We start from the raw sequence: 576,716 nt of genomic DNA, 5'->3' as shown, positions 1-576,716 counted from the left end.
GTTTGTGCATAAATTAAAACTGTCACCATACAACTGTGGGCACGTAGATAACGTATTTAATGGACACGTAGATGAATTAAGGGGAAGCTTTTCATGTTATCCTCCAAACTAAAGGGAGGATCCTTAAGCAGTCTAATAGGAGGAGGCAATAACTTATATAACGCGTTTTAGGGTACGAGGTCTTCGCAGTAAGCGCAGGTAAATGTCACTAGGTATCAAATGGATACATTTGAAAACACGAATTTAGAGATATAATCTCGCTGTTGGCCTTAAAGACCTAGACAGCTCCACTCGGCCGGTCTTTCCCGCGACTAGCGACAGAGCGTCTCCTGCGAGTCTCGGACCTCGGCTTGGGTTGCTGCGGGGACTTCTTTAGCGTCAAATGACCGTTATATAATAGACAACAGTTGTATTCGTCTTAATGATTTTTTGTTCTCATGATCTTTGAAAAACATCTGGATTTTATGAAGAAAATTAGCTGAATTTTGATAGGATTATAAATTCGAATCAGCCCAATTTAGAAATTGCATAACATTAGTGTAATTAAATAATATTTTTGCTAGATAGTACTAGTGACCCCAGAGCTGGTGCTTTCCTCGCTCAACGAATAAGTATCGCAATACAGCGAGGTAATGCTGCCTGCAAGATACACTGCCACAGGGACAAAACTATTTACTAAAAAACTATTTTTAATTATTATTATTACTATGTAGGTTAAGAATATTGTAAATAGTGTGTTGGAAATAAATATTTCTTAGAGTTTTATATTTTCGCAGCTTCCCCTTAAGTGCATATTGTAATTCGGCTCGTGCGCATCGGAGGGCGCCACAGATAATATCGCGCATCTGTCACCCCCATTGCTTCAGATAACGAAATTACAACTAATTGCTTGCGGTGTGTTTGATACAATAGTTCATAGATAGAGCACATTTCAACAATATAAATGTAAACGGTTTTTTATGAAAGAAAGATTTTTATACTTTGTTCTTTACGCGGAAAGTCGAGTACGCTATATATTACTATAACGCCTTTTCCTGAAGGGGAAGCAGAGCTCATGGGTATCTTGCTTCGGTCCAGACCTCTCTCGCTTCATCCACTTTCAAGACATTCATGCTCGTCGGCCATGGATACGTTTAACTTGTCAGGGATACCCAACCCCACTTCACCATCGCTTGTATATCCTACTTGTAAACCATTTCTCTTTCATCCATCTAAGCATGGCCATCGTATCTTTGTCATATATAAATAATTTAAGCCTGATATCTGCTTCTTGTTTGACCAATCATTGGTACTTATTTCAAATCCTTGGTAAGAGACTTTGGAGTAGCAGATATAGCATCTGGCTTTGGCTAGGTTCGCCCTATATGTTGTATAACTTGTGGGATGGCTATACGAGTAGATTTATGTAGATTTTTTGTGTATTATAATGGAAGTAATCTAACTTGTATACAAGGTTGACCTTTTCAGTCATACAAAGCAGATAGCGCTCGCGTTATTAAAATATGATTTAATAATATCTAACGCAAAATTAAATAAACGACCGAGACAACGTTTTAGTTATGAGTATATTTTTATTTAAATAATAAAATTCAAATTTGATGGCTTTTTGAGAATGTATAAAAATCAATAACATTTATTTATTTGCAATCATATTAAAAAATACAACATATATTTATTTGTTTTTGGAACATAAATTGGTTACAATTTTTGCATAGCGTTCACTTTTATACGATAATTCTAGAGAAAAAAAATACATTTTTGTAGCAATACGCAATATGTTGGTTTACCAACGGCAATTCTTGGACTCGCATTTGCGAGCCTTCTGGCAATGTGAGTGTCCATGGGCGGCATCACTTAACATCAGATGAGCCTCCTGCCCGTGTTCCTCCTGAAACATAAAAAAAACCTAAATTTTAGCACTCAACAGTTATCAGAATCTTGAAAATTATACATTTTGTATTGGTGTTTCTGACGTTCAACATTTTTGAATAACTTGAACATTAGAAATCTTCTAATCTTATTTCTAATGCCGCGAAAACAAAGAGACACTTACCCCTATACTTCATAGACAAGTGTTGCATATAATACGCCCGTATGTTCTGAAGATGGCACGTTTTGTTGCGGTCTACTGGCAACACTGATTTTTATTGATCTGATTTCTACATGTGGGTACTCAAAAAACGTGTGTTATTTTTACGGTTATCTAAGTCTTTTATTAATGGGCATGCGACACAATATCCAATGATTCCAATTATCCAATGATGATTGATGTCTTTATTGGCGTATGTGATCGTATGTCTATGATAATAACGCTGCAATTTTTAAGTGTTGTTCAGATAGTAATTCTTGTAATGGCAACATAATAACTGGCAAATTATTTTAAAATATTGCCATAACTTGGGCGCGGATATTGTGAACAATACCAGTGTCTTGTCACGGTGTCTTACACCATTTAGCTATTTTATTTCCACGTCTGTTTTACTGGTTATTTAAGCGACTCAACATAATTAATCTTAAAATATTGATAGGGACAATTACGGGCCACTATCTCCTTATTACACATATAATAAAGCGACAGACAGTCCCTTGTGCGGAGGCTGTTTTAGCCCGGAGGAATCACCCGAGTATTTTGGAAAGTCAACAACAAGGTTTGTATACATTTGACTTAGTAATTGGTTAATTAATGACCCAGAAAGATAGACTAACTTCATTTTTAAACACTACTAGATTAAAAATACGTAAATAAAATGAGCAAAATGCTTTTCCATACCTTAAGAAACATATGCAGTAGCGCAAGACAAAGATAAAAATTATTTTATAACACAAGTTAGTAATATTTTTCTTAATATACAATTTGGACCTTTAATTTTTAATTGACTTTTTTTCTTTAGTTTTTCAGCTATCCGACACTAGATGTCGCTAGTACCGTTTTCGAAGTAAGTGCTCTTTGTATAATGTTTTGTAAAAAGCATTTTTTTAAAACTAATACCAAGTCCAATAGAATATTTAAAAAAATACAAGAAAAAAGTTTCACATAAGTAATTAAAAACTCTTTATCAACAAACGCTAATCGTAATGGCGTTACGATTAGCGTTAGACCACTCTATAAAAAAATGGTGCCAGGAATGACATAAAACAAAAAAAAAATATTTTACATAAATATATTAAAATTAGGAGTATTATTTATTTATTTTTTATTATCTTTTACAGAATAAATATGTATAGAAATTGTCAACATTACTAATTTAAATTTTAACATGCCTGAAACCTTTTCATATCTTTTGTAAGTGTGTTTGTAATTGAATTCCTAATTCGACCGAATTTGATGAATTTTTATTGTGTTTCGAGACTGGTATAATTATTATTATTTATTATATATATTTATCATTTTAAGACGTGTGTACAGGACAAAGTCTGTCGGGTCCGCTAGTATTATAAAAAATCAAACGAAGCAAAACCAGAGAAAACACTATTACATAATATTTATTTTTCATTTGCGGTATTCCCATCTCAATCCGCGACTCCATAAATCATAGGAAACCAAACGGTCTTTCCGTTTCGACAAAAACCTGCACAAAAACTGCGCATGCGCATGCCACAAGTGTTAAGTTTCGTCCCACCATCTGGTCTGTGTCTTGTGCAATTTGCACAAAAAACTTAATAAATTAACAAAACTAGACGCCCAAAACCGCAAGTGTTTACTTCAGTGGCTGTGCCATAACATTGTCTTATAATGATTAACAATACATTATATTTTTATAATTAACTGAAACTAATTTAAGTTTTGTACCTGGAGTTGAATTTAGTCAGACCAGTTAAATTTATATGCTATTTATATTATTTTCCTATTATAACAAGTATTTTCATATTTAGAAATGTTGCCCTAGTGGCTTCAGCATGCGACTCTCATCCCTGAGTTCGTAGGTTCGATCCCCGGCTGTGAAAATAAAAAAATTGTGACGCTTCAACCTTTTTAGGTCTTGGCCTCAGTATGTTTCATGATCACGGTTTTCCTTCACCGTTCGAGCGAATGTTGCGCGCATAGACAAAGTATATCGGTGCTTAGCCGAGGATCGAATCTATGACTTCAGGGATGAGAGTCGCACGCTAGGTCAACACTGCTCTAAACTACAACACTCACACTATACGATAACACAAAGAATAGATTAGAGCGACACTAGGTACCTCTAAATATATATTACTTCTATACTCCTACATCCAATATAAGAAATGTTTCTTCCTTTTAAATTTAATTCCCAAAATCCTGTGTGGCTTCAAGCGTATCTTTTCTAGAAAAATGACTGAATAATTTAACACTTTATCATAAAAACATATTCGTCTTAATCAAGTCCTAGCATAACGCACGCCATTAGCTGATGTGAAAGGGTGTTGCGAGGATGAAAAAATCAATTCGAAACGCGTTTAATGGAATGCTATGTTAGGGACTGTTAAAATATTTAAATGTAGAACATTGATTTTTGTTTTTATTTAAAACATTGTTGGGAGATGTTTTGATTGGTTCATATCAACAGATTTGTAAACACCGTAGCGGAGCTTTCGAACAGACAGATGGTACAAACGTTTATTGAAAATATATTCTTCATAACGACTCATTGGTCTAGTGGTTAGTACCCCTCACTGCGAATCCATGGGTCCTGGGTGCGATCTCCGGATGAGACGAACATCGATGTGATGAGCATTTGGTGTTGTGTTTAGATCTTGGGTGTTTAAATATGTATTTATCTATCTATAATATGTATGTATATCCGTTGCCTAGTACCCATAACACAAGCTTCAGCAGTGGTTGCTAATAAATTATTATTTTCGCTATGTAAATTAGATTTATCATACTACTGTTAAATAAAAGTAGTATGTCAATTTAAAGGTCAGTGAATTTTTTATTATTTTTATAAAGCACTTCCTTTTGTGAACTTTATTGTAGAATAAAAAAGGTAATAAATTAAATAAACCTAACCAAAAGTTCAATCAATATCTGACAATCAGTCATCAAGTAATCTTCGTAAATCTATCGCTCATCCGGCTGTTTAACTAGCAGAGTGTCTGGAGAGTGGAGTGAGCCAAGTTCCACATAACACAGCCACAGGAAATGCGTACATATGTTAACTATGAATATTTTTCCCTGTCGATACGAAGATTCCTAGGATGCGTTCAGGTATGAACTTACGTTATCAACCTTGTAGCGACCTACGTAACTACAATCACTGCGATATCGTGCGACCCGAAACACGCGAAATATCATTTCACGAAAGCTACAACAGGTCGCTAAGGATACAGTTGGATGTTTCCAATTGTTTATGGGACTGAGCTCTTGACGCGAGGGGCTATTTTAAAAACACTTTCTTCATGGATAATATATGTAATGGCGGTGGTATCAGCTGCCATTTTCATTATTTAATAACTTCAAAGTTACATTCATAAGATTTAGGCATATAAATATCTTTTTTTAATGTTTTTATGTAGATTAATCGGCGTGGGTATAAATAATATATTCTATCGAATTAGTAATAACTGTAAAGATAGAATAATGATGTGGAATAAATAAGAAAAAGGGTGCGTGTACTTATGTACGCGCGTAAGAAGTTATACTTCTTTGGCATTATTAAAAATAGTTTTTGATTGCATGCAAATAATTAATTACAATTAAATAATCAACGACTGGAAAAGGGGTCATTATAGTCAATAAAGTTCAGTTTACATTTGAAAAATTAAATAAATAAATATTTATTATTACTCTCTTACATTAAGTGTAACATTATATTATTATTCGAATGTTGTTTTTAAATTATGTCCAATGCCGTAGCATCTTCCGTGTGCAACTTCATTCTGTTAATTTTGTGTCACGGTGCGCGCGCATCGTAAAATTTCACTCTCATCAATTTTTAATAACGCGCCTAAAGAAGTATAACTTCAAAAATAAATACATACTAAAAAATTAGTTCAATTCGTTCCTCACCACCAGTCTCTCCATCATATATATATTAGAAACATTACACACTTATTTACATATTAATATCACTAGGATGATTCACTGTCCGCGTCATGAAGAGAAGTACATACAAATAACAGAAAACAATCATTTTATATAATAGTTTCAAATATTGGAATGCCTGTTTTAACAGACAAAATTTTTCTTCACATGTGACAAGGGTTTTCTGCCATTATTTACATATTCAAACTTCAACAGATACAACTTGCCGACCATAGCCAATGAGGACTTCGGGCCGGCCAGTGGTTAGGCTGATAGAGGATTCTGCTTTTAAGGAAAAGCAGCTTTCTTCCTCCACAACCAAAATAAATCAGTCAAATTGCATTTACTAAAGTTTTTGTTTTATATATTCTAAACAAAATGTCGTAATGTCTGATAAGGTTAACACACCCTTGGCACACATTATGTAGATAACATTTGTTATTAATATTTTAATACTAAACGTTTAATTAGCAATTATATCTAATACTATTATGTTTCTCAAAATGTTTATATTTTTTTGTTTAACATGTTATTAGTTTACACACAATACAATTGATAATAAAGTTTAATTGAACAATCGCTAGAAAGCGCTCTGGCATCCTGAAGGTTTCTTAATAATCTCCGGTAGGTATAGGCCTTTTCTATAAATGTAAGTTAGGTAAGTAAAGTTCAAATCACATATTCATCATCGGACGTCGGGGCAGATTACGAAATTCCACCCGTATCACCTCGACGTCTGTTGTTCCACAACTGAGCGTTATTTAAAACAGTTTTTGCCGCGCACCACCACTATGTGGAACTAGCTGCCCACTGATGTACTTCCGAACTAATTCGACTTAGATCAAAGAGCGTACCAATTTTTAAAAGACCGGCAGCGCACTCGCGATCCCTCTGGCATTAAAAGGGTCCATGAGCAGCGTTATTATTTAACATCAGATGAGCCTCCATGCCTCCTTGTTCTATAAAAAAAAGTACTCTCCGTTCGATGCAGTGCCTGACCTGAGTTTCCCTATTAAAACTTATTATTTTCCCGGAAATTATTATTATACCAGTGCATATAAGAACTAATTTGCTAATAGTGTAAACCCTAAAAAGTGTGGGCCCTTATACAATATAAAACAAATAAAATAAATTTTATTACGATCGGTGCGTGCAGTTTCGACAATGCTGGTATTCAATTAATTTTATTGTAGATAAATCTTTATCTAAGTAGTTGACCTGTTTTAGAACGATTGTGATAAAATTCAACGGTTTTTGACGAGTTAAGTGGAAAGTGTAAAATTGAAATTATAATGAATTAAACTAAGTAGGTATGTTAGCATCAAGCAGTCTCACCTTAATACTGTATGTGAAAATCCGTTACGTTTATATTTCTAGTCATAAACGGTCGAAATCAAAATTGGGAAGTTTTATTGGAAATCTGCAATTTTTTTGGAAATTGGAAATGTAATTAACTAAATAATAATGATGGAATGTTTAACACATTACACAAATGAAATTTTAAAATACTGTTGAAGAGTTCTAGATTCACGTTTGATTAATACGTTAAAATATTTTTTTGCATTCTTATGCTTCACAGATTACCAATCTCTGTAATCACAACAGAATCTAGACTTCGCGAAATTTGACAAGAAGAAAGCCTATCCCTCTCTCGTCCCTTAATAACTCCAAATCTTGAGGTTTGCTCAAATCTGTCTGTATTATTGAGATTTGCAAAGGAAGTCATTATCTATGAATTATGAATAAATCACGAAAACAAATTAAATTTCATACTACAAAGTTATTAATTTTGCGAAGAAAATTTGGTATGATTACTATATTTACATATACTATATTCTAGACAATTTTATATGGAACTGTATCTAATTAATAAAGTTGCTATACCACCTATTACATGAAATCAATATTAAAACCTTACCATAGTATATTTATATTTCAAACATCGCAATATATTTGTTTAGTCATATAATAAATACAGACATGCACATGGTTGAAAGGAAGTTGATAGACACCTTTACGAAAGGAAGTCTATCGGTATAGGGTTTCAGGGCTTACATCCGACAAGAAGCCGCATTAACGAAACATATGGTTTAACGGAAATAGGTTGAGTAATCATTTGAAAAAAGAATGTCACTGTATCCCATGTGAAGTAAAAAAAGAAAACGATTGTAAGTAAGTTTTTCTTTTGTTTTAAAAATCATTCTCTCTTACTTGAAACTGGCATAAAGTTAAAACTATTGCCATAATATAAAAACATATAAAAAATCTGTAATCTTGAGATTATAATTTCATCCGAAATCGAACCTGGAACACAAGAGAAACATAATAAGCTTATGTAGATATAATACACAGCCATGTAATATTGAAATTGAAAAAACTACGATGATACAATTACAGTAATTAACTACACAACAAGAGATTATAACATCATTCGAAATCAAACATAAAAATCTTACTATCTGTAGATATAATACACAGCCATATATGTAACATTGCAAAAACTTTAATAATATAATTACAAGTATATTTTACAAAGTAAAATACTGGTATGAAAAAATAAAATCATTACGAGTCGTTTATAGAAATCGCAGCGGTTCTCATATAAAACTACGTCTTAGTGATGATATTGAAACCCGGCTTAGTATGTGCACGATCGGCGAAAAAACGGTGAGTGCCATCCCCCAACGATTGTTGGAGCGCATCCAGGATTTCCTCTTTATTACTATGCATGAGATTCCAGTTTTAGGGTATTGTGTACCCGAGGAAGTGGTAATTGTTCGAAGTGTTACGTCTACACGAGATTAATTGTTTAGAATAACCGTTTTCTGTGGAGTGTTACCTTTGACACGACAAATTGAATGAAGTATCGAAAGTAGGTATGTTTCTCACAAATCAGTAGCGCTACAGCCTCTTTTAGGTCTGGGCCTCAGATTTTTGAATCTGTTTCATGATCATTTTTCAATCTAAAACATGCCTTGTCAAGACATGTCGGTTTCCTCACGACGTTTTCCTTCACCGTTCGAGCGAATGTTAGATGCGCACATAGAAAGAAATTCTATTGGTGCACAGCCGGGGATCGAACCTACGACCTCAGGGATGAGAATCGCACGCTGAATGCACTAGGCCAACATATACACTTTTCTCACAAATACTATCTTAAAATTATAATTTTTATTAATTCTTGTTTGTGGTAAACGGACCAAAAAGTGTCTATGAAGAAACATTTTATCAAACACACATCGAAATTTGACCGCCGCGCACTGCATAATCTGTGATATTTTGATAATTTACATCCTTGCGGGACATTATGCTCCTACGCATTGGCCGTGACAACCAGATTCAATCAGTTCGATTCCCACGGGACAAGGATTATATGAATATGTGTCGCAACATTACCTGTCCACATCGTAACCCTAACTTTCGTAATAACTACTAACTGATCTTAATTTAAATTATTATGATTCATGACACTTTTTACTTTTTATTATTATTATTTTTTCATGTATCCTTTATTTGTTTAGTTTGTTTTTTGTTCCTGTTTAGTTCCTTTTTTTAATAACTATATGTAATATATGTATTTTTGCGCTTCTTGCCTACCTTATCTAATTTAATACATTTTTTTTCTTTTCTCACAGTGGTTGCCTGGAAGAGATCTCCCGAAAGGCCGCCAGTTGCCTTTCCTTTATATATAATTATGTTAAATTTTTAAATTAAAATGCTACAAAGTATAAATAAATAAAATAAAAAATATCATTTGCGTATAAAAAGTAGAATTGTTTTTGGTCTACACGCGTAGACGTTAGAATTGCATTACAGCAATGTAATGAGACTTCATCTGATGTACGTTTATATTAAAGAAATGTTATAAATATTTTTTTATATTTTCTAATGAAAATTAATGAAAATTTCTAATAAGTAATTTTCTAAGGAATGAGTAACTTTGTATATTTTCTAATTATCTTTTTACGATCCATCTTGTCCGAATTGTAGTCTCAATAGAACTGAATGATTTCAAAATGTGTGTGAACAGCTACTCGCTTACTACACTGTCTCGGCCGAGAAACATTTTACCTTCTCGCCGGTTTGCTCGGTACGTGTGATCAAGGCATCATTTTTCTTGTTACAAAAAAAGAATTTGAATGTTTTCATTGAATTTAACGCTCTCAGCATCGCGGAAATGCGAATATGAAATCTTTTTTGACAATTTGTAGCAAACACAATATGGCATTTTCGATTCATATTTTTTTCGAATGATATGCTTGGACTAAGTGTGGCAGTGTTGGCCAAGTGGCTTCAGCGTGCGACTCTCATCCCTGAGGTAGAAGGTTCGATCTCCGGCTGTGCAACAATGGACTTTCATTATATGTGCGCATTTAACATTTGGCATTTTAACTAAGGCCTGCCTGCATTATGCAGCAAAATGAATAGCGCGTATATATCATGATATGGCTGATGAAATCGATTTTTTAAAATAATTAATGTAATGTTGATTTGTGGAATCTTTCGCGTCTAACCTGTAATTGCAATTGATAAAACTCATGGATTGAAATCAGTCCCGGAACCCCGCTGTATGTATTCACACCATTTCCTCGTGTCATCACATATCCGCTATATTATGCACCCCATCCTTCCTACTCCAATTGGTACCAATAAACTGATTATAAATTGAGGAACATCACAGGTTGGGGAATGCGTTGTGAACTGGTTTAACCTTTATGTTGAGGAGTATTGCAATATCTCTGACGCTGATGTTAGCTTACCATATAATGTCAAAGGAGTTTTGATTATGATAACAAAATTGGCAACAACGCCGTCTAAAAATATGATATATTTTCATATAGGTAACCAAATACACTTTACAGGAAAGATGTTAAATTGATTCAAATTCGAAATCAAAAAGAAAAATAACATAATACTGCTAACATAAATAAATATAACAAAAAACCTTAAAATATGATAACTAAAATATATTATTAAAAGGAGTCCTTTTAGACAAAGTTCCGAAGATACTGGCAGCGTTCACCCTTTAAATAGCTAGACTAATTCTTTGTCCGAGGTAGCTGTGATGTCGACTACCCTTTTAGCTATTACCTTAAAAAGCCTTATAGCGCTAGGATCCCACGGACGAAGGGTCTCGACACCGAATGATACAAAATCATATTCGGAGCCTATACCTCTATATTAGCATGCTTTTTAACTCAGATTGGTGTGTAGTGCCATCTACAAATCACTGCCCTGACGTCATATCGTGAAACGTTATCAAAGTTATCCAGTACGTTAAGGATTATTACAAATTCTCGACTTTAGTCACTGGGACTTTGGGGCCAGTCAGAGGTTAGACTGGTAAATCCTTTCTTCAGTTGATGTTATTATTATGTTTACTAGCAATTACGATTAGAATAAGAAACTGTTGACATAATTTCGTATGCCTTTCGCTTTGTGCGTTTGTACTGCGTGCAATTAGTACTTATTTTATATAGACCAGGGTTCCAACGGGCAGGAGGCTCATCTGATATTAAGTGATACCACCCATGGATAATCAAGCTACCTTAAACCTCACAATGCTTATATACAATCATCTCGATATGACCTAATTTCTGAGAAATTTGTGAATCAACATACATTTTAGAAATAACACATGCTTGGAAGCCTAAATATTAATCTTACAAATGTTATGCAATAATACATACACACAGGACACAAACTGATAACTTTTATGTTGTGTATGTTCATTATTAGGTTTAGTAGTTTCGAGAGTAAATAAAGTATTAAACTGTACTACTATGTATATGCATTTTCGATATAGTTCCCCCATCCGTAGCGCTGATATCCCAACGAATTCAATCGCTGTGGAATTACCAATGCGGGCACCAAATAAGCCTCTAAGTTTTAATAAAACACAGGAGGGTTTTATATATATTTAATATAAAAATTACAATAAATATGCCGAAATCTACATCTATATAAAATAAATAATTCTAAATTACATTGTGACTAATTTGTATTTTAAAGCATTTTATTCCTCACGGAATTTCTAAGTACATATTTATATAAGGGATTACTTCAACCTCTCTTTAAAGAAATTAAATATCATAATGGTATTTAATGAGCTGATTCTATAAATAATTATCTCTAATGAGACTTTGGGTAATAGCTGTTCGACAAAACTAATCATCACTTTATATACAAATTTTAATTTATGAAATTATTTATATTTCCTAAAAATTTTAAATTACTTAATTTAAAATACGGTAAAATTTTCGAACCATAAACAACTCCAATTTTTTTTCTATCGAACTTTACGACTTATCTGTAGTACCCCGAATAATATTAAGGAGGCGCATCTCTCATACCATAAAATAATTTAAAAAACTGATAATATTACATGCATGTTACACATTAGGTTAGGTTTTTCTTTATTTGATACTAAGATAAAGCCTTAAAAAATTTACCCTCTTTTATTTTTTTATAGGGTTAAAGAGCATGCACCACCACATTATTGCATGGTATTCCATTGCCGAGTGATGAAAATATGTAGAAATAAATTTGGAGCTGTTTTAAAGTAGAGCCGTGATTCGACAAATTTACCTAAATTACAATCCAAAACTAAAATTTACACAAATCGGTGATCATTATCGTCCTTTTAATCTAATTAAAGATCACAGTTACATAGTTAATATCTATACATTAATAAGTATTTACTTATGGACCAGTCGTTCTGTGAGATTTGTGAGCCCTTTAAATACGACTTAAGTTTGAACATTTTAATTTTATTATATAAATTATTTTTTGTCACAATATGTTTTTTATCTTTTATTTCTGCCACATGATCTCTATTACTCTATCGTACGATTAGCCTAAGCAATAGCCAGCCAGTTTATGAAACATGTTGTTACAAACGCTACGGCTGCAGATCTTTCAGGCCGCTAGTTTATCGGAGCTATTTAGTTAAGAGGCTAGGCTGTTGATTGAACGGCTAATTAAGCTAGTTGGCTGCGACATATATATTAAGTTTGGTATAGCTGCGTCTTATATATATCGCAGATGAAGTAATTTTACTTCACCTTGACATATATATATTTTTATACATTTTCAACCTCTTCCATAAGTAATAAAAGATAATAATATATTAGTAAAACGCTAGTGATGTTAGGTAGTGGAATATATCTTTTGATAAACTATATATACACTTAAATAAATATTGCGACTAAAATATACAGTCTTTATGTTAATAATAAATAAGAGAAACTAGTATTTAGTAGTTTTGAAATAGTTATGAAAATAGAATTTTAATAATCCAATGAGACGATCTCACGACACAGGGAATCCTAATTGGGGGGGGGGGGGGGGTAGTCCATTTTCCCATTTTACTGTAAAGCTTTTTTATTACGTCTAATAAAGTGTTTTATTTCTTTCTTTCTAGATTACTACGTCCTTACTATGGCCATTAAGATAAAAATTTTGAGTGTTAATTTCACAACTATTTCAAAGATACATTTCTGGCACATAAGAATTTTGCATCTACTCGAAACAAATTTTCCTCCTGATCCCTTTTTCTGGCACAATGCTCAGCCTTCGTTTCAAAGACTGCCTCATTTGTGACACCTTCGCCTCTTTCACTCTTGGTGTTATTTCATTCTCTACTTTCATTGGAAGGAAAGAGTCCTGCTCATTTGCATCTCCTACTTTCGTTACTCCAATCCACTTGTATGTTTCATTGCATGGGTACCATTCATAATCCCCATCTAGGGGTACTTCGTTTTCAAAATCAAAGTTCCACTTTTTGCTTTTTTCTGTACGATCTGTGATGATAGACTCTTGGAGGAGGTTCGCGAAGTTGTCGATCTTAGCTTCCTCTGTTGGGTTGTCTGGTGCGAAGAGACGCCGTCGGACCGGGTTATCTGCTGATAATCTAGGCATCTTCGGAAGGCTGAGTTAGTCTGTGAACAACGAAAAGTTTCTATTTAGAATTGGCAAAAGGTATTTTCCCAATGTAGTTTTAATAATAGATTCTATCGTCGCCACCACAATCGAATGTTTGGCAAACAATTTGTCGTGTTTGTAAAACAATCTCTCATCGATGAATACGAGGTATGGCCGTTCGCTTATCAACACTACAATACAAGCGTCAAGTATTGCCTGCGTATTCACATAATATATTTATAACTAAAAATATATTATTGGATTGTATCAATAAAATATTTACTGAAACGTTTGTACTAAAAACATATATTATGTACTATAATCATTTCAGATAGAGGAACTGTGCACAGATGGATTTAAATTTCAATGCGTACAAGGCACTTGAACATACAGTAAAAAAACAATCGTAATATACAGAAAATCGACGACGTAAAAACCTAGATAGCACCTCGACTAAAAATAAAGAAAATCAATGAAACAAACGCAGAAATCTAAAGTAGGATTTAGGGCAGATACTGAGCGCTTTGTATATCTGAAGATATCTTGAGGCTTAATGCGTCACTACATTGTTATTCAATACACACAAAACAGTGGTTGCCTGGAAGATATCGCTCGAAAGAGATAAGGCCGCCAGTTGCTCTCATTTTTATTTAATTATGTCAATTGTACTATATTTATGTATATGCAACGAAGTGTTAATAAATAAATAAACATTCATATAGATTTAATCTGTCAATAAGTCTATTACAACTCAGTAAAAATCTTTCGTCTCTATCTGTCAAATTGTGTTCAAGCTGTAATAAAGAGAAAGATGAATAATATAGTTAAAACGGTGAAATTTGATTCATTTTGTTAATAGGGTAAAGTTACTACTTTTGTAAAATTTTAAACCAACTAAAAATTTCCTAACCGGATGTTATTAACGTATCTGCACCTCATTACTGGTTCATATATTGTGTTAAAACATCTTACTATGATAGGAACCAACCATTTAAAATTAAACCAGAGCTATGACCTGCGGCCCAAACTCATAAAAACTAGTGGTGTTATACTTATAAATTATTAAACTCAGATATATTATATTACCAAAGGCAGGTAACTACATATATATTTCAAAGGAACTTTAATTTTTTTATACGCTCATCATTAGATTTAGACTAAAATAAACAATCCAAATCCAAAATCTACAACACAGCATACATAAAATTAGCGGTAATCGACTATTTCATTTCTTATAAGTTAAAAAAAGTTTCTTCTAAATCAATTTACTTTCAGTAACATGTTTGACAGAATAACTTAACTCTAAAAACCTCAAAGCCAATACAAGTACCTAGAAACTTAGTAAACAGAAGATGGTATCCGTTAGGCGTTAACTACCAGATTAGCAACACTTAAACCGTTTAACCGAAACAAAAGTACAGTTAACTGACCGATTTAGATAAGACAATAGACAAAACTATAGAAGCAAAGCAAATATAAACAGTGAATAAAAAAAACAATTGAACTTTGCGATAATTTAAAAAAATAAAAATAAATCAGTGGCACTACAACCTCTTTAGGTCTTAGCCTCAGATTTCTGAATCTGTTTCATGATCATTTTTTTAAATCTAATAGGCAAGTAGGTGATCAGCCTCCAGTGCCTGACACATGCCGTGTTTGGGTCTAAGACATGTCGGTTTCCTCGCGATGTTTTCCTTCACCGTTCGAGCAAATGTTAAATGCGCACATAATTTATATAATTTTAAAAACTAAATTTTAATTTTTGATCCGCTTAGCAAGAACTGAAATTTTTTATAACTTAATTATAGATTTTAAAACAATTAAATCAATAAGTAGACGCATGCATAAGTAACAGTAGATACTTCATATATTAAAAAGAGAAAATTAATTCTAATTGTAAATATATGTCATAGATCAATCAAAAACAACTTTTCTTTTCGACAACTTCCATTCATACAAACTTGATTTAATAAAGGAATTATTCATAAAACAATTTGTGTAGCCATCAACTGTGAAACAATGTTATCATCATTCTATATTCTGTTACAACTTGTAATTATTAAGTGTTAACATTCTACGTGTCTATGATACCGATCTAAAGATATAGAAACTGTTACGTGGAGTTGGTTGAAAAATTTACTTTTCAGGTCTTTTATATGACAAGGAAGCTGGGAAGCAAACCATCCTATGGAATATCCATAAATAAAAAGAACTTACTACTATAATGATATAATTCATATGTAACTTCTATGTAAAATTCTTCATTTTATGACAAATTTGCACGGCGTTATATGTGGCAGAATATATGTACAAAAATATGGTGGTGTATAAACCACCATCATATTTTTGTACCATATTCTTGATATGTATGTATAAATTAATTATTATTATTAAAAGCGAGCTATCGCAGCCCATGTAAGTGGTTGCGTTGTCGACTTTGTCAGCATGATATAGGCATTAGGCAAGCACCTTTCATTTAGGAGGTTTTATAAAAAGACAAATTGTTTTTTTTTCATAATTTGGGAAATTAATAGTACTATTAGAAGAGGTATGTAACCTCATACGTCCTGGGTTTGTGGTTACAGTGAAAGGTATATAAAGACAATAAAACGCAGTAACAAAAAAAACTATTGAATTAAAAAAAACTTCTGGAAGTATAGTTTTAGTTCCATCCTAAGTACAATAGATATTGCGATAGTTGTTAAACGGAAAGCGATATTAAAATAATACTTATACAAATTTAACATACATTAAAAATATTGTTATATCATTATTATATATTTAAATAGAAACCTAGTTACCTTTCCCTAAACAAAATCAAAAATTATTTACGGTAACATAGACTAATCACTATGCACATAAACTGAGCTATCATGTACGATAACAATTTAAGATTTATCGAGCGTAAAGATTATCAGTGTCGAATCTGAATTTGTAGTCTATAAATATTCTTTTGTTTACAAAAAACTGTGAAACACCAATTTCCTTTAAGCTAAGTATATATTTATAAAAATAATCATAATCCAATGGCGCCACAACCTGCATGTTCACGTTATTTTTATGGACAAGTAGCTGGTCAGCCTGACGCAGGGTCTAAGTTCGGTTTCCTGGAGACGCTTGCCTTCATGACAGTGGCGTAATAATAGGGTGGCAGGGCTGGCAAAATGCCACGGGCCCCCTACCCAAGAGGGCCCCTGCCCAGGAGATATTATGTTCTATGGATGAATGTTACGTCTCCATACGCATACGCATTGGGCTAGCGTGGGGACTACAGACCATTCCCTCTCGTCTAAGAGGAGGCCTATTAGTGGGACATATACAACTTGTAAATGAGTTCGCTGAAAATCTCGAAGTTTATGACAACGTGACAATTTTTCTGAGCCCCATCAAAAGAATTTGCAACGGGCCCCAGATGGTATAGTTACGCCACTGCTTCATGAGCAAAAAAATGTTAAATGCGCACGTAAAAAGGAACTTGGTGCACGACCTCAAAATAGATTGAACGTTTAATTCACTAGTCGCTTACAATCCAATTATTTTTTTTAGACAATTCACACCAATTGACCGAGTCCCATGCTAAGCCGGTGAAGCTTGTGTTATGGGTACTAGGCAACGGATATACATACATATTATAGATAGATAGACATATAAATACATATTTAAACACCCAAGACCTAAGCACAACACCAAATGCTCATCACATCGATGTTCGTCTCAGCCGGGGATCGAACCCGGGACCCATGGATTCGCAGTCAGGGGTACTTACCACTAGACCAATGAGTCGTCCAGTAAAGAAGAGGGATAGAATAAAAGGAACGGAGGTCGAACAAATTCTGATATTTCAATTCAACATGTCAAATGTTAGACATTACTAACGAAGATACAGACAAAACATCGTCACAGTCTGAAGATTTTGGAGGGACCTTTGTTTCTGATAACATATCAGATGAATCTGCCCTCTTTTTTAAAGGTTTACATTACCATTTTTAAGTTGCGTAAAGGGTTTTTAACGAACAAAGTATTTTTACACGCTTTATATTAGCTTCACCTGTATATGTATGTATGTAACCGACTCCTTCGGACTCGATTTTGACCCACTTTAAACGGACAGATTTTATTCAAACTTTGTACACTTCAGTGACAGAATCAGTGACAATATAATATTTTCATAGGTGTATCTCGAAAAACAATGAAATTTTTTTAAGTCCACAAAGCAAAAAATTTAAAGTTAAATTGAGACAACACGTATTGCTGCTAGGACTAAAAAGTGGAAAATAAATATAGTTTAAAAAAACTATAAAACACGCTTTTAAAGCACATCAAACTAAAAAGTGAAAAATAATTCCTAATTTAGGCTGAAAATGGTAATGAACACAAAATACTGGTATTATTGTGAAAAAGCGTGGGGCGCTATATTTATTAACTATTTATTTTCGTTTGTAAGTGTTAATTTACAAATATATACAACACTTAGTCCATTCGAACCAAACACCTTTGACTGATTAATTCCAACGGCTACTGACCCTCCTCAAGTTTTTCATACAAATTTATTTCTACTATTCATAAAAATCTATAGTTTAAGGTCATTATTACTCTTATTAATTGACTATTTATTTCTCGACTCGAATATTGAAGTTAAGAAAATTAAATTTAACGGCTAAACTGTTTCTTAAGGCCGATTTACATTATCTTAGTGTTTAGGAGAGTGCTTTAGTACAACTTGAAAGGCAAGTTCTTTAGCGTAGCGTTTACTAAAGCAAGTAGCGTTTACATGTTTCAACTAAAGTACTATCCTAAAGCACTCTCCTAAACACTAAGATAATGTAAATCGGCCTTTATAAAGACGCTAACTAAAAATCAGTCTGCAAGCTACATTGGAAGTTACAATACATATTCCATACTCCAAACTTAACTCAAAGTTACCCACGCAACATTTACGGAACTTAATAACGAACTTCTAACTATAAAAGCTGCGGGAAATGCGCGTGCGCAGGTCCCTTGCGTGGAACCCTGACAAGTGCACGACATCGATACGGCGACAGATCGGTTGCAAGCGTCTCAAGTTTCTGGCCGTGTTGTTTGCATTAGAGTGTGCAAAACTAGTATATTATTTCACTGTATTACGATAGAAATAATATACAGAGATTTAGAAATTATATATATATATACTTTTAAAATATTTATAAAGGTTATATAAGATGTAGTACTTAATACGTGTGAACTATTGTAGTTTAATTACATGCCGAATAAAAAATAAGATAATCAGAACACAATATCAACGTTAAACTTATTGCCTAAATCGATAAATTTAAAATAACTTTATTCATATAGGTAACCAAGTACACTTATCGAAAGAAAATATGTTAAATTTATTCTAAATTTACATTCACTACCAGTTCGCAACTCAAGGGCGTAGAGCGGGCAAGAAGAACTGGCAAGAAACTCTCCGCCACTCTTTTTAATCGCTAAGTTTTGAGTCATACAAATTGTTTGAACTGGAACAAATCAATTCCAAGGATTGGGATCATTTAAATAATTGTAAAATTTATAAAAAGCTTTATTTATTAATTTACTTTTATCGAGAGTTTTGAATTTATTCAGTGATAATCCTCTAATACACAATACATAAAGTTTGTGAAATTATAGATATTTCTTGATAAGGCAGGACAAAATTGACCTGATGAAATCCAAACCTACCAATACTTATGACAGTCATTTTAATTCTATATATCTATATGTAGATAATATTTTTCTTTTTAATTAAATTTTCGTGTAACTTGACCAAGTTTGAGAGATTCTTTTGTATCTCTATTCATTGTCAACAAAACATCCGGCCTTTAAACACAACCTTTACCGTAATTAACATAGAATACTTAAAGAAACATAAACAAACGAACATCAAACGCATCGCTCCGCGGGAGTATTGAGAGACGAGAGAGTCTAAGTCGTAAAATGTCCAAATTTAGCGATCGCCTGCAAAGAATTGGATGAGTTATTTATTATTGTACGTAGTTGGACAGCCAATTTGTAGAAACTAACGCCACATGGACAGAGTAGTCTTATTTATTGACATATTAGATAATACAGGACAATTGAATTGAAACATAAGTTCTAGAGAACTGTGTTACTTCCAGGTTGCATGCATACATGCTTTTAAATTCTAACGACACCACAAAAATATAAAACTAAGATGATTAATTATTGTCTTTATAATGTAGTCGAGGAAGAACATTCGAAATTTCAGTAAAGTAATTCAGAAATTAGACGTTTTGTTATGTGATAACACAAAATAAATAATAGAAAAATAATAAATCAGTGGTGCTACAACATTTTTAGGTTTAGGCCTAAGATTTCTGTATCTGTTTCATGATATGTCAATCTAATTGGCAAGTGATCAGCGTCTTCTGTCTGACAAACGCCGCCGACTGGATCTAAGGCAAGCTGGTTTCCTCACGTAGTTTTCCTTCACCGAGCGAATGTAAAATGCGCACATAGAAAGTTCATTGGTACACACAATAAATAAAGGCGGCAAGGAAATCTTGGAATTGGAACGGAAGCACTCAAATTAAAAAAAAAAATCTAAAAAGAAATCATAAATTATTTAATTCTCGTGTTAAGAATACAATCGCTATATAAGTTCTAACTATCGTAAAGTTCATGCGTTTGCAAGTATATTTTAAGGGTCTGTTTCACAATGTACAGATAAGTTCCGAATTAATTAGACGACTCATTGGTCTAGTGGTTAGTACCCCTGACTGCGAATCCATGGGTCCCGGGTTCGATCCCCGGCTGAGACGAACATCGATGTGATGAGCATTTGGTGTTGTAGTTAGGTCTTGGGTGTTTATATATGTATTTATATGTATATCTATAATATGTATGTATATCCGTTGCCTACTACCCATAACACAAGCTTCACCAGCTTAGCATGGGACTAGGTCAATTGGTGTGAATTGTCTTAAAAAAAAAAAAAGAATTTGCTATTTATTACTTATTGGTAGGATAAACACAATTGTTGCGTTTCACGACTGTCAGATAGCGCTAATCGTCACATAAAGTCCATCATAAGCTATGAGTCGGATGAATGTCAAATAACACAATTTATCTTCCAAATAATTTATGTGTTGCATAGCTATTTGGTACTTTATCCATACATTGTGAAGTCCTTAAAGTCCTTATTGACACATCCGTAACTAATACAGACAGATTTGTCAAAATGTCACTCGTTCCGGACAAATAAGTTTAAACAAATAAATTGGTGTCCAATTTGAGACCATTACTCGTTCGCATACCTATATTAGAACCCGCATGTCTGTCTGTGCATCCCTCTCGAAATGTTAAAACAATTTACTTGACAGCCGATATAAATCAAATTATATTAATCCGGGCGAAATCACGACGTCAAGTGCTAAATACAAGCTACTATAATATCATAATAGGTTATAATAGTAGATAGGTAGCATTTTAATTTGTAATACTTTGAATATATTTGTTCATAATTGAATAAAAAACTGAAATATTCTTTAAAGTTTTAAGTTATAACCAACATTACAAATATCTAAATGCTTTTGCAAACTTCATATGAATATCAAATTTTTGAGAGAGACAATCCCAGCTCCGTAAACTACCTGTCCATATATTAATGTATATAGGCTTTTAGTACACATATACATCCCGTATATGTAAAAGTATAAAAATCTCACTAACAAGACGTTATATTTCCCTTTACGGTCGCTTATCAATGCTACTAATTTATTATCATATAAATAAAATAAAAATAATCGGATAATCTTGGTAAGCATGTTTTTTTATTTATTTATTGAACTCGGATGAAAGTTTTATGACGAGAAAATTTCTAAAATTTAGTACTTTCTCCTTACTTTTTATTTTAGTACCGGAATAGCGAACAGACTATGGGGAAGCATAGCAAAATGTTCCATATGATATGTAGCTACTATGGTAGGCTGAGTAAAAAAATCATATTAAGGCGAAACGAAATTCGGACCTGATTAGAAAAATAACAATTAAAAAAAATAAGAAAGCCGGTACATAGAAGGATTATATTTTCTTGTTTAAAAACTAATCTTGTTAGTGATATTAGGTGTCAGGATGCGGTTAATCCTGTCCCCAGGATACGTCAAGGATTAGATCGGGTGTCGAGCGTGGGATGTGCTTAGGAAAATGTTTTCCCATGTAGAAACTATTATAATGTCTGTACAGTTCCTGGGCCATCGGGGTGCTTCAAATAATAGAGAATTTTATTGAAGTAAAACTTCTTTAGGCGCATGAGGGTAAAATTTTTAAGGGATGAAACGCAATAATAATTTTACCGTTACGAAGATGTGCAGCGTTTTTGTCGAAGAAAAGAGAGAGAGCAGTTGAGAGAGTGTGAAGGGCGAATTACCTTACAGAAATTCCATTTTTAAAATTAAAATTTTGTAAAGAGAATTTATGAAATATTAGTATTTTGTTTTATGCAAAATAATTTATTGAAATCTCAAGTGACGAATTGTAAATTAAAATACCACATATTATTTCATTTAATCGATAATTTAAAAAAATATATAATTTGTATTAATTTGCGACACTTTTAATATTTTAATGACAATTAAATTCATTAAATTCCTAACAGATCTACCTTTTCCCTCCCTCTAACTCTCGGAATTCTAAAGTTTAAGATTAGTATAAATATGAACAAGACTTAAAAAATTCGTTTGCCAGTGAAGTTTCACTTCTGACATGTGTACTTATTTAGTTTAATATTAATGTTGGTTTCTGTTCTCATAGTTCTTCTAGTTATCCTTCTATTTGGGAGTATGATTTAATAAATAAATATTTCTTTTTTACTTAATAATTCTAGTAAATCATACCATTAATACCAACATCATGTGTTTATAATTTGTACTATAAAAAGATCAGTAGGAAAAGTGACGAATCCAATTAAAATTATAATTCAAACAAAACAATTTAAACAACTACTTCGATTTAAGTGTTGAATGTGAGGTCCTGATTGATCTCAATTTGTTTGAGTTGTACGCGACCTCATCGCTTCTTCCGGGTTAGTTTAGAACGTATTCCAGTTAAAGCCGGCAGGACTTACAAATTATCTACATATATAAAAATGAATCCCTATTTCCCTTAGTCACGGCATCACGCGTGAACGGCTGGACCGATTTCGCTAATTCCTTTTTTGTTTGAAAGAAAAAATTAAGAAAACTGCTCGGAAAATTAGAAAAATTAAGAACACAACCACCATATTAAGTAATCTTTTTGTTACATTGATAAAATACATATAAAATAATCTATCACATGGTCAGTTATATGTCGCCTGTTCCTGTGTCGGAATACCAACAAAACTACTTATATACGGATATACCTACGCGCCAGAAAAACAAACAAAGAATGTTGTATATCATAAAGCATTAGAATAAAAAACACTTTGTTTCTGAAATATTTTTTTAGTTAATTATACCAATTCGAAATCAATATTCATAGTTAAGACAGGATAACGTCTGTCCCCCCCAAGGTCCAAGCCTTGACGTGGCGGGGGGGCTCTAGTACTTGGAGTGCAAGCCAGCACTTTAGGGAAGCCGATTGGACCGATGGGAAGGTTCTCAGTAGGCTTCTTTAAATAGAAGAAACTTGATGAACAACAGGCGCGTGAAGCACGTAGAAGTAGTGTTCTTTGAGGGAAGGTGTGCGTCATCTATTTTCGCACGTGGGATGGCCGGCTTGCAAAGCCAGCGTTTTTGGTGTATCATGTTATCTGGGGTGTAAGCCAGCACCTTGGGGAAATGTATCGACCGAACTTTTGTAGTAGCCTTTAAAGGCAAGAGGTGCGTTTTATTGCGTACGTGGGATGGCCAGCTCGTATAACTGGCGTTTGTGAATATCAAGAGCATTGCTCTTGGCACACTGTATTTGAAACTTGTGGAGTTGCCAGACTTCCATAGATCACGACCCCAGGTGGCGAATAGGGGTCCTCGCACTCGCCCGCGGGGGTACCGGTTGGACTTCCGACATCCAACTGGCGTGGACCAAAACTGGTGGGCTCAGGGCGTGCCCCCGGTTCAATTTTTGAATCGGTAACGACCGGTGTTGAGCGCATATTTTTGCGTTGAGTTGGTGAAGAGCTTGCGTGTCTTTTTACATTTGTAATGCTCAGTAGCTTCTGCATATTGTAGATGACCTTCTAGGTCAATGGCGCGACGGATCTGGTGACTGCGATAAGCAGTTTCTGGGTGGGTTTCGACTCTCCGTCGGGCAACCTGTTACCTCCGGCGTGTGTCGTTGTCATGTCTAGCGGCATGCTTGTGGCCAGGGGGGCTTGCCTTTATTGGCCGGCCCTGAGAGAAAGGAAAATCTCAATAAAAAACCCTTAAATTCCCGACATTGGGGCGCCTTGTAGGTTTTGCGCGGTGTCGGTTACCTGTATTTACAGGTGGCTGGTGAGTAAAGTCAGTCGCTATCGGCCAGCCCTCGGATACCACCCGTCCTCCGAGTGGTATAAGGGTTACCTAGGTGCAGGGGGCACCACCTGGGTGGACTGTGTATTTCCCCCATGGAAAATAATTTATGAAATGACAACAATAAATAATCTAATAAACAAAAAACCAAATCAAAAGAAGATGTTAGTGTGGAGATGCCGTGTGATGCGGCTGAGCAGGAGGCTGGAGTGGCAACGGCGGGCGATCAGTTTGTTTTGCCAGCGCCCCCCAGTGATATTATGTTGGAGTGCCCTGAGATGTCGGATTCTTCCACATACTCAGGTGTTGAAGCAAGGGAGTCTTTGACAGTTTCATCGCGGTTTTGGAGCTCCCGGAAGCGTTTCAGAGAAGTCGCTGACACTGATTCAGATATCGCTAGAGAGGCGACTTCAAAGATAACGCGGCGTAAAGGCAGAGGTCGGCCATCCACTAAGGGCGAGAATGTGGATCCGGTTCCTGCTAATAAATCTGCCAAGTTGAAAGAAACTAGAGCTGAGAAAAAGGCTCGCGAGGAAGAAGAGCTTTTGGCCTTGGAAATTAAAGCTCGAGAAACACAATGTACTCTATCTTCTGTCTTGGTGTCGGAACAGGGCGAGGATATGTCATTGGATTTAGTAAAGAGGATTGAGGCTAGCCTGGGAGTTGTTGAAAAGGTCGCCACAAAATCGTCCAATATCAAAGGACAATGGGTCCATATGGCTAAAAATGCCATTGCGGACATGCGGATATTGGGGTGCTTGCTACACGTTCAGTTTCTGAGGAAACTCGATCTCTGCGTGAAGACAACGAGCGCCTCAAAAAGCAAATTGAGATACTCCAGCAGGATATGACGGATCTTCGGAAACATGTTGGAGTTAATTCAAAGGAGCCACCGCTCACTCCTTCTCTCCTCGAGGAGTTTGAGGCAAATCTGATGCGCCGTATCGGGGATAGATTAAATGCACGGTTTGAGAGTCTAGAGCCTAGGCTTAATCCTGCACCTGTATTAAGACCTTCTCTAGCCGCGGACCGACGCAAGGTCGTTGGGCCCCCTAGATTTGAGTCAGGTCAATCCCAGGATAATAGACAGGTGAATAGTAGAAGCTTGGTGCAAGCAGCATCTACTGCTTTGCCCCAAGGACCATCCTCTATATCAAAAAAGAAGAAAAATAAAAGAATTGCAGGAGAGGAAATATTGGCCATTGAAAAGGTATCTGCTATTACTCAGCCCTCGCCTCTGCAATCGGCTTCCAACCTTTCTAAGGAACATTGGTTGACTGTTGGGAAAAGAAAGAAAAGGAAAAGGAAGAAAAGGGAAAGGTCAGGTGCTGTGTTAGCTCAACCAACTGTAACAGGTTTTCAGGCACCAGTTAAAAAGCCAAGACTGCGTACTCCCCGAACAGCTGCTGTTGTTGTAACTGTCCCGGCGGAAATTCAGAAAAAAGGCGTAACATATGCGGAGGCTATTAAAGAAGCGAAAGGCCAGATTAGGCTAGAAGAGTTGGGAATTGAAGCAGTTAGGTTTAGACGTGCCGCAACTGGTGCTGCCATTATACAAGTCACTGGTGAAGGTGGAGGAGATAAAGCAGATGTTTTGGCTAAAAAATTAAGGGAGTTGTATGGTACGAAGGGCATCCTTGTATCGAGGCCTGTTAAATCTGTTGAGGTAAGAGTATCAGGCTTAGACGATTCTGTTACTGCTGACGAAGTAAAATTCGCTGTGTGTAAAAAAGGGGAGTGCTCATCCGATCATGTTAGAGTTGGCGAAGTTCGTCAGGATAAGTCAGGTCTCTTTGCGGTGTGGGTGAAATGCCCGGTGGAAGCTGCAAAGAAATTGTCTGAAGGTCGTCTGCTTGTAGGCTGGACTTCAGCTAGGGTGACGGTGCTGCAACAACGAGAACTTAGGTGCTTCCGCTGTTTGCAAGCTGGTCATGTTGCAGCTCGTTGTACGGCGGAAATAGACCGTAGTAAGTCTTGTTACCGGTGTGGCCAGCCAGGCCATCGTGCTTCTGTTTGTTCATCCAAACCACAATGTCCTCTGTGTATTGCGGCAGGTAAAACAGCTGATCATCGACTGGGGGGGAAAGCTTGTACGGCTCCCAGTCAAAAGATGCCGAGAAGATTCAACACGAAGGTTTCAGTAGAACCAACCTTAAGCGGTGACATAATGGAGACCCAAGAAATTGTAATAAGTTAGTATGGATCTACGCTTTATTCAATCTAACCTGAACCACTGTGCAAGTGCTCAAGACCTTTTAATTCAGAGTTTGACACAGTGGATCGTTAATATAGGGATTGTTTCAGAACCATACATGGTTCCAGATAAAAACAACTGGGTCGGTGACCGTGATGGTCTTGTTGCGGTTTTTATAAATGATGTCAACTTGCTGTCAGTTGCTTCTACAATGCAGGGTAGAGGTTGCGTTGCTTTAAAAATTGGCAGAATTGCAGTTATTGGTGTTTATTTTTCCCCAAATAAAACGCTTGCTGAATTTGAAACGTTTTTGTCCGAACTGGGCTGTCTGGTTTCATGGTGTCGACCCCTCGATCTTATAGTCGCTGGAGATTTCAATGCTAAATCTACAGTGTGGGGGTCTCCAGTATCTGACGAACGTGGTGACGCTTTGTTGGATTGGCTAGCAACTCAAAATTTAGTGTCACTGAATCGGGGTAATGTTCAGACTTGTGTACGTATGAATGGTGGCTCTATTGTGGACGTTACTTTTTCAAGTCCTGCTCTTGCAAGTCGTGTTTATGGATGGAGGGTGTTGTCAGAAGTTGAAACTTTATCGGACCACAAGTACATTCGTTTTGATATCCTCGATTCCACTGTAAGCTTACCGGGTCCTGCTCCATCTGAGATAGGTCCTAGATGGTAAAATAATAGACAAAGATGCGCTTACCGAGGTATCCTTAGTAGAAGCTTGGAATCCCAAACCTTCAAATTTTACAATTGATTCTGAGGTAGAATGGTTTAGGGACTCACTGACTCGTATCAGTAACGTTGCTATGCCCCGGATCGGTCCCATCTCACCCAAGCAAAGCGTCTATTGGTGGTCATCTGAACTAGCCCGACTACGAATGGAGTGTGTTAAGGCGCGTCGCCGTTACACGCGTTTTAGAAGAAGGCATCTCAGTTATCGTGATCCGGACGAAGAGGCAAGTTTATATACTTCTTATCAAGAAGCAAAAAGGGCTCTTCGGTTGGAAATAGCTGAAGCAAAGGATAGGGCATGGAAGGAGCTCCTGAACTCTTTGGATCGTGATCCTTGGGGGCGACCGTACAATATTGTCATGAGTAAACTCCGTCCCTGGAGGCCGCCGCTGACATCCACAATGGAGCCGACGTTTCTGGGGATGGTTGTTACATCGTTGTTTCCTTGTGATTCTACTCCTTTTATTAATGTTGACTTCGATCATTCAGAAGATATTCCTGAGGTGTCAGAGGGTGAGTTAGGGGCTGGTGTTTTTAAAATTCAAAACAAAAAAACCGCTCCTGGTCCAGATGGATTGCATGGAACGGTTTGGGCGCAATCTCTTAATAATGGCTTATTTAACAGATTTCGAGATCTCCTTTCTGATCTTTTGAGGAAAGGCATATTCCCTAATAGCTGGAAAGTTGGACAATTGCTTCTTCTTAGGAAGTTCGGGAAACCGGTAGATTCACCTTCGGCCTATCGACCTATTGTTTTACTTCCTGAGGTGGGCAAACTGTTTGAGCGAATAATTGTCTCGCGCCTCGAGAAGCATCTTCAGACTATTGGTCCAAATCTGTCTGATACTCAATTCGGTTTTCGGCGTGCTCGCTCTACAATTGACGCTTTAGCTAAGTTAAGGGACTTGTGCGAAGAAACTGTCTCTGGGGGTGGGGTTGTGTTGGCGGTTTCGCTAGATATTGCGAATGCGTTCAATACTATTCCCTGGAGAGCGATTATGGATGGTCTCCTTTATCATGGTGTGCCTGTGTACTTACGTCATGTAGTAGGAACTTATCTCTCTGATCGATCGATCATTTATCCAAGTCGGGAAGGTTGGAGATGCTATCAGGTTCGATGTGGAGTTCCACAGGGGTCTGTTCTTGGGCCTCTTTTGTGGAACATTGGATTTGATGCAGTCCTTCGAGGTAGACTGATGCCAGGAGTAGGTTTAATATGTTATGCGGATGATACACTTGTGACGGCCAAGGGATGTAATTATCAGGAGGCGAGTTTGTTAGTTACTGCTGGAGTGGAAGAAGTAGTGACTCGTATAAGACAACTTGGTCTTCGAGTCGCTCTACAAAAATCAGATGTCATATGTTTCGCTAGGAGGTCACCACCTAGAGGCGCTGAGATAATAGTGGATGGTGTTCATATGGCATTAAAGTCGACGTTGAAATACCTCGGGTTGGTTCTTGACGCCCGATGGACTTTCAAGGCTCATTTTGCTGCCCTGGAACCCAAGCTTGATTCAACTGCAATGGGATTGGGTCGTATAATTCCAAATATCGGTGGGCCAGGCGGGGGCTGTAGGCTCCTTTATGCTGGAGTGGTGCGTGCAAAGGCGCTTTATGGGTGTCCGATATGGGCAGATAAGTTGTCTTTTTACAACAAGGCTTTACTGAGACGGTCACAGCGTAAAGTTGCCATAAGAATTGCTAGGGCATACCGTACCGTATCCTGTGACGCGGCATGTGTCATAGCCGCCACTCCGCCTTGGCATTTGGAAGCTTTGGCTTTGGGTGAAATTTTTTGGAGACGAGCTGAAGCCAGGAGTGGTGGTTTTGACCCACCTCTGGAGGTAGTTAAGGTCTGGAAGGAGGAGTATCGCCGCCTAATTTTGCTAGAATGGAGGGATGAGTTAAGTGAATGTCGGTTTGGTTTACAAACCGTTGATCTTATTCGTCCCTTCTTGAAACACTGGGTGGACCGACGGTGGGGATCGCTTTCCTATCGGCTCGTTCAGGTTCTCTCTGGGCATGGATGCTTTGGGAGTTACCTGCATCGAATCGTTGGGAGAGAGGCGACACCTGCTTGTCATCATTGTGACTGTAGAGAGGATACGGTGAGGCACACTGTTGAGGAGTGTCCGGCTTGGGACGGCTTTCGCTCGGTCCTTGCTGATAGCATTGTTGGCAATCTGTCGCTTCCACTAATTATCCAAAGAATGGTGGAAGCTGACAATGACGGCCCATGGAATGCCTTCAAGGCTTTTTGTGAGGCCGTCATGACTGAGAAAGAGAATGCGGAGCGTCAGCGCGAAAACAATTCTGATGCTCCGCCGGTAAGAAAACGACGACTGGGGCAGCGACGCCGTGCTTTCGCACGTCTGCCCTAAGTTAAGATGCTGATGATTTGTTCGTGGGAGGAGTCACGTTGATATTGTGGCATTCGCGTTTGGCGGGGGTAAGGATAGGGCACAGCTGTTACCTGCCTCCGCCCTTTGGCGAGCCGAAGGCTTCCGTCAGGTTTTAGTGGGTAGGTGTGTAAATATTATGTCTGAGTCCCACATAATCCCTGCTGGAGTAAAATTCAGCAGGGATATGCGTAAAAGCATTTCCTGACGTTAAAAAAAAAAAAAAAAGGATAACGTCTGTCGGGTCCGCTAGCTGAATTCATAAGTATTCATAAGCATATTACCTCTTTCTACGTACGCTTGTCATACATCTGTAACTGTTTGGAGCGTTTTGTGTTTGGTTTAGTTACGCGGCTTAAATCAGAAGTTAGCATATACTATGTGGTGAGGTAATTGTAATGTAACAACATATACATGTATTGATTGCATGAGCCTATGATCCTTTAGGCTTTTGTAGATTATTGTATCTGAAACGGTTGCGTTCTTGATAATAAAAATAAATATAGTGGCGCAACCTTTTTAGGTCTCGGCCTCAGATATCTGTATCTGTTTCATGATCATTTGTCAATCTAATAGGCAAATTGGTGACCAGCCTCCTGTGCCTGACACACGCTGTCGACTGGCTCTAATGCAAGCCGAATTCCTCTCGATGTGATCCTTCATCTTTCGAGCGAATGTTTGAGCGAATGTGTGAAATGCGCACATAGAAAAAATGACCATTGGTGCACAGCCAGGAATCGAACCTACGACCTCAGGGATGAGAGTCGGATGCTGAATGTAATTTACATTTTTAATAGGGTACTTAACAAACTGATTTACTAACCTATTTCTTCGATTTTTTTTCTATCTACACTTACGGTGCAAAATCAATGTTTAAGAACATTAACCCGTGGAAAGATTGAAGCGCATCACTCGAGTCCAGCCCTTAAGTGAAAACATTCTCAAATCGATAAAAAACTCACAACACTGTACCTACCTAGTTCTAGCACCACAACCGGTAGTAACTTAACCCTTAGGGTAACACAAACCAACCCGGTCACCCATCCTGTTTGTAACAGTATCCTGTGACACTTGACATCACACACCACAGATGTTCAGCATCCTTCAACCACGCTTTAAGTTCTTTGCCCTTGCCCCTTGTCTATGTTTAACGTAATAAAACATATCGGACAAGTTCGTAATAGTGATTATCTGTTGTCCATTTTGGATCTTAAAGTTACTGCATTAAATTGTGGTGTTATTTTAATTTTATTTTATTTACTAAACACCTTCACACAAGACTTCATTACTTGCACTGCTAACTTTTACTAATATTATTATTATTTTCTACCTTTGTCTCCTTATATTTTTTCTTTGATTATTTTGTGTGTTTATGTGTGTAGGTATGTGTTTTTGTTAGTAATAAATGTTATGTCTATATTATTAATGTTGACCGAATTAATCACATTTAAGGTTCATTTTAAATATTAACGATGTCAAACCGTTTATATAAAACCGATATAATTGTGGTCCAATGTGGATTCGAACCGCTACAGAACGCCACGATTAAAAACAAATTAGAAGAGGCCGTAAATAAATAACCGTAAAAAGTTAATATGTATAGTAAATATTTTATTAATTTAGGCACATTTATCTTATTTAGCATGAAAGCTAAACAGTATTAAAAGATTTTTTATTTATATTTATGTCAACCGATTTGATTGATTTGCTCCAGTTCAAACAATATATATGGCTTAAAACTTGGCGATTAAAAAGGGTGGCGGAGAGTTTTTTGCCAGTTCTTTTTGTTCTACGCCTCTGAACTTGCGAACTTGTAGTAATTGTAAATTTAGAATCAATTTAATATCTTTTCTGTTGACGTTCATAAGTGTACTTGGTTACCTATATGAATAAAGTTATTTTGAGTTTGAGTTTGTACAACCACTTTCTTTACCAATTTTCACAGACAAGTTATTGATTATATGCTGATACATAAGACAAAATATAGTCATCACGTACGTGTTATATACATCAAATAGATATTTGATCATTATATTGTTTTGTTCTTATTGTAATTTTCAAATAAATAAACGTGACAATACATATTTGAACGTTTATTATTCATAACTAAAGATAATAATTGTGTTCAAACTTATTCTTCGTTTGGAAGCCTCGTTTCTGGCTGACGCACGATAAACACCTATTATTATTATTGTTATTCATTAAAGTTCATCACATCATACATAATGCTATATCTACAGTATATGTTACAAGCTATATTTTCTAAAATATATGAATGCTTTTTTTAAATTCATCCAACCACTACCGAATATGACAGCTATGCTATAAGTAGTGTTTTCCGTAATATTCGAGAATAATTCGAATGGAAGATGTACCCCTAGGTTGAGTTTTTGCGACGGAATTTGGAAAATTCTGCTGATTTTAAACCTTGGGAATGAATCAGGGCACTCCAAATGTAAAGAGATAATGTAATAAATTCGCCCTTACAAAAGCTTATTTAAATTTTTTGAGTAAGTTCAGGTTACGCTACTAAAAAAAACGTTAAAGTCACCCAAGAACAACGAACGAAACTCAATACGTAATCAGTGAACCTAAAGGACAATATTGCACGCTCGCTTTGTTTATATCAAGCCACCCGTGAATGCCTAGCCTGCGCATACGCATCAAGACCCTATTGTTCTATAGACAGGCAATTTCACAATTACCGTGTCTATTATGAATATAGAATTTTCACAGTCTGATGCATAACGTATGTAATAACATTTTATTTATCAAAACAGATTTACACCTTTGACAGAGGAAATTGTATATAAATAAATAGAATTCCAAGCTTCAAGCAAGCTTGAGTGGCTTCGTCGTGCGACCTATCCCATCATCCCTGAGGTCGTAGGTTCGATCCCCGGCTTGTGCCAATGGACTTTCTATGTGCGGATTTAACAATCGGTCGAACGGAAATGCTTGATACGAAGGCTTACTTTACTAGAACATAACACATCTCCGCATCCATCCAGGTATTCTCCAGCGACGTTTTCCTGTTTTTAAACCTCAAGAGATTTCTCGCTGGACAGGGACAGGTAATTGCTGAAATTGAAGCCTATTTTGAGGCTAAAGACAAATCGTACCATAAAAATGGTATCGAAAAACTGTATGACCGCTATAATCATTGTATCACTCTCTATATATGAATAATCAAACAAAAACCATATAAAAAAAATTTCTATGATAGCCTACGAAGTTTTCAGCCCACCTATGTTATATTAACATAGTATTTATGCAACAGGATTGATAATCAACAATGATATTTTTTTATATATGGAAGCCCTCCGTGGTAGTTTACGCTCCAGAAGCTACCGGGTGACTCTCCTCTTCTACATAAGTCTTTACATGGGTGTTCCGCTAGCATTATCTTATAAACATCAAATACAAACGAATCAAAATCTTTAAAACATCAGTTGAATATTTTTTACGGTCAACTCTCTTTCGGGAAATGTATGCAAAGTACATTAGCACCAAAACAGCTGAACCGTAAAATTAACAATCGGCGTGGCATCACTGTCCCGAATCTCCCAATTGTTCAAGTCTAGTCGGCCGTGCGACGAGATTGAACCCGGTGACCGGATGCTTTCATCAATCAGGGTGTTAGGGTGATTTTTAAATCATTGATTTAAAAAAAGCCAAGTTAAAAATCTATGATCCTTTTTATAACAAACGGGAGGCCTATCTGATGTTTATTGACCACCATCCAGAATAGATACTGCCAGAAGGCTTTTTTTGGAATGGAATCTCGCTGTTGCCCTTAAGGGCCTTTACAGCTCAGCTCGGGCTGTTTTGGCGAGCATAGCTTTAAGTATTGGTACGTTCTTTTCTCGACGGACGCTAAGTCGAATTGGTTCGGAAATACTTCAGTGGGCTGATACCCTATAGTGATGGTGCGCGGAAAGTCTTTAAAAACTCTCAGTTGTGGATGGAAAAATATGGTAGGATCTATAATGTTAAGACCGCCGAAAGTCAGCTGAAGCTAAAGGAAATTAAGAACGTGAATTCAAAGACAATTATGTACTCGTATGTACGAATGTCCAACAACATTAAAGTTTGCTTAAATAAACTCTATTTGTGGATATTTACTACTAATCATTATTGAGGAGTTTGTTACCGATTTGTGTCCACGTTTAAAGGAAATAGTATGAACAATATGGGCGTGGAATTAAATATAGAAACAGAACTAACGAATATAAATTACGTCAAATTGTATTCTCCTTCGGGTGTTTAAAAAGCTTCTTGAAAACGACATCAAAAAAGTAGTACGATTTTATTCCTTCTAAAATAAATAAAGTAACAAATTATAATTGTCTTATATAAGAATTCCGAGAACGAGCTATATTTAATTTTAAAAAATTAAGCTTAATGGCAACATTTTTTGGAAACAAACACCGACCACACCACATTATACACGACGCAAACTTACATATAAGCTACACAAAACGCACTTTTTTTCACCATCCCCTTTTTACCACCACCTTGAAACACTTTCTTAAAAACAAGTTTGTTCAGTAATTATTAAAACCTTTCATCTTGAGCAACATCTTCTCAATCTGTCCTACGCTGAAACGAAAGGTATTCTTCTTCTGCAATATTAGTTTAATTATAAATTTGTATTACGTAGCATTTAGTAGGTGAAGTAACTAAAATCATTAATATGTCGAATGGAAGAGACTAGATGCCCACGACACAGGGAATCCTGTGGGAGCTAATGCAGCATATTTTTCTAAAGAATTTTGAATTCCTTTTTATTAAAAAATTTCTCGACACTGTTTTTTTTATATTATTAATAATAATTTAACGTGCGTTTCGTAAATTTCTTTTATTTAGTTTGACAGATACTAAATAAATATTATAAATAGAAGCAACCCCTACGTACTTTGAAAATAAATCCACAAAATGTGGGGTGCAACAGATGTGCTGGGGTGAAGACAATATCGATCTGCGCGTGCGCTGATTCAAACATTCTATCTAGGGTTACGTGGGGCTGAAGAATAATAATTATTTTTAGGTGCTCCCTACAAAGCTGCATATGTTTCATTTCTACTTTACTTATCTGTTTGCATGTTTCGATTGCATGGAATTAAACACAAGAGGTTTTAGGAAGATGCAGAATAGGCTAACTGCTGAATCATTTGTGATGGAAACCGATACAGTCTAATAATAGCTACAATACTTTTTCTTATAATTTGCTTTAAGTGATACCGCCGCCCATGGACACTCAATGCCAGTGGGCTTGCGGGTGCGTTGCCAGCCTCTTAAAACCTTTAGCGGATTGGAAGTGAAAATGTATGAAAAGATTTTTGGTATTGTTGTAGTAACATTTCAAAACTATCGAACAAACAATATAATTTTTTTATTTACGTTAACTCAAATAAATCCTTAATCTCATTGCTATTTCAGTACTAGACATTAAAATAGCAATCTAATGCGCTTTCAAATAACACTGACCTATGTCAATAAGATTTTTACGGTAACCGTATATATAAAACCGGTTTTATTACCGATTTGTAAAACATCACAATCAATAATTTTTACTACGTTTTAAGCTTACAAAAAGTACATACTTCAAATATCTATTAAGTATTACCACACTTTAAAAAGAAAATCGAGCTCAAAAAATGCTTGTATGAGGTGCTTAGAAAATTCTATTTTCAAATATGATTGATTGAATCGATATTCACAATTTTAAATCCGGTTTTTCAAAAATCGAACGGAAATGTAAGTGCACCTTGAACTTGAGAAAATAAACACTCGTTGTGTCCCCCCGTTACTTTAAATAGAAACGATTTTTTGTTGTAAAACTACAAAACACATTGCCGAGTGCATTTCCTCTCAACTTTACGAGGGGATGAGCTCATGTTTTTCTATTTAATGCTGTTTTAACGTCTTCAGTATCTTTGTACAATTGACATTTAATTTGAAACTAAATGATGTCGCTCAGTAACGAAACGGTTGATCATCGCAGCTATTAACAAAGGTCATAGAAATTTTGACAGCTACTGTCAACTTTTTGACATATTAATTAATTCTTTATTTGTATATAAAACCTCATTAACATGATCTATCCTATCAATGCAATATCATATTCTTCTGTGATTGTTATCTTGAGTTTTTATGTTAACAGTACGTCGTTTTATTTTAAAAAAAACTCAAGAAATTTGCAACTCAAATGATTACAAGGCCTAGGCCAAGAAATGGTCATAAAAATGTAATATTGAGGAATATCTGAAAGATCGGAAGGCTCTTTTCTTAAAGGACCCTAAGTCGAATTGGTTCGGAAATACTTCAGTGGGAATTTGCACAATCTTTACAACAACTTGTGAAGAGGCAAACTTTTTAAAAATGTTCGCGTTCGGTAGTCCGGTTGACGCAAAAATCTTTACCAAATCTTATCTTAAATCTTACTCATGGTTGTTAAACCTGAGGTCATGCACTTGTCACAACATCCGCTGTGCCAACTACAATCATTTTCATGTTACTTCCACGTGGTGTAATTGGAAACTCTCGCAAAAACGGGATAATTTTGGGGTAGAGACAAAAATTTGCGCTATCTCAAAAATATGTATTGGATCAAAAATGTGTTGGATCTTGATACCGTTCGAACGAAAAATCAATTTATTTATTTATACTAAAATAAAAAAAGCAGGTTACAAAAGTTATAAGGCAAGGGGCGGCCTTATCGCTAACAAGCGATTTCTTCTAGGCAACCCTAATGTGGAACAATAAAAAAGAAACACCTACAGAGGTTAGAGTACTAACTTAAATAAAATAAGGACAACTTGTTAATGTAACAGAAAATCAATAAAATATATGCCTCAGAGGGCCATACAGAACTCTAGCGCCTAGTGTATTGTCTAACTGGTTTAGGGGTATCTCTAAAAAATATTATTAAACAAAAGCTTTAATACCAAGGCTTATCAAATTTGGGCGCATGGCCCGGATGTTTGCCAACACCTTGGAAATCTTTTTATCGGGTGATAACCCTTAGGTCATGAACCATGAAAATATTTGTTCTTGAACGTACTACGAAGTAGATGTTTGGTTAAGACGAGATGGGAACATCGTATGGGTTATTTAATGAGGGAATTAGGGCTGTTCCTTTATAGTATTTATTCAAACAGTACGATTACCTATTGTACAGAAGATTTTGCTCAATTAAAATAGTCTCCAGCAAGATAATGACTTTTTAGGTTTTACAAGAATACAATTATTTTACCCCACTAGGCAGTATACGTGCCGAGTCTTGTAAATTAGAAATCATATATCCTGTATATAAAATTCTCGTGTCACAATGTTCGGTCCCATACTCCTCCGAAACGGCTCCACCGATTCTAATGAATTTTTTAATGCATATTCAGTATGTCTGAGAATCAGCTACTACTATCTTTCAAACCCCTAAGTGATAAGGGGTGTCTACCGAAAAATTTTTTTTTTAATTTTTTTAATTTTTTTTTGTTTCTACAAAAGTATAAAAATACATACAACCCCTAATTTTCACCCCTCTACGATCAACCCCTATTTTTTATTATAGTAGACAGTTATTTTTATTGAACTAAAAAAAATGTTTCCTAGAAATAATTTACATGGCAAAACAACGTTTGCCGGGTCAGCTAGTACATATATAAATACATAATACCTATATATATACATATATATTGAGTAGAAAAATATCGTTTTTCTTAACGCTATTCAAATAGTTATATTAAAATGCCAATAAAATGTTCTCTATACAGTAAAGGATTTAGAAAGTTAACTATTCAAACTGGTTTGAATCAGTTTGGCTCTTATAATTGGACACATAGGCCTACGCAACTCTAATGATTAATTACTGATGCACCTGCCTTTTATTATAGTTGTCGATCAGCTCATATATTTAAATATTTTATTTACTTGACATACTTCAAAGCCTTCAAGCGCCTTTTCAAATCTTTATAATTGGTTTGTCTTTTGTGTGTGTATTAATTGCTGTATTTTCACCATTATTATTATTTTTTATTATTTATTATTTTAAAAAATCCTTATCTGTGAAAAAATTTACTGACTATTTTCTATATATTTTCTTTACATATATTGTATTTGTGAATATCTGTCATGTTTCCTTATTGATAAATAAGTAAAATACCTTTTGTTTTCCTTCAAATTAATGTGCCGTAACAAGCGTGAACATGCACGACCTCGTGGGGTTTAGGAACTACCACGGCATTCCAAAATTGTATTACACTAATACATCATGTATTATATTCTTTATTGTCGGATGCAAAGCAAAACAGGTTGTCGTAATATCTAGTTCATGGTAAACTCCACGGAAGAAGCATAGACAATTATTCAATAGGAGTGAAATTATTACGTCAAATTGCCGCGTGTAGCAATTTGTAGTCGTGTTGTATATCTGTAAGGCTTACTATGTGTTGATGTAAATCTGTAAGATAATATTAATTACACTTTAGCCTTTTTGGCCTTTGGTAATATCGAAGCTGGATTTGTTTGTGTTAAAAATGTTTTATATATCTAAAATTATACGACTTTTACTAGGGCGGTGACTTAATATAATTAATTGTTTTTGTTTATGTCATATAATACAGAATTAATATTTCGATATTAAATGTTAAATGTTAATATATATAAGATACCAGAACTACGCGTTTTTATTATATTTTTTTTCATTGAAAGTCCGTCCCTGTGTTGTCAATTTCACATTGCAGAATAGAATGAATAGATAATTTCAAAGTAATTAAGGGCTATTGTGTAAATTGTGATAATATGTTACTTTCACGTAATGCGTATTTGTGACAAATTATAGGGTAAATGTATAACAGGCCTATAATTTATATGATGCTAATGTTACGTGAAAAAAGAGAATACGAAAAAACGTTCTTTACGCAACAGAAGCCTAGGGGGGCGAGGGGGGTGAGAATATAAAACAAAAGACGCAAGATAAATATTGCGTTCAATTGTGATTAGTCAAACGGCTGTAGACATGACGTATCATGGATCCGTGTCAACGCGTATTGGACTGGAGATGCTGTGGACCAATCACAATCGAGCGTACAATTATCCTTCGTTTTCGTCCAAATTTATATTCTGATTACACCTGTATTTTCATAGGTGAATAGCGATTTGTACTAAACCGAAACGTTGTCACTGGGAACTATAAAATTTAATCACGACATTGGTTAAGAAATGGCCTCGGACCACTGGTATCTAAACTTGAAAATTCTATTTTAATTTCACAGTAAACAACTCACCTAAGTCGTGCTAAAAATCCAATATAAACACTAACACAAAATCTTGTAAAGCAATATACAAATTAGTGTAAATTAATGAAATATTTCTGACGTCTCTCACCGAGACAGGCAAACGACTGACGACGTGTGACAAAGATAGATAATAGAAAATCAATAGCCACCCTTAGTGTAAGGGAGAGGGGAATAATCAATAAGCTGTTGCCATGACGACGCGCCGTGCCTTGCCGCCATTTTTCCCGCTGTTTTAGTCCCTTGACTACATTCTGTGGCTGAGGTATAGATTATGGATAAATATACACAGACGATAGTATTTTTTCAAACGAAAAATACGTAATAGGTTATGAGGTAATTAATATAATTTTTATAAACATTTATTAGGACACCGTTAAATTTAGCGCAAAAGCAATGAAATTGTTAGTATTATGTGTACAAATATTACTATTACACAGTAGTTTAATATATTTTGTAAATAAATTTAAAACCAATAAGAAATTAGAAACGCTCACGATTTCATGGCTATAAAATTTCTTTTGTTCGTGGGTCGTGACTAACATTTTAACCGAAAATGAAAGTAATTTTTTATAGCTGATTAAATACAATACAAGATTGTGCATGTTTTGAATAAATTGGGACACTTAATATCGTACAAATCGGCGGCACAATTATCACTTTTATTCGTTTAAATCTGAGAGGTGATGTATAAAGAACGTATCTTCCGAACAATGTCACGTTTTTATGATTGGTCAATTATCTCTAATCCAATTACTATCAAATTAAACTTAATACTATTGTTATTAAAATATTTTCGAGATTAAAGAGTGGCGATTGAAAGAGTCCTTCAACGAATCGGGACGACACGAAAGATTGAACAGCCTGTTAAAATTTGGAGTCACATATCTCGGACTAGTTATGCGTCATCATCGATACGTCTTGTTGCAGGTTATAATGATGGGCAAAATTCAAGGCAAGAGACGGGCTGGTAGAAGGAAGATGTCGTGGTTGCGTAACGGGAGTGGACCGGCATCACATCCGCAAGACTAGCGCATAGCCGGCAATTCAAGTTGTTAACAGCCAACCTTTATCAATAAAGTGGCACCAGAAGAAGAAGAATATATCAGGAACGATCCAATTTTGATGATGAACTTTTAATTACTACTACGATTTTTTTATTCAATGCTAATTAATGAGGAGATTTTTTTTTTTTTTATAAAGACAATTCACACCAATTGACCTAGTCCCATGCTAAGCTGGTGAAGCTTGTGTTATGGGTACTAGGCAACGGATATACATAAATATTATAGATAGATAGACATATAAATACATATTTAAACACCCAAGACCTAAGCACAACACCAAATGCCATGGATTCGCAGTCAGGGGTACTAACCACTAGACCAATGAGTCGTCAAATGGTGTGATGGTACGAATCACCACGACGTTCGTCGTTCCACAACTGAGCGTTTAAGGCAGTTTTGCCACGCACCACCACTATGTGGAACCAGCTGCCCGTTGGAGTATTTCCAAAGGAATTCGACTTAGGGTCCTTCAAGAAAAGAGCGTACCAATTCTTAAAAGGCCGGCAACGCATTCGCAATCCCTCTGACATTGAGGGTGTCCATGGGCGGCAGTATCACTTAACATCAGATGAGCCTCCAGCCCGTTTGCCCCCTGTTCTATAAATAAAACCTAGGTCCCAACTATTTTTAAGCTTTTAGTGCATTGTGTACATCATTTAAATCTTTTATTTCAAAATTGTTTTGTAGTCTTTTATTTGTAGCAAATTAAATAGACTAATTATATAGGAAACGGCCATAAATGTATGTTAAAAAGTAAAGAAATCTTGTATTAAAAATAGAACTAAACCCGTTTGATAAAAACAAAGGAATGTGGAGAACACTTAAAAACAAATTAGTGGACGATTATCAAAATGCTACATCCATTTATGATAAAACACTGGTGCAACTCCTTTGGGTGGTAAGGATTACGTGGGCACAACAGGATTAACATTTCATATTACATTTGGGCTTAAAAATGTATTACATTATTAACTAACAACGTGAGGTTGCTCGCTTGTTTCCCCGTAACACTACGTACTGACTGCACGAATGCTCGCTGTGTAACATTACTATATATTAGTAGTATTAGTTCGTCAGTACCTAGCTTTCATAAATAATTTAACAATAATAAATGTATATAACTAAATGTAAGATATAATAAATAATAGTTTAAAAAAACTATTGATGTTGCTCGAATGTCACAGAGCGCCCCACGCTTTTTCACAATAATACCAGTATTTTTTGTTCATTACCATTTTCAGCCTAAATTGGGAATTATTTTTCACTTTTTAGTTTGATGTGCTTTAAAAGCGTGTTTTTTTTTTAAACTATTATTTATTTCTTAGTTAATTTTTTTAATTTTTTTTTCGGATTATTGCATTGTTATCGATCTTTGACAGGTGCGCAAAGTTTGAATTAAATCTGTCCGTTAAAAGTGGGTCAAAATCGAGTCCGAAGGAGTCGGTTACATACATACATACAGGTGAAGCTAATATAAAGCGTGTTAAAAGGGCTGTATATTTTTGATTATAAATAAATTATAACGGTCCTTACAATCTCTACTCGTTAATGTTATAATCCAGTAATGTATCCAACTTTGTTTGTCTTGGGTATTGTAGGATACAACAAGAGGTAAGGAGAGACCGTACTATCATATTATATTTTTTTAAGGTCCTTAGAGGTTAAAAAGACGAAGAAAGCTATTGCATATTTTTTTCTTCAACTTATGCATTATTATTTATTTATGCAGTATTGTTTTTTCTTTGATAAATTAATTCAATCTACCACTCTACCAGACTCAGACTAACTCGCCTTTATAGTCTGTCTCACTCTAACGCGCACCGGCTGCACCTATGTTACGGTATTTCTTGATTTGGTCGCCGCGCTCAAAGCCCGCGATAAAATCTATGCAATAGCTTAATATAATGCGGAAATGTTGGAGAGACTGCGTGGTACCAAATAACCACACTCGGCGTGGTAAGTGGTCGCAATTGCTGGCAGTGCCTCGGGCGCGTACGAATTTACTCAGAGAAGCACCATTTACGCCCTAAACACTATTGCTTGTGACACGGATATGTTTCGTTTCTCACTGGCTGAATCGCATTATTTATAATTATGTAGTTATAAAAAGGTGTAGGTTTTAAGTTTTTACTTGTTACGGTCATATTATGTTTTAGTATAGTTTTCGATTGTATTAGTATTAAGTTACTGTAAAAATAGGAAATAAACAAAATAAATATACAAAAAAAATAAATGTTCTTAAACCTTTGACGTCGGCTGTTTCATATTAATCATATCTTATTATCGCAAGTAATTGTTTATTGCAATTCCTACATTATCTAACTGCAGCTGACAATGGATAGCAAGGAAACAATTAAGTGCGTTATCTATATTCAACAGTTAGTTACTGATAACAGTGCATTGACCTTTAAATGACCCCTATTCATAATTCCTAAGACTAAAAGACGTCAAGCTAAATTGGCTCGTAAAGGAAGACCGTAGTGTGTCAGGTACAGAAGGCTGTTTTGCTCTCAAATATCACACAAGGAGGACAATCAGATATTTATGAAAATTTGTTATATAAAAGTATACACCTGTGAAAATGACATGAGGACTTAACGAGCTTCGAGTAGCCCGCAATATCACACAACTCACGAGTCACGAAGGAACTCGAAGCAAAGCATCCGCGAATATACACTGTAAATATGTAATTATTTAGGAATAAAGAAAAAAACAAAATTGTTTAAAACATTTTTAAAAACTTGGTGTATATAACGAGGGATCCAATACTGCTGTGGGTGCCTGCATGTTGTACCACGATGTATTTAAAAATTGTTACGTGGTTATCAAACTATTTAATCACCTTCCTAGGAGTTCTAGATCACTGCCGTGTAATGATTTCAAGGGGACGGTTTATAGCGTAGGCGAGTATTTAGACCATAAGTTTGATAACAATTATAAATAACTCAACTTATTATTATGACATGTTATGTTCTTATTATGTGACATAAAAAAATAATATAACATTTGCATGCTTATTTTTATTTGTATAATGAATTGATCTAAATGTACCGCTTTCTTCGCAAATAAATGTTTTATTATTATTAAAAGAAAAATCAATGAAAATGGTGTATAACTATTATATTCGTTACAGAGGCTGACTAGTAAAAATGTTAAATTCAATGGCGTAACTTGTATTTTCTCCACACAAATGTAATCGATTTCCTCGCATTATCTAGTCTAGTCGATAAGTTGAAAATGGAACAAAATAGAGATACTACTCCTAAAATTATGTGCGATAGCTCATTGGATCCGGAATGACGTCTAGAAAAATGTGCTAAAAGCGTGTATTAGCACATAAAAAATTGCAAAAGTTATAGACCATTAAAGATGAAAAAATAATGGCATTTAGTTTTTTGCCAATATTTAATAAACTATTAATATTTAAGAAATTTCAAATAAAGCTTCTGAAAGAAGAGGAAATTTCCAACAAAAAACTCCTGACTCCCGGAACTCTATCTCCATTATTTATAATGTTAATTTAACGCTAAAAATAGGTCTGCGGGTGACATTTTTAGGATTCGCGCGTGGCGTCAAAAGCGACTACGGCACATTAATTAATTTATTTAAGGTATTGAATTTTTTTTTTTAAATTTGAAAAAATTATGGTGTGTTCTGAACACTATAATTAATTTATTCCCGTTGAAAATTTTACTTAAAGTTAATTTTTCAACAAGTTAAATAATTGTTAACTAACGAAATTTTTTCGAACGACCGCCTTAATTGTAAGTGAAAAAAAATGTTTAAATAATGGTCGTAAAAATATTTCGCTTCGTAGAGCCTTTCTTACATACATACTTAACAAGATCGTGCCATAAAAGTTAAAAAAATATTTATACTTTGTTTATAACAATTTTTTTACTTAAACAAAAACTTAAAAATCCATGTAATGATGTTAAAAAAAAATTTTTTTTTCTCAATCATCATATAATAGTTTTTTTATTAATACAAAATATTTATTGATTTGCAAAAAAAAAATTCCCGCGATTTGTTGATAATTTTTTTTTAAACAAATTGATTAAATCAATATTTTTTTTTTAAATTTTAACACAACTTTATTACATTAAAATTTTTATGATTTTTAAAAAAAAAATTTTCCTTAATAACAATTTTTAATTGTTTATAATCGTTTTTTTTAATTTTCTATTGTTTAAATAATTAGTTAAGAAATTTTTTTTTCCTAAAAATCATAATTGACAGTCTTCTATAAAGTAACAGAAAAAAAATTTTTTTTTATCAATAATTCTATTGTTTATTAACTTACCAATTTGTTATAAACAAATATTCAACTTTTGTTTATTTTTTTTCTAAAACTTCTAAAATTAACAAAAATAACCATATATAACAAAGTATAGAAAAAATTTTTTTGTAAATTTTTTGATTATCATGAATATTACTTTTATTTAAAATTAAAAATTTTTTTTTCTATACTTTGTTATATATGGTTGTTTTTGTTAATTTTAGAAGTTTTAGAAAAAAAATAAACAAAAGTTGAATGTTTGTTTATAACAAATTGGTAAGTTAATAAACAATAGAATTGTTGATTAAAAAAAAAATTTTTTCTGTTACTTTATAGAAGACTATCAAGTATGATTTTTAGGAAAAAAAAAATTCTTAACTAATTACTTAAACAATAGAAAATAAAAAAAAACGATTATAAACAATTAAAAATTGTTATTAAGGAAAAAATTTTTTTTTAAAAATCATAAAATTTTTAATGTAATAAAGTTGTGTTAAATTTAAAAAAAAAATATTGTTTTAATCAATTTGTTTAAAAAAAATTTATCAACAAATGGCGGGAATTTTTTTTTTTGCAAATTAATAAATATCTTGTATTAATAAAAAAACGATTATATGATGATTGAGAAAAAAAAATTTTTTTTAACATCATTACATGGATTTTTAAGTTTTTGTTTAAGTAAAAAAATTGTTATAAACAAAGTATAAATATTTTTTTAACTTTTATGGCACGATCTTGTTAAGTATGTATGTAAGAAAGGCTCTACGAAGCGAAATATTTTTACGACCATTATTTAAACATTTTTTCACTTACAATTAAGACGGTCGTTCGAGAAAATTTCGTTAGTTAACAATTATTTAACTTGTTGAAAAATTAACTTTAAGTAAAATTTTCAACGGGAATAAATTAATTATTGTGTTCAGAACACACCATAATTTTTTCAAATTTAAAAAAAAATATTCAATACCTTAAATAAATTAATAAATGTGCCGTAGTCGCTTTTGACGCCACGCGCGAATCCTAAAAATGTCACCCGCAGACCTATTTTCAGCGTTAAATTAACATTATAAATAATGGAGATAGAGTTCTGGGAGTCAGAAGTTTTTTATTAGAAATTTCCTCTTCTTTCAGAATCTTTATTTGAAATTTCTTAAATATTAATAGTTTATTAAATATTGGCAAAAAACTAAATGCCATTATTTTTTCATCTTTAATGGTCTATAACTTTTGCAATTTTTTATGTGCTAATACACGCTTTTAGCACATTTTTCTAGACGTCATTCCGGATCCAATGAGCTATCGCACATAATTTTAGGAGTAGTATCTCTATTTTGTTCCATTTTCAACTTGTCGACTAGACTAATCGGTGCAAGGTTGAAATTGCATTGGCCTTGGATAAATATAGCGCTCCGTTTTATGCATGTTCACAGTAAGATCGTGTGATATAGTTATTTCCGAACTTTAAAGAGCGTACCAATTCTTAAAAGGCCGGCAACGCACTCGCGAGCCCTCTGGCATTGAGAGTGTCCTGCCCGTTTGCCCCCCGTTCTATAAATAAAAACAACTAAATTCAAGAGCTCATCACCAAAGCTTATCGTCGAAGACTTACAATTTGTCGAATTTTATACATTGGCAATTGAAAATAATCTCAGTCGCAAATGGCGGATTTTTTTGAAACAAATGCAGAATTTATACTTATAAGTGTGACAAGAATACACATTGCAATTAAACTTCGTATCACCTATATATATGTTTGAAAAATGTGGTCAAATCTTAGTACAAAATTTGTATTTAAATTCAATGTAATACAGTTATACACTCAATCAATTAAGGAAATATCATGTATCATGTAACGGGCCACTTCCTCCTAAATCAACTTTTTGTCCTTGCCTTGACAAACATTCCCTTGGGCTGCTTCAGCGCAGAGAAAACAGTCACCCACGTAGGCCTGAAAAGCGTGGATATGGCTTCCCAACGACCTGAAATTCTCGGAACAGTGACGTGGCAAAGAGCTCAGGTAACTTTTGAGCTTCTGGAAGGAGCTAGGCTGGTTTAATTAGCCAGGACTTAAGGCACAAATGTGCATCTAAGTGCGCAAACTAAGTCCTCACTACACAATCAATTGAAAGCTTTCTGATATATTATATTTTTGTCTTTTTTGCGAAGTAAATATGTAAAGTTAAAAACAAAAGACATCAAATACTTTGAAGCTAGAAACGAATTGTATTGGAAAATGAAATTGCTTATGCTTTTTTTTTATATTATACACTAGTGGACCCGACAGACGTTGTCCTGCATGATATTTCAAGCAAAGTAAGAAAGTACCGACTGCAGCGCCATCTGGCGGGCTGATTTGTGAATCTAAACCATTCCCAGATCCCCTTGAACACACACAAAAAATTTCATCAAAATCGGTCCAGTCGTTTGAGAGAAGTTCAGTGACATACACACTCACAGAAGAATTATATATATAAAGATAATGATATTACACTTTCAAACCTTCCTTGAACTCCCACAAGTATTTCATGACCAAAATTAGCCAAATCGGTCCAGCCATACGAGACAAACGAACATAATTTTTATATGTATAAAGATGCGTTAATAAGCGGCGTAGTGTGGTTTAAGTGAGGCATTACCTTGAGGTCGTGTGGTCTCGTTTCGGTAGTGCACCTATAAACTTTTCTATTTATATAGGTAATATTTAGAAGCGTCAACAAAATGTAAACAATAATCGTACACTTGAAGCCAATATTGAGCCTTTTAGTTTTTACCTCATATAAGTGTATTTTAAAATTCTCGTTTCCGATAATGTCCAATAACATAAGTGTCATTTAGATTTATTAACCCTTAGATAAGCCAACTTTGTTTTTGTTAGCGTCGCAACCCCATTACCCGTAATTTTATGTTAGTTATAACTTATAAGCTCATATTTAAACTATTAAAGTCAGTTGTTAGTTGTTACCCAGCTTCAAACAAAGAGTTTTATTTAAACATCTTCATAGTAAAACCGCCACCATACTTAATTCACGTTAATTTTATATTAGACATTATATTGTTTTTGTGAAATTGTGGTAGTTTTTGGCGCCATGGATATGATGAATAAAAATATGATGAATTCGAACAATTGTAATAATTCGTTATAATTGCCGCCGATTTTAGATGCCTTAAATATATGGGTCGTCGCACCATATATGTAAATGTTTATGTTATAATTAATATGCGATACACGGACTTCGATCCGTCATTGTTATCAGTTCCATTAATTCATTCGCCTAAGCTCTCTCGGCGATTTCGATTAATAATATACATATGTTTAATTTTAAATCATATTACTACAGCCGTTTCATCGGTGTTACATTTGAAAATCGCATTAAAAATTGATAGAAAATCTACTATAGATTTATATTAATTAATAGTCTTGTATTCAAGTATTACGTAACGAATTTGGGGGGGGGTCCTTTTGTAAAACGTTATGATGCGGGGCGGGGATGGAATTACGCGTTATTGTTAATATTATTTTCGACTTTCCAGTACCTTACACCACATAATGGTAACTTTTAGGCATAAAGAGTCACTAGGTGGTCACGAAACGTTTTACTATACTTGGGTACAGAAGAACGTTACGGCGCGTTACATGAGGGGGGGGTCAATAATCTCCAAAAATTGCGTGACGTAATACTTGAACGCTCCCTTAGCCATCTTGAACTTCGTCGTGCTAACATCTCCAGGTTCTCATCTTAAGGTCCTGATCATGAGACTATCAGGGAGTTACAACTTATTTCCGAATACCGAAAGGTTCCTGAACCTTTTTATCCTAAACGTTTTGCCTGGTACAATAAAAGCATATTATATCCCGCATAAAAATCAAAAAGTGGGTCACTACGTGTCACTGCTTACTAAATACTAACCGCACCCAACCACAGCGTGAACATTCAAGATTCAAGATTCAAAGCCTTTATTTTTAACTAATACAAGAGAACAAAATATAAATGTATATAAAAAAAGAAAAAAAGTTTAACAAGCACAGCTGTCCTCTTGTATAGCTTGCCTTTGTGGCACAAAGGCCTCCTCCAACTGTTTCCATTCCTTCCTATCCCTGGCAAGTCTTTGCCACAGAGGACCAGTGGCTTTTTTAAAGTCGTCAGCCCACCGGGCACATGGTCTTCCTCTCTTTCGCTTGGTGTTGTAGCGAGGTGTCCATTGGGTGACTTTTTTCGACCATTTTGCTCTCTGGCCTCTGAGCAGGTGTCCTGTCCATCTCAATTTAAGCCTTTTGGCTCTGGTCATTGCATCTTCCCAGTTGGTGATCCTTCGGAGATCTACAGCTCTTTTCCTATCATTCCGTGTGTACCCTAGTATGCTCCTTTCCATACTTCTCTGGCAAGTCACAAGCTTTTGACTTGTGACTTGCTTAGTGGTCCAAGTTTCGCAGCCGTACGTTAGGATAGGTAAGATACAGGTGTTGAAGATGCTCCTTTTGATCCTAAGTGGGTAATCTTTATTCTTTAGGATGTGTTTTAATGACCAGAATCTTTTCCAGGCATTTGAGGTTCTTCTCTCTATTTCCTGATGGGCTTGTTCTGTCATGGAGATGAGTTGTCCCAAGTATATGTAGGTTCTCACATATTCTAGGTTTTCGTTCTCTAGGATAATAGTATCTGGTGTTCTGTTTGGCATGGCTTTTGTTTTTGATTTGTTCATTGTTAAACCCACTTCTTTGCTTTTGGTTGCCAGTTCTTCGATCATAGTTTGTAGTGTTCCCGGGTTGTCAGTTATGAGCACAATGTCATCTGCAAATCTCAAATGGTTGATCCTTTCTCCATCTATGTTTATACCGCAATCTTCCCAGTGTAGGTTTCTGAAGACTTCTTCCAACACACTAGTAAAGAGCTTAGGCGAAAGAGGGTCTCCCTGTCTGACTCCTTTTTTGAGTGGGAATGATTCTCCCAGCATCTCCAGCTTCACCCTGGCCGAGCACTGGCTGTAGACATTTCCGATGAGTCTAATGTATTTCCCTTCAATGCCTTGGTTTTTTAGCGCTCTCCAAATGCATGGGTGCTCCAAAGAGTCGAAAGCTTTGCTGTAGTCGACAAAAGCCAGATACAGGGGATATCCATATTCCTGGCACTTTTCGACAATTTGCTTCAAGGTGTGCATGTGGTCTATTGTGGAGAATCCAGACCGAAATCCGGCTTGCTCGATAGGTTGTTGTTCGTCAAGTTGTTTGGTGATGCGGTTGAGAATGATTTTTGCAAAGACTTTATACACGTTGGACATAAGACTGATAGGACGATAGTTGCTAAGGTCTTCTTTGTCTCCTTTCTTGTGGATTAGGATTATTGTGCTTTGTGTCCATTGTGTAGGTATGTATTCAGTATCTAATATTTCATTGAATAGGTTTGTTAATGTTGTTAGTGTGTCCGGAAGTGCAATTTTGATTGTCTCATTTGTTATGTTGTCGGGGCCAGGGGATTTTTCATTTTTCTGTGTCAGGATTGCATATTCGACTTCCCTTTCTAAGACAGGTGGGATAGGTTCTTCGTGTTCTGGGTCAGGGTTGGCATATGTTTCGGAATTGTTGTTACATGAGTACAGTTCTTTAAAGAAGGATGTTGCAGTATCTAGTATTGTTTTTCTATTTGTAACTAAGTTTTTGTCCTGTTTTTTGAGTCTTGGTATCCATTGTTTAGGTGGTTGTAGTTCTTTTAGGGCTTTCCTTATTCCTCCTGTTTTAGTAATATGATTTATTATGCAGTCCATTGTTTTTTTTGCTTTATCCTTTTTTATACTCTTGTTAATTTCTTTGCTGATCCTTGTTATTTCTTTTAATATGTCTTTATCCTTTTTGTTCTTGAATAATTCTTTTCTTTCCGAAATTAGTTGTTTGGTCTGTGTGCTTAATATTTCCTTCGTCTGTTGTTTTGGTTTTTTAGCTTGATACATTCTGTTTATTTCTTTATTGTATCTTTCCTGCATTGCGTTCGGCGATTCTAGCAGATGGTTTGCGTCTAATTTGGTAGTAAGGGTGTATTCCTCAGAAGGTAGCACTTGTTTGTAGCGTTGCCTAGATTTAACCTGGTTTTTGGAGTGTAAGGTTGCTCTGACCATTCGGTGGTTGGTGTAGAAGTTGAACTGGTTGATTACCTTTACGTCTTTGAAAGCTTTGGGTTGATTGCTTGTTATGAAATCGATTTCGTTATGGTAGCTACCGTCTGGTGACTTCCAGGTCCATTTTTTGCTAGGTTTTTTCTTAAAGAATGTGTTGAGGATAGCCAGGTTGTTTTCGTGACTCAGATTTACTAGTCGTTCTCCGTTATTATTTCTCTTTCCTATGGTGTATTCGCCGATGATATTTTCTTCTCCTGATCTTTGCTTGCCAATTTTCCCATTGAAGTCTCCCATAATTATTAAGTTTTTTTCTGTTACATCTATTGTTTTGGATAGTTGATGATAGAATGAGTCTTTTGTGGCTTCTTCTGCTTGTTCTGTTGGTGCATACACTTGTATCAAGGTCCAGTGTTCTCTGTAGCCTGTTATCTTTATTTTTAGGATTGCTATTCTTTCTGAGATACCTGTGAATTCTAGTATGCTGTTCTTGAGTTCCTTTCTGACCATGAAGCCTACTCCGTAGTGTCCTTTTGTCTCTCCAATAGAATATAGAATGTAGTCGTCATGTTCAGTGATTTCTGTTCCTAGTCTTCTGACTTCGCTAAGGCCTAGAATGTTCCATTTAATGTTCTTGAGCGCCTCTTCCAGTTCCATAAGTCGATCGCATGTTCTTAGTGTTAGTACGTTGAGCGTGCCGATATAAATATTGGTGTTTATTTGACTTCGTTGCTTAGACTTTGGTAGGTTGGGCTTTGGTGGGTTTGGATTTGGTAGGTTGTGTTTTGGCCGGTTCGTTTGCTCCAATGTGATTTTCAGAGATCTCTCTCGAGGGTCAGCTGGAGGGCTGCGGTCGCGCTTCCCCACGGAGACCGCTGTCCGGCTTGGGGAAAGGTATATTTTGTTGCTTGTTTGTATTTGTTCTTTGGTTTTATTTTTGTTTTGATTCCGGGGACCGCTGTGTACTAATTGTTATTGGTTAGATGTTTCTGAAATAGAATTTGTTCTGTGGCGTATCATTTTTTCAAATGCATTGGTTACAATCATTTTCTTTGGCTCCGTCTGCCTTGTACCTTCATAGCAGTCAGATTGCGTTGGTGTTTTAGATGGTGAGCGCTTCCTTTTCTCAGTTGCCTTGGTTGAGTTTGTTTCCTTTATTATGAGCCGATCATATCGGATGAGAGCCAGATTTCCTTTCTTTCTTTCTTCTTGTTGTAGGGACTTTAATTATTTTCTCTTCTGCAGTACTTCTTTGGGGTAGTCTTCAGACACGTATATGTTTGCAGGGAATCTTTTGTTGTTTTTTAAGATTTCTATTTTTCTCCATGCTAGAGTAAACTTTATGAGAATAGGCCTGCGTTTCTGGTCGACTTTCGAGCCAAGTCTACGAGCTTCACTTATTTCCCATTTATCAAAGTTGTCCAACTCGCAATCTTTACCCACCTCGTTAAGGACCTTCAGGACCAGTTGTAGGAGTTCTGCATTATTGCTTTCGTTTTCCTCCTTCCTCCGTGGAGTATTAAATTATTTTTTCTGACTTCTCTCTCCAGATTTTGCACCTTATTCTTCATAATTGCCACGTCGTTTTTAAGTATTTTATTCTCTTCTACCAACGGTTTCAGTTTTTCTTCTATTGTCGACGCCATACTTTGGGTAAGGCTTTTGGTAAGGGCAGTTGTTTGCTCACGAAATTCGTCCCTAGTATCCTTTTTGTTTTTATTCAGCTTCTCGTCAATTTCCATTATTTTTTCTAGTAGACGTGCCAGCTGTTTCTCCATGGCTGTGAGTTAGCGTTAGTACGTGTGTGTAAAATCGATTTTTAGTTGGCAACACTAAGTTAGCAGCACTGGTTGGTAGTTGGTATCACCGGTTGAATTTTTTTTTTTTCTATGTAATATTTATTACATTAATCTTGCGGACACTGCCCTCTATTGACAATTAGTTAGATTAGTTACTTTATATTATTATTAAATGCTCTCTTTAAAAGTGTCTCAGTAAAAATTGCACTGCAATAAATGCTCTTCACAGTAATGTACGTTTCAGTACTTATACTTTATATTTAAGCAACTCACAATAACGGTCGTTGATCCAAAATAAACACGTATTAGACAGAAAAAACTGTCAATCTGGGATCTCAGTTCACTTACACAAAGTTTTTTTTTTTAGTTCACAATTTATAGTCACCAACACAAAATCAGTTTTGAAAAGTCGAACTATTGGTATATATTCCGTACTCCACAAAGCACCTATCACTTCCAGAGATGGACAATTCACTAATATTGCCTTATTATTGCTATTTATGATATATTTCTACTTTTAACTATATTTAATTAATTATGTTATGAGGACACGATGTGTCTGTTATGACTACCCGCCCCGGAATCGGCGTGAACATAGTTAAATATAAATAATAAAAGATATCTGGGTCACGTAAACAATGCACCTCTCAGAAAAATATAGTTCTATATAGCTGTTTGGGTCAAATCGTTTTTATTATGGTAATAGAAATTTGACCTTTCAGTCGAATTGATCTGAAATTTGGTACACAGCTTAAGATTTAGTAAATGAATTCGGTAATTGTAAATCCAAGATGGCCGCCTCAACAAAATGGCAGGTAAATACTTATAGTCCAGTCAGTCAAGACAATTAATTCATTATAATTCCAAAAGTTTTCAAATTTTGATGTAAGGTCGGGAGTGGTATTAAAACAAACTATAAAATTTTGCAACCTGCTCTGCGGTCCGGAACATTGTTAAAAATGCAATAAATGATAATTTGCTCAGTTCTTGAGACCAAAATTCCAAAAGTTCTGCAAAGTTGGAGTGGTGTTAAATATATTATTTTACATCACGTGTCAAATTTGCAACCAATTTAAGTGTACGGAACATTTTTTGTTATTAAAAATTAATGTTTTTCTTTATTAAACTGAAGGAAAACGTTCCAAAAGTTCTGCAAATTTGACAGATATATCGAAAATAAAATAAATAACAAAAAATGTTTCGTACACTTAGGTTGGTTGCAAATTTTATACGTGATATGAAATATTATATCGAAAACTTCCCCAAGTTTGCAGAACTTTTGGAATTTTTTTCACGACCATACAGCAAAAATTAATTTATTAATGCAATTTTAACAATGTTCCGGACTGCGGACAAGGTTGCAAAATGAGATTTATTGTCGTCCCAATGTACCATTCACTTGACCGAAGTTTGAAAACTTTTGGAATTATTATCAAATTTTCGATTTCGAATGTCTATAATGACTGGTGTATTAGTAGAAATACGTAGGATAGTTGTGTCTGACCCATAAGGCATAAAGGTTTTGAGACTTAGTTCTGGTATACCTCTTTACCGCTATTTGTAGGATAAAACGTTATGCTTCTGATTCTGATCTCATTTGTCGAAGTACTAGCGGGAAAACTTTCAAATGTCTCCGATGTCACGGCAAATATTGTCAATGATTCTTACACTTCTTTTTGTAATTATTGTAACAATCTACGAAAATTACTTGACATTGCAATGAAATTACATTAAAATGAATCCAATTTAAAATTACTTTTTATATTCCTTAGGGTCTGTTTCACTATGTACGGATAAGTTCTACATACGTTCCAAATTAGCTATTTATTACTTATTGGTAGGATAAACACTATTGTTGCGTTTCACGACTGTCAGATAGCGCTATTCGTCACATAAAGTCCATCATAAGTTATGAGTCCGATGAATGTCAAATAGCACAATTTATCTTCCAAATAATTTATGTGTTGCATAGCTATTTGGTACTTTATCCATACATTGTGAAACAGACCCTTAGAGTCATAGAAGACTTTAAAACAAAAGACGAGAGTATGACCAATTTGATTTTCGAATGCCCTTAAGGGAGGCTTCGCACGGCTGAACATTTGGAAATATGTATGTTATATAGAAGTGGAAAATTTAATGGCTATTAAAATATAACATGTGTACAACACACGCACACATAGTCTTCAATTCACCTAATATATGTATTTATTACCACATAAGTTACGAAAGAGCTGGGTACAAGTACATAATTACTTAAAAGCCCACACATTGTTTATAATTTTAGTTATTAAATCAGTGGCGCTACAACCTTTTTAGGTCTGGGCCCTAGATTTATTTATGTGTTTCATGATCATTTGTCAATCTAATAGGCAAGTAGGTGATCACCCTTCTGTGCCTGAAACACGCCGTCGACTTTTTGGGTCTAACTCAAGCCGGTTTACTTCAACGTTCGAGCAAATGGTAAATGCGCACACAGACAGAAAGTCGATTGGTGCACAGCCGGGGATCGAACCTACGACCTCAGGAATGAGAGTCGCACGCTGAAGCTTAGGCCAACACTGCTGCAATTTGATTTAATATATCAGTGCAGTAGTTTTTAAGTTTATTTGTTTCAAATATACAAAAATACAAATATATCTTCATACTTTAATATCTTGATATCTATGACTAAAATCATAAATTGTTTAGTATTAAAAGTCACTCAAATCTCGATACAATAAAACTTTCGTGCTTGCAATTCTGCCATAACGATCGTAATTTTCTACGCAAATACATTTACGTCATTTAGATGGAGTAGATCTATTCGTTATACTTTATGCACACGAGTTAATCAAAATTGATGCACTTTGAAATTATTTCAACCGCTTTTTAGTGTACTTATTTAAATATATATTGTAGTAATGATAGTGACTCACAAGACTGTCGACTATCATTTACAAACGGGTGATTGGCTACTTTGGCCATATTGTCAGAGAACCATATAGTCTCGACAAGCTGGTAGGGAGAGGTGATGGTAGGAGAAGTCGGGATCGCCTACCCGTTGGTCTGACCAGGTAAAGACAATTATGGGTGTCAATATTCCTAATGCACTGAGACAAGCTAAGGATAGAGTGCAGTGAAGGTAGCAAGTTTCTGCTTTTCAAGACCAGTACGACCGTCAGTAATGAAGTTTGCGATAAAAAGTGATGATAGCCAAGTATTTCCCCCATGTTGCACGAAGACTGTGTTGACATACACAAAATGTCTCAGTAAAAAAATAATAGGAATTAAACCTATTTAAGTTTTCACTACACTGTCACAGGGACCAAACTTTTTCAATTTGTTTTATTTATTTATTTTCAATTATGTTAGTTATTTCGACTATGTATTTGCGTGTTATTACTATTTCACCATGCCTCCTGCTGATGTCATGTGGAATATGGTGTAATGGTTGCAGCTCCTTACAAACGTTGTGTAAATCAAATAATTTGGCGATTAAAAAGAGTGGCGGAGAGTTTATTGCCAGTTCTTCTCTTCCGTTCTACGCTCTTCATTTGAGAACTGGCATTAAGGTAAAATTAGAAGCACTCAATTTTGACGTTCATACTCGTAAGTGTACATTGTGTTACCTATATGAATAAATGAGTTTGAATTTTATTTGTGCATTATAATAAATATAAATTTCAGTTTTAGAAGCCTAATAAGCGATATCTTCCCGAGTATACCGGAAAGTTATTAAGCCATATAAACGATTAAACGTACTAGAGTACTAATAAAACACTCAAAACACTCCTCACAACACACACATATCTGTATAGCATTGGCTGGCTGATCACTTAACGACGCGGATAATTTTACTGTCTTGATTGCTTTTATATTTATTAGGGTGGAAATTCCTTTGTTTTATATTTTTATTAGTGTTAATTTTAGCGCCACAATTATTTAAGTGTGTGATTGTGCTGATAGACGCGCGTTACTCAACTCTTAAGTGTTCCAGCTCTAAACAAAGGAAAAGGTAATATTGAGAAGTAGTATTTTTTAATAGCGATTACGGCAAAAGGGCAGTCGTCGCAGCCCATGGATATCCATTTCAGTGGGTGCGTTGCCGGCCTTTGATGCCAAGTAGTAGACATTGACGTGTGTCAAGCGTCAGAAATTGGAACTTGAAATATATATATATATATATATATATATATATATATATATATATATAGTAAGACTACTGGAGTAACGCTGCCAATAATAATAATAATGATTAATAGTGGTTTATATTAATTACATGTATTACTGTATGTTTCATAGGGTATAAAGCAATAGGTAACAGTTACCTCGCATAAGAAAGGCGAGTAACACATTCTTCTAATTAAAACTTTTGTAGTTATTCAACATAATATCACATATGTGTTTAGAAAATTAATTATTTTGTTCCCTTTGGAGTAGACTCTTGGGCCGTGGGGTTCAAGTGCACAGGCGCTAATTAAAGATTTAAGTTGACGCCTAGTATAGTACCGGTGACTCCAGAGCTGGTGCTTTCCTCGCTCAACAAATAGGTATCGCAACACAGCGAGGAAATGCTGCCAGCGTTAAAGGTACACTGCCACAGGGACCAAACTTTTTAAAATTGTTTTAATTTTCTTTTTATTATTACTAAGTAGGTTAAGAAAATTGTAAATACTGTATTTGATTGTTATAATTACTAATAAACATCTACAAACAATATTATCAGTAATTACTTGAGTTAACGGAACTGACGACGAATGTTTATAAATGATATTCTATTGAAAGCTATTCGATGAGCCATGGTAATCAAATTCAATGGCTCATTCTTTGAATACCATGCATCATTATGGGTGTGTATTTCAATTGTTTACGTTATAGTTGAGCAGTTGAGATCGATTTCGGTGACACTCTTATAGTGAAGATAGATTACTCAAGTGTGAGTTTTAATTTTATTTAATTTACTATACACCTTTGCACAAGACTTCATTACTTACACTGCAAACTTTAGTAATATAATTTTATTTTCTACTAAGTATTACATTCCTTTTTTTTTGGCACAAATTTTCTTAGATTATTGTTATTATGTGTACGTGTTTTTGTTAGTAATAAATGTCATGTCTATGTCTAAGTGTTTAAAAAAGACAGTGAGTGTGAGTGACTAGTTGATGTCCTTTGGAATAGATGTGCGTTGCCGGCCTTTGCTGCCATGACGTAGACCAAATCATTAACGTGTGTTCAGCGCAGAAAGTGGGACTTGAAATACTGTGGTAAACTCAAAAAGTTGTAGTTAAATAGGAAGAAGAGAAATCTGTATTAGAAAAAGAATAGTTTATTACAGACTAGTGTTAGTAATTACATAAAATCAATTCTTATTTGATCGCTATTGCGTAGTCTGTTATTTTCGCCTGACGTCTTTTGCTGCACCAGTAATTACATATGTTGTATTTTTATACTTATTTTATTCATATCTTGCGATATTGAGGCATTCGTGATAAAGCACGTGCAAGCAATCCCAGTTTATAAACAAAAGAACGGATTTCTTAAAAAGTTCGGGACGTATAATGCCGACAGTCGAGTTTATTACGGGCTAGGACAATAAAGCGACAAAAGGATAGACACAGCCTCGCAGTTTTAACTAATTTCGGCAACTTAAAAATGACTTTTTATTATTTATTTGTCGTTATTGAGGGTGTAATGCTATATAGAGTGTATGGAAGATAATCTAAACCAACCAAAGCCGAGTGATTTCGGCCCTTTAGGGGGTTTTTCGTTAAATCGAGGGACGTTACATGGAGTTTACACTGTATTTATAGATAATATACAGTAAGACTACTGGAGTAACTGTCAAATAGTGACCGATTGAACTAACTACGAATTGAAAGGGTCTAATTGATGTGCAGGAATTGTTCTAAGAGCAGCGTGGCAATTGTTTAGGAACACCTCTGTGATATAACTGATTACTGTTTACCTGAACTGACGTAAGTTCAGCTTGAAGAAGAGTTTCTTGTCAGCTCTTCGCGTTAAGGTTGTTCAGAAGGTTCGTAGAACCGCTGATGCGCTTGGCGAAGAATAAGAAGAAGTATGACAAGCTGACCGCCAACCTCCAGTACTGGAGAGGCACTACAAGAAAAATAAGAAGAGGTATGACGATCTGACAGACAACCTCCTGTACTGGTAAGGCACTACAAGAAGAATAAGAAGAGGTATGACAAGCTGACCGCCAACCTCCAGTACTGGAGAGGCACTACAAGAAGAATAAGAAGAGGTATGACGATCTGGCATCCAACCTTCAGTACTGGTAAGGCACTACAAGAAGAATAAGAAGAGGTATGACAAGCTGACCGCCAACCTCCAGTACTGGAGAGGCACTACAAGAAGAATAAGAAGAGGTATGACGATCTGACAGCCAACCTCCTGTACTGGTAAGGCACTACAAGAAAAATAAGAAGACGCATGAAGAGCTGACCGCCAACCTCCAGTACTGGAGAGGCACTACAAGAAGATTAAGAAGAGGTATGACGATCTGACAGCCAACCTCCAGTACTGGTAAGGCACTACAAGAAGAATAAGAAGAGGTATGACGAGCTGACCGCCAACCTTGGCATTGACTTTGAAACTTATATGGCTATCAAAGCCGATATACTATCTGCATCTAGAAACATTAATCAGCACTTATGAGTAACACAATGATGTGCAATATAGATAATACTCGTATATAGTCCACATACTTTTGTTTTGTATAATCACTGTTCCTACAGGAACACTGATCTATTAAATCAAATATATAAACCGGCATTAATTCTACACATTCAAGACGATTTATAATTTCTAGATTTTAAGGCCGGAAACGCACTTGCGAGCCCTCTGGCAATGTAAGTCTATGGGCGGCGATATCACTAATCAGATGAGCCTCCTGCCCATTTCTTATATAGAAAATTAAGTATCATTTTCCAATTTTTAAGCTTGTGACACACAATCGTAACGTTTTTTTTTGTTTCTTAAGTAGAACTAAAATATAAAAATATTGATATAACATCGTTTTTCATTTCGCATGTTTTATTTTGGATCGACAATTGTTGTTTTAACATTGATAAATAACCAGTGTTAAACCGTTGTTATAAAAAAAAGAAAAAGTGAGATTTATCAATTTAAAATGAATGTTGCTCTTTTAACTTATTTTGAAAAAATAAAAAACGTGAAAGCTCAAAAATGGTCCACTTTTGCAAAATGTGACTTAGAAATATCAGTCACCCCTATCACCTAACGGTAAAATGAATTACCAAAATAAAACATTTATTTGATTACGCATATACACAATAACTTTAATCAAAAATGGACCCAACTGGTAACATTCAAGATAAAATATTTAACGCGAAAAATTCCATGTTTTTCCAAGAAACATTATATATTTACGACTTCATCGCTTATATGTTAGAAAAAGTTCTGGTTCATTACAGTCTACATAATTTAATATAAACCAGTTAAAGCTTCGAAGAAAGCTTTCGTTGCGTAAGCTCTCGTAAAGATTTGATCTTGGGTCGTTCACCTGTCAGATTGTCATAGATACCATGGTAACGTTTGGAATGTATGTGGGAGGACAAACAGATGCAACTGAAGAGGAGAAATTTTAGTCCAGTCATTTTAGGCCAAAATAGGTGCATATTTCGGAAAATCGACATACCCTGTATATTAATTACCACATCAAAACTTGTATTTTGGCATCCTAAAACAGTTCTCTATATTCACATATAATTGGATGGTCGCAAGTTTTAAAGTCAGGGGTTTTTTATCAAGACTACCAGTTGACCTCAGATAATTCTCTGATCGCACGCTCTACGCCCTATATCTCGAAAGCAATTCAAGGTATAAAAAAATATTAAATAAAAAGTTGTAGAGAATTTAATTCTCTAAAATATTGTTTGTAAATACAAAAAATGTAAAAAAAAAACGATTTTTGTGACCTCTGTCCCCTGACTTTAAAACTTGCGACCATCCAATTATATGTGAATTTTGAGAACTGTTTTAGGATACCAAAATACAAGTTTTTATGTGGTAATTAATATACTGGGTATGTCGATTTTCCGAGGTCAACCCCATAAAATGACTGGACTATTTAAGCTTCGGCTTTTAGTATATATGAACTGCTTTCTTATAAAGAATATTAATTATTTTCTGTCTTGTCATCTGGATACTACGTGTTTGCTATTTGTTCCTACAGTAATTCCTCTGATAGAGGGGAAACCTGTTGTGACTAGAAGTTGACAGATAGTTTATTGCTATTTCTTCTCGTCTCTTCTACGTCGTTGAGAACTGTGTATATTTAGAAGCATTTTTTTTTAAAGAAAGATAAATCATATTTTAATTATGAAAAAAACACAAATAAAAGGAACTATTCTCCATTCGTACATCTGTTTTCGTGTCATGCGATTTAATAAAAATACATTATTGAGACAAGTGTGAAATGAAATTGATTACAACGATTTTATTTGCAGAATCTATAAAATATGAAATCATAAACATCTCTGATTTATGAAAAGCCTTTTCTCTGGAGGCTTCTCCAAAGCAAGCAAATTAAAAAAAACCCCTACACGTTCTTTATTACTCAAGATTGTTATGTATTAATTTCAACAATCTATTTCAATATGAATAATTTATACGTTATGGGAAGTTATTTATTTACACTTCGCTACCATAATATATAATATTATTATTAGGGCGGCCTTATTGCTAACAAGCAATTTCTTCCAGACAACCCTTATGTGGAACAATGAAAAAAGAAACACCTTGCGGGTAAAGTAGCGGGTAAAGTAAAATAAGTGCATAATTAATTAACAAAAAAAACTCAAAAAACATGTAACTATAACTAAAATGAAATGAAGCAAAATCTAAAGAAAAAACCTTAATAATAATATGTATAAACAAAAATGTAAAAGAAGTTACTATGTTACGATGAAAAATATATGTGACTGTTAAAAAATGTTGTTTAATTATTTATTTGTACAGATTAAATCCAGTATTTTATAGAACAGGGAGGGGCAGGAATCTCACGTGATGTTTAGTGATGAAGTGCGTTGCCGGTCTTTTAATAATTGGTACGCTCTTTTCTTGAAAGACCCTAAATTGAATTGGATTCAGGAAGTAGCTGGTTCCACATGTGTGTGCGCACCAAAATTTGCCTTTAATAACGCTTAGTTTAGTAACGATAGACGTTGAGGTGATACGGGTGGTATTTCGTATTCGTCCGATAAGGAAACTCAGCTGTAGGTATTAATCCGAACACTTTTTATGATACTCTTCTAATTCTGTTTGGTTTCATCTTAATTTAAACATTTAATTAAGGAAGCTGTGTTTTGTGTGTTTATTGCGCAATAATAATAATACATCTACACGATATCTGTAATGCATTAATGATAATGCAATAAAGATATTGTGTAGCAAATGATATAATGCACAAACAGTCGTCCTTGGGCATTTTGCATTGCTGCATTATCAATATACAAAAGATTAGAATAATGTTGATTTCAAAACGCATTATCTGATTAAAAGGTCATTGAAGGTTACGATAACTGTTCTCAGGCAAGTAAAAACTTATGGACGCTAGATACCTATACTCGAAACAAACGCTGGGTGCAATTAACCCGTACTAGACTATCTAAAGTTAGTAATTCTTTTTTGGGAAAAGACATACTTCTATTTAATAAAATCCCAGAGGCCTATATCACTGCCTTTTAATAAATTTAAGAAATGTATTAAAGAAAAGCGGTCTAAAACTATAAAGTTAACGATTATCTAGTTGATAAAAGGGACTGGGACTAGTGCTAGACAGGCTACTTCTAATTAATTTGCGATATTTCTTTTTATTAGACATAATCATTTTGTATGATGATTTGATATTTTAAAATAGTACCGAGAGTTTTTTACACCGGCTTTTTCTCTCGGCCTACATCCTCTGTCTTCTTTGCCGATGAGTAGGGATGCAAATTTAATGACGTGGAATAAGTGATACATGTATCTTATATTCCATAACAAACATATTTTATTTTTATAATGACCTCTGCATTTTATTTTTTATTATTAATTTAACTTTAGAGCAGTGTTGGCCTAGTGGCTTCAGCGTGCGACTCTCATCCCTGAGGTTCAATCCTCGGCTATGCACCAATGTAATTTCTTTTCATATACGCATTTAACAATCAACAGCTTATAATGGTGGGCAAAATTCAAGGCAAGTCGGGCTGGTAGAATGAAGAAGTCGGGAAGAATGTACGGGAGTGGACCGGCATCACATTCGCCGAGGAGCTTTTTAGACTAGCGCAAGATACCCGGCTATTCAAGTTGTTAACAGCAACCTTTAGCAATAAAGTGGCACCGAAAGAAGAAGAATTTAACATTCGCTCGAATGTAGAAAGAACCCCCTATACATATATTTAATATGTATTTATCGTAGATAAGTTAGGTGTTAATCACACATTAAAAAAAATCCATCTGGAACTGTTTAGGAAAAACACCTTTTGTATGGCAATTAAGGTTTACAAAAATTTACCAAAAGAATTAAAAGAACTTCCGACTAGAGTCTTTAAAATCGACTTGGTGTATTGCTTTTAGAAAAAATGTATTATTCAATAAATGATTATTTTCGTGAGACACTGTAGTTGTATGTGGCAGAATATGCGAACTTACGATTGTACCACCTTACACATTTTTGTACCATATTCTTGCTATAAATTATTATTATAAACCAAATTATTAGTATAAAACCATTATACAACCAACCAACCATACTAACCACTCAATGTTACAGCTGATTTGATGCTTCAAATCTAAAATTACTAGATGTATATCATGCTTAATTTGGTTAAGTGGAGTTTTTACTTACTGTCTTCGTTATTTAAACTTGCTAAATACAGTTCATAAAACAACCAGTTAAATTATTAATTTATTTACACTTTGTTGCAGAAATATAATACAATTGAAATTATTCTCTATAATAGAGCGATCTCTTTCGGCCAATCAATAAACAATAGTTTACCGTTGACTCCCGATAGGTGTTTGACATACGGAAACTAAGTCTAGACTCTGAGTCGGGGTGAACATCGTTGAGTTCCCGATTCGTGGGGAAACTCTTGTCAAGATTTTATACTACTACACAGTACACACACGCTTGCCTGGCCACATTTGTATCAATTTTCATTAAAGTTCAATATTATTTTACCTCAGAAGTACCTCGAAATTCGTTACGTAAGATTAAGTGCGGGGACCAGCTGTGTAACGTGCAACAATGTAATTTATATATTAAATTGGAGCGCATACAGAATAAATTTACACGATGCCTTTATTACAGACTGTATGGCGTCAATGCTTTAATGTACCCAACATTATTTGTCTTAGGGGTACAATAAATTGGAAACCAGACCCAAGTGTACTCCAAGAACTCGATCACTTAGAGGATATGTGCGTCGGCGAAGGCCAAGTTTGTTATTACCAAGGGCCAAAACCAGTCTGTTGAACAGATCCCCGTTATCAAAGACGTTGCGCCTACTAAATGCTGTCTCCGACACTATCGACATACTTATATGTTCGCAGAGAGAATTGTGTATATTATGTTTTTTTTTTTTTTTTTTTTTTATGTAATAGGAGGCAAACGGGCAGGAGGCTCACCTGATGTTAAGTGATACCTCCGCCCATGGACACTCACAATGCCAGAAGGCTCGCAAGTGCGTTGCCGGCCTTTCAAGAATTGGTACGCTCTTTTCTTGAAGGACCCTAAGTCGAATTGGTTCGGAAATACTTCTGTGGGCAGCTGGTTCCACATAGTGGTGGTGCGCGGCAAAAACTGCCTTAGAAAACGCTCTGTTGTGGAACGACGGACGTCGAGGTGATACGGATGGTATTTTGTATTTTGCCTTGACGTCCGATGATGGAACTCAGCTGCAGGTATTAGACCGAACAATTCCTCTGAACACTCTCCATGGTAAATGCGGTAGAAGATGCAGAGAGATCCCACATCTCTACGCAGCGCCAAGGGATCAAGCCGCACGGAAAGTGACTGGTCGTCGACGATTCGAACCGCTCTTCGTTGAATACAGTCAAGTGGAAGGAGCTGGTACTGGGGAGCTCCCGCCCAGAGGTGAGAGCAGTACTCCATATGGGGCCGAATTTGCGCTTTATATAGTTGCAAGCGGTGGCCCGGAGTGAAGTACCGTCTCGCCTTGCTGAGCACACCAAGCTTTTTGGAGGCTAATTTAGCCTTTCCTTCCAGATGACCGCGAAACTGAACGTTATTCGATATGTCAACGCCCAGTATCCCGATGCTAGCTGAGGCTTTAAGGAGAGTGTCTTCAAAGAGGGGAGTAGCGACAAAGGGAGTTTTTTTAGCGGAAAACGCGCATACTTGTGTCTTCTTGGGGTTAAATTGGACTAGATTTAGTCTACCCCAGTCCGAGACTCCACGTAGAAGAGTTTCGACTTCAGACACAAGTTTGTTCCGGTACTCATCGACAACAGCCTGAGAAATACCTGCCCGGCCAGTGTAAAAAGTATCCCCAGTGCTGTCGTCCGCATAGCAATGAATGTTGCTAAGCTGCAACATATCATTGATATGCAGAATAAACAGGGTCGGGGATAGGACACAGCCTTGTGGGACACCAGCATTCACAGGTTTCAGGTCGGAGCATGCTCCGTCGATGACGACTTTGATGCTCCGATCAGCGAGAAAGCTGGAAATCCAGTTGCATAATTTCTCAGGGAGCCCATAGGCTGGAAGCTTCGAGAGCAGTGCTCTGTGCCACACCCGATCGAAGGCTTTCGCTATGTCCAAACTTACCGCCAGCGCCTCCCCCTTGGACTCAATTGCCTCCGCCCACCTATGTGTAAGGTATACAAGGAGGTCACCAGCTGAGCGACCACGACGAAAGCCGTACTGAGAATCGCTAATCAGCTGGTGGCCCTCTAGATACCTCAGGAGCTGGCTGTTAATAATGGTTTCTATTATTTTGGAGAACAAGGAGGTTATAGCTATTGGGCGATAGTTGGACGGATCAGAGCGATCGCCTTTTTTAGGGATCGGATGTATCGAAGCGATCTTCCAGCACTTCGGAACAGTGCCGAGCGTGTAAAGGTACCGGAAAAGGCGCGTTAGGACCGGAGCCAACTCAGGAGCACAAGTACGCAGCACAATTGGAGGGATGCCATCGGGCCCGCTCGACTTATGGATGTCCAAGGAAGACAAAGCTTTACGGATAGCACGTTGCCGGAATATAACTTCGGGCATCGTAGTATCACACCGCAATAATGTCGGTGGTTCCTTCCCTTGATCATCCAAAGTGGAGTTCGACGCAAAGAGACAGCCTAGAAGATCGGCCTTCTCTTTCGCGGTATGGGCCAGTGAGTCATCCTCCCTATGCAGTGGTGGAATTGAGGGCTGACAGAAATTCCCTTGGACAGCTTTGGCAAGAGACCAGAAGGCTCGGGTTCCCGAAGGGAGGTGGGCCAATTTCTCACCAAATCTGGCAATGTGCTCTGACTTTGCTTTAGCAATTTCTCGCTTGAAGGACCTGGAGGCTGAATTGTATGCTTTTTTACGTTCGCCGATAGTCACATCACAGGATGTCACCGCTTCTGCCCAGGCTTTAAAGCATTCACGCTTACGGCGCAAAGCCGCTTTGCAAGAACGCCTAAACCAAGGCTGGGACTTGCCACCGACCGGCACCGCAGAGAATGGAATAAAGAGTTCCATACCCTGCAGGACCACCTCGGCGACAGAGTCAGCGACGGCATCTGGAGTACTCGACGAAAAGCAAATGGGCCCCCAAGGGTAGGACGCAAAAAAAGACCGCATCCCATCCCAATCTGCTGACTTATAGTGCCACACGCGGCGACAGCCCGTGAAGCTAGGCCGAAGAGGGCGCGTGAACGGCACAATGCTCCGGACCACACAATGATCTGATGAACCCAATGGCGATTCAACAGAGACTTGGTAGTTCTCCGGATGTGAAGTCAGCAGAAGGTCCAACAAAGAGGGTTTATGACCATCCACATCTGGTATTCGCGTAATCGCAGGGACCACTTGTGTCAGGTCGTAGGCTAAAGCAAAGTCGTGAAAGGATCTTCCCGCGTGATCGGTAGTTTCAGAGCCGAGCCAATCGGCATGGTGGGCGTTAAAATCGCCAAGTATCACGATTTCAGCGGTAGGAACCCTTTCGAGCAGGGAATCTGTAGCCATTTGGATGTGCTCAATGAGTCGGTCAGTTTCGGTATTTCCGCTATGGGACCTATACAGGCATGCGTAGAATCGCGGATGGTCATCGCAGTCTACGCGCAGCCAGAGGTTAGATAGGTCCCTTCCTTCAAGCGTCCCGAGGCGACGAGAACAGATATCCTCTCTGACGTACACGCAAACTCCCGCCCGCGGCACAAATGAATGTTCCAATTTGTACCCCGGGTAGGAGAGGTAGGAAGTATCAGCCGGGGGGGATATCTGAGTCTCGGTAAGAAAGAGCAAGGCCGGCTTCGCAGTCTCTAAGTGGTAGTGGACAGCGTTGATGTTGGAATTGAGCCCCCTAACATTTGTGAAGTCCACGGCGAGTGTGGACGGGGGTGCCTTTGTTAAATTGCTCCGTTTGCCCCGAGAACGATTAATGTTTTTACCGAGCGCAGAATTGCCCCCCCCAGAATACGAAGGGCAGCCTGTGCGTCCACCACCGGGCGCAGAGTGTCCCGGTGTTGGACGCCCAGAGGGGGATTCTCCACCGCGAGCGCGTGTGGTACCCCCCTGGGGTAGATTCTCTTTTTTCTGCACCTTCATATTTTATATGGGGGGGGGGGGGATGGGCTCCGGGAGTCTCTCTCACCGCACGAAACGCGAGTACAATAAGGCGAACCTATTGCATCACTTCACGCCGGTTTTCTAAGAGACAGTGGTGTGTTTAATGTGTTTAATGTGTTTAATGTGTTTAATATTATATACTTTAATATATTTTTTCTCGACATTTTCGTATTGGGATAGTGTGTAAGCATAATGTATGTATTTCCGTTAATAAAAACATACAAATATTATGACACATCTAAGTATGCTCGTAATCTCTAGCACTAGGTCAAGGCGGGGAAATTTAACGGAACCCATCTTTGTAACGTGGGAAGTAGATTGATGCACTTCGCGTGGCCTGGAAGAAGTAAGTACCAGACGAAACTCTCCAAAGGTAAAATTGTAATGATCCAGGCACTAGAAGTTTAGCCTCAAATTGGACCTTTCTTTGGTAATTTTAGACTTCAGACTGGCGAGTTTTAAGGTAAGAAGAAGAAGTTTCTTCCTTAACAATTAAATGATATTTGCGTAAAAAGAAAAATCAGAAGGGCACTCCAAGAGTTTAAACGCGTCGAGCGTTTAAGAGTTATTTAGCAACTAGATAGGTCATATCTCTCTGTTTCTCAGTTAACTTTCCAATATAGACCTAAAACTATGATATTAACCTCTCCGAAGTAATAATGTACTATAATGTGTTTTCTCCTATCAGCACGTACTCAGCTTATTACACTAAGGGTTTGTTTCACAATGTATGGATAAAGTACCAAATAGCTATGCAACACATAAATTATTTGGAAGATAAATTGTTCTATTTGACACTTCATTGGACTCATAGCTTATGATGGACTTTATATGACGAATACCGCTATCTGACAGTCGTGAAACGCAACAATAGTGTTTATCCTACCAATAAGTAATAAATAGCTAATTTGGAACTTAAGTGGAACTTATCCGTACATTGTGAAACAGACCCTTAACGGAATTGTTTGTTCGAACGGAATTCGTTTCGTATACAAATTGTAATTGAGCTGTCAAAAACTAATATTATCGTATTGACATATACACGAACAAGTTCATGCTAAGGGAACATAGTCTCATATCCGCCAACCACTAGTAAGAACAATGATGAAACGAGGTGGTATTTTAACGATGTAAAATAATAATTTAGTTCGAGGGAATCCCCAGGGAATCTATATTACACTACATTGAAGCAATCTTGCTAGAAACAAGCTTATAGAGACATTTAATTTACAATATAAATAGATAGTACCAGTGACCCCAGAACTGGTGCTTTCCTCGCTCAACGAATAATTATCACGAGGAAATGCTGCCAGCGTTAAAGGTACACTACCACAGATTTTTATTATTACTATGTAGGTTAAGAAAATTGTATATATAATAATAATAATATGATTGGACAATTCTCACCAATTGACCTAGTCCCATGCTAAGCTGGTGAAGCTTGTGTTATGGGTACTAGCCAACGGATATACATACATATTATAGATAGACATATAAATACATAATTAAACACCCAAGACCTAAGCACAATACCAAATGCTCATCACATCGATGTTTGTCACAGCCGGGGATCGAACCCGGGACCCATGGATTCGAAGTCAGGGGTACTAACCACTAGACCAATGAGCCGTCGAAAAAATAAATTCTTGAGAAAAAAAAAGAAAAAAAAATTAAAGTAAAAAGTAAATTCTTGGGAATTTGTAAATTCGCTATATTTGATTGTTATGTTTAGGTTTTAATGAACTTTAATTGCTTATTTACAAGAAATTGAATGTTGACTAACCTAATTAAATAAAATAATATATATAGAGTATATATTTTAGTGTATTGTCATTGTTAATTATAGCGAGAGTGTTTGTTTAGATTAGCCAAGTAAATACTGCATTTGTTCAGCGCATTATGCACTAATTATTCTGTTATAACAGTCTTATGCAATTGATTGCAAACGTAGTTATGTATTGGAATGCAAAACAAAGACAATACTCTCTATTTTTACAATACAATACTCTATCTTTGTCTATAAAAAACTTACCGTAAATTATGTTGTTATTTTAACACTGGCACTTATGTTACGATCGAAATTTCAATGGAACAAAACAGAACCATAGACAAACAAGGAGCACGGCCCAGCTTCGCACCACAACTGACAGAAATGCGCGCAAGACAGCAGCTGATTTTATTGTTGAGATTTGTATTACAAGCCAATTTCAACTTAAACAGCTTGAGTTATAGTTGAAATTATCTTTGGCCATTCCAGTCTTTTAAAACGATTGATTTTAAGTTCTATTCCAATGAGATAAAATGCAAAATTGATTAAATTAACAATGTTGCAGGATACTCAAGGTCTAGGTGTGTTTAAGGTGCAGTGTTAGCCATTGTATAAGAGTTGAGAAATATGAAAAAAAAAACATAAGAAAAGAAATAATATTTCATTTAGTTTTTTCATTCACATTTTGCCCCGTACATACTATTAATCATGAGTTCCTTATCAATAGACAATGATGTGAAGTGATTCCTTCATTATTTACGGGATAGCGGTAATACGCAAACTGTTACATACACATTTTTGTGTCTTATATATTGATATTAATACGTACAATTGAATGAAGTTATCCCATGGCTCAATGAGTTCACGCACTTTTCTCCTTTATCACCAATTTAAACATCAGCGCATGTTCGCGCATGAATTCAAATTGGCGATAAACCTTATTTTGATAATACAGTGGAATCTCGATAACTCGAATCTCGTTAACTCCAAATCCTCAGTAAGTCGAAAAAAATTGCCATTCCCTACCACTGAACCCCTAGATACTATATCTCGAAATATTTAGACCTTGTAACTCGAACAAAATGTTATTTCCTTAAGTATTGATAATACATATTTATACTCTATAACTCGAATTTCAAAAAGAAGACTCCGTAGTAAGTAAAGTATAATGACGTCTTACTTAGAATTCCCCGAAATAATAGCAATAAAATCCAAAACGAATGTTCGGTTTCGGGGCTTCTCATATATTGTTTTTGTTTTGTACACGTGCAATGAATGAATACATTCATATAAAAATATATACAACAAAACTCAAGTTGAATTGTTATTCAAATTCGACTCTACAAATCGAAAACAACACTTATAAATCGCGCCGCTGTAAGTCGAAATTTCAGCTGTTAAATTATATGTATCTCGAAGTTCTTGTTAAGTCGAAAACTCGTTAACTCTAAATTTTTGCCGTTCCCCTGACATTCGAGTTATCGAGATTACACTGTATGATAATAATATCTGTTTAATTTCTAGTTTAATAATGTCAAAGGTGAACACGTTTTATTGATGTTTAAAGGTACGTCGGAGAACAACATCCGGTGCCTTTAGGTTTTTAGGACCTTCAAGAAAAGAACGTACCAATTCTTAAAAGGTCGAAAAAGTACTTGCGTAACTTTCTGGCAATGTGAGTGTATATGTCGTTACCAGCGTTCCCTTGTATACTATAAAAACTAAAATAATTAAAAAAACTTGATATTGATATTTGAGTATTGTTTCGACTCTGAATTTTCCTTCATTCACCTACTAATATAGTATTCAGGACAATACAAACTACACGCTAAACCAACTGCTTAGATAATTAAATTGTCATTATTATCCTCAGGGCCGGATTTAGAGGTCTGGGTCAAGGAGGCGAAAGGAGGGAGGAAAGAGGGCCAAATTATTTTCCAAATAAAATGAACAATTTTTGTTCAGTAGAGGTTTTCAGTCAATAATTTATTGTGAAAGCAAGTAGATTCTTTTAGTATTTAACAAACATATAAAAATATCTCAAAAGAAAAGTTGTTTACTAGTCGGAATTTAAAACATTTTTGTTTTCCGAAGTCTCTATTGTGGGAACCCCTCTGTTGTGGAGGCCCTGTGAATGTAGCCCCGGCTGCACTCCCCTAACGCCCGAACCCAATAACCTATCACAATCCATAATCCACCATCTGAGATAGTAATCTTAATCCAAATGTTGAAACAAGTGAACCAATAACCAATCGACGGATTATAGCAAACTGTCGATACAATCTGTCCATGGGAGGTCGGATCGGTGTCTGTGGATAGACCTTTGTATGAAAATGACAGTTGACGTAAGCTCGATTTCAACATTTAATTATTTTAACAGATTTCAACTTACACCAGTTTTTTAAATAATTAAAAAAGTACGGTTTTATTTACTTTATTTAATTTACATTGATTATCAAATATGATTGAAAACTCGGTAAAACGGAACGAGCATTTTATCCGTCACCAAAATTGGATTGTCTTCGTAGGGTTTGGTTATTGGGATGCAGATAGGAGATCGATCGACTGTCACGGTCTGATCTCAGATTAATTTCAAACTGAGATTGTGGATTTATTATTGGGTTCGGGCATAAATCTACTTATTACCATACCCCAAAAGACAAGACTGTCTGTTTCATTGCTATTTATACACAAGAAAATGTTTATTAAAAAAACACAAAAATCAAATATGCAATACTTAAACAGAAGCTTACACCCGCCCTAGAACTCTCAACTTCAATCTTGTATATGATAGTGAATGCCCTCATTAATAGTGATAAAAGCTCATTGATCCGGTCATTCTCCTTTTATCACATTGGACATTGATTATTAAATAGAACTTTTATTGTGGTCCGATAACTTTTGTTACCATGGATTCGAGGTCGCAGGTAAACTCCACTTTAAATTGTGTTAACTAATATCGTAACTATCGTAGTCAGCAAGAGACGCATCAGATAACTATTTTTGAAATTCAGTATCTATTGAAATGTTTTTAGCGCCATCTCTTGGTTAGAAGTTTTTATTTGCAACATTCCGTGGTAATTGTATAAAGCTAACAAATTGTGTCCCCATTATCAGTAGACCGTATACCGATATAAATTTAGGTTCAGCCTTGTGATTCTGTAACTCACTTTTCGAACTCGCGCAGCGGCGCGGCGGTCGCGCTCAAATAAGTCGTGAGGGAGTCATTTTACGATTTGGAATTCTGATAAGGAGGGAGCTTGCAGTTTATTATTGAGTTCGAAAAGTAAGTTACAGAATCGCAAGGCTGATTCTCCATTTAGATCCCATAAAAGGTACTAGGTTTCGAACACGCCTGAGTGCATGAGTGTGTGTAGGTGCAAGCGAATGAGTGAGTGAGTGAGTAGGGGATTGAAATGTGTAACTACATATTAGGTCTCAGGAGCATCTCCAACACTGCATAAGGTTTTCAATAGGCATATAAGATAAAACCAGCGGTTATATCTCATCGAGTATTAGTCTCACCCGGTTGTCTTCTAACGTTTTAATAACCGATAGTTAATGACGCACATAGAAAACCGGGGGGAATAAGATGTATGGATTGAAGAAGCCTGTGTGATGAAGTGATTAGTTTGGATGCAAGTACATTGACAAGAGAAGTTATTTGAGCAACACAAGATGCACAAGCGTTGTTACGTAACGCCCAGAAACTTTTCCACTAAAACTGGACTTTCTCAAAATCTGCCTTAATCTGCTGGATAATCTGGGGTTTCTCGGCAGCAGATCAAGCGACGCAAATGGAAATGGATAGGTCAAACACTCCGAAAGGATTTCAATTATATGCCCAAGCAGGCGCTAGATTGGAACCCGCAAGGAGAGTGGAAGCGTGGCTGTCCCAGTCACACCTGGCGTCGTACAGTTGCAGATGAGGAAAAGAGAGCTGGAAGGCTTGGAGCGAGGGGAAATACTAAACTCTAGACCGAACGCGACGCCCCATCTAGTGATATTAACCCAAAATCTGCCTTTACGAACTCTACTCAAATTCAATTACAATTCCAAACAATTGTCTATATTTCAACCAAGATAAAATTAAAAAAATCAATTAGTAAAGGATTCAAGCGTAACATTATCGCAGGGATTGAATAATGTTGATAACGCATTCCTACGCCCTTACAATCACCCATTCGCTACGATAGTTCTAAACAACTTAGTTCAAACATCAGCCTAATGACTAGGTTAAGCTGGAAATGATTTTCGCCACAACCTTAGCACTTAAATGATGTATGCCGTACCAATTACGTAAACGACTAATCGACAATTTGCAGGTTTCACCCATCAACTTAGGTTTGTTGTTATTAAGATGACAAACTAAATGTGAAGAAAGTATTGTGTTCAATTTGAAGTAATGTTTTTGTAATTTGTAACATGGGAAACCAAAATGCAGAAGTTTTACTGACAAAAGCGAACGCGCAAATTACATTTGCGCGTAAGTAATATTTTTGGTTAGGAAATTTTCTGCTTCATAATCTATAGTTATTGAGTAAAACCAAACATATTATTTTACAACAACAAATTATATAGGATTTGAATAATAAGGTAAGATTTCTGTATTTATTTTTTCATAACAGTGGCGCTACAACCTTTTTAGGTCTGATTTTCAGACCTCTGCATCTGCTTCATGATCATGTTAAATGCGCACATAGAAAGCACATTGGTGTAAAGCAGGGGATCAAATCTACGACCTCAGAGAAGGGAGTCGCACGCTGAAGCCACTAGGCCAACACTGCCCTATCTTATTTATTGTTTTATTTTGTACATACATAAAAAATTTATATTTCCCTTCATTAATTAAGATATCATCACAGACGATGAACGAATCAATGGACAAAGACTTCTTAATTTTAAGGTTGTCTTTATAGAATTAATTAATAGAAGATGATAATCAGAAAGGCACGTGTATCGTAGAGGCTTCTACGCGTAGTCTACGTGATTTCTCATTTACCAAATTCACCTGCTGGAGTTCAATGACACGAACCACCTGTTCTAGTAATTACTAGCGATTTCTACCGACACCGTTCCATATATTTCGAGATTATATTTCGAGATGTATTAAGAACTTATTACCACGAGGCTTCTTTGAACTCGACACCACGGGCCTAGTCAGATGATTGAAATGGACAAATCCATTTATTTATTTAGTAAAGTTTCCCACTTCATACATAATAATAAATCTGAGGTGTATGTTACAAACTCATTTATCTAAAATGTATGGCAATTTAGACAACCTTAAATGTTACAAAAAAAAATCAAAATACAAGTTAAAATAAAAATATCAGAATTTTTTGTTACAAAAAAAAAACCAGCAAAACAGGGAATTAGGTTCGAGATAGGCACTTAACAATGCTTTCTTTAAAACCGATCTGCCCACTACCGAATATATCCAGCTCCGGATACATACTGTTTAATCCGTAAAAATCGAAAAACTGATTAACTGAACAATGGTAAATGAAAAAAAAATAGGACAAAGTGTCTATCACTTAATGGAGACTGTAAGTAGTGTTATTGGACACTTTCTTATGTTAAATTTCCTTTTTACTAAATTAGGTTATTTATTACATTATACGTATAATTTGTATTAATTATCTTACAAATTAATAATAAAAGTTATTAAAAAAAAAAGTTTGGTCCCTTTGGCAGTGTACCTTTAACGCTGGCAGCATTTCTTTGCTGTATTGCAATACTTATTCGTAGGTAGTAACCTAGATCGTTATGTAAAATGATGTCTGAGTTAATCGTATTCACTTGTCACACTTTGTAATGAGCGTAACAATTAATTATCATTTTCATTTTACGTATAAAAACAATTTGTACTTATAAATATACATTTTTATACGTGTCAATGACCTCTTAATTATAATTACGATAATTAGTGCTTAGTGTTTTTAAATTTGCGTGTAATTATGAACCTAGAATAATTCCAACGGTCTTTTGTCATCGTTTCATCAATTAAACAATGCAGATAATTTTATTATTTAAATAAAATTTTAATAGCGTATTATTCTAATAAAAGATGTATTAACCTAGGATTGTGTTCTTGCCCATTACTCGTTACAGAAAATACTTTAGTAATATTCCCATAATCTTCTCACACATACAAGGTCTTTTTTTTCTGTGCTTGTGTGTCTCTTTAAATATTATAGTGCTAACGTTTATTAAAACCAAAACATAACAATCAAATTACAGTATTTACAATTTTCTTAAACTACATAGTAATAGTATTGTCTTTTATTGACATAACCTTTACACATTTAAAGAAAAAACTTTTTCTGTGAAAATCAAAATCAAAAAACAATCCGCGAAAATAGAGCCAAAAAAAAGAAAATAGAGCTTAAAAAGTTTTTTCTTTAAATACATAGTAATAATGAAAATTATTAAAAGAATTTGGTTCCTGTGGCGGTGTACCAGCTGCAACGCTGGCAGCATTTCTTCGCTGTATTGCGATACTTATTCGTTGAACGAAGAAAGCACCAGCTCTGGGGTCAGCGGTACTATCTACCAGGCGCCAACATAAATCTTTCATTAGTGCGTGTGCACTGCCATTTTAACCCCTCTAAGTCTCTTTTCCAAATGGGAACAAAATCGAAGTTTGAGGAAAGACCCTTATATTTGAGCCGTTCATTGTTTCTTTATATATGAATAATTTGGTAGGTTATATACTATCTAGTTTTTTAGTATGATTAGGTACGACAATGTAATGCTGGTTTTTATCCTTATACATCATAAAATGAAGTCCCGCACTCATGTACACAATAAACTCAAAGTCTACGTATTTGTGTTCGATTTTCACTTATCGATAGTACCACTGTACTAGTTTTGAGTGTAATTATCGTGGTTTTACAATAATTGTTTAATTATATATTAAAAGGTTGCAAAAACTTGCCTGATTGCGTAGCTGCGGGTGAAAGCTATTATTTTATTTAATTTAGATTTTTACTTTAATTTCTACTAAAATACTATCGTATTATAAATTTTATATTTCTTTGTAACGCAAGCTTAAAAGCCAGCAACGCACCCGTAGCGTTGGGAGCTGATTCATGTGTAAAAAAAACTCGATCCCTCGTCCATTCACGCGTCAATCTCAGTCATCAATCAGACCACCGTAGTAGCTTTGCTAGCATAAACAATAAAACAAATAGGCCAACTATATCAATTTCCTTCGATCCCTATCACTGCTTCCGTCACAAAAGAGAGAATACTTAAAGCCTAATATTAAAAATAGTATGAATAAAATAAATGTGTAAATAAAAAAAATGCGATATTAATTATTAAAATGTCCCTTGATCTAACGAAATAAATAAAATACTCGTAAGTTCAATACAGCATAAACACAATTTGACAAAAACTAAAGATTTTGTTAAAAGCAAATAAGATTTAGTGTCTATGTTTAAGGGGCTAAAGAAACTTGAATGATAGGTTTTAGGAGGGAATTCCGAATTACAAGTAATTTTAATAAGCATTTTTCTATATTAATTTATTATTTTAGTTTCAAGTCACTTTATATCCGGCCGATTTCGATTGCCTACCTGTGGGGCATGGGGGGCCCACGTTTAGTAATACTGGGCTAGTGGCTTTATAGTGGAGACCCAAAAAGTCAATGGCGTGTGTCAGACACAGATCACCTACTTGCCTATTAGATTTAAAAATGATCATGAAACAGATTCAGAAATCTGAGGCCAAGACCTAAAGAGGTGTAGCGCCACTGATTTATTTTTTATTTATTTATGTTACTAAAGCTCGCCGGTTTCGTCACGATGTTCTCCTTCACCGTATTAGCAAGTGTTAATTGCGCGCAGCCCAAAGTCCGTTGGTGCACATCCGAGGTTCGAACCCACGGCCACGGAGAAACGCACGATTTAACCACAAAGCCAACACTGCTCGTTTCAACAAAAACGCTATTTAAATCAACTTTATTCTTTGCAGAATGTCATCTATCAAAAACATCTCAACTCAAATGCGATCGTGTCTAAAATATTAATCATAAGTAAATAGTATAAGGTCTAAAACTAAAACAATTTTAGAAAAAAATATAGACAAGGGTCAATGCCCTATCGTGAGAGCGTTCCGGGTATGTTACTCATTATCCAGTTTTTATCCTGACACATTCAATCTCAGTTCTATAACCGGTACTGAGGTAATTTTTATAAGTGACTAGGGGTAATTGTTATTGCGGCAGATTTCCTATAAATTAAACCTTTGGTATTAAAGGCTTTTGAACTTTAACACAGACTATGATAACAATATAATTTGACAATTTACATGTTGAACATAACTCAAACTCAAACTCAAAATATCTTTATTCATATCGGTAAACAAGTACACTTATGAATCGTCAGAAAGAAGTTAAACTCATTGTAAATTTACATTTACTACCAGTTCGCAAGTCAAGGGCGTAGAGCGGGTAAGAAGAACTGTCAAGAAACTTTCCGCCACTCTTTTTAATCGCCAAGCATAGACATGCAGAAAAAGACATTAGTGGCAGGATTCGATAAACTGGAATCTGCAAGGAGTTTCTATTTGTACACTACTTAATAAATCAGTGTAAAAGAATCGTTATAGTACTAATGTCTAATTTCATTACAGTGTAAGGACGATTTGATAAGAGACGAAAGAATGTTATAGGGATGCAACGGGCCGCCTTATCGCTAACAAACTATCTCTTCCAGGCCCTAGCAAGTATAAAGACTAATAAAGAAATATGATGGGTAAATTGCAAGAAGTGCATAAGCAAATCTTTAAAAAAAATATGCAATCACCAACCTTAATCTAGAATAATACTAAAAAAAAATAAAAAATAAACTAAAAAGCTAATCTCACGGATTCATGAATGGCGATACACACAAAAGAATAACAAATACAAGAATAACAAAACAACCGCTGTTAGAATGTACGTGGTAGCTATTATCTTTAACTTCCTTAAAAACAAAATTATCACTAACATTTCAAAAATCACTTTACATACATTTACTTAAAATCTCAAACAATATCTTGTCAACCTTCTCTATGCTGGTATAGAAAATATTCTTATTGTGCAAATATAGTTTAAATAGAAATTTGTGTTATGTAGAAATCATAAAGTAAAATACAGTTGAAATGTGAAAAGGAAGAGACTGGCTGCCCACAACACAGGGAATCCTAGTGTAGAGGCTAGTGCACTTTATTTTACCTAGATTTTATGATTTGGCATTCTGATAAGGAATGCCAAATCGTAAAATGACTGCTTAACGACTGATTTGAGCGCGATCGCTGTTAAAGTTCGAAAAGTGAGTTACAGAATAGCAAGGCTGTTATTTTGTATAATATAGTTTTTCTTTCTTTCTTTCTTCGATCGGGAAAAATAAGGGTCAAGGTTTTGATATCGCTTTAAAAATTTAATTTATAATCGTACAAAGCAATTTATTTTAATCAATTGATGTTTTATCGCCGAAAATCAGTACATCTGTAGCCTTGATTTTCACCTGTCATAAGGTGGCAATGACCTCTAAAATTAAAACATATTTTTATAATAACAATGAGAAACACTTATATGACAATCGGAAATATACTATATATAAATACAAATTAATCGCAATATATATATACTCAAAACTAAATGACGGATGGACCAATTTGAGTATTTTTTATATATTCCTCGAACTCTGAGGAAGGTTTTTATGGAGAGAAAATTGGAAGGGAATAGGAATGAATTTATTTAGTACTTATGTATTCTGGAAAAGCAAACAGTCTCTATGCTACCCGCATAGGAAAATGTTCCATATGGGTAGCTTTGTACTAAAAAAAATCAATATTATTTTTTATATATTGAAAAAAAAATGTAGCCTTCTGGATAATGTAAAAATGTAGAATTCTTATAGTCGAATATTTTTGAAATCGGCGATCGGAGTAGTTTCTGAGTAACAAATATATAAAGCATAAATATTTTTGTAATTGATATAGATATGTATCAGGCAGTTGCGCAAGAGTAGTGTTGGCCTAGTGGCTTCACCGTGCCACTCTCAGTCCTCAGGTCGTAGGTTCGATCCCCTGCTGTGCACTAATGGATTCTTTCTATGTGCGCGTTTAATACTCGCTTGAACGGTGAAGGAAAACATCGTAAGGAAACCGACTTGCCTTAGCCGATCACCTACATGACTTAAAGATAGACATGAAACAAATACAGAAATCTGAGGTCCAGACCAAAAAAAGATTGGGGCCCCACTGATTTATTTTAAACATACTTTAGTATTGGATTAAATTAGTTTTCTTTAACAAATTAGTTTGCTCAAGGCCACGATCACCAATCTCAGCCCATATAAAAAAGGCAGATGTTTTGATGGTCCTTGAACCTTCATACACACCTTTCAAATAAGTGAATATAATTAGTTACTACTATATATTTGATTTTTTGAAAGTGGTCGGGAATTTGTAGCAACCATATATGAAACTGGCCATATATTTATATTTGATACGATTTATTTGATAATCGTAATTTTCAGAACCAATTCGACTTAGGGCCCTTCAAGAACGAACCAATTCATAAAAGGCCGGCAACGCATTTGCGAGCCCTCTAACAGTGTCAATGGGCACCGGTATTGTATTACTTAACATCAGGTGAGCCTCCTACCCGTTTGCGCCCTGTTTTATTATATTGTTGTCCGTTAATTTTTTTGCGTTATAAAAATATTTATAATATAAAATGTTTACAACGCAACACAATAAAATATATGTATACCATTAAATCCAGGCATACAATATTTCCAATGTTCTTAGTTACAAAGTAATAATAGAAATTTGGTCCCTGTGGCAGTACCTTTAACGCTGGCAGCATTTTCTATTTATAATATTATAATTTCGCAATTGTTTCTACATACTCCGTGGATTCCATTAACGTATTCATCCGTTCATCATCACTTGAAGATATCAAATTCTTTCAATGGTCTTAAACCCCTTTGCCCCTATGTTTCTGACCATTTCCGTTACAACAGCTGCATACAGACAATAACTAAATTGCATCCCAATAGTTCATTTAATCTCAAAAGGGTTGTGGACAATCGATACTTCGATTACTATAAAAATATAAATGTTACGGGCCGTTATATATAGGGCCACGGTCTACTTAATAAACATCACTTTGTCTTTGACAGACAGTTGTACACAGACTGGTAGAATCTGTCACCCACGTAGTCCTGGAATGCGTGGCTGTGGCTTTCAACGAGCAGAAATCCTCGGAGGAGTGCGGTCATTCGAAGCCTGCGAAGTGGAGGAAACTTCTGGGCTTCTGGAAGGAGCTAGGCTAACTTAATTAGAGCGTCTAAGCGCGGAAACTAAGTCCACACTGCTATACTATATAGCCGTTGTTTAAAGCGTCTGATAATAATAATGAGCAGTGTTGGCCTAGTGGCTTCAGCGTACGACTCTCATCCCTGAGGTCGTAGGTTCGAACCCCGGCTGTGCATCAATGGACTTTCTATGTGCGCATTTAACATTCGCTCGAACGGTGAAGGAAAACATCGTGGGGAAACCGACATGTCTTAGACCCAAAAAGGCACAGAAGGCTGATCACCTACTTGCCTATTAGATTTAAAAAATGATAAACAGATTCAGAAATCTGAGGCTCAGACCTAAAGAGGTTGTAGCGCCACTGATTAATTAATAAAGCGTCTTGGATTCATTTTACATTAAAGTCCTGTTGCCCTAAAGGATCCAGTCTTGATAGGTGGATCCGTCTTTTTCGAAACAAATTCGTAGCATTCACGGCTTGTATTTTCTCGATACAAACTGGCGGTTTGTCTCTGTAAATATGAATAAGCGACGTTCTTTTGGGTCATTAAATGTTTTGAAGTGAAATTTGAAAATGAAAAAAAAATCCGAATCTTTTCTATCACATGGCATGTAAACCACTTGTATGTCAAATTTTAAAAAGGCCGCCGATCTTTGCCCAAATCAGATGTATTGTGTGTCATTTTTTATTTAAAAATATTTTCATACTAGCTAACGGACAATAATTGTTATATGATCAGATCATGTGCAAGGGATCTAAGCGAGTGCTAATGATGCTTCCTGAAGTCAATCGTTAACTAATCGGGCACTTAATTTCATAGTAGATAATTGTTTTCGATATATCTAAACTATAACAAAAATTTACTGCTATAAGTTTAGATTACATAACATCCCAGTGTAAAGTAAACAACTTTAATTAAAATAATTAACTATTAAGTTTAAAGTGGAAGAGCTGGGAATGCAGCAGATAATTTTACTTATAAGCGTTTCCAAATCTTACACATTGTAATGCATTGTGAATAAACACATTTTTTTATTGTTTTAATGAGATTTTAAAAACTAAACTTTTTTATCGATTTTTTAAAATACATATGCATATGCTATATAGTTCGAAATTTGAAAATTCAACCGTGCTAAGCCGGGACAGTAATACATAAATAATAAATATACATGTTAATCTATGATTAAAGACTCTGAGGGCTCTTAGAAACGAGAAACTCACGTAAATAAAACAATTTCTTTCCATTCAAATAATTTTATTCTTGTGCTGAGGTTTTTGGTCTCAAGCCGTAGTAGAGTAATACTATAGACAATGTCCCCTACTCTAATTTGTGCATTCATTCACAAAGACAAATTATAACCCGGATTCAATCAATCTCTATAGATTAATGAGAACATATTGTTTTTGGCAGTTCGTTGACCCCACCACGTGAGTCCACACGTGTGGAGATTCTTTTGTCCACATCTTTCTTTTTATCCTTCCTAAATTTAAGGAGGGCTTAGAAGACGATTGAACAGAGAAATATATGGAGTTCCGATCCTTGAATTATACATTAAAAATATATGTTTTCACATTCAGTGTATCATATAGGTAACATAATGTACACTTATAATCATCAAAATATAAATATATATGAAATGATTCTAATTTTACATTTACTGCCAGTTCTCAAATCAAGGGAAGGAAGAGAAGAACTGGCAATAAACTCTCCGCCACTCTTTTTAATCACCAAGTTTCGCCTTCATCGCCAGTCTTCTAGTGTATGTTCTTATAAACTCCTAAGTAACCTTTTTAATATCCGACCATTTTAATCCTGGATTTTAATTGATGCCAGGAACTAGTACACAGACATATCAATACTTTAATTAATATAATTATTTGTTGCCGCCTGATAGATAGTACCAGTGACCCCAGAGCTGGTGCTTTCCTCGCTCAACGAATAAGTATCGCAATACAGCGAGGAAATGCTGCCTGCAGACAGTCACAGCGACCAAACTTTTTAAATTTGTTTTAATTTTCTTTTTATTAATTTTTCTTTTTATTATTATTGTATAGGTTAAGAAAATTGTAAATACTTTATATATGTATATGTGAAATAAATATTATATAATAACTAGCTGTTTAACTTTGTTTTGCCATGTAGATATATTATTTCTAAGAAACATTGTTTTAGTTCAATAAAAATAACTATCTGCTAAAATAAAAAAACACGGGTTGTATTTTTGTACGCTGTATCATAAAAAAATAAAAATAAATTTTTTGGGGTGGACATCCCTTATAACTTAATGGTTTGAAAGATAGATAGTAGCCGATTCTCAGACTTACTGAATATGCATAAAAAATTTCATAAGACTCGGTCGAGCCGTTTCGGAGGAGTATGAGAACGAACATTGTGACACGAGAATTTTATATATAGAGATAATAGCAGAGCTATTTTTAAGGCTATGTAGTGTAGTTAACTGAATAATAAATTAAACTTCATTATTTATATTTATCAATATTTTGAAATAATAAACATTCCCCGTCTCCATAGATGTGTTAGTGAGGTTACCCGTGAGACCCTAAGGTTACACTTGTCCTTACAATAACCAACCCTCTTTGTCGTCATTATAACGCTTTCTGCTCCATTCAAATTCGGCCTAATGTGTTATTTTTTCCGGTCAGAGCAAATATTTCTATGCTGACGTCATTTTACATAGTAAATCACAATGTGTACGGTTTGAAAAAAAAAATGTAAGTCAAATACGATATCATTTAAATTTATTAAGACCATTTCTTCTATACATATTAATTGGGAAACGATACAGAGGAAGACCGTTCAAGAGATGGGCGGGTGACATTATCAAAATGGCTGGCTCGAGCTGGATGCAAACTAATTAAAAAATATATAACTTTTATTTATTTCGTTTTATGTTTATTTTAAGTGGCGTTTGTGTTTTGGATGAGCTTATAAGCTTAACAATTATGTTGAAGAAGTGGCTATTTGATACCTACTTCGTTCCATGCATCTTTGCATCGTTACATGGACGAAAGTTCTTAATTTAAAATTGTTACAATACAAGTTTTTTAATTGTTATAACAATTAAAAAACTGTCTGATGAGACGACCTGGAGTCTTTAATTCTCTAATTTTTACTGTTTTGTTTCATATCTAGCTATATTTTTAGTGTATTTTTTTGTTAAAATAATTTGTTAGGGATAGGAAGTTCCCTGTAGGAAATAATCCTACAGGGATTACGAAATAAATAAATTCTTTAAAAAAATTATACAATACAAGTCTAAATGTTTCTATTACTTCTATTACATAGGGTTAACATTTTTAATTTGTTTTCATTAAAACACAATTATGACTACATACAGAGTTAATGAAGGTTCCTGGAAGGTTCAACTATATTCAATTCATTATTCATAATCTTAAAAAGGTCGCAAAAAAACTTGGCAAAGTCCAAACGGGCGAAGCTTAAAAAGCTATTAAACGAAAACTTACGATTACGCGTTTACAGCTTTTCATAGACTTAATAAAAACTGATGTAAAAACTCGTATTGAAAGTGAGACTGAATAAGGATGGTCATTTGCTTTTTGTGAGTGGTTTTTTACATAGGTAAATGTTCTACTCAGAAGGTTTTAAATGTCAGAAATCATTCCTAATAACTAATTCAACATACAGTTAACATATTATGTTACAACCTTTTAGGTCTGGGCCTCGATTTGTAGCCTTTTCGTGATCATTTGTTTTTTGAAGTTATAAATATACTACATGCAAATTATAAAAAAAAAATTTTTTTAAAATATTAATTAAACATACTCTGGACTGAAATTTGCTAGGCAACCCATATGGATTATATTTATTGACATATTAAATTAAATATAAAATAAGTTTCATTAAATAAGCATCTCGGTGAAGGTCGTTGTATAGCGGGATCTTAGACCACTATATTATGTAAAAATAACTTAGCGCTAAAGCGTATCTGAAAGCGACTACAAAATAAATTCATCTTCTTAACTTTTATCTATAACTATCCTTGACATAGGCGACGCCGGTAGTAGATAAAAAAGCATTTTTCCAATTTACAATGTCCTTGAACAAACTGCTGAAGCATCTTCAATTACGATTTTGGTTTTTTAGCTTCAAAGCACTTTCGTTTTCGAGCACGTTTCACTTTTGTCGGTGGTCGGTGCTTTTGTAACATTATCAGACTGCTTTTTGTGGTTTGAGGCTTATTGGGGCATGGGGCAGATGCACTCAATTTTCTGTTGTTTTTTATATTTGATTCGTGAGGTTGGAGTTACTATGTTCTATTAAAATTTTTTCTATACTGACATTACTTTTATCGTGAAATTATTAATGATTATAATTAATTTTATTGAAGATTCAGTGATTGAATTAAACCCAAGATTAATTTTGACTGAATAAGAAAGAAACTGTTAACAATAAATTACTTAACAAAAAATAATAAAAATAATAGTGTAATTAGTTAATTTTTATTTATTATTAGTTTTATTACTATGTAGGTTAAGAATATTGTAAAAACTGTATGTTTGTGTGTTGGAAATAAATAATATTGTTTAATAAAGAGACTTAAAAAATTATTCTTAATATTTTCAAGGCTAACGCCACATTGTCAACAGTAGTTAAATCTAGTAGTCTGTGCAGCTTTTTTTTTTTTGAAAAATTCAACTGACAATAATTTTTGGCAACTGTCAACGTCAACAGCCGTTAGCGGAACTCCTATCTTAGTAGTGGTTCCGAAACTGCCGAATTAAAGTAGATACTGTTAATATGTTTAAAAAATTTTACCTTATTCACTCAAACTACATTTTTGGGGTAAAAATTTTTGGATCTCGTCAGAATGTATAAATGTTTTATAAGGAGTTTATATAGTAAATATGATAAAAGTATTGTTTTAACACTAATACAAACTAATTTATCTAGCTGTATTTGCGTTAAGGCTGGTACAACTCTTTGCGCACCATTTTCATTATTATATTAATAAAATACACTAAGGGTCTGTTTCACAGTGTATGGATAAAGTACCAAATAGTTATGCAACACATAAATTATTTGGAAGATAAATTGTGCTATTTGACATTCATCGGACTCAAAACTTATGATAGACTTTATGTGACGAATAGCGCTATTTGACAGTTGTGAAACGCAACAATAGTGTTTATCCTACCAATAAGTAATAAATAGCTAATTTGAAACTTATGTAGAACTTATCCGTACAGTGTGAGACAGACCCTAAGACTCGAATGGAATCAATCTAATATTGTCGTCCTAAATTGGTTAAATTACGAAGCACAAATATTGTAATATGTATGTACTTTGTGATATTGACAGCTCAAATCACACGGAAATCGCCCCGTAGGTACTTCCGAAATTAAATGCAAGAAACTTAAACTCCAACTCAACATAACTTTACTCATATAGGTAAACAAGTACACTTATGAACGTCAACAGAACAGATTTTAAATTGATTCAAAATTTACATTTACTACCAGTTCGCAAGTAGAGCGTAGAGCGGGTAAAAAGAACTGGCAAGAAACTCTCCACACTCTCTCACTGGAGCAAATCAATCCAATAGGATCATTGAAATTCATCTTATTTATAAAAAGCTTTAATGATTAATTTAAGTTTAACGACAGCTTTGAATTACTATTAAAATAAAAATATCACTTAGCCCATCAGAGTATGTAATAAAGCATTTTAATAGTTAAGAAATTAACCCATAACGAACTTCCTTTTCACTTATAGTAATTACAAAACCAAATTTTATAACTCATTAAACTTCAATGCATTATTTGGTAAACAAAATAATTTGGTCATTCGCGTTTATCCCGAACAAGCTACGGCAAACTCACTCTTAAGTGTATAAACATACGGTTTAAAGTATATTTAATTCGTCCGTTACGGTAATTTGATTGCTATAACCATAACCACAATGCAATTCAACGATAAATGGCTTATCATTTTTTTTGCTATAACCCCATATATTTGTACAACCCCATATTCTTCAAATTTTTCTCAGCGATCGTTCTCTTTCCAGGGCTACTTGTATAACAAACTTAACAAAACTCTGAATATATATAGTTTATAAATGTTTACTTACTTTGAAGTATGACAAAACGGAAAATCTGCTAGATGTATTAAAATAATTTTCACATATCATGTTCTCAGGCATGTGCCTGATACACACCCACATACACCCCAAACACTCACTCCCACTTACATAGACACCCTCACACTCATTCACACTCTCACACACACCCTCACATAAAACTTTTTTATACTAACTTCAAACTAAGTAATCTAGTTTACTGTTTTGTTTTTCTTTTTTAAAACTTTAAATTTGTTTGCCTACCCATATATGTATGTACTTTTGGAAGCCTGGTTATCCATAACAAAGGTTCTTACCTAGTTCGGAAACCAGTCTCCCAATAACTTGCAAATGTTACATGGGAGAAATAAAGAATTATTACTTATACATTTTACTATTAAAGGTTTAATTATTTTTAAGCACGAATGATTTCAATGGTTATTAAATAACATTGCACCACACACACACAAACGCAACATACGTTTTAATAAATCGAACAAATGAATTTTAATGATTATTTGCGTGAACCATAATAATTAGTATTAATTTGATAACGTAATATACATATTTTAATCATGTAATATTTTAACACTACAAATAATATAAGAACTGACTATAATGATATGACTCATAATATATGTAACTTCTATGTAAAATTCCTTTTAAGACAATTTTGCACGCAATTATATGTGAACTTTAGATTGTACCACCATAACATTTTTGTACCATATTCTTGCAAATACATCTTATTTAACCTAAACATAGCAATCAACAGTATTTACAATTTTCTCAATCTACGTAGTAATAAAAAAAAACAAATTTAAAAAGTTTGGTCCCTTTGGCAGTGTACCTTTAACACTGGCAGCATTTCCTCGCTGTATTGCGATACTTATTGGAGCGAGAAAAGCACCAGCTCTGTGGTCAACTAAAATCTTTAATTAGCCGTGCATTTGGTAATAAAATGTATAATTGTTTTAAAGACATTGTATATCATTTTAGTTTAGTATACAATTTTGAATTAGAATTTTAATAAATTGTAAACAGTTCTATTGAAAGAGGAGAATGAGTTGTTTAGTTAAAAGTTGAATGCGGCAGATTTAGTTATTAGTTTAGATATGTTTAACCATACATACTATCACAGTAGCTGACTCATACTAGAATTGTTAAGGAACAAAATGACGCTAAGTAAATTATGACCTTACGTTTATTTCGAAGTAATTTAACTTTAATTACAAATGTATAATTTGCCTGCCTAGCCTGTGTAATTTTTTATTGAATGACAATAATTAACTGCCTTAACATATGATGAGGACTACAATGGTTGCTTACAAATATTTTGTAAAAAAAACTTGGTGATTAAAGAGAGACGCAGTTTTGCCAGTTCTACGCCCTAGATTTGAGAACTGATTGTAAATTTAGAAGCATTGTTTACTGACGTTTATAAGTGTACAGAGTTACCTACATGAATAACTGTAATTTGATTTTGATATATCGGTTGTCGACTTACTGGACCTACTGGTATAAGTTACCTACTTGACTTTTTCTATCTTCTTTTTCTGTGAAACATGCCATATTATCATACCTTTTCCCCGAAGGGGTAGGCAGAAACTAGTTGGAACGGTCCTGACATGCATGCTCGTCGGTTATGGGTCCTTGTCCCTTCTCGAGGACCTCCTGGATTTGATCCAGGAACGATAGGCCGACTCCACCCTCCACGTTTGACTTGAATATCCTCCTTGATCACCACTTCTCATTCATCAGTTCTACATGGCCAAACCACCTAAGCATTCCCTTTCGTATCCTCATCATGATGTCCTCTTTCAACGTACACTGCTCACGTATCACCCAATGTTCCACCACACATACTTCTTAATGCATTAATCCTACTCTTATTAAAGTGAAACTTCTTTATCGACGTATGGGAGAAATTTTGTAGCAGGTTACGCGCCATGTTGCTTTTTGAAGTCAAACTTCTTTATCGGCGTTGGAAAATAATTTACACACATTTGTCACATTTTTCGGTTACGCGCCATCTTTTTCTTGTCCCTACCACGGTTGATCCGAAGAGATTCGAAGCCATTAGTAACAAAAATATATAATAACGATAACAATGATAGTAATACTAATAATTATATTACAATTAATGAAATTCTGTAATAATCTTAGTACTACATAGTAGTACAGTAATAAGTTAAAATGAAATAATTGTATTTGTATTCATGTCTATGATAATAAAAGCCTTTTGTTAAACTTTATTTAACCAATTTCTGTAAAGTTGCATATAGTAGATCATTTTTCGAAAAATAAGGTCATAAAGAAGTTTCACTTCTTACGTGTGTACACCTAGTACACGCACACATTTTTATTATTTATCTGCCACACCCAACACCCAACGTCGGAATAAGCTATACGGCCAATCGAGCCTCATTAAAGATTTCTTGGCTACACATCGTCATGACGTCATGGCACTTTCTGCCATGCCCCACCATAGTGCTGCTTTTGGTATGTCTTGCCCTCCTTGCCACCAAAAAAACATCTGCAAATCAACCCAAGTTATATTTTAAAAACCTGAGTTCTGCCGGTCACGCTCTACTAACTTCATTAAACGAAAAGAGCAACGTATAGTTAAATCACTGCACGACATTTAAGGCAAAGGGGATCGAGGGTCCTAATCGTCTCCATCCTCCCGCAATCACTGCCCGCTGCCCAGGAATCTGTGACGCGTTAATATATCGGTTAAACATCGCACACGGGGGAAGTTTCAAAGGGCATATTCCAAGTTGTAACAAAAATGCCATATTTTTTTTTGTCATTAAATTTAATATATGTACATATTATATACTGTATGTAACTGTTAATAGTAAACTAGCACTGAAGATTCCACTAAAATGCTGTGTACAGATATAATTGGACTTCGGGTTTACAAATGTTGTTTAGTGTGTACCTACTGTATGTATTCAACCAATCTGTTTTCTGTTTCTGTACCTTAAATAAAAAATAAAAAAAAATTCTCCCTTGAACTCTGAGGAAGGATTTTATGGGAAGAAAAATTGGAAAAATATAAAGAAGTATATTTACTAAGTACCTACTTAGGTTTTTAATCCGGAAAAGCAATATCTTTTTTTAGTCTCAAATTATCTTCATATTCGTTCTCGAGTTTTCCAATGAAAATGAAATAAATGAATTGGAATACATATTTCAATCTTATCAGTAATATTTTTAATTTAAAACGATCCAGTGTGTCATTCAGCGCTGCGCTTGCGCACGTCCAAGATTGGCACCTGTCACACGCGACACGCTGCAATTCACATTACCTCGTTAAACTTCGCCCTTGAAAACCATTTGATTCCCTTTTCAGTGTATTCCTAGCGTATTTCTAATCAGGTCACTAAAGTATTAAATTCCTTAGATTGTGATGAGTCAAATAGTACGAGCGACGAGCGTGTCTATTTGGACTAGAAATCTCTTTGATCAAACCCAATCGCCTTTCCATTGAATTAAATATTAACAATTATTATCTTACTTGGTCTCTTACTTCAAGCCTGGTACACAAGCTACGCGTGGCTCAGCGAGCTATGCTTGGTGCTTCTCTACGCGATCGAATTAGAAATAAGATTCGTAGAAGAACTAAAGTAACATAGCAAAACGCGCATATAACTTTAAATGGCAATGGGTGGGGCACATTTCCCGATTAACGGATGGCAACGGAGGAACTGGCAACTTCGACCCAAAGACCGACTTTGTGTGTCTGAAGAAGGCTGGTGCACTTGAAACATCTCTGAAATATGAAGGTCACTGCATGAGACTAGAGACACGCTATTAATAAACATACCAAGCTCTTAGTGACTTTCTGTCGAATAGTGTGTATGTTATGAGGGTAAGTACTGTTAACACATCTCAATGTGGCTGCTTTAAAGCGCTAATAACCTGCATCATGAGCACACACACACCGTACCACGGTCACGTACCTACCCTCACTTTCACACTATCACACAGCACAACCGAATTATTAGTTTGTAATTTTTATTGATCGTTTCCTTTCGTAAATATTTGAACCTTTTTGTATGTTTTCCATCTTTGGGTATATGTTCAGTATATTTTTTAAGCTATTGCATAGATTTTATCGCGGGCTTTGAGCGCGGCGGCCGAATCAAGAAATTCCGTAACGAAATAAACCTAACACATGATGCCGTAATAAAGGTTAGAGCGGGAATACGCGTTAGAGCGGGACAGAACGCATACTGCGTCTCACATCCGTTAGTCTGAGTCTGGTAGAGTGGTAGATTGAATCAATATTAAAGAAAAAACTTGAATTAATATAAAAGAAAAAAAATATTGCAAAAAATAAATAAATCATTATATTGCATAAGTTTATCAAAAATACTATGCAATAGCTTGACCGCGGCAGTCCCCGAGTGCCACACGTATTTTTTTTTTATATAATTTATGTTAGCTGTAATAATAATAATAAAAGACCGTTTAATTTCCAATTATTGCACAAGTAGAATACAGCTTAGATTTGTTATATACATTTTTTTTCTTATTATCCTAGCTTCCTTCAGTAGCGTTGATCGGAACCCCTTCACGGGTAAAGGCCTCCTCTAGCTTTTTCCAACTGACTCTATCTATGGCTTTCTTTCTCCATTCGCTTCTTGCTACCGCTTCTATTTCTTCTATTCGCCCCCTCCCTATGTTAGCTGAAGGAATACGAAATAAACAAACCTATAAAGACGAATATCCTGACTCAAATTATCCTTGATTTGTTATGCATTTGAGTGCACTTCAAGGTATGCGGGTCAAATCGATTCCTGAGGGCACCTTTATAGGCCACTTATTTTTTACTTTGTAACGACCCTACTAATTAGTACTTGGTACTTATATACTAACAAATATTGACGTAATTTAAGAAACAAAGCGTTATATGGCACTTATAATAAGAAATAAGTGACGTTTCTGAATGCGCTCCCGTACAACCAATACCTTTTATTATTGTTCCCGTTAAGTCTTTCGGAATATTACCATACCACTCCAGTCAAAATTAACACAATGTATTAAATGCGTTCTTGGTATACGGAAGTCATCGTAAGGATAAGGCTAAGCTCTTTTTTATTGAAGTGAAACTTTTTTAGGCGCATGAAGGCTATTTTTTACGAAAACGTCACGAAGATGTGCAGCGTTTTTGTCGAAGAAAAGGGAGAGAGCGATTGAGACCGATTCAGAGAACGAGAAGGGCGAATTACCTTATAGAAATATTAGTATTTTATAATTTATGTAAAATAATTTATTTCAATCTCAAATGACAGATTGTAAATTAAAATGCCACGTGTTTTTATCATCAAAGAAATATCAGTTTCAGTTCACTTTTAATACTTTAATGACAATTAAATTAATAAAATTCTTAACATTTCCTTTTTCCCTCCCTCTAAGTCTCGGAAATCCAAAGTTTCAGATTTCCATAAATATAAACAAGACTTAAAAATTTGTTTTCCACAGAAGTTTCACTTCTGACATGTGTACTTTGTACGCACGCACTTATTTACCTAATAGAACGCAAACGTGATGTTATGTGATGCCACCGCTAATACTCACATATCCAGAATTGGTACGCTCTTCTCTTGAAGGACTCTAAGTCGAATGGGTGCGGAAATACTTCAGTGGGCAGCTGGTTCCACATGGTACCTTTGACGAAGTCTAGTAAAGCGTACAGAAGTCAGCGTTATTCTGGGCGATGTCTCTGGAGAGTCTGACCCAAGTTTTTTAACTTCGCCTATGAATGTTAGAAATGTTATTGGTGGCTACACCAGTACTTTTATGAGTTTCCGTAAGAAAAATCTAGATAAGTAGCCAAATCATAATATGAACATTGAACAACATGGATTAGGATCTAAAATGAACTAAAGCATCAATCTATCTCTTTTCGTTAAATCGTAAAAACTATTTGACATAATGAGACAAAAATAAGACTAAGTAGTTTGTGATTTAACTCCTGCTTTTTTATTTTATTTTATATAATAAACGGACAGGCTGCTGCTATAAACATCAACTTAAGCGATATATGTACTCACATTGGCCGCAAGTGCGTTTCAGGCCATTATTCCTACCGGATAGACCGATTTTTTATTTTTACAATAAGATGTGTTTTTTTTAAGTAAAAATCTCATATGAGAAACCAAAAACTCCGCTGATAATATTTTAACCCGACAATATGAATTATTCGATTCAATGACATTCAACATTCGACCGAAATTTCGATTAGCCATAAGCGTACTCGATTTCACGGTCGTTAGCCTCGGTCGATCTAAGGATGTGAATCGATTAGAACAAGGATAGCCCCGATTATACATCGAATGCGTGACCTGATTGATTCCCGAACGTTTTGTATGAACCCTGAGATGTTTATGAAGGCGGGTTTGAAGTTCTTTTGGCGCGTTAGGGGAAAATGATGAGAGTAAATTGTTACGATGCGCGCGCACACCATCACAAAAAACCGACACCCTGAAGTTAGTTATGCCTCCTGCTGATAGAGGACAAGTCTTTGTTTGTTTTTTTTTAATTTATGTATTATTATTAATTACTTGATATGTCATGTTGAACATGGTGTAATGGCTGCAGCTCCTTACAAACGTTGTGTAAAAAAAACTGCGATTAAAAAGAGTGGCGGAGGGTTTATTGCCAGTTCTTCTCTCCCGTTCTACGCTCTTGATTTGAGAACTGGCAGTAAATGTAAAATTAGAAGCATTAATATGTATTTCTTTACTGACTAGTCATAAGTGTAAATTATGTTACCTATATAATTAAATGATTTTTCTATTGTTAGTGTCGTTTTTTTTTCTAAAATTATTTTAAATTAATTAATTTCTGTACATACGTTTTTTTTAAAGAATAGATAGCTTGTAACATATACTGTAGAAAAGGCATTATGTACGAGGTGTACTTCAATAAACTCCGAAGAGATTCCAATCATATCCCCAAGAAGGCGCTTGGACCCGCAAGGAAAGCAAAAGCGTGGGCAAGCAAACCTGACGTCGTACGGTTGCAGATGAGGCGAAGAGAGCCAGAAAGACTTGGAGCGAGGTGAAATACGAGGCTACAATAATACAATAATTAACTTAGGAAAGTGTACAAGAACACAACTTACAGTCTCTATTAAGGGGAAGACACTTTTTTCTTGTGTTCTATTACTTGCCACTGTTTAGCACTTATGACAAAATTGTTTTGGTATTATTCCGGTGGTGGACAAAATACCCTATCATCGCTATTAATACTTTATTTAGAATTAAGTACTTTTAAATTGCACTTTATGATCCTTATACATCATATATCACATATGTGTACCATATATGTAAAAAAAACATTATGTAAATGGTCAATAAGTCCTGACCGAACCGAAAGTTATATATTTGGGCACTTATTTACTGGCAATGGATTTTATAGATATATAAATATATTATGTTCAGATAGTTTAAATTAAATAAAACCTTATTTACCATTTTCCTAACCAACATAGTAATAATTTAAAAAATTAAAACAAATTTAAAAAGTTTGGTCCCTGTAACAATAAACTACAAGCTCCTACCTTTTCAGAATGCCAAATCATAAAATGACTGCTTCACGACTGATTTGAGTGCGACCGCCGATGCGGAAACCGCTGTGTGAGTTCGAAAAGTGAGTTACAGAATCGCAGGGCTGTTTACTATTTTCCGCATGCTCTGCGGCCGCCCCAGCTTTTTTGCATGTCCTAGGCAGGTGAGACGGGGCAAACATATAGATATACATATTATGTACATATATTTTATTTGTTCAGTCTTGGATTTCAGGCCGTATCAAAAACACCACTTAAAAAATCATCTAGTTAACAGAAACCACATTATTAGAATTCATCAAAATACATTAATTAATTAGCATTATATCAAGTGCAGTCGTTGAACTGCGAATTGGCCTAATTTTTGCGCATGCGCCGTTTGTATTTCCGTTAATACATTGATAACTGTATTGTTCAAGGATTTTAATTTAATTATAAATATTACCTGATAAATGATCGCGGAGGTTTTCGTAATTTATTGTTTATTACATTAAAAAAAAAATTCTAGCTAATTCCCCGACTATGTTGTCGTTGAAGGTATTAAATTACCCACGTATATATGTACAACTTAAGTAAACGTGGTAACATTAGGTTAAACCAAAAACCACTAAAGGATATCTTGATAACCGAAGAACCACTCCACATAACACATTCAATTACTCACAAATAAAAAAAACAAATGGATCGAACAAAAAAATTGGTTACCTTACGTAAAACATTTAAATATCGTAATATTTTAATTACATTCGTTGTTCCTAAGAGAAAAAAGAATGTCAATTGTCAAGGGAAACAGACCACCTTATCAATTCCAGGCAACTACTAAAATATGAAACTTGGTAACATAGAACATGTCAAATATAATAGATTTAGTCTATGTATCATCGACAAATTCCATTTGAAATTCATATTTCGAATTTAACGGTATTTGTATTTAGCAGTGTTGGCCTAGTGACTTCAGCGTGCGACTGTCATACTTGAAGTCGTAGGTTCGATCCCCGGCTGTGCACCATTGGACTTTCATTGTATGTACGCATTTAACATTTGCTCGAATGGAGAAGGAAAACATCGTGAGGGAACCGACATGCCTTGGACGCAAAAAGTCGACGGCGTGTATCAGGCACTGGAGGCTGATCACCTACTTGCCTATTACATTTGAAAAAAATGATCATGAAACAAATTCAGAAATCTGAGGCCAAGACCTAAAGAGTTGTAGCGCAACTGATTTTTTATTTTATTTTTTTTATGAATTTAGAATTAGTTGTTTAAGAAATTCCATCCAAAACAATACATTGATAGTTAAAAAATATAAAAAAGAACACTTATCAACGACCAGGGAGCATTTCAAATTAAAAAAAAAAGGTTAAAGGTAAGGCTCTATTACTTTTGTTTTTAATATATTCTTTTTTTCTTTATTGGCTAGGCGAGACCCTTTAGCCAAAAAAGAACCAGACCATAAAATTAAAAAAATATTCCTTTTTTTTGACATTAGCTTACTGTAAAGATAGTGAATGAATTTTTCTGAATAAATAAATATATTTCGTAGTTACGTTGTGCCAGGTGTTACTTTTTGTAAGAGGATGGAAATGTGTTTCAGATCAATCATTCAGGGTAGGAAGTATAAAAACTGTAATATGTTCAGATTTTAATTACCTTTTCCGATTTAAAATTCGAATGTTACGCTAAAAACATGTAGCTAGACTAATATATTGTAGTATATTAAGTAGCAATAATAATAGGTTTTATTCAGATACATTAACATTTAAACAAATCTTTTTTGGCAAAGGCCTCTTCCAAATCCTGCCATTCTTCTGTGCTCTGTGCCACTCTCTACCACCTGCTATTTATTTAATGTGGTCTATTCCACCTTCTACGTTGTCTTCCTCTTTCGTTTGCTGTACCTTGGGCACCAGTTTAGTAGTTCTTTGCTCCACTTTTCTGTTCCTCTTACCATGTGCCCCATTTCCACTTTATTTTATTTATTGTTATTGTAACCTTATTTATTTTTCTTAACGCTGTATTCTTTATTTTGTCTATTCTTTTCTTCCCTATCATCGTTCCATCGCTCTTTGTCACACCTGTAGCTTTATACAACGCTTTAGTAGGTGCCCAAGTTTGTGATCCATATCATGTTAGTACAGTCCGTATCACCTCGACGTCCGTCGTTCCACAACTGAACGTTTCTTCACACTCTCACTCTTCACAATCTCGTTCACTATGTGGGAACAGCTGCCCACTGAAGTATTTGCGAGCCAATTTGACTTTAGGTCCTTAAGAAAGGAGCGTACCAATTCTTAAAAGGCCGGCAGCGCGCTTGCAAGCCTTCTGGCAGTGCGAGTGTCCATGGGCGGCGGTATCACTTAAATACAGATGAGCCTCCTGCCCGTTTGCATACTGTAACAAAAAAAAATCGACTTATTCCTTCTTTTCTTGAAGGATTAAGTCGAATTGGTTCGGAATACTTCAGTGGGCAGCTGGTTCCACGTGGTGCTGGGAACTTCCTTAATAATATTCTGCCTCGACGTCTGATGATGATAATTAGAAGACAGATATTCACATTTATATACTACAGCGCATTTCAGAACGAAAACAACAAAGTTCTTTCGTTGCTAGTCTGTGACTTATTGACCTATTTCTAACGGAAATCTGTGGTTGAAATGCGGTCGGTACAAAATCTGTTTCCGTAGCACACAGATGGTTTTGTTTAATACTTTCTCTGCAGGTGCAAAAAAATTGTTTATAGTACGTTGATATGCAGTTTTAGTTCTTATAAACAGTTAAAAAAACAGCGTAATAACCTTTTTGGTCTGAATTGTGTATGTTTCGTGATAATTTTTTCCTACAGCATTTTGTGCCAGGCTGTCGGCCTTTTGAGTCTAAACATGTCATTAATGTGCACATACAGAATGTCCATTGGTGCACAGCCTGGGTTCGAACCTACGATCACAGACAGAGATGAGGCTCGCACATGAAGCCTAGGCCAACACTGCACCAAAAGATATTAAAGATTATTAAAAGTTAATAAAAAAAATATGTTTATCATGGAATATAAGATATAGGTATCACTTATTCCACGTCATTAAATTATTAATCCCTACTCATCGGCAAAGAAGACGGATGGTATAGGCCGAGAGAAAAAGCCGGCGTAAAAGCTCTCGGTACTCTTTTAAAATAGCAAATCATCAAACAACACTTATTTTAAAACAAATATCGTAAACTAATTAAAACTGTTCACGTAAATCATAAACAAGCTACTCTATGTATATACTTCATATTTTACCTTTTGTTTTTTTAAACATAAATATGGAGGCTCACCAGAGTTATACCGTGGCCGGGGACATGGCGGAAAAGTTTATAGGGTTTTGGCAGAAATGGCAGAGGACACCGTGACCACGCACGCTGTAAAGCACGCGAAACGTCGGATAAATTTGAAATTATGAAAAATAATTGTAAATACATAATTTCAATCCGGTACAAAATTGTTTTATTAAGAAATTAACCGACTTGCCGATTAATAATTAGTGTTTATAGTACTTCATCTTTTTACCTAAGTACCTACATATATATATGTACCTACCCAATATAACCGTGTACTAACCACGTGGTATATTTGAGATGACTGGACTGTTCCAAGTTGGAATATACGTACTAAAATTGCAACTATTAAAAAAAAGTGCGTGCGTACAAAGTACACTTGTCAGAAGTGAACTTCTTTGGCAAACTAATTTTTAAGTCTTGTTTATATTTATACAAATCTAAAACTTTTGATTTCCGAGACTTAGGGGGAGGGAAAAGGAAGATATGTTAGGAATTTATTGAATTAAATTGAAAATTTATACAAATTATATGTTTTTTTTTTTCATTTATTTCTTCGATAATAAAAATACGTGGTATTTTAATTTATAATGCTTTGTAAATGAAAATACCACATTTTTTGCTACAAATGCTGCAATTTTGCGATTTCAATAAATTATTTTGCATAAAATACTAATAATTCATAAATTCTCGTTACGAAATTTTAATTTTAATAATAGAATTTCTATAAGTTAATTCACCCTTCTCACTCTCTCCATCGGTCTCAATCGCTCTTTCCCTTTTCTTTGACAAAAACGTGACATTTTCGTAAAAATTTACCCTCATAAAGAAGTTATAGTTCAAAAAAAAACTATTATATCTTAATTTTATTCATCCAATTATCTCTCTAATTAGATTTATTTAAGATTTGAATAAGTATAGAATATAAGATTTTTCAACTTAAAAGTAAAATATAAAATTTTATTACAGACTTTATCGAAATCAAATTGATTCGCTCTGCCCGATTTAGGTGTAACAAATCACTTAAACTTACAAATAATACACAGTTTTATTGCTTGATTTAGTTTCCAACCATTTTATCATAATGAGTACTGTATACAATTTCTATATATTTACTAACTACCATAAAGAAATGAATATTCTTATAACAAAAGACTATTAATTCAATATAAAAGAAAACAACGGTATATTTTTAGTAAATTTCATTTATTTCTTACACTGAAAAGCGCCGTTTCCATCCCTTTAAATGTCGTACGGGTTGCCATTACGGCTTTTCAGTTCGCAAATTTCTCGAGTAAGATTCTTATACGAATGAAAACACGGAAGCGATACCCGCGAAACATAATTTTCCTCAACAAAACTCATAAGCCTGCCGGAAAGTCGCGATTATTTCCCGCCATCCGGCGCCTCGACCAACCGAAATTTCGCGCCCAAAATCCGCCAGCCAATCACGCGAATGACCGCCATTTTGAACCAATGGTCGCCGATCCCGCGCTCGCGCCATCGCGTCACTCTCACATCTTGAAAATTAGTACGACAGTGCAGTGAACCCCGACGGTAAATTCGTGATTTTCAGTAAAATTTCAAATTAAAAGTATTAGGTAAGTCATTTATGTGTCTATACCAAGAAAATTTGCGCGCGTTTATGACGTTTTTTGACAAAATTCCTGATCACGCATTCTAGTACAAAATTTTTATCAAAGTTTTATGTAGATGGTACGAGGGCAAGTTATAGAAGATTCTAATTTGAAATAAAACTCAAGTGCATAATTAAACAACATTTAAAAGATTACACATGCTAATAATTCAGTAGTAAAGAGAAAACCTCTAAAATGTATTATCTAATTCAATAAAATACTTCGACTCGGGTCTCGGCTTGGCAAAATGGCGGCTGTTCTGTGCTGCGTGCACGAGCATCTATCTCTTTCTGCTTAGCCCAATTTTGTAGGTGTGCGATAAAGAGAGCTATATTCTATTAGATAAGAAGTTTTAAAGTAGGAATCACGCGTATAACTCGTAACTAGACACGTCTTCGCTTTTCGTAAACAAGAGAGCTGTGGTGTTGCCATTTTTGAATCTCCCAGATAAAGGGAAATCTATTTAGCTTATTTCTCTATATTATAATTTAAAGTATAGTATTGCTGGCTAGAAATAGTGATTCATTGCAGTTTATTAGTGGCAATGTTAGTGTTATTAGAAATCAGGAGATGGCGCTTATCTAAGTTATATAGATATTGAAATTATTTTATAGTTTGTAATAATAAGTTTAAAAACAACATTAAATACAATCAGTGATTGGAAAGTAATCTATATGTAGCTCTAGAAGAGATATTGAGTTATTACTTTTAAATTAAAACATATCAAAATCTTTTTTGTCACATGTACGCATTTATCCATGTAGGTATAAATTTATATTTTAGTATTAGGATTAAGTACAGTAATATCATTAAACGAAGTGATCAAGGGCAGATCTTCTGTCTTATCTGCTTTTAATGGAGTAGATAATAAAAAGATGTACTTTTTATTTCCTATTCCTGGTTAACATTACGGTTAAGTTTTTCTGCTGAATTTAAAACACAGGCAGCGCCACACTGCGCCGAGCGGGGAAACTAAAAGCGACGCGTTAACCGAGCACGCGATCACTTAGCCCGACGCACACAGACACATTCCACTGCGCTACGCATTCAATGCTGAACGCGGTACGCAGGCGCAAACGCACACACGGCACAGTCTGAATTTGAGATTCCGTGCGTGTGGTTGTGTTATCGCAGCGCGTCGTCGCGTCGTACGATTTGTTTACAAACTATAACTAAATTAGTATTCTAATCGGTGCGTGATGAAACTTTAAGTGATAAAAACTAAACAGTTATTGTTTGTTAGGTCACTGCGTCGATGCGATCCTGTATTAGAGTGTTTGACAAGAAGATGTCTGCGTTGAGTGTAAGGGCTCCCGGCCTACAAGCCACTATGTTGAACACTAGGTCACTGCGAGTGCAAGGAGAAACTACGATAGATACGGTGCGAAGAAATCTATTCGGATGCACAGATAAAGAGGAAAACAGACGTTTCGTTGAGAGGGAGCTGGCTCGGCAATTGGATTTGGATAGTCAGCGTTGGGGCTTCGATTTCGCGAATGAGAAACCTCTAGCGGGTGACCAGAGATTCGCCTGGCAGCTTGTGCCGGCCGCTACGATACCTGCTGCTCTACGCCGGTCACCTATCACCATAACGCAACAGGCGACGAAACCAGTGAAAGAAGCGAAAGTCTCCAGTCCAAACAACAATAAAACGCAAAAACCACAAAGGAGAATGACAGGTTAGTTGTATTATGTTAATAACATTGTAAACAATATTACCGATACGTCTGTGGTGCATTTGTATTGGCGATACGAATGTTATCATTACTGTATTGTTTACATTCAGTGATGATAAGGCGACGACTTATGCTATGTGCTAGCTATTATTCTTATTTCATTAAAATAGAGAAAAATTTTTTTACCTTTTTAAAAAAAGCAAATATTTTTACTTGAATGTAAGGTATACAAAAGATATAAATTTTTCTAAATTGTTTTTCGAACCTACGTTGATTGCACATAGCAACACAATATTTACAAAGGTGACCGTGTGATTGACACATACAATGCACTCAGCGCGCGTCTCTTTGTTAATAAATCATTTTTTTATGCTGGTAACACGTCAATCTTTTAAAAATCTTTCAACTTTATTTCAAAGCATACAGCTTTAAAACTCTTAAAATTTAAATGTTTTTAAACATAAAATTTGATACTGAAACAATTCAAGTGATTCGTGATATATGAATTAAAATTTTAGCTAGACTGAATGTCGTCGTAAGAATAGTATCTATGTATGTAGCTATTGTTTGTATGAACCTAATACTTTAGTTGGGTAATATAACGAACATTGTAACTAAACAATAGAGCATCGAAAATGAAAATATGTTTAGTGTTTCGTTAGTCGCGCCTCGTAAAATTATTTAAATACATAAATATACAGTACTGTGTTACTAGGACAAGGTTTTACTTGACAATATCTCATTTTTTTGTATATTATTTTATAACAGATACTGGTTCCAATATTGACTATAGAACATAAACAAAAAATAACATGAGCCATTTGGCGCCGAATTTTAAAAATCGAACTAATAAGCTTGTTTTTTTTTATATCCAGCCATTTAAAAAAACCTTAGCATTTAGACGTTAAATGTCTATACTTTCATAAGTGTTTATTTAATCTGTGCTACAAACGTGTGCCAAACGATCCAAGCCCATAGGTGTCAGAATGACCTAACATTTGACACTCATATCCATCGGAATACATAAAACCCGAGACGCTAACACAATAATAACCCTCGCCAACTTTTTGCCTATCAATTTTCACCTCCGTAATTAAAAATTAAGATTCAAAGGTTCTTAATACGGAAGTAAGGGATGTGTTTAACTGCTTATTAGATTGTTTTTATGGTGTCAACCCTTAATGGCGAAACAAATGAAGGCAAATTTTTTCCTGACTGCTCTTAATAATATAGCGTTTTGTGGTTTTTTATTTAGCAGACCTATTGTGAATGCCCGGTTCAAAATACCACTTAATAAGTAGTACTAAACTCATTACTCAGAGTCGGTAATTACAAGTTATTTAATGTCATATGTGTTCAAAGATCACATCGGAAGCTAAAAAAAATTAAGTTTATCGGGCCGTACTTTAGATATATATATTAGTAGCATATGTCTTCAGATATGTTAATCTACTATTATAAGTAACCGTCCGTTAAATTATGAATTGACCCAGTTCATTTGTTTTGATATACGCACACACTTGGTGCCTCCCACACTTGTCCTATTTTAGAGTACACATGTTGAAAGGCGATAATAAATACTATGTAAACATTTGCGTAAATTTTGATTCTTTACGAACAAATGACGTTATCTGTCACACTTAGGTAAAGCTTACGTCAAATCAAAATGGCGGCCTCATTGATCACTTTCATTGATTGAACAATACATGCAAGTATTATATAAACTTTTAGCATGTTTAATATTTTCTTACGTAATTTGGTATGTATTTTTCATTTGAATTAATTAAATAAAAGTATTTCAAAGCAAAAAAATAAAATCTTCGAACTGCGTTATACAATGTAATAATCTATGGCTTTTAATCCACTCAACGAAATAGACTACTAAAAATTGCCTGTGCTCGTTTTCGGATTTTTAAATTTGGAATCTAACCTGCATAAATTTCAAATTGAGAATCACTTTGAAACTGACCGTGCTTAGCAGGGGGCAGTAAAGAAACATGTCACCCAGTTTCTTACAAACCCCTAATATTCCGTAATTACACCTTTCCGATGTCATTGAACTCTCATAAGTGGACGAAACTGCGGGGTTTCTAAGTTTCTATGAAATTGTAACAAACGGTCAAGTTTCTATAATTGTAACGTAGCGTGGGTAAATGCGACGGCAATTTTGATATTTTTAACCGTTCATTAGCTACCGTTAGACAAGAGTAGAAGAACAAATTTCAGTGAAAGGGATTCGGTAATCTGTCTTACGTAAACAACTTCGCGATATTCTACTATATTCGTAATTTCAAACTGGTTTCTCGCTACATAAAATTAAGCTTCCCCATATAAAAGAGAAAATAATATCGCACTGCTATTGGTAATTCGCGCACAATGCGACGCGTGCGCATTGTAAGTCACCCTCGCGGATTTATCAACGGTTTTATTGATTTCTATATCTATCGCTTTCACTGGTATTATTACGTATGTACGCGCCTGCAAATTTCAAATATCGAACGTTTTTCTAATAGTCTGTGCCACCACTGGTCTTCTATTGATTCGAAATTCAAATAATTCGAACATTGTCAAAGCTTAAAATAATAATAAGAAACTCTATAAATCAACAGCGGATAGTAATGTGCAAGACACGTTCCATTTATGAATTAAAAGAATCGTTTTGTCGTAATTGTATTTAAGAAAATCATACAATTTTAAATATCGAACGATTTTCATAACTATTTTATAGTCTGTGCCATCAGTCTTCTATTGATTCGAAATTAAAATTATTCTAATATATTTAACAGTATAAAATGTATTCCTTAACATTGTTTTAAATAATAACAAAAAGTCTATAAATTAACCGCATTAAAAGCGGATAGTAATTTGCAAAGACACGTGCCATTTATAAATTTAAAGAATCGTATTGTCGTAATTGTATTTAAGAAAATCATACAATTTTAAATATCGAACGATTTTCATAACTATTTTATAGTCTGTGCCATCAGTCTTCTATTGATTCGAAATTAAAATTATTCTAATATATTTAACAGTATAAAATGTATTCCTTAACATTGTTTTAAATAATAACAAAAAGTCTATAAATTAACCGCATTAAAAGCGGATAGTAATTTGCAAAGACACGTGCCATTTATAAATTTAAAGAATCGTATTGTCGTAATTGTATTTAAGAAATGCGGTGATTTCGACGCGTGCGTCCCTGTCATTTCACCCTCTGTCAACGGCTATATTGATTTTTTAACTGTCACTTTCCCCAACTTATAGCTTCCTGTTACATTTTACCCTTCGTTTGTAATATATTAGACATTTCAGCTGCACTTTTTACGACCCATTAATAATATTTATTTTTTTAAAATTGTAATAAGATATTGAGTACGTTACGATTACAACTTAAATTTACAAAGATCTTGTTATTTGTATAATGTAAAAATTCCTGCCAGATTTGTGTTTTAAAATATTTATTTGTGTCTGAGATAATATACAGTTAACCCTATATCGCGTTCGAACCGGACCGCGTTGTAGGAGTATTCTCGTAAAACCGTTTTTTAGAACAATCCAAAATATGGTAACACGAATTTAATAAAATTATTTAGTTTTAATTTCATTACAATTGAAATGGGTGCAACGGTACGGTAACTAATTATGGACTTAATAAATAAATATAAATTTCACACTACAGAAATATAACTTGAGAAAGCTCCGCGTTGTATGAGGGAACTACCGCGTTATACGAGGGATTACTGACCCTAATTCCTTTTCCAAACATACTTTCGGATAGCAAAAAGTCTAGACACTCGACAAACAAGATCGCGAAAAATCGATGTGGGTGATTAGAAAAAATGTCAACACACGTGTTCGATATTTGAAAATTGTATCAGATAGGGGAATAACGGTCGCGGCGGCATCTGCTACCCCCGCGTGCTTTTAGCATAATATTTATAGCACCCTACATTCCGCATCGAGTGACCGTGGGGATGCCATCATCTGTCCAAAGATCGATTTCAACACGCAACACTCATGGCGTTCCATTTTTGAATTAGCCAACGTTCTATTTTCGAATTGTGCAAGAGTAATGACTAGTCGACAGTTCACGTATATGAATCATAACGTACCTACTGTCTACAAAATGTTCTTTAATAGAACATTTTATTATTATTACATAGAATTAAAACTATTATTTTAATAGCCAAGCGTTTTGTATGCGTCTCATATCACCTCATTCCATACAATCGTTCCTAAGGGGATTTATCATGTCTGCATATCGATTTCATTCACGCAACAAATGAATTACGATAACTTTTGCTAACGTTCTAAATTTAAAATTGTGCAATTGCGTTCTATTTTTGAATACAGTTACTTGACACTTTGCAACGCGATGTTATCGAAATATTTAGTTAAAAGGAAATGGATGTTTTAGGTGTTATTAAGTATATTTTTTTATATTAGGTAGAAAAAGTAGCTGCAGTGTTTTTACCCCGATATTGCATTTGGCAGTTAATAAGCACTGAACCATATTACACTGCTTCCTTAGGGTTCCGCAGGTGAGCACTTTGTCGTGAGAATTGTGTTGCCAGTTACCGATTAGCAAGTGTCATTAAAATTACATTAAAAATTAAATGTTGAAAGGATCTAACAGGCTTTTAAGAGAACAAAATTAAAAATGCGCCAACTTTTTGTGAACTAGTATTTGGTATCCATTTGCGTAATGGTATCTTACCTTTTATATAGCAATACTTTCTAAATAAGTATGTTAGAAAGTCTTGCGCACGCGCAGTTATTTGAATGATAAAACATCTTACTCAACTGTCTTATATTTTACTAGTCGTTTTTGAGTATTATAAATCTTCGTTAGTGAATTATAGGTGACTGACGGAAACTCAAGGGACCAGAGATAAATTACCAAGTACTTTGAACTTTTGAAAGCGTTTAAATAACCACGAGGGGAAGGGGGACTCAAAGAAAGACAGTCAAATATTATTATTCTCTAATTGTTTCGAAAAGAAGTCTTATTTAGGTTGGTCGATAGTCCAAGAATTAAAAAAAAATTGATAGGTGCATGATAACCACTTTAATTTATAGAGAGTAGGGAAGCCCGGACATATCGCATGTTGACGAGCTAACTATCCATTCCTTAAACTTCAAATCATCGAGGGAACTAATTAACATTGATTTAATTCAAATTATCGAGAGTCGACTATTGGAAATCCAGCCGTGTTTTTTCTAAAGAAAAAAAAACAAAAATGACAAGTAATTTGTACTCAATTAACCCTCTTAGGGAGCGTTCAAGTATTACGTCACGCATTTTTTGGAGATTATTGACACCCCCCCAATGTAACGCGCCGTAACGTTTTTCCGTACCCAAGTATAGTAAAACGTTTCGTGACCACTTAATGACTCTTTATACTTAAAAGTTACCAATATGTGGTGTAAAGTACTGGAAAGTCGGAAATAATATGAACAATAACGCGCAATTCAATCCCCCCCCCCGGCTCGTAACGTTTTACAAGACGGAACACCCCACCCCCCCCCCCCCCCCCAAATTAGTTACGTAATACTTGAACTCTCCCGTACTCGAGGCAGACATTTTGTTTCATTCAGTCATTCATAATTACAATATCGTTTTGGCAAGATCCCTTTAAGTATAATTACACAAAAACATCTGATCTGGTTCCGGACTGTGATTCCGTCTGGGAACCCGCTACCCTTGGAGCGTAAAGTCCCCGAAAGTGAAAGTTAACTTTCGTTTAATGAAGGTCTATTTGGTTAACTGAAAAAGGAAAACAATACGATATGTACCCAGTCTCTTGCTAATAATCTCTGTCTTCAGTGGGTAGCTTATGTCTGAGTGTCGTGGTCAGCAAGGAAACATCTGGAGTGGTCAATCTGTTTCACCGGTTTCTGTCCAGCGCCTCTCTTATAACAGTGTACAGTTTTGAGGACGATGAGTCTTTCACTTGATCGGTCCATCTGGTTGGTGAAGGGTGATCTTTTTAATAACATAACAATCATGAAGAAATTTTTTTTTTTAAGAAAAATTGATTTCAAAGTATGACGCTATGGATATCCAAACCAGATATAAAAGAGCATCTGTATGTGAACAGCACAGGTACTCTGCTAGCGATACGATCTTTATTACGTACGCAATCCCGTACAAAAAAGTGTGTGCCTACAAAGTACACATGTCAGAAGTGAAACTTCTTTGACAAACTAATTTATAAGGCTTGTTCATATTTATATGAAATCTAAAACTTTAGATTTCCGAGACTTAGAGGGTATGAAAAAGGAAGATATGTTAGGACTTAGGAATTTAATTAATTTATTGTCATTAAAATATTAAGTGTCGAAAATCCGTCATTTGAGATTTCAATCAAATATTTTGCACGATACGTACTATATGTACGAAATTTGAATTTTAAAAATAGAAGTCTTCGACAAAAACGCTGCATATCCTCGTGACGCTAATATTATTGCGTTTCATCCGTAAAAAAATACCCTCATGCGCCTAAAGAAACTCACTTCAAAAAAACAATCGTTTTTATAGAGTAGACAACAAACTTTCGATTGAGGTCGTCACACCTTTCTAAAAAATACAATTGCCAAAATAATTACGCGTAACTGTTTTTAACCGTTACCTCTGAAATTAATTTTCTCATAGTGATATCGATAACCCTCCAAATACCAATCGGTAATCAGGAAGATAATTGGTATCACCCTTGTTAAACTGTATTCCCATGCACGTGTGGGAAGCATGGCCCATCAGCCCTCATACTTCCTTGTTTAATAACGCTTAGTTTTCCATCAAACAATATGGACATAGTTTCTTGGCTAAAGTTGTTTTTTATAAAAAACACAATCATAATTTAACCCTAAATCACATCACAACAAATGAAACAAAAATTACACACGAAACAAAAGAATTTGAAGAAATTATTTAGATTTTTTTTTTGTTAACAATCCCCAAACCCCAAATTGACTGTACAAATGAACAAAATTACAGATGAACAAAAATAAGAATTAAATTAGGAAAAACAAAATTACTGTATAATAAAAAAATACAAAATATATCTAATATATCTATTTATCGTTTTCTGTTAAGTTTTCTAAAATAAAATTAAAAAAATAAAATAAAATATGTTTATTATGGAACATAAGATACATGTATCACTTATTCCACGTCATTTAATTTGAATTTGTAGGCATCCCTACTCATCGGCAAAGAAGACAGAGGGTGTAGGCCGAGAGAAAAAGCCGGCGTAAAAAACTCTCGGTACTCTTTTAAAATAGCAAATCATCAAACAACACTTATTTTAAAAGAAATATCGCAAATTAATTAGAAGTAGCCTGTCTAGACCCAGGCCCTTTTATCAACTAGATAATCGTTAACTTTACTACTAAGATATAGTTTCTATAAATATCTTCCTGTTATAAAGTAGGTAACTTATGAGCCGATAAATAATTGTACCCTTACACAGGATATCCCTCCCTCAACTCTCTTAAAATAAAAGGGAATAATCGGATCAATAAATAATACTCTAACGTGCGAACGTGACCTAACCTTTTGTCAAAAAAAAACTTCACACTCAAACAATCCGCGTTTTAACAAAACCCATCAATCAGATTGCATTATTTTCAATTGAATCTTTATTGTTTTAAATGGAACGTCAGTTTCAATATTGGGACGCTAGTTTTAACTGCCAAATAAATTGCCAGTACCAAAATTAAAAAATAAAGATATATTACATTTAAATTTAAAATTAGAATAAAAACGGTATTGTTCCGCTTAGTGCGTTCGATGCACAGCTGTGCGGGTTAAAGTTAAAATAACGGTCATATCCATAGACTATTGGTTTTTCTTACCCGTTTATAATCTATATTTGCTGACCATAGTTGACAGTTGACACCCTGATGTTTGCGGGTGTATCGGAAGTCACACCGACGACGTGGGAACCATAATTACCCCCAAGAATCCTAAGTGGCCCAGAATGTGTGATAATGTTTTGTAAACTTCCCTCGTCCTGACTCAACACTTTCCCATGGTTTCACTTTTCGACTGAACGACATTCGCGCAAAAATTTGTTATAAAAACTCATAATGTATACAAAGATTACAATTAAGTCTGAATTGTAATTAATACATGTAATTAGAATCACGATCTTATTTCCGTTAAGTAACCGCGATTCGTTCGTATTGCTGTACGTTTGCGGTTGTAGTATTGCAATCTAGACATATGAAATTACATCTGCCCCGTGGTCAGTGGTATCCTGCTTTATTACCTTGCGTTGAACGCAAATACACTGATACAACTTTTTTAAGAACATAAAAAGTACATGTTCTGAATTTAAAATTGAGTTCTAAATTTGAGTTTACGTAACAAGTGACTACAGTTTTTGTTTACTTTAAAAAAAACATTTCATGTCATTTAATACCACATTTATTTGGAATGTAGCTTCTTCATCAAACGAATATGTTCTAAATTCAAAATTAATTTCTAAATTTGAATTTACTTAACAACTGACTACAGTTTACGTTTACTTTTTAAAAACATTTTCATGTCATTTAATATCACACTTATTTGGAATGTAGCTTCTTCATCAAACGAATATGTTCTAAATTCAAAATTAATTTCTAAATTTGAATTTACGTAACATGGGAGTGGCTACAGTACATCTACTAGATTTATTGTTTGCTTTCGTATATTACATGCTTATTGAAGAAACATTTTCTACCTTTCCTACCTTTCTCTTAGGTTGTCCAATAACACTACTAACAGTCTCTATTAAAGGGAATACACTGTTCTTGTATTCAATTTTTTCACTTACCACTGTTTAGCACTTAAGACTAACGTCTAATACTCCAAGAATTCAATACATTCATCATTCAAATACTATCATTATGCAAATAAATCGACGTTGTCACTTGAAGGGCGTGAAAGATGTATCACTTGATTTCAATACAAAAAATATAAATCACCGTACAGAAACACATTATTTATTCTGATATCTCCACTTGAGTAATCTTCAACGCGGTTGGATTAGTCCTCTATATGTATATTCGATTCTTTTATTCCATTGTAGCCTTTGAATCAATTTTTACGTGAAATGACCCTTTGGGAACTGATTTATTTACATATAAACGTTTCTTATTTTTCTACAGAAGTTTTTAAATATTATATTTTACTTCAGATTTAAAAAAAGAACAGGCATTTAAGATATTTTCTTATACTTTTCTTCGTCCTACGAACAAGTATTAATGGGACATAGGAGAAATATTTAAGCATAACTGGGATCGACCTATTTTATTTATAGTTCGTTGCATTAAAAAGGATGCAACGGGCGGCCTTACCGCTAACAAGCGATTTTCCAGGCAACCCTAGTAAGGAAAAAACTAAAAAAGAAATAGTTTTTTTTTTTAAATATGATTGGACAGTTCACACCAATTGACCTAGTCCTATGCTAAGCTGGTGAAGCTTGTGTTATGGGTACTAGACAACGGATATACATACATTTTATAGATAGATAGACATATAAATACATATTTAAACACCCAAGACCTAAGCACAACACCAAATGCTCATCACAGCGATGTTTGTCTCAGCCGGGGATCGAAGTCATTAACAGTCAGGGGTACTAACCACTAGACCAATGAAGTGCAAAAACAAAATTACATGTAATGAAAAATATAATTACCTAACTTAATGTAAAATAATAATAATATAGCGTAAGAAAAATCTGGGTAAGATATATATATATATATATATATATATATATATATATACGTATAGCGGTTGATATCGCCTAAAACTTGAGAGACAAAAAAATGTCAACGCTCTACAGTATCTTTACGCTCAACGATTTACTGTTATGCGTAACGTAACTGAATGTAATGCGAAATAGTTATACACTGTGTTCGTCACAGCAATGTAATCTGTAACATTAGGCACTCCAAACTTAACCCTTCCCAATCTTCGGGTCACTTCAGCCCCTATTGTTGACACCAACTGGATAGAACACGTGTGAACTTTGATTCTATCCATCCATTCTTCGCGACAATTCAACTGTCACTAAATGTCCCATCTTGATGTGTTCCAAATGAATTAAAATTTATGTTAATATTGAATAGAAATGTTAATATCGTAATTATCGGAATGGTCATTCCAAGTTTCACACGTATCTTTTTTTTTATTGGGGTAATGAAAATAAAACAGTACATACCTTCTCCATAATAAAACCGGGGGTACAATTAACTAAAAACACATCCCTCCTGTTAATGAACTGGTCAAACACAGGTCATAATTTATATAGAAGTGCGAAGAGTAAACGCAAAGGGTTTGATTGATAACGAATCCTTTAAATATTCACCGAAGACCCTTCAGTCCAGCCACGACAATAAAAATATTGTATTAATATTTCGAGGAATTAAAGATATAGTATTACAATCTGAATTTCAAATGCAATTGTGTAAAACTAATTGTGTGTGAACTTGTATGAATATTGATTATGGGTACATTTGACCCTTTGTGAACGGGTCACAGATTAGACGTCTCACGCCATTGTTACAGATTATTACACAGTTCTATTATTTGTGGCATCTTTAGGATTTGACGTTTAACCTTGGCGAACATTTTGTCTTGAACAATAAATAGGTAATGTACAGACGAAATTGAAATGATAGCTGGAATAAAATTGTGACGGCAAAACATCAAATAGAGTGGAAAAGTTTAGCTTAATGAAGTACATATCTATGCGTGCTCCTATTTCACCATGCCCCCTGCTGATAGAGGACAATTTGTTTTTAATTTATTTTACTATTATTTATTACTTAAGATGACATGTGGAACATGGTGTAATGGTTTCAGCTCCTTACAAACGTTGTGTAAAACAAAAAAGAGTGGCGGAGAGTTCATTGCCAGTTCTTCTCTTCCGTTCTACACCCTGGATTTGAGAACTGGCAGTAAATGTAAATGTAGGAGCAATTAATGTATATTTCTTTTTTGACGTTCTTAAATGTACATTGTGTTACCTATATGAATAAATGTTTTTTGACTTCTATATACTTCTCTTTGTATATTATATTAAATAAGTTATGGACTAATAAAGTCTTACTATTATAACGGTATGCAAGGTACCTTTTCGCGGGTTCAATAATGATCGTTAACCTGGTGTCTACTCCAAACTAACCGTTACTGAGGCACTCGTGGGTTACGACGGCCCGAAACATAAACATCCCGTCCCTTGATTGATTCATCTTGCGTAATTGCGCGTACGTATAGGTCACGTATACGTGCGAAAAGAAACGTATAGACTAGTACTTGACCCTGATATAAATTATTGATACAGATAATTTATCTTAGCTACGAGAGAGTGCAATTTCTGCAAAGGCGTCCAAGGGTGATTATTACCTCGGTACAGTTACGTGGAAAAGCCTGCAACCTTGGTTACGGTATAAAAGGCTCACTTGAGGTCAACCACAACGAGATACGAGCTTAATGTCAAAAGTGATTTAAATTGCGACGGATTTTAGTGGCTAGTATTTGTCTAGCCCAGTGTTTCCGTGCAGCCACGCCCTACAGGGGGGCAATTTGATTAAGGGGGCTATTCGAAAATTTATTAAAATTATTTGGAATTTAAATATGCTGTGTTTTTTCGTTAGTGTTCTTAATAAAACCGATTCAAGTTTCTTAGGTGAACAATTCTATTTTTAATATTAAAAATTATTAATGTTACATATTGGTGACAAGAATTTTAGAAAAGCTTAAAGGGCATGGCACAAAAAAGGTTGGAAAACACTGGTCTAGCCTGTACGTTTATTTTCTATTGTTAATTCAGTTGCCTTAAGACATTGCTTTTAGCGATAAGGCTGCCTGTCTCTTCTTTATTTGTTAGTTTAATTTATCAACGAACATTTAACAATTTCGGAAATCTTCTGCTTTTTTTTTAATAGAATAGGGACAAACGGGCAGGAGGCTCATCTGAGGTTAAGTGATAGCATCGTCCATGGACACTCAATGCCAGAGGGCTCGCGAGTGAGACAAAATTGTTTTACAAATTTCACCGGTGATCGAACCGAAAACGCCCCGAACAATGAAAACATTGTTAGGTTAACACAATGTCCTGTGCCTTTCTTGGTGTCGACGACCTTGCGTCATGTTGTTGAACGCAGTTCAACCCTCGAAATAATATGGGAACCGAAATCTAGACTTAAAAAATGTTTTTTCGCGACATTGAGGTTCTGTACCGCGACCCCGGCTGTGTACCGATGTATGTCACCAATTGCTCTTGGAAAACTTCGAAAAAAACAAGCCTTAGAATCATTGATTACGTTAGTAAGGCACAGGAGTGTAGCCTATTTTTTCAGTAAAACTAAATCTTAGTTCCATAGTGTTTTATATCACCGTGTTGTCAAAGTGACTGTGGCGTATTAAAATGCGCCGGAGCACCGGAAACTGAATAGCAATTTAGTTTAATCCGCGAAACGCGAGGTTTTTGAACCTAACAATTATCAAAACAAAGCACTAATTTGTTTTGAAAATATAATTAAAGACCGTGCAATGCGCTTTAAATAATTCTAGTGAGATTAAAAATTACAATAATAACTGCGTTGATTAACTGTTCTTCATGCGCAGCTCCTAAGATCAACTGGACAAACGATACTCTAGGATTACATATACGATACATTTTGTTCATACTACAACTGTAAATGTTGTCTTACAAAAGTTCAACTCGGCCAAAATCGCGACTTAGTTTACAAACAATGCGTCGTCCCTTTCAACTTTCTTACGCGCGAATGAGATAAAACATCATCATAAGCCCAAGAAAAGCGTACAGCAAAGTTCATTGATCTACGAATTTCGCACAATGAGCAATTTCCATTGAGCAATTTGAATTTCTGAAATTCTTATTTCGAACGTTGCCAAGAGAGAAAATGCTAATGTTGACAGATGTGCAGAATTCGATATTCAAATATACATAGAGCGAAAAAATTTAACAGATGATGTTCTATATTCAAATATAGTCTATGCTAATGCGTGTCAATAAATCGCGGTACATTTAAATTCCGGAATTGTTAACTGGTTTTGCAATTAATGGATTAATTTAGTGTTGCAATTTATCTAATGGACGCCTACATTAACGATATTGTGTAAGCTATTTATTTCTTGTCAAATGTACCTGGAATAGGGTTTACTTGAGAAATATTTTACTGTAATTTACGTAGCTGGCAATGATTTACGACCATTTATATAATTTATCTTATAAATTGCGGTAAATTATAATATCGCCTAGAATTTATTATACAAAAATCTTTGATAATCAACGTAATAGATTTGTTTCGATGTATTCGTACCAATAACAATTGTTTAGATATATAGACCTCCGAACACCTGTATATATCTAGTCTTATAATGTTCAGTAAAAACAATAACAAAAAACATGTCACTAGGAATGATAGATTATAGAAGATTAATTCTATCTTGTCTACGAATAACTAGTTTTTATAGAATCTATTCAAGTTCTGATGATGTAGATATTACGTAAAATCTTTGAAGTAATAACCCTCACGATTTTCAAATTTCGAATGAACTTTTGTTTAAAAATTATTTAATAAGGACGTAAACATTCCATTTATAAAATGTCGAATTGCGTTAGTTTAAACATTTAAATTTCGAATAAACTTTTATATACTTAACAATATTTAAAAAAATATTTATGTGGAGACGTAAACATTCCATTTATAAACTGTCGAATCGCGTCAGTAAAAATTTAAATTTCGAATAGACAAAGACCAAAATTAGTGTTAAGTCTGTATTAGAAGCGCCAAGAAAAATGCCCGAACCGGTTGTTAGAAATCTTTCTTCAACATGAGCTACCAATTATTATAATAACCGGTCATTTTGTCCCAAGCATAACTGCAAAGAACTATAATTCAATTGAATCTGGATCTATGTAATTCTTTTTTAGACACTACTAACGACGAAGCCTGTTCCGCTTAACGGAATGGATTTTTGTCTTGGGACTCGAGCCCTCAGGTTTACAGGCAATGTGTTGCCATCGCGAAGTACTTTTCTAGTATTATTAAATTACTGTTTCAAGGTGACTCATTAATAAGTTACGCTTATCTTTAGAAGGCATTTTAAACAGTTACTTAAAATAACGTTTTAGTATGTATTATTCAATTATAACACAATGGTACAAAGTTTAATTTTCAATATTTTTGGTAGGTTGCGCATGCGCATCAGTCCTAAAAAGTCCACTCCTGCGTCTAAACGTGTGGAGTGGGTACTATCCTTATTATTTGCTCCATATTGAACTAGAAAAAAGTTTTTATGACCGCTGAATCTGAAGCTATTATCACTTGATAACACATCGAGAGAACAACGATAAGAATTACCTACGTCATTTCACATAGTAGTCTCTTTTTAACACAGCGTTAACACAATTCGACAGAAAGTGACGACAGATTACTGAAGAAATGAAATTAAGGATCTAATTCAATCTGTCAAAACGTTACCGTTAGGTCAAGTGTCATGGTTTTCGATAAAATATTGCCATTAGTAAAAAATTAGGAAACCCAAGGGTCGTAGGCTATCGTTTTTACACTACGTCCTTCGTTTTTGCCCCACTAACCGATATTTCAAGGGACTGATAACGCGACTTTTTTCGAAATCTATCCATAAAGAGCGTAACATTATCTATGAGTTTGTAGGCTCGAATTCCGGCTGTGCACTATGGAATTATGGATTCTGTCTATGTGCGTGTACATTACCTTGAACGGTGAAGGAAAACAACATCTACGGCGTGTGTAGGCACAGGAGGCTGATCATTTACTTGTCTATTAGATATCTGAGGCCCAGACCTAAAAAGGTTGTGATTTTTTTTAAACCCATTGAATTCCCTCATGATTGGCTCCATACATTTAATATATATATATGAGTACATAATGTTATGTAAAAGCTATAAAAACGTATTTTTTTTAACTCTAAGCTTATATGGAATTTAATGTGTTCAATAAATTCACCAAGAATCAAACCCTAAACAGCTTTTGATCATATGCATTAGTTAATATTTTATTTATTTGATAAATTTGACGTATATAAATACTGTCCACAAAATACAAAAAGATTGTATAACTCCAAGAGAAATGGCCTTTAATATTAAATTATAAATATCAAAGTAAAATATTGTGCCTTACAACGGGGGTCAAATGACATGTCTTAATAACGTAATTTATTTTTCTATAACATTCCAAAATTGAAAATAGTTGTCATTTAATTAATTCATAAGCTATTCTGTGTATCAATCATACGTTTCATTTAAATCTTGTTCCTGGAAGCCGTACATGAGAAAGGATTTGAATTTCGAACATTATCCTTAAGTAAGAAAGAGAGGTCATCTATCCTTGTCGTTTACTATTGGTGTGCTCGTAAAGATTTTGGAGCACAAAAAATTGTTTTGCTTTTTTTCACCGCGGCCATGTTGTACTCGTTTTATTGGTGCACCGTTTTAAATAAACTACGAGTCACGTCTTAAGTGGAAGTGGTTTTAAAATCGATCAAATTGGACTAGTATGACACAGAATGCAATTGATTTATTAAATAGACAACAACAAAATTCCATAGTCTTTGTCTTATCTGTGAAAATTGGGTCATAACCAATTTCAAACTCTGTGCCTATTAAAATCAAATCTTTAATTTAAATTTGGAACGCCAGATTTTCGTCGACATTATCTTTTAATTGGTCAGAAAGTGTTTAGAGGAAGCTGCTTGGCCACTAGATGCAATCTTGTTGAAGATGTACGGTCAATGACCGTGCGAGAGGGATAGCGCTATACGAGTGAACGCGACAGATAGGATGCGTACGCATCAAAAAGGATTGAAAATTGTTGTTATTGTTTGTTGTGTGCGTGTAGGTAGGTGTATTATTAAAAATATTCACGTTTACGCTAATGCCACAGAATATAAAATACAGCCTCGGTTATATTTTCTAAAATTTAACGCTTAATGTATTCTTTTCCATACAATGTAACAAAAGTCTTATTTTGTTCTATTGGAAGGATTAGGCGTGAATCGGAATTTATTTTGTTCTAAATACACGTTCACAGCCTATAGGCACGTTCTAATTCACGAATCAATAAAAATAGGCCGCGAATCAAATTCGTTGACTAGCCTTACAAATCGTTTCATCAAATAGCTATCAATAAAAGAATAATTTATGTGGCAGCAACGGAAAAGTTTCATCCTTGCTTCATTTGATAGTGAAGTACCTGGACCAAATCCAGGAGGTACTAGAGTAGAGAAGGGACAATTTAAGAAAATGGATGAAGCGAGAGAGGTATATCAGGGCCATAGCAAGAGATCCTTGGTCTCTTCCTACCCCCTCGGGAAAAAGGTGTGATGGTATTAATAAAAAAAAAATTATTGCTTAGAGTTTCGGTTTAGGTGTCATAAGGAAACAAACATTCTAATTAACACAAATGTTATTTATATTGTATTTACAATTTTGTTACCTTACATAGTAATTATAAAAATAATTAAAAATTAATCAAAATAAAATTAAAACAAATTTAAAAAGTTTGGTCCCTGTGGCAGAATATCGTACAGGCAGCATTTCCTCGCAGTATTGCGATACTTATTCGTTGAGCGAGAAAAGCACCAGCTCTGGGGTCACCGGTTCTATCTACTAGGCACTAACTTAAATCTTTAATAAGCGTCTGTGCACTTGAACCCCACGGCCCAAGAGTCTAATTAATTCATTAAATTGCTCCTACGACCTTATAATTTGGCGCCAATCACACTATTTGTCTATCTAAAGACAATCGAGACCATAGAGTTTTTATATAACTGGCTGGAAAGATTTCTTTCATAACATCTGTCAAACGTCACTCTTCCCGCGCCAAACGGATTTCCATAGACGCGTCTAATGCACAGACCTGCACGCTGCAATGCACGAGCTCGCAACGGACAATTCTTTATTCAAATGCAAAATCTGACAATGCAATAAAAAGCGCTGTTTATTGCTTAAAATACACAAATACCGGTCGAGGGTCATCTCAATGGCTATTGTTACCCTAAGTTGCCCTTTCTCAAGGCACAAAAGTGGTGACAAGTTTTAGAATAGTGAAAAGAATCTAGGATTATGTTAATGGGATTTAATTGAGTTTGTAATGGTTTAGGGCGCGGTGGCTTCGCTGGTTATAATTTATTTGTGTCAATTATTTAATTGAAAAACCCAATTATCTCTGTACGATTATGGCTCGTTCAATTCAATAAAAAGGCAATTACGATAGCGCCCCTACTGTTTGATAAAACAATCGGTTAATTTTATAGTAGCTGTCAATAATTATACCTTAATTTCTATCTATCTATCCCTTGTCTGGGATTATTCCCCAATTTTATGAACGTAATGTTATTTGTCAACTTTGATCCTTGACATAATATATGCAATAGAGGTGTCAGGAGTTACAAACAATGGTTTTTCAAAATAATACAATTTCTTTGATCCCCCGCTTCGCACGTGCTTACCGACCTACCGCACGGGTCATAAACAATGATCATTTACTTTATGATAGTCAAACATGAGTTTCCTGTTTCGAAATTTTTTCGAATTTTGAATTTCGAATTCTTTGCCGAATGTGTTACCAGAATTATAATGAAATTTCACTGTTTCATTGTTTCTATATTCAAAATAATGAAATGATTTTTTTTCTGTATTTTGGTTATAGACTCCGGACGTGTGTGCTTAATTGCTATGTAGGTAAAGAGGGCATGGCGCTCAACAGTATTAAATCGCCCAATTGCCTCATTTTTAACCGAAAAGTCGTTGGCCTAAGAGGCTTTTATAGTCTCAGTATGGTTTAAGGTAGTTTGAACCCTTTATTAAAAGTGATTCCATATTGACGTTTGCTTCCCTAGTAACTTTATTTTATAATTTTTCAGTGTTCATTTTATTTATTATTATTATTTCTACCCTCAATATTTATTTATGTTATATTTTCCATAAGAGATCGCGGTATTCTTATAATTAAATTATTTATCGTTCGTGAGATATATAATCTACAATTAGACATCATTTAAATTAATGTTAACATAAACAACAATTACATAAATGCGATAAGAATTATTGATAAAGTACTTTACCTAAATATCAAAACCATTGAAAATTTAAAATCTCGAAACATCTTATCTTATCGTGTAACACAAAGTATACACTATCAGGACTGTATGTGTTAGACTTACTAAAAACATGAAGAAAAACGTTAGAAGTCTATTTAAGCGTTGGCATAGTTGCGCGTGCGACTCTCATCCCCGAGGTCATAGGTTCGTAAAACGGCGTGTGTTAGGCTTACTTGCCTATTAGAAAATATCGCAAACAGATTTCTATCTGAGGCCTAGACCTAGGTTGAAGGGTTTTTTTAAACGAGGTACATACTTCGCTTCGTTAAAAACGTCTTCAAATGGACGATAAAGTTAGTAATAGAATATAATCTAACTAATAAAATTACAGCGAAAGAGAATATTTATTAGATATTAAAATCCCCCGTGCGTCTCTATCTATGTACGCGATTAATAGAGAGTAAGAAAAAACTGAATCTAATTCAATAAAATTTGGTTAAACTAATCAATATTGTTATCTTAGTGTGAATATCATGTAAAGGTCAAAGGTTACTAAACGTGTTTCCAAGAACTAATATTTCTCGCTTCGTTTATGTTATCTGTCAACGAATTGGCGGGAATGAGCGCCATTGTATTAAATTTGCAGACATGAAAAAGCATTCCATTTTTAAATTCAAACATTTTTCTTTTTTAAGGAATGAGTTATGGATCAAAGATTTCCATATTCTAAATTTAAATTAGTTTTTTTATATATAATTCACACTAATAATCTTTTTTGATATGAAAAATAAATTATTATTCGTAGATCGCTCTCTCTACTATACGTAAACGTTTTATTAAATTTTTCAAGTACTACCCTTTCTATACCACTTCCCATGCTAATTCGTGTCCATTATTTTGCCTATTCTAATTAAATGGTCACCCCAATTTTCTGTTTTGTGGGAACCTGCGCTGCACCACGCTCCGTGATTTCGTTTATTTGTGTTACATTACTGCAATCCATTGTTTATTTTGTGGCAGACGCAGAATAATAAACGTTCCATATTGTCTGAAATTGAAAGTGTTCTGTTTTCAAAACTCAAAACTTATTCGAATTTTAAAATTATATCGGATATAACACTTGCTTCTCGAGCATAGACAATGAATTAGAATACATTTAAATTAAGAACGCAGACGCGTCGCTTAGTTTAAAGAAGATTCCTAACATTTTATTGCGATCTTTTCGAACCAAATCGTGCACTGCCGAACCTGTCGAAATAATGTAATATACAAATAATTGAGGAATCAAAGAGAATAAGACAGTGAAATGTGCATTTAATTGTTGCATAGCACGTGGAAATCTTTATCAGCAACCTTGGAAATCACGGGCCGTAACCATTATAGTTACTGATTTGCATATAAACCTTTTGGGCCTCATTCAGTACATGTATCATTACATAATATATTTCATCATCGAGAAACGTAAAATTGAATATAGTGATTACTGCTTAAACGACGGAACGTATTTCAACGTAATTTACCATAAACAATTTAGACTCTGGCAAATCATATCTTTCTCGTAATACGTTTCCGCCTTTCCCCGTGTATGGAGACTAGAATGTCTATCGAACTTCTATTACTTAACTTCTATACTTGAAAAAAAAAACAAAAAAAAAAGTATTTTAAAAAATTTAATGTAGATTTATCGATTAAAAACGTTTTTTAATAATTATAAATTGCAACGGTTTTTTAATTATACAATAAGTAGAGCGTGAACTCAAAATTCGTTGCTTCAAATGCAAATCTTAATAATTACAGCAGTAATCCTGTCGTTCGTAACACTGAGGAATCAGAGCGTAAATATCCTTTTCTTCCCATTATAATTATGCACATAATTGTAACTTTTTGTAATCTTTGTATTAAGATTGTCGCGTATTTTGATTGTTACAAGTTAATAAAACAATTGCACTGTGGGAAATGTCACCCTTTGTTTTTATTGCATTACTACAAACCCATAATTGAAGGACATTTGAATAACAATTTGGAAATCGCTATTACACCGTTCGTTTTGATTGTATGCTGCCAGAAAAAGTTTCCATGGTTAATTTTATTTATCAGCTGCCAGTAACAAAATTCACAGGTATTTTTTTTTCGACTGCCATTAACAAAATTCATAGGTTAATTTTTTTTTCGACTGCCAGTAACAAAATTCATAGGTTAATTTTTTTTCGACTGCCAGTAAGAAAATTCATAGGTTAATTTTTTGGCTGCCAGTAACAAAATTCATAAGTTAATTTTATTTTTCAGCTGCCAGTATTTAAGTTGTAAAAAGTCTGTATTAGAATTCGATAGATCCAGTTTGATAAGGGGAGGTCTGGGATAAATTGGTACATTTGCATTTTCGCTTGCGAAACAGGTCAGTTCGGTGCGCCCTCCCATTTCTTCCCACGGATCACGCAGAATTTCATTAAATACGATAACATCTAAAAACGATTAGTTCACCCTATTCTATAAGGGGTAGAATTATTTAAAAAATTGGTGATTATTATTCGAAAAATCTTTGTAAATATTCCTATACCTAACGTAGACAATAACTAAAGTTTTACCAAAATTAATGTGACCTTACCTATTACCTTCCCTAGTTCCAGTAGAACATAGAGCGGCGACCCAAATTATCAACCACAAATCTCACACTCAAATACAACTTAACCAAGCATAAAAATGCGTTACTTCAAATCATAAGTGCTTCGAAAATATTCAAATTAAAAGTCCTCGACTACATTAACTCGGTTCAGTGGATGATTGACAACCACTCAACACAAACTTATCAATGCGTTTTGAAATCGATTTCTCAAGACGATATTTTCGTTATCCTTATAATAATTGCATCGCACTCTTCAAACCATTAATACTTTTTTCTTATGGCAGTCGAAGCCAATTTCTAAATTATTCTAAATTTAAATCGTACGTTTAACTCGCAAAACCCACAGATAATATTTTAATGTAGTTTGAATATAGAACAATTAAAAAGGAATCTTTTTAAATTTCTATTCATATATAATACTTATCTATTCTAAATTTGAATCTGTTCGCTTATAAGTGTTTAACTGGCGTAAACCATAGACGATATTGAAATATAATTTGAATATGGAACAATAAAAAATGAATCTTTTTGATCGTGAAGTGTCAAATTTCTGTTCATGTTTACTTTACTATCTATGGTTACCATCGAAGCCCTCGGGCCGACCCGTTATTTGATTACTCTTCGACACACGTGCACGCTACGTGACCAGTACATACATAGTAAATAGTTAAAGGTCGATGCCTACTCGACTGCAGTTATACGGACATCTTATCGTATAGGATACAAAAATAGGCGTCTCCGCATCTTTCGAATGAGGAATCAATTCAATTATTCATTAGTTCATTAAGATTATATTGTTTATATAGACTGGAACTAACACTTAAATAGTAATGATCTAAACAACGACCGCTATTTAAGCCTCGACTTGTTTAAGCTATCGCGGAATAGGATGCATCATGAGCGCCACCAAACCTTACATACCTACACACCATACAAGTCGAAACGTCAAGATAGAATACAAAATACCAGCCGTATCACCTCGACGAGCGTTTCCACAACTGAGCGTTTTTGGAATTTTTTTCTGCGCACCACCACTATGTGGAATCAGCTGCCCACTGAAATATTTCCGAACCAATTCCACTTCTTCATGAAAAGAGCCAACCTGTTTTTGAAAGGCCGGCATCACACTTGCGAGCCTTCTGGCAACGTGAGTGTCCATGGGCGACGATATAATGAGCCTACAGCCCGTTTGCATTAAAAGAAATACATCACAGCCGAATTAATTATTACGTACCTATTTAATATTTTTATTGATCTTTTCCGTAAATGTTTCAAACGTTTTTGTATATCTTTGGCTATATATTTGTTTTATATATTATATGTTAGCTGTAGGCTTACGAAATAAATAAACGATCAAGTTTTATTACGTTGCAGTATTGCATTCAAATGGCATTTCCTTTCCCAAGACCGAAGGTGACCCATATTCATAAATTCTTTTCTCCAGTCCATCAATGCTTGACCAATCATTTTTACGAACCGACCCCGCCGGTCACCATTATTGCGAGACAACGCGACCCCTTTATACGACTTTCACACGTTTTAAAAAGTGGAATTTGTCGAAACCGAACGATTTGACCGCCCATAAAGGCTCGTTAGTGAAGTATAAGTGTCCAGCCCTGCATAATAATGTCGTAAAAATTATATTTATTGTTCAGAACGATTGTGCCTCCTTTGACGCGTTTTATTGGCGGCTTAAATATATGATTTATGAGATGAATTTACGATCACAGCAACAGCTAGACTAGGTAATTGAACGAAAGTTCGGTGGCGGTTGGTGTACAAATAAAATAAAACTGTTTAAAGCTAACAACTGGCTTTGTTTAAGCTTTATATGTAACTATGTACTAGCTGACCGGGCAAACGTCGTTTTGCCATGTATATCATGTATAATAAAAAAATAGGGGTTGATCGTAGAGGGATGAAAGTTAGGGGTTGTATGTATTTTTGTATGTTGTATCATAAAAAAATAGAAATTAAAAATTTTGTCAAAAAAAAAAAAAATTGTGGTGGACTACCCCTAACATTTAGGGGGATGAAAAATAGATGTTGGCCGATTGTCATAGATACCGGATAAGCACAAAAAATTTCATCAAAATCGGTCAAGCCGTTTCGGAGGAGTATGGCAATGAAAACTGTGACCCGATTTTATATATTAGAAGATAACATTAGGGGTAGTAGGGATTAACAAAAAACTGACTTATTGAAGAGTTCGTTAATCTGACACTAACGAATTAGTATCGCAATACAGCGAGGAAATGCTGCCAGCGTTAAAGGTACACTGCCACAGGGACCAATCTTTTAAATTTGTTTGATTATCTTTTTAATTATTTTTATTATTACTTTGTAGGTTAAGAAAATTATAAATACTGTACTTGATTGTAATTAATAAAATTGTGTTATGTTATTGTGACACTTATGTTAATATTATCGGAACTGCGAATGTTAAATTACAATTTATGAGTGGTAAAAACTAATGGGCTCATTTTGGCTTCAAGTGTGCGATATTGATTACATTTTGTTTACGCTTCTACTTCTATCTTAGATTACATAAATGACACCTGGATTAATTTTTAGTTTTCGTGGGTGGTCTGCTACCTATCCTTATTGTATCTCGAAGGTCGAAGGCACTCCTTGAAATTTTAATTAAGCAATACACTCGCAGTTTTTGAAGCGTCACGCTAACATTTTAATCAGGACTTGTATAACCTTGGGAGCTTTTGGGGCACAAAAAGTATCCCATTGAGAGCTTTCGGCACATAAAAACACTTATCGGTATATTGCCGTGAGCTTTCGCTTTGCTCACTTAAGATAAGCGTTATCGCACTTTCAAAAGCAATGTCAAGTGTCGTTAGACCTTGTAAGCCGAGATGCAATTTAATACGCGATAATAAACACCAGATGTGGGGCACATGTCGCCCCGGACTTCTAAACCACTACACCGATTATAATTGGCGTAGCGCTAGCCAAATGCCGCTCAAAACACTTCGCAAGACCTCAAAAAATATTTCTTAAATATTATTTTTCTTAAAATCAATGTCGCTGCAACCTTTTTTGGTCTGGGCCTCAGATTTCTGAATCTGTTCCACGATCATTTGTCAATCTAACAGGCGAGTAGGTGATCAGCCAGTAACTGACACGCCGTCGATGTTTTGTGTCTAAGTCCTTACGATGTTACGCGAATGTTAAAAGTGTACATAGAAAAAAGTCCATTAGTGCACAGCATCGAACCAACGCCCTCAGGGATGAGAGTCGCCACTGGACCAACACAGCAACATAAGTACAAGAAAAATAACGAAAGCAAGCATAGAAACTTATGAAATCTTTTCTATTGTGCATTGTCTGCAATCTCAAATGACAATTTACAATTCAATTCAACAAAGAAATTTCATTAATTTACTTAACAATGCCATGTAATAGTTAGCAAACGTCCAAATAGACTATTTAAAAACGGGATTACACTACCTTAACCCGAATGCACGATTAAACATGAAACGCGAATTCGTTATACAAGTAGACTTATCTTGGGAAAGGCCGCGTGAACCTGTTATGCGGTATTAGCATAGCACCGGCCATTGTCTATTATTCTACATTCATGAGTAAACATACACCAGTCTTTGTGCCTATTGTCCGTGTAATACTTAGCAGCATCGCCCCTCTGATCCCATCTTTTCTATGCATTGTCCGTCCACAATGAGTCTCATCTCAAATATGGTCCATAGGTCGCGTTTAGTAACCTCAGGTCACATCTCACAATGGTCTACTTCTGTTTTCTGTTTAAAAACCCATGTTTATTGCTTAGCGGTTCGGATGGACTCGTTCTCAATTGTTAGACATTTCTGAACAATGCTTCAACAATAGAGATTATTGCTGTTCAACGTTCTTAGCTACCGTTTATGACCTGTCTTTCCCAGTATCGATCCTATTGTTCCAAATTTATGGAGTTGTTTCGGCTCCCGTTTCATATAACAACCATGGGAATGTAGGTTGCGTGTCTTATCCCAATCACTACATAGAAATTGGGCCTTTTAACTAAACGGCGCCGTTTAACTAACGGCCTGAAAGTTATTCATTCGTAGCGATTGTTACAACGTAATAAACTGGCTGGCTAATGCTTAGGCCATTCGTACGATTGAGTATTTGGCAGAAATAAAAAGATGAACATCTGACATAAAAAATATTTCTTTTAAAATTAAATTGCTTAAGTCAAATTCACATTATTAGTCACTTCACATTGTACTTGTTATTTTTCATGAAATTTCGGAAAACACCATCAAAGTTGTGGTTTACCGACGCCATATTGATAATTTGAAGAGTTTCGTTTCTAGTTTGAGAGTGGCAGAAAGTGGAATTAAATGTACATTAACAGTCAACAGGCTAGGCAAGCAATGAAACGTCAACGATCCAAGTCATTTGCCTAGCTGTTTACTAAACTGGCTGAACATCTTTCAGGCCGCTCGTTAAACGGCTAGGCTGTTAATTGAACGGCTAATTAAGCTAGTTGGCTGCGACTTGCACACATGTCTTGGTTTAGCTAATGATAGTACAATTCTTGGTATATTAACGCTACTAAAATGATAGAGACACGAAGAGGGCTTGATAAGTTTTGATAAATCTTTTTGACGCCGGTTGAGACAGTCCGCAATTTTACGCGTACAGTAGCGAAGTGTGCAGACGGGAATGGGAATGCGATTTTTATTTACGGTTGGTTGGCTGCGGTCTGCCTGTCCGAATGAATTACCTGTCAGGAGCTTTTTGTTTCTCATTTCTTTGTTTTAAAAATACCATTTAAATGCTATAAATCTCAAGTTATCGGGAACTGTGATCATTAATCCAGTTTGGTGAAACTATATAACTATAATAAATAATAGTTAAAAAAAACTAAAAAACATTTTTTTAAACTTTAAACCACATCAAACTAACTCTGTGCCATATTTTTCGTCTATCGAGCAACCCACGCTTTTTCACAATAATACCAGTATTTTTTGTTCATTACAATTTTCAGCCTAAATTAGGAATTATTTTTCACTTTTTAGTTTGATGTGCTTTAAAAGCGTGTTTTTTAGTTTTTTTAAACTATTATTTATTTTTTAGTTAATTTTTTTCGGATTATTGCATTGTCATCGATCTTTGACAGGTGGGCAAAGTTTGAATTAAATCTGTCCGTTAAAATTGGGTCAAAATCGATTCCGAAGGAGTCGGTTACATACATACATACAGGTGAAGCTAATATAAAGCGTGTAGAAACAAATATGTATAGATGAAAGATACGTCGAATTCCGGTAGCGCGGTAGCACTGTCATCAATGATACTTCAAGTGGTCGATAATGGCGGCGCTTTGATCGTCATTGGGTGCGGCACCTTTGATCCCACCGCAGGGTTATCCTTCTTAGAATATAGATTACACTCGTACAGTAAATACCTGGTAATGTATAAATAAAAATGTGTTTATTCATTATAAGTACATGCATTACAATGTGTCAGGGTTCCGAGCTCTTCCATAACAACTTAATCATAAATTCCTGAAATTATATTTATATATAATTTAATTACATCTTTATTAATTTTTGTTTTTTAAACCGTTTTCAAAACGCCATAGTGCATGAGTGAGTGTTGGGTGTTTTTTAGTGAATGAGTGTGTGAGTGAGTGAGTGAGTCAGTGTGTGAATGAATAGTGTGCTTAATATATAAATAATAGACCTTGGTTGTTACTGATGTAGGATTATATTGCAGCAATAGTTCTCGCCTGTATTTCTAGCATTTACCACAATTTAATATTTGTATTTCGTAAGTTTATTGTATTATTGATTTTCGTTTTTATAATTGAAATGTGTCCCAATGAATGGTGTGCACACATTCACACACATATTTTTTGTATCTGTATGTTTCGTTAGTGTGCCTTTTTAAATTAAATAATTATACATCAAGATAAATGTAAACTATTCCAGCGATAGTAATGTCGGAATCAATTTAGAAATTAAAGTAACTCAATTAATGGTAATAACGTTAGCCATTAGTTACCCGATCGAAAGCATAAAATCTTTATATATATAAAATTCTCGTGTCACAATGTTCGTTCCCATACTCCTGCGAAACGGCTCGACCGATTCTTATGAAATTTTTTATGCGGATTCAGTAAGTCTGAGAATCGGCTACTATCTATTTCAAACCTCTAAGTGATAAGGGGTGCCTACCTCAAATTTTTATTTTTTTGATATATTTTTATTTTTTTATTATGTGGCATTAAAAATACATACAACCCTTCATTTTGACCGCTCTACGATCAACCCCTATTTTTTATTATAGTAGATAGATAGTTGTTTTTATTGAACTAAAAAATGTTTCTTAGAACATGGCAAAACGTCGTTTGCCGGGTCTATAAAATTGTATTAACCTCGCTACTAGCAAAGTTTTTTAATTAGAAAAACTTGGTCGTCACATGGCGGAGATAAATGACACCTGCGTCTAGTCCTAGCTTGTAGTTCGTTGAACTTAGAAACACTAGATGTGGTCTAGAAAAAGAAGTGTAGATTGAAAGCTGAAAGCAAAAAATAAGAAACTTCCTTATCGAACGATTAAAATTTTAAAGCGAGCATTTTATTTTCTAGTATTGAAAAGTTTTATTTCACACGCTCTTACTCTAACTATAGATGTTATTGCAATAAAAGGTATTTTTTTCATCGTGACGCTTGGTAGCCCGTTCACGCACATGCGTTTACTAAGCCGTAAATAAAGTATAAAAACAGTTTAGTTATGCACTACAAGATCACTTCCTTGGTACATGACAAAATATTCAATGTTTTAATTAAGATTTGTGTAACAGTTAATGTTTACTCTACAAACTTTTACCTTGGACTTTTACTTGCGCAAACGTGACAAAGAATCCGTTTCGCTACAATGCATCTGTTACTTTCACACGGCAACCACGCAACCAAGCTATTTCTTCTAGTATTTTCTATGTAAATTGCAAAAAAAGCTACAACCTTTTTAGGTCTGTGCCTCGGATTTCTTATTCATGATCATTTGTCAATCTAATAGGCAAGTAGGTGAGCCTCCTAACACACGCGGTCGACTTTTTGGGTCTAAGGCAAGCCGGTTTCCTCCCGATGTTTTCCTTCAACGTTCAAGCGAATATTAAATGTGCACAAAGTCCATTACACATCCGGAGATCGAACCTACGACCTCAGGGATGAGTCGAGAGAACCCACTAGGCCAACACTGCACATATGTATATTATGGTATTACACTATCTATAAAGTAATCAATCGCATCCTATTAATCTGAATATAAACAATTATTAGTTATTACGATTAGGATGCAATTATTTATTATTAATTAATTACTAACCTTTAAATATATTATTCAAAGAAGTCCCTTTAGGCAAGGTTCCGAAGATACTGGCCGCGTCAAATCAAATCTTTGTCCGAGGCAGCTGCTCTTCGGTCTCCTATGATGTTGACTAACCTTCTTGCCATTTCCTTAAAAAATGGTATTTATTTATAGCTAATTAGCATTAAAATGTAATATTATCCATGAAGTACTTCATTACTCATACTCTTGACATTACTTCACAATATGACGTTGTTAGCAATCATATATCGGTCAGCTAGAGAATGCAATAGCCGATTGCAGTAGCAGGGTTACAGTTGTTTGATCTACTTACAATACTACCCGTGAGAATCAGAAATAGATACTAACGAAACAGCAAACATAGTAACTTCACACCTATCTTCAATCAATAAGTGCATTTATTAGATGTTCATAAACGAAACATCCTGTTTTTTTAATCTATCTATCTATATATATATAAATGAATTGCTGTTCGTAGACCGATTTGGCTAATTTGGTCTTGAATTATTTGTAGAAGTCCAGAGATGGTTTAACAGTGGGAAACATAAATGATAAGTAGTGAAAATACTAAAAACGACAATTCAATTTTTCCAATGAAATATGCTCCTATTGTGTGTTCCTATCTTTAGAAATAAAGAAGTGTCACTTGGTTATCATATATTTATAGGTAATCTCAGAAATGTGTTTCATTCTGTAGTTTGAGGTTGTCTTTGGTCTGTATTAAAAATGTTGTATTACGTTTTGACACAAATATATCACTGTAGAATTATAACCTCGTATGTCAAAAAAGCATTTATTTTTTTATTAGACTCTTATGTCATTTAATTGGTAAAATCTAATGAAGTAAGGACTTATTTATGTTATTAATAAATAAGTCCTTTTTACCAATCAAAACTGTGGACAGAAGCTTATAATAATATTTTAACGAACATTGACGAAATGAAACATTTTTTTTTGTTTCCTGTGATGTTTGGTTCTCTGGACAGACGAGTTTATATATATGTATGTGATTCGAATTTCACGACTTCATCTTGTCTCAATAGAACCAAATAAGAAATCACAACCTAAATCCGGAAAGCCATTCACGTCCGTTATGGTACATTACCATTTTACAGAGAAAGTAACAAGTGGAAAATGAGAGTACAAAGATGTTTATACAACAATGTCATGGGTAAATGGGATCATAAATCAAATGACCGTCTCTTAACTGAATATGTAATGTTTTAAACGTTTCTGACGCTGTAAAGATTCAATACAAAGAGTCAGTGCAGTGTTGGCCTAGTGGCTGCAGCGACTCTTATCACTGAGGTCGTAGATTCGATCCCCGGTTGTGCACCAATGGACATTTAACATTCGCTCTAACCGTGAAGGAAACCATCGTGAGGAAAGCGGCTTTAGACCCAAAAAGTCGACTACGTGCGTTAGACACAGGAGGCTGCTCACCTACTTGCCTATTAGATTAACAAATGATTATGAAACAGATACAGAAATCTGAGGCCCAGACCTAAAAAGGCAGTGGTGTAATAGATTTAACGAACAAGCATATATTCATGTCCATTAAAAGCCAAGAAACTGATTAAAAACTCAAAGAACGATATAATATTCAGAGAAGTTGCTCCTTTCCACAGTATACGACAAAATCCACGTCAATCAAATCATAAACCATGAACTAAGGTTAACCGCATTTTAAATAACATATCAGATAATATGAACAAACGTTAAAATCGGAATACAATGCACTCTACCTGCCTGTCACTTATTTGTTTAGGCTTGTCTTAAAACCAGTAGCTCGATACCCAAACAGCTATAATATACAAGCAAGATTGGTTTTTGTTACACTTTTTATCGTGTATCGATAGAACGATGTGCTTCAGGGTTGAGTAACTAATCCTTTACTAAACTTGCTTTTGGAATTTGCAATTGCTGATTTTTATTTATATACGAATATTTAATAGATATAAACAAAAGTTCTGTTAGGTAAGGTGACCAACTATACTCATTTACTGAGTTTTGTACTCGTTTTTGGCAAACCGTACTCTTTTCAAAGCCTGTACTCTGAAAGTACTCATTTGTCTTTCTAAAACATTTTTTAGATTTTTAGTTGTCCAGGCACTAATGCTGCTGTTGAAAGGGTATTTTCACTAGGGAATGATTATTGGAGCAGTGAGTCGCAAATTTCTGTAAATACCTACCTGCCGTATTAACAGTCAAATTTAATATGCAAAATGAAAGTTGTTCAGATGTGGCTACATTATTAGACGAACATCCTCATGTAGAAAAAAAATGCACTCCCAAGAAAAATATGTTTTTATAGTTTTTTCTTCAATTTTTTTTCACCTATGAAATACTGTATAATAATGGTGTACTCTTTTTGAACAAAAAATAGTTTGTAACCTTATGTTAGGTATCTATTGCATCTTGCCCTTGCCCATAGTCATATTGCGGACGCTGCATATCCGTAACTGTGATGTCGACACGCCTTTCACTTGACCTAGATATTTGGGAACTGGTTCGTAATCTCAATACTTGCATACCCTATCTAGTAAACGCAATTCCGTTTCCTGTCAAGGTGATTAAACGAGATACAAAATGGTCTGGCAAATGCAGTAGCCCTATAATCAGGATAAACACAGCTAGGGCATGAGGCAACCTGTTTGATTGCAGTCACCGCCTACGCCTGACAAATCCGCGCTCGTTTCTTTTCAATCCCCCTTACCCCCCACACGTGTGCTTCCAAGAACATTACGTGTAGCGGGTGTGCACGGGACGCGGGCAAGTTTAGACTTGTTTCTTTACGTCATCGAACCAGTTTTCCGCCGTGTTAGATATATTTGTAAAATTGTCCGCGTTTATAAAGCTATAATATAAACACGGCAGCGCGTGGGCAATGTTTGTCGTTAAATTACTGTGGTCTTTAGAATCCGCAAGCACTCACGCGTTTTCATACTTTTGGGAATTCGCCGCAATTTCCTGCTTTTGTATACGCGATTCAGAGAACGGCATTTGTTGAGCGGTCATCTTTCTGCACCTTTTGTTCGCAACAAAGCTTCAGATAATTGAAGTGCAAAGAAATGAATTTTTCGAAGGCATTAACGTTCCTGAGACATGTACGCATATTACCTATTCATGTTACGCTGTATCCTGCGGCAATTACAAAGGACAAAACAAAACGACAAACAAAACACTTCGACATCATCGACTCTCGAAGGAAGCGTGACGTTAGAAAAAGTTAATTTGACGCTCATCAGGATGAATCCTTCACGTTCCTAGACGATTTATCCTATCCTTTCATATTTTTTATCCCATCAGTGATTCCACTCGGGTCGACGGATGCGTGTTCATCAGACGCGGTCATTTATGCGCGTGCGCTGCATTCGGTTCATTTCTCAATCTCGCTTGCCAACTTGTTACGAACAATGGCAGTCGTGACAAAGCAATTATGGCTCATTTATAGGTATCATAATGTCAAAAGTTACCCTTTATAATGACAGTTGTAAAGCCTCTTGGACGAGTCACAAACGCGATGCGTCCGCGCAGATATTTAGGTCGACGAAAATAACCACGTCGGCAATCGGATAAATTCGGGCAGCCGGTCGTTTAATGAACTCTGGGGCTAATAAATCAAATATCAAGTTATAATAAAAATTACCTTTCACTGCACTCATAAGAAAACTTTTACTCAACCTAATTACCATCCCAATTCGTAAGTAATGAGCGAAGACCCAGTTGTGGCGTTCAATGTTATTCAGACGAGTTGAAAATACGCTTAGTTTTGAATATTATTAGATATCGTCATATTTGTGTGAATTGATAGTGGCTTGTGTGCGCACTCAAGGCCATTACAGTTTACGCGAGCCAAATATAAGCTATAACCCGGCCAACTACGAAAGATTTCCGCAATACGTATACTGTACAATTCTTGGGCACTTCTTAAATATACGGTATAATAGGTACAGCGAAAATGCCGCGAAACGCTCCATTGAATGTTTGGCGGGAAATAGTTATGTAACGTTGTGAAAATGTTTTCTTCTCGTTTGTTTAAGTTTTATGAGTTTCCTATATTGTTGTTTTAGTGAATAACTCTAGCGCTATGTCATTTTCAGGTTAGGTCACGTGCTATTGTAATATTCCACACACGTGGTAAATTTGGCGGGAATCATCCGCGTGGTCAACTTGTCGGCCTTGGATTGCGTCACTGACATAGTTTCTGACGAATCTCTTTGAATTTTATACGATAATAGTTAACCGTCAATACTTCTAACTCCTTATCTTACAAGGTCACAATCGTGAAATTGACGAAAATATTTTATTAAAACGTGTAAGTATTATACTTGCGGCTAAGCTGTTATTGTTATAACTTGTAAATTTTGACAAAATTAATGATCAAATTCGCTAAATCAATATTCAATTAATAACAAAAATTACAAAATTTTTTCGTAAATAATTTTGATTTAAGACACTCATATTATTTAACTTGGAAAGTTTCTTTAAAAACTCTTGTCAGATGTGAGAACTCAACAAAATATTCTAGAGCTAGAAGACAGGCAGTTACTCTAGGCAGGAGACAGCACCACAGAACAGATTCGCTCATAGCCTTAGAGTTGATTGCAAATATCCTCAGAAAAAAAATCTTGTCAGAGGGAGTTAATTCTCTTCAAAAAGCGTGTAAAATAATTACCAATAGTTCTATAGACAGGCGACTCGAGATTATGTGATATTGTTTTTGTATTAACACAAGAATTAAATAATATCAATAAAAGTTACTAAGCGTTCGTATTACTTTAGAGGGCCTATATTCCTTATTATATTGGTCATATGACTTCTATCAAATCAAGTCGTGGCCTTGTACGAGGTGGGTGCCTGCTCTCTTGCGCATCGCATGTTGCTAAGCACTTTTTATGAGCTGTGATTATTACAAGATCCGATTTTGAAACCGGCTCCTTCATTTGTTTTTATAACATATTAAACATAGCATTTTATTGCATCAGTAGTATGATTTTGGTCCCAAATTTGTGCATCTGAATTAGATTAATATTAATTTCTATAGTATGACAATAGCTAATTTATTAAACGTAAAACGGCAGTAAAACTTTAATAGCCTCAAAGGCTTTCTTTAAATTAGGAACGACTTGAAGGGCGTGGCCGGGATTTTAAAATTCCAGTATTACTTTTTATAGTTCTATACGAGTAGTCGTAAATGTCAACTGCAGGGTCCCAATGCTCAAAGAAACAAAAGTCGTAAAACTTTACTCCAAAAAATGGGTACTGCTCTACCTTCTGATTTTACGACCTTTCGTTACATAATTTCGTTTGTGTGGAATTAGAATAATTTTAAATATTTTTTATAAATGTACCACTCAGTTAAATGTGCTTAAAATATTAGTTATTATGGAAGCTCAGTGTATGGGAATCTGGCAAAATGCCAAACACATATTACAGAGAAACCAAGCATTGTTTATAAACTAAATTATTTCGAAAATTCTGTGGTAGGTATTTTATTCTCTCATTTTAGAGTCGGCTATTAAATTGTCTATATAGTCGTCTACGATTCTAGAGTCCACTAGCTAGAGTCATTATTAAATCTCCATTTTTTCATAGTTTAATATTGTCTTTCCCTCTTTTCAGATTTCTTGAGAGTGCACAAGCGGCCATCCAGCAACGGTGCGAAATCACCGGCGCACAAACACAAGCAAGAGTTGCGCGGCGTTCACATCCGCCCGCCCAAAGTCGCAAGGCTGGTGCAGACGCACCTCAAACGCAGTTAGGGCATCCCCCTCCCCGCTAATTGAACAAGGTGTCATTTCACTTGTAATGCCTAGGTCCAAATAGAATTTAATAGTGCAGTGCCGGAAGGAGCTTCTGCCGCGTATCACGGCGGCTGACACTTCGATCGTGAGTAGTATGGATTCCCGGGCACTGCCTCACCCACTGCTTCGGTAAAAAAAGCTGTTTCGGAGGCAGCGCCCGCCTAAAAAAAAAAAAAAAAAAAAAAAAAAGTTTGTGCTCTAACCCCACTAAACAGGACGTGCGGAGTCGAATGCACTCACTCCTGAACTGATAGCTCTAACCGTTCCAGAGATAGCTTTCCCAAAACCTTGCTAATTACTTACTAATCACCACCTTATCAGTTACTATTTCCTGCACGAAATCCCCACTCATTATCTAATTACTTAATGACTCAGTACGAATGCATCGTTATCTACTTTCCTACATTCACTAACCCGATCTATGGCTCTAAAAGAAAAATAGAATAATATAATATAATAAACTATATCTAACCTAACCTAACCTACGGGTCTAAGCAAACAACAATAAATATACCTACATTAACACCATTATCTATAATAAAATTAGATGTAAGGGTTACATATTTAAATAAAACATTTTTATTCCAGGTATTATTCTTTTATTTATATGTCCATTATATTTCTATACAAATTTACTAGCACCGTATCATTGTTCTCTGAGTCACACGTAAAATTTCTAAGGAAGTCTTCTAATCTCATCCCCCTGAACTTGTAATATATGTATACCAAACAGTACTCTCCGCACACCGCCGATAGGTAATCCTGAACCGTAAGGTTATTGTATCTCCACATGCAACAATTCCTCCTTAAAAATCCTTCTATTGCTTCAATAGGTTTACGTCCAAACGAATCAAAGTATTCCCCAACTCTTTCGACGTTTATATGAATAGCCACCCAATGAGACCCCGGCTGTGAATCAGGGTCAAGATTGCATATGATAAGTGCTGGCACCTGAGCATACATCGGCAATCGATTTGAAGGATATACGTTGCTCTGGAGGCTGGGATGTATTCTACGAAGACTCATTTGCACTTCTAGTGTGTTCATACTTTAATACGCGTTTACTCCCCTACTCTTTCACTCTTTTACTGACTACATTTATTACTATCAATTCATATTTATACCAATGTATTTAAACACACATAATATGATCTCAACGTAAGTAATGAGTCTCTTTGTAAAAAAAGTAATGAAGGTAAATAAAAACCATGTCATATTCGATTACATTATATTTTATTATTCTTAATATCATAATAATTACATAAGTGATTGCTTAACTACTATAATCCACACATACATTTCTGTTCTTATCTATTTCTATAATATTTGAAAACTCTGCGTAAACTACACAGTTAATTGTTTCAGTCAATGCGCTCTCGAATCTTACTTCCATTCTTACACTACCATGGCGTACAAGATTCCAATGCACATTAGAGTTAGCCGACAAGTCAGGTGTTAAATCAAAAGCTAGTAAACAGTATCCATTTGAATATTGTTCCCTCGATATTCCATTACCTTCGTTAAGAAAATGTATACCGGTGCCTGAGTACAGGGTGTGGTATGCGCTAGTAAATACATCGTTTGGAAATGATGGTTGTAACGATTTTGAAGGTATCTGTTGACCATCTATATATAGGCTAAATGAGCAAATACCAAAATTTTCAAAGTTGAAAGGATTTTTAACATAACTACCGTTGAATGCTGTATTATTCACAAAACCTATAATACATCTCTTAGGAACCTGTCCTAAAATATACTTCAAAAGTAATGAAGGTTAATAAAAACCTGATAAGGTTATTCGTTTATATTTTCATATTCGTAAATATATTTTATTGTTCTTAATATTATAATAATTATACGTATATGTGGTTGATAAACTACTAGATACACACATTTCTGTTATTATCTATTTCAAAAATATTTTAAAAATGCAATGACTATTAAGATTGCAAAGGGTATTTAGAGTGCCCTTTGTATTTCTTATCCACATTTTACTGATAGGTATGGATACTTGTTCAAACATGCAGTCGAGTTGAATATCGTAACTAGATAATGATATCCATTACCAGTCTATATAACCCGATACTTGTAGAAAGATTTAGTATTGTGCTCTAAGTTCGACAAAAGTGAAGTGGTTGAAAGTTTGAAATAATAAACAACAATGGAGGTAAGTTATTTAAATTTTATAAATTTGGTTTCAGTAAATTCTTTAATAATTCCTATTTATTTTTTGAAACGCATTTTGATTTGTTTATGTTATATTTCAGTCTTCATACAACCTGAAAGATGTGGATAAATGTTTCAGACCATATAATTATTATAATTTATCTGATGATGAAGAAGAGGTTTTAAACATAACAGAAAATAAAAATAAGAAGACCAATCGTTTAGATGACTTTTTTCTTCAAGAACCTGACCGGAAGAAGAAAAAAACTAAACTTTCTTCAAGTGTTGGCCGTGCAGGGAAGGAGGGAAGCATTTCATATATATCGACTGATAAAGATGATGGAATGGACGCTGACATACTTGTGAAAATGGAATTATATAGTTTAAAAAAGTTGAAAGAAATCCCAGTGGCACAACATTGGAAAAATGCAGATATTCGTGTTAAATATTATATGAAAAACGATTCCAACATTGATGTTCAGATAAAGGATATTGTATACAACATAACAAAGGGGATATCCGAGGAAGATAGTGTAAAACGTTACAGTTTTAAAAATTAGTTTCATTTAGTTTCTTCATGCTTCAGATTTTAATACCATATGTTTATATAATTAAGTAATGTTTCAGTTTTCCACTAGTATAAATACTATGTTGCATTGTACAAAGTCAATCATTGTGCTTTTTGTTGAAGACCTTTGCGCATTAAGGTTAAAAGTGTGAGACAAGAAACAGTTGTGAAACGAATACATATATACAATGTCTCAAGAATGTGTTAGTGTTTTTTTTGATGAAATGGATCATGAATTTGAAAGCTTATCCATTGATACAATTGAACTTTTCAACGTTTGTGATGAAATAGAAAGAAATGATTTAAATCACCCATTTTATGATCAAAGAATGATGGTGCTATGTGATGAATTCGATGGGAAACTGTGAGTATATTTAATAATCATATTTTCTATATATATTTAATTTATTTTTTTATTTCTCTATTCGCATTTCTAACAGTTAAATATAATAAAATTTTATTCGACAGGGTTGATCAAATGGGTCGTGGAACTAAAAGGAAAGCAGCTGTTGATATTAACTCTGCTGACATCAAAAGAATAAAATCTGGATCGAACATGGATGTTTCACGGTCTTCACAAGAGCAATCAACATCGAATGAAGGTATTAATTTTAACATGAAATTTTGCTGTATTTGTAATAGAAATGTTTCCAAAAAATATTTCGCTAATCATCTAAGGAGCAATGCACATAAAAATAATGTAAATAAAAAACAACATTCAATAAAACCCAATGTTAAGATAATTGAGACTGCGTTCGGTAATAGAATAATAACCTATAGAGTAACTTCAGAAAATCAAAATGATTTACAGTTTGAGACACCAGAGTTATTTCTTGCATCTGTCAAAGATACAATATTTACAATAATAAATAAATCTATAGAAGATCATACAATTTTAAAAATAAATTTCATTTTATATGGTGACTTTGTTCAGGAGACAAAAAACATTAACAACACTTTTGATTTCCAATCAATGAATTTTATTGTTTGTATTGGTGATGATTTAAATATATTTTATACAACTCTCACGAAATCTCTAATAAACTATATAAATTCATTCGAGAGAAAGGATAGTGGGTGGAGTCTGAAAAAAATATTACATTTGGATATGAATTTAAATCAATTTAACCCTTTAAGAGGAAAATCCTTTATTGAGTTACCACATGATATAAAAATAAAAAAAGCTGTGATAAATGTTAAAAACACTGATGACGCCTGTTTTAAGTGGGCACTGTTATCTGCTTTATTTCCAATTCATAAAAATTCGGATAGAGTATCATCATACACCAAATACAGTCATAAATTAAAGTTCGGTAATATTAAATTTCCAGTCAAATTAAAGGATATACACAAAATTGAAAGTCTTAATAATATAAGCATTAATGTTTTTGGGTTAGAATATAATGAACAAAGAAAAAAGCATTGTATTGTTGGGCCATTGTATTTTACAAAGAATAAAATGCAGACTCATATAAATTTACTATATTTGACACAGGGTAAAATCGGTCATTATTGTTATATAAAAAATATGTCACGATTAATAAGTAGTCAAGTTTCGAAATCCAAGGAAGCTATATATCTATGTGACTTTTGTTTACAATATTTTTCAACATCTGAACGTTTAAATAACCATCAAAAAAATGATTGCAGACATATTTGTACACAAATACCAAGCGTAGATAAAAATAAAAAAAATTGGTGGGGCGATATTGTATCTGAAAATAAATTAAGTTTTGATAAATTTCAACGTAAATTGATGTTACCTTTTGTTATATATGCGGATTTTGAGGCTTTTTTAAGTCCCTTAGCATCATGTTCAAACGATCCTTTAAAATCACATACAATAAATGTACAAAAACATAATGTGTATAGTTTTGGATACTACATTAAATGCTCATACGATGATAAATTGTCTAAATATGTAACATATACTGGTGAAAACTGTGCTTTAAAATTGATGGAAACCCTGAAAGATAATTTGACAACAATTGTTAAAAAAATTGGTTTCCAAAAAGTTGCTAATAAAATATCACCAATTCAGCAAGATATAGTTAGCAAATCTATTCATTGTTATATTTGTAATAAAATTTTGTGTGGGAATTCAATGATTTACCACGATTGGTTTACTGGGGAATTTGTTGGGGTCATACATAAAGTTTGTTCAGAAAAATTTAGAGTACCTTACACTATACCAGTCTTCTTGCACAATTTAAGCCATTATGATGCACATTTTATCGTACATGCCTTAAACTTTGATGAAGGTCAGGTAGAAGTTCTCCCACAAAACAAAGAAAAATACATATCATTTTCAAAGGTTCTTAAAATCAATAACAGTAATGTAACTTTACGTTTTGTGGATTCCCTAAAATTTTTACCCAGTAGCTTAGATACTTTAGCAAAAAATTTAACAAAAAATAATTTTAATGAATTATCAAAATGCTTTCCCAATTCAGAAGACTTTAAACGGCTGACTAAAAAAGGTGTATTTCCATATGAATTTATTAAAGATTTTGATACATTAAACTACAATCAACTTCCAGATCTTCCACACTTTTACAGTAGTCTCACAGATTCCATTATTTCTAATGAAGATTACAACCATGCCAAAGATGTTTGGAATCATTTCAATTGTAAAAATATGTTGGATTATTCAAATCTTTATTTAAAAACTGATGTTTTATTGTTAGCAGATATTTTTGAAAATTTTAGGCGTGTTTGCATTAAAACGTACGATTTAGACCCGGCTCATTACTACACAGCACCTGGATTAAGTTGGGATGCTATGTTAAAACATACTAAAACAGAGATTGAATTACTTTCTGATATAGATATGATTGCTTTTATTAAATCAGGAATTCGTGGTGGTGTTTCGCAATGTAGCACTCGCTATGCAAAAGCAAATAATGTTTACATGTCTGACTATAATGCGAAAGATAAAGAGTCATTCTTAATGTATTTCGATGCCAATAATCTATATGGTTGGGCAATGTCACAATATCTACCTACAGGTGGTTTTGAGTGGGTTAGTGCTGATACAGATTTTAATGTTAGTTGTTCATCAGATATAGGTTTTATCTTAGAAGTAGATCTGGAGTATCCGGTGGATTTACATGATAAACATTCAGATTTACCTCTTTGTCCAGAAAATATACCAGTTGGGGACGCTAAGGAAATTAGATTGATTCCAAACTTAAATAATAAATCCAAATATATTATTCATTATCGAAATTTAATTCAATGTTTGAAAATGGGTTTAAAATTATTAAAAGTTTATAGAATATTAAAATTTAAGCAGAGTCCATGGTTAAAGAACTATATAGACCTTAATACACAATTAAGAACTCGAGCTAATTCTGATTTTGAGAAAGATTTCTATAAACTCATGAACAACGCAGTTTTTGGTAAGACTATGGAAAATATTGAGAAACGAGTTAACGTTAAACTGTTAACCCACTGGGAAAATAGGGGCAAAGTATTGGGGGCTGGGGATCTAATTGCTCAACCACATTTTCACAGTGTTTCAATATTTTCTGATAGTCTTGTTGCAATTCAATTAAACAAAATGAAATTAATTTATAATAAACCTATTTATCTCGGATTTTGTATATTAGATATATCTAAAACGCTGATGTATGATTTCCACTATAATTACATGAAAGAGAAATTTACTTCAAATCTGAAACTACTGTATACAGATACTGACAGTCTCATTTATCAAATATTTACTAGTAACTTTTATAATGATATAAAGCCAGACATTTGTACACATTTCGATACATCAGATTATAATCCAAACAATGTTTTTAATTTTCCTCAAGTAAATAAGAAAAAATTAGGTTATTTCAAAGATGAAAATTGTGGTAAAATCTTTACAGAATTTGTGGGTTTGCGATCAAAAATGTATGCATTACAGGTAGATGATAAAATTATTACTAAGGCGAAGGGTGTTAACAAATGTGTCACTCAAAAATTAACGTTGGATAATTATAAGTCATGTTTGTTTAATAAAAACGTACAGCATTGTAAAATGTATCGGTTTAGATCATTAAAACATACAATTTTTACACAGGAAATAAATAAGGTGTGTTTATCTTTTAATGACACAAAGCGGTACATTTTACCAAACAAAATCGATACGTTACCTATAGGTCATTACCAAATCAATAGTATGTAATTAAGTATTGTAAATATAACAAATTGTAAATTTTTATGTAAAATAAATTTGTTTTGTACATGTATAATGTATAAACGTGTACTGTACATTAATATTGTGATATAACACTTACATTTTTTGTATATTTCATATAAATAAATTGTTTTTAAAATATCAACTTAGTTTTATTCCTTTCCCTGAAGAAGACAGAAGTCAAAAAATAATGATTCATTTTATTCATCCCTTTGCTGCCATCGTAGCAGGACCTAGTGGGTGTGGAAAATCTAACTTTGTTGCAAATTTCATTAAGCATAAAAGAAGTATATGTAATGAGATTTTTTTAGAAATAACATGGTGTTATGATGAAATGCAGCCGCTATATAATATACCTGGAGTAAATTACCACCAAGGACTACCGGAATTGCATATGTTTGATGGTAAAAATCCACATTTGATTATAATAGATGACTTAATGAGGGAATCTGATGGTCGAGTTGTTGATATATTTACAAAAGGTAGTCACCATAGAAATTTGAGTGTTTTTTACATAACCCAAAACTTATTTCATCAAGGAAGAGGACAGCGCGACATTTCACTTAATTCAAGTTATATTATTTATTTTAAAAATCCCCGTGACAAAACTCAAATACGATTTCTAGCTAGACAAGTTTCACCGGAAGACACGAAGTTTATTGAAGATTCATATACCGATGCTACTAAAGAAGCTCATGGTTATTTAATGATTGATTTGAAACAAAACACTGATGATGCTCGCCGCATAAAATCTAAAATATTTGAATCTAGTAATTTTTGTACAATATATGTTCCTATGAAAAGGTATAAGTATCTTTGTAATCAGCCACTCTAAGTCAGTAATGAACCATGTATCAACGAATAACAACGCATAAGGAATTGTTATCAGCTTTACATAAATTAAAACCCAAACATCGTAGGATATTACTGAAGTCTTGTAATAATCAAGAAATTAACTGTATATGTGAATGTATTCACAATGTTTTACAAGGAAAAGTACCTTTAAAAGAGAATACAAAAACAAAATTAAAAAAAATTAAAAATCTCTTACGTAATCTGATCAGTAAAGGAAAAAGTTTTGAATACAGGAAAAATATATTAATACAAAAAGGAGGGTCCTTTCTTCCCATAATTTTGGGTACAATTCTAAGTACCCTTGTAAGTTGTTTTAATAAATCACAATGAACACAAAAAAAATGCTTCTTGTTGAGCAAGACTTTATTGATAAACTTAAACATCAGAATGAAAATAAAGCAACACCGCAAAGTAGATTGGATTTAGAAATGGAAAAAATTATATCAAGTAAATTGGATGATCGCGAAAAATGGGCGCTTTATCTACAAATTTTACAAAGATACTTACATTACTCCATGGAAGAACGTCAACCTCAAGAAATAACAATAACTGAAAAGGTAATAAATGATAATACTAATGAAAACCGGAACATCAATAATATAACTACTAGTGAAAATGAAAAAATGCTAAATGTTAAACAACTCCCAACGGGTGAAGACATCGCATATGGGTTACAACCAAAAGAAATATTAAAATTAATTCCTAAAACTTATATGAGGAGGGGTGAATTATTGATGGATACAATAGTAAATAAAACAGATCAATTGCAATGGAATAAAAATGGAACAGTTTTCATTAGTGGACAAGAAATACCAGGGAGTAATATTATAGATTTAGTGAATGACATCTTACGACCCTCGAAGAGATCTGATCCAATCGGTTGGGAAATATTCGCCAAGTTTTTAAATGATATAAATACACCGCTAACATACATTGGTAATCTGAAAAGAATCAAATATATATCTGACCTTAATAGTAAAGATAAAACATTGATTCAAGAATCACAAACTGAGGTTTCCCCAACTCCAACACAATCTAAACACATCAATAAATTGAGAAACAAAAGTGATTGGGAGAAATGGACCCCGTATTAGAGTTACATCGCATCTATTATGATATTTCACATCCAGCTGGTTACAGCAGTGTCAATAAGTTAACAAAGGCAATGAATGGAAAAATCTCAAAAAGTGACGTTTCAAAATGGTTGCAGTCTCAAGAAACATATACATTACATAAACCGGTTATAAAAAAATTCCCACGTAATAAATATATTTTATCAAATATTAATGAATTGTGGCAAGCTGATTTAAGTGATTTAAGAACTTACATAGAATATAATGATGGATATAAATATATTTTGTGTGTTATTGACGCCTTTAGTAAGTATGCTTATGTTAGAGCAATGAAAAAGAAGGATTCATGCACAATAAAAACGTGTTTTACTAGCATCTTTGCTGAAGCTAAAACTGTTCCTAGACATATTCAATCAGATAAGGGTACGGAATTTGTATCTAAGGATGTCCAAACTTATTTAAAACGTAAAAATATAAATTATTACACTACAAATAATCCAGATATAAAGGCAAGTATAGTAGAACGATTTCAGAGAACATTGAAAATGAAAATGTGGCGTTATTTTACACATAAGAATACTTATCGCTATATAGATATTTTACAAGATTTGGTTAGTTCTTATAATCACAGTGTGCACTCTAGTATCAAGATGAGACCATGTGATGTTAAAATGGAAAACATTATGGAAGTTTGGCGGAATTTATATTATGATGAAAAGACTTATATTTCAAGTTTAAACAAAGTACCTAAGTTTAACGTTGGTGACTATGTAAGAATTACAAAATACAAACATGTTTTTCAAAAAGGTTATGAAAGTAATTGGAGTAATGAAATTTTTATCATTACTTCGATTATAGATCGTTCCCCGTGGGTTGTATACACTTTAAACGACTTAGAAAATGAATCAATAACAGGAACTTTTTATGAAAAAGAATTACAAAAAATAACTTTTTCCCCCACTTCCGAATATAAAATTGATAAAATCATCAGATCACGTAAAAGCGGTATTAGAAAGGAAGTATTAGTTAAATGGAAAGGATATCCTAACAAATTTAATTCTTGGGTCTTACTGTCGAATATTAAAAATCTACAATGAAGGAAAGTTTCTATTTAACTTTACTCAGCAATAGTTCCACACAATATTTCCCGGGAAATATGACATCAAATTTTTCTACAAAACTACCTAAAGCCATTACATTAGAAGGAGAATGGATGGTAGGTATAGTTGAGTTTCAATATCCCTCTACTATGTTCTCCGTGCAAGAACATGAAAATATCATATACATAAGTAAAAAAACTACCATCAATAATGAAGAGACCACACTAATGTATAAGAACCATATACCAGCCACCAACTATGATAATATACAAAATATTCTTATTGCTTTAAATTCGAAAGAGAAAGTTAGTTTTCGTCAGGACACCGTGTCAAAGTTTGTCTCTGTTGCAGTAAAGGATCCATCAATAATTTCACTATCTCTATCACCTAATTTGAGCTTTCAACTTGGATTTGAGCCAGATACCAATTTAGTAAATCATAATATCGGTAAACGCCCTGCTAATCTACATTTGGGGTTACCATCACAATTATTTGTGTATTGCGATATTATAGAACCACAAATTGTTGGTGATGTCATGACACCCCTATTGAGAATTATACCCTTAGATCCTGCTAAATACATATATGGTTCAAATAAAATGCATATATTTTCACCACCACATTATTTACCGGTAATGAGAAGAGAATTTGATGTTATTGAGATAGATATAAGAACAACCACGGGAAATGCGGTACCATTTCAATACGGTACATCGTGTGTGAAACTTCATTTTAAAAAAATATAATCTATATTTCCTTTTTAAAATGTATACACCTCAAGAAACTTTTATATGTCCTTATGAACATTATTATTCGCAACAAGCTGGGTCTGGTATAAATGTAATCTACAAAGGAGCCTTACATCAACGTGGTCATGGTATCGGAAGTTTTCTTGGGGGGTTATTTCGAAGTGTGCTACCTTTACTCACTAGTGGTGCTAAGGTGATTGGAAAAGAAGCACTTAACAGCGGTATTGGGCTTTTGTCAGATGTTGTAGCTAGTCGTCCTATTAAAGAATCCATTAAAAATCGATTGAAAGAGGCTAGTTCTAACCTTAAACGCAAAGTTGATACCAAAATTGATAAACTTATGACTGGATCGGGTGTTAATAAGAGACGAAAATATTGTAATGAGCTCATTCGAGTTTCACCCCTCAAAGTGAAAGGCGCTTCAAAGAAAACAAGGAACAAAAATATTAATATTTCCAAGGATATATTTTCAAACTAATCATAATGTCATTTATTCATAATCATTCATGTGAGTGCGTTAAATCTGAATTGGATCTGTTTGCTCTTCCTTCCACACAAACAAGTATCGAATATGGACACTGGATACATTACAAACCAATTTCTTCATTAAGTGATGATGGACCTATCGAATTCCAAGTACCTGGTACAGGAGATGACTACATAGACCTTTCGCATACACTACTCCATCTCAAGGCTCAAATTAAAAATCAAGACGGTTCTGCAGTTAATGCAGCTAATGTAGTGGCACCAGTCAATAATTGGTTACATTCTTTATTTAACCAATTGGATGTTTACCTAAACCAAAAACTTGTGTCACCCCCAAATAATACTTATGCATATCGCGCTTTCATAGAAACTCTATTAAATTATTCATCATCCGCCAAACAATCACATTTGACATGTGGTTTGTGGTACGAGGATACAGCTGGTAAAATGAATGAAACTAATGAGGCAAACAAGGGCTTTTACAAAAGACAACAACTTTCAAAGGATGGAAAGGATGTTGAAATGATTGGGCATTTACATGGGGATATATTCAATCAAGATAAATTCCTCATGAACGGGGTCGAATTATCTATAAAATTAGTTAGATCGAGAGAAACATTTAACCTCATGTCACAGAATGCAGATAATAAGTACAAAGTCTGTATAACAGATGCAACTTTAATAATACGCAGAGCAAAAATTAATCCATCAATACTAATAGCTCATCAAAAGGTTCTTGCCACTACTACGGCTAAATATCCTATTACAAGAGGTGAAGTGAAAGTCCTGACCATACCAGCTGGTGTGCAGGGTAAAACACTGGACAATATATTTTTAGGACAGGTTCCTAAGAGATGTATTATAGGTTTTGTGAATAATACAGCATTCAACGGTAGTTATGTTAAAAATCCTTTCAACTTTGAAAATTTTGGTATTTGCTCATTTAGCCTATATATAGATGGTCAACAGATACCTTCAAAATCGTTACAACCATCATTTCCAAACGATGTATTTACTAGCGCATACCACACCCTGTACTCAGGCACCGGTATACATTTTCTTAACGAAGGTAATGGAATATCGAGGGAACAATATTCAAATGGATACTGTTTACTAGCTTTTGATTTAACACCTGACTTGTCGGCTAACTCTAATGTGCATTGGAATCTTGTACGCCATGGTAGTGTAAGAATGGAAGTAAGATTCGAGAGCGCATTGACTGAAACAATTAACTGTGTAGTTTACGCAGAGTTTTCAAATATTATAGAAATAGATAAGAACAGAAATGTATGTGTGGATTATAGTAGTTAAGCAATCACTTATGTAATTATTATGATATTAAGAATAATAAAATATAATGTAATCGAATATGACATGGTTTTTATTTACCTTCATTACTTTTTTTACAAAGAGACTCATTACTTACGTTGAGATCATATTATGTGTGTTTAAATACATTGGTATAAATATGAATTGATAGTAATAAATGTAGTCAGTAAAAGAGTGAAAGAGTAGGGGAGTAAACGCGTATTAAAGTATGAACACACTAGAAGTGCAAATGAGTCTTCGTAGAATACATCCCAGCCTCCAGAGCAACGTATATCCTTCAAATCGATTGCCGATGTATGCTCAGGTGCCAGCACTTATCATATGCAATCTTGACCCTGATTCACAGCCGGGGTCTCATTGGGTGGCTATTCATATAAACGTCGAAAGAGTTGGGGAATACTTTGATTCGTTTGGACGTAAACCTATTGAAGCAATAGAAGGATTTTTAAGGAGGAATTGTTGCATGTGGAGATACAATAACCTTACGGTTCAGGATTACCTATCGGCGGTGTGCGGAGAGTACTGTTTGGTATACATATATTACAAGTTCAGGGGGATGAGATTAGAAGACTTCCTTAGAAATTTTACGTGTGACTCAGAGAACAATGATACGGTGCTAGTAAATTTGTATAGAAATATAATGGACATATAAATAAAAGAATAATACCTGGAATAAAAATGTTTTATTTAAATATGTAACCCTTACATCTAATTTTATTATAGATAATGGTGTTAATGTAGGTATATTTATTGTTGTTTGCTTAGACCCGTAGGTTAGGTTAGGTTAGATATAGTTTATTATATTATATTATTCTATTTTTCTTTTAGAGCCATAGATCGGGTTAGTGAATGTAGGAAAGTAGATAACGATGCATTCGTACTGAGTCATTAAGTAATTAGATAATGAGTGGGGATTTCGTGCAGGAAATAGTAACTGATAAGGTGGTGATTAGTAAGTAATTAGCAAGGTTTTGGGAAAGCTATCTCTGGAACGGTTAGAGCTATCAGTTCAGGAGTGAGTGCATTCGACTCCGCACGTCCTGTTTAGTGGGGTTAGAGCACAAACTTTTTTTTTTTTTTTTTTTTTTTTTTTGGCGGGCGCTGCCTCCGAAACAGCTTTTTTTACCGAAGCAGTGGGTGAGGCAGTGCCCGGGAATCCATACTACTATCGTGTACCGTTGGTTCAATTGGAACGCAAGCGTTTAATTGTGCAAATTATATTTCTTAATTTATTTTCGATTTAGACGTGTTAAACAATTATTAATGTTAAGTAATTGTAAGATTTCAGACTAATATATACATCACAGTCGGAAGGCTCTATTGGTAAACGTGGACCACTGAGCGATATTTATAATTTGACAATTAATTTTAAGTTTGATATGATCTCTTGACGTAGGTTTAGTTAAATAAGGAATATCATGTTAAGCTAATCCGCCTTGGTGTTATTGCCGCGTTCGAGTGGAAATTAAATTTTAACTCTCGCGCGGCAGTTTCACTAATGTTTTATTTTTTTAATTTCTTCGACGACACGAGGAAATTAAGAAAATATCGATTGTAAGCAATAGAACGTTTAGTGTAAGAGAAATACAAATACTCAATAGACTTTGTTATTCTTTATAACAAATGTTGCCAATTTAATTTTTAATTTAGTTTGTAATAGATTGAGTATTTGTGTTTAATTGTTTTGTTGTTATATTAATAATGGTTTATATTTTTTAATATTGTCTAAATATGTGAGCAAAATTTAAAATTGTTTCGGTAGACGCCCCGCTCTGGGTAAAGTACAAATTTCTTCATTGTTTAGGTAAAGGGCGGGGCGCGGAATGCTTTAAAAGACATTTGCTTTTATTCATGTATTTGTGGCATCGTGGTTTATTTACTGGTGGAGAGGCATGTCAGTAAATACAAGAACTGAATTTTACGGTTTTTATTAATATTTTATTAATGTTGCCATTTTCATCAGTAACAATGTTGCTAATTCTGATGTACACAAGAGGAATTATACAAAAATTAAGAATTAATATAAATTATACAATAAATTATGTGTATACAGCGTATTATTTTTAAAATTTCTGATTTTTACAATAAAATCTTGTTCAATTTGGTTTTACATGTCAAAGTCAGTTTCCAACGTACACTTGGCCATAGACAACTGACAGACGTAACCCGGTAACGCCAGTTTCAATTGTATGAAATTGGTCACGTGACAAAGCGTGACAAATACCATACAATTGTCTACTGATTTATCAGGTTACGCCTGTAGCAACATAGGTTTTATGAGAATCTATGAATAAAAAGTGTAGTTGCAATTAAACGATTTATATTGTCTAGATTTGACCAATCAAGTGGACACTTCATTTATAAAAGTGCATTTTATTAAATTATGAATTGATTATTATATGAAATTGGGGCGCTTATGATTGCTTAATCTCTCAAATATCTGGCCCAGATCGCTAAAAACAAGGTGTACATCAGAACTAGCACGAATATCAGCCAAAGTGTGGAATGCAGTTGACAAATGCGATGTAAATGAATTTGTTTGACTATTCACAATATAAAATTGTTAAGACCTTATAATTTTATGGTGTTTAATTTGACGTAATTGAAATTTATGAATTATGTTACAGTCTGAACTTGTCGCCTACAATTTGAGACTTCAGACTAAATTTTTTTGTTTAGCCATAACACGGTATGGCTTGTGTACTGCTAAATTTAATACATTATATTAAATATGATCTCACAATTTGTACTCCGTGCAAATTTCATATGTTAAGTAATTTGCCTTGTGAAACATTTAATACATATTAATGTTAGCTGAACATCGCCGTACTGGTACAATTGTAAATAGTTTTGATTAACATGAGTGCTGGACTCAAATTAGTGTATGTAAAGTATACACTTATTTAATTTCACTCATGGTATGTCGCGCATAGGCTTTAGTTCACACTTTAACACATCAGGGCCCCTAGACAAAGATACATTGCGACATGCGTGACCCGCTTTCGCCGCTGTATGGGAGTGATCACGTGACCAAGATTAATGTGAATCCCATACAGTTTTATTTGTCTAGGGCCCCTGTGTTTACCTGCAAAATTTTACATGAAAACTTATTATCCTATAGATAAGAAATAATATATTTTTGATATATCAATTGGAATCATAGTTCTAACTTCTAAGTCTTGCGCGTATCAACTATTTACGTTTCGTAAGAAGTTGTACAAATTTTTGATATATATGTAATATCTATATATCTCTATACTATACAGTAGCTGTCCTAATTACAAAAGCTGTAAAGTGTGAACTCTAAAGCCCATGCGCAATTCACTAAATTCACTGTAAATTTTTGCACATTGTGTATTTATTATCCAGACGGCGACTACATAATAGCCCCAGAGGCATTGCCGAATAGTTAATAGTAATTGCAATACATGTATTCGGCAAATATACGAGATGTTTATTTATCTTAAGTGTAATGTATAAAACCTAAAATTAGTTTTAAAAAAAGCTTACTTCGTACGGTATTTGTTGTTTTCTTTATAACCTTTTACCTCCAGTATTCTTTGTGTGATCCTAAGCAGAAAAAGAAATTTTAACCCTATGTAAAATAACTCAGTTGGAAAAAATCTAGTACCTCGATCTGCCGCTACATTAAAAGAAAAGTCTTAATTGATTAGGATGAAGTGTACACTCAACTATATTATCATACTTAGCAGTGAGAACTCCCTTCTACCGTTTGTCGACCAACACTAACGCGAGCATACAGTCCACTCTCTCGCTTCAGTAATACCGTGCTAGACAAAAAATCACACGTATCAGCTGCTCACTGAAGTAATTCCGACCCAATTCGACTTGAGGTCCTTCAAGAAAAGAGCGTACCAATTGAAAGACCGGCAACGCACTTGCGTCCTGGCAATGTGAGTGTCCATGGGCGGCGCTATCACTTAACATCAGATGAACCTCCTGCCCGTTTGCATATTACATATATTGGGTTCTGTCGCTAAACTTTTCTAATAGTCTTAAAAGAGATATGTATGCATGCAGTTACATAACTACGAATAGATAATGTTTACATCTGTGTATAGTATGTGAAGGGTAAAAATAAAACAAATAATTGGATGCTCGTATGAAAATGTTTATTGATATCACAATCAAGTCTACACAACTACCCGATTACCCGCCATTCAACGCGATATAGATGATGATACATTTACGATTCAGTACATTCAGGCGTCTACCGTACAATATACAAATTCTAAGATATACACTTTAGAAATTAAAGTTCCTGTAGTTGCAAAAATAGCGTGCTGTAAAGTAGAACTTTTAATCTATGTAGGTACTCAGTATAAAATGGATTCTACGTGTTAAAATCGTGTACGAACTAAATATTCTAAATCATTAACTATTTTGGTGAAATATTATAACATCACTAAGTTTATCATTTCGGCAAGTAGCGTAAAGGAACCGGAAGTAAAAGCAAACGAATGAAATGCAAATAATAAGTTATTGTCTCGAAATACCTTTCAGAACCTGCAGGCATTATACGCCGTACGCAATAAATACAACAACATTAATTAGATTACCCCTATTTACAATACAGTAGAACATTACACTTAGGCACATCGATTGTTATAAAATTATGATTTAATTCGAAAAAGTGTACCGACATCGTCTGGTTTCTAAACTACACACATACAAACCATGTGATTTCAAGTGTGGGGTTAGTAAAAACTTTAAGAAATCTAAACATCGAAGATACTTAAAATGATCGAATGAATTCTCTAATGCAACATTAAACTTTAAAAATGTTAATAAACATTGCGAATATAACTTCATTTTCTTATATGACGCTAAGTATATAAGAAAAGAGCAAAGCATCGAAGACTTCGCGGGGCAATTTTGATAAATTTGTACTTTGAGCCCCTTGTCTCGAGCAGTATGTTAGCGGTTATAGTTAGTCGAATTTGTGTTTAAATATATTTATATTCTATGTATGTTGGTCGTAATCCTACGTTTACAGAATCTAATCTAGTACAAGACGTAGTTAGTACAGGTATTCATCGATAGTATGAACCTAATAATTAGACATCGAAATACAAAATCTCACTGGACGCTAATCGGATACACTTACTTACGGATACACGTAGAAAACAGCAAATACGAATTATTTTGGACATTAAAATCACTAGAAAGAAACAGTCATATATCTAAAACGGCGATCTAAGACCAAATTGGTGCAAGACGACAACGAGAAATACTAAGTGGTCAATTATTTTACGATTATCAAAGTAATGAAAGATAATTTTATAAGAAGTACAAAGATTAAAAAAATGACAAATATCTAACGTTAAAATGCTTAAAAATATTGGTATAATAAATTTCTCGATGTCGCTGTATCTATAGAATATAAACGTCTATCACATTTAAAACTATGCTGTCTCTACTAACATGGCTTATATATAATTGTTGATCTAAATCAAAAAGCCGTCTCTAGTGCTCTAAGTCCCTGATATAATTTTCAACTGCGATTTGAATCTGCGCAAACAACATTCAGATCGCAGTCTTCCGAAAACCTATAGCTCTAGTCCACCTATAAGCTCTATATAAATATAAAATATCTTAAAACGACATAGTTAAGATTTCAAAATCAGTTTGCTGTCGAGACTTGTTAAAAAGATATCTAGACGTAGTAAATAGAAGCAGTCCGCTGATCATCGCACGCGCAGTAAGGTACGAAAATTGGACGGCAAAATATTTTGGTGAGAGAAGTCTGTAGACAATTTGCTAGAGTTCTAAATACATATAAAAAGATGTAACTGAGAGGAAACTTTCAGGTTTTATTAATATTTGAATGTAATTTAAATAGTATTGTTAAAGCATTATAATTAACAGCTAACAGCGTTGACCGTGGACCGCCGAGTAATCTACACATACAACTAACGACAGATCACATTTTATTTAAAAGACAGTGTAAAAATAATGCTCATAAATATTGACCTATAAGAATTAGAATTAATTGTACTTTAACTAGTAGAAAGCCTATATTATTATCACACATACCTATTAGGTACATCAAACATTGAATATTATAAAATGTTAACATTTTTAACGGAAAACTAAGCATGAGCCACATTGAGACACTAAAATTACTCTCTAGTTACGCTACCCAACATCTATCAATTCATTTTACTTGAAAACCACAAAATAGCCCTCCAATCAGCCAATACATAAAACCTCTAGCGGTCTTTAATTACAATTAGATCAAGTGAAATCAGACTTGTGTTAATGTTAAGAATAGTAAAACTGCCGCATGAATCCCGCAGGCGTCAAGATTTATTTAAAATAAAGTGTCATTACACAACTTTCTATAACCTACAAGCTTTAGCACATGTAAACATTCAGTCAAAGTTACTAAATAGTGACGAATCGTATTTTATACCTTTAGTGCTTTATACAAATTTAAGTCTTAAAATGTAATATTCTTTATATTACGATCGTGCGATTACTGTAAAGTTTTTGTAATTTTTAACTTACTTAAAACAATTCAAAATACGGTGCGCGTCACGACATTCATAAATTGTTGACACAATGTGTTTGCCTAGATAAAAGTGGCATTATCCTAATTATCTATAGTTTTATAAGGGGCGAACTGATCACTACGAAACTTTGCAAATAAATAATAATGATTATTGTCTGACACTGGGTTATTGTCGAGACAGCAGCTCTGGCGATATCGCCTTACTATTGACTATAGATGCCACGCGGCGGGACTCGTTCGGTCACAAACCAAGCATATCTTCTATTTATCGAAATAATAGGTGTTCTGTGGCCCGATCTACTTCGCGAACCACAGCTCAGTACGTCGTAGGTCGACGGGCCCAAAAAAGGAAAGGGTAAAAATAAAAGTAAAATAAAAAGGGATATTTGGATGTTTATTTACAATTCTCATAATAACTATGCGATTATTAAAGAAGAAAAAAAATCTTAAGCCACATCAGTGCTATCCCCTGATCACCCACAAATTAATGTTAATGGTTCATAAATCGTGCTACAAGCACTTAAAAACTAACATTAGAAACAAAATACCCAATATGTTTAGCTTTTAGTACCATCGGTACGTAATGTTAACTTAAAACTAATAGTTTCACCGACAGTTAACCTTGGAGCGACAGCGGACATGTTCACTCATTCTCCGGTCACTCGTTCAACTAAATCAGTCTTATTAACTATTGCACTCTGTCATAGACTATAATTTGTCATAGACTAAGTACAAGTAATAAGACGGACATACAGATCGACCGGAGTTCTTCGAAATTGCATTTGTACATTTAATTAACGGTGAAACCGGGGGCCGGTCCTGAACAAATTTTATACGAAAATGAATTTTATTGCAACAACCCAAACAAAATGTACATTTTCATTCACTAAATCACAGAAATCGGTCATTTACATAATCGCGTGCCCCATATACAAACTTAGCTCACTAAAAATAACATTCCTTTTGCTTATCGTGTAAACCAAACGCTAAATTATACGGATTCTATAAATACCAATCAAAATACGAGTCGTAATTTTTATTTAGATAAATAAGATTGGAAGGCCCTTCAAAAATCGTTCTAGATGTTTTTCAATTCATATATATTACGAAAGCTATGACGTAATCACGCATGCTTTAAACGTGCGGCACGAATGCGGTGCCTACCGTTCCAACCTTATTCGATTAAAACAGCTGTCAAATGATAAAACTATCAATTTGTGACATATCAAAAACCAAATTCGAATGAGGTCATCAATATACCATTGAGACGGACAGACAAAACAAATTGGCCTTTGTACATCATATATAAAGAACGACCATCAACGTATAACGGTGTCACTCATAAACGGTGTTTAGTTAACCGTTTAAGACCGTAAGGATAATGGGAGATCAATGACTAAAATATATTGCTAACCAATACCGTATAATAATTCGTGCAAAACTAAGTTTAGGAAAAATAATAGATTATTATGATAAATGGATAACATTGTAGGGTTGAATTAAATCTAAAGCCATTACACTCGCTGGTGTATGAAAATAGGGATTTTTAGAATAAGAGTCAGCCCTACAATGCTTCATATAAAATTATTGTCAGACAGCAAAATAAATCCATAATGGAATATACATTAAAAAAATTTGACAAACGTAGGATAAAATGGCGGTCGCCAGGCTGAATACTTAAACTAAAATGGTCGCCACACGTGACGTCACGTGACAGCTGTCAAGCATTCACGGTGCTAATTGTCAAATGAAAAATGTTACGTCATGAATTAAATAGTTGAACATTTTTACGAATTATCAAATGGTAACAAATTTTTAATTTTAACAAATAACTTTCTAAGTTAAAAGAAGATGAAATCGCTAACATCTTTCTTCGTTAGCGCGTCATTTTAAATCAAATTTGTGTATTGTAAAATAAATATTTAAAAATATATATTTTAATCAAATACCAAAAACACCCCATTCGCAAACTAGTATCGTTTTTGTTAGATGCTTAAAAAGTTACTAATAATATTATATTAGACAACTACATTATGTCTTTGAAAACCGGAAATTAAAATAATCTTCATTAATTAGCATCCTCTGAAAATGTCACTTTGACAGCTGACACATAAGGGTCACGTGATGAAGCGAGTTAAAGACACATAAAATAAAACGGGCCCGTCTTAAACAAATCATCACCCAGTCGCTTGACGCGTTAGAAATTAGCAAATTATTAAAAGCGCCATATTGGTGATATCGGTGCACATTGATTTTAAGAGAGAAATTATAAAATAATTTTATTTTATTAATAATTTTAAAATATAATAAACATGATCTCAAATGTTGCCAGATAGACGTAAAGTTGATTTCAACATTGTTGCCTGATCGACATAGAATCCAGTGTTGCAAGATAAAGTATTAAATTCAGTGTTACCTGATAAACATAATATTGATTTCAACAGTGTTGCAAGATAGAAAATAAAATTCAGTGTTGCCATATTGATAAAAGAATCCACACCGACACCACCGTACAAACAAAAAAATCAAATTCACTACCTAAATATACATATCTATGTCTAATTGATAAAATTCTTAGAAACCTATACATATGCCATCACCGCGTCCTACATATATCTACAGAATTAAACACAGCATTATGAAACTACCCTAATTGATATGAAAATCAAAAATCTCAAACAAAAAAATCGTAAATAGATCATGTTAATAACACCTCGGTACTAACACCTAGATAAAACATTAGTAAATGCAACCTACTCTTAAATAAAAGGAAACTCTCGACGCTGACCGAATCAGCGGTCGCAAAAAAGCGATTGCGATCGAATCGCAAAATCGGAAAAAAATCGCGCCTCAGCCGTCAATAGAAAACGCGTACACACTAGTCATAAGATTTTGGATTTAAAATATTACAGTGTGATAGATATTTTTTCCCTTTGAACCGCTCGTGGGCGCTTACCGAAGACCTATCCAACCATAGCCACGGTAAAGGCCACGAATGTGCGCAACTATGTCTACTCGTAAAAACCTAATCCATCAAACATAGTAAAACATATTCACTAAAATCGTCTACGTACAATCGTACTTCGTATTGCATTGATCATTCTCACCATTACATCAAATAAATCACCACAAACAAAATAATCGTGATCGCGGCAGACGAACAATTGATTAATTAACGATCACATTCACTAAAACCTATACAAAACACTTATATTCACGTTTATATAACATAATAGGACGCGTAATACACTCGCGTCCTAACCACCATCGATCATCTTCAGTCACGGTCATTCCCGTTCGCGGTCATTCCCGATCACGGTCAATCCCGATCGCGGTCATTCCCGATCGCGGTCATTCCCGATCATGGTAATTCCCGTTCGCGGTCATATCCGATCGTGATCATTCCCGATCGTGGGCAACTCAATCTGTATACCAGAGGTGCTGGTGCGGATGTTGATGGACGAGATATGTGGGCGAATAGGGCTGCAGGTATCCCGGAATTCGAGCCCCACTTGCGTGGTGAGCCGGAGGTGGCCCTGGTACGCCGCTAACTCCACTCACACCACCACTGAAATTATATATTTTTTTCTATTTATATTATACAACTTTTGTTTTCTTGCGCTAGTTCTACATATAAACCAATAAACCATATTGTCTGACGAATTAAGTTATTATTATTGGTAGCCATAAGTACCTGACACATGTTGATATTTGTGTTAAAAAGCAATAATCTAATCCAATTCTAGTTTATTTTAAGTCTAAACTATTCTGGCTAAAGCACTTGTATGCTAATGTAATAATTTAAAAAAAAAGTTTCCAGAGTTGTCAATCTTTTGTTTATGTAACGTTTGACATATGACACTCAAAATATACGGTAAAATAAAAATCCTCCACTAACCCAATTTCATATTGAAGAAAAACAACTTACGTGTGGTAGTGATAGGTGGGCACATAGAGGGGCGGGGCCAAATACCCGGGAGACACGACCCCTGGTGGAGACAATACTCCTCCACTGCCGCTCCTGGAAACAATAAAATATATTTATGTTTCTTAGCTCATTGAGATGACGGTATCTATAAGAGTTACAATCAAAATTCATTTAACTTCTCGATTTTCAATGAGCTGGTCATATTTATCTATAACGGTCACCAAGGTAACATATCTTTAATCCACGTTTTATAATGCCATAAAGATACTCATTATCAAATTTAAACATTTTGTCTCGTATATAGGACGGGAAACGTCACAATAAAATTTCAAAAAACTAAATAAAATTGTTATACTCAGAATTTCTATTAAATAGTCATGAATTTTTTTATGTTTAATAATAAAAGGAAACTGTACGCACGCAGTACAAAGTACACATGTTGGCAAACAAATTTTTAAGTCTCGTTCATATTTATACAAATCTAAAACTAGATTTTCAAGACTTAGAGGAAGGGAAAATGTAAGATATTTTAGGAATTTACTGAATTTAATTGTCATTACAATGTCACACAAAAGTGTCGAAAATTAAGACAAATTATAAATTTATTTTTTTAATTTATTTCTTTGATAATAAAAACAAGTAGCATTTTAATTTTCATTTGAAATTTGAATAACTTATTTTGCATAAAATATTAATATTTCTTTAAAAAAAAATTTCTTTACGAAATTTTCATTCTTCCTTTAAAAACGCTGCACATCTTCGTGATGTTCCGTAAAAATTTTACCCTCATGCGCCTAAAGAAGTTTCACTTCAAAAATTACTTTAACAAAAGCTTTAATGCATATTTCCACAACTATACATTATCTTCATCAATGTTTTATTTCACAGCTACTTACTTATAATGCGTGTGCGGATGGTGGTGCCAGGCATGTTTGTGCGCATTGACGTTCATATTCCCGGCCATGCTGTTAACGCCGCTGACAGCGTTAACCGCGTTGACGGCATTAACCGCGCTAACCGCGTTAACCGCACTCACTGCGTTAACAGCGTTCACAGCGTTGACAGGAACCACTCCACTAGCGGGGATGTAATCGCGACAACCACCGTTCTGTAATATACAATATTTAAAATTGTATGGTCCTATACCAATAAAGATACCATTTATTATAACATATATATTTAAACAATTCATAATAATTCAAAGCTGTGGCTCAGTATGCATATTTTAACAGAGGACATCGTGAGCCATTTCTGTCAAAACCCTCCATCTTTTTAGTCGATACCAACTCCGGGGAAATAAATACAGATAATACAACTTTTTCTACAGCTGTGATACTTTTTGACATTTAACAACTGACAGACCACGCACGCTGTAAAGCACGCGAAACGTCGGTTAAATTTAAAATTATGAAAAATAATTGTAAAAACATAACTTCAACCCGGTAAAAAATTGTTTTATTTTCAAATGTATTTCATGCAATAAAAGATAACAGATGATAAAAATAAACAATATATAGTTCTAAGTAAAAAACTATTATGAAAAATTGAATGCAAGTTTGAAATTGCGCCATCTATGTTTAGCAATGCCCATCATATTTTCAACTATTTAAAAAACCCAATTATAAAGTAATTATTGAGAATTATACAGTATCGGCAATGTTGGAAGTCGGCAATCAAATCATCAACATACACACTAAAAGGCGCCGGCGGTCTACCTTGGAGAACACCAAACTTCAATATATTATATCCCCGGTATATAGGTGTCCCATGTAATAAAGCAGGGCTTCCGTATCAATAGACCCAAGATAAGAAACCCAATACTCCAGTCGGTGTTCCTACTAATTAATCCCAAGTGTATTATACAAAGTCAAAGGCTTTACTTAAATCTAAAAAGCATTTGAATAAAAGATAAATAAAACTTACACTATCTCTCTTATTGTGCTGATTGGGCACGTACTGGTTGCATTGGTATTCGTTCGCTTGACGCACGTTGCCACCCGTCTATAAATTATTTAGACATTAAATTTACGATATAAACTCTCTTGTGAAATAGACACAAATCATTGCATAGCATCGAAATCATCAGAGGACTAGGAAAGTAATAATAGTTTTCGTATTGTAAACCTAAGAAGTCCGTGGGCGTATTTGGAACAAAGAGGAAACATACATGGTGCTAAAATAAAAATTGTATATCGTTGACTACAACGCTGAAAATAATACTATAAATGTTGAAACGCTGAAAAGAATGCTAATTTGTATGTTTTATTTTATTCTCACGGTACAAGGCTAAACGAATTAAGGTGAAATTTTACAAAAGTTCTGATACATCAAGAAATTTTATTTTAATTAAAAATTACTTACATTATAATGTTGTTCGTGATGCGGCTCATGCTTGGCCTGCGCTTCTTGCTGCGCAAGCGCAAGTAATCTCTTTTTCTGACTTTGTGGCGTCGCTTGCGCTGCTGTTGCCTGTCGCTGTTGTTGTTGTTGCTGCTGTTGTTGCTGTGGTTGATGCTGCTGCTGCTGTTGTTGTTGTTGCTGCTGCTGTTGCTGGAAAGAAAGTAAAGATATCAAATATTACTTCCAAGTCTACATCAAAATAAAATATAGCAGAAAAGATTTAAGTTATTATATTTTAAATATTGCATACATCAATTTGAATTGACGCTTAGATGATAATATATAGGATTTTTTTTACAAATTACCTGTATAGGCTGCTGTTGATGATGGTGGTGGTGGTGGCACGGCTGGTGATGGTGCTGTGGCTCGTGCTTGACATGGCGCTCGTCCCTTGCGCTGCAGATGACGCCCCCCGTGGGGACGGCCCCGTTGGGGACGGACGTCCCACTCGTGGGCACGTTCACCCCACTCGATGCTTGTACCACGGCAGCGCACTCGCCGCTACCTGTTACGGATAAAATTTCGTTATATTGCAGTGGCGCTTTATTATTTGCATCATATGTGTTTTTCGAAATTTCCTATTCCTAACAAGTGTTAGGAATCCTAAAAAGAAAAGTTTTGACCTCAGACTTGAGAATCATGCTCTAATTATAATTGCTCGATTTAATTAAAACACCATTTATATTATACACACTGAAAAATGATGACGTACACATTATAATAAAACCACTGGCGCTACAACCTTTTTAGGTTTGGGCCTCAGATTTATCTGTTGCATGATCATTTGTCAATCTAATAGGCAAGTAGGTGTTCAGCCTCCTGTGCCTGACACAAGACGTCGCCTTTTTGAGTCTAAGGCAAACCGGTTGTTCACGATGTTCTCCTTCGCCGTTCGAGCGAATGTTAAATGCGTTACGTTAAATGTGAAGAAACTACATTGGCATCAAGCCGGGCATCGAACCTACGATCTCAGAGATGAGTCGTACGCTGAAGCCACTAGGCCAACACTTATACTAATATATATATATAATACACTATACATAGAAAAAAATATAATCTATTGTATTTTATCTATAGTTTTATGTTTTGTCTATGGCAACACTAGTCTATTGTAACAAGTTATTAAAACACGATTATTTGGCCATTGCTGAAAGATAGATAGAAATGAATTGCACCTCTGTTATCGTGCGGTCGCTGTGCGTCGTGCCTTGGCTCGTCGTCATCGGAGTCCGAGATGGTGATAACGGAAACGGCTGGTGACGGCGTGTCTCGAATGGTGATGGTGTGCGCACCACCACCAGTTGCCACGCTAGTGTTCGGCTCCCACGCCCCAGGGCGGATACTGTAAGTTCAGATTATTAAAGTATTCGAAGCAATACAGCCGAAGGTTTACTATTTAACACGTATTTTTGTAGACAGCTAAACTTCATCAGAATTATAATTCGGAAATCTTTATCAGTGAGAAACCAAACTATTAAATATATTTATTTATTATAATCGTAAAATCAATGTTAATGCACGGTTCCTTGGTGATCGGGGTGCTTTAAATAATAGAGGATGTCATTCAATATCAACCACCCGCGTTCAACAATAGAATGTATGCGAGATAATTAAATGATATTTGCTATGAAACGAAGGCCTTTTTTTTAAAGACAATTCACACCAATTGACCTAGTCCCATGCTAAGCTGGTGAAGCTTGTGTTATGGGTACTAGGCAACGGATATACATACATATTATAGAGAGATAGACATATAAATACATATTTAAACACCCAACACCAAATGCTCATCACATCGATGTTCGTCTCAGCCGGGGATCGAACCCGGGACCCATGGATTCGCAGTCAGGGGTACTGACCACTAGACCAATGAGTCGTTTCGAAATATTAATGTAATGTAAATCTTGAAGAGAGTGCCTTCGTCTGGCTTTACTCTGGCTAACTCTGACGATTTAGGAAATCGCCACGTTTATAAAACTAAGAAAGCCTGAGTGAGTAAAATGTATAGGTATGTTATCTAAAGCTGGCGGCTTCAACACATTTACACTTTGTGCTTGTGTAGTGTCTGTGAATAAGCGCGAGACGTGATGTCAAACTGAAATACAATCACAAATACATCACGAAAAGACTGTCCGTCTCTCTCGCGCTCGGTCAAGCTTATGAGTATAAAAGAGACAGTTATTGTTTTTCTTTTGCTACTGTTTATGTTGATCTTTACTGTTTTATATTATTATTATTTTATACATGTTGATCTTTTTTCAAACATTACCAGGGCAATCTCGTGAAATGATGCACAATGTTTTTAATTATTTTAAGCATCTTAATAAAAACAGTTTAATGAAAAAATGTTATATTTAATTTGACATCAGATGCGACTGGGGTTTCTAAGAGGAGTATTGAAAGAATAGTTAGGGAAGTAAAAGTGAAGTGTGTTGAGCTAGATGGAGCTTATATCGAAAAATGAATAATTATTTACACGTACTACTCTTTCACGTTCTTGGTCTGGCTTAGAACTTTTGGATCCACCCTCGTATGCACCTAATATTTATATGTATTAGACACATTTTTATTTATTTACAACCTACCCAACCTTACTAAAACCAGAGTGGACATTGAAATTGCATTAGTGTGAGTACTGTGAACCCGCCAGCTTTCGATAACCGACCTATACAGCCTTGGCTCCTACACTTAATTTCACTAGAAGCTGAATTAATCATATGAAAATTCCGGCATCCAATAATTAAACATATCCAGTGTTTGTCATCTATAGTAAGGTTTAGGAAACCTATATTCTATCTGTTATCTTTTAAATTGTTTTCTCTTTCTTTACATTAACTGTGTGTTTAAATTTGTTGTATTGTATTAAGGTTATATTAAATCAATACAATTTTCATTTAAAATTAATACTAAAAATAGGACTAGGCACTTACGTGTTATCGTGTTGTTGCCTCCGTGATGGCGGCGTGCCTTCCTTAACCCGTTTCTTCACCGGCGACAGTTGAGTCGGCTCTTTCTTACCACCACTGCTGGCCATGCTGCAATTTATTTACCATATTAATTCTCTTACTTACTTTTTCAATAACTTATTAAAATTACTTGGGATTTGAATTTCCGTTCTTCATATGTTTTTAAACTTTATTTACTGTTTCGATAACAATTTCCTAGTAATTCCTTAAGCGTATCATTTAGGTTTCTTAAGTGAACAATTATTTTTTTAATATTAAAAATAATGTATGAGGGTTTAAGAATTGTATTAATTAGCAATATTTATTAAGTATAAAGCACGTTTGCCTGTTAATATTGGTGAACATTCAGTTTTTATCTATGTGCGTTTACTACCATTAGCAACCTTTTTAAAATTAATAAATTCCTATTATTCCAATAATATCAATAAGTATCATGAGATTATCGTCATTAATTACAATTTTGTTTTTTTATTCCCAAGTTTTATCTTTTTCCAGTAAACCATTTCAGTTATTGGTTTGGTTTCGTAACCATCATTTTTCGATCTTAATTTTGTCTAATGTTAAATCTAAATGATATAGGTAGCTATGTTAGCACATGTCATGTGTATCAACTTATGTTTATAGATATTAACTACCACATTAGAAATTAACAAAAAAACATAGAAAATGCTATTAAAATAAATAAAAATGATGCAAAGGAATTTTCAAAAATAATAAGCTTTTTAGAAATTGATAAATGCAAAAAGAATCACAAAGATGGAATTGGCTTTTAATGAGAAGATTTTTAGTAGTATATTCCCGAAGAAAGCCAGTAAGTAGTCAAGAGATACTCAATACTTGTAAAGTAGAAAACCAACACCAATGGTAAAGCTCAAATAACATAAATCAGTGGCGTTACAACCTTTTTAGGTCTGGCCCTCAGATTTCTGTATCTGTTGCATGATCATTTGTAATTTAAAAGGCAAGGTAAACATCCTATGCATGGTCTAAGGCAAGCCGGTTTCTTCACGATGTTTTCCTTAACCCTTCGAGCGACTTAAAAATGCTCACATAGAAAGAAAGTTCACTGGTGCACAGCCAGAGATTGAACCTACGACCTCAGGTATGAGAGTCGCACGCTTCAGCCACTAGGCCAACATTATAATTTGGATTTAATATCCTATTATGGATACTAATCTATAATATAAAAAATGAATCGCAAAATGTGTTAGTAAGCGCATAACTCAACAACGCCTGGACTAATTTGGCCAATTCTTTTTTTATAATATTCCTTGAAGTACGAGGATGGTTCTTACGGAGAGGAAAATTAAAAAAATGAGTGAAAAAGTCTAAAAACAACACTTTTCTATATTCCCATGCAAAATATTCGTAATAATATTTAAAAGTCAATTTGAACTTTAATACCATATCATAAAGTTCAAGTGTTAGTGGAGGGGTTCCGGGAAGGTAAATTTTTATTTTTTGACATAATGTATTTGTTGTCTTATCAACTTTCTTTTTTTTATCTTAGCTAGACCAGTGTCCCGAATAGCAGAATAAGTATTTAAAAAAAATAAAGAATCGACTGTTAGGCGGTACGATGTTCGCCAGGTCAGCTAGTTTATTATAAAAATGGGAAAGAAGAATTTAAATACGACATTTTAATAAATTAAAGAATATATACTGATGAAAGGTGTGCTAGAGAGATAAAGGCAGTAATGGCAACAAAAATAAAAGCGTGGTTAATATCAGGTGCCACACCTGTAGTGATGCGGCTGATGGTGGGGCTGGTAATGCGCCACGCTCGACTGCTGCTTTGTTGATCTGGAGACAACCACTCTCATTACCATTTACACGGAGCATCTTCTACTTCTTTGGAGTCATTATGAGACATCATTTTTTGAGTTTTAATGTGACAAAATCTATAGCCCAGCTTATTTCCGATTTTGACACTTTTTAAAATATATAGACCGCTTCATCGAAATTTTGAAACTTTCTTCTCTCACTAGATTTTTACGGAGATATTTAAATTATAAAATATTTAGATTAACATCAAAAGGGCCCGACAGTTTAAATAAACTTCAAATTGACTAAATGTTATCCGTAGACAATATATTTTTAAATTAAAGTCTCAAGACAAATGTTTAGTATGTCTAAGTACCTCTTGTGCGGGTGATGATGATGGTGATGAAGGTCCCAGACATCCGGCTCGGGCAAAGGCGCGGGCTCGACTATGAGCGGCGCACGCCACTCGACGTCGCCCACGCCGCCCACACCGCCCACACCAGCCACGCCGTGTTGGTGATGGGCGGCAGCCGCCGCAGCAGCCGCTGCAGCCAGCTGCTGTACCTGAAAACAAGACGACAATTTAAAAAATGTTAACCAAATAAATGTTTACAAAGCACTAAACTCCAACTAACTTTATTCAAAAAGGTAAACAAGTACACTTATGAACCTCAACAGAAAAGATGTTGAATGGATTCTAAATTTACATTTACTACCAAGCAAATTGTTATTATTATTAAACAATTTTTATTTGTTCGCAAGTCAAGAGCGTAAAGCGGGCAAGAAGAACTGGCAAGAAACTCTTCGCCACTCTTTTTAATCACCAAATTTTGAGTCATACCAATTTTTTGAACTGAAGCAAATCAATCCCAAGGATTACGATCATTTAAATAATCTTCAAATTTGTAAAAAGCTTTATTTATTCAATTACGTTTAACGAGAGTTTTGAATTTATTCAGTGATAATTCTTTAATTTCGTTTGGGAGTTTGTTGTAAAAACGAATACAATTTCTGTATACGTATAAGTAATGGTTTATCTTCTGGAACCCGGTTGGTCGTACGCTAAAATTAGTTCTATTTCGAGTATTATACTGGTAAAAGTCACCGTTTCTCTTGAAAAATCTTTATAATCACCACCAGTAATTGACTTCAATGGTGAAGACCAGACTAAATTTAGTACGAGAATCTCCAGAAACATCAAATTTCCAAAGCAAGTTTACTTTAAACAGTAATTATAAGAGACATTTTATAAGATTTAAAGTGTAAAGTGTACGTTACCTGATAGGCGGGCTGGCAGAGTATAGAGGAGACGAACTGATGCGGGAAAGGCTCAGCTCTGGTGTACTGCCTTCCGCCCACGGCCACGCGTCCTGCTCCATAGAGCTGGTACTGCAAAAGTTATAACAAATTGATTTATTTCGACAATAGCAATAACTTATTCAAAATATGAACATTTCTCCTAAAAATTACCTAAATTACAAAAAATCTTCCCCTTTTTAATTGACATCATTTTTTTGATCGTGTATTGTGAACACAAAAATTTATCTTAAATTAAGTTCTTTAATTGATAATGAAATGTCATAGAAATTATTCTACCTAGTTAATGAATAATATGTATATTTATTTTGATAAGGGGGATGTACTGTTCTTATATTATTAATATAAATATATCGATGTTTGAATATAAATCAGTATTGTACCAACACTCATATTAAATAGACTTGTTTCATTACAATACTCTGTTCCTTATAAGGACATACCAATACCAAATTAGGTACACCCTTCATTCATTGATTGATACTCAAAAGTCAAGTATAAAAATCTTCAGGTTTATTAATAAATTAATTTACATACATAAATATCTTTATAAAAAATGCTTTAATACTGTTTGTAACCATTTCTTTTTCCGAACAGTTTTTTTTATGACTCTGGCACGGTTTTGTGCATTAGCCAGCGTCAAGTATAAGATTTTTATAATTCGTTCTTTTTTTGCCTTAGAAATTCGACCCTGTCCTCCATGTACGGTTTAGGCACTCGCCCTGTACCGCACAACCCTCCCAAAGGCCGAGAACAAATTTAAATTAAATTAAAACTTGCCCTCGAACCGGGAATCGAACCCGGTACCCCTCACCTAGCTGCCACTTAATAAGACCGCTAGGCTATGAGGCTCCCTTCCTAACAGTTATTCTTAGTTCATTTTTTTAACTTACAAGGTTGTCATAAGGCGCAGCCCGCAGCCGCTGCTGGTTGATGGTGAGCGCGAGATGGTGGGCCGTGGATGGTGCTGGGGCCACAACGCCGCCCACATACTCGCCGCCCACGCCCACGCCGCCCACACCGCCCACGCCACCCACGCCGCTCCCCGAACGACGGCAAACCTGAAATATTATTATTGATTATCAGCCATTTCTTGTATGTAGACGGAAAGTTATATAAAGGGTGCGTCTAAACCGATATGTTTAATTTTTTTTTATTTATATAGTATATACGCACTTTTAAGCTTAAGACACTAAATAAAATGTTTATGTACATACATCTACAGACTTGTCAATTACTTTTTTTAATTCTTTGGACAATGATACACTAAAATCGCTTGCTTAAAGAGATAACGAAAATTTATCGAAATAAACATTTGTGAAGATTTAATAATAAAGACATAATATATATCACGAATTTTGACCAAACTCTTATTTATTTGAATCCCCCCTCCCACTAATCGTTATTTAAACGATTATTATTTTGAGCTCTTTGTAATTTGAAATTTACCTCTAGTCCCTTGAGTTTCAAATTATCTAGAGTCGACTGTACTTCGTAGTAATCTTAATAATAACAATTTATTTAATTAATTAATAAATATGTTTTTTAATGCCGTAAGTACATTTGAAACATACCTCCATCATTTGAACGGAGGCCTTGACGTTGTTGCAGTGAGCGTAGTCGACGAGATGAGCGAGAGTCACGAACGCGTGATTTAACGCTTCTCCTGGTGTTATTCGTCGCTCCTAAGGAAATACTAAATTATTAGTCTTGGTACGACACACTTTTCTTCTTGGCCGGTATCGCTGTCATTGATATTAGTATTGCCAGTAAATAAAAATTAACCATTACAAAAGGAATAATTAGCAGGCTAACTTAATAATTGATTAATATAATAATTGATTATGACATTTTCCTTTGAATAATTGTAATGTAGAGGGAGGGTAAATCTTGCTGAGTTTCTTGCCCGTTCTTCTCAGAACAAGGCCTCCTGGTAGTTTTGCGAACGGATGGCGTAGTCTTGCTCTTGCGTGAATTTTGTAAACGTTGTTGACATTCATAAGCATGCTCTAAGAAGCATCTAAATTGAATAAACGAATTTTGATTTTTTGATTTTGATTGAAATTTCCTAATAAACAGTGGCGTAACAGTAGAGTGGCAGTGCTTGTAAAATGCCACCGGGCCCCTGACCCAAGAGGGCCCCTGCCCATTAGGAATTATGTTCTATGAATGAATGTGAAGTCTCCAATACGCATTGGGCTAACGTGGGGACTACAGACCATTCCCTCTCGCCTAAGAGAGGAGGCCTATGGCCATTAGTGGGACATATACAACGTGTAATTTAGTACGCTGAAAATCTCGAAGTTTAATAAAATTAAACTAAGTACAACGTGACGATTTTGACTGATAGGGCCCCATCATAGAATTTGCCACGGGCCCCAGATGGTATAGTTACGCCACTGCTAATAAAGCAATTTATTAGTATCTAGAAAATACAGTTCTAGGCTTAAATAAATGTGACACAAACATAGGAACAACTGATATGATAGGGTTTGTTACCTGTACTAATAATATAATATCTTTTAAGATACCTATCAAACAGAACCGTTCGATAATTAAAACTTTGCCATTTTAATTAATATTGAAAGGAATACAAATAAATACATTTAAGTTGAAATTTTATCAGATGTTGGTGATAGTTAAATTATTTTTCGTATGCACCAAGAAATTACAGCTAGCTGATAATGTCAATCTGACATTTCAAAATAGCGACGATAATACCAATTTCAGCCACCGCCAAGAAAAGTATGTGGCACTGTAGCTTTTAATGAATTATATAAATCCTTTTCAATTTTAGTTAAAGAAATATAATCAAGTTCTTATAGGTAAGCACGCATGTACCACAGTTGTTCAATTAGATTATTCTGTTCTTTTACGGAACTGACTTCAAATTTCAGACCGGTATTAGGGCAAAAGTAACTAGTTCAAATAAATCTTGACTTTAAATTTTTAAAGAGTGTCTTTATAGCGTGTGAGAGTACTTAGAACAGTTTTGAAAACAATTATAAATAACCTAACTGTTCTCACTATTATGACATTATGATAATGAACATGACATTTGCTTGTCTATTTTTAAATGGCAGATTATACTGTTCTTTTATGTAATCAATCTAAATGTACCACTTTCTTTGCACATAATCGATTTATTATTATTAATATTAATTCGTTTACTATAAAAAATGTTATAACTTGCTCATTATATACAAATTTAAAGGAACTATTAATAAAAAAATAATAATAATGTTAAAAATACGAGTCATTTTTCTCAATAGAATGCGAATTTAACTATAATTTTGTATAGAAATCTAATCGAATCGAATGAAGTTGGATATTTGGTAAACCTCACCTGATCCATCGTAAGCATTCTCTTAAGTAAATCAATGAATTCCCTTCTGTCAGCCTTTTCCGCTAACAATTGGCCACCTTCAAGATCCGTTGGAACATTGACCTGAAGAAATAAAGTTATAATTATAAAACTTTATTCATGATAGGTTGTATCGCCAGTATCCTTAGATTACAATTATTAGACCAGTCATTATAGACATTCGAAATCGAAAATTTGATAATAATTCCAAAAGTTTTCAAACTTCGGTCAAGTGAATGGTACATTGGGACGACAATAAATCTCATTTTGCAACCTTGTCCGCAGTCCGGAACATTGTTAAAATTGCAATTAAATTAATTTTTGCTGTATGGTCGTGAAAAAAATTCCAAAAGTTCTGCAAACTTGGGGAAGTTTTCGATATAATATTTCATATCACGTATAAAATTTGCAACCAACCTAAGTGTACGGAACATTTTTTGTTATTTATTTTATTTTCGATTTATCTGTCAAATTTGCAGAACTTTTGGAACGTTTTCCTTCAGTTTAATAAAGAAAAACATTAATTTTTAATAACAAAAAATGTTCCGTACACTTAGGTTGGTTGCAAATTTTATACGTGATATGAAATATTATATCGAAAACTTCCCCAAGTTTGCAGAACTTTTGGATTTTTTTCACGACCAAAACTTATTTTTAACAATGTTCCGGACCGCAGAGCAGGTTGCAAAATTTTATAGTTTGTTTTAATACCACTCCCGACCTTACATCAAAATTTGAAAACTTTTGGAATTATAATGAATTAATTGTCTTGACTGACTGGACTATATTCCATGTTACACAAGTGCATTTAAACCATTTTTATAAGTAAAATAAGTATTAATTTCTTAGTCTTAATGTTACATTTAATCAAATATAGTTCGTATAAGACCTTAAGTATTTGGTCTTATACCTTATTTCTCTGTATTTGACAGTGTGGCTGAGAGTAGTTATAAGCTGCGCTGTTAGTTTTTGGAACCTCACGAGTCATACCAAAATATGTAGCAAGGCCCCTGTAGAATCGAAATCCAATTCCGCTAGCTATTTATTAAGTTTGCCTATCTCAGAATCCATAGATTTTGAAAAATTAAAATTTAATTTATCTAATAATATATAAATCATAAAGTTTAATCTTAATAAAAAGAAAGTTAATTTGAAAATCATTCTATAGAAAACCCAGAAAACCCGCTTATGCGGAATTTAAAAAACAAATTAGCTTATACATAAAAGTCTTATATGAGAAAAGCTAATTCTTACCTGTCCAATATCATCCAGACAGTTGAAGATGTACTTCCGGGCCTCCTTGCTCTTGATACCAGTCTCAAGCTCATGCTCTTCGGGCGTCTTGAGCCGCCAGAACGGGTATGTGCTGTCCACGTCGCGGTAGAAGAACTTTGCCGTTTTTGATGCACTGAAAAATTAATTATTTTGTATTTGTTGTTTGAGTTTAGGGTTAAGTCACGTTTATATTTTTTTTATTTTTAGTGTTATTTTAAGATTTCATATTGCTCCGGCAGCTTATGTTTTTATTTTGTTTTAAGATGGCTTAGTTATTTACCTTCTATACAATTTTAATTTTGTTATGTTCCATAAACATATGTTCTTATACAAATTTTTGTAACATTATGTTTACCAAAATTGTCATATATTTTAGAAAAGATAGCTCGTAACTATACTGTAAATATGTATATGTATGATGTGGTAAACTTCAATACATTATTATTGTTTAAGCAATTACATGAATAAAAAAGTGTGCTAATTTTAAAATTATTTACTTTGAGATTAAATTTCTCCGATGTTTAATTTGATTCACTTATTTTGATCAGAATTAAAATTTCAATCCAGTATATCAAGATAAACATCTGGATTTCATCACTCACCTATTGAGCATATGCTCAGTGGGCAGGCCCTGCGTCTGTGAGATGTACCGTATTTGGTCGTACTCCGAAGAGCCAGGGTATAGTGGCCAGCCGAGGAACAGTTCAGCGACCACACAACCCAGGGACCACATGTCGATGGCCTCACAAAATGCTAGACCGAGAATTATTTCTGGTGCCCTGAAATATTACATAATACATATACCTATAAGAATATATCATTCACAAAGAAAATTCTTTTCTTTTTTTGTCTTACTGATATTTTTTGTTATCAAGCTACAAATCTTCTTTTCATAAATAAAACATTTAAACAAGGAAAGAACTAGACTAATATAAATTATGGATGTAAAAACGAATACAAAAATTTAAAAAAAATATTAATGCCGCTTGAACACATTTTTGAAGTTATACTTCTTTAGGCGCGTTATGAAAAATTGATGAGAGTGAAATTTTACGATGCGCGCGCACCGTGACACAAAATTAACAGAATGAAGTTGCCCACGGATGATGCTACGGCATTGGACATAATTTAAAAACAACATTCGAATAATAATAGAATTTATGTTACACTTAATGTAAGAGAATAATAATAAATATTTATTTATTTAATTTTTCAATTGTAAACTGAACTTTATTGACTATAATGACTCCTTTTCCAGTCTTTGATTATTTAATTGTAATTAATTAATTGCATGCAATCAAAAACTATTTTTAATGATTCCAAAGAAGTAAAACTTCTTACGCGCGTACATATGTACCTACCTACACGCACCCTTTTCTTGTTTTCAGACAGTTCCTTCAGAATAATTAGCCAATTAATTGCAATAAAAAACAGGTCTTAATAGGTTTTCTTTACACAATAAGAATTTAACCATACCTATAGTATCGACTCTGCAAGTACGTGTTGCAGACGGCTTTGCTGACGTGTGACGCGCTGCCAAAGTCAATCACTTTAACGCGATACGGCTGACGAGCCGGTTCCACCAGCATTATGTTCTCTGGCTTAAGATCCGCGTGGATTAGACCCAGTTGCTGTAAAAATATGAAAATTAACGTCATTCTTTACGGCCGTGATATTAAATGTACAACTGTATCTTACAAAATTTTCAGTATCGTCCTGCCAATATTTATTTATTAACACTTCGTTGCGTTACAATATAAAAATTGAACATAATTACATGAAAAGGAGGGCAACTAGCGGCCTTATCGCTTTCGAGCGATCTCTTTCAGACAACCACTGTGATAAACGGAAAAAAATTATTAAACTGTAGGCAAGAAGTAAATATTACATATAGTTATTAAGAAAAAAAACTAAACAGGAACAAAAAACAAACTAGACTAATAACAATATTTAAAGTACTATCAAAATATGATGGTTAAAATTGCTATTTGAAACTAATACACACAAAAGTACATCCAAAAATTAATCTAATTTGATACTGTATAGGATTTTAGACCTATAAACATAAACAATTTATAAGCATGTGAGACTCGATTCACTCCAGGTTTTTTTAATAGAATAGGGGCAAACCGGCAGGAGGCTCTTATGATGTTAAGTGGTACAACCCATGGACACGCGCAATGCCAGAGGGCTCGCGAGTGTATTGTCGGTCTTTTAAAAACGGGTATGTTCTTTTTTTGAACGACCCTAAGTCGAATTGGTTCGGAAATACTTCAGTGGGCAACTGGTTCCACATAGCAGTGGTGCGCGGCCAAAACTGCCTTAAAAAACGCTCAGTTGGGGAACGACGGACGTCGAGTACTCTGCTACTCAGGGAACCGTGCTACACCCACTAAAACCACCTTGGGTAGTGCCAACACATACATTCAACCGAGACTAAATAATTCAACATAATATTTCATAACAATATTTATATTATATGTCAGGGAATGCTATGATTATCAGAAAATGTTCTGTTCGAGTTAATTAGTTATTAATTGAGATACCTTCTATTTCTTTTAATAATAATACATAATTTAATTTGATTCGATTCGTTTTGTTAATTATTGGCGCCTTTAATCGCTCATTGTTATAATTTAAGCTATGTTATTTGTAATGTTAAAAGGAATCAATCTAAATTAAATATTGTACGATAATTATTCGTGTCATTTGTGCTCGCACTTTATGATGCCCACTAAACCCGCTATTGACGATGTCCAAATCGATGGAGTTACGGATATATGTACCTTGAGCTTGAGCAGGGCAGTGAGCACCTGCTGCAATATCGGTCTAATGTACTTCAAGGGTAGAGGCGAGAACTTGTTCTGTTTGAGGAAGTCGTAAAGGTTCTGCTCCAGCATCTCGAACACCAGGCAGGTGTGAGATCGGTGCTGGAAGCACTCGTAGGCGCGGACGAAGTTGAACTCGTCCGCCGATTCTTGGGACAGCCGGGAGAGGATTGAAACCTGGAATTTTGAAAAAAAAAAACATGAATATTTTATATGTTTGTTTGCGCTTACATTACCACGGTAATGTAAGAGCGTGCTTGTCATCATACGTAGCAGTTGAGTCGATAGATTTTTATTAATTTATTTTATTACAGTTATTTGTTTTAATATGTCATATGTTTCAACATCTTAAACGAAATAACCAACATTGGGTTCCGCGAGTCTCTTCACAGTATGTGTTCTGCTTTAGATTGTGCCAATAACATCGACCCTTGTTCACACTCCTCTACAGCCTCATTTAAAAATAACTTAAAACAACTATTATTGTCCTAATCCTTGTATCTTTCTTCTTTATTATAGCCACTAGTATGTTTGTCGATCGCCGGATTTATAAATTTTGTGCTGTCATGTTTTGTTTTGCTTTGCTTTGTATCATATTTATTATTAGTGAAACTTTTTGTGGGTACATCCAATGTGTTTATTTTATTTTATAACTTTTTTTTTGTTGTATAGAGATGTATCTGTTTTGTTTCCCAAATAAATAAATAAGAAACTCGTTGACTAAAATGATTGGCGGAGAGTAGCAATAAATAATCGTCATTCGGCTTTCTTGATTTGTGAACTGACAGTAAATTAAACCATTTAAAATTAGAATTAAAAATTTCAATAAACATTTGAAACTATCAAATTCTGTTTCCGTAAATCAAAAGTATTCGAGGATCATAACCACCATAACCTACGATTTTCTTTCAAATTAATTCAGTTATACACATATAAGTTATCAATTTTCCATTTCCCGAGCGCAACAAAGAAAGGAGTCCAGAAAGTTTTTGTTTTTTGAAATTCGCTCGAACTTCAAACTTCAACGTGAAAACAAGAATATTATGATTCAAAGTCCAAACTTCTGAAATAGTTTCATACTTTAATAAAGAATTATGCCAAGAAAAATTGGAGCAGGGATTGTGCTTGTTTATTCGTAACATGATTTGCATAAAACATTGCTCTTGATTAACGAGGTTTGTCAAGTAATGTCTATAGATTTATCTCAATCAGCACACAATACATTTAAGATACCAGGGTGATATAGACGATGTACAAGCCTGCTGCATAGTTATCATACAGTCAATCATACGTATGATTCAAAAAATCTACAACTTTATTCATTGAACACAAATTAGTATAGGCCTTAGATTTCTGTATTTATTTCGTGATAGTAAAAGGCCGGTAGGTGAGAGCCTTCTATGCCTGATATAGTTTAAGCCTTAGATTATATCAGGCATAGAGGGCATAGAAACATCTTGAGGAAACCGGCATGCCTTAGAGTTTTCCTTCACCGTGCGAGCGAGCGTGAAATGCGCACTTAGGAGGAAAAATCTATTGGTGCATAGTGATTCTAATGTAAAGTAATATTTAAAATATGCATTTTTTTGATGTGAGCAGTGGCTTCAGCGTGCGACTTTCATCCCTGAGGTCGTAGGGTCATTCCCCGGCTGTGCACCAATGGACTTTCTTTCTGTGTGCGCATTTAACATTCGCTCGCACGGTGAAGGAAAACATCGTGAGGAAACCGGCTTGCCTTAGACCCAAAAAGTCGAAGGCGTGCGTCAGGCATAGACGGCTGATCACCTAATAGATTAACAAATGCTCATGAAACAGATACAGAAATCTGAGGCCCAGACCTAAAAATTTTAATCAATTTTTCAATACTCAACCTAAGTTTTCCTTAGACGATATATACTTTCAAATACTTCCTACTCAGCAGAGAGCAGTCAATAATATTCTAGTTCTCCTATAGAATCGATCGAAAACAAACTTAACTTCAATACCTTCGAACCCACTTTCGAACTGCGCATATAATTTTTACGCAACTTTCGCCCGTAAATACCCTCTTTATCTCTTTATTCTGCCAATTATCGTTCGCGTTGTAGCACTCTAGTCGGTAAACACAAACATTTTGATAGCTGGATCGTTGCCAGAACCGCTAGATATAGTACGCACACTAGCCTGTCCCAAATTTTAGAGATATTTACGTTGTTAGTAATTTATAAATTGGAGCGACATATTTCAACTGGAATTAAAAATATTTTTTTAAGTTTGAGATGTCAAAATATACGAAAAGGGCTCTTTTGTTTTTAATGGCGAGTGGGATTCGAACAAACATGAGGCAATGTATTTTTCTGTCTATGAAGTTAAGACTAATTCGTATAGTTAAAGAAAACATTAAGAGGAAATCGACATGTATGGCTGTCATAAAATGCAGATCACTTAAGCTAAAAAATAAAAATGTGCTATGAAATGAAACAAAGTAATATAGGGGCCGTTCATGTATTACGTTAGCACTATAGGGGGAGGGAGGGTCTTTGATTTTCTTATTTGGTGATTACGTCAACAGTAATTATTTACTTTTCACACATATTACCCACACATTATCTATGCTTTAAAACGAAGTGCATTTTCCAGGATTCCTACAAAAAATTAATACGTTTATGAACTATTATTTTTGACAGCTTTGCTTACTTTTGTTGTAAAGGTTTTTTTTACAAGAGAGGGGGTGGGGTGTAAAATAATTAGTAAGATGCAACATTTTACGTCATATCTAGGCATTGGACCTTGGGACACTTATAATACCTGACCTGCCTTAAATCTATTGATACATTATTGCGATACGAACTTTGCCAAGAATGAAACATCAATTCAATAATAAGCGACATCATCTATATTTACAAAGCAATATTGCTTTTATTTAAACTTTCTGGACCTATTTCTCAAACTAACTGTAATTGTTTTTATTTAACAAATAGGCGTAGTAATAGCGAAACGCCGTAGCGGCTATATTATTAAAAAAAAATCATAACAAATACGCGCCATTACTTAGATTAAAACATACTAATTAGCCAGTCATTAAATTGTATAAAGTCAGTGTTAAGTTTTCTCAAAGAGTATATAGCTTAGTTCAATTTTGGTTGGTAGGTAATTCTTTCCTATGTTCTGTCTAAAAAAAAATGTTTGATGGTTGAGAACATCTACAGATCGTCATAGTTGTAGTAATAATAGTAGTACATTTATTACTTACATACTAATTTTATTGTACTAGTCAAAAATCGGCATCTGTGTCTAATCTATGGTGGCATGGCAATTATTAAAAAAAACAGCCAAAACGATAGCCTTTCACTAGATAAATGCGCAAAAGAAATACTGCTATTGAATAAAGAAACAGACGTTGAGAGATCGCCTTTCTAAACTATTTTATATTCTTTGCGACATCTTGGATTTGTCTTGGCCAGCGCCCAGTGCGATAAATGGAAAATCTTGGAAACACTACATTAACTTTTAGCTTTTAATCTTGTGTTATTTATCACGTGCTTTCTATGTACCTACCTACCTATACGAACCTATCACATCCAGGCAGACTTTTCTACTTGTTTTGATTATTTTGTTAGACAAGTAGGTAATCAGAGATCTCTAGAGATTCGTCAAACACATTCCTATTATAAAGTACAATTTCTTTACTCAATCAATCGATTGTTCTATTTCAAGAGTTCCCAAGGTTAGTTAATTGAAATAATAGCTTTACCCCATAAATAGAAGTCCTAAATTATAAATACAGTTGTTTTGAAATGAACTACAATTTAAACTATGTATTTTTATTATATTTAGATAACACTGTATTATTTCGCGACAGAACATTTTTAAATGTTTCAACATGACCTCCCCAAAGGTTCTCAACAAATATCTGTCTTTCTTTCTATTGTATACGTTTAATAAATAATTAAACTTCTCATGTGACAGCTACAACTTAATACAAAAATCTTACTGTATTTAAAAAAAAATACCTAAAATCTACGTGTCAACGATGTATGGACTCACCTCAATCTGTCCCTGTCTGGCATAGCTGGGATGGTTCTTCAGGATCTTGATGGCGACTATCTCGTTAGTGCCCTTCTTCCAGCACTTCACTACTTGCCCAAATGTACCGCGGCCGAGGAACTCCAGCACCTCGTACCTAGAAGACAAACAAGTATGTATATGTTAAATAGGCTATATTCAAGTCAAGTGATTTTATCTTAGAACAAGAATCGATCTTGATATTTAAAAGGTGTTTGCTATATTAACTTGCAGCAAGACTCATTCGCTTCGGCTCATTGGTCTAGTGGTCAGTACCCCTGACTGCGAATCTATGGGTCCCGGTTTCGATCCCCGGCTGAGACAAACATCGATGTGATGAGCATTTGGTGTTGTGCTGAGGTCTTGGGTGTTTAAATATGTATTTATGTGTCTATCTATCTATAATATGTATGTACATATATCCGTTGCCTAGTACCCATAACACAAGCTTCACCAGCTTAGCATGGGACTAGGTCAATTGGTGTGAATTGTCCAATCATAAAAAAAGAGATTGTAACGCACTAATATATGTAATATGTATACGTATTATAAAGTATATTTTATAAATATATGAAGTCCCCAGTAGTGAATGGAGCAGACACATTTCTGCGTGTGTTTGATTAAGACAAGTATATCGGACTTCTGGGACCTAATCTAAAACTAATTCTATCGCTAATAGCACCCGAAGTTTAAAAATGCAGAATTTTGCACAAATATACTCGGATATTACTCAATATTCGTTTATTTAAATTAAACCGCGCAATCGTTGAATTAAAATAAACCACTCAAACACGGTACTAAATAACATTTAACGAGCCAATAAATTGTATAAATAAATGCCCATTTAAAGACTTAATGCCAATTAGTAAGACTTTTCTATAAAAGTTGCCTTTGGCTTGAATCTCTTTTAAAAGGACCTAAATTAAACACAATCTTCTATGGAATTCATACCTATTGGACGAGGAGTAGAGCACCTCATGCTGCACCAGCTGGTAGTCGCCATCGCCACCGCAGCCGGATCCTGCAAAGGTACATTTAAAACACTCAAACGCCAAACAATTACATTCTTTGTATTTTACAAATGTATGTAACACCTTTTGTATATGTACCAATTAAAGTTTACGACGATTTAAAAGCGACTTAGTGTACCTATTACTTTTAGAAAAATGTACCCATCAATTAATGGTTTGCGTGAGACACTGTAATTGATATAAATTTATTCAAATATGATATTTACTATACAGATGATATAAGAATTGTCTTTGACTAATAATGTAAAATTCCTTAAGACAAATTTGCGCGCCATTGTGTGTGGCAGAATATGCGAACGATTTACGATTGTACCACCTTAACATTTTTGTACCATATTCTCGCAATAAATAATAAATTATTTTTACTAACTTTTTATTAACAGTGTAATAAGAAAAACCATTCATAGTTTAGACTTTGACTTTTAAATCCTAACCGGACATGTTTACCTACTAACATTTTTCAATTAGGTGACGCTTAACGTACTCACTAGCAATGTTTTCATACTAAAATAGAATAATGTGTGTTTTCCCTTGATATAAAGTTAAGTCTTAACATCGCTTTGTAACTCTAATAACGTCTCAAACAAAATGCCAATTAGACGATGATTAAACAGTAATTAGTTAATCACTCCTTGGAATTATTCTTGGAATTAATTATATTGTATCCGGTAAACTATTAAGGAAACTCAAACGTGCGTAGATAATAAAATTAAGTACATATTTATTTTTTTAACTGTAGTTTTATTTAGGGTAAGTTTAATATGTTTTTGACAAACGGTCTGATCGCAAAGCTTCGACTGTGTAAAACTTTTTAGTAAAATTGTTTTAAAGGTTTATTGAAGTCATCCATGACCTACCTGATTTCTAGTATCACAAACGCTTACCAACTTTTCGATTTTCTTTTAACAACACAATTAAAATGGATACTATGTAATTTATCGGATATAAACGCATTATTTGCCTACAGTGCAGTGTAGGCCTAGTGGCTTCAGCGTGCGACTCTCATCCTTAAGGTCGTAGGTTCGGCTGAGCACCAATGGTACTTTTTCTATGTGCTCATTTAACATTCCTATAAACGGTGAAGCTAAACATCATGAGGTAACCGGCTTGCCTTAGATACAAATAGTCGACGGCGTGTTAGACACAGGAGGTTGATCACCTACTTGCCTATTAGATTGACAAATGATCATGAAACAGATACAGAAATTTGAGGCCCAGAACTGAAAAAGGTTGCGCCACTGATTAGTTTAAACGCATTTTTTACCTAACATTTACCTACCACTTTCGAACGCTTTTCAAAATTAGATAGGCTAGATTTATTTGAATTTCCACATCGTACACCAAAGATAATATTACTTCCTATTTCCCTAACGTGATGCTAGCTACGTGGCCAGATTATATAATCTGTGTTATAATACATTTACTATAATCTAAAAAAAATAAGAGCAAAGCCATGAAAGTATAAACATTTCAAACAGATTACACATTGGATTTACGTCAACCGTTGAGGACAGTTGTTACCTTCTTGTAGCATGGTTGAAGTTTTATAAAACACTAGTCATGCGTAGGCGCAGCATTGCGTCATACCTTACTGCGTATAAAGTACACAGGGTGTCCCAAATCAGTCAATCAAAGACAAACTTAAAGGTTGATAATTTTCAAACAGAAAAGTGAAAATAAACATACCAATTAGCTAACAGTATATCGATACATATATTATATCTACACAGGCGTTTAAATTTTGATGATAATAATGGGTTGATTCAATTAAATACATATAAAAATAAATTAAAAGCTTCGGAAGGCGAAATAAAAAATAAATCAGTGGCGACAGACAACCTCTTCAGGTCTGGGCATCAGATTTCTGAATCTGTTTCATGATCATTTTTAAATCTAATAGGGAAGTAGGTGATCAGCCTCCTCTGCCTGACACACACCGTCGACTTTTTTGGTCTAAGACATGTCGGTTTCCTCACGATGTTTTCCTTCACCGTTCGAGCGAATGTTAAATGCGCACATAGAAAGAAAGTCAATTGGTGCACAGCCGGGGATCGAACCTACGACCTCAGGGATGAGAGTCGCACGCTGAAGCCGCTAGGCCAACACTGAATCTCTAGAAGGCGGAATAATTAAGTAAAAAAGCTAGAGGATAAATTATTAAAGATATACATATTTATACAAATCCATTATTTTTGGGACACACTGTAAACATTCAAAAACAAAAATAGTTGTTTTGGCGACTGAAATAAAATCTGGAAATTTATCGAACGTCATGCAACGCAGAAATTGTGTCGTGATGATGGAAAAAAAACCGCTGACAATAAACAAAATCGTTTGCATAAGCGTTCTACTTACATTTAAATTTATGTAGAAATATTTATAGATAATCAGATATTAAGTACCTAGCAAAATAGTTTTCCTTATCAATTCCATCATCACGCAACAGTTAATTAAGCTAAATTTATTACTTAAAATGTAGATATACAACCAGTTAAAGTACAGTTAAATTTAATAAAATGTAAACATTTTGTTTAACTCAAATCTCTTAATTTATCTTAATATATATATAAATTACGTGTCACGTTGTTTGTCCGCTATGGACTCCTAAACTACCGAACCGATATCAATCAAATTTGCACACCGTGTGCAGTTTGATCTAACTTAAAATATAGGATAGCTTACATCTCAATTTATACCCGCAATATTATTTTATTGCAAAATATTTGTTTATTATTTGATAGTCACAATTCTAACAGATGGCGCTGTGTTGAAAGTACCAACGTTTCACATAAGCTACAATTTAATGGCATAACCACCAAAAAAGCATGGTCGTCCCCATGACTGGTGTTCTCCTACCGTTTCCCTTGAATAGTTTGCTACTATGTAATATAACAAAAACCTAAGCCACAGCAACGCTTGGCCGGTCTGCTAGTTATATATAAAAAAATCTGTGGCCCACAATCTTTTTAGGTTTGGGCCTCAGATATCTGTTTCATAATAATTTGTCAATCTACTGGATACAATAGGATCAGTCTCCTGTGCCAGACGCACGCCGTCGACTTTTTGGGTCTAGGTTAGGTTAGGTTCCTCTGCCCTTTTTTCTCTATATTAATATTAAGATTCCCAAACATTTCAATGGTTATTTTCAAAACTGTCAAACTAAAATGAATCGATAAATATACAGTTTATAAATTATTTCCATCCATAATATACGACACTAAAATTAACAAATGACTTTTTACTTTAGTATGTAATGTATATCCCTATATATCTGTGGTGTGATAACGCCTTTAACAGGTTGTATAATTAAGTTTATAAGAAATAACAACAATTGGTAGACCGTACGTTTGTTACCTTGCGGCTGGGCCGGGTGGTTGGCCCCGCCCGCCGCGAGCTGCTTGCTGTGCGCCGTCGTCGTGCCGCTTTTGTGGCGCGTTGTCGCCGCCACAGCCTCGCCCGCCCTCCGGCTTCTGCTATCTCCCACACTGGAAACAATGCAAATTATTACTTTAAGACCATATATACACAAGTAACAGAATTGAGTTAGCAGAGCTGATTATTACACGCTTTATATTAGCTTCACCTGTATGTATGAACGTAACCGACTCCTTCGGACTCGATTTTGACCCACTTTTAACGGACAGATTTAATTCAAACTTTGCGCACCTGTCAAAGATCGATGACAATGCAATAATCCGAAAAAAAAATGAAAAAAAAAATTAACTAAAAAATAAATAATAGTTTAAAAAGAAAACTAAAAAACACGCTTTTAAAGCACATCAAACTAAAAAGTGAAAAATGATTCCTAATTTAGGCTGAAAATGGTAATGAACAAAAAATACTGGTTTTTTAGTTTTTTTAAACTATTATTTAGAAGTTATACTTCTTTTGGCGTGTTAGGGAAAAATGATGACAGTAAATTTTTACGATGCGCGCGCACACCGTCACAAAAATCGGTACCCTGAAGTTAGCATATTAAATATTTTAAAATAAAAAATGTCCACTTCTTTAATTATGTAGAAATATTTTTTTTGTAATATTTAAATAAACTTTATTTAACTAGATAATGCGTTATAATAAAACATTCAATGTATTAAATATCTTTTTTCTATTACTAGTTAGTTGTCGTATAAAGATAAAAAAATTTTAAAGATTTTTATCTAGTTACGCCAAAGAATTATAACCTCTAACACGTGTACACATGTTTTATTATCTCAACATTCTATTGTAGTGATTTCAAGAAGGTGTATCGACAGTAATTCAGAATATAGTTGTTTTAATTTCTTAACTATTGTATATATGTATATGTAACCTTAACATATTGCCTATCACTGATAACTAACCTATTTATATACATTTATTTACTACATTTTGACGTTCCGTTCTTCCTACTTAAGTCATGTATATGACCATACATAAACAAATTACATCTCAGGCTGTCAAGCTCTTTCCCTCATAGTTTCCTATAAAATGACCTCAATACAAATATTCGCTATGAACATCTAAACTACCTCAAAAAACTTGCAATTGCGTAGTTAATGTTTTAATTATTACCATTGAAACATTAACTTGTTTCGTTGCGCTTTTTGAAGCATGACTGTATCAAGGAGATTTCAGTTTCACCTTCTCGTATTACTGCAACATTCGCTTGGCATTGTATGACATTCGGAAATACAACGACCAATATTTATGCCTTGATTTGTTTAAGCAATCGCGGTATATGCTTAAAAAGTGTATTAAGAATATCCACAGCGCTAAATCTTTAGCATCATAAGCAAACCCCACATACCCTCACTTTCATACCATCACCCAACACAGTCGAACTAGGTATTAAGCGGGCCAAAGACGGACCGCATGTTGCAGTCAAGACCGACTGCAATATGCGGTTTGCTCAGGAACTGCTCGAGCGGTCCGTGTATTGCGAATATTAATTTAGTATGGAAACTGCAGATCGCCGCGCCGTGCGGCGACCGCTTAGAGGCGTCGGTATCGGCTGCAACATGTGGTCCGTCTATAGCCCGCTTAACTCTAACAATAATTTCCCGAAGTCATTAAGAATGTATAGAGTAAATTATCATCCTTTCCATTAGTTTATTACTGAAGCTATAAAGCTATCAATTACTTAATTACTTAAAGTGAATTTTAAATCCTTAGTCAGGTAGTCTTTATGATATTAATAACAATTCCACTTAAATTCAGAAAATGGTTTAAGCTTTGGAAATAATAGCTAATAAGCTGATTACTCAATGATACCTAGGTTTAGAATTAATAGAATTCCTTTTGAAACGTTAAACTTTTTCTAATCTATTTGATACTTTATACGGATTGGCCAGAGCTAATCTTACTTCAAGCGTTTCTTCGTGAATCCAAACTCAAAAAATATAGGACGTAAATAAAAAAGTGAAAAGATATAATTTTATATAAAAATCAGTGGCGCTATAACCACTTTAGGTCTGGGCCTCAGATTTCTTAATCTGTTTCATGATCATTTTTAAATCTAATAGGCAGGTAGGTAGATCAGCCTCCAGTGCCTGACACACGCCGTCGACTTTTTGGGTCTAAGGCAAGCCGGTTTCCTCACGATGTTTCCCTTTATCGAGCGAATGTTAAATGCGCACATAGAATGATCGTCCATTGGTGCACAGCAGGGGATCGAACCTACGACCTCAGGGATGAGAGTCGCACGCTGAAGCCACCAGGCCACACTCTATTTCTTATACTAATATCATCTCAATGTAAATATACGTAGACTACCAATTACCAGGCGAATTGCGCAACTAATACGCTGAATTTAGTACAAAATAATTAGACGAAATACGATTCCTATTACGGCCTCTACGCAAACAAAACGGGAGCTCATCAAAGTTTTTCAACTCATCAGATGTAGGCGAGATCACTTGATCCCAATTCCCTATCCAATCTCAGTGTTGTGAACTTTCACGTTTTAGCTTTTCACTAACGAATTACGAGTAGCTCGGAGCTAATTTCGTCTAGATATTTCATGTGTAAGACGTTATTTATTTATGCAATTTTGGTCTGCGCTAGGGATTCTACATTATGAAATCTCTCTCATCTACCACTTTCACATGCTAGTATTTAGCATATAGTTTAGGCTATTTTAGGGAAAATAATTAGAAATACAACAAGGAAATGCTGCCAGCGTTAAAGATACATTGTCACAGGGACCAAACTTTTTAAATTTGTTTTATTTTTTTATTTATAATGTAGGTTAGAATATTGTAAATACTATATATTTATGTGTTGGAAATAAATAATAATAATCATTGTTAGGAAGATATTCGCAACTGATATATCGTAGTAATTATAGAAATAATTTTGGATGGAAGTCGAGCGTAAAAAAACTTGTAACAAACAATTCTACTTTTAGTAGCGAACTATGATTTTTGGTAGCATAATTAGCAATACTTTAAAATTACTATTAGTATTCTGTGTGTAATTTAGAGTCACCCACAGTATTAACAATTATTCTTTATATATATACAAAATATCATATATAATTAGACTAACAAAATCTTTAATATGTTCAAATGCCAATACCTTTTATATGAAATTGTCATTATTCTTAAATTATCATTTACAAACGATACTACTATGCCTGTACTAAACATAGTACTTTTGATTATCTTAATTGAATTAGGCACAAAATACTTTTAACATAAACAAACTAATACTATTATAAATCTAAATCTATCTATCTTATATTTAGACAATTTTAATGCTAGCCCCGTTGGAATGATTGAATCATATATCAGACTGTTTCAAAAGCTTCGCAAAAAACAAACATTCCGAACTATAGAAATCTCTTCCCTTGTGGTATACCAAGTGAAACTAGTAAAAACTTACATCGCATCAAAATCAAAGACTTCGTCATAATCGTCGTGTGCTTCAAATTTAATCCTCGGCACCGATAGATCCATTTCACTATACATTAATTAATATACACTATACACTACACTAAAATTAAAATTCGCACGTTACCGGCGCAAGCGCATCGTAGCGTTTAAGGGTTGGAGTGACGCTCCTCGAGCCGGGGTTGCAATAGTGGGGGACTCAGGTAGTCGTGGGGACCCGCACCCCGAATTCCGTAAAATAATAATAAGAAAGCATCAAGTAACGGTGAGAACGCTTTAAATGGTCACTAATTATATTCCCAAGTAATTTGCTAAGTTTCATACAGCAGGTATAAAATTTAACTTACCAAATCAAATTTGTTTAAAATAATTAACAAATGCGCCTATGAAATTAGGTTTACATACAAAGTTTAAATTAGAATTTTTAATATTCCTAATAAATATATTTTTTTACATATATAATAACTCCTACAAAATGTTATTTAATTAGACACAATTATTTTATATTGCCCAATAACAAACAACTTTCTAAACAAGGTTATTGAGCGAACATTAAGGTTTATATATTTCTCTAGCGGATTTGTGCTAACTAAATCGATTACAATACAAATATATAAAGACTTTTAAAATATATTATATCTAAGATTTTATATTCAAAAAATATTTGGTTATTGGTATATATATTCATGTCTTATAACCTTATTGTAAACGGGACTTTATCATAAAGGATACCAATTGACCGCTATCGAGCACTTGCGATAACGCGTATGTTATCTACCCTCGTCCTTTATATTATTTATTTCATTAAATTCTAGTCGAGATATATAACTATACAAGCACACGAAGCCGGGCATGGCTACATAACATAGCGCTGTTTTTTTTATGTGTGAAACACTTAAAATTAGTTTAAATTTGTGCAACAAGGTTAAATGAGTCCCTATTCTTGCATGCATATAAATATTATAATTCAATTGCTACACAATATATTAATGGAGTCACAGGTATGGTTGCCACCAGTTTTTTGCAATTAAAGTACGTTACGTTACACAAGAAGCAAAAAGTACATCATATCAAAGTAACGTAAAATTTATTTTCTTTATTATTACATTTAAATATATAACTTTTAATTCTTTTTACAGTTTGTATTAAATAGTATCTGGATTAAACAAATGCACAGCATATTTACAATTCATATTTAAACATCGATTCAGCGCAAATCCAAAAATTCCGTTTAACGAAAAAATATTTTCGGCTAAAGAAATTACATCATGCGAAATAAAGTATTTTCCTGTACTTAATTGTTCTCATACTATAGAGTACAATAACCTGAAATAACGTACAATACTTTATTATAAAGAACGAGTGGCAACCCAAGTCACAGACTCCTGAGACATTTACACTATATCAGGAGCCTGGTAATAATAAATCATTAATATAATGAAGGTTAAAGAAATAAGTAAAATGATCGTGTTATAAGATTAAATATAAGGTATGGTACACATTATGATAATTTGAAGCAGTAAGACAATGATCTCAAGTCAACACAAGCCGGTGGTTAGCAACAAGCCGTGACTACCAACAGACAGATTCTTGCCTAGTACAGAGAACCTAGCTGATGAAGAGGAAACAACGAATCATTCTGGGCCATCTGCAATATCTATATTGGACTATATCCACAGCAAACGTTTAAATATGTGCCTAAATTCTGACAAAGGTCCCTAACTCTAGTCAAAATCGAGCGTACTCGCTAAGAGGACCTATTACGTTAGTAGGAATCAAGTTATTCATATCTTTTAGCATAATGCTCTGGTGTTTTCTATTTCTGGTTTCTACGAACTCTCTCCATGCAGCGTGAGAAGTAACATGCCAAGACTGAATACGGTACGTTACTAGAAAGAGTGGCAGAAAGTTTCTTGCCAGTTCTTGCGAGCTCTACGCCCTTGATTTTGGTAGTAAATGTAATTTTAGACCTTCCATTATTTTAAATATTGATCTTAAATAAATTATGAATTTATTTCTATATAAAATCTAACATATAGTAGCACTCTTTTAAATGGTGCTCTTTCGTCTCTTTCAATCAAATTGTGTTTACGCTGTGATGAAAAGAGTCAGAAAACTTTAATTAAAACAGAGCAATCAAACTGATTCTAAAAGTCTAGCTAGTGATAGACAGTAGGGCCCTTATTTTGTTTCCATTGATGAGCTAGGTTCTAGGTACTAAGCAAGGCTGTATTTAGTGACAGTACGATAGACCAGAGAGCACGATCGAACGAACCTCGGGTGTATACTGACGTGTTATCGCCGCAACAGGGCCTGAGGCAAGGCGCGGGCGGTGCAGGCACGCGCGCAGACCGCTCACCATCGCAGGCGCGGCTCGGTTCGCCCCCGGGCGCCCAAACGCCTGTTTCACTCCACCACTGCTCCTGTCAATTATTCAATCACAGATAAGATAAGATAAGGAACGTTGATGAACACTATCGAAGGGCTACTTGATACAAAAATTATTAAAAACATTCTATATTTCTATACTAGGTCCAGATTGTTCGGTAACTTATTAACTCAAATTACACTCATACATAAAAAAACAAATTCAAGAAAATTATAATAACTCAAGGAACGTGATTTCAATGTGTGATATGCAGTCAGAATTTAGGATAGCTTTGGCCATGACACTTCTGAAAGTAGGGACAAATGAGATGACGAGATCTGGTATCTAGAAGGTACACGAAATTAAAATTTAGTATAAAGGCTAGAGTTTCATTTAATACTCAATAAAATAATATGTGTTAACGACCAGAGATATATGTCTAGACTCTAGAGTGTTCGATGAAAGAGAAGTGAAACGCTCGGAAGTGAGATGAAGATGAGATTTTATTTAACAAAATTGTTTCCTTAAAATACTAGTAAATCTAAAGTCGCGAAGGCAATAGATTTATCGAAGCCGGTGGCGGTTACTTATGTGATTGCATACGAAGCTGATTAGGCAACTCGAGTTTTATTGGTGGCTGTTCTGTTTCTTGGAACGCGGTGCCAGCAGCTATAAACCTGACATACCCAAAAGCCCTCCATCATTTTAAAATCAAGAGAACGCAACAAAATATAATATCCAAAAGATTTTGTATAAAAAACGTGCCAGCGTTAAAATTCATTAGCGCGTACGAACGCAAACAATTTTCATCGCATTCGCTGCACGCATTGTGACCTGCTGCGTCATTATCAACGGGAAAATGCATATTCATTTTTCGTTCACTCATATAAACAACCGATTTTCAACGCACCAACTATATTATTCCGGCGGAAATATTTTATACTGCAGCGGCTGCGTGAAAATTATTTATGGATTTTTGTATGCTGACTTTCCACAGCAGAGCTCTTTATAAGAAACTTGCCGCGTTTGCAGTGTTGGCCTTGTGGCTTCAGCGTGCATCTTTCATCCCTGAGGTCGTAGGTTCGATGCTCGTCTGTGCACTTGTGCACTGTGCACGACTTTCTGCCTATGTGCGCTTAACATTCGCTCGAACGGTGAAGGAAAATATCGTCAGGCTTGCTTTAGACCTAAAAAGTCGGCGTGTGACAAGCATAGGAGGATTGACAAATGATCATGTAACAGATACTGTATTCTGAGGCCCAGACATAAAAATGTTGTTGGACCACTAGTTTTTTCTTGCCGCGTATAAAATGGGGGTGTATTATGAAACTAGTTGCTTTTCTAGGTATTTCCAAACCGTTATGACTTTGGGACCTTCAAGGGAAGAGGAGAGAAGAGAGATCATGTTATTGCGAACGAACTAAAGAATTGTCTTGGTTTACGCGTTTATTCCATACAAATACCAAGTTTGCGAAAATCGAAACGTTAATATCACATTCTACATAAATACTAAATCAGTCTAAAGCAATTTTTAACTAACTTTAAAACAAAACTCTAATATTTATAAGACAAGAAGATATTGCCATACTCACAATAGACGCAGGCAATGGTAAATGCATAAAAATAATTCTTACACAAGACATTCGAAAATGAACTCTGTTCTCATGGTTTAACGACAAAAATAGCATACGATTAGATGCCCCAATAAATTCCCATGACATAGACTAGTATAGGCATAGTCCGGTTCCAAACAAGTCCAACCACCATACATCTAACGAGGTATATTTGAAACTGGCCACTTTTTACTACGTCTGATCTCGTATATTTACTTTTTAGAGTTGTCTTTCAAACTTGTATTATGAAACTTATTCTCTCACATTCAAATTCTTTGCGAATATTATGGAATAAACACTACAATACAATACTACAAATTGTTTGAAATGGAGCAAATCAATCCCAAGGATTAGGATCATTTAAATATTCGTCATTCGTTATAAATTATAAAAGCTTTCTTGATTATTTACGTAGTGATAATTCTCTAATTTCGCTTGGGACTGTGTTGTAAAAACGAATACAATTTAAAATTATTCAGAAATAACGATCTGTGTTGTACATCTTCTGAAAAAAGGGTGCGTGTACTTATGTACGTGCGTAAGTTATACTTCTTTGGCATTATTAAAAATAGTTTTTGATTGCATGCATATAATTAATTACAATTAAATAATCAATAACTGGAAAAGGAGTCATTATACTCAATAAAGTTCAGTTTACATTTGTAAAATTAAATAAATAAATATGTATTATTATTCTCTTACATTAAGTGTCACATAAATTATATTATTATTCGAATGTTGTCTTTAAATTATGTCCAATGCCGTAGCATCTTCCATGGACAACTTCATTCTGTTAATTTTGTGTCACGGTGCGCGCGCATCGTAGAATTTCACTCTCATCAATTTTTCATAACGCGCCTAAAGAAGTATAACTTCAAAAATTCGTCATCTTACAGATTATTATTTCTATTAGAGAATACAGTAAGTATATTTCGCATTTTATTCGATAATTTTTACTCATATATGAGACATGACAATTATTAACAGTTTCCGTGCAATATAGAATAATTAATGATTCAGTAAATAGATGTTCGTAGACCACATAAATAGGCAATTATGTAGGATGTGATTAATGAACCAGTATTGCCAACTGGAGAACACCGTTAAACGTAATAGCTAATAACTGGGCCGAGCGAAAATTTTGAACTAACGGCACAAAACTTAATTTGAATATTTATTAAATAAATACTTGTTTTGTTTATAAAAGAAGTTCCGCTGATTGAATTTATTCAGACGAAATCTTATCTCTTATCTTTGGATATTCCCTTCGCAGAACCCAGGACAGGACGGTTCTGCAATTCCTAGGATGTGTAAGTTAATAAATTTTCTCTTGAAATTTGTCCAAGTCTCGCAGTTTCGCAGAGCTATCTTATCCAAAATTTCGCAATAACTTATCATTTATATCTCTCGATCCAAATCACATATTTATATGGGTATGTTATATATTTGAAGGGTGTACACTGTACAATTATTTTTTACTTGTGTGTGTGTTTTTTTATGTTACAAGGCCTTTTAAGAATTGGTACGCTCTTTTCTTGAAGGACCCACGTCGAATTATTTCCGAAATACTTCAGTGGGCAGCTGGTTCCACATATTGATGGCGCGCGGCAAAAACTGCCTTAAAAACGCTCAGTTGTGGAACGACGGACGTCAAGGTGATATTTTGTATTCTGCCTTGACGTCTGATGATGAAACTCAGCTGCAGGTATTAGTCCGAACAACTCCTCTGAACACTCTCCATGGTAAATGCGATAGAAGATGCAGAGAAATCCCACATGTTTACGGCCAAGGGATATTCCTAGATGTAAGCTTTTATTGTAATGTCCGTTGCCCCACCCTTTTAAATAATATCTCTCATCAAATATAAAGATACTTTTAACTCTGAATTTTATCAAATAATTTATTTCCAAAAGTTTATACTTGAATTTGTTTTTCAGACACAATGTTTATTAAGGTTTTAATAGAAAAAATATTATCCTATTCAGTACCAAACTCCAAACACAAACAATGTATGCACCACTAACTCTAATTGCATAAAACTTGACAAAGTTTGAAACACTAAAAATAAATTTGTATTACATTAGAGGCAATTCTTTCCTATCAATAGATTTTGAGCGTTTAATTTGGTAGAGCTGATATCTTAACGACGCAGTTAACACTGCCTTGTTAAACCCTGCTATGTTACATTGTTATCGTATCAAGCAAACAGCTCGTTTGATATTTGTACGACCGCACTGCGTCACGACGAAATTAACCTTTGATCTTGATAGATACAAAGAAAACATAATAAAAATAGATTGCGTTTATTTTTTTAATCACATAACTTTCAATTACATCATCAGGACGTATCAATGACCTTTGTTACAATAACTAAGAATTAACTCTAGTGACGCACACTTTTGTTTGTTCTTAAAACGCGGATATAATCGTTAGTGGGCTGATTAATGTAAAAAAAAAGCGTTTTAAGCGCCTATTTAGTAGGGTAGAGCGGGGCTAGTTGAGCATAGGGGCAAGTTGGGCAATCGAAATATCTCGGAAACTATTCACCTTACGCGGGAGTATCAAAAAGCAAAAAGAAGGAGTCGTAGGAGGGGTAATCATCGCACGATAGCTAGTGGCAGCTCGACGAGTGAGTGAAGTGTCACGGCGTATTGTTTATTTTGTGACCAAAAAGTAAAAACATTGTTTATCGCAAGTTTTCGTCTGTCTTTGTCTAATGTTCTCTGTTTTCAATCAGGACAGTGTTAATCTTCCAGAAGATTATTGTATTTTTGATTTGTAAATAGGATTTGGGTCTAATTCTAGGCATTTTTTTACAATCCCACTTTTCTTTTAAAATTCCGGATTGGGGTAAGTTGAGCAACTATAGCTCAACTAACTCCACGACTTAAACAACTGATGAGAATGAATTTATTTTTGTTTGGATGCTTACAAGAGGAGGAGATGTTCTTACACTACTGAATACTTAAATAATGCTGCAAAGGCTGTCCACGATGAAGGAAAAAGTGTGAATACCGCCGCTAAAGAATTCGGTATGGGTTGACATTTTTAAATAAATTAAATGAAGGTGATGGTTCATTTATGGGCTATACAACACCGAGGGAAGTATATCCTCCCTCACAGGAGAACTGTTTGAAAAAATACTTGCTACAAATGGAATTTTTCTCCAAAAGACGACCATCGCCTTGCCTAAGAGTGTGCTGCTAAATTTGGCATTGGAATTCCACCCAGCTGAATCGCAAATAAGATGGTCGGAAAATAATGGTTGATGATGTTTTTAAAACAAAAAAATCGTATCTATCAATTCAAAAACCCGAACCCACCAGCCTTGGTAATCTTTTTTAGAAATTATCGGAAGTAATCGATAGATATGGATGCTCATGTTTTGTTGATTCTAGTTTCGGGTATATACAAAGAAAATTTCTTTAAGTTTTGTTGTTCTGTCAATAAAAGACTATAAATAAAAAGCTGACTGTCTAACACATATTTTACTTCATCTCAAGTTAACATAGAACCCATGGTTTGGCCTAGACATTCTTAGTGCTCAACTTGCCCCATACCCTTGCTCAACTTACCCCACCTATGGGGTACATTGAGCATACTTGACTTTCTGCATTTAAACATCTGTAGCTATTATATTGGACTTGTTACAAAAAAATACTATGGACACTTTTACTAAGGGATAAATTACTAATCCATCAGGACACATAACAACTCATTGAGACTTATCATTGAGGAGCTATATCCAAGCAAGTGAAAAATTGCTCAACTAGCCCCGCCCAACCCTACCTAATCCGAATAAGTTTTAGAAGTGAAACTTCTTTAGGCGCATGAGGGTAAATTTTTTACGTATGAAACGCAATAATAAATATTATTAATATTAGCGTCACGAAGATGTGCAGCGTTTTTCTCGAAGAAAAGGGTCTTGTGCAGTAAACTCAGATTTTTTAATTATTTATATTATCATTAGCCCGTATACAGCGTGAATATAGATATACAAATACATGGAGTGATCATATACTGGTACATGATCATCTATTGGGGCTTTTACCTTAGTAATAATTAATTTACAAAGAAGTTTCACTTCTGACATGTGAACTTTGTACGCACGCACTTTTTTAAAATAGGAAATGACTTCTAAAAACTATAATTTGTAGTTGGAAATATTTTTTTTATTATTAAATTTTTTGAAACAATTATGTTCACCGTAATTGTCATGTATTTTAAAATAGATAGATGTAACGTATACCGTAGAAAATGCATTATATATATGACGTGGTCAAATATATCTGATTAAAGTATGGCGATCAGATTTTCAAACCTAGAACCTCAAACAATTTTAGTTACGTCGTGAATCAAACTTATTTTTAATGTAATCTAGCTGCTGGCCTTAAGGGCCTTTACAGCTCAGCTCAGGCTGTGCTGGAGAGAGTAGCTCGTCCGGAATGGGCAGGGAATAAAACCCTGCAATACCTACGCCATATATGTTAACAACTTAGTCGCCAGACGATCATTTCATAGGTTCTTTATCTCTATATAACGAAATATTGGTAAAACAAATGAACAATTAAATCATCACAACACTTTTAATCTACTTATATAATATAGTATTCAGGGTAGGTGTTATCATTGTATGAACAATAAAATTGTTATATTACAAATTGCAATTAACATATTATTATTTATTATCATAAATTATACAGATACCTTTAATATTAATTGAAAACGTGTATTAATGTCAAAATATTTAAAAATAAAAAAATAAATCAGTGGCGCTACAACCTCAGATTTCTGAAAATGTTTCATGATCATTTTTAAATCTAATAGGCAAGTAGGTAATCAGCCTCCAGTGCCTGACACACGCCGTCGATTTTTTGGGTCTAAGACATGTCGGTTTCCTCACGATGTTTTCCTTCACCGTTCGCGAAAATGTTAAATGCGCACATAGAAATAATTAATAAAGTCCATTGGTGCACAGCCGGGGATCGAACCTACGACCTCAGGTATGAGAGTCGCACGCAAAAAACCACTAGGCCAACACTGTTCTTTAGAAATACCATACTTTTACGCTGGGTTTTTCGAAATTAATATTAAATAAGCCATTGTTTTATAAAAGTAATTTTAAAAAATTATTTCGAAAATCTTTGAAATTTCACCGCATTAACTAACAGGAATTTTTAACATTAAAATAAAGTAGAAGTTAAAATATTCAAACGAAGTTGCTATCTTTAAAAACTAGAGAAATATCCTCAAAGAGAACTATGATCCTCATAATAATTCATGTCTATTGTTCGTTCATAATAAAAGCAGTTAGTTTGCGCAGTATTTAATAATGTAAACAGAGGCCATCGCCTTGAATTCGTATAACAGTTTTATAACGCTTGTACGAGACCGTAAAGGCTCGTTCCTTTATTCAACAAAACATAAAACATCTATGGAACCGACTCGTTTATAATAAAAAATACAGTTTACTGGTTAAAAGTGCTATTTGATTTGCTTCACAGAGTTGTAATTGTAGTCGTAACAGTTTTAAAACTACAGTCAAAACCGTTTATAACGACATCGTTTACAACGACCTATCGGTTATTACAACCGGATTGTATGGTCCCGTCCGAATCCCAAGTAAACTATTCAGTAAAGAAACCGCTTATAACAACATCGGATACAGCGACATATCGCTTACAACGACGAAAGTTTATCGATATTCATCGGCTATAACGACCAACCGCTTCTTGTCTCAGCAAAACAAAACAATACAAACGATTTTAAATCTTATTTATAAGCATTGAATGAATATTCAGGCATATTATTACCTACGCACTTTCTCCCAACGAACAGTTTCAACCAACAACGATTTCCGAGGCTCTTAACGCTGTAACGATTTTGCAAAAATTTGTTACTTTTAACGAACAATTTGATACTGGTGATACTCATACCTTGAGGAGTATGAAACGTAAAATGCAAAAAATATTTGAGACTGGGCTAAAAAAACAGACCAAAATGACTAATTACTTTTGTACCTAATTATTTCGTAATAAATATTTTTGTTTCTTTTTTGACTCGTTTACATATTATAATATTAACATACCATATTATAACCCATACCTACCTATTCTAGATCGATAACTATGTACATACATATGACATTGCTTATAACGACTATCGGATATAACGTCGGCAACTATACGGTCCCTTCAATGTCGTTATAACCGGTTTTGACTGTATTTCTGATAAAGTTGCTTGAAGCCACAATACACTAAAGTGTTAAATAACTATAATTCTTATTTGTATCGATTGGCCTTGGATAACGTAGGATGACATTCAAAAACGAGACAGCGCGAACTCCCGTATGTCAACATATAATATATTTTTGACATATATATAATATATATGTCACCGGAATATATAACAAAATCCGCAAGTTTATAAATTTTGTAAGAAATTTATATACTTTCGTAGGATTTTAAACGAGAGATAATTTGTATTCTTTTAAGCCCCCATTTTCGCAAATTGATAAATATAATATATCGCGTAAATTATAAATTTCCTAAGAAATTTACTTACTTTTACTTTTTACTTGTGGATTTTTGATTTGTTATCTTCCGGTGACATATACATAGCGTAAGTCTCATCTTTGAATATCACCTCTAAGAGAATTTCATGTATATAACCGTAATTAGTTTATGTATATATACATTACACAAGTTATGATGATCCAAATAGGCATATTAAAAAAAAAAGATTTTATGAAAACGAAAATTGATGTTTTATTATACAAAACGTTCCGTTACTTTATATATTGAAACTGGTCGTAATCAGTATCATGTTTTATTTTCACGATCATGTGACATTACGCACGCGACGAAACACGCCATTGTTCAGTGGATGCCAGTTCGAATCCTACGACCAATTTGTTTTTTTATTTTTAAAAAATATTTATCTATTTAATTTTGAATTTTTTACAATTATTTAGATTTTATAAATAAAAAAATTGTCTTGGAAATTAAGACAACACTGGCATGGGCCGGTGTCGTATATTTCGTCCCTGATCATTTCCAAATTTATATAGCGTCTTGGAATCTGCACGCAACGATAAACATTGCGCACAGCTAGTAATAGACGCGTAACCTCTATACGACTTTTCACATACTTACATTAGTGAAATGTACAACTACGAACATCGTATATAAGCTTATCAAACCAAATAACTTTGTTAGCGCGTTTCAGAATTTATTTAGCCATTGAAAATAGCGCCATCTTTTGTCGATAGTGGTAAACTTGGGCTCAATGTCTCTAAGCGATGTCGTAACACTTTTTTTCTTTATATTTATTACCAACAATAAATTTAATAGTTAAATCAGGACTGCAACACTGTTGGCCTTCACAGCAACTCTCGTCCATGTATGTTTGATTGCCGGCTATGCACCAATGGACTTTCTTTCTATGTGCGCATTTAACATTCGCTCGAACGGTGAAGGAAACATCGTGAGGAAACCGGCTTGCCTTAGACCCAAAAAAGTCGACGGCGTGTGTCAGGCACAGGAGGTTAATTGATGCACTCTACGGTACTTTTCATTTGTAGCATTTGTATTGGTTCGATATAGATTTTAATATTAAGTTATTACTTGGTTCAAAATGCGACTATGCGAAAGTCAGCGCTCCCAGCTCACGCTAGGATATTGAAGATTAAACTATGCTAGACGAAATCTGACTTCAGTAGAAATGTATCTATTGGTTTTCAACTTATGTCATAGTTGACTGTTGTTTTTGAAGCTTAAATATAACCACAAAACACCAAATACCAGCTAATTATTAAAACAAAACAATTGAAATTATTATTACGCTTTTACTCCAAAGGGTCAATATTCTTTGATTTAACCTTAATTTTTATGTGGTTTAGTGTGTTTTTAAAGACATACAAATATAGCTTATCAGTTTAGCTATCGTTATCTAATCGTTTGGAGACAGTATAAATTTCTTATCCAACATTATCAGTTGGGAGGTTTTTAAGGTTTTTTTAAGACTCAAAAGTAGTAGTCTCCTATATATTATGTGTATTAATATATTAAATTTGAATTACACTGTACTATGTTACAAGTAAATATCGGTGAAATGTTACTAAAAATATTCTATAGTCTATTTCATGTAAAAGAAATATAGTATTATATGTAAACTGATTATTATTACCAACTTCATATCTCAAGCTCGGCATGTCAAGTGTCCTAGAGCCTTCTAGAGAGTTCAAAGATCCAGGGCGACCTGACCCGGAAAAAGACTAAAACATTAATGGGAAAACTGCTGCATGTAACACGAACATTCTCTTTATACAACATCTTTTGTATTTCCATATATGTAAATTTTGTTGATATTGATTTTCCGGTTTTCAAGTACTTTACAATAAAATGTGTTTTATTATTATTTACCAAAGTAATAAATAAAAAAATAACATTGTTTTTACGCTACCACAAAATTCCGAAAGAGAATTAAAAATTCCGTGTACAGACCAAACCAAATCAAAATTTATTAAATATTGGAAACTAAGTATACTTACGAACGTACGTGAAATGTCTAAATATACTACTATTACGATCATAACATATATAAATCAAATTCAACACTATATTATCAAGAGAGATATGATTTGATTTTGTACGTTTTGAATTTTTATTAAATAATAATAATAATTTGTTTGCAAGAATATGGCACAAAAATCTTATGGTGGTACAATTTAAAGTTCACATATTCTGCCACACATAATGCTTGCAAAATTTTCCTAAACGGTAGAATTTTAAATAGAAGTTATAATAGGTAATTACATTTTGAGACATATCATTATATTATTGTATTACTACATTATCACATTATTAAAATATTTTATTACGTTAAAAACTAATATTAATTGTAATGTTTCACACAATTAATCCTCTATGATTAATGTTCAAAAATGTCTAATCTATTATTGAAATGGATAGGCTGTTTTTTGTACGTCTGAATTTTTTAATATATTTAACTATTGTACTATTTAAACAAAGGTAAACAATAGCGATTTACACGCGAGATCTGGTGTTTTCGACATCACCATTGTTCACGATATGTGATCTCTGGAAGCATTAACAATACACAAATTGTCCAGCACGCCATCTGTGTTTTGGCAACAATTGTCTATAGTTATCACTGTACTTTCTTTTATATTCAATTTCTGCTTATATAAACAATACACCATAAATACAGTTTCCTCTTGATGTATCAGTTATTACCAAGGCTCATCTCTACTCATCACAACGAGAATACAATTTCACAAAATCGATAGCAGAGCATTGTGTTATTGTGGGTTTGTTAATAGGTATATAATAATTTTATAAAAACCATTGTGCATACGAAAGCAAATACGATTATATGTATCATAAAAGGTGAAATTTAGAAACTAATAGGATACTAGGCCTTAATGCTTTAGCTTTTACGATACTTATCACGTCAATATAATTTTGACCTAACACAAAATGTTTATATTAAGTGTCCCCCATTGTTCAAATACGAGTTTACGAGAAACCTCCTACAACGCGATTTCCTATATGGCATTGCTGGTTATATATCTATTCGAATGATGTATATTCATGATTTGGTTTAGTTGCATATATATATATAGCCTTCAGTTTTCCATTCAAAAACCTATGCTTACTATTAAGATACCTTTACGATTTTACATATTATTCGTTCCCTGGGCTTTTAATTTCATAGTAAACAATTAGAAAGTACAAACGTCAAAATAGAGACATTAATTGTTTAAGACAGTAGTATACAACATTTCCGCAGTAACAATAACATGACTAAACAAGGAAATAATAAACCCAAGTCGAAATGAAAACCAGTTACGTCAAGTAGCCTTTTATTGTGAATATGAGTTGATTTTTATGATTTTTAAATGTTATAGATCGAAATGAATTTAATATTGAAAAATAATTTAAATATTAACGGTATAAAGGTTATTTCATAAACATTGACACTTTATTATACAATTTGCGACACTCATTTCCATGCCTTTCTTTTTGTAAAACGTTACGATGCGGGGCGGGGATTGAATTACGCGTTATTGTTAATATTATTTTCGACTTACACCACATAATAGTAACTAAAGAGACACAAGGTGGTCACGAAACGTTTTACTATACTTGAGTACAGTACTGGGGTACTGAAAAACGTTACGGCGAGATACATGGGGGGGGGGGTGTGTCAATAATCTCCAAAATTGCGTTACGTAATACTTGGACGCTCCCTTACCTATATGAATAAATTACTTTGACTTTTAAGCTATAATAAAAAAAAACTCAAATTGATAAATATACTCACGACTTTTAAAGTTAAAACATCTAACGCTAATCAGCATAACTATTAATTGGTTAAATTTAAAAAAAGAACAATAAACATTTTCAACACCACCCACTCACCACCTTGAAACACGCTCAAATATTTTCAGAACACAATATATCGAGGCCTTGTCTTGACATTGTCTGAACGTTACGGAATGCTCTATCAATACAGGCTATAACCTGGCCAAGACAGATAGAAAGGCTGTGTCACTCGCCACTCGACAACCTCCCGGAGTGCGTGGATTGGAAACGCGAGTTACGGACTGTAGCGTTCGTTATATCCGCTTCCGCTTTTACATTTGAAATGACAAGTTTAAATCTATGTAAGTTAATTGGCGATAGCACTATACAGTCGGGAGTCGAATCTCTAATAATAGTTCTTTAAAGCTATTTTAATCAAAATACATTGACGTTTACGTTACTCGTAAGAAGCTACAAATTACGTCAAAATATGATTTGCAAGTAATAAAAAAAAAAATCTGTGGTAATCTGTCTTTAGTAGGTGATCACTGATGATCCTCCTGGTGCCTGACACACGCCATCGACTTTTTGTGTCTAAGGTAATCCTCACGATGTTCTCCTTCAATGTTAAATGCGAAAGAGTCCATTGGTGCACAACCGGGGATCGAACCTACGACCTCAGAGATGAGAGTCGCACGCTGAAACCGCTAGGCCAACACTGCTCTTTGTGAGCAGATTTGCAAGTAATAGCACGAATAAACAAAAAATTACCTTAATAAAAAGTAAAAAAAAAAAACTTTTAACCGCTTCCGCCTCAGCTGACAACTTAAGCCGTCCACAGTGACACGACCCACTTGTCAGAGGCTAGGTGTCTCCAACAACTGGCTCTCGCCTTTTATATAAACTATTAAAATGCATCGTGTTTATCTCGTTCGTTTCAAATTATCCTGTACAACTCTCGGCCGTCGACAATCAGAATATTATACACGTAAGCCAGAAAGCAAAGCAACTTTCTTTTGGATGGCGTAGTTTTTTATAATTTAATGGGAAATAACACAATGGCGTTACAATCACACACGATGACTTCAGATTCCATGTCTTTTATACACAAGTGTTCATCTTTGATTTTTGAGTCTACGAAATGTTTGAGTACCTCATTTTTCAATCAAGATAAATCTGTACACAACTGGAATATGAACCCACGACTTCGCTTTGGAGTCGACGGCTTAAACTACTAAGCCAACTCTCAAAATAGTAGCAGCAGATATCCTTGGTCGGAATCGGAGGTAGATATGATGAGATATGGAAAATCTATCATCTATTAAATTAATTAATTAAAACTAGTGAATTTTCTCAAATATTTTTCTAGCAAAAGCAGTGTAGACTTCACGCACCAATGGATTACCAAGCATGCGTCATGCGTCAGTCACAGCTATCGCCTAATTGTCAAGAAAATTATAATCAAAGCAACGGCTGCAATCTGAGGTCATAAAGGGTTGGACCCCCCCACTGGACCATTAATATTGTGTTCTACCTCATTGTTTATGAACAAAATAAAGGTAGTTACAGAATAGTGGTTTTCTTACTTGATATATATATAGTTTACTGCCTTTTAATTCCTTATTTACCTGCAACAACAAAAAATAATAATTAAAAACTGAAAAATATAAAGGAACATTGTACACGTATATTAATAAATTATATTACTTTGATAATGTTATAATATATGTATTTTAAAAATGTGATGATGTAGTGATAAAATAATTTAAGAATTGACTATAATATGATTCATAATGTAATGTAATATGTAACTGAATATGCGAAGTTTAGACCATTACTATTTTTGTACCATATTCTTGCAAATAAATTACTATTATTATTAACTAAAATATGTTTAGGTTAATCGATTGTTTAAAAGACAAAGTTGCTTAATGCGTCATTAAAATTTCTCAAGCAATTACCATTAAACAAATGTTACTATAATCTTTGGTATTAGCGGTATCTTATCAACTTGAATATATTTTCAATTACACACATTTGTATTTACATTGAAGCCGGGGCCAATCGTTCCAATGAAAAAGTAAGTCCTTAAGTACTTTAAATACACTAGACCAATATATTAACCCAATACTGATGTCAAAGATCGATCAATAATTATAATTATCAGCTTTAACATAAACAACACACAATCTCAATATAATTATTTCCAAACCAGTAGTGCTGTTGTCGCAAACATGGAATTGTGTAATACGAAAACTCCATATTGACAGCGCTATTGAAAGATGCATGCCACCACGAATACATTATTTGCAAGCTAAGCATTTTGTTATCTATATGAATAAAGTAAAGTAAAAAAACATTTAATCATATAGGTAACATAATGTACAATTATGACTCGCCAGTAAAGAAATATATATTAATGCTTCTAATTTTACATTTACTGCCAGTTCTCAAATCAAGGGCGCAGAACGGAAGAGAAGAACTGGCAATAAACACTCCGCCACTATTTTTAATCGCCATTTTTTACACAACGTTTGTAAGGAGCTGCAACCATTACATCATGTTCCACATGACTTATTGCAAGTAATTAATAATAATAACAAAAATATTAAAAAAAAAACAAAGACTTGTCCTCTATCAGCAGGAGGCATGGTGTAATAGGAGCACGCACTTACATTCTCGTTGAAACAACACGCAAACACATAGTCGAAATAAGCAACATCACCGCATACACGAATTCAAGTACGCCCAGTCACCACAAGCAGCACCCGTTCACGAGCATGATGCATGGACAGCCCCTTTGCCATATTTTGGAGAGAGAGACAACCCAACGCATGGACGCCGCCACAAGCAATGATAGTTAAGCGAGCATGACGATCCTTGAAATGTGAACTTGGCTACATAAATAATTTTGAATACAAGAGGGCTTATAACTTGAACTCCTATATAGCATCTAATGGCAACATAAATCGTTTTACACTAAGGGCAGACTTCCAAAAACGGAAACGGTCAAAATAAAGCAACCATACGTGGACAGACTGACTCACATGCCATTTGAAGCCGTCCTACATTGGTGGTTACGTCATACCTCATTAAGCCATATTTAATTACAATTAATAACTCAACCTGCCAAAACATTGTACTCTCGAATACTGTGGTTAAATGTGTCAGAAGTAGACACTCGCAAGTGTCCATGGGCGGCGGTATCACTTAACACCATGTGATTTTTTTGTGTTAGGGCTATAATTAATGAGGCTCCTGCCTGTTTGCATCGTATTACATAAAAAAAAGTCCAATGACGTCTTAGTGAAGTGCATTATAAAAATGTTATTTTGAATAGAAACATTTACACGACCATGACTCTAACAAACTCATTGTAGGTACTCAAAGATATACAGGTGTTCAAAGACAATAAAGATGCAGGTATAATGATGGCCGGAATGCGTGATGATAAGACCTGTAAGGGCCTTTACTTGATCGGTATATAAGCTTGAAGAATAGTATTGTCTTATTGACATAACTTTTAGACATTTCTGTCAAAACACTACCTACATCTTTCAGTCGATACCAACTCCGGGGAAATAAATACAGATAACACAACTTTTTCTACAGCTACACTTTTTGACATTCAACACCTTTTGTCTTCAGTCACCGTGACCACGCACGCTGTAAAGTACGCGAAACGTCGGTTAAATTTAAAATTATGTAAACTAATTGTAAATTTATAATAAAACATAACTTCAAATCCGTTAAAAAAGTGTTTTTCTAAGCTTAAAGAAATTTAAATTTGTTTCGAACAGCCTATTTTAAGTTTCAGCCGCGATAGCACTCGTGCTCTTTAACGGTCAAAACGCTGCCAAGAATAGAATTGAGTCACGTAAGCGTAATTGTACTACTTTTACGATAAGGGACTTTTAGGTTTTATAACACAATTATTTATAAGAAATTATTATAATTGTTTTTGGGGGAAAACGGGCAAAAGGTTCATGTTGTAAGTGATACGGTACTCTCAATGCCAACTCGCGAGTGCGTTGCAGACTTTTTAAGAATTGGTACGCTCTTTTCTTGAAGGACCATACGTCGAATTGGTTGGGAAATACTTTAGTGGGCAAGTGGTTCCACATGGCGGTGGTGCGCTTATATAAAGCTACACTAATAATAAAGAGTTTTTTTAAATATTCTATCGTTTTTTTTTCACGTTAAGTTCCATAAAATAGGCCATATTTTATATCCAATTAAAATTTAGATAAAAAGGTGTCGTAAATACAGTATATTTGTGTTACTAAAAAAATATTGTCATGTTGAAAAAATATCGTACAAAACGAAAAAGTAATTCTAAAGGAAAACTGGAGACTCAAGTATAAAGTTACGCCAGTCGCGATTTCCCCTTCTACAGAAATGCTTGCCAACAGCATTAAGTAGACGAAATGACGTCACACGCAGACAGAAAGCGAGTTGAAATAAGAAAACCTATTCACGAACATAAATGAGTCACGGGAAAGCCCGCGTGACGTCACCCTTCCTGAAACCCTTTTCATTTCAGCCGTTTTACTTAAAACTAATAATAATACTGCCGGCTAGGATGATAGGAAAACGTGGCAAATTCAACTGATGTTAAGTGATTACTAAGGGGTGTCTCAGTAAGAGTGCACTTTTTCATTTTGAAATTAAAACAAGTATTTTATGACAGAATTCTGATATTTTTATTGTATTGTAAAGAAGACATGTTCCGATTAAGTATGGAATAAAATATCCGGCAAATGACCTCCACGGCTCCAATGGCAGGCTATACACTTTTCATGAAATTTTCCATGACCTTTTCACAGAGATGTGGCTGTATCTTACCGATGACGCGTTGGATTTTCGATTTGAGCTCAGGAATGGTTTCGGGTTTATTCGCATAAACTCGAGATTTCACAAAACCCCAAAGAAAAAATCGCTGGGCGTTAAATCGAACGATCTTGGTGGCCAGTTGACATCAGAATTTCGTGAGCTAATGTGTTCTGTTCATCGGAGAAAATGTCTTTTTTCAAAAAATTGGCATCGACTTCCCTGTGCTCCATTACTCAATGAGCAAATTGCCGGTGCTTTCCTTGGTCTGCTGGTTTGAGCTACTGAGTTAACTGAATCTTGTACGCATGAAGGTCTTTAGTCAAAATTTGCTAAGTCGAATTGATGTTTTCGGGTATTCGATGGCGACACTCTCGTTTACAGCAGCAATGTTTTCAAGGGACCGACCGGTACGTTGACGCAAAGGATTCTTATTATCCATACCTAATTGACCCAGTTTCTTCAAATTTTTTGAACACTCTTCGAATGGTTGACACATTAGGTGCACTTTCTCGGCTAAAATTTGGTGAAGTTTGCGAGCGTTTTCAGCGTTACTTTTGTAATAAGTTTTCACAATTATAACGAGTTGTTCTTTCGAAAAGCGCTCCATTTTTAATAATCGGAATAAACAGAGGTGACACCTGTCAAATTTCAGAGTTGCCACTTGCAGGAAAACCAAAAATATTACAATTTTAAAAAGTGCACTCTTACTGAGACACCCTATATATCTTTATTTATTCTGGTGTGGGCCGAGTCCCACACATCCCTGCAGTGTGCCAGTTCTTCTCTTCCGTTCTACGTCCTTGATTTGAGAACTGGCAGTAAATGTAAAATTAGAAGCATTTCATTTTTTTTGACGTTCATAAGTGTAACTATAAGAATAAATGATTTGGAATTTGGAATTTTTGAATTTCCAATTCGGGTATAAAAAAGGGCCAGTTTAATGATATGGTACTTATTGGGTTCGATTATAATCGACCTAGGTATAATAATACTAATAATGAAAGCCAGTTAAATTTCATATGAACGTCAAATTCAAAACATTGTACTGCCTGGGACTTAAGCCTTTCAGACAATACCCATTACTCAATACACCACACACAAAAAATACTAATGCAATTACCGTTTAAATAATTAATTTCCGCAAAAGCGTTCACAAATAAATGTCGTTCCCATATCCCTTTCAAATTGCGGATTTACGCTTAAGCCGTTTTAAATTGAGCGATAAAGCTGTTTTTATTTTTTCTTCATTTTTGTGTAGAATTAAATCCAGTTTCATTATTTCATATAGCCTGGATTTTTAAGCTGAAGCAACCTATTGTTATTAGACTCCAGTCTTTAGTGAGTAAAGTCAAAATCAAAATATATTCATATAGGTAAACAAGTACACTTATGAACGTCAGAAAAGAGATTAAATTAATTCTAAATTTACATTTACTACCACTAGTCATGGGCGTAGAGCGGGCAAGAAGAACTGGCAAGAAACTTTCCGCTACTCTTATTAATCGCTAAGTTTTGAGTCACACAAATTGTTTGAACTGGAGCAAATCAATCCCAAGGATTAGGATCATTTAAATATTCGTCAAATTCATAAAAAGCTTTATTGGTTAATTTGTAAATCCCGTAGAGATATGTTATATATACGGACCCTGAGTGCGTCATTTCATGGTCCATTTATCTTAATGGATAGTAAATAGTTATTGTAAAATCGTAAACAAACAAGTAATGTTTACTTCGATAGATGCGCAATCAAAACGGGGGTTAGGGTCGGAGTTTTAAAACCGTTTTTATTTTAATTTTTGCACTCAAATATATTGTAGTGTTAGCGGACTAACGCCATCTTGTAGCAGAAACCTATATAAAGCGTGGCAACACCGGCGTTGACTCACTTTTATTTCGAGACTTCGTGCGGAACGGACTTGTTACTAACCTAACCTCAGTAGATTTTAAAAGTCTAAAGTACCTACACGTTCTAATCTTTTGTGTTTTCTAATAGTAGTATATAATTTATGTTAGCTCAAAAGACAAGGACGGCGTTATAATATTAAAAAAATACGTCAATAACGCTCTATAGTCAAAAGTAAAAAAAGGCTCCAAACCTTTATAATCTGAACTAATATTATAAATAAGGAAGATTTGTATGTAAGTATGTTTCTAACGAATTGGCTCAAAAAGTACTGGACCGATTTTAAAAATTCTTTCACCATTTGAATGCTACATTATCACTGATATATATAGGCTATTTTAATTGCAAGAAAAAATAAGGACCCCTACAATAACTACTTTACCCAAGGTGTAAAAAAATGCCTATCTTTATATATATAATTCTTCTGTGAGTGTGTATGTCACTGAACTTCTCTCAAACGACTGGACCAATTATTAGATATGAAATTTTTTGTGTGTGTTCAAGGGGATCTGGGAATGGTTTAGATTCACAAATCAGCCCGGCGGGTGGCGCTGCAGTCGGTACTTTCATACTTTAATATCCTAATAGCTTGAAATATCATGCAGGACAACGTCTGTGGGGTCCACTAGTAAAATATATTTCATCGCATGCATCCCGTGCGAAGACACGAACAGGCCGCTAGTCCAGAAATAAATTCACAAACTAAGTTCGACTACTGTGCAGTCCATATTCTATAAAACAATATTGATTGTTTACATTATAAATGTAAATAATCTGATACGAGTTGCGATAATAATAATCTGTAATTAAAATACTTCACCAGATAATACAGCTAGACCAGTGCCGATAATTTTTGAAACCAAAAAAAATTACAGTAGGATGAAACCCATTAGAAAAGGAGGGGAATATGATCAAAATGAAAGGAAAAATAAATTACGGTCGATCTGAGGTCGGGAAGGGGCAGGGGGGGGAGGTTTAAGGGTAAAAAACGGTTTATCTCGATTTCCGGCAAAACTAAAAGTCCTATTGAAGAAAGTTAAATGGCAAAGTTATAGGTAATAAAAAGATCTACAACTTTTGTATTCACACATTTTTCACATAACCTCAAAACTTATGTGAAAAATTCAAAAAACCAAGTTTTTGGTTTTTAATTTTTATCTTTTACAAAAATATTTTTTTTTTAACGAAATTTGGTGAAAACTTACCTTTCTATGTCCCAAATACGCTGTAATTTATTTGATTAAAAATATTTATTTGTTCACCTTATTTTGAATTAATATCGAAAAAACACCCTAATTTTCAATCGAAAATTCTGACGTCAAAATTTCAGCTTTTTTCAAAAAGTTGGTGTGCTTTCAGTTCGTTGAAATCTCTACTTTCCTATGGTAAAAAAATATATATATATTACCATAGTAAATCTTCTCAGAAAACGCAAAAAATCGTATGCAGTAACGCCCAGACCTGTCATCCCCTTCCTTACTTCTCTATGAAATACGAAAATTTTAGCCCATCTAAAGGCTAATTTTTTTTTTTAGGTCACTCAGGTATATATAAGTTATCTTAAAATAGTAATAAATAGGCATCTGATTATAATTTAAAGAAGATTCATAGAGAAGTAGGGAAGGGGATGACCGGTCTGGGCGTTACTGCATACGATTTTTTGCATATTCTGAGAAGATTTACTATGGTAATATATATATATTTTTTTACCATAGAAAAGAAGAGATTTCAACGCACAGAAAGCACACCAACTTTTTGAAAAAAGCTGAAATTTTGACGTCAGAATTTTCGATTGAAAATTAGGGTGTTTTTTCGATATTAATTCAAAATAAGGTGAACAAATAAATATTTTTAATCAAATAAATTACAGCGTATTTGGGACATAGAAAGGTAAGTTTTCACCAAATTTCGTTAAAAAAAAAATATTTTTGTAAAAGATAAAAATTAAAAACCAAAAACTTGGTTTTTTGTATTTGTCACATAAATTCTGAGGTTATGTGAAAAAGGTGTGAATACAAAAGTTGTAGATCTTTTTATTACCTACAACTTTGCCATTTAACTTTCTTCGATAGGACTTTTAGTTTTGCCGGAAATCGTGATAAACCGTTTTTTACCCTTAAACCTCCCCCCCCTGCCCCTTCCCGACCTCAGATCGACCGTAATTTATTTTTCCTTTCATTTTGATCATATTCCCCTCCTTTTCTAATGGGTTTCATCCTACTGTAATTTTTTTCACTTTTTATTTATTTTAAAGGCTATCTGCACTGGTCTAAGCGTTCAATAACAACGTTATAGAATCTGTTTACGTTGGGCGTAAATTGTAGAACAGGGCGTTGGCAAAATTAAAAACGCTATTAAAAATTATTACGATGGTTCTGTAACAAATGGTAATTCCTCAAATCATATTAAACCGTTTGTGGAATTGTTTAGATAATCCAAAACCTTTTACATTTAGGAAAATATGTTTCTAAGAAAGCTATTAAGGGCTATCTAGACCTGTTTTTCTCAAAGAAGATATAAATGCGAAATAGTGGCACGTTCTGTTTGTTTGAGATTGGTTAAACGGATCGGGTCGCTTTTTTAAATATATTTCAAATAAAATGTTTATTATGGAATATAAGATACAGATATCACTTATTCCACGTCATTAAATTTGAATCGGTGAACATCCCTACTCATCGGCAAAGAAGATAGAAGGTGTAGGCCGAGAGAAAAAGCCGGCGTAAAAAACTCTCGGTACTCTTTTAAAATTGCAAATCAACAAACAACACTTATTTTAAAACAAATATCGCAAATTAATTAGAAGTAGCCTGTCTTTATAATAATTGCACACCTTCATACATTAATAGATTTCTTCAAATAATTTGTACGCGGCTTCGGCAAGATATGCAAACTTTTTTTAAATTAGGATACAGGTGCTATAAGCATATAGTAGTTTAATCGTCATAATTATGGTTTCTTCGTAGATTTTATAAGTCTGTGTTAATTTTTTTTATCTTAATAGAGGTTTTATTAATTTATTTTGTAGTGTTTGTATGTTAGAAAGATTTTTCTTTTGCATCCTATACCCCATATTTCAATTAGATATATGAAATGTGGCTTGACTAAACAATTATAAATTAAATTATGTACAGATTTTGGAATGCATTTGCATCTGAGGTGTCATACGTCTACCCATTTCTTAACAGTTTTCTTAGAAACACGTACTTCCTACTATAGGTAAAATAATGGTTTTGATTTGATTTAGATTGTGGATTAATTGAAAAATGACTTTTTATTATTTACCTGCGAGACGGTAGCTAATAATCCAAGTGGTGGCATAGTCAGGTTCTTAATATGTAAATGAAGATGCAAGCAAACAAAATGGGATTATATATTTCCCGTTTCAGAGCGTCAGGGTGCGGCTGCACTTAATCGAATTAAACTACAGTACGACTACATTATAATAAGGAATCTAACTTGAACATTGAATCTACTTAAATTAATGGAATATGACATAAATGATAGGTTTATCGAAATATATCAAAGCAGGAAACCACCAATTATAGTTCCATGGCAAGAAACCACATATTAGATAAGTCGCTATTATTTTTAATGAGTTCAATAGAAGTTTGATGTTTTAAGGGTGTAGTGTATGAGTGAAGCGCGTGTGTGCGTGCGCACACATTGAGATACCTAAATGTACCATTGTAGTGTGCTGTGCGTCAGTCACCAATAAACCTTGATTCGTATTAAGGTGGGAACTGACCAAAGTTACGATGTGTAATGTAGCATTCGCATCGAGCGTGTAACGCATCGAGCATGTTACGCTGTGTATTAAAATCGGCGTAACATGCTCGTCAAACGTCTGTGCTCCGCTTTCGCCGCCAGTATTCACGAGATGGCTGACAGCGAGGACGCGTTGGTATCTTTGATTTTACTTAATTATTGTTTCATCCAAATTAAGAAGAAGAAAATACGTTACTGGAGATCAAACTTATTTAAAAATATAGGCGTATGTGGTGGTTTGTCATTGATAGCAACTTTGAAAAACCAAATGATTACTGGACAGTATAAAAACTTTGTACGCATGTCTCCGATCGATTTTGAAGAACTGTTGAATTTATTTGCTCTGGATGAGCTGGGTTCCACAACACTTCCTCTTTTCTTCCATTTTATAGAAAAATACAGAGATTTTTCTTTGTTCCACTCCATGTTTGATTGATTGATTGATTGACGTGTGATTACTCGCGACGCGCGTGCGCTCGGGACGACTTTTGACAAAGAGCGTACTGACCGAACCGCGTAACACTCAAAGGATTCGCCAAAAAACCGACAGCCAGATGGAGCACTCAAAGCGAGCAACGACGGGCTCGTTGCTCGCTGGTTTCCCCGTAACACGACGTACTGACTGCACGAATGCTCGCTGTGTAACATTACATTACATGTTACATTACACCTCGTAACGTTGGTCAGTTCCCACCTTTACACGTTGTTTCTTATTTATCTCAAAGGGGATGGCGGAAGACTTGGTTTACGTTAAATTTAGGACGATTATTATAAATAGATCTACTTTATTAACAGTTAATTAATATATCTATGAATGGGTATCAATGTTCTATAGTATTTTTCCCAACGTGAGGGCCCACGCCCCACAGGGGGGCAATTTGATTTTTAAGGAGGGGCAATCGAAAACGCCTATCAAATTGGAACCTAATATAAAATGGCTGTGGAGCAAGCATCAAACGCAAATATCTTACTAAATTAAAATAGAAAAATCTTTATTAAAATTATTGAGAATTTCAATTTCATTTACATTATGTTTTGAAAATTTACTTACAATTCCCTATTGATTTCTTCGTAAAACCTATTATTTAAGTTTCTTGAATGAAGAATTCAATTTTTTAATATGAAAAATTATGTATGTTATATTTCATAACAACTTCAGAAAGACCGTCATGGCACAAAAAGCTTGGAAAACACTGGTCTTTATCTGTGGATGAGGAGTAATAGATTTTTTAATTCTTATTAAAAATACGCGAGCTACTTTTATTAGTGTTCTTAACTATACAACACATACATACAGTCCTTATCGCCTATAACACGAACAAAATGGTTGCTGCATTACTTTGAAATTCTAATGAATTGTGATGGCGTCTAACAGCTTTGTTTGTATCGCTAACGTCGCTTGCTTACCAAATTGTATAAAATCTATATTTAGTCCAAACCAATTTTCTCCAACGCCACGTAACCCTTACAAAACCCGTATAATATCTTATACCGATCGTAAAATGTGTAGTATATTTTACTGCATTGGAGAGTGCAACATTTACGACTTTATTCGCTTTTTGGATAGGTACAGCACAGCTATCATGAGCTTATACCAGGAGTACTATTAGGGAGATTATTTGTTTTTAAGCTATCATAAATTGCAATTGCCTCTTTATATTAAGGACTATATAAATATCTTCTTACTATCCGGTACACTCTTGACAGAGCGGTCGTGATCGCTATGAAGTAGTGGTAATAGAAGGAGCATATATATGTAGGTATACTATGCACTGTCGGACATGACATTCTTTGTTTATAAAAATAGGTTACATACACAAGCGATTTATTCCAGACAACATCCATAAAAAGAAAAATTTAACTACTTATGGTATTTATTTTATTTATGCACTTGTACAATTAACAAAAATACATAAAATTAAATGTAACACTAAACATATAATAACCACTAAAAAAAAAGTAACAGCTAATCTTAGGGTTAATGAGTAACAAAACATATATATAGTAGAATATATGCTTAAAAAGAAGATTCTTAAATAAATTTAAACGCTAAGCTCGTTTGATATCGGAATTCCTTACGGAGTAGCGGGCTTTATGAAGCACAAATATTTGTAATATACCAATTCTTACCTTAATATCATCTAGGTAATAAAACCATTAGAAGCTATATAGACAGGTACCTACGCCAGAAGTCATATCTGGATATAAATTTCAATTTCTCAAGATTAATGAGAACGCCCGTCGGCAACTGAATTTTAATCTCCAAGTTGATGTTACCTTATTTCCTAAATAAAATACCGTAACCCATTTGTTTAGTGCAAAAATAGGAGACAGTTTTGGCTTTATAATATTGTTAATACTAAATAACCTTTTTTAAATGCAATTTGAACATTACATCCGAAACATTATTACTATGTCAAATTGAGAAGGGGGATGGAGTTGTTCGGACTAATACCTGCAGCTGAGTTTCATCATCGGACGTCAAGGCAGAATACCATCCGTATCACCTTGACGTCCATCGTTCCACAACTGAGCGTTTCATAAGGCAGTTTTTGCCGCGCACCACTACTATGTGGAACCAGGTGCCCACTGAAGTATTTCCGAACCAATTCAACATAGGGCCCTTCAAGAAAAGAGCGTAGCAATTCTTAAAAGGCCGACAACGCACTTGCGAGCCTTCTGGCAATGTGTGTCCATGGGAGGCGGTATCACTTATTAACAGGTGAACCTCATGTTATATTTAAAAAAACATTAAGAATTCAAAATTCTCTCTATTATATATTTATAAGATTTAAAACAATACACATGCTAATAATAAATCTTGAAGAATATTAGTTTAAAACATAAACCTTATTCCTTAAGGCATAAAAGCTCTTTTGACAGCAGCATACTGATGCTTAATAAAATGAAACAGGTGTAGAATGTCACATGTCTTAAAAAACCTGTGTTGCCACCGATTATACATCAATTTTAATAATATGACGAGTTGGTAATATTTAGAATAATTAATCTTTATAGTCACTATATGTTAATATTGCGTGCTAAATAGTTGATTATCTCTCTCTTTAGTCGGCAGATCACGTCTGAGCGTCGTGGTCAGCAAGGAAACATCTGGAGCGGACAATCTGTTTCCACCGGTTTCTGTCCAGTGCCTCTCTTATGACAGTACATAGTTTTGAGGACGATGAGTCTTTCACTTGATCGGTCCAACTGGTTGGTGAACGGCCACGTGATCTTTAGCCTTCTGTTTTGCCAACCACCTCTGCGTATTGTATGACTGATATGATATAATTCGTTGTCAGCATATGGTAGACATGCGAGTCCGTATGCGGAGTTGTGTCAGGATCGATATAAATTAAGTTTAGGGACCGATCTGGTCGCCAAACTCCAAAAAAGTACATTGTTTCTTTCCATTTTTCGTCATCGTTTCTTGAAGTAGGGCGAATGGAGAAAATTTATGGTGGAGTTGGGTAGTTTATGTATCCATTTTGAAAGATCGATACACGACTTAAATAACTTCGCTTGATAGAAAATAAATCCAAGCATAGCCAATTTTTGACACTTTGAATTCATTTTATGGCGAAAACGTACATGGAACATGATTTTAAAAGTTACACGATATAATTTATCGCGAGCCAAGTAATCCATTTCAGAAAAAAAAATTGATAAAATTACATTAATTTAATGTTTTACACAACTAATTGTTATTACGGGCCTCAGTGCTCCAGCTCTCCACTGCGCCCCGCAGTCCACCCCGAGACACTGACACAGCAATTCGTGCTGGGATAAGGCCTTAAGTCTCACATAATCCCTGCTTGAGGAAAATGCCGCAGTATATATGTATCATCAATTGCTAATGTTAAAAAAAAGGATCAATGTATTTGTTTGTAGTTACTACCTAATGTTCAACAAGGTTAAATACGTCCTAGATATATCGAAATTGGGAATAAATAACGAATAACCCTCAATACAATTTGAAGACCTCGGTTCGGTAACGAATATTGAGTTAAACTGGGCCAAGGTAGGCATATATGGGGCTAAATTATGTATTGCGGGAATATAATAACACAAATTTTATTTAGTACTCAAATATATATAATATTCTGTAATAACTATACTATGGATTTCGGTGTAATGAGATTTTTATTTACTTTTTTTAATAGAACAGTGGCAAAACCGGCAGGAGACTCATAAACCCACACTCAAAACCAGAGTTCTCGCGAGTGCAATGCTGGTCTTTGAAGATTAAGAATTTGTACACTGTTTTATTGAAGGACTCTTAAGTCGAATTGGTTCGGAAATACTTCAGTGGGCAGCTGGTGACACATAGTGCACGGCAAACACTGCCTTAAGAAATGCTCAGTTGTATAACGACGGACGTCGAGGTGATACAATGGTGGTATACTTTTCAAATTATTTAGTGGCCACTAAGAATTGCTATGGATTGCAGTGTAGAAAACTTTCACACAAACAAATACAATACAGCAGAATGAAGTAATAATTAAACAGTCTTGCTAATGATTTTCTGTATGAGATTCACCTGGAGGCTCACCAGGAGGCGCACCTGATGTTTGTTGCTATCGCCGCCCATTGACACTCTCAATGCCAAAGGGCTCACGAGTGGCCGGCCTTTGAATTATATTTTTTTTGTAATCAAATTTCTATAATACTGACTGAAATTACCCGTTGTGTAAAATTCCTTATACCTTCAAATACTTTATATATTATTTATTTTTCCTCTTGTACGCGTTACTTTATGTAATAGACGACAACGTATCCAACGTGACTTGATTAGGTTTGATATCAATACCGCTCATTAATTACGTAACAGAGATGTGGGATGGCATCTCCCGTTAGGACAACGTGTTCCGATCACGTTTATTTTCACGCATACGCGAGCAAATGTGACGTGCATACACTGCTGTAACCAAGCTCAGATGTACAGAACTTTCTTAATAGTATAAGATCCCGCTATACAACGACCTTCACCGAGATGCTTATTTAATGAAACTTATTTTATATTTAATTTAATATGTCAATAAATATAATCCATATGGGTTGCCTAGCAAATTTCAGTCCAGAGTATGTTTAATTAATATTAAAAAAAATTTTTTTTTTATAATTTGCATGTAGTAAATTTTTCGAACTTTTTTCAATCAATATTTTTAATCAGGGTAGTATTATATATGTATCACTAAAACCTTCTTTTATACTAAAGATGTATATATACTTTAGTGTCACATAAAAAATAAACACATAAATAATTAATTGATTAAAAACAACCTAACTTTTGCATATTCTATGGGCTTCATACTTTCGATTGGTATAGAATTTATCTAATAATCATACCGGTGAAATGTTTAAAAAAATATTTTTTTTTTAAATTAATTAAAAATACTCTGGACTGAAATTTGCTAGGCAACCCATATGGATTATATTTATTGACATATTAAATTATATATAAAATAAGTTTCATTAAATAAGCATCTCGGTGAAGGTCGTTGTATAGCGGGATCTTAGACCATAAGAGATTCTCTAATCACTTAAGAGTTTTAATTAGCCTTAGATACAATGTCAAAAAAATATTACTTTGCTAATTAACTAGCTAGTTACACTGTCATTAAAGTATAGTTAATTTTTATAATTAAAGAATTAACTATAGGTTAAAAATTAAGGTAAAATAAAGATAATCTTGCCGTTCATAATAAAAATCAATATAACAAATGAATTCAGTCAACGTATCTTTTTGTTTTTGTGTAAAATATTACGGACACAAAACAAACGAGTGATAATATTTTATTGTTCAAAGACTACATATGTACACTTAATAACTTTGCCCTTCGCTTCCAGAGAACCGTCCTATGTTCTATCGCTGCTAATGATGTGTATGTTAGCTAATAAGTTTCCCCCGGAAATTGAGTTTTCCTAGTAACTGTGAGTAAGAGAGGTGGAAGGGATTTTTCCATATTTTGCAATATCTTATCATTTATATATCTCGCTCTACAAATTTATAGTTAGAAAGAATTTTTAGTAGCAATAATGATTACTTAATCATCGTTTACTTATGCGTGTTTGTTTATTAAAGACATAGACATAACATTTATTTCGAATAAAACACACACACAGAAACACACAAAATAACAATAATAATAAAAAATAAGCTAGTTTAATGCTAAAGCAGCAACTAAAGGATGCACAATCTTTTATGTATGTGTTTCATTAGATGTAGATGTTCGCAAACCTTTAAAAAATATTTACAACGCAAATGTTAAGTGTAAAGGTATCTTCGATGTAAGTTGGTATAAAGAATAATTTCTTCAATTGACACGCGTCTAAATGTTATTTTTAGATGAACAAAGTATTGCTACGATCACGTGTCACGCACTATCGCGGCGTAGATCGATGTACTGTCACGTTTCATGACAACAGGCAATTATTGTTAATTAAAATATTCATTATACGCTCATTTCCAGTTGTTGAAAGGAATAGGGTGTTGTAAATATTACATTTGAAAACAACTAAAGTAGTTTGTTAAACAACTTAAATCAAGTTAAACAATTTAAATTGAAAATGTAATTACTGCGCTAGTTATACTTTTGCATATTTTTGCGAATTATTAAACGAATAGTTGTTTTATTTTTCTATAAAAAAAGGCCGAGGTATAGAAAACCTATCGTAATTGTATGAGCAGTATTGACCTATTGGTATCAGCGTGCTACTTTGGACCAAGGTAATTTCTGTCTATGTGCACATTTAACACTCGCTTGTAGGGTGAACGAAAACACCGTGAACAAACCGGCATGCCTTGGCACAAAAGGCTGATCACCTACTTGCCTATTAGCGGAGTGTTACACAAATTTAAGGCACCCACCTAAAAGGAATTAGTATCGCTGCCTCATATTTTTTCTTCTACTTAACTAGCCTTCTAATACAAGTTGGTTTCTGAAAGTTAAGAATCGAAGTCAGGACTCAGCGCTTCAAATGACGCAAGAAACAAAACCATACAAAAAGATCTTACCGTAAAATATGCCCGTTCATTATTTTCAAATTGATTATATAATCTCGCTAAACTACAGGTAAAGAAAAATTCCTGCTTCTTTTTTACACTAAACATATTACGTAGTGTTGACAAGAAATAGACTAAAGTATTCGTAAAACGCAATTCGGCTGTGATGGCGGTCATCAATCATTGGTAATGGTTTTTGTGTACAGTAATAATGCGTTACGAAGTGCGGTAGGCGTTGTTGTCTGATGATCAATTTTCTATGGGAGGTGTTGTGAAATGTTTTGCGATTTGGTATTTTTTAGATGCTATGTTACTATAATCCTCATTCAAGAACTGATTTTTATGGAGCAAGTAGCTAATTTAACTGGGATCGGATCCTAAAGAAATTCACATCAGGTGCTACAGAGTCTAACAATATTTCCAAAAAATGTAATACAGTGTAAACTCTTTATCACGAATTTCAAGGGACCGAGCATTTTTCATCGTCATGGAGGTTTCGTTATAGGGATGGAAGAATTAATGTATGGGTATTGGGGTTAAACCAAATAAATTTAACTCATTTTTACGATATAGACAGTTTGTCGTTATTGCGAGTGGTGTTATAAAGAGATTACACTGTAATTGATTTGAATTAAACACAAAAAATATGTTTTAATATAGACAGAAAGAAAAGAGCTGTACACTGTATAGCTAAGAGAAGTTTTTTCCAAAAGGAGATTCGATAAAAGATCAAAAACCAATATAAATAAGACCAGAGATTGTCTAGTGGCTTGATCGTATGCCTCTCAGCCCTGAGGTCGTGTTCACTCACGGCTGCGGACCAATAGACTACTATTTGCGCATTTTACACTCGTACGGCGAAGGAAAACATCGTAAGTTTTGCATATCAACCGACGGCGTATGTCAGGCACATAATCATCTACTAGATTAGTAAGTAGTAGGTAGTAGTAATATAGAACAGAAACAGACAAATCGCAGTTGTGTCTTGCTGTTCACCTGTATTAAAGTCGAAACTTAAATACAACATTTCCGCTCAAACCTTTTACCGTAATTTGGTTGGTTATTTTATCCAGAACAAGGTTTTTGCAGTCACGTGTCGATGGGTCTGAAACACGTGATCGTAACAATCAAATCGGTCATAGTACGAAATAGAAGGACAGTTTAATTTAGGTTTTTAGTGACCGCATCTACGACGGTAAGATTTAAAGGAATTCCTCAATATTATGATCATATAAGAGTGATAAGCTACTTCATACCCATTTTATAGTAGGGTCAAATATCTTTTGAACTCCGATAACACTTTCATAGGAGGTATTCACTAATAAACCGTTTTAAACAAAACCCAGAAATCTAAAGTTGATTAGTAGTTGGGTGCTTATTACTTGTACATAAATATTACTCCACAAAACCACAATATCGTCATTTTGAGCATTTATCTTCTGCCTCATAATTAGCTACTTATATATATTAATTATGATTCAGTAACCTAAGATATACCTTTCACATTTTTATTAATATTATTATTATATATTTTTTAGCTTCGTTTTAGTTTTAGTTAGTATATTTCTAGTATAAGATGTAGTTTATTTTTTATTTTTATTAATTATTTATGCACTTCTTGTACTTTACCCTTAGTCGATCTTTTTTCCATACTAGGGTTGCCTGGAATAAAACGCTGATGTTAAGTGATACCGCTCGCAAGCTCGCGAGCGCGCTGCCGGCCTTTTAAGAATTGCTACGCTCTTTTCTTCAAGGACCCTAAGTCTAATACCACATAGCAGTAGTGCGCGGCAAAATTGTGTTACGGTCAGTTGTATTAGTCCGAACAACTCTTCTGAACAATCTATAAATACCTTTCATAATAACTGAATTCGAATCACATGTTCAATATTTAATACTCACCTTAATATATGTTTTAAACAGGTGAAGCTAAATGATAAATGTCAAATTTGATTAAATTGGCCCATTATAGTATAATTACCATAACTTGATATTTAAACTGTTACTAAGTTTAATTTTTGTCGTGATTTATATTTTTTTTAAAGACCGCGAGTGTGTATTTATAAAAACGTGTCAAATATTTTTCGTTGACAATGTTATTTTATTTTTTAAGAAAATAGATATGTCATTGTCATGGTGCATGTAAACAGTCTTGATAAATTGCTACTTTAGAAATGTGTGATAAATTAGTTTTCATGATTGCGTCATAATATGTGCAAATTGCGTCTAGACGAGGTCTTACATTTAGAATACTAATTGTTATTGTAACGACTCGTAGATTTTTATAAATAAATCAGTGGCTTACAACCTCTATAGGTCTTGGCCCCAGATTTCTGAATATGTTTTATGATCATTTTTAAATCTAATAGGCAAGTAGGTGATCAGCATCCAGTGCCTGATACACGCCGTCGAATTTTTGTGTCTAAAAGATGTCGGTTTCCTCACGATGTTTTCCTTCACCGTTAGGTTAGTTGCGTTAAATGCGCACATAGAAATAAAGTCCATTGGTGCACAGCCGGAGATCGAACATACGACCTCAGGTATGAGAGTCGAACGCTAAAGCCACTAGGCGAACACTGCTCAAGTAGCTTTTTATTTAAAAGAATAATAACATCACAACCGTTCTTTTCCAGAAATACCTGCAATCTTACGACTTCTTACTTATCTTATCAGTTTTACAGAGAAGTGATTTTTGTTTTTATATTACAAGGCAAACCGGCAGGAGGCTCATCTGATGTTAAGTGATAACGTCACCCAGACACTCACAATGCCGGAGGGAATTGGTACTCTCTTCTTGACGGACCCTAAGTCGAATTGGTTCGGAAATACTTCGAGTATGTTAGTGAAATTAATTGAAGGTCGTTTTCACAGAATTAGACGTTTTGTGACTGAAATACTACGAAGGAATTCTTTACGACGCGGTATGATGTTATTTTACTTCGTTTTGACAAACATTCAAAAAATAATTTTATTATATAAAGGGTTTTTCAACAAGAACTTTGTTTTCTAAAACAAAATAAAACAAAGAATTTAGAGGAAAATGAATAAAATTTTTATTGTATTACAAAGAGAAAAGTTTGGCAATTATGAATGAAAAATGATATCTGGCAAATGTCCACCACGACCACGCTGACAGATGTTGATTCTTTCATCAAAATTTTTAATCACTTTTTGGCAAAATGGAGGGTCTATTTCGTTAATGACATCACGGATTTTGAGTTTTAAGGCTGCAATCGATTCGATTGGCTCCGTATAGACTCTGTCTTTAACATAGCCCCACAAAAAATAATCCAGTGGTGTTAAATCACACGATCTGGCTGGCCACTTAACAGCTGAATTTCGCGAAATTATGCGCTCGGGAAATTTGGTTTGCAATAAATTGATCGTTTCATTGGCTGTGTGACATGTGGCACCGTCCTGTTGAAACCACATTTCAGTGATATCCATGTCATCAATAATAGGCCAAAATTTAGTGGTTAACATCTCGCGATACCGTGATCCATTGACTGTTACCGCATTTCCAGCCTCATCTTCGAAAAAAAACGGCCCAATCACGCCTCCAGACCACATAGTGCACCACACAGTAACACGTTGAGTATGCAAAGCCTTCTCAATAATTGCTTTAGGATTTTCAGAAGCCCAAATGCGACAATTTTGCTTGTTGACGTACCCTGACAAATGAAAATGGGCTTCGTCTGAAAAAATGATTTTTTTTCAGAAAAACCAGCAGGTTGTTCCTGAATGAACTGAGCGAATCTGCGGCGATTTGAATGGTCGATCAGCTTTAATTCCTGCACCAGTTGAATCTTGTAAGGCTTCAAAGCCAAATCCTCGCAAAATTCGCCATGTTGTGCTTTTGGATAACCCCAATTGTTGAGAACGTCGTGAAATTGACAAATTTTGATCTTCTTCAACACTGTGGCTCACGGCGGCGATGTTTTCTGTTGAACGACCCGGTCGAACACGTGTTGGTGTTGGCACATTTTGTACCGAGCCTGTCGACTCAAATTTCGCGACCAAATTCTTAACAGCGGTCTCAGAAGGACCATTATGCTGGCCGAAAATATCACGAATTTTACGAAATGTAACTTTAACAGAACCGCCATTTTATAGTGGATTTGAATTATTTTAATGCGATTTTCGAGCGAAATTGAATTCATTGTAATAATTGCCAAAGCACCTGCTACGAATACCGCCAAAAACTAAATGTCAAAACTATCACGTTCTCGGTGTTGCCACAATTGAAAAACAAACTTCTTGTTGAAATACCCTTTATTAAGTATATAGTATATATATACTTTTATTATATATGCATTAGCATTTTTTAACGACGTTATATTCAATAGTTGGACTTTTTAAAACCTTTGTATTGTTCTCTATGTTTTGAGATAGAGGGTACCTACATCTGTCTACGTACCCACCTATGCACTCTAGTTAATCTAATTAACATACAATCATTAACCAATTCCAGAATTCTAATTTATTGAAGCGTACCGCGTAAATCCAAAAGATTCCGAAATCCATACCGAGTTTTCGTACCAGCAGTACTATTGTATAGAGAGAGAATTGTTTATGTAGTGTAATGTCAAATATAAACTAAAGATATATGTATGTATGTAATATAAGCTATAAAACGCAGTTCAGCCCACGTATAGGCATGTCGATGCGTTGCCGGTCTTTGACATCTTTTAAATACTTAAAGGTCCTCGAATTTTCTACTGAATAATTTATCATTTTTAATAAATATGTTTAATAATTTATTAAAAATGGATCTGAAACTAATAGCGTTGATAACTAAAATTTCGCATGCACGAATATAGCAGTGTTGGCGTAGTAGCTTCTGCGAGCTACTCTAAATTCTAATCCCTGGTTAGAACCACGGCTGTGCATAGAACATGTCTAACAGCCGTCTGCGTGTGTCTAGCTTAGAACACTGATCCTATTAGAAAAAACAAATGCTCAGGAAACATATACAGAAATCTGATACGCAGACCTAAAAACAATGTAGCACTGGTTATACGAAAAGAAAAAACACAAATGTAAAAACCATACATAAAAATCAATATAAAACATTATAAAAATCATAACACAGGTGCAAATCTACGCACAAGGTAAAACGCAATATTACGAAAAAAACTAAACAGCTGTTGTATGTTGTAATTACTTTAATTAACCTTCATTTAATAAATAGATATTGTAGTTATTAAAACGTCTGGGCTTTTTTATATTAATAATAATATGCTCTGTACCTGCATATCATATCATAACCAAGTTAAGATTTAGCTTGATTACAGCTCCGTCTGTCATTAAAATTGATAGTTATAGCATCTGACGTCCTGATACAATTTTTAAATATAAATGAAAATTTTATTCCCCGCCCTTTAGCAAGATGACAGTTCCATTTACTGGCATAAACAGATAACAAGCCCCTATTGCGTCGATCACTTCCCCAAAGCGAATTTATTATTACTTTAATATATAACGAATAGTATTCGTTTGGAAGCATACATTTATAACACCATATAACAATTACGAATGACAACATAGTCGGTCTAATAAAAACTATTTACATAACTCAGTCATGTATCGTAATACGTACGGATTATAATACAAATTACCAGCAAATAGATAATATGTTTAATGTTACTAACAATTGCTTAACATATAATATTTAAAATTATTTCTCTTTTATATTGAATATATTATAATGATCAATACATCTTACAATAATTTATTACAAATATTTTTTTTTGTATAAGTACGTAACAATAATTGTTAACTGTGTCTTGAATGTGAATTCCGTTCTTGGGTTTTGTATTATTAAGATACTGTATAATAAGTAGCTGTAGGAATACTTATAAGCAAATAAATAAATAAATGGTCAATTTTTCTAAAATTTCAAACTTTTTAAATAAGCTGTAACAGTCTGGACCGCAAAAAAGCATCTACTTGTAAATCTAAACTATTCTCGAATTCACTTAACCGCACACAGAAAAATTCATAAAAATCTTAAGATACCTATTACAATTACTGGTCAGCTTACAGCAATTACTTATAATATAGAAATACTGAAACACCTCAACAGCTAACACATACATTACAGCAATAAAGTAGATTAAACTATGATTTATTCCTTACATTATGAAGTCCTTCGGTGGCGATTGTATGAACGCGATAAACTTTAAAAAAATATTTACTTCCCACCAAACGTTAGTGTGACTCTAGGAAGTAAAGTATAGTAAGTTAATGTTATGTAAATAACTGAAATTTAACTATTACTGTTAAAGTCGCAAAAACCTTGTCAAAATACACGAAACACGCTTCAGCCATGTTGTAAAAAAATTCCTCTCGTATTAATAAACATGCTATAATCAAAAGATTAAACGCCTTCTTTTATTACAATGAAAGTAAAGAATCGTTTATTATTGCTTTTCAAAAACATCTGTCAACAAACCAGGCCGATTATATTGAATAAATTACGAAAGTCATACCTATGAAGCACACCTGCAAGTCATACGGTATTTGCGGATGTTCATTTGTAGTCGTGAAACGCATTCGTTTACCTATAAGTTAGTATGTACGTTTTTATTTTGTACCTGAGCCCTTACTGTGTAACTTCCAACAGCGAGTCGGTCTAAAAATCTGTTCCACACGAATCCAATATGACATCAGCGCTACGGGTACTGAGAACTACAAAGAGTTTGGATACAAAAACGAACTTTCAATAATATTGGATGCATTTTAGACAATTTACGTAAAACCATAATGTACAATGTACATAGTAAGAAGCCACAACAAAAATCTATTAGTGCAAAGCTATAAAAATCCCTTCGGAAGTTGACTTTATCGCGTTCATACACCGGTCCAATTCATTTAAATATCGACTTTAATATTATATACTGTATGTACTAAGAGAATGTGTGATCACGATTTATGGGGTATCCATTGAACGCAATGGAATAATCCCCTCGGCTGGAAACGATATTGTGATTGACACCGAAATTGACGTTCATTTGAGCGTCGCCGACTTTGATCGAAAATCTATAACGATATAACCACGCAATGTATTGGATAAGGTACTTTTAGCTCCTTAGGATTTTACTGTAAGATTGAAATACATCGCCGATTTTTTTATAAATCCAGTCATTTTAGATTGCAGTCTCTGTTATATAATTAATGTGAAATTGATTTTTAATTAAATGTTTTTTATGTCTGAGGTGGAAATGCATTTGCGCTAATCAAAAATCGCATAAGAATTTTTATGTACATAATGATTATTTAACATAATATGATTATTTACACGACGCGGTTGCAGAACTCCGTGGCATCCCTATATAATAAATCTAATCTTACCTACATGTGAGTTATATTTAATTAATAATAAAGATAAACTTTTATAAAGTTCTAAGATTTATATACTCTGTATTAAAAGACTCATATACTACAAATTCAAATCATTAACGAATAAACATAGGTAGGTACTTACTATGTTTATTCGTTAATGATTTAACGTTGAGCAATCGTCAAGAAGTGTCTTAAGGATGATTCACGGTACACCGTGTCGCGACCGGGCCGGGCCTCGGCCGGGACACGTCCACCGTGCGCCGGCCGGGACAGTGGTTCATGTTACACCGGGCTGTTTGGGTGTACGCACGTACGTGTTTGGACGACTATATCTGTTTTTGTCAAAAAAAAAAACAAAAAAAATTTAACCTCACTAAGATTTGACGTTGACTGCTCTGCGGGTGCCCGGGCGCCTACGTTCATGTTACGACGTGCCGGGGCAGGACCGTGCCGGAGCCGGGAAACAATACCCACCGACATTACAACGCCGTGCCCCGGCCGTGCCCCGGCCGAGCCACGGTCAGGCATGAATTACTTCATACAAAAGTATATCATAAAGGATGATTCACGGTACACCGTGTCGCGACCGGGCCGGGCCTCGGCCGGGACACGGCCACCGTGCGCCGGCCTGGACAGTGATTCATGTTACACCGGGCTGTTTGGATGTACGCACGTACGTGCTTGCACCACTATATCTGTTTTTGTCAGCTAGTGATTTCATCTGTCGATAGACTTGACGCTGAAGTAATTATGCAATTTTCACAATTTGAATTGGCAGCTATTGCAATTGCCATCGATGATGAAGTATTAGAAAAACGAAGCGAGAGTACTAAAAGAAGATGGGGTGTACATCCAACCTGGAGAAAGCGAGAAGCAGAAGGGGAATTTTCTTTACTTTACAAAAAATTAATAGACGACGAGAGCAAGTTTTATGGTTATTTTAGAATATCTAAAGAATGCTTTACTTATTTACTTGAAAAATTAAAACCAGATCTAACCAAAAAAATTACAAAAGCCATATTTATCGTACATAGAAAAAATTCAACCTCACTAAGATTTGACGTTGACTGCTCTGCGGGTGCCCGGGCGCCTACGTTCATGTTACGACGTGCCGGGGCCGGACCGTGCCGGAGCCGGGAAACAATACCCACCGACATTACAACGCCGTGCCCCGGCCGAGTCCCGGCGGCGCACGGTAAGGGCACGGCCGAGCCACGGTCAAGCATGAATTACTTCATACAAAAGTATATCATTAATGTTAGACCGTGCCCCGGCCGGGGCACGGCCCGGTCGAGACACGGTGTAGCGTGAATCAGCCTTTATTCGAGTGAATACACCTTAAAATTTATGAAGTGCAAAATTTTTGAAGTGAAACTTCTTTAGGCGCATGAGAGTAATTTGTTAACGGATGAAACGCAATAATAATAATATTAGCGTCACGAAGATGTGCAGCGATTTTGTCGAAGAAAAGGATCAGGAGGATCAGGAAGAGGAGCGATTGAGACCGGTTGAGAGAGAGTGAGAAAGGGCGAACGTAGCATGAAGCAAATAGCCATGGAGCGAAAGTAGGGAGCAAGCAAGAGCACAAAAGAGTGATATAGAGCGAACGTCGCATCACGCATGCCATGGAGCGAGAGGTGGGTGAGAGCTATAATGAGAAAGATTGAGAGAGAGAAAAAATACATGCTATTGGTTGATGTATTCGTTTAGTAGTTACATATTAGAACTTTAGATGGCAATTCTGTCGCATAACGTCTTGTGCAGTAAACGCAGATTTTATATTTATGTATATTATCATTAGCACGTATACAGTGTGTAATCTATTGGGGCTTTTACCTTGGTAATAATTAATTTACAAAAAAGTTTTCCTTCCGACTTGTGTATTTTGTACGCACGCACTTTTTTTATCTACTTCGTTGCTCACTTAATAGTAATAAATTCGTTGAAAGCTCAACAGAGCGCAATATGAGAAACATTTAAAATCATTTAAAGGGCCCGGATGACTCGGAGATTGTGTGGGACAGCGGGGATAGGGGGGGTTAAAGGGGGTTGATAATTGCGCGGCGCCGGCGCGAGATTGCCTGCCAATCGAGTTACCGACGGGAAACGAACCCGCATCGAGTCATGGCATTCGGTGCACATGTGTGCGTGCCCGCGGAAATAGCTGCCATTACGCTTTCAATATGCCTTTTTTGTTTTATCGTATTGTTGTTATACATTAACGTGAGAGTGTATGAAGAACACGGCTATAGCTCGGCGAAATCCGAATAAATTGACTGACAATATAACTTTGTATACGCAGAAATACTGAAACTGTATAATATGATACAATATTGCATTAGTGTGCAAAAGTGCAAGAATTGGACATATAATTTAAGGCATTACTTATGTGAATATAAAATGAATTCAAATTACATCATTTTACCTTTAAGTTGCTCGTGATATTTTTAAATCAATCCATGGACAGTTACTAAACCTGCCACGACTGACCGTGGGACATATTGTACCACGGACTTGTTTGATGATTGTTGACTTTTATAAAACTGTAGTACAACACTGTGAATAGTTTCTGCAGCGTACGCGATATAGGTATCTTCATTTGTATCAGTTCACACTAGTTCAAAAAGTTTTCATATCCTCTTTGGAGTCTATTCAAAACAAACAAATATTAGTGTAACACTTGCCTACATATGATGTTACTAATAATAAAAATACTTTGCTAGCACGTCAGCTTGCCGCTTGGCAGCGTTCACCATTCCTCGTGATATTTCATATAAGATGAGTTTACAAATTTCTCCAGAGACATCTAGCCTTTCGTGTATTCATCATTCTGTCCAAATAAAGCTTGGATATGCGAAATAGAATTTTAAAAATCAAATAGGAACGAATTGTTTCATTATATGTAAACCGTTTCGCTATCAAACAATATACTTTTGTGTTTGTACGAGCCAAGGCTGTACATTTTCCTCACTCAATCTTTCTTAGTTTTATAAGCGTGGCCCCGAGAGTATAGCCAGACGTAGGCACTCTCTTCAACTGCATTGCATTAATTCGTTACATAGCAATTAGCAATCATTGTACGCGAGTGGTTAATATAGAGTAAAGCTAAAATCCTCTATAATTTAAAGCGGCCCAGGAACCATACAGTATTATTATTACACATAAAACTTTTTTTAATAGAATAGCTATCTGTGGTAGTCCGTGCACTAGGAGTAGTCTGTGGCGCAGCATTATTGTTGAACAATATTCAATTTGCGCAAGGTTTTATATAGATACAAAAGTAAACTTCGATTAGCGTATATATTCCATGATGAAACGTTCAGGTCATAATAAAAGTGATCAGTGTCAATATTTTGGAAAGTTACGGGTCTTTAGTGTATGAAAATGGGAAATAGTCGAACAATTTTTTAAATTAGCATATATAATCAAACAAAGACAAAGTCGCGTATAAATACTAGTATAAACATGGGTATGATCAGCGTTTCGCATCTATAAATAGTGCGTTTTGATTGCAATTGGCAGCCAGTGACGCACAGTAGTGAATTTATCCCGCCCGGCGTGTAATGATTCGTTGATGCTCAATTGTTTTCATTTAATAGGTTGCCATTTCATTGAATCGTTTAACACTGATATTTCCGAACCAATTCGACTTAGGGTCGTGATCTTAAGAGCGTATCAATTCTGAAAAGGTCGCCAACGCACTCGCGAGCCCACTGGCATTGAGTGTTCATGGGCATTTATCATTTCAGGTGAGCATAATATAAATCTATTAGAAGCCACAGCGATATATTTTAGCTGAAAATAAGTTTTCTTTGTGTCTGAACCTTTTGTTAATCTAATAGGCAAGTACTTCGCCGTTCTGGCGAATGTTAAATGCGCACAAAGTAAGCACATCCGAGGCTCGAAACTACCACCTCAGGGATAAAAGTCACATGCTGAAGCCACTAGGCCAACAGTGCATTTATCTATATTTAGTTAATTTAAATCCATTACTAATACCGGCAGCTGAGTTTCATCATCGGACGTCAAGGCAGAATACAAAATACCATCCGAATCACCTCAACGTCCGTCGTTCCACAACTGAGCGTTTCTTAAGACAGTTTTTGCCGTGCACCGCCACTATGTGTAACCAGCTACCCACTGAAGTATTTTCGAACCAATTCGACTTAGGGTCCTTCAAGAAAACCAATTCTTAAACCATGCGAGCCTTCAGGCAATGTGAGCCTCAACATCAGGTGAGCCTCCTGCCCGTTTGCCTCCTCAAAAGAAATATTTTACTACTTTTTAGTGAATTTTTAATTCGTTCGAACAAACCGCCTTATAGCAACAATTACTTTGACATTGCACCCGCATTTTGAATGAAATTTACGTGAAACTCAATAACTATAAAAAGTAACTAGTGTAAGGTGGCCATAACTGTCTCATCTTGGAAGAAATACCGTGCAATAAAGATGTTTTCGAATCGTTTCTTATGGGGCATCCACACGCTGGCTGTTTGTCACAAACACCGCAAACAGCAAACGAAGTCCCAAACACCAACCACAATCACCCAACACAAACAGCCATCCACATGCTTGGCGAACGTTCATAACATTCCGAATCGGCAATCATGTCGGACGACGAGCTTGTGGCAGCTATTACCTTCGGGTTGACATATTTTTATTATAAATTAAAGCAAGAGAAAGAAAAAAGAAAAAAAAGAAGAAAGCAAAGACGATGGTGGATGATTAAAATACATAGAAATCGTACAAGGCTCTGCTTTAGACCTATTATTTGGGCTTTAATTGAAAAAGTGTAGCAAGTAAATACGTCCGCCTCCCGCAAGCTCGCGCGCATACTGATCGCTGCCAAACGTGTGGATACGTAGCAAACTGTTTGCCAAACATCCTTTGATCTGGCAAGATAAACCGACACCGTTGCCGAACACTGCCCAACACAAACACAAACAGGCAAACAACGACAAACACCCATCCACACGTCCGTGTTTGCTGTTTGCTGTTGGCTGTTTGCCATTGTTTGTCAAGCGTGTGGATGGGGCTTTAGACAAATACGCAATTTACTGGTATCCCCTGTGTATACGATTATTATCTTGATAACGATTGTATGAACTCAGATAAATGTTACAGATATAGGCGTTTACCAAATATTATTTATCCAATGGTACTTTTTTGATAACTTTTTACATATATTTTTGAAGTTATACTTCTATAGGCGCGTTATGAAAAATTTATGAAAGTGAAATTTTAAGATGCGCGCGCACCGTGACACAAAATTAACAGAATGAAGTTGCCCACGGAAGATGCTACGGCATTGGACATAATTTAAAAACAACATTCGAATAATAATAGTATTTATGTTAGACTTAATGTAAGAGAATACTAATAAATATTTATTTATTTAATTTGACTATAATGACTGCTTTTCCAGTCTTTGATTATTTAATTGTAATTAATTATTTGCATGCAATCAAAAAATATTTTTAATAATGCCAAAGAAGTATAACTTCTTACGCGTGTACATAAGTACACGCACCCTTTTTTTTAAACTTTTTTATTTATAACTATTATATATAATTTTTATTATTGCGCATTTTTTATATAACAGGTAACAGGCTCATCGGATGTTTAGTGATTCTCTCAATGCCAGAGGGCTCGCGAGTGCGTTGCCGGCTTTTAAGAATTGGTACGCTCTCCTCTTGGAGGACCTAAAGTCAAATTGGTTCTGATATACTTGAGTAGGCAGCTTCCACATAGTGGTGGTGCGCGGCAAAAACTGTCTTAAAACGCTCAGTTGTGGAACGTCGGACGTCGACACATGTCTTCTACTTGTGTGTGATCAGAATCGATTGAAGTTTTTGGAGTAATACTTCAGTCCCGACACAATCAAGCAAGCTACGACACCAGTTACTCAAAATCCACTCAATTTTTACATACCGAACTTATACTTAGCCCTTAACGTGCTCATTTCCCGAAAATGTATTCTCGCAATCGAGCCTGTAAAAATGTTCAGTCTAATACAAAATTTCGCCACAGTTGCAAACTGAAACCGTAAAAATTCTTTTGCGTACAAAATTAATTAAACAATTAACGTTTATAAAGCCATCAAAGTAATGACCAAAAGTATTGTTAAAAGTTCTATTGTGTTGCGAAAGCGAAAACAGCTAAAAGGGTACTCAACACGAAAATATTTAAACAAGGTATATTCACAAGCCTTACAAAAAGTTTGAAAACACCCGCAAATACGCCAAAACTGGGAAATTCTTGTGATATTTTATATAGAGTCGTTAAAATTATTTTTTGCCATTATAGCCTCAAAAGACTGTTGTAAGTACAAAGGTGCGTTTAAGCAATAATATGTACCTAACGCCCGAACCCAATTACCTATCTCAATCCATTATCCACCATGTGAGATAGTAATCTTACTCCAAATGTTGTAACAAGTGTGCCAATAACCAATCGACGGATTGTAATAGCCATCTGTCGATACAAGCTATCCATGGGAGTTCGTATCGGTGACTGTGGATAGACCTTTGTATGAAAATGACAGTTACGAAAGCTCGATTTTGACAGTTAATTATTTTAACAGATTTTAACTAACACCAGTTTTTTAAATAATGAAAAAAAACTGTTTTTTATGTTTTAAACATACTCATGTATATTTTAATGTTATTTGTACGGTTTTATTTACTTTATTTGGTTTACATTGATTATCAAATATGAGTGAAAACTCGGTAAAATGGAACGACAAAGAGCATTTTATCCGTCGCCAAAAATGGATTGTCGTCGTAGGGTTTGGTTATTGGGATGCAGATAGGAGATCGACTGTCACGATTTGATCTCTGATTGTGGATTAATTATTGGGTTCGGGCGTAAATGTTTAAGGCTACGTGATATACGTTAAAATATTCCGATGGAAATATTTTTAGTGATTCTCGTTCTGTATTAGAATTAATAACAATGTCGTATACTAAGGTATACGACATTGTACACGCATTTTAAATAGCAGAACCTGAAGTGAAACGTGTTCCACGATGATGGGGTTGGTATCAAAGCTTTATAAAAAGACAAGAACCATCTATATCAACAAGGTTCAAACTCAGTACCTCCATCCCATGACACAGATTAAGCCACCTAAAGCTATAGATAGACCAGGGTAGAAGACCTTAAAAAGAATAAAAAATAATAGTAGGATTAAACCTATTGGAAAGGAGAAGAATATTATAAAAATGAAAGGATCTCTAGGGCGATCTGAGGTCGAGAAGGGGAAGGGCATGAGTTTTTAAGGGTAAAAAACGGTTTATCTCGATTTCCGGCAAAACAAAAAATCCTATGGAAAAAAGTCAAATGGCAAAGTTGTATATAATAAATAACCATAAATTGGTTAATTAAAAAAACAACTTCAACTGGCGTCAAAGTGAATGTTTGGTTTAATTAAAAACAGCAACCAGTTTTGTTTTAAGTGGTACATTGAAACCAGGTTTGTGTCAAACGACAAAACCAGTCTTGGAAGTTTTTCGTTACCGACGAAAATTCAGCCTCAATGCAGCCTAGGACGGCCTTTTTTATAACTTTGCACAGATTAAATTATGTTACTTCTCATTTTCCTACGATTTATTGTATTCAAAATTATGTTATCTTTTTATTTATTAACACTTTGCCATTACATATTTGATACGTATATACATTCAAATAAGCAGGGCGGCCCCATCGCTAACAAGCGATCTCTTCCAGGCAGCCCTAGTAAAGAAAAAGTAAACAAATAATACTAAAGGAAAAGTGCAAAAATAGAAGATGTAGACTTAACTAACCTTAAAACGTAGGTTTAGAACCTTATATATACAGAAAAATAATATATTTACAATTACAAAAAAAATTATAACACCGAGTTACAAATGTATATTGTAGAACGTCAATAATTTCTTCTTTATAATTCTCTACGAAGTTTGTTCGTTATAACCTCTGGACTCGATTAAAACATCTTGGAATTGAATTATTTATTTCTGAACATTCTCGGCATTGGTTCGAAAATCCATAGCCAATTATGGTCGCCAAATAATCGAAGTTTCAAATGTATGCAAAGCCTCCTTAACGTGGCTCTATTACACCAACATTGTAGCGGTATTATAGTATTAAACCGTACAGCTCTTTAATTATTCCGGGCATTCCGAATGTGAATTTAATGGACCCATTTATGTGCAGCGGACGTCCATGCTGAAGCGTTTATCTTTTGAAGAAATCTTGTCTTTACTTTGGCAGGCACACCTGATGCCATTGTTTATTTTTGACAGAAGTTAAATCAACGGATAAAGAACCCATGCCCATGTATATAAAAAGATTTTTAAACTTATACTACTTTTGGCGCGTTAGGGGAAAATGATGAGAGCAGATTTTTACGATGCGACCATACCGTCACAAAAAACCGACACCCTGAATATCTGTTCAAACGTCGGTAAAACAGTCTGGGCCGCTAGTTTGCCCTTGCTCTGTTTTATCAACAAGTTGCATTATCTGTCATGGCGTAGTGTTTTTCAGAGTCGTGTTTATTTAAACCAAAATAATGATTTCTATGCAAGAAAACCCGTTCCAATGTGATAAAAACATAGTGTTTATTGTAAAAAAAAAATGATTAGTACAGATTATGTCGTTTCGATTGTAAGTGACCATTAAAATGTACAAAAAAATGCAATTCAAAGAGAGAAACATCTCCCTAAAGTGCTCGAAGAGAATTATAACGCCAAAGAAGTATAACTTCTAACGCGTGTACATAAGTACACACACGTTTTTTATAAAACAATTTTGCGTCGATTTTTAATAATTGAAAATCTTGAGAAGTACGTGAACGAGGGAGACAAAATGTTATTCTGTTGTTATAGCTTGTCCGTTCGATGTTAAAACAAAAGCTACCAATACCTAAAAGAAAGCAGTCAATATTTCCGGACAGCTACAATTAATCCATTAAATACAGTATCCCCGGGTGACACGCGAGCCAATCGACCCGCTACGCAACTGTTTCGAAACACGTGAAAACTTCACGTGCAGGTGAATGCGTAATATTTATGTTATATATGAACTAGCTGTGGCTTGCGCGACTTTGTGCGGAAATGGGACCTAAACACAACCAAACTTTTGTTTTGGGCCTAAGGAACGTAGCTCTCTACTGATAAATGTAACAGTTACTACGCAAACTAAAAACCACTTTAAAACGTATGTAAAGATTATTAACTGTACAAGCCCCGTTCAATATGAGAATATTATTTATTGATTACCTTATAATGATGTACTTTTTTTTCCTCACAGTGGTTGCCTAGAAGCGAAAAAAGGTTCACTTGAAAGCGACATGGTCGGCCACCTTTTTATTTAACTACATATTTTAATTTTAATGTACTTCTTGCGACAAGTGTAAAAAAAAATACAAGCAAGCACACATACTGTTCGATAAAAACAACCATCAGATTTATTGATATAAGCGCTGACGGTATTTTTTATATGTAAAATATGAAAGACTAGCTTCACTTGCTCAGATTTTAAAGCATTAAAAAGTCTATATACATAATTGTTATATATACCAGAACCTGGTACACACAATTTTATATTTTTAGGAGGCTTTTTACTTCAGAGGTTGAAGACATTTTAGCTCCTTTTAAAAACACCAACTGCTAATTATTTTGGCTTCAGTGACGCTTTATATGCGATCATGCATTCATTTTGACTTTGTTTTAAGTCCAAGAATTATATACGTGTTAGTGTTAAACTGTCATCCTTCCAGAAGCTAAAGAATTAGCCAGGAGTTAACGCTCAAAAGACCAAAGGTAGTCCAGACTTCACTGCGAGTTGGTGTGTTTGTCATATAAATATATAGATAAAATATATATCTAGATATTCAAAATGACTAAACGTTATACAAATCTGCCCGCACAAATGTTACCTTAATTTCATAAAAACCTATTACCCACATAGCCTTGTGTAACAAAAACAAATAAGTTGAAATGTCGTCCATTCAAGTGACCTCTAAAGAATTAAAAAACGATGTTTTAATGTTATATTCGCTGAACACGTTTTTCGTGAAAATAATATTCAACACGTAAGGTAACACGTAATATTTGGGTACTTTTAAGTATTAAGAATATTAATTAATTTTCTGTAATTACTTGACATACTTCAATTGAGACATAGATTCTTCTACTATAACTTGTATTAAAAATATAATTATGTATTCATCCAACGAACGGTGAATACTTTGCTGGAAAAATAAACAAAACAGTTTTAATTTAAAAAAAAACAAAAATGTCTCTAGTCTAGTGGAGCCCCTGGACAAAGTCTAGGGAGACCTGTACATCGGGGTACTCCACCCATCCTACATTTAATGTAACTTAACAAACGTTACTAAAATATTATATAAAGAAAAATAGGAAATAGAGACATATTACTAAAATAAAGATCTTTAGGCTTACAGGGGTCAATGGTTGCATACACCAGAAGTGAATGTGTGTTTGAGAAGGGATGGATGGAATAGGTGGTGGAGAGTGATTTAATATATTTTCTACTAGATCTAAAGTGCGTGATATAATTTAAATCCTGAATCTAAAATCATTAAATAATGAATCAATAGTAATACAAGGTGTTTAACGGATGATTTAATTGTCATGTTAACGATCAAAGCATTGAAAAAAATCTTTTTTACATATAATTTCGTCCTATCGTCCACGTAAGAATGAGACCTAATGAGTGCATATGAGGAAAACGCACCATTGTTATCGCTGATACGGTGGTAATAAAAATCACAATACTCAGAGTTTTCAAACACGGATCTGAATAGGAAACCTGTTTGGATTTTATATTACGTAGTTCTCAGAGAACAAAGGCAAAGATTTTTTAATTACCTTTAAGTAAGAAGTTCAATACCTGAAACAAAATAAAAAAATCATTAATATATATACACACTTATTTAGTGAGTTCGATTGAAAATTTTCAGTAATTCACAGAACATGATTTTTTTATATAATAAATTTGCCCCCCAAACGATACTACCAGAAGCCCAAAAATGGCCAGACACCCATTTTAAGTGGGAGCGTTGCCGGCCTTTGAAGGTGTCCACTCAAATTTAGAATAATTGGAATTCGCATCTCTCAAGGAAGACCCCCACCCGGAGTCGATTCCACAGTTCGCTAATTCGCAAAATGCCTTGTGAAACGGACTTTGGAAGACTTCCAGCCATCAAGGTGATGTTGATGAAATTTTGAATTGATACAGCTCGTACGGTGTGATTAGTACGTCCTTCAAATTATTATAAAGTGTAAAATTCAGAGTAAACGATGTGTTGGTGGAAACTATCATGACTTTGTAACGTTGGGGAATGGAAAAGAAAAGTTGATGCATCAGAACAATAGACGATTGTCAAGACTCGACGACGAAAAGAAGATTTTTTTTTTATAGAACAGGGGGCAAACGGGCAGGAGGCTCACCTGATGTTAAATGATACCGCCGCCCATGGACACACTCAACGCCAGAAGGCTCGCGAGTGCGTTGCCGGCCTTTCAAGATGATACGCGAACTATGACTGACATATGTCAAATTCCAATATATTTTTGAATCTCACTCTAAGAAAATCGAACAAACTTCTTATTCATACTAATAACGTGTTACATAACAAGCTAATCAATAAACATGATTCAACTATTAATTATTACTATTAATAATAATACCGCTAATATTAGTACATATGCCATCTATGCCTGAGTCATTGCCAGCTCGATGTTTCTATTTTCAGCCTATCTAGATTAGGAAGCTTACTAATTTGGCAAACGCTAAGAATTATTTTCATATATTCTAAAAATCGGCGAGTTTTTATATCGATAAAGACCAGCAGCCTACTGTGTATAATGCAAAGAAAGAAAATCTAGATTCGTTTTGGTTTCCGATTAAATAAACTAAGACTAATGATATTGATATTTTTTTTATAGAAAGAATATGTCACACCCATGCCACATTTTGTACGGGCCTTTAAAGACGCTCTTTTCCTAAAGGATTCTAAATCAAATTGGTTCGGAAATACATCAGTGGGTTGGTTCTACATAGTGGTCTTACGTTGTACATCACTTCGTCTATATCAGAATTCTAACAATTGTAAGTAAAATATTGTAATAGCGTACGAGTCATATGGCATCAGATACTTTCTCTTGGCAAAGAACCTTAATTTGGGAATAAATAAGGGGACGTTTGTTTATGTGAAAGTGTTTGCCAAAACTCAGATTTATGGTCATATTATGCTAAGTAGCAGTACATACTTTAGCAAATCATATTCTTTATCGCTCTGAGTACGAACCACATTTTTCATTGAAGTGAAATTTCTTTAAGCGCATGAGGGTAAATTTTTTACGGAACGTCACGAAGATGTGCAGCGTTTTTGTTGAAGAAAAGGCTGAAAGCGATTGAGAGAGAGAGTGAGAAGGGTGAATTACCTTATAGAAATTCTATTTTTAAAATTAAAATCTTGTAAAGAGAATTTATGAAATATTAGTATTTTATGCAAAAGAATTTACTGAAATCTCAAATGACGAATTATATGTTTAAATGCCACGTGTTTTATTTATCGAAGAAATAAATTGAAAAAATAAATTTATTTTCGACACTAAAATTTTTAATGAGTTAAATTATTAAATTCCTAACATATCTTCCTTTTTCCCTCCCTCTAAGTCTCGGAAATCTAAAGTTTTCGATTTGTATAAATATGAACAAGAGTTAAAAATTAGTTTGCCAAAGAAGTTTCACTTCTGACATGTGTACTTTGTACGCACGCACTCATGTTTTTTTTATAGAATAGGGGGACAAACGGAGACGAGGCTCATCTGATGTTAAATGATACCCATGAACACTCTCCATGTCAGAGTGCTTTACATAGTGGTGGTGCGCAAAAAACTGCCTTAAAAACGCTCAGTTGTGGAACTGATGAAATTTAGCTGCAGGTATTAATCCAAACAATTCCTCTGAACGCTCTATGATAAATGACGTAGAAGATGCAGACTGACCTGACCACTGACTTTAGTACCAATTATATCCTTGATTAAATAAATAACATAGCACACAGTACAGGTGTTGAAAAGAAAGTACCGTGAGTAACGATTCAATTAGATCGTTTCGTTTTCAATTAAAATTTTCTTTCATTTCATTCAATATAGAAATCCTATCAAAGCGATTCTAACTTCTAAGGATATTCAATCAATTGCACCGTGTTCAAACCGTTAGTGTTCAAATTAATAATAATTATTAAACTTTCTAATTGCTGTTAATTACATATCTTAGTATACAACTTTTCCTGTTATTCTGGTACATTAGTATTTCTAATGTAGTATATATTATTACATAACGCTTCCTCGAAAGAAACGTTTTACCCAACATAATAAGAAATATCTTCTAAACTGTCATATTTTACATATATTAACCCATATAAGTCAGAACAATCAGATTTCCCCAAATACTTTAAGGATATATAAATGTGAATTTTAAGTCCGTCTATGTACGTTTGTTTATTATATACCTAAATCATTTAGCAAGCCGACAGGATATTATCTCTAATAGAAAATAAATCTTGCGACACTTGTAATAAGACTATTTTCAGCATAAATTTGTCATAAAGTAATCATCTCATTATTCAATTACGATTTTAAGTATTCATTTGACGGCAAAAAATTGTGTACGATAATTATTAATATATGCGTGAACGCAAAAAAAACAAGAGGTAATGACCGCAGCTACGTATTTATTAGATCACAACTTTTTTCTTAGAATTCTTGCTCTAATATGAAACGCATTTCTCTGGAATATAAGGCTGTTACGAGATGTAAGTACCGCACTTAGATCGGTACATACATCTAGATCATCTCATTTGGTCAGTTAACTAAAAAAAAGGCGCCAGGCTTTGATTTAATTACTGGTGAGGTACTACAGCATCTCCCCCGTAAAGCTGTAGTTAAAATGACAACCTTAATTAATGCTTCATTTCGACTTCAATATGTTCCCAATATGTGGAAAGTTGCGGAAGTGATAATGATTCCTAAGCCAGGAAAACCACCACACGAAGTAACGTCCTACAGGCCAATCTCATTGTTACCTGTTATATCAAAACTATTTGAGAAACTCTTTCTCAAACGTCTTAACCCTATTATTGCCAAAAAGCAGCTCATACCGGATTACCAATTTGGTTTCAGAAAAAAACATTCTACCATTGAGCAGGTTCATAGAATTACAAATAATATAGAAAAAGCACTAGAAGAACAAAAAGACTGCTCCACGGTCTTTCTGGATGTAGCTCAAGCATTTGACAAAGTGTGGCACCGAGGACTTGTTTATAAATTAAAGAAACTACTGCCTCGTCAATTTTCAAATATACTAGAGTCATACTTAACACAAAGAATGTTTAGAGTACGACAAGAAGATGATTATTCAGAACTGAAAGAAATAAAAGCTGGGGTGCCGCAAGGGAGTGTATTAGGTCCGGTCCTGTACCTCTTATACACATGCGATATTCCTGAACTAGAAGATAACGTAATCGCTACCTTTGCCGATGATACTGCTATCATGTCTACGGCAGATACTGAAAAGGAAGCGGTAGTAAAACTACAAAAAGCCATAAATACTGTTGGCTTGTGGACCAAAAAATGGCGGATACGATTAAATCAGTCTAAATCAGTTCACATAAACTTTACCAACAAAACATCAAATTACCAGCCAGTATATATTGATAACGTCAAAGTGCCGTTCCAAAATTCAGCTAAGTACCTAGGTATGACGCTGGATACCAAACTCCGATGGAAGGTCCATGTTAAAAAGAAGCGTGAAGAGCTGGATCTCCGTTACACTAAATTGTACTGGTTGCTCGGAAGGCATTCCGCGTTATCAGTTCAAAATAAATTATTGATTTACAAACAAGTCCTGACACCTGTATGGACTTATGGTTGCCAGCTGTGGGGCTGCACCAGTAATAGTAACATCCAAGTAATCCAAAGATTCCAAAACAAAGTGCTCAGGGGAATAGTCAATGCTCCCTGGTATATTCGCAATAACGACCTCCATCGGAACCTTAATATAGAGGACGTCGCCATAATAATAAAAAAGACTGCTGGAGCCCACGAACATAGGCTCCACCATCACGTGAATGTCGAGGCTATTCAACTCCTTGACACCACTGGCCTAGTGAGAAGACTTAAAAGGACAAAACCATTTGAACTAGTGAATTAGTGTTAGTGCACGTCAGTACTAAATACACAGTGAGTGAAAGAAAAAAAAATAGAACACAAGAACAGAGTGTCTTCCCTTTAATAGAGACTGTAAGTAGTGTTATTGGACACTTTCTTATGAAAAAATCCTTATTAGTAAATTAGGTTAGACTTAAATTACTTATTAGTCTTAAGTTAGGCTAGATTGTAATGTGCCATGATGTCTTAGTAAAGACACATGTATATAAAAAAAAAAAAAAAAAATTTGGTCAGTTGTTCAAAAATTCCTGGCTAATTAAGCCAGCCTTTAGCTCCTTCCAGAAGCCCAGAACTTTTTCGCAACTGCCCCTGGGCACTTCGCAGGCTTCATAGAGCGACATTGCTGCTCCGAGAATTTATGTTGATTGGGAAGCCAAAGCCACGAATTAAAGGACTATGTGGGTGGCTGATTCTACTGCTTTGAAATATCCTCTGTATAAGGGACTGTTCGCGCGCCTAGGACAAAGAGATGTTTATTTAGGAGACGGTGGCCCGTAATTGTTCCTAGAACGAGTCCTTTCAAAGCGAATAGACGAACGGACAAAGTCGTGTCGCGTGTATAGGGGCTAAAGAATACCACTTAAGCGAAACGCCTCGTCGGTTCTTGTCTCGTCTTACATTCTCACACTCTACTCTCTATTTGCCGAAAAGCAGCCAATTTCCTAAGAAGACTTAACGGGAACTATGACTCCTCTATCTGAAGTTCAGACTTAGTCCTCAGACTCGGTTCTGAATCTTATCCTTATATCCCTTAGATAATGAATAAAAGTTCACTGTTAAGTCACTTTCTCTTTTTCCTATTCATAAGAGAAGTTTAGTTAGAAATAAAGTAATAACAATAAAACTTTATTCATTAAATATGGTAGTGGCAAAATTGATCTAACGCTATTCCCCACACTAGGAAACCTTTTTAAAATATTTAAATATTTTATAGCTATACATTCATATTTATCAAAAGAATTATCGTACAAGCTCAAAACTCTTATCTTTATTTCTAGAATTAATCCATCTTTTTTCATCACAATTAGAGAGAAACGGCGAAAACCTACTGTTCATTTTGTGAATTCATTTTGCTTTCAATGAGTTCAAAATTTGCTTTATAATTTATAACCTTACTATCAAGGAAAACCTTTGTTCGAATATATACAATAAAGAATCGATTTGTACTAGTGCTTATATGTAACGAACCTTGAACTCATCACATCATCCAAGGACTTCATACCATCAATCATACGTCATTTATGAGAAAAAATATACATACTGGGTAGGTTTATTACGCACAAAAGGTCCGGTTATAGAACATTTCGCCATTGTATAATCCATGGAGTCAAGAATGAAAATATGTAGGTTTTTCACGCTGTACTGTAGTTTGAAGACCCATAGTTATTAACATATTATTTAGTAAAAATGAGTTTGTATGTAAAGTAATTGGTTTCTGTTTTAAAAATTGCACAAATTTTTCCTTTACTCAAGAATACCACAGACAGTTAATTTGTAGTTTTTTTTACAGATGTAGGTTGTATTTCCGGTGAAATAATTTGGAAGAGGAAAATTTATAGTATGTCAATCAACAAACTCGGAATTACTATATTTTCATTCGCTGATATTTAAAAATCCTAATAAAATATTTGGATAGATTTTAAACGCCCTCATATTTCTGAGATCTTAAAATAAATCACAATCAATGCTTTGATGATTCATAGAGTAAATTTCAGCTTTGTCATTAATGACAATGAATAACCTCTTCTGTCATTAGACACGCGAATAAGACATACACGTGTTATTTTTTGACACATCAACGACCTTAACTCAACAACTTTTTTATTTTATTTTTTTAATTTTGAAGGCATTACATCACACATCTTAAGATTGACAGCCATACTCTGAATATTTTATGAAAGAAAAAAAACGGTAATTTACGCAATTTATTATTAATAATAAAGATTTATGGATTAAGAATAGCTTCAATAGTCTACATATTATTAGTCGTTAAGAAATCTTTTTATATATAATAATTACTAACCTATCATTAGGTATTACTGAAGGACTCTAAGTTAAAACCAGATTAACTAAGAACGATATGATATGAAAGGTATTTTTAAGTATCAAAAATTCTACACAAATACAAGTGTAGCATTGTACGTTCCGCTATTTCCCATGTATGTTCATGAAACAAAGTTTCAAGTTTGCATTACAAAAGTACACAGAACACGTGGAAAAGTAAACACTGCCACTAGACAAACATTATCAAAGATAAATAGAAGCCTTACCTAAGGTTATTATAACTTTATCTCGAGAACATCTCTCTAAACCAGTAGCACAACTGTGATACCAAGGTCTTTACTCTGAACTTCCAATATTACAACGATTCCGACAATTTCGATATAGTTCTTCCAATATCCGTGGCTGATGTTGCAACTCATTATTGAGATTAGAATTGCTATTGGAAGACAGAGTAAGGGTCCTGATAACAGGTGTTTTGTGGTTTTTAACCTCAGTCCATAAGTTGGTTTTGGTTGCCGCGAGTACTACACATTAAAAAAGTACGTGCGTACAAAGTACACATGTAAGAAGTGAAGTGAAACTTCTTTGGCAAACTAATTTTTAACTCTTGTTCATATGTATTTATACAAATCTACAACTTTAGATTTTCGAGACTAAAAGGGAGGGAAAACGAAATTATTAATCTGAGTAATATATCATACATATATTACTCAGATTACTAATAAGCGTCACAGACTTATTAAATAAATATTAATTTACCATTAATTATTAATTAGGTACACAGAACATAATGGTATTCTCGAATTTACCATAATTACGGTTTATTAATAAGCCTATCGTGTTGAATGTTTAAGAATTAATGTTTCATGAAAAATAATTTACTTCAGTTTAGTTTAGTTTTTTTTTAATATAGAACATGGGGCAAACGGTTAGGAGGCTAATTGTAAGCTTGCTGATATTATGGCATTAAATCACTTTATTAGACTCATCAAGACATTATTTTAAAGGTCAATCGAACAAGGTTAATTTTTTACCGAACGTCAAGACCGATGACGCTTTACTATAATCGCCATAGTATTATTCGATAACGTTAACTGCAACCCATACTATGTATTATAGATTATATAATACATAGTATGATATGTTTAATTCATCCATCTCAGAACACATATAACGATCATTATCCCATTGGCATCATTAGATCAAAGAGTTGCAGATATTCAATTTAGTGAAGAGCCCACAAGTAGGTTGAAGATCTTGTTAGGATAAGAACTGCGTGGATATCAAGATGAGGGGAGCACTAGGTAATTGGTACATGTGTAAAACAGAGTATATGGAATAGAATAGATTCTATATGGATAGTAAAATATATTAATATCCGTTACTAATTTGGGCCTGGTTGACCCGGGAATAGCTCCGAGTAAACATGTGAGAGGAAGTTTGGTTTTGTCCCTTAGCTCACAGTCACCAGGCGGAGAGCAAGTTACTAATTTAATTATAATTTCCGCTCTGATCGTGAATCAAACCAGAAACCTTACGTCTGTTACTTTACGAGACCGTTTTGGACGTGGCCTCCGCGATTAAGAGACCAGAATATGAATTTAGTATGACTCTGAGATTTATATATTGATGTATTATATAAAAAAAAACCATTTCATCAAAATCTTTATAAACTCCACCTGACAATACAATCACTGTTTTTTAAATACCACCTCCGGATAAGTCGAATAAAAATATAAACAGTTCTCTTTCCTCACTACTGCCACGTCATAGATTTGATGTTAATCATTTTAGAAACACGGCAATTCAATAAAATTGCACGTTAATCACGCATAAATGCCAATCATTATTTTGTAGGCACGTTTTCGTTAGTCATTAGCTAGTAAGGTCACAAACAGTTTTGACACCCGACAAGTACCTACAGTAGAATCCGTTTATTATGACTCCGCCTATAGTGACCAACCGGTTATTATGACGTAATTACACTACGAAGTTTGGTTTTCATATAAAATTCTTAATAAAAAAGTCGGATATAATGACTTCCCTTACAGTGACATGTCGCTTATTATGACCCATTTTTAATAGATTATGTCCGGTTATAATGACCGACATCATTCTTTACACCTCCGGTAATGTTCGTTGATTCCCGACGACGTTCGGCACGTGCTAAAGAACAACTCGAAAGTGATAGGAAAGAGGAAGTCGAGGAAGCACCATTACCTACCGCAGAAGAGGCATTAAAAGCTGCAGAATTATTATCACGATTTGTTCACAGCAATATTGAAAATGATAATTTGACCATAGCCTATGTCTTCGATACACAATAGTATTAGATACTGTTTTTACAATAAAATGATAAAACAAAAGCAGACAAAAATTACAGATTATTTACAGTAAAAATACACTTGTATGTGTTATAAGTTGCTGACGTGCAATTTTGATTTTGATTTAATATGTATGTATACATATGTACATAATTACTATGTTTCTGTATTAAAATACTTAAGTACATAAGTACATACGTACATTTTTACATAAAAAAGGTTTTTCATTTCACAAAACGCTTTGTATGACGTCCGCTTATTATGACGTGTTTGTCAATTCCCTTCGATGTCATTATAAACGGACTCTACTGTACTTGAAATTATTTTAAATCCATCCAAGCCTAGGTTAATTATTTCTTTAAAAACCTCTTTACTTCCAGTTGATATACTGTTCGTGTCCGTGACTTGTATATACTGTTATAGTATATATGTTAACGTAAAATTGTAAACACCGTTAGATTGTAATCTATCTCGCGAGATTATAAACTGTCGAAAGATTGTGAACCTCAGCGTACTGCTTACAATTTAACGTATTATTATTCTTAAAGATTAATTTTACTTCCCAACAATTTCATATAACTACCGAATAATAATACGTTAATTTGTAAGCAGTTCGTTGAGGTTCACAATCTTTCGACAGTTTACAATCTCGCGAGATAGATTACAATCTAACGGTTTTTACAATTTTACGGTGACATTATATACAAGTCACGGAAATTTGTGTGGCTACGAATGTCATCATACAATTTGAATAACAAAGGTCGCTACAGATTACAATATTGTAACCGTAGGTAAAAATATATGTCTAGACTGATATAAAATTATTCGTTTTTTTCTATTTACTGAAGCTCGTCATTATAGACTCATAATGTTATTTGGTTAAATCGATTTCTACTTGTTTACTCTACCAATTCTCCAATACTCTACAAACGGTCTTCTACATTTTTAAAAGCTGAGCTGATCTTTTAACAGCCCAAATAGATTTCTATTACTGCTTAAGCTTCGAAATATTTCAAGTAATAACCAAGAGAACGTCTCAATTGTAGTTACAATGACCTCAACAAAATTCCCCAAAACCTGTCGAAATTAAAAAAGGAACCAAGTACCACGCAAGTGCGTGATCATACATTGACGAACGCATGAAGCGTGGCCAAAATATCGTGATCCCCATTCGTCTTTAACAATATGGTGAGAGTGGAAACAAGAGAGGTCGACTTGTATTGGTGCTGCAACCTTGCTGCAACCGGTTACAAGTCCGGCCCAAGCAAGGCTGGGCCCGCGATAAAGGCGTCCGGTGAAAAACAGTGTTATTCGAAAATATCTTGTTACATATCATTTTGTATATGTGAAACTTAACCTACTATATATTGTTCAGTAATATACTTTTAAATTTAAATAATTTTCAGTCTTCTAAACAATATTTACATAACCGTCAGAATACAGTAACGGGACACTTTTCGTTTGACCATGCAAACCCAAATCTAAATTAAAGTTCCAAAGGTTAAGGTTTATAGTTTATTAGTATCGCAATACAGCTAGGAAATGCTGCCAGCGTTAAAGGTACACTGCCACAGGAACCAAACTTTTTACTTCACTTTTAATTTTTTAATACTTAAGAAAATTGTAAAAACTGTATATATATTTGAATGTTATAATTACGTATAAGCATTATTTACATATTATTAAACAATTAAAGTTCCTCGCTTTCAAAACACCTTTCCTTTCAACTGTATATAATCAATAAGATATCATATAATAATTTTCTTAATTAAATACAAAATGAAACCATACTTTCTACAATTATATAAACAGTAACAAAAACTTCTTGCTCGCATTGCCAAGAATTTGGGTCATCGATATTCCAAGAAGCTAAATGGCATATATCACTATTACAACAACATTGCATATCAGATTTAATTGTCTTTTTGGACAAACATATTGCTTTATAAACATACCTTGGCTTGAATATGTAATTTAAATGAGATATCATGAACAACAGATACGATATATCTATAAGCGTATATACAGAAATAGACGGCCTTATTTAGCGTTTGAGCAGGCTTCAGCGTGCGACTCTCATTCCCGAGGTCGTAGGTTCGAACAGCGGCTGTGCACCAACGGACTTTCTTTATATATATGCGCATTTAACATTCGTTCGAACGGTAAAGGAAAACATCGTGAGGAAACAAAAAAGTCGACGGCGTGTGTCAGTGCACAGAAGGCTGATCACCTACTTACAGACACCTACATACAGAAATTTGAGGCCCAGAACTAAAAACGTTGATTACTGATTTATTATAATTTGTAGCATTTACAGTACTAATCACAGATTTTAATTATTTACATACGTACCAAAAATTCGAATAGTGAGTTTATAAAATTATTATTTCACATGATTATTTTTCATTTCACAAATTCAATATAACATATTATAATGACTGAAACTCTGTTAGACGCTCAAAACAAGGTGTGCACTATTATTAGTTTCAAACTATTCACGTTGGCCTCCAGCATAGATGTTATTCTATTTCAATACTTACATGTTTTTTTTTCTATGGAAAGAGTTCTGAGAATCAAATCGTGTTATTTTTGTGTTATGAACATTCATCTATTTTAAAATTTTAGGTCGTGTTTGCTGTTTTCAAATTGCTCTCAAACGTGGACGTTAGTACTATATTGGTAGCCATGGTTACCATTAACAGATCCTAACATATAATAATGATTATTTCGGTGCGCAAATTTTTGTTTTTATCCTTTACATTCGCTCATAATATGACTAAATTAGGTTCTAACAGTGATAGTCTTTTTTATGTAATAGGAGACAAACCTGATGATAAGTGATTAGTGCCCATGGACACTCAAATTGCTAAAGGCTCACAAGTGCGTTGCCGGCCTTTTAAGTATTGATACGCTCTTTTCTTTTTCCGAACCAATTCGACTTAGAGACCCTCCCTAAGTCGATTTTTTTTTATTTAATTTATAACAATTATATCTTTCAATTATAAAAACCGTTCCGAGTTGTCGCGTGTTCAATCCATTGCCGAAGCACGAAATAAACTAAAATAATATTACAAATTTTAAGATAAATCTTAAGGAAAACTAGCAAAAACATTTTTCACAAGGTAATTAAACAGTTTTTATTGAAATCACGTCTCAAGAAACCGTTATTTCAACGACGACCTCAACCTTAATAAATGGCGAAGCGTTAATAATAATTTGTTTTAATTAAAATACTAGGTCAGTATATATAAGGATTAACATATAATTTTGCACAACATACTAAATTCAAACAAAGAACTCTTAACAAACAAGAACATAATTGGAGTAATTCAAATGGGTTTAATATTAATTTTTTTTAAAATATGTGGGATTTTTTAGCTTAAAACGCGAGATAAGCTAGATACTAGGCGCGAGATAGGCACTCTGTGACAATAATGCATTTTTATAGTAATTTCAAATTTTAAGGATAGTCTGAATGAATCTTTGTGGAACAAGCCAGTAGTATTAGCAAGTATTACCGACACTTTATAAGTGTCTCATATGTTCATAATAAAAATATCAAACCATAGGTTAACCATAGTTACGTAGTATGTTAGTACTAAGTTATTTTTCTCCACTATAATATACAGCCCACAATTCCCTCAAAGGTCCGCAACACACTCGCAATCCCCCAGGCGGTGCGGTTAAGACTTTATTCAAATTGACCAAAACGATACAACTTAACTTTATAAACGTGTCTCTGGTGTTTAAAATAAAAAGCCATACCCAAACTTATATCTCCACACTCATATACCAATACACCGTTACCTCATAGGTCGGCAACACACTTGCATTCCCCTAGTCGTTACAGGTATCCATGGATGGCGGTTAGCAATTTTTTCAAAGTGACCAGCACTTCATTCAAAGTGACCAGCATTTCATTCAAAGTGACCAGCACTTCATTCAAAGTGACCAGCATTTCATTAAAAGTGACCAGCACTTCATTCAAAGTGACTAGTATGCTCGTTTACCTAAAAGAAATCAGCGAGAGGTACGATCAGATTTGATATCAGTCACATGATTATATTTCAACTAAAATCTATAGTCTAAAAGATTGCACTTATCACTATAAACAGACAAGCGTAGTAGCTGTTACATGATACGTCACCATTAATTATTCAATACGTGTATATATTATAAGCTATCTATTCTAAAATACATGACAATTATGGTAAAAATAAATGTTACAAAAAATTATATGTACTTCCAATTTGAGATATTACTAGTATTTTTTCCTTAAGACTGCGGATAAGGTATCAGATAGGCAAATAACAATACCTTTTAAAATTGATCAGCCCACTACCGAAAATATATCAAACTCTGGATAATCATATTTTATGTTCAATGTCTAAGCTGTCACAGCGGCAGTCATTTAAAAAAAAATAGAGAAATAGATCTATTACGATTTGAATAAACATTAAAATATACCTAATTCTAAACCTCTACCCCATCCAAGACCCCTACCACCTTCATACATATGCCACAAAGAAAACGCGCATTATAAACCCAAGGAGGTATTCGGGAGGAGGTTGGGGCTAAAATCAATTTAGTCCCGATGCGTAGCCGGGGAGTCACGGCCAAGGTCGGTCGTGTTACCCCGCCGTCCCCGCGACCTCACCCCGCCGGCTGCGTCGATAACACGCCCATTAGGGTCCCCATTCGCCAAGGGTTCCAAAAACTCAGCCCCGACAGTCGTTATCTTGTTTCTCGGAATATATTACGTAATTTAGACAGTAGACTGTTTCAAAGGTATAATGAAGGATCGAAATTTAACACAGCCTAAAAGGAATATGAATATTGAATTAGGTATTCCCTGCTTTAAAAATAGGTACAACAACAACACAATATTATTACTGTTAAGTTGCCTATAGAACAAATATGTTCTATCAAAAATCTTTAGAAATAAATTATGTTATAACAAAAATTCTCTAAAATCATTTAAATAATTTAATATTTTGTTGCTTATTTCAATAATAATAACTTCAATTACTTTATCAGAATAACTACATAAGTTTACCGGTTATAATATAAAGCACTTGACGTAATGAATAGACGTAAGAAAATATTTAATTTTAATAAAATCTCCAAAGTAGATGACGTGTCGACACCCTCGTCTCGACTCAATGAATGCGCATTCATTGCCGTCTTATTACGACTGAACCTTATACACAGGCACACAGGGTCCATAGCGTCGTAATACTATTCACCCTTCAACTGCGTAATGGAAATAGTAGAATATCAATGGCCGGCGGACTTTATACGCAGCTATGTTCCTTATACTATCAAACAAAAATTACACACCAAAAGTATAGAAAGATTTGTGACAAACTACTGTACCGAAATTTAAAATTCTTTCACAATTATGTAACATTTATTACTATACAATTAGCAGCCACTAATGTGTTTTTTGCGTCGCTAAAAATGGTATGTGTTCAATTGCGAAGTATTTAAACTTAAAGTTATTAATATATGTACCCCTGTTATTCAACATTACGACAGAATCATTCACACTCCACGCTCTTTATCGGTCATTTAATCAACACGTCGTATCGTAAAACGGATAAAGTTTATATATCCTTAAAATTTTTCAACCAGAGATATAACAATATTCAGTTATATCACTTGATATATAGATAAACATATCACTTAATACGATTACATTGACAGAGGAATATATATATGCACACATATATAAGATTTAAGAATATATTCTTTACCGTCTCATTTTTTGAATAAAACTAATTACACTATTTTGATTCTACAGTCGTAATTTCTGTCTAATAATGTTTATTACATATAGCTGCAATAAATTTCAAATTATCAAGAGTTCAAAATTACAAGTGTTTGAATAACCACGAGGGGGAGGGGCAACTGAAGGAAATAAGAATTTGATCAAAATTTGTTACTTATTATTTCTATATTCTTATTATGTATTAACAATAATTCACAAACTTTTATTTCGAAAAGAAGTCTGTAATCTTTTTTGAGTGATTGACTTCAGTTTATCATTGTACAAAGAATTTTCGATAGTGGTGAGAGCTGCAATTAATCGTCACTTGTCACCCATTTATGTAAACAATTGACAAGTCTGTGCATGTATGTAAACGAACGACAGGTATGTGCATGATAAACGCTTCAAATTATAGAGAGAAGGGAAGACCGGATTTCAAATTATCGCATGTTGGCGATCAAGATAATACTTTTTCAACTTCAAATTACCGAAAGGACCAATTATCATTGATTTATCATTTAAAATAATCACTAAACATATGACAACATATAATTTAAACAGCCTACACTATATAATATACTGTTGTAATCATATTGTTGGTATTTTAAACACGGAGACACTGTTTGTTGGATGGATATTTATTTATAAACTTCCTACGCATTACACTGCAAGTTCTATACACTGCAGTGGCAAAAACATTGAGAACGGAAACACGAAACATTGCCCAAGACATCTCGATTCGAGGTTAGCCTCTGGTTTCACCTTTGCCTCATTACGAGCTACTAAATAGCCACTAACAAGACAGATAATTTAAGATTAAGCTTTTTAACTAAGATACCTACGGGCCCATACGTTGCCGGCCTTTAAGGGAGTTCGGTCTTACAACACATTTTAATAACTTATTTCACTATAAATTTTAAGATAGCATAATAATACTTTTTTGTAATGTGTAGCAAATAATGAATACAATCTGCTTTGTTCATAACACTCATTGTATTTGGTGGACCTGGGAGCAATCCCTGGAGAAACAATAACAAGTGGATTTTTGGAGGATTAGATTTATCGACTTCAAAGACATATCATTTATCTTTCGAAACTATGTACAAAGGATGAATTAGGCCCTTTCAAACAAACTGTGGGCGTATTACGCGGTTTTCATAAAAGCCCTCATTACACTCTATTGAAAATTCATAAGCTGGTCGATATTGACGTCATATTTTAAAATTGCAAAATCGATAACAGTCCGGCGCCAGATAAAACATGCATGGGCAGGAGAGCGTACCGATGCAGAGTAAGTAAAACTTTTTTCATAAAAAAACTACAATTTAAATGAATACGTTTTGATCAAATATTTTATAGTGACATTACTATAAAATATTTATTATATATTTTAATGCTTATACAGCTTTTTCTTATTAACACATAAGCTAGACATTTTGATATTTTTTATCTAGAGTGGGTACAAAAGTAATAACAAATATTATAAAAGGTACACTGCCATAGGGACCAAACATTTAAAACTTGTTTTACTTCTCTATTTATCAATTTTTAATTATTATGATTACTATATAGATTAAGAATATTGTAAATACTATATATTTGTGTGTTACGAAATAAAATGTGTTATAATATAATATCTTATATACATACAATATTGGTATTATGTACCTACATCTTTATTTTAGTAATAAATCTCAGTTTTTAAATTTTTATTTTTAAGTTACAATTTCATTAGCCTTACCTAGGGACCTTTACATGATGTAACACTGTACACGTCCCTAGACTTAGTTCAGGGTCTCCAATAAAACAATGTAACTTTTTATTGAATAAAGAAATTTTGAATTCTATGTAAAAGCAATAAAGTCCCGAAGGTACTCACATTATGTTATAAGGACAAATGTCAAGGGTCGATATGACAGCGCTAAATGGTTCAATTTACAAAAAGGTTCAAACATTTAAAATGGAAAAAGCAATATTTAAATTATTGAATGTAGTTAACTAAGTAATACTTAATTTGGTTGTGTTGTGTGATGTTGTAAAAGTGAGGGTATGTACATGAAGGTGTGTATGGAGTGTGCTCATGATGCAGATAATTTTGCGTTACGGATATTATAATGGATGTATTAATACTCCTTATAACCATATTCCAACTGTACACAACTTGTGCGAAGAGAGAAAGCCAACAATACTCTAATATTACATGAATTTGAATGTGTAATAGAATCCGATAATGCATGTAAAAATACAACGGTAAAATGTATAAGTAGAAAGTGTTTTACGAGCAATGGAAAGTTTTTAACTATATTACCTATTGGGTCAGGAAATTCTCAGGACTTTCTCTAACACTTACTATCCTACCTACACTCATTTGGATACAAAATTGTCACTTACTGCATTATTATACATAAAATTAAAAAATCATTTACGTATTAATTTACGAAAGGAAGGCAACATTTGAAAATCGCCCACTATTTTTGTTATTAAAAATACTTAAACCCATAGCGTATTTTGAAAATCATATGACTAGATAGACTACTGTGGGCAATAAAAGATATCTGAATGCAGGAGATGGGACTATTTAAAAAGCTTTCCCGAAACCAACCCTTGGTCCGTGAAAGGAGACCCTAAGTCCTGGCTAAAACTTTCAGAGAAGTCACTGCAACATGAAGCCCAAAACTGGTGGAGGACTGGAGGATTCTCGACAAATCAAGGTTTAATACTAGGCGAAGGAAAATTGCATTTATGCATTACGAGTTATTAATTATGAACATTAAAGTAACAAAAGCTTCATCTCTTCGCGGGCTACGAAAACCGATCATTATTCATCGAAAAATAATCATTTAAAACGGAACAAAAACAATCTTTCCATCATTCGCATCTACAGAATTATGAAAAAAAGTGAAAAGCGACTCATTATTTCAAGGATCATTTATTTAAATGGTTTTTGGAACGCCGAGACGCGTTAATGAAGCTCAGAATTGAAAACGGATTTTCTCTGTAATGCGAGTTTGTTGCGCGCTTTTAATTAGTGCTCTTGTGTTTTTTAAATGACTGTAGTAGCAGTCTCAGAGTTGGCTTAGTGCAGCATGCGAAACAAAATTCGTTTTTTCAGTCAATCCATATTTGTGCTGCGGAAGGCTGTTCGGGGTATTTGTTGTGTTTTCCATAGGGAGTCGGTACGGAATAAGTTTAAGGAATTAAATATTATGCCAATATCTGGTCAATATATTCTTGTACAAAAAATATAAACGATTTTAAAACAAATGGTGACTTTCACCTGTATAATACTCGAAACAGAACTAATTTAAGCGTACTACCATCCGGGCTTCAGAAGATAAACCACTCCTTATATGGAAATTGTATTCGTTTTTACAACCAATTCCCAAGCGAAATTAGAGAATTATCACTGAATAAATTCAAAACTCTCAAACGTAAATTCATCAATAAAGCTTTTTATAAATTCAACGAATATTTAAATGATCCCTAACCCTTGGGATTGATTTGCACCTTGTATGACTCAAAACTTAGCGATTAAAAAGAGTGGCGGATAGTTTATTGTCAGTTCTTCTTGCCCGCTCTAGGCCTTTGCTTGCAAACTGTTAGTAAATGTAAATTGACAATTTAATTTATTTTCTGTCGTTCATAAGTGTACTTGTTTACCTATATGAATTAAGTTATTTTTAGTTTGAATCGCAGCAGTGCATTATCTTTGTATGTGCGTATTTAACACTCGCTGGTACTTTTAAAACATTGTGAGGAAACCGGCTTCTTGGCTGAGACCCAAAAATTAAAGGCATATCTAAGGCACAGAAGTCTGATCACCTATTGCTTATAAGAAAAAATACATATCTGAGGCCAAGAACAGCCACTGGTGTTTTTTGTGGGTAGTCTGGCATTCTTATACGTCTTGATTTTTTTTTTTGTATTGAGTTTCATATTATTATAAGCAACTAGCGGACCCGACAGACGTTTTCATTTATCATATTTCAAGCAGTATATATAAATAACCTACATAGCGACTGCAGTGCCGGTCTGATTTGAGAATCCAACTATCCAGGGCGCCATCCAAACGCATACAAAAAAAAAGATTCAAATCGGTCCAGCCGTTTAAGAGGAGTTCAGTGACATAATAGTGCCTAATTTACCTAACTTACATGACTTATAAGACTCAAGAATAAACGACGTGATCAGGCACAGAAGGCTGATCACCAACTTTCTATAGAATCGATAGAACCTTTTAGTTAATTAATGAAAACTTACTTCTATGATCTACGACAAATGACAATTAATTAAAATCAAGATCCAATTTTCTTTATGGTACGCCTACATTTAAATCGATTGAGCCCGCTACAAAAACGACAATACAATAAAGACAACAGCTTTCACAGCCTTCAAAATTTTTCCACTTTTAGTCAGACATTATTCGTGCTCAATATCAAGAAACATTCACTCCTTATTTTAGTTACTTTTTATTATAATTTACACCTTTATTAAATTGACATTTAAATATTTTTATTCTCTTAACTTGACTGACGGCCGTGAAGATAAGGTAATAATAACACATGTTATGTTGTTTTTATAGAATGTCATTATATAAACAAGTAATATCACTTATAAGCGCGACTTACACATCCTTTTTAAATAAATATTTAAAAAAAAATATGTTACACATTCGCCTGCTGTAATTTAACATTACTATCAACTATTTAATATATATAATACTAGCCGTTTCGCGCCCGCTTTGCTGGACGAATTAAAATAAATTTTATGTTTCATTATTTTATTTTTTTTTTTCATAATTTATTATTCTTCTTTTTAACTTCCCGCTAAGAAAATTGAAATATTTCGAAAATCGAGTTTTTAACAGATGTTGACGTTTAGAGGTTCTAGGAAGCCTCCCCGAATGTTTCCGCGGTGAAGTCCGTATGGATAAATTTTCATAAAAGTAAAACAGCAATAAAATAATAAACCATCTAGGAAAAAATTCGCATCGAATGGTGGTAGTTTCATGTCGATACGATCAGTGGTTTAGGCGTGATTGAGCCTCAAACGAAGACCATTTTCATTATATATATGTATATAGATAATATAAATTTATTTCTATGAGCGCATTTAACTCTCGCTCGTACGGTGAAGGAAACAATCGTGAGGAAACCGGCATGCCTTAGACCCAAAAAAGTCGATGGCGTGTGTCGGGTTAAAAAATATGTATGTTACATATGAATTTTAGAAAGACTAAGGTGAACAAAAAAAAGCTTGGGAAATACTTATCTAAACCATTAGAAGTAGAACTGGTACTTACAGGACATCTAAACAAATCGCATGAAAGCGAAATCAAATAATTTATTATTATTTAATTTCACATCTGAACTAAAACAATTGTTATTTTATTCATTAAACATTGAGACGTTTAATCTAATAATTTAGAATCAAAATGCCATTAAAATAATTACAATTCGTTTTCAAAGCGAGTCCCAAGCGAGTCGAAAGTCCCAGTCAATAATCAAAGCGTCTTGGAAACCGGCGTCACCCCCCATCGAGCGAGACCCGGGCATCTATTTTCGGCCGGGGTGGCCCCGGGTGTGACGTCACCAACCCCCCCACTTTCATTGAACCAGCGAAACACGTGCGCGGCTATTTTCTTGTCAGCCATTCGTTGGAGTGGAAAAATTTGTTTCTATTTTGCGCAAGATTATTGCGTTTTAAATAATTTAATTTCAAATATTGATGAAATATACTATAGTATATTTCATCATTCATAGATTTCGTTTTTTATTACTGGAAGGTAATTTTTCTCTTCGCTTCGCTCAAGGGATAGAGAGAGATGGATCCAGTTGGAGGAGGCCTATACTCTAATAGACTGGCTTTTTGGAAAAAATAAAACAATTTTTGTATACGTATTGTATTTTAAGTGTGAGTAGCTTTTGTAAAGATGGATGAATATGATGAAATGAAGGCTTAATTATTATTAAAATAACGTAAGAATTAAATCTGTTACTTTTTGATGTAACCCTTTTTTTTTATTATACATAAATAGGAATAGGTTTATACTTAATTTGGACATACTTATTAACGAATTCTAAGCCCTAAATAGGTATTAAATGCAAATCGCCCATATTATCACTTTTCAAATTGAGCCGAAACTCTTATAAAATTGTTTAGTAAGTCAGATAAAGCAATAATGTACTATCGACCTGTCCCGACTTTGCATGTCTACATTTTTCTTAAATAGTGGCATAGGCTTTGTCCTATTCCATATTCCTATGTAATGTTTTATGAAATAAATTTTTAAATCGGTCCAGAAGTTGGAGTCATTATTTACAAACATAAATCCCCTTATATTAGTAAAGATATTCCCTAAGGTCATTTACCTAAACAAAGGAATTGACAAGAAAAATCTAGCAACAGCGTCTAATCTCCAATTTACCAAGACATCTAAGCGTGGGTGATGTTTAAACTGTAATAGTCGTCAGAGGTCAATAACTGCTTCGTTGCTATGGCCGTATCGAATAAAAAAATATTCACTGCGCTGCGGGAAGATAACTTACACGGTCAAGAATCAAAATATACCGGGTGTAATTTTAAATAATACCACTAAATAGCACCCTAAACATTTAAAGTGAATAAAATTATGTTGGTGATAGAAAACTTTTCAAATTCGAAATATAATATTTTTAGATTTGTTTTTTTTTTAATGAAATACTTATTATATCGATATCGAATTCGTTATTGTATATATTTATTAGTAACAACTGTGTAGGTGTAACTGTGTTTTGTGTATGTTTAAATGTGTATTCCATTTTTGGCTCTTGTGTATAGTGTAATTTTTTAAATATTGTATAGTACTTGTAAGTAGCTGTAGGAATACCATTAAGCAAATAAATAAATAAATAAAATAAAACATTTTGTTAAAGTATAAACCATATAAGTGTTTCTTCACTACCGATCTTAGTTGAGTCAAACTTAATAAAAACAGAATTGAAAACGTTTCAAACAGATCACGTGACTAGACTAGAGATGCTGTTTACCAATCACAAACAAACGAAAAGCGGCATAGCCCGTGAGATGCACGAGGAGGCATAATTTAATTATTGTTTTATTTATATCATCACGCCCTTTTCCCGAACAGGCTATGAGTACATCCTTCCATGGGGTTATGCCTCTCTCGCTTCATCCACTTTTATGACATTCACCATGCATGCTCGTCGGTTTTGGGTACTTATTGAAGTTATACTTCTTTTGGCGCGTTAGGGAAAAATTATGAGAGTAAACTTTTATGATGCGCGCGCACACCGTCACTAAAAACCGACACCCTGAAGTTAGCTATAGTCAACATTTTATTTATTTTTCTTTTGTTAGTGTCGTTTTTTCTACAAACGTAATAAGGCGAACGATAAAATTTCTTTCTTGTTACGCCAAAGAAGTATAACTTCTAACGCGTGTACAAAGTACACACACGTTTTTTTAATTTATGACCAACAAAAATGCATATAGGCTATATAGTATGACCAAGTCTTAGATCTAGGTAAGTGTCTTTGTCTAGAATCTTTTTGTTCTTAAAAATGAGTGGTATTTGCCAATTCCCACACGTACAAAGAGCATTGTGAAACAAATACCATTATACACCTATTCACAGACGCTAATGAGCTATTCATACCTAGATTTAGTGCTAAAACCTACTTTATTAAACTAGCACTGAATAAAACCAAGTACTATTTAACATTTTTTTAATATAGAACAAACGAGCAGGAGGCTCGTCTGATATAGTGATACAGAAGACACTATGGACACTTTCAATTCCAGAAGACTCGCGAGTGCGTTGCCGGCCTTTTAAGTATTGGTACGCTCTTTTCTTGAGGGACCCTAAGTCGAATTGGTTCGGAAATACTTCAGTGGACAGCTGGTTCTACATAGTGGTGGTGCGCGGCAAAAACTGCCTTGAAAAACGCTCAGTTCAAACAACTCCTCTGAACACTCTCTATGGTAAATTCGATAGAAGTTGTAGAGTGACCCCACATCTCTACGCAAAGAACTAACAACTTTGGTCAATATCCAAAATATTATATGAATCTTCTTTTTCGTAGTCTTCATTACTGAAGGTCGTACCTGTCTTGCCCTAACTGATACTGCCTCCACACCACTCTATCCTCTGCTTGTATCAGGGCATTAGGGATGTTAATTGCCCATACGTGTCTGTATTTGGTCAGACCGACGGGATCAACCGCGATCTCCTTCCGTCACTCCGCCCTAACCAGCCCGCATAACCAGCTTGTTGAGACTATTCGGTTCTCTCCTGGCAATATGGCTAATGTAGGTAAGCACCCGTTTGTAAATTGTAGTTGATAAGCTATTCCATAGATTTTATCGCGGCGACCGAATCAATAAATTCCGTAACGAAAATAAACCTGATAACACATGATAAATGATAATGTAATATAGGTGCGGCAATACGCGTTAGAGCGGGACAGAACGCATACTGCGTCTCACATCGGTCTGGCGTGATCGGTCATCGTGACATAGCGCAGGTGCGTTAGAATGGGACAGAAAGCATACTTCGTATTCACATCTCTCTGACAAGATCGTTGACGTAGCGTAAGCGCGGCCGGTACAGCCGGTACGCGTTAGAGTGAGACAGACTATGTTTAGTCTGAGTCTGGAAGTGTGGTAGATTGAATTAATATCAAAGAATAACGAGACTATTTTTATTTATTTTTTATTTTAAGACAAAAAACGATAATTGTTTTCATTATTATAGAATTTTTAATCAGACCATTACAAGTCCACTGTCCACAACAACAACCTTAAAAAATATATTTATAGATAAATTAAAAAGGCAAACAAGTGGTTAACATTTCAACATGACCGACACAAGTCACAAACAAGGCAAACTTTATAACTCCTTTTAAAAAAATTTCAATATATTTTATTAAATGCGTATTAACACAATCTTTTAATTAAGATTAATTTGAATTATCCCTAAAGTTGTATGCGCAATTAACACTGCTCGTTCTATGATAGGAAAACATTGCAAGATCCTACTTACAAAAAAAAATATTTATGTTACCGCCGCCCATGGGCAGTCACACTGCCTGAAGGCTCACATGTGCGATGCCGTCCTTTTAAGGAATTGCTACGCTCTTATCTTGAACGATTCTAAGTCGAATTGATTCGGAAATACTACAGTTGCAGACTGACAAAAAGTGCCCTCAAAAGCGCTCAGTTGTGAAACAACAAACGTAATGAATGAAAAATAATTAATGAGACATACAGATATTTGAGGTCACCTACTGGTTTGTAGCAATGGTTATACTTGTATAAAAAATAAATAAGTCAGTGGCGCTACAACCTCTTTAGGTCTTGGCCTCACATTTCTAAATCTGTTTCATGATCATTTTTAGATCTAATAGGCAAGTAGGTGATCAACATCCTGTGACCCACGCCGTCGGCATTTTTGGGTCTAAGACACGTCGCTTTCCTCGCTCCTTTCCGGAGAACGCGTTTTGGCCGAAATTCACCGATGTCCAGATTGAGCATTCTGTTAAACGAGCTGGATCTGGACATCCATAGTTGCTCACCTCAGACTTTGAGAGCGATTTTCGTTTAATGTTTGTTTAAATTATATTATTGTTTTGATTAATTAATTTTATTACTTCTTGTATGCTATGTTTGCCTGTAAGTGCTTTACACATTGAAAACTGTATTTTATTTTTCTTCTGTCAATGTATTAGTGTGCCAAGCGTTGGCAAGCTTTTATAAATAAATAAATAAATGTTTTCCTTCACCGTTCGAGCGAATGTTAAATGCGCACATAGAAAGTCCATTGGTGCACAGCCGGGGATCGAACCTACGACCTCAGGTATGAGAGTCGCACGCTGAAGCCACTAGGCCAACACTGCTCATACTTGTATAAAGACTACAATAAATTGCCAACAAATGACCTATATAAATTATTTACTAAGCAGGATATTATGAGGTTGAGCGAACACGTTTTCAATTAATAAATTTCCTGATTGCTACTTACCTTCCGCGAATTCATTTTCACGGCTGACGAATTCTTTTGGCCGTTGCAAAACAATTCTTTATTTCACTCTGTTATTTTTCAAGTAGAATTTCGAAGTAATTTGTTCTAGAGGCAAAAGACTACTATATCATGTAAGAATTTTTTTCCCAAAAATTACAATTACACGATACAAACAAAGTTTGTGCTAGAGATGGTATTTGAATACTGTCACAACCCCCTAATGAAGCAATAGGTGGTCATATTTCTAGGATTATGTTGATGGTTTATCTTGAAAGTGTTTTTATATATAACTAGCTGCCCCCGCGAACTTCGTTTCTCCTTAATGCCTAGCCTACCTTTTTAGTACATACCTATCAACATGGAACATTCTGCTACGCTACCCCAGAGACTGTTCGGTTTTCCGGAATGAAAACTTTTTAGGTTGAAGGTATAAGTTCTTAACTAACAAATAAAAAATACGGGTTGATCGAAGAGGGTAGATGAAAATTGAGGGTTGTATGTATTTTTGTATGCAATATCATACAAAAATAAAAACAAAAAATGTTGTCTAAAAAATACAAAAATATTATCACTTATGGGCTTGAAAGATAGATAGTCGATTCTCAGACTTACCGACAATGCATAAAAAATTTCATAACAATCGGTCGAGCCGTTTCGGAGGAGTATGGGAACGAACATTGTGACACGAGAATTTTATATATTAGATTTATTCTATTTCTACGTTATCCTGGAATGCGTGGCTGTGGCTTCCCAATTAAGAGAAATCCTCAGAGTAGTGAGGTCGCTCCATAAAGCTTGCGAAGTGCCTAGAAATTTTCCGAGCTCCTAGAAGGAGCTAGGCTATCTTAATTAACCAGGACTATACGCACAACGGACCAAATGACCGTCTATGTCCGGAAAATGAGTCCACATATACTACCTCCTACCTCCTCCTAACATGTTAATTGTTTGGATCTTAAATAGTCGGGCTTCTTCACTATGTATTCCCTCAACTTACGAGCGAAGAAGGAACATCTTTCGTATTAGGAATCATACGCGTATTATGATTATTCTATTTAGCACATAGAAAAATCCGTTATTACACCGAAGAACGCAGTACCTCGCGGGTACCTCCCTTCGAGCCTTATATAAAATCTACTCAATATAACAATTACTTACTCTTGAATACTATAGAAATCTCTTGAACACTTAGCAATTCGTTCATAAAAAAAAACAAATATTTTTATAGGTTTGAGTCTTGTTTACTGACCTCGTTGTTTCAAGCCGCTGTTTACACAAATTGTTTACCTGAAACATGAGAAAAATCGATATTATTGTACTGGCTACTCAGACGGACGTAAACATATTATGTACCATCAGCATATATATAGTTTACAAAGAGATTAATTTTAGGATAATTCTGGACAGAATTTAACTGTTGTTATTGACCTGATCGCCTCAAGTGTGGGTGGTGTCGGCAAGAAGAGTTATGACATCTGAGTTCCTTAGTCGAATAAATAGTTAACTTATTTCTTTGATAGATTTAGATAGATGTATTTTATTTTTACCAATCGATTCAATTATTAACTATGTACGTAATTATATGTAAAGAATTTCTTAATGGCGTAAAAAGAACATTATATCTAGTAAGTAAGTTAGTTATAAGCTTTAAATCTTACACAATAAATAAAATAAAATAAAAAAAACTGGACATAAGTTTGACTCCAATCCCACCTGAAGTTAGGTGATTTGTGGCCTATTGGAGGGTACAACCTGCCCAGGTGATGCCTATTTCCCTGCCGCTTAAATGAACTCATATTACACTGTCTAGGGAAGATGGAAGGGGAAAGGAGTTCCATTCCTTTGCGACTACAGAAACAAGAACCAGCGTGCAAAAATTGCTCTTAACATTTAGTAGTACATAGTAAATTTACACATTACAATTTAAAATTAGTATAAGAATATTGTCATTGTCTAATTAGTAATATTATGTGATGAATTATCAATTGACTCTAGTCGAGTTACATCAATTTTAATTGGAGTAATCTTGCAAAAACTACTCGTAGTATAATTATTCTGTCGCATGACTATTTTGCTGACAGTACGTGCGTCATACTTGTTTTCTAGTGTCTTGTTATACTTATATTTACCTTATAACGAGCCCAGTGCAAACGGGTGTATATTTTACCAAAACACAAACAAGTGTCAATCAAATTTAAGAGGTTCTTGCAATTGTTGCCATTTAATAAATTTATTAACACTACGTTGCATGTACAGAAATATAATACTATTGACATAGTTTCAAGATGGGAAATATTTGATATCTTTTGTATGTTAAGAACGAAAAAATTGTCACTGTTTTGTTGTCATAGATGCCTTCAGAAATTTGTGTTTCATATGTATGAGGTCTGAAATCTTGTCTGTTTTAAATTTTTTTTTTAATTTTTGACACAAATACATATATGAATGTGATACGAAGTTCACCGGGTCATCTAACAACTGTTTATAATAATAGAAATGAAAAGTTTTCGTTGTATTGTAGAGATTGTGAGATACATTTAAAAATAATTTTTATGATTGTTAAAATCTAGAACGATTTTGTGTATGTATGTTCATAGCAAGTTATTAAACTGGACATCCGAGGTCTCGTTAATTTACTAACCACAATAAATTTAACCTTTTTCTGTGTCACGTAAATGGAACGCGCCTAAGGACGCAGATAGGCCATTAAAGGAAAACGTAATCATGCGCGCGCGCAATGCGGTCGGATGTCCTATCAATGTAAGACGCAGTAAGATCAATTTTCCTTTGGTAAATATAGTGCTACATTATTTATGAACTACTTTATACATAGTGTGACGGAGGCCACGGAATAGACAAATAAGTTTTTTTAAATAGCAAACCGTCCGGAGGCTCATCTGAGGTTAAGTGATACCGTCCATGGACACTCAACGCCAGAGGGCTCGCAAGTGCGTTGTCGGTATTTTAAGAATTGGTACGCTCTTTTCTTGAAGGACACAGAGTCGATTTGGCAAAATCATCGATCACCATAATACAAAATTGATAACATTTTAGCGCCAAGGGCGGCGGCAATTATAACATAAGGTAACCTTACACCTCCAGACAACGTAATCCAAAATCTGTTCGTGTAAGGATAATCTATGAAGATATCACCTACCGTATATGAACCACTCAATATGTACCTAAAGTAAAGTAATCAATGCCTACGATGCTCTGATAGCAAACTATCCATCATCAAACCACATTCGACCATAACCTGTGTATATAGAGATCAAAATCGCTTGTTATATGTTAATTAATTCAGTCACCTCACGTTGTCGCACATGACTGTAATGGAATCGTTTTGAAACCACAGAACGTAACAAACAGTAGTTGTGAAAACAAGACTGCTATGTTGTATGAATATTTCGCATTATCGGAGAGGTACTGTTCATATAATACATATAATCAGGTACAATGACTATTTTATTGACTGCGCTTGCGCTCGGCACACTGATAACATAAGAAAAATAAAATACAAGATTTAATGTGACAAGCACTTATAAAATAAATAAAATATAAAAACCAAAGGAATATTGATTTCTAAGTGTGAAAAATACTCAAATACTCAATCAAAACGCGTTTTATATGAATTTCAAATTTAGTTAAATAAACACTACATACATTTCGTTTTCAAGCATAGATAATGTGAGTAATATGTGTAAAAAAAGTAAATAATTACTGTTGACGTAATGACCAAAAAATAAAATCAAAGACCCCTCTCACGCTTATGGTGCGTACGTAATACTTGAACGACCCCTATACATGAATAGCGTCCTATCCAAACTAATACTAAATATTGCCTTATAGTAATGATATAATACTTACAAAACCGTACGTTACCGACACGTATCAATTAAAATGCATATTTTTCGTCTACCCTCGCCAAAAGAAAATTCCAAAATTTTGTAAAACCATTTAACTGCAATGCACAATGCAATATCCCGGAGGGTTTTGTAAATACGAAGACATTTTAAAGGGGATTCGCTAAGGGTAACATTGTTCACTTGGCAGGAAGTTCCTCTGCCATTACTTCACCCCTGCGAGGGCGATGAAAAGAAATTTCGAGAGGAAATAGCAAGCGGTAGTAAGTTACGCTTTGGATATTCTGAAAAACTTACGTTTTAATACCGCTGACAATACATAGACAAATTTCTCTATAGAAGACAGTAAATGTTATTAGTATTTACATTACCTTTACTTATTTAAATAAAGTTTCTAGATTCAACTCTAGTTTCGACAGCTGTCAAAACATTGTTTGAAGTTTGACATATTTGAAAGCGCTCGAGACGTCATTGTGATTAAGATACGAATCAGAATGTGGAATAGAATGTGATTTAAACTGAAATAAGTAACATTTCAAACTGAACACTTCTAAGCTTACTCTAAAAATTTCTACTGTTAGGAAGAAAGTTTCCTTTTCCAACACTTTCTTCTTTTAACTGACGACAAAGCGTTTAGAAACATTAAAAAAAAACAAATATTAAATATCTAATATCGTTATCTATGGACTCAACTAGGCAAACATTTAAACTCTAGGGTGCAATGCACTCTTCAATGCAGCCGCGTCGACCTCGTGCGTCATCAGCCACTTTGTAAACTGAATAGAAATTAACTTAGCAACAATAACACTAAACATACGGGTGTCATTGTTCTATAATCCAATTAATTACACCTTACTTCACTTTATAATTTTGGGTAGGTACCTTTAATCGTGATGTCACTATCTGAACACATCTAAAAAATTAGATTCAGATTTCCGTATATTTCGTGATCTACTGTTTTTTAATAGGCAAGTAGGTGATGCCTCATGTGCCTAACACACAGACTTTAGTGTCACCGTACGAGCGAGTGTTAAATGCGGGATCGAACTGAGAATTTGTTGTTATTGTCTCAAGGATGAAAATTTGTTGTTGTTGTCTCAGGGATGAGAATTTGTTGTTGTTGTCTCAGAGATGAGAATCGCACGCTAAAGCCACTAAGCCAACACTGCTCAAATTCCAATTGCTTAAAACCAATTCATTCACTTGATTAACGAACAAGGACAAATGTGCTTTTTACAATTAAATAACGAGTACAATTTACGTAACACAACTCGTTTCTATTTCTATTCATTTTAATAACTATCTAATGACCATTGGACATATTATTTTACACTCCTCAATACTGTATACATGAACTAAATTTAAAACGTAGAATTTCGTCGATTTACCCACGCATTTGTTGCTTTCACCTGAAGACAAACAACACAATGGAGTGTCAATAGTGAATACAAATGATTGCTATGTAAATGATTTGTATGTTTTTTGACAGCGGAATCCGATAACGAATAACAAGAAAATCCTTCTAAGATTATATATTTATATATGATAAGACCAATGATGCATTATTTTTAACAGCATATATATATATACTTTTGTTTGTTACACTCAAGTAGGTTTGATCATTTGTTTTTATGGCCAACTTGCACATGTGTTTCATATTCTAATATTATATTTATTATATAAAACATTATTGAATATGTACACACATGTAATAATAATAATAATTAAGCCTCATTCATTCCATGAAACTTTTAAAAATATACACACTCTTAAAATAGTTTGTTTTTCAAGAACCTCTTATTGAGTATAGGCCTCCACTAATTGGCTCCATCTCTCTCTGTTTTGAGCATTTTTCTCCCAATCCTCTGCACCAACCTGCCTTGGCTCGTCAGCCGACCGTGCAAGAGAGCGACCTCGCTTTCTTTTTCCTGGTGGCCCTTGTCATGTTTGTCCATTGTTCATGCGAGCGGTATGGCCGACACACATGTACACATCAATAACATTAGAACAAACATTACAAAATGCAAAACAGCACAATAGTCAATATGATTACTGTAAATAGGAATACTATAAAAATCTAATAAAAATATATATTTCTGACGAGATTTAAACAAACCCTAGTACTGAATTATTTAATCCCAGAGGAAACTTAATTTATTAATCTGCCTGGAAAATCACCCATGACTTGTAAACATGTGACTTATAACGGGAAAACTGGTAAACACCAGCGCCAGTTGGTCCACCAAAGTCACATGACAAATCGCAAATATGTATTACATAAACATTCAAGTAATTCACACTGTGTACTATATGGCCAGATAAGAATAATAAATATTGAATTTTTAATATCAATAAGTTACTCTGTTAATCACATATTTTTGGGTCACATATACATATGTTACCTAACTATGTAATTATATTTTGATAGGTCTGGGCCTCAGATTTCTACATCTGTTTCGTGATCATGTGTCAATCTAATAGGCAAGTGGGTGATCAGCCTCCTGTGTCTGAGACACGCCGATTTCTTTCAGAAAGTACATTAGTGAACAGCCGGGGACCTTCGACCTCATGGAGACGCACGCTGAAGCCACTAGGCCAACATTGCTTATTATATACTTATGTTGTATAATATTATTGTGCTGAAGCTTTATCATGACATATCTATTTAATAACACTTCCACAATAGTGAGATATCAATACTCCAATCCGTACTCTTAGTACCTACTATACTTATTATATAACGTATTTCCAGGGACCGAGAATTTTATTCGTTATAGGGAGGGAAGAATTAATGTATGGGTATTGGGTTAAACCAAATAAATTTAACTCAGTTTTACGTTATAGAGAGATCTTCGTTGTAACGAAAGACGTTATAAAGAATTAGCACTGTATATCCAAATTCAACATTGTTTATTTTATATCATATAAAAACTAAAATTATATAGTAATAAATACAACTTGTATTACTATATATACTTGTGTATGGTATGAATTATAGACAACGTGTGCGTTCGTGTGTGTGAAATGAATAAATTAACCGAGTATTTACCAATTCTATTAAATGTCTTTAAACAAGGTGAATTCAAATTAAAATAATTCCACAAACACTTGCGATTGTTTCATTAATTATCATTCATTACTATACTTTACAATTGTGCTATTTCTTATCAAAAATTTGGAAATGTTGTAGCTGTTGCAATTAATGATTTTATTAAATGCGTATATATAATGTCTTAAATGCGTAAGTAGGATTACTAGTAATTGTATTAACCTTTGTTTTGTGTAGCGATAATTATCCAGTATAGAACCTCCAACTTGGACGTCTGCCGCCCACATAGTCCTATAGTCTACATCCGGTTCAATTATTGTACTATTTTATTGTTCCAAGTTCTATTATAACGATTCAAAGAAACTCCAGTAAATTGAACGAATATTTAATCTTTTTTTTTAAATGTTACAGGATGCAAACGTGCAGGAGGCTCACCTGATGTTAAGTGATACTCCCATGGACACTCACACTGCCACCAGAAGGCTTGCAAAAGCGCTGCCGGCCTCTTAAGAATTGATATAAACAGGTATAAAGTAGAGGTTTCTAGGTTTGTAGGTTACAAAGAAAATATTCTTTAATCGGCGAAAATTCTTAAGCCATAGATTAGGGATGCATCGATACGCCTTTTGGTCGATATTATACCGATGCCTATACTCTTATAGAACGCTTCGTGAATTAAAATTAAATTAAGGTAAAATATATCGAGTTTGGTTAAAGTTTTTAATTTTTATTAAAAAATATTAACAGTCACTAACTTTGAACAGAGAAATAATTAAATTAAAATAAATAACTGTTAATAATTAAAATTAACATTATCCAATATAAAAAGATTGGTGTTCCAAAAACAAAGCATTTGTTTTGGGGAGAAAGTCGATTACGCAAGTATGTCTTCGTATCGGCAATTCAAATATCGCCGATGCCGATATATCGGCAAACCCAAAGTATCGCCGATATATCGGTATCGGTATCGGATGCATCCCTACCATAAGTTTTCAAAGAACTCAATGTTTACAACATTATTTTCCAAAAACTCGCGTTCAATTTATATTTTTTAATTCAGACAACGCAAATACATTTATCAGACACTATATGTAAACAATTCAGGTTAATGTATCAGCACATCGAGTATCTATCCGAATACATGTTTATAGTTCGATCTCGTTAATATAGTAAGTACGATTAACCTACATACAGCGAACGGAATTTCAATTCCAGTATATTATATACTACGGGCCTTTTACGAAGCGTTAAATATACAACAATAGCTTAGAATATATATTTTTATATGCAACAATGTATACCTGTCCTGTACCTTTCCCTTAATGTCCCAGTGTTGGGACGACCTGTATAATTAAACATTTATGTTTCTAATAAATAAGTTAGAAATTTGAAAACATATCACTCGCCTCACATAGATAGTCAGTTTTATTATATATTTGTGAGAATATAGAGATTGATATATACTGCCTGTGGTTCATTTTATGTTATATTTTACATAAATTCTTCACGGACGACCGCAAAGTTCAATCACTTTCAGTCCAATACATTTTTTTTATATAGAACAGAGAGCAAACTGGCAGGAGGCTCATCTGAAGGTAAGTGATACCGCCGCCTATGGACACCCTCCAGTGCGTTGCCGGCCTTTTAAGATTTGGTACGCTCTTTTCTTGAAGGACCCTAAGTCGAATTGGTTCGGAAATACTTCAATGCATATTAATTCAAATAAATAAAGTCTCTCAATTATGACAGTGTCTACAGTAAGAATAGCCTCATTTAAATCCAAATAAAATTGGTTATTCAGCACTTATTTTCAGTTTAAACATATGCTTATAGTTCAGTTATACAACGTGTTTTAACATGTTAGCGGCGAGACATCCCGACATCCTACACCCTTGCTTAAAAGGGTTCATTCAAGCACTAGTTAACAATGCCCGTCTCACGTACAACTACTATTAGCTTCATTTAGATGACTCCTAAACTCTTGTTAACTGTCAAGTGGAAAGAACTAACATAACTGGCAATGTGTTATCCTTTGATGAGAGTAGATTTTACGATGCGCGCGCACACCGTCACAAAAAACCGACACCCTAAATATCTGTTCAAACGTCTGTTAAACAGTCTGGGCCGCTAGTTGGCGCTTGCTTTGTTTTATCGACAAGTTGCATTGTCTGTCATGGGGTAGTGTTTTTGAGAGTCGTGTTTATTTAAACCAAAATAATGATGTCAATACGAGAAAACCCGTTCCAATGTGATAAAAAACATAGTGTATAATAATATCATGATTAGTTTCGATTGGAAGTGACCATTAAAATGAACAAGAAAAATGCATTTCGAAGAGGGAAACGTCCCTCTAAAGTGCTCGAAGAAAATTATTACGCCAAAGTTTAACAAGTTTTAGTTTGTTTAAGTTTATCAATTACTTACCTATAAATGACTTAAAAAAAGAAGTATAACTTCTAACGCGTGTACATAAGTACAAACACGTTTTTTATAATAAAACACTGAATGTTAGTGATATAGATAGCACATCGGGTCGGGTACACAAAAGTTCTTTTTCCACAGATTTATTTTTAAATCTACGAAAGTCACTGTATTACCTATAGTACTCATGCATCTCTGTCTATCAAATCGTTTTCACTCTGTAATGGAAAGAGACAGATCAGTGAACCGGTCACATCATACTAGAACTACGGAGACAACAATTTACTTTATAAATGTTAGAGTTTGCGATAATGAATTCATAACTTCTACCCCGTAATATGCAAAACAAAATCTTTTAATCAAAAGCTTTTACGAAATTTCCTTTTAAGCATAACAGTGAAAGTTTACAGCGATTAATCACAGTGACAAATGTACGAGACTCAGCGGGCTTCGGTCCGGTTGGAAAGTTTTTACAAATACCTTGCCAAAACGTTCATCTTTATGATTAAGGGATGACAAATTTATATTTATTTAGGAATAATTTGCACTTTTACACAACATAAATTACAGGTTAGGGAGCGTTCAAGTATTACGTCACCCAATTTTTGGAGATTCTTGATCCCCCCTATCCCATGTAACCGTAACGTTTTTCTGTACCCAATAGTAAAACAGTGACATATTCGAAGAGGCGGAAAGACTTTGATTTTGTTAAAGCAGTAACCCTCTAGATTTTTCAAATCGTTTATCGTTTGTTTAATGTAAAATTTCAGATTTCTTTAATTTTTTTAAGTTAAACTTATTTAGGCGCATGAGGGTAAAATTTTTACGGAACGTCACGAAGATGTGCAGCGTTCTGTCGATTTTTTTTCTTTAATATAGATGTGCTTGTATAATATTGTGGTGCAATTATTAATACTTGAACACCGATTGTGCTTTTAATATATATATCAACATCTTTATTATTTTATTAAGTGAATAAATTACGATTTTTTGTGTTGGTTTTGTATTTTTATAGGGGCACAGAACCAAGACCTTTTTTCCTAAGACCCTAAGTTTGCTGTTTTAGACAATGTGGACATAAGTTAGCAATTATGATAATAATTAATTTGTTACCATATTTATGGTAGTATTTCTATATACATAACAACAACTTATTTTAGTTCTGGTTTTTAATTAGCCTTAGTATCATTCATTAATATAGAAAGACTGACAAAATTAAATTATGGAATTTAGGCAGCTTAGTTACTCAATAATTAATTTACAAATAAGTTTCACTTTTGACATGTGTACTTTGTACGCAATCACTTTTTTTTTTAAATATATTTGTCCATTAATGTACTTACTTATGTTATCTGTTTCATATATATTATTGTTTATCCATATTTTGGCTTTCTATATCGTCTAAGTGTTTTGTTTTATAATATGTATGTTAGCTGTAAGATTACTAATAAATAATCACTATGTTACTGTGTATAAAAGTAGAACGCGTTCCAGTTATTTCTAAAATCACAATTGACTGGTAAACGAATATTCTAAAAGCCTTTTGACAGCATTTACGTAACCGGAAACCAATCTACAACAAGTAGGTACTTGTAGTCACCAAACATTTTTGTTTACTTAATAAATTGTCAATCACTTATTTTACGCAAATTTAGAATTTATAATGTAGCTATAACTTGTGTCCCACACTAACACAGAGATTAAAACTATTGAGTATCTTCGAAATCACATCATCTGCAATGTAAGTTTAAATCAGCAAAATATAGCTGTTGGTAACTTCTGTAGAATTTTAACCTCGTATGTCCAAAGAACCAAACATTACAGGGAACGAAAAAAGGCTTTTGTCCATAGTTTTGGATGGTAAAAAGGACTTATTAATAACATAAATATGTCCTTCATTAGATTATACCAGTTAAATGTCATAAGAGTCTAAGAATAAAAAATAAATGCTTTTTTGACATACGAGGTTATCAGTCTACAGTGACGTTATGCTCTTATATCGGACAGTAATAAGGCTCAAGATGGCCCATAGGTACCAGGAGAAAATAACAAGTGAGGAGTTTGGCATTGTCGGTGTGGCAACAGTTACGTAACGTGCGCGGGCGGCAGGGGACAGGGGTGAGTGACCTGCATGGCCGACGTTGCCAATTTGCGCATCACGAAATCTTCACTGCATATACGAAATTATGGCACAAGATAATGTACTCTATATTATGAGGGCCTGGTTTATGATTTCGATTAGCCTTAGCCGACGTGGACAAAATATAACGTGTTTGTTGGTATGGTTACTAATACAAAACTAAATATAATTAGAAAACTTTGTATAGCAGAAGGTTCATCTGATGTTAAGTCATATGGACAATGCGAGGGGCCCGCGAATGCGATGCCGGCCTTATTATATATCGATACCTCCTAAGTATACTGAGTCAACTGACATTTTAGTAATTTTACAGGAGAGCCATTTTAAGGCAAATTGTTTATATTTTAATGAAATCAAACTAATTCGGAATAAATTAAATGTTTTTTTAATAAAGATTGAAAGCTCTTCCTTTGGTATAACATGATTTTGCTGAATTTTGTTTTTAAATGATATTTTATGTACATGACTCATTATACACGGGCGGGACTCAATAGTAAAATGGTTTAACTACCAGTTATATTCATGTACGTTGTACATGAAAATCCATGGCTTACTCGAGAATATTACGAAATATGATAATCATTTTATTAATATCATACTACTTTTGGTTATTTTCGATTTTTTTTGTCCCACTTTATAATAAAATGTTTAAATTACATCACTTGACTCATTATACTAGGAAAGTAATTACCTATGTTAGTAGTTAAAACCTCAACGTATACTGGACTAATATAATTAATCGAGGCTTTTTAATTACTCATTTTAGGTATTTCGAATACCTCACGAAATTAATAAAGGTCAGGAAGAAGTAGTCTCATTAACAAAACAACACATTTAAAGAATCACGATGTATTTTTCGTTTATACTAAGTAGGACCCTTTTTTGTAGCATGTAGTATCATTAAAGTTTCTTGAAAAGTAACAAACATCAATAAAAATAATAGAAACTAAAAATGGTAACTTACTTTAAACAATATTACTAAAAATAATAGATATGAATAATATAAATATCTAAAAATCTAGGAAATTCTAACTTAAATATTAATAAAAATAAATAATTAAATAAATAAAAATATTAAAGGTTGAACGAATCAAAAATCAGTCTGAATCACTATCTTCTGCTCCATTAGAGTTATTTAGATAGATAGATCCATCATTAGTAGTTGTCCAGTTGTTTATAAGTTTTGAGTTTGATTTGAAGTCCTTTATTAAATCCTGAGACACTTCAATAACTGTGTATGTATCTAAAAGCTGTATATCATTGATCAGGCATATAAAGCTTTTTATCTTTGTCTGTCTTTCAATTAAAGCGTGCATACTGTCGCCTTCACTTTGTGAATGACCCACTATTAGAAAGCGATGGCTAATAGCTATACTACACTTTAAACTACCTAACATATACATTAAGAAATAAATCCTATTTCTATTTTGGCCTCCACAGTTGTCTGACTAAAACAGGTAATCATTGACACCTTCACCACCCGTATCTTCTATAAACTTAAAATGATAGCTGGAAATTTCAATTGCACCTCTCTTTGCTGTCTGTTGATACCATCAAAAGCAATCACCTTGGCGAGATCCCAGAATTAATATCGTGAAATTATACAAATAATGTTTCCGTTTATAATAAAAAGTACTCACGCTTCCGTGAGGTACATACATTAAGACACTTTTGAAGATCAGATGCTGATGTAAGGATTTCATTATTTTGTAACGCTGATTTTTTATCTTTTGTTTTCATCTTTCTAGCTTTCTCTTTTTTTTTAAATGCTCATCATGCTTTTCTTTATCTGCCTGCAGAACTTGCTTGTTATTTTCATAAATGTGACATTGTTCACAAATATCTTTTTTGGGTTTATAAAACCTATATATAGATATTGTCTCACGGTAGTCCATAAACCATTCGATTCATGAACAGTTTTGGGAAGGATAAAAAGCCTTCCAGATAATTTTTACTTTATTTTTGGCGAGTGTAATGTGACTCTACAGGAGAAAATGCTTCAACGTGATCTATAACACTGTGAACGTTATCGGATGGATTATATGTTCATCCAAAGACCACGCTGATCTGATTTAATAAATCCATTACCTTTATCGGACTTTTCTAAATCTGTATAAGCAAAATCAAAACTAATAGAAAGGGTTCTCAAGAACATAGTTTTGCAAACCAATATTTTTGTGGTCTTAATAATATTATCTCCTTCACTGCTTTTTTTTTATCGACAATATTTTTTCTCTTTTTTCCAGCTTTTACAACATATCTTGCCAAAAAACCCATTGTCTTCGGTGGTCCAATAATCCAAAACATTCTGTTAATTTCTCACTGCATTTTTTCCGACAAGTTGAGGGGCAAGAAGTTTTCATAATTCTCGTAGCATGTACTCTTCCGTTTCTACTGACATATTCCAATCCTCTATTAAGCTTATATTTCCTCTCCTTATCCTTACATTTTTTATCCTTTAGCCTTTCTTTATCTTTTTTCGCAATGGAAATGCGCTTTTGGCGTTATTGGACGATGAGTATGTGATGTCATTAATGTCAGAAATTAACAGGAGATGAGTCAAAAGAATTATACGGCGATGGTACTGGAGTAATATCACAATAATTTTCTATAATGCTATTCTGGATGGGCGAATTACCTGGAGTGTTCTCTATGACTGATGGCGATCGATCTCCTTTTTGAGTTCAGTTATCAACATTCGATACCCAAGGCGAAGAGCAAAGAATATAATCTACGAATAATATGTAAGCATTAGAAGGGATATTCTGCGATACTTCCTTGCTATCATTCTAATCAATATCATCAAGTATTGATAGCTCCTCTTCCATAAAATTTGCATCTGGTGGCAATGGAGACTCTAAAACAAACAACAATTAAAAACACAAGAATTCATATTTTTATATTTAACGTGCCATTATCAAGTTATAAAATTTATAACACATAAAAAAATATATTATACCACAATTAAAACAAATATATCAAAAATTGAATTAGTACATTATTATAGCCAGATAAATCAAGTGTCTTCTTTATAAAGTTTGTTCGTTGTAAACAGGTGTAAATATAGTTGTATCAGTATACGGCGTACTAAGCAACGTGTAACAATTATCAAACAAAAATGGCAAAATCACACTATAATATGTAACATAAATAAAGTATATCAATGTAACTTACCATATTCATCCCTGTTTTGCATTATATCACCGATTCCTGAGATATTGCTAATTGTATCATTAGTATTATTCACCTTATTATTGAGAAAATTAAAATAAATTCGCGCCCTCGCCGTCATTTATCGTATACTGAGCCATAATATACTTGTATCAATGCGTCCCTCCTCACGCCCCGCGAATACTGATACAATGTTATTTGGATCAGTATACAATGTACGATTTTAACTGATGTTGAAATTGATTTAGTATACGTGAAATTATCTCGGTAATTATAGGTCCTTTTAAAAAAAAAATAACACTAACATTTAGATCATGGTTTATTATGTACTTTTGTATAAAAAAAACAAAATACCTAAATTTGTTAGATGACTCAGTATACTTAGGAGGTATCGATATAATTAATGTATTTAGTCGAAAAGGACTAAGGATTCAGAACCACGAAATATAATTCTCAAGTCACTGACAGTAAAATAATAATGCACTAATAATAATTAAGAACTTTTTGACAATCGTATATCATTAGTCATTTACGAGATAAATTGACTGCACTTAAAGCAATTAAGATAATGCACTTGATCTTGAGGATTGCCTTGGTATTCTTAATATTTTCAAGCACGTAGAGGCAAGATAAGTATTAAAAAATCCCATTGTCAGAGCAAGTCACGACTCACGACTATTGAATTGAGACCTTCGTTCCACTGAACGATTGACTGAGAAAGAGCAATTTCAACATTCCTCGTTCACAAAGATCTCTCAAACTTCGGAATACGGTATTAGGGACGCGTTGTAAGTGATAAGGATTAAAGCTGCTATTCAGTTCAACAATGCATCATATAACATTATCTACATAACGAACCTACTACGTTTTAAAAATGTAACACACTTCAAAGTATATCCGAATTTGTTTATCTGTTATATTCACAGATAATAAGTGAGACACTAATGACATTCCTTAAAAAAAAAAACTTATAATCACTGATATTTATAATCACAACAAAAACATCGTTGCGCAATTTATCACGACGTTACATTGTAGCCATGAGACGAAGCCAAACTAAATAAAACAGCGAGAATTGCACAACCGTTCCATTTATTTCTCTACTCAACGTCTCAATTTCTGAAGCAATGCTTTGAAAAGACCAGAACATCCTGCTAGTCATCTAAGTGGACACAAATTATGAGCCGGTCACATTATCACTGGCTGGTGTTTGGGTGTAAATATTGCGTCACACAACTCATCAACCTAAATTACACCTAAAAATGATTGCAGTAGAGTAAAAATCGCAATAAACAATACATTTAAAACTTCCGCGATACAATTTAAAAATATATAGAATGACGCGAGTATTCAAATATCTTTTCCTGGTCCGGGATTTATATTGGTATAGAAATATATTCATGTCGGCGCGAACACGTGATTATGCGGCCTTGGTTCCGTGGTAAACAACTGGGTGTGGACTTCAAGTTTGTCACGGGCACTCGCACGAGGCCCAAACTCTTACACCACGTGACATTAAGACCACTGATTATTCCGTATAAACCAATGTTTTATTTATTCAGTTGCAAATAAGAAATATATGATACACGTGTAACCTTCAAAACTTATGTTTAAAAATGCCGTTTCGGTCGACTGTATTTTAATAGTACGGACTCGCCTGTCTACTATATATACCAACAACGAATCATATTTCGTACATACAATGCGCAGAGGCGATGAGAACTTGAAGGAACCTGATCATGGTAGGTAACACAAAAGGCAAAAGATTGCGTGGCCGTTCACCAGAGGACTGATCAAGTGAAAGACTCTACTCTGTACTCTACTCAAAACTATACACTGTTATAAAAGAGGCGCTGAACAGAAACCGGCTGAAACAGATTGTCCACTCCAGATGTTTCCTTGCTGACCACGACGCTCAGACGTGAGCTACCGACTGAAGAGAGAGTGTCTATCGTATTCTGAAGTTCCGACCAACTTGGGCGTTAAGTATCAACCCATCCATGGATTCGAAGGTTTTATACGATTTAAGATTTCAATATATCAAAACGTTTGGACTGCACGATTAACTGACGGACTGCCAATACGATTATTGGCAGTCGGGTCAGTTTCTCAGACGTCGAGGCTTTTCGCAAGCATTTTGCAATAGACCTGTTTTATAGTTGTTGCGTGTATAAAATATAAAAGTAGCGATATTGATCAACACAATGCATTATATATGAGTTAAGAACCTTCTTGTAGTGAACGTTAGTCATTCCACAACTTAAAAGTTAGTTTTTGCCCCGCATCACCACTATGTAGAACCAGCTGCCCACTGAAGTATTTCCGAACCAATTCAACTTAGGGTCCTTCAAGAAAAGAGCGTACCAATTCTTAAATGGCGGCAATTGATTCCAGATGAGCTTCCTGCTCGATCTGGAAACTGAAAGTCAGAGGGTTCGCGAGTGCGTTGCCGGGCTTTTAAGAAGTGCTACGCTTCGCCGCCTGTTTAATAAAACTAGTATATAATCTAAAAAATGTATGTCCTTTGAGCTGTTCGAACAACTAGACTTATAAATGGCATATTTATTATTTCCTTTAGCGATTAGTAAGAACAAGAAAAACATAAAAGTTGTCATCAGTCTTACATATTGTGTAATTAATATTGCGCCTTTGATAAATTAGGAGGGCTCCATCTATCATCATTATCGCTTACATCGATTTTAACGTTGTTATAATGACACTGAGCGATCTATCAAATCGCTTCATCGTTAAGCCGTAGCGATTATATTTCTCTTTTAGAAATTAGCCATATCTACTTACTTATAAAAGACTAGTAGACTCGGCCAAGCGTTGCTGTGGCTAAGATTTTTGTTATATTACGTAGTAGTAAACTATTCAAGAGAAACGGCAGGAGAACACCTATCCACCATGCTTTTTTGGTGGTTATGCCATTAAATTGTAGCTTATGTGAAACGTTGGTATTTTAATAAAAAAAATTAATAAAAGGACGCTTATTGTGACGTAACTATAAAAGATAGAGCCATGCTGTCGTGACATTTTTTATAGATAGTGATGTGTCCTGAAAAATTGTTATACATTATTTTGTTCTATCGTTAATAGTTTTCGCAGCGCACGCGATTGAAGGAAGTTTTTTGTTTATTATTTTACACCTTGAGTTAGATTATTCAAGTAAGTATTAGTTTTTTTAAATTAAACATAGCCTATGTCATTCGGGAATAGTGTAGATTGCCAACGGTGAAAGAATTTTTGAAATCGGTCCAGTAGTTTCGGAGCCTATTCATTTCAAACAAACAAAAAATCAAATCTTTCCTCTTTATAATATTAGTAAAGATATGTTTTGTGCCTACATGAAGGATTATGGGTAATCTAATAAGACAAGAAACTGTTAAATAATCTATTGTTTCTAGAACACTTTTCATATGTTAATAGTTAAGACAGAATAAACAAAAGAACACGGTAGTGAAAAAAGGATTGTTGGCCATTTCGTTTTGCTTGTAACAAAACACGGTGTACTTTCAAAACTGGCCCAGATGCCGTTAACGGTACTATGACTTAATTTAATTGCTGAAAATTGCTCTTCAGTTGAATTAAGTAACGACAATATTTAAATAAACGGGAGCACAAACAAAATTATGAAATAGTTTGTAATATAACTAAAACTAGTTCGTTTTCAAATATCACATGAATATTTTTTTTACAGAACGGGACGCCTAAAAAGGGCAGTCATCACAGCCCATGGATGTGTTGCTGGCCTTTGAGGGAGGAGTATATTCTTAATTTGAACAAATGGCGGTCGTATCTCTCAGAAGAGAGAAGACCCCCACCGGGAGTTAATTTCACAGTTCGGTAGCAAAAGAAAGTGTATTGTAAACGTGATCTGTCTCAGTAAATTTTTTTACATCAAATACTTAACACTGAAAATAACTATTCGGTTAGAGTGTACTCCTCCCTCAAAGACCAGCAACGCACCCACTAAAACCCATTTTTATTATTATATTGTCGTCCATGGGCTGCTATGACTGCCCTTAATGGGCGTCCTGTAAGTTGCCCCCCCAAAATACATAACAATAATATCTGCAAGTCTTTTGCAGTCTCCTTAGTAGGGGAGGGCGGGGCTGGTACTAACAAATTCTGTATTATGATTTATATTTTCGTTGATAATAGACTTTTTCGTTTTATTTTTTATTGAAAACATGCTTTGGTTATTCAGCTATGATATTAATAACAAAAATCATCAGGTATGTAAGTGCTTCCAGGAAGAGAGCCATGAAAACCAAAAAAGTCATTTGTTAATATATACCCCGCATGTGGGGCGAATATTAACGGAGCTGGGGTAAGTATTAACGTAAGGGGCAATTAATAACAGATACTTGAATTATCTCAAATACTCAAATAAAATGTCACTGAAATTAATGAAAATGTTTTATTGCCTTCAATGTTAAACAAATTAGTAGTTTATGATAGGAACTGACAGAATATAACAAATTCTTTTAAATCTACACTTAATAATAATCATTGCTACAGTTTGAATAATTTTAAGCCTAAAAAAAATTAAACACATAGTTTAAACTTAAACCTTTTGGTTCAACAGTCTTTAAGTTTCTTAATGGAGTAGAAAACATAGTATTATCTTATAAATCTGTTACGAACATTTTTTTAAATAGTTTAAACATAATAATTAGATAAAAGTCACATAAACTTTTTAGTATCAGTCTTAAAAAACCTCTATGAGTTACCTTAAGCAATACAGTATTTTAAATCTACTTGATATTCATCAACAAATGTCACAGTGTTAATACTTTTTAGTACGTGACAGTCTTTAGGTATATTAATAAGGTAACTAGTTAATCAGTCTTAATCTAATTTGTACTTAAACTTGCCAGCCTTTCCGTCTCTTTTCCAAGATTCTGGAATATTATCTATCTTGTATCGAATGACAAGCTCGTAAGCTAATTTTTGGACGTCTGGTAGCAATCCAAAATAGATATTAGAACATTTGACTAAATAATTAGCTATCATTGTTTCTTGCTCAGAATTGAAAACTAGACGGTTTTTTTATAACCCACAGCAACAGAAGTTCCCTCCTTTTTTTCTTTACGTATTTAAATAGTGTTACGTGACAAATATCGTATTCGATAGCAATATCTCTATATTTCCTGTTTTTTACCAGAACTTCTTCAGCTGCCAGCACAAATACTTCTTGAGATGTAGACCCCCTTGTACTCTTCCTTTTGTAATTTCTCATTCTATAATAAAACGTACTTTTTGTAAAGAACAGTCGTTTAATATCACATGTTAATACTGACCCCACCCAATTTGTTAATTTTAGCCCCAAGGTCACTTTTTATATTTTATCAATTATAGAAAATAAACTAATCAAAATATTTAGAAACAAGTATAATAGTTTTAAAATCAATAAAATACAATTCCATTTAGGATTAACTTTGATTAAATTTAGTGTAAAAATAAATCTTAAATCAATTTATTAGGAAGTACAAAAAGTTTGTTTACCTGTCAATTCGAAGGTAGTACGCACAAGTATAACTAGCGTCGGCCGATCGATGACTGACAAGTTAGGACTTGTTCGGCTGTGTATTCTAGTTATTCTAAACCAAGCCTCATTTTTTTATCACTTCACGTTTGGCGGGTATAAGCTTGTTAATTCTTACCTCCGTTGAAACCAGCCCCGCCCTCCCCTACTGAACAATCGATGAATCATTTATAATAATTTTATTACATAAAAACAAAATATAAGAAAATGTTGATTGAGTTAACTTTTAATTTACTTATAAACAAACTACTATTTAAGGTACCAACAAGAAAATCCTTATAACCTGGATCACGTTAAAAATACTACACTCATTATATTTTCTTACTAGCTGGTGCACGCTATATTTGTCCAAATGTAGCGTGAAAGATATATTTTATCTACTTTAAATACCAGAAGCGATAATAGCTTTTCTACTTACTTGATATTTCGGACAATTTATACAATATCTTTAATCTTTATACATACACTGTAGCTTATGTGTTATTCTGATGTATAGGCTATATTGTAAGGTTTCATTAAAATCCATTCAGTAGTTTTTAAGTGAAAGAATAACAAATACTTACAAACTTTCGCGCTTATAATAGGATAAACGAGACAAAACACTTTTAAAATATAATAAATAAGATCGAGAGTATTGTTATCATGTAAAATTTCGACTTTCCATATATTTTTCTTTATTTAATTACAGATAACCACTAGGAACTACCAAACTATCAAGAAATAACTGTTTCTTTAGGACGGACATCGATTATGTCCAATTAGATGAGGCTGAGGTCGACTGGAATCCCATTTAGCGTGGACGTCAATTGAGTTGAGCTGAACGGCACCGATTATCCAAACGAACCGAGAGGTCACGCGGGCTTGTGACCGTTATCACCCGTTCGCAATGCTCCACAGTATTGCAGATTTGATAATGTTGTTTAAGAGCGCGTGTGAGATTACGTGTGGAACAATTTAAATGTAATAATAATTTTTGAAGTGACTTCTTTAGGCGCATGAGGGAAAATTTTTACGGGTGTAACGCAATGCCTCTTAATAATATTAGCATCACGAAGATGTGCATCGTTTTTGTCGAAGGGAGAGAGCGATTGAGAGAGAGTGAGAAGGGCGAATTACCTTATAGAAATTCTATTTTTAAAAATCAAAATTTCGTAAAGAGAATTTATATAAATGTTAGTATTTTATATTCTATGCAAAATAATCTATAGAAACCTTTATTTTTTATTAGAATAGATAGTTATTTTTTATTAGAGTAGATAGTTATTTTTATTGAAATAAAAAAAAATCTTAGAAATAATATAAATACATGGCAAAACAACGTTTGCCGGGCCATCTAGTTTTTCTATGAAATTGTATTAATTGAATATTTTTCTAATTATAGTCGGGTATCTCATGCACTTAAAAATACGTTTAAAATAAACACTTATTTGTCACGCTATTTACAAGACTGATATAGATAAAACAATAATTAATTGTAGTTAAATATAACTAAACAATAAGATAATTCGATAGAGATTATATCTGTGTCGTAATTCTACTTTCGTGTCACACACATAAACATCGACAGCACCCTACCTTAAAAAGCGAGTCGTCTGGTCTCTGCTGATGGGTGGCGTGGAGCGTTGCCGGGCTTAGCACACGGCGTTTCTTTGCTGGCTGCTGGGCCGGCGATCCAGCCGGCTTAATGTCTGGCTGGGTGCTTGTTCGTTGACTGTTGCAATACTGAGACTGCTCTGGGTACATGACATGCATTCCCTGTTGAACAAAAATAACTATAAACAGACAGTCGACTTATTTTTGAAGTTATACTTCTTTTGGCGCGTTAGAGACGTTACGATGCGCGCGCACACCGTCACAAAAAACCGACACCCTGAAGTTAGCTAGAGACAAATTAGGTTTTTCAATTGTTTGTGTCGTGTTTTCTACAAACGTAGAATAACATTTTTGAAAAGATTTTTATCTCGTTACGCCAAAGAAGTATAACTTCGAACGCGTGTACATAAGTACACACACGTATTTTTTTACACCTATTACCATTGTCAATGTTAATGAAATGGTGATATTTTTGTATTGTGCCGCTCAATCTCCCTGTCACATATAGATATTTTTATCATACTTGACCAAATTCAAGTCATCAGAATTGTTCCTATATATCAAGAATAGGAATCCAAGTTGGCTATATCTACTAATAACGATTGTCAAAAAAACTATATAATTTCCTATTTTATCTAAAAACGTATCACTTTGTTCCAGATCACTTTATAATTCCAACGTAATCACCTTGGAGCTATTTAGAACAGAGATACATAAAAACATCACACCGTTATATGAAAAACCTTCTTTAATATTAAAGTAATCTTTATGAACTCATTGCTCTGCACGTTAATAAAAACTTTGATAAATTAGCGTTCTGTAGATTTAGATGCTAACGACGTTGTGGAAAAACAGGTAAGGGGTGCCAAACGCGAATTAGTAATTATTAAAAATTTCTATCATTAGCTATTTCTTCACACATTTTTACATGGTTTATATTAGCTTCACCTGTATGTATGTATGTATGTATGTAACCGACTCCTTCGGACTCGATTTTGACCCACTTTAAACGGACAGATTTAATTCAAACTTTGTACACTTATAAAGAATCAGCGACAATATAATAATTTCATAGGTTTATCTCGAAAAAACAATGAAATTTTTTTTAAGTCCACAAAGCAATACGATTAAATTGAGACAACACGTATTGCTGTGGAAAATAAATATAGTTTAAAAGAACTATAAAACACGCTTTTAAAGCACATCAAACAAAAAAGTGAAAAATAATTCCTAATTTTGTTCATTACCATTTTCAGCCTAAATTAGGAATTATTTTTCACTTTTTAGTTTGATGTGCTTTAAAAGCGTGTTTTATAGTTTTTTAAACTATATTTATATTATTGAATTTTTACGACGTTTACAGAATTAACTAGATAGTATCAGATATTCCAGGTAGAGCCAGTAAATTATGGTAAAGTTAGTAGTTTTATTTTAGTTTAACCTTGATAGTATAGGTTCCAACTATCATCAGCCGCTAAGAACCTCGCCCTGAATTAACAACACGCAATAAGTCGTTGCCGTCGGCCAATTTGAATATTTCAGAGGCTTCTCCACGTGATTTCGTAGAAAGCATCATAAAATCAAGCTTTAATTGCCTACAGAAGCCATTTCGAAGCATGTCTCCATTTAACGAAAGTTTTGAAAGAATAATTAAAGACCAATACCAATTCCAGTTTCCAACTATGCCCGTGAGATATTGTAACATTTGAGATAAAGCTATCGTTTATTTATAAATTTGCAGTAAAATGCTGGACGATTTTGTTTACCTATACAATAACCTACAACCATACATACTTTATATAAACAGTTTGTATGTATATAAATGTAAGACTAAAGGGCCTTCAATGTACAAAGCATGATTAAAATTAATACCTTTCATACTTGGTAGTAACCGTATTTTGAAAACTCTATACAAATTCACAAGAGCGCAATATAGATATCAAAGTGAGGCCGTAAAAAGTGAATTCTTGGAACGTTATGTTTCCACAAACGCCCTCACTGACGCACGCAAATAAACGAGATTGTTACGTGGCTTGCAAACCATATGTTTGTAGACGTACTATACTTGTCTGCCAACGGAGTGAATCATTACTTCAGACCTTCATTAACATTAAGTAATAGCTGTATGTTCTTGCTTTGGTTTTTATGGAACAGTTAAAAAAAGAATTTGATTTTTTAGAAAATTATTTAGAATTTAATGTTTTAACGTTTGTTATTAGTGAGCAATGTTGGCTTAGTAGCTTCAATGTGCGAATCTAATCCCTGAGGTCGTAGGTTCGATCCCCAGCTGTGCACCAAAGGACTTTCTTAGTATGTGCACAACATTCGCTCGAACGGTGAAGGAAAACATCGTGAGGAAACCGGCTAGCCCATAAAGTCGACGTCCTGTGTCGGGCATAGGAAACTGATCACCTACTAGCCTAAAAGATTGACAAATGATCATGAAACAGATACATAAATCTGAGGCCAAGACCTAAAAAGGTTGTAGCGCCACTGATTTATCTACTTTTAGTGGACACACTTTTAGTGGACATATGGACAACTAAACATTATTAGATTGACAATTAAATGTTTTAACTACACTATACACGTACTTAGGCGTAATTAGAAATCATAAAAAAAGAATACTTTCAACATCACATTCAATAATAATAATTTTTACTTTTTGACATAGCAAAACTTCTATTGTTGCGTTCTTTGAATCTAGAGAAAGTCTGTAAAGCAATAAAACTGAAATTGCTTAGCACGATTCAAAACGAGTTCAGTACATGGTGAGTTCAGGGACGGAAGCCTAGCATTATCAGGGCGGCTATCGACTTTCTAAACGAAACTGCGTGGGTGACACGACCGGGTAAATGCGCAGGTTAGATCGAGATACCTTATCTACGCTACATTGGTCAATTACCATCACGACGACGAGAAAGTTAGCAGTCTAATGGTTCAACTACCACTTTACAAAAATAGATCTAGTACATAAGGAGTTCTATATCCTTTAATGGATGATTAGAATATGAAATAGAATATAACAACTACGGGAGAAAACAGTTATATTACATATTGGTAATATCTATATTAGCAGTTTCATGTAGTATAAAGTGTTATTGGAAAAACAAAATAGCAACTAAAATAATGGCTACATGTATATAATTCAATTGGTACTAACATTAAACAGAGAAATGTATCTTTCTTTGTAGTTTGTAACTAAAGTTATTGCAATGTAACTGAAAACAAGCCAAAAGTCTAGAATCAGAGTTGACAGTTGAGGTCACGCAACACTGGTGAAATGTCGCGAACACCGTTACTCGAAACGCATAACGGGCTAGCATTGTATATGCGCGCACGCACAATGTTGCAAGCTGAAGCCATTGTATTGAAACTATGAGTGGTGATGAAATGAGATCTTACTTTCAAGTAATGAAGCAATACTTGAAAAAATACTTAATGGGTATAAACACAAATGCAATCATTAGCAGTATGTTCACTCGCTGATCATAAATACTAAATGAGCTTTGTTTGACACTGTTAAGGCAGATAGGTAACTAAATAATACAAGAAACATATGATATTACTACTTTCACAGTCGCTGAACCTTTAAATTACATGTAATTAATAAATGTATGCAGTAAAAAAAGATTGGTTCATCGTTTTCTTCTTTTTTGTATATCCACTATATTATAATCACTATTTAATTAATTTAATAAAAATTTGTAATGGTTTCTGTCAATTATAGACTAATTCATTTATAACTTTTAAAATTGTATGACTATTCTGTCATATTCATATAACAAAAGCAATAAAACCAGAAAAACCACAGACAATTCATGAATAAACAGTAAACAAATAATTGTGTGGGACATCAGGCACTATGATCAACATATTCATAGCAATGCAAGCACTGATGTTCATACTGTGATTCTTTTTTAAAGAAATTAACTTTTTATTAATTAGGCATTAAAAAATTTAAAGCAGCTGTTTTTTTCTAAAATTATTAGATAGTATCATAATTATGTTTGTACTTTGAAATACTTTTAATTTCCTATAAATTACAATAATTAATCCTTAAATATTTTTTTATTATTTTGGCTATTATTGCAGAGGTATCTAGCATATTTATACCTTAGTTATAAAAACCATTTTAAATTCAAGCTTTAACATTTCAACATTTATTTTATCTTGTTCTTATGTCTCAATAAAAAACAGCTGTTTGGTCTGTAACATCAAGTTGCCTTCGAAATATTCACGTAAGGTCTTATACATAAAAATGGTAATAATTCTAACCATTAAACATATTTTTATCCTAATAGAAACAAGTTTTTAATTCTAATAAGAGTGAAGTTGGTTTCCTGGTTTTATTTACATAAATCATGGATTACAAGCCAAACTCGATTAAATCAAGTGTGGTGAAAACATTATAAAGATATACTTTAAAGTTATATAAAATAATAATGAATAGTACATTACAATAACAGAAAGTATATAAAATGCTTTTAGAAACTCACACGTAGCCAGTGAGCGGTTGATATCGCTCAGTAGAAAGCAATAAGCGACGCCGAGATTCCGTGAGAACCAGTAATTTTCCACACAATTTTCTCAGTCTAAATTGCAGTCAAATAGTTTCCTCACCTTGCAAAGTTAAAATTCTGTCTGTATGATTCCAATATCATGCTGGAGAAGCAAACGAAAGCAAACAAAGGGTCCTTCAAAACACAGCCATTTTGAAACAGTTCATACCAAATGTTACGTGTACTGCGATTGTACAAAGTATTTTGGGTCAAACAATGGAAAAAAAGATTATCCGTTCGCACTCATTTTGAATTCAATGCACAGTAAAAACTAACACTAAACATTTCACACACTTTTGGTACGATTTCACTTCATACTTTCGCACACACCCGTACACGTCGCACAAAGTCCGTCGAACAGAAACGACGAACTCTCCCGAATGGCGCTGAATTGAAAGATTGACAGAAATTCAAATGGCCGCCAGTCAGTGTTGCAAGTCACAATTTTAAAAAGTGAAGCGTGTTTCGCATCTTATCTCATACAATGTTTCTCATAAATTTTATTGTCTTTAAATAATTTTCTACATATAAAGAATACACTTTTTACTCAATATTTGAACTTTGTCAAAAAATATGAATTTTTTGTGAAAGGTGAGTGATATTCGCTTTATAATATTTAAAATTGATTAGTGTGCGGTAATGGTTATCGTGAATTCTTGATTTTATACTAAAATACGGAATTAAACACAAGAAAGAGGAAAAATCCTTAATGTGGCAATATAGAAATAAACAGGAAAGTGACATTACACATTAGTGTTGCCACTTTGTCTTGACAGATTACTATAACAAAAAATAAGTTTGTGCTCACCCAGTCGCAGTCAATAATTTAAACAAGTTTTAAGCAAATTTCGTTCCACCTAATATTCTTCGATTAATGTATTTTAATACCATAAAATGGAACGAACATCTTTTATCAATGCCATTTATATTTCGGCACTCTGTGTGATATTTCTGTTTATTACTTTTTATGATCTGTGCTCAAGGTAACGTCATTGATTTAAATTCTCGCGCGTTATACAAAGCTGTTGCTTAGCAACCAAAAACAATTCTCACTCCACAGGACCGAAGAACGTAGTCGCAGTGCGTTGAGGTGTTTTATTGTTAACTTTATATCGTTGGTATTCATTTTGTTTATCCAATAAATAGTATAAGTTTTATAATTAATTTAAGTTTTTCTTTACGTGCGACTGATAAAAAAATATGTTTATATTAATATACTCGTGAAGAAGCTTCCAGTGGCGATATGTTTAAATGGAATTATTTATTTTTTATTATATTGAGTATATTAGTGACACTTTTTTTTACTGAAGGTTATGAAGATCACAGTAAGTACATTTTAACTTAATAGAAATAAAATTTTATTGCCAGCGCTATATTGGTAGATGCACTTTTTTTGTTATTTCATCCCGTAACCTTTTACGTGCCGGGGCAGAGATAATTCATAGATTTTTTTTGTTTAGAGCAATCCCTTCTTCTGCTACATGGAACAATAATTATTGTTTCGCTACAATATTTTGACCAAGGAGGTTAAAATTTTATATAAAAAAAAATCATTTTCCACTAAACAAATGACTAAAATCGCTACTCCATTAGGTCACGGTTGGGTGCGCAGCCGCCGGTGTATATTTGTCCTTCCGCTAATAACAAAAGGGCTGCTGGTCAAATTGTACCATTTATATGGATATTTTCCATCATTATGTAAAACCCAGTTACACCGGATGTACCGATACACCTAGTAATCATTTCAATGGGTCGCTGATCAGGTCAATAAATTAGGTTATACTTTTTAATAACACTGACATCTTATTTAAGTATTTTAAAAATTATTTATGTCGCTTTTACCAATTGCCTTACGCTTGGTTTTTTTTCGAACTGTGTACGGGGCATTGATAAACCTATGTATGTAGTAAGTAATTTTGATGGAAGAGCTTCATACAGTTTGTAGCTTGGGAGAATATGTTGTATTATTTAACAGCTTATATTATTCAGGTAAGGGATATGGAGAATTTTGTTTTGGCGAATAATTTGGCAGGCTTGGGATGGGACGTATTAACACTTACCTACCTATTCTACGCGACTACTTATCTAGAACTAAACTAAAGTTGACACGTTAAGGCCGATTTACATTATCTTAGTGTTTAGGAGAGTGCTTTAGTACAACTTGAAAGGCAAGTTCTTTAGCGTAGCGTTAACTAAAGCAAGTAGTGTTTACATGTTTCAACTAAAGTACTATCCTAAAGCACTCTCCTAAACACTAATGATAATGTAAATCGGCCATTATACTTATAAGAACATGTATTGCTGTAAAATTTATTTTATTACGTGTTCATCAATTACTTACTTCTCTCATTTCATAAATTGAATACGAGATAAGTTTTGATAAGTTTGATTCATCATCATGAGCCTCTTCTCCCAAAAATAATTTTAAAAAAAACAAGAGCCTTTATTCGAGTACTACATAATCAGGAATTACATTTAGATGCCATTATGTTTAACATTAGTATTCGACCTCTTAAGAAGTGAAGACCTCCTAATTCTTCCACTTGTCTCTCATCCTCGCCACCATTTTCCAATCCCTCCCTGATCCCTTTTATTCCAAATTCCCAGCCCCCAGGTTTCTGGCGGGCGTCCTCTTTTTTTTTCGCAACGTACCATTCCAAGAAAGGGTATTTTGACCCATCTGTCATTACAAACGCGGCCATTATTCCACTGTTTCGTATTACGCCGTTTTTAACTTTGGTATATAATAATGTTAATATAGACTATTGTTAGCGGACTAACGCCATTTTGTAGCAGAAACCTATATAAAGCGTGGCAACACCGGCGTTGACTCACTTTTATTTCGAGACTTCGTGCGGAACGGACTTGTTACTAACCTAACCTCAGTAGATTTTAAAAGTCTAAAGTACCTACACGTTCTAATCTTTTGTGTTTCCTAATACTATAATAAAATATCCTAGTTTTGACTGATGTAATTTTCACACAGGTGGTATATAAAAATTTACTAAAACCTCATAATGACAGTTTTTTCTCGGTTATACGTATTTTAAATGAACGGCAATATATTTAAGGAAATGCGTTTACTTCCAAACAAAGCCTCTAGGATGGTACCGCCTGGCTCCGTCGTTCCTTCAATTTAATAGCAAGAGCGGTTACAACTTACATCACGTCATGAAAAGCTTATTCATAACTTTTATAAGCAGCTTTTTTTGTTTGATGACCGATTTTAAGCAAGTTTGGAATTCGTTAAAACTAAACTAGTTTTAAATTTATATCATATAAAAATCTGCGTTCATTTTTCACATGGTATGGAGACTGACTGACTTTTGATACAATTTCTTGCCAGGCCGCATCTATTTTTATTTTTTCTTTTTAAATCCATAATATGCTTATATAAAAACAACTCTGATATAACTTATCCTATCGCTAGTCTGTTGTAGGCTTTTAGATTATTGTTTTGATTAGTGTAATGAAAGATTTTGTTTGAATACGTAGGTATATATTTCGTGCATGTTTGTATGTGTGTCGATTCTATGGAATTACGTGGTTTTGCTTTGAAACACGGTTTCATTGCAGTGATTTGCAAGCGGTCGCTACACATAGTAATTTATTATCCCTGATATAGTAAACAGTAAGATTAACATTATAAAAATATCGCAACAAAAATTGTTCAACTTTTTAATTCACTTATTAATTATTTCCTTAAAAAAACAAAAGAAAATATCACACAAATCCAGATATGATTCAGAATTAAGGAGTTTATAGTGAAGCTAATAAATTGTATGGGGTATGGGGAAGCTCACGCGATGCACCCAAAATGTTGATTCAACTGTCATTAAAACATGGCAAATGCTTAGAACACAAAATCAATGACTAAAACTTTTCAGTTCTTTATTGCTTTTAAACTAGACTTGAACAACTCGAATAGGCATTAATATGTATAGATTACAAAATTACTTGCTGAATTAAATGTAGTCCATTAAATGATAGTTAGTATAACCGTTTGCGCTACGCTTTTTAGGTCTGGGCCTCAGATTTCTGTATCTGTTTCATGTTCATTTGTCAATCTAATAGGCAAGTAGGTTATTAGTCTCCTGTGAACACAACCCTTTGCAAGCCGGTTTCCTCACGATGTTTTTCTTTACCGTTGGTGCACAGCCGGATAGAACCTACGACCTCAAGGAAGTCACACGCTGAAGCCACTAGGCCATCACTGCTCCTTAATCCTTCTTTACTCCTCCTCCGCCAAATAATAGTTAATTATTATATAATCATAGAATGTTGCTATTTATCTGCGAAATAGTATAGATCTAGACCAGGGTCGATAATTTTTGAAACCAAAAAAAATTACAGTAGGATGAAACCCATTAGAAATGCAGGGGAATATGATCAAAATGAAAGGAAAAATAAATTACGGTAAGTTGGTGTGCTTTCAGTTCGTTGAAATCTCTACTTTCCTATGGTAAAAAGATATATATATATATATTACCATAGTAAATCTTCTCAGAAAATGCAAAAAATCGTATGCAGTAACGCCCAGACCCGTCATCCCCTTCCCTACTTTCTTTCTACAACTTTGCCATTTAACTTTCTTCGATAGGACTTTTAGTTTTGCCGGAAATCGAGATAAACCGTTTTTTACCCTTAAAACTCCCCCCCCCTGCCCCTTCCCGACCTCAGTCGCCCGTAAATTATTTTTCCTTTAATTTTTATAATATTATCCACCCTTTCCAATAGGTTTCATCCTACTATTATTTTTTTCACTTTTTATTTTTTTTAAAGGCTATCTGCACTGGCCACTGATCTAAACAGCCCTGCGATTCTGAAAAGGTGGGAGCTTGTAGTTTATTGTTTATCAGAATGCCAAATCATAAAATGACTGCTTCACGACTAATTTCAGAGCGACCGCCGATGCAAAACCGCTGTGTGAGTTCGAAAAGTGAGTTACAGAATCGCAGGGCAGCTATGGACCTAACTATTTAAGTCCAAGCAGCAAAATAATTTAAGGGTACATACCTACAGTGGCTTAGCTACCTAGGGGCTAGGCGGGGCAGTGCCCCGGGGCCCTCAAGCTCAGGGGGCCCCTCGAATCCTTACCAGAAATCTCGATCGTTTTGAACTTTTGTAAATTTCTCCCATTTTCAAAATAAATATGACAGGTTGCAACCCCACTTAAATCAAGACATTAATTTGAGAGAAATCCAAAAGTTATGCCTAGGGAATTCCCAAAATTTCGGCTACAGTTCATTGTATAACGCGAATTAGATAGCAAATAAAACAAAACCGCATCAAGCCTGGATTTAAACGAAGTCATTGATACTTTTGCGAAAACTAAAGCTAGGATTTTTTAAAAATATAATTGTTATTTAGTCAGTTGGTAGGTAGGCCCGACCTTTATATAATAAACCCTTGAATCTTCTCTATGTTGTTACTGTTTAATTTTTTTTTTACCTGCCCTGCACAAAAAAGCTTAATTAGCTTAGCATTTTTAAAGTATTTGTATATTTCATATTTATCACCTAGCTACGCCACTGCATACCTAGTATGTATTAAAAGAATATAAAAAATAGAAATAGAAAAGAATGCTAAATAATTTTTCAGTGTACATGCTACTATCATCAGACCAGCACGCCGAAACACCCCGGTTGGAGGATTTCTTCTGGACAGGATCGGGTGATGGACCTCCTCCACCAGATTTGTCTGCACCCGCGCCTGTACCAAGTTCACCAATTGTTCGGACTACTACTGTCCTCGCTACGGTGTACTTGGATTCATATCCGCCACAGGTAATAATAGCCGACCCGACACGTTGTGTCAGTCTTAAATTAATAAAAATCATTTTGGAAATCTTAATCTCATCTTGAATACACAAAAAATCATGAAAATCGGTCCAGCCGTGTAGGACAAGTTTAATTCACGCGCACAAAATATTTAAGTTAACAAATTATTTAGTTAGGTTCAAACTAGTATTTCTGGTAGTTTGGGACCTTAATTTTTAAATGTAGAAATAACAGTAAAAATCAATTGAACAAAACTCTCCTCTAACGCCCTTTCGGAACCATTCTACACTTATGAACGTCAAAAAATAAATAAAATAATATGAAATGCTTCTAATTTTAATGCCAGTTCTCAAATCAAGGGCGTAGAACGGAAGAGAAGAACTGGCAATAAACTGTCCGCCACTCTTTAGATTGAACATAGATTGTTCTTTATGTAACTTTAGTCAGAGGGTAAGTCAATTTCGTTAACGGCAGAGTGTCGCTTCAGGCGGTGACAGACAAGACGGGTGAATGCGTGGTCAATTGTGAGTCACCAGAAGGGCTAGAGCCTGAGATCCCAGAAGACAGGCGGTACTGGCTTCTCACAGTTATACAAGGGTCAACGCCAGATAGTCTGCAGCTACGGCTTGCAAGACTGTATCAAAAAGCTTTCTTGAGGTAAGAGATGTGCCTTTTAGTAGTGGTATCTGATATATCTGAGTATTACTATCATTTATCAACCAAACATTTTAGTTAATAGTTTAGCTTAGATTATGTTAGAAGTATATATATATATATATATATATATATATATATTATTTATTTATGAATTAAAAGGTTTGGGTAAAGGCCTCCTCCAAAGATATTCATTCGCCTTTTGCCTGGTGGTCCATTCGATTGGGTAACTCGTTTGGTCCACCTTCTGCTAGACATTCTCACTACATGGCCAGCCCAATGTCATTTCAGTTTTGAGCAAAAATAAAAGAAAACATATTTTCTTAATTCTAGGCGTGTCTAAGTTTGTCTTGAGTACAGTAAACCATTGCTGTACGGATTTAATAAGATTGTTTATTTAATTTAAAAAAATATACGTTTCAGTTGCATAGAACAGTTATATTGTAAACTGTACTTATGACTGTGAAAACTTAATTGTTTTACTCAAGAAATGTGGGATAATTTTAAATTTTCAGGCAACAGGAAAAACACCTTGGAATAATTAAATCACTAGATGCCACAACAGCAAGAAAGAAGCATGATGTACACTCGTTTATAGTTAATAAGAATAATGAAATAAGCCCGATCAACGATATACATAGTTCTATGACAAACATCGATACCATACAAAGTGTTTCAACTATAGATAAGGAAATGTTTTTAGCGAATAGTATGGAGTCATTAATATCAGAGATAGAACCAACTAGAGTAGAGGATATAGCTTGGGTGCTAGTAACTCCAACTAAGGTGATTCGTAAAAGAGATACAAGAGAAGCTGAAGAGATAGATATGAATAGAGAAGACATTGAACCTCTAGAAGAGAGTAATAATGAGACAATATTGTTCAAGCGCGAAATTATTAAGCCGGAACAGCAACCGCCAGTTCAGGTTCATATTCAGAATATAACCGAGGTAAGTGTTAGCTTGACTTATTTCTTTATGTGAGACAAAGCACCTCTAGCCCAATAAAGACGTGTATCAAATGCAAACAGTTGAGCTTCAGAGAGCAGTTTTTTTTTTTGGGAAAACGTACAGATGAGTCAATCAAAAATAAGCCCATGGATCTGCAACACCAAGACTACAGATGTGTCGCCAGCCTTTAAAAGATATCGAGGTGATAAGGATGAAATTTAAAAAGAGTAGTGTAGAAGTTATGCCTCACGATCATCTGTACTGGCAAGTCTTTCTAGACTAATGATATTCATGATAAGCTACAAAAATAGTAATTTTTTTTCTGATAAATTGTCGAACCCCAATTGTACACTTAATTATCTACTGTTTTTTTTTATAGAGAAAAAGCTTGCCAACGCTCGGCACACTGACACATTGGTAAAAACAAACACAAAATACAATTTTGAATGTGACAAGCACTTATAGGCAAACATGACATACATATATAGAGAGAGAGATCATAACCTATTATTAAACAAAACAAACATTACAATAAAACAAATAAAATCAAAGAAAAAATTCTAATTACAAAAAACTAAACAAAAATCCATTTTATAGTGTGACGGGAGCAACCATGTATATCCAGACATAGTTGCTAGCTCGCCTAACCTACTGTGTTAGTTTTTATACTTCCTTCTCATTTTTTTTACCATTTTAGCTTGAATATCTTCTTGTCTTAAAGCAGACTAAGAGAACTAGTATGCTGCGTTTTTCATACGCATTTTTTGACTTACAGTCAGCTGAAACTGGTAGTGTTCAAATAGTGTATGTAGTACTTGTGGGTGGTAGAGCTGTACCGGCAGCTGTAGCGGCCAGAGATATGAGATTAGTAAGAGATGCTGAGGTGGCGAAGGAACTTGGAGCTGTGGTCACGACTAAGGCTGAACGTGAGTATATGACCCTTGAAAGAATTATCAAGGGCCTATAGCACGAAGTATTCTAGTCAGGGAAAATCATTTCCCATTACATCATTTTTGACATAGCAAATAGAACAACTGTGAACAATACACTTTATTTATCAGACAACAGTTTTTTTATGAATTTTTACCATTGATATTACTTAAGTAATCAGACTTTGAAACTCTGAGTGAATAAAACATTATAATTATTATTTCACCAAGTTTTAATGATTAAGAGAAGATCACCTTTTGCTATATGGGAGCGTTCAAGTGTTACGTCACGCAATTTTTAGAGATTCCCCCCCCCCCCCCCATGTAACGCACCGTAACGTTTTTCTGTACCCAAGTATAGTAAAACGTTTCGTGACTACCTAGTGACTCTTTATACCTAACAGTCACCATTATGTGGTGTAAAGTACTGGAAAGTCGAAAATAGTATTAACAATAACGGGTAATTCAATCCCCGCCCCGCATCGTAACGTCGACTTAACTTTTTGTGAGAGTCTGAAATATGTGAATCCAGTTGATACTGTTAATCAGCAGCGTATCTTCGAGCAGCAGAGGGACTGGAGGGCGAAGCACCCACCACCATCCATGGAACTGAACTGTGGGCCCTCGCTGTGGGCTCCACAATTGCCGTTCTCTTATTGATCATTATTTTTGTCTTACTGTGTTTTGCACATCGGTGAGTCTCATTTCTACTGTTAGTTTAAAATTAGTATTAATACATAGTCGTAACAGAGCAGTGATGGATTAGTTGCTTTAGCGTCTAACTCTCATCCCTGAGGTCGAAGGTTTGATCCCCGGCGTGCACCAATGGACTTTCTTTCTATGTGCGCATTTAACAATCCCGAAACCCAAACAGGAGGAAACACAGGAGGCCGATAACCTACTTCTTATTCTTAAATGTTCTAAACAAGAGCTACATAACAATTATGTATCTACGGAGTAACTAGAAACTATCTCGATTTTAAAATATAAATTAAGAAGTTCTTGACTTGGCTTTTCGCGATCTATCTAGGTTGCTATTGGGAGTTATTTCTCCCAATATAGTACATAATAGCGGATTATCAAAATTTATATTCAATATTGAACTCTTCTTCTTCCTTCAGTATTAAATATAATTAAAAAAAGACAGAAATCTGTAAATTTTCAAGCTCTCACCACAATCGATTCAATTTATTTACACAATTCACAATTTGTTTGTAACTTATGAATTATAAGTGGTAAACATAATTATAATTCAACAATTTCAGCAAAAAGTCAATTAAATCAGCGGCATCCCTCCGTGCGTACAGAAACGAACTGATGCAGGAAATAGAGAGAAACCGAGCTTATGTTCGCGAAGAGAATAACGGAAAGGTATTCTAATATCCAATCCCAATGCATTATATGTTCTTTTATATATATGCTTTTTATTATTTCAGCTCGTTAGCGTGGTGTCTCCAAGTCGTACGAGACCAAGCAGTGCTCTGCTTCCCATTTACAGAAAAGGCAGTGCTTCCAGGTATACAATATGTTGTTTTCTTGTATAATTTTTGTGTTTTGTATTAAATCATGACAATTGTATGGCATTCGAGGACGGTAACTATGAATTTTTTTAATAGAACAGGGCCAAACGGGCAGGAGGCTCATCTGAAGTTAAGTGATACCGCCGCCCATGGATACTCTCAATGCCAGAAGGCTCGCGAGTGCGTTACCGACCTTTTAAGAATTGGTACGTCTTTTCTTTTTTAGAGCAGTTTTGCCCCCCCCCCCCCCGAATACGAAGGGCAGCCTGTGCATCCACCATCGAATACCAATTGTTCCGATGATGGACGCCCAGAGGGGGATTCTCCACAGCGAAAACGTGTGGTACCCCCCTGGGGTAAACTCTATTTAAACTGCACCTTCATACTTTTGGGGGGGAGAGTGTCCATGGGCGGCAGTATCACTTAACATCAGATGAGCCTCTTGCCCGTTTGCCCCCCCCCCCTGTCCTATAAAAAAATCTTGTCTTGTTTTCTCTTATTTGTCTTATTCTTCGTTCTTCTTTTTAATGACGTTTATTCATACGGTACCATCGGAGACTATGTATTTGTCTAGTTGGAAGTTGTAGCTTCTTTATTATTTATTTTAGCTCATCAACATCGTCTAGTGTATCCGATATAGTGGCACTTCGACGTAGACAGAAGAAACCGCACGCTCTCAGGATGCCGCAGAAGAAGCGAGGTTAGTTCAATATGTTCTAGTATTTTTTATATATTTCTGTACCCAAAAAAACAACATTTAGGTCTCAGACTTTGTTTCGTGATCATCTAAGGTATAAAATTCTCGTGCCACAATTGTCGTTCCCACACTCCTCCGAAACGGCTCGACCGATTCTTATGAAATTTAATATTTAGTAAGTCTGAGAATCGGCTACTATCCATCTTTCAAACCCCTAAGTGATAAGGGGTGTATTTTTTTTGTTTTGTTTTTTATGATACAGCATACAAAAATACATACAACCCCTAATTTTCACACCTCTACGATCAACCCCTACATTTTATTATAGTAGATAGTTCTTTTTATTGAACTAAAAAAATGTTTCCTAGAAACACATGTATGGCAAAACCAACGTTTGCCGGGTCAGCTAGTTGGTTTTATATAAGTTATGAACCTCCTATGCCTGACACACGCCGTCGACTTTTTGGGCTGTCGGTTACCTCACGATGTTTCCCTTCACTGTATAGTTTATGTACCGCGCGATCCCAAGGATCACATCGAAATTGCTGCATACAAAAACATTGGAATCGGTATCGCTAAGGGAACTTAATGGGTACGGCTTTTGTTCTACGTCTTTATATTAAAGAAAATATAAAATTGTAGACAGAAGAACCGAAAATAAAAGAAAATACTTTAACTTTTGTCAGTGGGAACAACGGACAGTCTACTCGAAGCAGCAGGAGTTGAGAGTTCTGACAGCGGACAACCTTCCGGGCCCCAAACACCCACCTCATACCTTTCTATGCCTTCTGTCACAACTTTTCCCAGGTAATAAATACGATTATTAGAAGGACTTAATCTTATGACCTCGCATTAGAATGTAGGTTAATACATTTAACGGTTTTAATTAAAATTTAACTGTGATCAGTTATTCCCATGATTTCAAAATGTCAATTGTAATTACTGCGAGTGTAGATTTTTGTAAACGTAATTTAAGATAAAAAAAGGAACTATTAATAGTTTAATAATTGTAAATAATTAGTAAACTACTGTGCTTACAAAGAAACTTAGATTAATTACCTTGAAAATACATATTTTTAATATATTGATGACTTATTGATTTGATTCAAACTTTTGAGTGAGACTTAAATTACATTAAAATAATTTTGATCATAAGCATGATAATTTGACTATAAGTTATTCCCAAAGGGGCAACATCGTAGAACCCCTGTCCCGTATTCTGGAACCAATATCAGTTCGACACCTGGACATAGATTCCCCTATACCCAGCCCTAAGGGTCTCAAAGACACAGTACCTCGACGCCAGATGCCCTCACAGCTGGTCCGTTTGGGGAGCATTGATAAGGATCCAGGGGTCATTGGACCTCTAGTATGGGACCTGCATTGCCAGAGGATTAAAGATGGTAGGTTTAGATTTAAAAATAAAATATATATTCATTTAAAGTGTTTATTCACATTTTTGTTCCTGTATTTTGATTATAAATTTATACGCGAATCTTCAACGTAATTTTTAAGCCTCAAAGACATCCAGCCCAATGAAGTCTCTGACCCGCAAAGAGCCGTCATCGTCACGCATGAGGCAAAGATTCAATGAACTAATGGATGATGCCTTCACTCTATTCGGGAGTTCGACTCCCGACACTTATACTATTGAAAGAGAAAGCAGTAAGGATAAACCTGGTAAGGAGTAATTTTATTTGTGAAAAAAAACACTTAACGTGTACAAAACAGCTCTCTTGTTTTCTTTTTTAATCGACTTTAGTACATTTCCAAAAATCAATAACTAAAAATCTTATATATAAAATTCTCGTCACAATGTTAGTTACCATATTCCTACGAAACGGCTTGACCGATTTTTATCAAATTTTATATGCATATTCAGTAGGTTTGAGAATCGGCTAGGTGCTATCTATCTTGCAACCCCCTAAGTGATAAGGTGACCCCAAAAAAAATTTTTTCATTCTTTAGAATTTTTGTTTTTTATGATACAGCATACAAAAATACATATAACCCCTAATTTTCATCCCTCTACGATCAACTCCTATTTTTTATTATTGTAAATAGCTATTTTTATTGAACTAAAAAAAATTGTCCTAGAAATAATATACATGGTGAAACAACGTTTGCCGGGTCAGCTAGTTATTATTTAAATGTTTGCGAAATGGAATTGTAATTAAATGAGTTTAAATTCAGTATTTTCCATTGAAAACATATTGCAGATACAGTCAGCGAGGCTCGTAACGATAATGTACGTGTTCCATGTATGGTAGATACTGTACGCGGACGTTCGGCGGGACCTGGGTAATTATTAAGAATTTATAAGTATAATGTAACCTAGTTATTTGCTTATTTCAATCTTTCTTTTATATTTCAGACATTTCTATTAAATTATTTATGATATCAGATGTGTAACAACACAAAGGCATAACATGCGTACTTTCCATTGAAAATCTTTATAGGCAATGTTCTGAAAATGTTTTTGATATTTGGTCTAAGACATGTCGTAATATTTTTCTTTACTGTCATAGAAATAATCTATAGCAACACAGTTGGGTTCGAGAATTGCACTTCTAGATTTAATCTTCTCTATTCACTGTATCTTGTTTTCATGCAAACAACAAAAAAAGTCGCAGTGGTACACCAATAGATTCCTCACGTCCGCGTACGTCATTCGTACGCACAGCGAACGAACGTCGCGTGCCCACTCGCGCTTGGGGACCCACACCGCCTCAGGTGATTATTCAAGTTATTGTGTTTACGATTTATATATAGCATTGTTATTTTAATACTAAAAGTCTAAGATAAAAATTAATAATACAAATTTTGAAAAGCAGACAACGCAGTCGCGGTCTCCTTGAATTACAAAAGTTAAATTTTTTTAAAAATATATTAGTCAAAGTATACGTACAAAAGATTTATTTTTTATACAAATTTTCTGTTTTTATAATTTATAAACACTTCCAGTCTGTGACTCGTGTACCAGCAACACCTATAGTAAACACAGCGCTCATGAGCACCCAAGGAAAATTATCGCCGGACGACCCCGCCTTACCTCTCATATCCGCTATTAAATCAGAAATACAACGGGTGCGAGAAAATGCCTCCAAACAAAACTAAAAACCGTATTTTCATTAGAAAAAATTTGCGACATTTTATATGTTTTTATTTGATATTTTTTATATCTATTGTTAATTTACAGATATTTCAGAGTTTAGTACTTGCATCAAAATTAGTTCAATCGTTTTTACATAATAATAATGCAATTTTACATGTTTTATACTTGGATAGTTTAAGAAATCAGTGCAATATTATAAGTATAGAAAGTAATCATGTATCATTAATTAAGAATAGTTTTAAGGATAGGAATAAAATGTTGATGCCAATTTGTATGTACCTATCTGATATTATTTGTTCACTTTTTGTAGGATTTTTAATAAATATTTCTCACATCAAGCTGTGTTTAAATAAAACAAATATATGCAAATGTGTATATTTTGTACTTCCCTGATATTCAATGAATATATTAATTACATTTATAAAAATATTTACACCTATATTGTGATAGCCCAGATCTTAACCTACTTAAAACTAAATAATATAGATGATTTTAACAATGTATGATATAACACTCAATTGATTTTGCAATAAAACTTAAGTTATGGGGTAAATAATCTTTTCATCATACCTGAATCAACATTAACAATAACACAATCGGAATATAAAAAAAATCCTTAGGCATAATCTAAAATCTACGTCAAATCTATTTATAACTGACCAACAATTTTCTTTTAATTTAAGATAAATTGTGATGTATAAAAAAGGGCCATAATAGAATTCTTTAAACTACTACATTGATAACTGTGAATCTGGAAATGACCATAACATTCAATATTTTGTCATTTTGTTTTTGTAATCGTGAAAATTGTCCTTAATTTTTACCAATTTTATATTTTTATACTAAATAAACATTAGGCACTGAATGTTTCTGTTATATAGCTTTATATATTATATGGATTGACACAATTTTTCGAGTTTTCAATTAATTATACTGTCCAGTTTACACTTGTGATGATTTGTAGAACAATATGAAAGCATATCACAAGGTTAGTCAATTTACTGAATATTTCTAATACACTTTCCATTATGGTACAAATATAAATAACTATTCCTCTTATCAACACGATAGCGTACCACAATCCTGCATTTGACACTTCACTTTATCACAATCACTTTATTCATTTCACTAAGTGTCCTGTCATCGCTTTTTGATTCGTCGCTATGCCGACTGCATAGGGTGTGGGGCGAGCCTCCTCCATTGGTTGCCATGTTCTTCAATTTCATCGTTCTGAAAATAGCAATTGAGCATTAGTATGTTTGCTAGAATTATATTTATTATATTATTATAAAATATTAATTTTAATTTTTAACGTTCAACCAAAATATAATAATACAGTGGCGCTTGAACCCTAAATAGGACCTGGTCTTAGCTTCAGATTCTTTGATTATCTTTATTTTTATAGACAAGTAGGTGATCAGCCTTCTATCTAACATTTTATAGATTTTTGGGTATAAAAGCAAGAGACCGTAGAAGCTACATGTGTGCTCATTGAAATAAAATTGGTGCACAGCCGTGATTCAAACACACGATCTCCAGAATGAGGGTCGCACGCCTAAAGTAGTCCTGCACTGCTCTCATTTAAGATTTTTCTAAATTTGAGACATTTAAAAAAAAAATCTATATCATTTAGAAGACTATAAATTTAGTGGTGTGCAACTTTTATGGGTTTATTTTCATCATATTTCGATAAAATTAAGCCACGGAAGTTTATTAGTTAAAATGCTTAGTATTTAAAAAAAAAAATACGCATTGCATTTTTTTCATTACTTCAATATTATCTTATTACAAGCCCTTACTGTTGAAATTTTAAATGGACTTGTATAAAATAATTAATGACACACCTGTATGATAGTGATGGAGACATCTGGTTTGACATCATCTATGCCATGCCTCGCTGGGTCATCTGATTGAGTCTCCATGTTCCTGAAATATTATAAAAAATATTTATTATATTTTTATTACAGATATCGCCATTTATAATCTAATCTGCCACAAGAATAAATACGATGACTTTTTTCTCGTTTGTTTCATCCAAAAACACGTCTAATGTGAATTATAAGCATGAGTGATTTTTTCGTAAAACTTTGTTGAACATAGTCATACAAACTCGCAAATAAAATATTTCTTTGCAACAAACCTTCTACTGCCAGCATTGAACCTTCCACCTTCCCCTCGTATCCTGTTCATTGCATGTCTGTGTCGAGACTCATGAAGGTATTTCTGGAAATAGGTAATTTTATTAGCAATGAAATATCGATTTGCAGAAAAAAATTATATGTTAAATGTCTACTGATGTTCTGTTCCGCCTACATGGTAAAGTAATTAAAGCGATTGTCACACAACCCGGTGTTGGATTCGATTCCCTGCCATACAGTTCTCTAGACACAAGAGAGAGATCACCAACTATAATTTTTTGATATTAACTGTTGAAGACTAAAAAAAATGTTTATTCAAACTCATAGTTTCTGAAATTGATATCAAGATATCACAATGAAATAGAGGAAGAGCCTCAAAGGTAAATTTTAATATGCGTAATTTGACCATAACCTCGCTGATAATGTAGCTTTGTATTGGTGACAGATTTTGGTTTTAGTTATTTATTTATTAACAGTCGGTTCAGTAGGTCTAGAGTTTACTTAGTTATATAAACCCACTAACTAAATACACAATTACTAATAGCAACATAAAGGTAACTACCGAGTAAAAAAACATATGAAACTGGTATAGACAAATTATTTTTTCTCTCACCGGTCGTTCCTTAGGTATACGCCCTTGTTCATGCAGTTTGGCTCTCGCAGCCCTGCGTTTGAGTATCCGCTTATATTGCCTCGCGTTGACATAGAGAAGCGGTTCCTCATCAGAGCCTGCGCTGGCGCTGGTGGCCGTCGCACCTTCGCTAGATGTCGCCCCGCTACTGTTGCCGTTTACCATCTGTAAATATTTTACAAATATACAGGTAGGTAGTTTTAAATGAAGAAAAAAAATCCACATGTAATTTAAAAAATAATGTATTTAGTTATTTAATTTTTTTAAATATAAAGAATTATTTATAAACTAACATGAATAAATCAACAATAGGCAAACAACACATAATTAAAGGAGTGCTGTTTAAAATATACTTTTATTAATTTATATATATATATTCAACTTACCATAACAATATTGGGTTGGTTGACTATCTGCTGTGGTTGAACTGCGTTCGCTACTTGCACTATATTACCGAAATTTAATACTGAAATCGTTGACAAAATAATTAGTTAAAACACAGCAATCGCCATATAACCGTAAGATTTGGCTAGGAATCGAACCCATGACTTTAAGTAATATATTGTCACTTATGAATGTCAAAAAAGAAATACATATTTAATGCTTCTTATTTTACATTTACTGCCAGTTCTCAAATGAAGGGAGTAGAATGGAAAAGAAGAACTGGCAATTAAATCTCCCCCACTCTTTTTAATTGCCAAGTTTTTTGTTTTACAAAATGTTTATAAGGAGCTGCAACCATTACACCATGTTCCACATGACATCTTAAGAAATTAATTTATTAATAATATTTGTGCCCTATTAGGTCACATCTAGATTTTTTTTAGTTATATGGTGCAATTGTTTATGTATTTTTGAGATATTTTAGAGCAAAATCCATGTTCAGAGATGTTCAGCTTAAGTAACAAGTCTAAGTGTTGCTGTGCATACATTAAAAGTTAAATAGTTTTCAGTAAGGATATAAATAAACTTTTTCAAAGTCATACAAATTACATAGTTAAACTTAATCAGTATCTACTATGAGAGCAAAAACTGACAACAATTATTTTCAGTTTTTTATAACTGGAAGTTTGCAAAAATTATTTAACCATTAAGTTTCACTGATCTTCAAGTTAGTTCAATCTCTTACCAGGTTGGTGTATGACTTGGTGCTGGTCAATCTGTTGGGATGAAGGTTGATAAAGAAACGTCTGACCATCTGGAGTCTGCACTAGCTGCATTGTCTGTATGTTGTTATTTGCACCTGTAAATATTAAACTATAATATAAGGAATTTTGATTATCATAAAGTATTTGTGTATATGGAGGACCAAAGTATAGTTGTTGAATAATGCGTTTTGTGATTCAAGCCATGGCTCATTGGTTAGTACCCCTGACTGCGAATCCATGGGTTCCGGGTTCGGGTTCGGGTTCTTTAACACCCGAATGAGCTTAACAATTCAATGTGTAGTTTTATATTATTAGCAGTAGTTCTAGTATTAACTATTTCATAATATAGATAAATCACCTTGAATACTGGACAGTGGAAGAACTTGAAGGCCTTGTATTTGCTGACTGTTGGGTGCAGTCACCTGAAAATAAGTGGCGATATTAAGCAATAGTTAATTGGTTTATTAATATGAGCCAATTTTATAGTGAACTAGCAGACCGGCCAAGCGTTGCTGTGGCTAAGGTTTTTGTTATACTACATAGTAGTAAACTATTCAACTATAGGAGAACTTATGTGAAAAGTAGATAGCTTATGTGAAACGTTGGTTCTTTTAACACAGCGCCATCTGTTAGAATTGTATCAAATAATAAACAAATATTTGCAATAAAATAATATTGCGAGTATAAATTGAGATGTAAGCTACCCTATCTTTTAAGTTAGATCAAACTGCACATGGTGTGCAAATTTGATTGATATCGGTTCGGTAGTTTAGGAGTCCATGGCGGACAACTTATGAGTCTTAAAACAGATTTTTTCAGATTAAAAAATTTGGTTCTAATAAAATTCATTAGTTTCCTACCATGCATACTATTTTATAATGCAATTATTATTTCTATTACTAAACAACAACAAAACATTAGTTCGTCTATTATAGTAATAAAGAGCAAATTTATCATAAGATTGATATCAAACACAATCAAATTGTTAAATATCACATCGTCTCCAACATATGCCAGAAAACTAGATTTTATTGTCATTTAATCCATTTGTTTTTCTTTTGCCTTAGCCTTTGTCACAATGTATAAATGTTGTGGTGAACAACATGATAGTTTACTTACACTGTTTCCCATCAATGTATTAGCAAGTATTCATTAAAATTAAAATTTATTTGTGGACAATAAAGAACCTACAACCTCTACAGCACAGCTTTAAAGAATTTTGCTATAATAACCAGACTTCCAAAAAGTCTTTAGATATCCACAGAAAAGAAAATTAAGCATTATCTATCTATTATAACAGAATAATGATACCACCACCTGGATTTGAGGACCTCCAATCTGAATGCGTGCACAAAAATAATCCCATTTTATGATAGTGAAATTGAAATAAACAAAATTAAATTAAATAAATAACAAAATGGTGTTAGAGTATTGTAAAAAAAAACAATCCACATCGCCCATAATTAATATACAATGATATAATTGTCAGTTCTTTATAGTATTGAATGTTTACACAACTTGTAATTGTAAGTATCATATACAACCTCAAAATAATAAAATTACTTACCTGTATAGGCCCACTTGGTGGTACAGAGTGAACCATTATCTGTTGTCCATTAGGTCCTTGAACTACATGTGGGCTGTTGCTCATCTGTAAAACTTGTAATTGCTGCCCATTTATTGTCACCACTTGGGTTCCATCTGATGTCTGGATTTGAGCATGCTCCATTTTGATTTCTGAAATATAGCGACAGGATCAAGAGGTCTATTACATTCTTTTAAAAATACAAAACAAATATTGTTACTAGAAACTTCATTCATTAATATATAACCAAATTTATGAATATTTGTTTAACAATCATTAAATTTTATCAGTTTTTTTTAGGAAATAATACAAGACAAGTACTCTAACATGTGTATATTAGTTAGATCATGTTGACAGTGAGACTTTTATGAGAATATCACCTGTAAGTTATTAATCCTAATGCCTTAGACTTAAGTCAACAAACACAGTCAAAAATCTTAGCATTTTACAAAATCTTGAAAACCCGCCTTGAAGTTTAAATATATTATTATTGACTTTTTATAATTAAATAGCAGTAATCGAGAGTGCTTGGAAAATTTGGCGCAATACTGACAATTTTTTTACGTAAGAAAGTATTTACGGCACTGAGTTATGGGTATTTTTTAAAACTCTCCCATAATAGTATCAATAAAGATCATCAGATTCTTGAAGTTTATATCAAGAAATACGTATCGCTCGTTTTTTATCTAAAATATTCCATGTCATCGTGTAGCAGGAAACAAATAATTGTATTTGCTGCAACGTAATCAAAATGGCTGCTTTATAAATAAGTTTCTCCGACATTCTTCAACTAGTTCAATAAAATCAAACTACACAATGTTAAATCCTCATTTCACCCAACATCACTTAAAAATTCGACAAATAATTTGTAAACTTACATTGGGTATTCCTCACTGGTTTTTCAATGATTGGTTGGCAAAGATAGACCAATGGTCGATGTCAGTGATCACAAGCACGCAGTAGATTGGTTCGGCACATTACCACTCCCAGAGAAGCGCGGCTATTCTGTTGATTCGGCTATCCAATGCTGATTCCTACAATTAAAGATTTGTCTATGGGTACTTAAAGGGTTGGGGAAAAAACTATCTGTATAAAATAATATAGTAAATAAATAACTTTAAAATATATTTGTTATGTATGACGTCCTTTTAAGATCATGTTGATTATATATATATCGTTATTAGTATTCTGCATTGGTATTAATTAATAACATAAACAATTTATGCTTGACCAATTTTTTTCCTTTAAAAAACATGAAAGTTATTTTTTTTAGTTATATGGCAGCTCTGAAATATTTATTAAATAGATTATCTATAAATTTACACAGTTCAAAACAAAAAAAATATTATCAGTAATTATTATAAAAAATCTCGGTTTACTTTTAGAATGCCTGGGTCAAGAACTTATAAATTTATTTTTTTAGTTTTATGATTTTATAATTATGTACTATTTATATATATATATCTCTATAATCTGTGGTTAGTCTGGTCGTATAGTCTGTCATCTGTGGTATAAACTCGTTAAATTCAATTTTTCAAAGTAGAGAAATGGAAATATGGAATTTTTGAAAATTGTTATTGCTGCATTTACGATTTAGAGGTATTATTTTATACATATAAACTTCGAATTTAGGTTGTTTATATAGAATATATACAGACTTGTTGTAAAATGAATTCGATGCTATATGATGGATTAAGTAGGGATAACTTAGCTTTAGAAGCTGCTCGACAACTTGGTAAGTAAACCAGTTTGAAATTGGAAGTCACTTGGCAATTAGATAAAATCTTTTGTTTCAAACTATGAATATGTCAAAATTTTCAGATCACATAAATGCTACTTATAAAAATATATCTCAACAACAAAAAGAATTATTAGAAATTAATACTTCAATAGTAGCCTACATTGAAGAAAGTAAGTTACGAATTTCCACTCTGCGTTTAAAGTTAGCAGATGAAGCGCAATGCTCTTATAAAGTTGCCGATATATTGTCTAAAAAATAAGGGGTAAGTAGTACCAGAGTAAGTAGTAGTTTTTTACTCCAAATAAAATCATAAGTAACTAATAATTTTTCAGGTGAAAATGTCGAAATCTCCAAAAACCCCAGAAAAAAGAACAAGTAAATTTAGTTGTAGATTGTTATCTGTATCCAGTAGCAAAACAAATGTATTTCACAAACACCAGAGTGCCAAAAACTTTATCATTTGGTATAAACAAATCATTGATAATGAAAGACAAAAGCTTGGTTTGTATTTATCAGAAGATGTTACTTTGAAATGGTTTGGCCGTACAATACGGTCCAGAAAGAAAGTAAATAGTTTCTTTACTAATCATGTAGAACACTCAAAACATTATTTAACATCAGTGGAAAGTATATCAAAGCTCCAAATAAAGCAGAATAGATCTCCAAGGTTTGTATCTGTAGAGTTAGTCTTAAATATTTCCCTGGGTTCTCATGGTGAAAGAATGCCACAGTAGTATGCTTAAATTACAATTTAACTTTGTCTTTCAGAAAAAGTGACTCATTCATAAGTCCGTCATGTTCTCCTGAGTTAAAAGAATTACTACCAAGGAATGGTAAACGTAGATTATTTCAATCACCTAGTAATAGCCCTGAGTGGGCTCCAGGTTGTAGACCAGATGATGAATTTGATGGCACAGACAAAAAACGGCAAAAACCTGATCAGATGCAATATAAAAATTTTGAGCATTATGTACTACATGAGAATAATGATTATAAGCATAGTTCCTTTGAATTGAATAACAAGGGTGATGGTGTGAACCAATCTGTACATGAACAGATTACACCATCTAACCTTGAATGTGGCCAAGGTGACTGTTTGCCATCAACAAGTAGTGATTCCAATAGGTCACATGAGAATTTAAATGCTCAGCTGCCAAAATTGGCTGTGGAGTGCAATGGTTATGTAGAGTTTATCCGCACAAGAAATAATAGAGCAGACAGTGCAAAATGGGAACGTAAATGCAAATTACAGATATGCTATTCTGAGGATCCTCTAAATGTGGGTGACTTTATAGTTTGGATGATTTATTATAGTGATGAGAGTAAGTGCAGACGTAACCTTTTAGCTGAGTTTAATAAGATAGGAAAGGAACAACTCGATTAAAATTTGTTGAACATCTGGTTGATACTACTCAACCTGTTTTATGATTAATAATGTTGATTTTGATGTTCATATAAACATTGTTATGCATGTTAGTTTTGCATATCGGGGACCAAAAGAATCCTTAATTTCTTTTTGCAATTCTCTTTGACTTGGTTTAAAAACTAGTATAAGTTTAGATTTAAACTAGTCAGAAAATCTTGGAAGTGATATTCACTAGATAAGTTGAACTAAAAAGAAGAAAATGCCTGAAATTCTTTCAGGATAAAATTTTAGCTTATACCATTGAAATACTTTTTAAATGTTAGAATTACTTTTCAGTATATAATTTTTTAGGGTTTAGTTTTCTAAAATTATGTCTACAATAGATGACCTATGTCATTTTAATTATTACGTAGGTGTACAACTTGGAGTTGCGTAGCAATTTTTAATAAAAAATACTTTGATGAAATAGGGTTGAACAGTATAAAATATTAAACCACCATATTATGCTGCATGCACGATTTTTACATACCTATATAAAAACCAACCTTTATCTTAACTGAAGATATTTTGTTTAAAAGTAAAGTTATGACTCCAACATATGAATAAGGGCCTTGCATTTTACAATGCTCCTTGTTTAATTTTAACATAGCTTTATTGTACTTTATAATATGTAAGTTTATTTAACTTTAAAAGTAAAGAGAACCACTAGTTATTTTGTTTGTGTTTTAAGATTGTGCTCATGTTTTAAGAAATAAAATACATCCAGCTAAAAAATTTCTTTCATTAAACTGATTACGGGTTAATGATTTTATTCCTCGTATAAATACTTAGTTTCACTTACATCAGAAAACTTATACAAACAATTCAAGAACATGGATACTAGCAGGAAATAGCAAGATTTAGTATCAGTCTGATAATCAAAATGTTCCACATAGATGTTAAAACTAATTAAAGTTGTAATTTCTTTAGTTTGAAGTAATTTTTGTACTTGTACCCTAAATTACTGTTACAATCCATGGGTTGTTTGACTAAAAAAATATTGTATATTAATTGTAAGTTAAACATATTACAATGGCCTTGTTATTAATTCAACCTAAGTATTTTTCATTATTAGATCTGCCTCTCTTTTTGTTGCTTATTGTTAAGTGTGAAATTTGTAATTTATTTGTTTTATGCTGCATAAATAACAAAGTATGTCATATTTATGTGCACTGTTACGAACCAAACATTAGCTTATTTTTAAGGATTGAATTTAAAAAAAATACAGTTTTTTTTTCAGATCTATATTTCTGGCACCAAAATGGCAATATTTTTACGATATAAAAATAATACTTATACTTTTGAGAACAAATTACCTATTACTATTGTATACTTTTAATAATTATATTAGATTTGAACTTCTAAAAAATTTATTTTAAATATACATTTTGATCTATTTTAAATCAGGGCTTAACTTATAGACCACAAGCCCATGAACAAAAAATACCTGTGAAATGACCCAACCTGAATTACGCTTAGAAGGCTGTTACTATATCTGAAAATAGCTCTGAGCACTATGCCGTCATTTCTGAGCGGTACATGTGAGTACGTGAGTGAATGGACTTTCTCAGGTACAATGGGGGAATTTCGACTAATTATTAATGTACGGCTTTGTTATAAGTGTATAGATGATTAAAAATAAATGTCGAAAAACCTAGTGCCGTACAAAAGTGATGGTGCCGGAAGTCGGTGCAAATTTTTAATTCGACGACAGTTGCAGAAGCAATATAGGTCATTTATTACTGTACGGCATTTGTGTGATTCCTTTTGGACACATATACAGATACTTTACCCGTAAACGCCGTACATATTCCCAGCGGAGCGGTCGAAAGCCAAGGGTCGGAACCCTACCCCTACACCCATATACCCTAAGGTCATTGTAAAATGTACGGCAACATATTCAAAATATTATTTAACACGGACAATAATGTTTTATAATTATGCCGTCCAAATATTATAGTTAATATTTGTGTAATTAAATATTTATCGAAATTTCAGGATTTACCAAGTTCTTACTGCTGTAAGATCAGAGAATAATGTACGGCAACTTGTTTTTTTACATAATGTTACTAAATATTACCGTTGTACATTATAGCCGTTCATTATAAATGGTAACAAATAAAAATATTATGATAAAAAATATATGAAATTTCCGAAATTTAGATGACTTTTCAAATGCTCCTAGAGTAATATAGGGAGTAATATTTTCAAAGATTATTGTTATTTTATATGAAACAAATATAAATAAACAAAAAAAACCAGATGCCGTACATTTTACTCCAGATTATTCTTTACAGCTGATAAAAACTTCGACGACGTTTGAGGTGTCCCTTAAGGTCATTAATAACTGTACATATCTGAGTAGTGAGTATACTACCATAAGGCTGTAAAGTATATTTACAGCCTTATCGTACCAGCAGAGAGAGGTAAAGGAAAAATATTTTTAACAAAAATAAAAATATAATACAGGGCGTCTCAAAGTTATGAGACATGAAGGGAAAGTACCTTAAATATCGCAGATAGGGTATTTTACTAAAAGAAGACTTTATGTTATTTTTAAAAGTTAGTAATTCTGCATTCAAAGATTTTTTAAAAACTACTTGCCTCGTCTGGAAATCGAACCGGCTTAAATTAAAAAAAAAACACCCCTTCTTTTATGATGCCAATCGAAAGAATGGCCAAAACCTAATAACTTTTCTAAAGTAACAGACTCGAAGGGGATTTTTTTAGGCCGAATACGATAGATAATGTTTTTAATTTGATTAAAAAGATATATTCACGCTGTTCCTTTCTTTTAAAATACTATGTTACTTAAGAAGAGTTATTAGTTTTTGGCCATTCTTTCGATTGGAATCATAAAAGTAGGGGTGTTTTTTTTTACATTTAAGTCGGTTCGATTCCCAGACGAGGCAAGTAATTTTAAAAAATCTTTGAATGCAGAATTAATAACTTTTAAAAATAACATAAAGTCTTCTTTTAGTAAAATACCCTATCTACGATATTTAAGGTACTTTCCCTTCATTTCCCATAACTTTGGGACGCCCTGTATTGGTAGGCGGTGGTAGCGGACTATCGAAAGTGTACGGCATTTATCTTTTATTGAAGATTGTCTAAAGTATTAATAACCTGTATTATTGCCGTACACATAAAAGTCACTGGAAAATGACTCTTTTCTGAGGAAAGTAATTTACCCCATACACCTATGTGTTCCACAAAAAATGTACGGCATGCTGGAAAATGTTATCTATTTGTGAAGTACTCTCAAGATCATTTAATTTTATGTTGTTTCATATCATCATCACCTATATGCTAATCAGACATATGTTGCGACCCTTGGCTTTCGACCGCTCCGCTGGGAATATGTACGGCGTTTACGGGTAAAGTATCTGTATATGTGTCCAAAAGGAATCACACAAATGCCGTACAGTAATAAATGACCTATATTGCTTCTGCAACTGTCGTCGAATTAAAAATTTGCACCGACTTCCGGCACCATCACTTTTGTACGGCACTAGGTTTTTCGACATTTATTTTTAATCATCTATACACTTATAACAAAGCCGTACATTAATAATTAGTCGAAATTCCCCCATTGTACCTGAGAAAGTCCATTCACTCACGTACTCACATGTACCGCTCAGAAATGACGGCATTGTGCTCAGAGCTATTTTCAGATATAGTAATAGCCTTCTAAGCGTAATTCAGGTTGGGTCATTTCACAGGTATTTTTTGTTCATGGGCTTGTGGTCTATTATGCTTGAACAACAGTAGAATTATTAAAAAACTTGTCTTTACAAGATACAAAGAATATTGTTGATATTAATTAAATAGATAAGTCGATGCCTCTATTACCTTAATTAAATATGTTAATAACCCAGTCTGTAAATTGATTAGCTTTATTGATGCTCAGGAAGCCGTAATATATAGATTTAAATTGTGATGTTAAAAAAAAAATATATATATAATAACACTAAATTTACCATAGCCCTTAAAAATACCTACATTTCTAAATATTTTACTATGGTAGTACAGATAACTATATATACTACATATACATTGCTTACCAGTTGCAATACTTTGTTGACCACATATTTTGTTAATAGAAGTAAAAAAAAATATATTTGTCAATAATAGAAGTTGAGCAACATATACAACTTTACATGGTAGTAAAAAGGAAAATAAAAGAGGGTCTCCTCTTAATCCTGCCTCCTTGTTGCCATCCTAATCTCCTTGTTTCACAAATCTTGTGTTTTGGCAAAACTAATTATAATCTATCCCCAAGACTAGTCTTTGCAAGGGTCTTTCATTTAACAGAGTATGAAAAATGAAGTAGCTGAGTATTTATTTTAAAGATAAACCTTTTTTAAATGATTAAAGTGGTATTTTATCATGCCTTTAAATGTACCTTAGTATTAAAATCTTATGTTAAAAAGTCATATTCTATTTATATACCACTGATTACTTTATCAAGCACCATATTTTTATCTTGATGGTTGATAAAATCGTTACTGAATAAAATTTAATTTTTTGTTTTAGTCTACTCCCTCTTCAACAGAACTTGATGAACAATTTAATAAAAAATAATAATAGGCCACAATCCTGACAATATATGTAACAAACTGTAAACCTTTAAATACCTACCTAGTGAAATTTTAAACAACATTTTATTGAAATTGTTGATCGAAATCTACATTTGCATCTTCAATTTCTTCTTTAGCATTATCTTCAAGAACAGGTTCATTCACTGGATTGAGGGCATTAAGAGAAGAGCTTAATTTTGGAGGCTGAGCTGCTGGTGTTACCTTAGATGGTGCAGGAGGGTTTGGTGCACTTTTAGTTGTCATTGATGATTTTAACCTTAAAATTTCTTTCTCCAATTCCTCTACCTTCTGTTTACGTTCTTCTAATTGGCTAGTTAAAGTTTCTTTTTCTAACCGGAGAGTCTCAAGTGTAGCAGATTTGCTTAGTTGTAAGTTTTGCAAAGATTGTAGTTCTGTTTTACAAAGCTCCACATCAACTAATGTGCGGTTTATTTTAGTTTCAGATTTCGACATTTTATCTTTATAATCTAACAAATCATTACTTAACTGAATTTTCTGATTTTCTAAGTCATTAATTTTGGAATTAAAACTATCTTTTTGCTGAATGTGCCGCAACGAATCTTCCATGCACGTTGTTTGATGTTTTGAACATTCTTGCAGTTGAGTGCTAAGCTCAGTCAATTTGTTTTGTAATTCTGTCTCCATACTCCAGCTATTGAAGAGTGAAAGGGTAAGTAAGAAACAAACAGCAAATACAATATACATTGGCCAACGTCGCATGTTTTCTAAGCCCATATTTTGGTGACCCTTAACGAAATACAAACGCAATGTTTAGCGCTTAAGTTTATAATAACTTATAGTATTATTTACTAATATAAAATCTTATAAGTCGCGATTTTAAACTAATAACAATTTCCACAATGCACTAAATCAAAAATAAAATCAAATGCACAGATTACAATAGATGTTGAAAACTATTTTAAATACATTATCTATGATAGATTCTTTATGAGGAAAAAAGTAGCCAAGAAAGTTTTCGATTTAGTTTAAAGTTCAATCGTGTCAGTTTTAATTATAATTATTTACCTACAGTTTTTTACTTTAAACCATTGATATAATAACCTACAATCTAGCCTTTACAATATTTATTATGGTTAGTAAATAATATTATGCTGAATTAGTTTCAGTATATATTATTTCTCTACGATTAGTTTTCTACAATAAAAGTCGAAACTTAGTGTTCTGTAAAGCTTTGGAAATGCATAATATGTATAATCGCATTCGCATACCGAATGTCGTTTTTAAATGTGGCAAAAAGCAATTTAAAATTCATGCATTACATTTTGTCTTAGAATAAAATATATTAGATTAGCTCTATTTTTAATCTTTTCTTTAATTATAGCCTGTGGTTCTATTATATTGATGTATAATATATACATATGTCTAAAGCCATAGACAACAATCAGAATTTTACCCAAAGGCCCAAAATCCAAATCCATCATCGACTTCTTTGGTTTATAGCCACGAGGTTTTTACTAATATTTCAATTTTTTGTGAATTATTAAGAAACATTTTCACATATTTATAACAAAATGCCGCCCAGTAATCCTTTGCCGCCTAAAGAAAACGCTCTGTTTAAAAGAATTTTGGTAAGTTTCATTATAAACATAGGTCTATATTCGGATTATTAAAGGTTTGACATTTTTGTTTTAGATTCTAAATAAAAGTTAATAAGGCCTGCTTGCAAAATTTTTCATCTTGACTTAAAGATATAAATCATGATGCGTTATTTTTTTCTACGCTATTATAATTTTACGTAACTATTTTCACTTAATCATAACACTCAATATTTTAGTGTGCAGTATTAAAAAATGATATAGGTTAACCATAAAATGTTATCATTTATACTATTATTTACAGCGTTGCTACGAGCATAAACAATACAAAAATGGGTTGAAATTTGCAAAACAAATATTGTCCAGCCCCAAATTTGCTGAACATGGAGGTATTTAAAACCGAGAGTATTTATATTCATTTGGTTTAAATGTAAACAAAGCAAAATTTATAAAAAGTGACATCTATTACCTTTCAGAGACATTGGCTATGAAGGGGTTGACTTTAAATTGCCTTGGGAGAAAGGAAGAAGCATATGAATATGTCCGTAGGGGTCTTAGAAATGACTTGAAGTCTCCAGTCTGTTGGCATGTATATGGGTTGCTTCAACGTTCTGACAAAAAGTATGATGAGGCAATTAAATGCTACCGTAATGCTCTCAAATGGGAAAAGGAGAACATTCAGATTCTTCGGGATCTATCCTTATTACAAATTCAAATGAGAGATCTGGAGGGATATAAAGTAAGTAATTAGTATTTATGAAAATTTTTACCTATAACTCTGAAAGTTGTAAAAATAATTGAAAAAATTCAAATATGTCATATACACTGTTGTAATGTTAATTGATATTCAATAATTTAATTACAATACTTATTATTTTTTGAAAGGTATAATACCTTCACATGTCTCCTTAAACATTGCTACTGAATACATACAAATACATTATAACTGTTATGTATGTATTTTATTTCTTATTATAATATGGATTACATAATTGTATTATGCTTATTTTAAGATATAATTTAAAAAATATTTTTATATAAGGATGCATGTAATCTGTCTTCCAGTTTATTCAATATATTCTGGAGTATTAAATACATTTAAGGATCAGGTTCTGGGTTTGATTTTTAGTATAAATCAATTTTGATAGGATAAAAAATACATACACTTATGCCTAAAATGTTTAATCAATGTTTTAATCTTGTTTTCAGGATACTCGCTACCAATTATTTATATTAAGACCAACACAAAGAGCGTCATGGATTGGGTTTGCCATGAGCTACCATCTGTTGGGTGAATATGAAATGGCTAACAGTATTCTAGATGCATTCAGAACTAATCAGATGAAGGGTCCTTATGATTATGAACACTCAGAATTACTTCTCTATCAGAATATGGTCCTGGCAGAGTCGGGACAATATGACAGGGCTCTATCCCATTTATTAAAGTTCCAAACACAAATACTTGATAAGTTGGCGATAAAAGAAACATGTGGAGAGTATTATTTGAAATTGGAAAGGTAGGTTAAGGAAATTCTTAAAGTAATGGGATGGATATTTATCCCATATTAATTGTTCAAAACTTCACCATTTTGTTCGAAAAAGAAACATTTTTATGATTAATATCTATATATTTTTATGATTGTATTAATAATCACTTGTTGCATCCAATAGTTTATGCAGTAGTAAATGGTCCTATATTATAAAAATTACCACTGAAACTATAGATGCAAGTTAAATTAAAAATGAACCGAGTCTGTTCTTCTTTGCTTAGGTTCTATCCTGTTACTTATACAAATGCCTAATATTTTACAGGTTTAAGGAAGCAGAATCTTTGTATGAAGGTCTGTTAAAGAGAAATCCAGAGAATGTGATGTATTACCAGAAGCTTATAGAAGCCAAACAGCTTACTACCCCTTACCAAAAAGTGGCCTTCTTTCATCTTTATAAGTAAGTAATGAAATATTGTATTGCAGCTATAGTAAACTTTTAGTTTTTTGGTTTTAGAAAATAAATCCCGCTTTTATATAAGATCATATCAAATATTTCCAATTAATAATTGAAAAAAAAAAATTTTTAACCACACCGGACCTAATAAATTGGCTTAAGAGGTGACAAATCCTAAGTCTTGATAGACACGGTTGACAGAGTGGAGCAGTCTCGATGGAGATTTTGCTCTGAACGTCTAACAGCTCTCAACACATCTGCTCATTGTCTAGCTGACTGATTGCAAGATAAAGTTTTATAAAATAAAAGGAATTCTAGTAGCACAAAAACTTTACTTTGAGATCCAAGAATTAGTTGATTTTTATGTGTTGCACAAGTTTGACATTAATTTACAATTATCAATCATCAGAACCAGAAACTGAAAAGGCTGTCCTGAAATGAAATTTGTTCCTTTAATTCTTTGAGTTTTGCATTTTTCCCTCTCAATCTAAATTGATTATCCTTATAACTTACATTTGTAGCCAATAAGACCTAAGTAATTCTTTGTGCATATTTATTGTTCCTTATATTCTGTACAATATTTCTTGTGTATATTATTTTCTATACTAAACGAAAACACGGCGATTAAAAAGAGTGGCGGAGAGTTTATTGCCAGTTCTTCTCTTCCGTTCTACGCCCTTGATTTGAGAACTGGCAGTAAATGTAAAATTAGAAGCATTAATATGTATTTCTTTAATGACAAATCACAAGTGTACATTGTGTTACCTACGTGAATAAATGATTTTTGAATTTTTGAATATAGCATATGTAATTTATACATTTTTCTAAATATTTACATACAAACTTGTATTATGTAGGACGGACTTCCCGAAAGCAATAGCACCCCGACGCTTGCAATTGACTGAGGCTGAGTGTCCGGGTGATTTCACTCAACTCGTGGATGAGTACTTAAGGCATGGCCTGCATAAGGGAATCCCTCCGCTACATGTTGACCTTAGGTAAATGATTTTTTCTATGGACTTTTGATGATATAAATGGTTATTAGAGTGTGAGGAAACCGGCATGTCTCAAATTGACGTCTTATAGATATTAAGTGTTACTACTTTTTAAGCTATGTTGGTTTGAAAATGGGCTAATTGACAGTATTAAAAATAAAGTGTTATTGAGGTTTTAGAGTAAAATCAATTGTAAATAATTATATTAAAATAATTATAATCGTATTCAACGATATTAATTTTGATATGTTAGTCAAATCGTAAACAGTATTATATAAATTATATTTATGATTTCTACACGTTTATATTTACACTATTTTTGCACAATAAGAATATTTTCAGTATCAGCATATGACAGGTTAACAAGATATTGTTTGAGTTGTTTAGTAAATGTATGTAAAGTGATTTTTGAAATGTTAGTGATAATTTTATCAAAATCCCTCGCCTCGGAAAGAGAAAAAGCGTTGCTTATATTATATAGGTTTACGTTTTGTGCGTGCGGCGGGTGTTTGTTTCCATAAAATTATTAACATATATGTATTTATATATTCCATACAAATTTTCAGATCATTATATGAGGACCAAAGCAAGGCTGACGCAATAGAACAATTAATACTACAATACATAGAGAATTTGTCTAAGTTAGGCACATTTAGTAATGTAGCTGATGAAGTGAAACAACCAGCGAGTGCATTGTTATGGTCTTATTACTTCGCAGCCCAACATTTTGACTTTAAAAAGGATACCGATAAGGCGTTGTATTATATCGATGCAGCTATTGAACATACTCCTACATTAATAGAACTGTTTATAGTTAAAGGAAGGATATTCAAGGTATGTATAGTAGTATAGTATGAAATTTTGAAGTGAAAACTTCTTTAGCATTTAGTATTGTCTTTTATTGACATAACTTTTAGACATAGAAAACCACTTTTTTACACCAGAATTAAGTAAATATCAGAGAAGATTTTGCAGATTAGAGTGTAGTAGGGATGTGACATTGTGCATAAAAAAATCGATAATTTTTTTTCATGAAAAATCGATTAATAAATAATAGATTTTTTTATTAATCGATTTTTTCCTAATTTTTGAATTAATTTCACAACATAAACACACAATTTTTTTTATTTTTCATGGTTTTTTTTAATTAAAAGGAAACAATAAAAATTATAAATACAAATAAACGTTTAAGAATAATCAAAATCGAAATTAACTAAACCTCGTTTTGATAGATTTTAGGTGAAATTTGATAAATGCTGAGTGTATGACTTTTCAGTAGCACATGCAGTATTTTTGTTGTATTTTTAATTGTATGTAGTCTTGTGCTGCTGAATAAATTTATTTCACTTTTAGGTTATAGTTTTATCATCCTTTCGATGTTTTACAAAAAAACAATACATCTTCAAAGAATCGGATTCAATGTATCGCATTGTAAACATCGTTGTATATCGAATATCCCTAATAGTTCGAGGTCCGGGTTATTAAATACCAGACATAATGTCGGGAGGTGGCAGATAAAAAATCGACTATGATTGATTTTCAATTATAAATATAATCGATTAATAATCGATTATTATATAAAAATCGCGTAAAAAAATCGATTTTTACTTTAACTACGATTATTTTTTCACATCCCTAGAATGTAGTACAGGGTACTTTTGATGTTATAATAGGACTGCTATTAAATTACTATTTCTACTAATACCAGGCTTACAAATCTATACTAACATTGTTATATAATATTTCACCTAAAATGTGAAACGCAGGCTATTTTTTGGAAACAAAACTTCCCAAACAATTTTCATAGCTGAAATAAAATACACACTTAGAGGCAAACATTTATTGCAAAATACATATATATTTTGATTACATACACAGTTCATAAAAAACAAAAGAGGATTTAAAAGTATCATACATATATTATTTTAATTCCAGCATGCTGGTGACCCAGTATCAGCATACCAATGCCTGGAGGAAGCTCAAGCGATGGACACAGCAGATCGTTATGTGAACAGCAAGTGTGCGCGGTATATGCTGAGAGCGGGACATGTGAAGCAAGCTGAAGATATGTGCGCCAAATTTACAAGAGAGGGTAGGTTAAAAACTATTTATCACAATATTAGAGTCTGGCTAATGAAATAAGATGCGCGGCAAATTCAATTTTTTTTACACGCTTTATATTAGCTTCACCTGTATGTATGTATGTATGTAACCGACTCCTTCGGACTCGATTTTGACCCACTTTAAACGGACAGATTTAATTCAAACTTATATACACTTATAAATAATCAGCGGCAATATAATAATTGTATAGGTTTATCTCGAAAAAACAATGAAATTTTTTTTAAGTCCACAAAGCAATACGATTAAATTCAGACAACACGTATTGCTGCTAGGACTAAAAAGTGGAAAGTTAAATATAGTTTAAAAAAACTATAAAACACGCTTTTAAAGCACATCAAACTAAAAAGTGAAAAATAATTCCTAATTTAGGCTGAAAATGGTAATGAACAAAAAATACTGGTTTTATTGTGGTATAAAAGCGTGGATATGGCACTTTTTAGTTTGATGTGCTTTAAAAGCGTGTTTTATAGTTTTTTAAACTATATTTATTAGTATGGTATCCCTAAAAGTTTGATATATTTTGTGGATTAAACTTACTTAATACTTGATTTTATTTTATTATTTTTTACATTGATAGTAACTGTATTTCTATAAAATTAAATATTATACGTATTTAGTATTTTACTATTGATACTTAAAATGACTAGCATTGGATGGAAAACTAAAACTATATATAATCAAAATCAGAATCCAAAAAATCAATAAAACTAAGTTTAGGCTATTATACCTGTTTACTGTTCGGAAAAAATATATAATAGAAATAAAAATGAGTAATTGCATGAAGTATCAAGACAATAAATCATACTAACCTAAGAAATTCAATGACATTCTGTGTTGCCATCCAAAAGTTTTCAAATAATTCAATTATTTTCTTTCATTAGCCAGACTAGTTATTTTTAATTAAATTTTAATATTAAAATTTGTGTCTCATAGGGGTGACCAGTTCTAAAAACTTTTTAGCTGGTTTGGGTATTCTATATAGTAGTCAAGCATATATGTTAGTAGGCTTTCCCTGTAAATGGAATGAAATTGTTTTAGAAATGTATTTTAAGCTATTGCATAGATTTTATCGCGGGCTTTGAGTGCGGCGACCGAATCCAGAAATTCCGTAACGAAAAAACCTTACACACGATGACGTAATATAGCTGCGGTAAATACGCGTTAGAGTGGGACAGAACGCATACTGCGCATTCCCGTCTCTCTGACGAGATCGGTGACGTAGCGTGACCGCGGCCGGTGCAGCCGGTACGCGTTAGAGTGAGACAGACTATATAAGCGTTTTAGTCTGAGTCTGGTAGAGTGGTAGATTGAAATAATATCAAAGAAAAACAAATTCTGCATAAATAAAACATAAATAATTATAACTGCATAAGTTGATAAAAAATGCTATGCAATAGCTTTATCGCAACAGTCCCCGAGTGCCACACGTTTTTTTTTTTTAAATTGGGGACATTGAAAGCCGGACATTAACTATTTGTTTATATTAATTCCAGGTGTGCCAGCGACAGAGAATCTAAATGAAATGCAGTGTATGTGGTTCCAAACGGAGGCTGCGGCGGCATACCAAAGGCTTCACCAGTGGGGCGATGCCCTAAAAAAAGCACATGAAGTCGATAGAGTAAGTATTTCAACTTTATCCAGAGTTCACTCGCAGACCATAGTGGAAGAATGGCTTATTACTGCTTCGATGTCCGAACATATTATTTTTCCTTAATTAAATTAATATAATTACTTTATAGAGTAATTTATTTAATACTATACATTTTTAATTGAATATTTGACAAATGAAGTTTGTTTTGATTTTAAATATATATAGTATATAGTACCCTTTATAACACGTTACTCTTATAACGCATTTTCGTATTACGTGATTTCAGTCCTTCGTATAACACGGATATTCCCCCATATAACGCGGTGATTGCACACGTTATATTTATGTACACTGACATTTATAATGATTTGTACGCACATATTTCGTTCATAACATGTTTTTTTTCTTAATATTCGATTTAAATCCCTTTTTACGAGAAAAGTTAAAGGTAAATCATTCGTACATATCGCCTTACATGGGCTTATACAAGCGCGTCATGTGAGAATACTCCTACAACGCGTTTCCTATAACGCGGAAACAAACTACCGTATCGTAGAAGGGATAAAAAAATAAATAAATCAGTGGCGGTACAACCTCTTCAGGTCTTGGCCTCAGATTTCTGAATCTGTTTCATGATCATTTTTAAATCTAATAGGCAAGTAGGTGATCAGCCTCCAGTGCCTGACACACGCCGTCGACATTTTGGGTCTAAGACATGTCGGTTTCCTCACGATGTTTTCCTTCACCGTTCGAGCAAATGTCAAATGCGCGCATAGAAAGAAAGTCCATTGGTGCACAGCCGGGGATCGAACCTACGACCTCAGGTATGAGAGTCGCACGCTGAAGCTACTAGGCCAACACTGCTCCTGGATGGATTGGAAGGGATAACTGTATATATTTATTGTGGATCTCTAAAATGTACTTTATATATTTTAAATGAGATAGTTACGAAACTGCACTGCACTACGATTCCACCCGCGTAATATTATGTCCTTAGTCCTTACATATGAAATTGGCGTTTTGTCGTACTGGCCACTTTTGACCAGAGATATCTCCTCTTTGGTTTGGTATTATGTATTTGGCATTTATAAAATAGAAAACATGAAAGATCGCGTTATTTACGAGTACGAGTTCCACCGTGGCACCAGTGCTGAAGTAACGGCTCGAAGACAAACGCGCTACTGCTTTACATTATTAGGTATATTATCTTAACGTGATGACAACAAATAAATAATAGTTTAAAAAACACGCTTTTAAAGCACATCAAACTAAAAAGTAAAAAATAATTCCTAATTTAGGCTGAACATGGTAATGAACAAAAAATACTGGTTTTATTGTGAAAAAGCGTGGGGCGCTCTGTGCCATATTTTTCGTCTATCGAGCAACCATTTTTTTTCGTTTTGTTCATTACCATTTTCAGCCTAAATTAGGAATTATTTTTTACTTTTTAGTTTGATGTGCTTTAAAAGCGTGTTTTTTAGTTTTTTTAAACTATTTTTTATTTTATAGTTAAATTTTTTAAATTTTTTTTCGGATTATTGCATTGTCATCGATCTTTGACAGGTGCGCAAAGTTTGAATTAAATCTGTTAAAAGTGGGTCAAAATCGAGTCCGAAGGAGTCGGTTACATACATACATACAGGTGAAGCTAATATAAAGCGTGTAAAAATGTTTTTTTCCATACAAAGTCCTAACTAATATTATGGCCACTTTAAGATCACTTTAGTGAAGAAGTGATCTTAAAGTGACATCCTATATCTAAAAGTGATAAAATTTCCAGCACTTCTCCGAGATAATGGAAGACCAATTCGACTTCCACTCCTACTGTATGCGGAAGATGACGTTACGTTCGTATGTCGGTCTGCTCCGCCTCGAAGACGTGTTACGAGCGCATCCGTTCTACTTCAGATGCGCACGCGTCGCCATACAAGTGTATTTGAGACTACACAGCCACCCCCTGGAGGACGCGCCGCAGACTTCAGAGCCAGATACAGGTATGTCATATTAACTAACACTAAAATAAAAAAAAGGGTGCGTGTACTTATGTACGCGCGTAAGAAGTTATACTTCTTTGGCATTATTAAAAATAGTTTTTGATTGCATGCAAATAATTAATTACAATTAAATAATGAAAGACTGGAAAAGGAGTCTTTATAGTCAATAAAGTTCAGTTTACATATTATTCTCTTACGTTAAGTGTAACATAAATTCTATTATTATTCGAATGTTGTTTTTAAATTATGTCCAATGCCGTAGCATCTTCCGCGGGCAACTTCATTCTGTTAATTTTGTGTCACGGTGCGCGCGCATCGTAAAATTTCACTCTCATAAATTTTTCATAACGCGCCTAAAGAAGTATAACCTCAAAAAAATAATTAAGGAAAATTAATTAGACTATTTAAGGCGGAAAACTTATTAAATAAAAAAATATAATTTATTAATTTAGATAACACAGTGCTTAGGGCTAACTCTGACTCCAACGTGTTCTTTTGAACGTCAAAATTGTTTTACAAGATGTGTGTAAGGAGCTTCAACTAACTTGCTTCACACAACATCTATAGTCCTTTATCACGGATTTTACAATAGTTTCGTGGTCGTATATGTCAATCCGATATGTTATACGATAATGTCAGTTTAAACGTTATGACTTCTGATCTTTGTTTTGACCTATGCGTTTGCGACCTTGATTTATTGATAGAGAAGTGATTTCTAATTATATTTCTCATTAAAATAGCACCATTGTACGTTCACACTCCGATGGGTGCTTTAAATGATAGAGGATTTTATTTTTACTCTAAATTAACCACTCGCGTATAATAATAGAATATAAGCGAAATACTAAACTGTTAATTGCTATGTAACGAATGAATAATTTAGGAAATCGCCACGCTTGTAAACCATACATACCTTTCTACCTAGATTCAATAGATTCTAGAATATCAATTTCAAAAATTCTTTATTTTGTTTCGCAAAAATTGCTACATATCCAGTGTACATTATTACCTGGAATGTAACAAACTTACAACTAGACACGTTTTTACAGGTATTTTGCTTTTTTAAAAACTTATAAAATTGATAAAACTAAAGTTATAATGTTTCGAAAGGTTTTAACAATAACAAACTATTTTTAACAATGAGGTAAACTACCTGGTAATTATGCAATCTTTAGATGAGATTTGCATTTTGACATGCCTAGCATTTTGACATGCCTGCATTTTGACATGCCTAATAGTAGATTCTAGAAGTAAATTTGAAAAATTAACCTCCTAGAATGTCCTGAGCCGTTTATATTACAACAAATAATTATCATACTTCAATCGCGTCGCTTCGCCCGGCTTGTGGTGTAACAAAATTGATATTAGATCAAGATCATAATTCAACTCGTAATAAAGTCAAATTTTTATTAAGTAAATTGCTGCTTTATTTTTTTTATCATATTAAATGCCCCTATTTAACATAATCGGTTACTTAATTTTTTTAATGAGTTGTGTTACATTTTGGTAAGTGTTTTTTAAGAATGACCGTCAGTAATCTTGCGACATAATCAGCTCACGGTCATATTTCAATTTGTAAGGTTAATTTAAGTAATTATTCATTGCGTTTGTGCTTCTATTTACTGGATAATTTTATTTAAGTATTAAAGTGACTATCGTTGTCGACTTGACAATTGTAATAGATTATTCTAGTGTTCAGTCTGGTAATTTTTAATTACCAAATTTGATAATATGTAGATAGTTTTAAATGAAACAAATTTTAAATTATTACAAATTTTAATAAATTTATTTCGTAGTCTTTAGAGTTATTACAAATCACAAATATTTGTTTTATACAATTTACAATAACAGTCATTATGCTCGCATTATGTTTATAACAATACTCACACATCACAATTCACAACATACTCGTGAGCGTATCGAAAATACTGACAAACAAATAAATTAACTATTTCTACTCTTGCACCAGTCACTTAACAATAATTTAATAAATAGCTATTAATAATAACGTTCAGTCCGCTAACGTCCGCGAAACACATCGTTTAACACATTAATAATATGGCATTGCGGATGACCGCTAGTCTTTTCGTTCTTACACTACTTAGGACACTTATAAATCACATTTGCGCTTTGTATATACACTACACGTTGAGTTCAGACTAGAGCTTTGGTTTCACCGTCCGTAGCCGGGAGCTCTGTACCTCTCCCTGGCGGCTTGTGCCGCTTGTGGGGTGAGGAAATACACGTGCGCTCCTTCCCCAGGTAGCCTATACCTAATGAGAGATCCCGGTCGACCTTCACCTGCGGCGTTAACAGCCCCAATCCATTCTGCATCAGGATTGATTGACGGTAAAGGCCTTCTGTAGTTGACGTCTGTGTCTCCAACCAACGATGGCCTATTCAGGTCGTACTGTTCACCAGTATACTGAGGCTCTTGTGGTTGTTCTCTATATTGCTGTCCTCTTCGATAATTAGGGTTTGCTATGGGTATAAACTCACTGTCCGGGTGTATAGGCGGTCTTGGGTATCTGTCGTTAACAATTGTGTCTCCTGCAAGAGATGGTGGACTGTGAGGCTCCACAAGTTGTGCGCTTGCTTGTGACGGATGGACTGGTTCACTGTCTGGGTTTACAGGTGGGCGTGGATGTCTATGGTTGACATCAGTGTCTCCATGCAGTGACGGCGGGTTAGGACTTTGAGATTCAACGATTTCATAGGCATATTGAAGGTTTATGTTGTTGTCGATAGGCGTTTTAACTGTTTCAAGGGGTGGAGTAACAGCCAAGCCGTGATCATCCCGATTTCCGTCGTCAAGTTTTTGACCAAATATGTCAAACGTACTTTTTGTGAAGTCATCGATATATCGCTCGTCGTGTTTCGTGTAGTATCCGTTGCTAATTGGATTAGGGGTAGTACTAGGATGTCTATTTACGTGATGAATTGGTTTACCAGTTTGTACCGGAATTTGATTTCTGTTATTGACGGGCAAATTCTCCTTGATTGGCACGTCTTCATAGTCCTCATCTCTTAATTTTGTCTGTGGATAATATCTGGATGATGTTGGGGCTTCTGTGCTTACTTGAATGTTTTCGACTAGGTATTGCTGATAATTCGGAGACGCAGAGGACGGTGTTACTGCATTGAATTCATTATCGCCATTGAATGGTTTGCTGTAGCTGACCATCGGACGGAAAGGTTCAGGATCAAGCTTTGGTGCCCGGAATGTTAATTTTTCGGGTCTTGGCTTGCTTTCATAACTGTATTGATAAACCGGCCGTGATGTGATTGGCTTTTGTTTAGTAGAATGTGGTCGATGTGCTTTTGGTCTTTTTGTTGTGAAGTAGTCAATTGTTTGCTGAATATCGGATATTTGTTGATAAAATGAGTCGGGTCTTGCTTTAGGCTGTGGCACATAAGTAGGTTGTGGACGCGGTTTCTGAATACTGAAGTATTCTTGTGTGAAGGTACGAGTTCCTTCTTTTTGTGGAAATAAAAAGAAAGCATCTCCTTGATCAAAAGTACCGTAAGCAACGCCAACTCCAGACTGGTATTGAGACTCTTGATTAGCGTTTGGTCTAGGTGCATATGAAGCTTGACTGGGTACAGTTTGGTAATAGTATCGGCCATCAAAATTACTTTCTGGAGGTCTCGTCTTAGGTTGCTCGTCAAAGAAGTAAAATGAAGCTACAGCGTTCTCATTTGGCTTTCTGTTATACACGGGTTGTAATTTGGTTGTTGGTATTTCATCGTTTTGAACGTTTGAATAATATGTTCGTAAAGGTACTGCTGGAGTCGAAGAAATGTCATTGATGTGTTCTTCTTCTGGTACTCTGTAGGGTACGTAAGGCTTTTGTGTCGTAGTCGTTTGCTTATTCTCGTATACTTCTGGGTAATCATACACTGAAACTGAAAGTGGTTTCGAAGTAAGTTTTGTCCGTGTTTTGTAGATAGGTTTCTCAGTTTTCGGTCTCGTAATAATTTCTGCTTCATTGTTATAATGTTTAATCGGGTGTCGATTGGGTATAACACGTTGCGTTTTTCTGTATTTAGTTGTAGTTGGAATTTCATTAGCCAACGGTGTTGTTAAAGTTATAGGAGTTTCTGTTGTATTCGGTAACTCTGTGGTCGTAAGTCTGGCTTTGTAATTTCCTCTGAATGTTACAGGTGTTGGTGAAGGGCGTTTTGATGTACTCTTAGTACGTGTATTAGTCGGTGGTGGGCTTTGTGTAGTCCTTATTTCTTTTGTGGCCTTGTCTTCGTCTGGCGCAAAAAAGTCCGGTGGTGGTGGAAGAATTATTCCAGGTACTAAAGGTCCAGCCGGAACGTTACCCTTGTAATCATTGCGATAAGAAAAATTGTAAGGCGGCGGATAGTATATCGAAGGGTCGTCTTCGTCGTACAGGTCTGACTGGTTGCTCGGTGGTGGTAGAAAGGCGGCGCCCGGAGGAAAACCTTCTGGAAAAGAGCCGTTCATGGATGCAGGGAAAGGGAATGCCCCTTCGCTCGCATTCCCGGGAAGGAATGGGAACGGAGGACCTGGCAACGACGCTCCCCCGGAAGTAGTGTTTCCTTGATTATAACTCGGGGAGTCGAACGTTCCTGGTGGATAAAGGAATGACGGTGGCGGTAGAGAGCCTTCGCTTTCTCCCGTAGGGAAGGGAGGGAAAATGGGCGCAGGGACACTGCCGTTAGGCGTAAGGAAGACGAGCGGACCGTTGTCGGAGAGACGTACGGGAAAGGGCGGTGGAACTTTTGGTTTGTTTGGTAGTTTTACTTGCCTTCTAGGCGCCTCGTAGTTGTCTATGGGTGGCCATACTTTTTGTTCTGGTTCATTTGTACGCTCAGGGAATGATCCCCCTTTTATCACTAATAGATGATCTTCTGCGAGCCAAATTTCATCTTTCTTAAGACCTCCTAAGCTTTGTAAATTGTCTTTCGATCTAGTCTCAGTGTTTGGCTCGTAACTTAATATTCCTGGTCGTTTCGGCGTCTTTGAAAATAATTCATTCTGAATTAATCCATATTTTCCTTCAGCCACCTGATCAGACAATGTTTTCTTATCTTCGTCAACTTCCTTTATCTTTTTAGTTTCTTTGCCCTCACCGGCGCTAGACATTAGCATGCCATCGTCCCAAATACCTTGGTTCCAGCCGACATTGCCGCCCGGCTGGTCCGGCGCGATTACGCTTGCGAACTTCCCACTTTCACTCTTTTCATTGAAAATAATGGAATTTTTCGGGCTTCCATGATCCTTTTCAGGTTTAATCTTTATATGTCCACCGATAAGACGTTTGATCGTCCTTTGTGATTCTGCAGTCTGTGAATCTGATGCGGACGCCAGCGAACGCTGATCGCGCACGAACGAGTCAGGCGGCAATACATATGTCGGCACAAGGACGCTGCAACACACTGTGCAGCACGTCAGCGCTAACGTCAGCACTAACGCCGCCCCTCTCACCATCTGAAAACAAGTACATAACACGTTAATAACCCACACTTGAAGCACACAAAACAATATCGCCTTAAATATAAACTTATCTAAGTTAATTTGTTAATTGAACGCGCGGTTCTCGGTCATGAACGCGCTAAGTGAAAGGATTAGTGGAGACAAAAACCTCAGCTAGTAGTTGGAGCACTGAAGTGCGGCGCGCGACCACTCGCCTTTTTATAAATTCGTGAAGTGCCCACCTCCGACCCTGCTGGCATTGAGAATCAAGCGTTTAATTTGGAAATTAACAAGTAACAAGCCAGACAGGAAGGCCGTTGGCGACACAATTGTTTTAATTTCAGCCGCGAATCGCATTCACATTAATTCATCGATTGCATTCTTGCGTCGTAAACTTTACAATTGTATTTTACTTGGCAATGCAGATACTTACGATTATGAAACATCGATTAAAAAGGAGTAACTCTGTACACACATTAGATTGAATATGAAAGTCTTTCAAAACTAATCTCGGCTTGATTAATCTTTAATGGGTTTATTGACAATAGTAAAAAGTGTAATAAGTAAAGTTGTTAGGCGCGCCTTATTCAGCGATTTTGCATGGATAAGGCGAACTAAATTTGTGTTTTGGTATGCACTAATGTAATAATAACGTAGCAGGGCGTATACCGACTCTATTAACATTTTAATGTTCCTTTGAAACTGTTATCGAATCGCAGTAGGTTGCCGTGGCCTTTAGTTTTTATTATTACACGAAGCAAGCTTGGATATTTTAATGTGAATGGGTCGTTCACGTAAATTTACGGATACAAGACTCATGGTGTCCTTGTTATAGTTTTTGTTCCAATTTCATTTGCCCGGCAATAGTGAGGTTCATATGGAATGTTTAGCAATATCCACGGCAAAGTTCACAGCAGAAGTTTGACATTTTGTAGGACTCATCTTGTAAATCCTTTCAACACCAGTTAACCTTGTATAACGCGATTGTTTTGTGACTATTCGTTGAAAATGTAATGGAGTATTGAAAGTTTTTGACATTTTTCTGACAAGTCGAAAAGCCTTGAACACAACCTTTGTATTTTTTTATTATTTGATATACTCTTTATATTTTTTTTATTGTTAATTAATTACTTAAGATGTCATGTGGAACATGGTGTAATGGTTGCAGCTCCTTACAAACATTTTGTAAAACAAAAAACTTGGCGATTAAAAAGTGGCGGAGAGTTTCTTCTTGTCCGTTCTACGCCCTTGAATTGAGAACTGGCGGTAAATGTAAAAGTAGAAGCATTTAATGTCTATTTCTTTATTGACGTACATAAGTGTACATTGTGTTACCTAAATGATTATGAATTTGAGGTTGTGAAAGGGTGATGATGCTACGTTTTCATATATAATCAATAGAAATCAATTAATAAAAGACCCTTATATAATTTGATGGTTATGCAACCACTTAACAAATTTGAATGCACGTCGCTTGGTTGACAAGATTTAACAGATACAGATCTGTATCGTGGCCTTGTCATGCGAGGTGCCTGATTTTTTGCGGTCACCGCAAAATGTGAATTTAAATTCTGGTCGTTAGGGACAGACGCTTTCTGTTTCGCCCTCGATATTCAACTTTAATAGGTTTTTATATAACTTTGATATAAGAGAACCTTTTGAGTTAATAAACTTGTGATAGTGAATATAAGTGCAAGTGCGGTATCTCGGGCCCACGAACATTATTCTATAGGCTAGATTGTAATTCATGTAAAGTCGCACTCTTTTTTGTGAACTATATTGTAGGAAAAAATATATAACCTTGATATGGAAATACGTTAATACCAAAACATCAAATTGCATATGAAGTCTTTCTACTTTCCTATTAACAACAAAAGATTTCTTACAAACGGAATTTGAGATTTATATATAGCTATTGTGAAACAGTAACGTGATAATTTGTATTCAGTACTTGTCGATTACAACTTTCCAATGGCCTTTTGTTAGCCAAATTTGGCTGTCAGGATATTTTAAAACGCTTTGGAAATCCCGGTTTATTCTACCTTATTATTCTCTAGTCTTGCCAACGACCTCGTCTATAGGGCAACGATAAATAGATTATGTTTTGTAAGGTCTATATATATTTTATACACAGAATTTAGTCAGTTCAATATACAAAAAATCACTAATATCGGAATATAATTTATCAACAGGTTGACGTTCGTAAGCACGCATTGAAGGTTCTTAGTGGCAATTTACGTAATTAAAGGCAGGGTCTCAACAAATCGTTACCTACGCATAATTACATACATCGATCTCCTTGAAGTTGCGGAAAGAGCGCGTGTTTTTAATGTCTTAGGTATAAGTTAATCAGGTATGTTACCGCCAGCGGCGATGCACGTGGACAAGTTGTGGCAACCGTAAGTCGTGTAAGTGATTTCGTAACAAAATAAATCGAGGTTCAATGAATTGGACTTGATATGATACGCCATTGTCGCAGCTTTCGAAATTGTAGCAAATATTACTTGAATTTATTAGAAACGACTGTAACTATCGGTGTCTATAAAGAAATCAATCATTATTGACGGGATATATATTGGTAATTACCTCCGTTGGTAATTATTTTCCGTAGAAATAAATTTAATTCGCAATACAGTGAACACGAATTGATTTAATGTTGATTGCCGCGATAACGCAGTACTGGGAAGTTTTCTCTCTTGTTCTAGAACTTATTAGTATTGTATATACAATAAAAACAATGTGTTTTAACATTCAGAATTAATCGTATTACGATTTGTTTTTGTTATTGTATAATGCTAATAGTGTCACGGTTTTCATTGCGATTGTCGCCTTCGGTCAAGGCGAAATACCATCCTATAACTTGTTTACTATTGCACCTTCAAGCCGGCCTAGGTCTTATGTCATGTAGTTGTTTCCCATTATGTTCCCTTAGATGTGGAGATAATAGAAACTGTTGTTTATCGCACAGCCTTGTGTTTAATGTGAGAATTCTCGTAGTTATCAACTCCAGACTTGAATTATGTGTGCTATTTTGTGAATACATTTCGAAATTGTGGCTTATTTGAATTGATTGCCTATTTGTTTATGCTATTACATTATTTGTATATAAATAGGAAGTACCGGTTAAAGGTCATTTAAAATATCGACATTAATTTTTACGGTTAAATCTCGAGCACGCGCCTCTCACCGGCCGTGTAGCAAAGTGGTTTGAAGTATTTGTCGTATACTCTATTGTTAATGATTAACTTAAACTTTCAGGGTTACATAGTTTCGTAAGCTTTCCGCACTGTGTTGTTTAACCTTCGTCCATTTTATTTGAGGAAATTTTGTAACGCCGAAAATATGCAAAACGTGCTTAAATGTTTTTTTTATAATGGGGAAGTGGAGCGGTCGTTGACGCAAACTTTACCATTTTTGGATGGATTTCATTTATCGTGAGTAACTTGGGTCGCAATATTAATGGGTTATACGTTCGATGCACCGCCGCACGATGGCTTCTATAGTACGTGCTATGGTTTTGTAATAAATGCACGCTTTCTTTTCTTTGTTTGTTTGCGACTTTCATGATTCTTTGTTTCGTAATTTCGCAGAGTGGCCACGGTTAAGTTATTGTATGTAATCTTCCGTGTAATGGTTTGTTGTTCTCCTTTATGTCGTACGCCCGTAATTGCTGTTACGGCATCTAGAGATTTTCGTGCTTTTCACATAGGTGTATTGTTGCATAACGTTATTCGGTCTCATTTACGTGACCAATTATGTGACTTTAATTGCAAAAAATAATTCAATTTTGTTCTGTTACAGGTAAGGATTTTTGTTCCAAATCGGTAAGTGCTAATTACTATACAATATTGCAATGTCTGATCGCGAAGATTCAATGTGGAAAACGGCAATTAGTTGATTTTAGATAATAGTGTTAGATACAACGTTGTTAAATACAAGCACTTTTGCAATGAGTTTCAAAATTTTTTCAACGCTTTGGGCGTTACCATTCATGTTTTTCGGAGCGTGGCGCATAGGCAACCTTAAATTGCACCCAAGTCCTTCGTTATACGAAAGCTAAAGTAAACATTTTGTAATTGCGACCACCAGGTCCGAATGGCCATTATTTTTGATTGTATCTCTAGTTAATTACGTTCAAGGAGACATAAACTAGACCTGTTAGTTTGACGAACGTAAATGATGAGAAATTAGTCTATTGTCTGTAGGAGAACCGGTGACAATTGCGTTGCTACACACGTATCTTATTCTTTGGATTTTCACAGACCTTGCGTTTGTAGCGTTGTAGTCTGTTGGGTTTCGATAACGCGTCCATCACGACGCGAGCCGGATTCACTTTTTATGCTGATTTATGTATGACGTGATTTTGGATTATCAGCCGTAAAAGGACTTACAAATCGTTTGCATTGTTTTGCATAGTACAGTAAAATTATCTGAAACTCGTTAAATTGGTCACGCGGTAGGAAAGACGGTAACTCGAACATTTTATAATTGTTATCTCGAACAATTGTTTTAGCGTTAGCACGTTCTTTATCTGCTTTATTTAATTGTGTTAATAGAAATTAATCTCGTAATGGTAAGAGAAACTAATACAGAAATGTACGGGTCGTTTTCAATCTTCTTAAACCAGTTAACCTTCTATTAATATCTATAAATTCCTTTTAAAGTTCTGAATCATAGTTGTCTACAGTTTATGACGAAGAAGGTTGTGATGACAATTAAGGCTGGCGCAGGTGACTGTTGTGTCATCAAGTGCATTACCATAATTGGGAAGGCGACATTCTATGATCTTTGCACTACCCTTTATATTTTGCAAGACCTTATTAAGTTAATTTGTTAACATTAATAATTGTTCTTACACATTTTAACCTTCAAACGAATTTTATTAGCGATTTTGTTCACTGGTTTTAATGACCCAGTTACTTTTATGAATAATTGTAATTTGTAAACTAGCTTATATTGTGGAAACACTAAATGTCTCACGTTTTATAACGACATCCGCGTTTGAAATTTATTTTTATTTGTGAATATTTAAATTTCAACACTTCCTAATGCGAAATAATAATTGTACGAATATTTGATATCTATACGGTTTGTGATGCAATATTTTTGTACTACTTTCGTTGATCTGTCGTTTCATCTTGTCGATAGCGAATGCATACCTTAAAGTTTTGTACGTGTTGTGATTCGTAGTTTTGTCTATAATACATAACTGACAGTTGATTGATTGATACTGTTGATACTATAGTACTATAGCCTCTGACAAAGATGGTCAATAGCTGCAGCAGGTAAACCCGTAAAATGTAATATTGTGAAAAGGCAAATAAATTTTATTATTATTATTACTTTAGCTTAGGATTGCATGAATCGATCTTGGTTCACTGTTCTTACCGTATTTAATGTTGCTTTTTGACGAATTATTTAAATGGATTTCGGGAGGTTTAACAATTTGATAGATACGTATAACTGTTTACGGATTATTCCGGTGGTGGACAAAATGATAGGAACTATGTACGCGTTTAATATTTTAAAACAATTCTTATTGTTGACAGAACAAAATATTTCAAGTCGCTCACGATCGTATGTAACTTAAAACGGATACAAATTTGATAAAAACTTCTTATTGTAGCCGAAGATGATGCGGGCGTTTAGTTTTTATAAGTACCGCTACGCGGATGTTATTATAGCATTGTGTCGTCGCTTGTTTTTTGTATATAATAAATTCCATTCGATCAGGATTTGTTATCGGAATTACCTGAATTTTATTAGTGTTACGTATTACGTGTTTTTCTCGACAGTTAAAGCCGCGACCTTGTTCGCACATACGCTGTGATGAAAAACCAATGCATGTCAATATTTAACGTGACATGTTCTCGTGTATTAAATCTATAGTATATTTCTTGTTTATTACAAAAACGTACGTAACTTATATTTGATTTATTTGGTAGATTTTACAGTCTGCAATTTAACATATTCCAAGAATTCTTGTTCAAATGATAACTATCCTTGCGCAATGAGTCAAAAACACTTTGTTTGCATTTTCTCACAGGTGTTTCTTTTATACGTTCGTCATTGAGTCGCCTATGCCTAAGAGGTCTGTGAAACTTCATAATATTAAAGTCGCTATATTGTTTGTAATTTACATTGTTAACACTTAATTCCGTGTGATCTGGGTCGGGGGGGTTGCAACTCTTATCATAATAAAAAACACAGGCTTACTTTAACTGATAACGGTTGAGGCTGCGACGATTATACACTTTGATGCCTTAGCACATAACAGTCACTTCACAAATTGTTTTCACTTGCGTTTGGACACTGGCACATGCTGGGAGCAACTGGGATGCTTGTGGTGTCCGAGGGTCACAGGTTGTGGGGGGGTGAACGTGTGTTCGTCGTGTCGCGCGGCTCATGAGTGGCCGCGGTGGTAGGGGCGCGAGAGTAAATACGGCGCGGTAGACGCGTGCGCACAATACGCACACAAATAAACATCTACGGCCGCGCGACGCACACAGGATCATAAGATCCTGGTGCTACAGATAAGGATTTTGTTTGATTAACGGTTGCATTTGCGGAGCTGATTCGATATTTATAATGATTCTATATTTAGTTATTGATATTATATTATTGTTTCCCGTAATCGAAAATAATATTTTTTAAATATTTTTATTTGAATATTAGCGTCCGATCGCCCTGATTCATTTGTTCCGTGTCAACGACTTGTGTCCTTGGAAGGCATTCGTAGCAGAGTTATTTTTAAACATTCTTCAAAAATGCAATTTTTTTTTAAACTTATGGAAGTTGAGTTTTTAGAATATTTGAGACATTCTTCAAATAGTCGTGATTCCTCTGCGTCCTTGTGTTGACTAATTTTAGTTTTCAGTAAGTAGAACAAATTATTTTTGATTTTATTAGTCATTTAGTTTACTCACTGTGAATGAGCTATTTATACCTACTTCCTCTGACTAAGGTCAATTGTAAGAAATAGTACGGATGGATTAATTTTTATATTTCGTGAATATATATGTAGTCTATTTTTAACTTCAAAAAACCATAGGTTTTTAGGATTACACGTCATATAGATAATTTGACGTGTAATCCTTTATATATTATTTAAAGAAGTATATTCTCAAATTAATAACCTTATTTTTTCTTTGTATATACACGGTTCTTTGAATTCATTACCGCGCCATAGAATTGTAGTCGAATTTTTATTTTAATGTTCGATTAAAGTAGGTTTATGGTGTTGTAAAAAAATCTTCAATCGTATATTAACTGTAATGGTAGATATTAGGTATATTCAACTCTGCTATGGAATTATACGATGCTAAACGACTTGTTTAAATGGCACTTTATAAGTTAACTAATAAAAGTTCTGCTTCATGTCCGTTCCTATACTTTAAAACCGACCGACCGATACGCGACCCACGAAAAAGCCAGAAAGTTAGGTAAAAAAGTCTAGCGTCACTGTAAGATTATAAATATGTTCATAGCGTGCTATTTTTATTCCTATATGTATTATTTTTCAACTGCGACCCCCCCACTTGAGGAACGATGTAAGAAATAGTTAGTCTTTTTGTAAATATTTTGATCTATTACTGTTGATGTTGTGTTGTTTTTTTCTACGTGTATGTATTGTTTTGTGTATGATATAAATGTAAGTAACCGCATTGGAGTAATATGTAATGGTAATTTAGTTTGTTAAGTAAATATTACACGGAATTCCATATTGAAAATACAGATGTTTTCCAATTAAAAAATTCTTTGATCTCTCAGGACTGGATTATTTTGAATGTCATCGACACCAGTCGTCCTCCAAAGGTCGCGGAGTCGATTTGCATAACTCTATACGAAATTCAACAGGCACTCGCTTATGTCTTTGCTTGTGTTTGTGTGTTTACCTCGCAATCCATGGTGCGTTTAATACCGATATTAATAATTGTTTCATGATTACTTAATTGAGAGATACGTTGTCATTCATTGTACTAAATTAAATTTGTAGCTGGCTTTGAAAGCGAACTTATTACTAAAACAGCGGCTCATTTGATAGATAAATATTAATTTATACCTATTTATTTATCGAAGATACCAACCTCCAACTATTCAAAGTTAGTAGAGTGTACTCCTCCCTCAAAAGCCAACAACGCACCCGCAAAAAATGGGTGTCATGGGTAACGATGACTGCACTTTATAAACGTCCCGTAGGCTCGTTTGCCCCCCTATTATATATATTTTAAAGAAAAAAAATCTTCTCACCCCATAACTTAATGCAACCTTTGGAGTGATGTTATGTAATAAATAACATATAATTTAATATATATTTTGTTACCGTAGTGTTTAACGGTTATATATTTAAATCTAGAATTATAAAGTTCACTGTATATAATAGATCATGTTTGTCTTGTAACTTTAATTTATTTAGAAGCAATTTATATGTGTATAATACAATAATGTGTTAAGCTATACATAATTGTAGTATATTACTTATCGTATGCTGAACAAAGCCTTAGAATAATCCCGGATCTGATGTACCAATTTGAGCGGAATGCGGTTGGGATTGCCCCACAATGTGGTGATGAGGTTATCGCACCGATGCGTTTTTTTGTTTACAACGGAACTGGTTATATATGTTACGCAATGAAATTTTAATTTAGTGAGAAATAATAATTGACAATCGTAATATGTTCCCATATGTTATTACTACATCTTGTATATGTTTATGAAACGTTTATTGTTTTGTTAGATTTTTGCTAAAATAATAATTGATATACTATTCCTTCTCTTAAGAGACATAGGTATAAAATTACCATAATATACCTTAACATAAGATACATTTCTCCGTTTTATCTTATGAAACTATACGTTAATTTGTGTACATGAATATATAATTTACGATTAGTAAATTAGGTATAGAAACCGCGTTTTCAATAGCTTGTTCGTGTATATCTATGAATTTTGGTGAGAATAGAAAATCATACTGTTTTATGAAGATAATGCCAAAATAGAAAGCATTAGGTTTGAAGTTATTTGCCGCGGTTTTTGCTGTGTTTTCACAGCAATAATATACAATAACTTTGCACGTGAAAGTGTTACCGACAGATGTTGTTAAATGTTAATGCTCAAATCTAAGAAAAGTGTTTTTTGGTGTAAAGTTGGAAGATGACTCAATTATTTGTCTCGATGGTGACGCGATATTTACATCTAATTTGTATTGAACACGTAATTGTCTAAGCAAATATTAAGTACTTTTTCGTCGTTATAGCTGTATTTTATGATTTGACTAGCTGACCCGGAGACTTCGTACCGCCTAACATGACAGTTAAGAAATCCATTTTGTTTTGGAAATAGATTTTTTTAAATATTATTTTGTTTTCGTCAATTTTTTGAACAAACTCCACAACTGAGCGTTTTTTGAGGCAGTTTTTGCACAGCCAGGGATCGAACTTACGATCTCAGGGATGAGAGTAGCACGCTGATGACACTAGGATAAGAGTGCTCTTGTTTATATATTTATATAGTGTTGCATATGTAGGCCTAATTCTTTGCATAGTCATTCAGTCACCGTTCGTCCAGACGGTGGAGTTTCACACCCTCGTTGTTGACATCCCTAAGTGCACTACATGATATTTCGTCGTTTCTTCAGAAATGGAGGAGTGGACCTCCTTAAAAAATAAAAAATGTTTATTATGGAATATAGGATCGTTTGACATCCATACTCATCGGCAAAGACAGAGGGTCGAGAGAAAAACTCTCGGTAATCTTTTAAAATAGCAAATCATCATACTAAGTGACTATGTCAAACAACACTCATTTTCAAACAAATATCGCAAATTAATCAGATCTAGCACTAGTCCCAGGCCCTTTTATCAACTAGATAATCGATTTCTCCCTTCAATCTTTCCTAAACAGTAAAACATGGGTTCATTCAAGCGGCTAAGTAGGCATCTCCTGGCGTCGAATCCGCTAGGCCGCATCTCATTTAACATCAGAATATTATGCCAGCGCTGTATAAAATGTGCTGTTTTTGCTAATCATAACTTAACTTTATTGAAATATAGCTAAGTGTGGATTTCAACATGAGGAATTAGGGTGAGATTCACATCAAAGTATGTCAAATCTAATACGTTTTTGACATACGAGTGTCATAACTAGTCTGGACTTTGAATCTGTGGGTTACTTTCGTCCTTATAAGCACAGATACAGATATTTGACTTTAATCCTGTATTATTTTATTGGTGCCGTGTTTTTGGTGTCGCGTCATACCGCATTCCACGACACGATGGCGCTACAACGTGGCGAACTCGCAACACGCGTGATTTCCCGCTTTTTGTTATAATCCGACTGATTAATTGAAATATTTGTTAATACGTATAAAAAATTGATATGAAAATTTAATATTAGAGATCTCTGCTATTACGCGTGCTATTTTAAACCCAAGGTGGGTTCGAAGCCTGGCTGAAAGCAATGCTGGATTTTGAGGTCTGGATGCCTCGTGGCAACAAAGGAGTTTCCATATTATTTTCCGAATAAAATAGTCATTTTTTTTTCAGTTCCAACAAATAATTTAGTGTGAAACCAAGTATAGATTCTCTTTAAAGTCTCTAGTATGGCTATATATCCATCCCCTAAATCTGGGGCTGGCTTTATTTCTTGGGATTCTATCAGATAATTTATGATAATTTATATACCTACTTAAGAAATACAAATATATATAAGCCGAAGAAGGGAATACACATTTTCATATACAAGTTTCACAGTTGACAGCGATTAATGAAAACAGAAAAAATACCCTTTTTGAGAATACTTTATAGAGACTTAAAGATTTTGGTTTCATTTTTCCTCTGGTTAAAAAAAATCAACGGTTATCAAACGTGTCAAAACTTTTGGAATGAGGAAAAGTTAAACAATTGTGTTGCGTAAATCGATAAAGAATACAGATGTTGACCAAGTTATGGTGTTTAGGTAACTGCGCAATCACGTTAACATAACAAAAAATAACTAAGTATATAAGTTTATTGTTAAAGTTTAAATTGCGTTATTCTGGGTTATTTTATTTTTAAAATTATATAACTGACCGCTAGTTTGATTAAAACTTTTATATATAAATAGATAAAGTCTTAACTACACGATCGTGTACTTAATAACTTTTTTCTACACTCATGTACTATATGATAATGGTGTTCAACAAGAACCAAATTCGAGAAAAATATTGTATAATTGTAAATATTTATTTATATCATCACGCATTTTTCCCAAAGTTGTCCTACGGTCCAGACATAGCTCTCTCGCTTTTTCCACTTTCATGACCGATCCTTGTCCCTTCTCTAGTACCTGCTGGATATGCTCCAGGTACGACAAGGAATACCCAATCCAAATTTCACCTATAATTGATTTCAGATTTTAAACTAAAACGTCATTTAAACATATATTTTTCATATAAAGAAGAGTATATATGATTTTAAAAGATTAATCTGATTGTAGGTGACAAAGATTAAAATCAGTTCAAGGATCCGGGTTGCGATGCGCAGGCGCCGGACGACCGGCGCGGCGTCTGCTGAATTAAATTATGCAATTAATTTCGATGTGTTTTGGGTATGCCTTATTTATTGACGCTAAGCTGTGATTTCAGTTCGATGCTACCGAGAATTCTAATAAACAAACATTGTTTTTTTACACTAATATGAATAGATTGTGATATTGAGCACTAGGCTATAGTGGTTTGAGCGTGTGAACCATCCCTAAGATTGTAAGCTCAAACCCCTGAGTAGATAATATATTTTTATTTTTATGTGCGCATGTAACTACACGTACGATTAAGGATAATATCGTGAGAGAACCGGCATGCCTTACACATAAGTGGACGCATATGTAAGTCACAAAAGGCTGATCACCTACTTGCCTATTAGAAAAAAAAAAACAACGAAAAAAATACCAACATTAAGGGTCATAGCGCTAATGGCTTTCTTATTTGTTTGATTTTAACAGTCTCGGCGCTTATAACATAAAAGTCAGCCCACTCACAAGTACATCACTTCTAGTACAGCTTCTATCTCTCTCATTGATAGTATATAAGTTAAGCACATTCTAGCCCGTACCCCAGCGAAATATTATTTTATTATATTAAATCTTTCTTTGTTAGAAATTATGAAATTAGTAATGTGTGCGTAGGTAGGTAATAATGATTATATAAGTAATGTTAGCTCAAATGACACCAGTAATTACGTGGTTCGAAAGTTCAGATCAAATATTACATATGAGTAAAATGTCGTGAACTCTGTAGGTTTTTAAGAGAACTTATTACTTCAGCGTTATATCAATAATCACATTGAGTTATTTATGGCCCAACAAGTCCATTATGCTTAAAATAATTGCAATTTATTCAATCCTGATAGCTTTTTCATCTGGAGTAACGTAAAAGTAGTAAGAAAGGGTCATGGCGGTCATGACATCTCTTTTAGGCCTAGACAAGCTTTATTATAAATTTTTGATTGGTAATGTTATTATAAAAAAATTTTTTTTTTGTGATTATTGACTTATATTAATAAGTCAGAATATGATGAATGCAATTTTATTACTTTACAGGACAAGCAATTAAATTAAGAAATCTTGAAGCCACAATATGAAACACTCGTTATATGAATGAATGTACTTCTCATTGTCGGATCTATGATCCACAGATTTAAAAATGTTTCAAATTGATTACTTGTAACACAAAATAGTGTTTACGACTTACACTGGTATTATCTTATGTAGGGGATCCAAATTTTTGAATTTATTGAGACCTCTATTTATTTGCGAATTTTGACTTTGCAGTGAATGGCCTTGATGATCAAAACCTTAATGTTTGATTGCAATAATAAAAAAGAGCAGGGTCGTAGGTTCGATTCCCAGCTTTCCACCAATGGACTTTATTTCTATGTGCATTTAACATTGGCTCGAATGGTGAAGGAAAACATCGTGAGGAAACCAAATTGCTTTCGACCCAAAATTCGACGGCGTATTTTTTTTATAGAACAGAGGGCAAACGGGCAGGAGGCTCAGCTGATGTTAAGTGATACCGCTGCCCGTGGACAATCTATGCCAGTGGGCTCGCGAGTGCGTGGTTGGCCTTTTAAGAATTGGCACGCTCTTTTCTTGAAGGCACAGGAGGCTGTTACTTACCTATTAGATTAATTGTGAAACAGATACAAAAATATGAGACCCAGACCTAAAAAGGTAGTAGAGCCTTTTTTGTTTATGATTCAATAAGGTCAAAGCATGAAATATTGAGGTTTTTATGAAAATATAAAAAGGAAAAATATATATTATTTATTAGTATAAACTGTAAACAATTCGCAAAAGAAGCGACCAATTCTAAAGCGATAAAGCTATTTTGAATTCTAATGATCGATTTTATTATGAAAAAAACAATTTAGTGATATTGTTTTCGCCGACTGGCGCCAACTTGTTTTTCAATATTTGTTTGTATTTCGCTTTAATAAAGCCTGATGGGCCTTAACTATTTGACGTCATTTGATACTGGTTTCAAATGTTTTAAATTCCTCACATACTTGATAAATTACCATGATTAATTTGTGCTTATTTCTATGTATTTTAAACTTTGAAGGTTAGAGTCATTAATTATGGGAATTAATATTTCGCGAGCCAAGGAGCTTATTAACGAAGCTTTCGTATACAATATAGACATTATTATTCCCACACTCTGGGTTTTAAAAGCCACAGAATTGTTTATGGTATGTAGACCCTTTAGTATAAGCTACGGTCATGGTTAATCCCCAGAGTAATGAACCTTAGGCTAAACATATTATAGCAAATTCAAAGCGTAAATTGAGTCGATGGAAGTACTGTTCTTACTTTTGGGCGGGAGCTCCCCAGTACCAGCTCCCTCCATTTGATCGCATCCAATGCAGGGCTCGAATCGTCGATGATCCTGCTCTTTCCGATCGGCTTCATCCTTTGGCTTTGCGTTGAATTGTTGGTTCCATCAGCCACATTACCGCATTTATCATGGAGAGGTCTCTGAATTGTGTGAATGGTGCTCTGAAGAAGCTGAGCGCTCTTTAAGGCACCTTCTAGCGCGCCATTCCCGGAAAGGTAGGTAGCACATCCGCTAGCCCCCGGCGTTGCAGTTGTCCATGGACGGCTGTTATCACTTTATTCTAGACACGCTAGTTCATTTGCCTCCCGGACCATAAACCTGCATGAAAAAAACTTATATTAACTTAATGTTTGTCCCCTAGACAAGACAAGACAACGACAGCTAAATCTAGTCAATAGAAGTGATTTAGTATGAAACAAGAATGTTTGGTATTCAAACGAACTTCTCATTGCCGTTCGAGGTACAAAAAGTGCACACACTGCATTACTATCTCGCATTCCAATCGTATATAAGGCCATAATGCCATTCGATTGCTTGTTAGTACATCCTGTAAAATAAAAAGTATGTAATATGTAACGCTTTTATAACAAGCAGGCTTCACAGACTAATAGTACAAATAAAAAAAAAGTTATAATTTTTTTCTATGTTTACAATACACAGATATTTATATAAAACTGACAGATAGTATAGTAAAAATGGTATGGCATTTTATGAACCAATGCCAGGGGTTCTGGCTTGGTGATTGACCCTTATGGCGTACAACCTGGGGATCTTGGATGTGATTCCCGACGAAGCAGTCGCTTTTGTAGTCATATCGAAGACATAAATGTATAGGACTTCGAATAACGATAAATACTTATAAACAGTTTAATTTCGATTATTCGTTTACTAAATATGATATGAAAATAGCATAAAATTCTAAACAACATTTAATTTGGTCAGTTCGTATAATTTCTCATAGTATGTCGCAATCCGAACCTTGTTCTAATTACTGTATATTTAGCACCTCCAGATGCAAATTTTCACGCTCACTGAGTTATGCAAAACGTTTACCGCATTTTAATGCTTCATAATTTTGTTTAACTGTATATGTGACTTATTCTAAATACATAGTTTTTAAATGAGCCCTAAGGTTGATTATATATGTAACTAAATGACCCGGTAAACTTATCATATATGTGTCAAAACTTCAAATTTTTTAAAACATACCAAAAAGATCAGACTGCAGCTGAAACAGATATTTCTGATAGCAATAAATATATGACAAAAGACATTAAATATTTCCCAGATAAGAACAGTTTTATTGGAAAATTAAATGTCGTTTTAAGTATTTTTCTTTACTTATTATTTATGTTTCCCATCGTCTAAACCTACCCTGCACTTCCACAAATAACTCAAGATCTTGGTTAGCCAAATCGGTCCAGCCATTATTTAGTAGCGAGACAAAAGAACAGCAACTCATTATATTTATGTTAACGTAAAATTGTAAACACCGTTAGATTGTAATCTATCTCGCGAGATTATAAACTGTCGAAAGATTGTGAACCTCAGCTTACTGCTTACAATTTAACGTATTATTATTCGGTAGATTGTACTACACTAACTTAGTTATCATTCAAACTTCTTTGGTCAATTACAGATTAATTTTACTTTCCAACAATTTCATATAACTACCGAATAATAATAAGTAAGCAGTTCGTTGAGGTTCACAATCTTTCGACAGTTTATAATCTCGCGAGATAGATTACAATCTAACGGTGTTTACAATTTTACGGTGACATATATATAAAGATATTCTTTCTCCCAACGATGAATACAGACACATCTTACGTTAAGACGTTGCCGTCTCCATGTTGGCGCAGATGACAAATATTTTTTAAGAATGCTTTAAAAGAAGAAGGATTGTATCTCCTGATTCTAATTAGTTTACAGCGTAGACCTTCGTATTTCAACTGGACATTCTAAGTCAGTATGTACTATTGCTCTTATAGAACATATTGGCTTGACTTTTCGTTACGTGAGATATTATATGTATGTAGCTGTTTGACTTTTCTAATTTTCCGTATCTCATAAGCAATGTGAAATAAAATATTTAAATAGTTTATATCAATTCAAATACAAGAGTCTGGAACACATTAGAGTACAGACTTGCAACTTTAGGAATTCTAAAATGCATTAATGACAGATTACGTTAGGTTCGAAGTTCATATCGTGTAAAATAGGATTTGAGTAATACGTGTGTAATTGATTATCTAATGCTTTTATATTTATAATATATTATTGTGTGTAATGTGTCCGTTTTCGATAAAAGATTTGTAGTCTATTCACCGCTCAATCTAGATTTAGCGGTGAATATGTCAAAATACTGTTTTTAATATATGGAAGAAATATTTAGCGCTTAACGTAATGAAAATATCCAATTATAGAGTATACTTCTGTCTCAAAGGCCGGTAACTAATGGGTGTTCATGGCCTGCGATGACTGCCCTTTTTGGGCTCCCGCGTTCGTTTGTCCTAGGGTTGGTTGAATTGTAGTATGTAGGTACGCCGAACCATATAGAAGGCTGGTTCGGCGTACGTTTATTTCGTACAAATGGACAATTTTAATTAATTTAAAAATAATGGTACTGGAGCAATATGTAGATATTTTAAATCAATTATAATAATGACCTTAACAGATCCGTTTGTCGAATTGTACGAGAAACTTTTTTGAACACCAACGATGACTAAATGCTTTTAAATGACTTTTTTGCAAAGATTTGAAGTAATTACACGGACTATGTTTTGCTGTAATATAAAAACCTCGTGGAACATGTTTTGATTTATAATCTTCGTTTTCGTAATAATTATAAGGTAACAGGGACTAAACATTGGCCAGTAAAGGCGTCAGCTTTTAAAAAAAAAAATTAAACCCACAGTTTGCTTGCGTAAAATTCGTGTTGTAGTTTAGTTCATTTTTGAGCTTTTCGCGTTCATACAGGCGAACACGACCGAGGAGTTCTTTAATGCCTAGAACTCTTGATGTAATGGTCCACGTAAATCCTATTCGTTGGTTTTCCCGAAACGTAATCGGTAACCACAGGTCGTCGACCTCTGTAAGTAGAGAATCTCTTACAACGGATTGTCAACGATGCAAAAATATTTGTATTTTAGCGCGGTTACGAATGAGCTTTTTTTTACATTTGCCGTCGTCAATACTTTGATGAAGTGAACAATGTATCAGTAATTCTATATAAATACTAAATCATCCATCAAAGTTTATGTCATCACACAATATTTTAGTATTTCTTGCATTGCTAATAAATGTTTTTGAATAAAGGAATCAGTAGATAAATAAAATACATTTCGACGCTAACGAAATAATAAACTTGATTCGATTGGTATCTATAATCCAAGCAATTATGGAACTATTTAAAACGGCGTATATAAATCTAGATGGGTGGGAAATAACTAAATTGATATGGTTTCTCCATTTTGAATACAGTAGTTCATTCACAGTTTTCGATGTTAATTTGTATGCGTGCGTGATCTAAAATAGATTCATAACGGTTTGCTACTATTTTGTATGTGTGCGTAATTGTATGCAATTATTCTTCAACGGGCTATAGAAAGCGCGAGCTTCAATACGTAGATTTTGCCGTTGACCTGTGCTGAATTTGAATCCAATTATTAGTTACATTTTTAAAAGTCAATGCACAATATTGATCTGCCATATAGTTCGAATATGCGCTGACGTGGTCACGTGGCTTCTTAATTTGATATAGACAAAGCATAATTTTATTTATTCGTTGTTAAATGGATTCGAATTGTCGATGACCGGTGTAAAAGTGTCCGAGCGTTGATCCTTTGACGTTGCGTAGATATGTGGAGTCTCTCTGCTTCTTCTACCGCATTTAGCACGGCGATGCTTCAGAGAATTTGTTCGGATTAATACTTGCGTTCCATCATCGGACGTCGAGGCAGAATACGAAATTCCACCCGTATCACCTCGACGTCCGTCGTTACATAACTAAGTGTTTTAAAGCAGTTTTTACCGTCACTATGTCACCAGCTATACCCACTGAAGTATTTCCGAAGAAATTCGACGTAGGGTCCTCCAAGAAAGCGAGCGTACCAATTCTTAATAGGCCGGCAAGGCACTCGCGAGCCCTCTGGCATTAAGAGTGTCTATGGGCGGAGGTAACTACTTGTTATAGTTGTTAAACGTTGAAAATTTCTTCACGAATCCAGCTATATGCCAAATATTGACTAATAAAACACTTGTTCGCCAATTTCAAAGCTTCATTCATATGCAAGGCACAGAAATTTACGTAATGAACGTAAGTTCTTCTAGACATGTAGAAAGTTGTTTTGACTCAAATTAATATGTTAAAGTTAAAGACGTTGCCATCAATTTTGATCTTTCTACAAAACCTTTATTTAGCACAACATTTGACATTTCTTTCCCAAATTATTGATAACACCTTAAATAAAATATAATAATTCAGCGCTGCAACCTTATATGTCTTGGCCTTAGATTTTTGGGTTTAAGATCGATTTCCTTACAAGCAAGTGCTAATTAAAAATAATATAATAAATACATAAAAAAGCCCGTTTATTTTTCCAAACATGACAAAAAAATAATAATATACAGCTTAGATTTTTACATTTTATATATTATTTTTCTTGTTATCCTATATATCCTAGCTACCTTCAGTACCGTCGATCGGAACCCCTTCACGGGTAAAAGTCTACTCCACCTTATTCCAACTGACTCTATGGCTTTCTTTCTCCATTCGTTTCCTGCTACCACTGCTATTGCAAGTGCTAATTAAGCGTAAAGAAAATCCATTGGTGTCGCCGGGATTAATACGGACGGCTTCAAACAGTTAATTACAGGGCTGACATTTATAGTCAAATTAAAAAATCATTTATTCATGTAGGTAACACAAAGTACACTTATGAACGTAAAAAGTACATGAAATGCTTCTAACTTTACATATACTGCTAGTTCTCAAATCAAGGGCGTAGAACGGAAAAGAAAACTGGCAATGAACTCTCCGCCACTCTTTTTAATCGTCAAGATTTTTGTTTTACACAACGTTTGTAAGAAGCTGCAACCATTATACCATGTTTCACATGACATCCTAAGAATTGAATAATAATACAATAAATTATAAACAAAGATTTGTCCTCTATCAGCAGGAGGAATGGTGAAATAGGAGCACGCACTTACATTCTCGTGGGAACAACACGCAAATACATAGTCGAAACAACTAAAATCACCGCATACACGAATTCGAGTACGACCAGTCAGCACAAGTAGCACCCGTTCACGAGTATGACGCATGGCCATGTACAACCTTAAATGAAAATTCTGTTTTAAATAAACAGTTAAGCGTTTTTTTGGGCGGACAGCAAGGGCGCTTTTACTTTCCAGGGCGGTTACTTGTCCTACAAGTTATACAGTAAAAGTTTATTATAAAAACTAATGACCGTCGGAACAGGTTGTTATAGAAAGTGATGTGAAGTCGGGATCGTCAAACTAAAAGGAAAGGGTTCGTTATCCGTCCTGCGACTACGCCCGTTGTTTTAATTAGCGGATATCGAGTTTCGAACGAGATTTAGCACGACAAATGGCTTTAGAACTATTTATTAAAAAAAAATCCATAACTCGTATTTGATTACAATTAGAAATATTGTTTTATTATTTCTTTGAATTGAAATTTTTTTTATGTAATAGGAGGCAAACGGCCGCCACCCATGGACACTCACAATGCCAGAAGGCTCGCAAGAGCGTTGCCGGCCTTTCAAGAATTGGTACGCTCTTTTCTTGAAAGACCCTAAGTCGAATTGGTTCGGAAATACTTCTGTGGGCAGCTGGTTCCACATAGTGGTGGTCTATGCATCTTTACTCCTGTATCTCACGGTTGTAAGCTTTTACCGTTATAATAAGTATCGAAGAGCAATGAAAGCTCCAGAAACTTGCAGTGTCAATGAAAATGTAAGTAAAGTATTGAAGAATTAAATTCTTTGAACTTCACGAAGAAAATCATAGCAACAGGGAAGGAAAAGGCTGAAATGATAACTACATATGTTTATTATTTATTTATATAAAATCATTATTGAACTATACATTATGCATATATTCAAAACAATATGTTAATGATAGAATATTTTTAATTGACGTCTTAATTATTAATGATGTTCACAGTAAAAATGATTACTAAAATATAATTATCATATTCTATTAATAATTCAAAGCTCTATTTAAGATTTTGTTGGCGAAGTCTTGTATTTCTAACGTCTTTTAATAATTTATATCTTACTGCATGTGGACTGTTGTTGAACAATTCAATAAGATTTTTTTAAATTATATAGCGTAGTAAAAGTACATAAAATATCTATGTAATTAATTAATACTTTTTCCTTCTGGGACTAATATAATAATCACACATCTGGCCTTGGGAAAATCAGTTCTGTCATAGAGGTTTTTCTTATGTTAATATTGAGTTGTATGTGAATATACCTAGTAACTTAACTAAAATTATAAACGTAATTGGTATGTTTTAATTTACCGTACCTACTTGTTTAGAAAAAGTAGTTTTTCTCTATTCCTTCTAAAGCATGCGATAGTGATCGTATATAAAAACAACTTCTATCTAAAACTTGTTTCTTTTGGCTATTATTTCGTATCACTCCAATTAGTTAGATAAAGCTTTTTAATATGCAGGCGCCGACGCGATGTTATGTTAATTAATATAGGGGCTAAAATATGCGAAATTTTTAAGTCGTCTCCGCATTCTTGGAATGCCGGTCGAATGCTTCGCCGGCGGAAAACCCGGCGAAACACCGGTAGTGTAAAAACTATATACGACCTTATAGCTTGGGAATAAAAGTCAAACTCCCCAACGCTACTAATCTTCCAACAAATGTTCGCTCTATACCAGTTTTAATGGATTAGAACGTTATGTCAATGTATTTAAAATTGCTTTTAGTTTGTATTATTTTATGGCGCCAAATATTTAGGCAAAAACTGAATCGCCGGACACTTACCGATTTGGTAAAGAACAGTATCAGTTTGATTAATGGATGGACAGAAATATAGCACGGACTAGTAGCATTAGCATAACTAATAATATTGTTGTTTTGAGCCGACATTGAGACGCCAGCTGTTCGTGAATTTCAATACATTTCTTAATTTTATTCTAGTTTATGATAATAGATTCATCTATGTATTTTTATTTGTTTATGGATTAATGGAAAACTTTTTGGTGAATTTTTTAAATATGTTTAGCTTGGAGACTTTATTCATAATCAAAAATATCAAGCGGTTTTTGTTCTTTATGGTAAAACAGTTCGGGTACACCGTCTTTTATTTGAGATACGGGAGTATTTATTTCAAGGGTCAGAACTCAGACTTAATGACCTTTAGACTCACACAAAGACACAAGACAGACACATATGTATCTGCTAATGTTTTATATAAAATCATAATCTGTCATAACGACATCGAAGAGACTACTTGTATTTTGTCGTAAAAACCGATAGTCGTAACAGCTGATGACGTTGTTATCAAGAACCTAATACAATAGAATTCAGGCGGGACCTTTGATTTTGGTCAATATAACCGGTATGTTGTTCTAAACGATGTTGTCGATGATCTGTGGCTTACAATCAAAAACAATTAAAGTCTAATAAAACCCTTCATGGACGAATAACAATGCAAGATTAGTATTTCGACAAACCAAAAAGGATTGTAAGGTATTCCTCGTATCGTAATTTCATCATTTCATCTCAGAAACCATCTGTCAAATGCAGATCTTTGTTTTGTCATTCTTCTCGGTTATTACCGATTCCGAACACTTCCTGACATTCTATTTTCACATGTACGTAAGACTGATGTCTAGCATGGAAGCAAAATATTATATACAAAGTATATTGATTTGGTTCAGTTTGGCTTACGTAATAGATTCGTTTTTGTTATTTTGAATGCACTTGTTAAATAACATTCTTTATGTAAAATTTTAAGAAAAGAAAACTAGAAAATTGTTACATGGCTTAGGGGTGGCGTATGTGTTAACGCAAGTCATCTACACAATTAAATTATACATATAAATAAGTACTGTTTGTAAAGACTTTATTATGTACAAATGAAAACTTAAATAATAAACGCGAATTTATAAGATAATTTTCTTAACTCGACTCTTTGAGGGCTTCTCAGGAATCGTAGACCACGATTCGTTGTCATTGGTTAAGTTGAGGTTTTATTATTATTAATTTCTACCTTCACCGTATCTATAAAGGTTGGAAGTTAAAAATTTAATAAAGATAAAAATTTTAAAGGTCAAGAAACTGTATTGAATAATTTCTTTATCATTAGAAATATAAAAATTGTCTATGCTTCTGACTCTTGAAATAGGTCCAATAATTTTTGAATTTATTTGTTGTAAATAGTAAATTTAAATTATATTGAATTTAATTATAGTAAATGTAAATAGTTAATTTAAAAATAATAAATTTAAATGTCTGTCAGAGCAAGCTACTGTCAGCTGCCATTGTAATTCTATATCATAAAACTCATAAATTAACAACATTAAAGTAAAATAAGTTCAATAGCTATGGTTTATTGGATTTGCCAATATAATTAGATCTACAAATTACGACCATTTGGTAGTCAATAATAAATAATAACTATTTAATCTTTCCTCTTCATTATATTCAAATTGTACAAAATTTTCTCAGAGCAACAAACATCAAACGAAACGAAACTCGTGATATATTTATACAATCTCGGAAATTTTCCTCTGTCTAATAGATTCTAGTCAGGAAAACCAATTACACGTTGACATCTCATCAGATTTTACTTTCGATAACGCACACCTGTACAGTGTTACCATAATGTTAGGAAAATTAAGTTTTTCATCGTAATGAATAGTTGTGGGTTGAAAGACGATATGAATGACTTAGCAAGATTAATATCTCTAATATGAAATTAAATTTTAATTTTATCAAAGATTAATTTAAATGTTTTTTAGTCTTAATTATTCTTAAAGCAATATTTAACGCGTTCATCCACACGATTGCAGTATTGGCATTGTGGCACCAGCGTGCGATTCTCATCCGTGAGGTCGTAGATTCGATCCCCGGATGTGCACCAATGGACTTTGATTCTATGTGAGCATTTAACATTCCTTCGAACGGTGAAGAAAACATCGTGAGGAAACCGACTTGCCTCAGGCCTAAACAAAAAGTCGACAGCGTGTGTTTGGCACAGGAGGCTGATCACCGACTTGCCTCTTAGATTGACAAAATGATAATGAAACAGATACAGATATCTGAGACCCAGACCTAAAAAGGTTGTAGCGCCACTGATTAAATAACTTGTTTCTTCCACGCGATTAAAATGATAAATTTTTGAGAAATCCACTTTTAGTCAACTGATGACCTCGTCTCTAAAGTATGGGAATGTGTGAAAGTACTCCCATTTATCAATGCTCAGATCAGCATATATCTTGTATAGACACAAATATGTGTTTAATAATACGTTTACGGAGAATCCAGAATATATCAAGCGCTTGGCTTTAGTAGTAAACTCAAACTCAAACTCAAACTCAAAATATCTTTATTCAAGTAGGTAACCAAGTACACTTTTGAATAGTCAAGTTAAATTAATCGTAAATTTACATTTACTACCAGTTCGCAAGTCAAGGGCGTAGAGCGGGTAAGAAGAACTGGCAAGAAACTTTCCGCCACTCTTTTTAATCGCCAAGTATTGTCATACAAATCGTTTGAACTGGAGCAATTCAATCCCAAGGATTAGGATCATTTAAGTAGTCCTCAAATTTATAAAAAGCTTTGTTGATTAATTTTCGTTTAACGAGGACTTTGAATTTATTTAGTGATAATTCTCTAATTGCGCTTGGGAGTTTGTTGTAAAAACGAATACAATTTCCATATAAGGAGTGGTTTATCTTTTGGAGCCTGGTTGGTCGTACACTCAAATTAGTTCTATTTCGCGTATTATACTGGTGAAAGTCACCATTTGTTTTAAAATCGTTTATATTTTTTTGGACATACAACAAGGATACGTACGATATGTAAAATTTTATCAAAGATAGTTATACTAAAATTGTTGCGATAGATTTTTGTCTAAAGACGCATTTGGGACTAAAAGTTTCAATGTAATTGCAGTGAACTATACTATCAACAACCGACCCTATCGGACGCATACTTAACGAAACTACAGGGCACTAAGCCTGCACAATGACAGGATGATAGGGAATAGAAATTGGTATTGTAAAGGAACAGAAAGTTAATTAAATGAGAAAAATGATTGAATCTTTAGATTATCTTACATTAATGGTGGTTGTTATCTAAGTTTTCACATGAAAAGAGCAACGCCGGCTCCCGAGACATTGACAATGGCGACTTTCCACTTTCGCGTTCTCACAAAATGGCTGACGAAAAGCGCGCGAAAAAAGTCTGAATGTTATGATTATTGAACTTCTTCAACTGTGACGTAACTTGCATTGTTTAGATAATTGCGTTTACACTTAGTAAATAAATGTCTTCCAGTCAAGCACTTTTTACAAGGATACAACGTCTATGGTGCGAGAATGTTAAAGTATTTACTGCCGCAGTTAATAAATATACTACTCGGTCAGTTAATAGACATCTTATCGTAAGCAACATAAGAAACGAGTTAAAGAATTATTTTTATATGCATTTGTTGCGCTCCAGACAAGACTGCTATTGTTATATTAATGCAAACGTGTGTTTTTCATATGTAATATACATGCCCTGAATAAGTTAGTTAATTTATTATTGTGTTAAATAAAAAATGTAGATATATATTTAACTAGTGGACCCGACAGACGTTTTCCTGCATGATATTTCAAGCGATTAGGATATTAAACAAAGTGTGTAACTACCTAATCTGCTGGGCTAATTTGTAAATCTAAACCATCCAGGGCGCCACACAAACGCATACAAAAAAAAACATTCAAATCGGTCCAGCCGTTAAAAGGAGTTCAGTGACATACACACGTACAGTAGAATTATATATATATAGAGATAGTTAAAATAGTTGTTGTTTAAAAAGGTTTATTTTTTAAGTTCATTTTACTCTTTACGGTTCTTAAAGATTTTTATTTTTCAATTCGAAAACCGCGTAGTCTAAGATCCTTACCCTTATCTTACTTACCTAATTATGTAGCTTATACCAAATTCTATTTGCAAAAGTCATACTTAAGATAAGTATCGATTTTGAATGTTACGGCTACCCGAGTATACCCAATGGCGCTACAACCTTTTAAGTCTGGGCCTCAGATTGCTGTATCTGTTTCGTGATCATTTATTTTTCGTAATAGACAAGTAGGTGATCAGGCTTTTGTGTCGGATACGCCTCCGACTTTTTGAGTCTAAGGAAAGTCGGGCCGGGCCGGCTTTTTCACGAAGTTTTCCTTAACCGTACGAGTGAGTGTTAAATGTCTACATAGTAAGTCCACTGGTACACAGTCGGATCGAACCTACGACCGCAGGGATGAGAGCCGCATTTTGAAAGTACTAGGCCAATAATGCCCAATAGTATCTGTCTAGTAAAACTGGTTTAAAGATTTCTTAATTACGACATATTCAGACTATTTCTCTCAACTCATTTGCGTAGCTCGGACGTCGGATGTGAACTTATTTTTGCATTCGAAACCTCTCAGAATAAACACATTGACATTCACCGTGAACATTAAGAAGCGTTCTAAGAACTCAGGACCACATCATCGGTTACCCGCCTTTGATTTATAAGAACATCATTTCTGTAGATGATATGGTAAGGGTTCTTATAGAATGAGAATAATATTTTATTTTATAAAGTCATTACGTGATTGTCGCTTAAGTTTACAGTCTAGTACAGTGTGTACAATGTGGGGCCAACAGGGTCTGAACTTGATTGATCCCTTCGCTCTCCTTTTTTCGAAAATGTATTAATACTATTTGGAATTTTTCATTGTTTTGAAAATTTACTTATGGTCTATCGTTAACAATTTCCTAGTCATTTATGAAACCTATCATATAAGTTTCTTAAGTGAACAATTCAATTAAGTTTACCTGCCGTATTCTATGGAAATCATTAACTCAGCAGGGTTTGTGTTAGAGCATTTTTGAATATTATCACTTTGATGTAACTCTCGGATAGTTACATTATTCATGCGTTGTTTTAATCTACAATAAGCGTTAGCGACCAATAATAAATACTTTATTTACATCACAGTAAACTCTGGAGAAAGATAAAATTAAATAAATGATGGTCTTACTCTTAAATGCAGTTTCTTCCAGACAACCTAAACATAAATAATAAACATATTTAAAAAAGTAAATACCGAACTAAATTACACAATATAAAAATACAGTTAAAAAAGGTTTATTGATACAATGTTGTTATATATATTGAGTAGCCAGCCAGCTATAAGTGTATAATTATACAAATTTTTAAAGGTTTATTATCTTCAAGGAAATTGTTAAAACTACGTATACTCAACGGTTGAAAGCACGTTTTACACCGTCGTTCGTTATTGTGTCTTAGCCTTTATTTCCAATGAACCATCGTAAGACGTGCCAAACCAAAATTGTATTCGGCTGTTAATGTCACCATGATTTAAGAGTAAAGATGATTATTCCTCATAATTGTTACGAGTCTGGCCAAAATATCTGATGAATAATATTGAAATTGAATATGAATCATTTCAAAGATTAGATTTTACTGTACGTTGATCAAGAATTTGGTTAATTTAAAACTAGACCATTAAACTTTGAGTCTGAGTTATCCATTGGTACATATGTCCAAATTGATCTGGCTGTGAAGCTTGGACAATTAAAGATGATACTAGGCATAATCTGGATACAAAATGTCTCTAACGAGAATATTCTTAATCAAGTTGGAATGTTGATAAAACTTATGGAGAACATCAAACAACGGAATGTTGCGTACCTGAGCTGCGTCTTGCGCCATGACCGCTACCACCTTCAATTAGGGAGTGCACGGGTATTGCGACTGCGGAAGAGTTATTGCATTGTGGTTGCCCCTTCACAAGACTGACGGCCAACCTCCAGTGACAGAGACCAAAAGCACCAAAAGAAGAAGAATGCTATGATGTCAAAAACAATTTGGGCATACAGATTATAGGTAAATTTAAAAGGCAAGTCCTACCAAGTGAGATAAACGCAGAAAAATAACTTTCGGACTCTTGCCCAATTTGTACGTAAGGGGAATTTATACTTAGATTACTTTATACGTAGAGTCAATTAAATTTAATAAGTTATTAAGCAAAGTTTTGCTATTATGTAAAGCATTTACTGGTGGTATAGATTTTCCTGCAACATGTGTGATGATGTAACATTTAGATTATCGTGAGATAGGTTATACTAGTTAATAGCTTGTATTGATATCGAAACTTACCATATTAACAGGAGCGACAAGAGTTTATGGCTTTTTTAAAATAGAATAAACAAACCTATTTTTATAAAATAGGGTAAACTGGCAGGAGGCTCACCTGATGTTAAGTGATACCATCGCCTATGGAGACTCAATGCCAGAGGGCAGGCGAGTGCGTTGCCGGCCTGTTAAAAAGGCACGCACTTTTTTTGAAGGACCCTGAGTCGAATTGGTTCGGAAATACTTCAGTGTAGGTAGGTACACTGGAGACATGTTAACACCACATTAAATGTAACCAGGATTTAATTGTAAATTGTGTGAATTATATGCGTTATTCGACAGAACGATCCATTTGATTACCTTCGTCATATTAAACTTCATACTTCACTTCATTCCACTTAACATGTTCACACGCACTTTTGGCTTTAGACTTAACTAGTGTTTTATGCTTGCAAGATCGATCGTGATGCAAATGTGAATAGGGCATGTTATACCCAATTAACACTTTGATTGATATATAATCCTAAATGATTGATCACCCATCTGTCAATGCGCTCGCTTACCTTGAAATTATATGATTATTCGAAAAGCGTGACATCAACATATCACACTGTTCGATACCGTTATCGATTTGACCCACTCGATTTGAATTACGTGAATGTTATAAAATAGAGGTCACCTATTGTGTCATATAATTTTTTCAATCCATTATCGCACGAGATCGCGTTATGTGTACAAATTAATTTATATGTAAGTCAAGGTCACTAAGTGTTCTCCATTGAACAAAAGATAAGATTAGTAGAACGTAAAATTGTCAATTGGATTGATTGAAGCGAAGTAATAAAAATGGCTCCAATGTTACTCCTTGTAAACTTGATCTATGTTTTATGGTCGAGGCGTATTTTAATGTGTATCTGGTTGAAGTGGTCTCATTTAAATTATAAGCTAAACATATATTTTAATAGTATACATTAATTTACCCAAACTTGTTTTTTAAAAATATCAGTTTTATGTCCAAGAATCGATTAACACTCTATCTTTGTTAAATACCAGCGTCTGTATTGTACTTCAAATCGAAAATTTATAGCGAGGTCAAGACTGGGTTATGGGGAATACCAGACAGAAGAAAACAAAAATGTAATTTAGAGACAAAAGGTGCGGTCGTGTGACCCTCATAACGTTTCGCTCGATCGGTTTCTAATCTTAACAATGGCGGTGGAATAATTGTATCGCCTTTTTGCTTGCATATTCATTGTTAATATTAAAGACCACAACATTAAGTGGTCTTGCCATTTCGGCATGAATTAATGTGATCGTATAAGTCAAGTGCAATCAGGTTCGGGTATTTTTTAGGACGTCTAAATAACTCCTGCGTAGGCGGTGACGGTTGGAGTTAAGGAATCTTGTTATTTAATGCTTTAAAGAATTTGCGTATAATGGTAATATTTTTTTCTTAACGATTTAACTTACGTCTCGATTGTGCTTTCATAAAGATTTCATATTATAATTGACGTTTGGTATATTAGTGCCACTGCCTTTTGCATTTTAAATATCACTTGCTGTATACTAAACGCCATCACAGGATGTATTTGCTGTAGTTAGTGCTTCAATATGCCTCAGAAAGTCATTTGTAGTTTCTTGTGTATTGCCCGGTTGCTAAGTAACGTGGTTATCGCTTTAAATAAATTACCGAACGTATCATAGTTTACGCAAATTGTTATTACGAAATTTGTATACGTTCTCAATGCCAGAGAAGTCGGCCACAGCGTGTTTAGGTCAATAGATGGTACGGTCACCGAAGCGGCGCCGGCGCAACTCGGTCGCCGTGAACTTGACTCGAAGATCGCCGCAGGCAGGATGCTGATTGTTTGATGATACTGTTCCGGACATGTCTTTGACCTGGGGTCAAACTGTTGTGGAATTTTAACAAATTGTGAGTTAGACGCACGCAATGTGGTCTATGTAGATTTCCTGGGGTTATGTTCTAAAAAAATTGTTCTATGAAATTCATACAGATGGTATCGTCGTATACGGATAGATCGAATAATAAATATCCATATGCTTATTCAACATTTATCTTTCTTAAACATATCAACAGGACTTAGGTTTGAAGAAGTTTATTCTTATTAATAAACATACATGTCACTTTCATGAGAAAAAAAATATATATTAAAAACATAAAAGTAAAATATACCGTCGTCGTACGCTATTTTTGTGCCAAAGCTTTTTCGGAACGGCACCAGTGCCATCATGTATCAGGAGGAAATAAGTTATATTTGTGCGACCATATTCGGTTCTGATTTTAGGTAGTATGTGATTAGTGTTATGCCGGCTACGTGTGGGATTGAAGTTAAATTTATTGCTTGTTTGTATGTGATATTTATTTTTTCATTAAAATAACTTTGATTATCTTTTAGTAGTTTATGAAATACTATTGCTTTACAATAAGTATCTTCTTTTGTTTTAGTATCATTTTATAATAAGTCTGTGTATTTCTCTGTACAAATACATGTAGACTCCAGAGATGTTTAGATCCGTGAATTGACGTTTCATGATTTATGTGATTTACCAACATCTGTTGAAGAAATTAATGTTCTCGTTTCTAGATGTTTATGATTAAGTATAGCATTAAATTAAGTAGCGAGGTCACATATCTGCATATGATTTAGTAACAATTTTGTGTCTTCTGTATTATTTTTATTGAATTATTTTAATCATTGATTGCATTGGATAGTTGTGTACTACAATACCTTTTTCCAAAAACCAATATTACTGTTAGTATCTATCAAATCTTTTTTAGTATAAATAACGCTAACTGTGCTTTGCGGTTTCACCCGCATTAAATCAGTCATAGTACGATGTTCTATACGCTGAAGCATTTCTCGATAAATGACGCAAAAATATGTTTTTATTCTAATGGTGAAAGAATGTTGCAAATTATACAATGCATACAAATAAATAAACATTCAAGTCCTTTCTCTTTTCAATATTAGTATAAATAAAAGTTGCCTATTGTCAGGGGATGATAAGTTGTATTAAGAAAATTAAATTTCAACGTAGTTATGACTGTATATATACGTAGATATAGAACAGAATAAGAAGAATAGATAAAATGTATACATAGTACTAATAGTACCAAGATACTTATATTAAGCAATACCATAAAGGGTTTAATGGGCTAAGTAATAATAGGCTAAAATGGAGATGGTCGGGGCACATGACAAGAGCAAGTCGTGAGAAATCGATAAGATTTACTTCTGAATGGCAGCCCTGAGTTGGGAAAAAAATGAAGTAGACAGGTTAGCCGATGGAGGGATGATACAACACTAGTGGACTAGAGTGGCCGGGATAGAATTAAAGGGGAGAGAGCTAGAAAAGGCCTTCGTGTCCCAGGACACACTGTATGTCAAATGTTTTGTATTTCTGTAATAAATAAATAAATATTTAAATTTTTTGTTTGGTCACAGAAATAAAAAAGGCTTTAAAATTATATGTATGTTAATAGGCTTGTTTCAAGAAGACTAGCATATAAAGATTAGCCGATAACAATACCAGTTACAAAGATAGGCCGTGAACTTGACCAGTATCCGGATGCGCCGGCGCATCGGTCATCTCCGTAATTACATAAGCCTTGTTTTTAAATTTCATTGCTTGAGATCTATGCCGTTTATAAGTGTAAGAAAACTTGGTTTAATCAGTGACGTTTATCTGTAAATCTTAGTTTTGTCTTGACTTTTTTTTTTAAACACAAAAGGACTGATCGCCTATTTTGAGTTATTGTTTTATGACCAACTACAGATTTTTAATTTGTTAAATTATCTACATATTAAAAGATTACGCTTTATTTATTTCACTACATTTTTTTTCATTTTTGCCTCTGAAGATACTCTGGAATACAGTATTTAAAAAATCGTTTCGTCAAGGAAAAAAATTCTTAACTTGGTTTGGCTGATATAAGTCTGTTGTTTGTTGTCGGTAGTCTAATTATCGCACAGTTTTCATTATAACGAGTTTGGCACTTAAAAGTGTACATGAGAATAGTGTGACGCGTTCATGCGTTTAAACAGACCCATCGCTTCAACATTTCCGTTATAGTAGGTACTTGCCGTTATAAATGTCACATAAGTGTTCATTAGGGTGTCTCTTATTTGTGGAAGTTTATATTTTTTTACGCGTATGTCTTAGTTGTGTTCATTTGTTCCTAAAACACTTGGGATTTTTTTTTACCTTATTTGGAGAAAGATAAACCGTGCCGACGAATCATGTTCAATGTATGAACATTCTAAGATTCGATTCTAACTAAAACGGAAGTAGACAATAAGGTCAACATGTAATTGTTAATTGGAAAGTTCATAAAAATACCAGTGCTAATAATGATAACAAATATGCTAATCATAATTACACGTGCCTGTATGGATTTGTCCCGAATACAGAATAATAATGGACGGCTGGTGAATGAACTTTAACTCACGTTTCCCTTTCCGAGTCGTGATATTCACATTATTCATATTGATTAGTGGTTAATCAAAGTTTTAGTTCTGTGAAATTGATATAACCTATGCCTATTTATATTTCGTCACGGTTCCTATGGGCATCGGATAGTACCTTTCTTTTATTAAAATTATTTTAATTAATACGTGTTATCTGCGTCTTAGTTACTTAATTTCTTATAACCCCTACATGGGGCAGAGGACGTCCATAGTGAGTCTCCATCGCGTTCGGGCTTGAGCCTCGTATTTCACTACTCCAAGTTTTTCCGGCTCTCTTTGCCTCATCTGCAACTGTCCGCTTTCCTTGCGGGTTCCAATTAAGCGCCTGCCAATTAATATGATTGGGATCCCTTCAGAGTGTACCAATTTCCATTTGCGTCGCTTGATCAGCTGTCTAATCGGGGTTTGTCGACATCGCTCTCAAAGTTGCTCGTTAGAGTTCTTTTCGGCTTACATGTTACATCTACGTAAGGTGCACATAATTCTACGTTCTTTGCAAGTTTTTGTTATTAGTTTGTTGGACTTTGTACATAAGTTGGATAAATTGTATATAAAAACATGAATCTGGCTCTTTGGATTTATTTAACCGAACAAATGTATACCTAGGGGACCTATTGAAACTTATTAATTATACTTAGCCATGTATGTGAACGTGAGCACGTAGGGAAATTTCACTTTTTACTGTTTCTCTTTATTATTATATAAATTAATATTTCATGCACCATTTAGAGCAGTTTGACCTAGTGGTATCAGCGTGTTACTCATATCCCTGAACCCTGGTCGTAGGTTCGATCCCCGAGTCATTCCCCGTGCAGCAATGGACTTTCTTTCTTTAACAAGTTCGTTCGAACGGTGAAGGAAAACATCGTGAGGAAACCGTCATGCCTTTAATGACAGCGTGTGTTAGGCACAGGACGCTGATCACCCAAATTTACCTATTAGATTGACACATAATCATCAAACAGATACAGAAATGTGTGGACCAGACCTCAAACGGTTATAGCACCAGTGATTTATTAATTTTATTACATTTAGAAAGAAAAAATGCATATTAGGTGTTATTGTTAATTATCTAAACTTTTTATTCACTGTAATTTAAAAAAAAATCTAAATTATGAAGTGTGGGCTGATTAGAAAGGTCCGTCCTTTAGTATCCAACAAAAACAGCATTAAACTTTTGTTACAACTGTCGCATGTTATTCAACTAAAACCATTACTGATTCATTTGCTTGGACAGCTGACTTGCGCCCATCATGTTGAGATATTAAATGTATGATTAATGTTCTATAATAACCTTACAAGTTTAATTGACTGTAAGTCACTAAAGTCCTTCATTAAAAGTTACAGTTATTTAAGCAATTTAGATATAAATAATTTCACAATAGTTGCAATCAGTGTTCCTAAATATTTTATTTTTCTGCCATACTGTCTTGACTAAGGGATATTAAACACCGTAGTTGAAATTTTACCTAAACAATTCATTTCTTAAAACCCCAATGCCGGGTTTTGTGGTTTTTTTTGGTGATATTAATGAAATTTTGCCTTCCAGCTGTGTAAATGTCCATAGGCGTTGATACCACTATCAACGGATCCGAGTTTGCCCTTTGTTTTATGAATAAAAATTAGTTTAGATTAAGAAGAGAATAAAATTAGAAGAAACAATAGAAGTAAATAATATTGTGGTGTATATTATTTCTATAAAACGTTGTTGTTTAATTAAAAGTATAAATATACATTAAATTAAGAAAATAAAGTCAAGATGTTAATAAGGCCCGTCGCACTATATGTTGTTGCAGTTTTTTTTAAACCTTGTAAATGGTATTATGTGCAATTAAGTTCTGAGATTTATTAGACTGTTGTATAGGTGCCTCCCAATACTTGTAGGTGCTAACCTTTGTGAAGTGAAACTGACGTGAGTCATTCCATTGATATTATAATGGTATGCAACAAAGGCTAAATGTCTTTGACTGTATGAATACACAAATTATGTCTTACAGAGCAGTGCTCTGTGGTTAGGCTTGCGAGTTTACTACTGTGTAAATTTGGACCTTGATTTTTTGTATTGACGTTCATCACTATGTTGCCAGTATGAATATTTAAATTTTGATTCCGCGCGTTCTAATCAGGGAATGTGCATTTAACTTGCAATTAACTTATATTGAAGAAATACATAGTTATTATATACTACAGTACCCGACAGAAGTGGTCCTAAAGACACGTCTTAGTAACAAAATCTTATTGTACATCTAAACTATCCTATTAAACACTCAAAAATTTAGAATGGGTTTTAAAGAATTTAATTATAATTATTAAAAACATGTAAAATGGGTATAGGAATTGGTGTTTAGGGAACAAATGTGTAAGTTTTATTTGTACATTACAAGACATTTACTAGCTGCCCCCGGGAACTTCGTTTCGCCTTAATATCATTTGTTTTACTTAGCCTTTTTTAGTAGTGATATACCAACATATGGAATCATTTTCTGAGCTACCCCATAGCGACAGTTCGCATTTCCAGAATAGAAATCTTATAAAAAATACTTATACATTTATAAAAAACTAAATTAAAAAAAAATCTATTCATAAAAAAATTCCTCAGAGTTCAAGAAATAAATTGGTCCAGCCATCTTCGAGTTTTGAGCTTACCATTTTTATTAATACAGATACTTTATAATTGCGCATGACATCAAACTGAGATAATTGCTGTATACCATCAAGGAAAAGGAATTTCGCCTGCAAAACAGGCCAATTTCAGTAGGTACTGTGTTTCACCACTGAATCGTGGACATTTCAATTTACATTTGAATATTAATGTTGTTTACATTTGCGTATGATTATGAAAATTTAAATCAGATTGCGTTAATAACTTGCATCCAGACAGTGACAGCTGCAATACTGCAATGACGAATTTAATGTTTTTGCCAAGTCTAACGGTTCGTTTCATGTACTAATTAGTACTTAAATTATGTAATATATTATTCAGAATCTACAGAACTTTTTTTTAATTTTAAATTATTTTGGTTAGTGTTATTATATTGTTTTTTTTAACTAATTTATTAAATAAAAACAATAGATGAGAGTCTGTTACCATGGTTACGGTGTATTTAAAAAAAATTGGTCACTATGGTAATACACTACGATCTACCACTAGTCTTAATTTTTTTATAAACCGTGGCCTCTTGGTTTTTTATTGTTTTAACTAATATTTTTTTAATAGAATAGATACATCTGTTTATTAAAAGTAATACGTTGCGAACCCGTTTTAATATTTCATTCGTATCTAAGCAATCATACAAAATCGTTCAAAGCCTTACTAAAGCATTCGTAGTGCGTTATAGCCTATTGAAAGAGATCACTGGTGTCGCAATATAGTATCGTAAATTCACGTGAAAATGGGTCAGATACACATGCGCGGTCTTAGAACATTTCAAGGTTCACGTCAAGTCGTTGACCCAGTAAGGCTTTGTTAGAAATCGTGACATGCGCCTGCGCTGATCTGTGGACGGTGTCTCATTCTCTTGTAATTATTTTGGCGGCATCTGTTGCTTATAAATGGCTCTATTTCGTGATCTACATAAATGGGTATAGCTTGTGGTTGTAACTACTTTAAAGTTTGAGAAATATTGTTCGAGGACAGGTTGATTATATTTTTAAATACATGTGTCTTTACTGAGGTCTGAGACATCATCTAGTCTAACTTAAGACTAATAAGTAATTGTAGTTTAACCTAATTTATTAAAAAGGATATTTAACCTAACAAAGTGTTCAATAACACTACTTACAGCCTCTATTAAAGGGAAGAAGACACTCTGTTCTTAGGTTCTGTTTTTTTCACTTACCACTGTTTTGCATTTGATTTAGTTTTGATTATATGAAATTGCATTTATTGCTAGCAAAGTGTATGCTGAAAACATTTGTAACTTATTCCGTGACATCTTTGTCAATTAATAAACTTAGCTGTTATTCGCAATGTTGCTTTGAAAATTAATGTAAGGGGTCGGAATATAAAACGAATGAACTATATCAACAAATAGCCCAATCAGAGGCACGTGACACATTTTGATTTTGAATTGACCAATCACAATCTAACGAAACGCGCTGTGTCGTCACTCGTTTGACGTCCAGGAGTTTAATATAAATTAAGCTGTTATATTAAGATTCGCAGAATATACGTTAACTACACACAGGAATATTCCGTAGTTCAAATAATTTGTATTCAACATACAAATGATAATACTAAAGTTAGCGGCGTGTCTAAAATACTGTGAAGATTGTGAAATATCGTTAAATTACTTATGTTTTAAGTGAACAGATAATTAAGTATGTATTTTCCTTTGTTGTCTATGACTTTCTAAATCTATGGCGGTTTGATTGTCTTTGTTTTGTTTATTTAGACAACACACATGTAATAATTCGTCGTATAATAAAATTAAAGTATATTACATGATCCTACCCATTAAATAAAATTATAATTTATACAATTATTATTTTTTCAAATATTTCGTTAGGTTAAAGAGATTGCCAGCATAATTGTTATTTTAAATATATAGATTTTTATTTGAATATAGATTTGTACGAAAATCCATTAGGATTTCTAATAAATACAATTAATATAATATAAAGGAGTGGGTAGGCTACGATTACTTAAGATAAACGAACATAAAAGTACTCACAGTTCATACAAGGTCGTGCGACTTTGTGGGCTCATGAATGGTATGTGCGGAGTAGCAAAAAATTATACATATAAACATTTTTATGTGGCGTTGGTAGATTTTTTACAAATGCAATTAGTCGACGGTAATTATGGACAATCTTAAACAGTAATTTTGTTAAAAAAAAACGTTATGTACACGCGTTAGAAGTTATACTTCTTTGGCGTAATAATTTTCTTCGAGCACTTTAGAGGGACGTTTTCCTCTTTGAATTGTATTTTTCTTGTCCATTTCAATGGTCACTTCCAATCGAAACGATATAATATGTACTAATCATGATATTTTACAATAAACACTATGTTTTTAATCACATTGGAACGGGTAGTGGTGGGCCATTATTTTGGTGTAATAAACACTACGCCATGACAGACAATGCAACTTGTCGATAAAACAGAGCAAGGGCAAACTAGCGGCCCAGACTGTTTTACCGACGTTTAAATAGATATTCAGGGTGTCGGTTTTTTGTGACGGTGTGCGCGCGCATCGTAAAAATTTGCTCTCATCATTTTTCCCTATTGCGCCAAAAGGCTTCAAAAACCTTAATATTGCAATAATAAACCAAGATGCCTCGTCAGGATCAGAAGGACGAGACGGTCCTTCATAAAAATGCCGATTTATTCTGCACACAGTATAGTATACATAATATTTCTCGTAGTCCAATATACTGACACATTGTGTGAAGTGCAAGAAGTAAAAAATAGGAGCTAAAACAACTTCATAGGAATGTAAAAATAAATACATATCAATTTCATGCCGTCGTTATGCAATATTTCGTGTTAATCCCGAGGTGATACGTTGGTCTCAAATGCATGTATGGAGTTATAAAATAGTATATTTATAGAAGCAAAGAGACAAGTTATTCAAGGCTAACGATAAATACAGAATGATCTCGTTCAAACGTCTAGATCACGGATATTACTAAGGGACTAAGAACGCGGATATGCATTGTAATATGAAATAAATGATAGCTTGCAGGTAATTGTTCATATTCGGGTGTTTGTATGTATTTTTAAGCGTCTATCGGCGGTTATGTCAAGAAAAGTATATTGTTTAGGAGATTCTTCTAACTCTATGGTTTCTGAAACAACAGCACCTTTGAATTTAGGATAATAAGGAGCGTGGAAGAAAAATGTTGTGTAGTTAGTACAGTACAGAAAACCTTATAACACGTTACTCCTATAACGCATTATCATATTGCGCGATTTCAGTCCCTCGTATAACACGGGTATATCCCTATAACGCGGGGATTGCACACGTTATATTTCTATACACTGTGACATTTATAATGATTTGTACGCATATATTTCGTTCATAACATATTTTGATATTCGATTTAAATTCCCTTTTAACGAGTAAAGTGAAACGTAAATTATTTGTACATAACACATTTTATGGGAACGATGTGTGAGAACAGTCTTACAACGCGTTTCCTATAACGCGGAACCAATCTAATGTGTTATACGAGGAATTACTGTACTTGTCAAACGTATGGGTTAATGAACGGAAGCTATAATTATTTTGTTATGATTTAAAGAAACAAGTTAAACATTAGCGACATGTGATATGGAAAATAAAATCTCAAAACAATACTAGTTCTATGTAAAGTAGTATAACAACATTTACATAGAACTAGTATTCTATATGGTTAATTTTATAATGCTTTGTTGGTTTTTAGTAAGCGACCATTACAATAAAAAAGAGACTGCCTATTTGCATTAAGATACCATAATCGGAACATCTATCTCCGGCATTTTACTTTGAAACTTAAATGCCATTAAAAATCTCTTAAGAGGTTGCATTAAATGTCGTTGGTGGTAAAATGTCTAATCTTATATTAGAGAGCTCCATTATTAACTCATGTAGGTTTTGTTCAATGCAGATTCGTAGGTGGCACTTCTTCAAAGTCATAAGTGGGTTTTCATTTCACCAAAATGTTATTCAGGCTAAAAGCTTATTTAAAATAGCTATGGCCTTATATCTCCATATTTCTTCTTGTTTTAGTAATTTCATAATCACTGCAGTGAATTTGAAATATTGCGTTGAAATCGTCAATCTAAATCGTATAGCAATGGTCTATAGTGATGGTGGTCTTGCTATTAGGTGGCGTTTATGTGAGTAAGTAATACTGCAGAAGGAGACAGTAGAACAAGAGAGAGCGCTCTAGGACACGACAACGACTCGAAAACGACATGAAAATAGGAGAAGATATGGCCATTTCCTGCTCTGTTGTGTATACTACACCGTTTTGAGCGTTATACTTAAGCCATTAAAACCCCGGTAGAATGCGAAAGCGTCCCCGGAGACTTCTTAACCCGAGTTGGTTTCAGTGGGTAATGATCACCCAGTCTTACTGTCTTAGGGCATGAACAATCAAATATACACGTGCTACTTTTGGGGTAAGGAGATGCGCAAAGGCATGTGGCACTTCTTACAAGACAAAATCTATTAGGCCTACTAATGTTGAATTATGTGATTATGAGGAACTATGCAATTGTATTGATTGGGCGTGGCATTGTCGCCGCACCTTAATTATCCCTAATCACTTCCTATTGTTATTACACTAGTTACACATTCCGGTCCCACAGGAAATTGACGATATTTCAATTCAGATTAATTATCGACTTCAGTTATGGTTCAAAATAGCCGCAACTTGAGAAAAACCAGAGTACTTGTAGAGATACAATGTAGTCCTGAATAATAGTCAAGGTCCAAGGTAATCCAAGGCTCACAGCCGTTCACATAGCAATTGACCATATGTAACAAACGAGAACTCGGACGCGGAGTTTGACAAAAATATTTTGTCATTGTTATAATTATTAATATGTTTGTCTTCTTATTTGTTATTTTCTCAATATTGTATTGCTACTTGGCTTTCCCGTCTGCTGTCAATTTTTATTTCTCTCTAAAACTTATAGGATTCATCTTGCTCTTTCTATTTCTATATCTGTTTGTTTCCTGATAAATGAATAACATCGAGAAAACGTCTATTCTTGCAGCAAATACTGACAAATATAATCAAAGACGAATCTGTCAACAAAAAGTTGCACCTGGTCACGATTATGCATGCGTGGGCAACGTGAGATGTGTCCTTGCAAGGTTGTGCCGTGTGCGCATCTGATAATAATCACAATATTTACTTGAGAAACATATAGTATATAGGAAGCTCTTTTAAAACACGACCATTACGCGATACTTTTTATATCGTCATATTATTTTAATATTCATTTATAGTTAAGTGAAATTATAACTATATTACTATGATAAGCAGTAGTATTTTGTACGCAACCTCACGATAATATTTATAGTATAATTTGTAATATTCGATTCCTAGATATTTCTAATGAACATCGATTTTAATTTTAATCCGAGATTAAATTTGCTTTTCTATAGTTGCTTATTTATTAATATTATTTTCTTTATCCATTTTATTTTACGAGTTCGGGCTTAAGTTTTGTTGGGTTCAAATGAGTTTAACCTCGCATTCTAAAACAACATTAAAAAAAAGTTATACTTCTTTGGCTTAACAAGATAAAAATCTTTTCAAAAATTTTATTCTTCGTTAGGAAAAAAACGACCCTAACAATAGAAAAAACGTATTTAATACATTAAAAGTTTATTATAACGCATTATATAGTTAAATAAAGTTTATTTAAATATCACAAAATAATTATTGCCACATAATTAAAAAAATTACGAGCAAGAGAGAAGAACTTAGCATTCAGGGTGTCGGTTTTTTGTGATGTGCGCGCGCATCATTTTTGTCTAACGCGCCAAAAGAAGTATAATTTCAAAAATTAAACAGAATAGAATCTGTTCTATAATACTATCGAATAAGCGTAAGTAAAAAATATTTTTCTCTATATAATTATTTAATTTGAAAGTCTTAACCTTTAACAAGTACTGTTAGATATAAAATAATAAGTACCAAGTTATATTCTAAGAGATGGCAATGGCGATATCTAAAAGTTATGTAATTATGATAATGTAGCTTAATGTGAAAATAATTTAAATAACTTATTACCAAGTGTTGATTCTAAAATGCATATTTGTATGTTTTATGCAATCGTTTAATTGTTTTTTACTTACATATAGATATATCTATAAAAGAAAGTCGGGGTATTTACACGATTTATAATTCAAAAACGGCTTAACTGATTTGGCTGAAAGTTGGGGAGGTAGCTTAGAGCAAACATACGAAACGCAACTGTCACCTAAACGTTATGTTATCTAGATCTATATAATTAAATGAATTGGTGGACCGATTTTGATTTTTGATTTACAATTAAATGTTTTTAATTTGTTTGAAATTTGAAATTATGTATTTCAGATGTGTGTACAGGACAACGTCTGTCGAGTACGCTAGTCTGTTTATTTTCAACTAGTGACCTCAGCCTAGAATTACACTGTTTTTTTTATTTATTTACTATGAAACCGATACATTACTATAGTTAAAGCAGAGGAGAGTCATATAAAGGATACAGTTTTGAGAACAGTTACACAGAAAAAAAGAAATTAGAAACAAGAGCCATCAAGTACATACCTTATATATAATTATAGTAAAAGTTAATTAAAAAGTTTTTGAAGTATTGAAATTTGTTGATTCGAATTTTCGAGAATTTTGTCATATATATATACAGTATACACTATATATCAATGTAACGAATTGGCAAAATACAATGATATTTTCTAACAATGGAATTAAGTAAGACAAATGAAACGTGTATTCAAACATTCATAATGGTCAGTTAATGACAGGATCGTGCTAGACCACGCCCGTCATGAGCATATAAAGAACGAATTATATAGTTGATGAAATGACAAAGGTTTAATTATAATTATAATCTGTATCAGGCTATCATAATATTTATTTGTCTTGTGTGGCAAATGTGGAATTTGGAATTATAGGTAAGACGCAGATTTTCCTATTAAGCTGTTGTATATAAATTTGACAGTTTTTTGTTAAATAATAGTTTTAATTGTCAACTTTGGATTCCTTTTAACTTTAAATTTTGCATAAGCTAGCGGTCTTCTGTTTTTTAAATATACACATTTTTACATTATTAAAGCTTTATTAATTTGTCCATACAACAGTTGTTTAGTATACATTTCTTAATAAAAGTATAAGTTGTGTAGTGTTCTAGTATTTGTATGGTTTCTTTTAGGTGAAAAGCCTCCTCCATAGTTTTCCATTTCTGAAGTTATACTTCTTTTGGCGCGTTAGGGAAAAATGATGAGAGTAAATTTTTACGATGCGGGCGCACACCGAAACCGACACCCTGTAATTAGCATAGACAATATTTTAAAATAAAAAAAAATCATTTCCATTTTTTTAATTATGTAGAAATATTTTTTTTGTGATATTTAAATAAACTTTGTTTAACTAGATAATGCGGCACAATAAAGCATTCAATGTATTAAATACCTTTTTTTTCTATTGTTAGTGTAGATTTTTCTACATACGTCGAATAAGGCGAAAGATAAATTTTTTAAAAAGATCTTTATCTTGTTACGCCAAAAAAGTATGACTTCTTTAAGTACACACACATGTTTTTTTTAATGTCTTGAGCAACATTCATCCAGTTTTCCCCGCTACTAACATAACGTCATATATCCATCTTTTCTTTTGACGTCCTATACTTCTCTTTCGAAAGAGAAATAATTTTAGTTGATATATAGAGTAGCAACTTTGCTGTGCCTACTCGAGACCTTGAAGGATAATTTCAACTACATAACAATAAACATGTTACATTAACATAAGCCACTTAACCGGTATTGCGACCGGTGTAAAAATTAGATCACATTCGAGTAGGCGGTATTATACATTGGGATAACAATAAGACAAATTAGCAGGCTTTGACAAGTATAGTACATGTAACGCCTCACATTGACAGTTGACACGTTATCGATTCAACGGTATAGTCATCCGTGAAATGATGAAAATGAAGAGGAATTCTAATCTACACATATATGAAAGAGCGGGGTTGGCCAAGTGGCTTCAGCATTTAACGATAGCTCGGACGGTGAAGGAAAACATCGTGTGGAAACCGACTTGCCTGAGACTCAAAAAGTCGACGGCGTGTGTCCGGTACATGAGGCTGATCACCTATTTGGCTATTAGATTGACAAATGATCATGAAACTGATACAGAAATCTGAGGACCAGAAAAACTTGGAGCGCCATTGATTTATTTATTTTATGTATATGAAAAGTACGTAGGTAGGTACTGTAACTGTTCCGGTGGGAATTGTCTCTGATTGAAATTGCAAAATTCGAAATAACTTTATTCGTATAGGGAACATAGTATACTTATAAACGCCAATAGAAAAGATGTTAAATTGTTTATAAATTTACTATCAGTTCGCAAGCCAATGGGGCATAATAGCACGTAGGTCTTCGGCTTTCTCAGCCAACCCAAGACAATTATAGCTCGAATCGAATTCATTACCAGGTATGCTATGAGGGAACTTTAACCCCGTAGTATATTTTGGAATATCACGACTAAGTTATTTCTTAAACTGCTTTGTGTTATATAAATTTTAATAAGGCATAATCGTTTAAGCCCTACACAATGCGCAGTTCACATATAAGTAGTTAGAGAGTTAATCGCGTTGATAATTAATCATTGCACATTAACAGCGCGATTCCCACATTTATGCTATGAGAAGAAAATTGAACAATCTGTCAACTTTTAATACACTTCTTGGAAATGGAGATCTGTTACGTAATTGCTGGAGGTTCGTGTCTAAAGCCCATATATTATTAATTGTTATTGACAAGTCTCGTGGAATAGTCTGTTCGTGATGACGGTATGAATGAGATTAATAAACACGTAAACAAAATTATGTAAGCACTTACAGCGACCAGTGAACAACTAAGAAGTTGACAAGATCAACCAATCAACCAATTTTTGGATGTCCATAGGCTGCGATGACTGCCCTTTTTGGGAGTCCCGTAGACTCTTTTCTATCCAATTAAAAAGACGCATCAAACATCAACATAATATAGCCAAAGAACTAAATTTATAAAATTGGCCAGTAGGAGCAAAATTTATAGTTAAGACTTAGTAATTTACTATTTATTTCCAACACACAAATGCACAAAAAGAAGAACAATAACTAACCTTAAAATATAACTAAAATATATTATTAAAAAGAGTCCCTTTAGGCAAGGTTCCGAAGATACTGACAGCGTTCCCCCTTTGAATAGCTAGACTAATTCTTTGTCCGAGGTAGCTGCTCTTCGGTTTACTGTGATGACGACTAACCTTTTTGATGTTTCCTTAAAAAGCCTTATAGCGCTAGGACCCCACGGACCAAGGGTCTCGACACCGAATGGGACAAAACCATATTACCGGAGCCTAGACCCTTGTATTTGCAGGCTTTAGCTTTTTCAGCCGCATTAAAAGCCTCACCAGCTCTGTTGTTGGTTCCATGTAGATGGGAAGGGGCCAGTGTGTCTCAACAGGTTGCATCCCATACCAGCACCCGGCCCATCTTAGACTTAGTTAATTTGTCCAGTATGTCAAAATCGTATTTGAGTCCAGTCTGCGCTAATTATCTTAAGCCTATTACAGACAATAGATAAGAGAATACTTAATCTATTGTGTTGATGAACATGAGAAGGAACATCACCTCGTCAAGAAAAGCAATAAAATTACAAATAACACTTGAAATTATAAAAATCTAATTAATTCAAGTGATGATTGCGAGATTATTAATGTAATAATTAAAATATGTATGTGCATTTGCAAAAAGTTGTTTGCGCACATCGTAATTGATAAAAAAGATTGCATGCATTGTGTTTGTTGTGGTAGGACGAGAGGTAATTGACGTAATCAACTGGCTATTTTCGTTAACATCCATCATTCTTAATAGACTAAATTTCTTGGAAAATTGATTTGTTTCTTACAAGCTTTGCTTTACATGCGGCTTTTTGTATTCGAATGTAAAACAGGTGTGTCAAGCAAATTTTGCTAGCATTTTATAATATTAACTAACTGTTATTAATTATTTCCTTTGTAGCTTGGCGGAGTATATAACCCGCTCATAGGTTGGATTCAATTTTAGTATAAGTAATTTAGAAAATTTAAACCTTCTTCAAGTACCTGTCGTACTGAAGAAGTGTACCTCTATATTTTTATAGTTTATCAAGCTCACAACCTTCCATTAAATTCCTTTAATAATATGAATACAACAATTGAGGCACTATTAGCGGTTCATGAATTTGTAAGATTAGCTTTTAAGTTTTTAGTCTGTTATTAATACTTTTTTTTTGTATTACTTTAGGTTAAGGTTCTATACATATATATTATATATATATATATTTATTATATAAGATTTGGTTCTGCACTTCTCGCACGCATCATGTTTCTTTTTTGTTTTAATTTTTCTCTTTAACTAGGGTTGCCTGGAAGAGATCGCTTATACAACTATAACTGAGTCTTTGGTAAAATGTTAACAAGGCCGACTGAGTCAGTATGTATATAGCACGGCTGTTGATGTATTTCCAGTCTTACAGACCAGCCCTGGTACCCTGTTTCCTATCTATAATCGTATAACAAATAGTTAAAAACAACACCGATCTAGTGAAAGCTGGTATATTATATATTTGAAATAGCAAGTAGAAATTTTCGAAAATGAGTGAAACTTGTCACATATCCAATTTGCTTGTAAGTAACTCGTAGATTTTTACGCGTTTCTTGTAACATTCGCTTTCCATAGCGAGTCGTGTGAAAGTTTATTGTTTTTGCTTACTCTCCCATTGATTATATGAGTCTTTAGTCTCTGGTTATTGATCATAGACTAGTTTGTTTTAGACTATAGCCTATTATTTAGAGTTTAGATGTAGTTTGGTACTACGTTACGTATATTACATACATACATTAGGTATATAATACTACCAAATTGGTTTATATAGCAAAATTATGTATTTTACAATTACAATTGTCTCATAAATTGTAGAAGAATCTTGATATTTAAATAACTAATTTTTTTTATAAAAAAAAGATCAGTGGCGCTACAACGAATGCGAATCTGTTTCATGATCATTTGTCAATCTAATAAGCAAGTAGGTGATCAGCCTCCTGTGCTTGACACACGCCGTCGACTTTTTGGGTCTAAGACATGTCGGTTTCCTGGCTCTGTTTTCTTCACCGTTCGAAAGAATTTATGCGTACCTACATAGAGTCCATTGATACTCAGCCAGGGGATGAACCTACGACGCCTCTAGCAAACACTGCTCTAAATTTATTTATAGTTAAAATAATATACACGAAGAAGAAATGGACTCATTAATAAACATAGTAATGTTTACTAAACCAAATTCAAGACACTCTTAGTCATATAGAAATTGACACGAACTCTTAAAACAAACAGAATTTTTTTATTAGAAAGTGCTGCGAAGCTTTGTATCTCATGTTTTTAGAATACAAATAGTTACAAAATGATTAATGTACATATGTCGGAAACATGAATTAATATCAAATTAAATCTCGATCACACCAGACAATAGGGGTTGGCAATTCATTGCGTATGTTTTGTATTGCATTTAGACTTGGTTATTCATGTAACTAACATTGTGTATAGTCTTAATTAACTTTTGTTAGTTATTTGAGGTATTTTTCTAATTTGATAACTTTTAAGACATAACATTTATTTATAGATAAGCATAGATACCAAACAATAGTTATAATTTATATTAAAACATAAATTCTACTTTAAACTATTTACTAGATAAGCATAGATACCAAACAATAGTTATAATTTATATTAAAACATAAATTCTACTTTAAACTATTTACTTTTACTACTAATTTAGACATCTGACATTCATCTCTCAGTCTTCCCAAACTTGTCGCAAATATATCCAGTTCTGGTGCAGAAGTGAAGAAACGGTTCAGCAGCGAAATCGTATGCGTCAGCTCCACTCAGACAGCAGCGCGTGCCTCCGGAATTTAAATACTTTTCAATACTTCGCAGACATTAAAGACATCTTGCATATAATGAAACTCTTATGTTTGTGATTGGTTGAGTTAAGCAACACTCACTGGGTCGAGAATGTAGATGGGTTTATTCAGGTGTATTAGGGATTCTTTCTACAATAGTCATAAATCCCGCGATACTTCGATCTAGATAGTTATTGAGTTGAAATAGATTTTATAGAAAGATTAAGATGGATGATTTAAAAAGCTAATTAATATATCTTTTTTGTTTCAGGTAAGCCGGTAATAATGCTTGCGAAGCTTCCATAATTCATAAGTGTGGTGTTAACTGTGGGTAAGTCGTATGAAATATTTCTATTTACTTATAACACTTAGCTAGAAAATGCTTTACGTAATTATAAAGGCAGGTTTTAATCTGATTTCAAAAGGCCAGCCATCAGTTGTATTCTATCAAATTATTCTCATCGAATCTTCGAGTCTTCAAGTAAATTTCCATAGTTTAGAAAATGGTTACCAGGACAATGAAGCCAATTAACTATGCAGAAATATTACAATTAGATAAAACTGGTGTTGTAATTATTTCTTGTAATTATTGTAATAAGAGTTTTCTGCTCACATCGCAATTAATCTAATTTGCATACGCAAATATTGCTTCTGGATCAACGTTCTACCTGTGTACCCTGTAAAAGCAAAATCGATTTCGTTTATAATTATCTGGCATTGCACTTCGTAACAAAGAATATACTTCATATATTTTTTTTTATTTCGGTATACCGATGCTGTTTCAATTTTGAAATTTCTATCGCTGTTGGAAGTAACGTGGTAACAATAATAATTAGATCTGTTTCTGTAATCCTACCTACATATATATTCTTAATTAGGATAAGTAAATTTAACTGTTACGGTGAGAATGTAAAACAAAAGAAGATCAGCGGTTCGTTTGTTTCTAATTGGTCGACATCGTCTCTAAAACCACGCGAAACGTACGTTCGGTTTGACCAATCACTGTCAAACAAGACTAGCATAGTTACTGCTATAAAAGTCAAAAGTCAAAATCATTTATTCATATAGGTACACAATGTACACTTATGAACTTCAAAAAAAAAAAAATATATATATATGAAATGCTTCTAACATTACATTTAGTGCCAGTTCTAAAATCAAGGGCGTAGAACAGAAGACAAGAACTGGCAATAAACTATCCGCCACTCTTTTTAAAATCGCCAAGTCTTTTGTTTTATACAACGTTTGAAAGGAGCTGCAACCATTACACCATGTTACACATGACATCTTAAGTAATAAATAATAAAATAAATTAAAAACAAAGATTTGTCCTCTATCGGGAGGAGGCATGGTGAAATAGGAGCACGCACTTATATTCTCGTGAGAACAACACGCAAATACATAGTCGAAACTAACGTCACCGCATACACGAATTCGAATACGACCAGTCTGTCTGTGTCCAGTCAGTCAGTATATGTTGCCCTAAGGCTTACAATAAGGCATTTTGTCTCTCTTAGATCGGAAGCTAATCTATCATCTTGATCGACTGTCTGAAGTCATCTTTAAAAAAATCAGTGACTGAAATCGACATGAATAAGGTGCGTGCTGCGATAGACGACTGGCCGCGGCACTTAAGGGACTGTATTAAAAATAAGGGAGGTTATTTCGAATAATTTTATGCTTTTTTTATTCCTTAATCAATGTACTATGAATTGATATATCACTCATTACAAACTGATCAGTACTTTTGTTTTTATGATTATTTCCATGTATGACAGAACTTTGGGACCGACTACGTATATCGTATTTTAATAGTGATGTGTTTTTCACTTGATCGGTCCATGAGGTAGGTGAACGGCCGCGCGGTTTTTTTGCCTTGAGTGTTTCACCACGACCAATTTCTCCCAAGTCCTCGTCGCCTCAGAGTCTTTAAAGTGCTACTTTGTTTTTCACCTACAACTTGATCTTGTATTATCTCCTATTTGCAAACAATGGTTACGGATGTTGACGGCTAGTATTTTGATTCCGCCATTATATAACCGTTTAATAACGGGCTTCCCGAAGATGTTATGTTTAATTAATGAGATGGCTGACAATAGAATAATAGTTTTTGTCTTATAATGATTCTGAGATGAATAGAAAGTATTTTTTATACTTTGTATATTAAAAATGTTCACGTTTAACAAATAATAGAAATAAAAATGGTTTTCTTAGACTTAGATTATAATGTCTTAAATTTCTACTGCTATAAATATTTAACATTGTTATTTTCTAGTTCCCGTGAATCACAATCTAAATAACTGTCACCGGCGACTTAAGCTATTATACCGTTCTATGTTTTTTGTTCTATGTGTTTATGTATCAGTAGGTACTTTCTTAGCGTAAGAAACGTAATTTTATTGTCACCATTACAATTAATTTCAAACTATGCACCGGGAAGAGAAACTAAAACGAACGCGTGTACCGTTTGCTTCTGATTGGTCAACAACATTGCTTGTAGAATACCCATTGCATTAGTTTGAATCTCATCAAACGAATCGTTTCGCCAACGTCTCGTTTTCTATTTTATTTTATTTTGACCTCATCACGGTTGTCTGCTCGTGCTTGGCTTAACATGTCCACATAGATCACGATACGAAGTCACAACGCGTAACAAAAGCTTTGTCCACTATGAAACACAATCCTATTACCTAATTTACACAGAAAATATCAGATTACAATCGCGTAAGTCATAATACTCTTAAAACGTGTCTCGGTTTCCGGTCTAGATACAGACTGGTCACGAATCGGGTCGGCTTAATTCTTGTTCTTGACATACGATATTGTTTTTGTCTTCTATTGTTGATGACCTATATCGGTAACTCGATTTAAACTTGAATGCAATCCATCAAGTTTTGAATAATAAATAAATAATAAATAATAAAATATTTATTTGTTTTCTCTCACACAAAAAAATACAGTCACAAAATACAAATTTCAGCATTAACAGGCAAAATCTGTGTGAGAGACTGGCGACTGTACTAGGATACCTGTATTACAGATTGCCAGTCCCTCCGCATCCGGACCGAATGGAATTTAAGTAGGTACATCAATTTGATCGAGAAACTATTACAAATATTACAAATATACTCACATTTAAGTGGGTGTATGTGATGGTGCATGTATGGTTTAGTGTATGTAAGTGTTAATGTATGTATGTGTTAGTGAATTTATGACTTAGTGTATATATGTCTTAGTGAAGCATATATGAGCCTGGGTGATAGTGTACCTATGTACTCGTATACATAACGTGTTAGTGTTAGGTATTAGCTGAGGACTACTAACAACTTCTCAGTCCCCTCGTAGTCTAGATTTTTAAGCCATTTGACTGTAGCTTTTTTACACTCATATTTAGTAAGCGGATATATGTTGATCAACCTGTTTATCTTGTTATATAGGTGACAGCCCATAAAACCAAAAAACCTTCTTGAGAAAGCTGTGGACCAACGGGTATCTGAGGTGCAGACTTTATATTTGCATCGTTTGTTGTCATTCAAAGAAGGATCATAGCGAGTTATGGAGTGTTGTTTGAGCACAGTGTTCAGTATAAATAGTTGACGAACACTCAACACGTCAGATAAAAGATATAGATCTTTGGTAGGGTAAAAAAATGGTTTAGAATAACTTACTTTCAATAACGCACGCTGAGCCCTCTCCAGTTTTATAAGATTAGTTTTACAAGCCCCTCCCCAGACAGTAACACAATAGCTTAAAACGGATTGGCAGAGGGATTGATAAACCACTTTAATTATCGATTTTTCAGCAATATTACGGAGATTCTTAAAGGTGAAGATAAGTTTCCGAGTTCGCGATAGTAGCAGGTCAATGTGGTAGTTAAAATTTAGCGTGCTATCAACAACGACACCTAGATACTTAGTATTGTTGGCAACAAGGATCTTTTGACAGTCACAAGAATCAGTATCAGAACATACATGAGCAGTTAAACCAAGGTTAGTACTAGAACCAGGAGTTTTTATATAGAACGGTATACATTTAGTTTTATTGACATTGATAGTTAGGGCATTCATTCTGAGCCATTTGTTAACAACGTCGAATCCTCTTTGAGCAATGTCGACAGTATCTTTCCAGCTATCACCATGAAACACAAGTGCAGTATCATCTGCAAATGTTATTATTTTACCATTTTGTAACTGGAGGTCACAAAGATCATTGATAAATGCCAGAAACAGTGTCGGACCTAAAACACTACCCTGTGGCACACCATAGCGTATCGGCAAATCGTCACTAACAATGTTGCCCACCCTTACTCTTTGCTGTCTATCACTCAAGTAGCTTTCAAATAGTTTAAGCTGCAAACCACGTATACCCAAAGCCTCCAATTTATCCAGCAGAATAGGACCAGCGACCGCGTCAAAAGCTTTCGCAATGTCCAAAAATACAGCTAAAATTTTATTTTTCTTATTTAGTTTTGTAACAATATGATCAGTTAATTGATGAACTGCGTCGCTTGTTGATGAACCCGGTCTGAATCCAAACTGTGAGCTGGAGAGTAGGTTATTACTTTCTAAATAATCGATGAGGCGTTTGTTAATCAATTTCTCAATGATTTTGGATAGGGTAGATAGTTTAGAAATAGGTCGGTAGTTACCGACACAATCTCTATTACCACCTTTAAAAACCGGAATTACTTCAGCTAGCTTGAATAGGTCCGGAAAGATCCCTGTAGAAAGAATCAAATTAAATATATATGTAAGTGGAGGGACTAAGATTTCATGATAACGTTTGAGAAAGGCTCCAGAAATATTATCTCTGCCCGCAGCACCGTCCTTCTTCAGTTGCAAGATAAGAGATTGAACTTCAACTTCATCAGTAGGTAGCATGACGAATGAGGACAGTGTAGGATTGATTGATGGTTTTTTATAAGAGCTATTAGAATATGATTTTTCGGCAATATCTTTCCCGATAGAAACGAAATATTTATTAATGTTGTTGACTGAGACCATCGGGTCCAGTGGAGAGACCAATTCAAGTGCAGTGCTAGTTGTATTGTTAGAGTAGGTTAGTTGTTTGATAGTGTCCCAGAGAACTTTTGTATTAGTCTTAGCAGCTTTAAGTAGGCGGTTGCTCTCATAAGTATTTTTAATATTTTTTAAAAGTGAGTTGCAGAAATTTCTATACCTCTTGTAAGTTAACGTTAATATTTCGTTACTAGGATTTTTTCTTGATTTTTGATGTAGTTTGTCACGATGCTTTACACATCTTAGTAGACCTGCAGTCATCCAAGGCCTCTTGATCCTTTTACGATTTGGGATGGTTAAAGTTTTCGTATTTGCTTTAATTACAGTGTCAAGCGCAGTCAGAAGAAATGCTGTTGCCTCATTGGGATCAGTCATTTTATATACAAGGCTTAGATTTAAGTTCTTCATAGCATCGTCCAGAGACGGGTAATCAATCTTTTTCAGAGATGAGTATTTGTCAGTCATAGTGCTACGTTCAAGTTTCAGAATTAAAGTGTCGTGATCCGTGACTGAGGTTTCAGCAACATAACAAAAGACGCGATAAGAACATTTTAGTATTACATGGTCAAGACAAGTCCTGCCATGAGTTGGAAATATGTGGGCTGGCAATAAACCGTGAGAAGCCAACATATTCAAATACGTTGAAGAATTAACATCCTTATTGTTATCCAATATATCAATATTGATATCACCTATCAGAACTTTATGTGGACTACTAATCTCAGAAAGAAGTTTGTCAAGAGATACCAAAAACCGTTGAACATCTTTGTAACCAGGTGGTCTATATACTGCAATTAGTGTTACATTATCCTCAAGGTTAATCAGTAAACAGTTGGCATCACAAAGGTCAGGCTCGGATATAACTAATTTCAAATGTTTTTTGTAAAATACTACAACTCCTTCATTCTGTGTGAAGTTTTTCTCGGTTAGAGCAGAGTTGTATCCCTCAAGAGATGGTAAGTTACGATTATTATGCAGCCAACATTCCGTTAAGATTATTAAGTCCCAATCAGTCCTGGATCTAAACAATAAGGTTTGAAAATCAGAAAAGTTACGGTTTATACTACGAATGTTTTGATGGATAATTTTTAGACACTTATTCGGGCAGTTCATAAGTCTCTGGCAGTCCTCTATGTCACAAAGAGAAGATTGTGCAACATCAAGTTTATCGATATCATTTATAATTGCATTAGTTTTATCGAATTTTATTTATTGAGTCCGCAACTATGGTAAGACAAAAAGGCACGCGGTACAGCACAACCCTACGAGGATTCCACAATCCCGGGGACAACGCCACACAAATGAGACCAACACAATACACATACACACAGCACGAAAACAGACTGAGATTGTTGTTAACAGTTACATTCTTTCTATGAGTACACTTTGTATATATTGAGTGCAAGTGATGTATAATTTCAGTGAGTGTGTGAATATAGGTTAAAATTAGTGTAAGAGCAAATACAAATTCAAACGAAAATACATTATAGACTAAACGAGAACTTAACATGAAAAAATTGACTAAGGTAATTTTATTACTAGCAAGACTAAAGTAAATCAATAGAAATAAATGACAATATACAGTTAATTGGCAATATAGGTTAATGAGAAAGCAGTTACATACAATGAGTCATGATTCCTTTGCCAGCTGAGATAAGCATTTTTCTGATTGGATTAAAATCGGTCTACCAGTCGAATCCTTACGCAAAAGTATTCTTCCATTTGAATAACGTCTTGTTACGTTGTCATTACGTCTCGAAGTTTGTTAACTCGTTTTGTTTTAGTTAATTAAAACAGTGGCGCTGCAGGGTCGATGTCAACTGTTCTGTGGGATTCGGTTCGGTCTACGATATGTTGGTGGCCTTCACGGTACGGACAAGTACAACGCTTTAAAATAATTGAGAGTTTTGAATAATCATTATGTATTGCTAATATCACTAAAATTAAGTAATAAACACGTAATCTTATAGACAGTTGTGTTGTTAGTTTAATAGAGCTTATATAAGAAAACCCTAGGTGATTTCCTGAGTTCGTTATTTGAGATATCTTACGCTAAACGCTGAGTCATTACTAATAGGACACGTTCAAATGTATAATGAGTGTATAGGAATATACAAATATTTTATTTAGCACAAAAACTTGCTACAAAAGCAATACTAAGATAGCATTTTAATAAAAACTATTGGATTGGGGATCTATTCATATTTTTTAAAATTATGTACTATTATTAATTTATAGGTAGGACATTAATAGATTACAATTATTAAGCTACAGTTAATAGATCTATATAAATAAAAATGAATCGCAAAATATGTTGCTAAGCTCAAAACTCAAAGACTGGACCAATTCGAGTATTTTCTTTATTTTATTCCTTACACTCTGAGGAAGGTTTTTATGACTTTTTTTGGTGTATTGGTTTTAATTCCGCACAAGCGAACAGTTTCTACGGGACAGCTTGGTATGAGATTACTAAAAAGGTAGGCTAAATAAAAAAAACATTAATGCGAAACCAAGCTCGTAGAACAGCTACTGTAATCAATAAAGTTTTGAAAATAGAATACAAATGTTGAGTTTAAATTCTACGCGACAAGTTGGCAAGCGAAAACGCATCCGGCAAGATATTTTATCTTGATCGTGTGTTCATACATATCTAATAATATCCTCTGATTATTATCAGTAACGTTATAGTAAATAATAAAGCAGTGTTCTCATCAAAATGTCTCTCAAACATTGGTAAAGTTAAGCGGCGTTGCCTTGAATTGATAATATGGATGAATAGATTGATACTTCAAAAGATTGGTAGAGATTCAGATATTTTGATGGCTTGTTCTACAGTCCTCTTCTCTAGGCAATTGCTTTGCTGCTGGAAGCTTTGGAATTGCCTCGCAGTGGAGGTCCTTTCTGGGAGATAAGATTTCCAAACTTTACAAAATAAGGGCATAGATAAAGTGAATATTTATTATTTGACTCAAATCGAGACATTAGTTTAATTTAGGTCAAATATTAAGAAGTCAATGAAAAAAAAAAACACTTTTTTAAAATTGGCTTAAAAGTTACGAATCACAAAATGTTTATTACACAATAAAATAAATAAGAATGAAACTCTTGGCATGTTTTTTTTAATATTCTGCTGCTTAAATTGTTGCACGGTTTCTGAAAACCGGACAATTTTCCGTCCCACAGTTCATTTTGGGGACACCGGGACCCGTAATTGGAACAAGGGACTAGTTAGGCATAGAACATAGTGTCACTAAGATAATGTATTGTACATTTCGTATCACCTGTATGACGAATGCTTATTGCAGATTTTTTTGTCTTGTTCAGCCGTGAACTCAGGTCCTCAAAGTTATACGCCATGTGGTCAGCCTTTAAGCTAAGAAGGTAAAGGGATACCATTTAAAATTCCTAGTAATTTAAATACAGGTCAATACGTTTCTTACCATAGTAGTAATTTTTCCTAATAGGAGTAATTTAAATAATGACGGAATCTATTTAAAACTGCGTGTCGTTATTTTACCTCTTTTTATACTATTTTTTGTTTTGAAATTCCACTTGGATTGGCAAATTATTATTGTTTTCCTACACGTAAATAATTTAAATTATAATTTTGAGATGGTTTGTTACCGAGGATTTATTATTCAAATATACGTAATTGAAATCTAAGTAAGCTTTTGTTTTAAAGTTGATAATCTAAGGGAGTGTTTCCCAACGTGGGTCTCAAGCCCCACAGTGGGGATTGGATTGTTAAGGGGGGCAATCGATATAGGGAGGAAGGAACTACGTGGAGACTTGAGACTGAAGGTAAATGGAACCTAATCTCTGCATCAAGCATCAAGCGCTAGGATCTTTATTTAAATTATTTGGAATTTGAATTTTAGATTTCATTATGTTTTGAAAATTTTATTTCTGTGTTTCGTTAACAATTACCTAGTTAGTTCTTCCTAAAATTTATCATTTAAGATTCTTAAGTGAACAATTATTTTTATTAATATTAAAAATATGTATGTTACATAGGGTTACATACCACTTTCAGAAAAACTAAGTTACAAAAAATGGTTAGTAAACAATGACCTAACGCGATATATATCTTGATTTAAGGAAAAATCATAACGCGACTCACGAAAAACTAACAAAATAATGAATATACATCTTAAGAACAGCTTCACGGATATTAAACATCATATAATGTTGTTTTTCTCGCAATTTCATGGTTAATAACAATTGATTCACACTTATGTAAATAATTCGGAAAATACATAAATTCAATGTAATACAATACATGCCTTTCAATGGGAGATTTATTATTTCCCACACATGTCATCCAGATAGGTCGGATGCTACGAACCATGTCTAATACTCTATTCTTCGCTTCGGCAATTATCGCTTCCTTGGAATTTGACTTTAAAACGCCTTTGTTTGTTATCACAACAAAAGCTTAAATATTTATTTTAAATCCTGTTTGAACAAGTATCATGCATAATTGTTGCTTGCAATTTTCGCATATTAAGCAAGCATTTTTGGGTGTTTCGTTTATATATATATTTATTTTCTTAACAGGGACCCCTACATCCTAGCCTATCAGACATGCAATTAGGCAGATATGTGACCGAGTGGCTACGCAGCTAAGGGAGTGAATCTCCCCTTTCTTAAAAAGGGACATTATTAACTTAAAGGCTTGGCTTCTCCCGCCGGGCCCGGGCGACAACTACTCCGGAAATATCGTCTTAATATTTATGGGCGAGTCGGGGCCCGCTGCCCGGCGCTACCCGCGTTGCCTCTCGTGCTATTTTTGTGAGTGACATGTTTGACAATCTTGCCGCAGAATTTTTCGATCTGCGATCTGTGCTCAAGCAACATGTCGGATAGCCCGGGTTAGCCAGTATCGAGCTCCAGATCTTTCAAAAGCACCTGGTCCTTTCAAAAGTCGCACAGTCAACAAGTAAATGATCCACCGTTTGGTCGGTTCTATCGTCACAGTCGCACGCGGGGCTTGTCTTCAGTTTGAGTCCGTGTATATAGTGTCCAAAAGCTTTATATATTTTAAAGTAGTATATCAATAGTCATTATGGGTTTTCCAATTGCCTTATAAAATATATAAACAAACAATACACGTAACTATGACTTCATATTCGTTACAATTATGTTCCATTATTGTTCAAACCTATATGTGGGAGTTGTACGTAAAAATGAGACGCCAAAATGAGTAATTGTAAGTGCGCGTGTTCGATGACAATTATTACCACGTGAACTGCCTTTGATGGAGATGGATGTCGTCACAGCTACGGTTAGATCATTATTTTAAAAGTTTTATTACCAATATACATATACAAGTTCGTTTTTTGTTCCTGTTTAGTTTTTTTTCTTCTTAATAACTATATGTAATATGTATTTTTGCAATTCTTGCCTACCTTATCTAATGTAATACATTTTATTTCTTTTCTCACAGTGGTTGCCTGGAAGAGATCGCTCGAAAGCGATAAGGCTGTTTGTTGCCCTCCTTTTCATTTCATTATGTTCAATTTTTATATTGTAATGCATCGAAGTGTTAATAAATAAATACAAATGCATTTATTTGGTTTATATTTTTCAATAAACAAAATGAGCGTTTTAGTTTTTAAGTTGTAATTACATTCTTGTTTAAAGTGTCACTTAGATTTAAGAACCGTTAAATTAGCCAAATAAGTTTTTTGCTAGCGTTGCAACCCCACTAGCCCTAATTTTAAGTTAGTTATAAGCTCATATTTCAAACAAAGCCACTCCTCGGTCCTCACAATCACAATTCGAGCTGCGATTGGAGCCATCTGCCTGGCTCTCATATCTCATCAAGGCCTAGAAAGCCAGTACCCGTACTGCCCCGAACGGGCCTAAACACCCCCCTTGCGAGAGAGGGTGCAAGATGAACATTCGGAGAATTAAAGGCAGTTGACACCCAACTTCAAGCAAAGTGTTTCATTTAACATATCTACAACACCCGCTACCGAACTTAACTCGAGTCTGAAGTATTTCTATAAACTTTTGTTTTAAGGACTTGATCAATTACCCGACATAAAGATAAATCTCTTATCATCTCTGGCATAAAGAGTGAGCCGGGAGGGAGGCTTTAAAGCAGGCGGCGGGCTGAGCCCTAAAAAAACTTCTTAGGTTTTTTCCTCCAATTTTGCCATTGTTTATTTATTATTCAGCATAGATATAGGAAATAATAATAAAAAATGCCAATCATTTTCCTTATTCTTCACTGTTCCGGTTTCTATTTGTTCTATTAATTTTATTGATACTAACCATTATCAAATCATAGATATTACTCATCGTTTGTCATCGCAACATTCTTTTACAAATTACACTGGCTACCATGATTCATTTAACTTTAGTTTGACGTCGATGTTGTCATTAAGACATGAGTGACGTTGAAGGTAAATTTTTCTTGATGATATCATTGCGATCATATCATCGCTTCAAAATATTTAAGTATTCGTGTCTATGGCATAGCTTAGAAGCTATTAAAAAGGTTGGGGCAGCTAGTGTAATCGAGAAATTTTTGAAAATAGAATATAAATGTTAAGTTCAAAATCAACGCGACAAGTTGGCAAGCGAAAAAGCTTCCGACATAATATTTTATTTTGATCATGTGTTTATACATATCTCATAATATCGTCTGATTATTATCAGTAATGTTATATTAAATAATAAAGTATTGTTCTCATCAAAATGTCTCTTAGACAGGTAATGTTTAACGTTTAGCGGCAAGATAAAAAAAAGTGCGTGCGTACAAAGTACACAGGTCAGAAGTAAAACTTCTTTGGCAAACTAATTTTTAACTCTTGTTCATATTTATACAAATCTAAAACTTTAGATTTCCGAGACTTAGAAGGAGGGAAGATATGTTAGGAATTAAATGAATTTAATTGACATTTTTATTAAAAGTGTCGAAAATTATTACATATATTAAATTTATTTCTTCGGTAATAAAAACACGTGGCATTTTAATTTACAATTCGTCAATTCGGTCTCAATAGCTCTCTCCCTTTTCTTCGACATAAACGCTGCATATCTTCGTGACGTTCTGTCACAATTTTACCCTCATGCGCCTAAAACAGTTTCACTTCAAAAAGCAACTTTGCCTAGAATAGAGTGACTAGATTAATACGTCTAAAGATTGATGTCGTCATTTTAAAGACATGCGTGACGTTGAAGGTAAAATTTTCTTGATGATATCATTGCGGTTGATCTCGCTTCAAAATATTTAAGTTATGTGTCGTCATACCATTACTGTATAATGCCTTGAGTTATGTGGATGGTGAAATTTGTGTTAATTTGCTTGAATATTTGCGCATTGTAACTTGTAGTTGCCTTGATAGCTCCTTTACAGTTCGCTTCACACGACATTTTATTTAGTGAACTGTGGAATCGAATCCTGAGGGATGTTCCCTGGGAGATACGACTTCCACTGTTTAAAAAAAAATCATACTCTTCTCTCAAAGGCTGGAAATGCACCCATTCAAATGCATGTCTTTGGGCTACGTGGCTGCCCTTTTTGGGCGTCTCGTGGCTCGGTTGCCCCCTAATCTACATATATAAAAAAAACACCAAACAATCATTACTTATATAGCAATTTAGTATTCGTTATTATTTCTAAGTCATAAGCTAAACACTTAACAATAAAATGTACAACAATATTGACGCTTTTCTAAAGAAAGATAATGTTCGATTGTACTGTCCTTATATATGGATCTGAATTGTTTTTTTATTGATATAAGCGTTATTTATTTTATTTCACGGCATTGTTGACTCGTCGTTACGCAAAGGTCAATATTCTTTTGTCTACGTCACGCCTACGTTTCGTGTTATTCCCGATGAGGTCGTAAAATGCATGCCACGTGCCACGCCTACGCCGGACCACGTCAGCACTTGGTTGACCATTTTTGTACTATTCGTCATATAGGAATTGTGTGGGTTTTTCTCAGCACTGTTTACTTTGTGATCTATGAACGATATCTGAATACGGATGAATGTGATGACGGATTTAATTGTTTATTTTAAAATTATGCCCTTATTATTTATTCTAATCTATTACTCATATTCCACTCATAAATGTTACTTAAAGTTTCCTATAGAAAATCATTCTTCTTAAATGCGTTTTCCATACAAATATGTCTCGTCATCGTATCGCTTTGATCGTATTTCTACTCGTATCACCACAACGTCGTTTACACCGTCTTGGTTCTACAACTGAGCGTTTTTAAGGCATTTTTTACCGCGCACTTACACTATGTGAAACCAGCTTAGCTTAAGTATTTTCGAACCAATTCGACTTAGAGTCCTTGAAGAAAAGAGCGTACCAATTCTTAAAAGGCCGGCAACGCACCCGCGAGCTATCTGGCGTTGAGAGCATCCATGGGCTATCCAAAAAAACCCCTATAAAAAAGCCTAGTGGCGCTGCAACTGCAAACAGTCGGTCTTGGCCTTAATTTTTGTATCTGATTTGTGATATTTTTTTCTAATAGGTATGTAGGTGATCAGCCTCCTGTGCTTGCCATCAAAGTTTAGGGTGTACAGTATAACAGTGTCATCCATATTTCCCTTCACCGTACGAGTAATAAATGGTTTTTGATTGTATGTTCCGGACGTTATAAAGGTAATATTTTTGGCATTTGTATGTTGTCTTTTAGATTAAAGATACAAGCACACACAGGGAAAACCGCAAAAGTCCTTTAAAACATTCAGAATGGGTGAAACCGCTAATTGGTATTAGGCGAGGTCGACTCTCACATACCAGGATAATGAGTACAACTCCCACAAGCACGAAACCGTTGTTTTTTAAACAAGACGACATTGACATCGAATTCGTGCCACGGTAAATCTAATCGGGTGATAATTGTTTGTACGGGTTCATGATCGAAAGCATTGTTCAATCGTTTGACAACTAATACATGTGATTTAGCATTAAATTAAGCATCTATGTCGAGAGAACGTTGAGGTTATCCGTCACGAAATGGCAGCCATCACTGAATCCACCTGCCGAGCCATCATAAGTAATTTTATTGTTTGGTAATTTTATTTGGACGGTATTATTTTTAAGAAAAACATTCCCAAAATGTGTACTTTCAATGAATAAACACTATTTTGATACACGACTTACTTTTTTTTAAATCGACGTCAATACAACTAAATATGTACTTTCTTTTGAGACACCATGTATATTCTACCGCTTTAAATAAACTACTCGGTCAGGTATTAGATAAAGAAGTTAAAAAACTATTTTTCTTTGCATTTGTCGCGCTACTAAACAAGACTGCTTTGGTTACATTTATGCAAATGTGGTTTTCTAAATTTCATGATTTTGTATATTATTCCGTAAAAAAATAACCACTTATATAATAAGGAATAGTTTAATTGTGGATGGACCGATTTGAAAAATTCTTCCACCATTAGAACCCTAAATTGTCTTTATGTCTGTATAGCCTATATAGAATATTGCAAAAGAAAGTAGTAAATACTTCCATAATGTGTCGTGTGTATACAAAAATGTATACCTAAAAAAAATGTTTCTATATTTAATATTCAGCCATGCAGGGTCAAAACGTTAATAGAATAAAGCTAAAAAGTTAAATTGCTTATGTGGAAGCAAGGCTGAAGGATATTGTCATTGCGAAATTTCAAGTTATAATAATATTTAAAAAAAAATACTTATCGAATGCTCCAGGATTCATTTGTCCCTCCTTTCCGGAGAACGTGTTTTGGCCATAACTCACCGATGTCCAGATTGAGCATTCTGTTAAACGAACTGGGTCTGGATGTCCATAGTTCCTCACCTCACACTTTAAAATAGGTTTTCATTTATTTTTTACATAAATTATATTATTGTTTTGTTTAGCTTCTTTTTATTATGTCTTGTATGCTATGTTTGCTTTTAAGTGCTTGTCACATTAAAAATTGTATTTTTTTTTCTTGTGCCGATGTATCAGTGTGCCGAGTGTTTGCCAGCTTTTATAAATAAATGAATGCTTATTATATAATACTAATCTAAATTATTATTATATTAAAACATCAACACATATATTAGTCGTGTAGGCACATGATCAATATGGATCTTATTTATTTAAATTTGAAAGTCCACAGGAGCTACTATGCAGCTTCAGTAACTCATGTACAAAAAATATTAATATTTAAGCACCCCCATTTACGGATACTCAGCATTCACACATAGTAATTATGTTAAATAAAACTAAGATTTCCAATAACTAGTAAAACTAACGTACAGAATACAAAAACAATTTGATAAAAACACTGTTCCAGACTATCAATGTCCTTTCCATTAGTCCACATTCTTCAGATAAATACCGAGTACGATCGCAAAACTAAAGTATTTCGTCTGACCTAAAAGAAATTTTCATAAATAACATAAAATTGCATTATTATTGCTCATGCCACTTAGCTTCCTTTCAAAAACTTTGTCAAGGCTGTAAACTAGGATTTTTATTACGATGTTAGTGTAATAATTGGCACGTACGCGTATGTATGTAAACATGGGTGGGAATTGGGACGAAATGTAACAAGATTTTGGATAGATTAATTAAAATTCTGTTTTCGTACGATTTAGGCATTGAGACATGCTGGAATTCGACGTTAGTATTTTGTGAAATTGTTTACCAAATTTGTCTGCGGAACGTGTGAATTAGCTACGCTGTTCCAATATTTGACTTACGGATGAAGACGTTTCTTTGACCCGTCGTCAAGAGCTTGGCCAGAGAGCTTTTAAAATCGATGGCGTGTGTCAGCTACAAAAGGATAATCGTCTATTTGCCTATATAAATAATAATCATGGAACATACAAAAATGAGGCAAGGTTCTAGAATAACTGTATTTATCAATTAAAGCTTGGGATAAAAATGTGCATTCATATTCTTATTATTGACCACAAATTAGTGTTAAAATTTTAACAATTTAAAAATAAATTTTAGTTAAACAAGAAAAAAAATAAAAACTTGATTTTAATCCTTATCAATAAAAATGCATTTAATCAATGATTTGTGTCATGATAAATAATAAATAAAGGACACTGATAACATCATAATAAGGTTTTTGTCAAGCTTTTCAAGGGGAATGGATTACCAGGCTATAATCACATTATTACAAAGTTTCGTCTGTTTGCTCTTATTATATGTATATAAAAGTTGTCTTATGGAAAAAATAATGATTTTGATATCTATAAAGTGTTTTTATTTTATCGCTATGGAAACTTACAGATATAATATTATTTGAAACCATATATTTCATTAAAGAAAGTAGTTGCGGTATATATATCGTTAGTTAAGGCTGTGTTTTCTAAGAGTTTGTTTCTACAAAAACGGTATAATTGAAATTAAAAACATTAAAAGCCGGCCCCGCACACAAACCCGGCTGATTACTTGTTAATAATGTGCGTAGAATAATTTTTGTTGTCAACAATGTTGTTAAGCGTCTTCTGTACCGATAAATCTTTTTGCAAGGTGATATGCGTAATTCCTGTGCTTGGTATTCGTCCTTATCTGTCATAATAAGTTAATTTTACTTAATACAAATATACTGGTAAATTATTTTCCTATCCATATTTTTGACCGTTACGGTGTGCGACTCTTCCTTGAAGTCGTAGGTTCGAGCCCCGGCTGTGCACTTATTGAGTTTCCGTCTATGTTATCATTCGTACGGTGCAGGAAAACATCGTGTGGAAACCGGCATGACTCATATCCAGAATTGATGACATGTGTCAGTCAAACTGATCACGTACTTGTCTATGAAAAAAAAAAATATCAAAAAAACAGATGCAACCTGAGAATCAAATTGAAGGTTGCAGCGCCCCTGAATTATTATTTATATAATTTTCCTTAAATATTTATGTTTCAAAGCTAGTGACTTTATTAATAGGTATTAAAAAAATACTATTAATGTTTCATCAGTATGTAGGCTGTATAGATAAAACTAGATTTCCCGACTTTTGAATATTGGAATGTTAATGGTTAATCGAACTATAAAGCATCGTTTGCCTTTAATATTACCGACTTGGATAACATCAATAATGGTGCACAGTTAATAATCAAGATTTTATTAGTGACGAGTTTATTATTTTATCTGGTATCGGCCTATGTCATTACAAGTCGAGTAAACGTGTAATTTTTGTGACTAATTGAATTTTAATGGATAAGTTGTTTAATGTAAACTTTATATGAAGGTTATATAGCGTTAGATTTAAGTTAGTTTAACCTGCAAAATTGTGATAATTCAGTTAATACCATTATTCCGCAATTGCTGAGGTTCTAAATTCATTAATAAATTATATAATTAGGTCAGGTAAAAGCGTGGTTTTATTTTGAGTTTCTTTAACTAAGTAAAGCATATAAGTGCAACATTTTAGTAACAGTTCAATTCGGAGTTCGAATCCCGGCTTTGTACCATTAAACTTTCCTATCAATGTGCGTTTAAGACTTGCTTTCTGCGATGAAAACAACGCGACGAAACCCAATAAATATTATGTAAAGAAGACTGATCACCTTATTAAAATAAAATAAATCAGTGGCGCTACAACCCCTTTAGGTCTTGGCCTCAGATTTCTTAATCTGTTTCATGATCATTTTTAAATCTAATAGGCAAGTAGGTGATCAGCCTATCTGAAACATGCCGTCGACTTTTTGGGTCTAAGACAATATGTCAGTTTCCTCACGATGTTTTCCTTCACCGTTCGAGCAAATGTTAAATGCGCACATAGAAAGAAAGTCCATTGGTGCACAGCCGAGGATAGAACCTACGAACTCAGGTATGAGAGTCGCACGCTGAAGCCACTGGGCCAACACTTGCTCTGCAATCACCTTATTGCATGAAAGATATAGAAATCTGGCCAAAACCAAGGTATATTATAGAGCTACAATGAGAAATGGATCGTGCCGACAGTGAAACTGGGCTATTTATCCGTTGTTTAGAAAGTCGATTGCAGGATATAGAATTGCTAATATCTAGCTGGCCTTATCACCATTAATGAAACTAAAACAACCTGCTATTTTGTCTGAGACAAGTATTTACTCGGCTGTGTTATTATTGAAATAGTGACACAGTTTGGAAATTGCCGCAGGGTACTCGTTTAAGAAAGCTTATAATAATACAGATTATTATGCAAATATATACTTCGATACTAAATTGCAAATTTGTGATTTGTTCTGTGAAAGCTATGGGGCCGTTCAAGTATTACGTAATCATTAATTTTTTGATTTTCTTATTTGGTGATTAAGTCGACAGTAATTATTTACTTTTTTACGTATATTACCCACACATTGTCTATGCTTGAAAACGAAATGCATTTTCGAGGATTTACTGTAGTATTACTTGATCGGCCTTCATCCAGGAACTAATTGTTCGAATGCTTTTTAAAAGGCTTAATAGATTTTATCTTTAAGTAAAAACGTTGCACAGCTGTTTAATACTGTGTTACTTCCAACCGCAGATTCATTTGCGTTGGTTTCGTATGACTAGGCAATATTTTTAACGAGCGCTAACATTGTTGTCACTTAATTATAAACTTACTAGCTGACCTGGCAAACGTCGTTTTTCCATGTATATTATTTCTAGGAAACATTTCTTTAGTTCAATAAAAATAACTATCTACTATAATAAAAAATAAGGGTTGATCGTAGAGGGATAACAATTAAGGGTTGTATGTATTAAAGAATAAAAACAAAAAATATTTTCTAAAAAATAAAAATAAAATGTTAGGGGTGGACAACCCTTATCACTTAGGGGTTGAAAGATAGATAGTAGCCGATAAGTCTTACTGAATATGCATAAAAAAATTCATAGGCATCGGTCGAGCCGTTTTGAGGAGTATGGGAAGGAACATTGTGACACGAGAATTTTATATATATTAGAGTATACAAATTACTAAACCTTCCTCAGTCTGTTGGTGAAAGATGTAATCCGTTCGTAAGATTTTGGAGGACATTATTATATGTAAGGATCTACCAGTATTCCTTTCCATCTTTGGTTCCATCAATGTTCTTTAAAACTCGCCTAAATAGAATATTAGGAATACAAAAATGTAATAACAAATAGACCAATTATTGTTTATTTATTCCATTGAAGTAAGTTCTCAACCTCGAACCTTTCGTTAACCTTTAGTTATATTTGCCATTATAGTCTCATTTAAAAAGCGGAAGTAAATATAGAGTAGTCACGATTCTGCGTGTCAATGTCAACGGACGCTTTATAACAGACAGTGTTAATTTATTATCTTTAGAAATATCCTAAAGATTTATTTTTCCTTATTATGACTTCTAATGAACCGATCATAATGTTGGTTATGTGTATGACCTATCTCCGATTTTGGCCAAAATAAAAGTCAGGGTTTCTCTATTCCTTAGACTTTAGAATTACATACATAGGTACTATCAAGGCAACTATAGTAAGCTTGAATTTTTTTTTTTAATTCTTAAAAATTTATTTGCGATGGTTACCCAAAAGCTTCTGCCAAAAACATTTATTAAATTAGTTTTGTTATCACTACATTGCCATAGTGATTCTCCAAAATTATTATTAGAATTTAATAATTTATAACGTTAAAGAGAATACATAATATGGAGAATACGACTTAGCCTTTAATGGTAATTTGCTTGCAATGGTCGTTAATATGACTTTAAAAGCGCTTTTGTATCCTGTTTCGTTCAATAGGTCACATGATTTACATCCGTCTTAATAGTAGTATTCAATGTTTATAAACTATATATTATTAACAATGCGACAGCATCGTACGTATATACGTACGGCGACGTGTTTTGTTTAGAGCGTTTGATTTGATTGGTCAACATATTCTCTAATCCAATACTGTATTTATTTCCCACATAATTATTCTAACTTTACAGTTAAAAGTAATACAATAGAACTGCAAAATAATAACTACTACACCCATAATTCTGCATTGAAAAAAAAACATTAATTTTTTTAAAAATAATAATATAATTTATATTAATTCAATATATATATAGATCTTATACTATACTATAATTTTGTTTGAGAAAACATTTGTGTTTTTGTATGTATGTTAGGTAATGTTTTCACACAAAAACTACTTGACCGATTTCCAAAATTCTTTCACCATTAGAAAGCTGCATCTTCCCTGACATAGGCTATATTAAATTTTCAAAAAAGTAGGGGTCCCTAACAAAAATGCAGTAATATAATCCAAGACGTGAAAAAAAAAAATCCTAGACTGATTAAAGATACTCTTTCCTTACCTACTTGAAAGCAATAGCTGCAGATTAAATTTACTAATGTCGGATACTATGTAAATGATGTTACGAATATAAAATTGTATTAAATATATATTATTTGTAAGTGTGTATCTAATAATATGAAAGGAAGTAATTCAAATCCGAGAAATATAAAACTTTTATGATAACAAAAATATATATATAGTCCGACTTTGTAGACTTTTCACTACTACGGTGTCTACTTGAGTGAAACCGCGGGGCATTGCGAGTAACTAATAATACTACAAGCAGCTTTTGTAAACTCTGCCAGATTACAAATAAATACATCTACCTCGTGTGTAGCCTGTAGTGGCGCCTCGCTAACCAAGTTGGAGTGTGAGATCCTACTCAGATTCTTGCTTAGAATCCGTAGGCCCAGTCTCTCCATTATATCCACATTATATACCCGACCTGTAGTATCTTAAATACGCATTGACACGTAGCGTGATATAGTGGCAAATATACCGCTCTTTCTCGTGTTTCGGTATAGCACACCTAGGCCCGGCAAAACGATTAAATACTATTTCGAATTCAGACACGGTACATGTTTGCTTCATTTAGGGGTTACAGGAATGCCTACACAGCAGTATATTCTATGTAGTTTTTGTAATAGTCGACTGCAACGGAAGAGTCGAACGACGAAACAGATTTACTAAGCGTTTCTCAAGAATCAAAGGGAACGTCACAAGATATTTTCAGTTTGTACGTCAATTTAAAAGAGGAAGATGTAACATTTATTTAATTAATTACCGCTTATGTATAGCCAAATTTTAACTGAACATATTATGAAAGTTGTACACAGAATATAGTAAAGTAAAAAAAACATTTTGTTTAATCCATTAATCTTTTCTAAGTTTCTTTTTAAATCACAGTATATTAGGGGATTCACAAATATCGCTCTCCGGCGAAGAGTCGAGAAAACTATTAAGATGCCAAAAGTAAGCGGGAAATGGGAGCTTGTTGTCGCTGGAGTGAGTTGAATACAAAGCAAAAATGTTGTTTCCGGCACTGGTGATAACTTTCCGGAACGTACAACCTCATAATCTCTCCCAGCAAGTATGCGCTTCGTTATTAATTATCTGTAATACCCTTTAAGATTAAAGTTCTTGATGGGAATTTCGAAGGGTAAAGGTAAGGAAATAAGAGGTGCTTTCTTTTATATAAGGTTAAAACCTTCCTGTGTAGGGTTCAATCATATTACCCTATAGTACTTTTCACGATAATGTCAAGGATGAATACAAATTAATTACTTTTAATGATCTCTTATGAATTTAATTAATATTTAAAACACGTGCGCATTTCGTTACATTCAATCGTGATGCCGACAAAAGTCATTATTCAAGTAGATCGTATACGTGGCTTCGAGATTAATGAGGGGCACACGATTGTTTTAAATCGTGGTTATGTGGTAATAAGAACATCCTTCATTTATTGTCTAAATCGCTATCAAGCGATTTCTAAGAAATTTTAGATTTTCATATCTCTTTCAAAGTTTTTGTGACGACTATATTAAAAAAAATCTGGATAGATTTTAAAACTTCTGTCTCCTGAATACTATAGGGTATATTAATTTTTAAGTGTCTGTCTTCTTTCATCACAGGGGAAGCACTATTTGACAGACAAAAAAGTATTTTAGTTTAAAACTATTACGCTGATTTAGTTTTAATGAAAAGGACAAATATCTAGGCGGTAGACGGCCGTTGATGCTGATATAATTTGCAGGAATCGGCAGTTTGTTGGAAAGTTAACTATAATTCAGAGAACGACTTAACTTTGATGTAGTTTTTGCATATCCGTAGCGCTTGCATACTTGGGATTATGTGGATTGATTGATATTTCGACGTACGCCTGTTTGTCTTGATTTACTAAAATTTGTTTGATGGCATGTCTTCAAACTTATTGTAATAGCTAGACCTGGGGCTTGAGACAAAATCAGGCTATAGAAAAAATTACTCACTATTTGTCACGTGACTATTTTATACAAATTCTTTTGGCGTTAGTGGGTCACGCCTATCGATAAATGATTTTGTCTTAAGGCCCAGCTCTTCCTATTACAACTATAGATACTTTGAACTATAGAACTATAGATAGCTTGAAATTAATATATAACCTAAAGCAAAAACATATGTTGGGATTTTTGTTTTGTTCTCTCCTATATACCTGATTCCAATTAGCATTTATAATAATAGATTTACGGTTATCCGGTTTGTAGTTCCGCACGAATTGTTCTCGAAATAAACAACTATCTAGACTCGTTAGGCATTTCAAAAGACAAGTGGATTTGAAACTGGATCAAAACAGCTGCGGTGTGGTCTGTTGCGACACTCATGCGCAGGGCGTTGTCAGGGCTACCGGTGCCGTTCGAATTTTTGCTAACCTCTGAATTCTTTAGAAGCTTTAAGTTCATTGTTTAGTACAATAACGTTATTTTGAAGTGCAGACTTGTTATATATAAGTGTACTCACTTAAATAAATAATAAAAGGTAGAGATTATTACCTACCTGCTTTCTTAAAAAAAAACAGATAGCTTTTTCGCTATCATATTTTATAGAGATGACAGCCAAGAATTTGCTAGACCCCTTTCTTCTATTGAGCAAGCATTAGATTAAGACTTTGGGAGAAATTCCAAATAATATTTATTTAAATTAGATAATAAGACAACAGAGCACCACTCTTGCAATAATAAAGTCAGTATAAGTGATAAAAGTCATTCCCAAAAAAATATTGTATTACATCAAAATATACAGGGGATGGAAAATTAAAGAGCTAGAAATCGAACTATTCTTGAATATTCAAAAAATAGACTTTTTGTGCATAACAGAGCACTGGCTAAAAAAATGTGAAGTTTTGTTTAATTTTTGTAACCACAGGCTTGGTAGTGTGTTTTGCAGAGAAAATGCAATTCATGGTGGTTCATTAATCCGAATTAATGAAAAACCTAAATGCAAAGAAAAAAAGGATATTATCAGCCTCTCTGTAGAATTGAAAGAGCCTGTGTGGAACTGGAGCAATTCATTGTTGTATGTCTATATCAGAGTTCCCCAAACGTTTTTGTGTCGTAGACATGTTTTTCCGTGTTGGTAGACCCCCTACTTACCTGATATTGATTTCCTGTAAATTTCTATCTGTAGTGAAGTTTAGTGTTAAAAACTTAAAGTCAAAACACATGTTAATTTATATTATTTAATTATTAATTGAATTTAAATTAAAACCACTCAAAATAAAATTTTGTATCTGTTATACGTAAAATATACGTAGCATTAAATAAACATAAAATAAAATAACATAAGCAATAAGTCAATATTTTTAGTGAGAAGGATGAACCTGATGCTTTAATAATAAATTATCAACATTTGGCGTCAATTTTGTAAGGGTTAATCTTTTTCTTCCCCATTTTCATTTCATGGACCCCCAAATTTTTTTCGCTGACGTAAACCCCTAGGGGTCGATATAGACCACTTTGGGAATCACTGGTCTATATTGTCCTCCATCTTTTGTCTATAATAATGTTGAAAATGTATTCGAGGAGATATTGTGTAAATTAGTAAAGTGTAATAAAGGGTGTGTGGGGACTTCAATGTCAATTTACTTTGTCACGCTAATTCAAGTCTAGTCTAAGTCTAAGTACTAAGTGTTTTTCGTTCATACAATTTAATAAATCAATTTCATTCACCCACAAGAATAACAGCCATCACTGCATAGATAGTATAGATAGTATAGATACTAGTATAGATAATATATTATATAGTGACATAGCCCCTTTGAATGTTTGTATTTTCAATAGATTTAAATCTGATCACACTGGTCAATGGTTTGAATTCCAATTAAGGCAACAAAAAACATGTAAAAAGAAGTAAAATTTGATAACTCCTATAATAAATGACGGTTTGGGCAGATTTAGGGAAGCATTGGTGTATAGGATGCCATTTCTGTCTGACAACTCATCCCCTAATAATTTACGCAATACTTTTTTTGGATCATTTATTGATGAAATCAAGAAAGTATTTACTCAAAAGACTTTATTGGGTTCTGAGAAAACAAACTCCTCATTTGCCCATTTGCTGGTAGTCACAGAGACTGGACAAATGAGGAGTTACACAGAAAAAGGTTAAAATTATATGAAATGTATGATGAAAAGCAATATTCAAGTTCGGAAAGTTTCTTGCCAGTTCTTCTTGCCCTTGACTTGCGAATTGGTACTAAATATGAATTTACGATTAATTTAACTTTTGTTTTTTTGACGTTCATAAGTTTACTTGTTTACCTTTATGAATAAAGATATTTTGAGTTTGAGTTTAAATACAACAATACTTTGTTGGCTATGCTCCTTTCTCTATGTCCCATTCGGGTGCAAGCATTAACGATTTTTTGACGCCCGCATTCAAATTACAAGTCGTTAATATTATAGGCAATGAATCGTATATTTTGTTATACATATAAGAACAAACATCATACATAAATAAAATCAATCGACAAATATATGTACACGAATGACTTACGAACGAATGAAATGAATACGATCGAATATATAGGCATATAAAACGATATTTGAGATATAAAGAATTTCGGTACAGAAAATTGATAATTATTTTAGGAAAGAACTATTTACGTGTCCCTTTGTCATAAAAACAGCACAAAATATTTAAGAATATGTGGTCTCTACTGCGCAATTTTGTACGTGAACGCTTAATATCTACTAGATGGCGCTGGTTGTATACGAAATCGCGCTATTAGAGTATTTGATTGAAGCCTACATTTACTAGCAAGAATTTATTCTGCTCATTCTGGTATTTACTATAGATAGTAATAAATCTATGGTAAATGCCGGTATCAGTCACATAATAATTTTTGACCACTCTCCTCTGAGTATATCCGTGCAGTCTTTCAATTGAATTATATATATATATATATTTTTTTTTAAGACAATTCACCAATTGACCGAGTCCCATGCTAAGCTGGTGAAGCTTGTGTTATGGGTACTAGGCAACGGATATACATACATATTATAGATAGATAGACATATAAATACATATTTAAACACCCAAGACCTAAGCACAACACCAAATGCTCATCACATCGATGTTCGTCTCAGCCGGGGATCGAACCCGGGACACATGGATTTGCATTCAGGGATACTAACCACTAGACCGATGAGTCGTCATATGCTACTTATCAGCTATGTTATACATACTCGTGACTCGTCTAACTTAAATAGTTATTTACTTTTTATTTATCCTTATTTTAAAATTTACCACTGATTTTATTATTCTTGTACCTAATAGTTAAAGGAGTAGGGATGTGACATTCTGCATAAAAAATGTTTTTTTATTAATCGATTGTTTTTTTAGCATGAAAAATCGAAAAATAAATAATCGATATTTTTATTAATCGATTTTCTCCTAATTTTTGAATTCATCTCAAAATAAACACCCTAAATATTATATTTTTCATAGTTTTCGTAACTAAAAATAAACAATAGAAATTATAAAAACAAATTAACGTTTAAGAATAATCAAAATAGAAATTAACTTAATCTCGTTAAAATCGATGGATTTACCGTGAAATTTGAAAAAAGGCTGAGTGTATGCCTTTTTCAGCAGCACATTGCAATAATTTTATTGTATGTAATCTTTTGCTGCTGAATAAATTTATTTTACTTTTAAATTATAGTGTTCCATTCTAACTTCAGATTTTGTAAAATTAACTGGTTTTATCATCCTTTCGATATTTTATAAAAAATATCAATGCATCGAGTATATCAATACATCTTCAAAGCATCGGATCTATTCAATGTATCGCATTGTAAACATCGATGTATATCGAATATCCCTAATAGTTCGGGGTCCGGGTTATAAAAGACCAGACATAATGTCGGGAGGTTGCAGATGAAAAATCGACTATAATTGATTTTCAATTATAAAAATAATCGATTATTTTAAATATAAAAATCGCATAAAAAATCGATTTTCACTTTAAAAAAAATTGATTTTAATCGATTATTTTTTCACATCCCTATAAAGGAGCATCATTTTTCATAAGTTATTTCCCAGCTTGGTTCAGAAATTACTAATCTTGCAAGGCCTAGGTTAAGTTTCAGGTTTCTAGTCCCGCTAGTGATGCATAGATACCCGTAATAAGAGCGAGAAAATCGTAAGTTTTTATTACACAATGCATAGTGAATTAGAGGGCTAGAGTAGCAATATGTATGCCTCGTGTCCTAGACAGACCGGAGACAATTTCTTACGAAAATGTGTCCGTTTTCATTAGTCTATGCCATTAAAACCGTACATGGCCTCGAAGACTACCAAGTTGTTATAAAACTGCATTAGAACAGTCTATATATGTAACGAGCCCAGTCCCGGATTCGAATGGCTCTTGTGGTTTTTTCAACATTTGGGAAATAAAGGCAATTTTTGAAATACATAATTCCATTACCTCATATTGATTATGTTTTATTTTAATAAGGTTGTCTAACCTTATTAAAAAAAAGCTAAGTTGCTATGTTATAAAGCTTGTTATCGGAAGTTTCGGGATTGATTCTTATGCTTTAATTATTGAATTTAGTTAATTCAATAACAAAATGTGCAATGCAAAGAACAGCAAATTTTCCTCCTCGCCTCGATTAAGATCTATTCACACTACTTTTAAAGACACAGACATCAGTCATAATATGACTTGTTTGCGAAGTCAAGGACTTGTACGCATGAACACATTGTAACAAAGAAGTCTGCATTAATTGTACCCGGAATGTTATTATAAAAACTGAATGAGAGGTCGTTATTGAAAAGGACAAGGATTTGCGAGATCCTTTGTTAAAATATGATTTCTGTTCCTTTTCTCGGCATGACTGTCATTTTCTCAATTAATGTATACCGTAAATATATTTAAATTGTCAAATATATTAAGGTTTCCACTAAATATATATGTCAAACATAATAAATTAAAGGTAATATAAATACGCAAAATTTTCTACAGAAATATACTATTCAGAATCTAATATCAATTTTGTATTAATTGTTTTACTTTCGTAAAACCATAAATTAAGTTCAGCTTATTAAGCTGTTATTTTTGTTTCATGAAATTGATATTATTTCGTAAATATATGACATTTATGTCCTCGATATGTCAGTGTTTATATGCCCAACTCCGGAATGCGTTGGTCGTATGTCGTGTGTCGTAGTCACGATCGACGAATACGATATATAGTAGACATGAATTGTGTTTGTTTAATTTTTGTGTTTGTTTATAAGCTAAAAAACAAAATCAATTATTCGTTATTGCTCTAAGAAGCTTTTGTGATATTTATTATATGTTTTAGTTTTTAAATATTTTAAGGAATGATGTTTATGTACTAATGATAAATTCATTCGTGCTTTTTTAATAAAAAAATAATAATAGGGCGGCTTATGTCTTAATTTAATGTTTTTATAGTTTTACTAACAGATCTGAGACTCGAGAGATGTTGTCGTGTACGCGTCTTAAATAGAAAAAACTCATCTAAATACAATTAGATGTTCAACATTTCTCGAATCTACTAAACACACACAACATGTGAAATTCGGTCCAGCGAGGAGTTTAATAAGAAAAAGTCGCACGAAAAATTTGTATAATGGAAGAAAATCCATCATCAAGCGTTTTCTATGTATAAATATCATATTTCAAATGGAAATTTCGCCCGCAAACCGAAGTTAAAAAAAAGATTAGGTCCTTTTGTTTATGTATAAAATTACTCAGGCCGTATTAATTTCATATTTTCTATCAAAACTCGATCGATTGCAACGTTTAAATGCCTAGACAAAGCTTTGAAGGGCGGTGTACCTTAACTGGGTGCCCTTAATACCGCTGAAGTTTGCGAAACTTTGCCAGCTTAGTTACAATAATGCACAAATATGGGTACTGACAGATCGGTTCATTGGAGCTTTGAGTGTGAGAAAATATATGCACTTTGGAGTTATGCAATTTAATTTTTATTGTTTCATATTGGATACCCATATTAATGTTTGCCCTCCAAGGAGTTGAATAACTATGGAGCTATTTATTTATTTATTTACAAATGTTTGCTCGTAACGCTCGGCACGCTGATACAAGAAAACTAAAATACACGATTTGATATGACAAGCACATATAGGCAAACTTGACAAACACGAAGAGATTTTTTTTTTAAATTATAACTTTATTATTACTTATTTGTATTAACAACTTAATAGGTTGATTAATTAGGTATTAAACAAAGGGTCTATAATCATTGTCCTAAAACCTCTACCCATTAACGTTGGTTCTATTCACTGACAATATTTGAAAGCTTACTAATTAAAGTTTATTTTCAGCAATCACTTTTCATAAGTTTCTTTTCATAACATATAAGGTGCAAGTACAGAGAGTACAGGCTATTGATAAGAAATATATCTAAGTTAAGTTACTCAAGCAGTTTAAAGGTATCTCTTTTGTTTACGTGAGCCATAGAGTACACTGTACAGTCATAAACATCCTTCATAGACAAGACAATCAAACTAATAAAAATAAGTCTTCCCTACTTCTATTGTTTATATAAATGGTTTTAATTTTCATAATTTAAATAGTGAATGTTTGCACTTGGCCTCACGTGGTGATCACGATTCTTACCACGCTCTACTTGTATCTGATATTGCAACGGACGTGACGACATCACGGTAGTCGACAGGATATGTCCTACTTATCGACTATCAGCTGATATAGATTAGAGATTATTCTTGCATGCTAAGCGTGGTTCAAGCAACGAGAGTTCCTTTCGAATCGTCGTTTATAAAACATTATGTGGAACCAGCTTCCCACCGATGTATTTCCGAACCAATTCCACTTAGGGCGTAAAAAGAGCGTACCAATTCTTAAAAGGCTGGCAACGCACTTGCGAGCCCTCTGGAAATGTGAGTGTCTATGGGCGGTGGTATCACTTAACATCAGGTGAGCCTCCTGCCCTTTTCCCCCTGTTATGGGCGACAAAAAAAATGCTACTTGAGCCACCTTACAACTGATCAGCAGACAAAAATCTGGCTGGAAAGAAGGTCTTTTTAAACCCATATATTTATATTCAGCGTAGCTCTGGTATTTATCTTGGCCTTGCTTCTTGTATTTGGACAAGTTCTTGGCAAATTCGGATGACCTGGTGTTAAAGTTGTGTCTTGCGGTTTGAAGTCATTCGGTTGCTGAGTTGAGAATCTTAATACTGTACTCTAAATGCAAAAATGTCATCCAAAATATTTATATTATCTATTAAGCAAAGTACCTACAACTCCAATTAGTAGATTTTATCGTTAGGGATGATTTCCGAAACTGGCTCTTTATGTGTGTACCTTTTTTGTCGAGATATAATTTCTTAGCTTTGTTGTTTTTCACTTAATAGGTATGTTAAGTGAATAGTTAAAAATCCCGTGACACACATTCCCCGTAAGTAATTATCTATTAACAACGATTAATAGATAATATCAATTTCTATTTGATATCCGCTAAGCATCGATTAGCTTAATTGTTTATGCGGATCTCGTCATTATAATTTAATAGGATTCTGATTACGCCAAGATGATCTAGAAATAACCAGCGCGTCATTAATATTGCGTTACTCGTAATGATTTTTGTATAATTTATGCTTAAGGGTAATTCATCTTGAAGTTAAATATATTATTGAAGTGAAACTTCTTTATTGGAAAAAAATTTAGTGTAACATTTTTCGGTTACGCGTCACATTTGACCGTTACGCGCGTCTTTTTCTCGTCCCTACCACGGTTGATTCGAAAAGATTCTAAACCATTAATAACAAAAATTTATAATAACTATAACAATGATACTAAAAATTATATTACAATTTATGAAATTCTGTAATAATCTTAGGTAACAAGGTAAAATGAAATAATTGTATTATTTGTATTCAAGTCTGTGATATTAAAAGCCTTTTGTTAAACGTTATCTAATTTAACTTTATTTAACCAATTTCTGTAAAGCTAGTTGCATATAGATAATTTTTCGAAAAATAAGGTCATAAAGAAGTTTCACTTCTAACATGTGTACACTAGTACACGCACATTTTTTTATTTTTTATCTTTTATAATGCATTTGGTGAATTTGTGATGAAATTTGTTTCATTTAATAGAATTAGATTTTTGGTTTGAACAGTATAGATTGTTGATTGAAGAGTTGAAATCTCTTTATTTATAAAAATATTCATTTTTGAATAGTTTGCGGGTAGTAGTGGAAAACAGTGACACGGACGGTGATTTCCGTTCTCGATTTATTAATTTTTTTTCTATGACCCTATAATTTGACACCTTATTTGAGGTTGTTTCCTAAAATTTAACTTAACAAAGTAACTTCATGAACACTTGCAAAGTTACAAAAAAAATACAAATTTGATACAAGAAAACAATGTATAAATCAAAAACCTCCAATACACGTCAATCAACATCAGTGTCGCATTTTTAATCTGTACTATAATGTTACTGTGACAATTCTACATGACAAGTAAAAATAAAGCACAAAAATCCCTTTGTTCTTATTATAATGTAGAATGTCCTGGATTGTTCCAGATAGAAAATTTCATTCATAAAATGAGCAACGCTTGTTATGCATAACAGAGATGTCAACAAAATGAGACATATTATGTTTGTGATGCTAAGCACGCTGCTTTCGGTATTTTTCGTACGTCATAGGAATTCACGCTGTATTGTATTATAATAAGGGTTTAAATTGAATACTAATTATATGACATTGTTTACAGAAAATTTGGCGCCATCAGAACTGAAGAAGCTTAAAAACAAGCAGAGGAAAGCGAAACGCAAAGCGGAACAGGAAAGTGCGCTGGCAGCGCAAGTACAGGTGTGTTATCCTAATTTATGAATATACTTAATATTAGAAAGACAAAATATACCAGATGAACATAACCCATGACCAATTATTAAAATATAAGAACCATAAATCCCTCAATAATTTAAAGTTATAATCCCCCCAATTACTATTCCTATGTGAGCCACTGAAGAATAAGCAACGCTTTATACTTTTTCCAAAGATTTGTTTCCATTAAAGAAGAAAACTTTAAAAGCTAATTGAAATCTTATTACATATTTTTATAAAACTAAGGTATAATAAAAACGATGTAGACCTATGTATAATTTACTTATATTTAACAAATGATATATTTTAATAGTTTAAGAGGAATGAGCTTTTTGTACGGATGGCTTCTGTTCTATGAAAATGAAGTGCGTAAAAGCTTAGTCCAATTATTTTTAAAAGTTATCTTATGATCTTTCAGAGTATGCCTCAAGTCAAAGTCAGAAATATTTGTAGTGAAACTTCTTGATCGAAGTATGGGAGAAATGTTGTACAAAATCGTCACGTTTTTCGGTTACGCGCCATGTTGCTTGTTTTTACTTTTTATCAAAGTTTGGTATAGTGACGTAAAGAATATAATATAATATATGATAATAATAACAACAATATATTAGTTTTGAAGTTTGGTTTACAATAAGAATAACAATATTAATTTGAAAGTGATCAAAAAAATTGAGAGGTGTCAAGGGACACCCGGATGAATCGAAGTTCCTTTCGATTAATTAGTGAAGGAATTGTAATAAAATTTTATATTTTTTTTATATTTATTAGTTATTATTCGACACTTAATATTTTAATGACATAAATTAAATTTATTAAATTCCTAACATATCTTCCTTTTTCTGTCCCTCTAAGTATCGGAAATCTAAACTTTTAGATTTGTATAAATATGAACAACACTTAAAGATTAGTTTGCCACAGAAGTTTCACTTCTGACATGTGTACTTTGTACACACACTTTTTTTATTTAATAATGACATTAAGTAAATGGCGTTTTTCTTTATAAGGCATAAAGGTAGTCATAATTATGATACATAGAAATTAAATGAAATATTCAGAACAATTCCACTTGCGAAGTATGAATGTTTAAAGTACTTGCTATCCCGGTCCTATATAAGTCAATGTCAAAGTACATTTTAAATTTCAGGTGAAACGCGAGCAACATCACAAGGCGAGACGGGAGCAGGAACAAGGTGATCCTGAAGCTCCTCAACTCGATGAGTTGATACCTGATAAGTTAGCTAGGGTAAGTTTAGAAAAAACTTTGTTATATGTATTAAATTATTAACGCCAAAAAAAATACATTTTTGTATGAACATGGTCGAACTCGAAATATTATTCATATAGGTAACCAAATACACTTATGAACGTCAAGAGAAAATACGTTAAATTGTTTCTAAATTTACAACTATCAGTCAAGGGCGTAGAGCGGGCAAGAAGAATGGGCAAGAAACTCTCCACCACGTTTTTTAATCGCCATGTTTTCAGTCTTACAAATTGTTTGAACTGGAACAAATCAATCCTAAGGATTAGGCTCATTTAAATAATTGTCAAATTTATAAAAAGCTTAATAGTTGGTATTGGGAACTGAAAAACGCAAGAGTATATCGACTGCAAAACATTTTATTTTAATTTAGATAATATTCTTATAAAATATAACAAATTTATGAAAATTATGTCGATGACCTAAGGATACAAATTTACGAAACTTTTTATGTTTTGAATTGTATTATCACTACTTCACTCTTTAATCGAGTTTCAGCTGCAGTTTAGTATTTTTATTTTAATGCTGGTTACATCTGGTGCCCTCTATTAGATTATGTTGACACACAATACATTGCAACTAAGTTGCTATATGGGTTTCTGTAATTCTTCGCTAGATGGCGTTTTCCTAAACATATATTTTTTGTAATTTGCCACCAGTAAACCTTTTAATCGAGCTACTGAATAGAATATGAAAGATAATTAAATAATTTTGTTTAATGTCGCGTTATTGAGGTCTAATGCCTACAAACCACAAAGTAATAGCTGCATACTCCTACATTATCAATTAACTATGAATAACCAAATTATTATAACCATCAACATCATCTTGATGGTTGGAGGTCTTCCACTGTCCGTTTCACAAGGCATTTTCTTTTGCGAACTAGCGAACTGATATAACTTAGAGATACAATCTCCAAATGTTTAAAAATCGAGCATACTCCTCCCTCAAAGGGCGGCAACGCACCCACTAAAAATGGGTGTCTATGGGCTGCGAAGACTGCCCTTTTCGGTCGTCGCAAGCTCGTTTGCCCCCCCTATTCTATAAAAAAAATATATACATAATATGAACTTATAGTGTTTTATTATACTTTACAGGTAGAAGACCCGTTAGAACAAGCAATAAAGTTCCTTTTGCCACTCCGGCAGCTGGCTGCCGACAGGATAGACACATATTTAATGGCTTTCGAAATATATTATAGAAAAGGTACTATTTTTAAATATATTTAATTGACATAATTAGAGGGCAACTGGCGGCCTAAACGATATGCTATAGTTAAAATACGACATATGCGAGACACAGAAAGATGATCTGTATAAAATAATATAAATTTTTTTCCTGCCAATTCTATTCTATTATTGGTTGCGGCGCCAATCAATTCTTGTGCTAATTCTATATTAACATAAGAAACTATTGATACACGAATTTTAACGGACGGCGTCGTCAGCTAAGGGAGCGTTCAAGTATTACGTCACGCAATTTGTGACGCAACACCCCCCCCCCCCCTGTAACAGGCCGTAACGTTTTTCTGTACCCAAGTATAGTAAAACGTTTCGTGACCATCTAGTGACTCTTTATACCTAAAAGTTACCATTATGTGGTGTAAAGTACTGAAAAGTTGAAAATAATATTAACAATAACGCGTAATTCAATCTCCGCCTCGTATCGTAACGTTTTACAAAAGGACCCCCCCCCCCCCCAAAATTCGTTACGTAATACTTGAACGCTCCCTAAATTAAAACTTATTTTTATATTATTAATATACTTTAATCCCTTTCCAGACAAGCCCCTACTCATGCTGCAAAGCATAAAGCGTGCGTGGGCGCTGGATAACACCCATGAGCATCTTCACGATTGTCTCGTGAGATTCAAGTGCTGGTTGGAAGAACGACTTCCTACACTCAACCCGCACGTGGCAGCTGTCATCAATGCGGAGACGAAAACGGTATGTATTGCTTCAACAATAGAACATATAAAGAAGCTACTATGTAATCATTAAATACTACTTCACTAATACTCTCTTTAAGCAAAATTTAGGCTTGATAACAGATCCCCCTTATTTTGTATGACAATAATTAAGTTGAAATAAATTTTAAAAAAGTAAGACTATTTTTAATTTGGTTAAAATTTTATACATCGTGAAATTGTAATTTGGAAAGTACTTATAAAAATATTTTATAAGTACATTTTTCGGCGGTTTTTATCATGATTTTATAGATATAACTATGAAGTGAGATACATATTTCTAATGGGTAAATAAAGTAAAAAGTAAATAAAATCAACGGATGTCTAACTCACACACACACATACACACACACTTGCATCTGTGGATGTTAAGGCAAGGTGTTCCTTCTGTGCCTACACCATACTTCTTTAACCGAAAACCAAACTCAGCGCCCATTAAAATTTCAACATATGTTCTAGTAAATATTCTAGAATGACATGAGTCTGTATTCTACAACGTCAATCATACTAAAATCTTTTAAATGTTAAATTAAGGAATATATTATGCATATTATTTTTTATTAGACTATTAATAAATGTATTACTTAATTTTGATTAAGAGTAAAAAATATTTATTTTTGGCGACAGATGTTCGGTGATCGCAGCGCTCTAACAATAGCAGAAGAGTATGTGCGTGAATGCGGGTCGAAGTCGCAAGCGTCCGCTCTGTGGGGTGCGCGTGCGCTGCGAAGACTCGTGCCACAACGTACTAAAGATGCGCTCGCGCTTGCCACTGCCTTGGATACTCCTAACACTACTATACAGGTATTAAATTTTTAACTCATAACTCTTCTCACAGTAATAATTGTTGTCTGCCATTTAAATGGCGGCAAAACGGTTTGTTTCAAGTATAATAATTTAATTTTGTAATTAAGCTTTAGTTAAGTTTGTGCCAACTCCCAATTCTATTAAATTTAATGTTTTCATCGTACATAACTTTTTAGGACGATAACCCAAGTAAAACTTGCGTCTAGCTTCAAGAATTGTTTGAGATTCTATACAGTTTTTCACTAGCTTTTGCTTGCGGTTTCGTCCCTGTTATATTTAATATTAATTGTTGTATTATTAGTTTGTATAGATTAAAGTTTGTGAGGATGAGATGTTTTCTAAACTAAAATTATGATTATGACGAACGTCAAAACGGTTTGTTTGGCGTAAAAGGCTACACAAATATTCAGTCTTAGGAATATTGTTCTTTGAGAATATTGGAATACAAATTTGTCCTCTTATTATTTTGAATACTTTGATACAAATAACATTATACAAATTTTTATTCACATTCCAGGGTTCTCTCGAAGTACTAGAAAGTCTGAGAGAAGGCGACTTCGGTCCTTGCGAAAAGGAAATAGAAGCTTACATAGAGGCGTGTAGGGTGAAATTCCCTTACGCGATCGCGTTCAAACCTCCGCCACCGGAAGAAAACCATTCCGAAGATCTACAGCCAAAGGAAATTGACCTTAACCACTGAAGGCTAAAGGCAGGTCTGCAGTAATTTTATTCCGAGGCTTTTTTCTAGATCATAATCGTAGAAAAAACTAGAAAGTATTTGGTATTTACCAGGATTGTTGAAAGTGAGGGTAGTTGATCCTTTCCTCCTCCTACCCACGTAAATAGTGCAAAATGATTTTTCAGATTGGAGCGAAATTTCCTTCGAACAAGCAAACAACTTTACCATTGTTCTCACAAACATCACATTTTTAATAAATAATTTTAACGTGTTTTAACCATTCGTGTTTATAGTTTTAATTTATGCTGCCAAGATTATTTAAGCATCTATTATTGTTATTAGTTGTTTTTGAGTTTGAGTTCTCGACATTAAAACACCATATGTGTTTTCTAAACATTTTATTACGATTACGATTATTCGAAAAAATCTGTTTTTAGTTCAAAATATTAAAGCAGCATTCAAAAATCTGTTACTATTAGTTACTCTTCGGATTGTATTTTTAGTAGTTTAGTTTAGTTTTGGTTTATGTTGAAGTCTGTATTGCCTATGATAAAAACTACACGTCAAATTATGTGCCTCGAACATCCATATTGACAAAGACTTTCTAGTTATTCTATAAAAAATTTAACGCAATAATGGTAAAGGAATAAAATTATTGAAGGTCGCTTCGGTCCTTTTGAAGTTTGGAAACACCAAAAATGGTTTTTATATCTCGATTGATAAAATTAATAATAGTTAATATTAAGGCATGAATTCGGTTTCGGGTGTCACAAAGTATGAAAATTTGTTTGCGAATGTTAATTTCTGGGGAGATTTCAAAATGCTCAGTTTGCTGCTGATCTTATGTGCGTATCTGTATGTACTAATAGAACAAATGTTAATTAAAGTTTGAGAGGAGATATCTATTTTAATTGAACACTTTTTAAAAAAAGCAAAATAAGTCATTGTTTGTTTCATAGTCTAGTGAGAATACTGTCAAGTAGACTTGACAGAAACATTTTCAACACTTTATTTCCAAATTCACAGTGGAAAACAAACACATTTTTTCTTTATTCATTTTTAAGAAAAGTCTTTGTGGTTTACGAGTATTTATAAACAAAAAAAGAAGAGTCTATTAGTAAATACATTTCCAAGTTCAGTGCAAACCATTCAAATTACTTTAATGTTCCTTGAATTTAATTTTAAGTCGTCGCTTATCCCTTGTTAAACATCAATTCAAGCTTCCTCTAATTTAGTGATTGTTGATTTTGTAAGCATGGCCTCAAGTGTTCAATTTTCAAGTTATATAGGATTTGTATTAAATCTCTGGTTTTATAGATAAATGTGTGAAATAACCTCACGCAATAATTGATCGAGGTTCGCTTTGTAAATAACTACTTTAAGTTTTCGCTGTAAAATACAGTTAGGTTTAATTCGACTCATTGACTGTTATACAAATTGTACGGAATAAGAATTTTTAAACCAATTTTTAATATGTAATTATTACATAGCTAATGGGGAATGGTTAAAATTTGTAAGTGGAATATAATACAATAAATACAGTTATCGTCAAACTATAATAATTCAGTAACTCAATGTTCTGTTGTTTACAACTTTCAAGTCATTTTTGGTCAATATTTCAAAGCATGGACTGAAGATACAATGTTTTTTCCATATTAAAATTTTAGCCATGGTAACAGATATCAACTTGTTGAACAAATCTTTGAATTTTACTGTAATTTTTTTTAGTGTAAAGTCAAAAACAGTAGTGGTCTTCGATAGTATGAAATTAACATACACTTTAAAAATTTAAAACATTATTGAAACAAGTTAATAACGGAAACTTTATTTTTTGATGACCTACCTTAACCTACAACTAATAATTATTGATAACATTTTAATCTTCCTCAGATATACATTACCCAACCATTAAATTCAAAAAAGATTATCATTATCTTTGATAATAACAAATTAGAGGTGACCCCGAAATATTTAAAGTTGACGATTTCTGTATATTTGTATTTTTGATTGACCAATAGAACAATGCTTTATGTTAGTAGCAAAAATACCAACTGTAAAAATGTTTATTACAATATAAAATATTGAGCATAATATTTGGTATTTAAACAAGTGATTGGATAACGTTGATCAAAATTAATTAAAAATTATTTTATATAAATTATAATAAATATGGATGGCCCATCATATCTTTTGCCATTTTTTTCTATAAAACATTTTTTATATAAAATATGGTCTTATTCATAAATAAATTCTACATCTTGTTTTGTCTTTATTCTCATAACATTCTACTACTTTTCTAGTATTAGTTTTTAAATTTGTTTATAAATAAGGCCTGTAATAATTATTTGATTATTTCTTTTATATCTAGAAATAAAGATTATTTAATATGAATGTAGGAAATTAACCTACGTGACTATTTAAATGCAGTTTTTTTTTATATTCACATATGTTTATGTTTACCTTTGAAGGTATTTTTTTCAAACTGCACTAGATAGATATAAAAATTGTTCAACCAGTTACCAGTCTACTCAATAAAATTTGGCTATGCTGTGTTATACCTACATTTATAGAAAGTTACTTTGAAACTTCAATTGAAATCCCAATAAAAAAAACCAACCTAAACATGTCCTTGCTATTTCGAAAAGAGTATTTATAGATGGAAATATTAATATTAGACCTGTGAATTTGGCCATTGGGAAATTTAACAAAACATTGGTGCCATGTTTAATTAAATTCCGGTCAGACTCTAGAAATTACATTTAATAAGTAACCACAAATAAAACCATTTTAAATCATTCAGTTATAATTCCAATTGCAGTTTCTTCTACAGATTTTTTCCTATGGGTTCTTAGTGTTCAGTTGTTGTTAGCTCCCTGATGGGAGGGAGTATTGTGTACCCCTTGTAAATAAAGTAATAAAAATTATTTTACAAAATTTGTTTTATTTCATTTTACAAAACACGTCCAAATTATAAGTATACATTGCCATATCACATTTTTATCATTTAGTATAACATGGTATATTTGAAACAAATTAAAAAATTATAACTTTTCATATCACAATAATTATTATTGTTAATAATATATAGTATTTGTATTTAAATACTTATGTATTTGTTATGAAGAACTGCTGCTGCTTGAAGGTATAAATGTTATTTCAATTTTTTTTTGCTTTGGTATATATTGCCTGAAAAATTATTAAATATTCATAAGATTGTTGTAACTAGACCATCTGATTTCAACCAATTACTATTAAAAAATCAATACATGTTTTTAAAAACAAATTTAAGGCCAAGAGTTGTATCAATAGTATTTAATAAATCATGCATATGAGAGTGAACTACTCTTACCAATACTTGACACCTGCTGCATCTAACATTTTCCTTGATGCAGCATATTTTGGTTTATCCCAACTTTTATTTGATAAATAGACAACTTCTATGATACCGGATTGAATTATTATTTTAGCACATTCATTGCATGGGAAAAGACCAACATACATCGTACAGTCTTTTACATCAGCAGAATTTTTATTTAATATTGCATTCATTTCTGCATGACACACTGAAATAAAAAAAATTTTAAGACAACTTTAATGGTCATTTTGAATTTATGACAAATATGGGCTTCTTGAATATTTCTACAAAACATGGATAGGCTACTTTAATATTTGAGTCATTAGTCAAACCGTTATTTAGTTACATAGCAATATAGTTTTGAATCCAGATAAATATGGATAAAATTTATTAAAATAAATATTTGCTTACAACTTTCAAATTGATTGTTAAATAAAATACCTTAGTTAAATTAGAAATAAAAGTTAAATACAAGGTATAAAGGTTATAGAGAGATAGGTTAATACATAATTGATATTTTAAAATCCAACTTACCATAAAGGGATTTACTATCCAAAGGTGATGGTGTATTTTTTCCCCAAGGAAAATCATCATCATGACACCCTGTAGGCATTCCATTATACCTAAAAATGAACATTGTAGTTTAAAATTGCTTTAGTAATATTAAACATTGAATGGGTGTGTTACAACAGAAAGTAAGGTATAAGAGAAATATGAAACTTAATAACATAAGAATTATTAATATAATATAGAATGTGTTAGTAATAGTCTCTAGTCATACAATTCTATCCAGTATAAATGATACTAAATGATAACTACTTTATCCTCACCAGTAACATTATGCATAATTTGTTGTAAGGTAAGTTAATATGCCTTGCCGGTAGGTTATGTTACTACACACTTTAGGAAAAAAGCTTACCCAATACCAACTATTTTATTTTCCTTATTGACTAAACAAGCTCCAACTTGAAAGCAAGGGTCCTTACTACGTTTTGCAGCTAAAAATGCCATCGCCATAAAATAGTCTTTCCAATCAATGTAGTCTTCTCGTTTATTTTGTTGCCGGTCTGTACTGGAATCAAGCGAATCGATATTTAATTTAATATGTTAATAGTATTAATATTAAAAAAAATATTAGTACGGATTTACCGTAAATTGTATTCTTACAGGTTAATAAATAAAACTTACTCTTGTATTTTTAATTCTGAAGTGGAGTTTACTAAATCCATTTTATAGGTTTATATTTATTAAGCAGCCACTAGAGTTAACTATTAGGTCGGAAGCCGATGTAATATCTAATTCTTAATTCTTATTTCTCAATCTTTAAATAAAAAGCCGCTAAAAAGGAAATGTCATGTTTACGTGTCGACCAAAGATTATAATACTACAAAATTGAATATGTCTACCACGGATAGGTACATAAATACAATATTCGTGAATAATATATTGATATATTAGTATTTAAAAATATGTTTATATTAAAAATATAATATTGAGCAGCGAGCAATATAAACATTTTCATCCCTATCACCAATGATCATTATTCATTGGTCAAGCACATGGTCAATTGACAACTTACCAAAGTCAAGCTGTCAAAACTCAGCACGCGTAAGAAAATAAAAAAAATTGAGTATCAATTAATTAAGAATATTCGCTTTATATTATTATTTTCATGATTTCGCTTTATTTTTTATTTTAATAAATTTACACAGCGTTATCATTTATAATTTAACTACCTTGCGAACTTAATATTAAAGACGTCATATTGACAACTCAATATTCTTACTTCAATCAGCAAAATAATCTAGGGATTGCTGCCGAAAAGTTTTTTCAGATACTAACGCTTTTGTGTAATTGTTGATATGGCCAAAGCGCTTTTTTCGCAGCCAAGGAATGTGATTGAAGAAACCTGAATTTGAAACCTTCGTAGATTATTACTTATTATATACTTATTTAAATATTCTTACCTTAAAATATATAACATCACTACATAGTATAAAACAAAGTCGCTTTCTCTGTCCCTATATCCCTATATCCCTATGCTTAAATCTTTAAAACTACGCAACAGATTTTGATGCGGTTTTTTTTATAGATATAATTTTTAATCCGTATCCAATTAAATACCTGAAATACATTCTTGATTTAATATAGATCTATATGGGCCTTTACAGCATATGATTTAAATTAATATTTTCGAAGGTATTACAGATTTAAAAATTGCGTAGTATAGACGCGTATAAATAGCGCGTCGGAGGCAGCGGTTCTCCCTATGCCTATAGCAATTTGAATTTAGTATCAGCATTGCAATTTGTACCCATACGATGCTGCGGCGGCTCGCTAGTTAAATCTACATTAATATTTTAAAGGTTTATTTTGTTTCCTTGTAATATGTAAATGTTCATTAAAACATTTTTTTTATTTATACTCATACAAAAATATACATAGGTATAAAAAAAAGCAGTTTTTCAAAGTTATAAGGCAACGGGCGGCCTTATCGCTAACAAGCGATTTCTTCCAGGCAACCCTAAAGTGGAAAATGAAAAAGAAACACCTACAGAGGGTAGAGTACAAGAAGTGCATAAATAATTATTAACAAAAAAAAACTCAATATAACACGTAACTATAACTAAAATAAAATAAAGTAAAATCTAAAGAATAAATTACAATAATAATAAATAAAAGTATGTATAAACAAAAATTTAAAATACAATCAAAAGGTTAACAGAGTCACAATAATTAATACAATATATAAGGCTATATATTGTATTAATTATTATATAATAACGGCTGAACGACGCGGCAACATCGCAAATGTTGTAATGGTGTGGGATGTTGATGATGGGATGTTGTTGTTTTATTATATAAGTTTTATAAAATTATTCAAAAGCAGGAGGGACCCAAACACTAACGTAGTTTCAATTGGTATTATAATTAATTATACGTCAATTTATGATTTTTATTTCTGAAATAGGAAATCCTTTTTTTTTAAAATACCTTGTACTCAAGAAACAATTTTAAATTAGGTAGATAAATAATACAAAGTAAATCTTATATGTATGTACATATATACGTAAGAATATTGGCAAATAAATTGATATATTTCATTGAAATTGCGAGAAAAGACTAAATTTTTTGATATTATTTTTTATTCGTTGAAAAGACAGATGATATGTATCACAATTTTAGCTGTTCTTATTTAAGTTGTAAGTTATCTTAAAAAAATACCTATATTTATTTATTAAGCTGATAATAACGTGTAGTGAAGCATAAAAATATATCGTAATTTCTAAATTTCACGCGTATTAATTACTTTGATTGATCATATCTACCTATACTCGTTATTTTAATCAGGAAGGTAATATTAGTATGAATTCGTGGAGAATATTTTATATTTCTTTGAACTTATTGCTAACAATTAAAATTGCACATACAATTTTTGTTTTATTACCTCCAACCACGCAACACAATAACTATATTAAAACAGGTTTTTGTAATATATTATGTATAATACTTAGCCTTGAAGACCCTGACCTAGTATGCTAATGTATTACTTAATTTGAGATATTAAAATATCTAGGTGTGTAAAGATATTAAAATTTTTGAAAATAAACGATGTCTATTCCTATAAAAGTTTCTTTACCCTAGTTTGAATTAAAATAGAGTGCAAAATGTTTGATCGTAAATGTTGTCATTTACTATCTAAAATTTAATTAAGCAATAGCATCACATGCAATTAAAATGTTAATAAAATATTGCAACAAAGTTAGTAATTTTTTTGCTCAACGTGCATAAATTCCGGTTTTAATGAAAATGTTGTCACCTATTAATGTCATCTAGTTATTGCAGAATTCAAAACAAATCATTTAGAATTTCGGTTAAACATTGTTTAAAACAAATTATGGACCAAGTACATGTATGTATTTATGAACAAGGTATCGAACCTTAAACATACATAAAAAACAGGGTACCTACATAAATTATTGCGACGGGCGGCCTTATCGCTAACAAGCGATTTCTTCCAGGCAACTTCCTGAAAAATAAACACCTACTGAGGGTAAAGTACCAGAAGTGCATAAATAATTAATAAAAAAGTACATAAAATAACACTAACTAATATCTAAAAAATAATAATGATATTAATAAAAATGTAAAGGCTAATCTTTGGGTCAAGGAGACACAATGACATAAGTTGCTAATTACGAGGCAGAAGATAAATGCTCAAAAAGAAGTTTTTCAATCAATTTAACGATCGTCTAATATCAAGCGGTAAGGAGGTCCAAAGCAGGATACTTTGCACAGTAAAGGAGTGATATAATTCAGTTTTATGAGTAGGGGTTTTAAGAATTAACCTTGTACCTAAAATATAAAGATATTTAAGAAGCAATTAGCCTACTTCTTTAGTCATTAGGAAATAGTTTTTTAGGTCTATTGAATGATTAAGTCCCTTAAATTGGATCGCTGTATTTGTACCAAAAATAAAGGTGTAGCACACAATACGTTTATGTCAACTACAATTAAGTTATTAATTACAAGAAAATTTTATGTAAAGAATCATTAAATATTATAACCCTCTCGTTTTTTACATAGACTAAACACCGAGCTGTGTCTGTTGTCTATGGCTTCACAAGCGATTTTCAATTTTATTTATACCATAAGTGCTAGTCACATTAAATCATGTATTTTATTTTTCTTCTACCAATGTATGAGTGCCGAGCGTTGGCAAGCTTTTTTAAATAAATATACTTCAATATAGAGTTTTGTGCTCTATATACCTATTCTTTTGATATCCGTAACTTTGATGTCGATAATGAAACATGAGTATTGAAATCGCTATTACGGAATAGGCCTGCTGTCACACAAACTATTATATGAGTATTGAAATCGGAATCGCCATTTTAGAGTAAAACCATAGAAACAGAAACAGAAACAGAAACAGAAACAGAAAAAGAAACAGAAACAGAAACAGAAACAGAAATAGATTGTCCGCTTCAAATGTTTTCATTGCTGACTACGACGCCCATAAGCTACCGACTGAAGAGAGAATATGGAGTAGTTCTGCTGTCACTTAGTCACTAGTCTCACTAATGGCCTGTCCCAGATTCGTTAGGATTTTTTTTTAAATATTTTGGAAACTTGTTGCTTAGGGATGTAGCATGCATAATGGTGAATTATTGAAATCAGTCTAGTAGTTTTGGAGTTGGATCAATCATATAGAAATGCATGTCGTCGTCATTATAATATTAGTTTAGCGATGTTAACATAAGCTATATACCTTTTTAAGGATCTGATCACTCTGATGACGCGAGTAAATTTTGCATAAACCTAAATTCCAATGGCTACTTGTTGACCTTGTATAAATTGGTCACGTTAAAACCATTGATTAAATCATGTACTTGCATCACCTTGCGTTGTACATCTTTGATTTGATTAAATATGTGGGATTAAAGAGGATAAGAACGAAATAATATTAAATTAAATATAAATATAAAAAAATAATATGCCAAATATAAATATAAAAACAAAAAACATTTTGCACAATTTTTAACTGTCATTTAAAAAAGTATTTTCATTTACTTCTTACGGTTTTTGAAGTCGGGTTTAAAGCAACTCAGGCAAAAAAAAATATAAGACTTAAAATTCTAGTATTCACAAAGCAATAGGAGGAAGGAAATAGGATACTTTTACGTTACTTAAAGTAATTTATTATTTTTATTTCTGGGCTAATGGTTACGTTAAGATAAATAAGTACTAACAGTTTAGTTAAATACTTTTGGGTAGATAACTAGGTTTCTAAACAACGCTTAATAGAATCAGAAATAAATTAATGCCAGAGTCAATGGTGATAATGCCAATTAATAAAAATAGGCAAGTAGATCAACCTGCCTATTAATGATGATGATAAGAATGCCATAAAGAGTAAATTGAATTTTCCTAAAAATATTACGTTTTTGAAACTTCATATTAGTAAGGCTTCAAAATCAAAAGCAAAAGTTTGTACTTTGAAAATTATATTATAAAATTATTAGTAACGTATTTAACTAAATATCTTGAACAACTGTATAAGTGTAGTGTAATTATAATATATCTAAATTACATGAGGTATTTTAACCTACCACATAAACCAATTTAAATAATAGATAAGTTAAGTAGACTACGCTAAAATTATTTAAAACACAACAATATTATGAAAAGACGCTATAATCCGTCAGTCAACTGTATACAATAGACACCAAATCGGCGTAAATCGAGCTAGTATACTTATATAATGTGAGCCGATAAATTCACATCCAGTTTATCAAATTCGGCTTTTTGTAGAATGCCACGAATTTTTCTTTAACTATATTTGTTTAAGCAGTGCTCGCATTCGGTTGTATGTTACGAAAATATCGGTCAGAGTGCAAACGTTTCAATTTAAAAAAAAAATTGTGATTTTTGAAAATGAATTTAAATGTAGCGGCTAATAAATTCCTCGGATTTCTGCAATCGAATTGGGCCTGGAATCCGTGGTTGCGATGGATATTGCGTGTGTTTGCATTGTCCCAGGCAATCGCGCCCGCCGGATGGCCTATTTCCTACGATTTGAAAGGTATGAAATATGAATAATTTTTAAGTGAAACTATTAGAACAGTGATATAACATATTTATATAGTTGAGGATTACATTGATCGTATAGAGTATAGACTATAGAGTTATTTAGAGATAGAGAAACATCTTCGTTTCGATGTGGTTGTATACACATTTTTTGTTCAAGTGAAAATTTAAATATTTTCCCGCGTAAACATCGAATGACATCTTCAAATGTGATTTATGTTTTTAATAAATGTCAAATGTCATATTTATTTGTTGCACAGTGTAAGAAGAGATTGTCAATAGATAGGAATTAAATCTGTCCTAGAAACAATTACTTGGATTAGATATATTGATTATAACTAATTTGTGAGCATAATTTATATGTAATAATTATTTATTATATAAAAAAGTAAGTAACGAATCCTGTATATCAAGAACGTATTTGAACTGTAACTTGTTTTAATTTTCTATTATTATTTTTTACGTATACTCACTATGTGCGTTAAGATTATTGTGAACACTGTATATTAGTGTGAATAAAAAAAATTCATCTATGAACAGTGTATTGTGTTTTCCATTAAATACAAATCTATTAACACTTTTGAAAAGGCTTTAATTAGAACAATAATTTTAAATGTTTTTATTTCATTTAAATTATAATTTGATTTAATTGATTCAATCTCAAATTTTAAACTGAGTATATAATGACAAATATTGACTAACCCTACGATTATATTAATAACAATAAGAACGTGACAATATACGAATATGTGTAATGTCCTGTCCTAGTCTTAAAAAAAATCTTGCCATAACGTGTTGTCTTTCAAGAATTTTAGTTAATGGCTTTATTGTGATAAGGATTCTTGGGATAGTCATTGTTTTAGTCAAAATAATCATTTAAAGTTTAAACAAGGTCTGCTACTTGAATCTGAAATTTGAAAAAAATACGTCGACTTTATAAACCTCCGGTATTTTTAAAGTCCGTGAATCTCTGCCTACTGAATCAAATTAATGATAATTGATCAATTATATTGTACAGTGTACACTGATAACAAACAATTATTTATTTACTTAGGTTTTTAATTCTTTGTTTACTAACTTATTTATTCCCTCTAAATTATTAAGAAACATTATTTTATCCGAAACATAACTCCAATCTCATATCTTAGATATAGCTTAACGGAATTAAAAATATATATGTATTTCTATGTCTGCCCCTGTTCTACTCATATAAAAAAATAGTTCTTACCTATTTTTATACCTGTTACTTGCTTTCTATTATCTTTTATTTTTTAGGGCATTATTTATTTAGTTTTTTGTGAGAGTGCTAATAATTTTGTATGTGTTTGTTAATCTCGTTAATCTCTCTAAACTCTTAATTATATATATAAATGGTATATGTCATATTTCCGAATGCAACTTTTATAAAATATAAGATATTGCAAAATGTGACCTTAACAGTATATATATGTAATGTTACCCGTAATATTATTTGCCAATATTTTGTTTCGAAATATACAGATCAAAATAAACTTGATATTTATCAAGGTTGGGAAGGGAACAAGGTAAAATTCGCTGATAAAGTATAATTAAAAATACTACAATCGTATAGAGCCTTAAGCGGGCCATAGACGGACCGCATCACGACTGCAACATGCGGTTTGCTCAGGAACTGCTCGAGCGGTCCGTGTATTGCGAATATGAATTTAGTATGGAAACTGCAGATCGCCGTGCGGCGACCGCTTAGAGCAGTCGGTATCGGCTGCAACATGCGATCCGTCTATGGCCCGCTTCAGATATCTGGTTTTTTAATCATTTTCAATTGGTGAGGTGAACAGCCCTCTGTGCCCAACATATGAAGTTGGTCAAAGACAAGCCGGTTTCCTTGCGATTGGTTTCAAGTACGCACTATTCCTGTAAAAAGAATCAATTGTTGCACGTAATCATGACCTCAGAGTTGATTGGCTTAAGAACAACACTGCTAATGGAGCATGATAACCGTTTAAAAAGGTTTACGTTGTTTTTATTTAGCATTTGTTTATATTGTAACACAATACCTAGACAACTGATCGATATAAAAGACAACAAAGGGACTACGGGAAAAGAAGAGTTTGCAGGCCAATAGACGGTGGACTGTTGACTTGATAGAAATAGCAGGAAACGACTGGCAAACTATTGGCAAAGATAGAGACACCTGGAAAGGAATGGCTTTCACCAATTGGGTCCATATCCACAGGCTACTAACATATTACTACTAACATTTAGCTATAAGTATAATATACATATTACATACTTACAATCCTACTAACAAAATTTGAAATGGCAATGAAGGATCTGGAAATGAAAAAGGTTTTATTATTATTATTTTATTGAAGCTTAAATAGACAGAAACAGACTACCTGTAATCTAAATACAAAAATATGTCTATTTTCCGCGGATGTTCATTAATTTTAGACCCTAGTTATCAGTGTTATAATTAGTAGTGAGAGTAGTGTCTATGCCTTTATTTTGCTTATCAGAAGCGTGCTGGAGTATGCAGGTTTCATCTGGTCTCCATACTATATACAATATGTATATAAGCTGTAGAAAATATACAAAAAAAGTTTGTGAAATTCCTTAGCTTCAAACAGTATCAATATTTCGATAGCTATCAGCTTCTTGCAAATATCTAATTTAGACTCATTGGAATGTCAGTGGAGTCAGCAAGACGTATTATTAGTTTAAGGTTTAACTTCAGTTATCTCTTTTCTGTACTTACGTTTTTGTTTTATATATTTTGTTGTTTAAGTGTTTTGTTTTATAATATGCATATATGTCAGCTGTAAGATTACTAATAACAAATAAAATTGGCACAACATTGGCCGAAATATGATTACAGCTAAAACTGAAACCTAACCTAGCGATGCAGTTCAGTTTAAGTCAGCTGAGGCCTGCTGGGGTTTGGGAAATATTTAAGTCAATCTTCAATTTTATTTCAATATTTATTCTAAACTGCCCTGCGATTCTGTAACTCACTTTTCGAACTCACACAGCGGTTTTTGAAAGGTGGGAGCTTGTAGTTTATTGTTTATTAGAATGCCAAATCATAAAATGACTGCTTCACGACTGATTTGAGAGCGACCGCCGATGCAAAAACCGCTGTGTGTGTTCGAAAAGTGAGTTACAGAATCGCAGGGCTGAAGCACTTTAGTTAAAGAGGCTCATCAACCATGGCAAGACTATTCTTTATTACGTTTCTTCACCTGAATTGTAATGTGTGTACCACGTGTATTGTACTATGTAAAAAATCGTAGTGATATTCTCCAGCACTGTGTTACACCACCAACAAAGATGCGGATAAACATACTAAGTAGTGGCAATTCATAAAATAAGTAATTACTACGCGGGTGCACGTTTTTTTACTATGTTATGTGTAATGTGGCACAGACTATATGTCGTATTTTGTTACTTTTTAGTAGTTTAAATCTCTATGGTGTGATGAAATATATTTCAATTTTTTAAATCATAATCACACCTAGTCGACTCAAATACCTAAGGAAAGGCAAAGGGCAAGCTGTGGAAGAGATTTTAATGGAATTCCTTAGGTGATGCACAGTTAGAAGAAAAACTAATATAATTTTAAACGATTTTCGTGTTGATTAGGTTCGCGATGTTTAAGTTTTTAATGATATGGATGAATTGAATATATTCTTATAACAAGCTGTTCTTTTCAGGTGGCGATACCTTCGATTTCATAATAGTAGGTGCGGGTTCTGGTGGTGCAATAGCCGCTGCAAGGCTCAGTGAAATCTATAATTGGCGAGTGCTGCTGATTGAAGCTGGGGGAGATCCACCACCTGCGAGTGTGGTAAGTCCCAAATTCTTTTAGAAGACATTTTTATGCGTAAGAGAAAAACATCATTTAAAATGCCGTACAATATTTAATTTGTCTTCAAATTATCAACTAAATTAAATTTCGATAAATCTGTAAATCTTTTTTGATTTCGTATTAAGAGATGAATTTATGTGTTTCAGGCACCCAGTTTGTTCAGTTTATTGGCACGTACGGAGTATGATTGGGACTATAAAGCTTACTTAGATCCCGGAATAGGACAAACACATCCCGATGGGTACATTCCTATGACACGAGGAAAAATGTTGGGCGGTTGCTCATCTAACAATTACGAAGTATATTCCCGGGGTGTGGAAGAAGACTTTGATGATTGGGCTCAGTCAGCCCCCGGATGGCACTCGGAATCTGTTCTATATTACTACAAAAAACTAGAAGGAATGACAGACAACACAGTATTTGAGAATCCTAGAAATGCACGATTACATTCAAGAGATGGTCCTGTTGCCGTATCAAGGCCTAATAGTAATGCATACTTTCAAGAAATAGACGAAATAGTATTGAATTCCTATGAAGAAATAGGAGTTAAAAAGGTACTAGAAAACAATGGACCTGATAAATTCGGAATATCTCGACCACATTTTACATTTGCAAATGGAAGGCGATCGAGTACTGCAGAGGCATATTTGAAACCAGCAAAAGATAGAGCAAACTTATACATAACTAAGTTTGCTAGAGTTATTAAGGTACATATTAATCAAACCACAATGCGGGCTTACGGTGTCCGAGTTATCTTAAATTCTGGACAAGTTATTGATGTTAATGCAAGCAAAGAGGTTATTCTATCACTTGGAACAATTGACACACCAAAGCTTTTAATGTTATCTGGTGTTGGGCCTAAAGAGGTACTGAAAAAGTTAAATATAAAAGTGCTGGCTGATCTTCCAGTTGGCAAGAACTTACAGGATCATCCAATTATGCCTTTGATTATAACTGGTCGAAAGGGATTGAGTACAGCGATTCAAAACTTGCTTATATCAGCGGAATTGGATGCCTACCCTGCTCCAATACAATCAGGCTTTTTCCAGCTAAACCATACGTTCACTTCGTATGACTATAAAAATAGATACAGAACCTTAAAGCCACAATTCCAAATATTTAATTTACATATCGGAGCAACTGCAGCTCCTGGTGTCTTATATGGATGTCAATCAATAGCAAATTACAATAGAGACTATTGTTTTTCTATTAGTAAAGCTAATACAATCAGAGAACTAGACTTTACATCACTTGTGTTGCTGCATTCAGTATCTAGAGGCCAAGTAACAATAAAAAGTACCAATGCATTAGATCCACCAGTTATTGAACTTGGATACTTTAGGAATCCCAATGACATATACGTGGCAGCAGAAGGTATAAAGTTCTTAACCAAAATAGCCAGAACATCGTTTTATAGAAGTGTAGGAGGGGAAATTGTCAAATTAAATGTTAAAGGGTGCGAAAATTTAGAATGGGGCACCGATGCGTATTGGCAATGTTACGTGGTTAATACAGTTAGTTCCATACTGCATCCTGTAGGAACTTGTCGCATGGCTCCCGATGGAGTCGTCAACGAAAGATTGAAAGTGCATAATATAGAGGGATTGAGAGTTGTGGATGCATCTATTATGCCTGAAATAACAAGCGGTAATACTAATGCACCTACAATGATGATTGGGAAAAAGGGAGCAGATATGATTAAAGAGGACCATGGCATGTTAATCACGTGAATGACTTATGACTGAGATTAGAAGGATGTATATGAAGCACTGCAGGAAAACTTTCCTTACAAAAATTAAGTGTAACTTTTTTACAAAATAATAGAAATAAAGAGAATAATAATAGACCAGTGTTGGCCTATTGGCTTCAGCGTGCTACTCTCATCCCTGAGGTCGTAGGTTCAATCTCTGGCTGTGCACCAATGGGCTTTCTATATGCGCATTTAACATTCGCTCGAATGGTGAAGGAAAACATCGTGATTCGTGAGGAAACTCAGATGTCTTAGACCCAAAAATTCGACGGCGTGAGTCAGGCACTGGAGGCTGATCACCTACTTGCCTGTTAGATTGAAAAATTACCATGAAACAGATTAAGAAATCTGAGGCCCAGACGTAAAGAGGTTGTAGCGCCACTGATTTTTATAATATGCTATAAATACTACATTTCAGTAATAGAAAATTTTAAAATTTGTGAATTTTATTTAGTAAATCGTGTAACATTGTTTCATTTTACGTTGACTTTTGATCGTATTGTCTCATTAACGTCTGAATCTCGTTGTGGTATACACAATTACAGTGTCGTGTGTTAAAGTTGTTAGAGTATTTTAAATTTGAATTAATATGGAGCAAGGGCACGCGATATTGTAAATAATGATTTAATAGTGTCACAGTCATATGCTTATGAAAGGATTCACTCAGCTGTGTAGTTGGCATGTTTTAGTTCAGCAAATGAATGTAAGAACTATTAATGAGTGGATATTATATGAACTAATTAATATCCGTAACTAAGTTCGACAGATATACTGAACATATTGAGTTTTACCAGTTCGTATCATCGTTTGGGGTTAATAAGATTCAGATTCAGTCAGATTTGGGGACCAGAGCATCCCTCTTCATAACGAACGCCAAAATGTACTCACAACGCTACACGATTTACGAAATTAAAATTCACTTATTTAGAAGTTATATTATTTTCTTTTACTGCAATGCAATTATTAGCGTATTAAGCAATTAAATATTAAAGCACCTTTGTATTTCGAAATTTAACAATTATTTCTCAAAATCTATTGTGACGTCGAGACCGTATAAATGATTGTGAAGTCATCGCGTTTTCAGTAGATCATATTTTCTTTTTAATTGTTTTGAGATGATGTATTACTGTTAATTCTATTATTTTGTAAAAAAGGTTTTCTTAAATGTATCTAATGAATTTTAATGCAATAATACTGATTAAGGACGTAGAGACCGTGCGGAAAGATAACCGTCGTAGGATTTGCGGGGCTGTTACAGATACCGGCAAACTTCTTAAGCATTAAACAAGGGAGTGGGGGAAAGTTTGCGCATCGTTGGACACAAACGTTAACTGATTTACCAATCACGTAACAACACGTCACCCTCTTGCCGCCGCGCACCATTGCCTCCCCTCCTAGTGATACCTAAAAATTTGCTTCTGCGCAGGCAAGGACCTTTGACCAAAATGTTTGCCGGTATCTGTACCCTTTTTGTTTATAATAGTGTTCCATCATTATAGTTTGTCAGGAAAAGATAATTATTTTTTAAATGATGCGTAGCAAATAAGAATTATACTGTTCATACAACATTTTGCATTAACGCCACGCCCGTTTTCTTTCCACACATACTCTATGACTAACTTCTTTTAAGTTTAGTTATACTTGAAGAGATATGGGTAAATTTGGCTGTGCATACGAGTTTAATAAAGTATTATTACATAATTTATTTTGTTTAATCCTTATAAGTCAGACAAGTCCTTTTATTTAAATAGTTATCATTGGCCATGGACGGAGTGTCCACTGCCAGAAGGGTCTCAAGTGCATTACCAGTTTTTTAAGAATTGGTATTGGTAGTGATTCTTAAAGGATCCTGTCAGGTTTCGAAATACTTCAGTGCGTAACTGGTTTCACACAGTGGTACTCGACAAAGATTGCCGTTTTTAAGGCAGTCTTTGTCGATGACGACCTTGGTGATGACTGGAAGCTAGAAATCCAGTTGCATAATTTTACGGGGAGCCCATAGACTGGGAGTTTTGAAGGAAGTGCTCTATGCCACACCCGATCAAAGGCTTTCGCTATATCCATACTTATCGTCAGCGCATCCCCTTGGACTCATATCCTCTGCCCATTTATGGTAAACGAGAAGGTGCTGAGCGACCACGACGAATGCCGTACTGACAATCTCTAATTAAGGTGGCTCTCTCAGGAGTCTCAGTAGCTAGCCGTTATTAATGGTTTCCATTATAATGGTAAACAAGAAGATTAGTAGGTATTGGGCGATAGTTGGACGGATCAGAGGGATCGCCATTTTTAGAGATCGGATGTATCGAAGCGGTAATCAAGCCCTTCGGGATACTGCCAAACGAGTACAAGTACCGGAACAGGCGCGTTACGACCGAAGCCAAGGAGCACAAGTACGCATCACAATTGAAAGAATGTCATTAGGCCCATTTAGGAATATCTAAGTATATAATGTATACACTCGTAAATAAACTCTTTCACAAGTTATTTCACCAGTCGGCGACGTGATCAGATCCTGACGCCGTACCTGTAAATATTATTTTAATTTTTAATGTCTGAAGGCGCATGAGGGTAAATTTTTACGAAAACGTCACGAAGACGAGCTGCTTTTTTGTGAAGAAAAGGGAGAGAGGGATTGAGACCGATGGAGAGAGAGTGAGAAGGGCGAAAGCCTAAACCTACCTTAGAGAAATTATATTTTTAAAATTAAAATTTCGTACAAAGAATTTAAGAAATATTAGTATTTTATATTTTATGCAAAATAATTTATTGAAATCTCAAATGACGCCGTATCTTTAAATATTATTTTAATTTTTGAAATGAAACTTCTGAAGGCGCATGAGGGTAAATTTTTACGAAAACGTCACGAAGACGAGCTGCTGTTTTGTGAAGAAAAGGGAGAGAGGGATTGAGACTGATGGAGAGAGAGTGAGAAGGGCGAAAGCCTAAACCTACCTTAGAGAAATTATATTTTTAAAATTAAAATTTCGTACAAAGAATTTATGAAATATTAGTATTTTATATTTTATGCAAAATAATTTATTGAAATCTCAAATGACGCCGTATCTTTAAATATTATTTTAATTTTTGAAATGAAACTTCTGAAGGCGCATGAGGGTAAATTTTTACGAAAACGTCACGAAGACGAGCTGCTTTTTTGTGAAGAAAAGGGAGAGAGGGATTGAGACTGATGGAGAGAGAGTGAGAAGGGCGAAAGCCTAAACCTACCTTAGAGAAATTATATTTTTAAAATTAAAATTTCGTACAAAGAATTTAAGAAATATTAGTATTTTATATTTTATGCAAAATAATTTATTGAAATCTCAAATGACGCCGTATCTTTAAATATTATTTTAATTTTTGAAATGAAACTTCTGAAGGCGCATGAGGGTAAATTTTTACGAAAACGTCACGAAGACGAGCTGCTTTTTTGTGAAGAAAAGGGAGAGAGGGATTGAGACTGATGGAGAGAGAGTGAGAAGGGCGAAAGCCTAAACCTACCTTAAAGAAATTATATTTTTAAAATTAAAATTTCGTACAAAGAATTTAAGAAATATTAGTATTTTATATTTTATGCAAAATAATTTATTGAAATCTCAAATGACGCCGTATCTTTAAATATTATTTTAATTTTTGAAGTGAAACTTCTGAAGGAGCATGAGGGTAAATTTTTACGAAAACGTCACGAAGACGAGCTGCTTTTTTGTGAAGAAAAGGGAGAGAGGGATTGAGACTGATGGAGAGAGAGTGAGAAGGGCGAAAGCCTAAACCTACCTTAAAGAAATTATATTTTTAAAATTAAAATTTCGTACAAAGAATTTATGAAATATTAGTATTTTATGCAAAATAATTTATTGAAATCTCAAATGACGCCGTATCTTTAAATATTATTTTAATTTTTGAAGTGAAACTTCTGAAGGAGCATGAGGGTAAATTTTTACGAAAACGTCACGAAGACGAGCAGCTTTTTTGTGAAGAAAAGGGAGAGAGCAATTGAGACCGATTGAGAGAAAGTGAGAAGGGCAAAAGCCTAAACCTATAAATTATATTTTTAAAATTAAAATTTCGTACAAAGAATTTATGAAATATTAGTATTTTATGCAAAATAATTTATTGAAATCTCAAATGACGAAATGTATATTAAAATGCCACGTTTTTATTATCGAAGAAATAAATTTAAAAAATTATATTTATAATTTGTATTAATATTGGACACTTAATATTTTAATGATAATTAAATTCATTAAATTCCCAATATATCTTCCTTTTTCCCTCCCTCTAAGTCTCGGAAATCTAAGGTTTTAGATTTGTATAAATACGAACAAGACTCAAAAATTTGTTTGCCAAAGAAGTTTCACTTCTGACATGTGTACTTTGTACGCACGCACTTTTTTTGTATACAAAAAGAAATTCAAAATAAAAAAAAAATTAATCGTCACAAGACATTAATATTCTTGATATTAAATTCTGAAATAAGTTTCCTTATTATTCGACTTATCAATGTAACCAAAATCTAAAACAAAAACCAAGGCATGAATAATGTTAGCGACTAGCGTAGTGTGTACCAAAGCAAAGTTCAGAGTCGACACTCAATGGAGACGTTTTACATTTTGACATATTGTTAGACCAACAACAAGACTTGTAGTACGAGTATACTTAAGAGTAGTATAAGAGTTATGGTTAAGTTAGCTGCAGTAATCTCTCAAGACCAATATATAAAATTAGATAAACGAAGAAAGGATTTTTTATAACCCTTTTTAAAGATTAGGGATTTTTATATAGATTCTTCTTTTATTCTTTTAAACGTTTATTTTACATTCGAAAGACATCTTAAAATTCAAAAATCTACGTATGAAAAGTTTTGTAATAAACTCAAAGTACAATTGAATAAAAATAATAATGTAATAAATAACGTAACCACAACACTAACATAAGAATAGTGAAATTTACAAGCTTGGTTTGCTAGATAGCCCCTTGAACAAAACCCTCCAGGAGACAGTCGTAATCATCAGCTATTGGTGATATCCTTGTTTTACGGGACTTGAGGCAAACGAGGAGTCTAAGGTGATAACCTTGGAGGATATGGTATGGTGTTTTCTTCAAGGCTTCTGAATCATTTCGGTTTCGGAAATACCTCTACTGGCAGTGCTTGAAGATAGAACTTTGCATTCTGCTGCCTGATGATGGAATTTTATTGCAGGTATAAGTTCTATCAATTCTTCAAAACCACGATATAAGATGCTATACGATAGAAGATGCTGAGGGAACCAACATCTCTACGTTAAGCTAAAAGATCAAGTTGATCGAACAGAGCAAGGCTATCGACTATTCAAACCAATCTGCGCTGGATTCGATCAAATAGACAGAGATGGTACGGGAGAGTTCCCATGAAGAGGTGATAGACGAATTTGTAAGCGGTGGCCTGAAGTACCGTTTCGCGCTACACCTTACTGTTTTACCAGGCTTTAGGAGGCTAATTTAGCCGTATCTTCCAACCATTGCACTTCGCTCGATACGTGCACTCGAGCACTGAACTGCCTTGCGATTCTGTAACTCACTTTTCTTGTGAATTTTGATAAGGAGGGAGCTTGTATTAAAATGACTGCTTTACGACTGATTTGAGCGCGACCGCCGCTGTGAAAACCGCTGTGAGAGCTCGAAAAGGGAGTTACAGAATCGAAAGGCTGAACTTGAGAACTGGCAGTAAATGGAAATTAGAAGCATTTAATACATATTTCTTTTTTAACGTTCATAAGTGTACATTGTGTTACATATATAAATAAATGATTTTGACTTTTGAATAACGTTGAAAATTCCGATATTGTCTGAGGCTTAAAGAGAAGTGTCTTCGAGTAATGATCATTCGACAAAGGGAATCTTTTCAGCGGTGAACGTCCAAACTTGTGTTTTCTTTGGTACTATATGGAAACCTCAGTGCAAAACACCATGCAGTCGGGTCCCGATTTTAGACAAAAGGTTTTTTAACACTGTTCGACATCAACCTGTCAAATAATTAGTACTGCTGGTATAACGCGTGACCCCTTGCTGTTATCCTCATAGCAATGAACGCCACATATTACTAATTTCCTAATAAGCGGAGCCTATAAACACTTTATGAGGCATGAAATAATTAATATTTATATAAATATAAAGTATTCAATTAAGTTTAAGTATTATAAAAACTTAATACTGATAGATAATAATTTCATAATAAATTATTTAGCAAGTATACGTAAGAAAAAATTAAAAATTAATAAATTTAGGATTCTGTAAAAGACATTTTGAAGCAGAATTTATACGATATTTATAGATTTGCTTTTGGTACTTGGGTTGATTTACACATAATTTTGCTTCATTTGTAACGCAAAGTTCTAAGTCCTAACAAATCCTTGTTTCTGGTTTCAGCGTTCTAGCGCATGACATATGCTAGGCAACTGCCTTCGAATCCAGAAAGAGAAGGCGCGAAATAATACTTTTATGACATCATTATAGTTGAACACATGAAAAATTTAACAGAGTGATCCCAAATATCGGTATAAATTAGCTTTATTGTCGCTTATAACTATTTATTTTCATGTATTTATAGATGGCGATATCTTCGAATTTATGCAGGTTTCGGTGGAGCAGTGGTTGCAGAAAGACTCAGCAAATTGTATCAGTGGCGTGTGTTGATTGAGGCTGGTGGAGATCCTCCACCTTCAAGTGTAGTAAAAACATTATTTTTAAACTATTGGTGGCCCGTCGTAAAATTACTAACGTCATAGTCATAGATAATCCGCATACTTCTAATACGGATTGTCACGAAACTTGTTTTTCATAAAATTGGGTTGTTATTTACACACAGTGGTTAATACGGCCCTTGCCCGCCTCCAAAACGACGTAAGTCTATACCGCCAATCCATCATCATCATCATCCATCCTGTGGCATGTCCGTCAAATATCTAGTGGTCGTAGGGTACGCTTGGCAAACACCATCCCAACCCGTTGGTGCATAAGAGAATTAACGTAAGCGTAGGTGGAATAGCAGGAGACGCCCTTGCGCTAGTCGCGGGAAACAAAACAAAACAGCCCGAGCTGTTGTCCCTTTAAGCGAACAACGAGATTGCATTCCAAAAATCAATCAGAAGCCTTTTACAATGTAGATCGGTCCAAATGAAACTGCTGATGCCAACAAACTAATTAAAATTGGTTAATATTCAGTTCGTGTATTCAGGTTTTCATTTACTGCTTTGTCAACGATCGATCCCAGTATCTGATTTCCTGTCGTAAGACGAAAATGCTCAAATCATTCATTTTTACTTACTTCACTTTCTACCATCCTTTCTCCAAGTGTCATCCTTGATTCATGTGCCTCCCTCGTTCCGTTGTAGATTGACATGATTCATATTTTTTTTGTCCCGCACTTGCAAGAAGAGGATATTGACAAGTCAGGTGTATGGTTTCAGCAAGATGGGGCCGGCCACAGCCACATGATGGGCACACACAGCTAGGATCTCTATGGATATATATATATCATACTAAAAATATTGTTTCCGGGAAAAATCATAAACCGCTTTGGAGACATATTGTGGCCCAGATCTTCCGACTTAACCCCAGCCTTTTGGGGCTATAATAACGACAGAAGTGAGAGCCATATCAGGTGACCTGCGGCATGTCTCCGCAAATTCGCTAGTCCGCTTGAAGAGAACATTCACCGTGATGGAAGACATCTTGACGGTGTAATATTCCGTACATTAAATCCGCACTAATACATTATAATTTACTGCAATTATGATATAACAAATGCAATTTTTTATTATAAATATACAAAGTTTAAAATCGGCGCTGAGACACCCTTTATAAGTAATTATTGTGCTAAGTGCAGTCACCCGAAACAATGCTGACATTTTCCAAGATATGAAAAAGATTACCTAACAGTCATATTAAAAGTGATTTTAAAGAAAATCATTTCTTAAGTGTGGGTATATTGTGAAGAATAAATAATTATTTTGACAGTGATTATTAATATTCAAAATGTAGGGCACATTTTAATATAATAACAGTTTTGTAATTTTAAATGCGATTAAATGATTCCGTTTCTCAATTAGGCAATTTTATAAATAACTACAAACCAGAGTTATGTAACCTAATGTTAGTAACGTTTTTAATTGGATTACCACTGTAAATTTATTTTTATAATTATTCAAAAATTTATTGAGTTCAATTTCTTCAGTAAGTACTATTTGCGATAACGTCGATTTTTGGGCGATTTTTCCTTTAACCCCGCACTGTATGAGGGACGAATTACGTTACGAATTACGGTTACTCGAATGCACGTCCTCAGTATCGAAGCCCTTAACAATATTAGACTAACAGTTATCTATGACCATATCCTTTATACTTATGTATAAAAATATATTTCGTATTATTTTTATACATCAAATTCATTTTTCATAGAAAAATTAATAAACTTGGGTGTGAAACGTGGACCTAACGATATCTCGCACCGCCTCCAAGTATTTGTCAACCGCTGACAACAGTATTCTGGGTATCTACTGGCCCTCGACCGCTGCCCCATCTGTCAATAGGACATTCAAGTATTTCCGAACGAATTCTACTTAGGTTCCTTCAAGAAAAGTGGGTACCAATTCATAAAATACCGGCAACGCACTTGCGAGCCTCCTGGCAATGTGAATATCCATGGGGGATGGTATCACTTAACATCAGATGGGCCGGGCCTCCTGCTCTTTTGCTCCTCCTCTGCAACATAAAAAAAACCTTAAGTTAATAAGGCATTCATTTTTCAAATATCGAACACAGCAGCGATACAAATTTACTGGGTATAACTCAAAATTTGACTGTACATAAAGCAAGTACGTATTATGAGGATTATTGGGATATATGAGGTAATCCTGCGATACGCGACAATCTCACGCTCTTGACTGCTTGTTAATAACGGCTTAGCTCTACAAACGCTTAGCTCAGCTTACAATTACTGATACATATTGCTTGTATGCTAATCGATTCCATTTGCAATCTTGACATGATCGAATTAATTTTATTTACCGACTCTAAATAGAGGAAAGCAAGCCAAAGTTGCTATTAACGCTGTATATATTTTATGAATGTACAGGAAAATGTCATTATTATTTTTAAAACATAAAGGATAAGTTTTTCAGTAGCATAGAATTTTTTTAAGTGCTGCTTCAAATTACTTAAAGGGGGACCAAATATTTCGTATGTAATGACAAATAATATATCGACATTCATAATTTGGTGAAACTTATTAGAATCAATTATTAATCCTGTCGTAGTATATTCTCAAGTCGAGAACGCGAGGAAAATATTTATAATATTTTCTTATGCGTTTTCAATCAAGCACGTACAGAATTAACATTCTGTTTTCCTAAAATAATACCCATCAAAATTTTACGTAATTATTATAAGTTCTCGTAAAGGAACCACTACTTTACTTATGTCTGCGAACGAGCGTCTTAGAAATTATTACTATTCATTGTCACATAATGCCTGTTGTAACATCGATGGGACCTACCTGCACTTTTGTAACAAATATGGTACATATTGTTAGAAACTAATATTTTATTTTATATAGTGTATTTTCAAATAATTTTATAACACGATGTACATAACTAACTTACTCTAAATTTTCTCGCTAAGTGAATGTAATTCTTTGAGAAATAAAGTACCTATCTTTAAACCGAACCACTACAATATAAGTAATAATGTCCTTGATCATGAATAAAGAATGGTGGTAAGAATAGTAGAAAAGTAACTAATTCTAAACTAAGACAAATACATATTTTTTCATCGGAATTCATTCAAGGTGTTATAAAAAAATAGTAATTAAAATAACCCAGCATAATCTTCTTTATTTGTAAGCTTATCTCCCATCTCATTTGCGGGCCCAGGTTTTACGCTTAAATTATTCAATTTAATGCACACTCCGCAATTTTTCGCCCATTATCGCCCTTCCGTGTAATCCTGAATAATTTATTGAACCTCATTTGCTATTGCAAATTGCTATTCAAGTAAAAAATTGACAAGGCATGTGTTTACAATGTTTGTCAAAGACAGGATCGAAATATAGCTAATCCTCCGAATTGGATTTTACTACGGAATAAAATATAATTTTATTGATATGAGGATAAAATGTTAAACTTTCCTTGATGCTGTTAAATTATAATTCTAGTAGTTATGTTAAGCGTTTAATTATGACCATTTCAAATAAATAGAACATTTAATAACGCAAACAAAACCGCAACGATATAAATTGTTTATTTCGCATCATAATTATTGCAATTAATTTAGCATAACGGAAATGATTGTAATTCAGGCTAAATTGATTACAGGAACAAATCAACGCTGGCTGTTTATGCCTGCTTTGAGCTGTAATACCAAACCGAATTTCACGTATCTAATGCAGAAAAGGCACCAAATATTCGTGTGTAAGGTAATCTTCATCGCGATGAAATAATTAATTTATTCATATTGGTATGTGTACTTATGTAGAACATTAATAAAAAGTAGATGCCCCCACGAACTTCGTTTCGCATTAATATGATTTTTTTACTTAGCCTACTTTTTTAATAGCTACATACTAACATATGGACCATTTGGTTTCCGAAATAACAACTTAAGTACTAAATAAAACTTTTTATGGAGATTTTTTTTTTCATTTTTCCACACAAAAGAGTTCAAGGAATAAATTAAAAAAAATACTCGAATTTATCTTACAAAACATATTTAACGATTTTTTTATATTTAATTAAAAAATGGTGCGTGCGTACAAAGTACACATATCAGAAGTGTAACTTCTTTGGCAAACTAATTACATATTATTAATTCTTGTTCATATGTATTTATACAAATCTAAAACTTTAGATTTCCGAGACTTAGAGGGTGGGAAAAAGGAACATATGTTTGTTAGGAATTTAATGAATTTAATTGTCATTAAAATATTAAAACTGTCGAAAATTAATACAAATTATAAATTTAATTTTTGCACGCCTCTGGCAGTGCTCTTCTCTCGACACGTCAAAAAACCCAGTATTTCGAAACTTGAATGACTTTTTTCTCACTAATATAACACTTACAGGATAATATGAGTGCACTAAAATCGAGTTAAATAATCTATCAAGCACATATGGTATTTTTTATGAACAATTATTTTGTTTAACATAGTAAATAATAACATTAAAATCAATCATTCTTGGACGTCCGTCAGTCTGTGTTTATGGATCCATGTATGTGGCAGAGAAATTGGTCGAAAAATTTATCGTACCAGAATACTTTTTTTCTTATTATATAAAGTTATACCCTGGGCTGATTCCTAGTTAATATTAGCGTTCTAAGCACTGTCGTTTAATTATAATTTGTAAAAAACTAAAATACGACTGTGTATTTTCCTCACCTTAGAGTTATGGCGCCACTATATATTTTTTTATTATATTATTGTTTTTTCAGTTATTTTTATTTTTTTTGTTATTTTGTTTTAAAAACTTAAGTTTTTGTTTTAGATTTTTTTTTAAATGTGAATGACCGCTATGTGAGGGGTGCACTTTTGGATTTTCCAAACTATTTTTTTAATTTATTTCTTCGATAATAAAAACACGTCGCATTTTAATTTACAATTCGTAATTTGAGATTTCAATCAATTATTTTGTATATAATATAAAAACTGATATTTCATAAATTCTCTTTACGAAATTTTAATTTTAAAAATATAATTTCTATCAGGTAATTGCTTCTCACTCTCTCAATCGCTCTTTCCCTTTTCTTCGACAAAAACGCTGCACCTCTTCGTAACCTTCCGTAAAAATTTTACCCTCGCGCATGAGTAATAAAGAAGTTTCACGTCAAATTATCATGAAAATAAAACAAGGTATTGTAACTTCTGAAAAATTATGATTATGTTAAACCCGCTGTGCAATGAATAAATTGAAAAAATCAAACCATTACGATTTCATAATTTTGAAACGGTGTTCACGATTTTGTTTTTTATACACATGTATATACGAGTATATTATGTACATAAAAAAAAAAAAAAAAAAAAAAACACTGACTATAATATTATAATCTATAACTTACATTTGAAATAATTAAGATATATTAATAACAATTATTTAGATTGAAAAAAAAAAAAAAACTAAACTTAACATAAACTAAAATATATCATTAAAAGGAGTCCCTTTAGGCAACGTTCCGAAGATACTGGCAGCGTTCCCCCTTTGAATTGCTAGACTAATTCTTTGTCCGAGGAAGCTGCCAGATCTTCGGTCTCCTGTGATGTCGACTAACCTTTTTGAAATTTCTTTGAAAAGCCTTAAAGCGTTAGGACCCCACGGACCAAGGGTCTCGACACCGAATGGGACAAAATCATATTCTGAGCCTAGACCCCTGTATTTGCATGCTTTATTTTTTTCAGCCGCTTCACAAGCCGCACCAGCTCTGTAGTTGGTTCCATGTAGATGGGAAGGGGCCAGCGTGTCTGAACAGGTTGCATCCCATACCAGTACCCGACCCATCTTCCATGGAATCAAACTCATACCGTCCGGTCTCTTGCCATCGTCTCTTGCAATACCACTCGGCTCAAGTATACTTGGCACGTTGACGGTGGCAAGGGAACGGCGTATGATATCGTTAAGTGCGGCATGTCTCGAGAAGCGGCCTGCACTTTTTTGGCATGACAGGCCGTGATGTCCTAACTTGTCGACATCACTGCCACAGGGACATATATGAGGAGCGCAGACCGGAACCCCAAGCCGTAGACAGGTTGCGATTCGAAGCGTGTCAGGCTCAAGAAAAGTTCCTGTATTTGTCGATGGGTAAGCTTGAAGCCAGTAGCCGGCCTCATGCGTACCCACGGCCAAAAGCCTAGCACGCGCCGAACCTGTACTACAACTCAAAAGATCGTCAAAAGTCAGTTTGCAGTGTATGTCATCCCAGCTCCTCTGTGAATTTAGAGATAATGGAAAATTTTGACCTGGGCATGCAATCAAGAAAGCGTTTCTAGCTTCTTCCAAGCCAGCAATCTCAAAGTTTGAAGGGGAAGCCCTTAAAATTTTACTTATGAGATTTGCTGAACTATGGACAGAAGATAGAAAGGCTGGCAAAGCGACACTGGAAATTTTGCGAATCCCTAAACCACCATAACGGATGGGTAGGGAAGCTTGGGTCCAAGATTGCTCGTTCAGCTGCATATTAAGAAGTGATTCTAAGCTAATTTTAATTAAGTCGTCTAATGGTGTTAAAAGATCTGGGTGATTCCAAAAGGAGCAGCAACGGAGCACATACGTAAATTTTGGGAGAAAAAGACAGAATTTTAGGATGCAAAGTGCATAATGTGGACTAATTTCAAGGAGACGGTCAGCAGAATTTTGAAATTTAGTAATTGAAGTATGAATATAATCAGAGATAGATTCATTAAAAATTGGAGAACCTAAAAGGTAAAGGGAATTCCTGTTAACTATTTTAATGTTTGGAGCCAAAATTTGAATTTTTTTTTTTACATCATTTAAATTTAAGTCGCAGTTATTTATGAAAAGTTCGCATTTGTCAAAATTAAGCTCCAAACCAATGGCTTCAAATTTATTTTTGATTAAAAGAAGGTCCGAAAACACAGTATCCACATCACCTCCTAGGGTTCCGTCGTCCAAATACCAAACATTGAAATTAGAATTTAAATTTTTGATTATCGGATTTATAGCCAAACTAAAAATTGCAGGCCCAAGGGGATCACCCTGTTGACAACCTACTTCCGAGGAAAGTTCATTAGAACGATATAACAATTTAGTTGGATCAGCGTAACTGAGAAGAAGATAATTGTATATTTCCGGTATATGTTGTTTTATTTCAGTCAGCAGGGTATCCCTATTCACCGAATTAAATGCATTTTTCACATCAATTTTGAGCAACACGTCTGGCTGTCCGTGACTTAGGAAAGAGCGTAGGGCATGGACGGCTGCCTCACACCCTCCTTTCACACCGAAGCCTAACTGTACAGGTTCAAATTCTGAATTTAATTTTGGTAAAATATGTCGAACAGCAATTTTGGAAGCCAGACGTCGTAGTGTTGATCCAACAGCAATTGGTCTCACCCCTCCGTCCTTTTTAGTGAGGGCAATGAGGTTCGCGCCGAAAAGAATGGGAACAATTTCTGTATTTACATCCCCGGAATACATAAAATTTATTAATTTTGTGATCGAGTTAATAAGTTGCTCGCCTGCATCACCGACAGAATGCGATGTTAAATCTTTTAAATGTTGGGGTGAGATACCATCCAATCCTGCAGCCGAACCTGGTTTAAAAGATAAAATTGCATCAGTTACATCTTTGTTTCGAATTTTAAGGCATGCTTGTCCTGCTGTTGGTGGGTCGAGAAAATATGGGTTTACTGGAGCTGGGGGATGTTTTGTCCGTAATGCCTCAAGGGTGTCAGGGGTATCTGGTGATAGCACGTCATTGGAGAACAAAAGGCGAGCGGCACCTTTAAGATCTCCGTCACAAATTTTGTTCTCGATGAGTTTTTGCGATTAAAAGGGGCATCATGTTTAATTAGAGGTGCGGGAGAAGGTGAGGAACTTACAGCACAGTTATTCTTTATCATTTGTGTCAGGGATAAATTCGGTTCATCAGTTTTTATTATGTGTAGTGTACTGTATGAAAATAAAAACAGGTTCTGCCACACATTTATTTACTCGAACTTTACACACTACGGAGTTTTGATTTCTGAATACCTCTTCAAAAGTTTATTACTAGCTAACAAATGAAACTGTATAAACGTTAAATAAAGAAAAAATAAATCTTTAGAATCATTAACAATGAAAGTGCTGCCATTAACGGGATACATGAAGTTAAATAATATTCCACAACATTAAACCCCGTTTGACGTCGTTACCACATACCACTACTATTGGTTATGATGATTAATGATAGTATTGACTTTTATTAACATAACTTTTACACATTTAAAGAAAAGGGTGTATCCTCATACAACCTAGGTAGGTTATCCTAATAATTTTATCGTAATCGTCATACATAATAACGAAGATAATTTAACGTTTCATTTCATACATTTACAACGCCGCTTCTTGGGAAAACAAACATCAATGGTACCTTTCGATTTCGAGAATTTTTTTGTAATCATTAATCATTTAAAGAAAACACTTTTTTACCGGATTGACATTATGTAATATTATAAACTTATAATTATTATACATAATTTAAAAAAAAATTACATAATTAAAAAACATCCAAAGTTTCGCGTGCTTTACAGCGTGCGTGGTCGGTGACGGTTTTTCTTTCAACAAAAATAAAATTTCAAGTAACACTGAAAATTATACAAATACCAAATATATTTAAAATGAAATAAAAAAAACTTAATTATGAAATAAACTAACAACTAAACTCACGGTTCATAAATTACAATGCAATACAATATAATAAAATACATGAATTACAAAATTATTTAGTATAGAGTATTTTAGATTTTATATATTAAAATTAGTTAGAGGTTATTGTCTATATTATAAGAGTTATAACAATTTATAAGAATACATTTTGGCTAACTTCGATTAGATGTAAGCGAGAACCTATAGTAGAAACTGTAGAATAATAATGTTCTACCCATCCCGAGCTCGACTTTGTCATGTAAACGAGTCTTTACGAGGCTGCCTAAGTATTGTCGCACTCAATTTTAAGGGTCAAGCTGGGGCTGATTGTTTTAATAATTAAGAAGCTAATTAACATTCCACTGATTGTCATTTAAGATTCCAGTTTCAGGAGTTTGCGATTGCGAATATTAGAATATTCGTAATAGTAATGATAATAAATTGTCAAAAATATATTTTTTAATATGAGAACTTTCTAGATTTAATGGGACCCACAGATACACTTCCAGAGGGACCAGGATTCTGTATATTTTAATTTATGATGAAGATTAAGTTGTATAATTAAATAAAGATTGTATTTGAAAACATTTTCATTACGGCGAAGAAAATTCAAGAAAAATTTAATACATGTATGTCTAACATTATTAAATATGTATCATTATAAGAATATTCAAAATTAAACATTTAAGTATAAGGAATACAAATTTTATTTTTATTTTATGTTAATTGAATAATTGTACAATGTTATTACACTAGTGTACTATTTTTTATATAAAAATACAGTGTTTTAAATATATGTAAAATTTAAAACAGTAAAGAACGTACCTATAGTTATAATTAAATCGCTTTCTGAACAAAAAACATCAATTTTAAATTTATCAAATACGATTGTGTCAAAGCTAAGTTATTAATTTAAATTCTGTATCATTAACCTCGTTAATGAATAAGTTAATTTCTTTATTAAAACATCGATTGACACATTTTTACAGATAAAAATATATCAACATAGTGAATAAGACCAAATTTCCACTTTGTTATTTTAATCCATTACGTTGGACTTTTATTCAAATGGAGTTATTAAAAAAAGATGTTTGAATTATTTCGCATATCAAGAAACATTTTAGAAGGACGTAATTTCCATAACCTTTGTGATGGAAATCGATACCCTCCCAAGTGATGACTATTTGATGTCTTATTATAATGACTAGAGGGTGGAGCCGAAAATATAAAATTGCGATGTATGGAATATTTTAATGGTAACAATTCCGTTTCGGTAAGACGTAAAACTGTTTACATATAAATGTTGTAATGAAATAGTGTGCCGATTTGTATTTGCATATGGATGAGTTATTAGAGCAGTGTTGGCCTAGTGGCTACAGCGTGCAACTATCATCCCTGAGGTCGTAGGTTCGGCAGTGCACAGATTCGAGCGAATGTTAAATGCCTATAGAGTGTATTTAACCCTGCTAGGAGGAGTCTCGGACTGAGGTCAACTAAATCTAGTCCAATTTAATCCCAAGAAGACACAAGTTTGCGAGTTTTCCGCTAAATACCCTTTGTCGCTACTCCCCTTTTCGAAGACACTCTTCTTACAAACACAGCCAGCATGTAATACGGAATATGGAACGGAGAACGGAATTCGGTACAGTATATATATCAATCAAATATTGACGTTATTATTATTGCATCAGAAAGTTTTAGGGAATCATCCCATGAAGAGACGACCGAAGAGTTACAATTACCTTTTAATACTTAAAACTTTATTAAATGAACCTTTTTTATTTTGTTGTATCATACTCAAATGGTTAAGATACAACACGGTCAAATGAAATTATAACATCCTTGTAAACACTTAGGCTTTTCATAAGCAAACTAAGAACATGTGTATTGTTTTACGTAATGTTATCTGCAAAATTTACGAAGCGAGTAAAGACCAGGTTATGATAAAATTTTTAAGATTTTTATTGATTTTACTGCATCGTAAAATTGTACTAATCACAATTTTTCAACAATGGGTACCTTGTATTGTTCTCAATATAATGTAAATGCGTTTTGCTGATACCCTACCTTATTATTATTATGATATTTTGTTTCAATAGATCTAGTGAAACCTAATGTAATGGTTGCAGTTTTTTACCAAATAAACCAAAGACTTGGCGATTAAATAGAGAGAGATAAAGATAGCAGAGTTTCTAGTCAGTTCTTCTCCCTCGTAAGTGCGCCCTGCTAATTATTATTACAAAATTCGTTGTATTTCATCTACTCGTTAGCTATGACCTTAATTAACCTTCTTAATGTCATATACGACGTATAGAAAGAAGGTCCTGGGTTCGATTTTTGTTAAAATATAGATGATTTGTTAGGTAATTTTTTTTTAGTTTATACATAATATTATATTAATTTTAATCTTATGTAATAGGAGGCAAACGGGCAGGAGGCTCACCTACCGCCACCCATGGACACTCTCAATGACAGATGGCTGGCAAGTGCGTTACGGTCTTATCTTGAAGTCGAATTGGTATAGGTATTACATTTTAAAAGTACATAATTAAAACATTAGTTATTTCGTGTTAATTCCATTCATTATATTTATATTACCTTTCCTATGAAGAGATCGCCTAATTAACGCACTATGGCACATATTTATAAATACTATTTTGTATTTATATTACGTTAATTGTTTTTATGTGTATATGAATAAATAAAATTTTATTTCCTTTTTTTTATAACATTTACGCAATGGCAATGGTTTGCCAATGAAAAAGTCTAATTAACCTTAACAATTAGGAATACGATTTTGTTTTATTAATTTAATAATTGCATCATGTTATTTAACTAGGGTTTTCATAAAGTTGTTGATTTACATTCTTTATTTTTGACCTGAGTAAGGAATAAGTTAATTTCTGTATTGACACATTTTGTTACTTGTTTAATATATTGCCTTTTACTACTATTCAAAGAGGATATTTCAAAAATTATTTTGAATTATTTCGCAAATCAAGAAACAGTTAAGAAGGACGCCATTACCATAACCCTTGTGATGGAAATCCCTTCGAAGTGATGACTATTTGATGCCCCATTATAATAACTGGAGAAGAGAATATATAAATTTGCGATCTAACAAGGAATATTTTAATAGTATTATTACCTTTAAAATATTCTATTGTGGTAAGGCGAAGGTAGAACTTGTAATTAAATATGCTTTGGAATTAAAGTATAAAATTGCTGATTTGGACTAAAAATTAAAAAGCAATTCTAAACTTTTATTTATTTAATCAAAATATTCTTTACCTACATTGACAAAAATGGAAAAACAGAAAACGAAGTTATTAAAAATGTTTGGTTTATTGTACAAATTGCTGCCAACAAAAAAGTGCAATAAGACCTTTGCAATAGAACTTTGAGGACATAGATTCAACAAACTGAGTGAAAGAATTTTTACTATTATCTTTTTATTAAAAAAAAAAACTTAAAAAATATATTTATCAAACCTTATTGTAAGTTGCAATGTTTTACAGACCCTGGATCCTGGATAAGCTTTTCTTTAGGGCACGTTTGCATTTTCCGTTCGAAAATTCTCGCACCATGAAAACTATATTATTAAAAGTAACTGGCATATTTTCATATATTATAAAAAAGTACTATTATTCTTCATTTATGTTTAATAAGTACTTATCATAATTTTCAATAACTTTTAAACCCCATATTCTTCTTTAATCATGTCAGCTGCTTTTTCCCCAATCATCATCGTCGGCACATTAGTGTTTCCACTCGGTTCTTCAGGCATAACGGACGCATCCACAACCCTCAGTTTCAAAATATTACGAACCCTTAATCTCTCATCTACCACACCACCTGGGCCCATCCGGCAGGTTCCTACAGGATGAAGGAATGAGACGACACTATTCACAATGTAACAGTCCCAATACTCATCGGAACCCCATGTTAAACTTTCACAACCCTTCACTCGTAGTTTCACAACTTCACTGCCAAATTGTTTATAATATGTTGTATTTACTAGACCGGTCAAAAACTTTATGCCTTCCCTTGCGACTAGGACGTCATGTGGGTGACTGAAATATCCCAGTTTTATTAACGGAGCATCATTTGGATCGGCACTCTTTATTGTCACTTGTCCTCTAGATAAGGGATGCAATAGCAGCATTGAAATAGTGTCCGTCTCTTTAAATATATGAGCCTTGCTAAATGATGAGCAGTATTCTTGATCAAAGTTGAACATAGTCTGACAATTGTCTATATTTACATCAATATGAGATGTTGGCGGTTTCCTGACATTGATAATTTGAATTTGTGGTCTTTCATCATACAGATGTTTAAATTCAGTTGAATAACTACTATTAAGGCTCATAAACCCAATTTGCATTGGTACAGTTACTATTCTTAATGCTTCCAAATCAATAGGTACGTCAGTTTTGTAACTCTCTGCGCCTGTAAACATTATTCGTACCGCTTGATGATCTTGCATATTCTTACCGACGGGAAGGTCTGCTAGAACATTGATGTTAAATTTTTTCAAAACTTCTTGAGGTCCTACACCAGATAACATTAATATCTTTGGTGTATCGATAGTCCCTGCGGAAAGAATAACCTCCTTTTTCGCACTAATATTTACTTCTTCACCACTGTTAAGAATCACGCGAACACCGTTAGCTTCCAAATTATCGGGATTTATATGAACTTTTATGACTCTAGCGAATTTTGCAATATAGAAGTTATGCCTATCCATTGCTGGTCTTAAATAAGATTCAGCTGTGCTCGATCTTCTACCGTTTGCATAATTAAAATGAGGTGTAGACATGCCAACATTCTCTGGTCCATTATTTTCTAGAACTGTTTGAAGGCCTAATTCTTCAAATGAATTTAATACTGTTCGATGGATTTTTTCATATTTTAAAATTTTTGGCCTTGATACAGCAACAGGACCTTGCTGTGAATGAAGTTTTGCGTTTTCAGGACTTCCCAAGACCGAGTAATCGGTCATATTTTCCAGTTTTTGAAAATATTTGAAAGCTGATTCCCACCCCCAACCTGGTGCTACTTTATTCCACCCATCATAATCCTCTTGAACTCCCCTTGAATAAATTTGGTAGTTAATAGATGAAGTTCCTCCTAGCATCTTTCCGCGGACGTAATGAATAAGTCCTCCCGGGTGTGCTTGTCCTACTTCAGGGTCCAAAAAAGCATCATAATCCCAATCATATTCCGTACGGACTAGGTCATGATATAGCCCTGGTGCCTGGAAATATATATTAATTACAAACTTTAAGTTAATTATTTTATTTAATATTGACCACGCAGCCCGTACTTTCAACTATAATGCGCAGTGCTGTATTCTTAGATAGGTCAAATGGCGGATAAGGCAACAGAGTACTATACTAAAGTACGTTATATTATACGTATGTAGTAATAAATAACATACAGCTTTCTATAAACATACCACACTTCCATATGGTGGATCTCCCCCAGCCTCGATTAGCAAAACACGCCAGTGATATATCTCACTGAGCCTCGTTGCAACTACAGCGCCACCGGAACCCGCACCCACCACGATGAAGTCAAAGCTGTCTCCATCTAAGAAGAGCAAGTTTTTAAGAAAGGAGGAGTTTAAGAGCAAGATTAATTCAGCATTTATAATAGATTACTCAATTACAAAAATATAGATTTTTTTACAGTACAATTTCTGTGTTCTCACGTAACCCTACTGTCAGCATATATATATATAGGTACATATAGATATATATATATATATCTATATGTATCTCCCGTCTTGACACTATATATACCACAAGACTATTACTTTACGAAATAATTTAAATAATAAATATTTAACGGTTATAAACAGGAACATATTACATTATTTACGAGTGCTTTTGCTGGTAAAATATGGCGTTATATGGCAAGGTTTCATGACTCAAATCATGAAAGTACAAACAAATTCTACAGTAAATTAAATATACTAAAACAAAATTCAATAAAATAAACTCCTCTGCCCACGAGTGTTGAAAAGCATTCTTTATTAAATAATGTAATAGATTCGTTTTAGAAGATTAGTGTACCTACTACTCGCGTAAACTTAAGATAATAAAATATGTTGTTGACGTACCTTTTATTTCGTAGGAATTAGGCCAATCTGTTGAAATAGTTTGACTTACGGCGAATATACGTATGATCCACTGAAGAAACGATTCCCATGTCTCACTGGCCAGTAAATTATTTACGTCAAATTTCATTTTTCGAAGTGTAACGAGAACGAGTGTTCGAATAATACTCCGTGTATTCAAGACAGAATTCTTATTATATACGTTTAGGTATATAAAGTAGGTTATACATAGAATGCGTTGAATATTTCATACTACAAAAAAAATCTATTATATTATTAAATCTATTATCAAATCATTTTCCTTATTACTAATAGGATTAATATTTTGATCACATCTAAGTTCCCTACATACTTTACCATTAAACAAATTTTTTTTTGAGAAAATTGCAACAGGTATTTCATTTCTCAGACATAATTTTCATTATTGAATAAGGTTCAATTTTTTTTGATAAGGTACTGGGTAGAGCACAATTCTTACCAAATACCAATTCAAAAGGAATAAAACCTGTATTAATGTTGCGTTGTAGGCGAAACAACAATATGGTATCCACTTACCCCAAATTTCAGGATGGTTATCGGTCTGAATATGTAGAAACGCATTCAAGTTTCTGTGTGTGACTTTCAAAGCTCACACAGCGATTGATGATTAGCTGTAAAGTTTAGTTTTTTTTTTATAGAACGGGGGGCAAACGGGCAGGAGGCTCACCTGATGTTAAGTGATACCGCCGCCCATGGACACTCTCAATGCCAGAGGGCTGGCGAGTGCGTTGCCAGCCTTTTAAGAATTGGTACGCTCTTTTCTTGAAGGACTCTAAGTCGAATTGGTTCGGAAATACTTCAGTGGGCAGTTGTTTGATATTAAGTAATTTACAAACCTCTTAGAATATTTCTGATAGAAAATATATTCCTCTGTCCGTTGCAATCTCTCTAGGAACTCCATATCTAAGGATACATTTATTCACCAATGCCACTTCTACAGACACCTTAGAGAACAACGGATGCTTCTACGTTCAATTGTGACATTTTTATTAACACATTTTTAGCCCACACGCCTTTTTTTATTTCCTTAGATGAAATTAAAGACTGCTTAATTTCATCTAAGACTTACATATTTATAATAAGTGTATTGATTCTGATCTAGCTGGGATATTGTTGAGAACTTTACATTCATTTATGATTGGCAAAGAAATAGGTATCTCATTTTTAAGTAAATTTAAAATGGTTTTACAGAAATCCAATGCCTTGTATTTGTTTAAAAAATCACGGCCTAAAGGTATCTTGGCTTGGACTGTACCTCCTAATCTAGTAACGTTTATGTTTTCTTTATGGATTGGAATATTATATTCAAGCACATGTTTTTGCATACGCTGATAATGAGGCACTCGAATCTACTAGCAAATGATGATCTTTACCATGACGTATTATGATGAATATAAAAAACGAAACAGTTACAATCGCTAGCTAAAGCTTAGGTTTCCTGGAAGAGCGGTGCCGTTCACTAACGGCCGTCATTTTACGGTAATGCAAAAAAACATCATTTTCGCTCGACCAAGTCACGTTTCAACTCATTGTATTAATTCAATATGGGCACCGCTACACGCAAAAAAACGTTAAACTAAAGTTTATCACCGCTATGACCGTCATGCAAATGACAGCGCCGCTATTTGACGTTACGGTGACACTCAACGTTCTCTAGGAAACCTACTCCGATGTACGGGCCGATTTACATTATCTTAGTGTTTAGGAGAGTGCTTTAGGATAGTACTTTAGTTGAAACATGTAAACGCTACTTGCTTTAGTACGGTTCTACTTGACTTTCAAGTTGAATCAAAATAGAATCGCTTTTTATTTTTGTTTCAAGTGATACCCCTCCCGCGCCCGCGCAACCCCCGAGATCTTCCCTCGTTGTGTGTAAACACGTAATTTAGTAAAATCTTTAGGAGAGTGTACAAGTGCCGTGAAACGCTTGCGTGTTTTTTGATTTTTAAAGATGGCTAAATGGTCGGAAGATACAACTATCAAATTTGTGTCTGAATATGTTGTTCACGAATATTTGTGGAACGTTAAAAACAATTTATACAAAAACAAACAGGCTAGGCATTCGGCATACACTGCCTTAAAAGAAGCTATTTTATTTATTATTCATATTTAGTTTATTTATTTCGAATAAAATCTCGTCTTCTATTTGTTCCATAACTACAGTTAGTATTTTGCGTAGAAAAGAGCGTATTTGCCGACGTCGTTGCGCGTTCATTGTGGCGCTGTAATGATACTCTACTGGAAGAAATGTAAACGTTCACTCGCAACGCACTAAAGCACTAAAGAACTTGCCTTTCAACTTGTACTAAAATACTCTCCTAAACACTAAGACAATGTAAATCGGCCCTTATATATAGACAACGTATGGGTGACGTCACCCAACGCTAAATTACGGCCGTTAGACAACGACACCGCTTTTCTAGGAAACCTAAGCTTAAGATAATATTATTTCTATTATTGGTCACGAAAAAGCTGATTTAATGACACATTTGGTTTTATCTTAGTATATTGCGTATTAAAATCATACCAAATGTATCAGTGTGCCGAGTGTTGGCAAGCTTTTATAAATAAATAAATTATGTACATGTAACACATATATTACCACTAAAACTGGTACATTTACAAAAGTAAAAATATAGCATAATGATATCGCTCTATAGAACTTTTTTGAACTATCTTTTTTGTTACACTGCTCGTCACTTTATTCACTTATAATACTTAACGTTTTTCATTTAGCCTTAGATAATTATAATAATTATATAATTTACTAGCAGACCGGCCAAGCGTTGCTGTGGCTAAGGTTTTTGTTATATTACCTAGTAGTAAACTATTCAAGGGAAACGGTAGGAGAACTTATGTGAAACGTTGGTACTTTTAAAACAGCGTCATCTGTTAGAATTGTATCAAATAATAAAATAATATTGCGGGTATAAATTGAGATGATAGCTATCCTATCTTTTAAGTTAGATCAAACTGCACACGGTGTGCAAATTTGATTGATATCGGTTCCGTAGTTTAGGAGTCCATAGCGGACAAACAACGTGACACGTAATTTATATATATTAAGATTAATAAGATCGTAACGCGCAAAATGATTAAACATCGCAGATCCAACGTAAGGATAGATTTTTGAAATTTCGCCTGGTTTCGAAACGGGTGGTTGGTGCTGACGACAAAAAATCCACCATCTCAAGGAAGAACGGTTAATTTCTTCACCGAACCATTTCATGTGGCATTTCCTGTAGAATTTGTAGATAAAACATGAAAAACCATTCAAGATTACGAGGAGAATAACAGCAAGTATTATGTTGGTCGTGGACATCTGAAATCGGATTTCAAAAAAAATAAGTCAAAGATCAAAAAGTGAAAAACCATTTTTTCATGTAGGTAACACAATTTCAATTTTTTTTTTCAATGTACACTTATGAATGTCAAAAAAAATAAAATAATAACATTAAATGCTTCTTATTTTACATTTACTGCCAGTTCTCAAATCAAGGGCGTAGAACGGAAGAGATGAACTGGCAATAAACTCTCTGCCACTCTTTTTAATCGGCAAGTTTTTTGTTTTACACAACGTTTGTAAGGAGCTGCAACCATTACACCATGTTCCACATGACATCTTAAGTAATAAATAATTAAAATCACTATTAAACGGAAGACACTCTGTTCTTGTGTTCTATTTTTGGGAACAACACGCAAATACATATTCAAAACAACTAACATCACCGCATACACGAATTCAAGTACGACCATTCACCACAAGTAGCACCCATTCACGAGTATGACGCATGGCCAGCCATTGGCCCCCTTGTTTTTTTTCTTTAATGCAAGCAGTTTTACTTTAATGTCGGTTACCTCCGGCAGCCCCGTTTGTCACATGACGCTCTGTTCCGTAGAATTTTTTCTCCCATTTTCACGCGTGCGTCTAAACCGTGGAAAGGATAAAACTTCACTCTCTCCATTGTATTATCGAACAACGTCTCAAATTCGGGACGCGCAAACTAATTCTGCTGGCAGGGTCGCCATGTAAGGTTTGGTGTCGGACCGAGTTAATAGAAGGGAATCGAATGAGTGTTCGAATAATCCGTGTGTTCAAGATAGATTTCTCATTATATAGGTTTGCAGAAATGCTTAAGGCTCCTCCCGACGAACTCAGCTCTTAATTGTAGGTGTGGTCCCGTCTTGATGAACAACGCCTTTTTAAAACTGATACAAAAAAAGGGGATCTGAAGAAACTGGATTAACTGAACAATTATCGGCCTATCATTCTACAAGCGCTTTAGTAGAACTCTAGTCAACAAACTTAACAGTACACTAGACGCGTATCAACCACGAAAGCAAGCTGGATTCTGAACGGGTTATAGCACTTGCGATCATCTGCAAACAAATAAAACCCTTTTCCAGAGATGTAACGAGTACCAAAAGCCTATCATCATCATATTCGAAGACTATGAAACTCGATATAGTAGAAGCATGGCCTATAGAGAAAAGTCTTGCAGTCTGCAGAAGCGATACATTAATGTATTGATGCACATCACGCCACATGTGTACACGTACTCGATAAAACGAATAAGTTTCGGCTGAAAAGAGGAGTAAGACAGGGAGATACTATCTCTCCGAAACTTTTCTCTGCGGCTCTTGAACACGTCTTTAACATACCAGCTAACCGTGTGACAATAATTAGAAAATCAACATTGACGGCCGAATACTGACAAAACTTAAGATTCGCTGATAGCCCTGAGGATATGGCTACCATGATCAGCGACCTAAGCCGGGAGTTATCGGAAGTGGGCCTAAAGATGAACTCTTCCAAGACTAAGCTATGCCAAGCATTGAAAGAACCATACAACAACAACTACCGGTAGATATCGCAGACCGTTATATCTGTCACCGTAAAATTGTAAACACCGTTAGATTGTAATCTATCTCGCGAAACTGTCGAAAGATTGTGAACCTCAACGAACTGCTTACAATTTAAAGTATTATTATTCGGTAGATTGTAATCTATCGAAGTGAAACCGTCAAATTGTGAAACGGATCGCAACTCGCGCGCTGATTGGTTGTACGGAATATGCCCCGCGCCACCATATTTGTTTGTTAATTCGTTTGTTGTCGAATGTAACTTGATTGTTTTGATGAATGTAAATTGATGTAGTGTTGAAAGTAACTCACAGCTTTAGAATTAGTTATATGAAATTGTTGGGAAGTAAAATTAATCTGTGATTGAACAAAGAAGTTTGAATGATAACCAAGTTAGTGTTGGAAATGAAATGAAAGAAAATTTCATTAATTTTTCAATTTTAATTTGTGTTTGAGAAGAAAATGAGTTGGATTTAGAAATCGGTAACCCGAATCTGATGATACTGATTATGCAAAATTGAATAAATTGCCTGTGCTTTAGTACGCAAGGTGGAGGGGCTGCATTTCCCGTAGCGCCGGAGCTGTCCAATAAATGTATTATTACTCGGTTAGGTTAGTATATTAATATTTTTTTTAATAACATAATTGATGTCAAACTTCATGTTTCAATTAGTGTAGGATTCCGAAAATTTTAAAATTATCTTGAAAAAGTAATGAAATTTTCTTTCATTTCATTTCCAACACTAACTTCTACGTAGTTATCATTCAAACTTCTTTGTTCAATCACAGATTAATTTTACTTCCCAACAATTTCATATAACTAACTCTAAAGCTGTGAGTTACTTTCAACACGACATCAATTTACATTCATCAAAACAATCAATTTACATTCGACAACAAACGAATTAACAAACAAATATGGTGGCGCGGGGCATATTCCGTTCAACCAATAAGCGCGCGAGGTGCGATCCGTTTCACAATTTGACGGTTTCACTTCGATAGCTTACAATCTACCGAATAATAATACGTTAAATTGTAAGCAGTTCGTTGAGGTTCACAATCTTTCGACAGTTTACAAACTCGCGAGATAGATTAGGGTTTAGGGTTTAGGGTTGAAGGACTCCTTTCTCCGCAATTAGACTCGAGGTTGGTCCGTTGTGCGTACGAGTCCTGGCTAATTTAGCCAGCCTAGCTCCTTCCAGAAGCACAGAAGTCTCCTGGGTACTTCACAGGCTTCCCGGAGCGACCTCACCGTTCCGAGGATTTTTTCACGTTGATTAGCCACAGCCTCGCATTCCAGGACTACGTGGGTGACTGTTTCCTCTGCGCTGAAACAGCCTCTGCACAGGGGGCTGTCTGTCGCGCCTAGGATAAAAAGATGTTTATTTAGGAGGCAATGACCCGTTATTGTCCCTATCATTATTTTAAGGTTAGTTCTATTTAAGTTAAGTAGTCGCTTTGTCAGTTGCGGGTTTACTGCTGGCAAAGCCACTTTGGACTGTCTGCAGGCCGCACCATGCGACCATCGTTGTTGCTGGAGTTCAGCGGATCTCTGGCGAATCCAGGTTCGCACCAGCGAGAAGGGCAAAGGAAGGAGCGGATACGGGCCAGCAGGCATCATTCCGGAGCCTCTTCTCGCAAGCTCGTCCGCAGCATCATTGCCGAGAGATCCACTGTGTCCCTTTATCCACTGCAAGGTAACCCTATTGGTTCGGGTTATGACCTCCAGTGCTTCATGACACTCCAGTATTAGTTTGCTGTTGGTTTTTTTGTTTCCGAGCGCCATCAGCACGGATGCACTGTCGGATACGAATTTAATGCAAAAGTCATTAATCCCTAGCCGCTGCACGGCTCTGGCTGCTTCGGTTAAGGCGACACATTCACATTGAAAGATCGTGCTCTGTGTGCCCAAGGGTAGGTGTATGTTGATGTTGAGATCAAGAGAGAATATGCCAGCGCCTGAGCCAGACCCTGTTTTGGATCCATCTGTATATATACGTAGCTCATTTACGGTCGACCGATCATGTTCCTCTTCTCTCAGTTGTATAAGATATTTCCTGTTATGGTAGCTGTACACACTCGGCGAGACACCCCGAGACAGGCCGAGGGCGAGAGTGTACAGTAGAGCTCTCGTCTCGCCTCGCTTCCTCGCAGTCGGTCTCGCCTCTCTCGGTCGCCTGTCGGTTTTTTGCGCACGAGTCAAAGGGTCTCGCGAGTAAAACGAGAGCGACCTGTACACACTCGTTCAATCACTTGCTCGATGACTGTGGTTGTGACAGGACGTATCGCACAATGTGGTCTAACGAACGCGAATTAGAGTTTTTGGAGTGTTACCAAAGGGAATCGTTGTTATGGAATCCGAAGGATGTAGGACATAAAAATAAACAATCTCTACATGATGCTTGGATGCGAATAAGCTGGCCGATGGATATCCCAATTGAGGAACTAAAGAAAAAGCGAGATTCACTCATGGCTACGTACCGTGGACATAAAAGAAAGATTAATGCATCTATACAATCAGGCGTTGCTTATTGCACAAAGACAAACAGCAGCAGCGGTTTCCACGTCCATTATTAACGGTGTTTTAAATACAAATAACGTAACGAGTGTGTACAGGCTGCGCTCTTCTCTCGGTCCTCTCGGTCGAGACTCTCGGCGAGAGGCTCTCGCCGAGTGTGTACAGCCACCATTAAATATTAATTGGTTAGTGATTCTATCACAGGGCGCAGCAATAAGAGGTTGATACTCTATTGCCCTGTTGAGAATCGCTGTGTGTGTACTGTGGTGGTTTTTTCCCCATAGATCCAGTACCATAAGCCTGATAGCAGCCAGGGCTGCCTCCTGCTGTATGTGTAGGTCCAGGGGTAAGATCTGCAGGGCCATCTCCATTGCTGCAGTTGGTGTTGTTTTCATGCAACCGCTAGCAGCGGACAAAGCAAGCCTTTGGAAGCGTCCGAGTTTGGTAATTGCCGTTTGAAGTTCTGTTCTGGGCCACCAAACAAGGGCTCCATAGGCTAGCATTGGCCTAATTATGGCAGTGTATATCCATAATGTTATTTTAGGCGATAAGCCCCAATTCACGCCTAGCATCTTTTTGCATTGATAAAAGGCGATCGTTGCTTTGTTTAGTTTGTGTTCTAGATGTTTGTTCCAGAGCAGTTTACTGTCCAAAATCACACCTAGGTACTTGATTTCATACTTGAGTATGAGTTCAGTGTTGAAGAGTTTCGGAAGTTTGTACGGTCCAAGAACTCTTCGGTTGGTAAAAAGTATTAGTTCTGTTTTTGATGGGTTGACAGATAACTCGTGCTTATTGCACCATCTCTCAATCACTTTGAAAGCTCTTCTCATGAGGTCACATAAGGTGCTTTCAAAGTTCCCAGATATCAAGATAGCTATGTCATCAGCATATCCCACAGTGTAGAGATTGTCAGCGTTGAGTTCTGTGATTAGTTCATTAACCACAAGGTTCCACAGTAGCGGCGATAGAACACCACCCTGCGGACATCCTCTGCTGACAATGCCTCGTGTTGTGGAGTTTACCGTGAACTGTATAGCTCGTTGTTTTAGCATGTTGTTTATCCATTCTATAAGGGTTGATGGTACTCCACATAACCTTAGTGCTCTGGTTATACTCGTGAAGTTTGTTTTGACAAAAGCACCTTCGATGTCAATGAATGCACCAAGGGTTGACTGCTTTAACTTCAGGGAGTTGCCAATGCGAGACACGACATTGTGGAGTGATGAGTCCGTTGATTTGCCCGAGCTATAGGCATGTTGATTAGGGTGTAGGAATTTGGATAGCGATACCCGGCTGCGTATCTCCAGGTCTCCTAGCCTCTCCATCGTTTTTAAGAAGAATGAAGTAAGGCTAATAGGCCTGAAGGACTTCGCTTGGGTATAGTCCTCTTTACCCGGTTTTGGGATGAATATGATTTTTACTTCTCTCCATTTCAAGGGTATGTATCGGTGGGCTATACAGGCTCGGAAGACAGAGACAAGATAGTCTACTATTAAGTTCCCACTCCATCTTAGTAGACCTGGGAAGATGCCGTCCAAACCAGCCGCTTTGAATGGAAGGAAGGAGTTGATTGCCCACGTTACTTTTTCATTAGTGATTATTTTGTGAGCTACTTGCCAGTCTGAGCTGTCGGTGGCTCTCTCTGAGTATGGTTGCCAGGCCTGTTCGTTGGCAATTATGCAACCCGGAAAGTGTGTTGCCAGTAGTAGTTCACATGTTTCTGAATCAGTTTTTGTAAATGAATTGTCAGGTTTTTTAAGACAACCGATCGAGTGATTGGGCTCTCTGGAGAGGCATGATTTCACCCTGGTTGCCTGGTTGTTTGTTTCAATACTGGTGCAGAAGTGTCTCCAACACTCCTGCTTCCTAGTACGTAACAGTTTTTTGAATCGCCTTCTCGCGACCGTGTACTTGTCCCAGTCGGTGTTAAACCGTGTGTTCATTGCTCTATTGAACAGCTTCCTGACCTTCCGTCGGTGTCTCTCCAGTTCGGGGCACCACCAGTTATGTCTCCCTCCCCATCTTGGTATGGTAAGGGGACACGACCGTTCATAGCTAGTCAGGAGTAGGGACGTTAGGTTGTTTACATGTTTGTCTATGTCTTGTATATTTATGGTGGTTGGTATCGATAGTTTGTCTACCTCGGAGCTGATAAGTTTATAAAATTTTACCAAATCGGTTCTCCGCGGTATACGTCTAGGTTGAGGTTTAGGTAGCTCCCCTTTGATTGCAAAGCGGATCCACCTATGGTCCGAGCATGATAACTCGTTGGATACGTGCCAGTCCTGTATGTGATCTGACAGACCAGCAGTTACCAATGTTAAATCAATGATAGTTTACGAACGCGCGTTGATAAAAGTTGGTTTTGAGCCATTGTTTGCCAAGATAAGGTTATTGCTAAGTATAAAATTAAGCATATCCTCACCTCGAGTGTTGGTACTAGCGTTACCCCATAACGTGTGGTGCGCATTGGAGTCCGCCGCGATGATTAGCTCCAGTTTCTCCCTCTCACAGTAGTCAGCCAGAAGGCCGAGTTCTGGAGTGGGCACGTCCTCGTCACCTGGTAAGTAGGCGGACGCCAGGACGACGTCTGGATGATTGTCTCTGGGTAACCTAATAGCTGTAAGGTTCCTTGAACAGAGTTCGTTTATTAGAAATGCTGGTACATGTTTAGGCAAGATTATGCAAGTTCTAGGGTTACTTACGGAGGTATCCAGTAAAAGTTTACCACCAGTGCAGCCCAGGCCACATATCTTGCCATTCCTGATCCACGGCTCCTGGATCGCGGCGATGGTCTTCGGATTGGTCTCCAGCAGTCTGCGTAGGGAAGCCGACGCTGTCTGACTGTGCTGGAGGTTGGCCTGGATGAGGTCAGTTCGGCGATGGGGAGGAGCGCAGACAGCTGTCGCTGAATTCACTCCCCCCGGTCTCCTGAAACAACTCATCATCCAAAGTTAGTTGCACCGGTGACGGTGGTTGTGTAGCTACCTCCATAGGGACGTGTGCCCCGGTGACCGAAGCTGCCCCCGTCAGGGACGTGGGCAGCCCCGGCCCCGACGACGCCACCCCCGATGTGCTGGCAGCAGTTGGTGGGGCGTTGGCCACCTGCGAGGGCTCATCTCTATCCAGGATGCGGATATAGATGTTCCCCATCAGGTAGTATAAACGCCGATTATGCTCTTTGATTTTAGAGATCTCAAACTCTGGCACACGAAAGAAGAGGGACACGCCTGTCGGGTCCTGAGTTCTTCGTTCGTGTGTCAGGGTCCAGGATCTAATGTTGAGGTGGCGGTTTTGCCTCGTGATCAGTTTCCTCAGTGTCTCCGTGTTGCCACTGTAGTCTGGTACATGTAGCAGACACGGAATCCTGTTCGGAATCGCCGATTGAGGCCGAACCACCAACCTGGTGTCAGGTACTGGATTTGTGATGACATCACAAGTTCCGGTCAGCCAACCCAGAGTGTAAGTGTCCTCGCACCAAGTTTTGAGGACACCATCCGAGAAATGGGCCTTACCCCGGAACCTGATGTCGTTGGGCTCGGTAGTTAGGGTAGCATCAAGATCCGCTAGGAGCTCATCTTGAATTTTACCCTCGATTTGTAGACGGATGTTATCCGCCTGTTCCTGTGTCATATCCACGAAAGGCTCAGTCATCACGGCAACACAAAGCTCGTTAGCTTTGTATGATGCTGCCGCTTCCGCGTAACTGGCCGAGGTCCCTTCCACCGTCTGGGGTTTGTTGGGTTTGACCCTTTTACTTTCCCCAGTCGGTGTTACTGTTTCCTCAGGCCGGTCGCGCTTCTGGCCCTTCGTGGCTTGGTTTGATTTTGAACTCTTTAGTCCCTTGCCGCACCCAGAGCAGCTAGGCACGGGCGCAGCAGTGGATCTTTTAGGCTTCGGTGTCCTTTTCCCGCCTCTCTCAACTGTGGTTACAGCGGGGGCAGTTCCAGGTTTCACAGGTGGCCTCGGAGCGCCGGTGACCAGCTTCTGCTGTTCCGTCGCCCTTATGGCTCTCCTGTGCCGTCGCCTTTTAGAGTTGCTAACGACCATTTTGAAAGTCGGCTCCTGAATTGCGGTCTTCAGGGCCGACATATCCATGGGCGTGGTTAGTGCACTGGACGTGCCCTCCGTCGCAGCCTCGGTCTGCCGCATCGCTCTTGCCGCGGAAGCACCCCCTTCAGACGCAGACAGTGCTGTATCATCGTCCGGAGTTGCCATCTTTGGCTCGACCGACGCAGCCAACCTGGCCGCAGCAGTGGTCACATCCTTGTGCGGTGGTTTACGGGATTCCATCGGATTGGGTACGGGCCGGAGTGCAGCCCGGATTGGTGCAACCCCAGCCGCTGCCCTCTCTTTTGGGGTCCCGGACGCTGCCCGTGAGGGTGCATCGGTGTTTGTGACAGGGGCATCAGAGTATCGCGCCACTGGTGACTTGCACCGCGACACGTCCAACGACGCAACCCTGGGTTTGTTGGTGTTTGTGATAGTTTGTTTAAGTTTTTTTGCCTCTTTATCCATGAGGTGATATGGTTTGGATTCACCATTGGAGCTCTCCACCCGCCACGGAGCCCTCACGTCGGGGACGTCCCTTGCTCAGCAAGCGACGTCAGAGCTACTCCTCCGGTATAGAGCCAGCACGTAGGGAGGCAGACGCATCCGCACGCAGCAAGGAAGTACGGAGCTGTTCGCGCCACGAGACTATGACGCAAACTCACCCCGAGTCCCGCGCCGCGCCGACGGCCCCCCCCCCCCACATCCCGACTCTCGCTCGGCAGCCCGCTTATGGGATGCCACAGCCGGTTGACCGTGGTTAGCTAGACCCCGGCCTCCCGTGTGAGGAGAAATCCAGACCAAAGAGGTGTGTTGTGTGCAGCGCACAACTGTTCCGGCGCACTACTCCACTCAACCCCCAGGATTCCTTCATCCCCCCGTACGGGTCCCCGCGCACGGCACAAACACGCGGGAGGTCATTTACTGTCCACCGTCCTCCCTTTTTGGACGATGAACTCGCAAGGACATGACCTCACCATCCCTGCAATAGTTCGCTTGGCGGTTTTAGTTACGTCTAATACATATGGTATTAGACCAAGAACAGGGTCGGCAACCTCGAGAAGGTTAGTCCACCAAACTTGCTTTGAGGGGATCATAGCGACTTGCGCTACCCCCAAAAGCCACGCCTCCCTACCCATCAGAAGGATGTGGTAGGATGGGTTTGCACCTATGCTACCATGCAAGCATGTCGTACTGGGAACCGTAGAAGCATAGACCCAAACCCCCCCCTCGCCTCATCCTCGAGATAGATTACAATCTAACGGTGTTTACAATTTTACGTTAACATATCTATCTTGGGCACACAATTCACTAGGATGAGAAAGTCAAGCTGAAGTCGAGAGAGGTATTTCGCACGAATGGGCAGCTTTTTGAGTGATTATAGTAAATGTAAAATTAGAAACATAACAAATGTAGTACATATCAATATGTAATGTGTACATTGTGATACCTATATATGAATAAATTATTTCTGACCTTGAATAATTATAATGTAGCTGTGTAAAGAACGAACAAATTGAATGTTTCATAACTTTTAAATATGTTTTGTTCATAAATTTTATATTATTAAGAATCTTTGTTTAAACAATAACGTCATGTGCCACGATAACGAGTAGATAAAATACAACGAATTTTGTAGTACTAGATAAATCCTTAATAAATTGTAAACAGGTGGAGTCTCCTAAGTCTATAAGGCTAGACGAATGGTCGCGTCGAATATACTAAGCGAGGATTGATTGAAAGATATTTCTTTTAAGCAAGCTTACCACGCAACTTCAATAGCCGATTTTAATATTACATTTTCGTACCACTTAATTCCGAGTTTAAAAAGAACGTTAAGATAAAGTACAATGTTTAGTTAAAAACGTACATCTAGGTAATATATAAAATTCTCGTGTCGCGGTGTTTGTAGTTAAACTCCTCCGAAACCGCTTGACCGATTCTCATGAAATTTTGTGTGCATATTGGGTATGTCTGAGAATCGGACAACATCTATTTTTCATCCCCCTTAAATATTAAGGGTAGTCCACCCTAAATTATTGTTTTTCAGTTTTTAGATAATTTTTATATTTTTTTATGATACAGCATTAAAAAATACATACAACCCCTAATTTTCATCCCTCTACGATCAACCCCTGTTTTTATTATAATTGATATACATGGCAAAACGACGTTTGCCAGATCAGCTAGTATTATATGTGTGTAAGACTTTTAGGCAAAAAAATCTATCATCTTTGAACATCACAGCGTATAATCTATATTAAGCCTTATTAGAACAATTGTTTAGCTGTCAAAAAGCTTGTATAAAAGACTAAAAATTTGTCTCAATACAAAATAAAGCATTGCACGCACGTTAGTGGCACATCAATCGTGATGTCGGGTAATAACTCCTCCAGGATCCATCGGGCGGATGGAAGCGGACGCGCGTTATTTATGCACGCGCCCTTACGAGATCACTGCGCACTGAATCTGATTGAATTGTTGAGTCCCCACGTCTATGGGCGGAGCGGACGCGATTTCATTCCACCTCTTACTCATTGTAAAGATGGCTTTAGATGTTTAGTGTTTCTGGGCGTTCATATAAAATTTCTATATGAATAACAAGTTCAAAAATTACAAAATTTAAAATCATTTATAGGTAACAAAATGTACACTATGAACATTAAAAAAATAAATATATATGATATGCTTCTAATTGTACATTTACTGCCAGTTCTCAAATCAAGGGCGGAACGGAAGAGAAGAACTTGTAATAAACTCTACGCCACTCCTTTTAATGGCCAAGTTTTTTGTTTTACACAATGTTTGTAAGGAGCAGCCTTGCGATTCTGTAAGTCACTTTTCGAACTCTCACAGCGGTTTTTGCAGCGGCGGTCGTGCTGAAATCAGTCGTAAAGTAGTCATTTTACGATTTGGTATTCTGATAAGGAGGGAGCTTGCAGTTTATTGTTTACCCGACCGCACGCGACCGCCGCTGCGAAAACCGCTGTGAGAGTTCTGCAACCATTACACAATGTTCCATATGTTCGTGTATTCAATCCAGCAATAACAATTTACAACGTAAAAATAATATAATCTTTATAATTTCAACATTGCTTTTAACTTAAAATTTAATAAACCCAGGTAGCTGCTAGTATTTATTTATTTCCCACATAATTCATTTTTATTTATAATTATAATTCTGTCATATTCTTCATAGCTGAATGTCGCGTCAGTGTAAGGTGCCTGATGCCCTGCTAGTTATATCTCAACATTTTGTCTTAAAGCTTCCGGTCAGCGGAGACCTGTGAGAGTTGTGACTTGATCACACCAGCCGTTTGCCGATCTGCCCCGCCTTGCCGACAACAAGCATGTCCAGGTTGTATGGTTCGCCACGGGCAATATAACCAAAATAAGCAAGAAACCTTCGGTAGTATGTCGTTGAGAGTCTCGAGCATAATATAATTCTGTATAGTAAAAGCTAGCTAGTTTAGCTAAATACAAGTGACAACTAGATGAAAATCTGTTTATGCAAATCGAATATCTAAGATTTGGTAGTATTTTAAATTTTTTGCAGTATGGTCTTGGTTTTAAGGCCTATTTTTAAATAATTTGGACACTCTACTCTACTCTCTATTTTAACTTTTGTTAAATTCTAAGGTGATCTCTATATATACAGTATTAAACTGGTGCCCAAGGTACCATAGACAATACAAGGAAGACAATTTAGATAGTGAAACAGATTAAGGAAGCAGCAGGAGGTACATGGCTGGGAGTGGCACAGTACAAACAGAACAAGAAGGACACATTAGGAACAGTTGTTTAGAAAGTATGAGACGATAGAAATATAAATGTATTTAAAGGTGTAAGTACCTTTATTATTTATTACTATTATTTGGAATATCCCCAATACTCGAAAAGGCGTTATTTACTTTATAAACGCTCCGCTCAGTAATGTGTACCGATTTCTAAGTTATTCTGCGGTTGTGTATTATTCACCTGAATCGGGAACACACTTATTTCATGCCATATTACATCTACACAAGGTAAAGTTGCAATTACTTAGTATAGCAGGATTCTCGGTATTATTGAGATTTAGCAAGGCATTTTGAATTTTGATTGTAAAAAAATATGTAACTTATAATAAAATTCCTTATTTAAAATTGTTAATACTCAATTCAAGTGGTCTTATACTCCAACTGAGAAGTTGATAATCAACATTACTAATATTTAACTACTTAAAAGAGATCTCTATAATGGGCAAAAACTAATGTTCGTCGACACAGTTCTATGTGTTTCAATATATTTATTTAATGCAGAAATACACACATTATCCTTACAGACTATGCCAATACGATAATGTCGAGAAAAATATAATATTAAACACATAATATACACAATATCGGTAATGTGAATTCACTCTGCGAACATATAAATATCTCGATAGTCTTGGAGACAGCATTCAGTAAGCGCAACTTCTTTGATAATGGGGATCTGTGCAACAGACTGGTTCTGATTCTGATCTGATTTCGCCGTCGCACATATCCCATACACAAAGAAACTGAGTTCTTGGAGTACACTTGAGTTGCACACTACTCCCCGCAAGGCCCTCATAAGTTCCGTCTGGTTACCAATTTATTGTACCCCACCAGCATCGAAAGAAATCATAACTACTGAATAAAAAAAAATATAAATCTTAATTTACAGTACCTATATGCAGTTACTTTATATTTCATAAAAAGATTTTAAGACTCATATACGATAGTTAGATATAATTGCGTTAAAAAACAAAGTGTTAAAACATCAAGTTTAACCCTTCTACGACGGGTAAAACATATTCCTGTTCGTATTCATTATAACTCTAAAAGTTCAATTCGCTTTTGTTAGGTTTTAAGTCCCGCTTAAGCCTGCGAAACCCGGGAAACGATGAGAAAACTGTACCGGGAAAATTTACCCTGGTTTGTGGGAATCAGGGTTTCGGGCGAATCCACTTAGCGTATTTAGTTCGAGAATTATGTTACTATTTTGTTAATGAGATTTATATACAATATCTCATACTGCGAAACTACTCGTTTGAATATATCTTATGAAAAATATGAATGGTCTGTAGTCCCCACGCTAGCCCAATGCGTATTGGAGACTTGACATTCATCCATAGAACATAATTTCTCTTGGGCAGAGGCCCGTGGCATTTTGCTACCCCTGCCACCCTGTTGCCACTGTTTTTACTGTAATGGTGTGTCGAGAAACAAATCTTAAAGCAAAAAGTACTCATTTTAACATTGCTAAATTTATTTAGTAGGCGTTTACATTTAGTAAGCTAAAAGCCTTTTAATTCAGATACTTTACATTTAAATACATTTGTATTTCTATCATCACATTCTTTCTAGATATCTGTGTGCCTTTTATGGGCAAAGACCTCGTCCAAATTTTGCCATTTCTGTCTGCATTGTGCCACTCCCTGGCATGTACCACCTGCTATTTCCTAATCTGGTCTATACACATTCTAATTTATCTTGCTCTTTTGCGTTTATTGTACATTTCTTGATCTACCTTTCTGCTCCTCTTGCCATGTGACCGCCCATTTCGACTTAAGTTTACTTATTTTCATTGTGACATCCGCTACTTTGGTTATTCTTCTGAATGATGTTTTCTTTATTTTATCCATTATTTTCTTCCTTATCGCATATCGTTTCATAAATCTTAATTTTCTTACTTTTCAAAAAGATATTTTTTTACATGCTTCTGCGAATTTTCTGACTTTTGATCGCAGTTATATGTTAGCACATAAAGCGTGTAAGAGCAAAATCATGAACAAAATAAAATAAGTGTTTTGGGTGTAATTTTTGTTAAGATAATATATATTTTGCGTGAAAGGAACATCGTAGTTACCTTTAAGATGAATCGTCATTTGATTTCAATCAATTCTCCCAACTATTAAAATCCTATCATTGGATAGAGCAATGGGTAAGTTATCTGTGACTATTTATTAAAACATGACAGTTGCCTTGGATCATCTAAGTGTTGCCAGAATCATAAGCATTGGGGAAAATATAAAATATATTTCAGTGAGGAGAATTTATAGCATTTGGGGACAGTTTATTACGAAGCGAGTCCGCATGTGTTATGATATAAATTATTGAAAAGTCTTGCAATAAAATCGGTTGTTATCCGGGACCGGGCGACATGTTGTGAGAATGTACGAACTTGTGAATAAACTGCGTGTAACTTCATGTTGGTGTGGTGTAAGTTATAAACGGATGATTAAATAAGTTAATATTTATTTAAGTGGAAAACTGACAGGAGCTGTTGTGCTCTTACAATATACAAGAAAACGATTTATTGGTAATTACGGACAATATAATAATAACATAATGAACTAGCTAAAATGAATTAAAAATATTACACCACTTACTGATTCTGATAAATAGATAAGTCTGATTTCATTAATTTAATGTATTTCAATTTTGTCGTCTCTTTCTGTCAAATGTGTGTGATTTTTTTTACATAAAATAGTATCAAAGAAACTCTAAGACCCTTATTCTACAACATCAATCAAACTTACATTTAGTTGCAAACAAACAAACAATTTTTACAGTATGTGACATTTGTGAGATAAAAATTGGAATCTGGGCCTAAAACAATGAATATCAGTGAAGGAAGAAAGCAATTTCAAGTAGTCATATTTCGGAATAACAGCCGCAAGATGTTTAAGGGTGCATCCACATCTGGCGAATATGCCGCGAATGTGCAGCTAGACGTTTGTCAGATGTGGACGCATCCTAAGGACTGGCTCACTTTACGTTGCTTTGACAGCGGAGACTAAAACATAAAAAACTATCCTTAGAAGGATTTATTTCAATAGTCATTATTTATTTATTTATAAGTTCTAAAACAACGTGTATGCATAAAATTATACAAGGAAATATGACATCACAAATTATACACACAAACACATCAATTATTATATTAGAATATTAGCAAGCTAGCAAGGGAAAAAATAAACAAGAAACCACAAAATAAAAAAAAAATTAATACATAAAACTAAATAGAAACTTAAACCTCATTAAGAGCATGATAAACAAAGTTACGGTAAGTTGGAAGACTTGTAAAATGCATCATCATCATATTTTCATCAATGTTAGCAATCAAGTTGTAAGAGCGAGATAGCCTATTCACTGAACCATTAAAAGTCGCAGATGAGCGAGCCGTAGGTACCATTTAGCAATAATAGTTACCCTGTTCTTTATTTTATTTTTAAATATACTAACACTTAACGAAGTAAATTTCAAGGCAAGCGGGTAAATTACAGCGCTTTCCGTTTATTACTTAATCCACCACATTTTTTCATAAGCGTTACATATTACGATCAATAGTCAATTCTAACATTGTGAAATATTTGTTTATGTAATGAATTTGTTCAATTTCCATGTCCTATACCTATTGTTTGATGATTTGCTATTTTAAAAGAGTACCGAGAGTTTTTTACGCCGGCTTTTTCTCTCGGCCTACACCCTCTGTCTTCTTTGCCGATGAGTAGGGATGCCTACAAATTCAAATTTAATGACGTGGAATAAGTGATACATGTATCTTATGTTCCATAATAAACATATTTTATTTTATTTTTTTATAACGCTGCTGATTTCAATTGAAAAAACTTCACACTCATCCAATATTTATAACAAAGAGAATTCAATATCTAAACATTCTCAATAGATACGTCATACAAAGGGGCGAGTCAGCCCAATACGGGATAATCCAGAGATTTATTGTGGTTCGGCCCGCTGGCGCAGCGTTCGGACCACTTCATGAGATTACAGACCTCTTTGGGTTGCGTTTTGTATTAGAATGGCATAGATAATACAAGTGTCTATAGACTATACAACTACGTATATTGATCTGTTCTGTGTGATTTGAAATTGGAACAAAAAATTTTGTTTCTATATTTAAATGTGCAACTTGCTCTTTTAACAGTTTAACAGTATTCCTACTAGTCTGTAACACTGTAGACATTTTGTAATAAAGAGTATTCTAGGACTTATATGGTCTATGTTATTACATATAGTCTGTGTTCTAGTATGTAATTAAATTGTAGAATTTAAGGAGTTAAGGCCCTATCCCAGCACGAATTGCTGTGTCAGTGTCTCGGGGTGGACTGCGGTGCGCAGAGAGGCGCGTCGCGTCGGCCCGTAATAACAATTAGTTATGTAAAACATTAAATTAATGTAATTTTATCATTTTTTTTTCTAAAATGGATTACTTGGCTTGCGATTAAATATATCGTGTAAATTGGCTATGTTTGGATTTTTTTTCTATCGAGCGAAGTTATTTAAATCGTGTATCGATCTTTCAAAATGGATATATAAACTACTCAACTCCACCATATTTTTTTTCCATTCGCCCTACTTCAAGAAACGATGACGAAAAATGGAAAGAAACAATGTACTTTTTTGGAGTTTAGCGATAGGACAGGTCCTTAAGTTATTATATTTTCGGTTGCTGCAGAGAGCTTACGTATTCAGTATACTGAGGTGAAATCGGCGCTTTGGTTAACATTCATTACGTCTTTATTTAAAGACTCCTGTATATCAAAATCCAATACCCTTTGAAGAAGAAGTCATAATGCTTTATGTTCTTTATCCTAATCCTGACGAAATTTCAAGTACTACTAAAGATAGAGTATGTATCTTTTGCCAGAGAAAATTTGAACTGCCCCTTTCAATTATTACGTAAGCAGATTTACTGCAATTTATAGCCCCCCTCCCCCCCCCCTCCTCTCGTCAGCAAAAGAAGCAAAGCTCTCAAAAATAATAGCACATAAACGTATTTAATTTTTTGTAGGAATCATCGAAAAGCATTTCGTTTTCAAGCATAGACAATTAGTAGGTAATATGTCTAAAAAGTAAATAATTATTGTTGACGTAATCACCAAATTAATCAAAGACCATATAGTGCTTACGTAATACTTAAACGGCCCCAGAGTAAGAATATACATAGACTATAAAAATGTGCGTGTAAAGCTCCTTTAAAAATTCCAAAGCGATAACGTCAGTATCACGACATGTCATTTGAGCGATATCTTTGAAGCTCCTTTGTCAAAACAAATGCATTGTACGGAAACGAATATAAATTCCTTTCACAATGCTGTACATGTCTACAAAAGATGAAAGGGCGTGAAAGGAACGGTAAATTCTATCACGTTAAATTTAAACTTATTTCGATAAAACAGATTTAAATTTTTTGACACATTTGTTGTGGTGATTGTGGTAACGATGTGTTATTACAGCTTCAATAATCAATTAACAGTAATAAAACATTTATCATTTTTAAGAACTAATTACGATATATGTCTCGTAGAAAAAGTTATGTCCATCAAGTCATACAAACATTTTTTATGGGTATGATGCTGCCGTAGAAAGGACACAGTAAGATTAAAAACGTACGTTTTCCCATCTCCAATTCAATGGGAATTTCGAATTGGTTGATTTAATTGGCTGATTGACCGAGACTGCAAACCAACTTGCCACAGCCATTAATAGAAGCAGAGTAAGAGCAGTGTTGACAGTGGCTTGGGTTATCTGTTTATGTGCACATTTAATATTCGTTCGTGAGGTGAAGGATAAAGTGAGGAAAGCGCCATGCCTAAGACCCAAAACAGCGTTACCAGGCATATAAGACTCATCGAAATAACAGAATTAACATTTATTACTAACGAAACACACAAAATAATAATAATCCATAAAAAATAAGGAAAGAAAACCTATAACTAAAATAAAGTAAAATCTAAAGAAAAAATAATTATTATAATATGAATAAATACAAATGTAAAAGCAAATCCAAGTCTTAATTGAGTCACAATTAATATATATAAGTAGTAGCTAATTATTAGGCAGAAGAAAAATGATCAAAAAGAAGATTTTTAAATAAATTTAAAGACAGCTCGTCTGATATCAATTGCTAAGGAATTCTATAGCAGGATACTTTGCACAGTAAAGGAGGATTGATAGAATTCAGTTTTAAGAGGAGTTTCTACAATTAGATTATCTAGGGAACGCAAATCAAAACTACCACCAGAGACGAACATAAAATTTATAATATTGGTATAAAAATAATAATAGTAAAAATTTACAGTGTTTGTAAAGAATTCTTGGAAGATCTGTATGTAAAAGTATAAAGTAAATGAAAAATAAGAGATATTGTTACTAAAACTACTATAAGCAAAAGATAAATAAATATTTTTGGGCGGATCAAAAACGGGATTTCGTGGGATTTTTTGTATGGCTGATCACCTACTTGCCTATTAGAAAAAATTATCACGAAATAGATACAGAAAAGATCTTGACCATGGGTTATAGCCATTGGGTTTTTTTATAGATCGGAGAGTTAGGTCGCGCTTTGACTCGTTGACTCTTACCGTAGATTAAAATGAAGTTAGGTGGTTTCGTTTTTCATGGATTGGAAGATAAATTTACTATTTTTTCACTGTTTACTTACCTTTAAATATATGTACATAAATCGGCCAGTTATATTAAATTATAGCATTGAATATAGGTGTATTCCGGAAATTCCGACGCACGGCCGACACTCAAAGATTTTTATGGAGCATTTACGTGAAGGAAATTATACCCTGTTATTCTTTTATGCGGTAATTGATTATTATGTTTCTGATGATTGTATCTTATATCTTCTCTGATATTATATACAGATTACAGTGTTAGTTTTTGTTTAAATGTGTGTAATGAAGACCCTTGAAGCAAAAGTCTACTGTTGTAAGTCTACTAATGCAATGAAGGCCAGTTAAATTATTAATATCGGTAACCAAGTACATTTATAAACATCAATGGAAAAGATGTTAAATTGATTCTTAATTTACATTTACTACAGTTCGCAAGTCAAGGCCGTAGCGGGCAAGAAGCACTGGCAAGAAACTTTGCGCCCCTATTTTTAATCGCCAATGCGATACGATAATGAGGTTTTGTGCAGTGCAAAAATAACTGTTTCGATTATATATAATAGCAACGCAGTCGTTAGTTGATAGATTACAGAGTAATGATGATGATTCATTCGAGATTTATCTTATTGTTTCTGGTAATCGGTTCGGTTTTTAAATTATTTTCTAATCCTGTAGTTAGTAACAGAATAAAAATATATGGAAAACAATGTAATTCTTGAAACCGACGTGATAGAGGATTAAAGTTATATGATTTTCATTTATAAACTGTTATATTAATTAGGATTTAACCTACATATACTGCATTTATGTTTGTTAAGCATTTTTCGTAGAACAGCTATCAAAGTATTGAAAGTAAATATTGTGTTTTAAACCGTTTTGACTATGACCATACGTTATGATTTTTCTATTATTGTTTAGTTTATATTTATTAAAAAATAAATCAGCGGCGCTACAACCTTTTTAGGTAGTATCTGTTCCATGGTAATTTGTCAAATTAGGTATGTAGGTGATCAGCCTCCTATATTAGATATTTTTATTTGAGATATAGATTATTAATAGATGGCAACACATTCGTTGTATCATTTAATTTATTGTGCATTCAAGAACCAATACTACTCACAATTTAATACTAATATTTCGCCAAGAGCGTACTAATTCAATAATCATAAAAGGCCGATAATGCGCTACCGAGCACTTTTGCCTGTTCAAATGTTGTTGAAAATTATTTAAATCGTATAAATATATATACAGTATTTAAGATCCCGGAGGCATGCCTGATGTCTGAGAGGAGCTCACGAACTGTCTTCCGTCAGCCACCAATTCCGCTGCTTTCGTTCCTCAGTTCTGGGCCAGAACTGGATATATTTGGGACAGGTTTGGGAAGACTGAGAGACATAAATATCAGATTTTTTTAATTTTAAGTAGTAATAGAAGTACTCGTATGTATTTATTTTATTTATTTATTAAGAACATCTCTATACAGTAAAAATATAATAAAAGAGAATTTCGTAAGAGTCGAAAGAGAATTTATGAAATATTAGTATCTTATATTTTCTGCAAAATAATTTATTGAAATCTCAAATGACGAATTGTAATTTAAAATGCCACGTCTTTAAATTAAATTTATAAATTGAATTAATTTTCGACAGTTTTAATATAGGTATTAATGACAATTAAATTAATTAAATTCCTAACATAATCTTCCTTTTTCCCTCCCTCTCTCTATGTCTCAGATATCTAACTAAAGTTTTAGATTTGTATAATTATGAACAAGACTTAAAAATTAGTTTGCCAAAGAAGTTTCACTTCTGACATGTGTACTTTGTACGCACGCACTTTTTTATTATTATTATATGACTTAGTTGCAAATAAAAATCTCTTTCCTCACAGGATTTATGGAATTGTGATTATTAAAATGTGTATTAAACGTGATTAAAGTATGGTCCCCCTCTTCGCTGGAGTGAATAGCGTGCTGAATGACCGTCAGCCATTACCCATTATATTTGAAAACTTCTGCCCCTAACGTAGCCTTTGTTCATATTGTGATTTGCATATTATCGTGTTAGGTAAGTAGATAAAAATGTATTATACTCGCACATTTTTTAAATAACATTTCTTTATCAAATTCGGATAGATTTCATAGATACGAATTAGCGGATATGATCTAGAAACTGATTTTAGTTGATCTTATTAATATATTTGTTGTTGAATACGACAGTACTATACATTAACTTCTTAACGTTTCAAATGTAATTAATTCGCATTTAAATCGACTAGATATGACAGAGAATGTAGGAAAATATCTAATAGAACCCAGAGTAGTAATAGAAATATAAATATACCTACTAGCTGGTGCCGGCGACTTCGTCTACGCAGGAATGAAATAATATTTGTCCAAATGATGTAGCGTGAAAGATATATTTCATCTAATTTAAATGCCAGAAGGGATAAAAGTAAGGACTTTCATTTCGGAATCAATTTATGTGCATTTGAATCAAATTATCAATTTTTATTGTAGAAATGGTTCACTATTTTGGCTATAATGGATTACACATAAGACATAGATATATAGTGTGGCGGGCTTTTTTGTAAGACTATTTAAGATAAACATTTCCATCATACATTACATGTATGTAACTCTAGCGGTTTTGGCGCGCACGCCAGAATAACTCGCAGATGGTAGATTTTTTCCTACTTCATATTTTCGACAATTCACAGAATATCTTTATAAATTGAAGCCTATGTGTTATTCTGATGTATAAAGCTATATTATTGTGAAGTATTAAGTTGTAACAAACATCCATCCATACTTACAAACTTTCGCGTTTATAATATTAGTAGGATTTAATAATTTAATTATACACGTACAATTGTTTTAGATTTGTTACTATTTTGTATACCAAGTTCTTTCATTGATAATATTAATCTTTCATGGTCTATAGGTCACGACGATAGGGTTTTATTTTATATTTTTATTAATATCACACGTTTCTTTGAAATAAAAATAGAACAATTTTTTTTTTAACAAATATAACTAGTTTCTTGGCTGTATTTTCCTGCTAAGCACTTGAGCTATCGCCAGTGTTTCCTTAAACGCTAAAGTATGTCATTCTTAATGAGTCATAAGCAATTTAAGTTTTAACTTGGTTCTAAGTTGAAATTTATTATGCTTCCATCACACCGACCTTGCTGTAATGGTTATACTGTCTTATTGTTGGCTAACTGATTGCATAGCGATATAGCGAATGCAAGACGCGTTTAAACGGTAGTATAAAATACCTGGTTATGATTTTTATCAGAAACATTTTAATACTTGCCCAAGATATTTAGGAAGTTGCCGATTCAATATAAAGTTATCGATTCTGCTCCTGCTCTCTGGTATGAGAATGACAATGTCTCTGCGCAGACATTAGTGCACTGTAATATTATATCTTATGTACCGCCTGGTAGATAGTACCGTTAACCCCAGAGCTGGAGCTTTGCTCGTTCAACAAATAAGTGTCGCAATACAGCGAGGAAATGTTTCCAGCATTAAAAGTACACTGCCACATTTTTAAATCAATTTTCAATTATTATTATTACTATATAGTTAAGAATATTGTAATGACTGTATATTATAATATGAGGTAATCAAACTAAATAAACTAAAATACATCGAATAGAATTTTAGCCATACTAATTGTAGGGAAAATTATTATCCTATTGTGGCAAGGGTTATCTAAGTTGAAACACTTGTTTTTTTATTACGAAACAAATGGACTGTGAACAATTTTAACTAACTCTATATAATTACACATGTAGTTATACAGGATGAAAACCGGTAAAATAAGACATTCGGTTAATGGAATAAATTTACTGTAGTGAATAAATGAATATGATTGATGTCTGCACCAGGAGGCCTAAGGTAAAAGACGGGGAGCCCTACTGGTAGGATCAGGGGTTCATGGTTCAAAAGCTATCGGGCAGTCTCCACCACGATAGTTAAGGCGTTGGAGTCTTCGCCACTTTGAGAGGAAGCGAGAAATGAATAATACAGAGTAATATTCGAATCTTATGTATCATACAATATCTTCAATACAATTTACACGTATTCATACATACATAAAATTACTCTCATGATGTCTCGGTGATTCGAAATTCGGTGAGTTGAAATTTGTAACAACCACGTGAGCTGTGACAGGCATTGGACAACGTTCAAATAAAATCGGAACAATGTATAACATGTATTAAAGCGAATTTATAACATAATTGTATAACTCGTTTTGGACAACCAGATAATACGTTTACAGCAGTCTTGCGATTATGTAACTCACTTTTAGAACTCACTCACTCGATAAGGAGGGAGCTTGTAGTTTATTGTTTATCAGAATGCCAAATCGTAAAATGACTGCTTTACGACGAACTGATATACTACGAAAACCGCTGTGAGAGTTCGAAAAGTGAGTTACAGAATCGCAAGGCTGTACTTTAAAATTCATATATATCGTTCTAGAAGTTTAATTATATTACAAAACATTGATTTCCAACACACAAATACACAGTATTTACAATATGCTTAACCTACATAGTAATTGTAATTTAAAATTAAAACAAATTTAAATTCAATTCAATTCAAAATCATTTATTCATACAGGTAACACAATGTACACTTATGAACGTCAAAAAATAAATAAATATGAAAAGCTTCCAATTTTAAATTTACTGCCAGTCCTCAAATCAAGGGCGTAGAACGGAAGAGAAGAACTGGCAATAAACTCTCCGCCACTCTTTTTAATCCCCAAGTTTTGTTTTACACGGTTCAGCTACAGGTTTGTAAGGAGCTGCAACCATTAATGTTCCACATGAGAATAATAGTTTGGTCCCTGTGGTTAAGACTGGCAGCATTTCCTCACTGTATTGCGATACTTCTTCGTTCAGCGAGGAGAGCATCAGCACTGGTACAATATTTATTGAATCTAGTTAAATTTAACAAAAATAGGTTCCAGAAGTTATGGCTTCGGGTAATGGATACTATGAGGCAATTAGAAGGCGGTACTTTATCAAATTATCGTCATAAATATGTGTGTTTACAAAATGAGTCTGTTTTGTATCAACTATCAACTTTCTGTTTTTAGTTCAGTTTTTACTGATTGCTGACTTGTGTGGACGTGAGGTGATTGTATTTTTTCCTATTTTTTAATTATTAATCGTGAGTGTTTTACGCATTTTTATGTGCAATATTTTTATGAAGTTTGATCGTTAAATTGCGAGTGTACAATCGCCTGAAGGGCAGGACGGGACCTCACTGGAGTGAGCGATGTACGAAGTAAAGCTCCACCTTTCCCGATGAAGGCGGTTTTTTACCCATATCTGATTATAATACCGACAGAACCCGATCACAGTTATGAGTTTTTGTTCCGAGATTGCAAGGTTGCGACATCAGCGCTACGATATTGACAGAACTACATCGAAAGTACTATCATCGGCATCGCTATTGGTATTGGAAGTTACAGAGTACGGACGCTGGGCTCAGACTTCTAAATCGGATTTCTTTATATTTTTCCTTTATAGGCGATTCTGTGTCTAGGGTTTAGGGTTTTAAGCGTGTTTCCTCACGTTTTCCTTCCGTACGGGCATGTGTTGATTGCACATATATAAAAATATATTGCTGCACGGCCGGCGTTGGAACGACGTGAAACAAATGTTTACAAGCATTCCTAATAATTCATAGATATACAATATTGAAAAAAAATTGTAGTTAAGTGTGGGCGACAACGATGCGGAAGCGAACGCGAACCGGCGAGTTCTGACGGAGTTTATTTTTTCTTTCGTTAGTTTTTGTGATGACTCCAAAAATATTTAATCAAATGCTACATAAATATATATACATTCACTAACAACATTGGGTCGAGTAGTACTAAACTTTTGATTAAAAGTAATAATTTGCTATCAGAGGAACTGATAATGACGAATCAATGACGAGGAAAGTATCTGTCTAAATGTCAGAATATCTTTTCAATTATAATGAAACATTTTTTATACGATTAGAATACCTACTACAGTTTTTTTTTACGGCCGGCAACGCAGTGGCGTGCCCTCTGGCAGTGTATGAATGTGAGTGTTTATGGGCAGCGGTATTAACATCAGGCCCAGCCTGCGTGCCTGTTATATGAAAAAAATAGATTACCTATTGTATTTTTTAATACGAGTCGCCGACGCGTCGCCACGCCAGAAATCGGTTTTACGTGCGGCTATAGATGTTTCACACCAAAAAATGTCCTGCCATGAGCAGCTGGAACATGTCGCTAGTCCTCAATATATTTCCTATTAACGTCAGGCCTGCCCTATGTTTCCAAACTCAATTCAATAATAGGGCACTAAATTATAATTAGTCAAAAGATAAAATTTAATGTACACCTGTAATGTTTTTTGCAGTCAATAAATACCTTTTCCAGTCAACCCCAAAGAAACCCTTTATCACCCTAGCTTTAGAATGTTAAAGAAATTGATTAAAATGTTGTTCAACATTCAGAAAAATCGTTTGCGCAGTCGGTCTTTTAACGTAACGACCTTCTGACGCTCACTGGTCAAGACTGGAATAGATACAAAAATGAGTTGAGCGCGAACTGATTCTCGTATGACAACATGCAAGATAGACTTAGCGTGGGTCTCTGTCGGGCCAATAGGTTTATCCAATCGCTTTATACGCACTCTGACGCGCGCTTTAGACGTGCTTGGCCATCATGTTGTCTCAATTTATACCGTGGGCTTCCCCTTAATGACTTAAAGCGCAAGTTTAAAAAATACGAATGTAATTTGGCCTATAAATTCAATGGCGTGACCTTGTTTTTGAACCGCATTGCGCAGTCGCGAACCGCCCGTCGTGGCAGCTGACGTGCCGCAAATAAAAACATATTTTTGTTTAAAATTCTTACATAGTATATACAAAATGTAAATATAAATTGTTATAAATTTAATCATTGTTTTTATAAACGTAACAAAATATTATTACCTAGTGTTCTGTAGTCATCTTGTTTGTGATTAAGTGACGGCGCATGTGCGAGTTAATGCTGTGAAATTAAGATGTGGTATGTTATGTGCTTATTTTGTATGGATTTGTATTTGGTCGGGTTATATCGAAAGTAAGGGGTGATGTTTCTACAATATTTTTTAAGAATAATTACAATGTGATAATCTTATAATCGTGACTACGTTTGAAGGGAAAGTTGTTCAAAGAATCATGTTATGAATCATTTATAAATAAGCTACACTACTAAAATATTGTAAAAAATACTTGAAAAAGTATAATATAATTAATAACCAGTTTATATTACAGTGGCATATACAAACACACACATACAAACTCTTCATGAAGTGATCAGTGATAAAATGATCGTATTAAATTGTTGCACATACACAATAAAACACTTTGTTTAATTAACATGAAATTTGATTCGAAACTTGATAACATCCGGTACAAACTTCTTGTCTATAGTTTTTGTTCATTGTTTACAAACAGTGTACAGGCGTATTTATTATGTAGTAATAATACTATGTACGATGTAGGTACTTAAATAAACTATTTAAGGGTTTGATCCCGGAAAATAGTAATTTATACGAATTAATTAACAAAAAATTAAACCTTATTCTATCTGCAATCTGCATCTATCCCATCCCCCTTTTGGGAATAAGAGCTTGGTTCTGGCTTGCATCCCGACGAAACTGTTTTCGAATTACTTGGATATAAATACATATATCAATATACATACATACGCATAGATTTTCCTGTACAATGCCCAAAAAAGGTTTTAGTTTAATTTATTTTTTTACTACCTCTTTGTAAGTATTCAGAAATATAGTACATTAAAATAATCCTTTTCGCTTTCGAGCGATCTCTTCCAGGCAACTATGTAAACTAGTATTACTATCAAAAGTACAATAGTTTGTTATCCATAACGTTAGGTAAAGATAAAGAATAGTAGGAAAAACCAGTTACTAGGAAAAATAACTACATGTTTTTTTTTATTTACAAAAATCGGCCAACGTTCAAAACAAACACAAAATACAATTTTTAATGTGACAAGCACTTACAGGCAAACTTGTATTTGTATGATGCAGATGATGTAACAAGGATATTTGTATGATCTCTACATGTATGTCATGTCAATTATTAAACAAAACAAACATTACAAAAAAAACAATTACTAATTAAAAAAAAATAACTTCATTACAAAGTCGTGTTATTATATCGCAAGCAATACTATGGATTTTTTTTAATGCAATAGGAGGCAAACGGGCAGGAGGCTCACCTGATGTTAAGTGATACCGCCGCCCATGGACTCTCACAATGCCAGAAGGCTCGCAAGTGCGTTGCCGGCCTTTCAAGAATTGGTACGCTCTTTTCTTGAAGGACCCTAAGTCGTATTGGTTCGGAAATACTTCATACATACTGTATATTAAGCAACAATTTCTCTTTCAGGTTAACAAATAGATGAATCCAAACAAAATAATGAATGGCGAGAGACGAAAATATGTAACGATGTGGCGAATAAAATGCCTATGTGTACTCCTCTTCGGCATCGCATTGTTACAAACGTAAGACAAATGTTGACCCCGCGGTCATTTTTTATCATCACCTGCATTAGTTTCACAATTTCAGTGACTTGGATCCAATTCGTGGACAAACCAATATATTCATACCAGAACGAAAGTTTAATTCAAGAGGCCCTTGAAAATGTCGCTCGCGATTACAGATTCGCGGAAGTATACAGAAAGGCGGATAGACTGCCGAATGAGACTAAATTTATCCTACTCTGGACCACGGAAGAGCTGGCACCTTTCTACGTACTCGGCCATGGGCAGAGGAAATTCATAGAGAAAAACTGCACATATATCAACTGTTATGTCACTTCAGATAGATACTTATTCGACGGAGACACCACTAAATTCGACGCTGTTGCTTTCAACGGAAGATCTATAGTCACGATGTCGAAATCACAACTACCCTACCGACGTAGTGATCACCAAAAGTTCATATACTTCAATATGGAATCAGCAAACAATTACCCTGTCTGTTCCCCATATTTTGATGATTTCTTCAACTGGACTTCTACGTATCGACTGGATTCGGACATTCCCTTCCCGTATTTGCAAGTAAGAGATAGAGAAGGAGAGATAATTGGGCCTAAAGCAGGAATGGTTTGGGATGAAACTGAGGGTAACATTGATGAAGACCTGTTCTATCGTATTCAGAATAAGACAAAAGCTGTGGCTTGGTTTGTTTCTAATTGTAAAAGTAGAAGTCACAGACTAGAAGTAGCTAAAGACTTGCAAAGAGCTCTCTCTGTTTATGGTTATAGCGTGGATATTTATGGTAAATGTGGGCCGTACACATGCCCTCGAGAGCAAGAAGATAGCTGCAATTCTATTTTGGAAAAGGATTATTTCTTTTACCTATCATTTGAGAATTCATTTTCCGAAGATTACGTTACAGAGAAACTATTGACTGCATTGCAGCATGATGTTGTACCTATTGTTTTTGGAGGTGCAGATTATTCAAGGTGAGTGACAACTTACACATAAGAACACGTGTAATAATTACCATATGTAGGTTTTTTATGACCAGTGTTGGTCTAATGGATTCAGCGTGCGACTCTCATCCCTGAGGTAGGTAGGACTTTCTTTCTATGTGCACTTGTAACATTCGCTCAAATGGTGAAGGTAAACATCGTGAGAAAACCAGCTGGGCTTAGACCCAAACAAAAAGTCGACGGCGTGCGTCAGGCACAGAAGGCGGATGTTTCATGGTCAGTTATCAAACTAATAGGCAAGTAGGTGATCAGCTTCCTGTACCTGATACACGCCACTGACTTTTTGGGTCTAGGACAAGCCGGATCCCTCACGGTGTTTTCAATCACCTTTCGAGCAAATGTAAAATGCGCACATAAAAAGACAGTCAATTGGTGCTCAGCCGATCGAACCTACGACCTCAGAGATGAGGCCAACACTGTTCAACCTTTGACATTACTGCTACTAGTGGTTATTAAGTTTGTTGTGTACAAGAAGTGTAGATTTCATATTTAAAATCGCATTTTCTACCAACTCAAACAGTTTTTTCTTATCGGCAAAGTCGGCAGTTAAGATTAATCGAGAAAGTCTACGTCTCGTGTGCTATAAAAAGCGAAATAATTACTGCGAGTTGATTGTATTGCTATTGTTTTTAATGTATTGAATATGTATCTAATTATTAAAAGGCGATGTACTCGCCAGCCATATGGCAGTGTCCACGATTAGCGGTATTACCTACTTAACATCAGGTTCTTCTTGCCCGTTTAACTGCTGTTCTATAAAAATACTTTTAAACATCTATACAGATAATATGAAACCATTTTAAAGTAGAGAATCTGCTGAACTTGTCAACTCAGTTATTTTGGTTACGCAAAACGTCGGGAATAATTTAAAATTATGTAAAATAATTACAAGTTTATAATAAAACATAGATTCAATCCGTTAAAATAGTGTTTTCTTTATACATGATTAATTAGGATTTTTGACGTTCATGTTTTTATTGTAATGGTGCGAACTCGTGTAAGTATATAAACGTCAAACACGATTATTACATTAACTGGTAGGTCAAGTTAAGAACGTAAAACTGATGAGAAATAAAAACCAGTGGCACACTGACTCTTGGTCATGCTTTCAGATTTCCGTATCTGTTTTTAGATAAATTTTTATTTACGACAAATGTCTTTTGACGTGATAACGTCTTTAAAATCGTTTTAGTCGGGTGACATGTTCAGAAACTTGTGTCACACCAAAACCTCACGAGCGCGATCGCAGGTATAACGAGAGAGAGACGGACCGATCTCCCGTCTCATCTCGAGCGCTGCCAGTCATTCCGTGAATGTATGAAGAAAAATGTATATCATAGTCGAATAAGTAAACTTGTCATTTTACACCCGAAATTTATCATCAAAAGTGTGAATAAAACGATAGATGTAATTTAAAATTTGAAAAAATTGTTATCTTCATTAATTACTTACTTCCCAAAAACTTATATCACCAATAAGACGTTATCACGGAAACATCTCGATCGTAAACCTACTTTACAAACAACCAATATATTTTTTTTGATATTATTTTACTCTTTTGTTTGCAGGTTTCTGCCCCCCGGTTCGTATCTAGATGCGCGAAAGTCTACACCAGAAGAATTAGCATCAACTATAGTCACACTTATCGAGTACCCCAAAACGTATAGTCATTACCTGAGCTGGAAACGAAAGTTTACTTATAAGAACCCAATGTATGACGATAATCTTTGCGACGTTTGCGCTGCTTTAAATGAAAGGATGGACAAACAAACAACGTACAAGAATTTTAGAGCGTGGTGGGTTCCCAATTATGAAAAAAGATGTGTTGAATGACGCAAGATTTTTTTTTATGTATACTTGGTTACTTAATTGCTAGACAAAGCGTTTATAGCGTTATCAAAGGGTTACGGACAAACATTTTCATCAAACAATTTTTAAAAATATTATTATTGTAAAACAAACACAATTTGGTGCGCGTTAATTGTAAAAGAGACAGAAAAACGCCGCCATAATGTATGTTTACAAGACTCATAAAGTCCTGTCACTGGACAGAGCAACGTAAATTACATATTAAGTATTGCCAGAATCACTAGTACTGAATTATATTTCAGTGATACCAACCGCATAAGACCGCATGTTTGAGGAATGTATTGAAAATGAAACCAAAGACCAAAAATTATTGTGTTTATCTTTACGCACAAAATGTAAATAATTAAAATTGTATTGTAAATATTGTATCAGATAAGTGCTTATTGAGTAAAAAGTAGGCAGCATGTTTTGTCACCTTTACTCATTTACAATTGTAGCATAAGAGTGATAATGACAGAACATTAAGGGTAATATACACATCTTATATTAATCAGCTTAAATGATTTATAAAGTTCACGCAACTTTAAGAATTTTGCTATACACTTTGATCGTTATATATCCTAAGTGCAATAAACCTGTTTAACACATTTTCTTAGGGGCTGAATCAAAATGCGCCTATAAGACGACACACATAGATGTACATATGTATATGTATTGCTCGGATGTTTTAAGTGTGATCGTATTAAGTGAGATGGACGTAATGTTAAAAGGATTATTACAAATTATGTTATCTAATAAATATATTTTTTCCGTTCAATCAGCCTAGTCCCTTTACTAAACAGCGCTGTTTAACTAGCAGCCTGAATTATATTTGATACGACATTTAATAAACATGCTTAGGCCATTCGTACGACCAAGTGACAGAAATAAAAAGCTGTCATATCTGACAAATATATTTGTTTAATATATTTAAAATGTAACTTTTTAGTGTTCATACGCTTACTCTTACTGTAACTACACTATTCCATACTAGTTTTCATTAAATTTGTTGTTTGCTGACGCTTTATTGACAGTTTGGAGTCGGTTGTAGAAAGTGGAATTAAATGGAAATCAACAGGATAGCTTGGATTTGCCTAGCTTGATCAAAAGGCTGAATATCATTCAGGCCGTTAGTTAAACGGCGCTGTTTAGTAAAGAGGCCAGGCTGTTAATTAAACGGCTAATTAAGCAAGTTGGCTGCGACGCATAAACCATTACATTAATGTCTTATAAGCTTTTAAAACTATAATTTTTGATACTATCGAAACTCAAATAGTACCTGATATACTTTAACCGTCGTTCTATATTCGTATTATCGATTGTTTCGGTGTAAGCTTCTTAGTAATTTTGTACTTAAAATAAGATTGATGTGTTACTGAAATGTGTTTTATTCCATCATTAAAGTTTAACCCTGATAAACATGTGGCGCTACAATCCTAGGCCACAAATACCTGTCTCTGTATCCTTCTGTGACTGACACAGAGAAAGATAAATTTATTGCACAGCTGTGATATGAACTCAGGAACTCATTATTGAAAGTTTACTGTCTTTGTATATTTTCTGTCCGCAAGTCCGTATAGTCATATTATAGGCACCAGTCTCTCACAAAGATGGTCAAATACCTGTAGCTTGTAAACTCGTAAAATAGAATATTGTGAAGAGGCAAATAAACTCTATTACTATTAGTCCTACTTACTTTATTATTATTATTACTATAGCTAAAACAATTCGTTAGTTAAAGTGTGTCGAACGTGTTTCTACAAAAATACATGTGTCTTAAACCTCTCCACCAAGAAGAGAGAGAGAGGGGGGGGGGGGGGGGGAGGAGTTAAAATGCTTCATGAACAGCTCCTAATAAAGTTAGTTATTCATACTGCTAACAATATGCACAACTTCCACCTTAGCCACTGAGGGCTTCCGGCCGGTCGCACTATTTTATTTATAGAACAGAGCGAACGGCCTCATCTGATGTTAAGTGCCGCCGCCCATGGACACTCTCTATGCCAGAGGGCTTTCGAGTGCGTTGCCAGTTTTTCAAGAATTAGTTTTTGATGGACCCTACGTCTAATTGGAAACTCAACTGCAGGTATTAATCCGAACATCTCCTGTGAACACTATCCGTGGTAATTGCGGTAGAAGATGCAAAGAGCCCACACTTTACGCAGCGCTAAGGGATCAAGCCGCTGAATATATTATAAAAATAAAAAATGTTTATTGTGGAATATAAGATACAAGTATCACTTATTCCACGTTATTAAATTTGTATCGGTAGACATCCCTATTCATAGGCAACGAAGAGATAGGGTAGGCCTGAGAAAAAGCCGGCGTAAAAAAACGCTCGCCTACTCTTTTAAAATATCAAATCATCATTCAAAATGAGTATGGCTAAGAACACTTATTTTAAAACAAATATCGCAACTATTTATCGTAACATGCTAGGTTAAGGTTGAAATTAAAAGTACTACAAGTACAAAGATCTCGTGCATGTCTTAAATTCACATCACATTGCCAATAAAGAATTGCCTTTGACTAATTGGTGTAATTGAACGTCGCCGTTACCAAGCACATGTATTTTTACTGTCGAGGCCAAACATGTATGTCCAGCAGTAGAGTTGAAGGAAAGCGTAAAATTGGATGTATCAAACGGATAAGACAACATTAAAACTACAACAAAAGCTACTTCGACCGGCGTCGTTAACGAAAAAACTTTTGTCGAAGCAAGTTAATTAGAAAAGTTTCACGCGTGGTGTGAATCCAACAAAGTTATACTCTTTGTTCGTATGAGGAACTAATTAATATTGGGGAAAATACTCTTCACAATAGATTTTTACGGGAAAAGAGAGTTTGTTGTTACTGTTAGGTACGATTATTTGAGCTTACTATATATATTTCTTGTAAGTTCCAGTTTCTGGGGATTTTTAATCCCCAGAAACTTAATTAATAAATTTAAGGAACTTCTAAAAATAAGGAATACTACTAACAAATCATTTCACATTGAAAAGAGACAAATCTTTAAAAAATAACCAATAATTGTAAGAAACCTTAATAATAATAATAAAGCCCGTTTTACTTTTAATCATGACAAAAACAAATTTTAACACAGCTTAGATTATTTTACATTTTTATACATTTTTTTTTCTTTTGCTTGTATTTCTATATTCTAGCTTCCTTCAGTACCGTCGACCGGACCCCTTCAAGGCCACCTCCAGCTTTTTCCAACTGACTCTATCTATGGCTCTCTTTCTCCATTCGTTTCCTGCTACCGCTTTTATTTCTTATTTTTTTCGGCAACCTCTTCTAAAAAACCTTAAAAGAGCTTAAATAACCAATCATTTTTAAGTCACTTAAGCGGTCAACATAAAAATAAAACTGATTTGCTCCTCAGCTGTTTTACAGTGACTCAATGCCCGACAATATTATCCAATTAGCTTAAACCCAGAACTCATGCTTCTATATGAACGAGTGAAGTCCCGTAAAATGTGGCATAGGGCAGAAATTCTGCATGTCTTGAAGTAGCTACTAATATGACAGTAAGTTGGATTAATTAAACATCGAACCAACGTCATTCAGGACCCAGATGAAGTAATGGGGACGGTACTGTCATCTGTTTAAAAAAACGTTTACTTACGTTAAAAGGCCTCTATACATTATCAAATGTTTCTTTATCGTTATATTACGTTCCCTTTCTACGTAGACGTGTTACACAAGCGTTCCCCGATAAAAACTATCTATAGCATGTATTGTCGATAAAAATCTTCGGCTGCGAGAGTGCCTATCGCTGTGATGTCATTACGGCCTCCCTCGGGCTCTTAAACGATACTCAACGATGTAGGAAAATGGTAAATGTGACAATTTTAAGGAATCTCTGACGTCGCATAAAACGTTACTGAATATCGGATATCGGTTTTAGGTTTCGTATTGAATTGTTTCTCTCTGGCCAGTGTTTTTTTTTGGGATTTTTTTTGTATTTCCTGGCCAGTATTTATAATTTTGGTAATACACTAAGGAGTCTATATTCTTTATAAAGAGTTAAAAAAGCCATACCGGATATCCCTCCAGTACCATACGTGGAAATAATGATTATTAGTAGTATGAAAATGGTAATCAATTTTATTATCATGTCGACCATATTTGCAATATTAAATGGGTAAATTATGTTGCATTATGTGGTACGAATATATTACTATTGGTGTGGTCTCTTCCAGTATGACCATGTAGCGAAGCCTTCTGTTTTATAATGCTTCTAATACACACTTAACACACATTTTATAGTGTTTTTCTGACAAAATGTAGCGATATTTTTGTTACATATTATTGATATTTTGTTCATTAATCCTTGCCTCAATGTTTCAATCGATATATACGGAATGGCTATATTATAATTCACTGAAGCTGGATAGCATGTAGATTGTAGTGCCTGGATGATTAGGAAATAACCGATAAACCGTCCAATAATTCAATTAAATAGACTTTTATCTTGTCTAATTGTTATTTTATAATCCTCTGCCAGTATTGTCAAAGAGCAATGTTGGCGTAGTGGCTTCAGCGAGCAACTCTCATTTCGTAGGTTCAATTGCAGACTCTGTACCAATGGACTTTCTTTCTATCTGCGAACGGTGAAGGAAAACATCGTGAGGAAACCGAATTGCCTTAGACTCAAAAAGTCAACGGCGTGTTTCAGGCACAAGGGGGTTGATCACCTAGTCAGTTAGTTTGACAAATGATCATGAAACAGATTCAGAAATCTGACGCCCAGACCCAAAAAGGTTTGTAGCACCACTGATTTTTTTTTGTATTTCATACAAAAGCAATAGTTATATCTATGGTAAATTTGTTGAAATTCTGTCGTAGTCGCATATAATTGGACAAATAACATTACAGGAATCACGAACGTTAATTCCTACTAATATTAAACTAGCAAAACTTATTGAATATTTTAAAATAAATACCAACTTCCATTTTGTCGTTCCATGTCTCGCGACTTCCAACAAAGAGGTAGTAAGTAGATTTGTGGCGCCCGGAGCTACACTCATTCGATTACCGATCGCAGCCTATACTGCTAATAGTTAGAAAAGCATGCGCTTTTAGCTGCAAAATTCAGAACAACATTGAACAAACTTCTGAATCCTTTGTAATTAAAAGAAAAATAGTCTTTTAATACCATAGGAAGAGGTAAAATACTGACTGTTTTTAATAATTATCTAAGACTTTGGACCGTGACACGCTTGACTAACTGGGATAAAAGAGAGAATTACGCAAATTAATGTTTTTTTTTAATAATTATTATCAAAGTCATTAAAGGTTAAAGTTTTTGTAGGGTATTAAGTTTAAAAATGTATTTAAATCTTTAAATAGTCTGTCTTTAATCCTTATCTAAGACTTTGGATCGTGACACGCTTGACTCTATAAACAGTTCACAGATAAGGACTCTTGTCACTTGTCCTAGCAGTCACAGAGTAAAGGCCGATTTACATTATCTTAGTGTTTAGGAGAGTGCTTTAGGATAGTACTTTAGTTGAAACATGTAAACGCTACTTGCTTTAGTAAACGCTACGGTAAAGAACTTGCCTTTCAAGTTGTACTAAAGCACTCTCCTAAACACTAAGATAATGTAAATCGGCCTTTACAAGCAAGGCTTTATAACAATATTAAATTTTTCCATGTCACATCCATTTTCCCACAGCTATGTACTTGACCCGTGGACCCAATCAGCTGTGAAGATTTTTATAGCCGTGCTAATTGTTCGAGACGCCAACATCGGAAGCGATAAAAGTTATTAATTGGTTTCCCGCCATCCCCCGAGCCGGAAGTTGTAAATACAACGCCACTATTTCCGGTCAATCGACAAGGGGCGGAAACAAGGGATCATCAATTCTACTATGGAAGGTAATGATTCCTGTTAAATGCGGTATGGGACAGTACTGATCACGTCTGAGATTATAGAAACTTTAAATTTTACAGTAATCAAACACAGTTAGTCGTACGGGCCACTGTCTGCTTTATATTCCTATCGACTTAGGGTCGATTCGACCAAACTTCAATTTATACACGAGTAACTATACCAAGAATAATCTATTCCATGATTTTAATCTCGAGTAAATCCATAGTCGTTTGTCCACGTAATCGATAGTATAATTGTGCTAGGAATAACAATACGCGAATAGCAAGAGAATGGTGAACGAAAATAAAACTCGGCCAATAAATGTTGTTCTACAACGGAACAGTGTAAGAGCATACATCATGTCAACTCGATTTTGCCGTATTATAGTGTGAAAAAGTAGCTTTTAACAGGTGTCAAACGACAACAAAAAGTTTTTATTTCTTGTTTGTTTGAGGCTTTCGTCTAAAAAGGAACTTCTGTTGAGCCCAGTTGAATTTCATTCTAATATTATAGAAAATAAAAAATCTAAAAACAAATAAATAAATAATAAATTGTTTAAACGTTTCATTATACAATGCTAGACTATTAATTTAGTGCGTTGCGTTGACTTGAAATTAAAACACAGAATACATATTTGTGAAATGACAGAAATCAGCTGATTGGACTGACTGACGCCATTAAATTATTCTAGGAATAGCTGTTATTCCGTGCGAAACGGCGGTATAGTAGCAATTCCCGAATAAGCCCACTATTCTTAGAATTTGTAGTTGGTAAAACATAAAATTGATTTACTCTCGATTAACTGACGATTTATTCTAAGATTAAGATTTACTCTTGTTTGGTCGAATCGACCCTTAGTCGCTTACGCAGACCTGGAATGCGTAGCTGTGGCTTCCCAACGTACAGAAATCCTCGGATCCTAAGGCTCCGTGAAGTCTGCGAGTATCCAGGAAAGTTCGAAGCTTCTGGAAGGAGCTAGGCTGGCTTGATTACCCAGGACTTTACACACAACGGATAAAATGAGCGTCTAAGTGCGGGAACTGAGTCCACAATATATACATTCATACTTAGTTGCTTAATATGATATATCTAATAAAATCTAACTTAACACCCGTTGCCTACCTACAAAAAACCTTAAGGTTGCAAGTGCTAATTACAAATTTTGTCGTAGCACATATAATTTGTTTAAAGTTATTATTTGCACTTTTGATAAACCGAGGGCATAGCTTTGGCATACATTTAAGGCTCCAGGCATATTATCCAATTTCCAGGTGCTCTTTAACACAAAATAACCTAACACAACTAACCTAACCTAACTTCTTTTTCTATAATAAATTTGCAGGTTTCGGTGCACCAGCTAGTGGTGGTGTTTCAGCTGGTTGAACTAAAAAAAGTAATTCCTATTGATATCTACTCTCAGCACAAGAAATCAACAAGTTGTCACTTTTCCTAGAAAACTCCCAATTCGTACTGGTAAAAACAAAAATAGTAAATTGTCTTGTGTTGTATTTTTTTAATGAACAGGGGGAAAACAGGCAGGAGGCTCCCCCGAACATGAGATCTCGCCATTCAAGACACTCACACTGCCAGAAGGTTCGCAAGTGCGTCGCGTTTTAAGAATTTGTACGCTCTTTTCTTAAATAATTTATACACTTTCGGGGACAAAATACATTACATAACCATCCATTTCTGAAGTTATACTTGTGACACAGAATTAACAGAATGAAGTTGCCCACGGAAGATGCTACGGCATTGGACATAATTTAAAAACAACATTCGAATAATAATATAATTTATGTTACATTTAATGTAAGAGAATAATTATAAATATTTATTTATTTAATTTTTCAAATGTAAGCTAAACTTTATTGACTATAATGACTACTTTTCCAGTCTTTGATTATTTAATTGTAATTAATTATTTGCATGCAATCAAAAACTATTTTTAATAATGCCAAAGAAGTATAACTTCATACGTGTGTACACTAGTACACGCACAATTTTTTTATCTTGCCAACCTGACAGTCTAGTATTTTGTAGACCTCTGGACCATTTTGGGAATCACTTAAGTGGATATTTTAATAATGTATGTACAGCCATAATTTTAGTTTGTTCAATTCATCAGAAAATTGTATAAAAATCAATTATCATCCCTGATATACAGCGATGAAATGAATATTGTACGGTACGCTACGGTAGGAGCGTAGAAAATAAACCGAACTGCCAACAACGCTTGTGTGTACTGCTTACTTTATTCCTTATCTTTTATCTAGTCTAAGTTATAAGCGTTTTATTTAATTCTCCAAAACCTAAAAATAACAAGATCTACCGATTTTCACGTATATAGTAAGTAGTACGAAATTGTGTGGGCACCAGCGTTTGTATAAAATTAAAATAACGTGACTTGTTGCAGCTTGTTGCACTCAGAGATTGATAAAAAAACATGAAATATATTTATGAATCAAATTTTTTTTAGCATAGCCAGCCATTGAAGGAAGGTGATTCAATTATTTAAGGCAAGGTGCCTTTAAAGCTTGGGTGAGTATATGACCATATGTTTGACAACAATTATAAATAACTTAACTTATTATTATGACATTATGAAAATTAATATGACATTTGCATGCATATTTTTATGATTAATCTAAATGTACCACTTTCTTGCAATTAAACGATATATTTATTTATTTATTCAGAGGAAACTTCCAGAAGAAATATATCATTGCCACTCACCGAAGTGAGACCGAACTCTTATTAGTAAAGGGAAAGTTACAATGAATGACCCAGTGAACACACACAGCATCGCAATTATCAGTTACCTACATAAACCGATATGGCACATATCTCTATATCGCTATCACATGAGAAATACTGCTAGAGAAGAAACTATTTCTTTCAAAACCTTTGTCGTCGAACGTCCTATGAGTGATAAAAAAGTCGTTCAGTGCCGCTACAACCTTTTTAGGTATGGGCCTAAGATTTCTATATCTGTTTCATCATTATTTGTCTATATAATAGGCAAGTAGGTGATAAGCCTCCTGTGCCACACGCTGTCAACTTTTTTTGTCTAAGGCAAGCCGGTTTATCGCGATGATTTCCTTGCGAATTCCTAGCGAATGTTAAATGCCGTATAAAGAAAGAATGTCCATTGGTGCAAAGCCGGAGGTGGAACCTACAACCTCAGGATGAGAGCCACACGCTGAAGACACCCAAGCTATGGGTGATATATATATAGCGGGCGTTCACGCTATCGCCTACGTCTCGTACCATATGCGAAACGCAATCCGACTTCCAGTCACAAGTAATCACGTTGAATAACATCGGATTACATACAATCTGCTCTCGGAAAAGAAGTGGCTAATTTGCTAAGAGCTTTCTATTGTTTTCCAAAACCAGCTGTTTGTGATCGAATTTATTTATGTACAAAAATGCAAAAGGGATTTAACGCTCCAAATCTCTCTCCTTTAAATTTTTAAACGCTGCAAGGATGGTGTCTAAAGCGTGTCGAGTGAGTAAATAATCATACAGCGTTTGCATACGTGATTATAAAGTCTCAAGCATTATTTATTACAAAGTTTGAAATGTTTACTACACTCTTTTTTTTAAATGTAATCATTGTGAGAAATTTTTGCTAAGATTTTTTTAGCAGGAGCGTCTTTTTACTAAAAACTTATTTTTAAGCTAGAATTGGTTTATGCGTTTTTTAGGCAACAGGTTATGTTGCAAAACTGTTGTTTTTACTCAGTTTTATACTTGGAACAATGATTTTTTGGGGCTTGTAACAAAACCACTATGCGTATCCATAGTTATTCTTATACACATTCCTATGGTGGTAGTGGGTCCCGCCTGGCGTAAGGTGGTTTTAACTCAAGCCTCTGTATAATGCCAACTGCTTTATTACAAACGAGTACATTTTTATAATACCCGAAAAATGTTAAATCATTCAATAGATCATTTTCTATAGATTTACAAAATACATACTTTTAGAATAAAATTCTTGTTAGCAGACATAGGTACAGCCTAGGGCTGTCAAAGACCTGTCCTTGACTTGACCCAGTGGTACAAATAGGCTCTTTGATCTGGTAAGTGCTTGCGTAGCTGCGTCAGCCACGAGTGTCGGAAATCGTCGTAATGGAAGGACTTTTCTATTAGGGTTGTCGGTTGTCGAGTACGAAAATCGTAAAATCTAAATACGATATGCGAAAAATTATAAGGTTGATGATCATGCTGATTGATGGTAGTATTACCGATTTTTCCTGATTTTCTTAATACTAATAAAAATTACGTGTTTTTTTTTCTATATTGCCAAGGTCTATAAAAACTACTATAGGTCCATAATTTAGAGATAGATATAGATTTTTTTTTTGTATTTGAAGATTTAAAAATTACTAACAAAATGTTGAGCAGTGTTGGCCTAATGGTTTTCTTGACTCTGAACTTTCTTTCTATGTGTGCATTTAACATTCGCTCGAACGGTGAAGGAAAACATCGCGAGGAAACCGGCTTGCCTTATACCCAAAAATTTGACGGCGTTCACAGGAAACACAGGAGGCTGATACTTGAAATCTGAGGGCCATACTTAAAAACGTTGTAGTACGCCACTGATTTATTTTATTTTAAATAAATGTAAAATATTAATATACAGTATTACTATGAGATTAAAGAAGTTTTTTGTTAATTCCAACTTCAGGAACTAGTTTATAGCTTCCTTAAAACTAAATTAATCACATTTGTCTTTCTATGAAACTGTACTTACACTTATTACTAACTTATTACTAACAAAAACACACACACATAACAATAATCAAAGAAAAAACTAATATGAGAGATATCAAAAAAAATCCTTCGGTTCGTTTGAAGTGTGTATGCGTGTGTGCTGTGGTTGTAATTGGCCCTGGCAGGCCCTCCACATTATACTTTATAAAAAAAAAATATACCCAAAAAGGTTTTAGTAAAAAAAAACAATGTCAAAACTGATTTACTTGTAAGTAAAAACTAAATATACATAATCGTACAATTTAACTGTAATAAAAGTTTTGGCGTGATTAACAGCTTGAAGAGTTAGTTCCACAAATAGTATACGAAACATTTATTAATAATATTAAAACAGTGATAGCCCTATAAGATTTCTTTGCGTCTGTGGCTAATAGATATCCATTACAGGGCACTTGTCTCTTGAGTCAAGCACGCGAGCCTTTTCAAGGGAAGATTACCGTTCTGTCGAGATTTCCCTTACTTACCACTTGATTTATGGTGTTTTGTTTTTTGAAGTTAATTCATTGTTTTGTCAGCCCTATATACTAGTCATTATGACTTAATGGGACAATGAAGTACTGGGAGTACAATACGGTAAAAACTAAGTCACGCCACAGACTATTCGACTAATAAGGGTGACACTGTTTATTATGTAAGACAAGATTTTTAACATTGTTTGTTCAGTTCAAATCCCGAGTTTAATATCATTTTCCTCATTTATTTCTTGAAACATTTATACATATTAACAAAAGAAAAGAAAGAAAGAACTTTTATTATACATAATAAAAAATGATGTTTCGGAAATAATACTGAAGGGAATAAAAAATAAATAAGTGGCGCTACACACTCTTGAGGTCTTGGCCTTCTAAGCTAGTTAAGACCTTAAGACAGAAGGTCCTTTAAGTAGGGACAATAAATTAACCGACTTGGTACATAGATCTGACAACTGTTTACGGTAGAAGACTTGCGACCGTCTATAGGTGGTATACTAAGACATATAGTCTATTAACACAATGCAAATCCCTTTTTAAAGCTATAAAGCCCACACATTGTGAACAGCGATCAAACGAAGCGTGTCTCTTTATCAGTCTGTCTGCGTCTATCTACGGAAATGAGATTTTTGCCTTGCGAACGAGCCAATTTAACCTAACGTGTTTTAAATAAACTCACCCGATTGCCGACTTCATTCTCTTTAATTTACTACATTTAAAATTAAAATAAACTAAACTAATATTTGCATAGGATTTTTAATACAATTATAATTTAATCGGAATGTATATATCAAACTACTATTGTTGCTGTTGCTTTGTTATATTTTTGAAGTGAAACTTTTTTATCGGGGTTGGAAAAAAATTTAGTGTAACATTTTTTCGTTACGCGTCACATCTTTCCGTTACGCGCCATCTTTTGAAGTGAAACTTCTTTATCGACGTATGGGAGAAATTTTGTAGCAGGTTACGCGCCATGTTGCTTTTTGAAGTCAAACTTCTTTATCGGCGTTGGAAAAAAATTTACACACATTTGTCACATTTTTCGGTTACGCGCCATCTTTTTCTTGTCCCTACCACGGTTGATCCGAAGAGATTCGAAGCCATTAGTAACAAAAATATATAATAACGATAACAATGATAGTAATACTAATAATTCTATTACAATTAATGAAATTCTGTAATAATCTTAGTAGGTACTACATAGTAGTACAGTATTAAGTTATAATGAACAAATTGTATTTGTATTCATGTCTATGATACTAAAAGCCTTTTGTTAAACTTTATCTAATTTAACTTTATTTAACCAATTTCTGTAAAGTTGCATATAGTAGATCATTTTTCGAAAAATAAGGTCATAAAGAAGTTTCACTTCTTACGTGTGTACACCTAGTACACGCACACATTTTTTTTATTGGGAAACAATAAAAATAGAACGTTGAATGGCACGAATTTCTTTTCGAAAAAAATATATTTTATTATTCCCTTCGTCGAGCAGTGTTGGCCTAGTGGCTTCAGCGTGCGACATTCTTTCTATGTGCGCATTTAACATTCGCTCGAACGGTGAAGGAAAACATTGTGAGGAAACCGGCATGTCTTAGACCCAAAAATACGACGGCGTGCGTCAGGCTGATCACCTACTTGCCTATTAGATTTAAAAATTATCATGAAACAGATTCAGTAATAGGCCTAGACTTAGAGGTCGTAGCGCCACTGATTTATTTTAAATGAGGATTAAGTTTCCATTTAGTTTTAGTTATTATTGTTTTTATTTTTTATTTTGTAGTTGTTTGTTTAATTTTTTCCCTTGCTAGCTTGCTTATGTTCTAATATAATTGATGTGTATGTGTGTAAAATTTGTGATGACAAAATATTATTCTTGTATAATTTTATCCATACACGTTGTTTAAGAACTTATAAATAAAAACAGGGTTGGAGTTCTTCGGAGATCTTTTAAGACATTTTAAGTTTGTGACAAACTACATTGTTTTAATACAAATAAATTGTTAAGTAATTAATAGTATGTGAACTTCCATTCTCGGCCTACAGTCTACACCCTCTGTCTTCTTTGCCGATGAGTAGGGCTGCCTAACTATTCAAATTTAATGACGTGGAATAAGTGATACCTGTGTCTTCTATTCCATAATAAACATACTTTATTTTATTCCAGAAAAAACATTGCTTCGTATTTGATGGCACCTACATCATGAAAGACAGTTACTAAATATAATATTTTCTTGTGGATTAATTAAATAATATTAAAATGAAGAGTAGGCTTTAATATTAAAAGACGGAGTAATATAGCGGAGACGAAGTTCATTTCTCAGGTTCGGCTGCAGTATTGATATTGCTGGATATTACGAAGCTAGTGGCAATATAGACATTCAAATATTTAGAAGCGACTTCTCTTACGCTATAATATTTATTTTCGCTGAGCTTTGACGTAAATAATACCATCACTGCGCCCCCATGTACCACATGAGTCGGATAAAGACAGAAGAAAAACATACATACCGAAAAAATTTTTTAAGGCTCTTTATTATTTGAATAATAGGTTAAATTTTATTTAGCCCTTATTTAAAGTAAAAAATCTAAATTCGGAATTGACACATGCTAACACTGCATTCTCTTTGGTTTACGTGAGTACTAAATATTTATTACCGGAATATTGCAAATACTAAGTTGGCGGCAATAGATGGCGTTAATACCAATAAATCAATTTATTTTTTAACTAGAGTCGTATTTAAAGAGCAGACCAGACTTTAGCAAGCTTGCCTGTTTTTCCTGACTCAGGGGCGATTTTCAATAAACTAATGTTAAGTGTATGCATGATCCATGGGGTAACAATTTTAATAATCTATTTTATTTACTTATTTTACAGTTCAAGGACATTCAGATTCACGTGAATGTCATTGTTTGCGTTCGGATTGAATGACCGTAGTGCATGCTCCTATTTCACCGTGTCTTTCTAGAGGGGAAACGTTTGGTTTTCTTATTAATTAATTAATTAACTGTATCTGTAGCACGATGCACATGTGATGCACGGTTACAGGTCCTTATAAAGATTTTGTTAAAACAAAATGGCGATTTCAAAGTGTGATGAAGAGTTTAATGTCAATTCTTCTCGTCCGTTCTACGCCTTTGGGCAGTACCTACGCCTAAAGGTACGCCTTTAGGGTTGCCTGGAAGAGATCGCTTATTAGCGATAAGACCGCCCGTTGCATCCCTTATAATTTTTATGTATTGTGTTATTTGTGTTTCTTTTATTTTTATTGCATACGTTGCAAAAAAAAAGTTTAAGTATATAAATAAATGTAAATTTATTTTAGTACATTTATTTTTTATATAATACCACTGCAAACGTTCAGTAGGCTCATCTGATTTTAAGTGATACACAGACACTTACATTAGCTCGCAAATGCGTTGCCTTTTAAGAATTGGTACACTCTTTTCTTAAGTCGAATTGGTTCGGAAATACTTCAGTGGGCTGCTGGTTCCACATAGTGGTGGTATTCCACATAGTATGGTACTTATATGAATGAATGATATTTTGATATATTTTGAAATTGGCGTTTAATTAATGTCAAATTGCTCAGATTGCTAAAAACACTCAAACTGTTGAACATAGTAGTTATGTTCATAGTAGCTATTATCGTTCTTTGAGTAGCAGCGCATTTTAAATAATATCAATGTGACTGACAAGGTATTAGTAAAATATGCCGTGTCTAAACATTCTTAGGTGCATTTAGCAGAGGGTAATATTTGTTTAATCTAGAGAGCGACATTCAGCGATCGAGAGGCTGCCAGATAATCTAGATTCTGGGCTCACTTTATATATTTTATTGATATTTAAGCGATTGTGATATTATCAGAACACAATTTAACTTCTCTTTCTACTTTTATTAAACTTTATTAAGCTTAGTTGTAAGCTTGCGAGTTAACATATTGTCTTTTATAAAATTTTACAAAGTAATAATAAAAAAAATTAAATAATAATAATTAAAAAAAAAAACAATTTTAAAAAGTTTGGTCCCTGTGACAGTGTACCTTTAACTCTGGCATTTCAGCACCAGAGAGATGGAAGCACCAGCTCTGGGTGTTAATAATAATTTAGATTTTTACTTCAGTTTTATTTAGACTTGTTTTAAAGTGAGTCAACGCAGAACACTCAATGCTACAAAACTCACGAGTGCTGGTCTTTTAAAAAATTAGTATGTTATAAAACTTACATCTGATCACCTACTTGTCTATGAAATAAAAATGATCAAAGAAACGGATCCAATCGAAGGCAAGAGCCATATTGGGTTTTAGCATCACTGAATTATTATTATTAATAGTGCCTTAAAATTATTATGTAATAGTAGTTAAATTTATTGTATTTTACAAATATTTAGTTATCTATTTAAAATAATAATTTGTCTACCTAGAACGCCTAGGTGTAATTTAAAAAAATGAGACAGTTTTCGCGAATATCTTCCACGCCGTTGACCTGAGTACGTCCACATAATTTCCCTGGAGGTTGTGTCTACTCTTGACAATCGTTTTTCATCTGCATAATTGATTTCGTCTAGATATTACAGCATTGCTTCTGAGACACACTTTATTTAACAGGCAGCCGGCCGGAGGTACACCTGATTTTAAAATATTAAGCCCATGGACACTCAATGCCGGAAGTGCGTTTGAGTGAGTCTTTGACATATGGACGACCTCAAAGGAGATTCAGTAGAAATGGTTCAATAATACTTCGATAGGTTCCTCATAATGGTGGTGCACGTATATACAAGTACAAGGTACATATGTGCCCAAAATTCATCATGGTATATTAAACATCACACAGCACAGCGGTGTTAGTCTAGTCGCTTCAGCGTGTCTCTCATCCCTGAGGTCGTAGGTTCAATCTCCGGCTGTGCACCAATGGAATTTCTTTCCATGTGCGCATTTAGCATTCGCTCGAACGGTGAATTAAAACGTCGTGAGTAAATCGACCCAAAAAGTCAACGGCGTGGCACAGCAGGCTGATCACCTACTTGCCTATAACATTGCCAAATGATCATGATACAGATACAGAAATCTGAGGCCCAGACCTAAAAAGGTATGTAGCGCCACTGATTTTTTATGGTATTTAACATATTAGTTTTTAACATAATATATCTATGCAGTGGTAAACCGACCACTTAATGGACAGGTGTGCTCTCCACTAGATGGCATAAAAAAACATAAAATCTCATTGCTCACACTTAATACATTACAAAATTCGACCAAAACACACATTTTCTCTATTCTGCGAACAATACGATAAGATTTTTGTATAGATACCCCAAATCCTTTTTAAAACACTTTTTCATATCATAAATTGCTCACAATAGCAAAAAATCTACACGAAGTACCCATGTTCTAATGTTATTAAATAAAAATCTCGCTATAAGTACCGTTAGCAACACAAATACATTTTTAATATATTTACTAAGAATGAATATAAAATAACAGGTATAATTCCGCCTTCTTATTAGTATTATGAATATTATTGCTTATACGCACATATTCGAAATAGGCAATAATATGTATACGAATGATATCTATGAATACATCGTTAGCAAATTTGTAGAAATTCATAGATATAAATTATAATAATATATCAACAAGATAGATTAGAGCAAATTGTCAAATTTTGACACCACATTTATTGACGTTTTTTCATACATAAAATATATTATATAAACATTTGTATTTGTATTGGGCAGCCCGGACATACAACAACCACTATTAAAGCCTTCATTTGTTAAACAATATCCATAACGCTATATCATCTGCATCATGAGCACACCCCAAATACACACCCTTACGTACATACCATCACTTTCACACCATCACACAACAAACCCGAGATAAATGAATTAATTTTTTTGAATTTTTCCTTTTACTAATGTTTGAACCTTTTTGTGTATGTATCTATTCTATCTTTGGCTATATCTTTAATATATCTTTTTATTGTTGTGTATAATTTATATTAGCTGTGAGATTACGAAATAAATAAACATTTAGTAGTCATATAACAAAACCTTACTCTTGATTACTTACTTTAATAATCTAATTCTCATTTACTTAATATTACTATTATGAATTGCCATGGAGGTGATCATGGCTTTGTAGTTTTAATAGCTTAAAGAACTGGGTTTGGACACCTGCGAAACAAGCAGTCCGTAAGATCCAGAAAACTGATCGAATTCTTACGTTGGATTTTCATAAATTTGTCATAAATAAAGTTTTAATTATTTATTATTATTTAAATTAAAATGAAACAGATGCCAATGCCTTAATTACGAGTCCTCAAACGCTACTAGTGGTTTACCAGCTCGTTCAATCATCTCTGTACCTATACCTAATTTATAATTGTTTAATGTAATACTGTTTTGCTATCCATACACACATGTCTGATATTAAATTGGCACTCTTGAGCCTTCTGCTATTCAAAATGGAGATACTTTATACTGTTGAGTGCGTAAATGTACCGAGAAAATGGATTGCTTCGTAACTGTAAAAAAATGGGATTTCTGATTATTTATCGATATTTGTGTATTTATCAATTAAAATAGAACAATAATATTTCTTGGTTCAAAAAATGTGTGTGTCACTTGACGTGTCGTATTTGATTGAATTTTTTTAACTTCAGTCTCTTCCTTGTCTATGAATTCTAAGCTTGTTTCTATAACATTTGTTAAAACTATATGTATGTCAAAACATGTGTGCCGTTTCTCATAACCAATGTTAAGCAAACAAAAAATTTCATTAGGCACTTCTGAAAACGTAAACGCTAAAAAATTTCATCTCGCTAAAATAAACTGAAATAGTCCAGTTATAACTGTGAAATTACACATTTCGGGTTGATAAATTTTTCATTCGCCCTTACTCTCTGATTGCGCGAACAGCTTTTACTGCGAAGCCTCCATTCCAAGATTGAATTTTTACGAGAACTGAAATAAAGTTATAAACAAATGAATAAACAGAATATCAATTGTTTAGACTCGGAAATAAAGCCTTTGTAAATGGTAACATAAACAAATGAAGTAACAAAGTGTTAATAAATCCAGACTCTTAAAATATGCAGTCTGTTTTGCATAGTTTGAAGATTTTAAAGTAAGACGACCCAAATTATTATTGCTTTAATTTGTCTTGTGTTATGACTTATGACTTAAAGCCCTATCCTAGCACGAATTGCTGTGTCAGTGTCTCGGGGTGGACTGCGGTGCGCAGTGGAGAGGCGCGTCGCGTCGGCCCGTAATAACAATTAGTTATAGAAAACATTAAATTAATGTAATTTTATCATTTTTTTTTCTGAAATGGATTACTTGGCTTGCGATTAAATATATCGTGTAAATTTCAAAATTATGTTCTATATACATTTTCGTCATAAAATGAATTCAAAGTGTTAAAAATTGGCTATGTTTGGATTTTTTTTCTATCGAGCGAAGTTATTTAAATCGTGTATCGATCTTTCAAAATGGATACATAAACTACTCAACTCCACCATATATTTTTTCCATTCGCCCTACTTCAAGAAACGATGACGAAAAATGGAAAGAAACAATGTACTTTTTTGGAGTTTAGCGATAGGATAGGTCCTTAATGTCCTATAACCCCTAGATGGGGCAGAGGGCGTCCACAGTGAGTCTCCATCGCGTTCGGTCTTGAGCCTCGTATTTCACCCCGCTCCAAGTCTTCTGGCTCTCTTTGCCTCGTCTGTGACTGTACGGCGCCAGGTTTGCTTGGGACGGCCACGCTTCCGCTTTCCTTGCGGGTTCCAATCAAGCGCCTGCTTGGGAATATGATTGGGATCCCTTCGAAGTGTATGGCCTATCCAATTCCAGTTGCGTCGCTTGATCTGTGATTTTATGCTCCTCATAAATGTCCCTGTGGCAGTGATATCGACCAGCTCGGACATCACGGACTGTCATGCCAAAAAAGTGCAGGCCGCTTCTCGAGACATGCCGCAATTAACCGGCTTGTGAAGCGGCTGAAAAAGGTAAAGGCTATAAGGCTTTTTAAGGAAATAGAAAAAAGGTTAGTCGACATCTGCTGTCGCAGCTGCAGTCGGTAGCTGACAGCTACCTCGGACAAAGAAGAGATTCCTTAATTGTAAACACTGTATATTTGATGTTTGGGTTTTCATAAACGTTACTTTTTGTATAAATATCTAATATCGGTTAACTGTGTTTTACGTTTATTTTTGAATGTGTATTTCGTTTTTGGGTTTTTGTATATTACTTATTAGCCATGTAGTGGACTTTATAGTAAGAAAAAAGTATAAATATCTAAATAGAAGTACACTAATAAAAAATAATATAGGTAAGTATATATATACCTATATCATTATAGGGTAATGGCAAATGTATGGCAAATTTTTAAAATTGAAACTTTTATTACATCGTCTCAAACTTTTTCGTCTGTGTGTTGCATGTCGCGTGACGGTCGGCCGCGGAGTAGGGATAAAGTGAAAGGCGCTTGTCATTATAGTTATATACTACGGCGCCTATAGTTCGCAGCAGATGACCATGTAGTGTATAGACTATTATTTAATATGTGTATATAATCTAAATAATTGTTAAGTATTATGTATGTCGTACTCTCTAAGACACAGAGTTCAATAAAAATATTAGTTGGAGACTTAGTCTACTTTTATTATTTCCCATTATCATTCCTATTGTCCAAGTATAAAATTAAGATTGATAAAGCGATTTTTTTACCCTTAATGGAATATTATTCCAAAAAATTTTAGTTAAGTGTCTATAATGTGAAAAAAAGTTTCACTTTTACCGTGGTTTCATAAAACCACACAATCCTTTTGTATCTTTCGTTAACAGAGTATCGCATTTAATGTTATTAGAACTGGTACCGCTGTTCGAATTTGAATAATGTTATCCAAGTGAGAAGTCAGTTAAAATATAAACCCGTTATTTACGTACAAACGAGTTTACAGGCCTATAACGAAGGCCGTATAGTTTCAATCAAACCTTTTGGCGATCACAATGTTTCGTGTTGGGACGAAACGGGTCCCAATAAACATCTACAAAGGGTTACGAGCAGATTTGTTTGCGAGGGTGAAAACGACCGACCGCCGTTTGGAGGGTTGATGTCTCAGTTGATTTCTTACAAGTCGATAAAGCTGAAGTGGAATATACAAAAAATATTAAAGCAATAAACAGTGAGAAGGGCATTTCTAGTTTTTACACGCTTTATTAATATAAAGAAGCTAATGCTTCACCTGTATGTATGTATGTAACCGACTCCTTCGGACTCGATTTTGACCCACTTTAAACGGACAGATTTTATTCAAATTTTGCGCATCTGTCAAAGATCGATGACAATGCAATAATCCGAAAAAAAAATTAAACAAAAAAATAAAAAATAAATCATAGTTTAAAAAAACTAAAAAAGACGCTTTTAAAGCACATCAAACTAAAAAGTGAAAAATAATTCCTAATTTTGGCTGAAAATGGTAATGAACAAAAAATACAGTATTTTTTGTTCATTATTAAAAGTAAATGCTCAGTTTTTCAAAGATTACTCCTTCTACCTTAATTGAAACTTGCTCGCACAGGGACGGGAATCGTGAGGGTCCGGAAACCTGTCTGGACCCAAATATACAACGTCTCGTACCACATGACATCATGCTATCATTTTTCGATGTGTCGATGTAAAAGGTAAATATTCCGTATCGCAGCACCAGCGATTTTGAGGCTGATTTTTTTTACAGTCGCGTTATGTACGCGCAATACTAGTTATGATCTGTAAACATCATAACTAGTATTGTTATGATGGCGCATGAAAAAAAAATCAATATATTTGAAAAAAATATTAATATACTAACCTAACCTAACCGAACAATATTAATAATAGAATTTTTGGACAGCCCCGGCGCTGCGGGAAATGCAGCCCCTCCGCCCTTGCGTACCAAAGCACAGGCATTTTATTCAATCCTCCGCACCTCCGATTTTTAATATCTACTCTAGGGGTAAGGCAGACAAGACCACGTCGATAGTGAGGTGCTCTGATTTGGTTTAGGGTACTTTTTGATTTTTTTTTGGCAAAAAAGGTCATGCGCCATCATAACAACATTAGTTATGGTGCTGAGAACTCATGACGAAGTCAAAAAAAAAAATCAGCCTCAAAATCGCTGGTGCCGTGATACGCAATATTTACCATATAAAACACCGTAAAACCAAAGCTTCCATGTAAAATACGATGAATACAAAATATATAAACCCTATACAAAATATATAAGTATAACCCAAGTCACCGAGTGTTAGGTTTTTTCGTTACGAAATTTCTTGATTCGGTCGCCGCGCTCGATGCCCACGATAAAAGCTATGCAATAGCTTAATAAAGTCTGTAAGTATCAATTCTATGGCATATTAACGATCGTAACACATCGTGTTACCTAGGTCCGATTTCTACTACAAAGCTCACACCCCAAATCATCCACTTGCCTTAAAAATAACAAACGGTAAATTATGTCCACTTCCAATAGTACAAGTGACTTTGTGAGTTTCCAAATAATACATAATATTTGTTGGTAAGTCCCGTCACGTACATAGGTAAGAAAGGTTCTTGAGGAAGATCTACTTAAGGCTAGTTTTAATTCATGAGACACGTGGAGTCTATTGAGTTTCAAGTTAAGGGAAATTTTATTAGGTCTTTTTATGTAGATTTGTGAATAACAAAAGTCAGTATAATATATGCTGATAAGCTGATATAGTTGTAGTAGCTCACAGCACTAATAAAATAATAATAGTCTAATATGGATATTTACATCGGTTCTCTTTAACGTATGTTAGGTATATGTGAAAGCAAATTAATATATTCACATTGTAAGAGTTTTTGAAGGGAAGGTAGTGAGAGTAAAATTTTTACGGATCGTCACGAAGATGTGCAGCGTTTTTGTCAAAGAAAAGGGAGATAGTGATTGAGACCGATTGAGAGAGAGTGAGAGGGGCGAATTAAGGGGAGAATTAAAATTTCGTAAAGAGAATGTATGAAATATTAGTATTTTATATTTTATGCAAAATAGTTTATTGAAATCTCAAATGACGAATTGTAAATTAAAATGCCACGTGTTTTTTTTATCGAAGAAATTAATTTAAAAAAAAAAGTTCTAATTTGTATTAATTTTCGACACTTAATATTATATTTTAATGACAATTAAATTCATTAAATTCCTAACATATCTTTCTTTTTCCCTCCATCTAAGTCTGGGAAATCTAAAGTTTTAGATTTGTATAAATATGAACAAGACTAGATTAGTTTGCCAAAGAAGTTTCACTTCTGACATGTGTACTTTGTACGCACGCCCTTTTATAAGCGTGCAACATATTTATTTTTAATATTCAATATGTTAATTAAAATAAACATAACTGCTGCACTGTTGTCTTTAACAATTTATTAGTATTTAAGTTCAAACTAAGTTTTTGAATGGTAGAAATTCCTACCACAAATACATTGGCGCACATATGGATTATGATATGTTCTATGTAGATATTGAGTAGCTATCCAATGATAAAAATAGTTAATTATGCTCGACAATCACGTGAAGCCTGCGGGGCATTTCCTGCAAGGCAATTTACTGTCGATAGTTTGATCTGGCCGTGTTTGTACGGCAAACGAGGCGGAACCACGGCCAAACAATATTATGTCTATACAGAGGTATATTAGGCAACCTTATATAATATACTAATAGACTCGGCCAAGCGTTGCTGTGGCTAAGATTTTTGTTATATTACATAGTAGTAAACTATTCAAGAGAAACGGCAGGAGAACACCAATCCACCATGCTTATTTGGTGGTTATGCCATTAAATTGTAGCTTATGTGAAACGTTGGTATTTATTTTGATAAGGATCTATACCTAGGTACGAATAAAGAGCCTTTTCTAGTGGTGGTATTTTAATAAAAAAAAAATAATAAAAGTAAGCTTATTGTGACGTAACTATAAAAGATGAATGAGAAAGAAAAGAGACATGCTGTCGCGACATTTTTTATAGATAGTGATGTGTCTGTGAAAATTGTAATACATCATTTTGTTCTATAATTAATAGTTTTCGCAGCGCACGCGATTGAAGGAAGTTTTTTGTTTATTTTTTTACACCTTGGGTTAGATTATTCAAGTTTTAGTAAGCATCCCTATTTTTTTTTAATGAAATCGGGAATAGTGTAGCTTGCCAATGGTGGAAGAATTTTTGAAATCTGTCCAGTAGTTGCGGAGCCTATTCATTTCAAACAAACAAAAAATCAAACCTTTCCTCTTTATAATATTAGTATAGATATACATACATACTAAAGTAAAAAGTACTACTTCTTACTAGTATTACTTTCGTTCGTTAATTTTGTATTCTTCTTAGTGGTAGGGGAGCCCACGATGCTAAATGGGGATTTACTCGAGCGTCGTAGAGACCTATTGGGATGCAAAGCTTAGATAAAAAGAAGAAAAAAATGTTATATGATAAATTCCTTTTCATCGGTGGGGGAAGCGGCTATAAATAGTTAAATATGTAAAAAAAAACTGTTGCATGGACATCCTCGAGCGCGTCAGATATTGATAGCATCTATGCCCTACGTATTTTTAATAATGTACGTATGTTAATCTGATCGTTTGCATGATGCGGGTGGTTGTATTTAAGGGTTGAAAATGAAAAAAAAAAAATTTTATCGAGCGCGTCAGATTTTCTAAGGGAGTGTTAAGTGCACCAAAAAAAAAGCTCTCATTCACTAATCTGACGATTTCGATGGGACGCAAACCCACGGCCATTTTCATAATATGCAAAAAAAAAATCGCAATTTTGAAATACTCAAGCGCGTCAGATTAAGATATATGTGGTTCATCTTTATGTTCTAAACGTACTGTCTCATAATCTGACGATTATCTAGAGGGATTCGCCTGATCTGACAAAAAAAATTTAGAAAAACGATTCACCGAAAGGGCCATTCCTGCAACTTCCCGCTACTTCCATTCCTGGGCGCTTAAAATTGATATTTTGAGCTCGCTGAGTTCAAAGAAATAACATGTCTATGCATTTGAGCTCCCCAGCTCGAAAGTCTGATAGAATTTTCATAGAACACTATTTTTGGAATTTTCTATATATTAATCTGCCGCGCTTTAGTAAATCCCGAAATCCCCTCTTGGGCTCCCCTACCATAGGTAGATTAACTTTGGAATACAGCAAATATTTTTGGGTTTTCATTAAAGACAACTATACAAATAAATAGATACCAATTAAAATTGTAAACAACTTTTGTATTCAGCATTTCAATGCGGAAAATTCGAAGAAATATAAATTGTAAAGTATAAGGATCCTTTTAGCGTTATTGTTTCATTATATAGAAAATTCTAGCAAATAGCATTTTCATCAGACATTCTAAATTTAGTCCTACAAATATCTAAAATCACGTCTAGAGATTAAGCTGAAATATTTTGAATAATTTTGTACACTGCTTTCAAAGATGTTTTTGTCTTGAAGCTGACAATCTGAAAGCTCTGTTTAAGTTAAATATAAACAAAAACATAACCTACAAACTGTTTTGACGCACGATAAATGTCGCATGGAATCCATTGTGCCTGGATACAAGCTGCGACAGTCTGCCACATGTCGCAAGGTATTGCCATTCCGCACGGTTCTTGCCACAATGTGCGACATTTTTAACTTTGTAGCATGCGGCCTTGTGGCATGCCGCAATGCCGCACAGTGTTGCATCGGTGTAAAATAGGCTGCCATATGCCACAGATGCCGAAAATGCTTTCTATATGTAGCATGCCACAAGGCGCCGCATGCCGCATTGTGTAACATGCGGCACTGTTGCTGCCCCGGCGTAAACCAGCCTTAAGGAACACCCAGTTCAAAAACTCATACAAAAACTCAGGTTCGAACTTGTTTGCAAAAAAGAATCGTTTGAGGGCAGTACCTGGAACTCCTCAACCTGGCTCTGGCTGGCTGATCACCTACTTGGTAGAAACGTAGTATAGTGACTTAAAAGGTCGTTCGTTATATCTATATATCTAAGTCATTTTCAAACACATATTTGCAATTCAAACACATGAGAAGTCCTGTAAGTATTCCATCGGTCTGTCAGACCCTAATAAAGTTGAATGGTTCCCTGATTTGTTTTTATCTTTTTTGTTTAACTTTGGGCCGTCGCATTAAAGTGACGGTCCAATAATGCAGAATAAAAATTATTTAAAAAGTTAAATGTAATTACTAAAGTGTTTTTCTTTTGTATTTATTCTTTAATTTTAAGTTATCGCTTATGTTCGTTGTTTGGAGTCTCTAGCCAAAGTTAAAGTATAGTTTTTCAAGTAAAAACCTGAGGCGGAAGTCTCAACTTTTGGATGTACCGCGCGCACATTCCAACTTGGTTAGCGAAGCGCCAACACGCAAGCAATACAAATAAAAAACAGAATTTCTATCGAGGTAGTTACAATGTCACACAGATACCCAAATAGCACCGTAAGCGTTAATGCAATCAATGCTTAGTCTTATTATTCCATTGTGTTCCACGAATCAAAGTTATCATGTAAGGGGTTTTAGCTGTAAGATTATAATGATATTAAAGGTAGTCTAATATCGACCACCATAGTGATAGGGTCTAACATCGACCAACTTAGAATAAGAGTCTTGTATCGACTATTAGTTAAGAATATTAAGTGTAATTTACTTAATAAAGTTTTCCTTTTTAAAAAATCCTTTGATAACCGTCGCGATTTGACTGGCGCAGCCGGTAGGATATCCGTCGTGATCCTGTGCCTGTGAAGACTTAAAATCAGTCTGAGTATAGGGTTGCGCGTGTGTTTTTACGCATTTAACGGATATTTTACGACCAAACAAATAAGTCATTATTGATCGCGTAATTCGACGGTAAAAGGTAAAAAGTGAAAGAAGCAGAAGCAGTTATAAATAGAAGAAATGGGTTGCAGACTTATGTGAGTAAACCTCTTCGCATTCCAACCTGTCCCATTTTATTTCCGTTTGACTGTGTATCGTGTAAAATAGATTTAAGTTATTTTAAGTTGATAAAGATTTTAATTGAAATAAAAAAAGAAAATTATATTGAATAATTAAGTAAGTAAAGAATATAAATTTATATTATTTTAAATTTTTATTGTAATAGATATTTTTTCTTAAAAATGCAAGAAATACGCACTATTCCTACTGATATTCTAAATATTATACCTAAGTTCGATGGGGAACAAAAACTATTAAATTTATTTTTAAATAAAAGTGAGTATGTCATTAGAGCCTTTAGGCCAGAACATCCGAATATAGCACAAGATATATACATATTTCATGTTATAACAAGCCGCCTTAGAGGTAAGGCAAGTCACTTGATTAGCGAGAGACAAGACATCAATAATTGGGAGGAGCTAAGAACAACTCTTATCCAACATTTCGGAGATCCTAGAACTGAAGAATGTATTTCGATTGAATTAGAAAATATTAAAATTAATCAAGGCGAGTCATATTTAAGCTTTTGTAATCGAATCCAAAGCGTCCGTAGCACATTATTTTCAAAAATTAATTTAATAGAGGACGAGAATATTAAGAACGCGAAGATGAATATATATAACCATACATGTTTAAATGTTTTCCTTTTCAATTTGCCCGAAGATATGATACGCGTTGTCCGATTACATAGATGTACAACTCTAGAAGACGCGCTCAGTGTTGTAATGGAAGAAGTGAATTTCCTTAACCAATATAAATCACGGAGTGTTAATAGACAAAAATATACTCAAAATATTAATGAACAAAATAATTTACCACAAAATAATTTATCACGAAATAATTTTTCACAAAATAATTTTAATAAGTTTAATCAATTACCCCAACACCAAAATAAGCCTCCAATGAATTTCAAATTTGGAATACAATCACAACAACAACCTCAAGGATTTAAACCTAATTTCTCTAATTTTAAATTCGGTACCAACCAAAAGCAAGGGATATATAATCCTAATAATCCTAATAATTCACAATTTAAGTTTGGTGGTGGACCACCTCATTTTGGATACAGGCAATTCCCCCAAACAACGAATCAACAACAATTTAAATTTGGTAATCCACAAAATCATCAACCAAAACCGGTACATAGATATGAAAACGATGTATCGATGCGAACGGCGCCTCAAGCTAAGCCAAATTTTATGACACCAAGAACATCAAATAATTTATTTTATACAAATTACATGAACGACGATATGAATAACTACACAGATTACGATCATGAAACATTGTATACACACGAAGATAATTATCCCTATGAATATTATAATATAGATCCGAATGATTTTACACCAGATAATTATTGTCAATTAGAACAAAATTCAGAAGAAGCGGTTGACACCTCAGAACCTGAAAATTTTCATACACAAGCCTCAATAACCGACAAACCGAAGTAATACAATTAAATCATCACGGTACTTTAAAGTTGCCACATATTGAAATTCCCGAAATAAATAGTAAGTTTATGATAGACACAGGTAGTTCACGATCCTTTATAAGTCCTGAAATAGTCAATAAGTATTTGTCAGAATTTAAATATTATGAGCCATTCGAAGTCGTGAGTACACACGCACAGAGTCACCATAACGAAGTAATTTATATACCTCTCTTTAAAACTTTTTGTAGTACAGATTATCATAAATTTTATATCTATAATGTGGATAGCGATTATGGCGGTTTAATAGGATCAGACCTATTAAAACAACTTGACGCTAATATAGACATGAAAAATCAAATTTTAAGAACTCGTGACACAGAAATACCAATCATTTATAGTCCACCATTTGCAATTCATGTTGATGCACGATCTGAAACTCGTGTTAAGGTTCCTGTTAATCTTCCCAATGGACAAGCAATATTAAATTCAATTAATTTTGGTAAAGGTATAAGAACACCATCTGCTCTTGTAAAATGCGAAAACGGTTATGCTACCACTATAATACAAAATTCATCAGATAAAAACTATGAAATTAAATTCACTAAACCTCTAATGGTTACAAATTACAATGAAGAAATAATTAATATAAATAATACTCAAACAATTAATGATTATAAAATTGATAAAATTCTGAAACAAAATTTGTCTAAATTACGTTTTGAACATATGAATGAGGAAGAAAGAACTAAAATTTTTAATTTGTGTTTTGAATATAGAGATATTTTTTACAGCGAGCATATACCATTAAGTTTTTCTAATCAAGTTAAGCATAAAATTCGTACAACTAATGAAGACCCAATTTACGTAAAGCCTTATCGTCAATCTCCAGCCGAAGCTGTTGAAATTAGGAATCAAATAGATAAACTTTTAAAAGATAATGTAATACAAGAATCTAATTCTCCATGGTGTGCACCTGTACACCTCGTACCAAAAAAAATCGACGCTAGTGGTGAAAAGAAGTTTAGGATGGTTGTTGACTATAGAAGACTGAATGACATTACAATAGACGATAAATATCCATTACCTAATATAACTGACCTCTTTGACAAACTAGGTAAAAGCTGTTACTTCTCAGTACTTGATTTGGCTAGTGGTTATCACCAACTGGAAATAGAAAAAGAAGACCAACCTAAAACTGCCTTTTCAACTCAATTTGGACACTATGAGTTCCTTCGAATGCCGTTTGGGTTAAAGACCGCACCAGCGACATTCCAACGAGCAATGGACAATATTCTTAGAGGACTGCAGGGCATACATTGCTTAATTTACTTAGATGATATAATTATCTTTTCATCTAGCCTCGACGAACACCTAATAAAACTAAAACTAGTATTCGATAGACTTAGAAAGACCAACCTTAAAGTCCAACTCGATAAGTCGGAATTCCTTTGCAAAGAAACAAATTACTTAGGACATACAATTACACCTGACGGACTAAAACCAAACACCGACAAAATAGACGCTATACTTAATTACCCAGTACCAAAAACTACGACAGAAATTAAGAGTTTTCTCGGACTTATTGGTTATTATCGAAAATTTATAAAAGACTTCTCAAAGATTACACAACCCATGACAGCATGTCTAAAAAAGAACAGTAAAATTGTAATTAATGAAAATTATTTAAAATCATTTGAAAAATGCAAAGAACTTCTTGTTAATGCACCATTACTTCAATATCCCGACTTTACAAAGCCTTTTATTTTGACAACTGACGCATCTGACTATGCACTTGGAGCTGTACTCTCACAGGGCCAAGTAGGCAGTGATAAACCAATAGCATATGCTAGTAGAACTTTGAATGACACAGAAAAACGTTACAGTACTATAGAAAAAGAGTTATTAGCGATAGTATGGGCAGTTAAACACTTTCGTCCGTACCTATATGGAACAAAATTTACAATTTATACAGACCATAGACCATTAGCTTGGCTAGATTCTCTTAAAGAACCAAATAGTAAATTGACTAGATATAAACTCAGATTAGCTGAATACAACTTTAAGGTCATTCATAAGAATGGAAAGCAAAACACCAATGCTGATGCTCTCTCGCGTATTAAATTAAATGCTTTAGGTAAAAACGATAAAGATAATCAATCAATGGTAGTTAATGTAGATAACTCTGATAGAAATCTTGAAGACTATATTCAAGAATTAACCGATTCAATAACACGATTAGGACAAAACAACCAAAGTAAAGAACCTGAAAATGATAACAGTAACTCTATGTCTTTTTCTGAAATATCTAGGTCTATTCCATCTCGAGTTAATTCCAGGTCATCATCACGCACATTAACAATAAACTCTAGTACAGATACAGCACATTCTGCTGAAGATATGGATACTGATGGCATTCCCATACTTTACGAAGCTATAGATACAAAACCAAACCAAATATTAATATACCCATGGTTTAAAAATGAACTTTCAGTTAAAATTCGTTCACATCCCAAGCAAAAGATTTTAGAGGTCCACTTACCCCTAGATAATTCCGAGTTAATAAAAAAATTTCTTAAAGAATATATTAGACCCAAAATTAAATACTTTATCTATTACGAAAATAAAGCACACCGACAATTATTCACACAAGTATTAATTTCATTATTTAGAAAAGAAACCGTAAAGCTTTATGAATGCACTGAAAGAGTAATTAATGTCACTGACGAAAAAGAACAAGAGGAAATAGTAATGAAGTATCACGTAGGCAAAACCTGTCACCGAGGTATTAAAGAAACAATTTCTCATTTAAAACGAGTTTATTTTTGGACAAATTTAGAAGAAACCGTAACCAGTTTAATAAATTCATGTGACACTTGTAAACGTATGAAATACGATCGTAGACCATTTAAACCTCAATTACAACTTACACAAACTCAATCAAGACCTTTTCAAGAATTATTTATAGATTTATTCTCCATAGAAGGAAAATATTACTTAACCATATTAGACGCATTTAGTAAGTTAGCACAAGCTTTTGAAATCCCAGATAGATCAACACCTGAAGTAGTCAGGGCACTTATAAAGTATTTTTCATTCTACGGCGTACCTACTAAAATCAGTTCAGACCCTGGTTCTGAATTCAATAATAAACTCATGAAAGACTTAATGACATTGTATAAAATAGACATTCACATAGGCACCCCTAACAATCCAAACTCAATGGGATTAATAGAACGATTCCATTCCACAATTTTAGAAATATATAGACTTGCGAAATATGAACATAAATTCACAGATGCTACATCAGTGATGACTTATGCTATAATGGCTTACAATCAAACAATCCATTCAGTAACAGGTCTCACTCCGTTTGAAGTAGTATTTGGTCACACGGAAAATAACAATCAATTTAATTTAAATTTTGATAAAGAATATACTCAACAACTAGTTAGGGATCATGCAAAAAGAACTCACTACTTATACAAATACTTAACCGATAAAATAGGAACTAGGAAAGAAAAAGTTCAACAAAGTAGAGTAGGAGAAACTAATTTTGATTTAAATGAAGGTGATAATGTTTTTATTAAAGGCATAAATCGACGTAGAAGCAAGGATAAGCCCAGGTATGAAAAAGCAAAAGTTAAGGGTAAAATAAAAAGAAATGTAGTATTGGTAGAAACTAGCACAAAAGATAAAAATGTTCCAATAAAAGACATAAAACGTCCCCCACAGGTTCGTCCTGCTAGTGACCCAAGCAGTAACGATCCGGGCCCTTCAACTTCAAAAGGTTGAGAAGAATCCAGGCGTTCTCCCTCTTAGAGAAGGAACCGCTATGATTACGTATGATAAGTGGATAGTAATTAAGACATTAGATATTAAACTTATTAAGGAAGAATTAGAATTTAATATGCATAGGTATATAGAACTAAATAGAACAGTAGAATTACAGTTAAATACCAGTAGCCCTTCGTTAATATACTTCAAAGATGTTAAGCTTCAAGTTAATTATATGTTAAATATCACATTGAACAAATATTCAGAAATTGTACCAATTAATAGACAGAAAAGAGGACTCATTAATCCTTTGGGATCTTTAGTTAAAATGATAACAGGAAATTTGGATTACGATGATGCTATTAAATATGACAACTTAATAAAAGATTTAAAATCTCGTGAACATTCTCTGGAAAAGAAAACTACTGTTATATCCGAAATGATAAGACTTGTTGCAAACTCTACTATAAATATTACAAACAATCTCGAACAATTAAGTGATGCAATTAATAAAATTAATAAAAATATTAAAGACATTTCAATTATTTCACATGTTAACCAAATAACACATATCTATAATTCCTTCTTACATAATTTTCAAATAATTTACACAAAATTGACCGAGATTGAAAACCTTTTAGCATTCAGTAGAATGGGCGTATTACATCAATCTATAATTAATACTAATGAACTCATTAATGTACTTAGAATCATAGAGAAAACAGATAAGCTGATATTTAAAGTAATTCCTGAAAATATTGTAAGAATTGAACAGTCCATGACATTGAAATCGTATTTTAAGAACAATGTTATTACTTTAGTATTAGAAATACCCTTAGTTAAGAAAGAAACTTATTTTTATTATAAAATTGTACCCTTACCTATCACCCAACCTGAAACAAACCTTACCTTAATAATATTACCCAAGTATCCTTACCTTATTGCGAAGGGGTTGAAAGCGAAATCGCTGTCGACACCATGTAAGAATATAGAAGAAGAAATATACCTCTGTGATGAGCTGCAGACCATGGTACCTGTTGAAGACACTTGTATCCTGGACCTGATGAAATATTCTCACAACGTTTCTTGCAAACAAATTCCAATAGAATTCGAAGAAATTAAAGTGGAACTTTTACAGATTAACCGATGGATAATCTACTCTAAATCACCTGTTGATCTGGTTAGAACCTGTGATAATGAAATTTTACATTACACTCTCATAAATACTTACTTATTAACCATTGAAGATAAATGCCAATATAACATTGCAAATCACAATTTAAGAATACATAGCAGTAACGGTGAGAAGCTTATATCTCAAAAGCTGCCGCTAGTAAATTTACCTGAAAATTTGAAGATCAGTATCCAGAGCAACATTAATCCTGTTAAGCTGAATGGGGTTGATTTAACCAATTTAAAAGTATTATCATACGCCCTACAAAACAGTGAAAATCAAAGTGATAGTGTAGTGAAAACCAATAGTGTCAGTTTAGGGACAATAATTCTATATGTAATTTTAATTTTAAGTCTTATATCCTTTCTGGCATACAAAAAGATAAAAACATGTATAATATTTCAAGGCCGAAACCATCCTCCGAAAAATTGTTCTTCAGATGATTTCGAGCTTAAGGAGGGAAAAGTTACAATGTCACACAGATACCCAAATAGCACCGTAAGCGTTAATGCAATCAATGCTTAGTCTTATTATTCCATTGTGTTCCACGAATCAAAGTTATCATGTAAGGGGTTTTAGCTGTAAGATTATAATGATATTAAAGGTAGTCTAATATCGACCACCATAGTGATAGGGTCTAACATCGACCAACTTAGAATAAGAGTCTTGTATCGACTATTAGTTAAGAATATTAAGTGTAATTTACTTAATAAAGTTTTCCTTTTTAAAAAATCCTTTGATAACCGTCGCGATTTGACTAGGTAGACCTATTTGTTTGTTCACATGCTGAGTTCACAAGAGTTGGTTGCTATCCTAGCTATAAGATGAAGGTTAAAAAAAAATTAACCTATATTTATTTATTGTTGGATTATCAGTGTAAATATTATTGTGTAGTTCTATCGCATTAGTACCAGTTAAGATAAAATAATTATGTGGAATAAATAAAAAAAAGTGCGTGCGTACAAAGCATACATATCATAAGTGAAACTTCTTTAGCATACTAATCTTTAAGTCTTGTTTATATTTATACAAATCAAATACTTTAGACTTCCGATACTTATAGGGAGGGAAAAGGAAGATATTTAATGAATTTAATTGTCATTAAAATATTAAGTGTCGCCGTACTGTTCCATGTGTTGCCGTACGTAGCTACTAAAAAAGTAGTAAAATTATATCAAATATATGTTCAGAAATTTGTATCTATAAAAATGTTTTATTGATATATAAAGATCGCAGGGTATTGAATCATATATAATTCAATATTGCTATGGGTACAAATAAAATATAACATGTTTATATTAATAAGAATGCAGGCCTCGCCGAGGGGCGGTTAATATTTGATCAGGCCCTTAGTTCGGGGGCTTGGGAGTAAATTTTATTAGCTAATGCATTGTCTTTTGTACTATCTTGAGGAATTTGGACCGGATTCCTCCAAATAATATCCGCCTGACAGCTCTTATTACACAAATATATTATAGGTGATGAAAATATATTTATTTATGTAGCACCTACGATAGAATACATTCCCTAAGTCAGCGCAACTCGTTACGATGCTAAATAATTTCTATAAAATCGTGGCTTGTGTGCAGTGTAGGGCTAGTAAAAAAAGTGGTTCAGTTTGGAGTCAGAGCTTTGTTTGCAATTAACATTTGCACTTGAAAAATATGCCATATTACTTATATATTATATTATAAATCCTTCTAAAATTCGTGGTAGCCCAAATAGCAAACTATTAAATCCGTTTTGCAGAAAATTACTGTTCCTTAACTAAGATTATATCTGATTTATTTTATTTTGGAGTTTTAGAATGGGGACATTCACCTACGAATTTTTTAAGTTGAAAAATTATCGCGCAATTATTGCCCTATAAACAATTGTTAACATAATTTTATATATTATTAACTATTAATTACTTAAAGATGTCATGTGGAACATGGTGTAATGGTTGCAGCTCCTTATATATTTTGTAAAACAAAAAAATTGGCGATTAAAAAGAGTGGCGGAGAGTTTATTGCCAGTTCTTCTCGTCCGTTTTACGCCCTTGATTTAAGAACTGGCAGTAAATGAAATATTAGAATTATTTAGCATTTAATATATATTTCTTTATATCGTTCATAAGTGTACATTTTTTTACCTGAGTAATGTGATTTTGAATTTGGATTTAGTACTAAAATAGCCTTTAAACTTGAGGGGGTTCAATTCTTGGCCAGATATTTGTTACGAAAAAAGCTTATTTGTACTAAGTACGGACTATTTTATACATACATAAACTGCTTACAAATCCCTCTATTTAAATGTTATTGTGAAACTTTCAGACCCTATCAGATAATCGTTGAAAGGTAAGTTAAAAAGTGTTAGTACGTGTGTGGCGTGTAAAGTCGCGGGCGGACTATATCACTTTCAACGGACTTCTCACAAATAAAGTAGCACAGCAGGAATGGAAATACGAATAATGGATGTGGTTAAATTTGGATGAATTTGTCTGTTATTTGGTAAATTCTTCTAGTTGCTGTCTTCTATTCTTTTCTCGTTGTTGTTTCTTTGTATTCTTTTATCTTGTTGACTTTTTTATGTTGTATTTAAATAACTATAATTTTCTGTGTTTTTATCTGATAAGTCTTATGTTTCTTGTCTGCTGTAGTTTGTTTACTATTGTAATTTACAATTATAACTGTAATGTATTATTGTAGTCGTATATTTTCTCATGTTAGTGAAAATTGTAATTTTCTTACTGAGAAATAATTAATATCTCAAACCGTCAATAATTATTTATGTATTTACTTATAACAACTACCCTAACAGCTACCAATACGATAGTTGTGTTACTTAATAACCGTAGGATACTTTAAGATTTTCTATCGTTTCGGAGACAGTCGGTATAAAGCACTTGCAACGCATGTGTTCAGGGGGCCTGGTGTCAAAAAAGTCAAAATCATTTATTCATATAGGTAACACAATGTAAACTTAGGAACGTCAAAACAGATATATTCATTGAATGCTTCTAATTTTACATTTACTGCCAGTTCTCAAATCAAGTGCGTAGAACGGAAGAGAAGAACTGGCAATAAACTCTCCGCCACTCTTTTTTTTGCCACAACAATATATGAACATATTTAATTGTTTTCATTAGGGCTGTTATTATTTATTCTATGTGTTGTAATTGAGCTAACAAAATTGCTTGCAAAAGCTGATCGTGGAAACAACTGTAAAATAAATTTTTATATCAGTTTTTTAAGAATACCTTTTGCGCGGGACTCGCATCCCTGTCCTCGTAGGTTTCCAAGGAAGTGCACCAATTGAAAGTCTATGAGAGCACGTCAGATGGGCATGTCTGATCACCTACTTGACTTTTAGAAGATCACGAAAAAGAATATAAAAGGTAGCGCCACTGGTTTTTGGTTTGGGTGTTTTCATAACCAGAAATAAGGTATTTTCAAATAAAGTATTCTATTGGAAATACACGACTAATATATTTACGGTTAACTACTTAAGGCTACTTAATAATATTTACGGTTTATTTTTAATATACACTTATGCTTCGAACCTTTCAGTTCTTCGTAGGTCCTAATAGTATCAGTATGCGCAGCCTGACTCCCAAATGCCGACTGACTTGCAATACTTAGAGTAGTTTAGTGTTAGTTCAGTATTGTATTACTGTTTGTGTCCATGAATTGGGTTTGGCACGGGACATTTTGAATACTAATCGCTAAAGAAAGAATCTAAAGCTTTTTGGATTATTGTGTAAGAAATTAGATAGAAGAACTAGATTATTTTTATTATATTAACGTTTGGAAATTATTCGGAAAGTTTTAAGAGAAGAGTAGAACATCAGGGCGCGTTCAAGTATTACGTAACGAATTGGGGGGGGACGGACTTTTATAAAACTTTACGATGCGGGGCGGGATTGAATTACGCGTTATTGTTAATATTATTTTCGACTTTCCAGTACTTTACAGCACATAATAGTAACTTTTAGTATAAAGAGTCACTGGGTGGTCACGAAACGTTTTACTATTGCGTACAGAAAAACGTTACGGCGCGTTACACGGGAGGGGGGAGGTGTCAATAATCTCCAAAAATTGCGTGACGTAATATTTGAACGCTCCCTTACTCAGAGACTTGGCCTTAGGGACAAGAGAAACCATCTTCGACGAATTTGCTCTTACTAGTCGGTTACTTGAAGCTCACGCACAAAAATGGATTTCCCAGATTGTTACCACTCTGCACCTCCTCATTGTTTCTATGTAGGTGGTCCGGCAGAGTCTTTTGGATTCCCTCATGATGATGGGTTTGAATACCATCTTCTCATTTTATCCTTGACCCTTCACCTCCCTGTTTCACCGGGGCGAGAATCCACCTTAATTTAAAACATAATATTCAAACCAAACTAATACGCAATTTATTTATTCAAACTGTTCACATTTCCGAAAAAATTCCTTCTTTGGAGATTAAGAAGTAAATATAAAAAAAAACACTCGAAAACACCAGCTGTCTTCGAGTTTTGCATTCAGCACCATATTTTGCTATTAACTTTTATTGAAATAGATATAATATAGTTAATATCTATTATTATTTTATTTTAAATATTGATCATACTAAAGTGAGGCTAAAAAGTGTGACATCGAAGAGTATTATAATGATACGTAAACATAAAATATATCGATGAAAAATATATTTAAACTTTTCTTTTTGCTAAACGAATCAGTCTACAGAGATATATCTATCTATCTATCTATACATATAATAGGATGTGACATAAAGTACTATCATAGAAATCAAGCAAATAAGATGAAAACTCTGAGTTTCTTACTATCTTTTTGTATCAAGTGGCTGTTTAGAAATTGTGGTTTTACTATCGCCCGCCATCTTTAGATAGGATATTTATGAGGTCAATGTGTACACTTCATAAATAAATCCTCGCGATCAGAGGTTATTGCTAAATCTATATGTTTCCCTTTTATTTGAGTATAGATAAACGATTTCAAGAGAATTCAAAGAAAAAGGAAAAAGAAGATCGCTCTTAGACTTTCATTGTTAGAAATAATTCTGAAATATAAATTACTTAATAAAAATGTGGATTATATTATTTTATATAAAAGCACTTTCTCAGTGAAAGTAAAAAAATGTGACTCGTCACAAAACGCCTCACAGAAATGAAACATCGAAGTTATTTTGTACAAGTAATATGCATGCATAAAATAAGGCAAAACTGAAAAAATTAAGTGTTACGTATTCTTCCATAAAATGATGACTGTTTATTTAATAAAGATTAATTTAATTCAGTACAAAGTATGTGGTAAACACTACTATATAGCGTGTGTGTGTGTCCTACACTGTATATGTTTTATAATTGTTACAGCAACAAACTTGAATTTACAATGACAATACTATTATATAGTTCATAAAATGTAGTTTACAGAAGATTATTTGGTAATTTTGTTTTCCATTTTTATTATTGAAGCTTTCATAAACATACATATTGCCTACAGCGTTACACAATTCTCGAACAGCCTTAGGATATCATAAGCTTAATATGAGGTCCCCGCCCTTTGGATGGCTACGAAAACTTTACTTTCAGGCCATATATTCCTACTTTAAGTTATATATTTATAAGACCCTTAATAGAGAATGGGGCTGACACATTTTTGCGTCTATTTTTTCGGTAATTTTTGTGTATATAATATCGTGATTATTCTTCATGATATTTTGAGCAGTGTTGGCCTAGTGGCTTCAGCATGCGACTCTCATCCCTGAGGTCGTTTGCCATCTGAACGTAGCCATACTGTTCTTTGGAAATCATAAGCGACGCCATATTGACAGTTTGGATAGCTTCGTTTGGTGGCTGAAAGTGGACCTAAATTGAAATGAACAGGCTAGGCAAGGAATAAAACGTCATCGATTCAAGTTATTTAATATATGCATAGCTGTTTGATCAAATGGCTGAATATCATTCAGGCCTCTAGTTAAACGGCGCTGTATAGTAAATGGGCTAGAAAAATAAAATATTCAAAAGTCAACATCATTTATTTATATAGGTAACACAATGTACACTTATGAACGTCAAAAATATATATATATATACTAGCGGATTCGGCCAAGCTTTGCTGTGGCTAAAGTTTTTGTTTTATTACATAGTAGTAAACTATTCAAGGGAAACGGTAGGGGAACACCAGTCATGGGGACCACCAAGCTTTTTTGGTGGTAATGCCATTAATTTGTAGCTTATGTGAAACGTTGGTACTTTCAACACAGCGACATCTGTTAGAATTGTGACTATCAAATAACTAGCAAATAATTTGCAATAAAATAATATTGCGGGTATAAATTAAGATGTAAGCTATCCTATCTTTTAAGTAAGATCAAACTGCACACGGTGTACAAATTTGATTGAAATCGGTTCAGTAGTTTAGGAGTCCATAGCGGACAAACAACGTGACACGTAATTTATATATATTGAGATGAAATGCTTCTAATTTTACATTTACTACCAGTTCTCAAATCAAGGGCGTAGAACGGAAGAGAGGAACTGGCAATAAACTCTCCGCCACCCTCTTTAATCGCCAAGTTTTTGTTTTACACACCGTTTGTATGGATCTGCAACCTTTACACCATGTTCCACGTGACATCTTAAGTAATAAATAATAAAAAAATAAATTAAAAACAAAGGTTTGTCCTCTATCAGCAGGAAGCATGGTGAAATAGGAGAACGCACTTACATTCTCGTGGGAACAACACGCAACGGCTAATTAAGCTAGTTGGCTGCGACACATACATCACTGACGTGTCGGTAGTAGATTTTTGTAAACAGATTGATTTTGAGTCAACAGTTAGTTTTTTAACAGAATGAAAACGTATGGTTTAGAATGATAATAATGAATGCCTTAAGAGATATCTATATATAGAGACTTATCATTGAACATTTCAAATAATGAAAAATATTCGATTTGATCAAAAGGCACGACGATGTAATAAAGGCTAGTGATATTAACATTCGGATAACCTCGCCTCGAGCGAGAAACGTATTGAAAAGCATTTTATATATTGAAGATATATTTTTCTACGTATAAGAATGCGATTGTGATACGCGTAGTATTAGTTTTGAAGTGATACTTCTTTAGGCGCATGAGGGTAAAATTACACACAAATTTAGCTAGGAGACTAATAAATAATAGGTTGGGGAAAAAGTTTCTTCGCATTTTTTAAGAAAATTCAAAACATTTTTTAATATACTTTATTTACATTTAACTAAAGTATGTAGGTACCATTTTGTTCGATAATTTTTTGCCATCCTTCAGGTAGGGACATGATCCCATTGCTATAGAAATTTTGGGGCTTCTGATCAAAAAAATACCACGACAATTAGTTTTGGCAGTCCTCTCGTGATGTTAACCTGACACTGCCTAAAGAATTCTGAAGATACTAAAACAGGTGGAAATGGTGAAGGTGGAAGGTCAGGACTAAACATCGGATGCATTATCACCTCCTAGCCAAGCTCTCTTAGTTTTTGCGGAGTGGCCAAAGATGTGTGAGGTCTAGCGTTATCATGATGAAAAACCACACACTTTCTGGTGATTAATTCCGGCCGCTTTCTCTCAACTTCTTGCTTTAATCTCATCAGTTTTTCGCAGTAGAGTTCAGAATCGATGGTCCTGCCTGGTGGTAACAGCTTATAATGAATAATGCCCTTCCAATCCCACCGCACACACAGCATCACCTTGTTGCGAGTTATCCCGGGTTTCGCCACAGTCTGTGAAGCCTGACCGGCCTTTGACCACGACCTTTTTGATCCACTTTTCATCATCACTTATCAGCTTCTTCAAAAATGGTTCGGTTCCATTAAGTCGTAATAAAGTATTAAAAATGAGTACACTGTTCATTAGGTTTCTTACAGTGAGCTCGTGAGCTACCCAAATATTGAGCTTTTTTGTGTACCCAGTTTATTTCAAATGCGCCAACGGAATACTATACTAGCAAAACAACGTTTGTCGGGTCAGCTTGTATCATATAAAAACAAGTCCTCCGTCGCATCTATCTACTTACGATAAACTTAGAAAATACTTAATTAACTTATATAATTATTCAAGGTTTACGGGTCACAGTTGCCCGTGCGAAGCCAGGGCGGGTCGCTAGTTACATTCCTTTTCTTGTTAACATGTACCAAACAAAATAGTTGTAGTCTGTAGACAATACACTGTGGGGACTACCGTCAGATTATTAGAGATATAATTTAATTTTAAATAATTAGAACTAAAAAATCAGAAAAGCGTTCGTAATGGAAGACGTCTAATTATTTTATTGAATAAATGTTAATACAAAGTAAAGTTTTACAATTTCATTACAAAGAAAATGTAATGGCCGGCTAACACTCTCTCATAAACATATTGTGTGTAGATATTTTCTAATTTGTTTATGGTATTTTTAATATTCAATAACTGATTATTCTTCATCACGATTCTCAAGCCTGAGTTCGTGCATTCGAAACCACGGGACAACACTTCACCCACAAGATATTGTAAGAATACCGAGATGTCTATGGGCGAAATCACGTTTCGCAAAGAGCATAAATGATAATAAAATTTAAAAAGTACGTGCCTTTAATAGTATGAATGCATCCCAGATGTTTTCCAATGATATTTTAGTAAACTAAACAGTTACTTTGACAATTTGCCTATTTTAAGTTAAAATCAAATTCAAATGGCGACTGTCGAGCGAGGTCCAGCAAGAAGTGCTTTGTAAATATTCCTAGACTTGTGAAGTGATGAAATCTACATATTTGCCAGGGTCTTCACGATTTTACTTAATAGAATAACTGTATTCATGATAAAAAGGAAAATGTTATATAAATGAAAAACGTCATACTCAAAAATTTTACTGCCCATGGAGCACTGTAATCAGTTATAGAATTATAATGGCAATGAAACTAATATCAATAAACGGGAATATTTAATTTTACAGATAGAGGGGTACTCCTCTGTTAAAGGCCTGCGACGCATCCAAAAACCAAATGGATGTGCATTGGCAACGGTAGTAACCTTTAATGGCCCTTCCATAGGCTCGTTTGACACATTACATTTTGCCTCAGGACTGACTATTTATTGACCAAAATACAACTCATCGTTTCGTTGTCATTGTTCACGGCCATTTTAAAATATGCAAGTATAATTACATGTTTCTATTTTCTTTTGCGTAAAATGGGTCAAGACATATATAAATGACATGACATATTTCTCATCAATAAAATACCAATAAAAGAGGTCTCCTGCTATAAAGGCCGGACACCATGCCGGTGTAATGTGTGAAATAAAACCCTACCTTGATATTTTACGATCCCAATATTTCTTTTCACTTTTCCGTATTAAACCCTTGTATATTTAATGAGTCTGGAATGTTCAGTGACATCGTACCTAGAATCTCGCTGATAAAGTTTTTCGTTTGTTCGTTCCACGTTTCCTACGGACGCAGAAAACTAAGTGGTTCTTACGGCAGTTTTTGCCTTGCCCACCAGCTGCCCACTGGAGTATTTCCGAACTCATTCGGCTTAGAGTCATTCAAGAAAAGAGTTCAGTTCTTAATAAGGCATTAACGAGCCTTTTAAGAACTGAACTTCTGCACGTTTGCCCCCCTGTAATATGGAAAAAATATATATATGTCACCGGAATATAATAAAATCCTCTAAATTTCTTAGGAAATTTATAAACTTGCGGATTTTGTTATATTCCGGTAACATATACATCTCGACTTTAGACATTGGAGCCGGTCAGAGAATATTTAGCGAGGTCGATGATCCTTCTTAAGGTTGGAGAAAGCGCTCAACAGTTAACAATCTCCACATATGCACTTACCATATCATCTCTCACACATAACTTACAATATCGCCTCTCATAGTGGGTTGTAGCACCTAAGGATTATTATTAAATCCCGTTGTTTTAGCATGAGAAAATGTTAATAGAAGAAATAATACACAAGAACAGAGTGTCTTAAATTACTTATTAGTCTAAAGTTGGGCTAGATAGTAATGTTGAATGATATGAAGAAACAAATAAAATCAAAAGCTACTTTCTGGTTTACATGTTATTCGTATGATTAAAACAAAAGGTAATCGTATGTAAATAGAATACGTGCAAAGCTAGGGTTGCCAGTTGTCGCATTTCAGACGCACACAATTTGAGGGAACAAGAGCTAATAAAGTTTTCCGTTCGCTTTACGGTCCGCCATTGCAAGGAAATTGAATGTGGAATGCGGGCGGAATGCAAACTGACACCTGAGTTTGCTACTATCGGTATTCACTTGTTTGCCTTTTGACAACTTTTTGGAATACGCTGTACATAATTCTTTATTTGAATTTTGCTCTATTATTTTAATAGAATTTTCTGTAGCGGTACCACTTAACATCATGTGAGCTATAAAAAAAACAAATCTAATAGACATACATATACAATCAATACATTACTAAATCATAAAAAGTTAAGACTTTGAATGTTACCTTTAGAGAACAATGTTAATTACTAAAACTGTTAGGAATAATAAAATAAACCAGTGGCGCTACAACCTTTTTAGTTCTGGGCCTCTGATTTAAGTATCTGTTTCATGATCATTTGTCAATCTAATAGGCAAGTAGGTGATTAGCCTCCTGTGCTAGAGATACGCCGTTGACTTTTTCGGTCTAAGACAAGCCGGTTTCCTCATGTTTTCACCGTTGAAGTGGTAGCATGCACACATGGACAGTCCATTGGTGCACACCCAGGAATCGAACTTATGACCTCAGGGATGAGAGTCACATGCTGACGCCAATAGGCCAATACTACTCTAATCTATTAGGATTAGTTATATTAATATTGTAGTTTCTAGAATCCGTGGTTATCTCAAGTTTAAATCTTAAGTCTAAACGGTAAGCGAACTAAAGTTTATGAACAAACCAATATGCAACTGTTATCGCAAGCAATTTATATTTGTTCACATTTGTATGCAAATTAGACGTTGGATTTAGATTGGTTTTAAATATTTCTAATTTAATTTCCTCATTTTGCAATAGAATTTAGTTTATGTATTAAAATACATGTTTTTGTAATTTTAATTTAGGTTTTAAATTTATAACGCACTCTAGATATAAGTTGCAGTCTTAGTAAAAATATCTGATTTGGCAACCAATATAAAAAAATATACAGTACTAATAGTGCCAATATAGTTTTTTAGTGTTTTTTATTGTATAAAAAATATATAAAAAGTTTATTGTTCGATTTATACAAATTATTAGCTCTTCCTTGCGGCTTTTCTGCGTTTATTTAAGAGCTGAGAACATCATAAATGCATGCGATGCAAGTACTAAGATGGATTTATTTTAAAACTGTAATATCTCATAAGATATTCATAAAAATTTAATGTCAATTGATGCCTTGTTCAATTTATTTGTGATGCCTGACGGCTCGCGAGTGCGTTACCAGATTTTTGAAAAAATACCTATAGTAAATTATATCAAGACTTACATATTATTTATACAATCAAATAAATAATACATAAAATATATTTGATTTTCTCACGTAAAATTTTGGATACCGCCTGGTTATAGAAACTTATTCAGAAGTACGGCACAGAAAAGAACCACGTTTTAATTTGGTCACTGTAGTTTAAAGTAAAGGCAAAATTACCTGCAGTGTCATAAAACATTTACGACTTGTTTCAACGCCATCTAGTGACTTAAAATGGCAATATGTTTAACGTGCCTAGGATAGACTAGAGCCTTGAGGTATAAAACTACGCGGTGCAACATAAGTGTAGTTACGAGGCCAGTGTGTTAAAAAACGATTTATTTTATTGCAAACATTTCTAGTGATTGGATTCCTGCAACGCGACCAATAAAAGGCGCTAAGTTTATAACCACTTTTCTTTATATTAAATAAAACGGAGTTTCCAAATGTATTTTAGTATATTCGGACAGTGAAAATTTTCTGTACATACATCAGATCACTAACAATTCTTTACATGAATTATTTAGTATAAATTTGATCAATTAATTTTTGATTTTTACTATCTAATAGGCAAGTAGCTGATCAGCATCCTGTGCACACGCCGTTGACTTTTTGGATCTAAGGCCAGCCGGTTTACACACGATGTTTCCCTTCATCTTTCGAGCGAATGTTAAACGCGCACATAGAAAGAAATTCCATTGGTGCACAGCCGGGGATCGAACCTACGACCTCAGGGATGAGAGTCACACGCTGATGCCACTAATCCAAGATACTTAATATTATACGTAAATAAACACCGTATTCCTACTTATTTTTTAACGACAATATAAAAACAGTTACTTTAATCGTATAGTGAATCCTCTGAAGTAAGCTTTTGGAGTAGAGCGAATTTCAGTAATGTAATGTGCGCCTAAGACGACGTCTTATAAAGGACTTTTATACCGGACCACGAGAAACATGATCTCTTTGCGAGAATACTCTCACAGATATAAATGTATGGAAATACATTAATATTGTAAGTAATTCTGTAGTTGACCAATGACCAATGAGACATACGCCACTGCGTTGGTCATTATATGGTCATATATGGTCTATTGGTCATTAAATTATCTTTCTTGCCTGATAATACATCGTTATTTGGTCCATGCTATGTCAGTTTCGTCATATTTTACTTCTCCGTACTGCCCTGCGATTCTGTAACTCACTTTTCGAACTCACACAGCGGTTTTCGCATCGGCGGTCGCTCTCAAATCAGTCGTGAAGCAGTCATTTTATGATTTGGCATTCTGATAAACAATAAACTACAAGCTCCCACCTTTTCAGAATGCCAAATCATAAAATGACTGCTTCACGACTGATTTGAGAGCGACCGCCGATGCGAAAACCGCTGTGTGAGTTCGAAAAGTGAGTTACAGAATCGCAGGGCTGGAAAAAAATTACATGTTCCGAGTTCGTATGTACGACCCTAATTTAGCATGTAACCTCAACACTGTTTTCACTTATACTCTGATTTTTCATTCCGTAGAATTCGGACATTTCATAAATGTTGCTACTAAAAAAGTTCTCCAACGAAAAAGGGACACATTTGACTTATTTCAGGGGCAAAAAAAAAAGCTACGTATTTTTTTATGTTTTACCTACGAAAAGGTAAATAAATATTTACTTACTCAAGTGGCCTAATACATAAATAACAAATATTTCAATATCGCGAACAATATATCGAATTAACTTTAATTACTTTATTTTATTCTTTAGCTCTCATCACTGCCTACTAATTCCTGGTTTAGTAAACCTTTTAAAAAAAAACTTTTTTTCTACTTGCGCGTTTCTTATTGTTTGTGATGAAAAGGGACGTAATTATGATTCGCCGTTAAACCACTTTTAATTTGGAGCACCGCACTTAAAAAAATGGATACATTAACTAACAATAAAATGTATGTATAGACTCAGATGTTCAGCCTCATATTGAAATTGAAAAATGTGCCGGGCCAAAAAGGTTTGGCATCTCTGACATGTCAAAAAATGATAGCTGTTAGAATTTTACGGAATTAAAAATCAGAGTATAAAGTAATTTTAAAAGTTAAGAAGTATTTGACAATTTGACGTATTTTTAAAAAATTCATTTCACAATTTATTAACGAGGTCGGAAGAACGAGAATTGCTATAATCGTAGGGTTATTTATTGGCTATCTCTGTGAACATCCACCGATCGATAAAGAAGAGAAGTTACCAGTTCTCTTCTAGATATTTATGTGAATGTTAGTATCGAGATTGAAGGCGTAGGAGTAGGATCGTGTTCGGATTTATGTGGATTCGTTTCCACCTTGCGCACTCTGATTGTTACTTTCCTGTTAAACAATTTCTGTTTTGTTTGACAGAAAAGTAACAATTTTGAAGTTCATTTTCGGAATCCTAATATCCACTAAGTACTTCAACCGAAGTTTTCAGTACTTCGTAAATTATTAGACAGTAGATATTCTGGATTAAATTGCATTATTTAATCGGGTTCGTGCATATAGAACATTATACGTATATGGAATGATAATATTGACTCATTTTAATTTTAAAATATCACCGGTGGCGCTGATTATTTTACTAAATATCTCATACGGCATGTATGTGTAGAGTTCGATTTCCAGAAAAAACATTTTTCCTATTAGGTTTTATTTTAAAAATGTTCATTTTTTTATAGAACAACAGGCAAACGGACAGGAGACTCATCTGATGTTAAGCGATACTGCCGCTCATGGAAACTCTCAATGCTAGAGGTCTCGCGTGTGCGTTGCCGGCCTTTTAATTCATGAATCACTAACGAGCACTGTACAAAATGTTTCACTCAGTCATTGCGAAAAGTTTCAACATAATATAGTTATCTTAATACGAAGTTTAGTTTGTTCATAACTTAAGTGTCATATAACAATGTTTGTCAAAGAAAATCACTATTTTTACAAGTTCCCCCGATCCCGACATACATCACAAAAGTTAGAATGTCCCCTATGAACTCCGTTCTTGGCTAGTTTTATTGACATCATAAAATGAACCTGCCTCACCTTTATGCCATTTTGTGAGTGAATTTAAACAATTGCTTACAATGTATGAAATTAATAACCAAATAATTCGAAAATATTATTTTATTAAAACTAATCAAATTTTCTGAAACCTTACGTAGGTCATATCATAAAAATAATTAGAAATTAATAAAAAGAAAATTTAAACAAATTTAAAAAAGTTTGGTCCCTGTGGCAGTGTACCTTTAACGCTGGCAGCATTTCCTCGCTGTATTACGATACTTATTCGTTGAGCGACTAAAGCACCAGCTCACGGTCACCGGCAGTAACTACCAGGTGCCAACTTAAATCTTTAATTAGCGCCTGTGCACTTGAATCCCACGGCCAAAGGAAACAAAATCGAAGTTGGAGGAAAGACTCTTATATTTGAGCCGTTTATTATTAATTAAGTTAATTTGAAAATTAAGTTTTGAATGTTAAGGTCATAAATAGTTCGTGGCGAATGGAATGAAACATGTGACTCAAACACATAATGAAACACAAATTCTACTATGCGTAGGCATCAGTATTTAAATTAATTTAAGTATTTATTATCTTCTATATATATCTCGAGTTAATGTCTCTGTAACAGAATATTAAAAATAAATTACCACCTTTGTTTTTAATAAATAAAATAAAGGTTAATCATAATCAAGATAGGTAACCCCTCCATTTATTTCAAATTCAAAAGAAAGAGAGAAATATATTTTTTTTAATATGAAGAACTGAGAAAGTACTCAGGGAGACTTTTGAAAACTGACTGCACAGTTGCATATTATATAAAATGAAAATACCTAATTAGATGAACTGTGGACGATTCACAGCCTTCAAAGAAGTGCAGATAAAATCTTTCTTTAAAATTAAGATAGTTGTAACATTTATTAGTGTTGTACTTCTGGAAATGTAAAAAGTAATATTGATGATGTTGCTTGTACCGGGTCATTAGAATCAATCTCTGTCAAGTAATGTTTGTCCGTGTCTACGGATCAAAGGCGGTACGGCACGCCCATAGAACCTTATGCTTGAAATTGACCCCAGGATTTCTGTAATGTAACCTTTTTATAACTAATGATAAGATATATGTACTACACATATATAAGACCTTGCAACCGGCTGATGTATTTTTTGAAAGCCAGCCATCGTAGACAAATGCAGTAAATAGCATTTTACTATTAATTAAAATTAAAATAATAACTAAATTCAAATATTTTTGATAGTCATGCCACACCCAGTCGTTGAATAAGCTAAAATCCGAGAAAATAATATATTGCGTCAACACAGTTATATTAGTGAAAATAAGACAAAATTTACAACAACTCACTCACTCACAACAACTCTTGAGATTTATCAGCGAAACAGAAGCGATTTGTCACTAACTTTATCGAATTCTACAGATATTATTCAAAGTGTTTACGCTCTTTAAAGTCTCCATACATTTTGGCCTCAATACACGTCAAAGTTTAAAAGCCTCGATGCATGTGTTCCAACTTTATTGAGAAATAGCGCCAAGAATTGATTCTGACGTCTTCTTCCCTATTTTAAAACGCGCTAAAATGTCTTTTAGTACATTCATTGGATATTAAACTTTATCACCTAAATATTAGGGTCTAAATTTCGCTGCTGTGGTGAAATCTTTATGAAGCAGTCTTCTTCATATTTATTAGTGTTGCTTTTTGTGTGTAATGGATTTTTAAGTGAGTAAACAAGATGTAGCAAGCCTTCACGGTCCTTGGTTTCTCAGATTTAATATTTTTAAAAGCTTTGTGGTTACGTAATTTTGTTAATTGTTAACTTTTGTCATTTCGTGTCATAATTGTTTTAGCTTTAATGAAATGTTAAGTTAATGATAACATTAATGAATTGTTAAACGAAGATTATAATAAGCCTGTAAGTATGGGAAACCTTTTTGTCTTACAAAAGTCTTGTACAACAAGAAATTTAATAAAATTATATGTTAGATATCTTTGATAAAAGTAGTAGTATATTTAGATAATATTCAATAAGTTTAAGTGTTCTTCGCCCATTCCCTTCTTTATATAAAATAGGGCTAATCAGGCAGGATACCACCATGAACACACACAGTGCCAGAAGGCTCGCAAGTGGGTTGCCGGCCTTTTAAGAATTGGTACGCTCTTTCCTTGAAGGACCTCCTTTTGAAAGTCGGCTATCATCATGGCTAAACATTCCCAAAGATTCTTCAACTAAGATGTGCGTTAGTGGTAAAGTCTGGGACTGGACTTGGTATTACAATTTCGTATAAAGCTTGAATTTTTCCATTATTATTTTTTAATTATTTATATTTGCCTATTGTGTTAAATTAATTTGACTTAATAACCGCATGGGGACCATTTATACAGAAATTAAATAAGTCGTAGAGATAGAGAGCGTTCTCACACTTTCTAAGCCGTCATATTATGTAATATTAATATATCTTTTCCCCTATTCCTTTTTAACTTTAACGCGACTATTTCATTATATTTTCTTCTTTATTTTATTACTTAATTTTATTCTTATTACTAAAAGGAAATTTAATAATTTTCGTTTACCTTGATGAACGTGTAACACCGTGGTTTGGAAATTACTATACAATTCTTTATGACGCAAGGGAAGTCAATAACATTTTATTCAGCCATAAAATATAAGCCGCCAACCATGATACACTGATAAAACCCACTCGCGATGGACTTAGCAGAAAATTCCGTCGCCTGCAATAAAACGAACACTGACACATCGGGCTGTGAACAGAGTCGCACTCAGAACGGAGGGCTAAAAATATTAGTTCATCCCTTAAAACTCCGAAACGAACGGCGAACTTCACGTTGCTTTTCTTCATTGTTTCAGCGAGTGTTATATGAACTATAAAAGTCCCATGGTGATTTGAATTTCGAATAACTTAAAGCCCGACGCAAAGGTCACTTCGTTAATACTTATAAACATCCCATTAATGCTTTGAAACTTTGAAAGTAACTTTAATAACATACAGTCGTAATTTAAGGAAATTACTACTGTTCACGATTAAGACAGTGTTTACTGCTACGGCGTAGCCCTCAATCGTAGCCCGTAGCTCCGTCCCCGTAGCGGCCACTCGTTTGAAGAGCAATAATTCCACAAGTCAGCGGCATGCGGCGCCAGAGAGGGCTCTCCAAAATGAAAATATATAACCACTTCACCCGGCAATGCCTTCGACTTTACGATTTCTCTTTATTTTAATCGTTAGTATCCATTTATTTGAAGTACAGAAGAAAATGTAAGGACTACTAACTTTTATACTTTTAAAATGAGATAATTTTAAAACTTACAAAATTTAAAGTCTAAACTTCTTAAGTAAAATATAAAATCAGTAGCGCTACAACCTCTTTAGGTCTGGGCCTAAGATTTGGATCTGTTTCATGATCATTTTTAAATCTAATAGGCCAGTAGGTGCGTGTGCAGTGCCTGACACACACCGTCGACTTTTTGGGTCTAAGACATGTCGGTTTCCTTACGATTTTTTCCTTCACTGTTCGAGCGAATGTTAAATGCGCACATAGAAAGAAAGTCCATTGGGTCCACAGCCGGGGATCGAACCTACGACCTCAGGTATGAGAGTCGCACGCTGAAGCCACTAGGCCAACAGTGCTAAAAAAAGTAAAAAGTAAAATATTATTTGTCTTAAAAACCATAAAGTGTAGTGTATGTTATACAGTAAATACGCGTAAATCTCGAGGCGCCCGGTAAGGCAATCGTAATTTTAAGTTGGTAAGCGCAGGTGTATTAGTAGGGTAGAGCGGGGCTAGTTGAGCATAGGGGCAAGTTGGGCAATCGAAATATCTCGGAAACTATTCACCTTACGCGGGAGTACTAAATAGCGAAAAGAAGGAGTCGTAGGAGGGGTAATCATCGCACGATAGCTAGTGGCAGCTCGACGAGTGAGTGAAGTGTCACGGCGTTTTGTTTATTTTGTGACCAAAAAAGTAAAAACTTTGTTTATCGCAAGTTTTCGTCTGTCTTTGTCTAATGTTCTCTGTTTTCAATCAGGACAGTGTTAATCTTCCAGAAGATTATTGTATTTTTTTAATCCATCAGGACACATAACAACTCATCGAGACTTATCATTGAGGAGCTACATCCAAGCAAGTGAAAAATTGCTCAACTAGCCCCGCCCTACCCTATTATCAAAAATGTCTATTTTTGTCTACAAAACCAGGGGTAGGGTTAGAATGTTGCTTGCTAAATTGATTAAATTAAATATTATATCGCTTTTAAAACACTTTTTGCTCTTATATACATTCACAGTATTATGAAACTTTGGTGTCGAATAATAAGATTTAGAATGATTAAATGAATTTTGCGTAAGCACAGTGGTTTGCTTATTAAGTTTAATTTTTAATATTCGCGCTCAGGCCGCGTAAAATTGCAATTTGCCCCAAAAAGAAAATGTCCATTTGTTAACAGGCTTTGTAAAAAATATTTTTGTTTAATTTTATCTGGTCCATAACTTAGATTAAAAAGGTTATAAACATATTCTTTACTTTGATTGATTGAATTTGAGATTAAATGTGTGGTTCTTGAATTTATATTTACTAGTAAAAAATAAACAGCTACATTTTGTAACGTTTCGTTGTTTTACAAAATAAAATATATGAAGATACAATTTTCAATGAGGCCAAAAGTGGCCGACACTTATTACGTCTAAGTAGTAGTGCCCACTTTCAGAGCTCCTCAGATACAAACACCAATATTAATCTTTGCTATACGTACAAGAGTGCAAAACTTTATATATTTATTTGCCACATTATTATTTTATCTTACACATTGATAACTACACCGATAATTCTACTATTATCATCAATACAGCCCCTTGTGGGCTTTAGCCTCCTCAAGTACACTAGGCATCGCAATCTATCCAGTGCTTCCTGCGTCCAATAGCGAACCCCTATTGTTTCGAGGTCCTTGACATCTCCATCCCACCAACGCAGCCTCGGTCTACCGGGTTTTCTGTTGCCACCGGGTTGTGAGTTCAGTGAGGACCATGGGTTGTCGTTCACCATTCGGTGCACACGTCCCAGCCACTTGAGCCTGTTGCACTTTAGAAATTGGATGATGTTGGCGTCGTCGTAGTTAATTCTACAATTAAAATACATTTAATTGTACTTAATATTGCTCGCAAAGTTTCTGTTTTACTGAATATTTATGAGGGGCTGAAACTATAAAATGTCAAAATCAAAAATCATTTATTCATGTAGGTAACACAATATACACTTATGAACGTCAAAAAAGAAATATAAATTCTAATTTTACACTTACTGCCAGTTCTCACTTGTTCCACATGACATCTTAAGTAATAAATAATAATAAAATAAATGAAAAACAAGGATTTGTCCTCTTATCAGCAGGAGGCATGGTGATATAGGAGCATGCACAGGAGCACATTCTCGTGGGAACAACACGCAAATACATAGTCGAAACAACTAACATCACCGCATACACGAATTCAAGTACGACTAGTCACCACAAGTAACACCCGCACGAGTATGACGCATGGCCAGCCATCGGCCCCCTCGCCATATTTTAGGGAGGACGCCTATACGCCAAACAAACGTCTAAGAGCTATTACAATGGTGAATTAGCTCACACTAACATTACGTGAGAACACGCAATAATATCAAGGAAAATCCTTTGAGTTAGCCAATTATACTATTTTGTCACTAGTATTTCAATATTAAATCCGATTTAAACTCATTTAATACGTACTGTCACGTGAAAAAAGAAAAAAAAAGTGATCTCCAGCGAATCCCGAGTCCCGAGGACGGGATGAAATTGAATTTGCTTCTGATTGGATTTTTATTTACTTAAGACAAGAAAAATTCTACGACGTGGATTTATAAATGATTTGGATTCAAGGCGGCACTGATTAACGATTCTGTGATTCTTATTCATTCAATTTGATAGAAGATTAAAGTGGCTTGTGTTATATCTTAAGATAATCTAATTTTGATTCCATGTATCTACGTACAACCTTAAAGCAATCTTAATTGATCAAGGCTGCCTTATAAGGGTATAAATATAGGAGCAATTTCAAGAAGCAGGAGGAATGAATTGAATGAAATTCTATGTTTAAATTATAAACATAGGTGTATCAAATTAAATAATATTACAATTTATATAACTACGAGTATGTCATGAAAATCAAAAGTCTATCTACATAGTGAATATGAACCCACAGAATTATTGTACGGTTCCTGGGTTATCGGGATGCTTTAAATAATAGAGGTTTTACTCTATATTAACCACTTGCGAACAACAATATAATATAATCGAAATAATGAAATGTTAATTACTATGTATCGAATGAATGCAATGTAACAGTTGAAGAGAGTGCCTACGTCTGGCTACTCTCGGGGCGTAACTCCTACGATTTAGGAAATCGCCATGCTTATAAATTAAGAAAGCCTGAGTGAGCAAAATGTAAAGCCTTAGCTCGTACAATTATTATTATTTTTAATATGTATTCTTGCTGTCTCTGTGTCTGAGCGGGAAACACTCATAACCTATAAACCCCGAGTTCGATGTTGACAAGTTCGATATCCGGTAAAAAAATAATTATTTGCAGTAAATATAGCATGGATTTATGGTGGATAAATTATCCAAAAAAGGTGTTTATAATAAAATAGGAAAAATTTGGTTTAATTAAAATGTTTTAAAGGTATACACAATATTTTACAATTATCTTGGGAGTCGGCCAAGCTCCGGTGAAAATTCAATAATTCAACCATTTCAAACTTGTCCGAACATTCAAACTGGCAGTATGAGTATTATGCAAATTAAGTATTGATAGAAATTGTAGAAGTTTTAGGACCTAGGTATTACACTTTAATCGACTTTCAATAATGCCAATATATTTATTACAATCATGATATATATTATCAAGATATATATTCCATTTGACAGTTGAAGACATTTGTACCAATGTCTAAGTAACGATAATTCGATAAAATATATAATATCCACGTACTTTGAGTTTTTACAAGTTGGAATATAGCCCATATACATTATACACGCTTGACTTTTATTTTTTAAAATGAAATTATTTAGCCTCTAACCTATATATATGAGTGTATATGTGTTATGTATATATAATATAAGTATATAAACGGCGATTAGTTGTTTATTATCTCTGTATAGTTACAAAATGACATTAAATTATTAATTTATTAAACGCGGGAGCTGTACAGTGTATAGTCCTTTTCATGAAAGAAGTCCTCCAGACGCGGCGCTGCAATCGCATAACGTAATGTTGCCATTTATGGGTAAAAAATTTACCTATTTTATTTACATTTAGCTACATCTGCTAATATTTTAAATTTTTAATTATTTACCAAATAATATTATTTTCTGCTTACTTCGATGAAACAATATTTCTGTTATGTAAAAAGTATATTTTTATTTTCTTATATAAGCGGTGTTCTACCTACTTACAGGGAAAAGATGAGAAAATAGGGTAAAGAAAAGCAATACAATTTTTTATTCAGAGTTTTATTGCATAATTGTTGGGTTACAATATTTTTCGAAGTACACGCCCTATTATACCTTCGTTTGCAATTCTTGTTACAGTTTTCTCTGACACACCTGCAATTAAGTTATGAACAATTAAAAATAATAGTAACTTTAAGTCTATAATGCTTATGTAATATGTAATATATGTTTTAATTTCAGTTACCTAGTTTCATCACGTTATGTATTTATTCAATTTGGTCGCAAAAACGAATTTATATCATAAAAGTCCCATCAATACAGCAAAAAAATATTAAATGGTAACTCTAAAAAGTACCTGATATGGCGCCAACTCTCTTCCGAATATTGTTCAGTGGTATTAAAACACCTTGATTCTTATGTTCCGCTTCACAGAACTCTTTCACCTTTAATATCATTTCTCGAGCCGAACTTTTTACAACTTTTGGCATTGTAATCAATCTTTAAAATGCACTAAGCTAGTTAAAAATTCACAAAAATCTACCACAACAAACGAACTTGATAACATCGACGAATGACAACATTGCCGACCTGTCAAATTTAGTTCCAAAAATCACCGCGAGACTTCTTTCATGAAAAGCACTATACATGTTTTATCTTCAAAGGACAAACACTACGTTTTTGTATCCATTTAGATATTTGGAAGTATACTTAAATCGTTCGTAATTATATAGGAAACGGCCGTTAACACAATTAAAATGTATACTTCAACTGAGTCACAAAGCCAATCGCAAATCATTAAATTATAATAAGAAATTTATTTAAAATAAAACGTGGCTATGACAAAGTTGTTCTGAGTTTTGTGCCTACCCAGGAAACTATTGTAGTGGAACTTCCGTGGTACAAGGTAAATGTTTAAATCAAAAAGAATTTAAGTATATGATTATTTTTAAGTAAAAGTAATTATGAACTATTAATCAAACTCTTTATTTGGTTTTATATTAAGCACTTTATTACTTTGTGAATTCCAAAAGCTCACTAAAGTTCGGTGGAGTCCCTTATAATCGCTCGGGAGTCAAGGGTGGTATCAATATCAAGAGATTAGTCGTGTTCTGGCGGTAAAAGGGCGAAAAATTTGTAAGTTGTGTTTCTAGTGATGGCGTTTTGTATTCATTATTCCTACAATAATTTACTTAAGAATATACTTACAATTAGATACTTAAGTACTGAGCCTTATAACAAGCGATCTCTTACGCGTTTTGATAGAAATATTAATTGCTAAATACTAAGTTGGAAATTATGAATCATTCTATTTTATTTTGATGATTTTAATTTAAAAATAAAATCTGAAAACTAATACTTGATTGTAAATAAAAGCTAAAAATAAATTCCATTTTTAAAATCTGAAAACTATATTTTGTATTCAATTTATTTACACGTGAAAATACGAGTATTTTTATTCAATTCATATTCATCTTTTTTAATTTGTGTTGTAAAAATAAGTTGTGTTTAAATTGTGTGTGTATTTCTTATAAACTATTTCTTTTATTTACGTATGTAAGATGTGGGTGTTTGTATTTTGTATTATTAATAGTATTTTTGACTTAGCTTGTGTTTATAATAAATAAAATCGTTCTTTTTAACATGCTTGTTCCTATTGTTTCATTGTCATCTTTTTTTTGGCTGTATAATATTTAAATCTTAACTTATTCAGTATATTATTATTAAATTAATTACTTACAGGATGCTGAAAATAGCTTTACAAAACATAGTTATTTAAGACCATATTTTCATCTAAAATATAGAACTATTTAATAGTTTGTTATAATTAATAAACGAAAAAATATATATATTTAATATATGATTTATATTTTTTATATTTATTTTGTTTATTGTAAATACTGTATTTTAAGGTTAGTTATTGTGTTTCTGTTAGTCTTAATAAATTAAAAAAAATTAAATGTCACTGAAAATTAAATGTTAATGAATACTTATTAATCTGATATTTTTTGTGTAATTGAAATCCCATTTTCTTAAATAAAAAATGACACTAAGCAGAAACATTCTTCTTGCAAAATTTAAAAATAATGTAAAGTAGAAATTTGTTAAAAGATCAGTACTGATTAATTGGTCGGTCGTAGCTACAATTCACAGATTTGATTCAGAGAAATTTTTTCACCGCTATCAGTAAGCTGTGTATGAAATTGTTGAATTTCCAACGGAGTTTCGAAGGGAAAACTCTATGAATACATTCGGCGTGAATACGGAATGAATAAAAATGAAAAGCGAGGTGCCGAGGCGCGGTTAATCATCGGTGCTGAATTTATTTCGTCGGCTTTCCAGATTAAAGTTGCTTTGTAACTCGTTACCAGCTTTTTCAAGTTGCGATTATCAAAAGGATTTTATTAGCACGATTTATTTATTAAGTTTAATAGGTGGTAAGTAGAATTCGTCATAGCAGTGCTACAACCTTTTGGCCGGTGGCAACGGATTTCTGTATTTTTAAAAGATTATTTATTTCGATTTTCGCCTTTTCAAGTTGCGATTATCAAAAGGATTTTATAAGCACGATTTATTTATTAAGTTTAATAGGTGGTAAGTAGAATTGGTTTGGCACATAGCAGTGCTACAACCTTTTGGCCGGTGGCGACGGATTTCCGTATTTTTAATTGATTATTTAACTCTATTCTCGCCTTTTCAAGTTGCGATTATCAAAAGGATTTTATAAGCACGATTTATTTATTAAGTTTAATAGGTGGTAAGTAGAATTCGTCATAGCAGTGCTACAACCTTTTGGCCGGTGGCAACGGATTTCTGTATTTTTAAAAGATTATTTATTTCGATTTTCGCCTTTTCAAGTTGCGATTATCAAAAGGATTTTATAAGCACGATTTATTTATTAAGTTTAATAGGTGGTAAGTAGAATTCGTCATAGCAGTGCTACAACCTTTTGGCCGGTGGCAACGGATTTCTGTATTTTTAAAAGATTATTTATTTCGATTTTCGCCTTTTCAAGTTGCGATTATCAAAAGGATTTTATAAGCACGATTTATTTATTAAGTTTAATAGGTGGTAAGTAGAATTGGTTTGGCACATAGCAGTGCTACAACCTTTTGGCCGGTGGCGACGGATTTCCGTATTTTTAATTGATTATTTAACTCTATTCTCGCCTTTTCAAGTTGCGATTATCAAAAGGATTTTATAAGCACTATTTATTTGTTACGTCTTGAGTTTATTAGGCAGTGAGTAGAATTCGTGTGGCACATAGCACCGCAACAATCCTTTGGGTGTTGACAACAGATTTCTTTATGTTTTAATTGATTATTTAAATAAATAAGTGAACCATGATACAGGCCTTCATTATGTTTTCTATCACCTTACTGGCTTAATTGTGAAGTTGGGTTGGAATTCGTAGAAGGGAAAAGTTTCATAGTAAACTCGTGGGGAAATATTCCTTTAGAATCTAGGTGATGCATTTTAACCGATTCATAATTACACATGTTTTTCAGTAAACATAATTTCTTACATTAAAATAATGTAGAGTGATTTAGGTTTTATAACTATACTCTAGGATAGAGGGGAGATGTTATTGCGTATAGACAGCATAATTAGATCAGACACGAGACACTTTCAAATCAAATAAATGACAATCAAACAAGGCCATAGTTTCATTTTGTCAATTTTCTCTGCCTATTATACAATTATAGATTATAGTATAACAGCAAAGAGCTGGAAGCAATGACCTAACCAGTTTTCCCTCACTAAACCGATACATCATCCTCAGTATTTCATTTATTTAAATTCTAAGAAAACCGATCGGGCCGCGATCCATCATATCTCAATACACAGTTTTCGCATTACGGGCAACATCAACAAAGATTATTCATTTCGAGGAAATAATGTAATATCGGACATCTTTGTATTCCTTAATAAGATCTGCTTATCTTATGAATTTCAATTACAACCTATTTTTCGGTTATTTTATTTCTCATTTTTGTCGTGATTGAATTCTATTATCTCTTGAATATTTATAAATATAAATGATTTATTACCATAACAATACGTATAACTTACCATTAAATTTAACCTTACTTATTATAAGCTTACTAGCTGACCTGGCAAACGTTGTTTTGCCATGTATTTTATTTCTAGGAAACATTTTTTAGTTTAATAAAAATAACTATCTACTATTATAAAAAATAGGGGTTAATCGTAGAGGGTTGAAAATTAAGGGTTGTATGTATTTTTTAATGCCACATAATAAAAAATAAATTAGGTGGACACCCCTTATCACTAAGGGGTTTGAAAGATAGATAGTAGCCGATTCTCAGAACTACTGAATAAGCATAAAAATCTCGTAAGATTCGGTTGAGCCGTTTCGGAGGAGAATAGGAACGAACATTGTGACTTGCTTAGTCCAGTTTGACTGTATTTAATTTAAGTTAAACAATAATTATTTTCACTAAAACTCTTTCTGATCTCTACAGTTCCAGAAATTTTCCATTTATTGGACTACCCCAAGTTCGAATACAATAGGTCAGAACCGACTGTCCTAGTGATTAATGTGAGGCTGCTAAAACCACTGGTCATAGTCATTTAGCCCCGGTGTATCTAAAACGCAGAGAGAAAAAATTATAGCTATCACAACTCCATTAAAGGGTACAGAAGATTACTACTTATGGTAGTTTGAAGTGAGATAGTTGACGGAGGATTTTCATAGGAATTTTAAAACAAACACACGATTGCTAATTTTGGCAGAATTTCGATCAAATTTTTGATTCAAATTTTTTTACTGTATATTTTATATATTTTTTGCTTCATTGTTTATACCTCGGAAGAGTTTGATGTCCGAGTGTGGGTACCAGCGTCTATAAAAAAAACAACAATTGCAATTAATCAGTTTCCTGTAACTTGTCACAACAATATCAATATGGGTATAGGCAGGCAATATTACCCGCGTAGGTCAAGCGTTTGTGTATCGAAAGATATATTCTATACATATTATATATCTTTCGATACACATACTATCAAAATATTATAGGTTGGAACAAACATGTGAAGCCGGCGCACGCGGAAGCGAGGCTGAGGTTTAGGATTTGGTTACTTCATGGGAAACCAGAATCAGGGTGGGTTTATAATGACATGTGTGAAAGCAGAAAAATATTTAAATCACGACTAAAATGGTGTCAAAACCATCAAGATTTAATAAAAATGGAAAAACTAGCCACTTGTCATGATAAAAAAGATTACGTTTCGTTTTGGAAAGAAACAAAGAGGCTGACGCCGATGCCGGGACTCCCAGTCAGCGTCGGAGGGTTAAGTGACTCGAAAGAAATTGCTGATTTTTTCCGAGACAACTTCTATATATCATCCTCGCTGAGACCGTCGCGAAACGAACTCAGTGCTATACCCATTGGTGATAGGGTTAATACTCAATTTAGCGCCAAACATGTAAGAAGCGTTATAAGTTCTATGTCAAGAGGAAAGTCCCCTGGTCATGATGGGTTAAGCATCGAGCATATACAGTACGCTGGTTCTCATATATATAGGTTATTAGCCATGCTATACTCGTTGTGTATAAGTCATTCATATCTACCATATGATCTTATGCGAACATTAGTTATACCGGTTGTAAAAAACAAGACAGGAGATTGGGCGGATGGTTCAAACTACAGGCCTATATCGCTGGCGACTATTATGGCTAGGGTGTTGGACGGTTTGCTTAATACTCAGTTAAATAAATATATACATTTGCACGATAACCAGTTTGGGTTTCGACCCAAGCTGTCTACAGATGGTGCTATACTGAGTCTTAAGCACACCGTTTCATACTATCTGCGTCGGAGGACGGCGGTGTATGCCTGTTTCCTTGATCTTTCCAAGGCATTTGACTTGGTTTGCTACGATCTACTTTGGAAGAAGCTAGAGGATATAAGTGTTCCTCAAGAACTTCTTAACTTATTTAAGTTTTGGTATGGTAACCAAATCAATAATGTTAAATGGATGGGTGCCTTGTCTAAGCCCTATACGATGCAGTGTGGCGTAAGACAAGGTGGACTGAGCTCTCCATCTCTCTTTAATTTATATATAAACGCTTTGATTGAGACGCTTAGCAGCGAGCGTGTCGGCTGTCACGTGGACGGTGTGTGCGTTAACAATATCAGCTACGCAGACGATATGGTGCTGCTGAGTGCGTCGGTCTGCAGGATTAGACGTCTCCTTAAGCTCTGTGAGGTATATGCGGCTAGTCATGGTTTGAAATATAATGTAAATAAAAGTGAAGTCATGGTCTTTGGGGCCGGTTGGAAGGGTGTGTCCAGTATACCCCCCATGTCGCTATATGGGGTCCCTTTAAAAATTGTAAAAACATTTAAATATCTTGGACACATATTGACACCCGACCTCAGGGACGATGCTGATATAGATAGGGAACGGAGAGCGTTGTGTGTCAGGGCGAACATGATCGCCCGCAGGTTTGCACGATGCTCAATTGATGTGAAAGTAACCTTGTTTAGAGCATTCTGCACATCATTCTATACGAGCGCCTTATGGTCGAAATATACTCGATTGTCATACAACGCTTTCCGTATCCAATATAATAATGCGTTCAGGGTGCTGTTGCGGCTGCCTCGATTCTGCAGCGCATCGGGGATGTTTGCTGAGGCGCGGGTGGATTGTTTTTACGCCACCATACGCAAGAGATGTGCATCCTTGGTGCGCAGGGTGAGAGCTAGCGGTAACGGTATCCTCCGCATTATCGCGGACCGAGTCGATTGCCCATACATGAATCACTGTTCCTCTATTTCATGCGGAATTATTCCGGTATGAATTAATGTAAACATACTAACACTTAGATTTAAGGTATTGAGCTGTAATTTTACTAACATTGTTATGGAACCTTGTTTTCTGAATTAAACAATTAAATTAAATTAAATATACAGAACCTGCTTGAGAACTCACAACCTGGTGGCAAGAGAAAACCCGATAGACCGAGGCTGTGTTGGTGGGATGGAGTTGTCATGGACCCTGAGAGAATAGTTAGACGCAAGACGCACGAGATAGATTGTGATGGCGGAATATACGAGTACATGGAGAGGCTAAGACCCAGAAGGGGCTGTACAGCTATTGATGATGTTTCCTTAAGTTCAATATATCTATTGAAATATTTTTTGATGATGGAGAATAGCCATCAATAATCTTAGAATCATTATTCTTGAACTTGAATAGATCATTTAAATAACAATAGTGACCGCGGGAGTGCCGCAAAATCAGTTTTATGTGTTTCTTCGTTGATAAAGAGAACATGGAAGTGAAAAAAAAAGAATATTAAATTTATACTAAAAATATTCGTAACCTACATAGTAATAATTATAATGAAAATTGATGAATAGAAAATCAAAACTAATTTAAAAAGTGTATCGTTTTAAAGTACCTTTAATTCTCGCAGCATTTGCTCGCTGTATTGCGATACTTATTCGTTGAGCAAGGAAAGCACCAGCTCTGGGGTCACCGGTACTATCTACCAACTTTCTAAAATTAGCGCCTGTGCACTTGAACCCAACGGCCCAAGTGTCTCTACTCCAAAGGGAACAAAATCAAAGTTGGAAGAAAGACTCTTATATTTTATTCTATTATTTTCCGCATGCTCTGTGACCGCACCAGTATTTGTGCTGGTCCAAGGGAAGCAATACGAGGCTAACGCCTCCACACAAGTAGCATCCCATCCCACCCAGCCGCTTGCCATCATCTCTAGTGATGAATGTTGCCTACAAAATGGCTGGAACATTGACTGAGGCAAGAGAGCGGCGTATGATGTCTTTGAACGCGGCATGGAGAGGAAATCGACCTGCCTTGCGATTCTGTAACTCACTTTTCGAACTCACACAGCGGTTTTCACAGCGGCGGTCGCTCTCAAATCAGTCGTAAAGCAGTCATTTTACGATTCGGCATTCTGATAAACAATAATCTACGAGCTCCCTCCTTCTCAGAAAGGTGAGTTACAGAATCGCAAGGCTGGACTCTTTGGCAATAGATGTCATCATGTCTAAGACTATTTACTTCAAACCTACAGAGACACTTATGGGTAGTAAATATGGTAGAATATATTTTTATACATCTCTAAAAAGAGATGAGACTCAAACACTGTTAATTGTTTTTTTTTCTTCTAAATAATCATTCACATTCAGCATGCACTCCAAATAAACAGAAATAATTATTATTATGAAGATACACGTCTGAGTCAAAAAGAAAACAAATTAAATTGCTTGTAATAAAATTTGTTTTAAAAACATTGGTCGTCCATATCTCTATATCGATAAAATCTCACCCTAAGCCAGGAATGGAATGGAATCCATTACAGGTTATTTATGGAGTGGCCGCAAAATATTAATCTGTCGATAATGCGGCCGCGCCCGCTACGGAAATGAAACGCGACTGTCACATTTTACTAAAAATACTTTTGCTTTGAATATTCGTTTGATATACTAAGAAAGCATGTTTTATACTGTGTTCTATGTTTTTCATCCTCGACGCATTAACAAGCTCAGGGTAGAGTGGTGTGGAAGCAGCAAATTGACATATCGGTTAGGGCTTTTCAAAACAGACACGACCTTCAGTAATGAAGACTACTACGAAGAAGAGATGTTTATCTGTGTCACAAATTTTGTCTGTATGCGACTATATTAAATATATATAAAGAAATAAATAAAAAAAATAAAACAAATAAAATAAATAAAACAAATAAAATAAATAAAATAAATGCGGTTATACTCATGTTAATTTAGTCGTAACATGATTAATACTTGAAAAGCCTTACAATAACTTAATAAGGGGTATATTTTGTTACAATAAATCAAATAATAAATAATCCGTCTTATTGCACTCTTTTATTTACACTTTACTGTGCCAAATTGTGTTTACGCTAATAAAAGATACCTTTAGCTATACCGGTGCAATTATAATGATTTCTTTTTTTGAAGTTTGACTCTGGAACACGTAGATATTTTTTCAATTCAAATCTTGTTCCTAAGTTTTTAACCCAACAAACACTTTAGTATATCAGTGTAGATAATTTTTATTTAAATTAATTCTACTAAACTGATAAGAGCTTATCCAGCTAGGACCCTCCAAGGACATCATACCACACAAAACAAGCATTTGTTTTTATCTTGTTACGCCAAAGAAGTATAACTTCTAACTTGTGTACATAAGTACACACACGTTTTTTTAAATATATCTATAATAGATTTTTTATTTAAAATAACAAGGATAACATATTTTCTATTCCTTCTTTAAGATTTTCTTTAGTGCGTTTACAGCAAAAATTAAAATTATTGATCAAAGTAAATTATGGTATTGAATAAATTATAAACATATATTTATTTATGCGGCATTTATGAATTCTTAAAGACAATGGCCAATTCTTTTCACAGTGCAACGGAAAATAAACAAAGGCAGGAAATACCAGTTGTATGTGATATCGCGATGCATTTCCATAATATCCGCTCGGTGGCCGACCGGAAATGGAATCTCCTATCTGTTACGTATTTGAACGCATAATTATTAGCTTATATTGACGATATTTTACAAATATCTAATATTCAAATTAAAACGCATGAATGTGTGTAATTAATAATTGAATAAGGTAATTAGGTATTTGAAATATGGACTGTATATGTTGTTTATTCTACTATTACTATTAATAATAAAATAGTATCGATAGTATGATTATGGAAGTTTATTTAAATCAGATTACGGTTCAATAAGTTTTGAGGTATTCTAAGTATTATTATAAAAAACCTTTTATTTATTGCAAAATTAAAGTAAACTTAATCCTATTATAGTTTTTAAGCAAAACAAATTATTCTTAATTTTTTATCTGTAATACATAATATCTAATTTCTTAATAGTTTTCAAGAACCCCTCCATAAGTTAAGGCCTCCAAGGATCTCCAGGTATCTCTGTCAGGGGCAAACTGCATTAAGGACAGGATATTTGACAGGTATAAAGTCGTTTATTTCTTCTTAACTACTAGTTTTACATAGTGTTGCATGCGTATCTAAATTTTTGTTCAAACAATGATGGCTGGCGATGTAGAACAGTGATTAAAGTGAGGCAATTTAAAACCACTTGCGGGTGCTTGTCCAATTTTCTCTCTACATCGTATATTTCAGCTGCCTAACAAGTTGGATCTGATAAAAATTACCCCTAATAAATTGCAACGCTACTTTTGCATAATATTTCATTTGAACCCGGGACTTTGTATTACGGTTTAAGATTTCTCATTATGACTTAATTTTTACATACATATAGTATAAGATCCCGCTATACAACGACCTTCACCGAGATGCTTATTTAATGAAACGTATTTTATATTTAATTTAATATGTCAATAAATATAATCCATATGGGTTGTCTAGCAAATTTCAGTCCAGAATTTTTTTCAATCAATATTTTTAATCAGGCTAGTATTATATATGAATCACTATAACCTTCTTTTTTACTAAAGATGTAAATATACTTTAGTGTCACATAAAAAATATACAAATAAATAATTAATTGATAAAAAAAATTAAATAACTATTTCTCTTTTTAAATAATAAACTACTCCAAAATTATGCATAGTATATACGAGTCCATCGCTATCCTTTTCTTTTCCAAGCCCAAATAGCATGCGCACTCTCTTTCTTTAAGTGGGCGGACTTTAAACAGCTGCTATGCTGTGTCCTCTTCTATCGCATGAGATGGTCGGTTGGACCTCTCTGTCGCACACATTTACTTGGAGCAATATTTTACTTTTTAAAATTCGACAACCGCAATTCTGGACTGATTTTTCGCAGCCAACCCTATATCACCGTGTTCAGAATAAAATAATCTTTAATTTCATTTAAATTTCATTTAATAAACATACCGTTGCAAATGCTAGTACAGATTTACCTGTTTATACCTGGCAACCCGATAGTTGTGACCGGAAAAGAATGGGCAGCATAAAGTTTGCATATTCTATGGGCTTCATACTTTCGATTGGTATAGAATTTATCTAATAATCATACCGGTGAAATGTTTCAAAAAATATTTTTTTTAAATTATTAATTAAACATACTCTGGACTGAAATTTGCTAGACAACCCATATGGATTATATTTATTGACATATTAAATTAAATATAAAATACGTTTCATTAAATAAGCATCTCGGTGAAGGTCGTTGTATAGCGGGATCTTAGACCAATAACAATACTTATTAAGCAGATTTTTTATTGGCCTTTCAGGGTCGAGTATTTTCTTTAAACAATTGGTCGTATCTCCCAGGGAAAAAATGAACGAAAGAGATGAAGAGCGGGGAGGGATTGGAAAATAGTAGTTAAGATTAGAGACAAATGGAAGAATTTGGAGGAGGCTTTCTCTCCGTCGGAGGTCGTGTACTAATAAAAAAAAGGAATAGAATAGAATAGAATAGAATATGTTTATTTCCCTAGTTCTTATGTTACATTATGTCCACAGGTCGATGGTGTATTCGACCTGTGGGTGTGTCAGCTACTTACAGACTACATATGTTTGTCTCGGAGAGATCTATATAAGTGTCGTGCAGTGTGTGCTGTGAGCTTGTTAAATTGTACAGAATAAATTTATAATGTTGTTATATATTGTCTTATCCTACTTACAGCTAATTATAATCTATGGGGACGCGGAGCGGTCGTTCGCTTGCTGAGCAGCCGACTCCTGTCTTTTTTTGATACATAGTCTATTTCACCTAATCTAGTATTAGTTAGTAGGGGGTTGTGCTGTCCGTATCCGAGGTAGGCTCCACCAGGGGTCTCTAGATCCTCGATGTGCATCTCACGGAGTCGACGCAGCATATCCTCGTTTAGGTCTTGTGCACGGAGATGCCATGGATCCCAATCTAGCATATCCCAGAGTATCGAGGTTTCTAGGCGTCTTGGGAATTGTCCGCTGGTTTTGAGAGCCATTCGATATTGGTGCGTGTACTTATGTACGTGCGTAAGAAGTTATACTTCTTGGGCATTATTAAAAATTAAATAATCAAAGACTGGAAAAGGAGTCATTATAGTCAATAAAGTTCAGTTTACATTTGAAAAATTAAATCAATAAATATTCAGTATTATTCGAATGTTGTTTTTAAATTATGTCCAATGCCGTAGCATCTTCCGTGGGCAACTTCATTCTGTTAATTTTGTGTCACGGTGCGCGCGCATCGTAAAATTTCACTCTCATCAATTTTTCATAACTCGCCTAAAGAAGTATAACTTCAAAAAATCAGTGGCGCTACAACCTCTAGGACTCAGATTTCTGAATCTGTTTCATGATCATTTGTCAATCTAATATCAGTTGATGAGTCAACTTTTTTGGGTTTAGGCAAGCCGCTTTCCTCAGGATGTTTTCCTTTACCGTTCGAGCCAAAGTTAAATGCTCATATAGAAAGAAAGTCCATTTAAAAAAAAAACAATTATAAATTGGACATACATATGCTACAAATGATTGACACTATATCAACCTTATTTTCGCTTTACTACAAAGATGTCGCAAACGGAAACATTTGAAATTATTTCTACATACAGTACAGTAAATATTTAAAAATATTCCTGTATCAGTAGAGTAATGCAAATGACGTGATAAAAAGTAAAGAAATTCCCCGACTATTTTGCTTGCGTTCCATTGTTTTATAAGAAATCAACAGTTTAAAGTTGAAGGTTTTTTATAGAATAATAAACTTTAAACCAAAAAGAATTTGAAGTCTTAGAGACGGTTATATTTATAGCTAAAAAATAAATATAATAATAATAATTTACAGGGTATAAACCCCTTTTATTAATCAGCAGTTAATAATTAATACTAATAAATAAGTACAAAAAGACAATATTAAACAATAAACAACTATCCTTATCAGAATACCAAATCATAAAATGACTGCTTCACGACTGATTTGAGCGCGACCGCCCCTGCGAAAACCCCTGTGTGAGTTCGAAAAGTGAGTTACAAAATCGCAAGGCAGATTACTCTGCCCTATGACATTACGATATTAAAGTAGCCGCGATATTCTATGACCTGAAATATAATAGCAACATTACACGTATTCCAAAGGGAAACGGATTTGGTGGATGGATTTATATTGGAACGTTTAAATTTAATTCAGACCAGTAATTTCGGCTGTAATGATTACACGAACGTTAACACTACACGGAGCTATCGGCTATTTGACTACGTTTTATATTTGTGAATGCATTGGAAATTGTCGCTTCGTATTAGGTGCAATTTATTTGGCCATTACACTAATTAGTTTTTCGGTATATATGTATTTGTAAAACGTGTCTAGAGAAACCGGTCATTGGCCTAAGGCGTTGTCCTAATTGGCGAAGATCGCACGATACACGATGCGGTCTCGTCGTGCGATGAGTTCAAACATACAGATTTCATCAGAGTGTCCTATTTGAACCTCGCAAGTAATCGTGCGAGCACATGAATGCTTTAATAACAAGCGTACGATGCGTTTGATCGTGCGATCATGTAACCAAAGCAACAGATCTCTTTTGAGTGTCCTAATCGGTTACTACGCGATGCGTCGACGCGCGAGGGGCGCGGGACGAGAGGGGAAAGGGCCAACACTTGGAGTGACACACAGCACTCGCGCACATCGCGCGATCTATTAGGACACCTGTTAGGTCATCGCACGACCACTTTGATCGTGAGATGAAAAACGCATCGTGCCATCGTACGATCGCTCTCAATTAGGACGCCGCCTTATGCTCATCTTAAACACTACTCAAACGTACAAACGTACTCCCCGTACATAATATGCGTACTTCTAAGTTCTCCCTATGGCTTTGAAGGAGCCTTGAACATCATGTGCAGGTCTATTTTCTCGTCACGCAGCACTTAATAACATTATACATCGTATTCCCTCCGTCAATATTCCAGCCATTTTGAAGCTTGTCACCGCTAGAGACGATGGCAAGCGGCCGGATGGAATGCTGCCAGTACACTGCCACAGGGACAAAACTATTAAAATTTCTTTTAGTTCCAAGTTTCCATTTATCTTATTATTTTTTTTTAAATTATTATTACTACTATGTAGGTTAAGAGCATTGTGTATGATGAGTTTAATAATTGTTTTATATAAAAAAATCTAAATTTACATTTATTACCAGTTCTCAAATCAAGTGCGTACGGACGAGAGCACTGGCAATCAACTTTCAGTCACTATTGTAAATTGGCAATTTATTTATATGTTATTAAGGAGCTACAACTATTACTGGTATATTTTTGAAGTATCAAATTATTTAATATAAATTAAATCGGTAAAAGTAGCCCGATTTTGACTAAAACAGAATTTTTTAAGGCTAGTACTGGGTACTTTTTAAAATCGGTGGTCTATAATACTTAATAATTCCTCTATTCCTCTGTGCCATATTTTTCGTCTATCGAGCAACCCACGCTTTTTCACAATAAAAATACAATAAAACCAGTATTTTTTGTTTATTACCATTTTCAGCCTATATTAGGAATTATTTTTCAGTTTTTTAGTTTGATGTGCTTTAAAAGCGTGTTTTATAGTTTTTTTTAACTATATTTATTTTCCACTTTTTAGTCCTAGCAGCAATACGTGTTGTCTCAATTTAATCGTATTGCTTTGTGGACTTAAAAAAAATTTCATTGTTTCTTCGAGATAAACCTATGAAATTAATATATTGTCGCTGATTATTTATAAGTATACAAAGTTTGAATTAAATCTGTCCGTTTAAAGTGGGTCAAAATCGAGTCCGAAGGAGTCGGTTACATACATACATACATACATACAGGTGAAGCTGATATAAAGCGTGTAATATAAAAAATAAAATAAATAATATAATACGAGTATCTAATTATGCCATTTAACTATACCCCTAAAACGTTCTACAACCTCTCGTATTCAGCACAGCCTAAGACTGCCTCCAACGGTAGCTCGCGTCTCTTACTTAGCATCTACTAGCAACTTAGATCTTGTTCTCTCTGCTCTCATTTACTTACCATAATTTACTCTAGGTTTATTATATGACCTAAAATAATATTGTGTTTTTACTATATTTTTATCGTGTCATAGATATTGTAGTATACAAACACAGATATTTACTGTACATGAGAAGGTTATATTTATATCCCACATTAATCTACTTAATCTATTTAACAAACAGATAAACTCTAGTTAAAAGGATCACTTCAGTTAATACTCTAACTGCAGCCACATTGAACGTTAGTGCATTCAATACTAACCGATCGATAAGAGATTAGCTGCTAAGTTATATGTTTAATCAAAGATTAAATATTCCCTTTAAGTATTAACTATACATAAGATGTATTTGGGGACTAAATTTGTACTTACTTACTGTATACGCAGAGATCCAAAAAGTTTAGAAAACCTCATCGTGACTGAGCACTCGGTGGACCATTCACAAAGGCCCTTACGGGTCTTACCATCACCCAGGCTTGCCTAAGACAGGAGAGAGTGAAGGAAGTTGTGTGGCGCTGCTAACACGACCTTCAGAAATCATGAGTGCGACTGAATATCTGTACTATTACTGAGATGAGATTGTTTGGTTTGATGCGCTAAGCTCTGGACCTATACTATAATTTAAAAATTAACATGGCAGTGTTGTCCTAGTGGCAACTCCAACACCAGTCGTGTGTTGTACGAATGGACTTTTCTGTCTCACGATGAAGTTAACATTTGCTTGTACGGTGAAGGGATGCAGAAAACCTGACTTACCTTAGACCCGCATTAAAGGCGTGTGTCAACCACAGAAAACCACAGATCACCTACTTGCGTAATACGAAAAAAAAGCGCCATAATTTCTGACAAACCACCGGACACAGATTGCATATTCTTTGATCGCATCGAAGCCCAGTTGGTGGATCCTTCTGCGCTTAACACACGTGGTCAGTTTTTGGGTCTAAGACATGCCGGAAGACGTTTACCTGGGTGTATAGAAATACTATTGAACACACAGGCGTAATTAGTCGCATTTATCTGTTTTAATTTCGTATAAAATAACAAAAATGCTATCAATAAATCTTATCTTAATATATATAAATTACGTGTCACGTTGTTTGTCCGCTATGGACTCCAAAACTACCGAACCGATATCAATCAAATTTGCACACCGTGTGTAGTTTAATCTAACTTAAAAGATAGGATAGCTTACATCTCAATTTATACCCGCAATATTGTTTTATTGCAAATTATTTGTTAATTATTTGATAGTCACAATTCTAACAGATGGCGATGTGTTGATAGTACCAACGTTTCACATAAGCTACAATTTAATAGCATAATCACCTACCATTTACTACTATGTAATATAACAAAAACCTTAAGCACAGCAACGCTTGGCCGGTCAGCTAGTATACATATATATTATTTTACAGCCCTGATTTAGATATCATGTGTTTTTGTTTAGAACAGTAATTGTAAGTAATGACGCCGCCTAACTTTTAATAACATAAAAATGGTTGAGAATGTGTACAGAAGTAATATAGTCAAGCCTTTGAACTAGTTTTGAACAAGTCTTATACATAATAAACCTTAGACCCCTATTTATTTGTCAGACTCGCATTTCTTGAGAAAGGCGATACTATCTGATTTGAGGTACATTAGTAAGACGAGACTTTTTCAACCATAGCAACTCTTCATTTAGTGAAAAGGCTATTTCATTTGATACTTTCGGAAATGATTTCCATGAAGTCAAAGTGAAATTCCAAGCGCTTTTTTGTTCAGGGGCTTTATATTAAATAAACAACGCTATAAATGATTGTTTAAAAATTATGGAGGAAGGATATAGGAACGTACACCACGTTTCCTTCAACCTCAGACCTCAACCACTGACTGGCCACCCCGAAAGCCCCAATGTTTAATATCGAGAAGTTGTATTTTATTTTATACACACTCACATACACTCTCACATACATACTCACATTGCCAGAGGGCTTGCAAGCGTTGTTGGCATTTTAAGAAGTGGTACGCTCTTTCCTTTAATTTTTTTTTACTGATAAAATGCTTGCCAACGCTCGGCACACTGATACATTGGTAAACTCAAACTGTCAACACTTTTGAATTGTCAAGTTAAATTAATTTTAAATTTACATTTACTACCACCAAGTCAAGGGCGTAGAGCGGGTAAGAAGAACTGGCAAGAAACTTTCCGGCACTCTTTTTAATCGCCAAGTATTGTCATACAAATTGTTTAAACTGGAGCAAATCAATCCCAAGGATCATTTAAGTAAAAACAAACAAAATAAAAATTTTAATGTGAGCAAAGTCAAGCACTTAAAGGCAAACATGACATACATGGAGAAATCATACAAATATTAATCAAAACAATTATTAAACAAAACAAACATTACAAAAAAAATCAATTTAAAATTACAATTATTAATGACCCTAAGTCCTTAACGGTCAAAAATCCTTTTTTACCCCTATTCAGAGTATGAAATCATCGTAATTTTTGTAGCAGTAGAATGCAGGCGTCGCTAAATAATATCGTATAATACTCATTTTTATAGATAACCACACCCGACTAAACGTTTGGAGTTAGATACTACGTATGAGCTAAGCACTATAAACCATGCCGTACCATTACTATACAGCCATACATGTTTTATCTTCATCATTCTTGCGTCTCTTTGCAGAGAGGGTGGAGGGCACCAGACTTGGAGGCCAATCTTTTACGAGCTGAACTGATTAAGTAAAGGCCCTTACAGGTCTTACCATCACCCAGGCGCAGAGGCTTGCCAAAGACAGAGGAGAGATAGGTTCTATGTAGAACCAGCTACCCACTGAAGTATTTCCAAACCAATTCGACTTAGGGTCCATCAAGAAAGGAGCGTACCAATTTTTAAAACGCCAGCAACGCACTTGCGAGCCTACTGGCATTGTGAGTGTAAATGGGCGGCAGTATTCCTTAACATCAGGTGGGTCTCCAGCCCGTTTGCCTCTTACACAATAAAAATAAAAAAAAGAGTGGAGGGAGTTCTGTGGCGCCATTAACACGACCTGAATGAAGAGTGCGACTAAAGAAGGAGTCCCTTTCCAAACAAATACACCTAGCTATACTAAGTACCAGTGTTTGAACCACTTAACTGTTGTCAACTTGTGCATACTTGACGACACTAGTTTGACACTAGTATGAGTTAGTGTTTACATGTAGAAACTTGTAAAAACAGAACCTGCGTACCATTGCCACACTATTTAAACGCTAAGTTTTATTTTATTTATTTATTTATAAAAGCTTTTCAACACAGATACATTGATACAAGAAATTGTTTTTGACAAGAATTTGAAATTTAATGTGACAAGCATCCAACAATGTGTGTTATAGGCATAATTTATATAAAAAATGAATGAAAATCGATTTTAAAGTGTGAGGGGAGCAACTATGGACATCCAAACCCAGCTTGTTTAACAGAATGCTCAATCTGGACATCGGTGAGTTATAGACCAGTGCAGATAGCCTTTAAAATAAATAAAAAGTGAAAAAAATTACAGTAGGATGAAACCCATTAGAAAAGCAGGGGAATATGATCAAAATGAAAGGAAAAATAAATTACGGTCGATCTGAGGTCGGGAAGGGGTAGGGGGGGAGTTTTAAGGGTAAAAAACGGTTTATCTCGATTTCCGGCAAAACTACAAGTCCTATCGAAGAAAGTTAAATGGCAAAGTTGGAGGTAACAAAAAGATCTAAAACTTTTGTATTCACACATTTTTCACATAACCTCAAAATTTATGTGAAAAATTCAAAAAAACAAGTTTTTGGTTTTTAATTTTTATCTTTTACAAAAATATTTTTTTCTTAACGAAATTTAGTGAAAACTTACCTTTCTATGTCCCAAATACGCTGTAATTTATTTGATTAAAAATATTTATTTGTTCACCTTATTTTGAATTTATATCGAAAAAACACCCTAATTTTCAATCGAAAATTCTGACGTCAAAATTTCAGCTTTTTTCAAAAAGTTGGTGTGCTTTCAGTTCGTTGAAATCTCTACTTTCCTATGGTAAAAAAATATATATATATTACCATAGTAAATCTTCTCAGAAAATGCAAAAAATCGTATGCAGTAACGCCCAGACCCGTCATCCCCTTCCCTACTTCTCTATGAATCTTCTTTAAATTATAATCAGATGCCTATTTATTACTATTTTAAGATAACTTATATATACCTGAGTGACCTAAAAAAAAAATTTAGCCTTTAGATGGGCTAAAATTTTCGTATTTCATAGAGAAGTAAGGAAGGGGATGACAGGTCTGGACGTTACTGCATACGATTTTTTGCGTTTTCTGAGAAGATTTACTATGGTAATATATATATATTTTTTTACCATAGGAAAGTAGAGATTTCAACGAACTGAAAGCACATCAACTTTTTGAAAAAAGCTGAAATTTTGACGTCAGAATTTTCGATTGAAAATTAGGGTGTTTTTTCGATATAAATTCAAAATAAGGTGAACAAATAAATATTTTTAATCAAATAAATTACAGCGTATTTGGGACATAGAAAGGTAAGTTTTCACCAAATTTCGTTAAAAAAAAAATATTTTTGTAAAAGATAAAAATTAAAAACCAAAAACTTGGTTTTTTGAATTTTTCACATAAATTTTGAGGTTATGTGAAAAATGTGTGAATACAAAAGTTTTAGATCTTTTTATTACCTCTAACTTTGCCATATAACTTTCTTCGATAGGACTTGTAGTTTTGCCGGAAATCGAGATAAACCGTTTTTTACCCTTAAAACTCCCCCCCCTAACCCTTCCCGACCTCAGATCGACCGTAATTTATTTTTCCTTTCATTTTGATCATATTCCCCTGCTTTTCTAATGGGTTTCATCCTACTGTAATTTTTTTAGGTTTCAAAAATTATCGGCACTGGTCTATTATGGCCAAAACGCGTTTATTTTGAAAAAAGTAAGTATGTGAGTGAAATGAGTAACTACATATTAGGTCTCAGAAGCATCTCCAACAATGTGTGTAAGATGTGGTCATAAGCCAGTCCTTTAATCAGTTTTAAGTTTGGAGACGGTGAGCGAGTGTTATGAAAATTCCTGTAAGTATTACATATTTTGATGAGACCACGATAGTCGCTCTTCTATTATATTTGTTAGAACTTTTGTAATTTAAGGACTGGACAGCAGGAGGACAGCAGTAACTATTTGCATACCTCAGTTATGTATTTTAATTGGCGTCAACGTGTAAATCTTGTCAAAACATTTTTTAATCCAATCAAATATTATGTTTTTAATATAACCGTTTGTGACGCAATCAAAAAATAATTTACGTATATATAAGAAAAACATTAAAATTAGTATTATTATATAATTAATTAGTTACGTCTAATAATTCCAAACAATAAAAGCTATTGTATACAAACAATTAACAAAGGATTACTAAAAGCTATCGGCACAATTAAAATAACTCGAAACCGCTCTCAGCCGGTGGACTTATAAACTCGGTACCAATTAGTAACTGAGATGCCTCGGTTTTGCAGAACAAAAGGAGTAGATAAACGAAAAATATCCATGAGTATGGCTTACTGTTCCGATGGCCTGTAATTGCTCAGCCCCGGGCGATGGGGCAAAGAAAAATATTCAACAGATGTGCCAGTCATACATTCATTGAATAATTAATATTTTAAAGGCTCTTATTGTCGAAAATAACGAGAAAATTAAGCGAAGTTATTTAAAAACAATGATTTAAAGTCACGTAAATAGGCAGACATTTTTACGTATTTATCGATCGTGTTATCGTGACTGACACATGTCGCTGATTGTTGGGTAAAAATGTCACGTCATAACAATCGAAAATTATAAACAACATTAAAAAAGTACAGTAAAATAAGAATTTAAGTACTTATACGATTATTTATCTTATTTTATTTGGAATTGAAAATTCAAATAAACAATTGTGTTGCTCTGAAAATAAGTATTTTTATTGTGGTACTTACACACTATACTAATTACATTATCTTAAACTTAAATAACACTATCCTACCTGAAAATAAAGAAACGGCATTAAAAGTCTTTTTTTTTTATAGAACGGGGGGCAAACGGGCAGGATGCTCACCTGATGTTAAGTGATACCGCCGCCCATGGACACTCTCAATGCCAGAGGGCTCGCAAGTGCGTTGCCGGCCTTTTAAGAATAGGTACGCTCTTTTCTTGAAGGACCCTAAGTCGAATTGGTTCGGAAATACTTCAGTCTATTATTAAAATTATCAATCCCTTTTTAAGCGTTTTACAATAACCTCACAATTCAACAATATTGAATTCAATCCCGATGACATTCACTTCTGGCAACTTCAATCCAACTGCTTTTGCCAACCGCGATGGCTGCTAGCGCCATGTAGTATAATAAATAAACCTACCAGTTTCTTTACATACTCATAAAATTATATTAAAAATGTACACTTTTATAAATTTAAAAATGTGCTTGTTAAGTTAATTGTCTAGCTAATTCTTGCAGTTACTAGTAAGTATTTGGCCATATAAGAATTATACAGAAATCCTTCGAGATGAACAAACTTTAAGTGGTCGATGGTCCAGGTTTTCCATTGATAAGCTTAATGCTGATTTTATAAGACAGTTGACATTTTGATTCAGTCCGTTTGGACGTTGCACCATCCAATTACGAAGCAGGTCTGCTTTTTATTCTTTGCTACATCGAAAGTCGGTAAGTCGGTATTGGAGATGGTTCTCTTTAACGATCAATCAAGGAAAACCACAAGAACTCGCAGAGAATCGAATTGTTTACAAAATTGTGTTTTTATTATGATTTAAACAAACATTTCAAGAATGTTTGTATCGACGTGAATTATTTTATTTTATCTAAATACTGTCGTGGAAAAGGTTTTATTGCAGTATAAGTAATTCTTATTAAATTACTTTTGGAATTAATCGCTATTTCTAACATTTTAAGTTCTTGTCAAAAACTTTAGCACTGCAAAACAACGTATAGTCTGATTTTTCATTCCGTAGAATTCTGACATTTCAAAAGTGTTGCTACTAACAAAGTTCTCCGCCGAAAAAGGGACAAATTTGACCCATTTGAGGGCAATAAAAAATAAAATGCTACGTTTTTATATGTTGTATCTAGAAAAAGGTAAATCTAAATATTTATTTACTCAAGTAATCAAATACAAAAATAACAAATATTTAAATATGACGAACAATATATCGAAATAACTTTAATTACTTTATTTTATTCTAAGCTGGCATCACTGCCTACTAATTCCAAGTTTCGTAAACCTTTTAAAATAATTGAAATGTTATCTTTACTTGTGCGTTTTTACTGTTTGTGATGAAAAGGGACGCAATTATCACTCGCCGTAAAACCACTTTTAATGTGAGCACCGTAAATGTTTGTTTATAGATTATGTGAAGTTTTGGTTATCAAATACAAATTACTTATATTAAAAATATGGCACTCTTTACTGATGTGAAAAACGCCAAAAACAGTAATAATATCATATGATATAAAATGCTTCACAAATACTAAAAAATAATATATAATTTGACGCCAAAGATGTTAATTTATGAAGTTATTTATTTAACTAAACAGTAATGTTATTTATATTGGATATATATTACGTTGTATAAACATTATCTAATATGTTTATAAGTGAGTGGTATTGATTTTGCAAACTGTTAGATAAATGCAGGCGAAGGCTTTTAGACGAGTTCCGGTCGGGAGTGCATCCGCGACGTCACTTCCGCCTCGCCGGGCTGCAGCTCTGCCCACTCTATCTAATAGTTTCTCATTTATAGCTTAACTTTTGACAGGCTTTTTCAGTTTTGAATTTCAGGTGAATTATAAAGACTAATGTAAGAACAAGTTGAGTAATAACTTTACGTAACTTTAATGGTTTATTTTAATAGATACAATACAATTAACTATTTTTCTTTCAGGGATTCCTAAATGGGTGTTTACATTAAAGTATAAACTGAAGATAAGTGTTGAGATTGTAATGAGCAGATTCCCAGTTCATACTTAACCCAACCCAAACAAGACTTAGCGCTAAGCATGACTATTTGACGAAAAAAAAAGCATTTGAGTCTTACCCTTAGGTAACCAGTCCCGTATGAGAATATTTTTTTCTCGTATGTAAAGAAATGTACTTAAATCACACTTTCTTAATTTTATGTTAGAGATGTCCTTACTAAAGCTTTAAAATTATTTAATTAAAAAAATAAATAACGGAAATATTCTGAACGGTGTGACGTCGTAGCAGCGATTGTTTATTGGTTGCCTCAGTTGAGGAAACTTTAAATTCACCAATAAAATATTTGTAACACAAGGATAATAATTAGCTTATATGCTACATTTTATCATTTATGACAATTGACATTTCAAATAAATATACAGATTATTTAGTAATCCTAGAGCTAACATAAATTAATATAACAAAATATATATATTATTTTTGTTTGCAAAAATATTTCGTAAAATATGAATACTAAAAAATGTATAATATGTTGTTCAATACAATAGTGGGCTGATAAAAATTTATTCCCCTATTCCCTGAGGCTTAACGATTGACTTTATTGTGTGCGAATTTTATATAGCTTTAAAATACCAAGCCAATGTTCCAAATAGTGTAGGAGTTAGATATATCGTGAAATTCATTATAAAAAATATTGGTTGTTTGTAAAGTAGGTTTACGATCGAGATGTTTACGTGATAACGTCTTATTGGTGATATAAGTTTTTGGGAAGCAAGGAATTAATTTCAAATTTTAAATTACATCTGTCGTTTTATTCACACTTTTGATGATAAATTTCGGGTGTAAAATGACAAGTTTACTTATTCGACTATGATATACATTTTTCTTCATACATTCACGGAATGACTGGCAGTGCTCGAGATGAGACGGGAGATCGGTCCGTCTCTCTCTCGTTATACCTGCGATCGCGCTCGTGAGGTTTTGGTGTGACACAAGTTTCTGAACATGTCACCCGACTAAAACGATTTTAAAGACGTTATCACGTCAAAAAACAGTAGCGCTATAACCTTTTAGGTTTGGAGCTCAGATTTCTGTATTTGTTTCGTGATTTGTTTTTTCTAATAGGTAAGTAGATGACCAGCCGTCATCAGCAGTCCGACACACGCCCTCGACTTTTTGGGTCTAAGGTATGCAAGTTTTTTTACGATGTTTTTTTAACGCACGAGTGTTTAATGCGCATTTAGATAGTCGATTGGTACAAAAAAGTTTCGAACCTACGATCTCAGGGATGGGAGTCGCACGCTGAAGGCACTACATCACTGACTTTTTTGTACTGTATAAAACATACAGTACGAAGTATAAGCAATACAAAGTAGATCTTTAAAACAATCGTAATCTAAAATCTTTTGAAATTACGCTACGAATTAAAGTGTCGTTAAATATTAGTTTTTTTTGACGTGACAACGTCTTATAATTCGATGGAGCCGGCTGCACGTACGAAAAAAACATGACTCATGCGGCGTTACCTCGCTCTGAGGCGTTCCATTTAAGGCTTGAAGTGCAAGCGAGAGCTCGGGACGAGCGACAAAGAGGCACAATCGGCCTCCGCGTTCGGCTCAATTCAATTGTGATTTCCATTTACCTCCTTCTCTACTCGTATATTCATACAAAATATCTATCAAACAAATAAAATTAAATTTTTTTTTTTGAAAAATACAACCATTCCATCAGTATTTTCTTATGACGTTGTCACGTTCAACTATCGTCAGTAAACCGACTTTACAGACAACCGATTTTTTTCCCGAAGGGATAGGCCACATATGGTCGTCGCTTATGCGTACTTATAACATAGACATAGACATAGACATAGACATAGACATAGAAATAGACATAGACATAGACATAGACATAGACATAGACATAGACATAGACATAGACATAGACATAGACATAGACATAGACATAGACATAGACATAGACATAGACATAGACATAGACATAGACATAGACATAGACATAGACATAGACATAGACATAGACATAGACATAGACATAGACATAGACATAGACATAGACATAGACATAGACATAGACATAGACATAGACATAGACATAGACATAGACATAGACATAGACATAGACATAGACATAGACATAGACATAGACATAGACATAGACATAGACATAGACATAGACATAGACATAGACATAGACATAGACATAGACATAGACATAGACATAGACATAGACATAGACATAGACATAGACATAGACATAGACATAGACATAGACATAGACATAGACATAGACATAGACATAGACATAGACATAGACATAGACATAGACATAGACATAGACATAGACATAGACATAGACATAGACATAGACATAGACATAGACATAGACATAGACATAGACATAGACATAGACATAGACATAGACATAGACATAGACATAGACATAGACATAGACATAGACATAGACATAGACATAGACATAGACATAGACATAGACATAGACATAGACATAGACATAGACATAGACATAGACATAGACATAGACATAGACATAGACATAGACATAGACATAGACATAGACATAGACATAGACATAGACATAGACATAGACATAGACATAGACATAGACATAGACATAGACATAGACATAGACATAGACATAGACATAGACATAGACATAGACATAGACATAGACATAGACATAGACATAGACATAGACATAGACATAGACATAGACATAGACATAGACATAGACATAGACATAGACATAGACATAGACATAGACATAGACATAGACATAGACATAGACATAGACATAGACATAGACATAGACATAGACATAGACATAGACATAGACATAGACATTTATTACTAACAAAAACACACACACATAATAACAAAAATCAAAGAGAAAAAATATATAATGAGAGGTATCAAAAAAAATTAATTCCCTTTTTCCATTCGGTTCGATTCAAGTGTGTAATGCGTGTGTACTGTGGTTGTAATTGGCCCAGTCGCAAAAAAGAAAAAGAACATGTTACTTGGAAATGCATTGCGCATACCCTACCGCGTCGCAACTGCTTAGTGCGGGAGGGTTATGTGGGACTCGCGATTGTGAATATCCACTGAAACCCCAAGGTGCCACCAACAATCGCCTTAGGCGGGATGCGGTAACAGAGCCTCATCCGCTTCCCGATATGCGATGCGGCAATATGGACCGTATCACAGACCGGGCCAGTCGCTTTTAGTAATAGCTAGGAGAACGGGTCCAGTACTTGAAGGGATGGATCACCATCCCTTATTTTGAACGCATGGACAAGAAGACCTACCCAACCACTCCGCCATTCACGGTTAACCGTTTTTAAAATTATATAATAATATAAACAGTATTTAATAAAAGTATGTCATAAAATTTGCCTCGGGATGCAGTAGATATAGATCCATTGAAGACAAACTACACTTTCAATGGAAATACTAAATATATATATGTATTTGTAAGTTCTAGTAACTTTAAAGCTGAAAAACTTATGTTTAATTGCGGTTTAACTAATATTCGGTAATTTAATCCATTATTTATTAGTTCCGAATAAGACCCCTTTTTAATAAGGAATTAAATATTATGACACTATCTGGTCGAAGTGTTCTTGGTTACCTATATGAATGAAGTTATTTTGGGTTTGAGTTAATAAAACATAGTAGTTACGAAATTGACTACGGATTTTTTATCTCTTAAACTAAGATGCATTCAAGCGAGAGTGACATCTGTCTGTCGCAACGAGTATTGATTTTGCATTTCAATTTCAATACGAATTTCTGTGACTACTGTCCAAGTGTCTGTTCCGAACTACTAAAACTGGGAATTTTATTTTTCGCTTTGGTGATTTTTTAATATTGAAAATTTATCACCATAACTATATTATGAACATGGTACAGAAAACATATCTTTAGAAAGTGGAATTTTAAAGCTGATAGTATTTCCTCGCTGTATTGCGATACTTATTCGTTGAGCCACATATCAAATACCATCAGTCATCTTTAATTAGCGTCTGCAAGTATAAACCTGAGCCCACGGGCTTAGACCGTATAACAAATTCTACTTAACATTCAATTTTCGGATATATTTTTCTTTGAACTCTATACAACAGACGTATAAAGATAACCAGAACTTTCAATAATCAAATAAAAGCCTACTCGAACAGTAAATCATTCCCCTGGTCAATTTATCAGGGGAATGACAGCGTCCTGTTTTTCACCCTGGCGTGACTTTCATACCGAAATATCTTACAAATTTGAGGTTCACATGAATGAATGGCGGCCGTTTGAAGAGGCCTGTTCAATCTGTCATGGTCGTTATAGTGGTGGCATTTTTGGAACATGCAAAACCGAGACCTATTAATAATAAAAGTAATGTTAAAATGCCAAATATATCAATAAGTAAGCCGATTTCGATGAAATATCGACTGTTGTGTAATTGAGAATATGTAAATAGGTTATATTCTAAATTTAAATATTGTCCTACAATTTAATCGATGTGACGTAAAATGAGACATTTAAATTATTGTAATATAGACAATAATAAATTCGCGTATAGCTGTTTTCTTCGATAAATGTCAGTTCAAAATAATATACATCACAAGTCAATTCTTATATCTATATATATAAAAGAAAGTCGTGTTTGTTACAACACTTATAACTCGAGAACGGCTGGACCGATGTTAATTATCTCTTTTTAGGTGGATTCTTCTCCGCTCCGAATAGCAGAATAAGTAATAAAATATCGGATAAGTTATCGAATAACAATAAATAAGTAAATTAATTTTACGCATGCAATCAGCATGTGGTGCCATCCGTTGACAAAACTACGCATCATTTTACGTCGAATTCGTGTCATTTCAAGAAATTCCGATCTTGATGAATGAGGAGATGCATAACCAGGCTTTGATCTTGAGTTGGGTTTTAAATGTCGTCGCACGAATTTGATGATACTGATTATGCAGGAGTCTCGGGGGACATCCAAGTGATTTTTGCTGCCGGAAAAGGGGAATGATGATAAGAGATGTGACGTTCACTTTAAAAAATCGTGTTTTTAATTAAACGACTGTTAATCTCATCAAAAAAATTTATATCAGAAAGTGATTTAACATGCAGAATCGCAATATTGGCGCTAGAGAGAAGAGGCCCAATGTGTAAAACTGCCTATCTTCTTTCGCAATGGCAAGAACTAAAACATTTATGTATTTGCAAAAAAAGTTGTATTTGATGTTATTACCTTAATGAAATCCTAAAATAAATTTAACTAAAGTAACAACGATATTATTAAACTGAAAGGCGGAACGAAGTTAGCCGGGTCAGCTAGTATATAATAATAATAAATAATAAAGCCCGTTCTATTTCCAATCATGACAAAAAAAATATACAGCTTAGATTTTTTAGATTTTATACACTATTTTATTTATCTTATCCTATATATTCTATATCTTAGCTACCTTAAGTACCGTCGATCGGAACCCCTTCACGGACTCTGTCTATGGCTTTCTTTCTCCTTTCGCTTCCTCCTACCGCTTCTATTTCTTCTATCCATCTTTTTTTGGGGTGCCCTCTTCTCCTTCTTCCACTTTGTCTTTTCCATGCAGTTGTCTTTAAAGTCCACCTTTTATCTGTGTATCTTGCTATATCCCCCGCATAATATAAATGTATATAATAATTCTAAAAGTTCAAAACGAAAGCAATAGATTCGTATCTTCCTATAAATCTTCAAAGGTTTGCGTGTGCAGTGATCATGCAAAGATTTAATCGCGGTAGCGTGAATATACTAACGAGTTGAATGTTAACACTTCTAAAACAATATATTTAAATAGATCGATCGATAGAAATTTTATTTTATACTGATATAATTTTTTTTTTCCTTTATGGCTCTGGCACGTTTTGTGCATTAGCCAGCGTCAAGTATAAGATTTTTTATAATTCGCACTTGTAATTTGCCATCCTCGGCCTAGAACGTATTGCACCTTTCTTAGGTAGCATACTCACTGCTTGCCTTAGAAATTCGACCGTGTCCTCCATGTACGGTTTAAGCACTCGCCGCCCGCACAACCCTCCCAAAGGCCGAAAATAAATTTAAATTAAATTAAAACTTGCCCTCGAACCGGGAATCGAACCCGGTACCCCTTACCTAGCTGCCACTTAATAAGACCACTAGGCTATGAGGCCCCTTACAAATTATTTAGTAATCTTTTTAGTGAATTTCAGAATGCTGTCTATTTATAGATAAAAGTAAAAACAAAAGAAGAAAGAATCCTGTACCCTGATTGATAGTAGGTATATTGTGTTTTTAGTCTAACTTTAATTACATTTTCTTCCTTATCTGTATTAAGGACAAAATCAAAAAATCTAAATCAAAATACGTTTATTCAATTTAGATGCTTCTTAGAGCATGCTTATGAATGTCAACAACGTTTACAAAATTCACGAAAGAGCAGGACTACGCCATCCGTTCGCAAAACTACCAGGAGGCCTTGTTCTGAGAAGAACGGGCAAGAAACTCAGCAAGTTTTGCCCTCCCTTTACATTACAATTATTCAAAGGAAAATGTCATAAACCACAACGACACTTCTCTAAATATAACCTGTTTTTCTTTTATATCGTTTGTATATTCATTTGTGATTTTTTTTTGAGTAGATCACTCACTTTATTACCTAATCCTCTTCCATTAGTATAATTCATCCAAAAAAGATGTGTCAAAGAATTTGTGAAGTGTCAATGTTATTTAAACTGTCAAATGGATATGTCAGTTTTTCATCTTTGTAGAATTTGTCACATTTAAAAAAGTAGTAGAGTATACTCTAAAAATTCTTTTTCAAAGCTTTCTAAATTCTCTGTTCTGATTTGTTCTGTTTTGAAGCACTTTTATTTTGTTGAATACAATGAAAAATTTACGATTGCATTTAGCACTTAGGTACGTAAAAACCTCAATAAATCTAACAGCCAATATCACTGACATCATCTAAACAATATAGCTATAAAGTGGTACTCAAATAATATAGTCGAGTCTTTGTCTCAAAGGAGATCTTGAATATCTAATTAAATTATGCATTTCAAACTTGTCTCAAATACGATATTGTTTCGATATTGTTTCATAACCTCGGGGACCATCAAGTTAAACTTAGATCGTTTTAAATTGAATTAAATAATTAACATTTAAATATTTTTTAATTATTTACCTACAAAACTAAAGTTGTATAGTCCTTTTCATGAAAGAAGTCCCCCAGACGCGGCGCTGCAATCGCATGCCGTAATGTTGCCATTTATGAGTAAAAAAATTACCTATTTTATTTACATTTAGCAGATGTAATTTATCAAATAATATTATTTTCTGCATACTTCGATGAAACAATATTTCTGTTATGTAAAAAGTATATTTTTATTTACTTATAGCGGTGTTCTACCTACTTACAGGAAAACATGAGAAAATAGGGTAAAGAAAAGCAATACAATTTTTTATTCAGAGTTTTATTGCATAATTGTTGGGTTATAATTTTTTTCGAAGTACACGCCGCTGTTGTTACAATACCTTCGTTTGTAATTCTTGTTACAGTTTTCTCTGACACACCTGCAATCAAATTATGAACAATTAAAAATAATAATAACTTTAAGTTTATAATGCTTATGTAATATATGTTTTAATTTCAGTTACCTAGTTTCATCACGTTATGTATTTGTTAAATTTTGTCGCAAAAACGAATTTATATCATAAAAGTCCCAACAATACAGCAAAAAATTATTAAATGGCAACTCTAAAAAGTACCTGTTATGGCGGCAACTCTCTTCCGAACATTGTTTAGTGGTATTAAAACACCTTGATTCTTATGTCCCGCTTCACAGAACTCTTTCACCTTTAATATCATTTCTCGAGCCGAACTTTTTACAACTTTTGGCATTGTAATCAATCTTTAAAATGCACTAAGCTAGTTAAAAATTCACAAAAATCTACCACAACAAACGAACTTGATGACATCGACGAATGACAACATTGCCGACCTGTCAAATTTAGTTCCAAAAATCGCCGCGGGACTTCTTTCATGAAAAGCACTATAACAAGAATTTTAAATACATTGGACGAGTTGATGACATTTGACAATTGACAGTTGACACTTCATTGATGTATTATAACGAGTCAATGAATTAAGTTTTTTATGTTGATGTAAAACGGATTACTTTAAAGAGTTTTTACTTAAACTATCCCTACACGCGAAAGTTAACTGTCAAAGTGACAAATGACAGATCAAAAGTCGACAACAGAGGAAATCAACAAAAATAACAAGTGGTCATGTTATTTATTTAAATATCATTTTATATTGTCGCTGCTATGGAATAAATAATCAAACTTATTACTTGTTTTATTATTATGTATTATCAATTAAAATACCTCAAATGTAAGAGTTGAGACAATAGATTTACGTCAATCAAGTAATATAATTAACCTTAAATTGTATTCATTCAAGTTTTCATCAAACTATGACTTCTTTAATCTATATGTCAAAAATGTATTGGTAATTTTTACATCAAATTTAAATAAATAATTTATAGAGCGACAAACGAAAAAAAGTTATTACTTGACATTTGACTACCTGAGACGGCAATTATCTGTCAAAAACAAATGCCGATGTATTTATGTACTAATTTAACTTCAACATAAATAATACAATGCTATGAAGATCTTAGTTGCCCTGTCGAGATTTATCGTAAACTTTGGCTAATTCAAAAATATTTTAATTCATATTGAATTAATTCTCGCTGCTTAAACTAAAAAGAATTACTTTAAAGAAAATTGGTCCTACGCAGTGTCAGCATATTTATGAATGATTTTCTTAAACTTGTTATAACATACAGCCAACAAATGGTACAATTGTGTGACGTGTCTCGCGAGTTCCGAATCGTATTGGATTGCTTTGTTTCATAAAATTAAAGTTTCTGGAAGTACCTTTATCATCTTGATGTTTTATTCATTTTAGTTAATCGAAATAGCTTTACAAATGCTATGAGCGCCGCGGCTCTTAATAGCTGAAGTAAGAAAAATATTAGATAGAACGCGACGGTGGATGGTGGTTGCGCGTCTGCCCAACCTTGGCGATATAGAACAAGGAGACACGTTAATACCAATATGAAACATTTTGCTATACTTTTTAGGCTGTTCGCTTTATCAGAATAAAAACTGGTTTTAATCCGAATCCAGGTTTCCAATTTTTCTCTCGATAAAAACCTTCCTTAGTGTTTAAGGAATAAATAAAAAAAAATACTCATTGTTGCAGCCGGTTTCGCGTTTTCTGCTTAGCAAGATATTTTAATGGATAGATATTGAGCTAATAGAAATAGAACCTTTTTGAATTGATCCATATTTTGTTAAATGTAAAAATTCAGTATAAGGTTACTACGTTAATATTACTGAGTATACTAAAGAATGTACATTAATAATGTAAATTAACTTTGATGGCTGGCACATTGTTGGCTGGATGTCTTCCACAGTCCGCTTCACTAGACATTTTCTTTTGCGAACTAGTGAACTGCGGAACAAAACCGGCACAAGGTCGGCAACGCATTCACTAATATAGGCTGCGATGACTGCCCTTTCTGCGTTTTCGTTTACCCCTATCAAATAAAAAATCTTTAAAAGTCACATCCAGTTAACTATATCTGGAACGATTACAACACAACACCAGCTGAGGCCTGAGGCGTCCAATGAGTTGGTCCGGCGAGTTCGCCCAAATGACGTCACATTGCCACAATGCTTTGCATTTGTACTTTAGCCGCGGCGTCTCTTGCCGGCAATCAGTTCATTTGTGTTAAAAAATTGTGGCTAAAAACACATTTTAACAATCTAATCCGTTCAATTATTATATTTTAGTTAACTGTTATCTGCTAGTCAGCTCGCTATGTCTAGCAAAAAAGCGGCCGTACCATTCTTTTCTTGAAGCACTTCAGCCCATTTTTGAGTCCAAGGAGGTCGGTCACTATAACACGTTGTTAGGTTAGCTAATTACGTATTAACTTAAGACAGAAGGCCCCTTATGTAGGAAATTAAATAACCGACTTAGTTTCAATTCGACCAAACTTCAATTTATACACGAGTAACTATACCAAGAATAATCTATTCCATGATTTTAATCACGAGTAAATCCATAGTCGTTTGTCCACGTAATCGATAGTATAATTGTGCTAGGAATAACAATACGCGAATAGCAAGAGAATGGTGAACGAAAATAAAACTCGGCAAATAAATGTTGTTCTACAACGGGACAGTGTAAGAGCTTACATCATGTCAACTCGATTTTGCCGTATTATAGTGTAAAAAGTAGCTTTTAACAGGTGTCAAACGACAACAAAAAGTTTTTATTTCTTGTTTGTTTGATGCTTTCGTCTAAAAAGGAACTTCTGTTGAGTCCAGTTGAATTTCATTCTAATATTATAAAAAATCTAAAAACAAATAAATAAATAAATTGTTTAAACGTTTCATTATACAATGCTAGACTATTAATTTAGTGCGTTGCGTTGACTTGAAATTAAAATACAGAATACATATTTGTGAAATGACAGAAATCAGCTGATTGGACTGACTGACGCCATTAAATTATTCTAGGAATAGCTGTTATTCCGTGCGAAACGGCGGTATAGTAGCAATTCCCAAATAAGCCCACTATTCTTAGAATTTGTAGTTGGTAAAACGTAAAATTGATTTACTCTCGATTAAGTGACGATTTATTCTAAGATTAAGTATTATTTACTCTTGTACCCTAAGGGTCGATTCGACCAAACATTCGACCAGTAGTAGTAGTATTTAGTAATTTTAGTAATTGAAATCATTTAGATTTTAGTATGTTCAACTGTAATTCTAGTTGTAATTTTTGAAATTTCTATTTCAATTTTTCTAATAGCTATATATAAAAACCATTCTTCATTATATTTCAAACCCACTTGACCAAACACCTAATGAGCAAAACGCTTAGAATATGAAAAATAGTCGAGCATTTCCACGGATCATTATTCAAAACGTAGCCATTTTCAGAAGAACCCAAGTTACATAGAAAATAGGCTAAGTTAAAGGTTATATTAAAGTGGTGCGTTCTTAAAGAATTGCTGTACATCTTAAAAGGAAATTATACGTTTCAACATATCTTAATAAGTTTGAGTTTCCCTAAAGAGTAAAAATATATGTTAATATTTCTGTATAAAAATTTAGGTGTTCTACTAAATGATCAGATACATTGATATATGTTTGCTATGTTGGCTTCAGCGCGTCTTAACCCTGAGGGCAATGTTCCCAATTACAGCCGTGCATCAATTATTGTTCTTTTTATACCCAAATATAACTGGCTTATTGAAGGCAAACATCGTGAGAAAACTATCTTAAAAATAACTTTTAATTAACTTTATTTCCGAGACTTAGAGGGAGGGAAAAATGAAGATATGTTAGGAATTTAATTGTTATTAAAATATTCAGTGTCGAAAATGTGTATCATTATAAAAAAAAATTTTTTTATTTATTTCTTCGATAATAAAAACACGTGGCATTTTAATTTACAATTCGTCGTTTGAGATTTCAATAAATTATTTTGCATATAATATAAAATACTAAAATTTCATAAATTCTCTATACGAAATTTTAATTTTAAAAACAGAATTCCTATACGGTAATTCACCCTTCTCACTCTCTCTCAATCGGTCTCAATTGCTCTGACCCTTTTCTTCGACAAAAACGCTGCACATCTTCGTGACGCTAATATTATTATTATTGCGTTTCATCCGTAAAAATTTTACTCATGCGCCTAAAGAAAGCCTTCATGTGTAGGCTGATCACCTATCATAAGGCTATGACCTATATATAAGGGTTTTAGCGCCACTGGATTTTGGACAATTATTTATTAATAATTGATATTTATCATATATCAAAATCTATCATCATAATTTAATCATACATTACGAACGAGGAGGCAGGAATGAAATGTTAACTGCCGTCCTTGGACAGATATTACCAACCTTTAAGCTTACGGGTTTTAAAATCAGATCACGCGTTAAAAAACTTATTAAATAATTGTAAATATTCAAACTTAATAACAAAAATCTAAACTTAATTAACTTACACCAGTTGCCAATATTTATTCCCCTCAGACCCAAATTAAATAAACCATTTCCAAGGCATTTTATTTTCGTGAACATTTGTAAAGAGTTGTAGCGGAATAAGCGGTTGTCGCACGTCTTCAAGCTTTGAATTCTACTCACGAACTGATTTGAATTTAGAATTTTCAACCTGGAATCTTGTTTTTATTAAATTGCCTTATTTTATGCAAATAGTTTTCACTGTACTGAATCTTAATTTTATTGTAATAAATGTATTAAGTGGATTTCGTTTAAGAGTACAGTCTAGATTCTTTATCTTCTGAACCTTGATATGATGACCTTGATGACCTGGTAGTACGTTCGAATTGTGGCCATGTACCAATTTTATGATTATTCGATTACTAGTAAAATGAAGTAAACCGGTAAAATACTGTATTTAAATACAGAAATGTTTTTACCTACTGCCCATGCCCCATTGGGGCAAACATGGTATATTATTATTTTTCTTCATTAAAAAAAAAAGTTTCTCGAATCGTTTATCATCCTAATTATTCTTTTTCAATAAAGTTCAGGTTCCCCACGTTCCTCACATCTACACCAACTATGCAAAGAAACTCAGTTGTATTTCGCAGCCCGGACATACAACGACCACTTCTAAGGCCGTGACTTGTTTAAGCTATCCCGGAAATGCTTAAAAGGACTATTCTTATATCCATAGCGCTAGATAACCTGCAGCAAGAGCACACCCCACATACACACACTCAATTACATACCCGAACTTTCACACCTTAACACAACACAACCAAATTAGGTATTACTTATTTAATATTTTTTCCTTCGTATGTTTGTACCTTGTATATATTATTTATCTTTAGTAAAATTGTTTTTTTTTAATATACAATTGCCTAATATTAGCTAAATGCGAAATAAATAAATCCTAAGATAATGACTAAGCACTCGAGGACTAACGATGTTTATTACGAAAATGTAAAATACGATCGAAAAGAAACGTGTAAACGAAAGAAAATCAAACTCGCCGCTAACTTTGTTTGTTTGTAATGGTAAGTAGATTAACTGAAAACGCTAATGCGTGCGTCAAAAGTGCTTTTCATTGTGCTATTAATTGTGAATCTTAATTCATTGTGATAAAGGTCATTTTTTTATGACAATGACTGAAAGAGTCAGGAATTAATGGTGCATTCGAATTTTGTTTTTCACCGAGATGAGAGACCTTCTCGTACCTAATCAGATTTCGGGATTTACATTTGTTGTCGATATATATTAGAGTTTTTACTATGGAAACAAGATCTTTAGATTCTAATTATGTAGTGTAGTTTTAATATGTAGGTTAGGTAACTAGGTACGTACTTTACCCGACCCCGTCCAAAAACAGATGGTGCTGTGGTTTATTGGGTACGCAGTGACTTAGACCCACATAGCCGCAGCAGCAGAGGGTCATCGTAACGGTATTTCCAAAAACTAGGAACATTTTTATATAAAAGATTTCTTGATTTATTTAAATAGATTTAAAACAGTTTATACAAATTAAAGTATGCACTAGTTATACACACTTAGCCTTATTATAAAATATGTAAAGATCATGTTTGAACGTTGAGTTAAAATAAACGATCTATCTTTAGTCCACATTGTATAAGGCCGAGTATGTTTACATTATCCACAAATCTATTTCAATTAAGCTAACTGGGTCATCCACATTTAAGTAAAATTTGTTTGAAACTGTTATAAATTACAATTAAATTCGCATTAAAGTGATGTATTTACCTAAATCATAACAAAAGAGTATTCAACTATGATGCCAAACAGAGAGTAAACGTAAAATGATGCCAAACTGACGCCAGGCAGAATTAAAGGAAACGTAGATAAATTGTAAATTGTCAAACTAGCAATGTTTTCAAAGTTGATTCCTAACTTACTCGAGTTTTTATTAAGTTACAGTGAAACAAACTAGTGGGGAATTTTTCAGAGTTGCCTTGAGGCGCGTCGCTGTACCTTGTGAGAAGTTTCAATCCAATTAGCCAACGAACTTGTTCTTATCGCGGACTAGGGACAAATTCCCGTCTTTGCTCTGTTGCAATTTATAAAAACGAAATGAGACTATAAACCTGCTATACTGCAAACCATTGCTGATTTCGATTACCATACTATTTTTGACAGCAGATTATGAGGTCTTAGTTTGTAGCGACACCTATAATCTGTGTCTACGAATTAATCATTATGATGACGTCATACCCAGAAACGCGCTAACGACGTTCTTCTCGATAGCCACTTGAGTCTTCTGGTACATGTGGTACACGATGAACAGTACACTATCCATCCTTTACATATTGGGCCGGGATTGGTCAAAATGAGTGTAATTATGTTTGGAAAGGACTGAGGGAAAGGAGTAGAGGCGCCCTAAAAAGGGTGGATAGCAGATATAAAAGCATTAGCGGGAAGTGAATGGAGAAAGAAAGCCGAGGGTTTGCTATTTTAAAAGAGTACCGAGAGTTTTTTACGCCGGCTTTTTCTCTCGGCCTACACTCTCTGTCTTCTTTGCTGATGTGTAGGAATGCCTCCATATTCAAATTTAATGACGTGGAATAAGTGATCTTATATTCCATAATAAACATTTTTTTTTAAATTATTTTATATAGATATTTGGAAAATATCCGATCAACGCTACTAAAAGAAGCTAGGATATTAGGTTTACACGAATAGCTAATAATGAGCTGTATATTCTACTTTTGTAATGATTGGTAATAAACGGGTTTTGGAGGTCAGTGTACTTTAGGACAAACAGATAATATTACTTTACTGTTATATATATATATACATTAGAGTCCTCAACTATTGTGGGACTGGGAATATTTCTCCGAAGATAAGTTTATTACCGTCTCGTGGTTTCGTAACTTTGTTAGTCAAGGAAAAATTAATTTATTTAGCGCTAATGGTGTCTTATAAGAAAGACGAAGTGTTTGAAGATTAAGATAAGACAATATTATTGTTTACTTCAATATATGTGTATGTAAGGGTCCTGGGTAATCGGGATGCTTTAAATAATAAAAGATTTTAGTTTTACTCTATATTAACCTATGTAACAAATTAATGCAATGTAATGGTTGATAAGAGTGCCTAGTGCCTACGTCTGGCCATACTCTCGGGGCGTATCTTCGACGATTTAGGAAATCGCCACGTGTATCATATTAAGAAAGTCTGAGTGAGCAAAATGTACAGTCTTGGCTCGTCCACTGTTTATTAGTATATTTCCTTATTTATTAGGGTACTGATTAAATAGCAGTAGATATTGACGAAGATAAGCAAAAGTAAACACTTTGAAGTGAACCTTTCTTTTTATAGAACAAGGAGCAAACGGGCCGGAGGCTCATCAGATGTTAAGCGGGACCGCCGCCCGTGGACCTTCTCAATGTCAGAATACTCGCGAGTGCGTTGTCGGCCTTTTAAGAATTGCTACGCTTTTTTCTTAAAGGACCCTAAGTCGAATTAGTTCGGAAATACTTCAGTGGACAGCTGGTCCCACATTGGTGGTGCGCCGCAAAAACTGCTTTTTAATCAAGTGAAAACATTTATAATTGTTAGTGTTTTAAAAAAGTACGTTGTTAGCACTTTTAATTGCAATATATCATATTCCATTTAAAATAGCGTACTAAAAAGTCGTGTACACCAAGCGGCGATTAAAAAGGCATATATTGGATAGGCGTGCCCTCCAATACATCAAAGTGAAATAATTTATTTCACAATTATAGATTATATTACTTATATTACTCTTTATAAAAAAAAAATAACAAACAGTCAAACAGTGTGTGAGTTACGTTGATTTCTTATGACTATATGACTAGATTAACAACCAGTTGATTTTGTCTAGTTTGATTGTCCTATGAATTAGGATCAATATATCACTTAACATAAGGTAGGTGGCGAAACCTCTGATTAGTTTTTAAAAACTTAAATTAAAAAAAGAGCCAAAGAAGCTTGATTAGGCAATATTAATATATATTGCACGGTAAAAATATGAATAATTGCTTTGTATAGAATACAAAAATCTTTGTCCTATTGTGCCAAACTGGGTATGAAATAAGAGGTACTTTTCCGAGGAAAACATGAATACATCAAACGAACTGGATGTTAATCGCTGTAAACGGTATCCCGGAGGAGAACCTTTGATACGAACGTTTGTGGCTTTACGACGGGAATATTCCTATCGGGGATTTGAATGCGAATTGTACGAGTTTTTAGTCTAGCGGTAACATGAAAATGACAGTGTTGCTGTTGTTTTTGGATCTGTGGAATTTTATTATTATACTGCGCTTTGTAGTGGTAATAGGAGTAGGAGTGTTGCTAGGAGCAAGATTTTGGCCTAAAACCTTCCTTGATGAATTCAAGAAAAATGGAACAGACAATTAATCTGTGTTTTTTTAAGCATTTAAACTACGTAATCACGCACAACACTATTCAAGTCTTTAGTGCCGTTTTTAAGGCCAAAACGTAACAATTTTCTGTTTCGCCGCATGTATTTATGTTTTATTATAACAAATGTCTGAAAAGAAAGTGTACATTTCAATTCAGCCTTGCGATTCCGTAAGTCACTTTTCGTACTCTCAAGTCTCACTGCGGTTTTCGCAGCGGCGGTCGCGCTCAAATCAGTCGTGAAGCAGTCATTTTACGATTTGGCATTCTGATAAACAATAACCTACAAGTTCCTTATCACCTGTATTTACCCAGGTTCGATATTAATTTACATCTTTAAAATCATAAGTAAACTGTCAATAAACGACAGCTGTTTTAAAAGCTTCTTGATATAGTACTTGTCGTATGAAGAAGCTTTTAAAACAATTACATAAACACGTTGAAAGCTACAATAAGTTCTTCCTCACGTACCTATAATTCAACGTGTTGAGAAACTTCTCCCTCGTTGGGCGCCAAAAAGTGTTAGCGGCGCAAATTGACAGCGCCACCTCGCGTCGAACGCCCGAATTGTGCATCGGAGCGGCAGTCCGTGACCGAACTCCGTGATGAGCCGACGTGCATGCAGAGCTAACGAAATATATTGAATATTCTCCCCAAATGCCTTTGAATACATTGAATGCACGTCTAGGTGCTTTCTCTCTTAGAATACATTTATAAAGATGTTTTCGCGATCGTACGATAGATTTGTTCATTCATTCAAGATTGCGAAAATGAATGTACAAATCACGTTTTATAGTGATTAATCTACCGCCATAAAGTATTATAATACTTTTTTTTAAATTAACAATTTTTTAAGCGTTTAACAAAAAAAAACCAAAATGATTATGAATTTTTCTTCAATTGCTCATAACTTTGGTTTTGTTTTAATTTATGCTAAATTTGTTTTATTTTCATACAAATATTTCTTTAAAATAATTGATTCCAAAGAGTACCTTTTTATACCCGTCACCATACCTTTCAATTCGTGTAAAGGCAATTCATCACTTAAAATGCAGTTAGTAATTTTGGCAGTAATATAAATTTTGAAAGTTGGTACAAAGTAACTCAAAACTATAAAAAACGCTTTGGACAACTCTTTTCGTATAAAAACAATAAACGTTTTGACTTACAGAGTTGTTGCTAGAAACACATAATAATTGCTTAGAATTTTTTATATACCCTTGGCATTTATAAAAAAAATAGATTTGTCTGTCCGTCTTATTTGTATGCAAACGCAGTAACATTTTCCAACAATGTTATAATAAAGTTAATGTTATACAATATTTCTGTGAAGTTTTATTAAGTTCAGAACAAGTTCTTGATATCGTATTCTTAAGAACGAACGCATGCGCCTTACCAAGCCACGCCTTTTGAGAAAGAGATGTATGTTGATTTCATATTTCATTTTATAACTGATTTATTACTTAAGATTG

General features: G+C 34.1%; 14 protein-coding genes and 1 long non-coding RNA gene across 26 annotated transcripts; 7 read left to right on the top strand and 8 right to left on the bottom strand.

Annotated features, from left to right (window-relative positions):
• The first annotated feature begins 98,627 nt into the window (after nucleotides 1–98,627).
• Nucleotides 98,628–134,416, top strand: LOC125056434 (cyclin-dependent kinase inhibitor 1-like). Its single transcript, XM_047659523.1, has 3 exons — nucleotides 98,628–98,739; nucleotides 100,019–100,454; nucleotides 134,153–134,416. Exons 2-3 carry the CDS (start codon nucleotides 100,031–100,033, stop codon nucleotides 134,290–134,292), a joined length of 564 nt encoding a protein of 187 aa, XP_047515479.1. The 5' UTR covers nucleotides 98,628–98,739; nucleotides 100,019–100,030; the 3' UTR covers nucleotides 134,293–134,416.
• A 3,757-nt stretch (nucleotides 134,417–138,173) lies between these two features.
• LOC125056433 lies at nucleotides 138,174–141,395 on the top strand. Its single transcript, XM_047659522.1, has one exon. The coding sequence runs from the start codon at nucleotides 138,177–138,179 to the stop codon at nucleotides 141,240–141,242; it is 3,066 nt and encodes a 1,021-aa protein (XP_047515478.1). The 5' UTR covers nucleotides 138,174–138,176; the 3' UTR covers nucleotides 141,243–141,395.
• A 14,804-nt stretch (nucleotides 141,396–156,199) lies between these two features.
• On the bottom strand, nucleotides 156,200–286,465 carry LOC125056602 (homeodomain-interacting protein kinase 2). 3 transcript variants are annotated; one of them, XM_047659786.1, is made up of 24 exons: nucleotides 285,990–286,465; nucleotides 281,473–281,652; nucleotides 187,463–187,593; nucleotides 181,644–181,783; nucleotides 178,219–178,288; nucleotides 177,250–177,385; nucleotides 173,182–173,400; nucleotides 171,872–172,026; nucleotides 170,998–171,174; nucleotides 170,375–170,528; nucleotides 169,103–169,204; nucleotides 167,331–167,441; nucleotides 166,650–166,817; nucleotides 165,718–165,828; nucleotides 164,816–165,003; nucleotides 164,416–164,478; nucleotides 162,640–162,744; nucleotides 160,885–161,051; nucleotides 160,015–160,214; nucleotides 159,671–159,859; nucleotides 159,233–159,310; nucleotides 158,206–158,417; nucleotides 157,310–157,402; nucleotides 156,200–156,949 (listed from the first exon to the last, which is right to left on the bottom strand). In XM_047659786.1, exons 2-24 carry the CDS (start codon nucleotides 281,647–281,649, stop codon nucleotides 156,802–156,804), a joined length of 3,294 nt encoding a protein of 1,097 aa, XP_047515742.1. In that variant the 5' UTR covers nucleotides 281,650–281,652; nucleotides 285,990–286,465; the 3' UTR covers nucleotides 156,200–156,801. The 3 variants fall into 3 exon arrangements, with proteins under 3 accessions (XP_047515742.1, XP_047515741.1, XP_047515743.1); XM_047659785.1 differs by having other exon boundaries at nucleotides 286,114–286,465; XM_047659787.1 differs by having other exon boundaries at nucleotides 181,653–181,783; nucleotides 286,114–286,465.
• Nucleotides 272,009–274,744, bottom strand: LOC125056603. The gene is made up of 2 exons (XR_007118079.1): nucleotides 274,350–274,744; nucleotides 272,009–274,032 (listed from the first exon to the last, which is right to left on the bottom strand). It is a non-coding gene; the product is annotated as an uncharacterized LOC125056603 (long non-coding RNA).
• Nucleotides 286,466–287,119: 654 nt separating the features above from the next.
• LOC125056697 lies at nucleotides 287,120–300,024 on the top strand. Its single transcript, XM_047659963.1, has 15 exons — nucleotides 287,120–287,377; nucleotides 291,654–291,838; nucleotides 292,320–292,489; nucleotides 293,002–293,437; nucleotides 294,213–294,363; nucleotides 294,916–295,060; nucleotides 295,632–295,737; nucleotides 295,803–295,882; nucleotides 296,495–296,586; nucleotides 297,270–297,390; nucleotides 297,772–297,986; nucleotides 298,099–298,263; nucleotides 298,803–298,884; nucleotides 299,211–299,316; nucleotides 299,548–300,024. Exons 1-15 carry the CDS (start codon nucleotides 287,296–287,298, stop codon nucleotides 299,698–299,700), a joined length of 2,289 nt encoding a protein of 762 aa, XP_047515919.1. The 5' UTR covers nucleotides 287,120–287,295; the 3' UTR covers nucleotides 299,701–300,024.
• Nucleotides 300,025–300,059: 35 nt separating this feature from the next.
• LOC125056696 (nuclear transcription factor Y subunit alpha) lies at nucleotides 300,060–306,231 on the bottom strand. Of its 6 annotated transcripts, none has more exons than XM_047659960.1 (10): nucleotides 306,079–306,231; nucleotides 305,183–305,352; nucleotides 304,930–304,953; nucleotides 303,974–304,037; nucleotides 303,597–303,710; nucleotides 302,854–302,912; nucleotides 302,450–302,632; nucleotides 301,839–301,921; nucleotides 301,543–301,624; nucleotides 300,060–300,928 (listed from the first exon to the last, which is right to left on the bottom strand). In XM_047659960.1, exons 2-10 carry the CDS (start codon nucleotides 305,342–305,344, stop codon nucleotides 300,860–300,862), a joined length of 840 nt encoding a protein of 279 aa, XP_047515916.1. In that variant the 5' UTR covers nucleotides 305,345–305,352; nucleotides 306,079–306,231; the 3' UTR covers nucleotides 300,060–300,859. The 6 variants fall into 6 exon arrangements, with proteins under 6 accessions (XP_047515916.1, XP_047515912.1, XP_047515915.1 ...); XM_047659956.1 differs by having other exon boundaries at nucleotides 302,854–302,933; nucleotides 306,079–306,230; XM_047659959.1 differs by having other exon boundaries at nucleotides 302,854–302,933; nucleotides 304,933–304,953; nucleotides 306,079–306,230.
• A 478-nt stretch (nucleotides 306,232–306,709) lies between these two features.
• LOC125056467 lies at nucleotides 306,710–309,061 on the top strand. Its single transcript, XM_047659573.1, has 4 exons — nucleotides 306,710–306,935; nucleotides 307,022–307,203; nucleotides 307,274–307,608; nucleotides 307,710–309,061. The coding sequence occupies exons 3-4, from the start codon at nucleotides 307,280–307,282 to the stop codon at nucleotides 308,323–308,325; spliced, it is 945 nt and encodes a 314-aa protein (XP_047515529.1). The 5' UTR covers nucleotides 306,710–306,935; nucleotides 307,022–307,203; nucleotides 307,274–307,279; the 3' UTR covers nucleotides 308,326–309,061.
• A 3,040-nt stretch (nucleotides 309,062–312,101) lies between these two features.
• LOC125056468 (BRCA2-interacting transcriptional repressor EMSY-like) lies at nucleotides 312,102–313,848 on the bottom strand. The gene has a single exon (XM_047659574.1). The coding sequence runs from the start codon at nucleotides 313,680–313,682 to the stop codon at nucleotides 313,011–313,013; it is 672 nt and encodes a 223-aa protein (XP_047515530.1). The 5' UTR covers nucleotides 313,683–313,848; the 3' UTR covers nucleotides 312,102–313,010.
• A 497-nt stretch (nucleotides 313,849–314,345) lies between these two features.
• Nucleotides 314,346–413,812, top strand: LOC125056677 (N-alpha-acetyltransferase 15, NatA auxiliary subunit). The gene is made up of 16 exons (XM_047659934.1): nucleotides 314,346–314,536; nucleotides 314,808–314,892; nucleotides 314,980–315,242; nucleotides 315,713–316,020; nucleotides 316,316–316,450; nucleotides 317,305–317,445; nucleotides 318,009–318,276; nucleotides 319,378–319,534; nucleotides 321,060–321,184; nucleotides 322,938–323,151; nucleotides 406,054–406,151; nucleotides 407,311–407,409; nucleotides 408,525–408,633; nucleotides 409,209–409,372; nucleotides 410,020–410,196; nucleotides 410,717–413,812. The coding sequence occupies exons 1-16, from the start codon at nucleotides 314,480–314,482 to the stop codon at nucleotides 410,897–410,899; spliced, it is 2,583 nt and encodes an 860-aa protein (XP_047515890.1). The 5' UTR covers nucleotides 314,346–314,479; the 3' UTR covers nucleotides 410,900–413,812.
• On the bottom strand, nucleotides 324,909–335,026 carry LOC125056676. 2 transcript variants are annotated; one of them, XM_047659933.1, is made up of 3 exons: nucleotides 334,814–335,026; nucleotides 327,930–328,612; nucleotides 327,392–327,606 (listed from the first exon to the last, which is right to left on the bottom strand). In XM_047659933.1, exons 2-3 carry the CDS (start codon nucleotides 328,610–328,612, stop codon nucleotides 327,489–327,491), a joined length of 801 nt encoding a protein of 266 aa, XP_047515889.1. In that variant the 5' UTR covers nucleotides 334,814–335,026; the 3' UTR covers nucleotides 327,392–327,488. The 2 variants fall into 2 exon arrangements, with proteins under 2 accessions (XP_047515888.1, XP_047515889.1); XM_047659932.1 differs by having other exon boundaries at nucleotides 324,909–328,612; nucleotides 334,814–335,015.
• LOC125056678 (deoxycytidylate deaminase) lies at nucleotides 413,800–415,771 on the bottom strand. 2 transcript variants are annotated; one of them, XM_047659936.1, is made up of 5 exons: nucleotides 415,422–415,771; nucleotides 415,153–415,300; nucleotides 414,768–414,856; nucleotides 414,228–414,441; nucleotides 413,800–414,064 (listed from the first exon to the last, which is right to left on the bottom strand). In XM_047659936.1, the coding sequence occupies exons 2-5, from the start codon at nucleotides 415,248–415,250 to the stop codon at nucleotides 413,995–413,997; spliced, it is 471 nt and encodes a 156-aa protein (XP_047515892.1). In that variant the 5' UTR covers nucleotides 415,251–415,300; nucleotides 415,422–415,771; the 3' UTR covers nucleotides 413,800–413,994. The 2 variants fall into 2 exon arrangements, with proteins under 2 accessions (XP_047515892.1, XP_047515891.1); XM_047659935.1 differs by having other exon boundaries at nucleotides 415,153–415,305; nucleotides 415,422–415,770.
• A 4,668-nt stretch (nucleotides 415,772–420,439) lies between these two features.
• Nucleotides 420,440–426,550, top strand: LOC125056961 (ecdysone oxidase-like). The gene is made up of 3 exons (XM_047660343.1): nucleotides 420,440–420,819; nucleotides 424,517–424,650; nucleotides 424,818–426,550. The coding sequence occupies exons 1-3, from the start codon at nucleotides 420,672–420,674 to the stop codon at nucleotides 426,399–426,401; spliced, it is 1,866 nt and encodes a 621-aa protein (XP_047516299.1). The 5' UTR covers nucleotides 420,440–420,671; the 3' UTR covers nucleotides 426,402–426,550.
• An 18,561-nt stretch (nucleotides 426,551–445,111) lies between these two features.
• Nucleotides 445,112–448,088, bottom strand: LOC125056943 (ecdysone oxidase-like). Its single transcript, XM_047660314.1, has 3 exons — nucleotides 447,935–448,088; nucleotides 447,269–447,402; nucleotides 445,112–447,067 (listed from the first exon to the last, which is right to left on the bottom strand). The coding sequence occupies exons 1-3, from the start codon at nucleotides 448,059–448,061 to the stop codon at nucleotides 445,505–445,507; spliced, it is 1,824 nt and encodes a 607-aa protein (XP_047516270.1). The 5' UTR covers nucleotides 448,062–448,088; the 3' UTR covers nucleotides 445,112–445,504.
• A 9,703-nt stretch (nucleotides 448,089–457,791) lies between these two features.
• LOC125056877 lies at nucleotides 457,792–459,647 on the bottom strand. Its single transcript, XM_047660194.1, has 2 exons — nucleotides 458,060–459,647; nucleotides 457,792–457,985 (listed from the first exon to the last, which is right to left on the bottom strand). The coding sequence occupies exon 1, from the start codon at nucleotides 459,645–459,647 to the stop codon at nucleotides 458,226–458,228; it is 1,422 nt and encodes a 473-aa protein (XP_047516150.1). The 3' UTR covers nucleotides 457,792–457,985; nucleotides 458,060–458,225.
• A 15,314-nt stretch (nucleotides 459,648–474,961) lies between these two features.
• LOC125056628 (alpha-(1,3)-fucosyltransferase C-like) lies at nucleotides 474,962–482,634 on the top strand. Of its 3 annotated transcripts, none has more exons than XM_047659842.1 (3): nucleotides 474,962–474,988; nucleotides 478,295–479,375; nucleotides 480,974–482,634. In XM_047659842.1, the coding sequence occupies exons 2-3, from the start codon at nucleotides 478,369–478,371 to the stop codon at nucleotides 481,236–481,238; spliced, it is 1,272 nt and encodes a 423-aa protein (XP_047515798.1). In that variant the 5' UTR covers nucleotides 474,962–474,988; nucleotides 478,295–478,368; the 3' UTR covers nucleotides 481,239–482,634. The 3 variants fall into 3 exon arrangements, with proteins under 3 accessions (XP_047515798.1, XP_047515797.1, XP_047515799.1); XM_047659841.1 differs by lacking the exon at nucleotides 474,962–474,988 and adding an exon at nucleotides 476,061–476,903; XM_047659843.1 differs by lacking the exon at nucleotides 474,962–474,988 and having other exon boundaries at nucleotides 478,294–478,410; nucleotides 478,569–479,375.
• Nucleotides 482,635–576,716: the final 94,082 nt, after the last annotated feature.

This window comes from Pieris napi, chromosome 15 (genome assembly GCF_905475465.1).
Source record: "Pieris napi chromosome 15, ilPieNapi1.2, whole genome shotgun sequence".
Lineage (NCBI taxonomy): Eukaryota > Metazoa > Arthropoda > Insecta > Lepidoptera > Pieridae > Pieris > Pieris napi.
Note: the sequence above shows the minus strand (reverse complement) of the source record. Positions and strands in the feature narration are given on the sequence as shown.

Bases quoted from the DNA above. Each gene is read 5' to 3' on its own strand.
- LOC125056434 (XM_047659523.1), top strand. From the start codon at position 100,031: ATGCGATCCTGTATTAGAGTGTTTGACAAGAAGATGTCTGCGTTGAGT. The intron at 100,455-134,152 runs GTTAGTTGTATT...CCCTCTTTTCAG, and splicing joins ACCACAAAGGAGAATGACAG to ATTTCTTGAGAGTGCACAAG.
- LOC125056433 (XM_047659522.1), top strand. From the start codon at position 138,177: ATGAATTTAAATCAATTTAACCCTTTAAGAGGAAAATCCTTTATTGAG.
- LOC125056602 (XM_047659786.1), bottom strand. From the start codon at position 281,649: ATGCATGTCATGTACCCAGAGCAGTCTCAGTATTGCAACAGTCAACGA. The intron at 177,386-178,218 runs GTATGAATTCCA...TTTGTCTTCTAG, and splicing joins CTCTACTCCTCGTCCAATAG to GTACGAGGTGCTGGAGTTCC. The intron at 161,052-162,639 runs GTAAGTGCCTAG...CTGAACTTACAG, and splicing joins AGGCAACAACACGATAACAC to TATCCGCCCTGGGGCGTGGG.
- LOC125056697 (XM_047659963.1), top strand. From the start codon at position 287,296: ATGTTTAAATGGAATTATTTATTTTTTATTATATTGAGTATATTAGTG. The intron at 287,378-291,653 runs GTAAGTACATTT...ATAATTTTTCAG, and splicing joins TGAAGGTTATGAAGATCACA to TGTACATGCTACTATCATCA. The intron at 298,264-298,802 runs GTAAGGAGTAAT...AACATATTGCAG, and splicing joins AAGCAGTAAGGATAAACCTG to ATACAGTCAGCGAGGCTCGT.
- LOC125056696 (XM_047659956.1), bottom strand. From the start codon at position 305,344: ATGGAGCATGCTCAAATCCAGACATCAGATGGAACCCAAGTGGTGACA. The intron at 302,934-303,596 runs GTAAGAGATTGA...CAACGATTTCAG, and splicing joins CCAAGTCATACACCAACCTG to TATTAAATTTCGGTAATATA. The intron at 300,929-301,542 runs GTGTGTCATTAA...TGCTATTTTCAG, and splicing joins TCTCCATCACTATCATACAG to AACGATGAAATTGAAGAACA.
- LOC125056467 (XM_047659573.1), top strand. From the start codon at position 307,280: ATGTCGAAATCTCCAAAAACCCCAGAAAAAAGAACAAGTAAATTTAGT. The intron at 307,609-307,709 runs GTTTGTATCTGT...TTTGTCTTTCAG, and splicing joins AAGCAGAATAGATCTCCAAG to AAAAAGTGACTCATTCATAA.
- LOC125056468 (XM_047659574.1), bottom strand. From the start codon at position 313,682: ATGGGCTTAGAAAACATGCGACGTTGGCCAATGTATATTGTATTTGCT.
- LOC125056677 (XM_047659934.1), top strand. From the start codon at position 314,480: ATGCCGCCCAGTAATCCTTTGCCGCCTAAAGAAAACGCTCTGTTTAAA. The intron at 314,537-314,807 runs GTAAGTTTCATT...TATTATTTACAG, and splicing joins CTCTGTTTAAAAGAATTTTG to CGTTGCTACGAGCATAAACA. The intron at 316,451-317,304 runs GTAAGTAATGAA...TGTATTATGTAG, and splicing joins GCCTTCTTTCATCTTTATAA to GACGGACTTCCCGAAAGCAA.
- LOC125056676 (XM_047659932.1), bottom strand. From the start codon at position 328,612: ATGGTGAGAGGGGCGGCGTTAGTGCTGACGTTAGCGCTGACGTGCTGC.
- LOC125056678 (XM_047659935.1), bottom strand. From the start codon at position 415,462: ATGGATTTAGTAAACTCCACTTCAGAATTAAAAATACAAGA. The intron at 415,306-415,421 runs GTAAGTTTTATT...GCTTGATTCCAG, and splicing joins TCAGAATTAAAAATACAAGA to TACAGACCGGCAACAAAATA. The intron at 414,442-414,767 runs GTAAGTTGGATT...TTTTTATTTCAG, and splicing joins GGATAGTAAATCCCTTTATG to TGTGTCATGCAGAAATGAAT.
- LOC125056961 (XM_047660343.1), top strand. From the start codon at position 420,672: ATGAATTTAAATGTAGCGGCTAATAAATTCCTCGGATTTCTGCAATCG. The intron at 420,820-424,516 runs GTATGAAATATG...TGTTCTTTTCAG, and splicing joins TATTTCCTACGATTTGAAAG to GTGGCGATACCTTCGATTTC. The intron at 424,651-424,817 runs GTAAGTCCCAAA...TATGTGTTTCAG, and splicing joins ATCCACCACCTGCGAGTGTG to GCACCCAGTTTGTTCAGTTT.
- LOC125056943 (XM_047660314.1), bottom strand. From the start codon at position 448,061: ATGAAATTTGACGTAAATAATTTACTGGCCAGTGAGACATGGGAATCG. The intron at 447,403-447,934 runs GTACGTCAACAA...TGCTCTTCTTAG, and splicing joins TAATTCCTACGAAATAAAAG to ATGGAGACAGCTTTGACTTC. The intron at 447,068-447,268 runs GTATGTTTATAG...ATATATTTCCAG, and splicing joins ATCCACCATATGGAAGTGTG to GCACCAGGGCTATATCATGA.
- LOC125056877 (XM_047660194.1), bottom strand. From the start codon at position 459,647: ATGGAATCCCGTAAACCACCGCACAAGGATGTGACCACTGCTGCGGCC.
- LOC125056628 (XM_047659842.1), top strand. From the start codon at position 478,369: ATGCCTATGTGTACTCCTCTTCGGCATCGCATTGTTACAAACGTAAGA. The intron at 479,376-480,973 runs GTGAGTGACAAC...TTTTGTTTGCAG, and splicing joins GGAGGTGCAGATTATTCAAG to GTTTCTGCCCCCCGGTTCGT.